Source organism: Ptiloglossa arizonensis, chromosome 4 (genome assembly GCF_051014685.1).
Source record: "Ptiloglossa arizonensis isolate GNS036 chromosome 4, iyPtiAriz1_principal, whole genome shotgun sequence".
Taxonomy (NCBI): domain Eukaryota; kingdom Metazoa; phylum Arthropoda; class Insecta; order Hymenoptera; family Colletidae; genus Ptiloglossa; species Ptiloglossa arizonensis.
The window spans coordinates 17,665,833-18,242,548 of record NC_135051.1 but is presented as its reverse complement, the minus strand read 5'-3'; the positions used below and the strand labels follow the sequence as shown (position 1 = coordinate 18,242,548).

General features: G+C 39.0%; 21 protein-coding genes and 8 long non-coding RNA genes across 72 annotated transcripts in view; 13 read left to right on the top strand and 16 right to left on the bottom strand.

Moving 5' to 3' along the window:
* Atpalpha (sodium/potassium-transporting ATPase subunit alpha) overlaps positions 1 to 63,361 on the bottom strand; it is a 133,814-nt gene extending 70,453 nt beyond the window's left edge. The window contains exons 1-2 of one of the 4 annotated variants that reach the window (XM_076308959.1): positions 63,137 to 63,361; positions 61,520 to 62,196 (exon numbers count right to left, since the gene is read on the bottom strand). In XM_076308959.1, coding sequence (XP_076165074.1) covers positions 61,520 to 61,549 — 30 coding nt within the window. In that variant the 5' untranslated portion in view covers positions 61,550 to 62,196; positions 63,137 to 63,361. Of the gene's footprint in view, positions 1 to 61,519; positions 62,415 to 63,136 lie in introns of those variants that run through there. The other 3 variants (XM_076308961.1, XM_076308958.1, XM_076308963.1) reach the window with 3 other exon arrangements.
* LOC143145480 (uncharacterized) lies at positions 13,278 to 14,100 on the bottom strand. Its single transcript, XR_012991696.1, has 4 exons — positions 13,986 to 14,100; positions 13,662 to 13,886; positions 13,381 to 13,569; positions 13,278 to 13,295 (listed from the first exon to the last, which is right to left on the bottom strand). It is a non-coding gene; the product is annotated as an uncharacterized LOC143145480 (long non-coding RNA).
* LOC143145513 (uncharacterized) lies at positions 14,474 to 70,909 on the top strand. Of its 2 annotated transcripts, none has more exons than XR_012991706.1 (4): positions 14,474 to 15,025; positions 56,994 to 57,518; positions 68,850 to 69,476; positions 70,781 to 70,909. It is a non-coding gene; the product is annotated as an uncharacterized LOC143145513 (long non-coding RNA). The 2 variants fall into 2 exon arrangements; XR_012991707.1 differs by lacking the exon at positions 14,474 to 15,025 and adding an exon at positions 15,033 to 15,432.
* On the top strand, positions 45,385 to 51,912 carry LOC143145514 (uncharacterized). Its single transcript, XR_012991708.1, has 3 exons — positions 45,385 to 46,255; positions 51,139 to 51,604; positions 51,691 to 51,912. It is a non-coding gene; the product is annotated as an uncharacterized LOC143145514 (long non-coding RNA).
* LOC143145510 (NPC intracellular cholesterol transporter 2) lies at positions 66,381 to 68,057 on the bottom strand. Its single transcript, XM_076308968.1, has 3 exons — positions 67,965 to 68,057; positions 67,415 to 67,579; positions 66,381 to 66,711 (listed from the first exon to the last, which is right to left on the bottom strand). The coding sequence occupies exons 1-3, from the start codon at positions 67,981 to 67,983 to the stop codon at positions 66,446 to 66,448; spliced, it is 450 nt and encodes a 149-aa protein (XP_076165083.1). The 5' UTR covers positions 67,984 to 68,057; the 3' UTR covers positions 66,381 to 66,445.
* Positions 68,709 to 72,882, bottom strand: Sro (SDR family oxidoreductase shroud). The gene is made up of 5 exons (XM_076308966.1): positions 72,388 to 72,882; positions 71,793 to 72,074; positions 70,783 to 71,088; positions 69,787 to 70,018; positions 68,709 to 69,097 (listed from the first exon to the last, which is right to left on the bottom strand). The coding sequence occupies exons 1-5, from the start codon at positions 72,521 to 72,523 to the stop codon at positions 68,839 to 68,841; spliced, it is 1,215 nt and encodes a 404-aa protein (XP_076165081.1). The 5' UTR covers positions 72,524 to 72,882; the 3' UTR covers positions 68,709 to 68,838.
* On the top strand, positions 71,101 to 72,371 carry LOC143145512 (uncharacterized). Its single transcript, XR_012991705.1, has 2 exons — positions 71,101 to 71,447; positions 71,680 to 72,371. It is a non-coding gene; the product is annotated as an uncharacterized LOC143145512 (long non-coding RNA).
* A 542-nt stretch (positions 72,883 to 73,424) lies between the features above and the next one.
* On the bottom strand, positions 73,425 to 75,535 carry LOC143145509 (zinc finger protein-like 1 homolog). The gene is made up of 3 exons (XM_076308967.1): positions 75,149 to 75,535; positions 74,530 to 74,835; positions 73,425 to 74,455 (listed from the first exon to the last, which is right to left on the bottom strand). The coding sequence occupies exons 1-3, from the start codon at positions 75,248 to 75,250 to the stop codon at positions 73,892 to 73,894; spliced, it is 972 nt and encodes a 323-aa protein (XP_076165082.1). The 5' UTR covers positions 75,251 to 75,535; the 3' UTR covers positions 73,425 to 73,891.
* A 451-nt stretch (positions 75,536 to 75,986) lies between these two features.
* Positions 75,987 to 77,060, top strand: Mrps18a (mitochondrial ribosomal protein S18A). Its single transcript, XM_076309984.1, has 4 exons — positions 75,987 to 76,314; positions 76,441 to 76,574; positions 76,661 to 76,784; positions 76,891 to 77,060. The coding sequence occupies exons 1-4, from the start codon at positions 76,212 to 76,214 to the stop codon at positions 77,019 to 77,021; spliced, it is 492 nt and encodes a 163-aa protein (XP_076166099.1). The 5' UTR covers positions 75,987 to 76,211; the 3' UTR covers positions 77,022 to 77,060.
* Positions 77,061 to 77,383: 323 nt separating this feature from the next.
* Mrrf2 (mitochondrial ribosome recycling factor 2) lies at positions 77,384 to 82,475 on the top strand. 2 transcript variants are annotated; one of them, XM_076309975.1, is made up of 5 exons: positions 77,385 to 77,602; positions 77,676 to 77,833; positions 77,925 to 79,696; positions 82,008 to 82,154; positions 82,222 to 82,475. In XM_076309975.1, exons 2-5 carry the CDS (start codon positions 77,686 to 77,688, stop codon positions 82,384 to 82,386), a joined length of 2,232 nt encoding a protein of 743 aa, XP_076166090.1. In that variant the 5' UTR covers positions 77,385 to 77,602; positions 77,676 to 77,685; the 3' UTR covers positions 82,387 to 82,475. The 2 variants fall into 2 exon arrangements, with proteins under 2 accessions (XP_076166091.1, XP_076166090.1); XM_076309976.1 differs by having other exon boundaries at positions 77,384 to 77,833.
* LOC143146027 (uncharacterized) lies at positions 79,722 to 83,183 on the bottom strand. The gene is made up of 4 exons (XM_076309977.1): positions 82,208 to 83,183; positions 81,281 to 81,635; positions 81,060 to 81,209; positions 79,722 to 80,800 (listed from the first exon to the last, which is right to left on the bottom strand). The coding sequence occupies exons 2-4, from the start codon at positions 81,401 to 81,403 to the stop codon at positions 79,811 to 79,813; spliced, it is 1,263 nt and encodes a 420-aa protein (XP_076166092.1). The 5' UTR covers positions 81,404 to 81,635; positions 82,208 to 83,183; the 3' UTR covers positions 79,722 to 79,810.
* Positions 83,184 to 83,941: 758 nt separating this feature from the next.
* Kay (transcription factor kayak) lies at positions 83,942 to 118,911 on the bottom strand. 5 transcript variants are annotated; one of them, XM_076309979.1, is made up of 4 exons: positions 118,584 to 118,911; positions 85,668 to 86,105; positions 84,412 to 84,963; positions 83,942 to 84,290 (listed from the first exon to the last, which is right to left on the bottom strand). In XM_076309979.1, exons 1-4 carry the CDS (start codon positions 118,713 to 118,715, stop codon positions 84,210 to 84,212), a joined length of 1,203 nt encoding a protein of 400 aa, XP_076166094.1. In that variant the 5' UTR covers positions 118,716 to 118,911; the 3' UTR covers positions 83,942 to 84,209. The 5 variants fall into 5 exon arrangements, with proteins under 5 accessions (XP_076166094.1, XP_076166093.1, XP_076166096.1 ...); XM_076309978.1 differs by lacking the exon at positions 118,584 to 118,911 and adding an exon at positions 112,259 to 112,661; XM_076309981.1 differs by lacking the exon at positions 118,584 to 118,911 and adding an exon at positions 93,210 to 93,643.
* LOC143145474 (uncharacterized) lies at positions 99,753 to 100,630 on the top strand. The gene is made up of 3 exons (XM_076308872.1): positions 99,753 to 99,812; positions 100,056 to 100,478; positions 100,539 to 100,630. The coding sequence occupies exons 1-2, from the start codon at positions 99,753 to 99,755 to the stop codon at positions 100,476 to 100,478; spliced, it is 483 nt and encodes a 160-aa protein (XP_076164987.1). The 3' UTR covers positions 100,539 to 100,630.
* Positions 118,912 to 131,433: 12,522 nt separating the features above from the next.
* On the top strand, positions 131,434 to 384,265 carry Mtd (TLD domain-containing protein mustard). 19 transcript variants are annotated; one of them, XM_076308366.1, is made up of 20 exons: positions 253,066 to 255,435; positions 289,328 to 289,396; positions 290,604 to 290,710; positions 306,236 to 306,324; positions 325,474 to 325,702; positions 329,618 to 329,775; positions 329,920 to 330,312; positions 330,401 to 330,595; positions 330,676 to 330,751; positions 330,848 to 331,032; positions 331,126 to 331,277; positions 332,229 to 332,399; positions 333,241 to 333,407; positions 335,414 to 335,449; positions 336,645 to 336,807; positions 343,417 to 343,645; positions 345,672 to 345,758; positions 373,992 to 374,273; positions 375,645 to 375,814; positions 376,203 to 384,265. In XM_076308366.1, the coding sequence occupies exons 1-20, from the start codon at positions 254,852 to 254,854 to the stop codon at positions 376,336 to 376,338; spliced, it is 3,678 nt and encodes a 1,225-aa protein (XP_076164481.1). In that variant the 5' UTR covers positions 253,066 to 254,851; the 3' UTR covers positions 376,339 to 384,265. The 19 variants fall into 19 exon arrangements, with proteins under 19 accessions (XP_076164487.1, XP_076164492.1, XP_076164486.1 ...); XM_076308372.1 differs by lacking the exon at positions 253,066 to 255,435 and adding an exon at positions 131,434 to 131,935 and having other exon boundaries at positions 330,676 to 331,032; XM_076308362.1 differs by having other exon boundaries at positions 330,676 to 331,032.
* Positions 138,346 to 149,531, bottom strand: LOC143145213 (uncharacterized). Of its 2 annotated transcripts, none has more exons than XR_012991639.1 (3): positions 149,357 to 149,531; positions 149,098 to 149,260; positions 138,346 to 139,499 (listed from the first exon to the last, which is right to left on the bottom strand). It is a non-coding gene; the product is annotated as an uncharacterized LOC143145213 (long non-coding RNA). The 2 variants fall into 2 exon arrangements; XR_012991640.1 differs by lacking the exon at positions 149,098 to 149,260 and adding an exon at positions 140,402 to 140,936.
* Positions 338,651 to 339,895, bottom strand: LOC143145214 (uncharacterized). Its single transcript, XR_012991641.1, has 3 exons — positions 339,733 to 339,895; positions 339,227 to 339,551; positions 338,651 to 339,147 (listed from the first exon to the last, which is right to left on the bottom strand). It is a non-coding gene; the product is annotated as an uncharacterized LOC143145214 (long non-coding RNA).
* Hao (Hydroxyacid oxidase) lies at positions 382,772 to 391,354 on the bottom strand. Of its 2 annotated transcripts, XM_076308385.1 has the most exons (10): positions 391,148 to 391,354; positions 390,735 to 390,873; positions 390,271 to 390,422; positions 385,999 to 386,254; positions 385,683 to 385,811; positions 385,479 to 385,611; positions 385,081 to 385,197; positions 384,813 to 384,924; positions 384,619 to 384,724; positions 382,772 to 384,406 (listed from the first exon to the last, which is right to left on the bottom strand). In XM_076308385.1, exons 2-9 carry the CDS (start codon positions 390,866 to 390,868, stop codon positions 384,657 to 384,659), a joined length of 1,101 nt encoding a protein of 366 aa, XP_076164500.1. In that variant the 5' UTR covers positions 390,869 to 390,873; positions 391,148 to 391,354; the 3' UTR covers positions 382,772 to 384,406; positions 384,619 to 384,656. The 2 variants fall into 2 exon arrangements, with proteins under 2 accessions (XP_076164500.1, XP_076164499.1); XM_076308384.1 differs by lacking the exon at positions 382,772 to 384,406 and having other exon boundaries at positions 384,615 to 384,724; positions 391,146 to 391,353.
* LOC143145211 (N-acetylgalactosaminyltransferase 6) lies at positions 386,392 to 389,893 on the top strand. Its single transcript, XM_076308383.1, has 2 exons — positions 386,392 to 387,197; positions 387,422 to 389,893. Exons 1-2 carry the CDS (start codon positions 386,991 to 386,993, stop codon positions 389,048 to 389,050), a joined length of 1,836 nt encoding a protein of 611 aa, XP_076164498.1. The 5' UTR covers positions 386,392 to 386,990; the 3' UTR covers positions 389,051 to 389,893.
* A 3,460-nt stretch (positions 391,355 to 394,814) lies between the features above and the next one.
* Obp59a (Odorant-binding protein 59a) lies at positions 394,815 to 396,999 on the bottom strand. The gene is made up of 6 exons (XM_076310136.1): positions 396,937 to 396,999; positions 396,014 to 396,251; positions 395,653 to 395,753; positions 395,400 to 395,435; positions 395,092 to 395,283; positions 394,815 to 394,935 (listed from the first exon to the last, which is right to left on the bottom strand). The coding sequence occupies exons 1-6, from the start codon at positions 396,997 to 396,999 to the stop codon at positions 394,912 to 394,914; spliced, it is 654 nt and encodes a 217-aa protein (XP_076166251.1). The 3' UTR covers positions 394,815 to 394,911.
* A 653-nt stretch (positions 397,000 to 397,652) lies between these two features.
* On the top strand, positions 397,653 to 399,192 carry LOC143146125 (uncharacterized). The gene is made up of 3 exons (XM_076310135.1): positions 397,653 to 397,670; positions 398,484 to 398,773; positions 399,021 to 399,192. Exons 1-3 carry the CDS (start codon positions 397,653 to 397,655, stop codon positions 399,190 to 399,192), a joined length of 480 nt encoding a protein of 159 aa, XP_076166250.1.
* Positions 399,193 to 399,902: 710 nt separating this feature from the next.
* On the bottom strand, positions 399,903 to 403,143 carry LOC143145407 (1-acyl-sn-glycerol-3-phosphate acyltransferase gamma). 2 transcript variants are annotated; one of them, XM_076308755.1, is made up of 7 exons: positions 403,039 to 403,143; positions 401,906 to 402,163; positions 401,538 to 401,710; positions 401,276 to 401,437; positions 400,793 to 401,131; positions 400,487 to 400,706; positions 399,904 to 400,397 (listed from the first exon to the last, which is right to left on the bottom strand). In XM_076308755.1, exons 2-7 carry the CDS (start codon positions 402,084 to 402,086, stop codon positions 400,312 to 400,314), a joined length of 1,161 nt encoding a protein of 386 aa, XP_076164870.1. In that variant the 5' UTR covers positions 402,087 to 402,163; positions 403,039 to 403,143; the 3' UTR covers positions 399,904 to 400,311. The 2 variants fall into 2 exon arrangements, with proteins under 2 accessions (XP_076164871.1, XP_076164870.1); XM_076308756.1 differs by lacking the exon at positions 403,039 to 403,143 and having other exon boundaries at positions 399,903 to 400,397; positions 401,906 to 402,161.
* A 950-nt stretch (positions 403,144 to 404,093) lies between these two features.
* LOC143145265 (mitogen-activated protein kinase kinase kinase 7) lies at positions 404,094 to 414,564 on the top strand. The gene is made up of 9 exons (XM_076308472.1): positions 404,094 to 404,423; positions 405,086 to 405,311; positions 405,615 to 405,732; positions 405,906 to 406,235; positions 409,566 to 409,678; positions 409,842 to 410,128; positions 410,408 to 410,480; positions 413,365 to 413,618; positions 413,767 to 414,564. Exons 1-9 carry the CDS (start codon positions 404,346 to 404,348, stop codon positions 413,932 to 413,934), a joined length of 1,647 nt encoding a protein of 548 aa, XP_076164587.1. The 5' UTR covers positions 404,094 to 404,345; the 3' UTR covers positions 413,935 to 414,564.
* A 2,297-nt stretch (positions 414,565 to 416,861) lies between these two features.
* LOC143145164 (uncharacterized) lies at positions 416,862 to 437,581 on the top strand. Of its 2 annotated transcripts, none has more exons than XM_076308257.1 (10): positions 416,862 to 417,046; positions 419,073 to 419,126; positions 419,715 to 419,802; positions 420,662 to 420,871; positions 421,164 to 421,416; positions 422,161 to 422,509; positions 423,858 to 424,214; positions 434,631 to 435,593; positions 435,766 to 436,281; positions 436,413 to 437,581. In XM_076308257.1, the coding sequence occupies exons 1-10, from the start codon at positions 416,987 to 416,989 to the stop codon at positions 437,220 to 437,222; spliced, it is 3,660 nt and encodes a 1,219-aa protein (XP_076164372.1). In that variant the 5' UTR covers positions 416,862 to 416,986; the 3' UTR covers positions 437,223 to 437,581. The 2 variants fall into 2 exon arrangements, with proteins under 2 accessions (XP_076164372.1, XP_076164373.1); XM_076308258.1 differs by having other exon boundaries at positions 436,395 to 436,525.
* On the top strand, positions 433,715 to 434,354 carry LOC143145167 (uncharacterized). Of its 2 annotated transcripts, none has more exons than XR_012991625.1 (2): positions 433,715 to 433,987; positions 434,118 to 434,354. It is a non-coding gene; the product is annotated as an uncharacterized LOC143145167 (long non-coding RNA). The 2 variants fall into 2 exon arrangements; XR_012991624.1 differs by having other exon boundaries at positions 434,111 to 434,354.
* A 202-nt stretch (positions 437,582 to 437,783) lies between the features above and the next one.
* Positions 437,784 to 444,351, bottom strand: LOC143145165 (bestrophin-4). 7 transcript variants are annotated; one of them, XM_076308260.1, is made up of 12 exons: positions 444,109 to 444,351; positions 443,100 to 443,380; positions 442,161 to 442,293; positions 441,738 to 442,039; positions 441,269 to 441,403; positions 441,045 to 441,211; positions 440,038 to 440,195; positions 439,707 to 439,937; positions 439,495 to 439,575; positions 439,247 to 439,398; positions 438,920 to 439,057; positions 437,784 to 438,830 (listed from the first exon to the last, which is right to left on the bottom strand). In XM_076308260.1, the coding sequence occupies exons 4-12, from the start codon at positions 441,914 to 441,916 to the stop codon at positions 438,044 to 438,046; spliced, it is 2,028 nt and encodes a 675-aa protein (XP_076164375.1). In that variant the 5' UTR covers positions 441,917 to 442,039; positions 442,161 to 442,293; positions 443,100 to 443,380; positions 444,109 to 444,351; the 3' UTR covers positions 437,784 to 438,043. The 7 variants fall into 7 exon arrangements, with proteins under 7 accessions (XP_076164375.1, XP_076164379.1, XP_076164374.1 ...); XM_076308264.1 differs by lacking the exon at positions 444,109 to 444,351 and adding an exon at positions 443,933 to 444,093; XM_076308259.1 differs by lacking the exon at positions 443,100 to 443,380.
* A 418-nt stretch (positions 444,352 to 444,769) lies between these two features.
* Positions 444,770 to 446,127, bottom strand: LOC143145168 (uncharacterized). 3 transcript variants are annotated; one of them, XR_012991626.1, is made up of 3 exons: positions 445,979 to 446,127; positions 445,098 to 445,307; positions 444,770 to 444,977 (listed from the first exon to the last, which is right to left on the bottom strand). It is a non-coding gene; the product is annotated as an uncharacterized LOC143145168 (long non-coding RNA). The 3 variants fall into 3 exon arrangements; XR_012991627.1 differs by having other exon boundaries at positions 444,770 to 444,970; XR_012991628.1 differs by lacking the exon at positions 445,979 to 446,127 and adding an exon at positions 445,582 to 445,905.
* Positions 445,157 to 451,449, top strand: Spag (RNA polymerase II-associated protein spaghetti). Of its 4 annotated transcripts, none has more exons than XM_076308268.1 (10): positions 445,157 to 445,285; positions 446,773 to 447,043; positions 447,114 to 447,245; positions 447,476 to 447,723; positions 447,830 to 448,040; positions 448,130 to 448,471; positions 448,531 to 448,797; positions 448,877 to 449,069; positions 449,153 to 449,261; positions 450,498 to 451,449. In XM_076308268.1, exons 2-9 carry the CDS (start codon positions 446,906 to 446,908, stop codon positions 449,239 to 449,241), a joined length of 1,620 nt encoding a protein of 539 aa, XP_076164383.1. In that variant the 5' UTR covers positions 445,157 to 445,285; positions 446,773 to 446,905; the 3' UTR covers positions 449,242 to 449,261; positions 450,498 to 451,449. The 4 variants fall into 4 exon arrangements, with proteins under 4 accessions (XP_076164383.1, XP_076164384.1, XP_076164382.1 ...); XM_076308269.1 differs by lacking the exon at positions 445,157 to 445,285 and adding an exon at positions 446,492 to 446,554; XM_076308270.1 differs by lacking the exon at positions 445,157 to 445,285 and adding an exon at positions 446,707 to 446,772 and having other exon boundaries at positions 446,896 to 447,043.
* Ift54 (intraflagellar transport 54) lies at positions 449,388 to 452,304 on the bottom strand. Its single transcript, XM_076308272.1, has 10 exons — positions 451,887 to 452,304; positions 451,679 to 451,796; positions 451,482 to 451,594; positions 451,138 to 451,404; positions 450,660 to 451,078; positions 450,452 to 450,577; positions 450,127 to 450,373; positions 449,909 to 450,028; positions 449,745 to 449,830; positions 449,388 to 449,670 (listed from the first exon to the last, which is right to left on the bottom strand). The coding sequence occupies exons 1-10, from the start codon at positions 452,019 to 452,021 to the stop codon at positions 449,520 to 449,522; spliced, it is 1,782 nt and encodes a 593-aa protein (XP_076164387.1). The 5' UTR covers positions 452,022 to 452,304; the 3' UTR covers positions 449,388 to 449,519.
* A 1,509-nt stretch (positions 452,305 to 453,813) lies between these two features.
* Poxn (paired box pox-neuro) lies at positions 453,814 to 505,351 on the bottom strand. Its single transcript, XM_076308491.1, has 6 exons — positions 505,014 to 505,351; positions 491,074 to 491,112; positions 477,525 to 477,745; positions 459,682 to 459,928; positions 456,392 to 456,560; positions 453,814 to 456,064 (listed from the first exon to the last, which is right to left on the bottom strand). Exons 2-6 carry the CDS (start codon positions 491,084 to 491,086, stop codon positions 455,554 to 455,556), a joined length of 1,161 nt encoding a protein of 386 aa, XP_076164606.1. The 5' UTR covers positions 491,087 to 491,112; positions 505,014 to 505,351; the 3' UTR covers positions 453,814 to 455,553.
* Positions 505,352 to 576,716: the final 71,365 nt, after the last annotated feature.

Sequence of the window (576,716 nt, the reverse complement as noted above, 5' to 3'; positions counted from 1 at the left end):
CGGGCCAGGGCGCAGGGATCACCGGGGGAAATAGGTCAAGTCCTAATTGCATCGACGATGGAAAAAAAAAAAGAGAAGAAAAAGCGGTGCATCGAATCCCATGGCGCGACGCGGAAAACGATTCGTCGGGGTTCGAGAAAATTTCCATCGATACAAGTGAATGTCGTTCGTTAAGGACAAACAAATTCGTTTCGGAATAAAGACATTAGAAAAAAGCCATTTACCTGCGAGCCACGTATACCGGACCTCGTAATCGAATATAGAATACGTACTAATTGAATATCGGGAACACGAAACATAGAAATCGATTCACCGAGCAAATCCAGACACAATGGAATTATCAATTGTATCGAGGATTAATAAAGTCCACGAACCGACCGCTTCCCGCGCAAAGGCCGCTGTCACGTATAAGTGACTTCAATATTTCGCTCGCTACGCGACCGTCTGTTGGATTTATTCATTTCGTTTGTTTATAGAAAATATACTTCCACGGTGAAGTAGAAGTTAATATCGTTGTTCGACGTTTTTTTTTTTTTTTTTTTTTTTTTTGATAAATTATAATCAAGAGGACACGTATCGAATAATATTTAGGACCGGTCTAAATTCTACTTTCGATAATTGTGACTCTTGAATAATACGAATGATAAATGCGCCAAGAGGTCGAGTGTACGATGAAAATATTATAAAATTTGTGAACAATAGAAAAATAAAGGGGCGGTTGGTCGTGAACGATAATTGAGAAATTTCGCGAGAGAGAATATTGGTAAAAGGCGAACGATTAACAAAGTTTCAAGCGTAGTGACGTGGATACTACGGTAGTATGTAACGTCTATTCGAGTGCCGGAAGAAAATGAAGAAAAGAATGGAAAATCGTCGTCGAAGCGGGCTTCTGCGTCGTCGGAGAATTAATAGATATGGGGGAGCATCGAGAGGAAGAAAAAGAAGACAGTGGGGTCTTTGCCAAGTCGATACTTCGTCCCCGATAACATCACTCGATTACCGATTAAAAGGAGATTTCGATATCGAACGACCGTCGTGTCTCCGCGAGTAATCGATCGAACTTGGCCGCAGTGGTTTCCGGCGGTTAATTCTTTACCTCTACCGAGGCACTGATTTATTAAACTCCATAGATTCAACGTATCGACGAGGCTGATTGGATTTATAAATCACCGTTGAGAACCACCGGTATGAAATTAAAGGAAGAAATAATGAAATATATAATAAGAAAAAAATAGAAAAAAAACTCGAAACGAAATTTAAATAAAGAAATAGAACAATGCAAATATTTTGCAACGAATTTCCATCGAGAAATTTCAAATTTGGCGCCACTTTTAGGCGATTCGAAATTGAGCGTTCTCTATATTACATCGTAACTACTTTTTATATATTTTTCTAAAAAAAACAATAAAAAAACTCCAAACGAAATTTTAAAAAAAAATAGAACAATGCAAATATTTTGGAACGAGTTTCCATAGAGAAATTTCAAATTTGGCGCCACTTTTAGGCGATTCGAAATTGAGAGTTCTCTATATTACAGCGTGACTACTTTTTATCCATCTTTAATTTTGTTTACAATATCTCACCAGTTACGACTGAACAAAACGCGTTTCGTACGGTGTTAGAATGAATAATCAAAAAGATTCGATTCTCGAAATTGATAAATTTCCAACCTCAACAATCGACGACATAATTTGGACCCGTTCGAATGTCAAACGAACGAATTAAACAAAATCACCGGTTCGTTGCTTCGTGTCGGCGGTAAACTAACCATGAACGTTTACGCGAATACCTATAACCTTTAAATTGTACGAAGAGTTTTCCGGTTCGGTCGGAATGTAAAATTCGTATCGTTTCGCGTAAAGCTCGCACAACAACCTTATCGGCGCTTTACGGTCGAAGAGGTTCGCGTTTCACACCGCGAGCTCGCGTTCCACGTGAAAAGCAGATAGTGGAAAGCGGAAAAACACGCGTACCCGCGAGAAGCATCGAAACAGGGGAACCTCGTAAAGCAGGAACGGAGCTACTTAAGGTGTCGACGGTGGCTTGTTGGTTGTTTCACCACATTTTGCGCGAGTATCGAGCGTTTCCCGATAACACGCTTGTTTATTGATCACGCGACAGCGATAAAGGAACTTGAATGTCTCTACGACGAGATTCAACGATGGAAAAGGAAATTATAATACTTGGACGCTGGTGACACGAGTGTTTTGAAAAATAGCTAAGCTACAATGTTTGCGAATAAACGTCCGAATAAATAATCGAATAAATCGAGGTTATAGCGATCTCCAACGAAGAAAACAGAGGATAGAAAATGTAACGACGAGAAACGATAGAACCGTTCATACGTGAATAAATAATTCCCGGTACGGGCGATCGTATTCGTGTGTCTCACCTTTCCGTAGAATCGTGTACGTTCCCCTAAAAGTGTCGTAAAGTGCATAAAACGCTAAGGGCGTTGGGCGTTTGAGTGCCGTTCCTGTCGATGCTAGGTTAAAAACACTTTCTGAGGTATGGGGGAGTACGCAACGACTATCTCCGACGAGTGAAATCCGAACTAAGAGGCTCTAAACACGAAAGACTCGACGTGGGAACTTTTTAGAGACACACGACTCGATACCGACGACTCCGAACTTGTGGAACTCGATAGAGGTGGTTTCTAGAGTCGCAAGACCCGATACTGGACAGCTAGTACCTATAGAATTCAATAGAGGTGGTTTCTGGAGTCATAAAATCCGACACTGACCACCTATGACCTCTAGGGCTCAATAGAGTAAAAGTCGAGAGTCATATGACCGAACACTGACCACCATCTACTCTAGATAGAGCCTATAAAACTTCATAGAGGTAGTCCCTGGAGTCATAAGACAGAGCAAACGTCGAGAGTCATATGACTCGACACTGACCACCATCTACTCTAGATAGAGCCTATAAAACTTAATAGAGGTAGTGTCTGGAGTCACGTGACCCGAATCTGACCACCTAGAACCTATAAAATTCGATAGAGGTGGTCAGTGGAGTCATGAAATCCCACACTGACTATCTATAACCTACAGTACTCAATAGAGCAAACGTCGAGAGTCATATGACCGGACACTAACCCCATCTACTCTAGATAGAGCCTATAAAACTTAATAGAGGTAGTCTCTGGAGTCACGAAACCCGACTCTGACCACCTAGAACCTATAAAATTCGATAGAGGTGATCAGTGGAGTCATGAGATCCCACACTGACCATCTATAACCTACAGTACTCAATAGAGCAAACGTCGAGAGTCATATGACCGAACCGTGACCACCTAGAACCTCTAGAATTCGATAGAGGTGGTCACTGGAGTCACATGATCCGACACTGACCACCAGAACCTCTAGAATTCGATAGAGGTGGTCACTGGAGTCACATGATCCGACACTGACCACCTTAGAACCTCTAGAATTCGATAGAAGTGATCACTGGAGTCACGTGATCCGACACTGACCACCTACAACCTACAAAACTCGATAGAGTAGGTGTCCAGAGTCACGAAATCCGAGTTTTCCTTGCACGTGGATCGAGAGAACGGAACTTTTGGACGGTGGTGTACGTCACCGATGAAAGTATTTCTCAAAATCGCTCGCGAATTCGCGGAACGAGACGGAACAGAGTCCCGCAGACGAGGTAGAACAGGTGAATCGTTCCGAGCATTTTCTTCCGGAGAGGGGGAGACTCTCCGAGCTCAGGCACAACATTCATCGAGCGGCCGAGCGATTCGCAGCGACGCGAGTTACGCAATCGCCGACTGGCCTTGCGCCAATCTCGCGTATCACTCGAACTCGTCCCGCAAAGTGAGAGGGAGAGAGAGAGAGGGCTAACAAGAGGGAGGGGAGGAGGGGAGACGGCTCCGCGAGAGAAAAACACAGCCACGCCGCGCACACGTTTCTGCGTATGTCGCGGGTTACGAAACGCGTGTGCCGTCACGCTGACCGGCTGCACGCGAGTCGATGAATCGCTCTATCTCGAGCGTTTCTCGATACTCGCCGAGACGCAAACCGATTCTCGAAAAGCTCGTTCTTCGTTCGTCCACCTGCGCGCGCGAACCGCGTAAAAAATTGCGAAAAATTATTATTTTTCCACCGTGGAACACGTTCCAAGGAATCACTAATTTTTAAGTAACCTTTCGATTATTGGAAAACAAAACAACAGATGGTCTACCTAGATACACGTATACGCGATTCCAATGGTACTTTGTACTCGAGACTTGCGTTTCGATGAGAAAATTTGAAAAATTGTTATTATTTGCACGAATGGATCAATTTCGGTATCAATATTCGAGCAGACGTTCGTTTGACAGAATGCATCATTTTTGCTACGTAAACGTTTGTTTAACAATGCAACGAAGTTTCCGTAACCGAACACGTCGAAAACAGGAAACACGCGCGTTCGTTCGTCTGTTTAATTCTCGTCTAATACAAAACGCACAAGGACCAAAACTCGAGAGTTAAAATAACTGGTCTCGTACATTGTACTATACAGAAGCAAACATATCAGCTGATAAACGTTTGCAACCGAGTGTGAATAATAAAATGTACAGTTCGTCGAGAAAATCGACACGCGTTTAGACACGCAAGATTATCTACAACGTGAACACCTCTACGACACGATACGTGTTAAATCGTTGGTTGATCGAGTGGAAACGTATCGAAAAAAATGATTCGCGACACGGATCACAAGAAACACGCGCAAGCGAGAGATTTGTGGTTTCGACTGTACATCGTCGTCTTTGACGTAGACGTTTCATAAAGATTGCTGTTTTCGAGATGCACCGCTCGAAATGATCTTCGAAACGAACGCGTGACTCGATTCTATTTCGAGGGGGGAAATAAACCCCGATGTAACCATTGTCCGTTACATAAACGTTGAAAATTACATTAAACTTTGGATTTCGTTGATTAATCTCACCGTGTCGAGATACAATCTATAAACATTATTAATCCACGATACTCGCGATCGGTACGAGTCTCGAATTAAACGAAATTTCGTTCGACGAATTTAATTAACTTGAATCCGGGGTACCCGTTAGTCCGTGCTCGAAACCGACTTCACCGGGATCGGTACGTTAATGCTCCGTGGTTTGACACGTTAATGCTCAAAGTTCGACGATTTCGAAAAGCACTTTGAGCCGTCCACGATTTTCCACGGAAATTGCGACGCACTGTTTAGTCGAATTATAGCGACGCAAACAGCGCGGCGAACAATACCACGGAAACACGCGGGAATCAAAGGGTTAATTATTAACCCCGTTAAGCAATTATCGGCGGTCAGCGATTCGTACGTCACCGAACAGCGACGTCGGTAATTGCGTTCCGTCGGACGCGACCGAACCGGTCAATGTTCAATCTTACGGGGAGTTTTCGACCTAAGAATGCGTCGGGATTTCAATGGTGGACACGTGATCGTGATAATTCCATCAGAATTTCATTAATTCCCGCGTACGTTCGTAACGAGTCTCGTTCGATTCCGTGCCGGAAGACGTTTTTCCAAAATAAAAGTATCCGGTCCACTTTTCAAGCGGAAGGAATTCTTCAAAACGAAAGTACCTCGGTTATTGATAATCTCGTTCATTTTTCAGCGGGACGAATTTTTTTTTAGAACGAAAGTACCTTGTTTCGTTTATAATCTCGAGATTGTTCGTAATCTCGTTCAATTTCTAAATGGGAGGAATTTTTTAGATTGAAAGTGTCAAGTGCCTCGGTTATTGATAATCTTGTCAATTTTTCAGCCGGACGAATTTCTTTAGAACGAAAGTAAAAACTCGATTGTTCATAATTTCGTTCAATTTCTAAGCGAGAGGAATTTTTTAGATTGAAAGTGTCAAGCGCCTCGGTTATTGATAATCTTGTCCCTTTTTAAGCGGAATTAATTTCTCAGAATGCGAGCATCGATGTGGTGTCTCGTTTATTGATAATCTTGTCAATTTTTCAGCTGGACGAATTTCTTTAGAACGAAAGTACCTTGTTTCGTTTATAACCTCGAGATTGTTCATAATCTCGTTCAATTTCTAAACAGGAGGAATTTTTTAGATTGAAGGTATCAAACGCTTCGGTTATTGAAAATCTTGTCCCTTTTTAACCGGAATTAATCTCTCAGAATGCGAGCATCGATGTTGTGTCTCGGTTATTGATAATCTTGTCAATTTTCCAGCCGGACGAATTCTTTTAAAACGAAAGTATCGACGCGATGCCTCGGTTATTGATAATCTCGTCCACTTTCGAGCGAAACGAATTTTTGGGAATAAAAAAAACACATCAAATCGGTGCCTCGGTTATTGGTAATCTCGTTGTTTTCGAGGTGGAACGATTTTTCGGGGATAAAAGTATCGCGGTAGTGCCCCGGTTATTGATAAAATTCCACGCTTGGATTCCCCCACCGCTGTTCGTGTATCTTAGACTCGAGCGTCGCTCGCTTCCAAGAACATATACCTATTGTTCGAGTTCGAACAGTTCTCTCGAAAAGAATTCTTTAATTGTGCTTCGTGTATTCGTAAATACCTTTAATTGAATAAATTCTCCATTTTTTTTTTATATAATTTCGATGAGTGCGAAAAGATGAAGGTGATCAAAATTTGAACGACAACTGTCGGTTCTTAGTGTTCGATCGAGTTTCGAAATAATGAATAATAATGAATTCTCTGTAATTGCTTCTTCACAATTCTCTTATAATTGCTCGGATACTTGTATTTAGAGTTTTTAAGAAAAATGATGACACACGCCTATTTTGAGTCTCTTTTACCCTCTCCCCCTCTCCAAGTGAAGGAATACCGGGGTTCGTATTTGTTCTCTCGTTTCACGAAGAATATTGCATCGAAGATATGGCCGGCCCTCGGAAAGCGTGAACAAGGCACGCACGCGTTCACAGACAATTCCAGTGGTGCGTGGTACGAGGCGATCGTACGCGTTGCGTCCCGGGATTACGCACACTTGCATATCCACGATCTTCCTCGTACGTGGCCGTACCACGAACTGATAGTAACGCGCGTCTACGAGCTCGTACACGCCGTTGAACCACGCGCACACCGTGCAAAAATTAATCGTCAAGTATTCTCCTCTTTCGAAGTCCACGTACTCGTCGACGTTCCAAAAATAATTTTAATAACAATCAGCTGGATTATTTATTTTCAGTGTTGAAATTTTCGTTACGATTTAAATTTTCCCCGTTCTTGTTATTATTTTCAGGTTTATCCTGCGCAAAGAATATTAAAAATTTACTTACGTCAGGGTATAATACGATGAATGAAACTTTCTGGTATTTCATACCGCGCGAAGAGTGTCTGGAATGTTTCTTATCAAGTAAGAAAAAGCCTAACGAGACTTTCCGTTATTCGATTCATCAAAAGTGTTCGAAAATCACTCACCGGGGTATAATTCAATAATTTAGTACGCTCTTTGAAAAAGATATTAGAAACTTAACTTTTTCTCATCTGTTTTATTCTACATAAAAATTGTTCAACTTATAAAAATCTAGAAAAGTAAACGAAACTTTCTACCATTCGATCCATTAATTTAAAATATCCTACGAGACTCAAGCTTCTTATTTTTTAATCCTATTAATTAATCGCTCGATCTCTCCAGAATTTAAAAAATTTAATACACTCTTTGAGAGAAATATTAAAAACTTAACTTTCTCTTATCTATAATATTTTATCCTACGTAAAAATTGTCCAATTTGTGAAAATCTAAAAAATAATCAAAACTCTCATCTATTTTATCCTACATAAAAATTGTCCAACTTGTAAAAATCTAGAAAAGTAAACGAAACTCTTATCCATTTTATCCTACATAAAAATTGTTCAACTTATAAAAATCTAGAAAAGTAAACGAAACTTTCTACCATCCATTAATTTAAAATATTCCATCAAGATTCTAATCTCGACTCGAGCTTCCTATTAGTTAACACCTATCAATTAATCGCTCGATCTCTCCAGGAGACTTCCATCGGCAGAAAACGAAAAGAAATAAAAAAAATTTCGAGTGAATTAGAGGGCAACGTGGAATATCGAATTAGTATTACGAGGCTGAAACCGGGTCCGTGGAGTTACGAGACATCGCGGGAGAGAAGGGCAATCATTTCGTGTAATAGCGAGGTAATGGGGTTCCAGACTGCCTCCCTCCTTCCTCAACTGCGATCCGGTCTGGAATTTATTTCGCTGTTTCGTTCTTTTTCCCCTACCCTGGTTCGATGGTCACCCCCTCTGGCTCGAGATCGTCAACGGAATAGATTCGCGAATCCACACAAAGAATCGCGTGCCAAGAATCTCCGACAGTGCCTCTTCACGACGACCAAAGAAACACGAGTCTCTTCGAAACCTCTCTCTCTCCTTCTCTCTCTCTCTCTTTCTCTCTTAGGCTCTGTCTACCTCTCTGTCTGCCTCTCTCGCGAACGATTTGATTATCTCGTCAGCCGGAGCGTTTAATTCGAGGACTCGTTTAAATGCATATCGCGGTGTAACAGTTTGTCGAGGGGCGTTTCGTTCTTCTTGGGGGCTTGTTTACAGAACAGGGGCAAAATGGCACTTGAACAGTGAGGCCGCCGTTGAAGCCTGGGTCAAGGTACGGAGGGTTGTTCAGCGAGCGCGAACCGAAACGCCGAGAAAAGGTTCCACCGTGTGGAAATCTCAACACCTCGGAATTTTCCTTTGAATATTTGGCACGGACGCGACGGAACAATATCGTCGCACGGGTATACGCGACGATTACGGCGTCGTTTTTTTCTCTTTTTTTTTTTTTTTTTTCTTCTTCGTTTCGACGAAATGAACGAGCGAAGAAGCTGTGTATTCTTCATCGCGGAGGACCAGTTCCTCGAGAGCGGCTGAGGATCATTTTTGGGCGAATGAATCGACCGATAAGGCGGTAACACGAGTTTCTAGGGTTTTTACTTGTTCGTTTATTCGAGTAGCGTTAATTCGGGGTACAGTCGAGGAACGTTGTATCTTTTTGGTACTCTGATATGGGTGGGTAGTTTTCGACCAACTATGGTGAAATAATTCTGTAATAGTTGCACAGTGGGATAACACAGTTGTGTTAATATTTTATATAGTGATTAAACATCTGAATCTAGTTTTTGGTTTCAGTTGCTTCGTATCATCTCACATGTTTAGCTACTGTGCCTCAAGAGAGACTGTTATTCCATCTTGTGATTATGTTACAAATATTCCATCTTGTTATTATATTAAAAATATTCCATCTTGTTATTATATTAAAAATATTCCATCTTGTTATTATATTAAAAATATTCCATCTTGTTATTATATTAAAAATATTCCATCTTGTAATTATACACCTAATTGATCTGTTTTTCAGTTTCAGTTGTTTTGTATCATTTCACACATTCAACAATTGTATTTTCAGGGACTATTAACATTCTCCACTTTATAATTAAATATCTAAATCTATTTTTCAGTTTCAGTTATTTTGTATCATTTCACACATTCAACAACTATACCTCAAAAGACTATTAACATTCCACCTTGTAATTAAATATCTAAATCTATTTTTCAGTTTCAGTTATTTTGTATCATTTCATACACTTAACAGGTGCCTCAAAAGGCTATTAACATTTCCACCTTGTAATTAAATATCTGAATCTATTTTTCAGTTTCAATTATTTTGTATTATTTCACACATTCAACAACTATCCCTCAAAAGACTATTAACATTCCACCTTATAATTAAGTATCTAAATCTATTTTTCAGTTTCAGTTATTTTCTATCATTTCACACACTTAGCAAGTGCCTCAAAAGACTATTAACATTCTCCACTTTATAATTAAATATCTAAACCTATTTCTCAGTTTCAGTTATTTTCTATAATTTCACACACTCAGCAAGTGCCTCAAAAGACTATTAACATTTCCATCTTGTAATTAAATATCTGAATTTACTTTTCAGTTTTATTTATTTTGTATCGTTTCACAGGTTCCAGCAACCGTGACTCGAAGAGTCAAGATGGAGGTTGGTACGAAATTTTCCCTTTTATTCCGTTACCCTTTGCATACGTTCCACCTTGAGCCAGGACCAAAGAGAAACGCGAACCGTAAGGCTAATTCGAGCAGGAGGATGCATCCCGTTGGAAAGAACATTTTGCCCTCGCTGCTGCCAAACCTGGACCCGACCTTTCCGAATTGTGTTAGACTCTAAAGAAGATTTATGAGAGGACACCACCGACACGAAAACCCTAAGCCGAAAACACGAGTGGCGCGGTACGGGCGGAGTTAATAGCGTTAGTTGAGAGCCCTTTGATCGTTCGCCTATGAGATTTATAGCATAAAGTTCGCCCGGCCGAATCGTAACACGTCAGCTGAAACTGACGACGATCGAATGATCCGCCGAGAGGAAACATCAGTTACGAAATCGGCCGCAACATCGAATGGGAGGTGCTATAATCTTTCGATGACGTTATCCGAGGTGAATAGATCGGAGAATCCTTGATCGGAATCTTGGAACGTGAACTGTTGCTCGAAATTTACTTCTCGAAGCATTTCGAGTATTACCCGGATCGGTGATCTTACATACAAGGATGTACTGAACAATTTTTCTTGGATACGAAGTCTTCGTTATTATTGTTTATTCTGTTACGTGGACGAAAAATTGAATTCTATAAATTAATAGCAAAAATTGAGAAAGATACGAGAATATCGATTTACGGAAGGAAATCGCTACTCTACCCGGATACACGAACCTTAATGGTTATTACTCGATTGTTGTAACCGAATAGTACTGAATTATATAGTATGTCTAGAGAAATTTATATCGAGGATACCTTTAAAAAAATTCTGAACACGATGCTTCCGGAGAACAGTTATTGAAAAAGAAATTTGAATTTTTACGAGTCAAGGACCTTTATTTTTATTTATTTTATTTATTTAGCGATTAAGTATACAAAGGATCGAATTGCATCTACCGATAAAAATTAATAACCAAAGGTACCAGCAATTAATAACGAAGGTACTAACTGCTTGGACGAATCGCTACCTTACCCGGATACAGGAATCTCAATGGTCACGATTCAGTTTCTTGTAAGCGAGCAGTACTCGGTACGACGTCTCTGGAGAAATTTATATCGAGGTTGCTTCTCGAAGAATTAGGAACACAATGTTCCCGAAGAACAATTGAGACAAGAACTTCAACTTCATCGATCTCTCGGTAACATCGGAAAGAAGAGAATTTGCCTACGAATTTGATGCACGGTCGCAATTTTGTTGAACAACTGGTAAAGGAATTTTACGCGTAATGAATTTCTTCACGGTCACGTTGTTCCATTGAATCCAAAATTAATTAATTCAAACAGCAGTCGTTCCCCAACGTGGCCGAAGTTTTCGTGCGACTGGATTTCAATCGGTTATCGACAGGGGATCGTTGATATCCATTGACTCGTAAAATATCGATCCCGCGTGCTATATTGAAGAGACTCGTCTACGTACAACTTCACTCGATCCTGTCGAACAATGCAGATTTATTTTCGATCGCGTTCCAAATGGATCACCGACGAACGGGGGATTCGAAAATTGAGTTAACCGACCTACCGATTCCTTTCGAAGTTGAAATCGAATTTCCAAAATCACCCGTGTAACGGTTGCGAACCGACCAGATTGTAATTCAAAACTTTGCTAATAACAAATGGTAAAGTGACTTTTATCGAGGATAATCAACGAGAGAAGAAATCAAAAATTAACCACCAATTTTTTCGAATTTGAAATCCAATTACAATACTAATTCTAAATTCACGATGATAACTAAAAGTCGAATATCACGAATCGTACAATGTTCTGTGGAATCGGTAAGTTACTTTTATCGAGGATTGGAGAATTAAAAATTGAATTAACCGTTAATTTTTCGGATTTGTAATCTAAATACGATTCCCATTACAGATTTACGATAACAATTAAAATTCGAATACCACAAATCGTACAATGTTCTGTAGAATCGATAAGTTACTTTTATCGAGGAACACCGACGAATGGGGAATTAAAAATTGAATTAACCGTTAATTTTTCCGGATTTGAAATGTAAATATGATTCCAATTACGCATTTACGATAATAATTGCAATTCGAATACCACAGATTGTACAATATACTTTATAATCGTTAAGCGACTCTTATCGAGGTTACTCTTAAATCTCGAAGGTATACATTTTACTGAACAAACTCCACCGAGCGAGATACAGAGGATCCATCGATGTAGTTGTATTCAGTGGAGTGTATAGACTTTTCTTCGAATCTGTTTATTTATCCACAGACGCCGAGACGGTGTTTGCGTCATTAATTGCCACGCCGAAGAATCGACGAAATTCCTGGGAAAGAGGCCCAATGAAATCGCTCTGGCGCCAAGGCGATCGTTAATGAAACGTTGCTTCGAGGAACGTCGTGAACAAATTCGACAATAATTGCGATCGGCGAAGGTGAGCGCAAACAATTACTTGATAGCCTTTTAAGCCTTCACTCTCGTCGCGATGATAAGTTATCTGCTTCGTGGACTGTGTGGAACCAGCTGCGCACACCGTTTGCAACGGTCACACGTTCGAATCTCCACGGGCGATGATTTATTTTTGATGAATCATCAGAGAAATTCACGTTGAAACGAGCCACGGTGTGCCTTTGTGCATCCAAATTGAGCAAATATTTTTAATTATTTTCAAACACGATTACTACGACAATATTGGCGAGTTACACCGGCCGGTGATAAATTTAATTTTTCATTTTAAAATGATTAATAGACAGATCGAATGCTTGTGCTCGTTAAGGGTCATTAATTTCCGCGTATCTCCTAGAAATATCTATTTCGGGTGAAATTTAATTATTGTACCATGTATAAAATGTATTTCACGCTCGAAAAGACGGATTTCGCTCGGGTGCAATTTTTTTTATCTTTGTACAGTACATTCTTTTTCTTCCATTCTTCTCTCTTCTGTTTACCCCAACTGGCAGATAAATATTACACGATAAATAAATAAAGCGTGCGCGGAGAGGTGAAAAATTGAATTAACATTGGACAAAAATCTTTAACTTCGGCTAGTTTCCACGACGTGTGTTAAGTGGGCGTGTACAAATTTAATTAACCAAAATAAAAATCGACAGAACAATCTCAGAAGGTTCAAGGGGATTCGAACTCGAGACATCCCGTTTACGAAGCAGCTGCTCTATGCACTCGTCCAAAACGCTTATGAAAAGGTTATGGTTGAAAATTTCTATATTTCAAATCTCAATGATTTGCAACGAAAAAGAAACGGTCATTGAAACAAAATATTCTATGGAGGATTCGATCTCTATTTCGATACAAAATTACTGGGTTTTGTAACCCATGCAATATAGTAAGCCTCAACAGAGCCATTTATCCTCTTTACAACTGACCACTCCCTCCAAAGGTAATCTTTCTTCCCTCCACCTGTACAAATGGTCATCCAGAGGTTTCAAATTTAATGATTCAAAATTAAATCTCGCGGTTCTAGGCTTCATAACTCGCACAACAATCCTCACCAGAGACACCCATCCTCTATACAAGTGACCACTTCCTCCAAAGGTAATCTTTCTTCCCTCCACCTGTACAAATGGTCTTCCAGAGGTCTCAAATTGAATGATTCAAAATTAAATCTCACGGTTCTAGACTTCATAACTCGCGCAACAATCCTTACCTGAGTCATTTATCCTCTTTACAACTGACCACTCCCTCCGAAGGTAATCTTTCTTCCCCCCACCTGTACAAATGGTCATCCAGAGGTCTCAAAAAATACATATTTCCATAAAAAATTAACTCCCGCAATCCTAGACTCCATAACTCGCGCAACAATCCTCACCAGAGCCATCCATCGTCTTTACAACTGACCACACCCTCCGAAGGTAATCTTTCTTTCCTCCACCTGTACAAATAGTCATTCAGAGGTCTCAAATTTTATACATTTCGATTCAAAATTAAATCCCGCGGTTCTAGGCTTCATAACTCGCGCAACAATCCTCACCAGAGCCATCCATCCTCTTTACAACTGACCACACCCTCCGCAGGTAATCTTTCTTCCCTCCACCTGTACAAATGATCGCTCAAAGCCTCGAATTCGTCGTATTTCACGGAATGGAATCCCCCAGGCCCAAATCTCCACAACCCGGACCACAATCCTCACCAGAAGGTGTCCGATCCATCGTTTAAGCGAGGAATCCTCGCGCGTCGTTTTCCCGCCAATTCTCATCGCGCGTACGCGGCGTGTACGCGGCGCGTCGCGTTCGATCGAATCGTACGTTCTTCGCGAAGGGGTTCCCCTTCGTAACGAGGACGAAGAGGAGACGACGACGTACGACAGACAGACACCACGGCCACGAGCGATGCTGCAACCTCGTCGAAAAGTATCGATGCGTGCCAGCGCCGCCGGCGGTGCTTGCTCTCGACTCCTCGTGAATGACGCCTCCGCTGGTTCTTTCTGGTTCGAGCAGCCATTCACCGAATCGTCGACGCTCGGGCCTCCGGACCGGTTTGAACCGGTAAACCCGGCACAGTCTCGCCTGGCTCGATTAACGCTTAGCAATTATTGAATACCCGGCCGCCCGACGATAAGGTTCTCGCCTTTTATTCTCCACTTCCTCTATCGGGACGCGATCTCACGGGCCGGTACGTGACCGAGTTGTTCAATTTATTAACTGGTATTCGGACGGTCAGCTATACAACCGAACTGTGAACGGTTAAAGTGAGTGGAGAAACGCCAAGATGGATGTTACTCGCGTACAAGTTCCGAACCGTTCCCGTGGAAAGAAGATGGCTACGTGGCGGGACGGTCTATCGGTGAAGACACCTCGGTTGAACCAAGATCATCGAGCTCCTGAATGACACCCAGCTCTCGTCGCTACATCTCGACTGGTGTTTTCACGGATACGTGTTACATTTTTTTTTTACTGTCCACGAGATATTCGAAGTTCGTTCGAAACGTTTAGATAGCGTTTAGCACCTGCCGAACCAAGTGTCCATAACAGGGAACCCGGTCACCGACACCAGGTGCTTCGTGTTTTCGAGGTACGTTGGTCAAGAGTACATTTGATTTTTCTACTCTATCGTAGCTCATCTATTGCTAACTAGAGAACATACATACGTACACGCATACACGTGTCCCGTGCAATTTGCATACCGGTCGATTTGCCTAGCGCACGAATAGTGCAACGTGGGCTGGGAATCGTGTTCTTCGGCTTCGTCGTATCGCTTCTTCGATTTTCGTTCACGATGTGACACTGGTGTCTATTTGGATTGAGGTTTATTTAGATATTTTCGGAGCTTGTTCGTGATATCGAACATTCGTACGTGGAACATCGTGAAATGTTAAAGTACCGTGACACGAAATATTGAAACATTATGTTATTCGAGTGGTACGAGCATCGGTATCGCACAGAGCGAGGGACGTGTCGCGAAGAGTTGGCTGAGAATCTGTGAGTGACATCGACATAATTTTCTTGTTAAGACTGCCGGTATAAGGCGTTTCGTGCCGCATGGGAGGACTTTATGGACTCCAGAACCACACGAGGAAGTAACCAGAAACATTACTTACGAATCATGAATGAAATCACTGGTAAATTTCTGCGTGCTTCGAAGTCGGAATAAATCTATCTCGAAACGATTTATGAGATAATCTACCAACGGCTTAACCTAACGGGAGGTGGTAGGTTTCCAGCGTGTCGCTAGCACGGTGTGCCTGACCACGGACGATCCAATTCTCCTTGCCCTCTCGCGTTCACCTTTCCTCGAATAAAAGCTCCACGTAATTGAACCATGGACATCATTGGACGAACCAATTCTGTATAAATATACGTGAAAAATTTCCACGCGAAATATTTATTATTTAACTTTCTATGATTTTTTTCAAAGTCTCACTTTTCACTTTCTACAGGGAACTTATATCTGACCAGTAGGGTTATCACTTGTATCTTTTATAATGCAAATGAATTCAAAAATAAGGAAAAATATTTATTATTCAATTTTTTATGATTTTTTTAAAAGTCTCACTTTTCACTTTTGACTTTCTACAAAATGTTTAAATTTACTATTTACTAGTTTTCTCGGGTATTTAAATGCAAATAGATTAAAAACTACTTCCTTTAAGTTCGATCCGAGTCTAAAGTTATTTATTAAAGAAAAATGACAGGAGGAATTTTTTGCAGTCTTGTGTTTCCATGGAGGGGGGATATTTAAATAATTGTTTCGAAGTCTAGGAAGAGAATTTTGTTTTTGAATCGTGAACGATGTTCTATGCGAGCGCGGTAGTTCTTTCTCAATTAATCGAGTTTGCACGCCACGTTTTCCACGATCTCTCCTCCTCGTTTATTCGTTGCGTAACAATTACTCGTGCACGGAACAAACAGATTCACCGATTCTTTTATTGTTTCGCTCTTGAACAATTACGAGGGAACGATTCCACAGACGCCGCGAAGATAATCTTCCACTCGGATATTTCGTCTATAGAGTTTTCATATATGTGAAATAATTCAACCAGCTTGTATACATCACCATTAAATTTGAATTTAATATTTAATGTTTAATTTTGATTAACGTATAGACAAAGGAATTTCATATATATACACAAAATAGCAATGATCGATAATCATGTAAGAAATGTACGAAATAAATATTATATGAACAATAACATTATACTTTCAGTCAAAATAAAATAACACACTATACTTTTAGTCAAAATTTTATAACACACTATACTTTCAATCAAAGTAGTAGAACACACTGTACTTTCAGTCAAAATATTATAACACACTATACCTTCAATCAAAATATAATAATACACTATACTTTTAGTCAAAATATAATAATACACTAACTTTTAGTCAAAATATAATAATACACTACACTTTCAATCAAAATATAACAACACACTATACTTTCAATTAAAATATAACAACACACTATACTTTCAACAACAACTATACTTTCAGTCAAAATATTATAAATAACACACTACACTTTCGGTCAAAGTATCAGACCTAAAAAATTATATCTTCGGTCAAAGTATCAGACCCAACAAACACTACCTATTACCAAATTCCATCAAACACAAGGACAACACCGTACCACACCATACTTTATCAAAGTATAACGTACACTGGGCTCACCGTACTTCGTTCGGAACGAGATAACGAGATACATACGCTCGCGTGATGTCAAGAACCCGGGGAATCCCGGCGAAGAAGAAGCTCGAAACTTCCAACGTCCCCGATTCGCTGAATAATAAATGTTCGCGCGCGTTTCGTTGGAAAATTCAAACGGGAGAATAACCTCGTTGTTGGGCGCGTGAAACAGTTTTAAAAAATTTACCCACCGGGGAAAGGTGAAAAATCTCGGGTACCGAGCGCGGTGGGCGGTGGCCGGGGGGTGTGTCGGGTAGGGGGGCGTGTACAATTTTCGTTCCGACCCTCCCCTCGTCGCGGATTAATTTCACGGTTAGGTTGGCGAGGAGAGATTTTCCCGTGTTGTGCGTGCGCGAATTTTCGTGACTCGCGAAACGAAAATCGCGAATGACGGTGCCCCGGCGCGTCTATTGCACGGGCCACGGATATTATCTTCTGTCGTTGGTGTCCTTGGAGAGTTGGTTACAGTTGGCTCGCCGGATAAACACGTTGCGAAAGGAAGATAGAGGACACTCGCACTGTATCGCGTATCGCTGCGTCGTTGCGGCGATAACGAAGAAAAATTCGCCGAGATAGTGTATCTGGCAATGTCAGTGTCGTCGAGAAACGATGCTCGGTAGAGATTGCTCGCTGACGAGAAATTCTTTGTACTTTGTGTTACGAATAACAGATAGGGTTCAATTGTCGTGTGTAATTTTAGGACAGTTTTAATTATTATTGAATTATTCTCAAGGTTGTATTTTTTGTACGAACTGTAGAAATGGGATTGAATTGTTTATAATAATTTCAAGGTAGTTTATTAGTGTAGAATTATTATAGAATTATTCCAAAGGTTGTATTTTTTGTACGAACTGTAGGAATGGGATTGAATTGTTTATAATAATTTCAAGGTAGTTTATTAGTGTAGAATTATTATAGAATTATTCTCAAGGTTGTATTTTTCGTACGAACTGTAGGGATGGGATTGAATTGTTTATAGTAATTTCAAGGTAGTTTATCATTGTAGAATTGTTGTAGAATTATTTCTCCAAAGATTGTATTTTACGTACGAACTGTAGGGATGGGATTGAATTGTTTATAATAATTTCAAGGTAGTCTATTAGTGTAGAATTATTATAGAATTATTCCAAAGGTTGTATTTTTCGTATGAACTGTAGGGATGGGATTGAATTGTTTATAATAATTTCAAGGTAGTTTATTAGTGTAGAATTATTATAGAATTATTCCAAAGGTTGTATTTTTCGTATGAACTGTAGGAATGGGATTGTATTGTTTATTATAATTTTAAGGTAGTTTATCATTGTAGAATAATTGTGGGATTATTGTAGAAATATTGTATCGGTTTTTAGGTTGCTTCGTCGTTGTTTTTTTCTTCAATTTTTTGTGTTTTACGTAGAAACGTCATCGTATGAAATTTAGAATAATTGAGAAACTTTTTAAATTTGTCTCGCATGGAACGAGTTATTATTTGCACATCAACGATTCGATCTATCGATCTGATATTTAAGTTTCCAACGGAAGAATAACTATATCGGAGAATTTGTATATAGTACGAATAAAACCCGTGTGAATTTTATCTAAAGTGGTAATTTACATTTCGTATAATTGAAGTCGAAACAACCGAGACTAACTATGTTTTCTGACGTAAATGAAGCTTGTATTGTGAATTCGAAAAAAAAAAAAAAACACTTGACCTTCGAATGTCCTTTACGTACACAGTTACGAAAAAAGCTAATCGCATGAAATTAAGTCTCCCCCTCTCTATTTAACTCTTACTCGGTACATTCTTCGCTAAAATCATTACTTACGTAATCAAAGTGGTTCCACTTACAACGCCCCACCTGGTATATCCTTTACGTCAACAAGGTAAAAATAATGGGAGACGCAGCGTAACCTTTGACGCTCTATCGGAGACCTAAACCAATAGACTTGCAATAGGAAAAAAAATTTACGGAAAAATTGAAAAAAAAAAGACAAAAATAATCCTCTCTCTTTTTTCCACGATCGAGACAATTGTTGTCCTCTCAGAATTCTAAATAATTTCTTCAAACTCCCGTTTAAATAAATCTTGGACCTCGCAGAGACACCATTCGATACTGTGACCAGAATTCCACAGAACTCTTTACGATTGATTTAATGGAATACGTGTATTAACGATTAAATTGATAAATTTTACAAATTTTTAAAATTTGCTCTTTCAAAAATAATGTACAATCTTGTACAGCCTTCTACGACTGTTCTGTATAATTTCTCGGTATTTTCGTTCAGCGTATGATTTAACTCGTCTATAAATAAATAAATATTCACTGTGGATTGAAATGACCCTCACCTTCCGAGGGTTAATGGATGTCTTCTCCCGAGCCGGGAGCGCGCGAATAAATACGAAACGGGATACGAACGAACAGAGAAACGTGTCGTCGGTCGAGTTCTGCCAGGTGTGTCCGCGAACGACACCGCGAAAGTTCTGTTTTCACCATCCGGGAACAATGAACCAGGCGCCCCGACGTTCAATCCAGTTCGAACCGGAAAACTGGCGACTGGCGGTCTCAAGCAACGCGATAGCGTCGACCAGTTATTGGATACTCGGCTATCGACAAGGTCTCTCACTCCTTCCCCTTGTGTCGTTTCAGTACCAAGTTCGCGTAACTTCTCGATGACGCAGCCACGACGATCGCAGGTTGATCGACCTTGCCACGACTTCGTACGATAACCGCCAAGTATCGTGGAAAATGCTCTCCGCGTGAAATCTTAGGTTCGAGATGCTCAATTGTCTACCACCGTCCCCCCACTGTCATCCTGTGGGTGACAGTTTCCATGTTTTTCGAATCGAGGACACTCGAGTGGATTTTCACGCTCGTTTCGCAAATCTCGGAGAATTCGAATCGAATACTCGAGTGATTCGAATATTGGGAGAATTCAAGTTGAATACTTGAGTGATTCGAATGTTAGGAGAATTCAAATTGAATAGTCGAGTGAATAGAATATTGGGAGAATTCAAGTTGAATACTCGAGTGATTCGAATATTGAGAGAATTCAAGTTGAATACTTGAGTGACTCGGATATTGGGAGAATTCAAGTTGAATACTCGAGTCATTCGAATATTAAGAGAATTCAAGTTGTATACTTGAGTGATTCGAATGTTAGGGGAATTCAAATTGAATACTCGAGTGAATAGAATATTGGTAGAATTCAAGTTGAATACTCGAGTGATTTGAATATTGGGAGAATTCAAGTTGAATCCTCGAGTGACTCGGATATTGGGAGAATTCAAGTTGAATACTCGAGTCATTCGAATATTAAGAGAATTCAAGTTGTATACTTGAGTGATTCGAATGTTAGGGGAATTCAAATTGAATACTCGAGTGAATAGAATATTGGTAGAATTCAAGTTGAATACTCCAGTGATTCGAATATTGTGAGAATTCAAGTTGAATCCTCAAGTGATTCGGATATTGAGAAAATTCAAGTTGAATACTCGAGTGATTCGAATGTTAGGAGAATTCAAATTGAATACTCGAGTGAATAGAATATTGGAAGAATTCAAGTTGAATACTTGAGTGATTCGAATGTTAGGAGAATTCAAGTAGAATACTTGAGTAATTAGAATATTAACAGAATTCAGGCTGAATACTTGAGTATTCAGGAGTATTAGGAGAATTCAAATTAAATACTTGAGTGATTCGAATGTTAGGAGAATTTAAGTAGAATACAAAGAGTAATTAGAATATTAAGAGACTGAATACTTGAGTGATTCGAGTACTAGGGAACTCAGATTGAATACTCGTACAATTCGAATAATTTTTATACTCAGTCCGAGTACTCGAGTGATTCGAGTATTCGGTGAATTCAAGTTGAACAGTTGAGTGGATTCGAGTATTCGACGAATTCAAGTCGAATCCTCGAATACTGCTCGATCTTCGCGACCCACTCGAACTTTCTCGAATCACTCGAATCCGTTCGTACTACTCGATCTCTCCACGTGCTTCGTTAATTCGATTATAGTCCTCGGTTGGGTGGAATCGTGACGGGGTGTCCGCGAACATTAACCAGATCGCTGGAACACGATTCGTTCGCGAGAAATGGCCACGGGAGGGCAACCTAAGCCAATTGGTTCGGTCTGGGTACCTTTGCTCTTCATGTGGATTAAGAGAAACTCGAAACAGAAAACCGAAGAGGGACGTTCGAGAAGTTGAAAACTACAATGGTAGCTGAAGATTGCGCGGACACCGGAGCGGGGAGGGAGCGGAGCGAAGAGGAAACACTCCGGGATCCAATTCGTTGTTATTTAAATGGGGTCGCGTACGATTGAGCTCGTTTAAGTGCACACGATGATGCACTCGCAGACCTGCTGTTCACGTGTCTCACGCTCGCGTTCCCGATTTTCTTTCGTGTTTTTCCCCATCTTTCGTATCGTGATCTCGGACACCGATTTATATATTTTTCTTTTAACGAAATCGGTGGCCACACGAGAGATTCCACTCGTGTGTTACTCGAGAAAATCAACATTCATTCGTTTGAATCGAATGATCAAAAATCATTCTAATATACTATTTTAAGGGGTAACTTTTTTTATATTACAATATCTTTACGCTAGAATTTTTTTTACCAACAACAGTAGCCCAGTAGCCGGCAATCTGTGACAAATTTAAAAAAAAAACATTTCCATGATGAAAGTCGAGCGCGAGGTATTTAACGAACGTCACAGGGAGCTGAGAAAGGTTCAATCTCGTTTAAGAACACACTAGGTAGTCAAAGTACCTCATTTGAATGTTGGTCAGTACGTTTAACCTATCTCCATGAAGCAAAACCAGTCCACGTGCAAGTTTTGATACTTTGTGAACGCTCGGGGCGCTTTCAGGATTCGCAGTAGATTTGACCTCCGTTTAAATTGAGGCGCAGACCCGTCTGAACAGTTCCGGCTTTTCCACTGCTGGTTAACGCCCGATTCCGACAGCCCCTTTCCACTTCAACTGCAACGCGCCTGTGATAACGGTCGCCGAGGAGCGAGTGGCTCACTCGATAATCGAGCTACACGAGTATTTCGAGCCACTCGAGTTCTTTTTTTTTTTTCTTTCAACTGCTCGATCTTCACGATCTACTCGAACCTTTTCAAACCACTCGAATCCGTTCGTGCTACTCAATTTCTTCGATCTAGACGGATTTTTTTCGTCCTTTTTGTACTTCTTGAATTTTTTTCGGCTGTTCCAGTTCGATCGAACCGGTCGAATTCATTCAAAGTACTCGAATCTCTTCGAGTATCCAGCCTACTCGCTTTTTTTTCCAACCACGTGCATCTTCGCGGGCCAAAAACATTTGTTTGGCCACTTGAGTTTCTTACTACTCGAATCCTTTCGAACCATTCAAATCCCTCGAACTATTCGAATCAATTCAAACGGCTCAATTTTTTCAACGTGCTCGATACTTTTTTCTCGATCTACTCACATTTTTCAGTTCACAATAATTCGTTTCGTCCATTTATTTTTATTCGGACCACTCGAATATTTTCGAATATACTCGAATCGTTCAAATCACTTAATTTTAATCTACTCAAATTTCTCCGATCACTCGAACTATTCTTACTCACGAATCACTCGACTCGAGAGTCGATGAAATCATTTACACTCGGTTCGAATTTCCAACTACTCAAATTATTCAACTTTTTCCTACTCGAATATTTTCGAATCACTCGAATCTTTCGAACTACTCAATTCTCACAACTTTCCAGAGTCTCTCTCGTCTTTCCTCGAGTCGCTCGAATTTCTCCGATCACTCGAACTATTCTTACTCACGAATCACTCGACTCGAGTCGATGAAACCAGTTGCACTCGGTTTGTATTTTGAGCCACCCGATCGTGCGCGACTATTCCGGTCGATTCTAAGCGAAACGAAGACCGATTACATCGACGACGGGCCAGTCCAAGATTTTTCCACTGCGGTTCCACGAAGCGGCGGGCTGGTTGCGCGGTGATGCTACTTGGAAACGCAAGGTGGAACCGCAATTTCTCCCGCGCCCTTTATTACGCGCGGCCGAGTTAAATAATTAAAGCGCTCGCGTTGCAATGAAAGAACGCCGGGAATTCCACCTGACTTTAATTACTCGCGGAGGGTATCCACTTTGGGGGGTAGATACTTTCCTGAATAGTTTTTATTTAATTCCAGCTCTCGCGGCAACGTTTCTCTTTCACGGCCGGTGAATGTGTTTGGCTGCGCGCTGCGAATTGATGCAACTCGCGAACGATGTTTGTCGAAGGTATTGTGGAATATGAGAGGCAAGAAAAGTAGAAATACTCGCCGGTTTTGTCTATACACACACACACACACCCCTAGACAATGGAAAGAATCGAGAAAATAGCGGAGCAAATACGATGATTACGCTCAAGATAAACGATGTTTGGAAACCGAAAGACCGATAGAAATTCTACAATATTAAATGCACACTTTGGCTAACACCGGGTCAAATATTTATATAATTCTTCTTTTTTTTTTCAACTTTCGTTCGAATCGAACGACCCCTACCATGGTCCTCTCGATTCCTTTACTTATATACCCTTACTTATACCTACTTTCCAACAAATGAGTCATCCCGTTGATAACAATAAACCATTATTATTACTATCTTTTACATTTCTGTGGATCCTTTAGCTGTACGACTAGCTTCTTATCCAAATCATACTGTCTTTTATTGTTGTAGAACTTTTCTTTAATTCACTGTTTTTAGTTCAATTCTGTTATTATTGTTTCTATTATTATCTTTTCCATTATCATTGTTCCTACTATTATTGTTTCTATTATTATCTTTTCCATTATCATTGTTCCTACTATTATTGTTTCTATTATTATCTTTTCCATTATCATTGTTCCTACTATTATTGTTTCTATTATTATTTTTTCCATTATTATCTTTTCCATTATCATTATTCCTATTATTATTGTTTCTATTATTATTTCTTCCATTATCATTGTTCCCATTATTATTGTTTCTATTATTATTTTTTCCATTATCATTGTTCCCATTACTATTGTTTCTATTATTACTTTTTCCATGATCATTGTCCCCATTATTATTATTTCCATTACTCTCGTTCCTATAATTATTTTTTCTATCATTATTCTTCCTATTATTATTATTCCCATTATTATTACCATTATCTTCAACTCGAGCATTTACGCCACGAATTCGAGAGTCTCTCACACCAAATTAGATGTTCCGAGAGCCTCTCAGGATCCGGGACTCCATTTCCCCTCCCATCCGACCCTCGCCCCCACCCCTCCATTTTCAATTTCTTCTCGCTCGCCCAATTACAGACGCGACGCGTTAAAACAACACTCGACAACGTCCTCGAGATACAATTCCGAATCCACGCGAGTGAAGAGACTCGAAAATCACGAGCGTGCGAGATTTGTAACTCACGGGAGGAGTCAAGGGGCGGAGGGACGGGGGGCGGAGATTCAATACTCCCCTCCCCGTTGCCCCTCGTCCAACCGTTTCCAATTTTAACTCCCGCGATCCGTCTCGCCTAACAGAATCCTCAAACGAGCCGCTCGACGAGCCGTGCACGCGAGAACTTGAAACCGGAAATACGGTTTCGGAGCGGATTAAAGAGCGTTCCTCCTTTCAACGATCGTGGAACGACTTCGAGTTAACACGAAGGCAAACGCATTTCAGAACGATCGATGAGGGGGGAGGGGGGTAGAGGCCGGTGTGCCGAGACTTTATCACGACCTGGGAGCAGGTTCCAGCAACAGCTCCGTTGGTTTGGAAAACCAATGACCCTAATCGCGCCCCGTCGTCGATACACCTCCACGGTGGTGGTCTTCGATCCTTCGGACACGTCGATGGACTCGTTGAGGTCCTGGCCCCGGGTCGAAGGCTTTCTAGACGGTGAGGAGGGGTCCGATATAACGACGAAGCCCAGAAACGGGGGGAAGGGACGCGATCGATTATCGAGGGGGTACAACGCCGCGCCCATTCATTCCTCTCCCCCCCCTCTTCTACGATGAAATTTAAATGGCTCGATTTTCGTATTCAACGGGCAGATGCCATCTTCATGAAACGGTGTTCGTTCGAGATATCCTTCGAAGATGTATTGTACGGGGAACGGAAGATTACACTTGCCTTGAGGAGAAATTGTGGCAATTGGAAGGAGGGGGTTAAGAGTCGTTTTTGCACGGGTTTAAAGGAGACAGAGTGCAAGGTATGAATGGGGTACCATGAGTGAAGCGGAGTGAAGGGAATTCTTGGTTAAATGGAACAAACAGCAACCCATCGGCGATCTTCGATGAGAAATAATAGAGAGATATGGTTTGAATATCGAGTATGCGTTGAATAAAGGTTTTATCTGTTCCTTTATCGAACAGTGTGAAAGAAATTTGAAGTTTCTAATGGACGAAATGTGATTTAGGAAAGCGAACCTTTCGAAAGTTTTCTGTTGGAGTTCGAACAATATTCGAATAATATGAGATGTGCGAATACTGGACGAATTATTCCATACTTGAGTCACTGAAGTATATTATACGATTATTGTTCGAATTATTACATAGTCGAGTCACCGAAATAGTCGAATTATATTCGAGACACTGAATTATTCGAATACAATTCGAATTGCATTCGAATCGTCAAAGTATTCGAATATCGTTCGAATTATTGTATAATTTGGTCACTAAGGTATACGAATAGTATTCGAGTTACGTTTGAATCGCTCAAATACTCGAATATCGTTCGAATTATTGTATCTTTGAGTCACTGAGGTATTCGAATAGTATTCGAGTTACGTTTGAATCGTCGAAGTACTCGAATATCGTTCGAATTATTGTATCTTTGAGTCACTGAGGTATTCGAATAGTATTCGAGTTACATTTGAATCGTCGAAGCACTTGAATATCGTTCGAATTATTGTATCTTTGAGTCACTGAGGTATTCGAATAGTATTCGAGTTACGTTTGAATCGCTCAAGTACTCGAATATCGTTCGAATTATTGTATCTTTGAGTTATTAAGGTATTCGAATGATATTCGAATAGTATTCTAATAGTATTCGAATGGTATTCGAACGGTATTCGAGCACGGAAAAATTCGGCTCACGAGTCACAAACGAGAGTCCGTCACCGGTCCTGTTACAACACTCGCATACTCCCGATCCCACCTCCAGCTGTAACACGCGACGATGTTACGGCACGGTTCGTAAAACCGTGTCGAATGCCGAGGGGTGACTCACCGGTCCGCGCGGCGTTTTTCTCTCTTTGGATCGCAGATCACGAGTGCGAAGCGCGAAGTAGGAGTCGAGCGGAGCAGAGGTAGATTGAGCGTAATGTGCTTCTTCCTCCGACGCGGATACAGTCACGGTCACCACACGCTCGCACGCACACCATCGTTCAAACGAGTGGCCGCGTCAACGTTGCACGGGTGCGAACGCACCGGGAACTTAACCAGTCCGCAGACAGGCGGGCGTAAGAATGCCCCCGCGAACGCACGACACCTCCGTGCTTCTTCCGTGAAGTACCCAAATACCGGGAATTGATTCTCGGAACTGGCGGAGATTCGTCGAATTCTTCTGTGCTCGAATATTATCCAAAATACTCGTTCGAATACCGCGTGAATACCGCGTGAATACCGTTCGAATACCGTTCGAATATAATTTGAATATAATTTGAATACTATTTGAATACCATCCGAATATAATTTGAATGTAATTTGAATACTGTATGAATAGCATTCGAATATAATTTGAATACTATATGAATAGCATTCGAATATGATTTGAATACTATATGAATAGCATTCGAATATAATTTGAATACTATATGAATAGCATTCGAATATAATTTGAATACTATATGAATACTATATGAATAGCATTCAAATGTAATTCGAATACTATCCGTGTACCTCAGTATCGCGGACTTCGACAAGATTTGGGCATTCTTATCTCTGACAAACGCACTGAAATTTCAGTAAAAATCGTCCGGACCAATTCGTAAAACACCGTGTCGCAAAACCTTGTGAGAACTATGTTTCTCGAGTCGGCAAACTTGACGTTTACGTACGATTTCGAGTAATTGGGTCGTCGAACGTTTCTTCGCGGATAACCTTATCGCTTCCAGTGCAAATAAGATACACATGGAGCTACACAGAGACGGGGAGATTTTTCCAAAATTCGTTTCGTATCGACGAAACACTCATACCGCGTTTCTATGATTAATGGAGTGCGAACCCAGGGTCTAGGTTACGTCCCCAGAGAACCCAATGGAAAGTTTCCAGAGGCCGTCAGCTAAATCTTGCACACCTGTACGCGTTGATACACGTCCGAAACTCCGAGGACCACGTGTAGGTGGAGTTTCGGGGTTGTCAGGTGGTGGGCAAGCAGTTTCGACACAGGAACGATCGGTTAACTAGTTGAACGTTCGCTCTCGTAGCCCTGGTATGTGACACAACGGTTAGAGGAAACGTTAGGCCAACGTTAGGCGACGTTACAGCGATACGTGAGAGAGTGGTATGACCAGACCGTTCGACCGACTGCGACATTATACCTGGCGCTATTACACGCCATTAGAGCACGTTAAGCGGCGTTTCCAACGCGTTTAAGGTCAGGTGTACGGGAATTCGCGAAACGTTCCAATTTCAATCGTACCTGTACCGGATGTCGAACAAAAGAATCGAAGACCTCGGTGTCGCGTGGCACTTGCCGAGTGTTAGGAGCAAATACAGGGATTCGAGTACCGTTGCGCGATTGTTATGCATTTTTTCGTATTTAATAAAGATAAACATTCAACAATACATGTGTACTTAGTCACAAATGCCAGTATTGAGGTAAATTTTTCTGCAGAAGTCCTACAGTGAAAGAACGTTTGGATTTGCTCGCAAATGGGTGATAAAATGTTCGAAATATATTTAACAATATGTGTAAACTTAGCTGATCACACCTGTTGAACCGAATCACTCAATTCGAGTACTCGAGTGATTCGAATATTCGAAGGATTTAATTCGAATACTCGAGCAACTCAATTCGAATACTTGAGTAACTGAATTCGAATACTTCAGTAACTGAGTTCGAATACTTGAGTAACTGAGTTCGAATACTTGAGTGACTGAATTCGAATACTTGAGTAACCCAATTCGAATGCTCGAATCGTTCAAACATTCGTGTAATTGAATTGTTCTGTGGTGGTTCTGAAACGAAGATTTTGAAGTACAGATTCGCTCGCAAACGACTGAGAAACTAACATTGCACGAAGAATTTTCACGGTATGTTATCGATTAGAACTGTCCAGATTCGGTGAAACAATGTTTGCGCGACAATTGTGAGAAAATATCTGGAAAGATCGAGAGCAACGACAGCTGAAAATTCCGCGCGCGACGAGAATTTATTTTCAGATGTTTTGACGAAATCCTTTCAAACACCGGTTCTTTTTTATCCAAGCGCAATGGACGTCGACCGAAATCCCCTGCGTGTGTATCGACATCAAGGGCCCGCTCTGAAAGCAGCTTCGACCGCGTCAAAGCGTCCTTTTTGTGTCCCTTCTGATACCATTTTAATTTAACGGTTCGCCTTTTCTCTCTGTTTCGCTCACCGTTGTTTCCTCAGAGGCCGGTGAGCGAAACTGTGCGCAATAGTAAAGTAAACGTTTGTTTGCGGTCAATTGTTCGCGACTGAGCTCGTAATTACTGTGAGAAGCAATCGTTTCTAAGGCTTGTTAAGCCAGTGGGCTTTATAGCACATTTGTAGCGAATTGGACGGACCGTATTATTGTGATTCAAACATTTAGCGTTCGTTGTTGGCTCGGAGTTTCTTTTCAAATTTTTCCTCAATATCTCAATGATTCGAGTATTCATTCAAACATTCGATGAATTCAAGTTGAACACTTGAGTCATTCAAACATTCGATGAATTCAACTTGAACACTTGAGTCATTCAAACATTCGATGAATTCAAGTTGAGTACTCGAGTGATTCGAATATTCAACGAACTCAAGTTCATTACTCGAGTAACTCGAATATTCGACGAACTCAAATCAAACGGTCGAGTATTCAGAGAATTCAATTCGAACACCTGAGTGAATTAAATATTCGATGAATTCAAATTGAATACTCGGTTGTTCATACATTCGATGAATTCAAGTTGAACACTTGAGTCATTCAAACATTCGGTGAATTCAAGTTGAACACTTGAGTAATTCAAACATTCGATGAATTCAAGTTGAGTACTCGAGTGATTCGAATATTCAACGAACTCAAGTTCATTACTCGAGTAACTCGAATATTCGACGAACTCAAATCAAACGGTCGAGTATTCAGAGAATTCAATTCGAACACCTGAGTGAATTAAATATTCGATGAATTCAAATTGAATACTCGGTTGTTCATACATTCGATGAATTCAACTTGAACACTTGAGTCATTCAAACATTCGGTGAATTCAAGTTGAACACTTGAGTAATTCAAACATTCGATGAATTCAAATTGAACACTTGAGTCATTCAAACATTCGGTGAATTCAAGTTGAACACTTGAGTCATTCAAACATTTGATGAATTCAAGTTGAGTACTCGAGTGATTCGAATATTCGACGAACTCAAGTTCATTACTCGAGTAACTCGAATATTCGACGAACTCGAATCAAACGGTCGAGTATTCGAATAGTATTATTTTTAGGTATACACTATGCGTGTTAAAAATTCAATAAAAACACCGATATACTAAATACAATCTTTCTTGCATACCTTATGTTTAATTAATTTCCCCGAATCGTTAAAAGATTCAACGATTCGGTAATTCCAAGCGGTACGGATCTTTTCGATCTAATAAACGTCGTTTGCGTTACAATTCTCTCTGATTCTCGATCGTGGAATTCGTTTGCACCATTTTTTAATTATCTCAGTTTCTCCAAGAGATATATATACATATATACGTATGTACATAAAAGATTACACGGTGATTTTTAATCACTGTTCGTTACACAATTTCGCACAGTGAATTCTGAAAATGGGCCAGATTGAATAATGAACCGCACTTAAATAATCGGACGCAATACCACGGCGGGCAACGCTTTCTCAAAGACAGCTTAACAGTAATAATAAATCATCGATCCATTCCGCGCTGACGCGTTAAAACTCGCGCCACGTGGATAATTAATTAATCCCGACGCGAGCCAACCGAGACCCGTCTGCCGCTGTTGAAGAAGTATCTTAGAGGCTCGAACAATTACGCGATGTATTCAAATGTTTACCGGAAAAAAAAGAACCCTATGACAGACCGAGCCCCGGACAAGAATGGCTCTTTTCATGCAACTATGAAAAGAGTGTAACTTTACTGAGAATACGAGTCTGTCTGGGGGGGAAAAAAAAGACAAAAAAAAATTTTTTTTTCCTTTTTTTTTCAAATACTACAGACTCCGCGAACCAGTTCTTTCGTGTAATATCAGACAAATCCTACCACACAAGATATTCCATTTCTGTCTATAAATGGACATACTTCGCAAAGAATGGCTAAGCCCAGGATAAAGGACGATACAGAAGTAGTTGAATACAGAGAGGTTGAGGAACGATTATATTAGATTTTCATGGAAAAAAAATCAAGCAATGGAGGCGCGAGGGGTGTTTGAAGGCCAGTCTCGTGAACCTTTCTCTAAATGAAACGTTGCAGTTTTTGTCCTCCGGGATGATAGCTGCTTTCAAGGCGAGTTCGACAATACATCATGCCAAATTAGAGAAGATCACTAATTGTAAGATATATCGAGGTAGTGCAGAGGGTTCATTTAGATGATAAACTGGGGTTCGGAACGTCAGAAATCTATTATAACTAATGATGATATAAGATCACTTCATCGTTCGTGTCCCAGTGATAGATCTCCGTTGCGATCACTGGCAAAAATTTAGGGTAGTATTTAACAGTCGACCTTCTTTTTTTTATTCTTCGTGAAACAAATTCTAATCGATAATTAAAAACGAATAGCAGTACACTTTCGTATCGTTTTGATAGTTGTATTCATGGGTATTGAACTCGTGAAAAATAAATCAGAAGTTTGAAAATTGAAATTTGATCAGAAAAATTTTACCCTAGAGAATATTAATGAAATTTGTCTTTCGATTAAATTATTCCACATCGTTGACTCGCTCGTGTATTAAAATGGAGATATTACCAGTCAGAAAAGGAGTCTTTTTTTTTTTAAAAAAGAAAAATAGAAAAGAAAAAGAAGAAAACCTCGGCGATTCAGGCTGTCCTTTGTCTTTCCCTTCTTGCCACGGTGGCTCGTAGCGCGGACAATCGGAAAGTTAACAAACGACGACGAACGAGGACAATCCGCGAGGAATTGCAGTTCCGCAGATTACGCTCGACTCGAGGAGCTCTAAATTTCTTTAAACGAAGAAAAAGAGCGACGGCGGTCCGACAAACTCGGGAAAGTAACTCGTTCCGCGGTGGGGAACAACAGACAACTAACCGAAACTCGTTTACGAGCTCGAACGCGCCATTTCTTCTTCCGGAACTTTCCAAACTTGACCATTCGCGATTACCGTATTTCGTTAATCAATGAAAATTCAACGACTTCTGAACGAAGAAACATCGTAGTTTCTTTCGTCCATCGTAGGACGAAACGTCTTACGAGTAAAAGTGTTTACGGATTTTCGGTTCGATCCGAGAACTCGAACGAATCGAGTATTTTTAGGGGACGAGAATTTTTTCGTCATTCGAGAATCTCGATGTATCCGAGACTCTCGATATATCCGAGATATATACCTACCATTTATTTAAGTTCTCGAAATTCTCGAGAATCTCAATATATCCGAGATTCTCGAGAATTTCATATATCATACCACTATATACCTACGTATATACTATACGTTTATTTATTTATTTATTTGAGCAGCTCAATTCTTTCAAATCGCTCTTTCGAACTACTCGGTTCTTTCGAAATACTCGATTCTTTTGAACTACTCGGTTCTTTCAAATTACTCGGTTCTATTTGAACTACTCGGTTCTTTCGAACTACTCGATTCTTTTGAACTACGTGGTCTTTTCGAACTACTCGGTTCTTTCAAATTACTCGGTTCTATCGAATTACTCGATTCTTTCGAACTACTTGGTCTTTTCGAACTACTCGGTTCTATCGAAGTACTCGACTCTTTCGAACAACTCGGTTCTTTCGAGCTGCTCGGATACGTTCAACCGCTCAAACCGAGTACAACTCGGTTCGTTTGATTCGAATACTCGAACACCTCTAATTACAAAGCAGACCGAAGCCTATCCCGACGTCTGGCGAGCAACGCTCGAAGAACGCGTCTTCGGAATGCGCGCACGTCGTTGGCATTCGTCTCTCTGACTTCATTACTTTGGAGAACGCGGTGCTCGTATGTCACGACTGATCTCCACGAACCGGTGAAATTTTACAGACGACGTGGACCACATAAATTTGCAAAAACCTTGTGAATAATAACATATCCATAAACATATGCTCGAGCCGAAGAAACGCAAAAAGTGGTGACGCCTCTCCATCTTGAATTCCAGCAACAGAATTTATCAATACCCGAGACACTACTGTTGTGAGTATACGACGTGCGTTATTCTGAATAAAAAAATATCGTATGTACGTCATGAGTACGATCAAGAGCGTACTAATGAAACGTTCGTCGTGAAAATCGCACGTTTTCCCTATCCAGGGAAAATCATCGTTCCAATAGCCGTAATGATGCAAAAAATAACGTTCCCCGAGGATCGATCCGGTCACCAACGACAGATAGGTCGGGAAAATATTGCGAGTACGTATAGGGGGGAGAGGGGCTGGGTTGAGTGAATTCAGCCAAGTGCCAGCCAAATAAAGGATCCTCTTAATTACGCGATTCGGAACACGGCCAAGAAAAGGGACCCCCGAGGTGCTGTATTAACGCCTTTCGCGGCGAGGTTATCGATTGAGAAATGTTCGAGGCACAGCGTGCGTCGAATAAGTAACTAGATCTCGTCCCCGTTTGAAATGAACGCGTTCCGGGCCGTGTGGTCCACTGTGATGACCCCTGTGATACTTACCAGAGGTAACACTTTCGTTAACGCACGGAATAAAGAGTTACCTCGCTAACAGTCCCGGTCTGCGCCTCGTTAAACGAGCGTAGGTATCCCCCCATCGTTTAACCGCGTGTCACTCCCACTCTCCGCTGAGTTGGGTAGGCGTAGTCATCCCCACCACTACGGTGTACTTTTCTCTTTTGGGTACCTCGTTATAAGTAACAAAGTCAGGTTTCTTGTATCCGGGTAGGGTATTCTTTCTTCTGGGGAACGATACTGGAAAAATTGATGTTAAAATAGAGTAATGATGAGTGAACTTTGGTTTAGATTAAAATTTTTTATTATTCATTGGTGGATTGTCGACGTACACTGGTGTTAGTAGACAAAAGTTCGCTATTACGAGTAACCGAATCAAAGTTTCTTGTATCCGGGTTGGGTAGATTTTTCCTCGGAAATCGGTGTTTCTTCGCACGAAACGGACGATTAACCGGTGTTGTACGCCGAGAGTGAACGATATAGAGCAACAGCGCGAGTGAACCTCGATTTAAATTTAAATTTTCATTGGTGGATCGCTGACGAATGCTGATGAGTGGACCGAGGTTCCGCTGTTGCTCTATTTCGCTCACCCTCGGTGTATCACTTTTGTTAGTTGTCTCGTGGCTGTAAAGTCTGCCGATAAAATCGTTGCCATTATTAAAAGCAAACCTGCCGGCCGGTCGGTGGCCCGTGTAACAATAAATTTCTGGAGTACATGACTCAGCTGCAAAGACAGTTTCGGGAGGTATTAGATTTTCTGCCGGTTACGTCTACCGAAAATATAACTCCACCTTTTTACGACGTCCAGCACCACTCTCGGGCGATAATTTACGCGAATACGATTTGTCGATTAATTAAAACCGAGCCACCTCTATCTCGCGCGAGAGTCTCCCTCTCCAGCGTGGCTTCGTGAGTCGGGGGAATCTGTGTGACCTTATTCAAGAATTTATACGAAACCTATACGAAACTCATTTTACCCATATTGCGCCACGTCGACTTAAACGCAGTTGCCCGAACAGCTTCGACTTTTCAATAGCGCCCGATGGCGGGGCGACTTCGATTTCTCAATTCACTTCCACGAAGTTACAACGCTCGTGGCTACGAAGTTCGGCCCGCCCCACTCTCCCCGCCCCTTTTTCATTAACACTTAACGAGTAGTGAGTCCAGAAATTCTTTCGACTACTTTCGAGGACGGTGCACGTTTCGCCGTTGGATTCATTAACCTGAAAGCTGCGCGGACCACGTTTCCCGAAGTTCACCGTTTTCCGAAAGCGTCGTGTAAAATTTGTACCTCCTAACGGAACAAGAATATCCGGAATTTTAACATCGACAACCGTCGACGAGAACACGGAACGGTGGAACGCCTCTGCATCGAAATACAATATCCTTCGAGGAACGAGATTTCCATCTCATTCCACGGTTCTATCGGGGACCATGTGTCCCCATAGAATTCAACTTCACCAAGAAATCGAACTAGGCGCTCTACTTACGTTTCAATCCGAACCGACCTCGGTGTCCCCATTGAAACCAATCGAAGGCATCGTCTACAGCGCGATAAACTGACAAACACCTTTCAAACGTAAAATCCAGTCCCCCCTGAAAATCCTACCAAACCCCATATACGTGTGTCGCTTAATTCGGTATTGTAGCCGCGGATCTGGCGAACGAAGTGTCTCCCTCGTTTATCATTCGTTTCAACCGGCGCAGCTTAGCTCCTTAATTATCCAGCACTCTAAGGAGCTTCCTTAAGCGGCTAATTAAAACGGAGCAACGCTCTCTCGGTAAATTCTTGCGATTAATTTTCGTACGGCACAACGCGTAAAACTGCTTGGCCTGGTTTTATGCTGAAACTGTACAGGCCCTGAAAGGATCGACGTTCTTGTATCAGATTTTAGCTGTTGAGCGTCGCTGCAAAGTCCTCCCGAAATCTCTGTGCGCTTTTGATACAGTCGAAGCTAAATCAAACGGCCCTTAACGGTCGGCGAGCTGCTGTTTCCCTACCATGCGGCCTGGTTAGGCCCATTCCGCCCCGTGTCGCTTGGCCCCGCCCCTTGGACCGCCTCTCGTCGCTCGGCACCGCCCCTCGGACCGCCTCTCGCCGTTTGACTCCGCCCTTTGGACCGCCTCTCCTCGCATGGCTCCGCCCCTTGGACCGCCTCTCGTCGTTTAACTCCGCCCTTTGGACCGCCTTTCGTCGCTTAACTCCGCCCCTTGTACCCGCCTCTTCGTTGGGCGGGGAAAAAAGGAAACTATTCTCACCGTGGGCGTAGGCCGATGAAAGGGCGATGATTTACGAGATATTTGACAATAAATTTAAAACAAAACGGGTACCCAGTTCGAGAATGGAGACGTGGCTACGGGCACGTCCAGTGCGATTCGTAAGAGGGGCGTAACCTCGAGCGGCCGCGCAATTTGGCCCCGCCTGTAGCTGTCGCGCATTCGGATCGAGAAAATGGTACGCTTTGTGCGGTTTCGCTAACCGCGATTCTGCCACTTTGTGACAGCCGCGAAATTGAACGTTCGCGAAAAAGGGAGACTCGTTTCAACTGCGTCACGAACGATGCAACGGAATGACGCTGTTAAACGCGGAACGCGGGATGAGAACTGCAATGTCCATTGTTAAAAGCACTGTGTGCCTGGAACACTGCAACATGGTTGTAATACCGGCCGTAAATACGTAACATCTGAGTTTACGACAATGCGATTTATTGTATCTCGGCTCGAAGTAGCGAAATACACGTTGAATTATTCCGATCCAATTTACAGACCTTGGAAAATACAATGACGAAGCTTGTTCGCCGATTTTACTCGTTCACGGGATAAAATTAAATCACTTTTATGTATCCTTGGCTACAGTCTTTGCAAACTTTTTTTCTACATAAAACGAGACCACTGTTACTTAACATCGAGGGGCTTCTGGTCAACTTTTGCAACCAAATCTCACCTTGCCGAGCATTTTTATTTCTGGTTGCACGATTCCAGCCCTAAGTAGCCCAAACTTTACGATACTATCTGCGAATCGCACCGTCCTCGAGAATGTTGGCGAAGATTTCATCGAGAAGGAAACATTTAGATCAGATACGCTCCACTAACACGGTAAGGCGTCGGGAAACCCGTTGTAGGGCGCCAGCAATCTATCCAAATCGAAGACCTTTGACCCTCGAAAACTCCGATTACGCATCCCCTTCGGGATTTTATTCAAATCTCGGTCGATTTCGGGGTAACGTTACCCTCTCGCAAGATCGAATCTATCCCTCTAATTTATAGCTTTTTCTTTACGCTCGAGACAGTCTTGCTGGGAATATTGTTGAAGTCCGACCCGGCGTGCGCAACGACGATTTGTTCCGGAGGAAATTGAACGAACACGAGCCTCGTAAACTACCATGGGAGAATAAAATCAGAATTTATATTACCTAGAAGAAAACCTGACCTGTAATCGATAATCAATGACCGATAGTCACCAGCCTGAAGAATTTACAGTCGGCTCGTCGTGCAATAAACCGCGGAACGATTCGTTTTTTTCATCCTTTCGGGATCGAGAATGTCCCAACCGGATCACTATGTCAAACTCGCGTTAACTCAAATCCGGTTTGGTATGCAACCATTACCGTCTCCCAACTCCGAAACAAATTTCGACCGCTCGCATTATACCGTGGACAGATGGAGAGGATGCTTCCGGATGGAATTTCGATTTATCGATCGGAATTTTTAAAAAGGGTCCTTTCCCGCCACTGATCATCATTCACCTCCGCTGTCATAAAAATTCAATTTACGAACGAGAAGGGGATCGCTCACAAGGCGTTCTTTGGAACCGCTCCCGGTATCCACTGTGTTTTTGTTACCCACTATAAATATTTCATTTTCCGCGCTACCAAGAGTACAATATAAATTATTTATTTCCGTTTATAACCACTTGTGTGTTACCTGCCTGTGATAAATATTTCATTCCCGACGCTACCGATAGAATGGTACAAATAATTCGTTCCAGGTTTCTTACCGAAAATTAATTTCTTCGATTTTCTCCCCCGTCCCTTAAAACGGCCGGTGGTAATACAGACACGGCTTCTTTACAATTACGAGAAAAATTAATTTCTTCGATTCTCAACGTTCACCAACCACCCTCCCTCGAAACGCTGGAAATTAATCGCGAAAGGGACCGCCCCCGAAAACGTAATTCGAAGCGGAGCGAAACACGAGGCAGGCCGAGCGGCGTTCCGCCGCGGAACGCGGTCAAATTTCGCCCAAGCACCGAGGCCGCAATCGGGTCACCGGCAAACAAACCAATTTATTCAAATAATCGCAGCGCCGGCTTTTTCTTCCCTGCCGCCCACCCCGCCCACCTACCCCGCCCCGTTCCCCAAATCGAGCCGTTAATAGCTCCGATCGTCCAGGAATATCGATACCCGACGCGAATAAACTGCTCGTCGCAGTCGTCGTCGTCTTGAACTCCTCCCGACGACGATTTCCAACCATCTCTCCCCCTCCCCCCGTACACACGCACACACATACACACACATGCACACTCTTCCCCCCCTCCTCCTCCTCCTCCGCTACCCCGTTTTCAGCGACACGGTCGACGTTAAGCCGAGCAATTGCGCCGCGAACGCGTGACGGTGTTTGTGGGTGGGGAGGTGGGCGGGTGGTGCGCGATGGGGAGTGTCGCGAAAAGACGGGAGAGAAAAAAAAAAGGGAGCGTCGAAAGAAGAAAGAATAGCAGATGGAACGGTGACGAGGTTTCCGTGGCGCTTTGTCGGTCACAGGGACTCTCCGAGTCGTTCCGACCTTCTTTCCGCGGGCACGGTGCAACGGCCAGCGCGACGCGAAACCGCGTAGATGGCGCTCGCCGCTAATCAGCCTGCGCCCGCCCACCCGGTCGCCCCACCCCCCGCCCGGCCGCCCCTCCCCCCGCCCGCCGCCCGGCCTCCCGCCCGCCCGCCCGCCAGCCCGCCAGCCCGACACGGAGAAAGACGGAACAGAACGACGACAGAGGGTTCTCGCTGTACGCGCGAGAAAGAGGGTATCAACCGAGTGGGAGGGGTGAGGATGAAGGTTTACGGGGGAGGGGGGAGCGGTGAGAAAAGGAGGAGCGCGGACTCGAAGGGAAGAAAGGAAACGACGACGAGAGAGCGAGGTTCGGTGAAGAGGCATCGGAAAACGGGTCGGGGGAGGGGAGGGGGAGGGTCGGACGGCGAGCCTCCGCGGGGGTGGGAGTTGTATCGACCGCGCCGCACTGCGGGGCTTTATCCCCTCCCGCGCCAAACCGTTCCTCCACCCGCCCCCTCGACCAACACCATCAGCAACTACTGCCCGAGGAACATATCCGTCCCTCTTTCTCGGTCCTCGCACCACGTCCCCCCGCCCCAGCCAGTTCCCGTGGTCCTCGCAACCTTCCTCTTTCCGTCTCGCTCCCGCTTCACGGGGATCTCCCGTTTCTTCCCCTCTCCTTATTTCGTTTCTCTCCGCTTGGCACTTTTCTGTTCCCGTTCGCAGGGCTCCCCCACTCCTCTCGCGAGAAAGGGGGCGGGAGGGAGGGAGGAAGGGAGGAGGAGGGCTATTTCTCCAATTAGGGATTTTCATATGCCGATCCGTTCGCTCTTATCGGGTAACCCCTTGCATACATCCCGTTCTCACCTCTCCTGTCTCGTTTCCACCAATTAGACGTCGGGGTCTCTTATCGAATTTTTGTCCTATCCCGGGTGTCTTCCTGTTTGTCTTTCACGATCTTTGAACATCCTTTGACTTTGTTCCTCGCGCGGTTCTCATCCACTCGTGACCCGTTTCCACCGGCCGGCTCTCTCGCAGAGACCCTCCCGAATTTTTTTTCCTTCAACAAATCGTTCTGTTTCGCTTTTAAAATTTTACCAGTGTCTTTCGCACGATCTGTTCCATAAGAGCAGTCCACCACCCGGACTGGTGTGTTTCGTTCCAGTTACGAATTCCCCTCGAATTTGTCATCCAGCCGATCTTTCTGTTCGCCTTTTCGAAACCTACCAATATCCTCCGACTGTGTACCCCGAGTAGTCTATACGATGAGAACATCCCTCGCGATCCCTTTCCACCAACTAGATGTATCTCGTCCCTCTTACGAGCCTCCCACGAGCCTCCCACGAGCCTCCCACGAATGTTTGTTCTATCGAAGCTTCCTGTTCGTCTGTTAAAACCTTCCAATATCCTCCGACTGTGTACCCAAGTAGTCTCTTCGATGAGAACGTACCTCGCGATCCCTGCCACCGAATGGGTGCATTTCGTCTCGGTTCCAGACCCCCCTCGAATTTGTCATCTACCAGGTCTACGTCTTTCAGAAACTTCGAACATCCTCCGACTCTGTGTCTTCCCACAGTCTGTCCTCATCCACGGTGACCCGTTTTTGCAACCGACATATACACACTCCTTTCTTACAGAGCCCCTCGGATTTTTGTTCACCCAAGTTTCTGCTATTCTTCCTCTCTCAGAGTCCTCAGTGCCACGTCCACCGACTCTATTCTCCTCCGTTCTCGTCCTTCGCGAGTTTCATCAGCCAGGTGTACACGTCCCTCTCGCAGGTCCTCTAACAGTTTTTGTTCCATCGAATCTTCACCATTCTTCCTCTCTAGGTACCTGGTACCTGTCCCCCTCGATTCTTCCCCGTTCTCATCCCTCGCGAGCCCTTTTCATCCAAACTTTGCATCCTGCTCCCTCATAGAGCCCTCCACCAATTCTTCTTCCGCCAAGTCTCTTCCCAATTTGCCTTTCTTCCACTCTTTCGTCGACACTGCCCTCCCAGCCATACGCGTTCCCGTCTCCGGCAACTAGGTAAATCCTCTTCTATCCGCCTAGAACCTCTCCAATTTCCGTCCCAACAACTCTCTCTCTCTCTCTCTCTCTCTCTTCTCCATGTTTGCCTTTCTTCGCCCATTAGAGTCTTCGACCAGAGTCCCGATCCACTCGAACCTTCGACCTCGCGTCATCCACGGGTCGTTAACCCAGCTTTCCGTGAACCGGATTCAAAGGAAAAAGGATTTTTCGCGCCCTCGATTCCGATTTCCGTGCGCGAAGCGGGCGGCTCGTGTAATTCGTGTTACAGCCCGGACTGATCGAACTCCTTCCTGCCGGAACCGGTGCCACACGCCCCGTGGTGGGCGGTAGGCGGTGGTGGTGGACGGGGGGCAGCGGGTTTGCATCGTGAATTCGTCGACAAACGGGGCTTGTTACGTCGAGAGCTGTTCGCGAGGTGAGGGCACTCGATTAGTTAGGGAAACGAAAATCGAACCGGAGGACACGCAGCAAGCAGCAACCCTCCTTGTCGACGATAAACTCGTCCGCGGGGTCGTTGGTGCTCGAAAGCACGGCTTTGATCCTCGCTCTGAAAATCAACGCCGCGCGTTCCGTACCGTGGAAGCGCGTGAAATTTCAACCGGAAGCCGTGCAACGATCACCACCGAGACGTCCGCGAAAAGTCTCGAGGACATTCGACCGAAACTCTCGGCTTCTACGGAAAGTGATCTCGTTCTACGAAATGGGGAATATTAGATTTAATGAAATGTTTGCACGCTCTGAAATACGAATCGTTGTTTCATTTTCAACGAAAAAAACAAAACGAAATTACTTTATGAATAAAATGATAGATTTCATTTGGAGAGAGAAAAGTATTGTATGATATAACATGGTGGTTGTTGAAGATCGCGAAGAGGTACAATGTATGAATATTGACGAATTGGCAAGCGATAGACTTCCGGGAAAAAATTGGGACGCTTTGGAAAATATGATCGATCGAAGTAACTCGGAGTTTGGGACACAATTGGGAGATTTTGGGAGGAAAAGGCAAATTGAGACGGGGAAAAAAGTACGTGTTGAAAAAAGCAATTCAAGATCATCCTTCGTGTCTCTAAAATCGCGAAACATCGAAAATCGAATGAGCCACCTTGAACGCAGTCCACTTCACGCGAAACGTTTTTCCATCAAATTCAGGTAACAGTTTCCACTCGCTCGCACTGTACAACCTCGGATAAGCGAATCACATTACCAACGGGGACCTAAATAACCAATTGAAAACGTGTTGACAAACCAAGAAGCACTCCGTATATCCCCCACCGATTCAACAGGAAAAAACTCAGTCACAACCGCAAAAGAATTTTCCCCTTTCGATCTGAATGGCTCTCGAGGCGTTTTTTTTTCCCCCTCTCCGAGAAAAAAATTTCTCGAGATTTTCCAGAGATCACGGTACCCCGATTGCACCGACGAAAACGACTCTAATAACGAAATCACGAATGACCCGTGCTTCGGGAATTTTCAAGCCGGTCGTTCGGATAACCTGGTAAGGTAACGGTGGCTCGAAATCACGAGCAACGTGCACGCTAAAAAATGCACGAGATCGCCGAACAGCGGAACAGGACCGTTCAGAGGAGCAGGGAATCGCGAATTTGTGTGCAAGATTTTTTTCTGTTTCGAGGGAGAGAAGAGAGAGAGGGGAAGAAAGAGAGAAAGAAAAAAGAAAGTGAGAGAAAACAGAGAGAAAGAAAGAAAGAGAGTGAGAGAAAACAGAGAGAAAGAAAAAAAAAGAGAGTGAGAGAAAACAGAGAGAAAGAAAGAAAGAGAGTGAGAGAAAACAGAGAGAAGAAAGAAAAAAGGAGAGTGAGAGAAAACAGAGAGAAAGAAAGAAAAAAGAGAGTGAGAGAAAACAGAGAGAAAGAAAGAAAGAGAGTGAGAGAAAACAGAGAGAAAGAAAGAAAGAGAGTGAGAGAAAACAGAGAGAAAGAGAAAGAAAGAACAAAAGAGAGTGAGACAAAACAGAGAGAAAGAGAAAGAAAGAAAAAAGAGAATGAGAGAAAACAGAGAGAAAGAAAGAAAAAAAGAAAGTGAGAGAAAACAAAGAGAAAGAGAGAGAGAGAGAGAGAGAGAGAGAGAGAGAGAAGAAAGAGAGAGAGAAAGAAAAAAAGAAAAAAGAGAGTGAGAAAAACAGGTGGAGAGAAAGAGAGAAAAAAAGAGGAGAGATAGAGAGAGAAGAAACGGCTTCTAAATTGCAGAGCGGACGAACAAAAGAGACGGGTGTACTCTCGTGCATCGGGATATCGATGAAACGGGGGTCGGTATCGATTGCAGACAGTTATGCGACCGGTGAGGGCGTGGGGTGGCAACAAGAACAAGACGAGGACGAAAGAAAAACGGAAACGGAGTGCACGGGTGCATCGTGGGGTCGCCGTGCCGTATTAAACGACGAATTTACGGGTCCGCGAAATATTGTGTGTACCGCGAGCCGACGCACACGTATCTGACACAACGAATCAGCTGATCCATTTAAGCCCGAGCTCGTACCCGCGCGCACACTCGTGATTCCCGTGTACACGCGGTCCTTCGTCCGACAATTCAATAAATTCCAATTCGCCACTCCGCCACAGAGAGGGAAAAAAAATCAAAACGAAGGGAGGGGGGAGGGAATCGATTGCAATTTTTCCCCCTCTACCGTAACAAGAATCCACGTAGGAGAAAAAATTCGCGAGAATGTTTGATAAAGCACGAACCAATTTCCCTAAGCCTCGAGAAAGGAATCTTTTCCAAGGATGACCATTTTTTTTTTTTTTTTTTTTTTTTTTTTTGGCTCACGGAGAAATTCTTACGTAACCGTGGAATTAGGATACAACGATTGCGTAATCGTGGAACGGGCAAATGCGTTAAGGAAGCTTCCTCCTCTGCGCTGATAAGGGAACCACACGGATTCTGCCAATTCGAATCCAACATGGTTTTGAACAATTATGGTAAAATGGCCCTTTTCGATGTTCGTGAAATATCAGGCGTGGATACTCGGTAATTTCTGAGATATAAATAATTAAAGTTATATATGATAGTCGCGTAGGTACTATTGGAAGAATTAAAACGATAAATACACGATACATGCAATCTGCTCAATTATTATAACACACATCAATTAATACGCGTTTAAAAATTTTCTACAATCTTGCACAATAGTTACCGTGTTTGATTAATTTCTATTTTACAAAATTTTTTGTTCCAACATCCAATACAAATTTCCCGTGCACACTCGGTGGTTCGCAAAGTTTCTAACCACGTATACGTATTCTTGTCCCAAGGTACGTAAACTTTAATCGTTCGTATCTCGAGAACCATCAATCATCTGCGGTCGATATTTCGCACATAGCAAATGGGATCCGTCCACTATCGTTCCGCGAAAGCGCGTTGAAATCGAAGGAGGACACCTCGCGCGTAACGAGAATCACCGTTTCCGGGCGCGGTCGCTGAAGAAACGAAATTATCGCGCGAGACAACACCGTTTTCTCCGGGGACCCGGTCCGGTTCGCGGTTAAATTGATTCCGTTTCACTCGTTCCACGCACAGCGGGAATTAATTTCTAAGCTGGAAATTGTGCAGCCGCTGGACAATGGTAACGAATGGTCCCCGAGCCGGAACAAATTTTTCCCCGCCGACGTGCCACGGGAGTAGCCGTTTCCCCCTTGGGGGGCCAATTCCACGGGGTTAACCGTGAAGAATCGCCGGCAACGTTTCCTGAATGGTGAGGGGAAAAACAACCGAAAAGAAACGAAAAGAAACGAAAAAGAAACAAAAGGGTCGAGGTAGGAACGTTCGCGGAGAACCTGGGCCAATATTTGTGCCAGGGCGGCGCGGGTCTAAGGGCGGGAAGACGATGGTCGGCCATCGATCCTGCGACCCTAGTTTCGCCCTTGCAGGACCTCGACCCTTTGACACTAAAACACCGACCGTTTCGCTGATTAATTCATTTGATACGTACCGGGGCACGATTTGGAGCGTTGCCAGATGCGAACCTTTAAACGAGGTAACGCGCGTGCCTCGTTAATACGTCGGGTGTCGCGCGAGACTCGATAATGACGCGTCGAACGAACAAAAAAAAGAAGAATCTGTACTCCGGTTCCGTCTCCAGGGGTCTCTGATACACATCGTACGAAGATTGAGTGTTCCGAACGGTTCGAGGTACACACCTCTTTAGCGTAGACTCGTTTTCTCGTGAATGGATGTCCACTGTTGCGGTGGGTGTTTTTGGTAGACAATAGTGACGATAGTGTTCGAGATATCGATCGAGACAACGAGCCACTTGTCAGGGATCGAAAATCAATTTTAATCGATCGAAATTATTCCATGGATTGACTCTAGGGTGTGCCTCGGGTCTTTTCTGACCCGAGATTTGATAAAAGAGCACCGAACGTGAAATGTGTACTCGAGTTTGATCTCCACGAGTCTCTGCTATCCATGGCATAAAGAAACCTCTTTATAATAATTCTAGATACACCTGTTTATGATAATTTAATAATAATTGTCCGAGATGTCGACCGAGACAACGAGCCACTCGTCATAGATCGAAAATCAATTTCAATCGATAGGTTACTCCATGGATTGACTCTAGGGTATCCTTCGGGTCTTTTCTGACCCGAGATTTCGATCACGGCATCGACACCTCTACACACCACATGGTACATTTACCGTGAAATCCTGAATCGCAAGATAAACAACGTTCAAAATTAACAATGGTCCCGCTCGGTACTTTTTACTCGAGATACCATTTTCTACTCTACCGAATCCACAGTGATCAAAATTGTACGTTCCAAGCAATTGTTACACCCAATTCGAGAATCAAGTATACCCTCTCTACTGTATTTCAACACCACGTGGCACGTAACCATAAAATCCCCGAAATCACAACGCAAACATCGATTCCCCGTCTCGATCTCCATCATCGGATGCAATTTCACGGACCCTCGGCCACCTTACCGTGAAATTTCGCGTCGAGAACGTGCAACGCGACAAGTGACCAGGTTTATAAAACGTTTACAGCCCCTACGTTGGCAGATAAGGAGAACCTTTGAAAAATTCACAACTTTTTCCAAACACCGATCGTGTCTCGACCGCGAAGGCGTCGTTTCGAAACGAGCGTGCCGTTTCTCGTACGATTGTCTCGCGAATCACTTTCCCTCGAAAATGTCAAAGTGATTTTAATTAAAATTCAACCCGTGGGGCGTGTACCGTCCGGTGGCAATTACTCGAGATAATTGAACGTTCGACGCGTCACGAGGGGTGCACGAAAGAGAAAAGCAAAGAGATCCGGAAAACTAACGCAAATAGACACGCCAATGTCCACCGTATTGAACGTCGAAAACAAGGGCGGAGAAGGTGAAGGTGTAATTGGAGAACGTTTCGGTGGTCGTCCACCAATCCCGTTCACGGAATTCCGATCGCGACGAATTTCGTTGGAAAAAACACTGTGTCACCGTGTATCGTGACCCGATTTCCGTTACACGATTAACGTTACAACGAACGACGCGCGAGCGTGCAAATAATAATTAGAAAATTGACGTTATGTGCACGTGCATGTAACGTGGTTATTTGCATGCGCGTGGACCTGGATCGACGATAGTCATTTTTCTCCACCGTATCGCGTAACACATCGAACGTGTGCTCTTTCACCGAAAGATTTGTATACCGATTTTCGCGCCAAGATGCAACGGAGTTAATTATTATAAATACACTAGTATGTTATTATTTTTAACGACACCGTTAATAACTAGTTTATCCACGGATAACTCCTTAATCACGGATTTATGGCTGCGATAAATTGGCGAATCTGCCAAGAATTTGTGATAAGTGATATTTGCAATCTTAACGATCTTAATCGAGCGAAGTTTCTGTACAATGATCGTGCTATTTTCAATGGATTCGTGTACTTCCTGATTACCAGGATGTAATTATTGTAAATATAGTGTAAGTGTATGTTACGATTTTCTACGATATTATTCATTGAGAGCGATCTGTGGATAACTGAAATGAAATGGATAGTTGTTCGGATAGAGGTGCGAGAGAGACAGAGTAATGGCCAGTGAGCCTCGCACTACATCGAAATTGAGATCGAATTTTTACACAGTTCTCGTTGTAGTAAATTAGTGAATTGTGCAGCTAAGTTTGAGGCACATTTATGGAGAACAGTGTAACTAACTCTTACAATCAATGATCTCCAATCTGTAAACTTTGTCGACGTTCTCAAACCTAATCAGCAAACAGCAGGCAATTTGTTTCACGTTGCGGTACAGCTTGGTCTACCAGACGACCGACACCGCTGTCCAATGAAATTTCACGTAACTAAGACGAATATGTAAATTGGACAGGGTGGGAAATCATCGGAAGTGAATTAATAAATAAAAGACGAGATGCTTTATTTTTTACGACGTTCTTTGTTTTCTGGGATCTCCTAAAAATTAAAGTTGCCCCAAATCGGCGGTTCATTGTCCGGGAAGAAGAGATTTTTCAAAGTGTCGGATGCACTTAACGTCCGACTCGTAAAATGTGTACCTAACGAAAACAAAAGATTCTAATGCAGGATGTAATATCAGTTACTATATTTAAGTAGTATACAGAGAGAGAGTGTATAGTGTGTAATATATATTATATATATATATATGGAGAAAAATATTCTAATGCAGGGAGTGATATCAGTTACTGTATGTAATATACAGAGAGAGAGTGTATAGTGTGTAATATATATTATATATATGGAGAAAAAGATTCTAATGCAGAGGGTGATATCAGTTACTATATGTAATATATAGAGAGAGAGTGTATAGTGTATAATATATATTATATATATGGAGAAAAAGATTCTAATGCAGGGGGTGATATCAGTTACTATATGTAATACACAGAGAGAGAGTATATATAGTGTATAATATATATTATATATTGGTATGTAACAAATATTATATACACAGTATCTAGTATATATTATATACACAGTATGTAGTATATATTATATATATGGTATGTAGAATATATTATAAATATCGTATATAGTACATATTATATATACAGTATGTAGTATACATTATATGTACGACATATAGTAAATATTACATATAGAGTTATGTGTATATATATATAATTTTATATACAGAGTTATTTTATATATATATTACAGTTTGACGGTAATCGAATACATACGTTGAGAATACTATAACCAAGACCCGTATTAGTTAAAGCCTCGAGGGCAGCCTTCCCCTTTAAAAAGTACATTAACGAAAACGACCTTCTGATGTCGACAATCTTATTATTGCTCTCGATGTGTACTCGTCCGGCGACATTCAAATAAATATACAACCAAGGTCCGTATTAGTCGAAGCTTCGAAAGTAAGATTCCGCTTAAAAAAAAAAAATCGATAATAACAATCCTCCGATGACAATGAAATTAATAACTCGAATACTCGAAAAAATATTAAATTGTACGGAAAGTGATTTCGTTTTCCAAAATGGAGAATATATAATTTAATGAAACGTTTATACACTCTTAGAAAATCGTGTTTCATTTTCACCAAAAAAAAAAAAAAAAAACGAAATGACTTTCCGAACAACCCAATATATTCCGTTGAAAATACTCTCAGCCGTATTAGTCACAGCCTCGAAGACAGGCTTCCACTTTAATTTTAAAGCACTCTTACGTCAACCGTTCAATCAAAGTCTTTGGATTAAAAATGTAACGAATGTATGGGACTCGTGTTTTTAACATTGCAATACGACGAGAGTACTGTGGAAGTACAGTTTCGTCTATTGTAGTAGCTTTAATTGCAGAAGAATAATATATAGGTACACTATGGGTCGAAAATGACCCGAGAAACGCACCAGAGTTTAAAAAAGCGTGTTAACGAAAAGTGTATTCGTTTTAAGTGTCAATAATATTCAAATAAATATATTTTCTCCAGAGTATAATATACTATAATTAAGATACATACTAGATAAAAACCTTAAAGATTAACCTCTGTTAGAAAAAATTTATCGAAAGCTTCCACTTTGTAAAAGAAGTTGAAAAAAATTATGTGCATTTATTTTGACGATATTCGAAGAAACACGTTCCGTTAAAAATTCTAATTAAGATCCTTATTAGTTAAAAAAAAAAAAAAACTGGAAACCAACCTTCCACTTTCACAAGTATATCTTCAAAAAATAATTTCTACATCGGTCGCCATGTGTATTCGTTTGACGATATTCGAAGTAGTATGTTCCCTTGAATATATTTACAACAACCGAGTCCCGTATTAGTTGAAAACCTCGAAAATAGTGCCTCCATTTTCCAAAGTTTGATTCCCATCCGACCAGTAGCGTTTTTCTTCGCCTCGCTCGCGATTCGACTTTAATAACTTCGTCGGTGTTATCAAGTAGTAAGCAAAAGGGAAAACAAATTACAAGTACAGGAACTCCGCGACTATTCCGCATCCGATTTAACCGCGTTTCGAAGTTTTTTAACAAATCGTGGCCTTCGAGCATAGAATCGAAATGGAAATCTATAATGCGATTTTACCACGAACTTCTCCAAACATCTTCGACCGTTAACTTGGTTATCGTTTTATTGGGAATTTCCTATGGTGGTTAATGAAAAAAAAAAAAATTTTTTTTTTGAAAAAAAAAAGAAAAATAAATAAATAAATGAAAATCGAACACTCTGCAACCGACGTGCAATTTCGAACACGTCACTCTGTTGACATCGATGTCGAACTTCATCGAAGTAGTAATTTACAATGACGGTGTGGGGGAAATATTTAAAACGCCCACTATTGAAATATACCAACTTGTTGCTCTTTCGAATGAAAGATTAATTTCCCACCGCATACTTGATTGCGTTCAAGTGTTCCTTTATTGCTTTTTCTGCCCGAGTGTGATGAAAAATCACAGACATTGTTTAGAGTCGGTCGCACGTGCGCGGGGGGAAGAAAAAAAAAAAAAGAAAATACTACTCGACGTATTCCCATATACACCGAGACTTTTTCACTTTGTTTAACAGTACACTGATCGGAAATTTTGATCGAGATCGATTCGTTGCATTGCAAAATGAAAAATAAGAACACGGTGCAATTCTTTCATATTATTTTCAAACCCCTCGAATATTTCGTTGGTTCTTCTTTTGTTTAACGGTACGAGTAATTCCCGATATTTTTCTTGGATTATTTGCATGCATAAAAGACGATTAAGAAATGTACGAGCTCTTTATCTCCGGCCATTTTTATACTTCAAAACGAAACGAAAATAACATTTTCCCTTTAAGAGATGCAACGATGAAGATAAAACCGGAAATAAATTATCGAGGACAGTTTTCCGCAAAATTTTACAATTAACAAAAATTTATCGATCGATGAATCACGCGTTGCGTCCAATCGATTTTCACACTTCTTTTCGACACGAGATCGATGTAAAAATTGAATTAAGAAAATATTCTTCAAATCGTTAGAATTGAACATTCCGCGTCCGATTAACTGGCACTTTGTCAATTATGTTTATAATCACGGTATCGAGTAATTCGCGAAGTTAAATTCCATCAATTACATTGATTAAAATACAAATTACTCTCAAACGTGTGCACAGTAACATCGTGGATAATTACCGTTATTAAGTTGAACGCGACCAATTTCGTTCCGTTTCGAATACATAATTATCCCCCCATGGATTTGGTTCAACGTTCCAAGTAACGTTCAATGATCGATTTATAAAATTGATGATTTGCGATCGGATCAAAAAAGACCAAAAAAACGATCTCGAACGTTCAATTTGCATTCCCAAATCATAATTCGAATTAATATTTTCGATTGTTTATTTTCCGTGATGCTTATAAATTTCAACGAAGTCAGTATAAACGATATTGCGACCTAACCCCATCGTACCGTTCGGAGCTTCACTCTAATCCCCCCACCCCAGCAATCCACACATTTTACATCGTACGATGTAATAACAATCCAATCGTCTCGATATAATTACAAGGACCGCGAACGATTCGTTTCAATTATTGCCAGGCGGTAATCCCAATCGTTACAGAAACTGTGAATTTTAACGCGCGACTTCAATTAAATTAACCGCGCCCGGTAATGTCGGTGTAAATCGATTCATCGCGCAGAATGCGTACGCACGGTAAACACGCTCGATGCGAAATAATACGGCTTCTAATCTAACCGGACGCCGCGCGCGACGATACGCGGAGAAAAAATGAAACGAATAAAAGGAGAAGATGAAAAATGAGGAAGAAGAATCAGAAGAAAAAAAAAAAAATTCCTTCCGTCGTCCTCCGCGCCGGAACAGAGGCGAAACGCGGTAGAATATTCCAGAAGGCTGCGCGGGGTTCAATTACGGGTCAGCGTCTAATTAATTCGTGGCACATCGTGCCACCGTGGTCGTTATTATCGTTATTATACCTGGCACGATCGTGTCACGTTATCAGATATCGCGCGAGGCAAATTCTGGGCAAGTCCCTCGCCACCCCCACTATTTAACCGCTACCCCCACTCCTCGACCGCTACCCCCACCACTCTGCATCGCTGTCGGACTTTTATTTTTACGACGCGCGCCAATCTCTTCCGCGTACGAGAAATCCGAGTAGACGTTATATATACGCGGGGAATGTTACCCGAGTCGAAGTTTCTTTTTTTTCTTTTCTTCTTCTTTTTTCAAGTAGCTCGGAAGTCCAATTGTGGATAAAAGTCGAGAAGAAGGTCGTCCACTTTGTGGATTCTCGAAGAATTTGGAAACAATCGCTTTCAACAGCCTCGTGGATTAATACTGGGTTGTTCGGAAAGTCATTTCATCTTTTTTTTTTCGGTGAAAATGAAGCAAGATTTTTTTAAAGTGTATAAACATTTTATTAGATTGTATATTCTCCATTTTGGAAAACGAAATGACTTTCCGAACAACCTAATAGAATTTATATTGATTTACTTTGAATCCGAAGGTATAGAAATATTTTCGTTAAGAAAAAAATATCTATGATAATTAGAGATGGTGCATTGAGAGATTGTTGTTGTTATTACGGTAATATTTTTATGACGTTCGAATGACATAATTGCGATGTAAGAGTCCCCCGGTTAATAGTTATCGATTTATTTATTTACTTCGACGCTGGTCGACGAAAGAACAATATACGTCGTTATATTGCCCGGTATCCAGCGAACAATGAAATCGTCCTGATTTTTGCTACAATCCTTTTTTCCAGCGGAGCTCCAATCACGTCGCATTGTACCGAAATTTCCAAGGGAAACAGCGCGCCACGCGTAAATATCCAACACGAAATGAAAACCTGATGCAGATGGCTGAATTTATATGCAACAGCTATTTCGGAGAATACCGATCGCCGTCCCTCGTCGCGTGAAAAATTGAATCCATAGTATTCAAAGTGAGATGGAACGAGATCATAACGAGAATAATAATTAATAATGGTGGAATGCCCCGAACTATGAAACTGATGAGATATTGACGTCACTTTGACACGCTGCGCAACCAGCGCCGCAGAGGAATTTTAGTTATCGACATTGGTTCAAATTGTTATGTAACAACTGGAAACGTTCGATACTTCAATGGACAGACCTATTATTGTAAACTTATTATTAGCAAAGGTCGTGAAAAGATTAGACTTAATCCATTTCCATCTATCTGTAATCCTAACAACATTGATGTTGATCGTAAGTTTGCAAATATCAAGATTTATTTATGGTAAAAGTCTTAAGTCGGTTATGGAATTTTTTTAATAGGTTTTTTTTTTCAACAGGGTAGCTTTAATATTTTCAGTTCTAATTAAACGTAACGCTGTATCATTACATTGTCAAAGAACACTGTTACCTAGAATGCATCACGAATTTCGGGTTTCATTTATTCGATGGAACTTCTACTAATAAAACTTTTGACATAACTGTCCCCGTGGAACCTTCATTGTAAGAGTTCTAAAATATCTGTTGCAAAAGACCCTTTCTAAAAAAACTTCCCAAGGTAAAAGTTTCTACCCGTAAAAGTACCACAAGAACGAATATTCTTTTAAGGGAAAAGTCCAAACAGAATGATTAATATATCAAACTTGACTTGTTCTCTTCGAGGAAGGAATCTCCGTGCCGAATTAACCTCAGAACTTATTTTAAAATAATAATTGTTCTCGTAAATCCGTAATAAAGCGGTGAAAGTCTTACAGAAAACCAAAAGATTTATATTCCCTCCCTTTTTATTTTCTCGAGCATCCAGAAAAAAAAACATTCTTCTATACACTTTTAATATTCCTAATAATCTTCCTTAACTAAATGAACAACCTTTTTTTTCAATTATCCTCCATTACATTCGGTACGATTATTTCAAAGAACAAAAACGTATAAGAAAGTGTATTAAATTTTCGCATCTTTGAACATTTTTATTTTAAAAACATCGCGTCACGGGAATCTCGTTAAATTCAAAGTGCATTGTTAATCCAAAAAAGATGGAGAAACACTGCTCTGCTGCACTGAGCGCTCGAAGGGGTTGAGTTCCGAAACGTCGGTCACTGATGACCGACACGGCCCGAACGGGCGCTCGAGGTTCGTCCACGGTTCCGCGAATCGCGTCTAATTCGCCGAGTCGTCGATACGTGTCGATAAACGTCACGGCTGGAAGAGCTTCCAGTAACGGTTGCTCGTTCAACACGGCGCGACCGGAGCACTCTCCGTTTCGCAGGCGCGCTATAATTATATAGGTCAGAGGCCCGCGGTATTCTTATGAGCAAGAGTTACCAGCGCGATGAAACCGCGCGAAAATGTCACCGCGCGTCTTTTACCCTTTCCGCTCGACGTGAACACGGGCCGCGGGGGCCACTCGATGACGACGCAAAGGGAATCGCGTGGCACTCGACGACGACGATGACGTGTGCGTGTGCCCGTCAAAGTGGCAGCAACCTGCACAGACGAGGGGGCTCGTGCATAATTAGGAACCAAGGGTAGCAAGCTTGGTTGGCCACGAGCGGAACGTTGTGTTTGCGAACACCCAGTGTACACAAGCACGTGCACGCACCATACACGGCAACACGTCTCGTACGCGCGCGCATCCTCGCCGAACCGCTTGACATTCTTTGCTCTCGTGTTTTTGTTTCGCCTCTTTTTTGTTTTTTTTTTGTTCACTCTATTTTTCTTTGTTTGGATTTTGTTTTTTGTTTTGCTTCGAGGTTCGTTTGTTTAGGCTTTCGTTTTCGTTTCACGCGGGGCCGTCGGCGACAGTAATTTCACGGCGGATATCCATCAAACTGGAAAAAACAATGTTTGAACGACGAAGACTTGTCTTTGAAGTTGAAATATTCTTTTTTTTTTTTTCTATTTATTCTTTTATTATCTCCGCGGTTCGAGAAACGTATAAACGTACGCGCGCCACGCGTCCGGAGCGTGTTCGTCGATTGTTTTCACTGAATAGAATTTTTTCGATGGAATATGTATTTCCTTGATTTTTTTTCGTATCGCTTCGATTGTCGGTTTATTTGTTTTGCACGGAATTTCGTACCCGTCCGCGCTGTAATTCCAAGGCCGGATTCGTCCTGCGAATACCGTGTATATTTTTCAGCTTTTCACGCCACCCGGATCGAGCGCACGATATTCCCAAAGATGGACGTTTGATGTTGAAATTTTCGGTTCGCGCACAGAGGGGGTTTGGGAAAGGATAAATAAAAATACAGCGAGGATTAATGTAACGCGACGAATTGTACGATTTTACGTCCCGCACAAAAGCTTCGACTGACGCGTTTCTTCCCTCCCACCACCCACCCTCTCGAAACAAAAAAAAGTTTTCACCTTTTGCTCCGATTATTTTTCATTTCCCCTTTGCCGTTCGTTTTTTATTTGCATCCACGTTCTATAGTTTGAATGGAACATCGTCCACGATGAGTGATGAAACTCCTGTGCCCAATAGCCAGGAAATAATTTTCCCTAAGCATACGGTCGTCGGTTCGATTTTGATTTTGGCCGTTGAAACTATATATAATTTAATATATAACAATATATTAATATAATAATATTATATTATATTAATATACTATATTACTATATAATATAGTAATATATATATTACTATACAATACTTAATATATATATTACTGTATAATAATTTAATCAAATGTTTATACACTCTAAAGAAATCGTGTTTCATTTGCACCAAAACAAAACGAAATGACTCTCCGAACAACATGATAAATATCGCGGGTATACAATAGACGAATTCGATTCGTTTGAATTTTCCCCCAAAGTTACATTCGTGACTCTTCGATTCACTCTTTTATTATTATCGTAGAAAAAGAAGAAGCAATTTGGAGAAAGAGAAAAACGAAAGATCAGAGAAACGTTCTAGGAATTGATCCGTGTTGTTTATTTTCGTCTCCCTCGTCTTTGTGTACGCGAGGGATGACATTGGGCGATACGAAGAGCGAAAGGGACACGGAAATCATGCGAGAACAGTTCCAGGAATCTGTAGGGGGAGCTGGGTCGCGATCCGAACGATATCAACGGTATATATGTATTTCTCTAAACGCCATAATAATTTCAACGGAGAAACTTATTTTATTCGTTCACGATTCAACCGAGATGCATTCACGCGAGCGAGCGTCATTTCATTGAAATCTCGAAAACTCATTAGCGGGGCCACTCATCGCGGAATTGCTACTTCACACAAACGATACAAAATAGTTCGAAAGGAACTTCTTTCTGCCAAGAATCTCCTCCGGCTTGAGTATTTCTATCACAGAGACGATCTCCTGCAATAAGACACTTCCAGCGAGTACGTACTTACCGCAAAACCTCGCACGAGTAACGAAGATTATTACAAAGAGAGTACCACCGAGATTCACGACGCTGGAGATAAGAAAATCCAGCCAGTATCCAGGAAACGATCGGCAAGAAGCGCTGCTCCGCGTTCTGTGTCTTATTTACATTTTACAACAAGAAGTGAGCGACGAGAAATTCATGTCCAACAAAACCAAACCAAACCAAACCCCCGAGTGCGTTAACACGCGTAATTATTATCGTCGCTGTTGTAATTATTTATTCTAAAATTGCAAAGACGAATAATTTTTCTCCGGTAAGATAAAAAAGTTTCTTTCAATTCTTTATCCGTTACTCGACGAATAAAAATTAGAATTTTATTGAGTTGTTCATTGGAAAGTCATTTCGTTTTTTTTTTTGTGGTGAAAATGAAACACGATTTTTTTACAGCGTATAAGCATTTTATTAAATTAAATATTCCCCATTTTTTTTGTTGAAAATGGAACACGATTTTTTTACAGTGTATAAACTTTTTATTAAATTATATATTCTCCATTTTGGAGAACGAAATCACTTTCCGAACGACCCAATATTCGTAGAGCGAAATATATCGCAACGAGTAAAAATTGAACCGTCAAATCCAATATAAACGTCCGCGAATAAATTGTTACTTATACGTTGGATTTATCCGTGGTCTTTTAGTCGTATAAAATTTTGCCCATCTCTGGACGAGGTCTCACAATCCGCTCGAGCAAAATGAAAAACCGACCTCGCGTTTCCTTCGGTCGCATTAGCCGTAGAATCCTCGAAACGTAACAACGGTTTTTCCTCCTCCGTGGAGTTTCTTTAGACGATGCGCGGAACGAGTGCGCGGTGGGCCGGGCGCGCACGAATCTCTTCTTCGGTGACCAGATGCTGAGGATTCAGCAGTTTTACGGTCTGCGTATCGCGAGACATTAGTGCCACTTCGGTGGAATTTATGACGCCCGAGAAAGCTGCGTTCACCTGACGGTGAATTATTCATAAAATGGGAACGTATTCGCGAACGAGTTCGCTAAATTCGATGAAGACACCTAATTCCATCTACCGTTGACCTTTCCGTTTTTCCTTAACCCGTTCGAATCATTCGGGCTCGTCACGCCACTGCAGAATCTAAAAATCGACCACACTTGCGCATTGTTACACGTAGGTAAATATACGTGGAAAATTCCCGGGTGAAATATTTATTATTGAATTTTTTTTTATCTTTTAAACTCTGTGCACTTTCGTCATTAGGATTACTATTATGGGATCAAGAGGGTATCTTGGTTGCTTAAAAAAAAATGCTAAAGTTTCATAATTGTATCTTTGTCTCTATAAAAAAAATTCTTAAAAATTTTTAACCTTTCAAACTTGAAAGTCCCCTTAATGAGCTTGCTACCATGCGTCACACGTTTGTGACTCGTCTGTTACCTTGATTTGACCTTGACAACTTATCGACACCTCGAGTAAGCGTTCGTCAACCGTGCCTGCAGATGTTCTCAAACCAGTGACACGCACGTCACGATATTTTTCTGCTGAGAATCGTTGGTGTAAAATCTAACGTTGGGATTCCTCGTTCTCTCGTGGCCCTTCGAATTTTTCGAAATCAAATCGGAGACGTGTACGGTGCACGGAGGTCACCGGCAATTTTCGAGGGGCTCTTAATTAAAGTTAAACCCATTAACATGCGCGCGCGTACATGTGCACAATCTCGTGTACCGACGTTACGTAATTTCATCGGTGGATAAGCCGTTATCTCTGGACGCGGTATCGAACCGGGATACGTCCGTGCTGGCGCACGGATAATGGCGAGCGCCAGCGGGCATTATGGTGTTCCGTGAGTGAGAAAATATGCGTCGACAAATAGAAAGAAGTATCTCCGTCCTTCGAGCGCCTCGCGCCACTGTATTCTCTCGTATATACATCCAATAGCTCCCCAGGTACGACCATTTCTTTTTCGCTACGAGCATTGATTAATTCGTGGACAAATAAATAACCGTGAAATAATTTCCTCTCGAAGGATAAAAATAAAACTCGTGCAGAGAAAATACGTGCAATCTTGTAAGAAAGTTATTCTCACGAGGGGGAGAATTGGATGCTGTTACAAATTTGAGAAAAATCATGGAAAGTGAGCTGTATGTGTTACCTAACCTCAGTCCGGAAAGATTCAAGTTGCGTTTTTTTTTTTTTTATTAATTTTATCCGTGTGTATTTGAAAAATATATTAATTTTAAGGGTAGTGATAATTTACGAAGAAAATACCGATTCCAGCGTGTATTACTTTGTGTTTCAGATTCCACATCACCACCCTGAGCAACCGAACACAGCGCGCCGAAAGAAAGCTGCTCGCGGGCGGAAAAAAGCGGAGCACGGCTGCCATTTAAATAATCAAGAAGCAGCGCGCGGATGCGACAGCGAATTAGACGCTAAAGAAGTTTAAAAGGGCCAATATGCAGGGCGGACTCCTTCCCAGGAATTATGGTCCCTGGGCCGCGTGGGCTGACCCCTCCGGTGTTCTCGTCGTCTTGCGGAAGTCCGCCATTAAAACAGCTGGATCGAGCCAGATCTCGCGAGACGAATCTAGCCTCTTCACTGTCACGGGTCTGACCTCGGATCTCGGATATCCTCGATGCGCAGACCGCGCCGTAGTGTGTTCTTGAGACCTCACGGGGATTTGGCGTCCAATAAAACCAGCCACGCGTCCTGAGGGACGTGTTTACAGCGGAAACTACCGCTACGTATCCTCCTCGCTCTTCCGCGAAGCAACGGAACTCGTAACATGAATTCTGGAAGGCGTGGCAGTCGTGCAAAGCTACTGGTAAATATCTTTCGCATGATTCACCACCACCACCACTACCACCCGTTCCTTCGGGCTATCCCCGACACTGCGATTCGTCAATATCGCGCCATCTCGCGATCGATGCGCCACGCGAAAGTCCCGCCGAAAAATGGCTATCCACGATACCGTGACGTTTCGACCTATCTAGGTTAGAAGGGGCATCAAACGAAGACTCGTGTCCAGCTTGATCTTTACGCGTGTCTCACAGCGATATATTCGATGCATGTATCCCGTTATAATAGGTCGATGATACAGCGCCATCTATCGGTCAACGCGACACACGAATATCCCGCCAAAAAGTGGGCATGTTTACCGCAAAATTTCCATGACAATAGCATCACGAATCAATACTTTACGTGTGTCGATAGACGTACGTGTCTCGATGTCGCGACGAGAAAGAACATCGATACGTGTTCAATTACATTTAACAGAAGAGAATACGTAATATTATTTAACGTTTGAAAAGCGCGCTCTAAAATTGGATCTTGGGAATTTTTACATTTTAACGATTTGGATACGAATCAAAGTACGCGTGTTATTAGTAAAGCAACAATACGATGTTCCTTTTGTTTAGCGAGTCGTTGTTCGATATATGTGAATCTGAAAGTTACCACGGTTATGGTCGAAAATAACGAGCGTTGCAAATTATGACGATATACGTAAACGCTGTCTGGTCATGCGACAACAGAAAGAATTGAAATTAAACCACGTGGAAAATGTCGGGAGACAGTTCCATCGAAATCTCATTTTCTACGAAGAGCGCGCACGTTCATCGTTGTAGCAACACTCTGGAAAATCACGTGCACGTTGTGTACACGGAAGTTTATATTTTATCTGGAAAGGAAAGCGCTTCTTTGCAATTTCCACGGTGCCTTGAACCCAGAATGATATCGAGGTCGATCGAGCTTCCGTTTATTTCTCGAGATGTCGACGGGACGAAAATATATTTTTGTTATGTACACGATATCATTCGGATCTGGTAAACCTCGTCAAAACAGGTACTATCGACAAGATCGCGTCGATGCTGACATGTCCAATCGTTGATTAAACTGCAACTGTTATTGAGATAACCTGTAACGGGATTGTAACGATACTGTTCTTGGCGTTCAAACGAGATTAATCGTTAAATTCTAATGATACACATTTAAGAAAGAACCGATTTTGTAATACAACAAGGACAAACGTGTACTATCGTAGATATCGTTAAAAGAGGGATGATTTCACGACGATGACGCTGAACCAAGCAGAAGAGGAATTGGACGAGGAAATACAGTGGAACAGGCTGGAAGCGTGTGCACGGCCCCCTGACACACATCGACTCGTTAAAATAACGACATAATGGCTAATTTAGCGATAATAAGCGCGAACCGTATCGTTCAAATTAGCGTCGAAGGTGAGACGAGACCGACAAAGAGAGACGCCCGAGGAGCGAGAAAAAAAGAGACGAGAGAAGCGTCGGACCGACGTGTCAGAACTTACTGCATTACCACTTTTGATGTCCAACTCCTGCCATCTCGCGGTTGTTTCGTAAAACGTTTCTCCGAGTCAGGGCCGTAACACGAGAATCCCTTACACCTTTCCATCCATGCAATAAATATGTACGAAAGAATCATCAGTACTTGAATACTTTTTTTTTGTTCTTGTATGTATAACATAAATTTTGCAATATTTATCATCAATAGCAATTGGGAACCTACCTCGTTATAAAATACAATTAAATCTCACAATAAAGGAGAAATATTTTTCCTCACAGTTTCCACCAATGCTTGCATTTATAATTGAAATAATATCAAAAGAGATAATTCATGTTTTGATAGAAAAATAATTGAACGGAAGTAGGAATGGTAAAAATCAAAAGATACAATGTTGGCCAACAATCGTTATCGATCGAGGTTAATGACCTTCGATAAAAACATTTACGATGGTCAAGAAAGTAATTGTCAGAAGCGTGCATATTTCAATGAGCCGGACCATCTGAATCGTGTTTTATAACTGCCGATTTTTCGTCGGGTCACGGAACAAAAGCAGCTTACACGGCTAATCGGCATTGTCGCAGCCGTTTCCGAAGGGGGACCAATTTTCTTTTATTATAGCTCCTATTATACGGACGATTCATCCGTGGACCCCTGAAATTTAGGTCGAACCTCGTGATACATAAAAATAAGGTTGCTTTCTGTGTTCAACGCGTGGCACCTTGCCAAGATAAAAACAAATTCGTCGAAATCTATTCTGAGCCCAAAAGTGCACCATATAAGGAAACTGTTATCAAAGTTTAAAAATAAATTTGAAGAGCGCAATATTTATTGATATCAATACTGTGGTAACATTGTGTTTCGGTAGAGAAGAATATAAAAGCAGGCTGTGCACCATTGTCTAAGGGATTTTACCGTCTGTTACTTTAACTTTTCTCGTGGAATGGGAACCGTTACAAACATACACAGACCTTGACACAGATCTATGCAACGATTTCGGAACCCCTTATCGCGAATGTTTTATTAAACTCTATTTGAAAACAAATTTACCGGATTCCATTATCGCGTTATCAAGATACATCGAACGTAGCTTGTATTGAAGGAATTTCATGAATTTTGTAATAATGTGTACCTCCGAGTAATAGGTTAACGGATTAGATCGATGGAAATTTTTATTACGATAAAATTTTAAGTGGTATTATATCGGCCAATAGATAAGTATTATTAAGGTAAATTTGAGTGCATAACATTCGTGAAACCATGCCTACTCCTCTCTGGATATTTCGATCATATTTCAAAATGACAAACTTGTCTCTATTAAAGCGAAAATGGCCAACAAACTTATGCTCGTGATATGCGAGGGTATTCGGAATGATTACAAGGAATCAGTATAAATTAAAAATTATTCACTGGCAAAAATCGAAAAAATTATTAAAAAATAATAACAAAATATTTCTAATTATTGAAAAGTGTAGTATTCTCATTTTTTTCAAATCAGAAATTCCATCAAGCACCGAACTCTCAATAGTAAACCGTATACTGAAATTTTCATGCGTAAGTCCAACTGAGTAAACAAGAATGCGACCTTCGAGCAATTTCACTTCTACGATTGGTTACAACCTTAATAATATCACAGTTGTTCAATAAACTCGAAAAAATTGATATGATAACACTGTAATGCGTTGATAACAAAATTTGGCGGCAAATAATATTGTTAACTAGAAAATCGTAATACGATGCGATACAACACATCCGCAAACGATCTTATTTATGTATAAGAAATCATGTACAATCGGTAGACCGCTTAATGTAAACCAAGGTATTGTACATGACATATGTATACTGAACCACGTGCATATTATTTTCCAAAACACGGAGATAAATCGATATCTAGAACGTTTGATTTTGTGGTTAGGTAATATTTCATGTTTCGCGGATACGGAATCATTAATTACAAATGCAATTACACGTACGATACTTCCTTTATGACACATTCGTCGTAATTAACCTACATTGCACGTATTCGCTTATTTGCTGTCAAGATTACTAAGATTACTAAGAACAGCATGACATCAAGTAGTTGTGAAATTTTTTTCTATGGAACAATTGATTATTTAAAAAATGGGAACAGTCGCACAAGTGCTACATTTGCATATCTGATTCACCGAATATTTGCACATAAGCGTCTTCCTACTGAGCGTCATGACATTTGCGAAATAAATCAATAAAGGAAATCATTAAGAAATTCTGTATGGGAAAGCTACTGAAGGGCGTGGTTTACCGAACAGTATAACGTTCCTGAGTGTCACGACGCCATGCCCTCACGAGGCACAAAGCACGCGACACAATCAACGGTGATCGTGAGGTTGATAAAATAATCGATATTGTAAAAGGATTGCGCGCGGGACGCTCGATTCCGGTGTTCTCGTATGTTTACCCTGCATTTGCATCGTCATCGAACCTACGTCAAACACATAGAAGAGAAAAAAAACCAAGAATGTTACTGACCTCAGTTGCTAGCTTCCCTTTCGACGCCATTTTGACAACAATGATGGCGGTCGGTCAACGTCTCGACTACCTGCTGCACACGCTGTATATACAATCACCAGCGAATCTCGGAAATCCGCACGACACTGACTTTGCTCACGACGATGCACACGCGTGCAAATCAACACGTTCACTTCCGGCAAATAAATTCGTCGCGAGGACGGTTCACGCACAGTGCCGAAACACGTGCTGACGTCACAGCACGAAGCAACTTTTCGTACTAACACGTACTACGAGTCTACAAGCGACACGAAGCCAAACCGGCTCATCACAATTGTGCCCCACCACTTTGGGTGACCGTTACAAGTCCCTTTCACTCACTCGCTCGCTCGCTCGATAATTATAATAAAGCAACTCTCCTTCTCCCCTTTTCGTCTGTCAATACGTTATTCTCTGTCTGTCGTATTCTCGCGCCACGATGCCGTGTGTCCCCCCATCGTCCTTTTTCACTCTCGATAAACTTTCTCCGTCTCTCTTCATGACACGCCAATTCGAACCGGTATTCTAGCACTGATGTCGCGCGGGGCCTTATCGTACTCGGTTTCTTACTTTCTTCATGCCGCTGGCAGTTATCGAGCGAGCGATTGATGATTTCATTGTTTCCGGACGCCGGTCTCGTGTATCTTCTTGTACGTCACCTAGCAAGCGAATTTACGAGATTGAGGTTAGATGTCACTGGGAGAGAACCGTTCCATCCCATTCTCTTTTTTTCTCTCGATTGACGATCTCTCGGGGCGAAGGGAGATCCGCTTTAATTCAGAACGTATTAACCTTCCCGCACACTTTTGCCCTCGTTGATCCTCGTTGATTAAGCGCGGTCAAACGTCGCGTACTTTTTACGAATTTCGAATACCACGAAAGTGTTTCACGTTTCGACGCGGGCGGGTAATTTTTTTTACTGCGCATCGAACGGTTGGGATTCGCGAAATCGATAGTTCGACGTCCAGTCGGTCGATCGATCGATTGATCGAGTCCAGCGTTGGTTATACTCTTTCCCCGAATTGAAATATTTTATTATAATTAAAAGAGCAATGGAAAGGATTGTAAAACATGTAAAATAGTCGAATCGTTTTAGTTTATAAATGTCACGTTCAATTAATTGCACATGGATAGGACGAAAGTGTCACCAACAGGCTTCAAACTCTATCGCTTCGCTCTCATTCGCTTTACGTTCACGTACATACATATGTATGTAGATACTTCACAATGCAATAGTATTGCATCGATATTGTACGATACTTCGACTGAAATGTGGGCGGAACGCGAACTCCGCAAGTTTTGTATAAAAGTCCGTTCCCCTGACATACTAATAATTGAAAACGAGGACGAATTTCTCTCAATGTACCTTTAACGTTTCATATATCGTCACGATGGATAAACCATATAACGCGTATAATGATTTTTGTCGGACATTTACTTTTAGTAACGCGAACTATTTCCGATGACGTAACTTGAAAACATATCATAAGACGAGGACATCTATCGGGATTCATACATGAAAATGAAGAAGACGAGGACATCTATCGGGATTCATACATGAGAATGAAAAAGACGAAAACGACAAAAATAACTGCTTACCATTTTTAGGCGCAATGCACAAAAACGCAGGTCTCATTAATCTCTTACGGAACGAGATCTTTGCTTCTGTTCGCACGCGTATACCGAGTCATTTTTCACCCGATGCATTACTGTCGGATGCATCGGACGAGAGCACTTGCATCCAAAAGCGCAGTCCCGTTCGCGAAGCTAAGAGCATGCAAAGTTCTGGTTTTCCCGTATTTGTACATTTGCAACTTCTTTCTCATCCATACCAACCTCTCTTTCACATCACTGCAGCGTTACACAACGAATACCAATAAGATATTCATAACCTCATTAAACTACCGATAATGTAAATAAGCACGAATGGAATACGTATTAAACATTTAATGACACTCTATTTACTTTTACTCTCGCTTAATAAAGTCTATTTGACTTTGTGAATTATATATATCGTATTTTACATTTTAACCTAAACGTACGTGAGTACCACGTATTATTGTTCTGTGCAAGAACTAGTGATTTGTAAGATTCGATAACACGCCACGTTTGAAGTTCTATAATCCCTAATCGCAAGTTACAAATATTTCTCTACACTCTGAGCTCCGAGATTCGGACGATTTTTCAAATATTTGTCTTCTGCACCTGTAACACTATTGACAGTTTACATTCTCGTGCACTCCAAACATAAATACCGATAAATATTGATAAACGTCTATAACCTGCATTATCGACGCTTATTGATATTTACCGATAACGTTATTGTTAGTAGCACCTCCAGTGGAAACGCTTCGAAGCGTTCGGCGTCGCGCGACCTGTTTATTTTTGGGTCGGTTCATATGCGAGGCACGCCCAGCTCTAGAATCGTTATTGGCACAGTGACTTCACTGGAAATCGGTATTACGTACGCGTGCCATAAAGCAGAAGACTCGAAGTGGCAGGATAGGAAAGACAGAAGAAAAAGGAATATACAAACAAGAGAATGCGAGTCTCGTGTACTCTTGTGTGGGTCGGCAAATCCATTTCGCGCCCTTCCCTTTCACGATCGAACGAGACGAGCGATGGGTACGAAATAACACCTGTTCCGCCATGAAATTCTTTATCGACAGTAGGACGATTGAACCTAATCGAATTTATTCGGAAGATCATTTATTCCTATAAGGAAATTCCTATTTCTTTACTTTGCTGAATAATGGAATTAAACCTACCGTAAGTAACATCGAAATGCGATTACGTTCGTTTAACCGTTAGTGTTCGTGATCTTTAGAAATAATATAAATACAAAATACAAACATACGAAAAAGGACGGGGGAAAGTGCTGTTTTTAAATCTAACCTCAAATTATGTTCTTCTTGTTGTCTTGTAAGACTCAAGGTGCCTGCTACGACAGGAGCGAGAGAGACAAGTGGGGGAAACGTGTGCGGAGTTTCCTCCGCCAAACGAGTCTATTTTTTCTTCGGTTCAACCATAGTTAAAGCATAGTTCGTTTCGGTCGGTTAAATGACGTTCGGCTGCACTTATGCGCATCGCGTTCTTGTTTTATCTTACATGTAAACGCGGACGTCATCCAGACGGAATAATGTCAAGGACAAGTGCCGGCCAATCGGGAGGGTCGACAAATTTGTAAACGATTGACGCAAGGTGCACACCCTCTATAAACGGGCTCGGTGTGTACCTCTGAAACGGTCAGTCAACTAATTTAATTAAATTGACCGATGAGGATACATTACTGCTCCCTTCTCCCCTCCTCTTTTCCATACGAATGGAATTTTTATCGAGAACGATTCATCTTTTACCGTATACAGAACAATTCTTATAGGATGATCGATAGTATGGTGGTTAGAGTTATAGGACGCGACAATGGACGTAAAATAAAAATAAAATTGTAACAAATAAGTAACTGTACGAGATTTTATGCACGTCTCCGTGAAAGATTTCGGTCTTTCATATTTTTGCTTCGCAACAAGACGATAATAAATGCTCGTGCAACGCTGTAACGCGCACCGTAAAATAATAACGTAAATAATAAAGGGAAAAGAATAATTGACCGGTATATTCTCCACCTGAATTATTTGATACGCTATAAATGTCCAATGAATTTCCATCAGTCCGAAAGTGCACACGAGATTCTATTACAGGTTAGAATTCTATCTCGGTATAATAATTTCGCCGTTGGACAAGCGGCAACATTTTACCCGGGCTGTTTCGCGGTAAATACGCGTATCGTTACTTTCCTCCCAATTTATCGCATTCGAAAAATTTTCATTAGAACGCGGTGACCCAAATCAGTGCACAATAGCCGGACGAGGTGCTGCGCACGGTAGTGGCGTTGTTGCTCGCGTTCTACGAGTGTTCAAAGATGTCGCTAGATATCTCTTACAGCCATGCGACCCGGTCGATCGTCGCCCAGAGATGTGGGTCAGGCATACGCCCGAACCCCCTGGATTTTCATCTCGTCCCTTTCTCCGCCCAACGGACGCGTGTAACGCGTGAATTTAACCCAAGCCTCCTCCATAACTCAAAGTTACGGGTATATACAGTCTAAGCTCGTACAACAGATTTACTTGTCTCCTTGTTTAAAGTCACCGTCATCCCGCAGTTCTGACGCGCATTTATGAATCAAGCTGTATCCTTTTTCACATAACCGTACGACTCGTTCTGAACTCTCGTAGATGATGAAAAAAGAAATTCGTTAACGTGATTTTTCCGATAAAGGAGAAATCGTCGAAAAAATATTTTCTCGAGAAATTGAACTATTTCACGGAACGTAACGAAGTATTTAAATAACTGCAGTTTCGGTAACGGAAGTTTCATTCTCGTTAACGATCATTTCCCCGAGGCGTATCGTTTACATCGGCCATTGTACCGAACTTCAGAGTACACTTTGAAAACGAAGTACATTTTGAGCGCAGTAAAAGCACAGTTAACTCAAAGCCCCCCCCCCCCCCCCTATTAAAAAGGATCCCTTCGAACCCTGATTGCAGGGCATAAATTTTACAATTGAACTTTTTTCATCGTTCCTTCAGACGAGCGAGAAATTCGTATTGGAGTTAGATTGTCTAAATTGGACCTGGATATTTTCTTAAATTGCAAAGTAATTTCTTAGAATTTGTCAAACTGTTAGAAAAATAAAATTATTGGTTCTAGCTGTCCTATTTTAGGCAACCTTGTCTTACCGGTGTATTTTTATTATCAATGCAATTGAGACACGCACCAAGATTTGATCAAACGAAAAAGAATCTTTCTCGCGTAGTACAGGAGAGATAAGACTAAAGTGTACGTAGGGATTCGATTATATTTTAAGCATAGCGTTACAATCTAAACAGTTGAAGTGGAGGTACGTAATCCTTAGTTGACAACATGGGCGGGGATCCTGAGACACATTTGGGATATGTTGCTCTCGTCAACCAGGGACAGTTGAATGGTCATGGAAACTGTTGGGTAGTACGTATGGACAGGCATCTTCAGATGATAAGTGACAGATTCACCCTTATCCAAGGGGCATTCTCCATCAACGAGATCCTTGCAAGCGTTCTGCTGCGGCAACGCATAATCCATGTGGACATCACCAAGTTGCACGTCTACCACTGGCTTTAGGGTTTTCAAGTTCTTGGCTGCAACAGATTTTGAAATGTAGATCTTCGTTCCGAACTTCTATAACGGTTTTACGATTCAATAGAGGTTCTTCCAGGATAGAGGAGTTCCTCTAGGGGAATTTTTATTGATTGTACACAAGCTCTATAAAAACTTCTATAGAAGTTCTATAGAGGTACTATAGAGGTTCTATAAAGGTTCTATAAAGGTTCTATAAAGGTTCTATAAAGGTTCTATAAAGGTTCTATAGAGGATCTATAGAGGTACTATAGATGTGCTATAAATGTGCTATTGATGTACTGTAGATGTGCTATAGATGTGCTATAGATGTGCTATAAATATGCTATAAATATGCTATAAATATGCTATAAATATGCTATAGATGTACTATAGAGGTACTATAGAGGTTCTACAGAGTTTCTATAGAGGCACTATAAAGGTACTATAGATATGCTATAGAGGTTTTATAGAGGTTCTATAGAGGTTCTATAGAGGTTCTATAGAGGTTCTATAGAGGTTCTACAAAGTAATAGAGGTTCCTCTACAAAGTAGAAATATCTCTAGAAAGAATCTTCATGAAGGTTCTGTAGAGATTCTATAATTTGACGAAGGTTCCTCTGTCACAGATCAATATTTTAGAATCACTTCGTTCAACTTTTGGTACACTTCGACCATGGTAAAATTAACTTTCATTTTTTTTCTCCTGTACGCTGTGCTACTTACCAACGTTAAACTTGATATACCCTTCAACATTGGAACCCCTCTTGAACGGGCAAGGGAGTGTCTTGCATCCTGAGATATCCACGCTGATGGGCGCCGGTTGGTTGTTGCAAGTCATGAAGTTCGTCTGCATAGAGTCGGCGACGAAGCACACGACCAGGATGTAAACTGCAATTATAAAATAAACGTTATAATTTCGTTATTGTATCACGAATCGAATTTTAAAAGTTCTTTTTATCTTCGAGAGTGCATTGATTTTTTGAAGTACGATTCGAGGTACAATATTCCCTACAAACGTATAGTGTTAAACGAAGAATGAAAATTTTTGTTGCAAAGGTGTCGATAATATAATCTTGCAAAAGTGTGAAACTGTAATTTTGTTGCATCGATGTAAAGAAATATAATTTTTGCGTAGGTGTAGACCGTATAATTGTATTACAAAGGCGTACAAAGTATAATTGACGAACGATTGACATCCTGCATCAAGAACTAAACTGATCGATATTAAGATCTTAAGAAGAGAATTGACGAGTCGTTAATTGATAATACGTACCGTAAGTGAGGATAGACATTATGCTGCTTGTTCCGGTTCTGGACAACTGATGATCGATGAAGCGAAGGTACCTATTTATTTGCTGGTACTATCTAATCGAATATTCAATATCAGAACCAATGGTCGCTGGGAATATTCAAAAACACTTGAAACGCGCACCTGGTGTCCACAAACTATGCGTAATCAGTGGTATATCGATAAAAATCATTCTCAAATTACAAAAACGACTTTTAACATTTGTAAACACTTCGATCCGAAAAAAAACTCACCCCCCCTCGATAAATACGATTGCCACAATGTTGCGTGTAGCACAGATCAAACAGGTGTGATAACACGTGCTTATCAAGATACAATTAATGATTTATCGGTAAAAATTTTTCTACCGCAGGTATTAATTGCATATTAAGCACAGATTACGATTCTGATACGTTCAACGTAACAGCGATACAACATTTTTGTCTTAAGATAGTAATGTTATAAAACTCTGAACCGAACTCTTTGCAAGCTTCGACAAAAAAAATAATACGTATTAAACTATCGAATTAAATAGTGTCTACAAATTTTAGCCCTAATCTTATTATTCTATCATAGAAGAAAAAAAATTAAAATAAAAATAATCCCAAAATATCAATTATGTCCCTAAATTCTTCATTAACTTGAAGCAATAACATCGTGTATTGTACAACGTTGTTATTGCGTTAAGGATGGACAAAAAATGTTACGTTTCAAATGGTAAATCTTTTATTCGCGAATAAAAAAATACTCCTCAGTTATACAGGTCGAAATATGATTTATTCGAAGTAACGAACATAACTTAAAGCGTTCAACGCATTTACGTGCCCTGAAAAGGATCAAATCATTCGTAACGTTGGAATTATTTTTCAGAATGGCGATTGTTCGCCATCTCCGTTCCATTCGGCGGAGAATCGGAATTTTCCGATAGAATTTTCGAGCCCCTTGGATCAGAGATATTTCGTTCCAATGGAGGAGAACCATCGACATTTGGCGCCTCGTCAACTAGTCTTTTCGTCCAGGGAGGTCCTTGCACAAACTTCTGTACCAACCAATCTCGTATGCAGATTGGCGTGATCGGAAACAATGCATGATAAACGGAGTATCTCCACGATTCGTGCCTAGATCAATATTAAACACTTTTAATTTTCGATGATCGAACGTAGCGGGAAATCCAACGGTGACAATGTTTGAAATGTATATCTGTCGTTTGAACTCTTTTAATCACGATTAATCGGATGCAGGTGTCGAGATTCTGATAAAAAAAGTTCCATCACAGGTGTGTGGAACCGTATCTCTCGTTACGATAGTGATTCGTCAGAGCTCAGTCGACCGAGACATTTGCGTGAAATCACACTGCTCGAAACAATTGGAGAGCAGTCTACACGAATCCTTTGAAAGCTCCGTATACGATACACACAAATCAAAGAATGAGGGAACCAAAGAGACAGGAACAAAAGTTAGAGTGCCGAGCCAAGCGCGATAAGTACGAATGTATAGGTGAGCAAAATAGAATCTACACATTCGATTTGATCGAATATTGCCTTTTTTCGTTTCACGTGCAATTAAAAAATCTTTTACACCAGCGAGCACCATTTTTCTACAATATTTTACGATTAAGTTCGAACGAGATCTAGCCGAAATTTAGAATTGACTATTTTTACTTTAAAATGTAATACAAAAGGACGTGTGTCCTTTGTTCGTTGCATCGAGGACTGTTCAATTGGTTGTTCAAATTTCTCCAGAAACGCCATCTTCCAATTGTTCCGAGCATTTTATACTAATCGTCGGTTTCGATCCGTAAACGTACTTGTAAAGTGCTAATGGATGCTTGTCGAGAAGAGAACCTTCGAAAATCTCATATATGCCGGGATCTTGCAATTTTTCGTAGCTCTCGCTTTGCACCACCGACGAGAAATATTGTGTATACCTAGTAAAATAATCGCCGTAGAAGTTTTTCGCTTCTTCCGACATCGATTTCCTCATCACTTCGAAATGTTCGGCTTGTCGCGCCAGTATGTTGCTCTCTTTAACGAACGAACCTGCGCGAACGTGTGAAAATTATTTATCATCGTTCGACACTCGCGATCGCGTCACAGAATCTAGTTCATCAGAAACGGAACATTTTTTAATTCCTAGGTGGAAGAAAGTCATGATTTTCGTTCCAAGGAGACTACTCTTCTACGTGGAATTCGAGACTTTGAAGCGAACAAATTTTCTAAATTGTACGCTGAGAGCAATCGTTTCGATTTCTACGTATTCTACTCCCCGAAAGAATAATAAGTTCAAAAAGAACCATGTGTCGCAAACGAACCGTTTCCTCGCAAAAGTAGTTAAGGTTTCGACCAATCACAGCGCGCGCCGCTGCATCTCAAAGTGCAGCGCTCCCCCCCACTCTGGCCGTCGTTACTGTATGCACTTAGATGCGCGCTCTGTAGAAAAACAACGACGCGCGCAGGATCTGCGCACCGCGCGCGGTAACGTAACGAGCACAGTTGCAACTAATAGTTTTATTTTCATCTCGTATACTCCCTAAGCCTTTTTACCGACAGATTCCAGTGCATTAACAATATGTTATATCCAGTATGTTAAGCGCCACCTCTGTTTTGTATTCCTTTTTATTTAGCCCGCGATACATAGAATAGAAAAATCATAACATCTTCGGAAAACGTGCTACGGTATTAAAAGTAAATTTTTTTTTTATAAAAGCAGTTGAAACCAGTTGCTCGACTGGTTGGTATATTTAGTATTGAACCCGTTTCTGATGCACCATCTTTTCTAATAATAAAGAATTTTTGTTACAGACCGGGAACAAAGCAAACAACCTTGATGCCGTACTTCTTCAATTCTACTCTAATGGCTGTGGCCCAAGCAGTGATCGCAGCTTTGGTCCCGCTGTAAGCTGCTACACCGGGAATCGGTTGCATATTGCAATGGCTCGAGATTACGATAATCCTGCTAGAGTGGGCGCGGATCATAGGCATCAGTTCTCGAGTGATTCTCATAGTACCGAGGAAGTTGACTTCCACTTGACTCCTGATCTGCTCCTCTGTTTGCCATTCGAATTCGCCGAAGATCATCACCGCGGCGTTATTGATGAAGCACCGTAATACTGTAAACAAACTTTTGCAATATTCTCGCGTTCAAAATCTGTTGGGACGCGCAGTCTTTTCAGCGATATCGTAGTGCTGCGCGTCCTCGCACGCCTAGTTAAATTTGTACGAATGAATTATTAAAACGGACTTGTATTTGTAGGAAGGGACTGGACTATTTGAATAAATGTTTACTGTTTCGAGGTACGTTTGTATCTCTCCTTTGAATCTCTGACCTTTCTCTTGACCGGTGGTGTGGAAGATGGTGGAACGGGAAAATAAATTCAGGATTGGCAGTAATGGGGTGAGCGAAGGTTGCTTTATCGCTGGAGGGGCAAAGGAAGATTCTTATCTACGTGTAGTGGACCCAAACGCTCAGGTAAGGCCCAATGACGACTTGGAAATTTTCCGGGGGCAGCCAACATGCCCGGTAGATGTGCAATGTCGCTTCTATATCGGTGCACCGATGATATACCACTTTCCCAAATCGTCGTTCCTTCTAATTAATTTTGCTTCTTAACGTTTGATCGATCAGCTGTCGCGAATAAATCGAACAATTTTCGATCGTTATACTGGACAATTTTAGAGCGTTATATTGCATTTTGTTTCAGTCCACGAGTATACTTGGACCGATACGCAGTTCCCAACGAGCACCTTTTAAACGTCACATGCACAAAATATTATGTCACGTGTTCTTCGGCGCGAACAGAGGAGTAGAGCTAACCTAAATTTTTCTGCGTCAAGATTGAACGAACGGAATCGACGAAATCCACGACGCTGTTGGTTTTCGTAACGTCGAGGGGAAGCACGAACACATCCTGCTCTTTTAATTTTTTCACCGCTGGACCATCATTTCGCAATACACCAGCGATTACAATCGCACCGAGTTCTCGGCAATGCAGAGCTAAACTGTATCCGAGCCCCGAATCGCAACCAGTTACGACAATGGCCTGATTCGAGGATATACTATCCCGAGACTTCATACGATGATATATGTAAGTTCCACCTGGAACAAAATTTCATTTTCGAACGTTACTTAACGCAATTGTTAATTTGTACGCGATTATTCATTCGCTATTCATAATTCGACGTGTATAATTTTGTGTACGATCGATGTAACAAAATGATAATAAACCGACGTATCGTGTTGTCGACTTTTATGCTGATGGTCGCATTTCGATAAGCCGATTATTTGCCAGTAAGTAGAAAAGCAGATATGCGGGCTTTGTTTCAACTTCAATTGTACACTTGATATTGCGAAGAAGTGTGTTTATTAATAAAAGATGATTAATTTAACTACGAGATCCCTACTTTCTTACCGATAAAACATAGAGAAGCTGACGATGCCATATACTTGTATCCCTTGTTCCATGAATAAGCGAGACCGATTGAAGCTGTTAAATCGACTGCGAGTATCGTAGAACGTCTCCTGATAATTGATTTCACCAATTCCATCGTTATACACACTACCGACCTTGATGGTAAGTCACCCCAAAGATAACACCAACTTTTGAACACTTTCTTAAGTGAAACTCTATTAACGTTTACACATTAGATTGCGAAGACCATTAATATTTGTACACGGATTCATAAAGTAGAAATTAGCGTCAAATTATTTTAACCACTGTGCATAAGCAACAAATATTTCAATGTCGGAGAGAGACAGGCACATGCGACAAAACGATGGTATCCTCGCCGTAGATGCAACTGACTGCTATGGGACGTGAAAAGAAAGAAAATCAAACTTCCCCACTCTACTACATGTTGTAGGTGTGGCGTTTCTTTTTCAAAATTCTAACCGGAGAGTGCACGGTTCAAAGTAATCTTTGAGTGTCGAAAATAAACAAGAATCACTATGCAATTATTTTTATATTATATTTATGTTGCTCGTTATATTTAATAGGAAACTTATTAATGGAAACATAAACATAATAATGTGTAAATGAAGAATAGAATTGACCAATTATTCTTTACATAATAGTGCTATAACGTATGTATTTATTACAAAACTAAAACTTTTTTTTTTTACACATTTTCGAATGTAAAGCTGCTTGTGAACATCAATTTGATCGGCGCAAAGATTTTATTTCACGGACAAATCTTCCACTGGATCAAATGCTAGCGTCTCATTTGAATTACAAGCATGACCATGTTTTGTGTGAATAAATCGAACACGGTGAATTTTTTTAATCGTTTCCGTTACCGTTACTACGTCCTTCCCTCCGTAAGAATACTGATATCGTCGGAACACTTTGGGAAATGTATATTTTTTCTTTTACAAATAAATAGGACTTCCCATTCGATCAGTAGGAATTGGAAACATTAAAATTGACAGGAAAAGAACGGTAACTAAATATAGATCGCAACATCAGAGTATCATTATGAAAATTAATTACAGAGTGACACTATCAGTCTTCTAATTTAAATATCATGAAATCCCTTTCTCTTACAGTAGATGCCAATTGATTGTATTGGGATTAACAGCATATTTTTTTGTTTACTTTTCATACATGAATGTTTAAGAAAAATAATGGTTTATATAATTACGCAGTTTTTGAAAAATTTGTAAATCTTTACAGAACAAAATATACAACACAATTATAAAGCATAGTTTACATAAAAATAAACGAATATTACGGTTAACAATACACTGTATCTTAAGCTAATATGCGCTCGATGTGAAATCATACTTCGGACGATACATATTTTTTTTTTTACTTCAATCGATAACTGAATTTGACGTTATACAAGCATCTTACACGTTTTATTCGTGATGTGCTTTCATCTGTTTCTTTCGAATCTTTCTCTGAAAGTTACAGTATACTAAATGCCAGCCGGTTTATCATCGACTATGATATGAGGATTTGCAAGTAGGTCGTAACTTGGATCACCGTCTGTAGTCATTCTTCCAAGCCAAGAAAACAAAATTAACATTCCAATAAAAGATAGTATACCAATGATTCCTATTACTGCATATCTTTTGTACATCGGTCCCGGTGTATTTTTACGTCGTGTTGGTGGACTTGTTATCAGCTTCCACCACCTTAAGAGCCATTCAATGGCAGACTTTCTTTTATATTTATTTTCATCATGATCAAATGATATTTCTTTGGGATCGTCATAAGCTTCACAAACTTTCCTCGACATTGGAGAAGACAGTCCCAAAGATAAATCGATATTTACAATAGAATAAGGAGGACCACCCTTCTGATTATTTAAATGCATATTGTTTATATTAGAATGCACTGAATTGACAGTGCTAGCAGAACGTGATGTGGCTACCGTAGGAGATGACAAAGTTGTTAATGTGTGATTTTGGTACGATGTGGATTCAGCTCTTAATGATGAGCGTTCTTGTTCTGGTTTTTGTTCCCTATCCTCATTCAGCTATAACATAAAAGGTTCAAAATGTATATATACATCTATATAAATTATTATGTACAATCATTTAAAGTACATACCAAGGGCAAACCAAGTCCAGCACGTGCCCAGTTGACTCCTGCCAACTTTTCTCTTAATACATCTGCCACAGGAGACACCAATTTTCCATCCGGGAAAATACGTTCATTACAAACTGGGCATGTATATCCTGCTGGTGCTGTTGTTGCTGGTAATTCTCTGGCATATTTATCCAAACATGCCCAGTGAAACATATGATAACAAGTTAACCGCACGCAATCACCTTCGCTTAGGTTTGATGAACACAATGTGCAAACTGGATTATAATCATGATCATGGAGCCATAAAATATATGACTGCACAATACACTGAAAAAATATAAAAACACTAACTAATAATTATATACCAGTCTAAGGTAAGTATGTATATCAATGTGTTATTAATTTAGCAATAACTAAAAAGTACCACAAATGGCATAAATGAACATTGTCTTATTTATATGGTAATAATTGTAGGTAAAATTTTATTTATTTTGAAAGACGCTTAACCAACTTCGTGTAGTAGATATAAACATTAAAACATTTCTAACGTCGGTTCAACATAGTTACATAGTCGAAACAAATTTCTTACACATTGATTTAAAACGTGCGTTGTTTTTCTATTAAAAATAAGATAAAATACCTTTGAATGGTTCGTAACCATACAATGTTCGCAAACATTGACACGGTGTTCAAAACAAAATAGATTTGTAACTCTTCTTTTCGGACACTTGCACAGTCCCATGTTTCGCAGAAACGACACTTTCACAACATTAAATAATTTGAAATAACGAGGTAAAAGACTAGTCAAGAAAGAACTCTTCTACGATTGAATATTTTTATATGACATGTCGTAGTCTCATGATCATTCAAGCTGTATAGCATGACACGACCTCCATGTTTTATCGGCCACGTCGTCTGACATTTCGTACGGAAGATAGAGCAGAAAGAACCAATAACAATCTTCCTTTCACAGCTTTCAACAAATCAACAATTCACTTTAGATGTTTGAGAAGTCTAGTTGCACAGTACACTCTACACAACAGTGTTTCCAGATTTAAAAAACATCAATGCGAGATATAATCGGCATCGGTGAAGTAGCAGCCATTGAATGTATGCTGCTATGTATATAAAAGGAAATGAAAAAAAATTAACAAATTTGATATTTTGTTGTGAAATTTGTATATTTAAACTTATAAATTGTACTTTGGCATAAATATTATACCACAGAAATTTTTAATATAATTAAATTACTTCAGAATAATGTAAATATCATAGTTTCGATCTTAGAAGCTATTAAATATATAAAATAATTAAACATATTTTTCGATCTTTACTTTCCGGCAGAAATAAAAATTCGCCTCTTTTCGGAGCCCGGTTTCATACAGACTAGGTGGTGCCATCTAACGACGAAGAGAATAACTCATTTTTTTACAAACTTGGACATTTTGCTGATGATGGCGCTGTCAGAAGGTTTAAGATTAATTCAATCCGTTTACAGCTAGATAGCTATACCATTTTTTCGCTAATTTTCTTTGAAATTAAAATATCAATTCAAGTATTATCATAAATAAACATTAACAAATTTATGAAACAAAATGTTTAAAATTTAAGATTCTTAACTATTTATCATAAATTTAATATAGCAATAATTTGCAAACATAAGATAGTGTAATGTACGTTCGACCTACATAAAAGGATAGGAAATGGCTACGTTATTGCATTTCGTAAAATGTTTAGGAAAAAATATACAACTACCAAATCAAAATAGAAATATATCACTATCTGCAACAACCCATCTTAAAGAAAGTAAGTGAGAAACATTAAATTTAAATTCATATTCTAAAATTATTTTCTTTTATTTTCCATTACATGCTTAGTATACATAACCTACATTTTCACATTTGTATGAATAAAATTTATTTTAATTCGTAGTTATTGAGAAAAAGGAAGGGAATACTTTAATCGTTGAAGCAGTGATAAAACCAGACAAAAATAATGAACGATTATTGAAGTCTAAAAATGGAGCATGTCTAATATGTTCAAGTGGTCTTGATATCAAGCATACAGTAAGAATTTATTGATTTTTTGCATGGGATATATTTTTATATTTCTATGACTTATTATATTTCTCATTAATTAAACATTTTCATAGGATGTTCTTATTTTGAGTCAGTTTCTTAGAAAAGATGGTTGTATATTACCACGTAGAATTACAGGTCTATGTAAAATGCAACAAAAAAGAATTAGTACACTGATCTTAATGTCACAAAGAGCAGGTCAGTAAAATATAAATTACTAAATCTGATGAATATTAATTTCATTTAATGTAATAATAGCTAAGTAATCTACAAAATATTTGAGTAATAATACATTATGTTTTAGGATTAATGCCAAATACAAGTTCTCCAAATATTTATGCCAATCCTTCAAAAAGGACGAAATGGTTGAAATTCAATACATATTTTGATGAAAGCACCATTAAAAGTAGAATTTATGTACCAAAAACTTATTAATAAATGTTTTATTGTATTTTAAAGTTGAATAACACTCTATTCAATGAAGTTTTCAATTACTTAGTCCTTCCCTGATTTTGATGATTTCCAGATATATTATAAAGGATGAAATTTTGAACAATTTTTATCTCTAGCAAAATTTCCGGTTAGCACTAATTTTTGAGATATTAACATTTTTTTTGCATTATACATTGAATCAAGCCTATACATGCATGTCCATAACATCATATATGCATGTAACAGGACACTACTGCTTGTTGCTGTTTCAAATACAAATTATTACTACGTTGCAACTATTGGCATTTTTTATATTTGTATAAAAAACCTAATGATCAAATTTTATTTTTTTTTTTTTACGCATTATCCAACTGACATAGTATCACACACACACAGTACTGTCAACTTTCTGCTATTTTATATCTAGCTGCATTAATTTTATCTTTACGAAATTTTTAACGTGGTCACACGTTAAATATCAACAAGAAAAGTATGAATTCTTTTGCAGGGTATTTACAAGAAATAAATATCGAAGAGAAGTGCAGAAGATGATTTAAGAATCATCAAAATTTGGAAAGGGACAGGTAATTGAGAACTTCACTCCTTATTCTCTTGTCCGTTTTTCTCGCTAAACTATCAATTGACATAACTAAATAGGTTAGAAGTCATGTTAAGACGTAGGTTACTAACTTCGTGGAGTAAGTTTCAAAAACGAAATGCACACCAAGTTTCCAAAATTGTTAAAGGAAAACATAAAGAAGAGTATGAAAGTGCAAAAATTCGCAATATCGGAATTTTGGCACACATCGATGCCGGTTTGTCTAATTTTAATATACTCTTAAGATAAACTAATAATGCCAAATTCTGTTCTTATCATCAATTATGATTTTAACAATAATTCTTCAGGTAAAACTACTACTACAGAAAGAATGTTATATTATTCTGGTCTGATTAAACATATGGGAGAAGTTCACCATGGAAATACAACAACGGATTACATGGAACAAGAACGTCAACGTGGTATAACAATTACCTCTGCAGCAGTAACATTTGAGTGGAAGAATCATCGTATTAATTTAATAGACACTCCAGGACATATTGATTTTACTATGGAAGTAGAGCAAACGTTAAGAGTATTAGATGGTGCAGTTATTATAATTGATGGTTCTGCAGGTGTTGAAGCTCAAACATTAACAGTTTGTAGACAAGCTGATAAATATAGTATACCTAGAATTATCTATGTGAATAAAATGGACAGACCAGATGCCAACTTTGATGCAAGTTTAAAATCTATTGAGTCAAAGTTGGATGTGGAAACGTTACCTACACAATTTCCAATAAAAGAAAAAGGGATTTTAAATGCTATTGTGGATGTGGTTACTTTGGAAAAATTAATTTTTGATAAAAAATATACAGGTGCAAAGGTTACAAGAATAAAATTATCTGAAAGTGAGGATAAAAGTTTATGGGAACTAGCATTTCAAAAGCGAAGAGATTTGGCTGATAAATTGTCTAATATAGATGACAAACTAGCCGACATAATTATTGAACAAGAATCTTTAGATTCAATTTCTCCACAACTGTTATTTGACTCTATATATAGAACTACCATAAGTAGAAAGGGTGTTCCTGTTCTCTTAGGTAGTTCTTATAAAAATATGGGAATACAACCTTTAATGGATAGCATTCTCCTATATCTACCATCACCTGATCAAAATATGTATTTAAAGTACTATAAATCATTTAATGAACACTTATCTGCCAAAGCATTCAAAGTTGTTCATGACAAGCAAAAAGGACCAATAACCTTTTTTAGAATTTACACTGGTAGCTTGAATAAAGGTGATACAGTGTATAATATTCACAAAAACATATCAGAGCAGATTGGCAAATTGTATATTGCTTGTGCAGACGACTATGAAATTGTATCCCATATTAGTCATGGTAATATTGCTGCAGTTACAGGTTTGAAACATAGTACAACTGGTGATTTATTCACTTCCAATTCTAAAATAGCCAGTCATGCAAAAATGATTCTACAAACACAAAAAAACATTAATTCTGATGATGTGGAAAATTTTTTTACTTCAACCTCAAAGATATTGGAACCTGTTTTTTTTTGTTCAATAGAAGCACCATCTTTTGCTTTTCAAACAGCTTTAGAGACTGCTCTTAAAAAACTTGAAAGAGAAGACTCAAGCTTGAGAGTGACATATGATAATGACAATGGCCAAATAATACTTGCAGGCATGGGCGAATTGCACATAGAAATTATTAAAGAAAGAATTAAATCAGAATACAATATTGATGCTGATTTAGGCCCCTTACAAATTTCCTACAGAGAAAGTATAATAAATTCTGTCAAAGATACTTTCAACTTTGAGCATAAAGTAAGTAACAGTAATCAAACAGTCATGACAACTGTATCATTGATACCAAACTACCATGCAAGTCAGACTTTACTATTAGATAGAACACCAGATTGTATCAAAAATATTGATGCTATACATCCAAAAATGATGAAGGCAATTAAAGATGGTGTCAGATGTGTGCTTCAGCATGGGCCAAAACTAGGTTTTCCAGTTATAAACATGGGGATAAAATTGCATTGGCTGGAATATGGCTTTGGTACATTGCCAATGAGTGTTGCTGCTGCTATTTCGTCAAGTATTCAGAAGGTAAAAACACATTTCACAGTTTAGATTTACATTTGATTTGCTTCATGTATTCATTTAATTAAAATATGAAACGGTATATTAAAACGTGATATTTTGATGAACTAATTTTTGGAATCAACTATTTAACAATCTATTGTCGGTTGTGTCGTTTTCATGTTGCTTGGCCATCTCAGCAGTCTTCATTGTAGTATCTAAAATTTTCCCTTTTCCAGTATCAGATTTCATCATAGATAACACCAATAAAGACTTGGGCTTGTACTCCAACATTGTCTTAGGTCTATTCTGCTTAGATGAATCACCTCTGTTAGACTCATTTTTACCAAGGAAGTACCTGTATTGCCAATTAGCCTGTATAGATTCCACAGCTTTTTCATCTTTACGCTTCTCCTCGCTGGATAAACACGTGTCAGTAAACGTTCTAAGGACATTGATCTTCTTAAGAGCATCTTGTGAAACTACACTCGAATGGAATGATTTAGGTTTTGTGTTCAATATTGGAAGCGCATAACGCTTCAATTTCGCTTGCTGTTTAAACTCCGAGGTATGAGATAATTTCGAAGATTGTCTGTCGAAGAAGTCGTTGATCAGTATGTCGTTCTTCATCTGCAAGTTTCTTAAGAAATTCTCGTCAACTGTCTTGCGAACAGATTCATTTGCGGTGTTGTCAGCAATTTCTGTTTCTTTAATATCTTCATTGTTATAGTGCTTTGCAAGACTCCTTGAATTGCTGCTCTCCCTAATCTTGTTTTTGTTTCTTTTGATGGTAGTTTGCGTCATCTTATCGACCATGTAAATACCCCACTTTAGCATGTAAGCGTCAAGAAACGCATGATACAGTTTGGGACAAATATCCTGGTTATTGTAGTGCTTATCTATGAAATAGATTCTACGCAGACGACAGTTCCCGTATATCTGCAACCTCTGTGTAGCTGCATATGTGCTCTGGAAGGCGGTCTGTGTCAATTGCGATAGGTTCAGTTCCAGCTTGTTCCAGCCGATTTCCAGTTTTACTTTCACACGACATATCACGCCTTTGGAGTTGTGCTTCTCGGTGTCCGCGTTGGTGAATTGAAAATGATGCAGGCAATTTTGAGTGTCTATCACCTAGTTTGATTCAAGTTGTACTTTAGCACAAGACGATCTGGCTTAGTTAGTATCTACAGTCCTCTGACATTTTAATATGCTCAATTTCAAATAAGTGAATAATTTCTTGGTAATAATATCGGTTAGATTTTAGAAGAATATTGTAGTTTAAAATTGCAGAAAAATTTGTAAGATCAACACGACCAAAGATTAGACCATAATGTAGTGTCAGACAACTGTACCGACCATTTCTGACGCAAGTTAAAATTGAAGCAATTACCTGCACTTGCAAACGGCATTTTAGGTTTAGGTTCTTTATAACCACTACTAGGATCGGTAGATCGATATTAAGAAACTGTGACGTATCGAATGGACAAAGGATAGAGGTGCCGTAGCCATTAGATTGCTCGAAGTCCTGTATTTCAATCACCTGCAATAGAACCGATTAGAACAATTTCAAATAAGTTGAATATAACACTGAGTTCACCTCTATGGACATACATTTTCCAGTAAATCTGAATCTAGAATCTTGCGGATACGTCCGGATTGCGAATGCTGTTTACTCCAATATTCTAACGGTTTCTTGCCGATAGTGCACAAAAGCGACACATATCCGGCGAACATTAAATTACGAATTTATTTGACGCAAATAAAAAATATTTGTGCCGATCTTGGTACTTTAGAATTTACATCGTTCTGTTCGCTTGTTTCCTGACTTCAGATATCGTTGCTTGAAAACGGAGCAAGCTTCAATACGAGACATGTTGTTTCTCCACTTGTTCGAGGGTAGTTACGGTGTGGCAAATTGTTACGGTTGCGAATAGCAAACTTAATCTGGAGACTGAGTAGTGACAGGCTGAAAAATGAGTTAGGTAATTAATACCTATAACGAATTACTCACACGTTTTACTTTTACGTTATTTTGAATCGTAATTGAGGTTCAAGGTGTTGGTTAATCTGTATATTTATGTCAGAAGGTATAGTGGTGGGGGTAACCCCTCGATAACCTTGAGGGTCCAGCTGATTTTAATCACATTATAGTGTTGTTACCACGTAGTTCTTCAAACATTGATGCTATCACTATCGCCTCGCTTCTATCTTTTTTAGCTATTTGATTATATATATATATATTTTTTAATTTTAGCTCTCGAAGAAAACAAGTTTTTGAGATCAATTATTTTTCTTTCAAGACTGAAATTTTAACGGGTATATCTATTCATATTTTTAGCTGATGAAGAAAAGTGTAGTGGTACTACTGGAACCAATAATGTTCTTGGAGGTCGTGGTGGCGGATGAATATTCAACCGTTATCATGGCGGATCTTTCAAAAAGGCGGGCAGAAATACTAAGTATTGATATGCGCGGACAGAATAAGGTAACTAATATTTTTTTTAAACTGAACTGTCAGGTTTGCAAATTTTAACTTACTAAATTGTGAATAGGTGATCAAGTGCTTCGTTCCACTAGCTGAATTGTTGCAATACTCAACAACGCTGAGGATAATTTCATCGGGTCATGCAACGTTTTCATTAGAATTTAACCGCTACGAAATAATGGATTCCATTTCCGAAGCAGACGCAATTAAGAAGATTACAGGATTCTGCTAGAACATCGTCAAAGCTAGCGCACGACGATAATAATTTGTACAAATGATGAACTGTAAGGAATAAAGTAATAATGTTTACTTTAAAACCGATATATATATATACCGTTGATTGTTATTTTTATGAAATTGTTTGTATTAAGAAATCGGCAGTTCAACTTTACAAAGATGAAAATTCGATCACTCTAATGTAACAGTTATTTGCACAATTTAATTTACTTCCGAAGAACGCCGCATTTATCAGCCACCACATAGTTGGCGGCTATGCTTACAGCTAAGACAAGTAACAATTTATTCGATCGAAACATCGTTATTGTTCTCGACAAATTACACATGTTCAGTTTCTCGAATTCGTTCAAATCTAATCAAAATATATTGCAGCATTATCAATGGTGCGTTACAATCTTTTTTATACGATCATTGATCGCGGTCGCCAATTGCGTGGCTGGCCCGACATCGAGCAGCTTGTGAAACATCATTGACGAGCCATCGAGAAAGAAAAAAAAAATAATAATGAAAGTCTTGTATCAAAACACCAACCAGCCTCGCAACCGGCAACCACGTATAAATATATTAATATTGCTTAAGATCATGCAAAAATGTCATACATAGTAAAATATATGTATGTGTATATATTATATGTATGGAGGGATTAAATGTTATGGGGTGAGACTTGCAAACACGTCAGTTGCACATAAATCTTTTCGTATTGCATAAAAGCGGCTTGGACGAGTCGAAAGGCAAACGAATGCAGAAATGCATCCGCAGTCTCCAATATATATGTATATATATATATATATATATATATATATATATATATATATATATAATTTTTAAATGTCGTTAAGCCGCTTTACTGGTTACCTTTGAATTGTGCGACGCTACGATTGGATGATTAGGCGCAATTCAAAGACGACACGATGTTCTTAATCTACAAAAAGTTTTTGAGCGCTAAAAACGATTGCCATAAAAATGTCCCTACGCGGCTCATCACCGGCGTACAATTAATTAATCGTATAAAATTTTTCCTCTTAATTCGACTTCTTAAAAAGGAAACGTGACAATCTTATCGTATGCTCCGTTATTACATTCTAATTTGTTTGCGTAAAACGTTACGAGTTAAATACAATTACATATCACTTGCGCGCGCGCAGATACCGCTATCATCCGCGACTATATTCCCGGTTCATGATGCACAAAAAAATACTTCGTTCCTCGAATATGTCATTTCCGCTACTGATTCACGCCCCTTGAACGCGATAACAAGAACAAATTCTTTTTAGCCTCAAAGCGAATCGAAAAATTCACTCCTCGCGGAGATTGTAAGAATTATATTAACAGCTTGCTGAACGGGCGATAAATCCATGACAGACGTGAATACTGAATTATTCTCGATGCGATGAATCTCGTCAAGAAACACGATCGGGGTTGGGGGTTGGGGGTTGGGGGTTGGGAGTGGGGGGCGAAAGTTACCAAAATCTCATGACAACGGTAACCGTTCCGTGGGTTCGTGTGTATCCCCGCTGCGTGAAATGTTCGTTCGAATGTACAATCAATGATAACAGTGCAACGACATCCTTTTTTTTTTATTGCAACGTGTTCTTTTTTTTTTTTCTTCTTCTTTACAAACGTGTAATTCGTTTCCAATATCAGAAATGCATCGTACGCGCGTTTCCCATCGAGTCGATCGGTTCGACGGAAGAGGTACGATCTATCTCGCTCTCCAAATTGAAAGATAAAAAAGGAAAGGAGAAAGGGCAAATTCCGTTGCAGAGGGGGTTGTCCTCGTATCAATACTGCCCGACAAGATCGATGTGTTAATCGTAGTCAACGTATGGCAACTGGTGATGTAGAAAAGAATTCGTCAAGCTTCCCTCTCGCGTCATGGTATTCCTCCTCCTCCTCCTGCTGTACAATTTTTTTACGATTCATCCGCAAAACAAAGTGGTAGTGATAAAACAAAGACCCTTCATTCCGGATCGTCCTCGTTCGATCCGTACTCGAGGCCCTCTTGGCGTCACAAACTCACAAGCTTCGGTGGATTTGCATCCGGAGAGCTGAGGTCTACCGCGGCCAGATTGTTTCTCTGCTGTGTCGAGCAGGACGGTATCAGGGGCGTCGAGACTGGCGTGAGACCGGTGCCACCTTCCATCAGTGACTCGAAATTGAACGGTATGCCGCTAGTGGGCGTCGTGATCGGCATTCCCGCGATGTCCAGCGACGGTTTCATGAAGGATGGCGTCTCGACCGTCTTGAACGTCAACGAGTCCGGTCTCTCCTTCGGTTCGGTGAATATGGGCAAGGAATTCGGTCTGTTGTTGTTGTCGAAGCCAACTGGCAATGAATTCGGTCTGTTCGGTCTCGCGGCGTGCACCGGCTCGCGCTTCGGACTTGCGGCAAATTGCTCCTCGGCCGAGAGTTCCGGTTTTATCACGGGTTTCACATCCGGAGGTGACGCGGAACGTAGCCGACAGACCGCCCTGTGAGCCTCCAGGATGAACTCCAACTCGTCTTTGGCCTGCTGCAGCTGATGGATCTCCTCTTGCAAGCTCTGTTTCTTTTGTTCCAAGTCCTCAGTCTCCTGGCGAAACAATATCCGTGTTAGAAATGGAAAGAAATCCGTGTCTCTTTAACCACGCCCCGTTTATATGAAATTGAATCGGGTCTGAAAGATTTCACATAACCGGGGAAAGATTCTCTTACACCAATCGTCACTTCTTTTCCTTATTGGTACCAGACCGACGAAGTTCTCCCGATGGAAACGAGTCCAAACACAATTTTTAATTACAAGATACTTGTGTATCGCTTTTGAAAAAAAATTTTGTACAACAATGATGGTCTGATTAGGGTCGCGTCTGGACTCATTTTTATCGGGAGAATCTCACCAGTCGGTTTACGCAATTTTCGCTCGGATTTGATGACAAGTGTAATAAATCTTATTTTAAGTACTTAATTGGTAATCTCGATTTCTGTATCGAAGTGCTCGGTACACGACACACACGTGTCTCGCCAAGGAGGTGGTGTTCCTTAGACACGTGATGCGCGATGTATCTGCGCGGAGGGTACCGTGGCAACCGAGGCAGAGTGGGGGAAAGGCCCGTGAACTTTGGAGTTCGATTGGTCAGCACTGTCACCGAGATCGTGCACACTTTCTCTTCCCCCACTCCTTCTGAGCAACGTAGGAACGACATTTCGACTCGTCGAGCGATAGAATAAGTGGTGGGGTCCCTTCGATGACCTTGAGCGGTGGAAATCTTTCGCTCGGACTAGGTTTCGACGACTTACTTCTAACAAGGCATTGGTATGATCCATTCTTCGCTTGCGACATCTGGCTGCTGCCATCTTGTTCCTCTCGCGACGTATCTGTCGTCGCTCCTCCTCCTCGGGGCTCATCCCGATCGTTCTGGTGGGTCTCCTGCCACCCATGTTGCGCCTCGTTGGCTGCTGCGGCTGTGTCTGATGGCTCTCCACGAGGGTAGTGTTGGCGGCCACAGGGCCGGCGGTGGTGATAATGGTGTGATGCGCCGTCGTGTTTTGCGTCTGTGCTGGCGTTGGCTGTGAGGGTTCGACCAACGGTGGCACGAACCCGGCTTCGCGACTATGCGACGCTGACTCGCTGGTCAGCTCCAAGAATGTCTGCTCGATACTTCGGAGCGTCGTCGGCGTCAACGTCGGCGTCGTTCTGGTCGGCACTCCGCTGTGCAATCCGTCCAGAGATACCAACTGCAACATAAAATTTTGGTCATTCATTAATTCGATACCGCACCTCGTTTCCTGATCGTTAAAAGAAGAACAAGGCTCTTCACTTCGTAAATTAATATCGGGTTGTTCGGAAAGTGATTTCGTTTTCCAAAATGGAGAATATATAATTGAATAAAATGTTTATATATACTCTAAAAAAAATCGTATTTCATTTTCACCGAAAATAACGAAACGACTTTCCGAACGACCCAATATTTTAACCTTAAACAATTTGCTCCCGTGCTGCATCATTGGCTACATTCGAGTTTGTTGTCGATTAATATACAATTAAACACGATCGATCGTACCAGAAATATTGTAACAGTCGTTCCGCGGATAAAGAAATAAATACCTCGAGTATCGTCGGAACAGTGGATACCCGACGGTTACGGAGAACCCGCATGGCGGTTAAAAAAACAGTCCGAACGGTTTCTTTCCTTCTTCCTCCGTCGGCGGAACGAAAAAAAAAACACACACACACAACGGACGACTGCCGCGCGCGGCGCAGTGACCACGCAAAACTATAAACACGACTTTGCCAGGTGCACGGAGATAACGAAACGGCTAGGAAACAAATGGTTTTTCGCTGGCAGCTGCGGAGCGCGATTGCCTTCGAAAGGTACTACTACTGCGCATTAGATCGCCGCCGGGTTGTACGTTACCCGGTCAGATAAAAGAAGTTCGTCGTATTATCGACAAGCTGTTGAGCAACGCGAACACCGATTCCAATAAACGATTTAGTTCCGAGAAAAATGAGGGCGTTGTGCAACGGCGAAGTACGCGGATAAAAAATGACGCGAGAAGAGAAAAGAAAAAAGAAGGAAAAAAAAGAACGAAAGCACTACGGACGGAAAGGTATACGCGATACGCGCGTTCGCCACGCGCGTTATCGTTTCCTCCTCGCCTCGATATCGCGGGCAACCTTAATCCGTCGAGATTTACAGATAAAAATATCCGTGATCCAATAGTCGATAAGCTATCGGACGAACCAGATAGACTATCCGGGGTTGCGTTTCAAGGTATGCGAATCTTTATCGTTCGACATCATCATCGCTAAAATTACGACGTATTATCGTGACGTTCCTAACGATTGCCCCCTTCCCGGTAATCTTCAATCTTCGAATTCGTGTTTGCACGTTCTAATCTCGGTTACCATAACCTCCATAAATAGCACTCGCGCGGCGGTAAACGTTACACGGTATCTCGACATCTCGTATTTAATTGTAACTTAAATACCGTGATTATGAGCAACCAAGGGAGACAAAGAATAATTCGATGCCCTAAATAATTGGGTAACGAACAATTCTTTTTTTTCTCTTTTTTTCATTAAACCATTGAAGAGGTTTACTCGAGCTATAACTCTAATCGAGTTATGGCGAGCTAGAATATTTTAAAGTTTACAAAAAAATTTTGTTTAGAAAACTATCGGTTACTTTTAAGAGTTGGGTACGTTTACCGACGTTTCGCCAAGCTGTGAGAATTTTCGGAAGTGTAAATAATTAAAGAAAAAAAAAAATTCTTCCGACGATCCGGATAGGTCGAGCGGCACGCTCGGTAACCGAATAGAGGGAGTCGAAATTTCCGAGAATCGTACGAAAATATTTCATACGCGAAGAAATTCCACGCCCAGGCTGCGAAGTTCGTAACCCATTTAGAAGAAAAAAAAAACGAGTTTCGTGGCCTCAAACCTATATCGCGACGTTGACGTTGACAATCGTACGTGTTCCACGGCACGAAGAGCCGTCATGGAAACACGATTGTCAGTCACCCGACGGATTTCATCGGCGAATAAAAGTGTGTACACGTCCAGCTACGATGATATATTAATGACACGGCTCGAATCGCAGCTCACGTAGCGACAACCTCGCGTTCCCCCATTATCGCGTCGACCAATCGGCGGACGGGGACGCGCGACGTATTACAGCCGGCACACGTTTCCCAGAAAGCACAAAAGGACGCAGGAAGGAGAAGCGCGTCCTTCGCTCTCGTAAGAAAAGACGACACACACGAGCACGCGCTATCATTTCTAAAATTACGATCCGTGTTCTGATCGTTAACGAAGGACGATCCGCGACGAGTAGACGTCAGAGGAGACGAAACAATCGCCGGAGATCGGGCATAGGACGTGTCTTCGTTGACCCTTCGGTTCTAATATCGTGATTTACTGGACGGTCACATTTCGCCATCTTTGTTCTCGATTCGGTTCGAAATATGAATTTTTCGAATTTTATGAATCAAAACTAAATTGATGTCCAACTAAATTGATTAATAATTAAATACCTTGTACAGTGTACCTTTGTTTTTAGATTATTTGCATGTTTCTAGTAATTGGTAAATTGAATAAAAATACTCGGTAGAGTCGGGTCCCTAGATCGGTTATCCATCGCTTGCGGTAGAAAAACAAGACTATCGGAGATTGCACGGAATTATTTGATTTTTTTTTCCCGTTCGATCTATTGTATGAGAGATTGTTGACACTTCGGTATACATTTGACACACTCGTGTCGTAGACAATGGGTAGACCCCGATTGTACATTGGGGTTTCAAAATTTTTGAAGAAAAAAAAAAAAACGACCCATAAGAAAACAGCTCCTTAGAAAAAGAACGTTTCGACCGAAATTCGTTGTTTTCCTATTTTCGTCGAAAATTTATTTTCCATCTATTTTTAACGCGGAATCGCGGTTCATAATCGTTGGGGCACCGCATCTGCCCGAGTGTCATCGCTAAAATTACTTATTTAGTACACCACCGAACACCGGCTTCATCGCAAGAGTAATCATCCACCCACAAAGTTCGCGGCCCACCCAGTCGATCCTGCCGCGCGCAACAAGTTCAGGAATGTCCGGAACGATAAACTTAGGCGTTACCAAATCATTTCCGCGCGTCACCGGTTTCTGGAATTTCGACGTCGGGATACGAAGCCAGCCTTGCCCCGATTACGAGATTCCCATAACTTTCGAAACAATAAAATTAACTTCGTATTTCGTCTTGGAGAAATTTAATTTCAATTGTAATTTTCGACGATCAATTTCGTACCATTGATGAGATAATTTATCAATATATTCGATTATTACGGTGAAATATAAAATTATGAATTTTATTCCTTTCTTTTCCTTCGAGGGGAAAACGGATCATTTTCTTACTTAATTTCTCACGTATAAAAGTTCGCGCTCGAAGGGGTTAATCCATCCTCTCGACCTTCGCGCGTGTTGAACACAATTTATTGCAGACCTCGGTTGATGCGTTCGCGCGCATAAATCAGGTAATATGTACTTGGAAGCCGTCTTTGTTCGGTACGATCTCTCGATTTGGCACGATCCGAAATTTATGGCCACGGCAATCCCGGGAAGGCAATTCCGTTATTACAGCGGTTATTGAAGGCTCGATAAATTTAGAGACGCAGCGGAGGCGCAGTGTTTACCGCGGGAAGAGTTATCGGTTCTTATTTACTTCCTATAGATGTAGACTCTATCGGGCCGAAAATGTGTGAAACGACAAAGGTGTGGTCAACGAGACGGCAGTTACCCTTTGAGGAGAAGAAAAAGAAACCGTTACAGTGAATATTATTTATCTATGGAACTTCGAAAACCGACATTGCCTGTTTGCGGTGAAAGATTATCGGGGCTCACGATCTTGCCTTGCTTCGCTTTAATCTGCCGCAAAAATTTCGAAACGCGATCGTTGGACTTATTTCGTCATTCGGTTTGGATTCGATTCACACGATCGTTGATATTTAATTCTTTTATTCGTATTACAATACTCGATTCAAAAATAATAAAAATTACCGACGTTACACGGCTTACCATCGGACGACAAGTCGTGAGAAAATTAATTAACGATGTGAAAAAGTACTGTGACAAATGACGAGGAAAACGCGTCTCAGATTCAAAAGGATCGATCATATTCGCGTGGTTGATTAGAGAAGGGATTCGATTTTACGAAAGGAAATATCTGTCGAATCGTTTCTTTTTTTTTTTTTTCTAGTAGTCACGAGACTGAGATTATTACTCGATACATACGTTGACCGACGGGCCGTACACATTAATGCGCATGGTCGGTATGAGTACGTCGGACGATGCGAGGCGCTGGCGAACGAACTCTGTACCATTTTGTTAGACATGTCTGTGCAAGTTCTGACAAGTCAACGTTTATTCGAGGAACGCGTCACAACGTGCTCGAAGACGACACGATGCATTGTACGTGTTTCTTACTGTCCGAAGTTTGCGTAACAACACCTCGGAGAATCCATCCTACTAGCTGAAACTTCCGTATCTTTCACAAAGTGAAAGTCGAAGCCCACTAACGGCTTTATTTCCACAAGTGTCAAATTTTTTAATCCGGACACGATCGTCGTACCTATCGGCGTTTTCAGAGCCGATGCATTCAAATTACGGTACTATAGCACTCGTAACGAGCCTTTTCCAACAATAGTAGCTGGCATATATCGCCACCACTTGCAACGACAAAATACGTATGTACGTAGTTTCTAGAAATAGCCGTATATACTCGTCTCAGTTCTTGCATCCCTAACACGAGGTGTCATTAATCTAGTCACGACGCAAGGTACGCAGAACATTCCATAATCTGGCGAATAAAGTATTTTTTCGACTGGCAACGGCCACGTTAGTAAATCAGGAATTTTTAATTTACGAGGAATAAACAATTTTTACGTACGAGCATCGCCGTGCACGTCAAATACATCATGGCGCGCGATACGTTTCGTTTCCCGCGATGCCGGCGTGCTTTAACGGAAATCAAAATTTCAAGATATCCATTTCTATTTACGAAGGAGAGGAAACGTCGGTTGATAAACGGGCGAGTGTGTTTCGCGTGAAACGACGCGAAAATTGCTGCCGCGCGATCTATGTGCGCGAACCGGTATTAACGATTATCGCCGGAGTTCTAGAGATCGCCTTTCGAAATCAATCGAGCAGCGGCAAGGTCGTGAGACCGCGACGAACGATGGAGGAAAACAGAGATAAAGGAGGGACGACGGTGCGGTCGCGTGCGTCAACCCCTGCGCGACACCCTGGCGGCGAAACGTTCAGAAATATTTCGCGCAGATGCGCGACGCGCTTTTTTTTCCCGAAGTCCGCCGTTGGCATGCACGCGCGTCTTCCGTTTCGCGATGCACTTGTGTTCTCTCCCTTCTACCCGCTGTGCGCGACACCGAGCGAGCGTACACGCACACATACACACACACATACACGTGTGGCACGCGCGCGCGTGCACACACTCCAGGCGACACACACCATACACGCACACATACACACACGTTCGCTGGTTCTATAAATAAATGCGTTTGCTGTTTTAATCTGTCCTGGGCCCGCGTTACGAGCGGACAAAGGGCGATATCGGCAACCAGAAAATCGTTGCGAAACGCAGCCAGAGAGCGCGTTTCCATGGCAGAAGGAAAAAAAAAGCTCCGGGCGCGAAAAGAAAAAACTGTTAAAGCGATACAGTGAACCGAACCTGGGGGGAACCACCACCAGGCCTCCCTCGACCGCACGTGCACGTAACATTATACCGCGAAAAATAGATTCTCGCTTAGAGTGAGAGAAAGAGACTCGGCTCGAAAGCGACGACGATAAAATAATTGTAATCGGACGCTTAATCGGACGTAGGACGATTCGTGTATCCTCCGTACGTCTTCGAACACTGTGGAATATTTTACGTTCACGCGAGACAGAGAAGAAGGAAGAGAGACTCGTTAAGCCGGCACGTTATTGTCGCATGTTTACCGCTTGAATCGTCGAGGTTACTTTTTCCACGCGAGTGTTCCCTCAAGGTACTCGGTCGGTATAGTTTCAACCATTTTTACAGAACGTAAAAATATTCGAGCCGTGGTTTAATACGCAACCTCGTTTCCTTTACGATCTGTTTGTTTCACCGGAGCGGGTGGAACTTCCAACGTTTGTTGCACAACGTTGCTCAATTCTTGCTCGTCCGCGTCGCAATAATGCTCCCGCATATGTTAACAGGGCTCAATAACGTGCGTTCGCGAGTCGAATAGACTTTCTCCTTCAAGTTCAGCGGCGGCGCACGAGTGCACGTCTATCGTGTTTTTTTTTTCTCTCTCTCTCTCTTCGCCTCGTCGACGTTAGAAACTCGCGTGTCGCGCGGGAGGACACGAGACGGATGACGTTTTTCGGTGTTTGCGATTTCCTTTCGAACTCGGTTCGACTTAATTCGCCTGCTCGACTAACGGGCTGAGTGAATGAAACACTATTTCGAAGGCCTGCCAAGTGGTGTGTTTATTTTAGACAGTCGCTTTCGATGCCCCTCGAGGTCCTTTATACTGTTTTCTTCTAACAGAAGGCTACTTTGTGTGAGGCACAATGTAATTGAACGTGATTCTCGAGCCGGCGATCCGTCAACAATGAGCAGACACGTCATCCTCGAGTAAATCGAATTTAGAAGCGTATTCGAAGGTATTCTAAATGATTTTCTAAATTTAAACCGACTACTTTTGCACGCCACGTGACTTTTCGCTGAACATCGCCACTTTTTACGACCACTTATTTTGAATAACTCTGGACAATTGATTTAATTACATACCGACGACAAAAGTCGTTTTTTCCCCGGTTATTGGATAATTTTTAATTTTTACCACGCAGCTGTAAAACTTGTAATTAGCCGTACGATTTTAGTGTCTCGTGATTTCGTAACCTTGCTGCACAAGCCATGTGGTCAAATGTATTCGACCACTTAATGCCTGGATTTATTTGTTGGTACAAAACAGAAAATATGGTATAAGTCGAGTGTCTATCACTTTGAAAATAAATCTCCCAGCTGTTTCAAACTTTATGCCCAGTGACACGACCATTTGTTCGGTCGTAAACAAAAACAGAATATACGCTCGATAAAAGTCCCTAGTACTATTTCATGTTACGACACGGTGAAAACGAACATCACCGGAAGCCTTAAAAATCTTCGAACGCGTTATGTTTTCAACGAGAGAATAATATACGAATACTTTTGCACGATACAGAGCAGTAGTGGACGAGACAAAATTAACCATGATTCTTCGAATAACAAAGCCAACAATCAAAAATACTTTTCGATATCTCGAACATGTAGGATTACCTGCTGATAAAGCAGTTCCTGCGCGAGGATATTAGCAATGTCGACTGGATCCATGGCGGTGGCTGCCATAGCTCGAGGTATCGGTTATTCGTTCAGTGTTCGTTTCGTCGTCGAAAGAAAGTAAACAAAGAAAAAAAAAAGGAAGGGAAGTATAACTTAGGGGAACGTGAGAGGACGAGGGGTCAAAAGGAAGGAACGAGTGAACTCGTTTTCGTGGGGTTACGAAAGGACACTTGGGATTAAAGAAAAAGTAATTTCAGTCGATCGTTCGTTCGTGAGAGATCGTTCGGGACGTCGGTGTGCGCTCCCCTCCCCTATTCTCTCTTTCTCTCCACTCTCTCGATTCTCCTCCCTCGCACACGCTCTTCTTCTTCTCACTTTTCGAAGAGTTCGTCACCACTGCGTCCTCCACCGACGCCTCTCTTACACTGAGCCTCTCGATGCCGTTCTGCTCTTCGTGGCCATACGCGACGAGGAAACCTAATCTAAAAATAACCTTCGAATTTCGAGTATGTGCGCTTGACAGAGAGAGAGAGAGAGAGAGAGAGAGAGAGAGAGAGAGAGAGAGAGAGAGAGAGAGAGAGAGAGAGAGAGAGAGAGAGAGAGAGAGAGAGAGAGAGAGAGAGACGGCGAGAAAGAGAGAGCCAGAGAAGAAAAAGGTGGGAGAGATTTCCGCGCCCCCGTTCAATTCGTAAGACGGCACATTGACACCGGTGCCCCTTTTTGCAAATTTTTCCTTCATATTTCGATACAAATCTCGTTAACGCAAACTGTGGAAGAAAATAAATGATCTTTCCGAGTTATTTGTACGCGATTGTTACTTGTTCTCTAATATTCGATCCAGAGTAAATACGTTGAATAACTCAGTTGGTAGAGTAGGTGGCTGCCAACCGAAAGTTCCGGATTCGAATCCCCAGTCTCCCGGTAAATAATTTTTCTCCCTAAATATCGGCCCCACTTGGCGAGTTTTATGTACCGTGGAAACAATTCGAGGCAAGTTTGGATATTTAACGCGAGTGTCTCCCGTAACTTTATGGGCAAACAGATAAGAAAGGGGTGCCTTTACGACTTTCTCCATTGTTCCCGGCTGGCAAGAACAACATTCTTTCGGAATCGCGTAATGGTTCGAAGTTCCAGGCTTAATACTGGCCGATTTATCTGCGACGGTCGCCCGAAGATTTATACTAATGCGTCGAGATCTTTACTAGGCGCGAAAATACGAAGTATCCGCGCTGTCTCCGTGGTCTCCGCGACGGCGTAAGAAATTATTTGCGTAACAGTTGTTCGTAGGAGAACACGGATTCTCGAGTCCGGTCCAATTTAATTGAGAAGCGAATAAATTCCTTCTACTTTTATTTATAGGTGCTCGACTCGGTGGGGGGAGAAATATTTTGATGATCTTTGACACGGGGGTTGCGAGAAAAATTGGTAGTAAAAAAAATTTTGAACGAAAAGAATTTACGTGCACGCTCCGCGTTCTTCCGAAAGGAAAGGCGTGTCGAGCCTCGCGTGCGAAAACAACCGTAATTCCTAGCAACGGGAAATATTGTAAATCGAGTTTATTCGCGAACAGTGGTTTTTCCCGGCATCTGTGAAATTCCCAATTGCGCGTCCGCCTGGAGGATCTTAATTAGCTCGAGTTCTAAGTTTAAACACCTGTGGAGCATCGTTTGTCGTCGACGCCGGCTTCCCCGCGATTCGTCGTCGCCTTGGAAACGGGCCAAGAACTCTCCTGCCTTCGCAGAACTCGACCAAAGCGGAGCGTTTCGCTCTTGAAAACCCACAGGTTCGTCTAAAAAACTCGTCGAATTAATCGACTTCTCGATCACCCGGTTTTTAATCATCGACGAGATAAGATTTCACGAAATAACCTCGTCGTCACGAAATTCACGCAATAGTGTCGCCCGACGGCGCCAGAGGCTTTGTTGTTTGTCGCGCTGGACATTTCCAGGATATGTAGTTTCCTTCGTTGCGTCGCATCGTTAAGATGCGTACAGCGCCACTTCGATTACGTCCTTTTTCTTTCTTACCAGAAATATTCTCCGCGCAGAATCACGTGATGCGAACGCGCGCGCAGCGACACGACGGCGAATATATCGCGACGAACAACGCGTCAAAACGTGCGTACCGTTTATCGTTCTCGTGATCATTTTCAATATCGATTTCCACGAAGTTACGATCAGGAGACTATCGGCGTTTACGTGCACGAGGCGATTAATTATTTAAGAGGAGTATTTTGACGCAACTTTCGTGACACGGGAAAAACAGCGATAATTGGAATGCCGACGGAAAACCTGTTCTCTTTTGCGTCACTCGGAAACGAGTGCCGACTAACACGACTCGCTGAACACGAGATGGACATTCAAAACCAGCTTATCTCTGGCATGATATGAAAACATGTGGCAGCCAGATTACAATAAACAATCTGCGGTGTTTTACCAGCTGACGGGGCTCCTGGAATTTTCAAACATCAAACACCATACAAGAGGCGTATCCGACTTATCCTTATTACGTTATTTATAAATAAAGATCGCTTACAAAGGACTACTTGTATTTGACTTCTTAAAAAAAAAAGAACAGAAAGAAGATAAAGAGCTATAAAATGTTCTTGAACGAGTTACGAAAATAAAAATTTCTGTATTTCAGGATCGAAATATTTGTAAGCTCGCTAATTGTACAAATTAATTAACTCGAATAGCATGGTTTTTACCGAAAGTTATACTTTTATAATATATAAAAAGATTGCCAACCACTGGTATATAGAGTATCGTTCACAGACATGGAGACTCGTCCTTTTCGAAATTTCATAGTTACACGTTATGCTTTCCAAACACTGACCACAACGAACCCGGATAGGAGGGAGTTCCTGTTTTATCGAAGTGAGCACATTACCACCACATTGGTACTCGCGTGCACTAGAGATCATCGCGGGCATAAACATTACCTCGAAATTCGCGAAGGACTTCCCCCGGCGTAGCCTATTATCCGTATTAATCTAAATGTGCCAACCCTCTCCGGATATCGCGATGCCTCCCTTCCTTCTACGCATCAATTTCGAATTCCAGGAACTGCCGACATATTTTCCGGCCCCGATAAGGCCGTCGAGGGCGTCCGATTAACAGGAAACTAACGGATTCAACAAACACCGCGCGGGGGTTCTCGCGAACCGTTCGACGTTTCGTCGGAACAAACGAATCTGCATCCAACACGCGATTCCGAGAGTCGCCTACACAGACTGTGGGTAAACCGATTATACACCGAATTATGTAACGCGTCAGTAACGAGGAAACTATTTGTCTCTACATGAAACACGATCGCACCGTACATCGATCAATAGGGAATTCATTTGCATCGTCTATTACCGACTGACGATATCGATACATTCCCCGCGTCGGATAATTTCGGTTTACGTAACGAAATAAAGATCGACCGTAAAACCGGTACAAGGTAAGCCGTCGATGATCGAGCCCGATCTCTGGAATCCGTTCTAAATTCAACTTCGCTGTTTTTCTCTTGCCCCACACACGCGGTTATAGACGTTTGTGTGCCGCTTCCATCGGCTAATTATGCGACAAGGATTCGACGCGAGAGCGCTCGCTCTCTCACGCGTACCGTATCGGCAGGGAATTCGAAAACAAAACATCACGATAGCGCGGCATCACCAACAGAGGTTCACAGTTTTTCCACGAAAACCTTTTCGCAGAGGGCATTGAAATGTCAGGCCAAGATCACCGGAGCGCTCAACTCGGGTCCGGTGGGCGACTCAAGGACGCGTTCCTCGGGCAAACAAATCGCCGCGACGTTCCACGAGCCGATTAACCATGCAGTTATCGTTATTCTTCATGCTAATTACAGCTTTCGGCAGAAAAATGATTCCCTTGCAAGACAATTACACCTTACAATGCAATCAGATGTTCGGTAATTATTTTTCTAATCTCATTACTGACCCCACCGTCGCGGCGCTGTCTAGTACAGCTAATAGCCGATAGGCACGAACAATGCGGAGATGTAGATGGAATAAAATAGTACGGTAAATCGAACGTAACGAGGAGGATACACAATTATCTCGGCATAGCAGTCGAGCGTGTACATAATGTTCGCAATACAATCGAGAATGCGTTCCAATTCCTAATCTCGTTTTAATCCTCGCGCCGATGGACCGACGGCCACACGATTTCGCGTAATGACGTTTTATTGCCGTGTTTTCCCGCGCGCGGACATGTTTTCTCTTTCTGCATGTGCCCGTTGCGCGACGGTTGGTATTGCGCGCGGTAAATAATAACGCAATTACGTCGTCGTGGTCGTCGTCGTCGTCGTGGTCGTCGCTGAGTGAAGCGAGAGCACTATTGCGGTACGAAAAGAAAGAAGGAAAAAAAAATGCGTGTGCGGCAGCCAGCTTGTCCGCGCGACGACGACACGAACCCAGCCTTGGATAACAAAGGAAGCGTTTCTATATTTCGCTCGCGCACTTCGGAAGAAGGACAAAAAACGACGCGTGCTCCGCCGACCGTAAAAATCGTTTCCAATTTCTAACCGAGTTCTCTCGCGCTGAAAATATAATAACGTTCGTATCGTTCGAATGCAGAATGGTAAAAAATACACGATCAATATGTATGATTTTTTTTTGCACATCGTAGTAATTTCTGAATAAAATGTCAGAAAATTTGTTTCCCGGTTTTACAAGTACACGCGGGGAGGGGGAATAAAAAAACCGGGCGAAATTCAAGCGTGAAAAATTTGTAAACTCTACGAGAACAGGTCGGGAATATTGAGAGTCGATTAATTCCACAAAGAGGTTAGGAAACTCCGCGCGGTACTCGCCGCGAATTATAATCTTCTTTGTCCAATCCTCTTAGAAGCGGAAAACTTAATACATAGTGGAATAATTTCGTAATCATTTATTCTGCTCACTTCGCTATTTTCCATTTGCGGACTCGATAGGAAAACAATAGTAATATTATGCGTTGTTTGCACGAACAACGAGAGAAAAAGTGAGGCTATCGTGCCGCGCCACCTATCTGTTAATACGAATCTATCGTTGATGCAATTTTGTAACGTGAATGAAATCTTGTTAGTTTCTGATCGTAGATTGCGTCATATTTTTTTTAACCAGCGAGGCGAAATACACAGCGCCCGGATCCGAGTCGTACGCAACGTACGGGTTCGATAACGCAATATTTTCGCGATCGTAAAAATTGCACCAATTGGAAAGATCGCCTTAAATGCGCAGAAAAAAAAGTCCATCGATCGATGCAAGGGCAACGGTATTGTTCGAATCGAATCGCGGTTAATGGAGAGTCGTAAAAAAAGCAGTGTGTTAATTCGGGCAAGAAATATTCCGAACAATACGCGAAGGTTGAAGCGAGCTCGAAAGCGCGATCTGGTGCAAACACGCCGATGCACCAGCCGCGGACAAAGAACAAAGAATGTAAACACGATAACACGCAGCGATCGACCGCACACGACTTTCCCCCGTTTGTTACGCTTTTCACCATAGCACGCGAACGGGACATGCGAGCTGCGCGAATTACATAACATGCAAGTTCATTTTCTATGTGATATGGTGCTCGGTTCCTATCAAAAAGATAGCAAATGTAGGACAGCCCGTTTTCGCGTATATCGCTCTGCTGTTCGAAGCCGTACACCACCGAAAAATATTTACTTTCGAACAGCATTTTTATTCCCGAAAGTTAGTCATATATTCATATATTTCTTATTGTTGAATATTGATAGTTTTAAGAAAGTGTTACACTACAGGGACACGGATACTTTTATAGTATAATTAATATGTAACCGCTATCATAATAGAGTACGTGCAATAAAATGTTACATTATAGTATCTAATAATAGGCAGTGCTATAGCAGTGTGTGTTACTACAGTAGAGTTGTGCAGTGTACTACTGTAACGCTGTCTATTATCTGCTATAGTATCGTGATACATAATTAAACTATACCACGGTAATATACTGGGATTAAACTGTAATAGACTACATTATGAAGAACAAAAAAAGTAGGAATATCATCGTCCAAATTAATATTAAACTGTGTTCACGCGTTATTTAGTAAATTGTCGAAGGAAAACATGTACGGTATTTCCTGGAATATTATCAACTTGTACGTCAAGGTTTGAAGCTTCGGTTAACCGATTTCCGCGGCCGATTTGTGGAGACTCCGACGCTATGTATACGTGAGCTTAGACGTGGGAAGAAGCACGTGTACGAAACCAACTGTGACGAGTCTAAAGTACAGTCAGCGAAAGGAAACAAAATGCACGGGTATCGCCTATCAGGCAGAGAACAAGATAAGGATGCTATTAGGAAAGAATATATAGCCGTTGCCTTTGTTTGAAATGTATAGTACGGAAGTCCGTTGTTTGTGATTTTATTTTCTTCCCCTTAACTGTTTACCCACGAGTGTTCATCAAGAAAAGTATAAACGTTTCGAGCATGGTAATTCTGCACAACAATGTTGCAATAAAATAGCTTCATTGAAATACTGCCGATTCGCGAGACGCTTTATCCCGTCCATTCGTACGCACCAAAAATGGAAATGATTTTAAAACCTGAAACTCACCTCGAACCGTTGCCCCACGACCTCGTGCCTGTTCACGAAAACTATCGAACGTACCGTATAGTTGAACCTAACCTAAAGTGACTTCCGTTCGTGGAAGTTATTTTGACCGTTTCGTGAAACTGTCGCTCGGTCGACTTGACGTCAAGTATCTCACGAGATAGGAGGGGAGAAAAATGTGCGTTCACCGAAACCAAACAGAGAGGAGGAAAAAAAAGAAAGTAAGAAGTCTCGACGGACGACCGCGCTCGACGGCAGTCGTAGTGACACTGACAGTGCTTCTGTCAACGCGCTATCACCACATGGTCGCTCGTTCGGACTCGGCCTCGGCCTCGTAGCTTCGGCTATCTTCGGCCGCGCTCGACTCCTTTCTCGAGAGGACTCGCTCTCGGTGCGAGCAGCGAAGAATCCTCATGGATGAAGAGTGAAACAGAAAAAGATCAGGCACCAGGGAAGGTTGCATTAGCCGGGATAAGAGATGACTTCATTCGAGCATCGAAACATGCTCGAGCCACTTTCGAGGAGAACGGGGGATCGAACAAAATCTCTCAACCTCCGAAGACACGGAGTTCCAGCATTTTTTTTTTTAATGTCAGCGGAAACGAAACCACAAGTGAAATAATCGGTATTTCCAAGTGTCACGTGTCTATGTTCAGATCGAATACGATGCTTACCTCAACGTTTCGAAAACAAAATTAGGTATGTATATTTCAAAACCTTACGATATTAATATCAATGTAACGATATTCTTTTCAACAGCCTCGAAATACAACGCGACAACTGACAACTATTTGAGAAGCAATTATTGCGCATAGAAAATATCGAATAAAAAATATACGTTATCGAAAGAATGTATATTTTATTCTAACCGTTTCTAAATATCCCTACATATTCCTAATCGTTTTGAGAAATGTAAATATTCTTGCCAGGAACAAGTTTATCTTTGCGTGTCGTTATCGAATACGGAAGTATCGAGCACTGTAACACTATGATTTTTACGAATAAGACAAAAGCAACGCTGTATCGCTTCGTTCTTGTGTCGTATTGGTCTCTTATCGCACGATGACATTTGATCGAGCGACACTTGCGGTCGTGAAAAAGATTTTTTTTATGAGTAGACGTAACCATATAAAATGTACATATATATACATGCAACACGTTTGCATGCGCTCATCGAATCTCTAGCATCTGATTGCTAGGCGCCAACTGCGCATGACTCACGGGGTTTCGATACCAGAAGTCACAGAATCATCGTACCAGGAAATTCGAAATTGAGCACGTGTCGTTGCGTCACGCGAATTCCTACTTCTTTTCTGTTAGACACGGCTCGTGCTCGACGACGATTCCACGAGCTTACAGAGATCGCCGTAATTTCATCGCTCGTCGAACACCGTTATTTCGATATTCTCCTAGAGTTTCGAATATGCTACTGAGAATACGAGCGACAATAATTTCCGAGAAGTCCACCAGAAACGGGAAAGATTTGTATATTCCGAGTACGTCGCGCAATACTTTTCCCGTGGACCAAATTACTATATATTGAAATCGATTCCGTTGAATCTGGTATTTCCATTTAAATTATTCGAGTACAGAAATTGTCCGAGAAGCGACACTTGAATAAAATTGAATTTGCATCCGACTCTCGATTACCGAGGTGAGATTAAAATGACCCACAGAGTTCCAAGTATTTCATCTAACGATTCCTAAACGGAATTTTTTTTTTTTTTTTTAAATGTATCCTACGACTCTAGATAATTATTTTAATTATGAACTCGAGCGAATAACTGAAGCAATACGGATGCAATTTTTTTGCAAACTCAACGCGAGGCAGATGAGTGATTTTCATTGTCATTTTTGTTCTCTCGCAGAAATTGGAATTAAACGGTGAATCGAGTCTTCGGGGTTTACAAAAGAAAATAATAAATAAACCATAGAAGCGAAAGATCAACGCGAATTGAAATTGCCTCGCGATGTAAGTCTTCTTTCAGATCTCGTTTAAACCGTCCCGACGTAGCAGCCTCTTCAGACCGCGTCCAGGGCTCTTAATTGAAGTCTGGCCTTTCCCGAGCCTCGATTAACGATTACCATTGAGAACAGTGCTCCGTTGTTGGTCGCACGCCGTCTTTTCTCTGGACCACAGGGGTTACACGGTGTTTCTTCGACAAACACAACCGACCGATTGTCTTTGGAAATATGTATGTTCTACCGATCGTGCAATCCTGAAAATCTCGCGCTGACAGAACTTTTCCGTTCGAGTCGCGTCGGTCCCCACCGGACCACCTCGAACGCGACGCGGCACAAAAAAAAAGTATACACAAACACAGTAGAACGAGAGAACGCGTTTCTTATGGACGATCCACCCAGGCACCGTACATCAAGCTCATAACACGGACTAAAACACTTGGACTGGTCTGTCAGTACCCGATAAAGACAGAGATAAGTACAGAGTGGCTCTGGTTCTCCGTTTTTAGCACCGAAGTAGGAACACAAAGCCAAACAGGAGCTGTCGCGGCGCGGTTCACGATCAGAGGTGAACGACACCGAGGGAGACGGGGCTTCCCCCCGAGTAATTTTGGAAATTCCGTCCGCGTCACGGCCCTGTCCTCGTTCACAGGCGAACTGTATCCCGCATCGAGGCTCCGGTTTCGAACGTTCATTGTAGGTCAGTTCTTTCGTTCATTGCCAATCAAATATTTTTACTATATCTAGATCAGCGCATCTAGTTAGAGATGTACAGAGTCGAGACGGACGGTACGATTAGACAGAGTTCTCGAGCAAAAAAAAAATAAGTCGAGGGTGTTGGAGAATACATGTTTTCTCTACGAAGTTTCATTTTCCCAAAATCGAGTTTCAAGCCGGATGTACAAATCGAAGCAGCTTGATAACGAATTTTATTCGTACAGGATGATTTAAAGCAGAGATTGACGGTAAAATATAGTTAACAAATATATAGATTACTTTTTCGATTACTCTGTCTAGTGTCTCTAGAGTATTTATACTTTAAGTATAGCAAAATATTTTGTACGCAAGTCTAAGTGCCGATTGAACTTTGCACAGTGGAAAATATTTTCTGTATTTTCGAATATTCTATATTTAATGTCCTGTCCGAAGAGAGCCAACCGAACCCAACGATTCCGAAAACTTCACAGCTTTTGGTCTTCCACGGAAACCCTATTCCATCTCTGACAAAGATCGAATGCTTTTCAGGGAATATTAGGGATTCGATACAAGCAAACAAACTTACTAGTCTAGTGTCTCGACGAATGCTAATTCTGTCTCTACGCAGACGGCGATCACGCGATAATTCGTCTTTCGTGACGCAGAACTATATCTTACGAAACTGATGCTCAACCTCGAGTGTATTTAATCGTTTACTTTTCACCCGAGAATGATCGATTAATTTGGATTTATTCGTGTGTGTTTCACGATACGTAATTGCTACTTTGAACGTAAAGCACTGTAATTATAATAATTGTCTATGAGAAGTAACGCGCTGCGCGATCGCGTGCGCGTCGTTCGATAGCGAAATTCGGTTGCTTCCGATCCAACGTGGTAGCGAAAGCGTCCCGAATTTTCGATTCGTCATTGGGTCACATTCGCGGAACATTAATCAGAACTAGCATCTTTTTTCAATCTTCCAGGAGACGTTGACTCACCGTTAAAAAGCAGTTCCCCGACACTGTGTTATCAGAGCTTCGAACGCTGATGTTAAATCTCTATAACACACTTCGAGTGATTTAGCAGAAAATTAGCTGGTTTGCGATCACGCGAAATATCGCTCAATAACTACACAGTTGTACAAGGTTGCTCGTACTGTAGAATTACCTCCTCCGCTTGCTGTTTAATTCGCGGTTAAGCGTTCTTCGAACAGTATTCAATCTATTCTAGTTGGAATTTGTACTTACATGCTTCGTAAAAGAAGAAATCGAAACCGATAATTCGAAACTACTTCTCGTACTCGCGACGCTTCGCTACCTGTGGGGCCCTCCACCGAAGTACTACATTCTGTACAAAACTCGACTATCTCTAAACTCGAGTGCCCTTTCCGCTCGATATACGCCCTGCATATGTTTGCTTAGTTGCTTCGAGGTCTGCCGCGTGCTCAACATGTGGCTCGTCGCGCGGCCGGTTCTTTTTTTTCTCTTCTTTTCTTTTCATTTTTTCAATTGAAACTCGGCTCTCCGCGAGTATTACCTCGATAACGATAACCCGTGTATTAAACGCGCGTGGCCGATGGACGAAAGAACGTTAGCTCGGAACGACACCCCGCGTATTAAACGCTCAACCGACAAAAGTATCTGCGCTGTCGCGAAGGGGAAGGAATTATCCGTTTACTTGCCAAGCTATCTGCGCGGAGTATACCTCCGATTCCCCGAGCGTGCGCGTGCGCGTGCGCAGCTCGCTCGACCCTCGCGAACACCGACAAATAAAGTCGCACGTGCACGGCGAGGACGTAAGGACGAAGGATGGAACGGACGGGGAAAAAAAGAACACGGGCGTAAAAGAAAACGCTCCGAGGGCAGAACGGTCCGTGAATTCCTGACCAGTGACGCAATCGCGCAGGCATTTCCGACTGGTTGCACTTCGGCGGCCACTCGGATGAGAATACCTACATAATCGCGCACATAATGCGACTACGTGGACTCCACGCACGCTCTCCTCTTTCTTTCTCCCTTTTGACCCGTGACCGCCTTTCTGCGCAACATTTTTACGTCTCCTAACACGCAACGCGTCGAGTTTTTCTACCGTCTAGAAGGAACGGCAGAGGTTGCCGGAAGGACACGTAAATAATCGAGCGCTATTAATTTCTCGTCGAGACGAGACTCGCGATACCGTGGATCATTTTTTTCTTTCACAATGCGCGTTTATGGTACACGTTATTACGGTCCCTCGACGGAGGGATAAATTATTAAGATCCTCCGCGGATCCATACAAACCCCGACAATGTCCAGCTTCCGCTTCTTTTTCAATGGACGTGGTAGCCATCCGAGCGTATCATTCGGACCCCATACTTTCGAATGCATTGGACTATAATGGAACTATTTAGTACTGTAACGCACGTTCGTGGCACCCAGGGTGCCCTTTGTGGCCGGTGTTCGGAGGCTTCTCGGGCCTCCACGAATAATAGTTTCACGAAATTGGATACGTTCGTCCCGCGTATCACCACACTCATCCTAAAAGGGCCAACAGGGTTCCATGACCCCTAAAAGTCCCTTTTATAGGGGGCGAGCATCACCCTGAATAGGTGGAGCACTTTATCAAACCATCGCGGCAAGATGGACGAGATCTTTCTTTGAATAATAACACCACCGAGACTTAGAAGCGACGCGTCCCGAACCTGATTCTTCAACGTTTCACGAGAACACCATAACGAAGAATGCTGCCCGTGAATAAAGGGAGACGCGCGCGTCTCTTTTGATACAGGTCACCCCGGAAATCAATTTCGAACGGTCAGAAACATCTCGAGACGACGACCGATTGTGCCCTTTCAGAAACATTTTCTATCCGTTTCCAGCGCGACAGGGGTACCACCTTGGAAGAACGCGTGTTACACCACTGGCGCGTGGATTGCTCCGTGATTAATAATCACTTTAGAATTTATTCAAATATTCCTACATACCTATAATTAACAACTACTGGTAATATCGATGATTTTAAATGCAAAATAATTAACGAACGATTGATACGGCCGGTATGTGTCAGAATTGGCTAAGTTCTGAATCACTTCTCCTCGGACATTAAATATTTTTCAGAACGAACGTCGAGCGATGTGGAAATATTGATTTCATTCGTGGAAGTCCTGGTTCGTTAGAGCACCGATCAATCGTTCACCGTTGTCGTCGTTACGAATTTGTTAAAATATCAACGCAAGGAATGACGCACGCGGGCTCGGTTTGTCACAATGTTTCGAATCGTTGAAGCAAAAACAGTATCGAAATTGATTTAACCGACGACACCGTGAAAGAAACAACGATGGAAAATTTGCCCCGCACGATTGTTGCACGAGCTACATTATCGACCTTGCTTACCCTTGGGTTGAGCAAACTCGCCTCGTTCTGGACGATAATTTAGATAAAATAATATCGTGCATTGTCAGTTCCTGCCTAGGCTGAATGTTTTTTTTTTTTTTTCTTATGAAATCTGGCGCAGACTTTAGAAAGCGTGTTCGACTTCCTTTAAATTCCACTACGATTAAATCCAACGCGAAACTAATAATTAAATACCACCGTGTCGTTGCATTGATAATCGATACATATTTACGTGCAATTTCGTATCCGTTGAAATCACCAAATACGTTCATCGCGTAAAAATAACGTATCAAATATTTTCTATCTTCAACCGTGTCGATAGAATTATGCGTTTGCACCTACGGTAGAAAATCAGGACGTTCGATAAGAAAGGTAGGGGGGGGGGGGGCGAGGTCGTCGTCGGAGATGGTCAACTTTCGAGTTTCGCAATCGACCGAAGGGGAAAAACCCTCGATCACGTTGGTCGAGGAGCCGCCACGAGGAAAAGTAGAATCGTACGAAACCGTAAAACCGAAGAGGTCCACAGCCATTCGAGGCATTCTCGAGGGGAAAGTGTTAACGTATTGACGTCACTCGTACGCAAGATATCTTTCCGTGGAATCGACCTCCTTTCGAGGTCGACTACACCGGATTACCAGCTCGTTATCCGCGCGAGAGACCAAAGAGAAAAAAGAAGAAAGAAAAAAAAGAAAAAAAGAGAAAAAATACCGAGCACTTTAACGACCACAGAAGCCACAGAGTCTCAAACTTCGCGGCCGTGGCGAACATTAGCGTACCGAGTTGCAACGTTTCGTTGCTACGAACCTGGAGATCTCCATTGTGCAAACGTTTCTCTCTTCGCGGCGTATTAAAGGCGGTTTCGCAACGTCCAGCCGTGTTCTACGCGATTCCTTTTATCTGCACACTCGCGGCCAGGAAAAATACGACCGTTTTATAATCCCCCATCGCGGATCTTTTCGTGCTTCGATTAGATTCCCCGATTCTCGAGATTTCATCGTTGAGCGCGCGCAACCGATCGTTCGTTTCTGAACGTACTGGACGATCGTTCCGCGAGATATCTCCATTACCGAGCAAACCTCGCGAGTGCAATCGATGCGCATCGTGGATCGGAGAGACGGATAAATATTCCCGATACCCGGACGAACTAATTCGAACTATTTTAACTAGCAGAATTATCAAGGGGGTCGACTCGACTAGTTTCGTAATTTCTTTTTAAAATTACTCGATTATTAACGGTGCCTTTGTCTTCGTGGACAATTATCAAAATACAGGGTACTTGGAAATTGATTTACGTTTGATACGAATAGTAATAAGGTTTGGTAGCTCTGGTGTTGAGTAATTTTGGCAACTTTCACGGCTCGGGTTCTCGAGGTTGCATGGTTCTTAGGGTTTCCGGATGTGACTCGCCATTTTGGTAAGTGTAACCGATATTTGACTAGCATCGTTAACACGGCCAATAAGAGGAGGGTTTCAAGTATCGTGTAAAGTGGAAGTAGCTGGATAAGAATAAAAATGATTTAATACTGGTTTGTTAGGAAAGTCGTTTCGTTTTCCAAAATGGAGAATATACAATTCAATAAAACGTTTATACGCTCTAAAAAAATCGTGTTTCATTTTCACCAAAAAGAACGAAATGGAAATTGGAAACTTCGTTTTCCAAAATGGAGAATATCCAATTTAATAAAATTGTTTATACGCTCTAAAAAAAATCCTATTTTATTTTCACACAAAAAAAAAACGAAATAACTTTCCCACCCAATAACTCTATTCTCTTTACTCAATAACGTATCAAAATTCGACTTTTTCACGATGTTAAAATATTATCGTTCTGTATTATTTTATATTTCGGTTATCTGTAACGCGTAACGCAGTGTTCCAGCATAGAATACTTTTTATTCTGAAAAGTCGACCGCGTCTAAATACGAATGCTCTCTCCGATAGTCGAACGCTTTGTTTACAATTCGTTAGCTGGTTCGAAGATCAGTCCAAGTTTCACGCGTTCTGACCGATGTTCTGTTTCCAATGGAAAAATACTCTCCGCGAGCAGCGACGAAAAATCAAACGCCGAGCGCGTAAACACGCTCGCAACGGGCAGTGCCCAATTTATAAGCGGTGCAAACACGCCTTTATCTTTCCCAAAGAAGGTTAATCTATTCTAGATAAGAATTTGTTCCATCTCTGCTATAGAATTACGGTACCAAGAATAATATCTGATTCTCTGTCGGTACGCTGAATTTAATCTCTTTTTTTTTATACTTACAACGGTTGCAAAAATGAACAAGTTTCTCTCTCTCTTTTTTTTTTTTTGGAATATAAATATCCCGTTCCAGGCACGGAAGCGACATACTTACCTTTATTTATCGAAAGTCGTACCGGCGTCGAGAAAGATTATGGTGAATTACAACTCTCTTATTATTCCCATTTCCGTTGTTCCGACCATTTTGGTATAATTTTTTTCGTTATCGTACAACCAATTTCGTTACAACCAACCAGTTATTGCCGACCTTACGTAGAACGTTTAACAAACGCAGACGAGTCGCATGCGTCACTGAAATAGATAATAGCGAGTAACTAGATAGGGTTGATTCGCCAATTTGTATCGAATCTTTCGGTCATAGTGAATTAAAAAATGTCCCAATTTTCCAATATCCTGGTATTCGTGATGGGATATTTTTCAATCCACCGTGAAATATTAAAATAACTATCGCGTTATTTTATAATAAACGCACGAAATAAGTTTTTAATTAACCATTAAAGTCGCACGGTGAGACTGTTAATATTTCATCTCGTAATTAAATATCTGAGTAATCTATTTTTCAGTTTTAGTTACTTTGTATTGAGTTGTTCGGAAAGTCATTTCGTTTTTTTTTTTTTTAGTAAAAATAAAACACGATTCTTTTACAGCGTATAAATATTTTCTTAAATTATATATTCTCCAATTTGGAAAACGAAACGACTATCCAAATAACCCGATGTATCATTTCGCGCATTTAACGAGTGTGGCTCAAAGAGTTAAGGAGTAATTATACAAAAGCCAGGAAAATATTTTTTTTTGTCATCGAGATTTGCCCAATTTTATCGAACATTATCTCTGATACGAATATACGTTTAAGCTAAAAATCCACCGATCGTTATCGATGAATTTTCAACAAATTATTTTCCGATAATGATCCAACGTTGGAAACAAGAAAGATTCACGTGGCACGTTTTCTCGGAAATCGGGAAAGATCGGTAGTTCTCGGTAAACGGCGAAGAAAAACTAAATCGCGGATCCAGTTGCGACAGCCGAGCGAACGTAATCGTGCAACGCAAACCACGTTCGTTTTTCTCGGTACCCGGTGGGTCGGTCTCACGGGAACAGCGCATAATCGACATGTTTACGAGGCGTCGCGAATAATAACGGCGAGCGATCTCGCGTGTCACGACGTAGGAACCTGCGCACGCGACACGTGCGTGGATTTTCATTCATAAATCGCTGGTAAAACTATACGACTCAATGACTCATCTGTCGCGCGCGCGCGATCGCGTGGTGCGCTCGAAACTGAGGTAAGCTCGACGAAAATAAAAAGAAAAAGGGAAAAAAATGAAGAAACCGATAACCGACGTTGCACGTTTTATGCAAATCGTATTGGGTGTTGGTCTCTCCCAAGTGACCGCATCGATGACGGAAATTTTTTTTTCACGAAGACCGGAAGTAGCTAATTACGATACTACTTGAGCCGCAGATGCGTCTCGTTTCATTCTCACGTTACTAGGTATTTGTTCGATAGACGACACGCAAACTCTTGCACCTAAAATTCCAGACGTTGCAAAAGGTATTAACAATTTTCAAGTCAGATTTCCGTTTATATAAATTTCTACTCTGTTGTGTATGTTTCCGCAATGAGGGTAAAAATTAACTTTACTCGAGATTCAAGACTATTTGATCTTTCGCGCGATGCAAATGTGTATAAACGTCGATCGGTGCCTCGCGTGCGGTAAACGCCCATGGGCGTTCGGCGAGTATGCTCAACGAACGTACCCACAGGATTTCCGCACGCGCGTAGCTGATCTTTGAATCCCAGGATACGTGGGAGCTTCGAAATTCCACGCGATAAGAATTCGTGAATTATAATAATAAAAAAAAAAAAAAAAAAAAAAAAAAGAAAAAAAAAACAAGATAACGACGGAATATTTGTGAGTAGATAATGAGCAGATCGCAATAAAAGATAACGGTATTGTATCGAAAAATATCCTGAGAAATATTCTAATAGGAGGATGATCGGATGGAACTACAAAGTACTTCCTCGAATATTGTAATCTTTGATCCAACTGGACAACTTGAGAGGGAGGTATGAGAAAATTTGATTTTCTCTTCGGTTCTTTCGTAAGAAACTGTGAGAGTAAGTATAGTTAACGGTAAAGGTGATAACTGTGACACTATGAGAGGTAGTAGATTGTGACATTATGAGGGGTAGTAGATTGTGAGATTATGAGGGGTAGTAGATTGTGAGATTATGAGAGGCAGTAATTGTGATATTATGAGAGGCAGTAGATTGTGACATTTTAAGAGGCAGTAGATTGTGACATTATCAGAGTCAGTACTGTGCGAAGAAGACGGTGAAGAAAACGATCGTCTGTCTCGCGAGGCTAAAAGGCAGGATGACACCTCTTGCCTTATGACCCATTCGTATTGCTCCCGCTAAACTTAACCCTGCCTTCGTTTAACTAAACCCTCTAATTGGTGGGTTAACGAGCGTTAACTCTGGGCTTCCTGTCAGATTTAACTGTTTTCCTTCGGTATCATGCACACAAAGAATTCTTAAATTTCGTGAGAGAGGGGAGCTTGTTTTTCTCCGACGGATCGTTTCCCAGGTTCAACGACTCATATCGCTCAAAACAATTGGGGAATGTTTTTGGAGGATTCGAGCCGGCCAATGAAATTGTCAAGAATGAAGAAAATTCCGCGTACTTGATACGCATTACTCAAAATAATTAGGAGATTAACGTTCCACATGATTCCAGACGATGAACATTGTAACGGACATAAAATATTGTGCATTATGAAATATCGAGCATAAAAGTTGATTTTAAATAGGTCACGGGGATACAATAGAGTATAAATTGCATTAACTATATTTTTTGATGTTTAATCTATGAAAGTGTAAAAAAGTTGCACTTGGTAAGAGTTTCTTTTTTTTTTTTTTCGTTAAATAAGAATTTGAATATTGTTTCAAAAATAAATTGAAAATGTGGAATAAAATTTTTTCGTGCGAAATTTCGTTCGCGAGAAAATCAATTTTAAAAGTACGCGGGCTACGCGCGCGCGCGCGCATGCCCCGAACGGATTCAAGATCAATTTCCACCAAAAGGAAACGTCGTACGAGAAAAATTTCGATTCTGCGTTTACGATTTATTTTTTACACGTAGTGTGCTATCTGTGATCACTTGAATTTTTTTACATGTTTTTATCACTACATTTAATACTATAACGGCATTGTAAGTAAATGTCTAAATTTATATAGCATCGAGAATATTTGATCGGGCGATTGTAAAATTACATTCAACGGTACTTAATGGGGAAATAACTAAGGAGACATCGTAAAATCGAGACTTATCGTGTAATAAGTATCGACATCTGAAACGACTCGTGGAGTCGTTTACCTGAAAGTCGAGACGAGGTTTGCAAGAATCTGGCTTCTTAATGGCGACATTAGTCGCCAAAAGATGAGAACTACCTTCAACACCACGTAAAACCACTTATGTAATAGCCTATAATAAACGCGGGCTTTTAGGAAGACCTTCGTGCATTCTAAGAAAGGAAAATGCAATTATAGTAAAAGCACGATAAGGAAATGCCAACTAAACTTACGAATTTTTTTTTTTTTTTTTTTTTACGAAGTCTTTTATTTCCCGACGTTTAACTTCGATTTTTCCCAGAACTTATTATTATTAATGCAAGATAAAAAAGAATGCAGTTAAAATACCGTGACAAATAAACTAAGAAATTAAAAGAAAATGTAGAAGTTCGACAGGTAGAGTTTAAAAATTTTACGCGATAACGTTCCCTTGAAATTTCTACGAAAATTAAATTGCTAACACAACTTCAATTACTATATAGCTTAATTGCTCATTTTCACTGTGCGACGCTCTTCACTTTCACACTTGCTTCTCGAACAGTATTTCCAATGCTGCTTTACGCAAATAATCGTAAATCGACTGTGACTATAATCAAGATAAAACTACCTACTTCGTTAACTACTTTTAGTTCGAATATCGATCGACCTTCGACTGTGACACCTGAATACTCGGACACACAATCGATGTTTCGTTTGCATCGATTCGACAAGGTGCTCGCATTTTACTGTCGTAACACATTTACACATTCTGCGAATTCAGCACTCTATACGATTGACGTAACGGGTAACAAACAAAATCGATATAAACGTTTGTCAAAAGAATTTCTCTTACCATAGCCTTCTCTTCTTTCGTCAGCTGCCATGGATCAGACTGGTTAAAATTCGGCGGGTACATTGAAAACATCGTGTAAGTGTGATCTTCGACAATATTGTCGTAAAAGCCTGCGCTAGGTACACGTTGCGTCATCTGTGAGCGGGTTTCGCTTTCAAAACTTCACTGAAAAAATTCGCTGTTCCTTCGCGAGATAGTTCTGTCGAGAGTTTATCAAAATCAACACTCGCGACGGACACCTACTCTAATTCACCAATAACACAGTTCTGTTAAAGGCACACAGTCGTTCAAATGCATAAGTAACGCGTGTAAATCGTCTGTCCGGCACTGTCACGTACAAACTTCAAGCATGCGACAGCGGTGCAACGTGATCGACTACAGTCGCGCGTGCTTACGTATCCCAACTGAGCCCGCCAATGTGACTGAGAAACTATATAGAAAGACAGCCGCTCGACCCCCCACCAATCAGAGTCGAGCAAGCACCGCGTGACGTCATCGCCATCTTGATTGCTGATTCGCGCGATAGCGCGCGGCCAATCAACGAGCCTCGTACGCCGAGGCTGCTTGCCGCGACGACCACTTCCACAGAATCGGGGAACGCACCACGGAGAACTAGATCCCCTTCTTTCCAGGTAAACTACGCGCGGTCGTTAACTTGTATAATTTTACGAACTAACTAGTCGGTAATCGGCGAAATCATCGTACCTAAGTATTGCATCTAATGAGAAATATCGCCGCTTGGTTCTTATTTATGCTTATCGGTTGCCAACAGATACAGTTAAGGGAGATGTCCTCTTTTAAAGTCACATCACACTGTGCTCAGTACGAACGTTACGTGCTCTGTCTAACATTAAGCGCCTTGGAATCACAGATAACATTTACGAGCACGATATTAGAGTATCTTTTAACAAGCCTTACGGATCCTTGCATCTCGTTTAATACCCGATGAGATAATTATTTGAACCATTAAATATGTTTCTCGTTGCAAGTAACGTATTACACAGGTAATAAATTGTTAAAAATTACAAATATGCTACGTCTTGGGTACTGCGAGACTGTATATATAAAGTGTGTATCTGTTAAACACAGCATTGGAAATATGTCAAGGAGTTACTCAGGGAGATTTGGCATGTAACATGTACAAGCTCAAGGCTCGAGTCTTCCAGTTTGCCATTTCTTCTCGTTTCGTGCTACGCACGACGTAACGACGTCGCATTAAATTTCGTATGCCTAACGCGTAGTTTATTGCGTGTCTGTACGCAGATGCGGGGAATGACTACGAAAATAGAAAAAATATTTATTGTGACGTTGAGGACCTATCGTTGCAAAAGATCATCCGTCGCGCGGGCAAACCGGGGGTTACTACTATTTCGGTACCGGGAATCCCCTCGTGCATGCACAGCTCTTTGTTCTTGTTTCGATATATACGCATGTACGTCCACGTGCAACGAACTCTGCCAGTCCAGTGCAACGTACGTGTGAACGTACTTTACACAAGAATAAAAAAAAAAGCTGGAACGCCAGTTATTGTCGAATACATCGAATACGAGCCGAGATTAAAAACGGCTTCGAAGAAACAACGCGTTAAGTCGATGTTTGCAAATTTCGTAACGGTGTCTAGATAGGAAATGTTTTATGAACTTCACACCGAATTGCGTGAAGTTTTCTTATATTTAATTTTTACAATTCTTAGAAGTGATATGAATAGTTAAAATTTATTTTTATTATATGTAATAATATTTTTTAAATTTATAAGAAATTTTCACAATTACGAAGAAACTGAACATTTTTATTTAATGAAATATATTGTCAAATTTGTATAGTTTGTAATAAAATAACGATTCGAAACTAAATAATGCGTGAATTGAGAACGGTAATTTTTTTATAAAAATTTAACAATCATTGTTATGACAGAAACATGCAATGTTTATCTTTATTATAGGCACTGCCTTTAATGAGAATATTGTCAGTGTTGTCCCTCAAACAGGTAGGTAACGACATCCGAGCAGGGAATTATGATTTACGGTCTTGTTTTGCTCAGCGGAAAAAATAATACTCCTCAAGAATTAAACACCACAAAAGCAGCCCTTTGATGCACGCTGGGCAAGAAAATTTTATACAATCGGTCCCTTGAGCTTCCGTGAGAAAACTACCAACTTCCTCAGATTTATAATCTTGTTTTGGCAGAAAGTCTCGCGATAGTGTAAGAGCAAACGAATGTCAACAGAACGTGATTCATGCACAGTTAAAACTGTCTATAATAAAACGTTTGGACTCTCTTTGACTGCTCTCCCGAGCCTATGTCGAGAAAAACAATTCTTTTTGCAAAGTAGGGCAAAGTCCATCGCCGCCCGATGATAATCTCCCTGGAATTTGCTTTAATTGTTCCAGGTAGATGTCACTTACTTCGACGGATTACTTTTTAATTGCCTGTCGAAGGCCACGCTCGCTCGCTGCCCGAACCAAAACCGTCGCAGTTAATCATAGAGGGGGACAGTGGCTGGAAGACGCAGCGTGAAAGACTGGAAACCGTTGAGGTAACGAAAACATCTAACTCTTTGGGCCATAGTCGGTTAAGAAATGTTCCATATTTCTAATACCCTAATATGCATTTCAGGTATTATTTCTGCACATTTTCAACCCACCATAAAAAATTAAAATAATACCATGCAAGTTGTACGGCGAAACTGTTAATATTCCATCTTATAATTAATTATCTAATTAATCTATTACTGTTAATATTCCATCTTATAATTAATTATCTAATTAATCTATTACTGTTAATATTCCATCTTATAATTATCTAATTAATCTCTTACTGTTAATATTTCATCTCATAATTAATTATCTAATCTATTCCTCAGTTTTAGTTATTTCGTATCGTTTAAAACGTTCAGCAACCGTGCCTCGGTGTTAACGAATTGCCCGGTCACGTAGTAGGCAGAGAAATCATAAAGCTTCGCGAGGCCATCGAGTACATAAAGGTGTAGGAAATCGAAGATCCCGCAAAGGACCGACGAGTCGGCTTTGTTCGCCGCGTCCACAAAGAGTCGTTGTTTTTTAAACGAGTACACGGCGAAGTTGGCGGGGTCAATCGAATGTTTGTAGGTAAACCAAAAGCCGCGGATTGCGGCACACGTCGCGCGCGCGCGCGGCATAACAATCGCCACCGAAAATCGTACGAGAGAAAGGCGGAAGCCTTGATCGGCCTTTCTACGGGGAAAAACCACATAAACCGCGGGCACGGGGTGTGCACTTTGAATATTCAAGCCAGACAAAGGGGAATAAGTAATCGGATGAGCCGCCCGTGAATCAGTCGGTTCTCTTTTATGCGTCGAAGGATCCGCGTGCTTTTACTCTCGCCACGGATAAAACACGAACAGGCATAATACCGAGAACGAAGCGAACACAATAGGCGAGGAAGGACGAGGAACAAGATTATACCTTCGTGACTCTGTTGCCGATCGGAGGCTCACAATTCCCTGCGATATATTTACGACAACTGGGAATCGTTTCAACGTCTTTCGGTACGTATTTCCAAGAGAAACGAAGGATCGAAGACGCACGAAGAAATTAATTCCTCGACTCTCCGGGGACCAGGAACGGGGAGAAGCGATCCGCTACGAGACACCGCTCTATCGGCGAGTGCAGCTCGAAGTTGACGAATATTTTTTTTTTTTGCGTTTCGTAGTAAAACACGAGCAACATTTCCCGCGATAAATAGTGACTAATAGTTAAGATAAATTCCACGAAATACACTTTGCGTTATCGAAGCGTGCACCGTTTTTGTATCGCTGTAACTTTCTGCATTATTTTCACAAGTGATTATTTCTGAAAGGTTCAACGCGTAACGTTTACTATACGCGCGGAAAAAATATTAACCGTTCAAGGTCACTTGGCCGGGTACGACCCCTCCCACTCGTATGCTACCGTCTAGACGCGACCTCCACTTCTGTGCTACCATCTACTCGCGTCTCTGTTTACGAAACAAAGAACGTGTGACTTGCAGGTTTGCGCTTTCTGTCTATCAGATACAGGGAACATTGCGAACTCACAGGCTATCGATAAAGCAGCTGCATAGACAAACGATGGGAATATTTTAAAAGAGATACTTAGATACGAATCTTTCTCCAAGTACCCACACATAGCTACGCTATTCGACCCACCGACGGATTCTTTCTCCCCCGTGCCTAATATTCAAACACGGTCACCGCCCACATTATCAACCCGAGAACAAAGAATATATGCAACCTTTCTCGGAATTCTTTCCTCGCTAATATTTTTTATATTCGCCTACTCGAACTTCCCGAGCGTTCTCTCTTTGTCCTTAATATTTGCATATTATCGGTCGATTTCTTTGCCTGAACCCTACCACTAATGGCAACTGAGATAATTAGATGACAACAGCTGGCTCGGCCGACTATCTGCTCGTAACGTTAATGCTGCGCAGTATTACGATCTATCGTTCTGCTCGCGAGAGACACGTGTGCTTGTTTTTCGTGGACGTGCGCGCGCGTGTATGCTAAGGTTACGTACACGTGTTGAACTCATATGTGTCCGTGTATCCGCGCGTGTTTTTAAATGACCACGCTGTCACGAGGCGACCGTGTACGGGTTCTTTATAAAACAGCTGTTGGGGACAGCAGAAGCCATGCCAGTCGAAATGCTAGATCAATACCATCGTCGGCCACAGAATTTATACGTAGGGTGCAAGGGGAGACTTCTCGACGGGGGTGCGTGTTAAGCCCTCCCCGCAACGCTGTCCATGGCGCACTGTGCGTACCGTGCCTAAGAATTTTATTCCTTCGTCGTCCAAAATTATTCAATTTTATGCGTTTATACTCTTTACATGTCTATAGCATTACTTAACGCTAAGTGAAAATGTTCGTCGAGAATTTTTTATATATGGATATACGAGATGTGACGCAAGTAGTAGAAAAATGGAAATTGTCGTAATCGTTTGTCACTATAAAGACACTCGACGTCAATACATAAACCGTGCAACTGGAACCTGTTTTGCCGAGCGTATTCGATAAGAATTGGTCGGTGTATACGATTTTAATATTTTAATGGTATTGTTCGATTCTTGTAAAGTCACTCTTATAGTCGAATAAACGTTTATTCGGGAAATTTCACTTTGTTCTAACTACCGATTTGGTCGTTCAATTTTCTATTTACTAATTCTTTGTTAAAAGGAAACATTTTCTAACCGAAGCACTAAGAGGTAAAAAGATTTCCGTCTTACGATTTTCATAATTTCGCGATATGTCTCCACAAATATAGTTGCAACGCTTCCGTGCAGTTGCAAACGATCATTGATCTGCCGAGATCAGTGAATGGACGTTAGCATGTAAGGCAGCGTTTCATTGGCTAACTCCATAGTAACTCGGAAGTTTATTGGCGATACTTACGCACACAGCGTGCGCCTTAAATGGATACCTAGCTAGCTGGGACTAGAATGAAAGTTGTTTATCTGAATATGCACACATTGCCGAGTACATTTACGTACGTATATTATCGTCACGCGCGAGGATCATTTATTTTCGACGCGCTACACCTCTTATCGGAACCATGTGCGAATGCTCCCTTGAGAATTATGAAAATCGAAAAATATGTTTTTACGTTGAACAGTTTATAGCGATGACGCCATGCAATTTATAAATTTAGATCTCGGCGCGTGTACCATCTACGAATGACGGAACGGTTACAGGCCAGACTTAACACGGTTGTCAAGAACGCTCATGTTAACTGCGAATAATCGCTACGATATTTTACGAATTTGCCCTCTTACGACTGTCCTTAGACGAAATCAATCACAAGAGTCATCGAACGTCGAAATAAAAAGCAACGAACAACACATCACGGTAGTTGTATTCCGTGTATTTTTTGTCTTTTCAGCGAACAAATTGTTTCGAAGAAACTAAGTGTTTATCGCATTCCATATACTCGGGATATACTTGACAATTGCCATCTAAATCTCTTTTAAACGCTGGTACAATATGCATGCGTTGTTTCTCAGAAATTTCGAGTTTATAGCAAACAATGAACGGTAGCTATTCGAATAATGCTTAATCATTCGAAGAAACCTGGTTACGTAACACGACTTGGCAGACTTTTATTCGCGATGATGTTGCTGTCCGAATATTTTTACGAAGTTCCCGTACGCGTTAGTCCAATCACGTGAACGATGTTTATCAGAGATGCATACATGTATACATGCATTACGATTGCGTAAGCGTCCATATTTACACGTAGAAATCTATTTTTTCACAACGGACGTGACTTTTCTACGTTAAATGTAAGATACTACTCGACGAGTACTTACGTTGCTGTGTAGTATGGACGAATTCGCGATGCTGGAGAGAAAATCATGGCTGACGCGGGAGCTCTGTGACGTCCCGCTGTCGCTGGACACGCTCGAGCTGTCGTAAAGTACGTCGGATACGTCGAGCTTCATGTTTACGTCTTCGAGGCGCTACGGGATTACCTGGCTTGTTCCTTCGCGCGAAAGGAAAAGTCGACGGCTAGGTTCGCGTACGTTTATAACCTCTTTAAGGATGTACCCGATTCGGCTGAAAAGGCACTCAGAGATCCTCGTTACGGAGAACTCGAAGGCAGCACATACGGATCGCAGGTTCCTTTGCCCGAAACTGTGTGAAACTGCGCCCGATGACTCATACCGTGGGGGAATACCTCGAGGTTCGCGCACGTTCGGTCCTCGGCTCAACGATCTGCTCGACTCTCTCTGTCCATCGGGCTCCACGAACGCATATGACGTCACTAGCTATTCCCAAGCAACCAATCGCAGCGCTTGCCGCGCCACGTTTGCGACGCTTGATCCAGGGACGACCTCATCCTCATTAGCAACGGGTGATACTGGTCGGGGCACTGTCATGAGATGTTAATCGTCTGATAAAATAGTACACATTTACATGCAACATAAATGCAAATGTTTGCGATAATGGTACATAGTTTGAGAACATTTATGGGAGTGCAATCTGTGATATAATCTGTAATTTCATGAAATCTCGTACTATATGTATGTTGTTACTTTATCAATTTTAATATATTTGGTTTATCAGTATTGAAACAATTACCGTTTATACCGAATAATATTAATAAGCGCACGAACATTATTAAGAAAATAGCGATTAAACTACTTGTCTCAATTTTGAACGATATACTTTAGTCAAGGGTTCTTCAGTGCTGAGTGCTGAGTGTGTGGCTCTTGTTTGGCTACACCATAAACACACCTATTATCTCCATAATGTTCATGCCCGCCTACTTATATCTCAAGAGCCTTTCTTTCAACGTTAAGACCATGTACATGTCCCAAATTCTAAAGATTTAACCTTGCTCGCACATTTTTTATAGGCGATTAGCGACGGTGATTGTTTTACAATTATTTCAGCGCTGATTGGACTCGTGAGACCGTTACAAAGTCATTTCATTGCTCGTTCCGTTTATTGGCGATACGTACAACTGTTCTTGCGTAATCGATAGTGCCATTGGAGCGGAACTTGCCCGAGTGTCGTAGCAGTACAGAGTACCAGAATCTATAGGAACAGCGTTTCGTGGTACTGTTTCTGAAGAAGCCCGCAGTGGCGTCGCTCGACGACGAAATTTTCAAATGACCGTCGCGCTCCGTTTCCAAGAATCGTCGGTGAGTCATACCACAGGTCGTGTGGGCGGCAAACGGGGTAGCCGGAACATATCGAACAAGACGCGTGACTCACCAATCTGATATGTCGGATATTCGCGCCTTAACCTGCTCCCTCCGGATGGCTAGACGTTCCTCGACCTGCCGTTTCCTCCGCTTTAAAGCATACAGGTGCCACCTGTAACCAAGTGGCCAAGATACCCGCGGAAGCTAGGTTACTAGTCTCGCTGTAACTCGTCATTACTTTATGCACGATTAATCGAGAGTTACGATACGTGATATGTTGGTACGATTGATGTAGTGGTTAAACAGTTTCTTTCGCTCAAATCGAGACATCTGTTGCGAACGATAGTAAGCTAATAGTTATCGTAACTTGACCCCTAAGATTTTTATATCAGCAAGCAGAAAAGTTCTCAGGCTTTACGAACGAACGCGTGTTTTTATATTTCGAAGCTATCTGTACAGTGTCATCGTTTCTGTAGTCTTTTGTAAAATTAATTGGAAGATACCATCCGGACAAATTCTGACGCGTTTTAAGTAGAACCTTTAATCTGCATTATTGATAACAGTTATATTAAGTAAAATATTATAATAATACAATATTGGTCGCGCTAATTATCCTGAAAGAACGAATTATTCTAATTAAAATGAAGTAATTTTGACCGTCACTTTAACAAGACGTGAAAAGGTTTATGGTAATATTTTACACAGTCGTTATTTTTAATCGGATAAAGTCTATCCGACGTGCACACTATTATACCGCAAAGATGTGTCTCATTACGGGCATGAAGCGCAAGGGGCTGACATTCACCTGCTTAGCTTCACACCATGATGAAATTCGAATAGACAGGCGGTCGTCGTCCTTGAGCTAACTTCTGCCTATAGCCAAGGCCTCGAGCTTAGCGGCCACATTTGAACGTTACCCGATTGGAAAAATTACGACGCCATGGAATGTCATTGCCGTTTCGTAAATCGGTGCCGCGATGTGGCTCACATGTGCTCAGGGAATACACGCGGCTCGTTGTTTTGCCTCTTTTGCGCGCGATCCCCAAGGAAATGTAGGTTAGGCCTTGTTCGCGGAGGTCTTCGAGGTTAACAAATCACGCATCGATCTTCCTACTAAAAAAGCGAGAGGAGCACATCTGTCGTGCAAGATATTGGGGTAATGTAATTTTCAATATCGACATGTACGCATTTAAGAAACGAAACGGCAATGTTTCACTGACGCAACACTGAAGTTTCCTTCCTTATCTTATCTGCCTGTAATACGGATAAAAAGGACAGCTATTTTAGTAGTTACTAATAATAACGATTACGGACGAGCAAATGTATGTATAGCGCAATACACGACACTTGAAATTCTTTTTTCTTGAACTTCTTTTGTACGGTATAGACGATCGTAAAATTTATTTTTATTACCCTTTCCTTCCTCTTACAAATCAATTAGGGATAACTTGACTGGTAACGATAAGTTATCAATCGAGTACAAGCTTTTCGGAGGATTGATCGCAGTTACCATGAAAGACTATCGACCTTTAATACTGTAACGAAATACCGAAACGAGAAATCGAGTCGCTGCACGTGCATTATCATTTCGGACAGTTTCGATACGTATTCCTCGATTCATTTCTGCGTGTTCTTCGTTCGGCGACCGAGAGTTTGAGATAATTGTCACGTGGCTGCTGACACCGCAAGATTTTCCGAAACAAAGATGGAAATAATACTTAATGCGAATTGTCGCGAAACAATTTGCGAACAATACCGGGTGAGAGACGGAATCAAACGTGGACTCTGTTCTCTACCGCAGCTGCGACGGACAAGAGCAAGTTTAACGACGCAGCCGTGGAACTCGCGCGAAATGAGTCAACACCCGCTCCCGTTGCCTCTTGCAAAACGCACGTGCGTTTCGGTTCGCTGTGCAGTTTGCAAACGTGGGAGATAAAACGTGCTCGCCGAGAGGATATATGTCGTGCTCCTATAGATACGTTGTTAATAAATTGGGTACTGTTGGCGCGCAAAAGAGCACGATTATATGCAACTTTCGTGCTACATACGTGTATACAATGTTAATCGATTTAATTTTCATACCAATAACAATATGGAGTTATATGCATCCAGCTTACGTAGGAATAATGTACCAAATACGGAACGTTTACGAAACTTGACGTTTCAAATTAGGTTAGATGGTGGAGCTTCCGCTATTTTGCAGCCATTCTAATAAACAGGAAGTCGACGATGAAATTGCTTTATTGCACAGTTTAGTATTTATCCCGTTTTGTACTTGTCAAGGTTGACGGCTAGGAAGAAGGCAATGCAACACCTGATGGAAAAACGGAACAAAGGCATTGTTTCTGCTTGAGAAAATTATTTCTTTGGAAGCATCGACAAGAATGTAAATTGTTAAGGTCGTTACGATTGCATTAATTCGCTGGGTAGTGTTCACGCTCGACTGACACGAAATGTATAAAAAAAAGTTTTGTATTATGGCCAACATTAATATTTTTTCAAACTATTTTCGTTTCAATCGTATTAAACGATAATTAACAGATATTAAATTTTGGAACGTCGAGTCCTTAAATTAGTCAATGTACGAAATTAGGAACTATGGATTTTAAAATAACGGACGGACGTGTCTGTGCAGCATGCATTGTGGACAACGATGCGTGGGTGCAAACAGTCGGGCGCCAGCAGAGAATTATAAATTTTAAGGTGGCAAGATTAAATTTCGTTAATCTCGTTTAGCATTGAAACACGACGTAAAGGTAGAAAAACAATGTGTACGGTCCTGTGTGCAGTTCGGCACGATGTCTAGTCCAACAAACTATTGTATGCAAAATAGTAGTTCCCGGCAATGATACTATATTCCTATCTTTAAAGTGCTTTGTTCGCGCTCTAACCTCTTCGTGAAAATAAAAACAAGAAACTCAGTTCCCAGATATATAAGTACATACAGTTACTTCCACAAAAATTCATATATCATTTTATAAACTCGAATAAATAATTTATTATAATACAAAAGAATTAACCCACTATTTAAATAATTTGCTAATACATAACTATGGTTAAAACGTAGTCGAACATGTTGAAAGCGACGTTTATATCAATAACGTTAACCCAATAATACGTTACCGTTATTTTCGTATGATTAATAAACGAGGCAAAAGTCAATGTTCATATGTCACGTTTCCTAACTGTATAAAAAGGCTTTAGGCCGTGTTATATGTTATGATTATCGCTGCAATTAGTCACGTCACTATCAGGAATGAGTAAGATTTAAGCATGCAGGAAATGTTTCGGTAGACCGTAGCCTTTGTGTGTGCGTAGTCCTGCAAGATACTGGCGTTTAAATGCCACGAGATAAGGAGCAGCTTAGCACGCGGTACATTGTGAATTCTATTTTTCTAAATCATGTTGCGAGATAAACGGGAAATTTAAAAATAGGCCGATAATATGGTCCTAACTTTGATCTTTGGGCTTACATATACAGATAATAAATATTATGTTTAACTTAGATTCAATTACCATAAACAGTTTTTCTGTTTTCGGAATAAGAGATTACGAAAGCGATAGTCACACGCAACAATAAAGAAGATTTCAAAAAAGAGTAAATACGAACATGTAAAAGTCTTCGGAGTTTGATGTTACATATACGTATATAATCGTACATGCGATTATATTTTCATCATGAAACTTGGTATAAGTAGATGTCATTTCTTTCATAATAAAAACCGCTAACGTCAAGAATGTAATACCAAAGATGAGATACAGGATGGATGGGATACTTAAGGAAAATTTGTTTTATCGACGAGATATAAAAAAAAGTTTCAACTAATGGAAACTGACGTTACATGATCTGAAATACCGACATGACAAAGCAACAGTGGTTTCGGAGCGACATCTCCGTTAAAACACGACAATGGGAACCATATGCAATCGAACTACCGGAGTCGATAAATGTAGTCACATAGAAAACCTATAGATCATTTGTGATTTTATCAAACCTATCAGAAAAGTTTTCAATAAATATTTTAACAAAAAGTTCTATGGGTTTACGCATTTTGACAACACGAGACCGAGAACACATTCAAAGCCCCAACTATTCTGAAAGCTTACTTGACAGCCACAGCTATTCTGAAACCTATTCGGTAATGTGTATCTTGTATTCTAATGAGGAACAATCGAACAATCGAAACTTGGAACATTCGTATCTCTACCATTAACTCATAATTTAGGATCGGGTTGAGGAAACGGAAGCAAAGAAGGGAAAGAAAGCTTCTCGTGTTACTCGAAATGAATTTATTGAAATATAATAGAGTTACATATCCTTACGTTTCGTTAAAATATTCAGACTTTCTTACGCATTACAAAATTTTCTATGTTACAAAATTTTCAATTTAATCTTACATCTTAAGAAATAATTCACAGCCGATTAGCTCGGCACTACTCGCGGCAAGTAATACTACGTCGCGAGTAATACCGATTACCAGGTCTCACCACGTGGAGGTTGCTGCGAGCGGAGACCCGGAGAGAGATAGATGGAATCAAAGTTCCATCGATCTCCCTCGACGCGCGATACAAACGAAGATACTAAACCAAAGAGATGGAAGGAATCAATGTTCCTTCGATCTCCTCGTTTAGTTCTGCCAAGCAATTACATTATGGAAAAATTAGGCAAAATTGAGAAAGACGCGACACGAACCGTGCAGTTGGTCCTACTAGGTCTATCCCGTTTCCCCTCCGTGGTTCCGATTCCAGAGAAAACGAACGACGCCTACCACTCCCCTAGAGGAGTGCCCCGTTTCTCCATCTTTACGACGAGAGGGTCTTATTTTGGAGGCTTTCGCAGGGACCGGCAAAAATGCCTGCTCCTGTGCTCGCAACATGCCCCCTCTGGAAGCGGACACACCGGAAGAGACGGCGATAGACCGTTCGGACTACTTACACGGCCGGTCACTTGCTTGTACAAGAAGCAGTGGTGACCGGACCAAGGAACGAGGAAGCGAGCAAAATTAAGCTAAAGATTGAATAATTGCTTGGCAGATCACAGCCTTAAAACTAACTTATTCTAACTGCAGAGATAGAAGGAATCAATGTTCCTTTGATCTCCTCGTTTAATTCTGCCGAGCAATTACATTATGGAAAAATGAGGCAAAATTCGGGAATGCGCGACGCGAACCTTGGAGTTGTTCCTACTAGGTCGGTCCCGTTTCCCCTCAGTGGGCCCGATTCTCAAGGATATGCGCGACGCCGTCCACTCCTCTAGAGGAGTGCCCCGTTTCTCCCAACTCCGCAGCCAGGAGCCACGCAGAGCGTGGACCTGACTCACGGAGGATGACGAAGAGAGGGTCTTATGATGGATCAAGGGCTTCCGCAGGGACCGGTGCGAACACCTGCCCCTGTGTCCGCAGCATATACTCTCTCAAAGCAGACGCACCAGAAGAGACGGCGATCGAGCGTTCGGTCCACCTCCACGACCGGTCACTTGCTTATGCAACAAGCAGAGGTGGCCGGACTGAGATACGAGCAAGCGAGCAAAAAGAAGCTAAAGATTGGATAATTGCTCGGCAGATCACAGATATTCGTACATGGTGGCCTTAAAACTAACTTAGTCTACACTTAGAATTAACAGTCCAGCGGAGGATGCAATACATCAGTCCTCTTCGTTCTTCGTTCTTCGTTTTCCGATGCATCTAAGAGAATCTATCTAAGAGAAATCTAAGAGAAACATAAAGTCAAGGCATAATAGAAAATAGAAATGAAGTTGGTTAGTGGAAAAAAATAAACATGGGAAAACAAGTAGAAATTAAAATCAGAGAACAAATGAAACGAATTAGACAAAGAAACAATTAAAAAAACAAGAAAGGATTGACAGAGTGGTCGCCAGTACTGACCACCGCCTACCGGCGGCCAGTACCGGTTACCAAGGTGGGGGGCCCCCTTCCATGAACCTAAAACGAAGAGATCCGTCCACCTCGGAGGCTCCAGGAACAATGAAATTTTAAACAACTGGGGGCTCCTTATATACCCTCCCCAAGGTGACTTACCGTTTCTTCCATTGTCTTTGTTCGATTTAACCGAATATTTCAACGAATTGATGGCTTTTTAGCCATTATTTATACTAGAACGTTGTTAATAATTGTTTAACCTACGGTTTTACGATGATTGTTAATAAATATGATAAATAAACATCAAGATATTGCGAAATCTGCGAAAGCGAACCATTTCGGTGAATGTTTGTTCAATTCCGCGATTGTTACTAACATTTATGCATGTTCCCAATATTAATCGAACAATGTGCATCTTATTTGTGCATTACAAATGATTAAGTAACTTATAGAAATTGATTTACATCGAGATTCAAAGTAAAACGTGTTTCGTAAAGTTTTAAAGCATGAAAAGTTACAATTGTTTATTAGATACATTAATTCAACATTTGTTCAATTCTTATAATTTACACAATACGCGTAGAAGTTGCATTTTTTATTCAAAAGCGGCGAAATTCAATTAATCGCTTCTCTAAATAGAAAAATCATCGTGATGAACGCTTGTGTATCGATAATCGATATGTGTAGCCTTGACAATGTCGGTTGGATCTCAAAGAAAAATTCGTTCGCGAACAAAGAATATTTCAACAAAATGATATTTTAAGCCATTATTTATACTACGACGATGTTAATAATTGTTTAATCTACGGTCCTACGACGGTTGTTAATAATTATGATAAATAAATGCCAAGATACTGCGAAATCTGCAAAGGCGAACGGTTTCGATGAATGTTTGTTCATTTCCGCGATTGTTACTAACATTTATGGATGTTCCCAATATTAATCGAACAATGTGCATCTTATTTATACATTAAAAATGATGAATTACCTTATAGAAATTGATTTAGATGGAGATTCAAAGTAAAACGTGTTTTGTAAAGTTTTAAAGCATGGAAAGTAACAATTGTTTATTAGATACATTAATTTCACATTTGTTTAATTCTTATAATTTACATAATACACGTAGAAGTTGTATTTTTTACTTGAAAGCGCCGAAATTCAATTAATCGCTTTTCTAGATAGAAAAATCATCGTAATAAACACTTGTGAATCGATCATCCATATCGGTAGCCTTGACAATGTCGGTTGGACATCAATCGCAACAATTTCATCGCTAACGAAGAAAACTTCAACGAAATAATATTTTAAGCTGTTATTTATACTAGAACATTGTTAATAATTGTAAAAGCTATGGTACTACGATGGTTGTTATTAATTATGATAAATAAACATCAAGATATTGCGAAAAATGCGGAGGCGCACGGTTTCGGCGAATGTTTCTTCATTTCCGCGATTGTTACTAACATTTACGCATGTTCCCAATATTAATCGAACAATGAGCATCTTATTTATGCATTACAAATGATTAAGTAACTTATAGTAATTGATTTTGATCTGGATTTGAAGCGAAAGCTGGTGTTTGACATGTTTCCTAAAATTTTAAAACATAGAAAGTAATAATTGTTTACTACACATATTAATTTAGCATTTATTTTTTGCTGATAAAGGGCACAATACGTGTAAAAGTTCCAACTTTTACATTATATTTTTTTCCCAAAAATTGTGTTTCCTTTGTACAAAGATAGACAAATTTGAAATTCCCCGACAGACTCTTTTGCAGGAGATCACGACGATAAATTTTATGTTTAGCAAAGTAATTAATTATGTTTTGGCTCCATTATCCAACACGTGCCACGACTACGTTTACTGTCCAAATTACAAGAATTAAACACTTATTCAATCGATGTATACAATAAACAATGAAGTCCAATAAATAATGTACACCTATTCTTTAAGAAAACGTATACATTATTTAACATGAGTTGTACTTAAAACTTGTATTGCAATGTAAATGTCAAAATGTATTTTTCTCTTAATAATAAGGAATAAATTGTGCTTTAATAGTTGAACGTAGAAAGCTTATTAGAATGTTAGGGTAAAAAATTATAAATTCCTCTTAAATAACCAGGAAAAATGATGGTTATACGGGTATGATTTAAGTATAATAAATTAATTTCTGACTCCTAATCGCATGCAAAAGCACAAATCCTGAAAATAATTTAATTTGTTCAAGATTTAAATAATCAGAAAAAAAGTACAGCTGGCTCCATCTACGGCAAAACGTCCAAGTTTGTCGAGAAATAATTTGTTCACGAAGGGCTAGATGGCAGGATAGGTATTGTTACAACGTGTAATTGAATGCAGCTGTCAAAACATAAACTTTTCTAAGAAAATACGCTTAAATATCGCCTTTAGAGGTATACACAGGATGCCTGTTATATGTGCAAGGAATGAAATAAAAGTTATGTATGCATTTTATAAAACTACTTTACGCATAAATTTTATTCGACCCCTAGATTGCAATACACGTTCTGAATAGAATTTCAATGCATAACATTTTAAGCATAAATTATAGTTTGCACTTACATTCTAGCAGGCATCCTAGACACTCCCAAATGCAATATTTATCTTCATTTCTAGGAGCAATTTATCTTTTCTCAGTTACATTCTAATGCTTTATTAGTTGTACCTAGAAAACTTGGTACAATAAGGGATGGAAAAGTTTTAAATTTTTATTAAATAATGAGAAAAATGACTGCTGTATGTGCATGAATTAAGCATTATAAATTATTTTTTGACTCCTAATCGCATGCAAAAGCACAAATCATGAAAATAAATTAATTTATTTAAAATTTAAATAATCCGAAAAAAAGTACAGGTGGCTCCATCTACGGCAAATCGTCCAAGTTTGTCGAGAAATAGTTCGTTGACGAAGGGCTAGATGGCAGTATAGGTACTGTTACAACGTGTAAATGAATGCAGCTGTCAAAATATAAATTTTGCACAGAAAATACGCTTAAATATCGACTTTAGAGGTATACACAGAATGCCCGAAGTGTCTCTATTTTGGAGTGTCTGGGATGTCTGCTAGAATGTAAGTGCAAACTATAATATATGTTTAAAATATTATGTATTGAAAATCTACTTAAAATGTGTATTGCAATGTATGCATCGAATAAAATGTATACGTAAAGTAGTGTACATAAAATGCATGTATATATTTTATTTCAATCCTTGCACATAAAACGGGCATCCTGTCTATACCTCTAAAGTCGATATTTAAGCGTATTTTCTGTGCAAAATTTATATTTTGACAGCTGCATTCATTTACACGTTGTAACAGTACCTATACCGCCATCTAGCCCTTCGTCAACGAACTATTTCCCGACAAACTTGGACGATTTGCCGTAGATGGAGCCACCTGTACTTTTTTCGGATTATTTAAATTTTAAATAAATTAATTTATTTTCATGATTTGTGCTTTTGCATGCGATTAGGAGTAAAAAAATAATTTATAATGCTTAATTCATGCACATACAGCAGTCATTATTCTCATTATTTAATAGAAATTTAAAACTTTTCCATCCCTTATTGTACCAAGTTTTCTAGGTACAACTAATAAAGCATTAGAATGTAACTGAGAAAAGATAAATTGCTCCCAGAAATGAAGATAAATATTGCATTTAGGAGTGCCTAGGATGTCTGCTAGAATGTAAGTGCAAACTATAATTTATGCTTAAAATGTTATGCATTGAAACTCTATTCAGAACGTGTATTGCAATCTAGGTGTCGAATAAAATTTATGCGTAAAGTAGTTTACATAAAATGCATACATAACTTTTATTTCATTCCTTGCACATATAACAGGCATCCTGTGTATACCTCTAAAGGCGATATTTAAGCGTATTTTCTTAGAAAAGTTTATGTTTTGACAGCTGCATTCAATTACACGTTGTAACAATACCTATCCTGCCATCTAGCCCTTCGTGAACAAATTATTTCTCGACAAACTTGGACGTTTTGCCGTAGATGGAGCCACCTGTACTTTTTTCTGATTTTTTAAATCTTGAACAAATTAAATTATTTTCAGGATTTGTGCTTTTGCATGCGATTAGGAGTCAGAAATTAATTTATTATACTTAAATCATACCCGTATAACCATCATTTTTCCTGGTTATTTAAGAGGAATTTATAATTTTTTACCCTAACATTCTAATAAGCTTTCTACGTTCAACTATTAAAGCACAATTTATTCCTTATTATTAAGGGAAAATTACATTTTGACATTTACATTGCAATACAAGTTTTAACTGCAACTCATGTTAAATAATGTATACGTTTTCCTAAAGAATAGGTATACATTATTTATTGGACTTCATCGTTTATTGTATACATCGATTGAATAAGTGTTTAATTCTTGTAATTTGAACAGTAAACGTAATCGTGGCACGTGTTGGATAATGAAGCCTAAACATAATTAATTACTTTGCTAAACATAAAATTTATCGTTGTGAGCTCCTGCAGAAGTGTCTGTAGGGGAATTTCAAATTTGTCTATCTCTGTAAAAAGGAGACACAATTTTTGTGCAAAAAATATAATGTAAAAGTTGGAGCTTTTACACGTATTGTACCCTTTATCAGCAAGAAATAAATGCGTAAACCGATAGAACTTTTTGTTACAATATTTATTGAAAACTTTTCTGATAGGTTTGATAAAATCATAAACGATCTATAGGTACGAATTTTCTATGTGACCACATTTGTCGAGTCCGTTAGTTCGATTGCATATGGTTCCCATTGTCGTGTTTTAACGGAGATGTCACTCCGAAACCACTGATGCTTTGTCATGTCGGTATTTTTGTTCCATATACAATATTAATCACTATGAAAATAATTAATTCTTATCTTATTTAATATTTTATTCAAGTAATGTCTTTAAATTTGATTCCACATTGAATCGGTAGCACTAAAAATGACCAAAATATGTTAAGGTTGCTCGTGACTTTGTGAGTACCCGGTTTGCATGACACGAAGAAGTATTACCTGCTACGTATGGCTTGTATCTTGTCTGCAAACTTATCACTATACTTTCAACGTAGTTCAATATTTCTATAGCTTTTCTATAGTATTACATCATTGTTGTAATGATGTGATAATTGATTATTTGACAAATAAAAGAACAGTCTGCGCGGTATCGCATTTCGGTGAATAAACCGTATCGTATAAAAATAAGAGGCACGTATTCTTGATCGAACAATCGAGCACGAAATATGCACATGGCTAACAACAGAACGATAGTATAAGAATATAGAAACAGTACATTATGGGGTATATTGGGGAAAATGATACGGAAAGATGTCATTTTACGCGTTATATCTATTATATAATTTACATAACAGACGCTATCGAACAAACGAAAACAACAAGTCATCGTTACATCCGCAACGCTCGATTTTCAAAGTGCTCGCACTTATCGACGGAAATCCCACACCTCGTGTACGCATGCGATTTACCTGCGCTAAGGCATCAGATGGCGCCACGGTTACATCGACAACGGACACGATCGGTCGAGACGCTCGTCAACAATCGATGACAGTCTGGGCCGGGAGTTCTGGCGTGTTCGTAATCGTATTTTCGCCGGAAAAACTGGCTTACTACCGTCGCATCGTGGCAACGTTACGCGGCGACGGTCCACGCGTTTTTCGCACTGTGGCACGCGCGTGTTGCGCGTTCGCGTCGCAGTAAATCGATCGTGACGCAGTCGTTTCTTTCACGCGACATCGAAAACTCGAACGAAAGTAGGAGCGAGAGGACAGAAGACGGCAAGCCGTAACGAAATAATCGGTTTGTCCCGCACGCGGTACGTTCCTGTCACTTTTCTATTCTGCCACAAGAGCCGGCTACTTTATGCTATCGTGTATACCACCTAATCTCGCCTCGTGATCGTCGTGGCGTTTTTTCGCGCTTCTGGGCGCCAGAATCCGCCGCTCCGGTAGCAGCAGTTGCTTCCCGCACTATCGAGGAACGTGCGATTACGAGCCGAACACGCGAGAACCAAGACCGAACGGTTTGGAGAGTGTGACGTCGTTGCTGATCAGCGAACAGCCGTTCGGATGGCGGATTACGGAAAAATGTAAGTGCCTATTTATTCCATTTTATTCGTTCATTCGTTCGATCGATCATTCTCTTCCACCGCCTTGTTACCCTGTTCCGGCGTAACAGAAACCCGCCCCCACTACGCGAGCCTCTCGACGAGAAATTCCGAGACAATGTCAAACATCCCCTTCAAGCCGTCAGAACCTTGCACTTGAATCTATGTCATTCTTTTTTCTTTTCTTTTTTTTTCTTTTTTTTTCTACTTTCGTTCTTCTCGACGAGCCGAGTCAGCGGTTCTCTCTTGACACGACCAATGTTTTATACCATGTACCGTCTCGCGCAACAACGTTTAACCGTTCCCTTCTGAAACGACGTGACCTTGCTAGTTAGTGTTTTAAAGATTCGCTTGCTTTGACTGGCAAATGAGGGCCTCTCGGTCGCGACGAGTACCTCGAGCCGTGGAGAAGCTCGAGTCTGTTCGTCGAAAGGCAGGCTTGCTTTTTGATCGTTCTTTTCGAGACATCGCGGGTTTCGTTCTTGCGTCCGCGTAACGAGCGGCAAATTATGTAGTTCCTGCTCGTCTCAGGCGCGCGGCGATCCATTGCCCATCGCGCGAACGCGTTACGAGTGCATGTGTCCTAAGCGCACGGTTTGCATGTGTGCTAGTCGGCACGACACAGTAGTGGCATCTGACCCGCGGTGAAGGTGAATTACGGCATCGCGCGATTAACGAGCAACGATGGTTTCTCGTGATACGGGACGGGTCGTAAATTCTTGCGGGCACGACTTATAGATCAATTGACGCTTGCCACTTTGTGAACGCGACGTGGCTGGCTCGCGGAACGACTTGGTCGCGAGCTTCGCAAACCATTTCGTCGTCCCGTTCGGTCGTTATAGTGTTTCTGGAATTGTATTATTGCGTTTTAAGCAACCCTTCGTTGCCGACCGATCGATATTCAGTCACGTTATAAAGCGACAGCCAGCCCACGCGTTTTCGGCTTCGCACAACGGGGATTTGCATTTGTTCGGCGCGGCGCACGTCCGTTCCGAACGTACGAAAATTTTGCTGGCCAACCGTGTGGCCTGCTGTTTTATCGATCGGTGGCCGCTGAGCAACTTTGTTCGTCGGTAAACTTCGGTTAGACCGATTGGGAAAGTTAAATTCGACATTGTTCGTAGAAGAGGGAACGAAATAGATATATCTCGTAAACGTGAAATAAACTTAGAAATCTTTTTGTGACTTGTTAGACACGGTTGACGTTGTATATTCCGAAATCGTGAAGTGTGGGGCGATTACTGTTTGTATAGTTTCTTCTTATCTGTAAGGTACGTGTAAAAAAATCGTAGACAAAATTCCGTTATCGATTTAGACACGAAACAATTTTACGAAATTACGATGAATCGTCAAAAGAAACATACTCGAATTTTAATATATCCCGGAGCGATATTTGATTTATCGGTTAATTCGTTCGAATAACGAAACATCCACAAAGTCTAAAGATCTCTCGTACAAGGGCGCTGGAAGCAACAAGCATATAAAGAAGCTTCCTCAAAGATACATTTTGTCGACAAGTTGAAGGTCGAAACGTCGAATATCCCTGAACAAGAATAATGGTGCAGGATGTACTTCCAAGGTCGGTTCATTATGCATTTATAATCTTGAACGGTATCGTGCGATACGTCGTTGAACTCGGCTGGAAAGTAATATGCGAGTGTATATTATTGCGTAGAGGGATTCTTGCGCTCGCCCGAAAAAATTTGTAGGTTAGACGCGTGGTTGAATACGATTCATCGAACATGCTGCTCCTTACTTAGTATTCTATTTGCATCGATGTTTGTAAATATTGATACTGACAGGGTATTATCTGTTTTAATCGTTTATAACTACGTAGTTAGAAGATAGTATAATCGACGAAAGCACCGACGGTATCGTATCACCGTGTGTTTGTAAACACCAATCGAATAAAAGTCGCGAGTGATGGACAGGCAGGTTAGACAATATCGTACTTAATCACACGCCTGACCGATGAACCTTCAATGCCATATTTATGAAAAACAATATCCCGTACGAAAGAATTCTACCGGACATTTTCGATTCATTTTTCATTCTAAAATCACCACGTATTCTTTTGTACCGTTAGTTACATTTTACGTGTGGATCGTCGTGAAAGAGACATTTTCCATATTGTTATATTTCCGACTCTTTGCAAATACCATTGTCATTTTTTGCCGAGAAAAATGCGGTCGCCTGCACGCGACCGACCCATCGGTAATTTTCTTTCGCACGATACAGATCGGTCGAAACACTCGCTATTTTTCACGTTGAAACGTTTCCAGCGATTTACGTTGATCACTGGGTCGGACGTACGGTGTTGCGCGTGTATATCATCGAGGCGGCGCCATTAGCGTTGCTTTACTGCGCTCGCTTCAACCTGACTCCGACATTGGTCAACCTATCTCGACTTTCAAGCGGCCTGTAAACCTATAGAAACCGTCATCGCGACACACTCAACGTGATAAAGTAACCTGGGCATGCCACCGCCATTGACACACGTTCAAATGACTTCGGCGCGAGTAATTTGCACGCGAAGAATTTCTTTGCGTATCTTTTCCCAAAATGGTTGGAAAAATTAATTTTCGCGGCGCAAGAGACGAGGTTGTTAATTGTACGAAAATTCAATTTTTCAAAATTTTATTCTTAAAAGCCACCGAGTATACACTCTTTCTTAATATTGATTGGTTATTTGTACAAACACCCTGGTATTATTGAGACAGTTATTCCAAGTTTCCACTGCACTCGATATATATATATGTATATATACATATACGTACTATCGAAGCAATAACATTGTGATTAATATTCAGTATTATCGAGACACGTCCAATTCTTCTGCTCGTAAGACATATTCTTTGTATATTGCGCAATATTTTTTATTGCTTCGATAAATTGTAATACCGTTCCCGGATCGTCGTTATTATCGTCAATATTTAATATTGCGTTGCGGCTTCTTATTTGCATTTTTGCTGCATTGAAAAAATTTTCTTTCGTGTCCCACTTGGATACCACACACCCTTTTAGAACTCGCGCTCCCATTTTGGAAATTCGTATATATAAGTTACAACGTAATATTAAATAATACTACAAACGCTATCGGCGCGTAATATTAAAAATTTTATTCGCTCGTTCCACGATGCAAATTCCAATTCACGTTAAACGACCAACGAAAAGAAATCCAACGTTTACTTGCACTAACTTTTACACCGAATAGAAAAATTATTCTTCATCGAAGAAGCGAGCAGTTCAAGCGCCCCGGCGTCCACGGTATAACGACCTTGATGGACGCGAGTCGATGCATAATTCTAAACAAACCGTCGGTGTCCATGTACTTGAATCTATTTCCGAAGTGGTGTTCGAGGAGCGCGCGTTGCACAATAAGCATTATCGTCGAATACCATCTGCGCGATTTCATCGTCCATCGCGGTGGTCGCGTGTCATTTCGAAGCGACGATTTATCGCCGTTCGAGTGGCATTTCAAAAGCGTTATCAACACCGTGGAAAGAAAGCGCGCTTTCCCCCCTCCACCTCCCCCCACCCCACCCCCACCCGTTTGTCTTCTCCCGTAATTAGAAAACAGGAGACAAAGGGTCAAAGGGTAGGTAATGGAACAGACAGGCCGGAAGTGGAACGCGCGCGCGATAAGGCACGCCCAGCGTCCGTGTTACGACGATTCAGCGATGCGGTGTGTACTCACGGGGTGCCAGATTATGGTTCATTTGCTTAGATACGCGCGTATCTACCTGCATATCTGGGCGCGGTTAGGCGAGCGTTTACACCGGTCTACTGTTCGCGGCACGTCGCGCGAATTTGTACAAGGTGCTCGCGTAATTGGTGTTTCTCTACGCCTTCGCATTGCGCTTTCACCGACAAATTGCCGCCGGGGATTAATATCGAGTCGCGCGGGGACGATCGAGCCGCCGAGATTATTTTATTTCCACGTATGTATCGCCGTTGAAAAGTACTCGGACGTTCGTTGCGCAAAGACGGACAGAATTTTAAATACCGGACGTTCATTATACGATGAATAAAAAGCACGGCAATGCTCGTTTAAATTGAACTAAATCGGGTTTTGGCGTTGAAACGATCGCGGAGAGCAGGTAGCGAGTTTATTCCAGGAATTGTCCCGAGCTCGAGTCTCGAGGTCCCTGACAAGGAGAGAGAACAGATATAGCGAAAGTAAGCGAGAAAGAAATAACGCGGGGAGTGGGGATGGTCGATGTCGAGCGTTTCAAAGGAACGCCGCACGCGCTACGATGAATCATCCGATTACGAAAATGAAAATTTCACGTTTTCTCGACAATGTCTTCGAAACAACCGCAACGATGGATAGGCGGGCTCCTCACCGTGAAAACGAGTCCAAACACGACGTAAATCGGACGAATTTTATTCGCAATGGATATTAATTTCTCGGATAGCGAAAATGATAGACCGGTAGTAAAAGTTCTTCGATTTGTACCGTGTTCGGACTGTTTTTCAGCGGGAGAACCTTGCCGATCTGTCGATAACGTTGTTACAAAGGTAAAGTAAAAGATTGAAACAATACAATTTTTGTAATCCGTGCGACGTTTCTCCGGGGTGTACTTCTCAGCATAGTATTTCCTCCTCGCTCACTCTTGCTATATTTATTCACTGTCTTCGCTCGTAGGATCAGATTACGCTTAACTTGAGACACTGAGTAGTTGCGACGGGTCACTGAAATTTAGGCGAGACGACTCTATTGAAATTCAAATCGGCATTACCGTGTAACCCTTTATTTTTAGATTTAACAATATTTTTCCTTCAACTTGAAATCGTGCATCAAAAGTTGTGCACCGTTTGTTAATTATTCGAAAGATTTATCTAGATAAGAATTTTACCGTACTTCTATTGGTGCGCAATAGCAAACAGGCCCCCCTGTAGCGAATTGAGGGCACACAAACAACGAGAAAAAAATCGTATAAACACATTTATCCTATTTGACCTTGATCCCCATGTGTCAGCTACTTTTGTACTCCAGTAACGCGTTTACCTTCGTGGGAAGTGCTCGAAAATGGAATTTGATTACCGAGTGCAGCTGAATTTGAGTTAAATTCTATTTATTCAGGTTACGTTGCATTCAATGATTTAAATACCAACGTTTGTTCTTGAATGTAAAAAGGGAAATTATATACATTTAAGTTTCGTTTAAAATCGATAATCATACGTGACACGTTTATGCAAATTGCATCATTGCGCGGAATACGTTCATTAACGTTTTCGTTAAGAATATAGTTTTCGCTCGAACGTCCGGCATTCGGTAGCGCGGTGGGGGTGAGGTGCAACATAATGCAGCATAGTGCAACATAGTGCACCGTCGATGTATAAACGAGCCCACGTACCGTGAATAATATACAATTTCTCGTCTTCTAATTGATACGACTTATGACGCAACTGAAACGATCTGGGCAGTTCGAGCAGTTTGAGAATCACCGTTCCGTGAACGTAGAAGATAGCGAAGCAGTCTTTCCATTACATTATTTATCCGCTTAAAAGTGGCACGCGACGGAACATCGAAAACTGTTACATAGACAATTTAATCATACATTTGCGACAAATGAAACGCATGAAATTTATTCATCGTACGATGAAAATTTACGAGCCTCTATTCGTTTTAATAGCCGACCTGCTAATAGATACGCAGCTGTTTTTCACTTTCTTTTATTCAGTGAACTAGAATTTCCACTAAGGTTGTTCCTCGCTGTCGTTTTATTCTCACTGGTGTAAATTATCCGTAACGCGTTATGAAAACGTAAATTAGAAAAAAAAAAGAAAAGAAAAGAAAAAGAACAAAAAAATTAGGCCAATGGACCCAGATGGTAAACGATGGGACTAGACCGTGGATTTTATGTACGTAAAGTATTAATATGCTTCCATCAATTTCTCGTCTCTTCCGATTCCCGTTTTGTTACGGTACGATAAAAACATTGAATAAATGAATAAAATAAATCGACGAATTACAATCTTTACACGATGTAAACGCATAAAATTCGTCGATGACTATTTTTCCTGGTATAACGAGAGTTAATATCGCAATTACGTTTGAACATGTATCGCATATGGACTAACATAATCGCGTACCATACGCGTGGACGATTACTATTAATTAATGGTCGAAAAGCTCTCGAGCAACGCGGATGAATCGACGTTCCGGTCAGCGACGTTGATTACGAACACCTGCGTGCAACTATCGATCGGCAATCGGTTTGCCATTAGCCTCTGAGCAGTATTAATTTAATTATTCGATTAAAAAACACTTGGCAACTTTTTAAGCTCGAGCTGCCCCTCCTTCGACGTAGGCAGCTCGTTTCATCGAGGAGATGGGTAAAATTTTACTCAAATAATAAATAACAGATAAAAACATCGTATAGCGATTTATTCTTCACGTTTATTCGATTTGGCAGCGAATCGGAGAAATTTCTATATCCTCAAGATGAAATACACGTTTCATTTTATAATTAAGATTGCAATTTTTATCGGACAAAATAAACCAATAAAAAGTTTATGCTTTTTCTGAAATTTCCATCCGATTTAACAACAGTGAGATACACTTTTATTTTACGATACGAATTGTAATTTTCATTCGAACGAATAACGGACAAATATTATATACATTTTATTCGTTGTATATTTTTATCTACAGTTTTGCTCGTCTCTGGTCTCATTCATTATTCGATGAATAATTATTCACTCGGCGCCCAGACCAACGTGTCTTTAACGAAGTTACTGTCCCACGAACGAATATTTCCTTTTTTCAATTTTCTAATAATCTTCGCAGGGTCCGCCAGCTGTGAGCGATGGGTAGAGATCGTAATTACTTTCCTCTAATATGCTGAGAACGTTGTTAGTGTTCCAAGTTCCTCGAGTATCGGTCTATACGAAACAGTTCCGGGTTCACTGCAGAATTTGTATTACCTTCCGTTCGCTTACTTTCGAATTACAGACGAACCTCAACTCGAGGGGAGTAATTTTCATTTTTTAATTATCTCCGATTTTACGAGAAAAATAGTGGTACATTTCACGAATCACGAATAAAATGAATATTACATTTTGTTAGTTTTCTTTTCCAACCGTTCAATTTTCATCGTATTTAATCTTTACAAAAATGTTGAAAATATAGACGGTGGATGAAAATAATTTTTCAGATTTGTTTAAAAAATTTCTTCGCATCTCCAATCGTTTCCAAGATAGCATCAAAGCCGTGAAACTTTGGAGGTTAATTCCAACCCTCGACCTTGAGTCACCGCAGCTAAAAAAAAATACTTGTCCGCTTATTTCTGGCTGCTCTGGAAACTTGCAAAGTTTCATAAAAATCGATGTCGCGTATCTACTTCGATGAGAGAAGAAATATGTACAATCTCGCAGAAAGAGATACCCAGTTCGGAAAATAGTGACCCTTCTGTACGATCCGGCAGACACTCAGCGAATCGCCAATGCCTCTAATCGTGCCATCGATCGAATCCGGCGAGCTCCACGCGCTGACTAGAATTTTCAATTCCCACGATCTGTAACGACGTCCGAAAATAAACTGCAAAAAAACAGAAACCATCCGCCTTAACGATCCTCTCGGCTGAACGAGCCTCTAGATTACGCTAAACGATTTCGTTTCTCGTTCCACGGTGAAATGATAAAACCGCGGACTGACGAAGGAAGGAAGAGAGCGGTAGGAAGCCAACAGAGCCACCTAGCGCGCGAGCGTGAAGTTCGGTGAACCAAAAATAAAAAAAATTGGAGGAAGAGTGCCACGATAAGAGATAGAAGCGGAGAAAAGTAAAAAAAAAAGGGAGGGGAGAGAGAGAGAGAGAGAGAGAGAGAGAGAGAGAGAGAGAGAGAGAAAGAGAGAGAGAGAAGAAAAGAGGAACGTCGAGAAGGCTGGCTCTAATGAGAACTCGAGCGATTTTCCATCGGTTTTCCAGGCCGACGAAGGTCGCGACCGAAACTCGGAATATGAGGAAATATCCACTGTTTCTGTTCCGTTCTGCGAATCTCTCCTCGTTCGACTAGCATTTTTTCTTGTTGCCAGCTGAGGATCCTTTCCAACTAACGGCCACGATCAGGACCGTCTCGCGAAAGTGTGCAGAATGTTTCATCCCACGGGGGTGGTTAATCGGATCGATCGATCGAAAGTTAAAGCGTTACGTTTAACGTTCAAATTTTCGAATCTTCGAGCTTAAAAAAATAATTTAAAACTGGCCGTAATAATACGGTTATGGAAATTTGTATCTCTCTTTAACCGTTTTTTAATTACGGGGCGATGTAAAGAGTTTGCATGGGACCCATATCCACGCGGCGATCCTGCTCACGACGTAGTTGGAGAACGAAGAACGAGAGGAGAAAAAAAAACAGTGGATGTCGGCGGTTGGTCGGGGGAAGGGAGACGAAGAGTCCCGGAGAGAAATAATGAGCCAGGGCGTTGTTGTTATTACGTACGTGTTGTTGGCCGGGTTCAACGTGTCTGGCGAGCATTGTTTCCTCTTTCAGCCGGCAGCGTCGGCTCAAGGACAACGCGAGACAATGGATCGTGTCTCGATTCGTGACATTCCTTTTTCTCCATCTTGTCGATATCGTCAACTCGTTGCCGTGTCTTCACGTGCGAAAAACTTTCCAACTGAATCTTCACGAACGCGATTTCGGTGGCCCGAGGAGTATCGCGCGACACGACACGACACAACACGACGCAACGCGACGCGATACGAGCTTGAAATTTCAGGCGGAGTCACTTGCCAACTCCATCTAGGGGGGAGAAATCGAAGGGAGTTGGTTCTTTTAATGCACCGCGGCAGGAACAATCGGCAACGCAAACTGACTCGGAAAATGAAGCGCTGCATACAAGATGAACCGGTCCTGAATACGTTATGGGCGGGAACGACGGGAGCCACTTGCCTCGTCCATTGGCTCGCGAGTACATCGGTCCTGTCGGTACGAATTTGGAGCTCGTTTTCTCGTTATTGCGCCCCAGGGAATCCTACAATAATTCCAACTTGATTACGATTTAAAATCGACGGGAAATTTCCGCGCTTTTTGTAATTTTCTAGTTTCCATGGTCCACGGTGAGTAATATTTTCAGTCGTCTCAACTTTTTGACCGTCCTCGAGGGAATACTAATCTTGCGAAAAAACAAACAAGTTCGCGACAGTGTTGCGCATCTTAAAGAAGGAACATAACCAATGGCCGTCGAATGTCGAATGTTACGACCTTAAAGAAAACACTGTTTGTCGTTTAGCTGAATAATCTCTCTCCGGGACATTGTTTTCGTATTGTCGGAAACGACGGGAGATCATTTGGTCGATGCGACCGTACCGTTAATTATAGGTCGTGTCCTTGAGAAACAGCGGAACTATTTTTTCGAACGAGGCTCGACGAAACGTGTGACCGAGTCTCCATGGGTCTTTCGTCGTTCGACGATTTCAATCGACGATATTTACGTCCGGTACGAACCGGGTCGAAAATTTCTTAAAGACGAAACAGCAGTATCGAACCGGCCAGGGAATCAATAAATCCTGACTCTCAAGGATTCCCCTGGCGGACCAAATTTTTTCACAAACATCGCTCGCCAATCAAAAGAGCCAATATATGCTTCTTCGCGAAACCAGTTGGGGGAGGGACCGGAGAAAAAAAAAGCCAATACCAAGTAGCGGCTCGGGATTAATAAATCCTCGATTTCGAGAGTCCGTTGCTCGTACGTGCACCTTGAAAAATGGGATACCTTTAACGGCCGCGATACGTCGAAATAGGTCACCGACGACAAAAGGATCGGTTAAAAGGGAGCAATGGCGTGTGGCGAGGATGCGTCCTTGAAATTTCCACGGCCTCTCCTTCGTCGTGTTCACTCGCGGGGGTGTTTGAGAGAGGGAGAAAGGGGGAGTATAGCTGATTTATGCGACGAAGCCCAAGCGTAAGTCAAAACACATTCGGACCTTAATGAATCGTATCGGGTAACGAAAGTCTGGATTGGCTCTCCGGGACACCCTGTAGAAGGGGATCGGAGAGGCCGTCGATACTGAACGACCTTGCGGCATCGACCAACCCTCTGCTTCTCCTCTCGCCTTTTCGACTCTGTACAGAGGCATCTTCGTTTACCGCGCCCCTCCCCCGCGCCCCGCCTTGTGTTCCTCGTCCCTCCTCGGGTATCTATCCGCTCCCCTCCGTCCCCACGCCCCCCTTTCCCTCGCTCTTCGACCTTCTTCGTGCCGAGGGAAACTTACGATCCGCGTGGTCGATTTGCGTGTAACCGAGACCGAACTGGAGGGCATTGTTGACCGTAACGTTATCGACGGACGTCGATGCGAACGCTCGAACGATTGTTTATTCGTTATCGGTTTTGGAAAATAAACGAACGAATGGAACGTCTCGACGCGTGTACGATATACGTCGCGATCCGTGTGACGGGTAATTAGAAACGTTCGACGTCGCGTACGATTTAATTGTTGATTAAATAATGAAATTTAACCGGGATTCGGTCAACGGAGCCATCGAACCGGATTAACGAGAACCGGGACAGGTGGATCGGTACGACCTGGATTTCTGATTTTTAATCGTTCGATGGGTTCCCGAGGTACATTGGACGTTTTTCCACTTCTCGGTCTCTTTTTTCGGTGGCACGATCCGGCAAATCGGAACGATTCATTCTCGAACGGATGCGGGCGTGTTTGATCTTCCTTTCGACGGAGAAACATTTTTCGTTTCGGTCGAGTGGCTCGCTCTGAATTTAAGGGAGGCGAGCCGCCCGGAGAAACGAATACGAGTCGATGGATTTACGTTGATCCATCGAGCTACGATCCCCCTGTCGTGCAACGTACGCTGAGGGATGGTTTTAGATTAGATAAGATTTACAACAGAAATTTCTCGCATTCGGTACACCGAAGGGGACGAGGGTCGTAAGTTTTTCCAATTTTTTTTTTCGAGATAATTACGAAGGGTGTTCCGAGTTTTTTTTTTCGAGAATTATAAAAAAATGTACGTTTGAGATACGTAACTTTTCTAGTTGTATACAGAGTTGTAAAGGAAACACATTATTACGTAGAAATGACCACGCGCGAATAATTAAAAACGTAGTTACCGAAATGCGGCAAAATTCTCAGAAACTTTACGGTATAACAAATTTCGTCGATGTGAAGCTCGTATACGGACACGGAGGTAATATTTTTAAGCGAGGAATAAAAAATACTAAGTAATCATTTTTTATTACACTGACATGGGATTGTTACCAAATGATAAAAAATACGTAACTACGCAGACAGGATAAAACAGTCGACCTTCTGTGTGTCGTGACGGAAAATGCGTTGCAACATATTTCATGCGTGCAATATTTGTTTATAACTCTAACAAAGCGTTTACTGCCAAACTTTATTATACAACATTTTTTCCTTATTTTTGTCCGTAGTTTGACGAGAAAAAATCCGGGACACTGTACAATATGAAATATTTAAAAGTACACATATTAAACCAGAAGTTTGTTAAATTTTATTAACAAATTTTGCATCGTGGAAAAGTTGCGGCCGGTCACGCGAAGCGCCCCGAAAAGCTATTGGTCGACTGACGGAAAAAGTATCCAACGAGCTGATCGGAAATAAAAACAAGAGAGTTTTATAATCTGCATTAGTGCCGCTATCGTCGGGCTCACGGATTATTTTTAATTTTAATTTTTACTCGACCGTGATTCGAAAAGTTCGGAAAAATACTCGCTTGACGACGACAATTATGCAAATTATAAAACTTCCTTGCCTCTTTGATTTTTTTTTCCCAGACAATCCACATGGCCGATAATAAATCTTACACGGTTCAAAATTTTGTACAAAGATTCAGCTGATTCGTGGTTCGATACACGTATTGTATTCGGTTGTTCCGAAAGTCATTTCGTTTTTTTTGGTGAAAATGAAATACGATTTCTTAGAGCGTATAAACATTTTATTAAATTATATATTCTCCATTTTGGAAAACCGAAATGACTTTCCGAACAATCCAATACTTTCAGGCAATACAAATTTTATGAAATGTTAATCGACTTGGAACAAAAAAAATATTTTACTATCTGGTCAGTCTTTACATGAACGAACAAGCCGCTGAGTAGCCCGCGTCGTGCAATATTATGAAATTTAGTATTCGGGCACATTTCACGTTACAAGAGGATGTTGGTAGGGAGGAAAAAAAAACAGCATGTAAATGTTTCGTTTCTATGGAAACTTCGTGTAAAATGTTATGCAGAAGCACGGCCGATGTGTATGCAAATTCCGTAAAAACAACGGTGAAATTTCAATGCGCATTTTGAGGCATTAATCCGTCACGTCACGGCTTTGGAAAACACGACTAAGAAGTCGGTTCACGGTGTCGAACAAAATTTTCTTTGTACACCTCTCTCTCTCTCTCTCTCTCTCTCTCTCTCTCTCTCTCTCTCTCTCTCTCTCTCTCTCTCTCTCTCTCTCTCTCATCCTGTACGCTGGAAATTACCGTCGAACAATATTGTTAGCTCTTAATCGCATCAAGGTTCACTTCCATTGTCTCGCGCACGACCACGGGAAAATATTTTCCGGGCGCATAATTTTCAATGAATATCGCGGGTCACGTGTTATTCGCAATAAAATCGCACACCGGTGCGGGACTTTGAAAAATAGTCACCGAACCGTAGCCTCGATTCCGGTAAGAAAAATTACCTCGCGTGTATTTACCTCTGTACACCGTAAACGGGATAAATGGAGAGCAGCGCGTTTTACGTTTTTCTCGAGTCCGTGTCGTTCGGTAAAATCTGGCGTGGCTTTCCGTTGCGGTGGTGCGGACAAACGTACTTCTCGGAAGACGTGGACTCGGGAGAAACAATGGGGAGGGAGTTCGTTTCTGGTAACGTCCTGTGACATCTTCCGTCCGCGTCTCGAAGGACGAAACGACGCAATTGCGAGCGAAACGCGCCACGCTTTAACGAGCAATTAGTTTCTCAGGAGTTTATAAGGACAGATTCAGGATATAATATCGCGGTTTTCCGCGAAGAGACACTTGCCGGAGACGCGCAATAAATTGCCCGCGCGTAATGGCGAAATGATTTTTTCCCGCGTAGATAAAATTTTCAACCGAAATATTTCGAACTGCGATATTCTCGAATATCCGGAAAATTCTACGCGTTACGTTCTATATACTCTTTTTATCCAATTTTCCCCATTCTTGGCCCGAACGGTAACCCGATAGTCCCTTGTCGAGCAATTTTTTCATTTCGTGTTTTCCCGCGTAAAATTCACCGTATTATCGATCATATTTTTCCACTTGATTTTCTATCGCTCACCGAACGATACTACGATCTTCCGTTACCGAAGAATTATTCATTTCGTATTCCTCCACGTGAAATTAAAAATTCTTCTTCTTCGTTAATAGACACACTTGTACGTTTTCTATTCAAAATTAGTCCTTCTAAGTACAATTGCAAGGAAATATTTCCGATCGCAATATACGCAATTAGAAAATCCTCTACATTATTAATAATTTTTCAACGGAACGTTCTCCAATATTTGCGCCTAAAAAATCGTCTACGTTATCAACAATCCTTCCATTTCTCGATTTCCCGTTACTTCGTATCCAAGTTCTTCCCACTTCCGTCTCTCCCCGTTGTAAAATGATTAATTTCCAATTTTTTCATCGTAACACGAGACACATCCCCCAAGTGGTACAGGCGCACTCGGCCCGTACGTTACCCATCCAAAATTTAATCTCCTCGTTTTACGACGGCGGGGGGTCGTTCGAATAATTACTCGCGGGTAACCGACGATACGTTCCTGTCACGGACCATGGGCGTCCGAGAAGACAATGGCGAGGAGGAGTCCATTCCAGGTAGCATCCTATGACACCGTCCGTCCGCGTCACAGAGGACGAGACACACGATGTTAGGGGGTGGAGTTTCTAGGTGGGGTGGCAACGGAGTCCTGGGGGTCGCGAGGGTAGCAGCTCGGCCGGCGACGACGGGAGGGAGGAAAAGGTTGACTGGGCGGCGGAGACAGGGAGGATTGGAGGGTGCGCGATTCTGTCCCAACTATGAACACCGGCGAAACGTCAGTTACCTCGCGACGATCCTTCTGCGAGGACTTTACCCGCGCGGATTACCGTGTTGCTTCGCGATTAGGGTTACCGACGCACTTGTACGGACGCCGACTGTTCGTTCGCGATCGAGTGAGTGGTGGGAGAACTTCGTCTCGTCCTTTCCACGATCGCCCGTGCTTCGGTAAGCACGCCCGTGACGTCTTCTTACTTCTCCGGGAGGGAAATCTTAGTAAATTTTGGAAAAAATTTTTTTTTCGACTGGAAAACTAATTTCGAAACCAGTCGAAAACGTTTCGAATATTAATTCGAAAAATAAGTGGATGATTCTAAGCCTTGTAGCTTTCTCGAATCTGATGTACGTTTGCAAATTTTTTTTTTTTAAGGAGAAACACGTTTCGAAATTACACGAGAGCGTTTTCGAATGTTAATAGGAAAGATATGTTTTTTATTCGAGTTTTGTGTTCTTGTCACAAAATTTCTTTCGGAACACCCCGTGTAGCTTTTTTGGTTTCCGATGTGTATTCGTTGCTTCGTTAAATTTGTATGGAAAGTTTGAAATAAATATTGAGGAAAATTCAATTTTGTATAGGAAGTCGATGTAACGTTTTCTCTGGTTTTTTGAAGGAAAAAAAGATTCGGTGAAATTATTATTCGAAGTGTGTTCATTTTCGAATGAGAATTCTTTTCAATCTTATTTTTGGTTATTATGTGTAGTGATGATAGCGATATAGTTGATTTCGTATTTTTATTTCCATTCAAACTCGATCGTTTGTTTCACGGAGGATACGAACCCCATCGGGGTTGACGAAATTTTAAGTGAAAGTGAGGTTAGTACACCGATCTTTTCTCATCTTGGTTTCACAATCGTTTTTGATTTCAACTCTATTTCGAGAATCCAGTTTATCCAACCGAGTGCAAGGTGTTTGTATTTTCCGTGGATGTATTCGTGCGGAACGCTTTCGAATAGAAAATAAAACGAGAAATCGATTCGAGTAGTTTCGAAGGTCGCGCGCGTTTCAAAAGCGCGCACGATACGATTGCACCGAAATGGTGCGCGCGACGTAAAGATATAACATTCCCAGGAAACGATTTGTTTTCGTATCCCCTCGTCGATCTTCGCTTTCGTTTGTTCCGCGTAACAGGTTCTCAGGTGCACGTTCGTTTATCGTTCTCGTGTCTTCGATTCGAAATCGACGCGAATCGATTCACCTTAACGCGTACTTTCATTTAATGTACACTCACCGAGACAAAAATCGCCCTAATCTATCAAAGTTCATATTTTAAACTTTGCAACGCAATTGCACGATATTTTTCAATTAAAAAAAAAAAAGAAAAAAAAACAATATATTGCAATGATTCGATGGGTCGAAAATGACCCGAACGAATCGAAATTTGTATTTTTAACTTTGCGGTGCAATTAGAGGACAGAAAGAAATACACGAGCATACGATATACCTAGTCATGTATATATATTATTGAACCTTTAATTGTGAAAGAGCAACGTGTATTGTGTGCTCGCGATGGGTCGAAAAAGACCCGAGATGCGCACCAACGTTGATCGGAAGTCTCTCGGTGTATTCGTTCGTTGCCTAATCCAGACTCGGGAACAAAAACTGGTGTTCGTCCTTCGGAGGAGACGACTCCCGCCAGAAAACAAGTCGCGTGTGTGTCCTACTTTTTATCCGCGCCTTATCGCGTATTCGTCTCTTTGTGTTCCTTCCTTATCCGTCGCGTTACGTAACACAAACATTACGATGGAAACGAGCGAGAGATGTCCGAGATGTGTGCAGATTCCGCACCGTTCGATGTTGCGAACTATTATAATAATAATAATAATAATTATTATTATTAGACAACGTCTTCGTTAGGCAAACTAGAAGGAAATGTGATACACCGGCGGAGTAATAGCGGAGAATTCCGCGAAGGAGAGCCGCACGATCGAAGGCTGTGAATCGAACCGAACTCGAAAATATAATTCCATTATACGAGAGTCGTTCCGTTGGAGAACGCATTACGAACGGTTTACAAATGATCGATTCGCGATCATGGTATTTGTTTCTCAAAAATTGGAAAAGTATAATAAATAAAAAGAATGGTTTCGTTTTGTCTCAGCGCGAGAATTTTATTCGAATATCGGAACGGTTCTCTTGTAAACAATTTTTTAATATCGGTCGGGAGACGTTACGACGAAACGAGCTGAAACTTGGACGAAAAACGGGTCCCGTCGTTTTCTTCTCGACGATGGTATTGCGTTTGACGGAACGGCGCGCGGTGCGCTCAATGGCGACGTTAATTTTCTTCGTCGTTTCGTAAATCGAATTCTTGTTCACGGAGCGCGGGCAGAAACGAAGGTACACTCTCGTGACGTGGCTGGTATTTATATTGCGTTCTATAAAAACTCGGTATCCCGTGAAATCAGTATCCAATAAAAGTACGTCCCGGACGCGCATTAAATGTTTTGACGTCATTGGTGGTATAGACAGCTGCAGAAAACGGACAGATCGGTGGGAAAACAAAAGAGGCGAGCGTTTGTTTGTTTATTTGTTGCCCGATAGAAGGGACGCGCCCTTTGATTAAAAACGAGAGCAACGACGAAAAAGGATCGTCGTGTGTCCGACGCCGGGATATTGTTCGTGATTTTACGAACAACATCGTTGACTGGATAAATTGATAGAGGATCCGTAAACGCGGTAACGGTGAATAATAATAATAATAATAATAATAATAATAATAATAATAATGATGATGATGATAATAATAATAATAATTATAATGCGAACTCGTTTCTTCGCTTTGGATTATTAAATCCGTTTGAGAGTCAACATTCGGATTTTATATTTATTTGTTTGCACCGACGAGGTTGAAACGCGGCCGGAACGCGGATAAATAAATATATGTATTACGGAAAAACTTAATAACGCGGTGTAAAGAAATATTTGTAATCGAATAAGGGACTTCTGTGTTTAATAATAATATGTTTTCACTGGGATAAAGTTTCATTTAACGCGCAGTGTACGATTTGGTAATAAATGTAATATATGGAAAGATAAATGTTGTGTATATTTACGACGCGAAAGGCGAGATCACAAGTTTATTATTAATCTAACCTCTCGGAGCTTGCGCTCGGATCCATTTCTATTTAGAATCTTCATCGATGACCTTGTCAACACTTTCACTTGTTGTTGAACCATTTACTTTATGCGGTCAATTTTCAACCATTTATTTAGAGGAATTACGTGTTCCAAATTTATCACAGCAGGGTTCTTGACTCTGGGAACAACAGACTCGATCTTAACCTCTAAATGTCACGTAAAGGGGATCGCACGTTGTCAAAGTTACACGAGCAATGTTAGCAATAATACATACTTCTCTTTACGGTCTTTATCGCTCGAAATGTAGTGTCCAGTGAGAAAAGTAACGTATAACGGTAAAAATAACTATACTTTCACTGCACAAAGGCGAGGTAAGGCTAAATGCTGTTATTAACCTAACCTCCACGATACACCGTTAGAGACTATTGACTGTGTGATCTAGATATAACCTATGATAATTATTTGTCGATATTGTTCCGATTACAAAGGTTCTCGTTTTGTATTTTCTCGATCCTGTTCGATGTAAAAATTAGAAGTGTGTAAAAAAGGAGCGAAAAAATACGTATATACAGAACGAAGAGCATTCAATACCGAAAGAAACTTAAGAATAGTTAAAATTGTTCGCGAACCATTCAAACGTTGATCACTCGTTACACTTTTCGAAATTTAAATATTTAATTCTCTTCGGAGTGCGTTCGAGTTTTTAACTTTTAAATATTGAACACAATTTGAAAATCTTTTTCAAGTAAATCTAAACAGCCGTACCACGTATTTTTACGGGTTGTGTTTGCACGGTAGTTTGTGGGAAAAGAGTGTTTTTTGTTGGCTCGACAACAGCAGGTCGGTTGTACAGTGCAAGCGTTTAAAGTGACGCCACTTGGCAACAACACTCTGAGAATTTAACCACCGGATTATCGCGTTACTCTGATAACGTTAATTAGCCCTTAAACAAGTTAGCATTGTTTGGGACAAATTCACACTTTCCGCGGTATTTGCAACCGGGTAACGAAATTTTCTCGACCCGACGGGTAACGAGACAGGAAAAACCAATGGTTATATTTCCATGGTGAACGAAGGACGTTCCAGAGGCGCAAGTACTCAACGTAAATCATATTTTTCCTAACCTGTACGGTACACTTGACGACGACACGTGTCTGACCCATTTTGTTCCCGGGTAAAGCAAACGAATCGTTTTCATCTCGAGTTTACTTTTGTAAGGCTCGAATGTTACAAAGTGCTCGCGTCACCTTTTTTTGCACGAGGATTATTATCGTTGAAGGGTTTATGAAAGAGATACCGGGACAGGCGTGGGACTAACGGATTACGTGTCGCGGTGGAACGATTTTTACGGTTTTCAACTGGAAAATTCACCGTACATTTACAAAGAGCGTAAACAATTTCTCGATAACAATTTAACGGTGACTAAAGACGCGAAAATATACAATCGGAACGAATTTCATTTTTTCAACGTGACGTGAATTTTTCAAATCTTAAATCTGGAATTTTTTGTTGACACTTGTACAGGGTGAGTGAACAATCTCGATAATAGTTTAATGGTAAAATATGATATAAATGTAGTAAGTACAATCATTGTAATGTCAAGTCGGTTTTTCAATCTTGAGATAATATTGTACTATTTCTGTTAAACAATGTACGTATTTTTCGAGGGAACTTTGGATGCAGCACCTAACCTTAAAAAATTCTTAACCTCGAGATTTGGAAAGGTAAAGTCACTTTGTGGAAATTATACGTTACAAGTGCATTAATTCTTGCTGTTGAAGCAACATCAACGATTTTTGCTCAATTTTCGCTCGATTTTCGTCCGTTATTGAAACATTAATCGGAAGGTTATGTGCTCTGTGTAAAAATTGCAGAGTAGCGGAGATTTTGAAAGGCTGTTCAACGGTGTTATTAAATATTTCGCGTCCCTGTTGCTTCGTTGATTGCTCGAACCGTTTTATTCGACTTCCGTGCAAATATGGACGTCTCGTAGAGTTTTTATCTTACGCGGTTTTAACGCCCGCCATTTTACGAACATCTCGTACGCGTTTAAGTGTCTCTGACTCATTTTAGACGGTCGTTAAATAAACGAATGGTTTTAATCCCGATTTCTTTCTACGTGGTTCTAATTTTACGAGTCTTCGGATTTATTCAGTCCGAACGAGAATTATTAAATTTTTGTTCCAAGTTGAAGTCGAATTATCTTCTATAGACGAGATGGTCTAAAGAATTACTACGATATTAAATCTCTTTCAACTGTAAAGTTCTAAACAGTCGAGAGACAATGACACAGATTGAAACCAGATAGCACTGTGACATCGTCACAAGTGTTCACAAACATCGACGCAAGTATTACACAGAAGCACCGAACAACGATCAACCGTGTGAATTTTTTAGATTTTTTTCTGAGTCATTATCATATTCATCATCCGTGCGTTCTTTTGCTTACATTCTTAAAAAATACAAAGATGACGTACTTACAAAAACAAAAAAAAACAAAAAGAAAAAAAAATGAAAAAAAGCATTACCAATTAATTAAATCATATTCCACGTTCCTTTTTCCTTTTTCAATTTAATTCTCCTCTTCGCGATATTGTAAATTCGCCAAGTCCAGAATCATTTCGTACGGTTTCCAACAACTGCACAAATTCTCCCGGATTTTGCTCCGCGTAATAAAAAAAATATCATTCTACCGTCATTACGTCATTATGCAAGGATAAAAACCGTATCGCGTATCGAGTAAATCATTTTCCACGTATCTCGGCAATTTTTATTCGTACACTCACCACGCGTCAACGTGAAAGGATCAAGGCAACATTCATCGTTTCGTGTTCCGTGGCCAGGTGGCGCCACGGTCGTTGAATTTTTTGGGCCCGTTCGAATTTTTCCAAGGGACTGGAATAACCGGATGCGACAATGGGGGCCGTTAAAGCGGTTATCGGGGACACGGTACCCGTTACGGAGCCGTTGAGAGTTCTTTTCGTGTCGTTGGAATCGTTTTAAGGGGTTGTCGGGTCCCGTATCCGTGGAAATCCGATCGCGGGGGAAATGATTGAATTCTAGCGAGGAATTTCGACGGATGCGCCCGACGAAATCCGTCCCTTCGGATGACATCCGGGAAACAAAGACTCTTTTCATCCGTGCGAGCGTCTCTTCGCTGATACAACATTCACGACGTTACCGTTGCTCCGTTTCTCCTCTATTTCTTCTTCTTCCTCTCTTTTTTTTTGTCTACTTGTTTTTTTGTTTTTTTTTTTTTCGTTCGACCTCGAAAAAAGAACACACCGACGCCACAACGTAACCGACGCATTAGCGACAGCAATCCCGGCGCTCGAAAATGAAAAGCCACCGTCGCGTATTATTTTTCGTTTTTCCACCGCGAAATTTCTCGTTTGCTTTTGTTCGTTCTCCTCCCCACCACCCAAAAAAAAAAAAAAAAAAAAAAGTGGGTTTCGTCGGTAACCAGCGTCGCGCGTCGTTTTTACCACGACGATAACGAGCGACGAATTAAAACGACGGTTAATTTTCCGTTCGGTAGTCGACGAACGTGACTTTTCGTTCGGGGACAAATTTATACAAAACAATATTTATTTACCTCCCGGTACCAATCATTATTTATTTCGTGGGTGTTTGGAAGATCGTGAGAGAAATTCATTTTCAAATCCGTGTAGTTGTGCCAATTAAATTCTTTGTTAGTATAGATGAGTAGAAATTGAGAACCACTGGTTCGAAGATATAGTTTATTTCGTGGATATTTGGAAGATCGTGAGAGAAATTCGTTTTCAAATCCGTGTAGCTGCGCCTATTAAATTCTTTGTTAGTATAGATGAAGAGAAATTGAGAACCACTGGTTCGAAGATATAGTTTATTTCGTGGATATTCGGAAGATCGCGAAGAAAATGAATTTTTGTCGAACTCGTGTAATTCGAGCAATTCGAACATTTTCGTTCGTTCAACCAGCGCTCGTTTTTAAAACGTGGCCGCCATTTTCCCGAAAGCACCGTGTAAATTTGTATACCATCGTACGACACGCGCGACGGTTGAAGAGGAAACGGTCTTGGTGGCACTTCGATTTTTTTTTCTACATCCTCTCGACCCGCTTTCGCGGAATCGTGGCCGTTTTCCCGCTGACTGTCGCGATGCGCGATAAATCGGCGACTTAGAGCCATTACTGGCGACGAAACGTCTCTTGATTAAGCTCGCGTTAACTGGCCGTTATACACGCGACGCCGTTGGCGGATAAAAGCGATTTCAACGACGATACGTGGCGCGATTACGACGACCACGAACGATAATCATCGCCGTTATGCGAATTTTTCTTATCACGATTATCGAAATGCGACGGTGACTATCGAACGATCGAAATTTATTAATACCAACCTCCAAACGTATAATTCTTTTCCAAAGTTGTGAATCGAATAAAAAAAAAAAAGTTATCACAATTGGTATGTTATTATACAAAGTATGTTAAACTTCAATTGTTCATGTCTCTAAAATTGTCGAGTATCCACGTTTAATGTTCTACACGTTTCATTAGAGACGTGTACTCTACTATACTGCAAAATTACGTTGATATTGGAGGGGAACGGATTGGGTTTCTCAAATTATTATTTCCATGTTCTGTGAATTATCTGGTAACGAATTGAGAGGGATTGTAATTAAATTTTTCGTTGCCTCCATCAGACTTATTCGAACGGTAAAATTGTAGGTTATGTAGCTTTGCTATTAGAACGTAATTTCGAAGAGGAACGCATCGGTTATCGTGCATTTTCGTTAGCAGGAGGCTCGTGGAATACGAAAGTGAAGTGCCACGTATCTTCCAAATGCGCGCGAAAGTTAATAATAAAAGTCGGAAACGTGATTTAGCATCCGACGTGCTTCTCCCAGATATTCAGCGCAATTTTCCTATCCGCGTCTCAAGCTGTTGGCAAAGGAAATTCGTGTTGGGAGGAGGGATTCAACATTTAACTTTTTCTCTTTTTTATGTGCCCTATATTGTAATAATTGTACTCTGGTAACGTATGTGCGTGGTATCGAGCGTATTGAGCCTTACGAATGTACCCTATGATTGGACCTCACTGTCTTTATTCTATGTTTGGGCCTGATGGATCTAATATCATTTATATTAGACCCTACAGACCCAATATTATCTATATTGTCTATCATAGATCAACAATTTTCTCTATTGGGCCTTACCGATTCAGTATCGTTTATATTGGATCCCCCGTCACCTTTGTCAAGTCCCATACTCGTCTGTCTCGACATCCATACGTCTGGTGCCTATACAGAGTCTTTCGGATCAGACACCACCTGCATTGGGCCCTATGAATCCGAGATCGTGTATAGCAAGTCTTTCCCAATACAGAGTCATCTGTATCGAGTTCCAACTGCTTGTTATCCTGTACATTGGACCTCAAGATTCTGATATCGTATTGGGCCTTACGAATCAGAGACAAACCATATATGTTGAGACCTATGTATCCAGTCACGTACACCAAGTCTTCACAAGTACAAAATCTATATCGAGTCTTACAATGTCATCTGTATCGGGTCCCACGGACCCGTTACCCTTTGTTTCGGGCCTCACGAATTTAGTACCAAGTGCAATATTTTCAATGAACCCAAACTTATCTACATATATCGTATCCAACAACTGCACAATCTTCAACGTCAGTATTTCATTCGGTGGGTCTGATGTTGTTCAAATTGGGCCCCACGAGTTCTCACCTACACGCGACACTCGTCAGAAGCTGATCGAAGTGTCGATGAAACAATACATCGTTCTGTGAGAAAAAAAGAAAATGTAAAATTACCTGAAAATCTTCGTTGCATTAATAATCGCATATAAACTTCGTTATGGAAGTGGGACCGTTTCGGGGACTGTTTGCAAGATATTCTAAAAAAATGTAGGATATATTTCCGACAGCCTGTATGGATTTCATTGTCCCGTCACTTCGACGCACCTAGAAACAAGAGCCAGAAGGCTGAAGCGCCACAGTCACCCGTAACAGCGGGCACAAAGTTATGTAAGCTTTGAATTAACGTTTGTCGATGTGTACGTGGCGCATTCCTCGGACCTTAAAACGCGTCTCCTCGCATTGTCCCCGCGAGAACGAAGACGTTTCTCGAACACCTGACTGCGAAACAACGCAGAAATTCCGAGGCGTACGCGGAGCCTGCCGTGGAATTACACTCGGAAGTCGCCTCGTTTTCCGCTGTTTGTTTCTGGTTATTTAATCTCAAAGTTTTCTTTGTTGCCGCGCGACGACTCATAATCTTCAAAGCCACTTGGACGCCTCTACTCGCAGCCACGTCTTCCGTTACTCGGTAAATACTGTTGAAACAATTTCTCGCGTACGTGGTAAAATTCGTGTCACGAAAATTCGACAAGATTTTCTTTCGTCAAATTTTCGAGCCGTTTCGGAGACTCGTTCGCGAGGTGTTGCACGTGTCGCGTTAAATATTTACAAGTACAATTCGCGGAGAAAAATTGAAAATATTTTTCTATTTCTCGTCGATGTATTGACACAGAAAAGAAAAAACCGGGGGGGAATTTAACGAAAAGTGTCTGGGTCCGAACGGACCCGTTGCTAGTACCGCGAGAAATATAATAAATGTTTCGAAAATGTTTGTGGTTATCCTGTTCGATAATGATAGTGATTTTTTTGGAAAATCGTGCGGAAAGAATAAATCGATCGCAATCTCTGTGTCATTTGTAATACGATAACGTGGGTAGAAGTGGCGTGGGTCTGAAAAGACCCGAGCGCCGCCTAACGAGGATTAAAGTTACGAAGTGCGACGCGTAGAAGAGCGTATATTTCCTTCGAGATTCTCCAAAGTGAACTAACCTCTAAAATCTACAAATCTTGCGACGAGGTTTCCGTATTGTATTATCGGGACAATAGTAACTGACTTGAAAACCGAACGTGCACGTACACCATCCTTGTACAGGTTATTACACTCGTTCCGTTAACCGACGACCCCGGTACCTAAACGTTATCTTTACCTTTCCGGTATTTGTTTCGCTCGTCCCGTTTAACGAGTACCCTCGTACGCAAATTTTATCTTCGCGTGTCCTCCTTTCCGCGTATTGGTTACGCTCGAATCTCCACCGTCCCTCGTTTCAAGACTCGCCACGATTCCCCGGTGGCGTTCGTCATCGAGAGCAATCGAAGACAAGACAGGAAGGATCGAACGATGCCCCGTGAACGCGACAGGAACCCGCGATGGATAAAGAGAAGTGTACAGGAGGGGTGGGGGAGAGTGGATGAGAGGGGGAGGGGAGATGTTGAAGTGTTCGGGAATCGAACAACACCCGTCGCTCGAGCCCGAGAGGGCGCATCGTCGACGATCCACGTGAATGTACAAGGGGTGGGGGGAGAGACGAGGAAGAGCTTTATCGCTTTTCAATCCGCCGCGAGTTAAGTGCGTCGGGAGAAAGCACTCTCCGCGAAATACTCTCTCGGTTGTTGGAATCCTGCCAGCTAGGGATAATAACCTTCACCCTCGGTCGACGACGACCGAGCACTTTGCATTAACGTCGAATTAAAACGACGCGTCTGCCACAGCTACGCGCTTCGGACGTCCCGTACCCTTTTACTCCACCCCCCACCCCCCCTTAGACACTCCACTTTGTCTTTTTCACCGGTTCACCGACAATTTTCCTACCTGTTTGCACCGTGCTACCCGCTGGTTAGAGATTCGTGTACCTGTAGCGATGCCTCGGTTATCGATAAAATACGTTGCTCGGATTCATGATCACCATCGACCGTCCCCTATCGCCACTGTTTGTGTTTCTTCGACCCGAGAGCTTCGTTCCATTCAAAGGAACGTTGTTCCCTTTTAGAGGTTCTCTATCCACGCTTCGCGTATTGATAATCTGCGTCACTGTGTTTCGAACATTAAGCGAGGTACTCGTAGTTTGGGTACCGAGCGGTCGGACGATTTTTAAGATTTTCTCGGGTGGAAAGTATCCGACGTACAAATTTCAAACTTGGCACATATATTGGACCATGTTTCGCCAAGCTGTGGGAATTTTCTCGAGCACGTACGCGTAACAGATGTTCGCACACGGTGCGTGAAAGAAAAGCTTACGTTCCATCTTCGACGAGATCTGTTTCTGGTCGTCTCGAACCCAACGGTGGAATAGATACTTATTTGGCGTGAATACGGTCATCCTTTGAACTTAAACAACACGTGACAATGCATACAATAACAATAATACATAAACAAAAAATAAATTTCACCAGAAAGACACCACCGGACATCGTTCCGGATTACGAATCTTTATCCTCTCCCACTCCACTCTCGAATCTCTATTCCCGATACGTTTTCACATGGGTGGAAACACCCTCCGTATTGCAAACGGTCTCCCCTCGCGAAAGAATGCGCGAGACTTTCATTCAAGCGACCAAGTTTTCAGCTGACCATTCAAGGCCGTTTCGTCGTTGAAAAATACAGGAAACATTCGGGTCGTGAGGCACAATTGCGACGAGATCCACCTGAAAATTGAGGTTACCGTGCAATCCCCGGGAACAACACAACGACAAAGTCCTCGCGGACGTTTTCGGCCAGACGTTCTGCATTTTGTTGCGGTTTTCATTTCGTACGCGCGCTGCATGCACTCGCGGCGATGGAATTTCCGCGACCGTTTCGAGGAAACAGAACGCTTCGTTGGGGGGGAGGCAGCGAGAGGAGGGTGGTTGTCAAATTACCGCAATTAACGCAACGCCGCGGTTAACACGATTAATCGATTCGAAAGCTTCTCGCGGCCGACGTTCGCGCGTGAAAAATTACGGAACGCTTCGTTCGCTCGTTCGTTCGACGGACCCCCACGGGCGCCATTTTCTCAGGAATTTGTTACCGTTTCGCGCAATTTAATTCCTCTCCGCGTAATTCTCTTACTTTCACGTTCATTTCTTTCCGTTATCCGTTTCCTCGACGTTAATAGTTCTCCGATTCCGAACTTTTTACTTTTGGTTCGCTCTTCGTCGGTCTACTTAATTTCTTTTTCCTTAATCTATTTTATTTATTTTTTTTTTTATACTTCTGTAGGTATTTTTTTTCCTCCTGCCCGTTAATAACTTCTTCAGTTCGTAATTTGATTTTCTTCTAACATTTTGTAGTCTTCGTAAGGTTTCATTTATAATATCTGATTCATAGTGATTTTTTTTTCTTCCAGACTTTTTTCATTTATACTAGCTTTATTGGTGTTCTTAAAATTAATTAATTAATAAAATTCTTTTGAATTTTTTTTTTTTTTTGAATATTTTCCTTTTTTTTAGTACGTTCCACTTTTTCTAGTCTTTCTTCAAACTCATTTATTTGTTTCGTAACGTAATAGTTTTTCAATTCCAGGCTTTCCTTGTTTATCGCATCTTTGTTAATATATTTACTTCTTTAATCGATTTCTCTTCCATTTGTTAATAACTTCTTCTCCTTTGTACTTCTATCTTCTCCCGTACACCCTGTCCTTCCTTTTGTCTCACTTGCTCGTTTCGTAATATAATAGGTTATTAATTCCAGGCGTTCTTCGTTTATTTCACCTTTGTTGGGTCTTAATATTTTCGTTCCTTTGTAATTCTATCTTTCCCTTGGGGAAGATCTTTCCACGTTAATGTAGAATAGTATTATTTAAAATTTATTTTCACAAACATTACAAATAATTTATCTTCTTGGCCTGTGCGTTGCAAATGAGTCCAACCTGCACACTGGATGCACCTAATCTTTTTTGAACGATACCACACGTACAATATAATACACTCAGTGTCTTCTTTGTCACTTTCAACGACTTTTGTAAATTATCCACCGACCCCTCTCTCTTCTTTTTTCAACCAGTCCTTAATTGTTCGTCTATGCAGGTGAAAATTAACGTTAGTCGGTACTAGGGGTCTTTCCCCTAACTCTGAATCAATTTCGAACGCCCTAAGTCTACGCACGTGCGCTTCGACCATAAGTACCGCGTGTACACACTATTCCCCGGATTAGTGAAACATTAAAGCGACGATAATCCGAGTAAAACTGTCCAAAGTCCACCATTTGTCTCTCCGATAAATTAACAAGCACAACACGTGAGTTTCGAAACCATACACTGATAACCAACCATAATTCGAACCCTTCGTTAATTTCTTTCGCCAAAAAATCACCAATTTCTTAAATATTCAATAACAATCCGAAAACGTTTCTGTCTCGAAAATTAAAAGTTTCTCGATTTCTTTCATTCTTGATACTCGTCGAATACCACATCGAAGATTGGTTATTTCTCTAAAAGAATAAAAAATATAATCCTGCAAATTTTCAATATTCGCTACCTCTTTCTCTCATACGTTACTGTAGTATGAAAAAGTATTATAGCGCGTTGGAAACTGTTAAATAAAATCGCAATCGCGTTTCGAAATCGTTCAAGAGTCGTGGAAAATGAAAAAAAAATGAAAAAAAAAAAAAAAAGAAATTTTTTGAAAAATGAAAAAAAATAGCGGAAAAAATGGAAGAAAATAAAAACGAAACGGGGCAATTAAATCACGATGAAACCGTGTTTCGAGGCTTTGTTTCGCCCCGCTGGTGGTTTTCACGCGCAGCGTGTTTCCCGTTAATGAAATTCTCGTCGGTGGTGGCGCGAAAAACGAAAATCGCGTTGACCCGGATGTCGAGGCGTCGCCGTGAAAATCATTTGTCGAATTACGACGATTAATGACGCAGACGTCCCCCCTCTGTAGTACGATCGGGTAATATATTCAAACGCATCCGTGCGATTGATCGATCGACGAAGGAGACGACGAATATCCGCGACGCGCCGATTAGACGCTGTCGCTTCCTTTGAAAAATATTTTTTCATCGAACGTTGGAAAAACGTGGATGTAATGCGCGTCTCACGTCGTAGTCTATCATTTATATTTTTCACGCGCGGATATTTCCGTCGCGCGTCGTTATTTATACACCACGACAGGTGTTCGCGTTTCACCCCGTACCTGTACAATTTCATCGTCCAGGTTGCGAATAAAAATTATCACTCTTTACGAATTTTCATCGTCACGGTTCTTTCGTAACGAATATTGTTCCATTTTTTTCGTACGAAATCTTCGTCCAGGTTGTGCAATCGAAATTGTTATTATTTTATTCTCCCAGTGTTCTTTATTGTGAATCGTTTATTCAAAATTATTTTTTATATTGTTATTCGTCTAGGTTAAGTATCAAAATTATTATTTTATTCTCCAAGTGTTCCTTGTTATGAATCGTTTATTCAAAATTATTTTTCAAATAGTTTTTCGTGTAGGTTGAGAAACGAAATTATTTTATCTTCTAAGTATTTTTCGTTAGGAGTTGTTTGTTCAAAATTATTTTTTGTATTGTTATTCGTCTAAGTCAAGAATTAAAATTATTATTTTATTTTCTAAGCGTTCTTCGTTAGGAATCGTTGATTCAAAATTATTTTCTAAAACGTTCATCGTTTATCAAACATTATTCAATTTCTTCGTCCAGCTTGAGAATCAATATTACTACTTTATTTTCTTCATTTACATAGTTCACGACGTTTATTAAAAATTACTCAATTTGCACAGCTATACCGAGAATCGAGATTATTACATTATTTACTAAATTTACATAGTTCCGAGTCGTTTGTTAAAAATCATTAAATATCTCCCGCGCTTGGTGTCTCTGCATTTCGGATATAAATACTCGTACGATTTACAGTATTTTTTATTTTAGAGGAATTTTTTTCTGCATTCTGTCGAGATTGGTTAAAAATAGTTGCATCGTTCGCGAGATTTTTCTTTCTTTCTTTCGCCTAACATTTTTCTTACATCCGTTTTGCACATACATCGAGCACCTCGCTCGAGGTTACTATTTTATAATTGGCCGTGTAACGATTAAAAGAAAGAAAAACAGTTTTGCGAAATACACTTTCCAATTTATCAAGCCCGGATGAAAAACCTTAATGGATTGAAAATAAATCTCCTCGGGGCTCGTTTTCGGATAAAGCCACGTCGAACGCACCGGTCGTCGTAGAGGGGGAAAAAAACGGGACAAAGTCCGTTATAATTTTCAAAGAAGCGAAAGTTCACGAGCTTCTCGTTCAATCTCAATTTTCGTTATCGCGAAAACCAACGAGAAATTGCGTAAATAAAGTTCACCTGCATCTACGTCACCCTGGAAGGGATTATCGCGATTAAAGTCAACGATTACGCGAGCATTATTATTTTTCATTTTTTTTTTTTTTAATTCTCGGTGTGGGTGAAAGGAAGGAGAAAATTCGATTAGAATTTGAAAAGTTGTTAGTAAGCCGACGACAGCCACTGGAATGAAAGAGAGAGAGAGATGGAGTAAGACGAGAGACACTTGCAGCGTAATTATTCGACGCGGCCTGTTCACTCCCTGTTAATCTTAATTGAGTCTTCGAAGGATAATCCTCGAGACATTTAACTAGCTCCACCGGGCTGACGGGTTTATTTGCACGGATATTAACTTAGAGAGCCTACGAGCATCGAATGACATTCTCCAAGCCGCAAGCATAACCTTGTATTGAATGCTCGAGGGATGATCTTTTGTCGCGGACGAAAACGAATAATGAACGACTGGAAAGTGTCTCTGGATGGGGTACTTCTAACTGTTGAGTGGGGGTGGACGAGTTAACTCGTCAGAGTGGAGATGTGCTCGTTGGGTAAGAACCGAGTTGATTCGTCGTTTGGAAGTACTGTGTTGAAGAAAACGAGTCGACGCGTGGTTTGAGGGCTTTGTATCGGTCGTGACGAGTTAACTCGTCAGTGTGGAGATGGGCTCGTTGGGTAAGAATCGAGTTGATTCGTCGCTTGGAAGTACTGTGTTGAAGGAAACAAGTCGACGCGTGGTTTGAAGGCTTTGTATCGGTCGTGACGAGTTAACTCGTCAGTGTGGAGATGGGCTCGTTGGGTAAGAATCGAGTTGATTCGTCGTTTGGAAGTACTGTGTTGAAGGAAACGAGTCGACGCGTGGTTTGAAGGCTTTGTATCGGTCGTGACGAGTTAACTCGTCAGTATGAAAATGTGCTCGTTGGATAAGAACCGAGTTGATTCGTCATTTGGAAGTACTATATTGAAGGAAACAAGTCGACGCGTGGTTTGAGGGCTTTGTATCGGTCGTGACGAGTTAACTCGTCAGTGTGGAGATGTGCTCTTTGGGTAAGAACCGAGTTAATTCGTCATTTGAAAGTACTATATTGAAGGAAACGAGTCGACGCGTGGTTTGAAAACTTTGTATCGGTCGTCGAGGTTGAAACATAGCCTGAACGTTGATACGTGAACCGAGTCAATTTATCGAATAGATTCCTATCCGTATTGTTAAACGTTCAGTCGATTATCGATCGTCCACGAAAACGATCGCGGTACTAATATTTCCCATTTCTCTATCTACTATATTCACGGATACGTGGCAACGACACTCGGTTCGTACAGCAGGCCCACGATGATCGAGCACAGGCGTATCACGTTCGTTCGAGTAGGCCGCGAACGTTTCGAATCGTAGACGCCCGATGTCACGTCTCGTTCGAAACAGGTATCGATACAAACGGATATATCCTACACGTCCTGCGCAGAAACGTTTTGACGTTATTTGCAAGTCGTCCTGCAATACGGCTGCACGTCGTATTGATCGATGGGAGAGATAATAATAGCGGCTCGTGGCACGACGAGGCCACGATTTGATAAGGAAATTCATTAACGCGTCCCACTTTGGTCGTGGAATCGGACTCCATCTTTCTTTTTTTTTTCCACAGTCGATCGTGCGTCTCTCCGCGAAATTGAACGTCCCACGCGAAATAATTAGTCTTTCTCATCCTGCGCTGTCAATCTCGAAGAAATTCTCTCTCAAAAAAAAAAAAAAAAGTAAGAACATAAATTTATAAAATTTTAATTTCCTCAATGAGGAATCGTTCAATGCGTTCGATGCGATCGATCCATTCAAAAACTGTTAAAAAAACTGTTAAAAAAACTTCGCTCGTATCCGCTTGTTCGTGCTCGAAGCGACTCGTAGCCATCGCTGGTGCGCGCAGATGCACCGAGTCTCTCGTTGCACCGCGATGAACCGAGTCGGGATAAAGACGGCTCGAACGTTACGGAATCACGTAAGTCGTGGCCGCGAGTTTCCACCTGCCCTACTTCGTGCTAATGATACATTGTAGAAAGTTTAATCTTACATAAACTCGCGTTGAGAAACGTTGTGTTTTACAGCAACGGTGGATTCGTGGCTTGGACGCAACCCGACAGTCACGGCGGCTTCGATTCACGGTTAACGCCGCGCGCGGTACCTTTACACGTGATCGTGCAACGATGATCTCGTCTCGTTCACGTACGATGGAAAAATTCTCCTCGAATTATTTTTCGTGCACCGATCGGAACGACGAAACGTCCTTGGGGTTACGATATCGTCGAGAGAGGGAACGGAACCTTGGAGAGTTTATTTTTCCATCGGAGAAGAAATTTGGAGAAATTCTTTTGTACGTATGTCCAACGAATCGTACGAGGGAAGGATGGACGTGGTTCGGAGCGAGCAATAGTTTGCGAAACTGGTTCGATGCACCACTGACACAACCGATGTTCCACAGACGGTAGTTTCCAGTGCACCTGAAAGCTCCTCTCTATGCAACGTATTTTCGACCAACTCCTTTGTATCGAGTCAGAGAGAGTCGTAGTGGAAGACACAGTGCACCTCACTCCTCCCTCTATCGAGGGGTATCGAGAGATTATACGTATAAAAGATTTTGAGTGGTCACGCTGACCCAGTTTCGGAGACAAGTAGGTTTACCGAAGCTTTCAATCGCGTACTACGTAACAGTCTACCTACACCTTTTCGTTTCGTTGGCTCACAAAAGGGAGAATGTTCTGACCTTTTCGCGATGAACGTCGTCTCACAGTCTGTCTGACATCGGGTACTGAATCCACGTTCTTACGTGTGCGCAGCTCGACGTGGAACAACGGGGCTTGAATCGCTCGAAAGGGATCTAATTTACGATTGAAATTGCGGCCCAAGGTCGTCATTGTACGTTGCATCGAAGTGTCTCGCGAGTATTCAGAAGTGCGAGTTGCGTATGTGAGAATGTGGCTTAATGTCAACGACTTTTTCGAATGGTCTTGTATTTGTGTATCGTTTCGTAGGTGAAAACGTGGCTCGATATCGTCAGTCTACTTTTCATTGAAGAATCTTGAGAGTATTCAGAACTGTGCGTGAGAATGTGGCTTAACGTTCTAGGTTTCCTCGAAGGGGTGTCTCATTTATATTCTGTACTATTTTGTAAGTGGAAATGTGGCTTAATATCATCCGTCCACGTTTCACTAAAGAGTATTAAGAGTATTTAGAATTGTGTGTTGAAGTACACATGTGAAAGTGTGGCTTAATGTTCTAGGTTTCCTCCAAGGGGTGTCTCGTGTATATTGTGTACTATTTTGTAGGTGGAAATGTGGCTTAATATCATCGGTCCACGTTTCACTGAAGAGTATCGAGAGTATTTAGAATCGTATGTTGAAGTACACACGTGAAAGTGTGGCTTAACATCATCGGTCAATTTCAAACCTTGTCCATAGTACACATAGAGCACATAGGAACGTGGCTTAATGCGATCAATTGAAATTCGATGAAACAAATGCCTCGAGTGGGAACGTGGCTTAATCGTGTCGAGTTACGTTTGTTCAGCTGCGTTTCGAACGTATTTTGCATTACGTGTTCCACAAGTGAAGACGTGGTTTAACGTCAACAGTCCAAGTTAACCAGAACAGACGCCTCAAGTGTATACTACACTATTGCGTATCCCTGGTACACATGCTCGATATATACTCCTGGACTATAATTTCATTTGTGAAGTATTTGTTTATCAAAGATATCCAAACGGGGAGTCGAGTGTGTAAACACTGGATGGACTCATTGCTTACACTGCTACACGAAAGTGTACCAGAAACTGATACCTAAACTTGTAGACCACACAGGAAGATTCACGATACAGCCCGAGTATTGATCAAATTTGTACCACATTGTTTGTGTTTCTTCGAATCGAGAACTTCGTCCCATTGTATCTCCATTCATTGTTCTCTTCGAGCTTTGTGTGTCGACCAGTTTCGATAAAAAATTCTCCACCCTTCCTCGTGCTTCTCATATAGATAATCGACGGTCTCGATTTTCGAACATTACGCGAGACACTACTTCACAATCTAAACCCCTGAGATTCTTGCAATATTTGAGATTTTTTTATGAAAAAACTATCGAACGTATCGGTTCCAAACTTGGTACGTACATCGATCTACATTTAACCAAGCCGTAGAAATTTTTCCAATTACTAATAATCAATTTTGTCGAAGCGATGCATATTTAGCCACGGTGTATACAGAAAACCGTACCTCTCGTTAATATCAGAGCAGTCGCTTTTAAGAAAACATACCCACGATTCGCACATTGACAATCAACGCTTCTGTAATAATTTTCTGACGTTGAACAAGCCAGTGTACTACACCCTCGCCTAAATCACTCACGTCCAATCTGGATTCCCTAGGTCAGGGGACTCCTACTCTGCCTCCGTCAGCATCGTGTCTCTACGATGTCGTGTTACGTGATTCTAAATTCCACATAAGCACAATACACCGCGTAGACTTGGGGAGCGAGGAGGCAGAACCACGTAAGGGGCGCCATCCACTGACCCAAATCAAGGATAAGCAAATCGTGAAGTTTGTCGTACGGTTGCTGAAACACGAGGTTTCTTTCGTGCTGGTCACGCAACCGTGACACGTCAAGGAAGAGTCAACGGCAATTAACCCAGAATTCGTCATCGAACGCTGAAAACGCGTTGTTTACCCTAAAGCAATAGTGCGCTCTCTTAAAAATGTTTATCGTGCGCAATGACAAAGGTCGCGGGGCAACCTCGAAGGCCGCGTATCTTAAGAGGATTCATCGTAATCCAATATGGGCCACGTGCTACAGAGCTAACATCCCGATAACGTTTCCAGTGTGCCTGGTCAGCGTAAGACGATGATAGGTCAATATGCAAAATGTGCAGCACGTGCTTTCGTCACTCACCTTGCATCGAAAGGCAAACGAGTCACTCTTGCAATGAATCGAGAAATTGCATGAGTACGAGTGCACGTTAAAAATTTCTTTTATTTTTCTCTTTACAAGAAAAGTGGCATCTTGAGCAATCCTCGTTTCAAGAGGATCTTGACTGCGTACGCGAAAAGGTCTCACGGAAAATGTGGAGGCAACTTGTTACCACCGGCGATACAACGACCTTGATGTCACCTAGAACAGCGAAAGCAGTCGTCCCCCCTTGCACCCCGTCGCTGCCACGGCCCTTACAAGCCAACCCCTTCGACACCCCCCCGGCATTGTGCGATTGTCTCGGGAAGTAGGTCGCCACAATCAGTCCACTGCAATCGCATAGATACCTCTAGGTACCGGTTACAAGTCCTCTCTCGAAATTCTTCACTCACCCCGGATAGTAGTCGGAGATGGTTCTGTCGATGGGGTATCCCGAATCGTACTGTAAATACGGTACGTGGAGTGCCTCCTGATAATTATACAGCAGCTGGTGAGACTCGGGAGGGTTTCTTTGTGTCTCGAGAGAAAAAGGAGATTTTTTTTTCTTTTTATTTTACAGTCAACATTCGAGGAATCGATGCACGATGACGGTATCCACCAGCACAACCAAACGTTTCGTTACGTTGAAGATTTATCGCGACAGTTGGAGGATCCAACGTTTCCAAAACTTTCGAAGAGCTCGCGATTTTGAATAGCGTTCCGGCGGTTCGAAACTTTCGTCGTATATTCGCTCCGACTCGTGCCATCAGGGTGCTTGCACTTCGTTTTAAATATAATAAAAAGTTTCCGGGGAGAAGCGACGAATCAGCGTTTCGATGTTGTCGACCGAAGTTTCAGGATTGTGTCCCAGCGACTGTAATCTTCGAGGGTGACGATCAATTTTCTGACTCGTATTACCGTTACTTGAAAGCGGGTACGGACTCGTTTCGCACGATGACCCAGCGTTTTCATTTGGACGGAATTTTCTTTTTCACTCGTAACGACTCGATCTCGGAAAGAGGGTTGAATAAAATCGAAGAAAAAAGAAAAGGAAATAAATAATGTAAAACAATTTATAAACAAGCCTTTTTTATAAAACGAATTTTTCGCGATAAAAAATTCTCCGGCTCGAATTTCGTTCAAATAATGTAACTTTTTTCGGATAAAATATTCTCTGATTGGAATTTTGATAGAAAAAAATTTTTTTGGAACAAAATATTCTCCAACTGGAATTATCGTTACTTGAAAGCGGGTATTCGCTAGGATTTCCTTTTCCCTCTCGTCGTTTCTATTTTCGTAATGTTTTTTTTTTCCACCCTCTGTTGCAACGACTTCCAAGGTGAAGGTTATAAAAAGTAGAGGAAAAAAGGATGTCGAAGCGTAGAAACCCGGTTGTTTCGCGCTTTCGCGAAACACGGGGAAAATGGTAAGGTCGTTGTAAAAAGGTTGGGCCAAGGCGCGGGTAGTTCCACGAGCTAATATTTGCCCCATCAATCAACCCTGGCGTCCTTGGTGCACGGGAGGCCGGGTTACCTCCCTGACTAGGGCGCACCTGCTGGATTATATTATACCGTTGCTGGCAAGACAGCTTTCTCGTTCTTCGATCGTTGCTCCCTTTAATAGTTATTATTGGCATCCCAATTATATCGCGACTCCGTTCTACATCACGCGACGTTCACTGTTCCTTACTGAACGAGAGAAAGAAAGTTGCACTCGTACGCCCCATTCTATCCTAGACCGTGTAGGATTCTCCACAGGGAGGGACGATTAAAACGATAGGTCAGTTCAACAACTAACTCACGCAGATTCAGGTATACGCTTCACGGTATAATAAAAGTTACGTGGATCTAAGTCAAGGACACTTCAAGGTCTTCGGTAGAGGACTGTGAGATCGTCAAAACTGTAAATTCTGTAAAGGCGTTGGAATTTGATAAAATTTTAAAATTTCCCAAAATTGCAAACTTTTCAAACATTTCAAAATTTTCTAAAATTGCAAAATTTACCAAAACTGTAAAATTTACTTAAATTACAAAATTTACAAATTTTCCAAAATTTAAAAGTTTCCCAATCTTGCAAAATTTCCCAAAACTGAAACATTTTCCAAGACTGTAAAATTTCCCAAGATTGCGAAATTTGTCAAAATTCTTAAAAAATTGGAAAAAGTTGTTCCATGACCTTTGTACCGAGCGTTCAATGGGAGAAATGTCTCGAAATGAATTAAAAAAAAAGAAAGAAAGAAATGTTTACGAAGCTCCAGATCAGATTTACCTCCCCTAGGATTTTATTTCGGCCTGAGGAAAGTTTGCAGAAGAACGATCGGGACTGGCCGGTTATCTCGCACGAGCGATTCATTTCCTGTGTTTTATTTTCGTAGGGGGAAGGTCTATTATAAACAAGCAACGATACAAAATCTACGAAAACAACTTATCGCGGTTTAAACTTAGAACGCCGCCGCGCGGGCTAAAAACAGCTCGCACCTTCGATCCCTCGAAATTGAAGAAACGTATCGATGGCGATACGAGCAGCGGGAAAACGTTTAGAGCAGTCTGGAAACCGTCGATAAAAATTGTTTTGACGTTCCACCCGGATTCCCGCGATACAGGGGAACACGATTTCTTTTTTTTCTTCTTCTTCTTCTTCTTTTTTTTTTTGTTCCGAACGCGCACCGCGGAATGCAAACTGCTGATAGTCGACGTCGCAATTCCCCAGATAGCCTCGCCGTGATATATCGACCTCGTTAATGCAACTATGAATCCGCGAGTGCGACACAACGAAACGTCATCGTAGTCGTTCCAACCTCTGAATACCGCAAGACAGTCCCCGTCGATCCTGCGAGTACTATTTTCGTTCGATCGATGTTCCACTGACACTGTTCACGCTTCCCGGCCAGAAAACCGATGAAATTCTCCGCGAAGAATCATCGAGAAGAATGTTTACGCTATGTATCATTTCCGTGGCCGAGATTCGGTAGATAGGATTTATTTTGGCACTTGTGTAGATCCACGTTGGGTCTGGATCGTATTCCCGTAGAAGGTGTCTTTTCAGTAATAGGGATTCGGTAGATTGGATTTATATCGAGTAGGCTGCGGCTAGAAGAACGGGGAAATGGGATGTAAAAGGCTCGAGGAAGTCTAGGACGAAAGTATCGATCGCTCAAGGTCACCGAGCGCTCGCCCCCCACCACATCGCTCGTTCGTTTCTCCGCCCTACCTGTTGTCCGTTCGAGAGATTGTTGTACCAGTGAAAAGTTTGTAATATTTTCAGCATAGAATTTTCACTAAATTTTTTCACCGATTTTCCTTTCGAGCAAGCGTCGAAATCGATGTGAAACGAGAATACATATTTATCGAATTCGAGTGTTAGGTTTTCAGTGGGTAAAATATTATACACGCGTGTTTCATTTTACGTCTGCACTGAGATTCCAGAATCGTGTGTAAAGTAAAAAAAAAATGTTGGTAGAAAATTGAAGGGTAATTTTCTCGTCACTGGGTGTACTGGAACGTTTGAAAGGTAGTTCACGCTCTCTGTCTCTCAATAGGAGAAGCGCAACAGTACGAGTGATGAAAGGTAGGGGGGGGGGGAGGGCTTTGAAGCTGTGACCCTGGACGGCCAATATTTGTTACCTCCACTTCGTGAACTCAATGGTAGAGCTACTTACAGTTAACGAAGACCTTGCCCTAGTATCAGACGCGGAGAAATTAGGGTAGGGTGTACAGCGTGTTCGGAAATTCTCGAATGTTAATTTTGCTCAATTTATTTTCACAATTGAACGAAAAACCCAACCGAATCGCAAGTTTTCCCGCGGACAATTGGAAACTGTGCCATACGTTACCGAACGTTTCATATTTTATTCGCTCATCGTTCGTTAAACGGTTTGCCTTCGAGAGAGTTCAAAGTCGACGAGAAACTAGGCGTGTTCACGGTTGTTTAACAGATTCCGAGTGAAACTTTTGTTTACGATTACATCATCAATTGAACGCTGTTTCTCTCGAAGGTTGCATCTTGTCTTATCGTCATTAATAATTAATTTCTTCCGTCGTGGCAACGGAGCGAGTCGATAGAGGCATTCGTGAGTTCAGTTTCTTGAAATTCAATTTTAATAGACGATCTTTGGGGACACTTTCGAAATGATTCTGTCTCGTGGAAGATCACGAGCTGTTACAATTGTTTGAGAATTGTATTCTCGAATGTAACCTTGTTTCTCGAGTTGTTCTATCGTGTCGGTTATCGACGCACCTTGACAGGAGAAAAGTATTACGAATGCCTTGGATGTAGTTGGTAAAATTGTGTCTCGGATAAGGTGTGTCGATTGCTAATATCAGACCGGCGCACTACTTCTATTTGAAACGAGAGTTATCGAGGTATTTTAAAAGGAGGCATTCGAAACCTACTGGTAGAAATCTCGCGGCAATTACCGTATTAATACCCGTAATAGTACCTTCTCGATCTCTGATATCATGGCTGTGCATAGTGCTCGACATCACGAAGGACATCGACTTCCAAAAGCGCTCGTTAGGTCGATTCCAGGATAACGGTTCGAACAATGAAAGAGAGCCACGAACATGGTCGTTACAATCCCAACAATCGAGTGGCGCAATAAAAGCAGGCCGCCCTGAAAAAGCCCTGAGTATTATCGATTTGTTTTTTTTTTTTTTGCATGAAAAAAACGCCCAACGACCGCCCGGGCAGTTTCCCTGACACACATAGGTCGTAGAAATAATGTTGACCGGTTGTCTCGAGTGGTCGTCGATAATCATACCCAGCCCCGTGGAACGATTCAACTAGACCCTGTTTAAACATACAGGAACACGGGCTGGCAAAAGGCTGAAGTGTCTTGAAAGGTGGCCCCGTGATTGCGCATAAATTACAAATAAGTCAGGAGACACGCTGTCTGGACGTGTAGTAAAAGCACACGTTCGATCGTACCTCGGTAATAAACGTCTTACTTTTTCGTAGCCCCTGGCTAGCTTGTGAACCTTCTTCATAGGCCCTAAAAAAGATGGTACTTTCATGATGAACGTCTTCTCTGTAGCTCTTGGTTAGGTTGAGAACCCTTTTCGTAGGCCTTAAGAAAGTTAATACAGGTGGTAGTTTCATGATGAACGTCTTCTTTGTAGTTCTTGGTTAGGTTGAGAATCTTCTTCGTAGGCCCTAGAAAAGATGGTACTTTCATAATAACCGTCTTCTCTGTAGCTCTTGGTTAGATTGAGAACCCTCTTCGTATGCCTTCAGAAAGTTAATACAGGTGGTGCTTTCATGATAAACGTCTTCTCTGTAGCTCTTGGTTAGGTTGAGAACTCTTTTCGTAAGCCCTAGAAAAGCTAACGCAGATGGTACATTCATAATAAACGTATTAGTTCTCCTTAGCCGTTGGTTAGGTTGAGAACACTCGTTGTAGGGACTAACAAAGTGAATGCAGATTACATCTCCGTAACAAACGTTTTGCTTCGTTCGGTGAACGCGTTTGTCTTCGACCAGGTTGAGAACTCTTGTTCTTGTCGCTGGAAAAGCAAACGAAGATTGTTCCCCCATAACAATCGTTTCACTTATCTTGGTGAACACCTTCCTCTTCGACGAAGATTGAGAACCTTCGTTTCAGGTTCTAGAAAAGCTGAAGCAGATTGTTTCCCCGGACCAGTTGTTCTATTACTCTCGGTCGACTCGTTTCTCTCTGACCTGGTTAAGAATCCCTGTTGTAGTTTCTAGAAAAGCTAACGAGGATTGTTCCTCGTCTACAATCGTCTTACTTCTCTCGGTGAACAGCTTCTACGACCTTGACAAAGGTCTTAGAGAAGCTAAAGCAGATCGTTTCTTCAAAACAGTCGTCCTATTACCCTTGGTCGACTCGATTCTCTCTGACGAGGTTAAGAGCCACTGATCCAGACTTTGTAGAAGCGAATGCAGCTCGTTTTTCCGTAACAATCGTTTTCACTTCTCTCAGGGAACACGTTCCTCGCCCGACAAGCTTGAAAACTCACCCTGAAAGCCCTAAAGCGGATCGTTTCTACGAAACAGTCGTCCTGTTGCTCGTGGCGGACTCGTTTCTCTCTGACCAGGTTGAGAACCACTGGCACGAGTCCTGGAAAGGCCAACACTGATCGTTTCGTCGCTATAACGGTCTCTCGTTTCGCTCCGTGAACGTGTTTCGTCCCTGACCGGCAAGGTTGAGCACCACTGTCGTGAACCCTGAAAAAGCCAAGGCAGTCAAGTGCACGCTGACGAACGAGGGCGAAACGAGACCCCTGCCCATCGTTAATTGACAAAAATCCCAGCTCCTCTGTTAAACGTCGTCAGAGCCGGCTTTGTGTCCACGTCCTCCTTAACACCCCAGCAACTGGCGAAATTGCATGAATTCGCTTCTAATTAACGAGGGCGGTCGGCAGGTGTTTCAAAAGGGCTGAGAGGAAAAGCCGAGCATTCAGTGGAGATCAAAGGACGCGGGATCTTTCGAGAAAGCCTTTTGGTCAATGAGACAGACCTTCGCGAAGGCAAGGCCAAGCTCGCATCAAGCTGCTCGGGATTATTCATCAGGGACCACCCTCGCCAAGGTGAGAAAAGGGGGTGTCCAAATCGGGCCAATGGGACTCGTCGAATCGAACTCGTCCCACCCACGTTGACCAGGATCACCTGGCACGGTGACCCGGTCGTTCGTGGCTAACCGAACATAACTCGGGACAGAGTGTAAATCCTCGTAACTTCCATTTAGGGTTCTAGCCGGCTCTGTCCAACTCTTGAAAAGTCTCTCCATGGTTGTGATGTGTCCTGTTTCGTAAGAGTCTCCTGTGGTGCTCGAGTGTCATAACTCTGACGGTTTATCGCGTATCCTAAAGAAGAGTTTCCTCTAACTTTGATCTACAGACTGGTCGTTCCTAGATGATAGAGGTCCTATTTCGTTCAGCCAGAGTCCAGAGTCAGAAGAATCAGAGTACAACCAGAATCTCTTGCCTGGTGTAGTACTTAATTCTTTGAGGCACAGTTGCTAAATGACCAAAACTGAAAAATGGATTAATTGGATATCTAATTACAAGATAAAATATCAACAGTTTCACCGTGCAACTTGTTCAGAGTTTTCACGATAGGTTGGACAATATCCCATTGTGCGTATTGGGGTATTAAAAAGGTTAAGTATTCTAATCCTGGTTTATCGTGTAGCCTAAAGGACAGTACATCCCTCGTAACTTTACTTTATGCTTGTTTGTGTCTAACTAATAAAAAGTCTCTCAGTGTATACACACATTGTGTCCTATCTAGTTAGACTCTAGAAGCAAATACCAAGATATTAAACTCTGACAATTGATAATCCCATTGTATGACCCAAAGATAGGTAAACGCCCCCATAACTTCGATTTAGATTCCAGTTAGGTGTTTCTGGATAATAAAGATTCCCTTAACAAGGTTTGAGGGAATTGACGAAAGTGCAGCTGGAGTCCAGAAGACTCTCTTGCCTCTTACAGTACCCAAGTGTTGCAACTCTGACGGTTTATCGCGTAACCCAAAGAAGATTTAACTTCAATCTGTATTCGAATCCATTGTTTCTGGACAATAAATAGTCTTCTCGCCGCTGAATGTGCTATTCACGAGCCATTTTCTCCAGCTGGATCCTGGAAGAGTCTCTCGGTGCTATAACCAAGTGTCTAACTCTATTCGGTTCGTAACACTGTTGCGTAACCAACGTTAACCTAACTTCAATTTACGAGCCGTTTGTTTCTGGATAATAACGGCTGGAGTCTGTTGGATATACGTTTTGTGTCCTATCTTGTACAGCAGGAGCACGGAAGAATCTCTAGCCGGGTTTATACCGGTATTATACACCCAAGTACCTAACTCTGTTTGTTCAGTTTGTAACAACATTCGGGTGGTCGAGGTATGTGTATACAAGAGACGGTGGGGGATCGTGAACTTTCAGAGAGATCGGTTGGCTCTATGGTGGCGAGTCCAGGAGAGGTACCACCGCAGATTTCAAGTGACTAAAAATAAATCCACCGAAAATGTGTGGCGTCTTATCGCAGAGAACGTTTCCCAAACGGAACGTTCACGAATAACGTATTAACCCATTTGCATCATTAGCGTATTACGTGTATGTATATATACGTGCAATTTTCCTGGCCATTATCACCGGGCCGCATATACACGACAGTTCACATTACGAGCGAACAATGGTGGTCGAGAACACAAGTAATTTGTTTTTTTTTTTTACATTTTTCGTTCCATATTCAGGGAACTCTGATTTGTTGCTAAAATGAACAGTGATATTTTCTTAAAAAATATTTACACATTCTTACATTGTAATAAATACATTGAATACAAAAAATACATTGTAATACGTTTTGAAATATTAACCACTCATAAAATTTAACGAAGAAAATATTTGGTAGTAAGGCCATATTTTGTATTCTTTGGTATCGTGTAAACGGGTTCGGAAACTGTGTTCTCGCAATCCTTAAAAAATCGCACACATATTAATTTCGTAATATTTTTTCTAATTTTCGATATTACATACCTGTAAGATTCACTCTTTTTCCTCACCAGTAAGAAAAAATTAGATTCCATCCTATCGTACAGTGTAAATTTAAAAAACTGAATCATCTTCGAAGAAATCACTCGGACGTTAAGTTTGCAATATTTTTCGAAATATTTCTACAGAAACTCGACGAGGAACAATTTCACACAACCTATGCAATTAATCTCGTATCGTGTCCCTTGAGAACTCTTCAATACATTTCCAATACCATTTCGAACGTACACTCGTGAAACTTAAAAAAAAAAAAATTCATCGACAAAAACAAAAAAACAGCAATTCTTTTCGTAAACCACCGAGTTAAAAAATCGTTTCGTTCTCGATTTAGAATACTCGCGATACAGGCGCCAAGTAACCGATAGGAGGTTCGGTTGTGCGACTTAACCTCGTCCGGATCGCTTTAAAGTTTACGCGTGCAGACCGAATTACGTAATTGGATATCGAAAGTGTCTGTACAGCCACGCGATTCGGAAGTGTGCTGGCGGTGATGATGATTTCATCGCGATTAGGTGGATTTTGGGACGCAGTTGCGTTCGACGCTCAAGATAGATAACAACGCGTCGCTTTGGTGATCGTGGTCGTTAATTAACGGTTGTCACGAGATTTCCTATCGACTTCGGGCCAGATTCGAGGACGTTGGTTGGTGGTTCTTCTGAAAATGTGTCGGAGCGTGGCTGGTTACCATGCGATGCCAGCTGGGATTGGTCGAGTTTGGCGGGCGAAAAGGGATCAATACCGGGAGGCTTTCGACATGGAGGCGTAGGCTGGCGTTCTCCACTCGACGAGAATCGGGACTACGAGTCCCTGACCTTGCTGGTGACCTTAACCTTGCCAACGCCCTTCGACGGGCCGCGGAACTTCTCGTGTCCCGATCGGAACGGGTCACTGAAAAATTTCTACGTATCGTTTTACGCGATCCAGCTGACCGACAAGGGATCCTTGCGGACTGACACACATCGGGGATTGGAAATATTTTATTCGAACGAAAGACGACGAACAAAAACTCCCTGCGATTCAATCGAGACGTTTCTCGTATTGGAGACTTCGATTTTCATCCATTGGGAATATTTCGGTGCGCAGATTCCAATTTTTTTATGCAATATTGTACGGAATTTTTTACGTGGAGAGGAATTTTCGTCACTTTGACATTTTGCGTAAAGGATTCTTTGGTGTTATATTTTGGTTTTGTTTTTTTTGGTGAAAATGAAACAGGGAAATTTCGGAAGTCGTTTTATTTTCCAAAATGGAGAATGTATGATTGAATAAAATGTTTGGACGCTTTAAAAAAATCGTGTTTCGTGTTCACCAAAAAAAAAAAAAAAAATGAAATGAATTTCCAACGCAATAGAATCATTGTGTATTTGCTGAGACATTTAGACGTGGATGAGCTCTATTATTGTTGAATTTTGTAAAAGTTACTTGGTGTATGTTTCGGTGAAAATTGTGTCGTTTCTAGAGGATTGTAGGTTAGCAGGAAAAAATGTGGGGAAATGTTTTTTTCTCTTGGTGTAGAGTGGCAGTGGAAAATATGTGAAAATATTTTTTCTTCTTTGGGTGGAGTAGGATTGGAAAATGTTTGGAAATATTTTTTTTCCATTGGGTATAGAACGGTATTGAAAAATATTTGAAAATATTTCTCCACTTGTTAAATATTTGTTTCCGTACTTGGATCTTTCGTTGTTGAATTTTCGCATCGATATTGTTTCTCTCAATGGTCGTTCTCTTAACGCAAGATAAGCGAATGACACAGCGCGCCGCGATACAAAATAGGGAACGAATTTTTACAATCGACCGACAGACGAGCTGATCAACGATCCCGGCGACAGTGCTCGATTTTACACAATTAAAATCGCGCACGCTGCAACCTTGAGCGACGCGTGCTGCCCGAGGAACGTAATGAAATTTAACTGAGGTTGTTAAGGTCGATTCTATCGCATTGGACTTATCGCTGGTACTACCAGCTGCTGTCTATGCTAAGTCGTTGCACAGTTTACCCTTCGCGTTCGATTCGAACCGATAGACGAGTTCAGAAAACTTCTTCGTGTAAACTGAAAACATAGTCCGTCACTGTGAATACGTAGAAAGTTTATTCGCAACGGAACACTGTTCGTTCTTCATGAATGGTGTCCAGTTTATCCGCGAGGAGAAAGTTTATTAGAATGAACATATTTGAATGAAGAATTTATTCGAAGAAACTTTCTTCAGGCTCGACAAACGAAATAAACACCGATCGTGATCAACAAACAGTAGTTTGAATAAAATTCTAAAATCGAATATCAATTATCAATAACGAGTAATGTTTCGATCGATTAAAATTTTATTCGAGTAAATCTTTATTCCTTGTTCGAAGAAAATTGAATAGAAATAAATCTTTATTCCAATTCAATTTATTGGAATAAATTCGTATTATTCGAATAAAATCTTTATTTGAATTCAATTTATTCGAATAAATCCATACATTTTGTTCGAATGAAATTAAACAGGAGTGAATCTTTATTTGAATTCAATTTATTCGAATAAATCTATACATTTTATTCAAATAAATCCATACACTTTATTCGAATAAAATTAAACAGGAGTGAATCCTTATTTGAATTCAATTTATTCGAATAAATCCATACACTTTATTCAAATAAAAATAAATAGGAGTGAATCATCATTTGAATTCAATTTATTCGAATAAATCCATAGAATAGAATGAAATAGGAATAAATTTTTATCCGAGTAACGAGTGCCTCTAACGCAGCCTGTGGCAAGCTCGTAAGGTGAACGTGGTACCTAAGGGAGAGTCCTGACGCAAACCAAGTCGCCCGTGACACGCCGAGTGCCCCGAGAGAATACGGGGGATCCCGTAAATTAACCAATCCGGATTAGAGCGTTCGTGGATTCGCGCGAGACAAAGCGGCTTTCGGGGGCGATTCCAGCCGCGTCTCGGATCGGGAAAGGACGTAAACGGTTTCCGATTCAGCCTGAATAATTCATCGGCGTCGGACTGACTGTTAGAGGTTCGCGCGTAACTCCTTCGTGTGAAGTGGCGCGCGCAGAGGCCCCGGAGTCCTCGTGGTAAGTCCGCCGTGTTCGCGAGTGATACGACAATGCTCGCCCGACGCGCGACTTAAGGGGAGAAGCTACGCGAAGTGGACCTGGTCAACCGTGGACACTTGGAACTGGTTTGTGAGCCGACGTTCGTTGATCGTCGAACAAAAGAGTCATGGCGTTGTTCCCCGGGGGCGGCGCTGGCGGCGGAAGCGGCTCACCACCGGTCAAACCGGAAGAGACCGTGAGTTCTTCGCTGCCTGCCAGGCAACGCAGCTTGAAGGATCGCCTGCGGGAAGGAATCACCGGAGGATTCACTTGGCAGTGAGTATCCCTCGTTCGTCTCGTTTTCCCCTACTCTTTGTGTCTGGAAACCCCCCCTCCATGCCCAAATTGAACCTTTGGGACGGTACTTTGAACAGTATATCGTTATTACATTGACAAAGATCTGTAGAGGTTAGGTGAGAATTTCGATAATTGTTCGAAAGAATTTCGTGCAGTTGGAATCATTTGTATTCGGTTCTATCTTCGAAAGAGCATTTCAATACGATTGCTTTACAATGTATCGATGAATTTTCCCTAAGTGATTTACACGATGTCCACGAGATCGAATAAATAACGTTATCGATATCGTGAGCTTTCTTTTGTATCGGTAAACATTGAGTTCGGATTGCTCGGTCACGAAGTCGTATTTCATTGCTTTTCTATTTACAAAACCCGGTTTTTGCGCCGAATTTTGAATACCAAATTGCCCGGCATAAATTCGACCGTCCCGTTGCAACCACCGAGCTTGTTTTTTCATTCTCGCGAATAGAACGTTCGCGATTTTCCGCGCGTGGTTTAGTTTCTGGTTCGATGCGAAAGTGGCGCCTACCGGTAGCATTAGCAAACCTAATTCCTTACGACCTCCGAATATATCCCCCGTAACCTCACCTCGTTTTGCGCAGTAGATTAGTCGATTTGTGCGAATAATAACGTTCTTTCGTGCCAATCTTTTACAGCCATTCATCCTCACAATTAAGGCGGAAACAGATTATTGTCGCGTCACGTGAGTGCACGTCACCCTTACAAACGCGAACGCGAGATTGCAGTTGCTCTTAAATTGCTCGAAGACACGCCGTTATCACCGACTGCATTGTTCGCTGTGTCACGTGTACATGCGATTCAGCTCTCATTTTCCGTCGAAATACACTTTCGTCGATCGTCGAACGACGGGAAAGGCGTTACGCAGTATCTCGTAATTATCCGAATATTCGGTAACCAGCACGAGAAGACGTAATCGAAGAGGTTATGTGACGAATCTCGAAGTGACGCGACGACGAACCGTCGTAACTTATTGGTGATTTCACGTGCTCGACGATTTATTTCGTCCATTCCGCGTTCACTGTCGCGACGATGTGTTCCAATCTACGGAATCGGTGACGAATAAAATTCTCAAAGAGAAAAATGCATCGCGCGTTTTCTCGTTTACGGTGGTTCGACGTCGGAGAGAACGATCGGTGGAGATATTTCTCGATTCGGTGTAACCGTTCGTCGAACGCGAACACAATGGAAACACGATGCACGAATCGTGCCGGTGGAATCCAATATCGGTCAATTTAATTACCGAGGGCAATAATTCTAGGCGTTATCGTCGGCCCACGGTTCCTCACAGTGCGCCGCGTAATCAGTAGATGGCAGTCGCAGTTGGCGTGGCTGCTCGTAGAGGTTTCTCGAGATATTCGCGTATTCGGCGGTGTTCGTCTCGAACGCGTGGGCTACTAGACGCATGAATTATGAATCGCTTTTAGCGACGTTTCAATCCGGCGCCGTTAAACGCCTCTTCGAGCTCTATTCTTGCCGATTCTCGAGACGCGCGACCGCGTTCGTTGTCGAGCGACTGTTTCGACGGTCGTTCGCGGTTGTGCATTGTTCGTATGTCGCGAAGAATTTACGCGATGGACGCTAATTGGAGACGTGGATCGTGTAATTGGTAATTAGCTCCGGTAACGGTCGCGCCGCGAGGAGTTTATCTCTACGTTGGACGCTTTGCGGTGAAGATGGCGCAAGTGGAAAGAGTGTACGGGGGCGTGTGAGTAACGTTCCAAATAACTCTCCACGACACTATCCGACTTTTTTCCCCAGGTAGCTGCGCTTTCAATTTCCTTGAAACTCTTTCGTTTTTCGATTTTCAACTCTCGTACCGGTCGATTCGGTGACTTTCACTCGTCGAGCCCACCACAAGTTTCTGCTCATTAATTTATCAACGTTTAAGCCCGATCGTTTCGGTACGCTCGTTTCGAACAATTCTGTCTGTACGACCACAGGTGCACGGAAGGCGCGAGACTTCCGATTGGAAGAATGAGATTGATGACGCACGTTCTACCAATTGGGAGTCAGAAACGAGAGTGCCTTTTTAGCTGGCCGTGCAACGAAAGCAACGCGCGGTGTTACATTTCAAGCGCTCTCCGAATTAATATTACAACGTTTATACGGTGCAAATCGGTATGATCGTCGTACGTATATAAATAAACGATCGAGTCTCGAAGTGGAAGAAGCTCGTTCGAATAATTTTTAAGCGTGTAAATCTTCAAGACGAAGAAAATGATAAATTCGTATTAGATGCGTTCAGCGATCGATTCTCGGGTGAAAGTATCAACGACCTTGTACGCATAACGCGGTACGTATCCTCCATATTGTACAGCCTACTGTTTTCGTTCGTCGCGTCAGCTTCAGTTCTCGCCACCAGAGGGCTAATCGCCCCCCATTCGAATCCGTGCAGAAGTTCGCTCGTGTACGATCAAAAACAGTCGGAAAATAGTCGTGTTTGGGCTCGTTTTCACCGGGAAAATCTCGCCGATCCACTGGCGATACACTCGCGATGATACGAAGGAAAATATATACATTTTTACCTCGCGTTATCGGTCGACGCCCTCCGTGCGTTATCGTGCCGTACTCACGCCTACGAAGCGCGTGTAATGCGAGGCTCGTTAGCTGTCGCGCCCTCTCACTCGCTCTCGTTGCCTCTTATGCGCTACATTCGTTCGCGTCTGATTCGAGATAATAGCTACCCCTCGTTCGTTGTCGCGCGAAAGCTAGAATTAATTGTGTAAAGTTCACACACGTACGGCTACGTATATTGTTGCTAAACCGATGTATTCACCCACACGTGCCCTCCCATAGTACCAAACTACGGAAACATCACCGAATAACACGGAACATCGTTCCATTAGCGATGTTGTGTCGTCCAACGGGTGTTCGCGTCGTAATGACGTTTCTCCAGAGCTTGGACGAAATTTTGCCGGGTAATTAGCGCGTCTTGTGCCGCGTTATTGTATCGACGCGCTAATTAGTCACCGGTTCATCGATTTGTCATTAGCGTTCCGCGATTGTCCGCGATTGGACAGCGTCGTCGAGGGTATATAAATCGAGCCATTAAATCGCGACTGGTGCAACGCGATTGTGGAACGAAGTCTCTCCCAATACGAGAGATTTATTGTTCGCTTGGAAAAATTGCTCGATCGCCAAAGGACCCCCCTTTTGTTCGCTGATAAATGCAATCGCGACTCGGCCTTTCCACGGTCGCATTAAAGAGGACCGGGGACGATTATTCGATTTCATTTATTTACGTGCCTCCGCTATTCGCGAAGTTATCGGACGACCCGATATAAATACAAGAAAAAATGGAAATCGAACGGTAAATAATAAATAAAGTAGATAACCACGGTGAACCACAATAAGTGTGGAGATTGACGCACGAAGGAGCCTGGAATAAATTCATCGATGATACCAACCGTGGTTGGTGCTATTAGGTTGTTCGGAAAGTCGTTTCATCTTTTTTTTTTTGTGTGAAAATGAAACACGATTTTTTCAGCGTGTATAAATATTTTATTAAATTATGTATTCTCCATTTTCGAAAAGGAAATTTCGTTTTTTTTGGTGAAAATGAAACACGATATTTTTAGCGTGTATAAACACTTTATTAAATTATATATTTTCCATTTTGGAAAACGACTAACTGACTTTCCGAACAACCTAATATATAAGCTGTTCGTCGTTGATTTTCTCTAAGAGAGGGTAGTGGGGGAAAAAATTTTTTTTTGCCATAGAATCAGAATGAAAATCCCATTAGGTAATTGCACTCGAGTGGAAAGAAGGAGTGATTCAATTCTCTCTCTTATTTTTTATTCGCTTCGATTTTCTTATTTTTTTTTTCTTTTTTCTTGTAACCGGGGCTTCCGTCTTGGCAGCGCAACGTTTAATTTTCTCCTATGCAAACATTGGGCGTTAATTGCTCGGTTCGTGTCGGAAGCGGAAGAATCTGAAACGGATTGTACCACTTGTAACTGGCGGATGAATGTCGTTTCCACTTAATTTCTGCGGGGAAGCACACAACGAATCCATCGAGTATCGGGAACATTTTTTTTCCACGTTGTTTAAACGAAAATTCGCTTTTGAAAACAGTATTCAAAATTCCGATGATCTTTCTAGTACCAAAGATGTGTGTGTGTGTGTATATTGGGTTGTTCGTAAAATCATTTCGTTTTTCAAAATGGAGAATATATAATTTAATAAAATATTTATACATTCTAAAAAAATCGTGTTTCATTTTCACAAAAAAGAAAGAAATGAAATGACTTTCCGAACAACCCAATATATATATATATATATATATATATATATATATATATATGTACATAAATATGTATGTATGTATGTACGTACTGTCTCTAAAAGTGGCCATTTGCGTAAATTGTGTATATAGAGTGCGTTCCAGTTCGTAGTTGCCAAGCTTTGTGAGTATATTCCGTGGATCTGAATAAGAAAAAAAAAAGAAGGTATTATACAACGATCGTTTAAACGTTTCGTGAAAAGTTATGATAAAAGTACTGTTCGGTCTCGTAAAGCACAGCGAGGAGGTTTGTCGGCCGAAAACTGGAACACTTTGTATAATTCAATGTAGAATGGCAACTACATCGTTCCGTGGATTACGAGCGCTTTTAGTTTCGCAAGGTTCGTCAACTGTTGGCAAGCCGAAGCCACTCGAAGTAACATCACTGTGACAGTGGACGCGAGTCACTCCTCCCTCACCGATCGAAATAGAATTTTAATTTCCCGCTACTGGGTCTGGTAGCGCCGTGATTCATCGACTTTTCAACGTGAATCGTGATTTCTGGTGTTTAGACGCAGCCGGGAGCTCGGTCGCTGGTGGTAATGGTCCTCCATGAGCAACCAAATTTGGTCAGCGTGTAGCTACCCGGGAGAAACGCCCCGGGCAGATTGCCTGGCTCGCGTCGTTGCAACGTGGTGCTCCATTCATTGCCATGGTTTTCGAGAGACCGTTTTTTTCCATAACGTGAAAGAGAAAGTTTATTAAACAGCCATCACCTATATAGCGGTTATCGATCCGTGACTGGTTCCTCCGCACGACCCTGACTCCTCGAACTGTAAATTACCCGGCTAGAGATTCGGGCCAGGTTCTCTCCGGCATCGTAAATTGTCCGTTGCTCGACTTTCTGCCTCCCATTTTTTCTCTCCTTTATCGCCCGATCTGCATATCTTTCCCGCAGAATCGCTGTCGGCGCGTCGCCACAGCGATATCCAGACTTTATGGCGTTCGATATTTTTCCTTTTTTTTTTTTCTTCTTCCCCCTTCAGCTACCGAAAGCCACGCAGGAACGGATTTCGTAAAATGAGAAAAAGAAAATCTCACGCGCGAACGTAAATTATCGCGAAACGCGACGATAAAATGTTTCCTCGGTAAATGTTTATTTTTAGTGGGTGTCTCTGTACCGGTCTTTCGCGATTACTATCTCTAGAGACCGCATATATGCGTGATTCGCGAACTACTAGCTCTAGAAACCGTGTATATGCGTCATTCGCGAACTACTACCTCTAGAAACCGTATATATACGTAATTCGCGAACTACTACCTCTAGAAACCGTATATATACGTAATTCGCGAACGTCTACCTCTAGAAACTCTATATATATATACGACATTCGCTAACGACTACCTCTAGAAACCGTGCATATGCGTCATTCGCGAACGACTAGCTCTAGAAACTGTATATATACGTCATTTGCGAACTACTACCTCTAGAAACCGTGTATATATGTCCTTCGCGAACGACTACCTCTAGAAACCGTGTATATACGTCATACGCGAACGACTACCTCTAGAAACCCTATATATATACGTCATTCGCTAACGACTACCTCTAGAAACCGTATATATACGTAATTCGCGAACGTCTACCTCTAGAGACCGTATATATACGTAATTCCCGAACGACCAGCTCTAAAGACCGTATATATGTGTAATTTGTGAGCAATTACTTCTAGAGATTGTGCAGTATAGCGATCTTAAGACCGTAGGTATATACTTTTCGTTAATTACTACATTTAGAGATCATATACAGAGTGTTTGTTGTATCTCGACATGGTGGAATATTTCACAAACCACTAATAGTGTCGAAGAAACGATCTCACGAATGTTGTATGGAGAATGATAGAAAATTGACTTATACACCATATGATTGGCCCCTTCGCACCGAACAATCATTTTTAGAGTATATTTTTGATATTTTCGGTTCTTCGTAAGATTTTCCACCGTATCGAGATAAAACGGACACCCTGTATACATACTTTTTGTCAGTAGCTACCTCTGGAGACCATATATGTGTCTTTTATAACTTACTACCTCCAGAAGCCGTATATATATATATACGTCTGTCGTCAGTTGCTACCTCTAGAGGCCGTATATCTACGCCTTTCTTTGATTACTGTCTCCAGAAACCGTATATACATGTTTTCCATCGACAATAATTATCTCTAAAGGCTCTAGATGTACACGCTTCTTATCAGTTACCGCTTCTAGAGGCTATATATCTCCGTCAGTTGTAATCAACTCTATCTTTACGAAAAACATACCACGTCGCTGGAAATTTAAAACGTTAACGACTCGGAAAATTTTAATGTCGTTGACGAGGAAACTGTCACCGTCGTTTCTCACCGATTTCACGCTGGATTCACATGTTTCGATCCTGTCGTTCAACTGCTCGCGAGAACGTGGCACACGCTATGTATCTCCGTCGTCGGAGAGCGCGGTCTGAAAATGTTCATCGTTGAACGAGCAGCGATTGGTCGTAGATACGGCTGTCTCTTTGTTCGCTGAATTCATTCCGAATGAGAAACGAGGCCTAGATTCGTGCTCTAACGATGATCAAGGCCACGCACTGTGTCGAACACCGATGCGGCGAGGGCTACGTTGTCGTCGTCGCTCCGCGTGGCTTCTGGGCCACGTGAAAACAATGGAGCCATCCTGTCTATTGTACGCTGAAGACGGTCGCATGCATGCATCACGCGATGAATCCGTGCCTCCATCGTCGGACACGAGTCCTTCGAGCATGTGTATCGACGACGATGTTACATTTAACGAGCCCGAACGACCACCTGGACTCGTGATGCAGGACCCGGATCGAAAAAAAAAAAAACGCATCGCTGCTAGGAGTCAGACTTCGCAGTCGTCGATCTGGAATAATTCTCGATGGTAGTTACCGTTTGGAAATATCACGATCGCGACTGATAATATTATTCCTGCGAAATGAAATGCGTAGAGAAGAAACGAAACGTTCGAGATAAAATGGTAACGAGTCATCGTAGTCAGTTCGCGCGAAACACGGAGTAACTGGAGGTTGAATATGTCGAGAGGACGGCTTATAGGGCAGGTGTGTTGATATACAAGGTGACAGAGTCCGGTAGAAAGAGACAGTAGGTGCCTGGAGGTGATGGGAGGCGGTACCAGCTGCCTCGGGGGTCGTGAAGTCCGATACGGAGGATTTCCGGGTTATTGGACCCCGAGTTCGATCGCTCCGAGGTCATGGTACCCTGGGGAGACGATCGTGGATACATTTTCATCCGCAGCTGGCTCGATATCAAGATAAAAGTGTCGAGTAAACCACGCGAGGTTAGAAGAGTTTGGATTGGGAACCTCGTCTGCGTTCAACATCGGAGAGAACTGATTCTTTCTGGATCATCGGGACACCCTAAGTCTCATATTATTATACTTCAGTTCCTGTTATACTTCAAATAGTCCTATTTAATATTTAGAACGATCATCCTTCTTTCTAGAGCAGATCTCCTCGATTCCCAACAGAACTCTACGAAAACAAATGTCCATCTTCGTATCGTTCACTGGTGATATTCCTCCCAGAGGGAGTTGTGATTCTTCCTGGATCACCAGAAGGTACCTTACGAGTCCCTTTCACATCCAGAACTCACAGACCGTCCTCACCTCCTGGAAAGAGCTCTTCAGTTCCCAACAGTACCCTAAGAAACGAAGATTCATCGCCTTACTTTCCACTGGGGCTATTCTTCCCAGAGGGAGTTCCAATCCTTTCTGGATCACCAGGACGCCCTAAGTCGCATATTATACTCGAGACACTTTACGAGAGTCCCTCGCTCATCCAGAACTCACAAGATCGTCTTTCCTCTCAGAAAAGATCTCAGCCCTCAACAGTACCCTACGAAATAAAGAACTACCTTCGTTCCACCTATTAATCTGCCCTGGATCACCAGGACACCCCAAGTCGCATATTATACTCGAGACACCTTACGAAAGTCCCTCGCTTATCCAGAACTCACAAGATCGTCTTTCCTCTCAGAAAAGATCTCAGCCCTCAACAGTACCCTACGAAATAAAAAGGACCACCTTCGTTCCACCTATTAATCTTTCCAGGATCACCAGGACACCCCAAGTCGCATATTATACTCGAGACACCTTAAGAGAGTCCCTCTCACGTCCAGAAGTCAAAGACCATCTACCCTTTCGGAAAAGACCTCGGTGGTAGCCAACGAAATAAACCACCGGTGGCTGTCCCTCGCAGGATATCCGTTAGTCGCAGAATGCACATTTATTTTTCCGCGGCAATTATCCTTCCACGACCTGGAATCCATCCCAAATGTCGTCCAGGGGGGGTGGTGGACGAGGATACTCCCGTTTCCAGCAGCCTGTGCAATCGTCGCCTCGGCAACGGATACACAAGCGACACCTATACACCCCGAGTCCCGAAACTGGGCCATTGGATAATTATTCCGTTCTAAACGACGCGTCGAGCTGTCCTCCCCTCGTTGGTTCATCCACCGTGTTTGTTTCGACTCGACGCCCGACACGCGTCATTTCGGATCCATTACACACAGACCCCCTTGTGCCGCGTCCGCTCGAATCGAACGGTAAGGGTGACCGTCACCTTCGGGGCGAAATGACGTCGATACGCGGGCGTGTAGTCACTGTGACACAATTCGAGGAACTAGAGGCCACCGTCTATAGACCGACATCCATCCCCCTCGTTCCATATTCTGCGCAGTCGATGTATCGATGTAGCCACGTTCCCTCGTCGAAAACGTATCGGGATCAATACGCGAACAACGCTCCAGCGACGGGAAATTAACCGGTTTTTCCGAACGGGGAAATATATTTCACGGTATCGGGTTCGACGAGAGAGAGACCGCGGGTCCCCGGGCTCGTTCTCCATGTCGCTTTGTTGTGCACGGTTGTATGAATTTTTATTAATCTTTTTTTAATGGGAAGGGAAACGTCGATCGTTGCACGACTTTGTGTTCTTTTAGCGATTGCGCATTGCTCGGGGCTGGAATGATTTTTAGATCGCAAGGGGATGTGCTTTATTGATGGTAGTTGACAACTTGAGGGACACAGTATACGGTGTTAGACGAGGGGATATTTTTCTTGCCCGTAGATATGCGTACCTCGTAACCAAGGGGGTAAAGAGGTTCTGGGATAGAGTTTCAGAAATTCAGTCTCTGTTTTGCTAATTATTTATATATACAGATTACATAGATTATACCTGGCAATTTAGAGCAGTGTATATACAGCGTTTACTTCTTAAGAGGCAATTTACCACTGTACATATACGTAACGCAACTAGATGATTAAAGCAGGCCCTCTAGATTAGGGTTTAGGAGAAGTAACCTCTCGTTTGCTTATGCTCTATATATAGGGTAGGTATATTTCATAGCACACAACTTCTGACCATATCTGTGAATATGGCATTAGCCATTAAGAGGCCATTTCTTACCATGAATATACCTGCGCAGTTAGGAGGTTAAAAACGAGCCCCTTAAGTTGGGGTTTAGAAAAATCAGACCTTTGTTTGTTGTTGCCATATACATGGAGGATCTATAGATTATAGCAACTTGTGACCCTATATATATATATATGGCACCAATAAATGAAAAACTACTCTTCTATATTTACTGTTGTCAATATACTTCATTCGTAATTAGAGGGTTAGAGAGAAACCCTCTAGATCAGAGTTTGAAAAGAGCATTCCCTTATAGATACAAGCTCCATAGTTTATAGCAGCCTGTGACCGTATATATACGGCATGTGCAAGTGAAACAGTACTCTACTTATCACAAATATACTTCGTCTAGAGCGTTAGAGTAAATCCCTCTAGATCAGAGCTCGAAAAGAGTATTCCCTTATAGATACAAGCTCTATAGTTTATAGCAGCCTGTGACCGTATATATACAGCATGTGCAAGTGAAATAGTACTCTACTTATCGCAAATATACTTTATCTAGAGCGTTAGAGTAAATCCCTCTAGATCAGAGCTCGAAAAGAGTATTCCCTTATAGATACAAGCTCTATAATCTATAGCAGCCTGTGACCGTATATATACGACACCGGTAAATGAAAAGCTGTTCTTCCAGCCGTTGGATATGCTTCATCTGCAGCTCGGGGGGTTCAAGGGGAGCGCACCGGGGACTCGTTTCGATCGTTGCTTCGCCGAACACGATCCCAACCGTTCCGTTTCGACTTACAATGGCTCGCGATGCTGGGAATTAAACGCGAGAAGCAGAACGGGATCCGTTTACGAGCGACTTGGGAGGACAGAGAAACGGGACAGAGCTCGACAAGGAAATAGTTGGCAGCTTCAAAGCGGACGAAGGCTGCCTCGTAACGAACAACACGGGGGGTGGAATTAAGGGTGGGACGACATCCCCGCGAGCCCGGGGCACGTCGCTGAGAGTTCTTTCAGAGGACTCGAGATAACTCGGACGCCTCACGGGGTTGCCACGCGAGCCGACCGAAGTTTCTTGATTAAATTATCGGAAGCATGCTCAGCTCGTGCTTCCCGAGGCTACGTTCTGGGCGGAGTTGTCACGGAATCGATCGACTCGAACGATTTGTTCAAACCCTGCCGAAAAATGTCCCAAGATGTCGCTGATCAACCAACCCTTGCCCACTGTTGAAATAGTCGTTGCACCGGAGCTGTTACGGTGACACTAATATTTAAATAAATTTGATCTTCCGTAGTGGGGAACGATCTATCAGAAATATTCAACGAATAATTATGTATTATTTGTTCACTTACTGAAATTTACACGTAGCTGATGTTGGGAGAGTGGTGTTACGACTATTGGTGGGACTCTAAACACTATCTATCTATTTGTTTTTTTTTTTATATTATTTGAAGCAGGAATTATGTTTTATTATATAATTTTCTATGTTTTTCTTTGCAGAATATTTTGTTTGATGTAGATAGTTTTACATTATAATAACTTTTATACTGGTAGTTTTAAGGCATAGGTCTTTTATATTTGGAGAAATAAAATGTATTGATTATTGCGTTACAAGTATGGGATCCGATTTGAAAAATAGGTGCAGTTGAATTTTTTTTTATTTATTAATGTATGAATGTGTATAATATTAATATCAGGATACACTCTATTTCAAACTTTGTTTCATTAGCGTTTTAAAGATCTAGCTGTTCTTCGTCCGTGAGACACCCTGTATAGTACTTCTAGAGGTGGACGTTTATATATTATACAAAGGCCGTATCTATCCGTTATCTGGGAATGGATGATCGTATATATCCCACCGCAACAAGTAGACGTTAGTAGGCCGTCTGTACCTGCCCTCTATAGGTGTACATACGTATACGAAGAACGTATCATTTGTTTTCCTACGTTGTCTTGTTTGTCTTACGTTAATTGTTTTTGTTTGTTTCTACTCGAATATTAACTTTGAGGTTAGGTTGGAGTTTAGACAGACTCTGGCTGTGTCTCGCCGTTGTGCAAATTATTCTTGCGAGAAAATGTATGTATAGTGTACCTGTGCATGCAGTAGAGAAGAGGAAGGCTCTACAAGAGAGGAAGTATCATAGTAAAAAGTCCAAACAAAATTTGTTTCTCCCAAAAATTATCACAAAAGATATTTTCCACAAAGTAACAAACTTGAACGTTGTCTATGCGCAATATATATCCTTTTTGCATCTCAATAGGAAGATTCTACGCAAGAGAAATATCGTCGTAAAAATTTCAAAAAAAATTCTTTCCCAAAAATCATCACAAAAGAAATTTTTCCCAATATCTCAAATTTAAACACTGTCTACGTGCAATATATAACCTTTCTACGCCTCAAGAGGAGCGTTCTACCCGAGAAAACTATCATAGTGAAAATGTCAAAAAAAAATTCTTTTCCAAAGTTTCAAAAAATTCTTCCCTACTGTTCAATCCTTTCCCGTGAATTTTCCCCCGATATTAAACAATTTGGAAGGAATCCCCTGGAGAATCGTTCCGGACGATATCTCAATGATATTAAAGTTTCAGGTACGAAACAATGTAAGTTCCTCCCATCGCAAATAGTAGATTTTTTCGGTGCTGTCTGTCACCTTTGTCTTCACGAGTACATCGCGGATGAAAGAAACGGATGGTTCGAGGGTAGACGAGGAGTTTGGTGATGGATGAGGAGTTCGAGGGTGGACGAGGGGTTGGTTAGGAGGGGGCGGCTGGCAGTGAATAAAGAGGAAGACCGACGGAACGAGTCCGCCTCTACCATTAGGTAGATACTCCTCTTCAAAAATGTCTCGACGCGAGGTCATTGGGTAAATGGGTCAAGTAGACGCGCAGCTACTTACCGTGCACTTGGATATGCAGATTGCACGGGACGATTGCATGCATAGCGCGCGCAAGCGCTCGTTTATGACTTATGCGCGCGCGCGTAAGTGCCGTCTTTGACAGTGTTTCCCCTTGGCCGTTTAATTAATTACACCGTGAGCGTGTTCTTTTTAATGTTGGAAAATGTTTACAATTCCCGATGCGCCGCGGCCACTCGTTCGTTTGAACATCGCGCCTTTTTCAACGTGAAACGTTTAACCTCACTCCCACGCGTATTTAGCCGGTACGAGCTTCCGTCTTCGAGCCTTTATCGACGCGCATGCCCGCGGGGCATAGTTACCGCGCCTCTATTCGTCCGTAAACGTTCATAGGTCTATAACCTTCTATGGCGGGTGGTCGGTTTGAGGTTATGTCTCCATGTACGGACGGATACTCGTGTCTGTAATTTTGTTAAGACTAGATTTTTACCTTTTTTGAAGAGATTGTCGAGGAGAGGGTAATTCATCTGGAAAATTAACGTATAAATAACGATAAGGAAAGGGTTTGAATAAAATTGATTCGTGGGTTGAAAATTATTCGTGAGTCGAGAATTTCATTTTTCAAGATGGGGAGAAAATTTTCATTACCGACTTTTCGGTATTATCGATAAAATTGCATTTATTTTTCACGGTTACGTGTTCGTGAAACACGAATTTTGTACAACGTTGTCGTCTTTTGCTCGATTATTTCACGTTTTGCAATATTTCGTAGTCGTTGCGCGAGAGAAATTTTCAAAATCCGTTACTCAGCCATGCGGATCGCGTCGCGCGAGATTTCGAAAGAGCGGAATTTCCGTGAAATTTATAACCGCCCTTTGAATCCCGCCAACGACACAGTGTAATACATACTTACGCGGGTTCCATCACCGTGCGCGAAAGGAAGCAGAAATGGGACAGGAAATCGGCGGTGGGCGCACGAAAGTGTGAAAAATAGGTGCGGGTTATTCCCCCGGAACGAAGTGTATTTCGTCGCGTAACGGGGAATATTGGATTCGCGCTATCGATGTTACGAAACCTTTCATTCCTTTGCACGCTTCCCACGTTGCTTCCCGAGCATAATGCACCCACGCCGGGGTACGACTCGTTTTCTGCGCACGGTATCAAAATAAAGCATTTCTTGCGCTTCCCGTCTCGTCTTACGTAACCGCAATACGCTCTAAACCTTTCTAGGTTTTGGACTTGGCTATATTCTAACTGGTTTCGGTGACTAATGATCTCTTAGCGTTTCAAAGTACAAAGTGACTATATCTAGAGCTCCGAACTATTATTCCTGCTTGTGTAAATTATAGGAGATACTTATGTTTTTTTTTTTAGAGATTTATAAATTTTTGGGAGAAAAGATTTAGAGTTCTAGAGGTCGCTATATTCTAACTGATTTCGGTGAATAATAATTTCTTAGCGTTTGAAAATATAGAGTGATAATATCTAGAGTTCTAAACATTACTCATGCTTGTGTAAATTATAGAAAGTACTTAAGTTTTTTTTTTAGAGACCTATAAATCTTCGGGAGAAAAGATTTAGAGTTCTAGAGGTCGCTCTATTCTATCTGGTTTCGGTGACTATATCTAGAGCTCTGAACTACTATTCTTGCTTGGGTAAATTATAGAAGATACTTAAGTTTTTTTCTTTTAGAGATCTATAAATCTTTGGGAGAAAAGATTTAGAGTTCTAGAGGTCCCTCTATTCTATCTGGTTTCGGTGACTATATCTAGAGCTCCGAACTATAATTCCTGCTTCTGCAAATTATAAAAGATACTTAACTTTTTTATTTTTTAGAGACCTGTAAATCTTTGGGAGAAAATATTTAGAGTTCTAGAGATCGCTATATTCTATCCAATTTCTGTGACTAATAATTTCTTAGCATTTGAAAGTACAGAACGACAATACCTAGAGCCCTGAACATTACCGAGTAACTTTTAAATTACAGAAGATATTGAAAAATATTTTAGACAAAGTTTGTACTATTTTCGAACGCCCACAACTCGGCAAAAAAAAAAGAATCTACGGAACGAAAATCTCTTATCAACTTTTTAAATCTACAGACCCTCGCGTACGGTGCAACCTTAAATGGAAACAGTCTTCGATATCTCCTGCACTTTAAGAGTTCGCGTACCATCGTAAATAAAATTGGCGAATTCGTTACCGTTGGTTTCACCCGTTTCGTGAATTTTTAGAGTCCAAGTTCTTCGTCCATCGTACGAGAAACATATTCAAATCGTTTTGTTTTTTTTTTCGTATATTTCGCAATCGTGCACGAATTTCCACCGCTTCGTAATTTCGGTTCGCTGGTGTTCGATAACTGCGAGCCTTGACTTTATTCCGTCGTCGCATACTGATTTTTTATGGGACCGTTTTTTGGGGCCAGCGCTCAAGAAACATAAACAGACGTAGAGTGGCGCGTTCTTCGGTTCCAGTACTTTCATTCAGTGGACATCGAGGGCCTCGAATAAATCTCGTCGGTAGCGAAGTGACGAGGGATTCAATGTCAAGATTTCAGAGGCCGTGCGGCTGGTCTTTCTCGCGGTGATTTGGGTCAATGACGAACGAGAAATAATCGTTTCCCGTCCTCTTTGATCGGCCGCTGTTACCAGCGTTTCCTGTTTGCGAAAGTGCTTTGGGGCTGGTAGCTTCCTGACGCGAAACTTCGAATCGTCGCTTTAATTACGGAATGCAACGGGGTAAGGAGCTTCCCTGACGTTCGGGTGTCTCCAACGGCGCGAAGAAATTACTCAGGGCGATCGTCCGTGAAGGAAATATCGGAAGAAGTCCCGGCTGAAAACCCTTGAACCGTTAATTTTTATGTATCCGCGTCATTGACTCGATCGTAAAACGAATATACTCTTTTCGAATTAAATTTAAAGAATATTTGACTATGTGGTGTATAAACTGTCCAGACACTGTGAGAGTCCGTAGTCTCGAGCGCGACATTATCACAGGTTCGAGTTTTATGTATCCGCGACATTATCACAGGTTCGAGTTTTACGTATCCACGACATTGACTCGATCGTGAAACGAATATTCTCGTTCTGAAATAAATTTAAGTAACATTGTGGTATTGATTGCAAGAAGTATATACATATATTTCTTGAAAGTAGAATATTGTTTATAGAGAATATATATATATATATATATATATATATATATATATATATATATATATATATATATAGAATGATTAGGTTCCTGGTGAACTAAATTTTTACGTTTGATTTATAATTTTAATCCTACTGTATCAAAGCTGCTTTGATCACGCTATTTCGACTTTACGGAGAAAATTGCGATTGTTTATATTTTCTAAATCATCGAGTATATACACTCAATATTTTACACATATCGTTAGGGGCCTAGATACAATCATCCTGCAAAAGCACATTGTAATCGAAGTTCACCACCTGGTACCCTTCCCACACGAGAGCGTGTACCCACGTCCCACAGAGTGTAGAATCATGTACGAAGAGTGCGTAATCTAACCTCTATCGTAAAATATTAACCACACATCGCGAGAGTCTATAGTCTCCAGCGCGACATTATCACAGCTTCGATTTTTATTTATTCACGATATCGTGCAAAATGCGAATACATTCCTTCAAGCGCGTATACAAAGCGATACAATTCCCATCGTTCAATTTCTCTCTATTTCGAACCAACCTCGATACGAACTCGTTGCGGTGTTCCGTATTAATCAATTCCATCGTTGAATACCCAGAGCATCTCCGCAGCTATAATTCGACGCTAATTAGGGTTAATCTTCTGCTGCCGAACAACCCGAAAACGTGGACTTCTCAACGATGGACGCTTTCCACATTTTAGCAACCACTCCCGTCGTTATTGAGTTGTTTGGTAACTCCGCGTATCCAATTTGCTCAGAATGTAATATCCGCGGTACTTGATAAGCTTGACATCCGATAAACGCGCGGGCGCGCGTGCGCGCTGCGGTACGTTGTAATTCGACGTAACCGTGTCGGTATGGGGTGTTTACAGGGGAATTAATAGTACCCGTTGGAAACTTCGATCGGGCGTTGTGTAATGCTGTTTCGCGCGGGACGAATAACGATCGGGCATGATTAGATTAATTGGACGCATTAAACTAGTTTAAACTCTATTTCAGAGCGTTTCTCCTTCGACAGACGGGTAGCGGTGCGCGCGCCACGGGTAATCCCCGCGATCGTAAACCCGTATGCGCGCGCACGTTTACGTTCCCTGCGCGTGGTTATGGGTTCCCCGAACCGAACGATCCCCGCGTTACGTAAACCGCCATAGGTTATAAATGTATCAATTACCACGCGATGTTTACGCGTCGATGTAAAATAATTGTTCGTTATATCGATGCACGATCCAACACTATTAAACGGAAAATATTTTTCATTAAAGATGTTCCTCGATTAAAAATACGTCACATTTAACGAAATATTCTCGTTAAAGATATTCCTCGTTTAAAAATATGTCACATTTACAAAATATTCTCGATAAAAAGTATTCCTCGATTAAAAATATGTCATATTTAGGAAATATTCTCGTTGAAGATATTCCTCGATTAAAAATACGTCACATTTACAAAATATTTTTCAATAAAGATATTCCTCGATTAAAAATATGTCACATTTACAAAATATTCTCGATAAAGATATTCCTCGATGAAAAATATGTCACATTTGCACTTCCAGAGATGGTGAAAAGAATATTGTAATTAAATTAGAATTCAATTTTGAATATTCTAATTCAAATTACATCGGTCGTCGAAAAGCTCGTGAGAACGAGTTCCGTGTTTCATAACGTAAAACTTGTACGGGTGTTTCTGTCGGTAAACATTCGTTCTTTTAAATTAACTATATTGACTAAATTGCAAAATATAATGATCGCACTTGCTCCCCGATCGTTGGATAACACTCGTTTTCAGTAACGCGACTCGTACACATTGTTCCCAACGATACTTACTTTATCCGTTTTAAAAAAGAAAAATGCACACGGTGGATTGAACGTAATTTACGAGCGTATTCGTACCGACTGGCTTCCCAGTGAACGGGGCAATTATTAACGGTGCACGCGCGCGTGAAGTACCGTAAGAAAAATTTGTTTACACCATCTCTGATTAAAAGAGCAGTTAAGCGGATTCTCTTCACCGAGTCGCTTCGATTCGAATAAATTTCGCTGACAATTGAATTTACGATACCGGTTGACGTTCCGCGATAAGACCGCTTCGAGAGAGCCATAAAGGTAACGACGCATAGGTGCGATAAGTATCGTTGATAAGGAGCGAGAGGAAAAAAAAAAAAGAAAAGAAAAAAAAAATACGCGAGAGCTAATGAATTCACCGGTTCGCTCGCTCGCTCGCTCGCGAGTGCGCGCGCGTGCGCGCGAGCGGACGCACAACAATAAAACTGTTACTCGAAGGTAACGCGTGTTCGTTAACCCGTCTCCTCGGCGCACGTGACACACGCTCTTCTTTATGCGCAGTGTTATCTGCGCCGGACCTTGCGAGCCTTTGTTAGCCACACGAATCTCGAGGAAAAAGAAAATGGGGTCGTTGATTCTCGTATTTGCATCCGGGTAGCACACCGGTGTGTACTTTAACCCGTGAGATATCTCGGTGGTTTCACTTGGCACCGTATCAAGCGATTTTTCTAGCCATTTTTTTTCCTTCGCCTTTTTTTTTTTTGTTCATACTTCGTTATAAATAACGAGACGCAAACGTCTACGCAATTGTGGGGATTGAAATTTCTGTAACGAGTCTGTTATTTTTTAAAGTCTCGTTATACATATATATATGTATTTGTATGTGAACGTATTAATATCTATAAGGAAGAGTTCAGTTAACTCGGTTAACTCGCTTTGGAAGCAAACGATTATTTACATTGGCCGATACGATTTGTTATGATTTTATATCGGTACGTATTTAAAAAAAAATTGCATCTTTTGTCCCGAGACGTTAATTAAATTTTACAGCCGATGTGCAAAGTGCATCGCTGAACCGTCATTCTTTAATCTATTGTATCGACGAGGTTAATCTTTATCAATTTTTTTTTTACGATCCACCGTGACGAATTTCGTGACAAAGACGAAATGAAATTCGAAGCGAAAGCTTTCGTCCACTGCACAATTATTTACATCGATATAAAATATAACGGTGATCGTTTCATATAGATAGTGTGCGTATTTGAAAAAAATGCACTCTTTTGTCCAGGAGTGCCACGATTCAATTTTCACGTATTAGAAAATTTGTATAATTTTAAATTATATACTTCCAAATTACCGTTTCTTAATTTATTATAATAGAAGACTTCGAATCGTAAAATTAATTACCTCGACACCAAATACAATGGTAATCATTTTACATTGGTACTGTACGCGTTTAAAAAGAATGCACTTTCCCCCCAAGAGTACCATAATTAAATTTCGTGATTGGTGTTCAAAATACACCGCGAAGATTCTCGTTTCTTAATTTATCACATCGTCGAGCCTTTATCAATTTTTTTTCCCATTTATTGTGACGCGTATCGCTCTCGTAACAAAGACGAACGCTCGAAAACGAAGGTCGTTGTTATTATAACGCGTAGGGTCCGCGGCCAATGAGATTTTAGGATCTTGTTCAAGGATTCGCGGACCGGGCGTACTTGCTCCATTCTTCTCCCCGTCTTTGTTGTTATTAACTTTCGAAACATCGTGCACGCTCACGACCTCCATGGTGTCCGGTGCCATGCGACGTTACGGGTGTCCTTGCCACGACGCCCGACAAGGGCGACGTTTCGTTTCGTTTCGTTCGCGCCACTTTATTAATATTAATCGAGAGAAATGGTTCGCTAGATTTCGTCGCCTCCGCGACCTTCACCGGGTGAAAAGTGTCCTCAGGCGATGATGAATTAACGTTGTTAGTTTTACACACCCGACTCGTTCCGTGTTCGAGTAATCTGATTTCGTTTATTAACATTCTACCGGCTTTTGATGGTGCCGACACCGCGCATGCTCGAACGATCTCGACGTTGTCTGAAGTCTTGTAAAGTTGTTCAACGTTCCCGCCAAGTGAACGGTAACACCCTCGATACGTGTATCAACGATGCGAGCGACTTGAAATTGGATAATTTTTTCGTTAAATTTTATTTTTCTTAGAGCAATTTTTGTAAAAATTTTACAATGGAACTTGGATCTTTGTAACGATCAAATTTGTAATAATCTTTGTCACGTCTTTGAAAACAGTTGTGGATGTTTTTCAATAGGTTGTGCCAATATTGAAAACAAAGATAAATAAATCTTCCTACTTGGGATAATGTTTATAAGAAATTAAAGAGAAAGTTTTTGCGCAGTGAGAACAGATAGCAAACATGTTCCCAATTAAAAATATTATTTAGATATTATTTTTAATATATTATATTAATACTTAGATATTATTTTTAACTGATATTTTTTTTTTAGGTTCTGTTGGATACTTTCGGTAAAATTGTTACAAGAACGGTTTAGAAGTATAAGTCTAAATGGAAAATTGTTTGAAAATAAAAGATAACCGTTTCTTTCGATCTCTGTTTTTTTTTTTTTACTAAGTGTGTCGGATATACGATACACTCTTGGTCGGAATATCGCGTCGACACAAAGGAACCAATGAAATTCTGATCACGTGACGATCTGTTGTTTACATTCAGTTCTTTCTTCGCGATGAACGGGTAATAGCGCCGGTAAAAGAGATAGGTGACTTGAATATACGATTTTGTCCAAATAAAGATACCTTAATAAATATTCATTCGATTAATCTATTAATATCTATCTGTACGATCGATAAATATTTATAAACATCGGATAATCGTAACGTTAAAAATCACGTTTCGCCGGTGTCCAATCGGAGAGTCGAGGGGTACTCGGGCAACGCTTTTGTAATTTATTTATAATTTTCAATTCGTACGTTCCGTCGTATTTTGCAATCCAATAATACACGGAACAGGTATTACGTAGTCTATGATTCGGTGTGGTGGAAAATAAACGCGAGACTGTAACAAACGACACAGTCAAAAACTAGTTAATCTTCTGGAAAATATCTCGGCCGGTTTGTTTGACTTTACCCCGATCATAACACTGTCAGTACTCTTGAGTTTGATTCATGCGCCGTATTAGTCGTGTTTATTATTCAGCCACCGAGAAGTGCTGCCACTGTTGGACACATAGAAAGTATATTTCCATCGTAAATATGCACTTATAACGAGGTGGCTTACGGTCCACCTAGAATGCGTCTAGTCGTCCAAGGACGATCACTGTTACACTTCTGAATTGTTTAAAACTTTCGATTTTCGAGCATCGAACTCACAGGGACTCTCAGGTTCTAATAGATTCAGAACTCCAGAATTTTGTTCGAACTTGTCGACTTTCGAATTCAACTCGTGTCTCGATAAAAATTTTAAACGTTCCTCAGGGACGAATTGTAAAAAATGAAAGAAAACGATATTCGTTCATGACACGATCTTGTGACCATATTGGTGCTTTGTATTATTGAGAAATTTAATTATAAATATTTATAAATTTACCAACTAATTGAAGTAATTGATTAAATGAAATTGTTCTAGAAATTTAATTCTTGATCATCAAGAGCGATAGAAAGAGAATTTTGATGTTTATAATATTCAGAATAATTTATCACGTTCACTGTCCCCCATAAGCAGAAATAAGCGTCGCGTATCTGCTCCAGGAAGCGACAGGTCCGAGTTAAATCTGTCTCGATCTTTGTATGGTTCAATGACTCCTGAGCGTGAAGTATCCTGACTCACATGTGGGTGTTAAGAACTAAACGGACACGATGGAAAATTTTTATTTCGTCACGTTCCAAAGGTTCTGGAATAACTGTCGTGTAGTTTCTCGCAGAGAAATGCCTTTTACTAGACTCTCGCGAGACAATTTTTATTAATTTTACCAAATTACTACCAGACCTCCAGAAATGCTATAACTTTTATACGAAATATTTTTAAAGTTAAAGCACGTTAACGTAATACGACACAATTCTTAGATCGAACCAATTACGCGAGATTTCGTCAAAATCGGTCTCTAGTAGCTCGTGATGTCCTCGTGTAGATAAAACAATCATATATCGATACCATTTCGCAATGTATTATATTATCGCTATAAAGCGCCAAGAGTGTCGTCAACGAATAGATAAAATTTTTCCGATGAAAACGAGTCCAAACACGGCCACGTTCGGACGACTTTCAATTATGCGAGATTAAAAATTTTTCAAAAATATTTTCAAACTCGTATAATTTGAACTTTCCGAATATGGTCGTGTTTGGTCTCGTTTTAATCGGGAGAATCTCGTCAATACGTCGACGTTACTCCCACGAGGATACAACGATGAAGATAAAATGTTCTACTTCGTTAACTGTCACGCGAATAAACACATAACGTCATTTTGGTATCTCGCCAGCGTTTTCGATCCACGGCTGCCAGAATCGACGCACGTTGGAGCCGAAAATCGTCAACGATACTCGACGCGCTTTATCGAGGTGCGAACTCGACGTTTTAACGAGGTTGCTGCGCCGTGTACCGTGCAAGGCGGCGATACTTCACTGTCGCGAGTGGGAGAGCCGAGTGTCCTTGAGATTGGGCTCGGTCGCGATTCGACGAGACGACATTGCGTTCATTGATGGGCGCGGAAAGTTCGTCGCGAGAGACGCTCGCAAGGAGTCGCGTGGGCGTAGTGGCGAAAGTGTTTCGCGCGCGTGTACGCTCGCACGTAACGCGCCAAGGTCGCGAATTGACGCGAGCTCCGGTTATTCCGCAGGATGTCGAAACGGGCCAGAAGCGAACCGAGCCAGCTGAAACTCGACGGAACTCGCCGTTAATAATGGCTTTCGGGAAAGAGGATCCTAATGAGCTGGAACCGGACCTATTAACCGCTTACCTCGCTGGAGACGCGAGCGAATGATTTTCGTTGTCAGGCCGGCTCGAGACTTGTTGCCATCGAGGCTGCGGAGTTTTGTAGGAGAATCGTTTCTTTTATTTATTTATTTCTTTTTATCTCGTTAAAATAAAAAATGACAGTCGACTCAATTTTTCACCTGGGTGTATCTTCTCAAACTTGGAAAGTTTTACAGAAGAATTATTTCAATTTTAACGAAACAGAAAAATAATAGATATTGACTGTACTTTTTAGAGTGTACTCGAACAAACTTATCCTGGACTGATAGAGTTTTATTTGAGAATCATTTTTTTTGTTTCAAGACTTATTTTAGTAAAAACAAAAATAAAACAGTATATTTTTATTTTTGAGCTACTCTTATGTCGTCGTTATTGAAAGTAAAAATTAAATAATAATACTGTTATATGCATATTATATATATATATATTATATATTATACATATTACATATATATTTTGTATATTATATATATTACATATATTACATTATTAAATACACATATTACATTATTACACTATATTATTACATACATTACATTATAACACTATATTATTACATACATTACATTATCACACTATATTATTACACGTATTACATTACTACACTTTTTATTTATATATACATACACGTGTTCATCGGTTACATAATCCCAAAGATGCGATGCGAATCATTTCAACGTAATTTTTGTTGTTTGCGTTTATTCCCAACGAAATGATTCGTCCCCTTTGGTGATTAACTGGCGAGAATTCCGGAAAACGGCGCAACATCGAAATTAACGCGCAGTCTCGGAATAACACGCGCCGAGATTAGACGTTTCGCGAGGCAAGTGTATCCGGGGTATCGGTGCCCTTATCTTGTCAGACATTCTCTGTGCCCCTTTGGACACAATCTAGAGACCCGGGTCACAGATCGAGTCCCAACCACGATTAAGAATGGCAAACATAACGAACGAAGCGTACGACACACCATCTTCGAATATTATTTAATGTTTGTTCATAGGTGTTCCTCGCTGTTGGTAACGTGTTCAATGTTTAATCGTGTTCCACGGGTTCATCATGTTGGAGTTGAGTTTACGTTCGTAAAAATAAACGCTTTCGTTTGCTGTATTTATTATCGTCGTAGTTACCTCGTCGTCGTAACTCGTCGTATCAGGTTTGACGCTACTTGCGAAATCCTTGTTTGCATCGGTCGATTCTACCGAGACGTCATAATTTAAATTTTTCCGACATCAGGGTTGACGTACCGGGACGTCAATTGGATGCACTGTATCTAGTGGAACTGATTCGTCGGGTACGAGTGCACTTTGCTATTTGGAAATGTTTGAAGCTTGTTTTCATCGGTTTGAAAGTAATTCATGGAAAATCGTTGTGAATCGATCGTCTTTCAATACTGTGATCGATTTTTTACCGCAAACTTTGGAAATGTTTTTTAAACTTGACAAATGGCAGTGGTGAATTAATAAGTATGGAAATAAAAAGTTAAATTGGTAAATATTTGGTGGGGAATATTCCGAAGCTTTCGAGTCGATAGAAGTATATTTTTAGTCTGTGATATTCTATTTTTTAATTTTCAAAACATTTCGAAAAGGTAGGGTGATTCGATCGAAAAATAAAAAATATGTGAATCAGAGGAAGAGAAGAGAATTATGTTTTTTTTAGCAAATCGAAGTACAATGAAAAGAGAACTGTTGCAAAATATAGAAACGAAATAAATTGGTCTAGGGAGAATGAAAAAGTTTACAAAACTGAAGAAAGTGTGGAATATTTAACGCTGTTACATAATACAAACATTCTAAGGACACCCGTGTTTATTTTTCCTACACACGCAAACACATGATGAGATGATCTATTAATAGCTACCCTCGCTCAAAATTCATAGGACACCTATACAAGTATCAAAATGTGAAAACTTGAGAAAATAATGAAAATTATTAAAACAATCCTTTTCTATACGTTACACTATTACCAACACCTAAAAAAATAAATACCTACAACAATTTGCAAAAATATCCCACCAAAAACGTTAACAACAAATAGATCTATTTTTTACCTGTATGCTTCAAATACCACTTTCAATAATTTCGTTATTCCGAAGCTCATTTCCTTTTTTTTTTTTTCTTTTAAATAACTTTCTATTCAATATTCCATTATGACCTTGAATTTTTTTTTCTCGAGATGTTCAATTAAAACATTCAAAACATTTTGTTGCGCACTCGACCAATATCGATCACACGTGAAAGCAAAATGAAATTTTGATAATTTACTTTACCGATTTGATTCAAAATCCGTTAAAAGTGTACCGTGACTTACCAGAGGAAGCGTACGCGGTAGTTTTATCCTCGATGGTGTGAAAGTCGACCGCAAACGATAGCGTCGAGCAGAAATAGTAACGTGAAAAACTGTTTGGTCGGTACGATTATTTATTCAACTCGATTTAAATTGATTTCATTTATTTAAATACGGCTGGTTGCGGCCACCGATCTTCTTCCGATTGTTTCGTTGCGCGCCAACTACAAATCTGACACACTGACCTTATTTCCCCGACTTTTCGGCTCGTTCTCTTTTCTTCTTCTGCGGGCCTCGAATGCTCCAGGTAATTTATTGACCCGCTGAAAACCGTGGTTCTCTTGTTTCGCTCCGATTCGACGAGCGTTTCTTTCGTTTCGGCGAAGATTAATCTTCCCTGTTGCGTCTACGTATAAATCGCGCTGGGTTCCGCGTCGGGGAGCGTTTATACAGGGTGTTCCAGAAACACGGTAACGCACGGTTAATTTTCACGGAAGTCTCCACGGTTGATTTTCCATGTATTGTTCCTCAGGGTCTCGAGCTCGACGAAATCCTGCCCAAGAAAAAAAGGAAAAGACGAATTAACATTGTATAATATTGTTTGTAGTATGTTAATTAAAAGTGGTCCGATATATGTCGTGTTTGTACTCGTTTTAATCGGAAGAATCCGAGGAATTCATTAGTACCGTTTTCGTGTAAAGAATTTTCGATTGGGGAGTGTAAATTTTGAAAAAAAATTTTTCGAAAATTTTTTGCACCCATACTGTGGGACATGGGATGTTGTACAATTTTTTATCGAACTTTTTTTTTCCATATTTTATACAGTTTTTAAGATATTTGTATATAAACTCGGTTTTTCTTTAACGGAGTGTTTTTACATGATAGTGCATTCATTAATTGGGTCTCTTATGTATGTGCAAAGTTTTGAATTTTTTGGAATCTTCCAATTACCTCATGAGTAGAGTTTGTTTCATGAATTATGGACGTGTATTTCTTAAACACCTTATATAGAACACGTTCATATTTTTTTTATTCACCTTAGTGCACAAAAGTGTGAACGTGTATTTCTGAAACACCTTGTATACGATACACACATATATTTTACCTCACCTTAGTGCATAAAAGTGACACACAAATATTTTTTACTCACCTTGTATAACACATACGTTCATATGATATTTTCTATTTATTTTAAGGAGTGGATTTATTCACTAAAACATGGACATGTATTTTTGACATTTTTCTTACTTACCTTAGCGAGCAGTAGTGTACTTCTGAAACACCTGTTATACAAAGATGAACAGGGTACCACTGTTTCTGTAACCAGGGCCCGCGAAAGAGTGTTTGTCGTACACTGTACAGACGACACCGTGCTCGAGAAACTTTATTTCGAAAATAATTTATCGCGCGCCTTCAGAGTGCACCGTTGACGCGTTTATTCGAATCCAGCGGTTATAAATTCTCCGAAAATTATTGCCGACCGAGTCAAGGTTCTCGAATAAATAATTCAGCGTTGAGTGTTCCTCGTATAAAAGCTCTTCGAGCTTTAGCGAACGAATGTTTGACAAAAGGCACTTGTTAGGAGAGTAACTGTCTCGAACTCGTTTTCTACGATTATAATAATCGGTATGAATTATACCTGTACGAATTAAATAATGATTATCAATTAAAAGTGTACGCTGGTTGGTCGTGTCCTGAATAATTATTACAATAAATAGTTTGGTCCAAGCATATTTGTTTCGTATATATTCCAACCCCTACTGTATCTTCATCGGTGTACAATAATCGATTGTTTAAACGTAGAAATATATAGAGAGAGCAATATTCTACGGGAACGTAATAACGTAAATAAATTTAATTTTTATATTTAATTATTTCCATGTACAATCACGAAACCAGTTTTCGTATTACTTTATTCGCGTCACGATCTTGTACAATTTAATTATTTACACGTTTCTCGGTTCGTACAATCGATAATTTATATTTTGCTCCACTCGTGCCCGGGATAATATCGATCTCTACTCCCGTGCGCTCGTTAAAAAGCAATTTCTGTAAAATTTTATGTAACCGAGTCAATTCGGTCGGTGTTACATAAATGCGATAAAAAATATTAAAAAAAATTCTTCCCCTCGCATTTATCCGATGAGTTTCCGAGAGTAGCTGTAAAATTGTAACTGGAAAATACGATTAAAGCGTGTGCGTTATTCCTACGAATAAACTCGCGGTCCTGTGCCTTTATCTGGTTTATGGTATCGCGTTAAAAAAAAAAAAAAAAAAGAAAAGAAGAAAAACGCGATACCGGTAGAAAATAGTTCTAGCCAGTTTTACGAGCGATCGTTTTATAGGGACGTTCGCGTGTCATTGTTGGTACCGTGTTTCTGGATATTACGTAGGAAATTACGTTATCGTAACGGAGATATGATTAGATCGGTTCGATAAAAAAAATTAAAAAAAAAAATTAACGTGACGCTGAAAAAGATCATCGACATTTTATTATAAATTATTTGGAGAACTCGACTACTCGAACTCGATCTTCGATAAATAATTCAAGACGGTTGGATACTCGAGATCAATCGTCGATCAATTGTACGGTACTTGGTCCGTCGAGAACAATTTATTCTCGATAAAATGATTTATGAAACTTAAGATATTGAGTGTCGGTGCAAACATCGAATTGATTCAAAGACTACTCTGCTTATCCGCAAAGTCCGTTTAAAATCGGTGAAGAACACTTCGCGTGGGTCTTTTGCACGGTGATCCCTTTCCAATTGTCGCGTATCCCCACTCTGGACCTTCATCTTCGAACATCTTGTGTATACGTCGGGAAAGGGTATGGGTAATGTATAGGTACTGTATAATGCGTGGTCGTGTGTGTAAACTCTTCGTATACAATCGAGCAAGTTTACTACTTGTAAAGTGTGCAAATATCAAGGTTTACTTCTTGTAAAGTATACAAATATCAAGGTTTACTCCTTGTGAAGTATACAAATGTGAAGGTTTACTCCTTGTAAAGTATAGAAATATGAAGGTTTACTCTTTGTAAAGTGTACAAATATCAATGTGTACTCCTTCTAAAGTGTACAAATATCAATGTTTATTCCTTATAAAGTGTACAAATATCAATGTTTACTCCTTCTAAAGTGTACAGATATCAATGTTTATTCCTTATAAAGTGTACAAATATCAATGTTTACTCCTTGCAAAGTATGCAAGTATGGAGATTTACTCCTTCTAAAGTGTACAAATATCAAGGTTTACTCCTTATAAAGTGTACAAATATCAATGTTTACTCCTTGCAAAGTATACAAATATAGAGATTTACTCTTTGCAAAGTCTACAAATATCAAGGTTTACTTCCTTGTAAAGTGTACAAATATCAAGGTTTACTCCCCTAACGCTCAAAAATTTCTAAGTTCGAAACGCTGGTCATCGGTGACCCACGCACAAGGTGTTACAGAAACACCTGGTGCACGCGATATAGATCTTCGAAAATATTTCTGAAAATCATGCGTAGCGAAAAACGTAATACCACTTGTCAATCACCTTGATACGATAATTAATCGATATTTCGAGGAAACGAAGTGTGATCCTAAGTACACGATTAGATCTCAAGTATAAATAACCTAAAGTAACCTGCTTGTGTCTCACCTAACTCCGGGAAATCTAGAGTATTTGATAAATCAATATTAAAATCGTGCTACTGTTGTCGAATAGATCAATTCAAGGAATACTTTCGGTGTATGTTCCATATCGTTGCTAAATTGAAACATCTCAGAAACACGCTTTATCTTATCAGACGGAGTGAACACTCGACTCAGACACTCAGCCGGTGATACATATATTTCACATTAACATTAACAGCGTTGTATTTACACATGAACCGTGCAACATCTGCTCGTGCTCGTTAAACATTCGTCGAACAGATAACGATCTGGAGTAAACACTGACATCCCGAGCTGACAGAGCAGATTTTTCCCGAGACGAACATCATGGAACCGAGGACGTGTCGACGTCAGAAATTAGCAACATTTTTATCTAGATAAAACAATTTCAAATGACAACGTTGAAAAAAGGGACGAATTCTGTTCGATTATACATAAAAACAAACATTTGGATGAGGTACACAACAACGAACTAATAAAATTTAACTATTGTATATTTGAACGATAGGGGGTTGTTGATAATTTTTTTAAATTTATATTTTTTTATCGAAATTTTCCACTTTCTTAATTCTTAATTTTGTCATTTTTTTTGTCTCCTTAAGAAACAATCGGGGGGGGGGGGGGATATTTTCAATAATTGGAAAAAATCAAAAACATTTCAACTTTTTCAATTCTCCATAATTTTTCTATTTTTATTCAAAACGATTCGGAGGGTGTCGCCAGTAATTTTTAAAAACGAGTAACGTTTCTCCATTGAAAGTTTCGACATTTTCGATGCTCCATAATTTTTCTGTTTTTATTCCAAACGATTGAGAGAGAATCGTCGGTAATTTTTCGAAACGAGTAACATTTTTCCATCGAAAATTTCGACACTTTTCACTCTTCGTGATTTTTCCGTTTTCCAACGCGTGAGACTCGAGTCGGTTCAGGTACACCGAAATTGTCTCACGGAGTCTCGCGTGAAAAATTCGCGGTCAACGGGCGTTCAATTGCTTCCTCCTCGCGCTGGGAATACGAAGTGGATAATCTCGGTTTCGCGTATATTCGAGCGAGCTTTAACGCCGTGTGTAAGTATTCATCGTGACAGGCGCCGGTACTGTTAATTCGGTGACGCGGGGCGTAAAAAATGCTTTTCCCACGATTGTCGTTCGCCTTCCGGCGAGGTCGTGCATTTTAACGGTATAGAAAGCGAAGGTGCGACACGAGGGGATAGGACAACAGTGAAATTCGTCGACGGTGAACAGATTTCAATTTCACGGAAAGTTATAAACAATCACGACGCTCATCCTTCCGTTTCTCGAGTCACGAATAAACATTTCGTTCGAACGCGCCAGAAAAGAAAAAGAAAAATCGAAAATTTTATCAATCGATTTGGACTGAAAAATTTGTACGAAGTTGTCTCTTAGAATTTATAAAAAAAAAAATTAGAAAAATCAATTTCCATTGATGGAAATCTTTTTATATTTGATTATTTATATAATTAATAGATTGTTATAGTATTTATCTATCGGTGTAAGAATTAACGTTGGAAATATCATGAGAGAGGTACGAGGCTCGCAGAAATTAACATAACGACGAATATAAATTTTTGCAGTTCGAAAATTTAAAATTACGTGATTTAAAAAATTTATACAAAGTTTTCCTTTAAAATTTATAAAAAAAAAAATTAGAAAAATAAATTTTCATCGATGGAAATCTTTTTGTATTTGATTATTTGTATAATCAGTAGATTATTATATTGTTTATCTATCGGTGTAAAAATTAGCGTTGGAAGTGTCACGAGGTACGAGGCTCGCAGAAATTAACATAACGACGAATGTAAATTTTTGCAGTTGGAAAATATAAAATCGCGCGGTTTGAAAATTATACGCGCGCGAAAATATCGTTTTCGTCGCGCGGACGTATCAATTCGACCGAAAAAGAGAAAAACGATGTTGTGGAACGCGTCATCATCGGATGCAGCCCGACTGCTATTCTTGGTAAAGTCGACGGACGTCTAGCCTATCGATTACACTCGCCCATAAGTCTGTTTTGCATAAATATGTGCGCGGAATGTCGCTCGAGGAAGCGAGCGCTGTACAACCGATGAAAAATTGCTGGTTTGAATGTTCTGGACGTCTTTGAAGAAATATTAAAAATGGACCAGCTGCTCTATCCGAATGGACGATGATATAACGGCTGACAATTTTTATAGATACCACGAACAAAAATCTCTGTTGACTTCTACATTCTTCAAACACGACATACATTTTACGCAAAATTAATTTTAGGTGTAACTTGAAAATACTTGGTACAGATTCTGCGCAAAGTAATTAGTACATCGTGTGCTAATGTACATAAATTTCTATCGACGAATAGTGCAAAGAAAAATGTGACGACGAATTGTAATGCGAGTCTCGCTCGCTGTTGCTCTGTCTCTCTCACTCCCAGATCTCTTCCACCCGCTTTATATATCTTATCTATTCGTACGAACTGTAAACACTTTGGTATAACTGTAAAAAGTACGTTATCTTCAACGGTTTGCCCAGAGCTCTAAAAAAATTCATTTCACCGATCAACGTTATCGATTATTCTATCAAAATAAAAACATTAATCACAAACGATTCTCCAAGATTTCCACTTGGAAGAAGACAGTTACTTACGGAGAATCGTGGAGTATATAAATGAAAAAAAATTAGTTAAAATTTCTCAGCGTTGTTTACAGTACCGTACAATATTTTCTAGACAAAAGTTAAATTCTGTACAATATTTTCTACGAGATACTCAACATATCCAGCACCAAGTGTCTACGTTCAAGTACCATTAGCTTCCGACTATTGGAACATAAAAATCCACGCTGTGAACGTTCTATATCGTTGGTTTACTACATTCACAGTTGACTACCAGATGTTAAAACGGCGATTGCAGACACGAAGCTGCGTCTCGATCCGAGATTAAAAAAGAAATCTCCACCTACCCCGGTTTCGAGCGTACCGGTGGCCCGATTTCGTTACTCGAAAGCGGGAATCACCGTACGTAAATTGACCTCTTTCCCGATTTACGTACACAGACGCAACACCGAGACTCCACCAGGCAGAGTGATCACGAGGTTTGTACACGTATAATAGCACTTGTACCCCTCAAGGTTGAAGATCACTGCTCCGTGGTATCAATCGGCCTGTATTAACGAGGGAGACCAAAGACAAGTGGTCGAAAACGAAGCTCGAGGAGATTATTTACTCTGAAACTGATCCATCAATTATATTCCGAGCGGTGTATAATATAATACCTTACTCGCATCGGATCGTTAAGAGCGAAATACCGGTCCGTATGGAAATAGGAAAATCCCGGCCGAGCGTACGGTGGCGTGCTAGTGACCGTGAGAAATATGGGTCAGCGGCTTATTATATCGTACATAAATTTGCATAAGGCTGTCTCGTCGAACAAATCGCGATCCGTGTCGCAATCGCGACTCGTCGCGTTTTTTTCTGCGAGTTTCTCGTTGTCCACGTCGTTGATCCCTTCATCGGGACCGAATCGAGTCGAGAGGACCTGAAACGCGACCATCGAGATATCCCGATCGAGGATCGAAAGGGGTAGTTTGATACCTTGGACTGAAAATTGTGACTGTAATTTCATAATTCTTTCTACAAAGAAAAAGAAGAATTAATTGAAATAAAAATTAGTCATCCTGGATAACATAACTGGTTAAAAACGTAGAACAAACGAAAGACCACGACGTGTCGTTTGAAATATTATCGTGGGGTCCTTCTGTTCTCTGTGTCGACCCAGAGGGCAGTAGAGTAGAAAAAACCAATATGGCGACGGTCTAGAGTCAGTTCTTGCGAAATATTGTTACACAGTCTCGAGGCTGTGCACTTTGAGAGAAGGTGAATAATTGTTTCTTTTTATGCGAAATTATTGCTCTTTGAAACTGTCTTTTAAAGATAGTCCAGTATTCTGTGCTGAAAATTCGCGAGTGATAATAATAATTTTGTATGTTACTCGAAGTGTTATCACGGGGTTCTCTTGTTCTCTACCAGGGCCTAGATGGCAGCAGAGTAGAAAAAACAATATGGCGGCGGGCCAAATTGGTCAGTTCTCCAAACGATGCATTGAAATTTAGAAAATTTATTATCTCTCGAAGTTGTGGACTTCGAGTAAAATGTAAATTATTGATGTTTTCTTTTCCATTGTGAAATCACTGGCCCCGTGAAACTACCGGAGAAACTGTGAGTGTCACGGGATCGGAATCCAATAATCGGTGAGAATTCGAACAATTCTCGCACTCGTTGGACCATTGATGAATATGCAGAGATATGCACGGACGGAGGAGTATCGAGTCCGCTTCAGATTTTCTCGACGGTGTCCCGTTTAAATGGAAAAACAGAACGTCGATCGGGGGATGGGGAATTGTTCTTGGTCGTTACTCGGCCCGGATGTCGACGAGATCGACAGGACGTTTAAGTCAAGATCGAGCTTCATTGGGGTCGAGTGTCGAACCTGACATTGATCTAGCGAGAAATGTCAGTCGGTGAACGGGTACAACTTCTTTCGAGGGTACCATCTCGTATGGAATCGGTTAGTTCAGTTCGAACCCCCTCTGTGGGCTGGTGAAATATTCTTTTGGGATTAGCTCGGTCCAAGACTCGATTGAAATTAAATTAATAACATTGAGAATATTCTTATGTAGCTGTCGCGAACATAAATTATTTTTTTTGCCAATGAAATAGAAAGAAAAAAGTTCAAATATTCGTCGTATATATATATAGAGTATACTATTTAATTTTTGTTAAAATAGAATAAAGTAGAAAACACTTGGAGAAGTGACGCAATTCGTGCGTAGAAGCTGAAGCGAATAGCTCGACAAATTTAATATTAAAGTGCATTTAATATTAATAGTGCATAACTGTTACCCAAGTGTATAGTCTTAAGTTACATATCAAACAAAATTAAAAGCTACCAAAGGTGACCCAAACCGTGCATAGAAGCACACTCAGGTTCTCTGAGAATGTATAGGTCGACAAATGAAAAAAGATCCCCGATGTATTGACTTGAGCGTGAAAGAATGACCATTACAAAATTAGAACCAGGAAATCAAACCATCAAGCTTCTAAGCTATCTGATAACATCTAAATGAAGTAATCACCATGCAGTAAGCAAGAAACAACGTGGAATAATATTCCAGGGGTGTTTAGAAACACTATAACAAGATTCTCCAAAAATCTATAGGTCGACAAATGGAAAAAGATCCCCAATGTATTGACTTGATCGTGAAAAATTGACCACCACCAGATGGTTGGCACTAAGCGATCGGACCATTACCCAAGCCTAGGAGCACTGTAACAACATTCTCCAAAAATGTATAGGTCGACAAATGGAAAAAGATCCCCGATGTATTGACTTGATCGTGAAAAATTGACCACCACCAAATGGTTGGCACCAAGCGATCGGACCATCACCCAAGTCATCGAACCATCAAACACCGATTAAATAAAAATTAATCCTTGTGCAAGTGTAACGTGAACTGACTTGAAACCGGGGTGTTATTCGACTTCTCGAGGCGTACTTTCGTATGTTTCTCAGTTTCGTCGAAAGTTCGAACGATCTCACGGTCTGGTCTAGTGGAAGATCCTTGAGGAGCAGAATCCGCTCGATCCGTGCTGTTCTCGTCGCTTCGCGGCACGCCGAAGAACCGCAACGGACTATTACGTGGCTTCCCGAGGTTGAAGCGCGTCACTTTTACCGGTGTTTCAGCAAAACAGCGTTAGCGCCCGCGCGATCGCGGCTAAATAAGCGAAAAAGAGTGGGGAGCGCCCCTCGCGTACTCCCCCCGTAGCCCCAACCCCCCCTCATCGGTTGCATAACGCGGCTACGGTACCCACGGCGCGCTTCTAATTAATCGTCGTACCAGTTTGGAATTCAACGCTCGCGTAATTACAGGTGCACGTTTGTATTCGTACGGTCACGGCTCGGTTTCGCTCGACTCGACACGCAGAAATTCCAGGTTTTCTATTTCAGATATCGGTTTCGTTCGGTTTGCACCAGGGTTTCTCAAACGGTGATCCCCCCCTCCCCACACACATAGATCGTGGTCGCAACCGGACTAGAACGAATTGTTTCGAAGGAGGGAAAAAAGAAGGGAAAAAATTGAATAATTGGTAAAATTATTAAGATTGGAATTTAAAAAAAGGAACAAAATTGAATATTTGGTAAAATTGTTAAGATTGGAATTGAAAAAGAAGGAAAAAAATTGAATAATTGGTAAAATTATTAAGATTGGAATTAAAAAAAAAGGAAAAAAATTGAATAATTGGTAAAATTATTAAGATTGGAATTATCGGTACGAGCGTGAAAGTGAATTTTTCTTCGAACACACGATGCGTTCAGGTTGGGAGAATGAATTATTTTGATTGAAAATGGAACAATAGTTTTGCACGAGAATTTTTAGGTAATGTTTGGTAACTATTTACTTTTTCCAAAGTGGGAATATGCGCCGATTTCTCTTGGCGTTTATTTATGTCTACCGATGCATTGAACGATGTTCGAAGAGTGCAGAAGCGTTTGAATTCAATTGGTAGTTGTAGAATATAAATACATTGAGAGTTTTAGACTGTTTAGATGTGTAACGCACGTGACTATTGTTGCAAACGTTCTATTCGTGAATTTTTCAACACCCACGACTTTCTTTTTTTTTCTCTCTTTTTTACGCTTTCTCTCCGTGCTGTTCTAGCTTTGGTTTCGTCGGATACTCGAACAACGATGTTCGATTACTCGGTTGTTAAAACATTCGGATAATCACAATATTCTACTACTCAAATATTTGATTAATGATATTCAACTATTCAAATATTCCGATAACGATATTCAACTACTCAAATATTCGAACAATGATATTCAACTGTTTAAAGATTCATCCCACGATATTCGACCACTACTGAACTACTCAAAGATTCGAATAATAATACTCGTCTACTCAAATACTCTGATAACGATATTTCACTATTCAAAAATTCAAATAATGATATTCAACTGTTTAAAGATTCATCCCACGATATTCGAACACTACTGAACTACTCAAAGAATCGAATAATAATACTCGACTACTCAAATACTCTGATAACGATATTCCACTACTCAAATATTCGAACAATGATATTCAACTGTTTAACGATTCATCCCACGATATTCGACCACTATTGAACTACTCAAAGTTTCGAATAATAATACTCGACTACTCAAATACTCTGATAATGATATTCCACTACTCAAATATTCGAACAATGATATTCAACTATTTAATGATTCCACCCACGATATTCGAACACCATTACTGAACTACTCAAAGATTCGAATAATAATACTCGACTACTCAAATACTCTGATGACGATATTCCACTACTCAAATATTCGAACAATGATATTCAACTATTTAATGATTCCACCCACGATATTCGAACACCATTACTGAACTACTCAAAGATTCGAATCATAATACTCTACTACTCAAATACTCTAATAACTACTCAAATATTCAAACAATGATATTCAACTATTTAAAGATTCCACCCACGATATTCGAACACCATAACTGAACTACTCAAAGTTTCGAATAATAATCCTCAACCACTCAAATACACCACCACCGAATTACCCATCGATTCGAATAATAATACCCGACCACCCGCGTACTCGAGTACCAAATTACTCGAGTAATCCAACCCTCGGGTGATGCCACGGCCCCGTCGCACACGTACGACATTGTGGCCACGTTCACGTGTCTTTGGAGCCCGACGCGGCAAGGCCAATTCACATTCAACCGTACCACCATAATTCTCGCGCGGCGAGCGCGAAGGGGGGGCGAACCTTTATTTCCTGTTACGCGCGAAATAAGAGAGAAAAGTGTGAAAGGGAGGACAGGGGCGCGTGCTCGAACGAAGGTAGAACGCGGCATAAATAAAGTATGAAGCCGTCAAGAGAGCCAGTTTTACTGGGTCGAGCCGCGAGCGAACTTTTCCGCGAAGATTTAGCCCGGTGGAAATTAAAATTCATAAAGGGTAGTCGGTGTCCGCGACCCTCTACCCCAGAGTACTCGAAGGTCCTCGCCAGCCGCGAGGTGACACGCCAGCCCGATCTCGTTTCGCGAAATTTCGAAATCCGTCGTCCCTTTCGGTCGATCCTCTTCTTCAAGTGTAATTCGCTCGATGAACGTGACGCGCCCGCGGCGACCCACACACCGGGTGTCTCGAAATCGACGAACAAATGGAGAGACTTCTCTTATCACTTGGGGACTTTAATGGAAAAATTCACCGTGCGAAACTAGCGAGATTTTATCATTTTTATTACAGAGTTTTTCGACCATTTGTATCTCAACCACTCCCTCTCCCATTGGTGTACTAGGTTTCAGGGGAAGGGGGATTAGTAGTACTCTTAGGTCGGTGGAAGTACCGTGAACAGTATGAATTATTTATTTTTTCGTCGTGTGATAGTTTTTTAAAAATTTCAATATTGTATCTTTTTTTTTTTGCTATATTTTATTCTGTTTGGTAATATTCTTGGAGCGCATAAAATTCTAGGAATAAAAAAATTCGCTAGATTTTTGCTGTTCGGTATTAAAAAGGTTCACGTTTTCATTTTTTTTTAATAATATTTCTTGCCCGAGGATTTCGTAAATAAAGTTATTACACCGCTGGTATGAAAATTGGTAGTAATAATATTTTCGAAAGTGTGAGGAGGATTAATATTTAAGGGATTTTCGTCGCGGGATGTTTTTCTATTGGAGCGTGTGTTCTTTGGCTTGTGTATTAAATTATGCACTAACCAAACAAACAGGAAAAACGATCGTTCGCGGCTCCTGGTGTTAGATCAATCTTTGGACAAATATTATCCTTTTCCTCGTTAAATTGTTTCCTTCCACGGAGTCTGTTGGTCCTCTTTTCGACCGATATTTTCATCGTTCGTTGAAATCTGTGCCTCGAGTTGTTTTCAAAGAAAATTCGCCAAGCTTTTCCGAGGTTTTTCTTTCTTCGACGATACCATATTCTTCCCCACTCTTTCCATCCAACGTTTCGTAATTATCAGCTAAACAAACAACTTTTTAAGCGATCCTTCGTTGTCTACAGTTTCTCCGTAGCTCGACGAACATAATTATAAATTAATTTCGCGAAACTCGAAGAACCGACAAGAATCACAGAACTTCGTATCGAACACCCTGTATACTCCGGACCCTGTGATCCAAACTTTAATACCCTTTTTTCTCGGAACAACATTCTCCGGGCTGGTTGACGCAACATGTCTGAATCAAACGGGCCGATTGACTTGAAATTTTCCACACATACGGAGTAAACATCCCTCTGCAGTAACTATAAAAATTAACTCGATATCTGCAAAAGTTTTGTTCTTTTTTTAACATTGAAGGAAGTCAGGCTTCGCGTCGTAACCGAATTTCCTTCCAAACGGTGTCGTTTGTTAACTTTTCGGTATATTTGTCTGTTTCGTATACCGAATTATAGAAAAATTTATACGGATTATGAATCCATTTCATTTTTCCATTTATCGTGACCAGAATCGAAGTGGTCGCGTCAAACGTGGACACAAGTTTTCTTTTTATCCACATCGTATGCGACCTCGTATCATTTCAACAATATCGATTATTTGGAATCGAAAAAATTTCTGTTGATCGACGAAGTGTAAATAAATACACGTGCAAATTTTGAAATCGATACGTTCGGTAGTTCTCTCGGAAAAAAATCTTATACGTCGTCCAACTTTTAGTGCTCCACGTACCCCTCGAGGAAAGGAAGCAATAACTGACCAAGCTTCGTCTCTCCTTGGTCCTTGCTGGTTTTCCTGTTGGAATGTAACTCCTTGGCCCTTTATAGTGTCTCTGTTTGAACCTCCTGTCTCTCTAAATGAACCGTGGGTGCCGATCGATACCAACAGAAGATTCTCCATAAGCCAACAGACACGTTTCAGTGGCTCATTTCGATCAAGCTCGTGAGCACTTTCGATCCATGACACTTCCTAGTACGCTCATCTCCGCTTTGCTCGAAGGTCGTCTTCCTTTCTCTCGTCTCGACGTTTAATCGTCCAATATCTATTATCAGTAATTGTTGACAACAACGTCCAACTTGCCTCGATGGTGTTTCATCGCTCGCGATTCTAGATTGCAACATTGTTCGTAAAAAGTTCCAGCTCCAAAACACACAATGTTCCAGTCTTTGCAACATTATTCGCGAAAAGGATTAACAAAGATCTGGAACCTCGAACAAAGTCCCACTAATGCTTTCAGCGTGCCAGAAATGAAATCGAATCGACGAGTCGAAGAACGGTGCGAATTGAAAATTATCCATTTTTGAAATAAACGTGCAAAACGATATTCATCTCGAGGAACTCATCGATCATTCATCTCGAGGAACTCGTCGATTCGATCGGTTGACGAAGAGTTAACTTGAACGGAGATTGGAACTCAAGGCGTTCGGTCACGTCGCTTTCCAGACACGTCGCTTTGCAGTCGCGTCGCTTTTCAGTCGCATCGCTTTCCAAGGCGACAGGCAGCTGGGATCAGCCTTACCGATGACTCTATTACCAGCCTAGAGAACTTCTTTGTGAGAATGAGAATTTCTTTCTGTTGAAAATAATTAAAAATTGTGTTAAGAGTATAAATACACCCTTTCGTTTGATATTTTTCTTTTTCAAGTAACAGAACATCCTTTCACGTTACTATCCAAAGCGAGTCGACACTTTCTTCCCATCGAGAATACTTGAAAATTGTACCAAGAATACAAACACTCCAGTCCCTTTAATTTTATTCTTATTTTTTTTTTAACTGGAAGAATACCCTTTCACGTTACTATCCAAAGTAAGTCGACACTTTCTCCCCATCGAGAATACTTGAAAATTGTGCCAAGAATACAAACACTCCAGTCCCTTTTATTTTATCCTTACAATTTTTTTCTCAACTGAAAGAACACCCTTTCGTGTCGTTATCCAAGCTCTGAGTTTATCGTAACGGTTAACAGCCTCAAAAAATGCCATCGCACACGAAACCGTGCAGACCAGTTATCCCAGGTCCTTGGCGAGCGAGTAATCCTCCATCGACGATGATCCTTACCGTACGTCGAAGAGGACGCAACGAAAGGGCTGTCAGACTGTGCAGTGACGTAGAAATCCTCAGGAATGTGGTTGCTCTTGAGCTGTTCGACCGGTTCGACGCACTCCATGTCCTACGCCTCGGTTTTTCCACTTTTTGCCATTCCATCCGCAGCCAGCATCCCCTGTTCATCGTCTGGCGGGATCATCCTTCGCCGGGTGAACGTTTACCTGTCACCGCTGCCTCCGGGACACCTTCGATCTCTCTTCTTTTCTGTTTTCCCCGATGCACTTGCATCGAGCAGACGAGGATCCTCGATTTCATTCAACGAGAGTCGAGGAGTTCGTTCCACCTACAATCACGGACGCGCTCGGTCCTTCAAGGATCTTTCACCATTGCGCGTTAATAATAAATGAACGTTTCGATGGACCGTTTATCGAGAAGTGTCTCGAATAAATAGAATTCTGTTACAGATACTCTGGTAGCGGCCACCACGATCCCGATAAATTGCACAAGACTCGTCCCGGGTTTGGAATTTCCATCTGAAAGGATGTTCTGTGTAAATAAATTCATGTACGGTCCGGGTTTTATCGGTGGACTCGTAGGTCAGTCTGACGGGGTAAATCTTGGCTAACATCGTCGATGAAAATGCTCCGTGTGACCTTCCCTCTCAATTTTTCACTGATAAAAATTTATTTCGGATTTTACTGCCACGTTATCCGGTCGTGTTGGCTGCTCCCGATTTCATCACCGTTTCGTTTCTCTGGCTGGTGTCGTCACGGTTTTTACGAGATCCGTGACCGTCCCGGTACTCGTGACGTCGACGACTTTTCGTCGATGGGAAGTCTGGACTCTCCGGACTTGTTTCAGCGGGGATAACGAGACGAGTTGAACGAGAGTCTATTTGCATTAGGATTTGTAACGTGCGAATTGCTCGACCTCGTAGCCCCTGCTGATTTTAGGTATTTGGGTGTTCTGTTCGATGCATCCAGCCAATGGAAATACTCTTTTGGAGGAGGATGTTCTAATTATAGGGATATAAGCAGGAGTAGATATAAGCAAGGAGTTGATAAAAGCAAGGAGTAGAGAAGTGTAGGAATATAGGAATATATGAGTATAAGATGAGTATATGATGAGTGTATGATGAGTATACGATGAGTATATGAGCATTTGAGTATTTTATGAGTATGTGAGTATATGAGTATTTAAATATTTGAGTATTCCAGTATTTGAGTATTTTATGAGTATATGAGTATTTGACTATGAGTATTTGAGCATTTGAATATATAAGTATACGAGTATTTAAGCATATGAATATATAAGTATACGAGTTTTTAAGCATGTGAATATATAAGTATACGAGTATTTGAGTATTTGAGTACACGAATATATGAATACAGGAGTTAGTAGTATAGGAGTATAAGAGTGTAAGAATGAAAGACTACACGAGTATTGGATTACGAGAGAGTATCTGAACACAGAAGTACAGGAGGAGTATAAATGTACAAGAGTATGAAAGAGTGTGTGAACACAGGAGCAGTATAAAAGTACAAGAGTATTAAAGAGTATATGAACACAGGGGTACAGAATGAGTATAGAAGTACAAGAGTGTAAAAGTATGAAAGAATATAAGGAGACGGGAGCACAGAAGGACAGGAATGTAGAAGTGTAAGAGTGCAAGAATATCAGAGTATAGGAATACAGAAGTATGACAGCACAGGAGCACAGGAGTACAGGAGTACAGAAGCAAATGACTAATGGGAATAATTACACTCGTTCGTCTTGTGTATAATTTATTCGTGTTAACGTCACACGTGTACACAAGTGTCGTTGGATCGGTTCCACGCGTACTACAACACTCTATGAAATTACCAATAAGAAACATCATCGCCTGTGCCACGATTAAAAATACAGACGATCATCTAGACGAGCGGATACGATCCACATTCGGATGACGAATTATCAAGAACACGCTCGATCGTGCTCATATACGAGTTGGATAATTTAGAAAGTAGGTAACGGGGATGACCTATATCGTGGTAATCTCTATGCAAATCTTAAATAAAGTTCGATAAACCTGGAACCATCAACGTCAGAACTGGGGTAAATGCAAAGAGTTCCTCTTGAGCCAGCTTTGAAACACACCGTAACTTTACGCTAGGCGTGCATAGAAATGGCCTCGTAAAATTATTTTACACTTTTCCCTAAAAATTATGAGGTTCAGCCTCGTTGTCTTTACGAAAAACTGTCTCGTCCCTCTTGTCGTGGAATAAGAATAATAGAACAATGGGTGAACTCTGTTCGTACCCACTCACTTGTTTATTAACATAAAGATTAACACGTTACTCATCACACACGTGCAGACACTGCTTCTCTCGATCTCCTGGCCAACCAGTCATACTACTCGCTCAAGCTCACATATCTCGTACACTATTGCCAACTTAAATCTACCACCTAATTCATACCCAACCTTGTAATCGCTCAACCTTCCGTGCAACATTCCTCGCTCATAATACGTTCGATAAAAACACTCTCTTGCTGCTTTCTTCCTTCGAACCGACTGTTTCCAAGGTAACCGCGCGTTGTTTTTAACTCGTTCGTAACATCGAATTTTCCAAAATTAGTCCGCAGACGATCTCGATTCGGTCGAATCCGACCCACTTATTGATTCTCGGTAGAGATCGGTTCTCATCAGCTCTATTTGTTCGAATCGGCCAAGCATAATAATCAAAGCACGCTTTTACGAGCTGAATCCCAGCGTGGACGATGACCGTACAGAAATTGCGGGCTGACGATTTACATCATTTAACGAGCATTCCGACCCTCTCGCTGCGGCTCATCCGCGAATTCTAATTTTGAGCCGAGCGATTGGCGACGAGAGAAACGCTGCCTCGCCAAGACCGTTCGGTAATCACTATTGTTGCGTGCTTTCACGGAATGTAGAAGTACGAGAGTTCAGGAGGAGTGTGAAAATCATCGAAACGAAGGAATGTACGAGTAGAGGGATATTAGAGCACGGTGATGAACTATAAATAGTGGGAGCACAGGAATGTAGGAGTACTTGAGGAATTATGTGTACGAATACCATGAAAATATAGGAATACAGGAGTGTAGGAGTGTAGGAGTGTAGGAGTGTAGGAATTTAGAGATCAGTTGAAATGAGGGAATACTGAAGTAGAGAAATATTAGAGCACGGTGATAAATTATAAGTATTAGGAGTACAGGAATATAAGAGTACTTGAGGAACGAAATGTACGAATATCGCAAAAATACAATTAGGAATATAGGAGTGTAAGAGTTTAGAGGTCAGGGGTATTGAAATAAAGGAATACTAGAGTAGAGAAATATTAGAGCATAGAGATACAGGAGCACAGGAATGTAAGAGTACTTAAGGAATTAAATATACGAATGCCACAAAAATATAATTAGGAATATAGGAGTGTAAGAGTTTAGAGATCACGAGTACTAGAGCAAAGAAATATTAGAGCACGAGGATACAGGAGCACAGGACTCTAATAGTACCTAAGTAACGATATCCACGAGTACCACAGAAATACTGTATACCATTATTGACATATACTAGTGTACGAGTTTAGAGATCAGGAGCACAGGAAGATAAGAGTACTTACACCAAGAAGTGTACCAATACAAAAGCTACAGAAGCTCTAGAATTATAGGATTTTAGAGTTGAAAAGCACGAGGGTACCAAAATAAAAGAATACAAGAGTATTCGTACTATCATAATACACGATAAATGGTACAAACAGTGCGGAAATAAAAATACAAAAATAAAGTACACAAACGCACGAATACAACGACATAAAAATACAATAGTACGTGAATACTATAAAAAAAAAAAAATCCCGTACAACCGCGCGACTATATCCACGATAATCACCCGGGTAAAAGTATAAACGGTGAAAGATTCTCAATCTCGTTATCGAACCCGTTCCCCCGGCAACGGTTATTTTAACTCCTCTGTAGTTAAATAAACAATTTCGTTCGACGTTCACCGGCACTCTCCGTTGATAATTTCCAACCTGTTCACGTGTACGTCTCCACCCCACCACGGTTAAATTTCATTTTCGTTTCTCCCGGTGTTGCGTTGGCCAGCCATAGGGTTCTTGGCGGAGCCAAAGAACGATCGACTTTTCTGATTGGCTTCCGGGAATCCTATTTATAGGCAGACACACCTGAATGAATGACTGCGCCGTGCGTGTCTGCGGGGTTTCAAACAGGTTCCGTCGAGTTTTACGGGCGTCAGCTAATCATGCATGCAAGAAAGGCCTCCTTGTTCGCCGGCCGACCGATGGTTTTGTCCATGGTCATCGAGGCTCTGGGTCCGCCTCTGGAATGCATCCAGGCATCCGTTGGCAACAATTAACGAAAGCCAATATACGTGCACGGTTCCTGAAATAACGGAGGGCATTGGAACCGCCGGTTTTTGCGCATCCCTTACGTCGCGGTATCGCTTTCTTGTCGATCGTCTTAGCCTGTTGCGTCACGGGCTGTTCTTTTTTTTTTTTTTCTCGAGCGCATCTCGTTCCAAGGATGCTGTTGCAACTCACCCGATATTGAAACGTATCCATGGAGACAAATTATAAATATTAGGAGTACAGGAATATAAGAGTACTTGAGAAATGAAATGTACAAATACCACAAAAATATAACTAGGAATATAGGAGTGTAAGAGTTACACGGAATATACGAATATCACAAAAATATAATTAGGAATATAGGAATGTAAGAGTTTAGAGATCAGGGGTATTGAAATAAAGGAATACTAGAGTAGAGAAATATTAGAGCACAGAGATACAGGAGCACAGGAGTATAAGAGTACTTACGGAATTAAATATACGAATGAGAAAAAAGAGTTTGGAGATCAGGAGTACAGGGGTATCGAAATAAAGGAATACTAGAGAAGAGAAATATTAGAGCACAGAGATACAGGAGCACAGGAATATAAGAGTACTTAAGAAACGATATATAGGAATACCACAAAAATATAATTAGGAATAGAGGAGTGCAAGTGTTTAGAGATCAGGAGTACAGGGGTATGGAAATAAAGGAATACTAGAGCAAAGAAATATTAGAGCATGGGGATACAGGAGCACAGGAATATAAGAGTACTTGAGAAACGAAATATACGAATACCGCAAAAATATAATTAGGAATAGAGGAGCGCAAGAGTTTAGAGATCAGGAGTACAGGGGTATTGAAATGAAGGAATACTAGAGCAAAGATATATTAGAGCACAGAGATACAGGAGCACTGGACAGACACCAAAGGTGTCTTTTCACTTTGGAATATTTTCTTTCTATTTTTTTTTTTTTTTTTTTAATTACGGAGATATTTCCATCGCTCGGGAGAAAGTACAAAAGGAGGATCGACGACAGAGGAGAACGATCGCGAAAATTCCTCCGCGTAACCGCGAAAATATATTCGCCAGCTTCTTGAATTATTCCCTGCGCGGCAACGTGACGGGTAATTGACGCGGCCGTTCAGACTTAATTCGGTTGTTTATCAACGACAATGGAAACGACCAGGGGTCAAAACAATTGTGGAACTTTTTTAATGGATTTAAACGTTTCAAATGGAACACGGCCGAAATGTGTTCCCTACGCAATATGAGTCACCGTGTGGACAGCGTGGATAAAAGTACTGACGATTTTTGCGGGGACGTAGAGTCTGGAGGGTTGGGCGTGTGTGTGTTTGTGTGTGTTGTCTCGAATAGGATGGTAATATGCTTGTTCCCTCGGGACACGAAGGGTTCGCGAATCTTTCAGACTTTCCGCTGTCTCGATTCTTTGTGTACATTTGTATGGAAAATTTGATTGCACGAGATGTGTGTTCCGAGTAAAGTGGGTTGCAAGATGTTTTTTTTTAACGAAGATATTCATTTTGGGTTTGTTGTGGTGAAAGGATACAGGAGGGATGATTTTTTTAACGGGTAATAGAATTTTTTTTTAGGTGACTGTCAGAAAGGGGAAGGGGACTCCAATGTGTCTTTAAATGAGGGGCAGTGACGAATTTTATACCGTTTTATTTGTTTGATAAAGTTCGGAGAATTAAAGTGTAAAATTACAGTAGTGGGAATAGTGGGGATAGATCATTGAAAGGATAGGCAATTTATTATTATCATTAGTGTATTTTTTCCGATATAAGCAACTTGGAAATTTACTCCAAGAGAACATTGCATTGTTCAGAATTACTTTCTTCAAAACCACGTTGTTCAAAATTACGTCGGTAAAGATTGTGTTGTCCAAAAGGGCATTGTTCAAAATCATGTTATTTAAAATTACTTTGGTGAAAAATATGTTGTCCAAAATACCATTGTTCAAAATGGTATTAGACAAAAGCAAGTTGTTCGAAATTGCATTGTTCAAAATCTCGTGTTCAAATTCACATGTTCAAAATCACATGTTCAGAATCACATGTTTAAAATCACATGTTCAAACATCACATGTTTAAAATCATATGTTCGAAATCACATGTTCAAAATCACATGTTCGAAATCAAAGATTCAAAATCACATGTTCGAAATTAAATATTGAAAATCACGTGTTCGAAATCATATATTCAAAATTACATCGTTAAGAAACCACGCAATTCAAAATGGCGTCGTTCTTAACCACGCGTCCAAAATGGCGGTCGTCAAGAAACCGCAATCGTTCAAAGTCACGTTGTTCGAAACCGCGCGTTGTTCAAGGATCGAGAGTAACGTAACAGTGAACGTAACAACATACAAGAATACAAGCGTGGGAAGTGAACGATCGTTCGTACGTAACCGTGCTGCGCGCTCGTCTCGAATTTCATCCCTCGGGGACGCCATGTTTGAGCCGCGTGGCTCGAACAAAGGGCGAAGAAAATGGCGCTGGAACCGTGGAATCGAAGCCAGTGGCCGTGGTTACCTCGTCCCCGTGTCCTGGTTTCTCCCCGATACGTAACTTCGGACTGCGAAAAATCCGGGTCGGCCGCGTTTTCCTGAACACGTTCGTCGCGCGGCATACAGAACACGAACGGAGCAACTTCGCCGCCGGTATCGCGGCCGGTGGAAACGCGGCTGAAGCCCCGTCCACCCGGCCAGTGGAAACGCAGACAGGCCAGCTGCATTCTAGACACGCGCGCATTATTCGACAGGTCGGTGGAAAACAATGGGCGGCGACGTGATCGCGCTTGGCGCCGTATGGACGGCCAATTTTATTAATCGGAAATACGAATTGTTGTCGTTTCGGTTGTAATATGGTTCGCTCTTTCGCGAATGGACGGAGCAACTATCGGGTGTAATAATAATATTCCGAATGTACGAAACTTCATAATAGAACGAGAGGGCTGGGAAAATACAAGAGTATCTGTGGCAACAATTGTTGATTATAGAAAGACGATATATTGGAGGAACGTGATGGGTCAGAAAAGACCCGAGGGATGCACCAAGGCTAGAAAAATTAAAAATAATAATTTCTATCCGTTGTTCCATCTAATGGTAGAATTTTTTTGGATTAAATATTGAAGCTTGCTCTCAGTTATTGTAAGTATGCAAAATGGTGTGAGGTATTTTTTAAAGTATACTTTTTAATTAGATAAACAATAATATAAATCGTTTCATTAAACGAGGGAACGGTGTATCCATGAGGTAAATTTTTCAAGTAAAGAAACTTTTCTTCAGTCGAGTGTAAAAATTTTACCGCTGTGTTTCGAGCAACTTTCACTCTTGTATTTTCTTTACTTCGCTCTTGCAACGTGCCGAAATATTCTCACTGTATTCGTTCGCACAAACGACGAAAGAATCTCTTCGATCGAACACCAATAGTGATCCCCTCCTTCGAAATTACCAATACTCGTTCCGTTCATTTATTTTTCCATTCTCCGTTCATCGTGTACTCCGGTGGCTTCCCTAATGTAAGTTCAACGCAACATCGAAAAGAAAACTCTCCCCGAACGCCTTCAACATTCCGTGTTTCACGTTCGTGTGGATCGTGCTTCACGTTCGATCCCGTACAGTTGCAACCTGAGCAAGTGAACGTCGTTTCCTTTGTGCTCCGCCGTGCACACACGAGATTTCATCGGTTCGTTTATCGGAACTCGTTCGATCCTCCTTGGAAAATCACCGCTGGTCAATTTTGGACTTCTTTGAATCGAACGCAGACGAATGTCTGCTGACCAGCGTCGAAACAATCGAGCGATTTCAATGCACGCATAAACAGATCCGTCACGGTTCCAGCGATAAAGTAACCGTAACATTCTCCATTCCACGTCCGTAAAACGACTTGGGGACAAGAAACAGATTACCTTTTAACGTCCATTGTCTTTGCTCTGTTCCAGGTGAGTAAACTTTCTGACCAGTACGCTCTGCAGGGGCTCGAGGTTCTTCCGGTACCGGTAAGTACTTAACGTTTGTATTTTTTGTGTTGTTTGGAAGTGCAGACGTCTCGAAGTTTATGGTAAGCGCCACGAGGCTTGGTCACAGCGTACCAGAAGACTGTCCCTGTCCCATGATCAGATCCCTCGGAAACAGGACCCAACTTTATGGCGGTACGAATCGTCCGCCATTCTTTCAAAGTCTTACGTTTCCCGAATAATACAATATCGTGTATCGCTCGTGATGATGCGTAGCTTGGAACGTATACCTAAATTGTGAACTTTCAAAAAGGTGATCTTGTTGTTCAATTTTCGAGAGGTTCGTCTGCAAATATTATAAACATAGATTGCACACAGTCGTCTAGACAGAGTGACAGGCAGTTGCTTAGGAACGTACTGTTACAAACGATAAAAATTGTCCTTATCGACTTCAATACTACTTTTGCGTTACTTAGAAGATAGGATGATGTTTCTGGAAGAAATTTCTAATTCGAGAAATTTTTAAAGAGCCACCGATTATCAACGATTGTCCAGGTAGTTACTCAGGGTCGCTTGAGGTAGTTTCGTGAACGATTAAAATTGTTTCTATCGATCGTTAGTAATTTTAATGCAATTCTTTGGCTTGTAGGTGGGGGAACAATGTTTTCTAGATACGTTCACTATTGTATTTATGATTTTTGCGGTACAAGGTCCTGTGTGAAATCCACTCGATGCAAATATGCATCGCGATACGGTGGTACAAACTAACCTTGCCTCGATCGTTACTTTCATGCGGTTGTAATGTGAAATGGTAAGCATGGAATGTACAGTTAACCCAACAGAATAAGATATCTCGTCATAGGTGAACTCGTTAAAGGCTTGACGCGTGTTGAGTACCGCCCATTGCTCGCGTGGGAACACGGCTTTATAGTCAGCCTGGCGATTGACTCTAAACCGGGCTGGCTAATCCGCCATGAGCTGTTTCGATAGGGACTGAGGGCATCTATAAAACCTGGAACCGGGGGAGTTGTTCGAAATCGAGTCTCGCGGCGCTGAAATGGAAACGGTGAGGTTAATAACGACGATAACACTGTTTCTGTTTGCATACGTTATTTGGTAGAAAGTCGGGGATTGTGGTGAACCGCACGCGCTCTCTCTTAGCAATTCTTTCTTGCGAGCCTCGAGTTTTCCATGTGCAACGAGTTACGTGGAAAATCACTCCGATGGTAATTTTATGCAATTTCAAATTGTCCACGGGCGTGGTCTAGTTTTTGTTGCCGCGGATCACGATCGAGGTATCGGGAACGCGAACACTCGGGTAACGATACTCGATGATTCGGGTGTTCCAGTTTGTGTGTACTCGGGTGTTTAAATAGTCGAGTGATCAGGTACTGAAACGTTCGGGTGTACTCGAATATTTAAATATTCAAATATCCGGTATCCAGAATTGTATTCGAATACTGAAATATTTAAGTACTGAAACATTTGAATAATCAAGTATCCAAATGCTCGAATATATAGATACTGCGATATCTAAGTATTCAAGTATTCAAATACTCGGATTACCAAATACCTAGATATTCAAGTACTCAAATATTCAAATACTCAAACGTATAAATTCTCAAATATTCAAATACCCAAGCATATAAATTCTCAAATATTCAAATACTCAAACATATAAATTCTCAAATATTCAAATACTCAAATATATAAATTCCCAAATATTCAAATACTCAAATTTCCAAATTCTTAAATAATCAAATACTCAGATATTCAAATATTTAGATATTCAAATATTCAGATATTCAGATATTCAAATATTCAGATATTCAAATACTAAATACTCAAATATCCAAATACACAGATATCCAAATATTCAGACATTCGAGTACCCGTGCATCTGGATACTCGATGAATCAAATACTCAGACACTCAAATACCTAATTACCCAGATACTCAAAACTTCAAGTACTGAAATACTCGAATACTCGAATACTCGGATATCCAAATACTTAAACACTCGCGACCCACTGCCACTCGGGACTCGTTCCCTGTATCCGAGTACTCGCAGCATACATCGATATTAATTTAACGGAACGGTCCCGACGTTTCCGCGCGAGCGAAGCTTCCTACCGTGAAAAAAGTTCACCGTTTCAAGTAACGTTTTAGACAAACACAAAAAGTCCGGGTGAAGCGCGCGGCTCGGGCGTCGATAAAGTTAAAGAAGATGTACGAGCGGCGTTAAATCCACGGGCGAACGGTTTCTCTGGATAAACTTTTCTTGTTTTCGCGCGGCCATATCGTTCACGCGAGTCGGTCGGTTTACACGCAACGGTATTTTCGTTACCGGTGGAATTTCACATGGATCTGGACCGAGACGGTCCAAACGCTATCGTCGATCGTGTATTTTACTTGCAGTATTTCGCTGCGAGCTGCGTCAAACGTGCTCGAATATTAATAAACCTCCTTCTAACGATACTTTATATATCGATTCACACGATCGAGCAACGTCGAGCCTCCACGTTCTCGTCGATTCGAAAATCTCGCACCAACCCAGAATAATGAAATTTCAAATACCAGTCTCTGGTGCTCGCGAGAATATCGTTGAAACAAAAATAGTATTTTTTTGTTTTTCCCCCTTTTTTTTTCTCCTGATACATTTTCTGACCAAACCGTGTCCATCGTTTTTGTTTCCAGAATTTTGTTCGGACCGAGGTCGCGTAACCGGAGAATATTATTTAATGTATTTGTTCGAGGCAAATTTAGTTAGACTTTTCCGGAGCACCAACCGCAAATATTGAAATTTACCGACAATTCAACGTTTCCAGGCGATGTTCCGGGGCCTCTCGTCAGGATTTTGAAAATTTTACACCGACACTGGTGTTCTTTTTTTTTTTTTTTTCCTTTTATCTTCGCGCGGCGAGTACAAATGGCCGAAACATGTACTTCGACGCGAACAACCGAACGGAAAAACAACTTTGTTATTCGGTCGTCGTGAATTTTTCACGTTGTCGTAGTCGCGACTGTTGTTACGTGCATCATTGCAACTATATCTCCTGCAAATCCGATGATCCGCGTGTTAAACGAAACGGTATGTTCGAGTCCACGAACAAAATCTTTTGATCTTTCAAAGTTGGTCGTTTCACAACGAGTGAAACGTGTACTTCAACGCGGTGATTTTTTATTTTCTTTTTTTTTATATTAATATGATTATAACATCCACAAATCCGATGATCAATGTGTTAACAAAAATGAATGCTCGAGTTATCTTCATAGATTTTTTAGTATCTTATAGTTGCTCGTTTCAAACGATTTAAAGCTGTATTAATACGACCACGAAATAGAAAAATAACTTAATTATTCGATCGACATACAAATTTGTTACATTCTCAAAATTCCTACATGTGTTACTCATACTATTATTATACAACTACACCTCCTAAAAATCCACTGTTCAACGTGTTAATAAAAACGAATTCTCGAGTTATCTTCAAAGATTTTTTAGTATCTTATAGTTGCTCGTTTCAAACGATTTAAAGCTGTATTAATACGACCACGAAATAGAAAAATAACTTAATCATTCGATCGACATACAAATTTGTTACATTCTCAAAATTTCTACATGTGTTACTCATATTATTATTATACAATTACACCTCCTAAAAATCCACTGTTCAACGTGTTAACAAAAACAAATTCTCGACTAAATTTGCTCATTTCAAATGATATAAATCTGTACTAACACGACCACAAAAGAGAAAATTAACTTAATCATTCAATCCACATACAAATTTCTTAAATTCTCAAAATTCCATGTGTCACTCTTACCATTACAACCGCACCCACAAATCCAACAATCAACATATTAAAAAAAGAAAAAAACCCTCAGAAAACTGATCCAAATTTTTCTAAATTTCTTTCGTACCCCCTCCAACATACCAACCCCTCCTCCTCCTCAATGATCCCTTGAACGTTCACAAAATACACGAAACCCCAGAACCGAGTAAAACGTACCAGAGAATAAAAATTGAACCGTAAGTGGACACCAGCGCGATAAAAAGTCGAGATACTGGGCGGTGGTGAAAGCAGCCGTAACTCAAGCATTATTTTCCAAAGTTAACACGATACCAAAATAAGAATGTGCAACGAAAACTTTCAACGCCATTGTAGTAACAGACCGGCCGAACAATGTTTATCGTCGTCCGGTAAGGTGTGCTCGACATTTTAACATTCCGTCGGCTCGTGTGGCAGAACGACCTCATTGGCCAGGTATGGGTCAAGCCGGAGCGGGAATTTTCTATTTAAGAGCGGCGCAAGGTGCCAATTAGTATCTATCGAAATCGATCGTTATAAATTGCTGCCCGTTGTTCCATTCGCTGTTGCAAAACATCGATCGATCCCCACCAGTTACGTCCATAGACACGTGACGTTCCATCTGCCGACGGATATAATTGAACTACTGAATGCCTCGCGGCTCAGTAACGTCTGCAAGATTTATTACAGTACTGCCCTTAGCACCGGGCAAACGGGCCACTTGCCCCGGGCAACTCGCGCGCCCGCCCTCGAGTTGCTCGAAACCTGGACAATCTTACGGAATTTTTTTCGTAAACAATCATCGAGCGAAACCCACGGATCTTTTTCGGAGGACAGCGTGACGACCGTTAACTTGGTTTTACAATTTTTTTTGAGGGGGAATATCACAAAATGGCGAAGTTATTCGCCATAATCCGAAACCTGTTCCGCTGGAACGTAGACAGCTGGGTAGCCATTTTGGGCGAAGAGAGGAGAGACTGAAATTGAAAAATTCTTGTTCGAAGGTTAGAATATATTGTCTAGTATGCGACGTAGGATTTTTGGAATAATTGCAATAATTATGTGAAAATTGTAGCAGTTCGAAGAAGGAATCTTCTCATCTTTGAAAATCAAGTTTGAGAATTTCTGTGAAAAGTTTAATTCTAACTTTCAGGGTTCTGATTTATTAAGAATTCTTGCACTTGTTAGGTTAATATTTTATCAAATATAAAAAGAAAGTGTGACTGTAGGTACTGACGCTTTCAGAATCACTTATGATTCTGTTAAATTTGAATTAGAAATTGTGCAAATATTTCCCAAGGAAGATACGTTCACAAGTTTCCAAAATACATTTCGTAGCGATCGACACCTGGAAACTTTGTAATAGCATTACTGTCCAAGTACGAGTAACTAATTTATTACAACGTGTGTTCACAAAATTCAATTCGTCGTGAATTTTTACACGACGAACACTCCTCGATCATTCGGTAAATCGTTGCACAGTTCCGGACAATTCGATCGAGGAAAACACCGATTGAACTCCTGGTTTCTTACGGCCAATCTCGCAAGACAGATTATGTCTCTGTTCGATTATTACGCGCACATTTACAAGTATAATTAAAATACAAATTACCCACGTCGATTCGAGATCCAGAGATGTGTCGCGATTCGACAGCAGGTGGTTAATGGGGATTCGATGAAATTTTTTTTCCTCCACGAGCCGAGCAAGTCGGTCGATGGAATTTCCAGGTGTTCCATCGTCGCGGGAATGTCTCGGATGAGCGATACAATTCCCCGGAGACGTAACGCAGAGGATTCGAAACAAATCTCGTGGTACTTCTCGCGTAAGCTTTGCGGGAACATTTCGTTTTTACCGGGAAACGATCTCCGTCGTCGTCTAAATTTACCAGCGGACTCGTGGCTATTTTTTTTCCTTTTCTTTTTTTTGCTTTTCTCATTTTTTCTTCTCTTCAGGAACGGTTCGCTGTTCCCCTTCAAAGACGAGACCACGAGACCGTGACTTTAATCCCGAAGTAATCGCTTTTCGCCATTAAGCGCTCGAGGCTCGTCGTACGAGGTAAAAAGACCTCCTCGGATTCAAGGTTCGGGTCCCCGAATCCAGCCGGGTCGTGTACGAATTAACAAATCAGATCGACAACGTCCAGGAAGTTTTTCCAACTGGGCGAGATATCGGTACGGGATGTTCGATCACGGATTTAGAACGCGGCCATAGTTTTTAATCTCCACGGTCAGCCATTTAATCCGATCACGAGCCGTGTACGAGATCGTCGGAGACTTTCGACATCGTGGAGGATGTCCGGGATTTTTCGAAATCTAGTTCGTCTTCGGGCTGGAAAAATCCATCGCGGAGTTTCTGGGGTTTCCGTGGAACCGGCTGAAATTAATTTCTCAGAACCGGTGCTTGGAATGGGCGAGGAGGAGCCCGGGGGCGGGGAATTTTAGCTGCGTGGATGTTAGAGCTTTCGGAGATCCAGGCGGGTCATCTTCGAGGGAAGATCTGTCTGTGAGTTTGTAGGGTTTCCGTTCTACCGAGATGTTGAAATTAATTTCTCTGAGATAGTTTCAGGATTTTGGAGCGAGAGGTGTAGGGAGAGTTTTAACGTAAAGGATATCAGAGCTTTTGGTATGACTGTGTAATTCTTCTAGAGGGAGAAATCTATATGTGAGTGGTCCTTTAGAGTGGGAGTTGATCGAGAGTTTAGCATAGAGGATGATTTAGAGCTTTTCGTAACCCCGTGCACAAAGGATGTTTAGAGCTTTTGGTACCTCTGGGCATAGAAGATGTTTTAGAAGTTTTCGTACTTTTACACACAGAGGATGTCGGGAAGTTTTCGTACTTCTATACATAAAGGATGTCAAGGAGCTTTTCGTACCTTCACACACAAAAAATGTCTGGAACTTTTCGTACCCTTACACACAGAGGATATCAAGAGCTTTTATACCCTTACATACAGAAGATGTCATGGAGTTTTCCGTCCCCTTACACACAGAAGATGTCTACAGCTTCTTATACCTCCACAGACAGAGGATGTCTAGAGCTTTTCGTACCCCTACACAGAGAGGATGTCAAAGAGCTTTTCGTACCTTCACACACAAAAAATGTCTGGAACATTTCGTACCCTTACTCACAGAGAATGTCAGGAACTTTTCGTATCCTTACACACAGAGGATGTTAGGAGCTTTTCGTACTCCTACATACAGAGGATACTAAAAGCTTTTCGTACCTCCACACACAAAAGATGTTTGGAACTTTTCATACCCATACACATAGAGGATGTCAGGAGCTTTTCGTACCTTTACACACACAGGATGTCAAAGAGCTTTTCGTACCTTCACACATAAAATATATCTGGAACATTTCGTACCCTTACACACAGAAGATATCAAGAGCTTTCGTACTCTTACATACAGAAGATGTCAGTAGCTTTTCGTACCCTTACACACAGAGGATGTCTAGAGCTTCTTGTACCTCCTACACAGAGGATGTCTAGAGCTTTTCGTACCCTTATACACAGAGGATGTCCAGAGCTTTCGTACCCTTACCCACAGAGAATATCCAAAGCTTTTCGTAACCTAGTGCTCTGTTCGCTACTTTGTACGTAACGCTCGTGTTCGAGAAATTAATTTTCAAGCAAAGGTAACATTTAAAAGCTGCGTGCCTCGTTTCGAATCCTCGTGGGAACAATTATTACGAGACACGATCAACGTGCTCTGTCAATTTTCTGCACCGCGGTCGCTCTTGTTGAATGGTTCGGAGTAATTTGCAATCAGGCTGCAATTCAACGATCGTATCTTATAAGATCGGCACAGCTGCGCTTTATGGAATAATAATTGTGTTGATACACCGAGTGCAGTGGGCTCGCGATACATCACGATTTGCCTGACGTTTCCACTACGATCCGTGGCAAATGAGATTATAATCGCTGCATTGTGATTAGTTGTGTTCGCGTCGTCGAGAAAAAATATCACGAGCGATCATTTTCGAATCGGTTGTACGAAACGTTGTCGTTTCCACGAAATAAACATTGCTCTTGCAAATTGGGCGGGGAAACGTGGTGAAATTGTTGAATCTTTTCGTCGAGACTTTTTGGAGAAAGCAACTTTTGGAGAATTTCTTCGATTTAACGTGGAAAAAGTGTCATTATATTTGTAAAATAATTTTTCTTCTTGTAAGTGATAACGTGGTGAATTATTTACGTATATTTATATCCAAAAAGTAATAGTTGTTCTTTGGTCTTGTAAATATATAAAACGATGCAATATATTTTCGAAAGTATACTTTTCTATTAGATAAATAATGGTGAAATTTGTTCGATTTAATGTGGAGAAGGTGTCATTATATTTGTAAAATAATTTTTCTTTTTGTAAGTGAACACCATAACCTGATGAATTATTTACGTATATTTATATCCAAAAAATGATAGTTGTCCTCTGTTCTTGTAAATATATAAAACGATGCAATATATTTTCGAAAGTATATTTTTCAATTGGATAAATAATGGTAAAATTTGTTCGATTTAACGTGGAAAAGGTGTCATTGTATTTATAAAATAATTTTCGTTTCTCTAAGTAGCCAAAGTGACACAAGAGAACATTTGTGTGTATTTTGGTCAGACGAAACACACAACAGTGAAATTTTGTTCAAATAAATATGAAAAATTGATCTCTCGTTTAAACAAAAGCAGTTTACTTGTTGCAATAGAAAAATCTCATCGTACGAACGTCATTTTGTGTACAATTATACGTTATCGAAGATGACTTCAACGAACGAGTTATCGATTCGTGGAATTGAAAGAAGTTTCGAAATTGAAGTCAGTTTTTCAAGTTCCATGGTGATCGTGACACGGTTGTTTGCGAGTTAACGGGCACTGGGATATAAAATAAAGGGGGAGGTGGACGGATGAAATTCATTTTGTTTCATTAGCGACCCTTTGACGAGTTAACAATCGACAACTAACAAGCTTCGATGAAAATTCTTTATACGTGCAACTTTTACCATTTGTTCTATTGTTCGTTTGTTTCGTGGAACGTGGACAGTGTTACTTGACGTTCATAACGAATAGCTCGTGTACAACGAATACATATATACATATATACATATATACATATATACATATACATACATATGTGTATATATAGCTTTGTGAAATTGTTTTGCTTTGTAAGGAGTTTCGGGAGAATGGTGCACGCGGATTGTAACCGTTGAAACGATGTTCGAGATATCAGTTTTGCAATTGTAAATTTCCTTTTTTGCAATTTCATTATGTCCTCGAGAGTGATTCGACTTCCATCTAGCGTTTCATCCTCAACTTTGTAAACGTGTTCGTTCAATTTCCACGCTCGAACGAATTAATCGCGAGTATCGTTTGTTAATTGGAACGTTTTCTATTGTAAAATATTGGTCATCGTTGGGAAAACTTTTCAGCGATTGTTCGATAGAGGACGTGTTCCGCCATTTGGAAATTAATGCCTGGAAAGTGGTGACGGATAAATGAAAAATTTAATACCGATAAAATGGCGAGAACGAATGAAAGAATTAATACCGATAAAATGGCGGGAATAAATTGAAAAAATTAATATCGTTGAAATTGGCTGGGACGAATCGAAGGGATTAATATCGATAAAATCTACGTGGGAGGAACGAAAATATTAATACTTTCGAAACGATCGTCGAAGTTGTTTAATATTAATTTAACGATCGATGTAATACGTTTCGTTAGAGTGTTTTTCGATCGTCGAGTTGCAATTCCTCTAACCGTGAAACGGATACTTGGAACGAAAGATCATCTCGAAGTTATATTGTCCAGACTCGGTCGAATGTTTCTCCAAGCTTGGGAAACTTACGATGCATCCCACGGGGAACAGAAACCACTTCGATGCAAACAAAAGAAGATTCGCGAAGTAACGTTGCGTTTGAAGCAACTGTGAACTTCCCTTTGAATTCTAAATAAAGCGAAGTACGATCGACTGTACTCGGGCAATGAACAACGCGACAGTGAGTATCGTTTATAAAGTAACATCGTTAGTTTCCTATTTCATTGTCTAATAAACACGAAAATTAAAGATAATCGGTAAGAGTATTTTTTAATTGTTCAATCGAAGTGTTCGAATTTCAGGTGCAGAATAAAATTTAGAGCTCGAAGTTCCATGAATAATAAAATTGATTTATGGTGTCACTGTGTGTCAGTTGTTAATAACTATCAATAATTTGAATATTTAATTTTTTTACAACAAAAGAGGGAGTCTTAGTAATATTCTTGAAGCACTGAAAGTTCCACAAGTATTAAACTTAATCTATTCTTTCATTCCCTAAAAACAATTACCCTATCAATAATTTCAATATTTTATTTACTATTTAATTTTCCCTCGACTAATTTTCTTTGCAGTCCCCTTTCGAGAAAACGAACTCGTCAAATATTTCTCCATTTCTCGTAAATTTCTCCTCACTCCCGATTAACAATTTTAATATTTAATTAATCATCCACCAAGAAACAGAGTAACACTATTACTTAATAATATTCTCTCTACACTCTAAGTTCCAAAAATACACACTCTTTCCCCATAAATTTCTCCCTACTCCCTATTAAAAATTTCGCCACGAATAATTTCAATATTTTATTTATCGTTCCATAATAATAATTTCTTTGGCTCCCCTGCTCCGCTTATTCCTTTTGGACACAATACTGAAGAATGTATCGAATTTTCTCTTCTTTCACCTCCATTTTGGAACGCTCTGACACTGGATCCACTGACACACGAAACCGTCAGAGAACTTCTTTCAAAGCGTTACGTCGCCTTTAAGTCGCATTATAGAATTACAAGATGCAACGTTCACATATACGTGAGATATAGCTCGTCGAAGCCATCCAATGAAAAACGCTCGAAACTTTTTACTGCGCCGATTATTTCCCGCTGTTAACGAAGCAAACGTGTCCACGATGCTCCGAACCGTGACCCCCTGCTAAACATCGGGAACGAAACGAACAGGGCACAGCGTGGTCGTTTCCCAGGCTGTTCCCCTCGGATCGTGCGATAAACTTTCGAACTCTCTCGCTGCTCCTGATAAATATAACCGATCGTTCATCCCCGATACCAGTCGCGTTCTTAATGTCTCGAACGTCGCGCGAATCTTTCTCTTCACCGTGCTAACGAGCCAACCAGAAAGAGAAAGAAAGAATGAAAGAGAGAGAGAGAGAGAGAGAGAGTGAGAAGGGGGTGCCCCACTCTATCGTTTCTCGTCGTTGTTTCCAGTTCACGAGGCCGTTATGTTCTCCAGAACAGGGAAGAGGAACGAAAGAAAGAGAGAGAGAGAAAGAAAAAGAAAAAGAGAGAAAGAAAGAGAAATAAAAGAAAGAGAGAGAGAGAGAGAGAAAGGAAAAGACAGAAAGAAAGAGAGAGAGAGAGAGAGAGAGAGAGAGAGAGAGAGAGAGAGAGAGAGAGAGATAAAAAAGAGAGAGAAAGAGAGAGATAAAAATAAAGAAAAAGAGAGAAAGAAAATGAGAAAGAGAGAGATAAAAATAAAGAAAATGAGAAAGAGAGAGATAAAAATAAAGAAAATGAGAAAGAGAGAGATATAAATAAAGAAAAAGAGGGAAAGAAAGAGAGAGAGAGAGAAAGAAAAAAAGAAAAAGAAAAAGAGAGAGAGAGAGAGAGAGAGAAAGAAAAAGAAAAAGAGAGAAAGAAAGAGAGAGAGATAAAAATAAAAAAAAATCTCGTTCCATGTCGATGATGCAGGTACGACCATTTTCCTCGGTTGGTTCTCTTCGGTTTTCTCGTTCCGTTGTTTCTCTTATTCTCCTTTCCACCTTTCCCGGGTTTTTGCCACGCAACTTGACATTCCATTACGGTCAGGAATCTTTCGTCTGGCGCATCGTCGAGATATCGTGTACCGTGGTACTTTTATTTTTCATTTCGTTCACCGCGGGATAATACTTTCGCGCGAACGGACGAAAACGAGGCTGAACGAACCAGTCGGCCGTTTTACTTCCCGTCGAGCGTTTTTTTCGTCCCGGTTCCCCGCGAACGGGAAGCAGACAACGTTAATTACGAAGATATTATTGCAATCGGATCACGACTCGCGCGGTTAACTCGTTACGAGGTATTTTCAAAGTTTATGCGCCGCGTACGAGCAATATTATCGTAGCAATACACACGACCAATATTTAATACTACTAGAGCAATAATATCGTCGCAAATATTGAATATTGTCGGACGTGGTAATATCCGTGACAAATGTTCGATATTATCGAGAGGATATTTTCAATTTTCCTAGGTGGGCGAGATTTATGCACGAGGGTGTATGGTTCTTGGTAGGTTGCGAAATATTGATTGTGTACGTCTCGAAATATTGTCAGTGTTTCGATAATATAGTGCAGTTTGAGATCGTTAAGGGGTACTGAGATCGATAGGGTCGTCGATGCACGACGAATGTTATTAGTGATAATCGATATTAAACGATAACATTGACTGATGAGTCGAATTTGGTAAATAGGATGTATTGTAGGGAGAAAGGAAGATCGGTTCGGGGTGAAAGTAATCGGTGGTATTAACAAAAGTATTTTTATTTACGTTAGTAGGGTTCTCGAAGTTAGAGTAAAACGTGTGACTCGGTACGAGTAGAAATTTCTACCAAAATTGATCTTCGTTTCTCCATAGAATACATTTCATTCCTGCCAAAATTGATCTTCGTTTCTCCATAGAATACATTTCATTTCTGCCAAAATTGATCTTCGTTTCTCCATAGAATACATTTCATTCCTGCCAAAATTGATCTTCGTTTCTCCATAGAATACATTTCATTTCTGCCAAAATTGATCTTCGTTTCTCCATAGAATACATTTCATTCCTGCCAGAATTTTCTTTCCTTCTCCATAGAATACATTTCATTCCTGTCGAAAATTTTCTTTCTTTCTCCATAGAATACATTTCATTCCTGTCGAAAATTTTCTTTCCTTCTCCATAGAATACATTTCATTCCTGTCAGAATTTTCTTTCCTTCTCCATAGAATACATTTCATTCCTGTCAGAATTTTCTTTCCTTCTCCATAGAATACATTTCATTCCTGTCAGAATTTTCTTTCCTTCTCCATAGAATAAATTCCATTCCTGCCAGAATTTTCTTCCCTTCTCCCTAGAATACATTTGTGTCCCTCCTACGTGAAACTTCGAAAAAGAATTACAAACCGATCGTACAGAGAATGAAATTCCACATAAAAATGTTAAGTAAACTTTCCCTCTACCTGTATCACTGAAGACAAAATTAAACGGAACGAAAAAGAAAAATGGTAAAAAATCGATTCACCGTTCGTTGTCAAGGTTGTTATTTAACCTCCGTCCGTGCATTTCGGGCACGGGTGTGGACACCGTGCCGGGGCAACCTCGGGCGATGGAAAACTCCTCTGCAACGGCTCGGAAAGTGTCGCCGCAAACTGTTATGAATTATGCCCCGCGACGCGTGAGTTTCTCAATCGGTGGGACGCCGCCCATGTCGCTGTGTGTCGCAAATTGGAAAGTTTGCGCGACGCGAACTCAGGGACCGAGCAATTATACGGCGTTTTATTAAAGTTGCGTCCCGCCGTGGGCGTCGATTGGATCAGGTGGCGTCAAAGTTTTATTCGATCGGGCCCGGAACTCTACGGAATTAATTACCGGCCAACTTGGTACAGTGTATTGCTTCTTCGATCGTTTCCCGTCGATTTATAAGTTCCGTTGAAAGACGACGGTATCCAGGCACCAAGACGAACAGTGAAACGCGGCGAACTTCATAAATTGTTGGAAAAAAAAAAAAAAAAAAACGTTCGTTTCGCGTTTTAGTATGCGCATAAATATTCGAAAGTTTCGCCATCTCGCCCCGCTTTCTTGTACACCGTGTTCTATTATTTTCTCATCTTTTCTATAAGTTTCTTTTCCCCTTTCGATTTACATTATGGATATATTGTTCTCCTAAGCCGACGTTCCACCATTTTCCATCCTCGTCGCACTCAATTTACATCAAGCGGATTTATTGTTTTTTTTTTTTTAAACGACATTCTACAATTTTCCTTCTCCGTGAGTATTTTCGTCTTTCTTAATTTCCATCGCGGATGTATTTTTTATTTTTTATTTTTCTCAAGCGACGTTCCATCGTTTTGTATGTTTTCTATAAGTGTTTCTCTGTTTAATTTGCATTGTGGATACACCGTGTGACATTTCACCGTTTTTCAATCTTTCCTGTAGTTTGTACGAATTTACATCGTACAGACGTTACGTTTACCGAAAACGCGGTCGGAATAATTCAGGTCGAATAATTATTTCGTTCCCACTTCGCTCTTATCGAGTCTGCTACCTTTTAACATCGTCACACGAAGGCCAAAAGTGGCACATTATTATCCCCGCTTTTGTAAATCCACGTTTCGATTTCACGAGCCCCGCTCGGTCGGTCTTTAATTTCCTGAAATTTCAAGCACTCCAATTAATTTCTCGGTTTGTGTCTCTGCTTTATTCCGTGCTCCTTTGTCGCGATGGAAAAATGTAAAATGTTACGAGAAACGTTTTTCAGAGGGAATAAGGATCGTGTATTATGCAAACCATATCTTTTAACAATACAATTTCCCTACCTTCGATTCAATGCGACAATATTGTTCGTCCACAGAAATATACGTCCTCCTTTCTAAAGAGAGCATAAAATGTTCCTCAACGCATTGACTTCTGCCTCGGACAATTATGAATGTTGGTAATGTTTCTTTTAACGTGACGTCATTCAAACCTGTACAACGCTACATTTTCCATTTCGAGTCGTGGCACTCGTATTACCCGTATACATTCGCGATTAAAGTAACATCTAAACGAACCAGTCTCGTGTACACTCGAATAACTCAGGAATAAAAAAAAAAAAAAATATGAAAAGTTACATAAAAAACCAGATTTATCATGCGAGAATGAATTATAACAATCTGGAATGTCTTGAACGTTAAAATATTATATAATATTACCTCGTTAACTGATCAAACATCTCCCTCGGTAATTGAACAGCAGCGTTGTACCGCAAAAATCGCTACCTACCCTCGTTAACTAGAACGTACCCCGTAATATCCTTTACAAAACTTTTTCCCTGTAATGTTCTACAAGGAAAATTAATTTCCATTAAATCGTAAACAAATCCCACGATTTGAAGCCCCGAGTGCATCAAGCGCCAAACGAGAATCTTTTAATAACGAAAAGAGAACATTTTATTCGCCGCGACAGGGGGAGCACATTTAACGAGGGAATAATGTCATACATTTTCCGTTTAACTGCTGGCACGTCGCCCTTCATCAGAGTTATTGGCAATGACACGTAGACACCTCATTATGGAAGAATCCCAATCTGGTTAATTTTGGCACTCGGTTACAATTGGCATTCCATCGGTTAAACCGAACCGGGAGTCATGTGTTCACCGGGTCGTATTTGTTTCCGTTGGAAAACACGCGCGGGCGCTCTGAGTCACACCACGTGACTCACGCGTATCGAGCATACGTGCACACGAGTATCGATAAACGATTCGAAAGATCGGAAATTTTTCAACGAAAGACGAAACGTTGGATTCGTTGGAAAATTAGCTCGATTAACGGGGGAGACGCCCAGCCGACCCGTGGAAAAAAAATACGCGGGAGAATTATGCCGGTCACAGAGCAGTTTCGCGAGTTGCATTCCGAGCACGATTCTCGCCGGGTACACGTTGCAACTCGCGTTCGCGTTGCACGCATCCGTATCGAGTAGCATTCCTCGTTCGTTCGTCTCGTGCCTCGCGCCAGCGTCCGTGTTATTTTAAACGGCGCACCGTAATTAATATTTCAGGCGACTCGTTAGCCGGGTAATTTATATCCAGCGTGTGTCAAAGTTCGCCCAAGGAGGGTTGCGTCGTCTGCTCCAGTCTTTCCCAGACTTCCACCGGACCCAAATAAAGAAAGAGAGAAAAAGGTGTACGACGAACCGGTTCGGATAGAATTAAATATTATTTTTGCTTCGGTACATTTTAATGCTGGTTTTAATACTACTTTTTCGACACGTGTCTATATACGTCGATTGATTTATACATCGTTTAAACGATCTCGTGCCATTTACTCTGGGACTTTTTGCGCACACCCCTTTGGTGGAGTTAAATTATTTAAATTATTGGATCTTTAATACAGCTGGGAATTCTTACACGTCTCTACGGGTAGGATTAAATTCTTTATTTCTTTAATACATTTTAATATTGTTCTTCTTTTTGTTTTGTACGTAATTATCAGATGGACATTTTTGTTTCATTTAAACGGTTTTGTAATATTTATTTTGAAGGAATTAAATTTACCCAGTAGAATATTTCAGTAGATATACTATTTACTTAGTAGAATTAAATTATTATTCCTTTAACACATTTTGACGGTTTTTTTCCACATAAATGATTTTGTATTAAAAATTTCCGTTCTACTTAAATATTTTACATTCTTTAACTTCGGTATTTTTATAGATTGTTTACTGTTTTTCTTCAACACTCAGTAGAATTAAATCATTATTTCTTCAACATATTTTAACACTGTTTCTTTCCACGTAAATTATTTTATATTAAAAATTTCCGTTCGACTTGAGTATTTTGCTTACCTTTAATTTTGGTCTTTTTACAAGTTGTCTATAATTTTCCTTCGACAGTCTTTAACAGTAAATTAATTTTCCTACTCGCAAACTTTGCCCATGTAAGTAAATAAATAATTTAGTGAAATTATGCACATGGTGTCCAACTAGATACGATTTATTATTAATCATGTCTGCGTGCCGAATGTTTACGCAGCGTGAATCGAAACAACGGTTTGAAGACCGCCCCGGGCAAATAAGGAAAAGGCCCTGGAACTTAAAAACGTGAGTCTCGGTAAGGAAACGCGTCGATGTGTGTGTCACAACGAAAGTGTGACACGTTCAGCAGTTGGACACGTTTTGGTTAAACAAACTCTTGACGTATCGCAGTCGAGAGCGCTTTGCAACTTCGAAATGTCTGGTGGATGTTGTAAACGTTTCGACCTCGTTTCTGGGGGGGGGGGGGGGGGGGGGACCACCTCGGTGACAATTACAAAAAATACTTTCCTTCTACCACGATGAAAAAAAAGGATAAATGTTTACCAGAAAATAAACGAGCAAAAAAAAAGAAAGATATAACAAAAATTTAATATTGTATATCTAGATCGAATCTATTGGGTTGTTCGGAAAGTGATTTCGTTTTCCAAAATGGAGAATATAGAATTTAACAAAATGTTCACACGCTCTAAAAAATCGTGTTTCATTTTCACCAAAAAAAAAAAAAAAAACGAAACGACTTTCTAATAAATAGAACCTACTTACCGTAAACGAAGGAGAAAAATAAAAAATAAATTTCTTGTACCCCTTAATTGGAAATTGATTCGACGATGAGAAAGAAATTATACAAGATGGTCGTAATGTGATTAACTAACGTATTTGGTGTACGTGTTCTCTACGAATAGAATTTACTTGGATATCAAACGAATGAGCGATGAGAACGTTTTATCGCGAGCTTAAAAGATTCTCGCATAATCGGGTCTTCGAAAGTTTTGCGATGACACTCGTCCAATTAATATCGTTACAAGCATGGTGAAAAAAAATCGATAACGGTTTATAAACGACAGTCGGTATCCAATTATACTTTGTTCGTGACACTCGGCAAGATCGAGTGTCGCGGATTCTTGGAACCGATTTTGACCCGACGGATCGAAATCGGGTTATTAATCAGAGTAGCGACAAAAAGGCTAGGACGATTGCATCAGATTTCAGATAACGATCGCCTCGATGACGGCGTTATTTTTTTTTAATAAGTCAACGCTCGCAAAGACGCGATTACGAGAGGCCCTGCGAAGCGTCTTTAATCCCTCCACGATACAAGTACAGTTATTGTTTCTTGTACGACCACCTATTCGTTCGATAAAAGTGGAAGTCGAGATTTTTATCTCTCTTGGTGATTTTCCAGCCTGGAATCGCAAGTCGGTATTAACGATGCGATATTCTTCGATAAATGGTAATAATAAGAAGCACGAGATTTCGACTTGATAGCTTTTGGGTCCTTTTTGAAAATTGTTATTCCAGAATGTTGTGGAAAGATGAGTTGATAATGTGTCTTCGTTACACACAGATAGCTCTAAACGGAAGATATCTATTTTGTTTCTTTTTTGCTTTGTATTTTCTATTGGGACTACAGTCCCAAAGACACTATTGTTAAAAACTCTATTCCCAAATAGTCCAGTTACAAGGCTTTGGTTTCAAAGACTCTAGTAGAGAAGGTTTTAGTTTCAAAGATTCTAATTTTGAAGCTTCTATTCCCAAGGCCTCTAGTCCCAAAGACTCTCTTTTTAAAAATTCTATAGCCAAAGACTCTATTTCCAAAAACTCTAATTCTAAAGAATCTGGCTCTGAAAACTCTATTCTCAAAGACTCTTTTCCCACAGACTTCAATCCCAAAAATTCTATTCCTAAAGCCTCTAGTGCCAAAAACTCTATCTTTAAATATTCTACACTCAAAGACTCTATACTCAAAGACTCTATACTCAAAGACTCTATACCCAAAGACTCTATACTCAAAGACTCTATATTCAAAGACTCTATACTCAAAGACTCTATACCCAAAGACTCCATACTCAAAGACTCTATATTCAAAGATTCTATTTCCAAAGACTCTATATTCCAAGATTCTATTTCCAAAGACTCTATATTTAAAGATTCTATTTCCAAAAACTCTATATTCAAAGATTCTATTTCCAAAGACTCTAATCCCAAATATTTTATTTCCAAAGATTCTCTATTTAAAAATTCTATTTCCAAAGACTCTCTATTTAAAGATTCTATTTCCAAAGGCTCTATATTCAAAAATTCTATTTCCAAAGACTCTATATTCAAAGACTCTATATTCAAAGATTCTATTTCCAAAGACTCTATATTCAAAGACTCTAATCCCAAATATTCTATTTCCAAAGACTCTAATCCCAAACATTTTATTTCCAAAGACTCTATATTCAAAGATTCAATCTCCAAAGACTCTAATCCCAAACATTCAATTTCCAGATACCCTAATCCCAAATATTCTATTTCCAAAGACTCTAATCCCAAACATTCTATTTCCAAAGACTCTACTTTCAAAAATCCTCTTCCCACGAGCTTCGATCTCAAACACCACTACCAAAAAATTCTATCCCCAAAGATTCTACTCCCAAGCCCTCTAACCCCCAATGATTCCGACCCCGATAGAAACGTACAGACGGTATAAAAACTAAATATCGAACATCGCCCTGAATACAGAGCGTCTGGTCGTTATTAAATTCAACAGCGAATTTCAATCCGCACGTCACGAACCAACCGCCCCGTACAAATGAGATTCGCTTCCCCCGCGTGATTCTCGTCCGTGTGTTCGTCGACGTAAAACGGTTTCGCGGCGTCGACGACGAATCAACGGTGTTTACCTCCGGTACACGTGTCTCGAATCCCGTTCGCAGCTTCGATCAAAATCAGCGACAAGGCGTCGGTGAAAAATCGTCCTAGTGTGTTTGCACGCTTTCGTCTTCCCGTCTCTTTGTCTCGTCACGGTTCCAACGAAACGAGAAACGACGTAGCTGTTCGATCGCTGTTAACCGAAAATGACTTCCACGGTACGTGGAAGAGAGCACGCAAACCCACACGTACACGTACCAACACGTAGGGAAAAACCGTACGTAACGATGCGTCGCGTCTTCGAGGTAAATGAGATAGGCTCGTTCCGCGCTTCCAGTAGCCAAGCCATAAACCTGTCCTCCGGAGTACGTGAGGTCGGTGATAAGCAACCGGCTGATAAAGCTCCTGGCGTTGATAGAAGTCTGTCTGCCGGAGCAAAATTATTCCATTAGATAGTTAAAGAACTATAACTACTTCCGTGCGAGCCCGTTTGTACGACTTGTAACTTTCTTTCGGTAGCCGAGTAGTCCTTATTCGTATTAACTCGCCCCGTTCTCAATTGGTATTACATCTATTATCAACAACATAACTTCAACGGTTAATTTTATCCTATCTGGAGCGGGACATATTGAGCAAACTTAATATAAATTGTAACGAAGATATCATCGCGGCTGTATAATCATTAATAATTACCGAACGGGTACTTGTCCCGGTGTGGCACACATTCGATAAACGTAAATAAACCCGCTGGAACGCAGCCGATGTGAAACTCTTAAAACAATAGTGCGAAATGAATTTGCGGTGGACCGCGTGTAAACGTATGGAATGTAAATATATACGTATGCAGCGAGTTTGCGATTTCATTTTTAAACGGTGTAATTTCTACGGCTGTGTCGTACCGTTTGTTGCCAGCGATAAAGCAATAAAATTTATATATAGACAATAAATCAAGAGGATTAATAAAAATAATAAATTTACAACTTGAGAACGAATCCCTGATATCTTCTATCGTTGATTACCTTTTATCCGATTATTTTCTGTTTAGATAAATAATGGATGAACGGGAGAAAAGTATCGAAATTAATTTTTCTTCGAAGATAAAAAAAAAAAAAAAAACGAATATAATAATATTTAAGTGATATTACGCGGTAAACACGTACGTTGAGGAGGAAGTATGCTCACTTCCTTATCTCTACAGTTTCGCGATTTACACTACCCTTTTTTTGCTTTGGTGATCTATTTACGTTCTATTTCTTCTTTTCTTTTTCTTTTTTTTTTTTCTTTCGTCAGACCTCGACTACGTTAATTTATGTAAATGAAAAAGATATCACCGGTAAAAACACGTTTCGTGTTCCGCAACGAACGTGTTTCAACACTCGGACGACGATGCCCGGGTCCGTACGGACCCAGTGTACTACTCTCTTCGAGAACTACGTCAATATAGCTGCATATAAAGCGTATGAAAAATCGAACTTGGGCAAACGGTAATGGTACTGTAATGTACCGTATTGTGAAGTCAATGCACATAAAAAGAAAGAACTTTCTTGAAAAATTAGGTCAGGAGCTGATATCAGAAAACAATGATAAGAGAGCAAACGAATTTGAAAATAATAGTATATCTTTGTCTAAAGAAGTAATAAATGTACTTGAATCTACAGATCATAAAATAATAAAACCAACAAATCTAATGGATTGAGAAAGAAGATGTTAAACGTCTACTGGAAATGACAATATGTACAGAGTTAAGTGTAATAATTGTCAAAACCATACATGCAGTGTACATAATGTTTGCACACACACACACATACATACACACACGTTTGTTTCATTCATTATTATTCGTATAATATTTTGTAAAAATAATCAATTCATATAATACACATCTAATACATATTCACATAATCTTATGTGAGTTTACATCGGGGTCCAAATGGACCCAGCAAGTGTTAACAATAGAACCACCAAAGGGGTCAATTTCACCCGTTTCGAACATTTTCTTTTTAAATTATCTAATTATTAACAGTGCCTACAATATTCGTGGACAATTCGAAGTAGACAACTAATGGTACAAATAAATGGTATAAATTAATTTGCACTTTCCCCATATAACTTCCAAGATACTTATATAATTCAAGACAAATAGAAATACGTTCATTGTCGGTAGTTTTAATATTAAACAATTTACCAAAGGGATCAATTCTCATTTATTACAAACTTTTTTTTTAAACTTACTCATAAATTAATTTCCCCTTTTTCTAACTTCTAAAACACCCATATGATCTGAAACAAATAGGAATACGTTCATTGTCGATAGTTTTAATATTAAACAATTTACCAAAGGGATCAATTTGATTTATTACAAACTTTTTTTTTTAAAAATTACTCAATTATCAACGGTGTCTTTGCCTACAATATTCCCTGACAATTATCGAAATAGCCAACCAATGGTATTCATAAATTAACCTTCCCTTTTGTTAACTTTTAAAATACCTATTCATCGTCGACATTTATAGCGTTTAGGTGACCTAATCGTTCCCTTCGGCGTTCATCATCATCGAAACATTGACTTCCGACGGCACGCACCGCTCACGAATTCGATTATGCAACCGACGACGATGTTAGGCATCGCTCGATTCACGGCCGCGACGCGAGACACTTTTTCGCCGCGATGATATGACTTTGACCTAATTCACGTGGAACAACAGGATGATCCGACTACTCGTCGACCGAGCCCGTCAACAGCCAGTTCCCCGAAGGGAATTGGGTCGTTGGTAATTCGTAGGAGTACTTCTCGAAGTGTCCAAGTATGCGTGCGTGTGTGTGTGTGTTTTTTTTCTGTGGACGTGTACGAATGTTTTCTAACCCGTGTACGAGAACAGCTTCAGGTACACGTGTAAAATTGAACAAGGAAACCGTAAGAACGAAAAGACACGCGACAAGGGGGGAAATAATACACAGGGGACGTTAATTAATCGATGACTCGTGCTCGATACGTTCCCATTCCCTTGAATTAACTTTCTTTATTCACGGGACGTGGTATCCAAGCGAACGAGTCAAGAATGTAATAAATAAAAATCGTTTCACCGTTTGAACGGAATATTCGAACCCGTTTGAGAAACATTCCGCGCGGTTGCATTATGCATTTGAAAGGGATGCACTTTAATTATGCTGCGATTGTATCACACCGGGAATGGTGATTAAATAGAACGTTATGAAATAGAAAGAGTATCTTTTTTTATTCTTCGGAGATGACAATTTTGACGATCGTGGTATTCACTATGCGATTCAAAAAAAACATAAAAATTATAGTTCAATGTCACGTTACGTTACTAAATTGAAACATTGTCAACAAATTTCGTTCTTTGAATATTTAGAAGAAAAAAATACTACTGTACAAACACAAAGATTACGATTCAATGTCACGTTACAAAATAGAAACATTGTCAACAATTTTCGTTCTTTGAATATTTAGAAAAAAAAAATACTACTGTACGAACACAAAGATTACGATTCAATGTCACGTTACAAAATAGAAACATTGTCAACAAATTTCGTTCTTTGAATATTTAACAAAAAACAAATACTACTATACAAACACAAAAATTACAATTCAATGTCACGTTACAAATAGAAACATTGTCACCAATTTTCGTTCTTTGAATACTTAGCAAAAAAGAAATACTACTATACGAACACAAAAATTACAATTTAATGTCACGGTACGTTACGTTACAAAATAGAAACATTGTCACCAAATTTCGTTCTTTGAATGTTAAAAAAAAAAAGAAATAGTACGATAAATAATAACTGATCGTTACTAAGGTCTCGGTGAAAGTTATAGGAAAATTACCGTGGACAATTGTCGAATAAATTTCCCATTGAATATTTTCCACAGTCCATTGCACACTTCTGTTGCGCTAAGAATGAATTCTGGCCCGGTGTGGAGCAACCATACTCGACCATGCGCGTTTTTGTCGCGCCTGTTCCACAGCGCAGAAGTTCGCCTACCCGAACATCGCGCGAACGCTGCCTAGAGAGAGAGAAAGAGTTAATTGGCTGAATCGAATTAAGAGCGAGTCGGTATTTTCATCGCTGCAATTCTCTAATTGGGCGCGGACGAATTGACCAATTGTTACCGCCGGTTTGCACGTCCGCCTTCGCGTAACCCCGAAACTTCGTTAACTGTTTGCGGCACAAGAATTTGAGTAATTTCGAGACCTTCCTTGCACAGGAAGAATAAAAAGGAAGATTAAAAAATAAGATAAAGGACACACGGTTATCTATTCTTAGTACAAAAGACACACTAATTGCAGAAAAATTTCCAAGATTTTAATTTTGTTTAAAATTTCTAAGATTTTAATTTTATTTAAAATTTCTAAGATTTTAATTTTATTTAAAATTTCTAAGATTTTAATTTTACTTAAAATTTCTAAGATTTTAATTTTATTTAAAAATTTTAGTTTTATTTAAAAATTGTAAGATTTCAATTTTATTTAAAAATTTTAGTTCCATTTACAAAATTTTAAGTTTTTAATTTTAAAAAGTTTTAGTTTTATTTAAAATTTCTAAGATTTTAATTTATACAATTGTAATTTTACAAAAAAAGAAAAAGCGACAAGACTAATCATCTTGAAATGTCTTTTAAATGATAGCGTACGATGAATTTTTGAAGCAGTGTATTTTCATTCTTATAGAAATTTTCCAGGTGAAACAATCGTGCAATTTTCCGATGGATGGATTCGTCGTCTCGGTACCGGATCGGTAAAGATAAAATATATTTTCAAAGAAACGTAAGAACATCTAGCGCAGAAGAATCTCGAATGCGCGTTAAGAACGTTTAAAAATCACCGGAGCCTATATTTGGTTCTTTTATGTTCTTGTTGTTGGAACGTGAACGCACAATGGACCGAGCGGAACTATAGTGCGTTCTGCACGATGTTATTGGAAGAAAGGTCGAAATGGAACCACCTTCGAAGAAAATATAGGCACCGTTGTTCGACAACCGTGGCTCGAAATGTTTCTCGTTCGACGTATAGTATTCTCATTAATTTCTCATTCCGCTGACTGTACCATAACTCGAAACATAACTGCGCACGTCGAGGTAAACAATGTTTCGTAAGCGATAAAGTTTAGACATTGTAAAGATTGCGATCAACTCGAAGTGCTTGAGTAATTGAACTCGATTAATATTACATGTTCGGAATAGTTGGTTCGATTACGTCTCGAAACGATTTCGGCGAATTAATCGATTATCTAAAACCAAAGAATCACACGTTACTCGATCGGTATCCAACTTCGATAGTGATTTGTATTCCTCGATGGTGAAATTTGGGTATATTTCTCTTCTTTTTCAAATTGAGATCAATTAATTATTTTTCAAATAATTTCGTACCGATATACTATTTATCAGAAGAATAAAAAAGAAGATTAAAAAATAAGGTAAAGAACACACAGTTACCTATTCTTAGTACTAAGGACAAATTTTATTTAAAAATTCTATGATTTGAATTTTATTTAATAATTCTAAGATTTGAATTTTATTTAAAAATTCTAAGATTTGAATTTTATTTAAAAATTCCAACATTTGAATTTTATTTAAAAATTCTAAGATTTGAATTTTACTTAAAAATTTTAGTTTCGTTTAAAGATTCTAAGATTTTTATTTTATTCAAAAGTTTTAGTTTCGTTTAAAAATTCTAAGATCTTAATTTTATACAAAAATTTTAGTTTCGTTTAAAAATTTTTAAATTCATCACTTCGTCGTTATTACTCCGCAAAGGGTCAGTCTACAAGGACACTTCTCCCAACGAAACGGATAATAAAGGTTCCACCGTGTTGTTATAAAAATCATATTGCACGAGTACTCGGCGAACCACTGATTTTTTAAAATAAAAAATGTAAATTAACGTACGTACCGGTAGGCGTTGAGCAACAAGCAAACGATATTCCGTAGTCCGTCGAGTTGAAGATAAATAATGATCGTTAGACGCGGTATTCACCGAACGGGATTATGAAATGAATTATGATTATTTAGATAGTTCGAAAGGTGTTTTGCCGCGATAACTTCCTATGTTTTCGCGCCGTGTATCAGCTATTGTTTGCACTATGCAATCTCGTCTATGGAGGAGCTAATCTCGCGGGTCATGCGGTACTTATCATTATTATCAATGAGAGTTCTTTTTTTTTTTATCGTCGCTCGTGATACCGACGAAAATGTTTTCAGCGCGCGGAACTTCGCCTGCATTCGGGATTTTCTGGTTTGCCTGGCGCACATTTGTTCTATTTGTCGGAACGCAGACTGTCCGGGCAACTTGTTTCATAAGACACGAAGTTACGAGGGAACTTGTAGCATTTAGTAGCTACGTGTCTCTCTTGATCGCTAAAAATCTGAGTTTCGTACGATCGGAAACTTTTACCAACAATTTCTTTTTATTTGATGAAGAAAATTGTTCAAAAACGACCTATAACCTTAAAATCGTGGCCCGAGTAATCCACTAAATGTAAAGGTACAAAGCTTCGAATCGTAGCAGTGAAAAATTACGAAATTAATTATTACAAATTGAATTTGTCGCGTCGCGGTACGTAAAACGATTCAATAAACGTGTAGCCATTTTGTTTTCTTGGACGATTACGTTTCGAAGTTTTGTTATTCGTTTTGTTCGTTGAAAAGAAAATTAAATTCAATAACGTTGCAAAGAATTTGTCAAAGTTTGTTTTCTTGCACGATTTTATATTTCGAAGTTTTGTTATTCGTTTTGTTCGTTGAAAAGAAAATTGAATTCGATACCGTTGCAAAGAATTCGTTAGAGTGCATTTTATCTTGTCACAGTGTAACGTCTCAAGTCGAATCAAAATGTCATCTCGGCGTACAAATCGCTTAAAATATGCACCGCTGTCTGAACGAAAACAGGAGACTTAGATGACATCTTTTTTAGACGTTTTAGCATTCACGTCATAGATTTTCTCGTTACGTTAAGTGTAAACCGTGAAGAGAAGAGACCGAACGAAATATGTGCAAATTTTGGGAAATTTCCTCCCACCGGCTGATACAGAAAATTTTGTTGGAAGTTTCAGCGATTCCGACGAAACGAAAGCAAAACAATTTCACAATTTCATAACATCCCTCTCTCCGCTTCGATCTCTTCAAAAGCGAAGGAAAATATTCGTTCACGCTACCGAGAAGACGCTCGTTACGCTCGTAATTGTTTCTTATTGCCGGTAAACACAAGCAATATTTGTTGCCGTTATCATTCAGCTACTACAGCCAGTGGCCGGCGGTATACGTGTCGCCGGTCTTCCATAAACACGATGAATCGAGGCAGCGAACGTTGATATTATTCTCCGGGGAATAATTATCATTCCGTTCGTGCGATATAATTGAAAAAGAAAAAAGGAAAAGGAAAGGTAAAAAAAAGATTTAATTATTACCGAGTATCCAACCTGTAACGCCGTAATACAGGTATTAAGATAACCCACTATTGCGTTACAAAGTCGTTTCAATGGATAATTCTTTTAATTATTTCAAGCAGCGCAATCCTCACCAAAGAACGAACAGCGACGAATATTTACCTCTCGCTTTACATTTCTTAACGTGTGATAAAAATTAATTTCCAATGTGTGATAAAAATTAATTTCTAATGTGTGATAAAAATTAATTTCTAATATGTGATAAAAATTAATTTCTAATGTGTAATAAAAATAAATTTCTAATGTGTGATAAAAATTAATTTCTAACGTGTGGTAACTAATGAAACATTGGAAAATGTAATTCGCTGATTAGAAAATATGGTAATAATAACACACTTTTGAGTACATAGTTTACATATTGTACATTAAATAAAGAAAAATAATATTAATACAGTATTTATCGGAGAAAAGAAAGTAAAAGTATACGCGTACAATGTTCGAACGTACGCCGTATAGTTGCAGGACTTTGGTTCCCGAAATTCGTTCAATTCGTCACCATCGGTGTATTTACATCGATCAAAATATTGCGTATTGAATACTACGCTCGTGCGACACGTCAAAGCTTTTAAAATGTCTGACTCGAATAGGGAATTCCCCCAATTATATCAATTTACCATTATCTATTATATTTCCAACAACGTGACAGTATTAACAGAGCGATAGAATCGTACAGAAAGCATCCCTAAGCCCGCCAGCAGCGATCCACGAGACCGCAAAATCGTGCGTGTTTCTTCTTGTCGAGTACTTGGACCGGAGGTGGGGGATGCGCCCGAAGAGACAGTCTCGGCCGAGTGCCTCGACGTGTATAAATACAAGCAGTCGGCTTGGTTCTCGCTTAGTCGCTGCGATACTCGATTCTCGGTGACGGCCTGTCGATTCAAGTGTGCCTCGATCCCGATTTATCGTAACTGGCTTTCGCGTATCGTGTCCGTGCGCACGCCCGATCCCAACCGTCGACAAGAGAGGAAAAAAAGTGAGAGAAAGTGGCCAGACAGTTTCGGTCCCTCTTCTTGCAACGAGCCCGCGCGTCGCCTCAGTCTCGCACGGAAGTACCGAAAGATCGCGTGTCGCGCGCTGTTCATCGTTTGTTCACGATCGCACCGTAAACGTTCGTTCGTTCGTTCGTCAAACTCGCGAACGCGTCGTCGTCGAAAACACGGTGATGAGAAGGGACAAGTGCTCGATATCGCCGGCCTCGACGGGCCAGGCTAGATTTTCCTCGGTGATCGTGGTGCAGTGCTAGAAGAGGAACGGTTCTCGCGGTGTTGGGCGCCGCTATCGGAAAGTCGAGTCGTTAACCTGAAAGCGCGTTCCCCACCCGGGAATCGACGGAAGCGACGCCTAATAAAAAAGAAAAGAAAAAAAAAAAAGAACGAAAGAAAGAAACAAAGTTTCTGCGTGTGAAATCGCGACGAACATAGGGGAGAAGGAGTTTCGACGAAACTCGACCACGGGAGCCAAAAACAACGTGCGGTGGTTGGTTCGTTCTCGCGTGAAAGCTCGGGTTTACGTATTTCATTTTTTGTTTATTTTTTTCGTTATCGTCGCTCGATACGAACGGTGAAAAACACGTTCACGCTCGGTAGATCGTTGCGAGAAAACTCGCGAGACAATTCGCACGTCGACCCCGTGTCTGTAACTCGAGATCCCAGGACCTCTCTCGGCCCGAGGACGAAGCAAAGGTCGAAACGGTTGACGTCTCAGCTAGCCGGGAACGAGTTTCACAGCAAGGGCTCGACCTATCGGAAAATAAAGAAACAAACGGATCGGGCAAAAAGTACGAGAAGGCTCGGTTGGCCGGTTTCGCGCGATTCTCCCGGGTCAACGATCTGTTCGTGGATCTCGCGCTCGAGCAGCCGTTCGTTCCTTGGTACCTACCTCCGCGGACAAGTCCGGTCGACACGATACACAGGTCCGTTGGTACGCTCGTGTTCGTGCGCCCGTAGCAAAGCACGTTTCACGAGGAGTGAAAAGGCGGTCACTCGGTACGCCGCCGTGGCTGCTTTCACCGGCAATGGAATAATGCCGATCGTGCCTTAACGGTACGCAACTCGTACCTTCCGTATTTCCCTTCGATACAAGAAACGGGGAAAATGATCGCCGGTCTCGGGTGATCGCGGTGCCCAAGCGATCGGTCGTGTGTTATTCGTCGGTGGTGGCGGTCCTGTTCAGTGCTCGCGAGTGCACGGTGTTTTACACGCGTTTCAAGTGATAACGTGGATATACATATATACGGTGTTGATCGGGATCGTCCGGCGCGTCGTTCTTTACCGATATCTCGATCGATACGTCCCGTAGCATGGAAAGCAATATGTACATCAGCAACGAACCGCACAATAATGGTCACTCGGCCACCAAATACGCATCCACGAACTCTATACCGTCGATGATGGAGGAGGAGTCGTCGTTCGCGAAACTGATCGGCGCTGTCGGTAGAAGGGACTCGAGCGCTATCTTGCGTGACAATAAAGGAAGACGGCACAGCGTGCTCGAGGATCTTAAGGCGCGAAGGGACAGCCTCTTCCAGAGGGCACGGCGCGGCAGTGTCGTCGAGGAAAAGGAGAACACGAAACTGGTCCAGAAGGAAAAGAGACGGAGCAGCGAGGGAGGCAGGAGAGGCTCGGTTTTCTACGTGTCGCAGGATCTCTTGGAGGAGAATCAGGAGGTGCTCGAGAACGAGCGAATGAAGGCGGATCTCGAGGGGAAAAAGGGTCGCAGAAAGTCCTGGCATCCGCTCGCGAAACCACCGAAACTCGATCGCAAGAGGAGAAAGGGAATAGCTGGCGTCCCGACGCAAGTCGGTAGCGCGGACGGACTGTACACGCAAACCAGACAGAAGAGACCCTCCTGGTGGAATATATTCGTACCTGACTCGGTTGGCAGGTATTTATCGTTTGCATTGTACTCTATATACCGCGTGCTTGGCGTCCCATGGGAAATTCGAGTTGATAAGATCTCGACGGACCGTTATCGAGACACGAATACTTCGCATTTGGATCGCGGTTTCGGATCGACGTACTTTTTTGTCTTCGACTAACAGGATCTCGCTTAACCTAGACGCATGTTGTGTTTACGTTCGATAAAAAGGTAGGAGTTGTACATACGATCATTCTTTGAAATCTTATTACGCTCTTAGCACGAGTGTGTTCAAATATCGATAATTTCGAGAGCGGATTGTTTCCACGGTATTCTCCTTCGCTCGTTCGCGGGACAATAGTTTTGTTTACGGCGACGCGAGTAAATTTCAAAATGGAAACAATCCGTCTCTGTTGCAATTCCTTTCTTAGTTGTTATTCGGATCGTCTATTTGTACGGTTATTGATGGTAGGAGAATACAATAAAAGTTGCTCGACGGACAGTATTGGCCAATGTGTGAGCCCCGCGTTTGGCGCCAAATAGAGAGTCGTGTTTTCCCATATTTTATCGACAAGAAAGCGTACATCGGTTTTATTGTTCTACGCAGTATTATATCACGGTGCTTCGGTACACGATTACGGTACAGGATTTGATTTCAAGAGAGAGAGAAAAAGAAAAAATTGCGAAACAAGTGCATCGTGCAAATATTTAACCTAGTCGACACGGTTGATGTCATAATCCAGACGGGTAATCATGTCACTTCTCAGACAGTCGCATTACCATCCGTGATAACGAGAGACGGCTAATAACGCTACGTACCGACCGAATTCTTCTCGTATTGTTTACGTTGTTGTCGGGTGGCAAGTACCCGGTGAAAAAAACATTGATACATCTGTCTCTTCGTACGGTTATTATTGTCGCTACGTGGATGATGTCACATCGAGACGCGATTAAACAAAAACTTCTGTGTTGCACACGAAAGATGATTTCGAATATTTTCTCTTTCCGTCGCTTTGAAAAGTAAGAGTACTTTCTTCGCGTTATCGACGGATCTCTTCCCAACACGAGCACCGTAGATTACCGGAAGCGAAGCCATCATTCGATTTACAGCGCGTCTTCGATCCTCGATGCATCACGATTCCTCAGACAGGAGGACATTTTTCTCGATAGGGGATCCCGGCGATTTCTCTGGAATATCTCCGATCGCGAAAGTTGGACATTTCGATTTGATTTCCGTTTACCATTCGTTTGAACTGTAGAGCAACTTTAATCGAGCGGAACTGGACGACCGTGTCAATAAAAGTATTCGAGACGTTTCGAAAGGTTGGGAGGGACGCCATCTTTGTTTTCAAGTCCGGAACGAATTTCTTCGAACCTCTACCCGTCTGTACTTCCATTTTCGTCCTAGCTGGCCTATGTTTATGTTTTCTTCGTTGTACGTGAAAGCCATTTGTGTAGAACGTCACGTTCTTCCAATATTCTTGGAAGGATATTATATCTCTGGTATAATACGAAACCGGCGTAACGAAATATTTGTCTATCGATCGTTGGTAGTTTATTCCAACTATCAATTTTCTAATTACCTACCGATTATTGCCTCGTAGAACGACCGACGACATCTACATCGTTCGATCGTTACCGACATCACCCGATATCCATGTTTCGTTCTTTAATTACCACAACAAATATAACCTTCGCGTTATGATTACTCAATCATTTGGTTACAAACTAAACAATGATTGTATCGCCGCTCGAAACGTTGTTAGAGTTCCCCCCGTTCGAATTAAACAATAAAAAAACGATACCGAGTTAGAATTTCGTAATTAATTCGAGTAAACTCGCGCGGCGGAAATTCTCCCATTCGTTCTGTTACATTTACATTAATATAACCATCACGAACACCAATATCTAGATTTCGAACGAGGCAGCGTATTTATTACTGATATAAAAATGTCATCATCGATACAAATAAATCATGCTCGAAAATCTTCCGTTTATCTTATTCGAATCTTTTTTTTTTCACTGATATAAATGTCAGAGTAAATTCGTTTCTTAATATGAAAGTTAACGAATTAAATTCTTAAATCGAAAGGTCTCAATTATCATTCTCGTTTAATTTTCTCGTTATCCACGACATCGAGTGTTTTTCAACGGTTCAAAGTGTACGGTGAAAAATTATTGCAAGAGTAAACGTCGAGCAATGTGTAATATTCGTAAAGAAACATCGCACGGTGAATTTTAAGCGCGTGACATTTAATTCTAATTCCAAGTCGGCTGGGACATTTATGTTTCTTTGTACAGAAAATGAGAACAGAGAACCTTGTTAGACGATTCAAAGAATTTCGGGGTTTTTCGTCGCGGACGAGGGTATTGTTATCCCCCAGAAAAAGAAAACTCCGCTTCGGTAACCAGGCTCCGTTTTTTTCCGCTGACGACGAAAATTTACCGAGAAAATTGGGTCGAACCCAACGCATCCACAACCTTTCACTTCCTCTCTGAAAAATTGGGAACTCGTTTCACGTTAGTAATCCAGCCGCCGACGGTTTTACCCCCTGACGACTTTTCTTTCCCCCCTCGGTCATTAATATTTGACAGTTTTTCTCGAATTTCGGGGCATTCGGTTAGCTTTATCGTTACGGTGAAACGAGATCCTAAATATCGAAATCCAAGCTGAACTATTTTCGAATTTCTAGCATTGGGACACGTTTTCGAAAAATATTTGTCAAACGAAAAGTCGAAGCTTTCTTTGGACCGATGTGGTTCGAACTGAAAATTCGAAACGAAGTTCTCATTCGAGCTCGAAACTGATCAAAGGAAAAGATGAAGAGAAGGAATTCATCGATAACTCTTGTAACACGTGAGAACCGGTCGGGTATCTTAAAATAGACATTTATATCGCTATTTGCTTTTTCCCTGTCTAACTTTTACTTCGTCTTTCACTTTGCGAGATAGCGTGGAATCTTTCGATTATTTTAGATTACTTTAAGTTACTGGTCTAAAATTATCTTCGTCTCGAGTTCTGAATAATTATGAATCTCTGATGAGATCTTCCGAGTCGATGGTTCTCAACTTTAGCCGTGTCACAAAATTGCGAAATAAATTTTTCCAAAACGGCCCAATTTCTAACAAATGAAGCAAACTTTCGCGTATCGATGCACACATTTAAAACGATACAACTAATTCCGATATTCTTCACGAATTGAGAAAATCAAATATGGTCTATACGCTTTTATTCTAACTTGATTATTTATTCATTTTTGTTCTAACTTAATTGTTCCATTATAGAATAAATTAATTCGTTAAAAAAAACCCATCACTTTCGACCGACGAACACTCGACTGACTCTTCAAGGTGAGTTTCCTCGCGCCCCACGTACTCCTCGGGCCTCGTGTCCGTCCAAGTGTCGCTGCAGCGACGCCAGCGCCGCGAGAACGTCTCTCGGTCGGTCGTTCGTTCGTTCGTTCGTTCGCGTCCGACGCGGTTCGCAATTTTGTACTCTTGGCACACGCATACCGCGCGTGTTTTCGAGTACTCCTTCGTTTCGAAACACACCCCGACTTCTCCGTATCGGCCTCCTTCGAACGTTATTCGAAGAACGGATTCCACGAACGTTAGTGTCCTCTTCTTTCCTCGATTCATCCTCGAATCGTCTCTACGTGGAATTCAGTGGACCGACGAGTACTGCTCATCCGTTTCCGCGTACTGATAATCGAAAACACGGGGCACACCGCAATAATGTTCACGTTCTATAAAATTACGCGAAACGATCCCCTAATTATTTCTAGCGGTGTGTATTTTCACTGTTACCAATAATAAATCGTTGGACCGCCGACGCGTAGTGGAATCCTTGCGGAAGATCCGGGGCTTTTGATCGTGGCTTTTTTCCCGCGTTATTTCCGCCGTTTCGAAAATTCCGGACTGTTTCTTTTCGGTTTGCAACCTCGTGGGTACAGCCTGACATAATAATATATTTTTAGCGAGTGCGCGGAGTTGGCATAAAATTTCGCGCGAGACGGTGGAACTTCGACTCGGTCGGTTACCATCGTTGCGATAAAATCTTCACGTCGAACCACGATTTCCTGTTCCGTGTTTCCTAACCTTGCCGATCGCTATGGTGACCGACGGTCGGGAGGAGCACGGACAAAGGAAAAAAAAAATATAATTCCTTTCCACGCGTCGCACGTTTCGTCCCGATCGAATTTCACGGCTAAGCGAGGGAACGAGATTAGGCGAACGTTTACCACGAGGGGAGGGCGATAGAAATAAACCAAGACGACGACTACGACGGTCGTCGTCGTCGTCACGACGGTTGGATCGTCGCTAGAGGCGAAAACGTAAATAAATGCGACGTGCATTCGCGCGACGCGTTTGTTTACGTATGCAAAAGGCGCACAAAGGGAAGGCGAGAGAGCCTTAGAAGCAGATGTCGCACATGGAACCAATTTCAGATGTCTGTTGCTTACGTAATTTCCAACCTTCTTATCGGTGGGGTGGGGCGAGGGGTTGGAGAACTTCGAAACAGCGTCACCGAATTCGTGGCGTTTCTGATGCAAAAAGATGGTAATTGTTCAGATCAAGGTGACCCTTTGTCGATTTTGATGATTTGAAAATTACCTTACAGGATTTTCAATCATTTTTTTCTATGTGTGCAATTCTAGCTCAGGAGTGGTTTCCGAGATGTTTAAAAAAAATTTCTTAGCTACTGTTACAGCGAATTGCATATGTATGTGCAGTGTACGCGACCTTATGTCTAATGTTAGGATAGCAAGATCGTGAAAATAATTATAAATGATCGAAGACGTCGCAATACTTCACCGTGATAGAAATGTGTTTTAAAATGTTTTTTAATTCGAGTGTATTTTGCCTGTACTTCGAATCTATGGGGATTGTATGTATACGAAAAAATGGTTTAAAATATGAATTTCTTTAATGTGGTTTCAAATCCTCGAAATCGACCAAGTGTCTTCGTAATGTGAATAATTATTGAAAAAGTAATGGGCGAAAATCGAAAAGATCGCTCATTCGCGTTACAAACTCGGTTTTCGAGTGTAATCGAAAATCGATTGGCGTCGTGGAAGCGTCGTTAATTAAACACCGTTAAACCGAAAACGCACGCACACTCGGGTGACGTCAAAAAGTTTAACGAACAAAAACGCAACTCGTCGCTCGCGTCCCGCTGCGACGGTGGACGCGCGTTGAATAACAAACGCGATAAACCCTCCGCGGTACGCGTATGTACTATGCATTATAATAAAAATTGCGAATCGTCGATGAGCCGTGTTAGCGCAAACAAAGAGTTTCGCCGAATTTTTTTTTTTCTCCGTGATCGCGAACCTTCGCTGCGTGGGAATTTCATACGTGCCCCGGAACACTGAAATTCACTTGTCTCGCAAACACGTATTGTATTTTTCTTCGATTCGAAATTATTATTACAGTTTTTTTTTTTTACAAAAGAATATGCGTGGAAAGTTTAACGTTAAAATTACGGATGGTGAAGGTATTCCTATTTCTACCAAATAAATGTATGTATCTTTTTAGAAGGGGAAAGTAAGCAAACTAATTCACAAATATAATTAGCTCTCTATTCTATTTTTATGAACGTATATACTCGTCTTAAGAAATTGGTATTCTCCAGTGAAAAGTCACGGTGATCGTATACACAGAATCAGATTAATTATTTATCCACGGACAAAGTGTACATCATCCTTGAGAAAGTAATCGTTTATTCACCACCGACGTATATACTCGTCTTGATAAACAATCAATCCGACCAGCGAATTTCTACCTCCTGAACATCCTCTTCCTTTATAAACAATGTACACAATCGTCCTGAACACGTAGTCATGATTTATAAGATGACGTATATATTCGTCACGATAAATTACGTTTGTTTTTACGAGCAATGTTTACGCATACACCGTCCCGAGAAAATTACATTCACTCGCAGGGTCGTGGAAGCAACCCTGGCGAAGTAAAATTTCCGAAAAACGTATATATACGTCGAGATGTTCTCTTGGAAGAAGTCCACGTAAATTCGCAATTTTTAAAAAAAGGTGCACATCCGCCCGTAGGAAACGACGTTCCGTTTGCTCGAAAGGCTCGCGCATCCGCCCTAAAAGAGTAACGATGCGGCGTGCAGGTGCACGCTTTTCGAGAAAGCGACGTTTATTCGCGAGGAACACGCACCCGTGCCCTGAGAAAGTGACATCCATTCGTGAAGGGCGTGTATGCACGCCCCGAGAAAGTGACGTTCACTTGTGCACGGCGAATACGCCCGCCCGTGAAAGTACAAGGCGTTCTTACGCGCTCAGTGTCTGCATGCTGCGATCGTTTAACTCTCTCGGTTGCACGTGACTGGTCCGTGCTGCGCGTGCGTGGAACGCACATAGGCGTCGGACGTGCACGACCGGCTCGGTCAGATCGTGGCTGTTCCGCCCGGTTTCGAAAGTTCCACGATAGACGGAGAAATGAATTCAAGAGTAATCATTGGTTATACATCGCTCAAACAAAAGCTGTACGTGTTATTAATCGTGACAAGCGATCAATTACACGTTTTTCCGGTTACGTGGTGTCTTTAACCTCGTGTAAACTGTGCTTAGGTGGTTATTAGGGACGATGGCTTAACCGAGGGGCGTAACGCGAATCGAATACTATTAGCATCGCATCGAAAACTCGATGAATTTATTCCAGTGGAAGTTTTCGAGCACAATTCATCGGAGAAGCGCGGTTTAAACTTATAAACGTTTTCGAGGTCGTCTATTCCCAAGGCCATCGTCGGAGAAATAGATACCCACGAAGAAGAAAAAAAAAGACATAATTTGCCCGCAAGTAAACAAGAACAGTATCTCGTCTAATCTCTCATTAAAACCGCGTTTCTATACATGTAATACGATTATTTTTATCTACAGTCGGGACGCTTGAATGATCGACACGTGCTTTTACTTTTTGCACCGTTGTCCCGATATCGCGTCAGCCGGTGGTCTAGTTTCTCCAAATAAATAAATAATACAAAATTCCTCCACCGAGAGAGAACCGTCCTCGAAATCGATGAATTGTTGTTCGGTCGTTGCACGCCGTCACGTTGGATCTCTCGCGAGGGAGTCGTGTTTCACCGTACATGTAACACGATTATTTTTATCTCGGCCGGTACACTTGAACCGACACGTGCTTTTTACATCTTACACGTGGTTACGGTATTCGCGTTATCCGAGTGCCCAATTTCTTCGAGCGAGAGAAACGAATAATCGACGAATTCTCTCGTCGAAAGAAATTGGGGTAAATTGTTCGGTATCTCGTCGTAATCTCTCATTAAAATACGATAATGCGATTATTTTCGTTTCAGTCGGTACACTCGACTACCGTGGCACGTGGTATCGACATAACCTTGCTCGAGTGCTTAATTTCACCGTATGTATAAATAATCTAATGTTATCTTCGCGCTGGTACTCGTACGCGATCGATTAATCGTTTTCGTCGCGTTACGGATGAATTCTGGTCCGGCGAAAGCGATTTACTCGCGCGAATAAAGGGGGTCGGTATTCGTGGAACTCGTTCGCTTCCTGTAGTTCGGTGTAGAGGAACGAACGTGTGTCTTTCTCGTAGGGGGCGTCGTGAGAAAAGGTCGCTTACGCATCGCGCGTGAGCGGGTTGCGCGAAACGTGCGTGTGCCACGACTCCGCAACAGGGATCGCGGCGTCGCGCTCTGATTCCAGTATAGAGATCGTGCGGACAACCGTGATCCACGGGGACCCCGGCGTGCAGCGCGCCTCGATCGTCGTTACTTCTTTTTTTTCTTTCCTTTTTCTTTCCTTCCACTTTTTTCTTCCTTCGTTTCTTTTTCCCCGCCACTTTGAACGATAAGCAGGACCGCCGGGGTGTGTCTCGAGATCGAGAAACGCCGGGGAAAGATAAAAGAGCCGGCCAGGAATGCCGGGCTGAACCGGATGGCAGAAGAAAGGATTGAAACGTGTGCAGCGACTGGTTCCAGACGAACAAAGGAGCCCGAAGCGTTTTCGTGCGCGTGCACGGGTTCGAGATAGGCGGCGGTGTATCGCGAATAATACTTTCCTCTCGAGGAACCGTATAGCCCCGATTGTATAGATTTGTCGCCCGGTTATTTTATAATATCGGCGCACGGGAACGATTGTTTATCGGATTCAAGGTATACGTACTCGGCCGAGCGAGAAACAACCGGAGCTGCGAGACTATCGATTGGGGGAATATACGTGTACGTAGTGTATATAGATGTATATATATATACAGATACACACGCGTACGTTCCGACGAATATTTGGTCCATTAATTGCGATTTAATTGTTTCTCGTTCCCCTTGTATCGAATCATTTAAATCAATTCGCGAACGATGCGGGGTGACCCTGGAAATTTGGACTGCGGATACGGGGAGATGAAAATATTTATTGAAAAAATCCTATATTTATTTCTCGCCAATTGAAACTTTTATCTCCAATAAAAAACGTCTCGGAATACGTACGCATTATCAGGATCTATTAATCATTCTCTGTTAACGACACGGTGATTATTAAAATTCACGCACACGTTGTAACTTTTTTAATACATTCATCCAACACGTACTAGCTCGGCGATACTCGAGAACAATTTTTTCAAATAAACCCACCGTAAGTAAACGTGATTATAATTTTTAAAGTGTGCACTTTTTCATTCGCGGCGTATATTTATCCGTGCGGAACACACTCCGCGTAGAATATTTTCTGTTCGGGGAAAGGGATCGATTCAGTACTACCAGACAGTGGAGAGTAAGCACGACCGAGAATTCACGAAGTCCTAATTTCGAGCAAGTTTCGCCGATCGCGTGCACAATTTGAAAGTAAAACGACGAGAATTAATGTAAGTTTAATCCCCTTGGCTGGGTTCCGTTTAGCACCGGGGCAGAGAAATAATGTAAAACAGTCGCATTATTCATCGTACTTCCTCCCGAGGTTAATCTTCTTTCGGCTCGCGTGCGCGCAAAGTCGTAAAGGAGAAGGCGAGGCTCGCGTTCGCGCTCACGCCAGTTCGCGGAAAAGCGAGAAGTCGTCGCGCGACTTTTCGTTCCTCGAAGGAAAACCCGTGGGAGACGCCGGTGTCGCAATCGTTTCGACTGCGAAGGAACGCGTCGAACCCCGACTACGACTTGGCAGACACGCGTTCTCGTGCGCAACGTTTCAAGTAATCGGTCCCCCAGTACTGTATTTTTAGCGCCGCGGGCGCGGTAGCGTCGTTCGTTCTGTTTAGCGAAAGTGTCAATGTTCATTTGCACATGGACCGGGAAGTGAAACAGGCGGCACTCTTTGCAGAAAATTTCTTTCTATTTGTCTAGCCGGTCCCCTGAATTCCGAGCTCGGACGATCTTGAGATTTCTTTTTCGGGGAAACTTATCGAACGAAGTTTCGAACGTACGAATTTCAAAGTCTCGAATGTACGAATTTCCAACTACTGAACGTACGTATTTCAAAATTTTGAACGTACGAATTTCAAACTTTTGAATGTACAAATTTCAAAATTTCGAACAGACGAATTTCAAAATTTCGAACAGACAAATTTCAAAATTTCGAACAGACGAATTTCAAAATTTTGAACAGACGAATTTCAAAATTTAAACTTATATATATCAAACGTACACAAAATATTTAGCATATATTTATTTCACACACGAATTTCGAATTTTGACCATATATTTACTCAACATACGAATTTCAAAATTTGAACATACCTTTACTTAACATACGAATGTCAAAATTTGTACGTACATTTAACACGCAAATTTCAAAATTTGGAGGTACATTAATTTTTGTCCAATGTAAATAATTGATTTTGTGAAACTAATAACGAACGAAAATATTTATAAAAAGATGACTTCGAAATTTTGACGTACAGTGTTGAGAGTATCCAGGGAGTTCAGGGTTCTATTATAATTTCACCTAATGCTTTTAAAAAAATACGGAGAGAGAAATATTCTTTTTCTTGGCCCTAGGCTAGATGAATCTCTTTATTCTTGTACTGGTCATTTCGTTGGACAAACGGAAGACACCATTTCCGTCCGAAGACGCGATAGAATATTAAACAAACAGTACCGAGTCGTTCCACCGGCTGGTTAGCCGATGTTTCGTCTGGCAAAGAATCGCCTGTCGACTTCATATCCGTGACAGTCGCAGCTGAAAGAGTGCCAAAGACGCGGTCAACAACGGGAATATAGAAACTTGCAAGGATGGCGGGCAACATGGGGATTACGATACCTCGTTTCAGCTCGTTTCATCGAGAAATCTCACAAATGACGCGATACCGAATAGATTTTCCATCGTTGAAAAGGGGACGAACATTCTTAACCTACTGAATAGTGTTCAGAAGGAATACACGAGAATTTTAGTCTTTCGCACGAATAAGAAGCGCTTCGAAGCGTATAATTGGGTTATAAATATGTTCATTGTGAATGGAAGACCATGAATCAACATGAATTCCTGATGTATTAGCAACACATTTCTTCGCAGTACCGTATTTATATGCTGTAGCAGTAATTCCCGCTTTCCAAGTGATAATTTTCACATCGAATTCAAATAACAATGAACAATTTTCATTAGACATTTATCCTAACGGGAGTATTACCAATGCATTGGTAATGTTCTCCCGATGAATATGAGCCCAAACATGACCCAATTCGGACAATTTTTAATTACACGTACCTAAAAAAATTTTCAAAAATATTTTGAATAACGTATAACGAAAAGTGGTCGGAAGTTAGTCGTGTTTGGATTCATTTTCATCGGGAAAACCTCGCCAATACGTTGGTAATATTCTCATAAAGACAACACTTGATGAAAATCGCTACCTACCCCGGATTCGAGCGAACCGAAAGTCTCGATATTGTCGCTCGAAAGCGTGAATAACTGTACTCAGTCGATAGATTGCAACTCGTTAATAATGCATGAGAAACTGTGAAAATATGCAAGTTACCGTGAACTATCCTAACTGGAATAGCTCTGTATTTATGCGAATCCCGTCTCCAACCGGTGGATCTTGAAACTTAACGTTGTTCGAACTGTTAATACCGCATTAGAATTTACCAATACACCCGACTCGTCCCAAAGTATCTTAATTAGGACAACCATTGTATCGATGCCAATCTCGCGTATAATTGGTAGATACTATCCGTTAGAATTGTTTCATCAGTTAATGCTAAATGAATTGAAGACACGTGATACGATGGTTTCTCGGATGCTTGGAGAATGTTTTAATTCGCCCTGAACGGAGATAAAACTCTCCTATTGTGCGTGAACACCACAATTAGATAATTCACCATTGTGTGTAAATATTGATCAGAGTGGGAATAAATTACCATCGAGTGTCTGTGGTCTTAGCAGATCGAGCGCCATGACGAACGCGTGGCATCAACACGGTACTTAGCAGCCATAATCAACCGCTTTACTCGAGCGTAAATGTTTCACACTATGCTCGTTTCATATTAAATTGCAATTTAAATCGAACACAACTGTGTCTTCGTTACTGTAATCGTATTACTGCAAACGAATTTAAATTGGCCGCAACGATGTGTCGATTGTTGCATTCTTATTTCATTATCGTGATCGCGAAAAGTTGATAAACAATAACGACAGAGTACACATTCTATTTTAAATCGTAAGACGCACACAAAATAATTCTCGGAAGCGTTATTTATTTTCTAGAAACGCTTCAAATATTAAACACTTTGAAATTCGTATTTCCAAGTAATCCTATGAACAATTTGAGAATGTTTCTAACACTTCGTGTTATAAATTGGTCCTGTCGGTGAAAATCTCGCAACAAGTATTAATAACAATAGCACAAGAGTACAACGTTTGGGACGCATCAGAATTGTTTATTTCAGGCGGCTCTTGGTAACGATTCGAATGTGAAATGAGTCATATCTATCTTGTATTTCGTGCGCATTATTTTCCGTTACGTACGTCCGAGAAATAGAAAATATTTTATTCGTCTACGTTATCGATCCAACTGTGAAATAATTTCGGTTGAAATTACGCGTACTAATATTACGTACTATTCGTCCGTCTGTTCTGCACTCTGTTGCACCGTTTAATTTCCCTACTCTGTTACTTCTATTGAATCTCTTTCGAATTTGTTCCAATTGCACGTTCACGGTAATTATATTCATGGAGTTTTCCATACCTACTAGTAACAAGAATCCAAAGTAACATTAAATAGAAGAAACTAAGTCAGTGACATACGAAGCGCAAAGCTCAATGCTACTTCCGTTACTTTTACATCGTCCGTCCGCGCATCCCTTCGTGCATCCAGCGCGCATCCCTTCGCGCAGTTGCGGTACCGGGGTGGGAGTAACCGTGCGCAGTGGTGGGGATGGCCTCCTGTCTGACCTTGGACGGCCAGTTGATCTTGCCCTGGCCAAATACAAACGCATCGGCGTTCGAACTCGATTGTTTCGCGACGGTTCTCCCGCGTGTGCGTGCAGACTCCTCCAATATTCGGGACGATGAAAACTGGAATTAAACGCGAGCGGGCAGCGTTGAATGGTAACCGTTACGATAGCTCGCTGTGTGGGTCTCTCTTTCTTTCTTTCTTCCTTTCTTTTTCTCTTTTCTTATACATTGCGAGCAGTTCTCGCGCGCGAGACCATTAGAAAGTCGAGCTACTTCGGCACGAGTTACCAACTCAGCTAGAGATACGGTTAAGAGGGAATTTCGTAAGAAACTACGGGAAAGGGATCTCAGGCCTCCGAGAAGCCGCCGTAAGCGGACAAAACTCGAACTTCTCGCGGCTGCTGCTTTTCAGCCTTCGAGCGGCCCGCGGAATGCACTTGTGCAAGTTTTTCTTTTCGCGTCGTCGAATATAATGGCGGCAACGCTCGCTTTCGTGGGATCGGTTTGCTGCTCGCGCTCACAGGGGTGTGTTATAATTCTTACGCGGAGAATTATCACCTTTTGTATTATTTCGACCAGAACAACGACGCGACATCTGGTTCTGTCGATAGGAAATACATTTTTATAACGAATTTCAAGCGATTTGAGCACACAGGACTTGTACGACACAATTTTAGATTGTTACGAGCGGTGTACACATAAATATAATTAAACGGAATGTTGAAGAAAGATATTTAAACAAAATAAATAAACAGTCCTCCTTTCTTTTTTTAATTTTGATATTTATCAAATGTTACTTTACATCAGGGACGAATGGGAAGAGGTATTTTTAATTTTCGTTTTTTGGAAACGATGAAGTTCAAGTGAATAAATAAATTAAACACTAATAATTATATTTAGCGTGTGTTAATTTATTATCGAGGCAGTTCGAGAAAAGGAGGCTGTGCCCGCAGAAATTCGTTATATAAAAACGGATGGAAAACCCTCGGTGATTAATTAACATTATACAAATAAAACTTGTGAGCATCGAGGAAGTTGCAGATTGGTATCTCGACTCGATCGGCGATCTTCGTGCGAACGAAACGGAAAATTGGCTTTGTTCTGGATTCAAGGAAATATATTTAACATAATCAGGAGGGAATGTTGGTTTTGCAAGAACAACGGCGAAAATACGTAGTCGTATTAACAAACTCTTTAACAACGTTTTCCCTTTTGCGATCCAATACGGTTATGAGGACAATCGAATTAGAAAAGAAACATTAATCGAGTCTAGAATGCAGAGGAATTCGTGTAACATTTAACTAACAGTAATTATTGTTCCGTAACAATGATAGAAATTGGTGAAACTCTTGCTGTAAAAGAAAAAGTTAATGCGGTTGTAAAATATGTCGTGAAATACATTTGTCGACGGTAAAGTTTAATAATCATGAATTATGACATAAATTTGCTGAATTATCGCACTCGAATATTTCCTCGTTCGCAGGGAACAATGGTAAAAATGAAAATTTAATTTTTCACGGAAAAAGTACCCTTTCAACCTGGGTTACGAAGGATCGTAATTTTACATCGGTACTTACATCGGTTCTCGTTGAAATTGACGTAAAAGAGAATTCGATCGAAGCAATAATTGTTCGATAATAGACGACGATGAATTGGAGAATATAGTCTATTTTTACCCGGTGGTAATTGCGTAAACGGTAAATGGTGATCGGGCTGTACAGTTAAGACGATTTGCGTGTACAGAACGCAACTGCTGCGTCTGTTTGACTTTCGATGAAGCACTTCGCTTTGACGCTTAATTGTCGATTCTCCTGGAAGACATTTGACTCTTTCTGGCGTCGTACTGACCTGCCAAGAATGCTCGTCGAGTACACCGTTTGAGTACCTTAGCAAAGTTTAACGAACGTAACGCAAAACGCTCGAGAAACGAAGCGAAGGAACGGACAATTTTCGATGATTTATCGATTAAAGCCAGGGAATGGAATTAAACTCTTACTAGAAGTTGTTAAAAATATTTCTGAAAATATTAGATAGAAAAGTAGCATATGTATTTACAATGGAGCAGTTGAATACCAATACTAATATAACTAGTATTAAATACTGGTATCGATATAGCTGATATTGAATACTGGTACCAATTATAGATAGTAGAAATACTGGTATTGGGGCGAGTAGTGTTACATACTTGCATTGATATAACTAGTATTAAATACTGGTATTGGGTACTGCTATAACGAGTACTATGTACTGGTATTGCTATAACTAGTACTATGTGCTGGTATTGCTATAACTAGTATTGTGTACTTGTACTGCTATAATTAGTATTGTGTACTGGTACTGCTATAATTAGTATTGTGTACTGGTACTGCTATAATTAGTATTGTGTACTGGTACTGCTATAATTAGTATTGTGTACTGGTACTGCTATAATTAGTATTGTGTACTGGTATTGCTATAACTACTACTATGCACTGGTATTGCTATAACTAGTATTGTGTACTGGTACTGCTATAATTAGTATTATGTACTGGTACTGCTATAACTAGTTTTGTGTACTGGTACTGCTATAACTAGTGTACTGGTACTGCTATAACTAGTGTACTGGTACTGCTATAGTATTATGTACTGGTACTGGTGTAACTAGTATCAAATACCAGTATTTGTATAACTGATATTACACCGGTATTTAAAATATCTCCTCCATACATAAAATTTCTTTATATTATTTTCCCTGGACGCAGAAAATATTTCCAAAGACGAAAATGTTCAATCCGATGGTTTCTCGAGACTCGAATGACTCCCGAGAGATCTCTTCGAAAGAAAACACTGGTATTTAGATGAAACACTCCATGATAATTCATAAAAGTGTGCTCGCGTGTTCTCTACGAGAGATTCGTACCCAGCAATTTACGTCGAATGACTGGAAATATTCTCTCGAAGATGCAGCGAACATTTTGCCACGCACAGGAATGATAATGACAATAATTGGATCGAAATAGCCGGTTGGTCGATAATTAGCTCATTGTTTATCGGATAACGCACTCACATTCTGTTCTCAACATCTTTTTTTGTTTTCAACTCGCCACGGTATCGCCTTTGTTCCTTCTCGGTGTGTTCGATAACAAAAAGCGGAATGCTATTTCTGGCATTCGTGTACGCGCGAAACGTCTATCGGGAAAAACATGCGAAGGGATGTTTGCTTTAATTAGTAGAGAATCGATAACAAAGTGTACGACACAGTTGCGATAACCTGCGATGCTACGCGATCATTTCGAATTAAAATACATAAAAATCGTCCATTTATTCTAACGAAAAATATTAAATAATAATTCGAGCCTAATTCTCCAATCGAAATACATCAAATTCATCGATTTATTCCAACGAGAAGTATCGAATAATAATTCGAATTTAATCTTCGAATGAAAATATGTCGAATTCATTTATTTACTCTAACGAAAAATACTAAGTCACGTGCCTCGTGTACGAAAATAATTTTCCCACGTATTCGTCTTGTTAAGGGCAATAATTTAACAACGTCTCATTAGTTGACATTTTCGAGCGTGCAAAATAATAATATAAACTTCCATTAGTTACCCTGCACAGTATCGGTAAAAGAATTTATCCACTTACACACTTCACTGTTACATTGTTCAAGCAATATTAATACCAAAAGGTCAGAAACTTTATTAAAATTTCGCCCGTAAAAATTTTGTAAAATTATCGTTCGCGCGACTCCTAGTGTAAATTGAAATTGAAATATTCCCGAACAAGTGAGACACGAGGTTTCTCGATCTGATAAGAAAAAAAAATTTGTAAAATTTTCGAAATATTCGACGGTAGTCGCGGTTATGGTGTATACGATCGAGTACACTTGGTTGTGCGTTGAAAAGAATCGAGCAACCTTGAAAAATTCGATCGAACTAATCGAATTCTTTATCTCGCATTTTTTTTTGTCTTCTCTTCTTCTGGATTCCTAGAAGCGGCGAATCAAAGTATTCGTAATCTCGAGATTTATCTCGTGGTACGTTGCAACATCCGTAGCTCCGAGCCACGAAATCGGCAATAATCTTTGTACCGCGATACGCCTTCGTTTCGCGTATCGAACACATTCGAGTACGATGATTTGCTAATCAGACGAGGCTGGATTCGCAACGAGAACGAGAAAGACGCGTTACGAGGGGTCCAGCGGACTAATTGGAAGAAAATCGCGTTGATTTACGCGACGAGGCGGACCATAAATCATTTCGACTCGCGAAATTGCTTCACCGAGGCCGATACTCGCGTCGATCGCGGCTGTATTTTATCATTTTATTCACCTGGTGTCCCGTTTCGAACCCACCGTGCAACTACGTTCCATCGTAGTCTAATTATAGCGGTAGAAAATTGTGAGGATCGTTCCTTTTATTGCCTACCATTTTTATTCAGCTCACTTCAAACTTCTCCAACCTTTTCGACCGGTTCGCGATAGGTGTATCTTTGGAAAAATATTCTCAATCTAATTTCTTTATTCTCCTATTAGTTTTCTACATTTTCCCCTCTATTTCTTCTCTATCATTTTGTTTTTTTTTTTTTTTTGTAATTTATTTCAAAACTTTCCCCACCGTTTGAATCGGTTTGCAATAGTCGTACCTATGGAAAAGTATTGTTGATTCGATTGTTTATATTCTTATTATTTTTCTACCACTTTTTCCCTATTCTTTTCTTATCATTTTTATGAAACATATCTCAAATTTTTTCTACCGTTTGAATCGGTTTGTAACAGTCGTTGTATGTTTGAAAAGTACTGTTGTGTTCGTTCTTTTTATTCTTCACAATTTATAATAAACCTATATCAAATTTTTCCTACCGTTTGAATCGGTTTGTAATAGTCGTACGTTTGAGAAAGTATCATGGAAATTCTTTCTTTTTAATAAATCCATTTCAAATTTCTCCCATCATTCGAATCGATTTACAATAGACGTATGTTTGAACAAGTATTGTTACATTTGCGAATAAAACATTGAACGCCAACCGATCGTTATGAACAAATATACAGGGTGAAATAAATTACGAGTTCGTGCTCGCGTATATAGAATGACAAAACACTTCAAGACCGTTTCGAACTTTAACGTTCTATAGTTAGATCGATTTCAAATCGAACGATACACCTGCGATCTTTCACAGAGTCCGTGATAATACAATGTAATGAAATTCGAAAGAAATTTCCTCTCGGTTGTTTTCTTTTCTTTCTTTCTTTTTTTTCAAATTCTGAATTGCCCTTTATCGCTTACTGTTATTTTTCTTTTAGCAACCATACGTGCCAAGGAAGTCTTTCGCAATCATTCTATTTAAGTTCGCGAACGAACCACGGGAAAATAATTCTCTTGAAAATACTTGAAAAAAATTCGATCTTTCGGATTATTTAATTTCGTATTAATTTCTGCACAGTACCCGAACGTTTAATTAAATGTTTCTATGAACTGTATAGCTTAATACGTATCAAGAGAAATTTCCATTATATACAAATTAATCGGATCAATGCACATTTATACCAAACTTTCTATTTATTTTATATTTTAACGAATATTCATCATTCCCTCGTAGATAGAATCCATTTAGTTAAATGTATATACTTTATTAATCAACGGAAATATTCCGAATGTATGAAACTTCATAATACAATGAGAGAACTAGGAAGATACAAAACTATCCATCACTACAGCTGCAATTATAGAAAAACAATGTATTGCAAGAACGTAATGGGTCAAAAAAGACCCGAGGGATGCACTAGGGCTAGAAAAATTGAAAACAAAAATTTCTATCCATTATTCGTGTCTCTGTATTTATCGAGAAAATTTCCTAAAAAAAAAAGTATTTTTTATGCTCGGAAAAAAATTTCCAAAAAACATTCCGGTATTATTCTTCGAATTAAAAGATTGGAAATATTGGGTTGTTCGGAAAGTCATTTGGTTTTCCAAAATGGAGAATATATAATTGAATAAAATTTTTATACATTTTAAAAAAAATCGTGTTTCATTTTCACCAACAAAAAAAAACGAAGTGACTTTCCTGACAATCCAATAGAATTTCGAAATTTCAAATTTTCGGTTTGAAAATTTCATTCACCGTCGGTTGTTGTTTCTAATGTCTAGAACGGGACCTCGTGTCGGTGGCCCGCAGCCACCACCATGATTCGTTTTTACGGGGGAGGGTGGGAGGACTCTAAACGAATTCCGATCTCGTATTCGCGGCGCATTTCACGCTCGAAAGCGAGACTTCCGCTTCAAAAAGTGGCCTCAAACGGGGACGCCGACCTTCTGTCGATCAACGATCGATCCAACGTGCCCGATGAATCTAGGAAGGGGCCTTGAATTCCCCGATGAAAACTGTCGTGGCTCTCGGTCGCCCCAAGGACAGACTAATTAACGGAAGGTAATAATCAGGAGGAATCTCGAGCCCGTTCGATCGCGTCTAAATTATTGCTCTGCAATTTAGTTTGCAGTTGTAAGTTAAGACGGTGAAATTCATTCCCTTGCCTCCATCAAGGGTGGGTTTAGCACCTATTTTCTTCGAATTTGTTCAGGGATATAATTAGAATATTTTATGTAAGAACGTAGATCAGTGTGCCTCGAGTCATTGGTAATTTTAATTGTACAAATAAGTTACTTTTTGTTTACCATACCTGGCTTCGTTATATTAAATACAATTATTTAGTTCTTCGTGAACAGAAATATATACGAATTCAAATATTTTTATTCGAAAAATTGCCCTGTGAAAATTTCAAAGTGAATGATGTACGTAAGTTGGAAAACACTGATCTGTGTATTCGATCTTTATCAAGTCCTCTCGTCCTATTTAATCAACACGAAACAAACATTCAAAGCTATTGCGAAACATTGTGCTATTCTTGCGCTAATTTCACCCGGGAATTCTTTTCTTTCGATTCTATCCATTAGCGGAAAATTGCAACGCAAGTAAAGGCTCGTTTTAACCGTTTTTACTTCAATGCGACTATACTCGATCAGTCGCGTGCGGTAAACGCCGATGGGCGTTCAACGTGTACATATACTAGATACGAGAGAAAACCTCTCGCACACGGTGCAAGGTATCCGTCGAAGTTGTCTCTAGCTGAACGTTCAACAGAAATATTTTTACAATTTAAATAATTCGAGTCACTGGGTTTAATACATGAATACAATGGTATAAAAACAATATACGAAATATAAACAATATACGAAACATGAACAATATACAAACAATATACGAAACATGGACAATATACAAACAATATACGAAACATGAACAATATACAAACAATATACGAAACTAAAACAATACACAAACAATATACGAAACTAAAACAATACACAAACAATATACGAAACAAAAACACTACACAAACAATACCCAAAACATAATATTGTTTCAACAATCGATCGATTCCCGTCCCTCGTTACTTCCCATCCAACAACCAAAAATTAAAATTCGAAGAAGTATCACGATCGACTAACCTTCGCCGTTGCGTTTTCGGATTAATGAACAATCTCGTTAACAATGTACCATTCGTTGTTTCGCTTCCCCTGTGTGTTGACCGACGAGTCATCTGCATATGCAAGTATCCGGGGTTTCACGGTCCCGTGGCCACGGTGCTCTCCCGAAGAGGTTAATATTTCACGAGGCTTCGCGATGGTTTCGTTCGACGCGTACGATCGAGCGATCGATGCATCGATCGTGCACGGACCCAGCGATTGTACGGGGGTTCCTCCTCTCTCGTTAGTCGTCGACTCAACGTACGGGAGAGGAAACGAAAAGGACGAGAGAGACACGGTCGCCGGAAACGTGTGCCGCCTGGTACGCCGATCGATCCTCGATCGGACGTAGGGAATCGTTCACCGTCGATGGTGATGGTGCGCGTTACAGATCGATATATGGCCTGGGCGCATCGATTGTATAACGGGTCGCATTGGAATTCCATCGTCGATTCGCGATCCACGTCGCGCGAATACCGATACACCGGTTCCAATCGGTATCGTCCTTCGACGATTGGTGACACAGTGATAGTTGGGAAAATTTGGAACGAAACACGCGCCAACGACATATACACAGGGTGCGAGGAACGTGACCGTAGTTCAATTCCCTCTCCCTGAAACGTTTCTTTTTTTTTTTTTTTTTTTTTCGTCGGTTTGCGAGACCAACCGGTACAAATTGTTCCTTTTTTTTTCGAGATTCAAATTCTCTTGCAAATATTCGAGAATTTTCGTTCGAATTGTTTAAAATGCATCGATGCGTAGGATACGTTTAGGTGTGTTGGAATTTTTGTTACTCGAGGGAGAAGGTGTCTCGAGTGTATTTTTTTTTTTGTGTTGAAAAGTGGGTCCAATCTGACCCTCAGGGATTTTAACGCGCTTTCGTAGGATGATGAATTATGAGTCTCTGTTGGGGATACGTGGAACGTTAGATGTAGATACTCGATAAGTGTGAAGATACCGATAATTGAAGCACGGTACACCTTGGGCTGCACTTGTGTGTATATTAATCTGCGATGGAGATCGCTGTGGCGTAGATGTAAAATCGATTACTCGGTGAACTTTATCGTACCGACTGGTTAATTAAGTTACATCGTGGATAAATTTAGTTATTTATATCTTAACAAGTACCGAGTGTCCACGCTTCAAGTTGTACGTATTGCGAGAGGAATCTCTGTTCTATCGTTCTGCAAAAGGACGACGAGAAGGACAGATCGTGCTTCTTTCTATTTGTCATTGAACAGAGAAAGAGAGACCAATTCCCAAGCAAATAGAATGTGGTAACACGAGTAAGTAGAATGTGGTCGGTGTCGAGTAATTTTGCTCAGTGACCCTTCTGACCCACCACTTTGCCCTCGTGGTTGAAATTCTTTCAAAACTAGATCTTTTTCTCCTCCTGGAATACCTAAAATCAAACCTAAATTTCTCTCTCGAAGTAACATTTACAATTTCGATCCACTGGAGCCACCCTTCGAATTTAAATCCAATTCGGTAATACTTCAGTACCCAAAATTGTCATCACAATTCACTAATTGTTTCATTTTATTCACAATTGTTTCATTTTATTCAACGAATACAATATTCTTTATCCGGATATAAATTTTGTTACACACACAGTAACAAAATCACCGCAACATCACCGTATTTTTTAATCGCAATAATCCAAAGAGGATCGCGTGCGGGAGACCATCGAAGGGTCGTGTGTTCGATGCACGAGTGCATTAATGCATTTATGCATTTCGCGCGCGGCAAGAAATTCTACATTATTTTGACTTTCAATTATACGGTTACGTGTACATTTGCCCGGCGCTAGGTGTTATCCAGCTCGATCGGTGATTGGCCGAGTGGAGCGACGAACACCGAAGCGTTAATTCCTTTCTTTGCGCAACGAGAGGAGTATCTTCGGCTTCCAAGTGAACACCATTCGGCGCGTCATCGTCGTACCGAGACTATTCGCTGCCTGGTACAGTTAGGTTCGACTCGGTCGTGGCTGGGTTTCCCGCGAGCGGGTTTCCGAGTATTTCCGTGAATTACCCGAGGCGACTGACTCCGGAGTCGAGGATTTCCCGTGCGTCGAGCGAACCTCATATTCCGCGAGGAATCTTATCTCGAAATTTAACGACCGACCCGTGACCGAAATTGCTCGTGTGCTCGTCGAAAACCGTGAGAGAGAAAGAGATAGAGAGAGAGTAAGAGAGAGGTGGGTGGGAGAAAAGCTGTCTGTGCACCCGGTGAGTCGTAAAAGGAGGACCGAACGACGCTCGAATGTTTTATTAAACAACGAAGAGTGGCGCGTTTAATCGGCTCGTATGCGACACCGATCTCGCGATTTTAATCGCCGCCGATTGCGACATTCTCGTTCGCTTATCTTATCGGTCAACGTCGATCCTACGAAACGGATACGACGCGTCGGTGATATTCGGTTGTGCATCGGGTGTCGCGGATGTTGCGACCGAGGGAGTGCAACCGGTCGAGTGTAAGATTTTTTATTTTATTTTTCATCGATGTGAACGAAAAGTACCGAATTATATGTTTTTTTTTTTAATTTCCAAGTCTCGATTAGGAGCTGGGATCACCGTGTTGGTTAAACGAGTAGAAATTATTTCAGTTATCCGGGGAGATAGTATTTCAGTTATCCGGGGAAATGGTGTTTCACCAAGGGAGTGTAATGAATCGAAGATTCGTGCGGTGATCATTTTCTTTCACAAGGGGGACGAAAGATTTTTTTTTATTTTCTTTTCCATCGATGGAAACGAAAATAACCGAATTATGTTTTTTTTTAATTTCCACCGCGGTGAATCTTCGCGAAAGAAATTATTTCTTACGACGTTTGTTTATGTAATTTACGTTTTCGTGGGAGTGTCTCGATTGGGAGCTTGGATCACCGTGTTGGTTAAACGAGTAGAAATTATTTCAGTTATCCGGGGAGATAGTATTTCAGTTATCCGGAGAAATGGTGTTTCACCAAGGGAGTGTAATGGATCGAAGATTCGTGCGGTGATCATTTTCTTTCACAAGGGGGACGAAAGATTTTTTTTTATTTTCTTTTCCATCGATGGAAACGAAAATAACCGAATTATATGTTCTTTAATTTTTACCGTGTTGAATTTTCGTGAAAGAAATTATTTCGTACATTTGTTTGTGACAAGTTACGTTTCATGGGAGTATCTCGATGGTAACGAAGATCACCGTGTTGATTAACCGAGGAATGGCAATTATTTCAGTTATCAGAGTAGGTATTATTTCAGTTATCCGGAGAGATAGTATTTCAATGAACCAAACATCCGGAATGGAAATATCGTATTCGTGCTGTGAATATAGTTACTTAACTTACTCGAGATGTTCTTTCGGTAAATTAATTATCCAGGGTGAAATTATTTCAGTTATCCGGGTTGAACGTGCTTCGCTTATTCGGGAAGGTGTAATATCATTCGATAATATGAAATTATTTCAGCCGTTAGCGCACAATCGTTTCAGTTACACGAGGCGCGAGAATGTCAGTTATCCGGGTGGCACGGAACGGTTTACTTCACGTGAACCGTATTGTGACGATGTAAATTTTGAAATCCACCTATCTTGCACCGTCTCGCGTCGCCAAAACGACCGAAATACGGGTATACAGTTGGCAGCCCGCCACAGACTATCGATAAATAAGATTACACCGCTAAACTTAGTTCTGCATCGGAGGAGAAACGAAATTTCAATCGAAACGCGCGCAATAAACACGAGGAGTCCTCGACCATTCCATTATCTTGATTTTCAAAAACGAAATACATCGCAGCATTGTAATAAAATCTCAATTTGTCAAATGCATATACGATTTTTCGTTTTTTTTGTTCATTGGTCGTCTCGTCGTGCACCGCGACGCTACTCTAACGATATTCCGAGAAGTGTCGTCGACTTCAAGGATTTTCGCACGCGAAAAACGACATAAATCGCAATCAATCGATAAAGACCGTGCTTGACTCAACGGTGATGTGTTTCCCAGCACGTGGGAAACATTATCGACGGACATCACTGGAGGAAATATATATATAATATATAATATATGTTTGTGTATGCATATGTTTGTGTATGCATATGTTTGTGTATGCATATGTTTGTGCGTACGTACGTGTATATGTATGTATGTATATGTTTGTGTGTACGTACGTATATATGTATGTATGTATATGTTTGTGTTTACGTACGTATATATGTACGTATACGTTTGTATGTACGTACGTATGTATATGTTTGTATGTACGTACGTATATATGTATGAATATGTTTGTATGTACGTACGTATATATGTATGTATATGTTTGTATGTACGTATGTATGCATATATAAAATATGTATGTACGTATGTATGCATATGTAAAATATGTATGTACGTATGTATGCATATGTAAAATATGTATATACGTATGTTTGCATATGTATGTATACGTATGTATGCATATATTCGTACGCAATAAAGAATATATTTATAAATACATATATATATATTCTTTATTGCGTACAGATCTTCATAACTGGATACGAGGTAATAACGCGCGGCTGAAATAATAAAAGTCATCGATTGATCGGATACTTGCACAATAAGCAACGTCGTCGGGCACGCGGCCCGATATTGCGTTCGGCGAGATACAATGACGCCGCTCGGGACAAAAATGTTTTCCCGGTAATGACGCCACGGAAAAAAAAGCCAGTCGAGCGTTTAAACGGTGAGGCCTAGTTTTTTTTCCCCTTTTTTTTTTCTTTCTTTCCTTTCTTTCTCAGCGTCGAATAAAAGCGAGCTGGTGCTGGTTCGCGAGACGACGTTGCCCGTGAGAGCCGCAGACGACGAAATGACCACGCGGGTGGGAGAGCTTATATCGCCTGGAAACTTCGTGGAAAAGTTCTCGTTTGTTCAGGACGCGCGCTTTTAATTAAAATTTAGGTTCCCTTCTCTGCTTCTGACGCGAGCATTTTATTTTTGAACGTACCACCATTCTAGTCGCTCGAGCAGCTGGAAATCTTTAACGCGAAATATGTATTAAAATGTAATTGCTTTTTTGTCACTATTGAGGATTTCGTATGATAAAGTACACTCGATCGGTCATCAAAACGAGAGAAGTATAATTTTGTATACAAGTAATTTTGTGTACGAGTTGAGTACCAAGTGGTATTATTTTTGAACGTATAATATATTGGAGAAAGTTTCGAGTCGAAAGATTGGTAATGTTCAATGTTAAAAGTTTGTATTTCGTGTTTCTTCTTTATAGTCAGGGTCGTGTTCTTCTTCAAACGTGAAAAATGAGTCGTATTCGAATTAAATTCGAGCAGATGTATTCAGCGGTTCGTGATGAAAAACACAAGTATGCATCCTCGTTGGCGAACTTGTCGCAGAATATTGTTTCGGACTATATTCTGACCACGGCCGGATCCGTGGACTTGATTTACAGTAGCGGTCCAGTCGCGGCACACGGTCACGTTTCAGTCGGGATCCGTTAAAATATTGCGCTTCTCGAACGAGAACTGAATAATATTTTATCGAACTGTAACTGGAACGTGACCAGATCGACGTTGTAAATCAACTTGCAACGCTGTTTCCTCTCTTATCTTCTTTCGATAAGTGCGAGGTGTAGTCTTCGTTTTGGTCAGTCGTCTATGATGAATGGGTTCTAACATCTTTGCGAATACCCAAAGAGATGCACTTCTCGAACGGTTACAGAACGTAAGGAATCCTTGCGCAGACGCGAGAATTTATTTCTAGCGAACAGATTGCTTCTGATCGCGTCGAAATAGTCGAGTACTCGACGAATAGTATTCGAATTTTCGACTGTTCGAACAATATGGGAATATTCGAGTACTCGAGCGATAGTGGTACAAGCAACTATTCAAATGGTATTCGAATAGTGAGGTATTCGAACGGTTGTGGAACAATTCGATATTCGAATGGCATTGAAATAATCAAATATTCGAGCGGTACTAGGATAATCAGATACTTGAACCTATTCAAACGTTCTTGGAATAGTGAAGTACTCAAATGGTATCAGAGTAGTCAAATATTCGAATAATATCCGAACAGATACTTTGATAATACTGGAGCAGTCAACTGTTCATTAGTATTGGAATACTTGAGTACTCGAATGGTATTGGAATAGTCACCTATTCAAATAATCCTGGAATAATCACCCACTCGTGTAGTATTGGAATAGTCTATTCAAATAGCCCTGGAATAATCACCTACTCGTGTAGTATTGGAATAATCGTGTACTCGAATAGCCCTGGAACGATCACCTATTCAAATATCACTGGAATAGTCACATCTATTCAAATAGCCCTGTAATAATCACCTAACTCGTGTAGTATTGGAATAATCGTCTATTCGAATAGCCCTGGAACAATCACCTATTCAAATATCACTGGAATACTCACACCTATTCAAACAGTATTTGAATAATAAATTACTCGAGTAGTATTGGAATAGTCGACTACTCAAATGGCCCTGAAACAATCACCTATTCAAATATCACTGGAATACTCACACCTATTCAAATAGCCCTACTCGTGTAGTATTGGAATAATCGTCTACTCAAATAGCCCTGGAACAATCACCTATTCGAATATCACTAGACTAGACGCACCTATTCAAACAGTATTTGAATAATGAATTACTCGAGTAGTCTCCAAATGATCGAACATTCCTGCGAGTCGAATGTCACCGAAACGTACTCGAGTAACCAAGTCGGGAATCGAGTATACTCGTACGGAGAAAAATCGAAGCAGTACTCGCGGCGCCACCGTAGAGAAGTTACTCGACCGTAACTCGATTCGAGTTCCCGGTGGCCACCGTCTGGAGGACACACGACCGGGTGCGTTTCGAAGCCGCGTGTCCCATTGTTCGTAGACGGACGTATTTACGAAACGTCTGCCGGGAAGAACCCGTCGGACGCAGGTGTCGCAGGAAATTTCGAAACAGTCCCGGCCTACGTGCTGCTACACACCGTGCACGGGGTCACCTTTCTCCCTTCCGATGGAAGTCCGCCGGCGCGATTCTCTTTCTGCCTTGTACGTCGCCTGGAAACCCGTTTCCAAGCACCGCGCTACGCCTCGGGACGATCGGCGCGCGCAATTGCACCGCGATCGGACCGATGCGACCCGACGCCGATGCACCGAGACGGACAGACTCGTTATCGGACCCGAGCATCTACGAAAAACGCTGACTTGGTTCACAGCCATGCTCGTTTTCGATACGTGGGCGAAAATAGTGCCGAGCGGTTTCGTTCGCCTCGAACCGACGGTATTGCGTTTCGAAACGACGTCTCCAGTTGACGAATAAAACGGGAATTATAGAAAAAAAAAAAAAAGAAAGAAAGAAACATACAAGACACGTTGCCCGGCTCGAATCTTTTCGATAATTCTATCGTGAATTTACAAATCGTAACTAATTTCAACTCGTGACGAAATTAAGAAAATTTCTGATTCACAATTGGGAAATAATTAATAATTACAAAATTATGGAGAAACGACGAAAAAACTAGGAACGAGAGTGCAAATGGAATTTTGTTTTCAAAAATACAAAAAGCATGTTGCAACACGTGAAATTTTTTTCGGTTACACGTTCTCGCGCGATTTAAACGAAAAAGTGGGAAGAAATGTGCGAAATGAAACGAATTTTCGGAAATTTTACATCTAACTCTTAATGTACACGCTCTTGCGCAATAATACCGAACGTTCACATCGGGCACCACGAGTGCCGACGAGAACGCACGAGTGAAAATACAAATAAAACACGAAAAAGGATATATTGCACGCTCGAGCTCGACGAGTACATTTCAAATTGTTTATTCACACGTTCTTGCGCAACGAGACCCCGAAAATCAGGAATTAACAAAACGATAGGAATCAAAATACAAAATAAAACGTAACTGTTTTGGCTCTAGATTGAAAAAAAAAAAGAAAAACTCCATGTAAATGAAACCCCAAAAATCACGAATTAACGGAACGATGTTGGCTCTGGATTGAAAAAAAAAGAAAAACTCCATGTAAATGGAACCCCAAAAATCACGAATTAACGGAACGGTAGGAATCAAAATACAAAATAAAACGTAACGGTATTGGCTCCAGATCGAAAGAAAAAAGATTCCATTTAAAATTTATTATTCACACAATTGTTACGTGGGCAGAGAGAATTTTCCAGCAGTGTGAATCGACGTTACGAGAGATCCGAGACGGAAGAGACAACGCAAAATGTAGGCCAGTGCTTGCGATTATCTTTGAAAGAAAATAGGGGACATTGGTTGCGAAACGGACAACAGGATGGTAAAACAGTGAAGGGGAGGGTGGTGAGGGGGTAAAACGCGAAGATACGAGACGGCAAATTTGCTTCCAGATATCCCGCTTTATTGACCGATTATCATATTTTTACGCGGAGCATCTGTTCAATTTGGAGTGCCGCCAGGACGTTATCTCTCCTCCTCGTGTCGATCGATAAGGTGGCCTCAAACCCGGGGATAATCCACGGGTCCGCGATAATCTCGAACCAACCGTGTACAGTCCTCCGAATCGTACGTCGCGGTTATACCAGCCCAAGGTTCTCCGCAAACGGGTAAATGTTCCATGAAAACGAGGCCCGGAGAAAAAAACCGGGGTGGAGATGATGAAAAATGAAAGACACGGATGGCGAAACGTGTCCTGGACACGACCACCGAGCGACGAAGAAAACGACCACTCGCGAGCGAAACGTATCATTACGTCGTTACGATGAATACAACACCGGTGTGGAATCGTCCTGGAACCTGTTCGAGGAGAAGAACGAACGCTTTCGTAAATTTTAATAAACGATTTTCGGTGCCCGTTCGTTCGACCGCGAGCTGAGAAGAGCAACGCAGAAGCGCGTCCGCTCGTGGCTTGGCACGAGGCGATCGACGAGCTCCTGAAACGTGAAATCGAGCGTAAGTATTAACCCAGGGCCTGTGCATAAACCAACGACGCGTTAGCCTTTATAGTGGGGCTGTATCGCCTGTCTGCCTGACTACCCCCCCACGCAACAGTTGAAATTCCGCTTGGTAACGTTAACGCGGACCGTTGAACACGGAGGATGTGTTTACAGTTGCCGTGTCGAACGAGACTCGTTCACCTGCTGCGAGGGAATAATTATCGGACGTGGTTGTTAAAAAGGCGAGGCTTCCGGGCGAAATTGCCCCGGACACCTGGACGAACGGAGACGTTCGAAACCATACTACGATCTACAGGCTGGTGCAGACTGTACACACCTACGGGCGAGTAAAAATAACGACGAGGATGGATCGACTGGTAGCTGTACAGGTGATTCCTCACCGATGGTAGTGGGATCCTGGCCAACGAGACGAGTCGAGGAGCAGGATTCCGAGATGTCTACGGGCAACGGGGCCCGCTACGAGCGTTTCTGAACTCGCGGGAACGCGTACACGGATGACGTCAGACTCGAGGAACCTGATTTCGGCCTGCCTAGTAGCATCCGTGGGTGTATAGCGCCCGGCCCAAAGGACTCGGTAATTGATAGCCCCAGATTTGGAGAGGTCGACTGTGGTCATTTTTTGCGATCTGGGGGAAGAGCATTGGGATTTGTGTGGGCCCGATACGTCGTGATTCGGGGCCTCTCGCACCTGGGTGCTTGGGTAGAGGGATATAGGAAGTTGGGGAGCTCGAAGCGTTGGATTAGAGCTCGGAGGAATCGTTTTTGACGATTTTGGCCATGTTGGATATGATAACGATAGATTTTGGGGTAGTGTCCTTTGGTATTTTGAAGAGTCTTGGGACTTGGAGAACTTCTGAGATAGCAGAGACATCTTGGATCATATTGGAGGAAGGTTTTTGTAACTTCTGGATGGTCCATATGTTGCGAACTGGGTCCAATGGGTCCTATGATAATCGTAATGGATCCGAGTGGTCATGAGTAATAACTGGTTGGGTCCTGTGATCTTCAGGTGCACAGTTTCAACGATTTGGATAAGGTAGTGTAGTGTTTGCTTTGAGTAGGTAGTGCTTTGAGTTCTGTTAACTTTCACAAGTTTGAAGTCACTCCTACAAGGTCTTTCGAGTTCAAGATTGTTTCTCGTGAGATTAAAATTCTTTCTATGGGGTCTTCTAAGTTCAATATCATCTCTCAATAGTCTAGAGTCATTCCTACAAGGTTTCTTTAGTTCGATATCATCTTCAACAAGTCTCGAGTCATTCTTACAAGATCCTCCGAGTACAATATCACCTTTCATGAGTCCAGGGTCGTTCCTACAGGGTCCTCTGAGTTCAATGTCACCTCCTACGAGTTGGAATTGATTCGTATAGGGTTTTTCGAGTTGCCTAGCAACTATATTCTGCTCCATCGTCCAAATTCTCTTCCCTACTAGCTGTAAACTCTTTTGATTCTATAAACTCAAAAGCATACATTTCTATATTTCTACAGATTCATATATTTTAATAGCTTACAGTTCTATAGTTCTATAATTCTATATTTTTAGAGTTCTATAGTATTATATTTCTAGAGTTCTATAGTACTATATTTCTAGAGTTCTATAGTACTGTATGTCTAGAGTTCTACGGTACTATATTTTTAGGGTTTTATAGTACTATATTTCTAGAGTTTTATAGTACTGCATTTCTATAGTTTTATAGCTCCATATTTCTATTCTCCAACGCATTGGCTTGCAACTCCAGTCCTCGTGTGCTCTAAAAAAACAAAAAAAAGTAAACCCAGGTCCCGTTCAATGCATCGAGCAGCAATTTCTTCTCTCTGCACCCTTCTCGTTTTCCCGGCGTGCAGTGTCGCTCGCAATTTCCCCTCCCCCGGTCGTCGAGGAACTCGGAATAATTAACCGTCTTCCAAACCTGTTTTTCCTTGGCGATCCGCTCTTGTATTTTCGCACGGTCGACCGATTGGCGCGCCGCGGTCAAATTTATTATTTATATCTCCCGCCGAGTCTCGGTGCGACAGTGGGCTTTATTGACTCCACGACTGCCCACATATTAATAGACGGTATGAAATATCGGCCCGTGGTCTTACCTACGCACTTCCCGTTTACGTATTTACACGAAACCGCGTACTGGAAGTGCGCGTCCAAGCACCAGTAAATCGTCCACTCACGGTTGCGACACACCAACGGTACATCCGTGTATATCTTGATACTAGTGACACAGAACCCGCGGGGTGAAGGGGGAGGGAACAGGGGGCTCCCCTCTGTCCCCCTTTCGGGCGCGAGCAACGGTTCTTTCGCGGTCGCTCGCGCTTGTATTCGCGTCGCGAGGCAGCAGTTCTTTCGCGACGCTGTTTGTTTGTTTTCCACGTTACGTATCTGCGTGTAACGTACGTCTCCGCGTCTCGTGCACGACGATTGTTTCGCCCGCGCGTAGGGCAACTTGCCAAACGTGACACTGTCCCGCTTCCGAAAATACCCGGCCCGTTAGTCAGCGAGATTTCGGCGATCGTACCGATCGTAAAGTTCGTAGGCAAACAAGCGGGCGAAAAGTAACGACACGGACCCGTTATGTGTCCGTCTTTTGGCGTGGAAAGACGTAACAATTCGCGGCAAGCTTTTCGACCGTACGCAATTGGGGTCTGGTAACGGAGGATGATCCTTGGGGTACCGGTAACAAAGGAGGTAACGGAGGAGGATGGTTCTTAGGAGTATGGTAATGGAGGACAATTTGTGGCAAGCTTTTCGATTAGATGAAATTGGGGTCTAGTAACAGAGGAGGATGGTCCTTGGGACTCTGGTAACAAAGGAAGAGGTCTGGTAACTGAAGGAGGATACGATCCCTAGGGGTCTAGTAACAGAGGAGGATGGTTTTTAGGAGTATTGTAACGGAGAACAATTTGTGGCAAGCTTTTTGAGCATTTGAATTTGGAGTCTAGTAACAGAGAAGGATGATCCTTGGGGTTCCAGTAACAAAGGAGGTAACAGAGGAGGATGGTTCTTAGGAGTATAGTAACAGAGGATAATTTGTGGCAAGCTTTTGGACCATATGAATTTGGGGTCTAGTAACAGAGGAGGATGATCCTTGGGGTTCCAGTAACAAAGGAAGTAACAGAGGAGAATGGTTCTTAGGAGTATAGTAACAGAGGACAATTTGTGGCAAGCTTTCCGACTATATGAAATTGAGGTCTAGTAACGGAGGAGGGTGGTCCTTAGGACTCTAGTAACAAAGGAAGAGGTCTGGTATTAAAAGGTTGACACGATATCTAGGGGTCTAGTAACAGAGGAGGATAGTCCTTAGGGCTCTAGTAACGAAGAAAGAGGTTTAACAATAGAGAACAATTTGTAGCAAAATAAACTGATAATAGAGTGTCCTCTAGTGACAGAGGATAGTGTTTAGGGGTTTAGTATCGGAGGAGGACACGGTCCCTAGAAGTTTAGTAACAAAGAATTAGCCTGTCGACGCAGTGTGCAGCTGGATTAGTCACTGACGTCGAGGAATACACATAGGATCATGAAAATGGGAGTGTAGGTGAGGTCGAATGCAGATCGGTGGTGACGGGTGAACTCGTCACGATTGGCCGCTAATCGAATTAAAGTGTTCGGAGCAATTAGCGTAGCGACGATACAGATGGGAGAGCAGATGCATCGTTTCGAATCGAGTGACTCCAGCTGGAGTTCCAGCCCATGGATCCTCGTGACACGATATTCTCTCTCGTCGAGTGCCCGTGTCCCGACGTTCCTCGTGAAATTATGCAAATGGCGCATCACCCGGATCGTTACTCTCGTAGAAATAGACGCGTACCATTTCGCGCGATTTTTATTTACTTATTTGAACGGGACCGTTTTGTCATCGGAGTACAAATTTCTCACTATGGTTTGCATGTGGTGGTTTTAGGTATATATTTGCGTAGGACACTTATCGAACACGTATCTGAGGATATCGTTGACAGTGTTCGCAATATGTTGAGTACGCGACCGTGACACGTATACAAGTATGTGATTATACGACTATTCGAGTGCATCACTGTTCAACTATACGATGAACGCGACTGTGTTCGTCTAGGATAATAGAACTGTGCGACTATTCGATGATGCGTGACGAATTTTACGGTCATTGAGTCACGCAACTATGGGACTACAGGACTATGAGAACACATTACTGTAGAACTATAGAAATATAGAGCTATAGTACTATAGAAATATAGAGCTGTAGTACTATAGAAATAGGGAGCTATAGAAATAGAGAGCTATAGTACTATAGAAATATAGAGCTATAGTACTATAGAAATATGGAGTTATAGTACTATAGAAATATAGAGCTATAGAAATAGGGAGCTATAGAAATAGAGAGCTATAGAAATAGAGAGCTATAGTACTATAGAAATATAGAGCTGTAGTACTATAGAAATATAGAAATGTAGAGTTATAGTACTATAGAAATATAGAAATATAGAGCTATAATCCATTAAAATATATGACTACAGATCTATAAAACTATAAAAAGCAATATGAATCACTTATATATTCGATTGTGGAGAACTACAAAAGGTGAGATTTGTTCGAAATGTATCAAGAAAGTATCCATACGAATTAATTGCATGAGCATTCGAAGAGAACGTGTTACGATCGTATTTTCATATTACTGGCTTGCGCAAGACGGAGTTTTATATTTCAAATTGGAAAGTTTAATAATCCGTTAATGTCGGAGCGTCCACGATTTATTTACCGGTAGTTCATTCAACTTTTATTTACCCAAACTGCAATCACCGTTGAGCGCTTTTTCTGTTTTTTCTTTTTTTTTTATTTTGGTTCAATGTACCATTAATTGACACATATATATATTTACATATGTACTTGTTCGGAGAGAAACGAATACACGGAAATGGAAAATAAATGTTTGTCGAACAATTTTCGTTCGTCCATCGACACACCGTGTGTGTATATATATACGTATACATATAGTTCACGCGACAGGAAGTCGTTCGTTTCTCCCCGATCGCTATCACGCTACTGTTTATAATTTCGTAATTTTGTTTTAAGCATTTTGGCACGTAGACGCATGTATTCACACTGCCGTTGTTTTGGATTGTTTGTTGCATCTCAGGTCCCGGCGTATGTCCCAAGATGTTACGCATTCGAGATCAACGGAGAACCTCACTGCATCTTATTTCAGGTATGCGACACAGTAATTGAATACGAATGGCCGACCAATGAATAGCAAGCACGCCGGCGAGGCAACCGTGACTATGCATCCGAGTAAACGCCTTCGATTCGTTTCGAAATTGCACGAATTACCACCTAGAACTCGGGAAATTACCATCTATAGGGTGTCACGAATATTCACACAATTGAATCACCTATATCGCACCCAAAATCAAAAAATTGAACAATAATCGAAACCAACGATCGAGCATCGGTACAATCACCTACGCGAATCTAATTCTGTATCGTTTCCTCGCTGATATATTACATTTTTTATATTTAGTACAGTTATCAGTATAATTACCATTTCTAGTCTGGTATCGTTGCCTAACCGATATTATATTTCTTATATTTAGTACAGTTACCAGTATAATTACCATTCTCCGCAAATACCATTGCTCCGTTTTAATATTCACTCGTTAATCCAATTAAAGGAACAATCCTCTTGGAAACAATAACGGGGTCGTAAAAGACCCACCCCCAGTACCAACCATCCAAACGAAATATCATCTTACCGACCGACGGTCAAATTAGAAATTTTAATTACAACGATTCCTTAATTGTACCCGGAATACCAGGACACCGCGCGCGAGACCGAGTGAACACTTATCGAATTTCTACTCGTTACCTGTTGCAGCGTCCGGGTAATTCGGTTCGCGCCCACCGTCGTTCCCTCGTTCGTGAAAGTTGTTTTTGTTTTGTTTTGTTTTTTTTCCTTTTCTTTTCTTCCCGAGTAATTTCATTCACACGGGTCCACCCCCATTGTTGCTCGCTGTCTTCGTCGGTCATTCGTTCGTAGATTCGTCTTGTGGAGTTCGTTAATGCCACGCATGGTTCGTTGCATCGTGAAATTACATCGCGTCGCGCATCACTGGCCCCGCTTTTGCAGAGAAAACTCCATGCTGAGTAATAATACCACGTTTAACGAGTTCGTCTTGGCTTTCTTCATAGTTTTTTTTCTTCTTTTCTCTCCCTCTCTGCATTCTGTTCTCTTTTCTTTTCTTTTCTTTTTTGCCCCTACTCGACTCGTCTACTCGTAATACGAACGTGTTTTTTTTTTCTTCTTTTTTTTTCTCGCGAATTCGATACGAAGCTCTCAAGATAGAGACGATAAGTACACGGTGAAAGCGTCCGGGGGCGGTCTTTTCGATCGATAATCGATCGTTTCCTTTTCACAGGAGCAAGAGCCGCAGCGTGGATCACGGATTCACGACACCGTTCGATTTGGATTCTTTGCGGAATAAAGTCGAAGGACGCTTCGAATCCGTCGATAAGCTCTCAAAGGGTAAGTGATCTCTTTCGATACGTAATCGGTTCGTCGGACGTCTGAAAATAGAACATTTTCAAACTTCTCGAATAAGAATACAAAAATTGTTACCACAACCGAGTATATTTTCCGTCTTGAAATTTCTAAAAAGAACAATTAAAGGACAAAAGTAATATCTTTAAGGAAGATACGAGCTCTTAAAGTGTAGTAAAAGAAAAGTGTACGAATCAACTACTTTGATTGAAATCTTTGTTAAATACTATTTATACGGTCGTTCTGTCACTTTTTCGAAGCACCAGAATTGAAAATTGTTTTTTTTTTTTGTTCCCATAATGGTGTGCATTGTTTATATTTTTAGATGTCCGACGAATTTATTCTAATTCGTCGAAAACGTTGGATAGACGCTCGAATCGGTCGATGTTTCGAGAAATTTTGATCGACGGAGACGTTAACTCTTATCGTGTACAGGGTAGGCGAAAAAATCGCGGAAGCTTTAGGAATCGACTCGATCGCAGCCTAACCGTGCACGGTTAGAGCGATCCAGACCGAACGAAGGTCTCGTGATTGGCGCTAAGCGTCGAACGCAACCTTACTCGTGCGAATCACATTGACTTACTTTCTTAAAGTGGCACAAACGCCAGGTTTGATCGATCGCTTCGCGCGTTCCTTTAATCGACATTCTTCGCGCGAGATTTATCCGCGAATTTCCCGCTAGTTTTCCACCGACGATCCGCGACAGTGTCTCTCAAACGCGAACCAACATCGTCCAATTGACCACCGCCGCCTCGTTTCATTCGTACTCGAATCGATCGTAGAAGCTAGCCATTCATTTTTCAAAGGACAGAAACTACCCACCGATTTGAAAAATAAATATCCGATTAATTTAAAAAAAGAAAAAAAAACGCGAAAGAAATGATATTTTCGAAAAAGAAACAAGTTTGTTCGAAGGAACTGGTATTTTGTTCCATCGAGGAACATATAAACGGGTATGGAGTCGGATATCGAATCTGTAAGGAAACTATACCAGTAATAATAGTACTAATAACTAATACCAGTAATAACCAATAATAATAATAATACTAGTAACTAATATCAGTAATAACCAATAATAATAATAATTACTAATACCAGTAATAACCAATAATAATAATAATACTAATAACTAATATCCGTAGTAACCTATAATAATAATAATAATATTGTACTCGCAGAAATAATCAGAATACGTGTACACAAAGAAAAAGAAATCGGAATGGAAATTTCTCAAACGTGAAACAGACCACGAGAGTGGTATTGTTTGAGCAGTCGCACGGTCGGTATAAAAATCACGCTAGGTGGCGCCACCATAGCCGATAAGAGGTTGCCCGATCGTCACGCGAGATCTTCCGCGAGTAGGTTCGCATTATTGTTCCGTTTATGGTTATATCGACGTCGATCGCCACGAAACACTGTCATTTGCGCGAGATTGCCAGGAAAATTTAAATCTCGGAGCACCGGGCGGTCCCGGCGAGCACTTTATTAAACACAGAATCCGTGTCAGCCGCGCGACTAACCTAGATATCGGGTGCACCGTGCATTCATAACACACGGACGTGCACGCGCGCCTGTGTGCCTTTAATGGGCGGCGAGGATTTGCCAAATGACAGTCGACCGAATTCCCCCGGTTGTCCGTGGAAATTTATCTAATTACCGTTACCACGGTATCGTCGGTTAATCGAGGAATTTGTCCGAACGTTTTAACTCTTAACCGGTACCGTGATTATTTTGTCACATATACGGTGGTGTTATGTTGTCACATATACAGTACAGTGATTGTTTCGTCACGTGTACAGTACGGTGATTATTTTGTCACATGTACGGAGAATTATATTGTCACATACGCGATGTGGTAAGGTATGTAGGAACTTACATAATTGTTTAAATATTTCGAGATATTAAAAAAAAAAAAAACAATATAATAAATAATTTACAATGTAAAGTTTGTATTGTAATAATACTTTATAATACGAAGTTTGTATTGTAGTACCATTTTACAATATGAAGTTTATATTTACTTATAAATTATCCACCTACAACCATACTTTATAATATAAACTATATACTATGAAGTTCGTAAAATAATATAAACTATATACTATGAAGTTCGTAAAATAATATAAACTATATACTATGAAGTTCGTAAAATAATTACACTATATACTATGAAATTCGTTAAATAATTACACTATATACTATGAAATTCGTTAAATAATTACACTATATACTATAAAGTTCGTTAAATAATTACGCTATAATAATACATCATAAAATAAGGTAATATTCCACTATAACAATTGCATACTTAAAAAGTCTACCTAAAAACAAGTATCTCGTTCGTGTAGACCTCGTGGAACCTCGTTCAAATTTTCACGAAAACCGATCATGGCCGGTCACATCGGTCCGGGAGGGGTGAATGACTCATCGAGAAATCCACACGGCCCTACAAGTGGTCTCCACTTCATAAAGAGATATTGTCCTGAACACAATCCGTCGCTTTATTAAACAGCGAACGGGTTAACGAACGTCTGTCGCGGTTTATAAATTCCTGCCTCGCGATCACCATAAGTCCAGCTCGGTTCTTTGTCGGTTCTTTCTCGAGATAGACTCTCGAAAGTCTGATGTCCGCGTATCGACTTTCCTGTTGTTCGATTAGTCGTCGATTATCGAGTGGTGCTCACAGGATTCTATCGAATACACTTCGTGAGCCGTGGTGTCGCATTGCAGACCTCCCCCAGGCGATACTTATTTATTTTATGGTTTCAATTCCATTGCATACGAACAATACGTGGAAACAAAAATATAAGAAATATATATATACACTTGTACATAATTTTGTAAACTTGTTTTCGACTTCTGGTGATCGTCTGTTTATTTATTTATTTTACAATTTATATATATATTTTTTTTATATTTTTGTTTCCATTATTTGTGTACAGAGGGACTTAAACTGTAAAACAAATAAATAAATAACCAGACAATGAGTGTCTTGTTTTCACTGAGTGTTGAAAAAAAGAGTTTACAAGTTTATAAAATTTTGTAAACTTGTTCTCGACTCTTGGCGGTCGTTGCTCGACCGTGAGATTCGAAAATCCCGCGTCTTGCGCGCTGATTAAAATTTTAATTGATTGCGCACGTGCACGTGGTGGTAGAGATGGCGCTGCCCGTCGGGAACCGGGGCAATTAACTCGGGGAAATTAATTGGGGGGGGGGGAGGGGGGGTCTCGTTGTGTTGGGCGAATATTAAAAGTGTCTCTGCTTCTCAACCGGTCGGTTTTAAACTTCGTGTTTCATCGTGGGAACTCGTGACGATCGAGGAACATCATTGCACTGGAAATTATTAACCCTTTGAGCTCGAAAGGCGACTCTTGATCGCCAATTTAATTTGGTCTACTTTATTCTAGAAATCGGAATATTTATTTATTCAATGGTTATGTATTTTTCTTGGAAATTGGAATATTTATTTATTTACTTGTTATGTACTTTTTCTAAAAATCGGAATATTTATTTATTTACTAGTTACATACTCTTTGGTAAATAAAAATAAAGAAAAATTATACAGAACCGTTGACGTTGGCTAGACTCGCTCTGTTATTAACAATATTTTCACCGAGATACTTGGTGATAATTATTATTGAAATATAAAGCTACTTATATTTACAAATTAATTTTCCCTTCATATTAGTTAATTTCAAAGACACACCTACAGCACCGCTCAAAAGTTTGAGGACACTTGACCGAAACATTATCAATCTTCAAATTCAAAGTACAACACTATTTGATTCAAAAAGAACAACACGGTAGAAAAAAATCATATAACAACTTCTAAGGGACCGTTGTAAAGGGGAGACTTCGATCTTCAAATTCACGGTAATTTTAAACGGGACGAAAATTTCTTAATTGAAGTTTCTAAATTTTGTCTAGAAACCATCGTTACTTTTTCAACCGTATTTTGGTGTAACATGATTTTCAGGAGAATTTCACACAGAAACGTGAAAGTAGAAGATTCGACCTTTAAAACGACCCCATGAACATTACCGTACAATCATTTTCCACGATGTTACAGCAGTTCAAAGATAGACATTCAAACTCTCGATCGGTAATGTATACCATCCGGTGTAAACACAAACTTATTATTATTAATACACATAAATTATTATTTATACACATAAATTCACCGTCTGTAGTTCCAACGTCCATCTTCACAACCTATTACATCAAAGCAACATCCTTAAAAAAAAAAAAAAAAAAATCCCCCTCTACTTTCCTCGAATAAAACAAAATTACCCACCTCGAAAACATTCTATCACAACCTCGTGCAAGAAAAACTAGCTTTCAATCCGTTGCTCGATTTATCTACGCTAAATTCTCAAAAATCGAGCTTATCTGGATTCCTGGTTCGATATCGATACCACTGTTTGTTCGTCGTTCAACCGGTCGTCGAAGCGCCAGTTATCCGAGTCGCGTCGGTTGTACGTACACCAGCTTCGATCGCGAGTCGTTTCCAAGTAAACTCTACCGATCTATGAGGTGACACGTTCGTAGCGCGCGTGCGTCGTCCAAGCGAGCAATTAATTCAAAGAATTCTGGCGGCGGGAGATAAGCCCAGTTGTAGCACGCTGCCTCGATAAACCACGTGCATTGAAATTAAATAATCGCGCCAACACGATGACGCGACGTCGACATGGTAGCAATGATCGTCGTCCGTCAGCCATGGTGGTGCTCGCGCGAGTAGTCGTGGCGCATCGTTCGACGGAGTGAATCGACGACGACCACGTCTCCGCGACGCGTTTTTTCCGTCGACGAGAGGTGACCGTACCTCGTCGATCCGCGAGTGGTCGCGACGATCGCGAACGAAAGTGCAACGGATAGAAAACGAGAAGAAAACACCGCGAACGCGTCTCTCGCGTTGCGCGAGCGTGTGGACGCTAACAGTAATTACAGCAGTGTCCGCGTTACCTTGAAAACGTCGAGGCTGCGCGCGAACGCGTCATCCGCACTCGGTAGTGATACAACTGACAGGTTTCGTTCGAACCGCGAGACGACGAGTGTCGAAACGAACGACGAGAGTAGTTCTTTCGTTTCATGAAGTGGGCCCCCCCTGGATACTGGTAACCGAGAATCGGTGATCGATTTCTTGGAATCTCGTGAAACGGGGGACCGTTTCGAGATTTCGCGAAAGTCGTTCGTAGTGGTTATTGTAAATATCCAGGTATTTCTGGATATATTGGACGGTGACCTTTCCTTTTCGGTGATCTTTCGAACGTAACGCTTAATTTTGCACGATGATCTCTCCGACGATCTTTCGAACGTCCAATTTTGCGCGACTATCTTCCCGAATGATCTTTCGAACGTAGCGTGTAATCGTAGTGTAGATTTATGCGAGAGAACGTGCGATTTTTTTATGGAAAGTAACTGAGGAACGTAGGCGTTGGTGTTTTTTTTTCTTTTTTTTTTTTTTCTCTTGTAGGTTTGTTATCGAATCTACGCGAGAGTGTTGTTATTCGATTGGCGAGGTTCCCCCGAGGAGAATGAGTACAAACACGATACATTTCGGAGCATTTTTGATTTTCGATGGTCGAGAAATTTTGGAAAATGATTTTTGTGGCGGGTGATCGAATGTGGTCCGAATTGGGGCGTGTTTGGACTCGTTTTCATGGGGAGAATATTACCGATTCGACGATCGTACTGCTGCGAGGATGTAACGAAATTTTTTGAATAGTTTTTTTTTTGTATGAAAAGTAACTTTTAGGTTTTTTTTTATGCGTGCACTTGACTGTATTCGACTAGGCTCCTTTCGCGAGTAAGTTAACAATTCTGAGATTTTTTTATTGGAGAAAATTTTGAAAATACTACTCCACGTTGCTGTACACCTAACCTAACTCAGCGACTTTACGGTCAAGTGCAGATAGAACCAAGAAATCTTGGAAATTATTCTTTTCCATGTATAACAACTTTCTAGGAACACCTGTTAGTGCGATCGTTAGATGTTAGTGCAGCAAAACGGATGGAGCATTGTATTAAAAACTATTTCCGTACCTCGCCGTAATAACGCGAATTATTGCGTAATAGAAGATACTCCTGATACAGTATCGTAGATAGACAACTGACTTCGTTTTCATTTTATTTTATCATCTTATCTAACAACTTTGTTATCCGTAACAAGATAAAATATTAATTCGCGGAGATATAAAATATCGTGAATATTTTTTTTTTTAAAGAGAATAAATTAGGTTCCAAGACCTAACCTCGTTTCAAGACAATTTGGAGGGAAAATACGATTCGAACGAGGAAAAAAAATAATTAAATATTACAAGAAATGGGGACAGAGTTAAATCGTAGCGAAGTAGACACGAAAGAATTTTTTTCTTATTTGTCAAATATTACGGTACATGAGTTTGCACCGGATCCGAGGAAATAGCACGAATTTAATTCCTGGAAGACAAATACGACTCACGTAGTCGTGCTAATACATCGTTTCGCTTTTGCGTGCAATACGTGCCTTATAGAGCGGTGTAAATTTTTCCTTTGGGTCTCTAGCGCGACGCAGTAGTTCGGCAATAGAAGAAACAAGAACAGTCGAGTCAGCTCGGATACATGATAACGTATACTGTTACCACGGAATTTTAAAACGGGATTAAGAAACGTTTCCGTTGTTAATCCGTATAAATATTCACCGCGAAGGGACACGGCTATAGATCGTTCATATATATCGTACCATGCAATAGAATTGATAATTTCATTTTCAATTTCTTCGAACTTGGTCAAACATTCTATTTAATTTTTTAATGCGTTGAATTGATAATTTAATTTTCTATTTTCTCGAACTCGGTCGAGAAATCGATTTAATTTTTTAACGTGTAATGCAATTGATAATTTAATTTTCAGTTTCTTCGAACTTGGTCAAACATTCTATTTAATTTTTTAACGTGTAATGCAATTGATAATTTAATTTTCAGTTTCTTCGAACTTGATCAAGAAATCGATTTAATTTTTCAATATCTGATACAATTGATAATTTAATTTTCTTAGTTTCGATTGAAAATCCATCGATTCAAAAGATCGATTTAAATTTTTAATATGCAATACAATTGATAATTTAATTTTCAATTTTCTCGAACACGGTCGAGAAATCGATTCGATTTTTTAATACCTCGATTCGAGTATGCGACAATTAAAAATCAAAGACCTCGAGAGGTACCTGTGCTCTGTGAACGACGCAGAATTAATTTACAAACTGAATTACTTACATCGAGGCATCCTTCGCATAAATATACTCAATTGTGCCATTTTGTCCGTTTTCCTACTTATTTGCTTACGCGGTTGGAACTCACGTAGCATCCTAAGAGCGAGTCAATGCCGGGCCCAAGGCTGACCCACACGACACGAGAGAACCGTTTGCAACAAGAAAGTCATTGCCATGTCGTTTCTCATTCCGAGGGAGTGTGCCCGTGCGTCGTCTCGTAATTTTAATCTCGATTTCGATTTTCGATAACTCGGTACCGGTTCCTTGAGATTACGTTTCTCGGGATCACACGATCGAATTACACGGTGCTGAATTTTTCCCGATACGTACAACCATAATACCAGAAACACCGAAACGAGTAAAGAATATAAATACATGCATATTTTGCCTTATTTTATTTTACTTTTTTTTTTATTACACCGCTCGTAAACTTAGAAATATTTCGAGCATATAATACATGGTACAACTGTAACAAACTGGGAGTTTTGCAATATAATATTATATACTATACAATAATTATACATCGGTGAACAATGAATTATATTATTCAAAAAAAAAAAAAGAAGTAAATTTACATACTGTGGGTTGGTATATTTATTTTGTATAAAGCTCAGAATATTACGAATGGAATCTTGATTGAATTTGATGTTATCGTCCCGTGAAACGTGATTCGAAATAGAAATAAATATAGATTAGTGTATGTGTGAAATGTAAGTCAAAAGAATCATTTTAGTTCAGTGTAGAACACTTTTGGTGACTCTCGAGGGCACAATTTACGAATGTAACAAGCACGCAATTCCTCGAAACGAGTGTTGATAAATAGAGACACGCTACGAAGGATTTGTAACAATAACAAATTAGTTTGACAGAGATTGGTTCAAAGTACGAGGAAGGACGCGAACCATGGGCCACAGATATCCTTAAGAACTCGTTCGCGGAAGGAGCAAGGCCAGTCGGTGCAAGAACGTCCCCGAATCCGGTTTTCTTTGTCCTCGGCCAGGATTTCGAGCAGAACTCAATCTCCTGATACACTGATAACGTTTCACTTTCTGGGTTAACTTGGTAACCGGGTAAGACAAGTTACCTCGTCGCTCGAAATTGTTTCCACGGTGAACAAGACTTTCGCACAACATTATATAACTCGAGAACAAACAGTCGCGAACGCTTGACAAAATTTCTGCGTATTCTTGAATCGTGCACAAATACGTACACAAGATTTGAAATTCATAGTTCCAGTACCTTCGTCCGCATTAATAGACAAAGAAAATCCAAACGGTGTAAGTACGTTCTTCTTTGCAATAATGGACCTGGAAAGTTACAATATTATACAACCATGGAGAAACAATCGTGAGAACTCGAAAAAATTTGTACACGTACGTGAAGTATGTACAAGTGTTTACACAAAATTTGAAATCAATAGTTGCAATACTTTCTTCGATATTAAATAATTAAAAAAAGGCTAAATAGTACAGAAACTTTTTCTGTATCGATAAACCTAGAAAGTTGAAGTATTGTATAACTCCGGGATAAACAATCGTTAGTACTTGAAAAAATTTGTACGTGTACTTAGATTGTGCACGAATACGTGTAAGAAATTTGAATACGACAGGTTTAATACTTGTTTCTACATTAATAGGTAAAAAGAATCTTCCGCTTGCACGCTCGGCGAGAGAAACTACCAAAAGAAATGTCGAGTTCGAAAGTAAATATTTAGAAGTGTACCGTGTTGCGTCATAAATATTCCAAAGAGTTGAAACATGTTCATTGGCCTCATAAAGTGTAACCAACGCGTTGCAAGACTTTGGTGTTACGTCTTGATCGATTTCGAGCTGCCAACCTGTACAGCAGTGACAACCGAACCGTTGTGCGAAATCGATTCGTAGGAACGGGTTTGCGAACCAGTCGTGTCATCCTTGTGCAAAAAAACAACCGATCTGACAAATCACTCGGAAGACAACGTCGTACTCGAAGTTGGTCGTCTAATTCGCTCGAGATTCGCGACTGGTTTATTAATTCGATATATCGATCAGGATGTCGTTTCTTGGGTAAGGGGGAGGGAGGAGATATGACAAATTGCGACCTTCGAAAATCGAGCCGTCGTGAGGTTTTGTAATCGAGTCAGCGTTGCTAAAGAACCAGAATGAAGTCATCGTTTGTGAAACATTAAGGGATACAAGTGAATGTACTGAATTGACGTAGGAGCACCGAGTCGCGTTTGCGCGCGCCAGTAGTTACCAATTCTCGCTAATTATGTCATGCGTTAATTTCCGCTTTCAAATGACATTTTTTTAACACTCGAAGCGGAGCCTGATCATCCCCATTGTCGTTTACATTTTTTTTCCAGCGCCGGTGAGACACCCGAGGGGGATCAAAAATAGCATAAATTGGGAACGAAACATTTTCATACTTGTTGTTTCTTCGCGAGAATGTTATCGACGAATTGGCGAGATTTTCCCGAGTAAAATGAGTACAAACACGACCATATTCGGACGATCTTTAGTTACGCGCCATCGATGATTTTTTGAAAATGATCGAATGACGTGTACACTAAAGTAGTCCGAACGGGGTCGTGTTTGGGCTCATTTTCATTGGGAGAACCTCGCCAATCTGTTCGTAATACTATCGTAGAGATATATAACGTGAAAAATGTAAATAATTGTTTATACTTTTATATATACGTATATCAATTTTCTATTTTCTGTTCTAGTTGTCATAGTTTTGTCACTTGAAAGCTGGAAATACTGTATTTTTAACCACCAGAAATTCATCCAGAAATACATACTTCAAGCGATCTAAAAACTCGGACGCTAACTATAGTCGAAATTGTAACGATACAATTATCGTTCGAAAGCATCGAAAGTGGACGTCGTTAAAAATTCAAGTCGAGGGATCGTTAAATTTCCAACAAGCGCGTACGTTGAAGCTGGTGGCACACGAACGTTGAAACAACGTGTGTCGTACACTTTGAGAAAAAATATACATATATATTAACAAACAATCGATTCTTCGAAGCCGGATTACCAAAATACCTCCTTAATCCTGTATTTCTGTTACATATGATTCGTCATTTCCTCGTTCTTAGTCAATGTCAGATAACAGTGATAAAAAATTGTTAATGAACGAAGTACAAAAGAAAAGGTAGTATTATTGTAAAAAATGCTACCTGTACCAATATGGTTTCTTATTTTTAGAACGCACTCACGATTGTCTCTTTGGAAAAATAAAAAAAAAATCGTGTATACGAACGTTATCGTATCGTACGCGTTCGTATTTTAATTTTCTTCGCCAATTAACAAAAAGGATCAATTCTCGTGTGTGGCCAGCCTGAATGTTCAAACGCGACGCATGCTCGCTTTTATTGGCGGGAAACGAACGTTTAACGATTCGTCTCGATCTGTGGCGCAGAATATGAATCGTTGTTTGCGAAATGAATCGTTCGTTCGCCACCGTGTGCTTTCTCTAGTGCAGAACGATCGAATCTGTCGAAATCATCATGCCAGAATCGGAGTGGGAGATCATAGACTACCAACCGAACAATATTCACATCTTTGAGTCGAAGTTACGCGACTACGTTGTCTATTACAAAGTGGCCAATGACTCACCATGTCCCTTGAAGGGCTATCGGCGCAGTTTCTTGCAGAGCATAAGTATCTCAGGTATTTCAGTTTATTTTTCAAAATTAATCGAATCACAGCAGATCTTATATTTCAATTGAAAAATAATTTGGTGGGGGAAAAATATGTTATTTACTATTTTGAAGAATTTTTCTTCGAAAAATGGTACATGCATCACTACCTATTGCATAAAAGTGCATCAAATTACAAATCGACTATAAAAATATATTTTATCGCAATCCATCGCGATTTTACATTAGTAGAATTACGGTTGGACTTATATTTCAATTAAAAAGTAATTTGGTGGAGGAAAAATATGTTATTTACTATTTTGGAAAATTTTTGCTACACATGTTCTCGCAAACAAAGACTTCATATTGAAAACTGCTTACGATGTAGAACTGTAAAATATAATTTCTACATAAAATACAAAAAAATTATTATGTTACGTGTGTCCAAAGTTTAGAAAAGAATTAACACATTTTTACCCCTTCCTAATATCAATATGTATATTGTTCATTCAACGAAAATTAACCAACACGACATCTAAGTATAAACTCAGTACAATCTCAAAGGATTAACCATTCCACAATTCGCGTAGATCGTGTTGGAACGTAAACAATCGTGCTATCCGAGCCCCTAATCAGATAAGATCGAAATGACGATATAAATCGATACTCATCGTGCAGCTCCACTGTACGAATATCGTTTCGAACACCCTGTACATTTACGAATCGTTCTACGTGGAAGATCGTCGTAGAAAATGTCACTCTCGATCGAATACTCGTCTGGTATCGCGATTAGGCGTCTTTTTCTCAGTAACGATCGACGGAAACGTTACATGGTTGGTTTAATTGCAACCAGCGCTTGTTTTCTTATCCTCGGACGACTCGTGTGTATTCTTCTTCACGATTGTTCCACGATCACGAATTTTGTACGTAGATTTCGTCGATTGTCGAGGATTACCCACGTTTTTCCCTGATATATACCATCAAGTCATTGGAAACTATCGAAATAATATTTTCAACGATCGAAACATCGTAAAAAGTAACGCACAAGTGTCAAAGTGAATTTCTCAAGACTGAAAGAATTATAAAATTCGATTCATAATTATATACAAACGTTTGTGCGTTCTGTGTATATTTATTGGTATTTGATGCACAGTGTCGAGAATGGAAAATCAAAATGTATAATTTTCTATTTTTCGAAAGGACACGTTTCGTAGAGTCTTCTCTGTAATTTGTATTTCATTTATCAGTCACAGAACAGTACGGTTCACGTTTCGTTGGAAAGCTTGAAATTGTTTATTCGTATCGACCAACGATGTTAGATTTCCAGCTGCTCCACCCTGCGTGAAACTCGAGTCTTTCGAGCCCGACATCGATCCTTGAAGCGTCACGAAGGTTGCACAAGCTTCGAGACAGTTTGCACGAACTGAATTCTCCCGAAGGTCTGGAGTTAAGCTAAATGAAAATGGCAAGCAACGTGTTCATGAATCATACTAACCTTTCAGCCGCCGCAGAGAAAGTCATCTCTGTTGGGATAGCTTATTTTCAGCCGGGGCGAAGGCAACGTGTTCGTAATTGCGCGTTAACTTGTTCCTTCGTGGAATCGAACGATGAGGGAAAGTCCAAAGGAGTGAGTGTGCTCGACGAAAAAAATTCACGTATGAAAAAGGTTCGAAGCTACGATCGTGAAATTAATGTTGCACAGGGTGCCTGCAAAGGTGATGGTTACGATCGTTCTATAGTGAGACTAGCTATAGTGGGACTAGCTATAGTGAGACTAGCTATAGTGGGATTAGCTATAGTGGGATTAGCTATAGTGGGACTAGCTATACTGGACATTTTATGATCAACTGTATGTAATTAATGTAGAATATATTTTAATCTTGGCCATTTTGTATCATTTTTTTTTGTATTTAACAATTGTGTCCCGAAGAGTCGAGCAACCTATTGTTCTCTTTGGGGATGATAAACGGACTAGATTAAGGTCGGGTCTGGAATGATAGAGGAAGAGGCGTGGTGTCAATGAAGGTTTTTCTCGATATAGATAATGGCTTTCTCAAATTTTGCATACACGAGATTGGATGACTTTCAAAGTGAAAGATGTTTCAAAAACGAAAGATGACTTTCGACTTCTTCGATCGTCGGTGTATTAAGAGGAACGTGGGTACTACGAGTAAATAGAATGTGAACAGTGTTGACTAATTTTTTCATAGTCATGGGTTTTACGAAGGCTGACTATTTGGTTTGGCCAACGACTGGAAATTTCTCCTAGGGCTGATCTTTTTTTTCCTCTACTGGTACTACTGTTAGGACTTAACAAACTGGGTACTTGTTAGTTACACTCTCTGATAGTTAATTTTATATTTCATAAAAAATAAATGATTGTAATTGTAGTAGTTGATGCACTAGTAGAGAACCAGACTTCTAGAATTTTAGAGTTCTGTAAGACTATAGTTATACACTTCTGTAGAAGAGCTAGAGTTCTAGAGCTGTATAGAAGAACGAGATTTCTAGAGTTGTATAGAAGAACTTGAATTCTAGAGTTGTATAGAAGAACTTGAATTCTAGAGTTGTATAGAAGTACTTGAATTCTAGAGCTCTGTAGAAGAACTTGAATTCTAGAGTTGTATAGAAGAATTAGGGTTCTAGAGTTCTAGAGAAGAACAAAGTTCTAGAGTTCAAGAATTCTATAGAGGAACTAGAGTTCTAGAGTTCTAGAGAAGAACTAGTGTTCTATAGTTCTATAGAAGAACTAGTGTTCTATAGTTCTATAGAAAAACTAGTGCTCTATAGTTCTATAGAAGATCAAGTGTTTTATAGTTCTATAGAAGATCAAGTGTTCTATAGTTCTTTACAAGAACTAGTGTTCTATAGTTCTTTACAAGAACTAGTGTTCTATAGTTCTTTACAAGAACTAGTGTTCTATAGTTCTATAGAGGAACTGGTGTTCTATAGTTCTATAGAAGAACTAGTGCTCTATAGTTCTATAGAAGAACTAGAGTTCTAGAGTTCTATAAAACAACTAGAGTTCTAGAGTTCTATAAAACAACTAGAGTTCTAGAGTTCTATAAAACAACTAGAGTTCTAGAGTTCTATAAAACAACTAGAGTTCTAGAGTTCTATAAAACAACTAGAGTTCTAGAGTTCTATAAAACAACTAGAGTTCTAGAGTTCTATAAAACAACTAGAGTTCTAGAGTTCTATAAAACAACTAGAGTTCTACAGTTCTAGAGAAGAACTACTGTTTTATAGTTCTACAGAAGAACTATCAATCTTTACGAGCAACAATGCTTCGCATACAAAAAAAGGGAGAAACTTTACTCGAGAACGCATCCAACGAAAAAATTTCACTTTCTATTTTCAATTCGGTACGAAGAGACGAATCGCGAGCGACGATTATCATTATTCCATTACGAAGAATCCCGCGTTTCAGTGACCTTTCCGCAACGGTACTACACGTCTCACGAAGTTTCCCTTTGTAATGGGTTCGCACAATGGAAAATGTCGAAGAACGGAGACGACCATTTTGTCGTCTAGCCTCTGTTTCACGCGACAAACGCTTCGATCCACAGTCCGCGATCGACGACGACGACGACGACGATGTAATTTCGTTCGCATTCATCAAGGGAATTCAATATCGTTGGATCGATCCATTTCGCTGTTCCTCGCGAGTCACCGGATTAAAATAATTATTACGAGACGCAGAACGTTCGTCCATGTTTCCTTCGATTTCCGAGCACGTGTTCACAATCGAGCGCTCTAAATTGACGACAATTAAACGCACTTGTCTCCGTTTGTTTGTCGACCCGATACCTTTGCAGAGAATTGTAACAATTACGTTTTATCGTCTTTCGCGATTCCAGTGAACTTCGAGTAGGGGTATAGTAATCTTTTCTTTTTATTTTATTTATTCTTTTTATCATTGTTTCAGAGTCGTGCAAACGTGGCGCGGCTCCGTTCGTTGGTTTCGGTGATTTCAATGCTCGTGACGCGTAGGCGATGACGATCTATTGGGATCTGTCATCGTAGGGTCTCGCAATCGAAACTAAATTAAGAATTTTCAATTTAAAAAAAAAACACAAAACTACGTTCAATTTACCGATTACGATCTTTCTACGATTCTCGTGAAAATATCACGCGAAACACGATTATTTCACCCACCTCGTCGAGGATTGATTATTTGTTTCAAAGATGATTCTTAGGAATAACAGTTCGGAGAATAAACACGTCTTATTCTCAGTCTTCTCCGGTATATATTTCTATTCAATTGTTACACCAATATTATCACAACCTTATTTTTTCCCCAAGCTTGCGAAGAAGAATCGTTTAGAAAATAGACATATATTTTCTATCTTTTACATTGATACTAACCAACGATTTTCATAAAATTTCTCACCAGCCTATTGGGAAACTTCATCAAGGGTAATCGTCCGGAAAATTAAAGTTTACTTTTTTCCCGTGTCGGGTAGCATTCATTTGTGCTTAATTAGCCGTAAGACTAACGAGCGCGCGGCCATTACATCGGATGTTTTGAAATCCGCGAATTTTTTCGCGCGATTCGAGCAATTACGAAACTATGAATATCCGCGCTGTCTGTCGAGCTTTCAGTGAAACTGACGTTTGGTTAATTACTTTGCAGATTCCGACAGCGAGAGCAAAGATGGCTCCGCGGCGCAGGAGAAAAAACCCGGACGCGTTTCCCAGCCCATCAACACCATCGCCTACACGGTGAGTAACGATTCGGTTGCAACCGTTGAACGAGAAGATGAGATGCACGCCTCGGGAGAGTGCAGTAGCACGACGAGATTGCACTCGAGCCACCACCGAACAATGATCAATAGCCACGAAGATGATTAGAAGTCAAGGAGAACGAACGCAACCGCTGCGCAAATATCTATTATAAATTCATTCGTCTTCGACGATGCATCCATCGCACAGCCAGATGCATCGGATTTACACTCGAAGCTCGAAACGTTTAAATGCAATTGAATTCAGTCGTTGGTACGGTACAGTTTCTCGATTCGAATTTTATTCAACTTACTTTTCAACCACACGAGTGTGGGCAAATTTAAAGTAATTATTTTGCAAAAAATATATATATATATAATCTATGTGCAGATCTGGAAAATTTTCACAGTAGGTTGATAAAAAATTGAAGTTTCAAGAAAGTCGTTCTTTGTCTCGTACAGTTTCTCGTTTTCAACTTTATTCGGAGTACTTTTTAACGATACGAGTGTAGTCGAATTTAAAATAATTATGTTTCTTTTTCTTTTTTTTTTTTTAAAGAATATTATCTGGACGCACGGTGCATCTAGGAAATTTTGAGACTGTGCAAAGTTAAATCTTCTGGAATAGTTAAAATAAATAATGAATAATAAATATTCTGAGAAAGATACAATTCGAGTACAATTCATGCACGGTGCATCTAGGAAGTTTTAGAACTCGGTTAATGAAAAGTTGAACATTCAATAAAGTCATTTCTCGTAGAATTTCTCAATTTAGACCTTCTTCGTTTTTATCGAGCAGCTCTTTTTAACGATGCAAGTGCGCGGATTTTTAAAATAATTATTTATACTCATTGAAAAAAATCATCCTTGAAACTTGGTGGACGCATCGTGTGCAGCGATCGTTCTCCTTGCAGTGTGCAGCTCGACTGATTGCGAGTCTCGACTTATCTCGCGCGAGATAGATCGAATCGTAGCGTGTATCGAGTACCGAAAGTTTCCAAAGAGATTTATTACGAGACTGAGATGGAAACTGAGACGAGTCTCGCGGAAAAATGACTTCGTTGAGCGAAACAGACGAGTCCATTAGTGTCTTGTTAACAAGTGCAGTGAACGCGCGAGGCTTGCGAGTGTCGGTGACTTATCGCCGATGATTCATCGTTGTCGCAGGGACACTCGATCCAAGAGCGTTTCTTGTCAACCGGCATACAGAAGTACTTGTTTCATCGTTAATTATCAGCTCGTCCGTCGAGAAGATCGAAATCTTTCCTCTTTTGTCCCGAGCTTGGGAAAATAGAAACCACGGTTGAGCACCGCTGCGTCCTTATCGCGTTTATTCATCGTAGAATGTAGCAACGCTCGTGCACGGTGTCATTTTTCGTTCGTTTCGGTATAAATTAATTGAAAAAGGATCGAGAACGCCAGTTCGTACGCGCTTGTAATTTACACGGTAAAATGTTCGTTACAAATTCCAGTAGCGGTGATAGAATTAATCGTATATCATTAAAAATGAAAAAGTTAAATAGTGCAAGGAAAGTATTGCAAAAAGTAACGTTCAAACGACGAAGATTAATAGAGAATCTCTTTAAGGAAATGTACAATTTTCTTGAAATGTAAATAAATGTACGGGATGTTCGGTAGCTGTGATTATTTTACGCGAAAAAATCAATCGAAAATGTGGTATAACAATTTCTCATTGGAGGTTCGGTTTTTGGAAAAATCGAGTTCGAAGATTTTCGGGGCGCACGCTTGTCCAAGTATGATGCAAGTAGAAACAGATAGCGATGCACAGACGCGACGTGCCCTAAAAATCATCAAAATCAATTTCCTCGAAAACGAAGCCTCGTACGAAAAATTTTACTCTACATTTTTCGTTCATTTTCTCTCGTAGAATAACCACACCGCTATTTGAACAAACAATTATTAATATTAAGAAAAAAGGGGTTAAAAATTTGAAACATTTTTCAACCCAAATCAATTCGTTCAAGTTTCGTCCCGATTCGACTCGTGTGCAAACTGGCCGCATAATTTTTACGAATTCCTTTTCGAACGAGTAATCACCCGAGATTTGAATTCTAAAGTAGTATAGAAGAATTAGGGTTCTAGAGTTCTATACAAGAACTAGAGTTCTATAGCTGAACTAGAGTTCTATAGATGAACTAGAGTTCTACAGAAGGATAAAGTTCTACAGTTCTAGAGAAGAACAAAGTTCTAGAGTTCTAGAGAAGAACAAAGTTCCAGAATTCTAGAGAAGAACAAAATTCTAGAGTTCTAGAGAAGAACTTGAATTCTAGAGTTCTAGAGAAAAACAAAGTTCTAGAGTTCTAGAGAAGAACAAAATTCTAGAGTTCTAGAGAAGAACTTGAATTCTAGAGTTGTATAGAAGAATTAAGGTTCTATGAAATTGAAAGTTGAGCACGAGCGTTTCTCGAAGACACGTACACTTACCATGCAACGGGAATTCGGGGAGAATTGTGGGGGTTCGGGGGGGGGGGGGGTGTATACGGGAATGCAAACGCGCATCGTTTGAATTCTGGAGCAACGGAAGACTCCGAAACGCTCGACGCGCCGTGATACACACCGGTGACACACCAGCGATCGACGAGGGAAATCGAATAACACCAATTCGAATTCTATCGGAGGAAATGTCGGTGGAGGGGGAAGGGATCGCGAATCGAGCGTGTTACGTAATGTTTCTTTTCTTAAGGTAGGTGGTAGAGGGGGGGAGCGCCGAAAATTTCATTCGTCGCCCTACTAGGGAACGAATAACCCGTGAAAACGAAGCATTGTTGGGGACCATTTCTGCAACTATTTTCTCGCACCCGGAAAATACGTCTTGTGAATTTTCCCGACGCTTTTGAATCACGTTCGTGGAGAAATTGCTCCGGGTCCGTGGTGCACCGTGGATTTGAGAAGTTTTGCGTCTCATGGGTGGAAAATAGGACATCGATCAACGAGTTATTTATTTTTTGGGAAGGGTGGGGGTTGTCCAGTCTGTACCCCTCTGATTCCAACGAGTTTTTGCAGGATGATAGATCACAGGTCCCTCTAGGTGTATGTAGAATATTAGACGTAGATACGTAGAATTTTCAAAGATACAAATAATTAAAATTTGAAACATCACGTAGTATCTGTACCCCTCCGATTTTAATTTGCTTTTGCAAGATGGTAGAATACAAGCCCCCCTTGGAATGTACAAAATACTAGGTGTAGATACGTAATAATTCAGGAGATATTCAATTTCTAAAACCACAAAGAATTGTGAAAAATAGTACTGCTTTGAAAAAATTGTCTAAAATCGAACTCGCATTGAAAGCAAAAGAAAAAGAATAAAATAAAAGAACTGACATTGAAAGCAAAAGAAAAAATAAATAAAAGAACTCGCATTGAAAGCAAAAGAAAAATAAATAAAAGAACTCGTATTGAAAGCAATAGAAAAGAAAATAAAAGAACTCGTTTTGAAAGCAATAGAAAAGAAAATAAAAGAACTCGCATTGAAAGCAAAAGAAAAAATAAATAAATAAAAGAACTTGCATCGAAAGCGAAAGAAAAAAAGAAAAAAATAAAAGAAATAGAAATGGAGGAAGATCCGGAAAAATGTCATAACTTCGTCTCGTTCGATTCTCATATTATAATACTTGGAACTGCAACCCGCGAGCAGACGAGGCTGCTCGGGCAGTTGGACTTCGCGTTGCGTAACGACACGCTTATGCTTTCTTGAGCGCGCGCATGCACGTCGCTCGCGAACGGACGCTCACTTTCTCGTCGCATACGTAGCACGTATACACGCACCGGTCGCGTAATCGATACGACATTTCGCGGCGAACGGGTTAACGTAAGCGATTTATAAAGGGGTGGCTGCGTGACCATTAACGAGGAAAAAGGGTAAACGCGGACTATTACAAAACCAAACGTCAAAGAACCTCTACGATTGGGAGTGGTACACCTTGAGAGAAAGGAGAAGTTGTCCGTTTATATATATATCGACACCATATATATATACAATTTAATAAATTCATGCAACGACCCCCTTTCCAAGTCCTCGACGAATAAAATATGATACATAGGCGTGTTTCCGAACACAACTGTCGATATTGCGATCCGGATAGAATTCTGGAATAATTTTCAATCGTGCAACTTTCTAAGCCGAGGTAAACGCACCTCGTCGGTTCGCGTTAATAAATATTTTATTCGCGCGACAATTTCGCAATCATCGATTCGACACCCAAAGAGGAACTTTCCGCTCGAAAAGAAGCCTATATTCGAGAATTTTTTCCAACGATACCGAAAGTCCGATGCGAATGTTTCTCGGGTCTATAAAAAATGCATACTTCGAACGATGTTTTCGTTAATTTTCATGGAAAAATGTCAAAGATGAAAAAAGTTGTCTCGGTTAATATTTCGAGTTTCAATTTTAAGAAAATTGAAAAGACCCCTCTGTTTGGAAAGAAATTTTGTTGTTACCTTACGCTCGAAAATTCCGAGAAATTCGATCATTTTCCGTGTCGAGAATCAGAGAAGGTCCACCTGATTGGGGAGAGCCTGTACAGGGTATCCAGCAGCTGTAACATCAAACGCCATGAACCGTAGTAGAAAGTACACCGAGACCATGGAACGCGTTCGCGTTCGGTCTAATGGTGTGTCCCAAGCTCGTGATTCCAGCGGATCTTTCCATTATCCTGTGCAACGGTACTGCAACGACTATGATTGCTCTATAATCCGGGAGTGTCGTACTGTAATCAATGTTGCCCCGGTACCTCGCCGATTAAAGCCGATACCTAGCTTATGCTGTCCGTTTCGGTACCTTACATGTAGTTGATCGATCAATGTCTGTAATCTAACCGTTTCTCTTATCTCCCTCGTCTCCACTCCCACGGGATCCTGGCAATATTTGAACGAAATAAGCAATACCTACCTTAGGATAAAAAAAAACTTGTTTGGTATTCTCTCCTTACCGTACATCCACAGACAAGAGTAATTCTATCGACAGATTATAATCATCCGTGAATACTTATTATTGAATACCTTTAAATAATTTAACAAAACCGAGCTCGTTATTTCTGCACGCTATATTGTTTCCTTTTCCACTACCGTGTTTCTAACCGAAAGATAATAATAATTAAAAGTAATTGACAATAACAATAAGATGATTAACCATCGATTGGTTAATTATTAGCGGTTGATCTTGAACAATTTAACAAAACCGAGCTCGTTTTCGTACGTATATTATTTTTCATTCTTTCTTTACTGTATTTGTTATCCGAGAGTAATTATTATCTGTTAATTGTCATTATTGATGCATTAACGTTATTAAAACACGCGAGTATTTTCAGTTGCGTCTGTATGCAAAATTTCGTCGAAATCGGAGCGTGAAACTCCCCAATGTGCCTTTCAAGCGGGGTAGGTGGAGCGACTTGTAACCGAGCTTCGTAAAAATCTTCATTTCCTGCGAATTCGTCGCGAATCAGGCCGCGTAACCGTGTTAGAAAAAATTGACGAGACTACTCTGACCGAGTCGTTAGGTTCGTTGAGTCTCTCTCTGAGAAAAAGCGAGAAAAGCTCGACGGGAAAGCGGATCGCTTTTAAGCAGCTTCTCTTCGCTGGTGTACCTCGAGAGACAGATCTTCCACTCGAGATATCTTCGAACGAGTCTATAAATTATGTTCGACTTGGTTCGCGAACGGTTTTCACAATTGTCTCTCACGATGATCTTGATCGTGAAAAATTGTGATCTTTTCTGTAAAAAAAAAGAAAAAAGAAAAAAAAAAGCCTCGCGTAAATGTTACACCCGGTTAATTGAACACGTTGCAAAAGGAAGGCTCTAATTAATTCAGGTGAGCCGCGATATCGAAGGCAGATATCGTTGCTCTGAATACTGCTCGGCGCGAAACGTTTGCTTTTGAGCGTGTTTACTGGAACGTGCAAAGACTTCTGCGAATAAATTTCTGTCGAGATGAGTTTATCGATAATTATCACCTACGTTAACCGTATAATGCGGCTCCGTTTTTACGTGTATACAGGGTGTACCGAAAATAGTGGTACAACCGTGCGGAAAGTCATTCTACGTGTAAAAATAAGTTGAAAAAAAAAAAAGAATAAAGTTTTTTCGTTCAAGGCTTTGTGTTCTCGAGGGTCTATATAGGGAGTCTCATAGTTAGATTTTACAAACGAGCGAGTCTTCGAGTCGTACATCGGGTAATATTCGGTAATGTTGAGCAATAGTTGAACAATTTAACTCGATTGTTCTCGTTGATAATGTCTTGTCCGATATTAAGATCTCGGAGCTGATGTAGAGTATAAAAACAATAATTACGCGAGAGGAGGGGAGGAGCTTATGGAAAAAAGAAGAGAGGAGCTTATGGAAAAGAGAGGGGAGGAGCTTATGGAAAAGTGAGAGGAGGAGTTTATGGAAAAGTGAGGGGAGGAGTTCATGGAAAAGAGAGGGGAGGAGTTTATGGAAAGAATAGGGGAGGAGCTTACAGAAAAGAGAGGGGAGGAGCTTACGGAAAAGAGAGGGGAGGAGTTTATGGAAAAGAAAGGGGAGGAGCTTATGGAAAAGAGAGAGGAGAAGTTTATGAAATAAAGGGGGAGTTTATGAAAATGAGGAAAGGGGAGGAGTTTATGGAAAAAAAGGAGGAGTTTATGAAAATGAGGAAAGGGGAGGAGTTTATGAAAAAGAGAGGGGAGAATTTTATAAAAAAAGCGAGAGTTTGTGAAAGAGAGAGGGGAGAGAACACTTATGAAAAAAAGAAGGGGAAGGAGTTAATGAAAAAGGAAATGGGGAGAATTTTATGAAAAAGAGAGGGGGAAGAAGTTTATAAAAAAAAGAGAGGGGGGACATTGAAATGTCACAAAAAGCTATTATCGAATGCATAAGCCGCGAAAACTTGACGGACGACCCTGAATCAGAAGCTTCAAGGGGGGTGAGGGAGAGGCGGGACGAAGGTAACCCAGCTACATAAAAAGAAAAGAGAGAAGAGGAACCGGGACAACGGGAGCTTTCTTGCGCGATCTTTTGTGACGGGATAGCTCTCCCTCTCGACGACCAGCAGGTGTTCTCATTCACTCTGGCCGAGTAATCATTTTTACAAAACGAACGAGAAATATTCCCCGGGGGTATTATAAAGTGAAGCAACAGTAAGTTGAACCATTCGAGAGACAATCGAAGTCTCGAAGAATTTCGAGATGAAATTTATTATCAACGAGATCGACACTAAATTTCGTACACTTATCGTGTATAATTATCTAAAAAAAAAAAACACTTACACACATACCCTGGAACATTATAAAAACATTGAACTATCACTTTTTAGTCCATTCTATAATTACTTTCTTACACTCGTAGAAACCAGAGTATCACAAAGTACTCCAATTTTGTACTGAATAATTAGTACCATTAAATAATACCATAACACGATCGTGATTCAGTCAGATTTCACAGTTCGTCCTCCAACGATTAAAATAATCGCCAAAATCTAGATCCAAGAGTTTTCAGTAACCTTTTCGAGGAGAGTCACTGAACCGAAGATGCAGAAACTGAAACAATGCACTGTCAGCGTTCTCGCTTGGTCGTTTGACGAAACGTATCTGCATCTTCTTCTGTTCATTCTTGCTTCTCGGTCGCCTTAAAAGCTTCATCACCTCGATCCGTAGCTTTTTGTCTCCACTCACCCCCATCCATGTTCGATTCCACTTCAACCCCTACAGTGGTCGGTTTCTCTCCACGATGATCTTTCCTAGAGGACCAATGACTGTAACTTGTCCCTGTTCCTCTTCCGGTTGCTCGAAAAAACGTTCTGTAAATAAATTCCTCCGTTCGATTGGCTCGCGATTGTCTCGAGTTTGGCTTGCATGTTTTGTATCAGAAAATTTGTTTCCAATTATCGAAATGTACGAGAATTAAAATACTCTTTATAGCGATAGTGTGCCCATTCAATAATGTACACTTAATTGTAAAACTGTCCTGAAAATTTTCTATACAGGTAATAACTTTTTAAGCTACTTTTTAAGCTACTTTTTCTTAATTTTGGACAATCGATGACTTACACCGAATTTGTGTATTAACAATACGAATGTTATTAATGTACAGCTTGAATGTTAGTAACGTACAATACATAATTAACCCTCTTTCTACCCAAAAATCTTTCGCTTTTTTCTTCTATTTTTTAATTTCATCGCACCGGTGAACCACGAACGTTCTCGTTGTTAACCTTGTGAATGAATTTTTGTTAATGATTCCACGAAATTTTTTCACTCAGAATCGAACCGTTCGGTCGCTCGATGTTCCGAAACTGGTCGAGTATACTTTCTCCGATACCACCCCGCGAATATTAGCAACGTTAGGATTAACCGATACGTTGATAAAAGTTTACACCGAGAGCCGTGTTGCAAATCGTGGATTAATAATCTCGTGTAATCCCTGCGTGCGCGTCGTTTGATATTACGTTAACGTCCCGTTGCGCCGGTTAATGTAGTGTCCGTAATACCGTGCAACGTGCATAAGTTACTTTTATCGTTGCACGTGCAACGAGCGACCCGCGGCCTTGCATTACAATGCCTCGCGATTACCGTGCACACAGAAATTGATTCAACGGGAGATACCATCGTTGTACGAGTGTTCCTCTTCCTTTCTGGAGCACGACGTCGTTAAGACGTTTTACATCGAACCGTTTGAACAATACGAATGGAAATTGCAAATTAACAGAAAGATACCTCGAGATACCCGGTGGACACGTCGTATCGATAACATTGCAACGGTGGAACGTTTATTAATGGTAGAAGTACCGATAGATTTTCGTAATATTGAGGTATACCTTATATATAATTTATATATAAAAGAAAATCAATCGATGAGGGAAAAGAAGAATTTGTAAAATTGACGATCACGTGCGTAGAATAGAAAAATTATAACGTCTTTGGAAAACGTGCCATGGAATTTTAAATAAATTTTATTGTCAATGTCATTTCGACTGGTTGGTGAATCTAGTGTTAAGGAACGAATAAACGTTCGTTGGTTGGCTGAGAATTTTGACATACACGTGGTTATAGTGTAATTTATAATGAGAATTATTATTGTTGTGTCTTACGTTTAACGAGATAATTATGAATAATTAATCGTGTTTCTCTTTTGAGGGATCTATTTTTTTATTTTGTTGAAGAAACGATTTTAGGGTGAAACAACCCTTTAGAAGAGAGAAGTATTTGAAAATTATTTAAATATAATTTGAAAATTGAAACTACTTTGAAAGTTTGAACGATAATAATGTAAGTGACCCTATTAAGAGACACATTTTTTATTTTAGCAAAGAAAGGATTCCAGGGGTGAAAACAACCCCTTAAAGAAAATACAAGTTTGCATATTATCGTAAATACCTTCTAAACTATACAAGATACAACAAAAAATTTTAATACAAAGTTTCATGGTATTTTTGTAGATACCCCCCACTATATCCCACAGAATTTTCGAAAAACTATTCGCCCAAAATTTACCCCCCTCCCTTTGAAAATTCTTCGACAATATTTCCAAATTTTACGTTAATTATTCCTTCTTTCATTCGTAACAATTGAATATTATCCGTCTCGCTAATTATTGTCCGTTCACGAGGATGTAGGATAGAAAAATAGAGATACATTGGAAAATTTTACGTAGAATTTTATATATATTTTAGAAGTTTATAACGTATTTGTTCGTTTCGTTGCATGCAACGTTGCGTATTATTGGTTTGAAAAAATGTCGATCTCGCGTGCCGGTGTGGCGATTGATCGATTAAAAATTTCTCTTTGAAATTCATTTCTATTTCCACCGAGAGTGTGCAACCTTTACATAATTTTTCGAGAGAGATTGTATCGGAGTGAAACTCATTCAAGAGCAATTGTAACGCATTCGGTGAAAGTAGATCCGTCGACAATAGTGGATTCAGTGAAAGCAGGGAGAGGTCCGATCTTTTCGCTTCAGAGATCGTCCGTAATCTCTCGTTGGAAAGGAATCTCTGTCAATTAAGTCCATTGACTTGCAACACTTTTCCACCGATCGGTGAAACGAAAGAAATTTGCTCTTGAAAAAGCGAGCAGAGGTGTTTGTTAGAATTAAATGAGGTATAACAGAGATTGATAGCGCTTGAAATCTATCTCTCTTGGCCGCCATTTTGAAGGAAAAGTGTATCGAACTTGTAGAGCGAAACGACTCTGGTGTATTTAACGATCAAATATTGTAAAAGTTTATTAGAGGGAACGGGTTACCGCGAATGAAATTTTTTTCTAAGTTTCTGTTACACGTGGACCGATTAGGCGAGTTGAACGACCAAATAATACATTTTTCGACGATTCGTGAAACGGTAATAGAAAGTTTCTTGTTTCAGCCTCAACCACGTTTCTGCGTTCGATTGTACGGTCGAAGTTTTTTTTTTTGGATAAAGAATATTCACTGTACGTGGAACTTGTGTTTTTAAATTTGTTGTACAGTGAGAGTATTCTTTGTAATGATTTTAATTGTAGAAAAATAATATACTGCGAGAACACGACGGGTCGAAAAAGACCCGAGAAGAAAACACTAGAGTTACAATAGGGGAGAAATATCGAGACAATTTTATCATCAGCGATTAGACGTGAATAAATACAAAGGAATGCTATATATTAAAATAAAATAGTGTATAAATAAAATTTTCGAAATTATTTTCCATCTAGAGAGTAAACTGGACATTACATCGTTGTCTAGGTACTTTTTTCGATAATTAAAATAAATATTGTACAAAATAGAAATAATTGCTATAAATTTACAAAAATTCTCGAAATATTTTCCATCTCGAGAGTGAACTGGACATCGTTGTCCAGATATTATTTCTTTTTTCGATAATTAGAATATTATACAAAATAGGAAAATTCTTGAAACAATTGCTATAAATTTACAAAAATTCTCGAAATATTTTCCATCTCAAAAGTGAACTGGACATCGTTGTCCAGATATTTCTTTTTTCGATAATTAAAATAAATATACAAAATAGGAAGATTCTCGAAATAATTGCTATAAATTTACAAAAATTTTCGAAATATTTTCCATCTCGAGAGTGAACTGGACATCGTTGTCCAGATATTATTTCTTTTTTCGATAATTAGAATATTATACAAAATAGGAAAATTCTTGGAATAATTGCTATAAATTTACAAAAATTCTCGAAATAATTGCTATAAATTTACAAAAATTCTCGAAATATTTTCCATCTCAAAAGTGAACTGGACATCGTTGTCCAGATATTTCTTTTTTCGATAATTAAAATAAATATACAAAATAGGAAGATTCTCGAAATAATTGCTATAAATTTACAAAAATTCTCGAAATATTTTCCATCTCGAGAATGTGCAATACATCGTTGTCTAGATATTTATTTTTTCGATAAAGTATTCGCGAGATCGCTACCCCTCGAGAGGTTCCACCTTTTCTGGAAATATCCTTCTGGACACAATGGGAAGAAAGTGTCGAACGTTCTCGTTATCGGCGTAGGATGCCAAAAGGAAATAAGCAATTTCAACGCTTCAACGTGCAACCAGTTCCCGTAATCGTTCGCGATTTAATTTCTCAAGAGGGAGTTGGCGAAGAAACGTCGAAAGAAAGAAGTTTAAACGGGCGACAGAAGAAGGGTGAGGGGTGAGGGGAGCAGAGACACAACGAGCAATCAGGAGCAGTGGAGGTGGTCGGAGGGGGGTAGACGAGGTGTCGCGGAATAATTAATGAATTTTCCCCGGGACACGAATTACGTTTTAAGCATCATAAAATCTGTTTGCTGTGTTCTCGAGAATTGTTTGTTCTCCAGTGCGTATTTCGTCCAGTTATGAATCCAGTGATTCTGAATTTTCAAATTATTTTGACAAAATTGCACGTGATTATGCACCAAAGTCACGTGCCAAAGTTTCGAAGAATCCATTTTATTATAAAAATTCAAAATAGCACATCGTTCCAATTATTTCAATAATTCTCAAAAACACTTCTTTCTAAAGGGTTGTTTCACCCCAAAATGATTTCTTCGCCAAAATAAAAAATAGATTCGTTTCAATGGTCGACGACCCATTTTTCACTCGAAGGACGATAACTCGGCGAGAAAAAATCGCACACCGATTTTAATTATCTCGTTGTAAAGAGGAGTCTTCCACCTTCAAACACACCATTAAATAAATCTTGAAAAAAATTTATCAATCCCCGTGTAGACGTTCGAATTCGAAGAACAATCAAAGAGGACCATTTCCCCTCTCCAGCCCCGGATTCTAGTACCGAAGCATCTTCCAGAAAATTGAATCGAGTCACAAAAAAAGTAGAATCTTCCCTCTTCAAAACGACCCTAGAAACACCCCTGTACGATTTTTTTTCACCTACTTACGGTATGTCAAATATCGAGAATTCTCCAACACGTATACGCCTCATACCCAAAATCATTCGTTTCTCAAATTTATCATTTATTGCTACACAAAGGAGTAATTTTCTCTCGGTGAGGTATTCGTGGTTAATTTTGGTGCGTTCACACCTCGATCTAATCATTCTTTCTCTCGTATCGATGTGGAGGTATAAAATTCTTCGATGGAAATCTTGCATTCAATCCTGTATCTTCTGCTCAACGTTCTCCTTCGTTCTTTTTTAATATTCCTCCTCGCGTATAAAATTTTACACACGTCCGTTCGATCGTGTATCTCTCGTTCAAGAACGAGAGAAACTTCCGGTGGATACGCCCGGAGAAAGCAAAAATACAAGAACCCACCGTGTAACGTTCCACGGTGCAGTAGATCGAGTCACGTTATGGGCGGACGTCTAGTCTGGCGCCAGACCGTCCGAATTCTACTTGCAGTAGATTGGGCTCGGGTATGGTCAGACGGGCGACCAGTTCCCTTAAATTTCCAGCCGACTCTCGTCGCGAATCAACGTTCCATTGGGCGGATAAATTCGCGATATTACTACCCCGACGCCTGCTCCAAATGCAATCACCGTTCCCGAATGCCTCCGCGCGTTAATTAACAATAATTCGTTACATCGTCACGGATGAAATGCCCCTTGTTAACGAGACTTTCATTAATGAAAATATTCAACCTACCTAACGAACACACCTTGATCGCCGTAAGTGAATCGATATTTATCAAAAAAAAAAAACAAATCCACCTTCGATTCTCGAACGTTCGAACGTGTTTTCCTTCGCGATTTAATAAATATTTTCGTACGCAAATACACCGTATACTCGAATTTTATTTGAAAGCTTCGAACAGGTACACGATACAGTTCTTTCATTGCAACGGTATTTTATTTTTTTGCATCGACGAGATTTACTTCTTTCGAGATAAACAATAACTGATCGGAAAAATAACTTTTTCCCGGGTTTCGACACTTTGGACTCGAATTTGGAATTTAAATTGTGACTCGAGTGGTGTACTATTGTAAGAACGTACACGAAATGGAATTATCGAAATAAAAATCTTCCATTCTGGATTCATTTTACGATAAAATATCATTTTACGATCATTTCTGCTACCAGAAACTAGCACCAGGATGAAACCCTTCAAATCGTGTAATTAATTTAAATTTTCGTTCCAACGTTTCGTATACATATGTTTACGTCTTACAAGGAAGGAGTAATTGAATTTTTATTTCAATTCCAAAGCACGTTGGTGTTTCCCGAATTGGAGAAAGTACACCGAATTAAGTGGCGATCGAGGATCGATTCTCGAGTGGAAAGGGTTAAATTGTGACTCGAGTGTTGTACTACTATGAGAACATACACGAAATAGAATTATCGAAATGAAAATCTTCCATTCTGGATTCATTTTGCGATTCAATGGAGCCAGTTTCTGATGGCAGAAAAGCTTCTAATGCAGATGGTTAAAATTGTGAGAAAAATTACGTAACGGAGAATTTTCTACGGTACAAGTTAATCGCGAAGACAACGTGACAGAATGTCGATCGAGATCGCAGAATCGCACGTTCCTCGAAAGGTCGTTGGACGTTGATTTGCATAAGAGGCGTAATGTGTCGACGAGTGGACCGGTCTCTGGACTCTCTTTCAAGGAATTCAATCTTCCGTTGCACGATATCTCCTCGCTCGCCGTTTCTCCCGGATTATGCAAATGGTCTAATGGTCCCTGAGACCAACGCGGGTGCATACTTACGATTACACGGGGAACAGGGGTGTAGAACCAAGGTGAAGTAGTTCTTCGACCAGTTCGTTCGAAGAAAGTAATTCGACGAAGGTGTTAGCACTTGCTTTTCGAGTCCTTTCACGAATGTAGAAACTTTGAAGTATATAGTTCTTTATAGTTCTATATAGTTCTTTCGGATAATTGTTCTTCGTCGATTGGAAAAAAATTAATTTTTGCGAAAAGACACGAGTGGACACATTTCTAATCAAATGTTTCAGTATGGGTTGCACAATGGGAATCGAGTCTGTTGGATGAAATTTATTTAAATAATTAAGATTCTTTTTCTTCGTGCATTGATCACTCGATCGAAAAAGGTGGAGATTTTAGAATTGGAGAGAAGTTTGTTTATATTTTTCACGATTCTTGGTTCCCTTCCAACGTTTCGTATAAAATGGAATTATGAACAAAAATCGTTTACAGATTGAATTTTGAAAATTGTTATCTGCAAGACATGATTTTACCTCGAGAAAAAAAAAACGAAAAGATTTACATGTTAAATTTCATGTTTGAACGATTTGGAGAGAAACAAAGTTTTCTTCTTAAAATTCAAAGGACACAAGGTTTGCGTCTCGATTTTTTTTATACAAATCGAAAGTAATCTTTCTTGTTTAAAGTCCTTTGAATTTACTTTTAAATCGAAATTCATCTCAGTAGTAGAGTGTCACATTTTATTTTTTATTATTCTATTGAATCGTTCGGAGAGTCATATCGTTTTCCAAAATGGAGAATATGTAATTTAATAAAATGTTTATACGCTCTAAAAAAATCGTGCTTCATGTTCACTAGAAAAGAAAAACGAAACGACTTTCCGAACCAATAATTTTATATACGAGGGGCAACTTCCTGAAACGTTAGACACAGATGCAACGGACACGTAACGTTTCGGGGAACGTTGCACCGTAACGTTGCAGAAATGTTGCAAGGTGACGCCGGTGAAGCATTGCAGTGAACCGTTACGCGAACATTCGGTGGTATTGCATTCCACCTACACCGCGTTATATACCGTTTCGGTGAGCGTTGGAACGTTCCATTACGAAGACAACATCTACCCGGTGACGTCAAAAATAATAAATCGTCACGGAGTAACGTATCCAGGACACGTGGCAAATAATCAGTCCTGCGAGTCCTCGAATCAACGGACTTGCATCCACGATGCTTGACATTCCTGTGTACTTCATGTGTACTTCATGTGTACTTCATGTGTACTTCATGTGTACTTCATATGTAATACTTCATGTGCCTTGGAACCTTCGTTGACAATACCAAATTGTCATAAATACACGGAACAACCGAATAACCACGTTTGAAAACACAAATCACCAAGTTAAACAATTTATCAAAAGACACCATTCCCATTCTGATTTCTTCGAGTATCTCCAATAATATAAGAAATTAATTATTTCTTTCAATAATTATTTGCCACTTTGCACGACCGATACGTACCTAATTATAAAAATTAAACATTGAATTTAGTTACGTTTCTACTCGGCGAACATTGCTACCAGATACTCATTGTGGTCCATAGACTTTCGATTATTTTCCAATTATTCGTAATTGTTCGCAAATGTTTCACGATTGTTATCATCGCGGTCTGGTGAACATCGTGTCGCTAGTCCCTTTCTGATCTCTTTGACTAAATTTTCAATAATTGTTTCCCACTACACGCGACCGAGTCTAATTATAAAAATTCAAAATTGAATTAAGTCACGTTTCCACTCGATAAACACAGCTACCAGATACTACCCACCGTTGCATCGAGAGTCATAGACTGTTAAAATACACAAGTCACAGATTATTTTCTTATATATAAATCGTAGATTATTTTCCAATTATTCGTAATCGTTCGTAAATGTTTCACAATTGTTATCATCGTGTCGCTAGTCCCTTTCTGATCTCTTTGACTAAATTTTCAATAATTGTTTCCCACTACACGCGACCGAGTCTAATTATAAAAATTCAAAATTGAATTAAGTCACGTTTCCACTCGATAAACATTGCTACCAGATACTATCCACCGTTGCATCGAGAGTCATAGACTGTTAAAATACACAAGTCACAGATTATTTTCTTATATATAAATCGTAGATTATTTTCCAATTATTCGTAATTGTTCCTAAATGTTTCACGATTGTTATAATCGTGGTCTGGTGAACATCGTGTCAAAGTATTCGTACGCGAGGTTTCCATCGAGACGACGAGGAGGACCGTTACCAGCGAACGATTCGATCGAGGATGATCCGGGGGCCGCAGATCGAGGTGGAAGATACGGCTTATGACATTGCATTAGCATCGGCCCGTGAAATTGCGTTTCACCGATATTTGCCCTGTTTCGAGCGGTGGCACGTCGACGCGACGCGTTCAGACGACCCCAGCCTCTCGTCAAAGTGACGCTTTACGGATCGATGATCCCTGATCGGTCACGTATCGATCCAGCTAGCCCTCGTCCATCCATTATTCCTACGTAAACGTGGCCGAACGATTCACGTGTTGTAGGGCTCGATGCCTCTGTATTCGACGATAGGTGTGAAAGTCGAACACCTGCTTGGAATTACGGTTAGCCCGGTTACACGCAACTCCGCGTTAGAATTCGCTCGGACCATCGAACGATATTCTTCTCTCTCCGCCATTTTCTACGATTCTGTGAAACCGGTGGATCGGTTCGGAAGAAACACTTTCGAAAATTATTCGGAAATGTTTACGAGCAATTGCGACTGATTATGGATAATTGCGAACGATTACGAAATGTGTACGAATAATTGTGAAATATTTATGAATAATTGTGAATAATTGTGAAGCGTTTACGAACGATTGTGAATAATTGTGAATATATTTGTGAGTGATTGTGAAATATTTATGAATAATTGTGAAAATTTGGTGCGTGCAATAATAATAACACTTTATTCGCGGACATAATAATAATAATAATAATAGTAATAATAATAATGTATAATAATAATATAATAATAATAATAATGTATAATAATAATGATATAATAATAATAATATAATAATAATGTATAATAATAATAATAGTAGGGCTTTCTTCGCTGTCGATATTTATTTAAAATTGTAGCGATGGAAAAAAGTTCGATAATGCACGATATTTTTTACGTTTGTATTTCCAGAGCCCCGTATATTTAGGTCGCATTTAGGTCGCATTCAGGTCACATATCTGTAGAGATATTTCATGATTTTTGTTTACTCATCCATCGCGCCTAATTTGGTTATACCTATTTAGCGGTAATTAGTGGCAAGTGTTACAAAAATGGGGACAGCTGAGAATGATGCGTAGGAGATTCGTGGAAACGATGGTCAAGGAATGGTTCCAAGGACGCGTTGGAGAATGTATTGTTAAAGCTTTCTAACCGGCAGGGTCAAACATCCGATACGCAATGACGTGTAGGAAGTCACGTATGCGTAACAAGAGTGAAAAGAACGAATTGAAAGTATTGCGCCTGTTCGATGAATCTGAAACCGCATCGAACGACTCGTGTACTCGAGTATCCACGGTACTAGTACCGATACGCGTACCACTCGAATACCTTAGAATAAGCTACTCAAATATCGCGAGTATTCGTACTTATTGCAGTACTTCGGAATACCTTTAGTACTCGACCGAGTATACTTATAATAGATACTGAAATATCTCGAATACTTGTAATAGATACTCAAATACCCCTAATACTTATAATAGATACTTAAATACCCCGAATATTTATGATAGATAATCTCGAATACTTATAATGGATACTTAATTGCCTCGAATACTTATAATAAATACTCAAATACCTAAAATACTTATAATAGATACTTAATTGCCTCGAATACTTATAATAAATACTCAAATACCTAGAATACTTATAATAGATACTTAATTGCCTCGAATACTTATAATAAATACTCAAATACCTAGAATACTTATAATAGATACTCTTCTGCCTCGAATACTTATAATAGATACTCTGATACTTAGAACACTTATAATAGATACTGAAATACTTAGAATACATGTAATAGATACTCTTCTGCCTCGAATACTTATAATAGATACTCTGATACCTAGAACACTTATAATAGATACCTCAAATACCTAGACTATTTATAATAGATGACCTCAAATACTTATAATAGATACCCAAATACCTCGAATACTTACAACAGATACTCTGATACCTCGAGTATCCTTACAAATCGTTAAAAGCGCGTAAAATTCCGTTCCCAGATTCTGAGAAACCGTCGAAAATAATAATAAAACTTAAAATCGATAACGAACACCTCGAGTACTCGAAGTAACACACGTAGCACTAGAAAAAATACTCGAAAATCTCAAGTACGTATACTTATCGAGGCACTCGAGTGCCCAGAGTAGACGCTCACAATATCTCGAGTACGATTACTTGTTGCGGCACTCGAATACCCAGAGTAGCCGCTCGAGTGTCTCGAGTACCCGTACTCGCCCTAACCCCCGAATACCTGTACCGGGTACTCGAATACTCGAATACCACGAGTTACGCGTATTCCGACACCGCGATATCCATCGAAAGAACGCTAACATCCATTCGGTTCACGCGTTCCGACGATTGCGCGGTAAATAATTACAATAATTGCAAACGCGCGTAACGAACAGCACGCAACCACCACGGTTACTCGATTTAACATCGCACACTTCGACGAACGCGAAACGTCCGCGCTTACAACCGAGCTGTTCCGTTACCGTGTACGGAAACGGTCAACAGCTAGTTAATCCTCGGTAATTTCTTGGATTAACGTTTTTCCACAGCCACGGGTAAACAAAACGGTTGAATTTCCCTTCCCCCTCCCCCCTCTCCTCACACACCGCTCCGTTTTCAACGAACGCGTACAATGGCCGACGGTTCCATCCATTCTCGTTAGAGCGGACAATAGAACGCGTTTCCTCTTGTTAGGGCAGTTCGTCAATTATGCGGCCGGCCAAGTAATTCGTGTCTCCGTTTTCTCGTTACAGGTGGGTGACAAGGACACGCTCACGTCGGTGGCCGCGAGGTTCGACACAACGCCATCCGAGCTCAGCAAATTGAACAGGCTCGGAAGTACTTTCATTTATCCCGGTCAGCAATTGCGGGTACCAGCGAAAGGAGAAGGTCGACCAGGAGACGGAACCACCACCGACGCGCCTAGTCCGGATCCTTGTCACGACCACGAGTCCCAGGATGACCTACCTCCCGAAGAAAAAGGTAATCTCGCACGATCAACCAATTGTCGCAGCGTTTTACGTTTTTCGGTTGCTAGGAATTCGGTTCACACCGGTACTACCGACGGATACAATCCAATGTGTAGCGTGGTGGTCTTCGTGTGTCTTCGAGGAAAATTAAAGACAAGGGGGAACTTGTGGAATTGATTATGCGTGTAGGATGGAAAATAATCGTAACGTCTTTTGAAAATATGCTGTGGAATTTAGTTCTTCGTGTGTCTTCCAGGAAATTTGACAAAGAAGGGATTTTTGAAATTGATTACACGTAGGATAGAAAATAATTGTAACGTCTTTTGGAAATCTATGATCTTTGAACATCTTTATTCCAAAGCTATGGAATTTAATTTTTCGTGTGTCTTCCAGAAAATTTGACAATTTTGGACAAAGAAGGAACTTATAAAATTTATTGTATGTAGGATAGAAAAAATCGTAACGTCTTTTGAAAATATGCTGTGGAATTTAGTTCTTCATGTGTCTTCCAGGAAATTTGAGAAAGGAGGGACTTATGAAATTAATTATACGTAGGATAGAAAAAAATCGTAACGTTTTTTGAAAATATGCTGTATTAACTCAAAATAAATTTCATTGTAAAAGCAGTCGCGACAAGTTGTTTTGACTGGTTGGTAAATCTAGTGTTAAAGAGCGAGAGCTGGTTCACTCTGCACCAGTTGTGTGGATAAATTGATACGGTCTCTGGAGAAGGAGACATTGCAAATTTTATTATTCCATTTCGTCGTAGGATCTTGTTCTCATCGTTCCTGGTAGGTGGTTTGAACACCTAGGTTCGTGTGATCCGCGTTCGCGTTACCGAAAATCGTTTTACGATTTTATCATACGGTCGATTGGACTTTCTACTTAATGCGCAACTTGCGCTGACGCCAGCGTCACCAATGTTGCGTGAGATACGAAGGATTTATCGTCGATAGGTAGCTAATGCAATCTCCTTCGCAATAGAAATTCTCCCACGCGTTTAAGTTCCTATCATTTTTCGTACCGTCAACAATGGAGTCGTAAAGTGTTTTGTAATCGGTCGCTCGCAGGAAATTGTCTTCGCGTGAGCAGCGTTTTATATAGTGGACTTAACAACGGACGAGAGCACGGAGGTACTCGAGATGTTCGTTGCTTTCGAATACGCTGAGTACCGCGGTACTTGGTGTGTCACAGGGGACAAAGTTCTCGAGTACTTTAGGTATTCTTGTACTCGGAGTATTCCGCCACACGAGTACTCGAGTACTTGAGTATTTGAGTACCCGAGTACTCTGGGTATATTTACTTGGAGTATTCCGCTACGTGGAATACTTGAATACTCTAGGCATTTGCTCGGAGTATTCTACTGCGTGGAGTACTTGAGTACGCTGGGTATATTTACTCGGAGGACCCCACTACGTGGAGTACTTGAATACTCTAGATATTTGCTCGGAGTATTCTACTGCGTGGAATACTTGTGTATTCTAAACGTTCACTTGGAGTATCCCACTACGTAGAGTACTTGAGTATTCTGGGTACATTTACTCGGAGTATTCCACTGTGTGGAGTACTTGAATACTCTAGGCATTTACTCAGAGTATTCTACTGCGTGGAATACTTGAGTATTCTAAACATTTATTCGGAGTATACCATTATGTGGAGTATTCTTGAGTATTCTAGGCATTTACTCGAAGTATTCCACTACGTGGAGTATTCTTGAGTATTCTAGGCGTACTCCGAGTATTTATTCGAAGTATTCCGCTATATAAAATACTTGAATGCTCTGGCTATTTAAGTATTCAAAGTGTCCCAGTACACGAAGGTCTTAAGTGCTCGTTGAATATTCAAATACTCAATATACTCTGGTACCCGAAATACTTGACTACTCAAAAAGTATTCGAGTACTTAACAGAGGCCCAGTACTTTGAAGTAATCGAGTATTATAAGTATTTGAAAATGAGTACTTGAAATTCGGTACAGTAAAGTACTCGAGTATTCTCTGTATTTGGGTACTGCGGACACTCGAGTACTCTGATACTTTTGAATACTTTCTCGAAACTTCCAATCAGACCCGCGATTAATATTAACTCATTTTTCGTTTGAAAAAAAAAAAAAAAAATTATATATATATATATACCTTGACGTTACATTTTCTATGCGCACCATGATACGTCCTGGATATAGTTTACAACAAGGTTAAGATAACGGTAAAATTACGAAAAGGATGTAAAAACTCATTTATGGCGTTTTATTAGACAGAAACTTTTGTGGGGTTAATATTACAGCGCGGCATTATTATGAAGCACATGCTCGAAGACGTTAATGTAACGAGACCAACCTCGAGCCTTATCTATCCGATATGTGCAATAGACAGGCATTAATATTCAACGCGACACTTTGTATACACCCGATACGATCGAGGCCCGATTCATCTTGATATTTGGCCAGGTGAGTCAATCCGATTCACCTGAACGCACCACTTCGCCTCCTGTTACATTATTCATTGAGAGGTGTTCACGTTAATTTTGCTTTCGGATTATCGCAACCGCGCGATATAAGGCGTTTCGATACAGGCACGTGGTCACGGATCGTTAAAACGTGCGTAGCTGGATCACTCGTAAATCAGACAGAAGCGTGCAATAATTCCCGTGACAGACCGTAAACAATCAAAGTGGAAAATGATAATCGAGGCGGGCATAAAAATAATACATATGATGCAATGACTGCCGCGAACGGTAGAGCACACGAACAGCGAATGTTCAAATATTGAGAACCGTGGCGGTACGATGTCCATGGAATATTAATTACATTGGAGAGGAATCGTAGGGAACATCTCGTCGAGAAAGTTTGGATATTCGCCATTTGATGGCGCCACGTCACGTAAGAGCGTCGTGTGAGCACCGATAGACGCAGAATTAAAATCGAGAGAATATACGATCGAATTTGAACATCAAAAGGGCAAAGTTTGTATTCGTAAAAAATTGATGGGCTTATATAACGATATTCTACAGTTTTATACGGTATAGGAAAAAACCTGACAAATCGATTATCGGGTAGGTCCATGCATCTTTTTCTCCGTCTCTTTTCGTGACCTATAACTAGTTCAGTTTTGACAGACGTTTTAATCGATAGTCACGATTTAACCTAGTTGAATTATCTAGTACATCATTCGTGCCTTACAGCTGTTTGCTACATGAACTCGATACCGCAATTTGCTTCTGAACTTTGTATTAACGAAACAAGAGCGTTTACATACTAAAACGCTCGTCGATAACTCGTTGCACCTTGTCATAAGTATTTAATTTCATTTTACGTCATCCGGAAATGTTAGCAGCTTGAAATGGTTTCGTTTTCTATTCTTATTCAATTTTAACGCCATGTTTTTTTACTGCGAGAAAAAATACTCGAATACTTTAAGAGAATGATACAACAAGTTCGAACGAAGTATAAACTCATTATGAAATGTATGATTCAATACGGTAGTTCTTTTTTTTTTTGACATTCGTTATATATAGTACGGTACACCAGCTGATCGACGTAACGATGTAAACTACGAGAACCAATATGGCGTTTATTATGCATCAAACATAACCTGCACGCTGTCAGAAAACACGATGCACATTGGTTTAGCATCAGATGAAACACAAATGTTGTCGTCATGAGATCATTCGATATTCTTGTTGAATTTGGTGCCATTACCTAGGAATTTAATTACAGAAAGACACTGAAACTATTTAAATCTATTTTGTAAATAAGTATTGACAAGAAATTAGTTCAGATTCCTACCAAAACAATATATTTAGAAAAACGTTAGTTTGTTTCTTCTTTTTCAACATGGGTAGGTTATATTTAATATTTATAAAAATAAAAAAATAATACATCTTGAAATAACACAAATTGTAGTTCTAATTCATTATATTGTAATTTGCAGAACTTTTGGAGAGCTTGAGGCCTGTGTCTCCTAAGCCAGGACATATGGAAAGAGTGAAAACACCTCTTGGTATTACAAATGCAGTCATAGAGGAAGAAGAACAACCATTTAAAGAAAGATTCTTGAAAATTAATGTTCGGCATATTACCGATGGTCAGGTAAGGCTTATATTTAAATAAGCCTTTACTTTAAATAATTTATACGTATTATGTCTTTCATCTTCATTATTATGTCTTGCCCATTATATCTTCATTATACTCTTTTGTCTTATATTAAAGTGATATTCTATCTTTTATTTACAGGGTGTTGTCGGTGGGGTGTTATTAGTCACACCAAATGCAGTGATGTTCGACCCCAATGTCTCAGATCCACTTGTCATAGAACATGGAGCCGAATCTTATGGAGTAATTGCACCAATGGAATTTGTAGTGAATGCTGCGATTTACTATGACATTGCACATATGCGTGTTGGGCATAGAGAAACTGGAAATTTAGACAAGAAGCCAGAAATTTATCACATGAAGAAAACACCGCCGAACGAAAACCGCAAGTGTCAGTCGCCTGGAAAGGATGAAAACTTTCCAGAATTAACAGCAGACGATAACGAAAGCGTGTGCAGCTGTGCTGAAAGAGATGGAGATGCTTTTCCAAAGGCCTTTGAGAGAGATCTTGTTACTCCCACCAATCTTCAAAATGTATGTTAATTTAAATACATTTGCACGTTATGTTGTCGATTATAATAGTTGTCGTGCAATAAATAAAACGATTCCGTTTATTTTGCAGGAAGAAAACACAACGGTAACCAAAGAAAAAGAGACAGAGAAAGAGACTAAAGATGCATATGGTGGTGGTCAAGCATCTAGAACATTAGAGGAGCGTAGACGTTCTATGCTTGATCATCATTGGGCAGTTCCTAGTAAGGATCGATGTACATTATCGGTAGAAGACGAGCAACAGGATTCTTTGAATTCTGATAAGGTTGGTACTCATCAAAGACACAAATACGATACCGATTTATTAACGTCTACGATCTAACGAACGTTAACATCTGTTCATAGACGGACTCCGCGAAATCGAAGGTGATTCCCGAAGACGAAGAAGGATCTCTAGTCAAATTGTCATGCCACGACTCTGGTATTGACATTCGTGATCCTAATCCCCTTTTCCCAGTAGTTCAGCATATCCCCTCAAAGAAAGTATACTCAGACGCAGATATTGTCTTATCTTCAGATTGGGTACCTCCTATTACTATTGCCCCAACGAACATTACAACTGATTCGCTAGACGCTGCTTCTGCCATTAATGGCAGAAAGAAGGCGAGTTCGGTATCTTTTAGCTTAGACAGTAATGCGGAGGAACCCGAGAAAGATGAAGAGCATAAAGACGACGACAAACAAGAGACGCGTAAAAATAAGGTACGATCAGAGTCAATACCATTGCAATTGCAATATTGTCGCAGCATCAATTGTATGATATTTCTAATCTTTTCTTCTTCTTTTTTATTTCAGATGTTAAAACGATTGTCGTATCCATTGTCGTGGATGGAGGGATTGACTGGTGAGAAAGAAGACGAAAATAAATCTGGATCCGATAAAGTTTCAAGTCTCCCGAACAGCGCGGATTCCCATCATTCGTCCGTGTTCAGTAAAGTCTTCTCAAGGTGATAATCTTCGCTACATTAAAACCATAGAATCTTTACGAACTTCTTTTTTCCCCCCAATAATCTATATTTACGTGGTATTAACGTTTTTCTAAAATTAATAATGCGCTTTTATATTTCACTTTTACTAATCATTTGTGTTAGGAATGAGTAACGATCGTTTAAAAAAAAATTTGCATACCTCACGTACAGGAAAGATCAATTTCGATGCTCTCGAGCACCTCCTTTACGTGGTGTGACGTTTATTTTTCTTATCTTACGCGTATGATTGCTTTCTGCTGAATCTTTCTAGAATATTTCAAATAATATGTATGTATAGCGTGTCTGAGGCCATTCATAACGAAAGGAGTCGCATACATTATCATAATACACGTTTTTCAATACTCCCTACAAAGTTACGTACTTGCGTGGGGGAAAAAAGTAAAACAAAAAAAAAAAAGAAAAAGTGAGTTTAACCGTTTCGAAGAAAACGGGTTTCGTTACGAATGCCCTCATTCGTTAACAACATATAGAATATTCATTAGTTACTTGCGCGTAGAAACGAGTGGCTTTATTGCATTTGCAACACGCGTTGGGATACATTTGTTTTAACTTGTGGAAGGAGCGAACGAACCAAGGGAATGCGTACATGCGAGGTTTCCAGCTCGGTCCAGATGTTGTCCTCGATAGCCTAATACCATCATAGTCCGTTCTTTCGTCAGAGAAGGAGAGCGTGTGACCATACATTTCCATAGCGTGCACCCCTCAAGAATCTAAAATAATTTCAACCTTAGAAACTGTGCGATAGTGGAGGGTTCGTGCCACAAGCTACAGGGGTGCAAGCTATGGAAGGGTTTGAACGTCACGAACGAAATTTTAGTCCGACTGTGATGGTAATCTGTGTTTAATTAAAAGCTTTACTGTCGTTTCTAATGTAACTAACAAAGAATATGTAATGGTGGTGGATATAAGCTCGCCGATCAACCTGGTGAGTGACTTTAGCTCGGGCCTGTTTGCTAAAACTCCCAGCGAAGAGAGTGGTGGGGGCGGTAGGGCTGGAGGAACACCTCCGCTTACCGCCTCCTCTCTCTCCCAGGACTCCGGCAATCCTCAGTTTTCACCTGGTCCAGGAGGGCTTATGGGGTGAGTTTGGGCCCGGTCCATCAACCAGCAAATTGTTGTATCCACTTTACCCACTTCCTCCCTTTTTTTAACGCTCCACACTTTATCTCTAATTGGCTCTTACTCTTGAGTATCGTTTTCGACAGCGTTTTCATATATTATTTAGATCCTTCAATTCTCTTTTCTCCATGTGTATATTCTCCTCAAAATGTATCACCACCACCACAATATGTCCCTCCGTACAAATCTTATCCATGATCCGCCAAGTTCCCTGTTACTCTTTTTTATTTCACCCCCCCCCCCCCCCCCCCGGAACGATGATTTTTATCTCCGTAGCCGTGGTGTACCTTTTGTAACCCGTTGTTCTCTACTTTGACGCTTCTCACGTGATCGCTCTTTATCTACCTTGTTTCGCTACTCCCTTTTGCGCTCTTTAAGCCTTTCTCGGGGTTGAGATCAGCCCCCAGACTTCTCCGCTCCTGCTTTCAGGTAAATGTTACTACAACTTTTCAGAAACTCTCTGCCAATGTTCGAATACGACACATCGCCGTTAATCGCTGTCTATTATATAATCGTACCGCTTACAAAACAACACACGAATCACCAACGAGACAAAGGAACACGAAAGCGTTTTCTAGTACATACCACCGCCCCACCACCACCCCCCTTTAAAATCAGCCACCCAGTTTATTTCTTGCAGTTCACATGTTGGATACGATGTTTACCTTGAATGTTACTCAACCCCCTCCACCCCCCACGATTAATGTTCTTTATTGTGCGTTGCAACGTGGTATGCTCGTCGCTTCGCGACTCGAGCGTCACTGAAATTGATAATAACGCTTGGTTCATGGTTACCTTTCAGACGATCGTCCGTGGGCACGTTCATCAGGCAACAACCGTTGACCTCGTCGGGCAGTAGCAGTGTGGACAGCAGCCGGGGTAGCAAAACATCGACCACGGCGCCTCGCTTGGATTACCGCAGCATGGTCTCCGTGGAGGATATGCCGGAACTCTTCGTCAGTTTCGACAGTAAGTGTCCTGGACACTAACCGACGTTCATCAACTTCGTACCTTTTAAACTCTGCGCATTTCTGGAATGGATAACTGACCGTGGACGCACATTGTGACATGCTCCACTCGCAACGAATACGTTTCACCCTCTACGGAGGGAAGGTTCCATTTTGGTTCGATAAGTGAGGATACATCTTGAGAGACACGTTAAGTTGGAAGAATCGAGTGTACCAAGTGTTCTGTTATCGGTCTGTCTTATCAGGGGGAGTTTCAGATTGCAGAGAAATAGGAAAGTGTTTAATTGAATTAAACATGAAACAGACTCTAAAGTACAACGAGTGGGAAAAGATTGTGAGAATTATTGGATGATCAGCTGGAAGCTTGGAAGATATTCCAATTTAACGTGCCGTCCAAATTGTCTTCGTTTATAAATTGGAGAATTGGAACGCTCCTTGTGTTACGCGATTCTTAAATGGCGTGTTTTCGGTGCATGTGGAATTATTGTAAAATTTTATGAAAGAGTAAAAGACTTTTAATATATATATATGAGTTGGTCGTAATAAAAAAATTAAGAGGGGGAGACGAATGTCAACTGTACACGATACACGCCACCGAAGAAACGCCCATTACCTTGAAAGAATCGATAATACCATAATTAATTACACGTAGACACGAATACATAAACAGAAACAGGAGTAAAGATGGCAAACGGGATTACATATCACGCACTGCACTCGCTCGTATGTATAGACGGCTTCTTAAATGATATGTTACTTTGCTAGTGCATTATTGTCCCTTTCTTCGAATTTTGGAGCGCCTTTGGATTCGAAAACACAGACAATTGATTTTCACGAACAAAATTTATCTATGGAAGTAGATCTACAAAAGAATCGATCTTCCAGAAGAACAAAAAATCTAACAATAAGAATAATAATATCCAGGCCCGTACCTAGGTATTCAAAATAATTAATTCGATTTTGCCTCATCACGGCCCTGATAATACATCTTGTACCAAGATTGTATACTTAAAGGGGAAGACCACCTACACATCAAAATAGAAACTAATATCTAGGAATTTTTTCTCACAATAGACCGTCTGACATAAATGTTTCATGTATACGTTAATAGTGAATACATTGGACAATATTTTTGCCAATTTTCATAAAATATTAATTTACACAGACATTACAAACGTCTGTATACTGTGCTACCCAAATTCCCTAGCCCTAGGGAGGCTTCCTTTGGTCTTAATAGTCAAAATGGAATAAAATTGTAATTTTTATATTTAAAATGTTAAATTCCATGCAAATATTAAAAAAGCAAATAATTTTGAAATCGAGAGGTGGTGTTCCCCTCGAGAGATATTCAGTGATAAAGAAAATTAATGTTCAAAAGTGAAAAGAAGTAAACATTTGGTACAAAGGTTACATACAGCTACACGCTGTTAACCCAATTTCGAGTTACCTTGTCTGCGACCAAATGCGCTTGCGTTCTCACTAGACGTTAACATAGTTTTTCGATATTTTCTATGGTTTGTTGAACTCCACTCGTTTGTCATTACCAGTTCTACACCTTATTGTATTTAACGTGTCCGTTACGTTCGAGTGCGCGGTTCCACGAATCTGTGCCCCGTGTGTTCTCAATTCGTCGTGGAATCGACGCCATTTTTGGTGTCTCGATCACTTGACACAGATACGAGAGAACAGCCGCTCGAATCACAATTACTTGCCTCCGGACTCCGCGGCCCTTTCTACATAGCGATCGCGGGGTCTCGACGCGAGACATTCTCATTCTTAAACCCATTTGTCGTTAATTTAAAGGGGAGACGGTTATCGTGTCCCCAGGATCTTGAAACCCATTGTGCCTCGTTTGGATTCAGGTACATCTGATGAATCCTGTGCGTCATTCGCCTATGTTGAGCACAAAATCGAAGCGTTTTAACAGCACAACGGGTTTCATTGATTCCCATCTGCCAACGAATTCATACTAATGCAGTAATGTCATATGTTTTGTTGTCCCTCTAGTCCAAGCACCTAATTTTCCCGAACTCGAAGGCCTCGGTAGGTTCATACTGTATTAGCTTGCTTATCCCCTCTCCTCCTGCCCCCCCACTTACGTCACAACCTCCACAGACATTGGTTCGCCAGTTTGTTATTGATTTTTGCGCTACTTCCCTTATTTTTTCAATTGTTTTTATCCGTCCATTTACCTTGCGATGAGAAAACATTTTTTACTCCAACTTGAGCTCTCGTTTTGCCACTGCACCCTTGCACAACTGTGTGTACTTACTGTGTACGTATTTTGACTGGTACTTGATGTTGATTCGTGATTACCACTCGCAACGATTTTCCGATTTCACGCTCGTTTCTCCGTGTTGTTTAACCGTGGTGTTGTGTACGTTTTGTGCAGTGTTTGGTCCTGACGAATTTTGCGAGGCAACGACCTCGTATAATTATTAAAGGCTGTCTTGATATCGTTCCGGTAGGTCGATAATTCGAGATGATTTGTTATCGAACAGTGGACAACGCGAAGGGACAATTTTTAGATTAGTTTCAATTTTGGAAATTTATTTGGAGGATTTTAACTTCGAACGCACCCTACGTGCGGATACCTCACGGTCGCGTTTCTTACCTATACTCTCCAGACGCCTATGGGCGTTCACCGCACGGGTTACGACATTCATAGTTCGATATGCGCTTACCCTCTCCTCAAGGTGTTGAAGTAGTATCACATTGTAGCAAATTTCTATGTTATTGATTACATATTTAAAAAGAAAAAATTAACTTATCGAAGATAAGTAATATACAAAATTTAAAATAGTGTTACATTAGCCCTTTCGAGTCGTCCACGTTCTTTTTAGACATTGTTGCGATAATAAGTATCGACCGAGCATAATATCGGAAGATATTAAAATAGTCTATTTCTAGCGACCCACCCTCTACTGTGTGCGACTTGTGTAACGCTTTTATAAGGTACTCTCCGAAAAGGGCTTCTTACGTATATTTTTTTTTCTCTTTCTTTCTCTCTATCTCTCTCTATCTCTCCTGTAACCGACTGTGTATGCATACTGCGCAGCAGATGTATCTTACAAACGAGTATAAATATTTAATTGAAAAGAATCGCCTACGCTGGTAGCGTGTCGAGTTTTGCCGCGCGTTGAAGCGAGTAGTCGGCGCGGTCGTGTCGCGAATAAGAAACGCTTGAATTAAGATGCAAGACGTGTGTTACATTGAATCGTTCTGTTGCATTACATAGAACTTATACCACGACCGGCCCGTTCTTGCGAGGATCCACCACTGTACCTGAGACTGCGAACCGGAAGACCGAAAGATAAGAAGATTCCGCGTTCGACGCCTATTATGAGCTACGGGAAGAAGAAACTGCGACCCGAGTACTGGTTCAGCGTGCCCCGCAACAGGTAAACAAACCTCCTATTTTTATACTTCTTCTTACATCTGCGCGAGGAGCCAACAGAGGGCGACTGCGTGGAACCAAGGATCAAAGTCAAAGTCTTTTGTCCCTCGCCTCTTTTAGAACTATTAGATGGTTCGGAAAGTCATTTCGTTTTTTTTTCTTTTTGGTGAAAATGAAATACGATTTTTTTAGAGTGTATAAATATTTTATTAAATTATATATTCTCCATTTTGGAAAACGAAATGACTTTCCGAACAACCCAATAGAAATTAGTAATCAATAGTTAATCACGACGAATGTTTCAAATTGTTTGAAACTTTTATGTTACTCGAATTGTTCCCAATTATTTTGAACAATTGAATTTCAATATTTGCTAAGAATAATTAAATAACAACTATCGTACTGAGTAATTAAATTTCCACTTTGCATTCTAAATAATACAATTTCATTTTTTCGAATAATTAAATTTGAATTTTTACGTTTAACAATACAATATTTCAATTTTTATTCGAAATAACCAAATTTGGATTTTAATTTTGAATAATTGAATCTCGGGCGATTGTTCTCGTTAATTTCAGTTTATACGTGCGCAAACGATACGTATACGTCGATTAATGGAATTGTTAATTTTAGTGAAAATGTTTCACCCCGTTTTGAAAAATTTCATGGAAATCGTCACGTGCAAAATAGTCGAACCTAACCTCCGCGAAATAACAGTTCTCGGTAAAGGAAATTCTGAGAGTAATCGTGTAAAGATTAGTTTCCAATCGGCGTCTATTTCTGTAATTCCCTCTACTGTCACTTCCGCGGAAGAATGCGCTCGACCGGAAGAAACGATAAACCGATCGCTCCCACGCGCCGGGAGAATTATTTTCGTATGATGTTTTCAAGAGGGCGAAACCGAGCGAATCTGGTCGCTGTCGAGAAATTCTCGCGGGATCGTGTTATTTTTGTAAATTTGAGCGCCGAAAACTCCGACAGCAGCCAGAACGTACGATCGGGGCACGTGGTCCGGCCCGAGAGTCGCAAAATAGATCTCTGCCGCCGGATTCGTTATTTATACGCCCCCTTGACTCATTAAAGTTTGTCAACATCACCACGCGTCGATGACTATTTGTCTCCTGGTCATTATTGGTGCCGATCAATTTTTTTACTCGTTATTTAATTTTTTTTTCGAGAAAAAATATAACTATTTTTATTTATTTATTTTCTTTTTTCGAGAAAAAATATAAATATTTTTATTTATTTATTTTCTTTTTTCGAGAAAAAATATAAATATTTTTATTTATTTATTTATTTATTTTTTTTTTTGCATTATTCGAATATGTGAGAAAACTTTAGAACGAGTTTGATAATACTCTTTGATAATACTAGTATATAAATTTTAATATCTATTGAATTAGAGGAGATCATCCGAATAATTTTGTTCGTTGGTCGTTGTTTACTATAGATGGTCTCTCGAGTCTCCGTAGGCTGGTGATTGTTTATCGAATCTCACATTTTGTATCTTTTAATTTATTTAAAAAAAAATTTTTTTTTTTCATACATGATAATTTCTGAAGATTAAAAAGATCATAGTGAAATGTTATAATTTTTCAAAGAAGGAGTCGAACGTGAAGAATTTTTTCCAGATAAATGTGTGTATTCACCATTAATAAAATTTACTTTCCGACAAGTCAGAGGAATTATGCAATAACTTTTTGGTTTCGAAAGTTTACTGGAGGTATATAAATGGAATTGTGTTACCACAGGTGGTTAATTTCGTTCTGTTATCGTTCTACAATTTACACGAAGATAACCTCTGAAACCTTGAGGAAAGTAATCTCCAGATTATATTCACCCCTTTGGAGTCTCGTAATCTACATACTCGACAAACAGTGACATTTGGGCCGTGTTTATTTTTCGATCATTGTTAACTAAACATTTTAACTCGGTTGAGTCACGATTGAATACTCTCTGACTATTAAAAATCCAAAGTCCATTTTTTTAACATACTATACAATACAGTAACCGAACGTTGATTGCGTATCCGCCTTTAAGGTTAACATGACGTCTTATAGGTTATATTTAGTACCCGAACAGGTTATAATTTTCATAACGTCATTGGTAGAGAATTTGTATTTTGTAATTGCCAAAACCGGTATAATTTTTAGAGAAAGTCGTTAATTTCCTTGCTAACATTGTTCAGGAATTCAGCCTTCGAAGAGTAACGGTTCAAAATGGCCACCAATAGGACCAGGTACATCTGGTGCTGTCAAAAATCACGGTTTACGAGTCGGTCATAAAACGATTTGATGGGTTTTCGCGGCCCTTGAATGCTTAATTTGAACCGCAACACGAGTACCTGGAAAAAACTATAGAAATGAGAGAACTTGTGTCGGTATCATGACGTGCCGGTACATGTATTGAAATAATCTAATTACCATAACAAAGTGTAAATATTCGCATACGCAGTTTACAGTTCCATTTCGTATTATCCGCAACGTCGAAGCGTGTAAAAGCATTTAACGTGAGACGGGTACGATGACAAGATGAATGCGTGACGTAATGCTATCTCATTACTGCAATGAAGACGATGATAATTGACGTACATGGTTATTGTGGACACAAGGCGTGGTCCTCGCCAATTTAAAATTCGATTGTTCGAATATCGATCGAACGTTGAGCATTCGAATATTAGTCAAATCGAGTACACGAGTATCGTTCGAATACCATTATTCAAATATCTCAGTATTCGACTGTCACTTCCTGTCAAATTTAAAAAAAAGAACAAATGTAAAAAACAAAAATCTATCGATCCACAACGTGCTATTCAAATTGTCCAAGTATTCGAAGACTCGATCGATACGCAAAACATTCGAATTGCGTTCGAAACGGTCGAGTATTCGAATCGTCGGTACTCGAGTACGTGTCAAAATTGTACACTGACCGACCCAGTTTCAGGCACGCGAATCCCAACCGTAACAAAATCGTTCCAGCGCGATCTCGCCGGCATCGCGCATCACCGCAACCTTCGGTCCCCTCTCGAGAATCGGAGCCGATCGGATTTTGATACGCGAGCGTTTTAACGGGTACACGTAAACCGAGCGAGCCGCGTCACGTGACGTTTGCGCCAAGTCACTCGGCGTATCGTCGAACGTGCCTGCAAACTTTTCCGTTCCGTGCTCGTGACCATGGTACTAGTCTAGTCGCGCGAAGAAAACGCGTCGGGAACGCTGCGTACCTGATCCGACGAAACGTTCGGGAACTCATAATTCTCGTGTCTCGCGCGCGCTCGTTTCGCGAGTGTCGATCCACGCGGCCGTGTTGGTCCGGCGAGCGTTCACGGTGATCGTTCGCCGAGAAATCGAAAGGACAGGGCAGGGGCCGGGGCTGTGACGCGTGCGGAGATTAGGTAACACGAGACTGTGTCGTGACTCTCTTTGTTTTTCTTTCTCTCTTTATCTCTCTCTCTCTCCGCTCCACGGTGTCATCGAGCGAAACAACCTATCCCCTCGCTGACCCCTTGTCGCTTCACGGTGCACGACCGGCTAGAGGCTACCCCGAGGGCGTTATCCGGCCATCTAGAGTTGATAGACGCCGAGAAACTGGTCTCGGTGGATAGTTCCTTACGATAAGCTGAGGATGACACCCATGGGTGGAATGCAGTTGCGATAAACGTAGCGTAGTGCACGCTCGGGACTTGCCGAAACATTCTCGAGATTTGATTTATTCAATTTCGTTCGAAATTGGGTGATGTTCCAGATCTCTTTTTCGGGGAGGAATTTTATGAGACGTGATTTACCCATTTTATTTTCTTCGTATAGTTTGTACCGAAGGAAACCTTTTTGAGAAAAAAAATACGTATTGAAGATACATACGTGCATTGTAATATTGTAATTTTCTTTCTAACGTTTATCGCGCTTTTAGAATTGTTGTTCTCTAAGGTGTTTCTATCGTTCTGGAAGGCACCTTATCTCGGTTGGAAGTAGTTATTCTCGTTGGAAAAAGTCGATTGTAAACCTGTGGGTAAACCAATCGTATATCTCCGTCCGTGTACACTTCGTGTACGAGATACGGCTAATTTGGGGAATTTGTACGATATTCGACATCTCTTCTTGCGAAACTACCAGACCCGCAGGTCCATCTGTATTAAATACAATCGCAAATTTTCACCCGTTAGTTTACGCATTATTAAAAGAAAACTGATAATTCGATTTATTGATAACGATGACGAACGAGAGCACGTGATCTAGAACGAGAACACAATGAGTGATTGATCCGTGACAGTTGCACTCGACATAACCTCGAAAAAATATTTACAACGAAATCGATCTCGGATCGAAATATTTCGTTCAGCATTCCCCCGAACAATATTTCGTTCAATATGCACCCTAGCCTGTTTGAAACGCAAAAATTGCTCTAACTCGAGAACAAGGTCGATCAGGCCACTCGTTCGAACGTTCCACGTCGTTTTTCCCTCCCCAGTCTCTCCCGCGTGACACCGTGCATATGCGTATTTCGATCTTTCGCGCAATTTGTCGCAAACAATCCGAATCCACTTTTGGTCGTAGGAATCGAGTACGTTTATCTAACGGGTAGTGTCGCAACACGGCTTACGTCATCTCAGGTAATCGCAGCGAGTACATACACACGATTCCGTCGTGACTCATCCCGTTAATTATCCGAGCGACAACAACGACGCCAAGTGTCGCGCGCTAGGATTCTCCTCTGTTACGTCACGGCCCTCTATCGTCTCTTTCGGCGATAAAAAAGAAGTCACATGGTGCGCGGTCGCGGCGTGTTCTCGAATTTCATAGAATTCCGCAGTAACGCGACCGACCGCTGCAATAACAATTGCACGCGCGTTTAAACAGACACACCCGCCGGGCCTGGTCGGCCCGAAATGCAGTTGTAGCTCAAAAATAGCGTCTCGAAGCGTTTGCGCCCGAGTGGGAGCGTGCCTGTTCGGTCTCTGCATCCCAGGAAAAGGGGGGCAAGAGACACAGTCGTTAGCGAAGAAATAGGAAACGTCCTTGCAGGGTCGACGACGATCGAGACACACGTGCGCTCGATAGAGAAAGTCTCTCTCGTTGTGTCGGATCGAACACCAGTGCACACGGTTGAACTAATCGCCGAATAGAACGTCACCTAATATAGCAGGATGAACTGGGCATTAAACACAGTGGGGAACGCGATGAATTTCGTTTATAACGAGCACGTGTCCAACGCAGTGAACAACTTCCTGCCGTTCGTCAATCGAAGGTAGTACCAACACTTGTGATCGCTCCTTCTTCTTTTTTTTTTTTTAATTTTTTTTTACCGGTTATGAATCGCGCTACGAGATACGGAGAAAATGAATTAAACGGTACCGTTTAAATTGGACAATTTTGTGAAATAAGGAATATTTCGTTCGACGTTGGGAAAGGTGTTTTTAGATCTAGATACTCGCACGTGACACTCATTTGTTAGTGTATGTGAGTCTGGGAGATAACTAGGTTAAAATAGAAATATGTTTGTTTTAATGGATGTATGTTTTTCTTTGTATGCTGAGAGGACTATTCTTTTAGGCAAATGTTTCCGTGGATATTTAGTGGAAAATAGCTTGCGCTAATTTTAAACACATTTGAATACGACTGTTTTAAATACATTTGAATAGATGAAATAGGGCAAAATATTTTTAGGTAATTCTATTTATAAGATTCACTTCGCGAGAATATAATTGAAAATAGTCGACACAGATGAACAATTTCTCTTATAATAATGATGTATAGTTATCGCTGACACAACTGATTGAATGGTAACTGTAGAGCAGTGTTTCCCAATCCGTACACCGCGACACACTTGTGACACTTGTGCGTCACGAGAGTGACACAGACGTGTCGCAAAAATATTTTATATTTTCAATATGTTACATTTTTGATAAATTTCATTGAACAAATAGAAATAAAAATAAACTTTTTTTTAACTATACTTAACTTCGTTATACTTCATACGAGTATTTATTTCACAATAAACAAAAATTTAAACATTTTTATTTGAAAAATGATCGTGATTTGCAGAAATTCAATTAAATTCGAAATGTAACGTCGATCGAAACGGTTGAGAAACACTGCTGTAGATTGCACAGAGTTGTACAATCTGTCGCAATATGTGTTCGCATTACGACAGATTGACAGGCAAAAAAAAAAAAACAAGGAAATATCTAGAAGTTTCTTTCTTAAACTACTATGCAAATTTGCAATGAAAATGTTTATCCATCGCTTGAAAAAAAAAACATATATTCTACTTACATTTCACTTTAAAAAATCGATTCGAGATCTATACCTTCAAGCGACAGATTAGTTTAACAATTTCCAGATGCTACCTCATTTTTCAATCTGTCATCCTGTCATAACTTGTCGAACGACATCATCGGAAGTGCCAATAACACTTAGGTTGCAATTGGAGAAATAAATCGTATTCCTCGTAATGAGAAACGGAAAACTACAAACACGAACGAGATATTACGTAAAATGATCGTCGTTATCGAAACGATGATAACGATGAACAATAGGGAACAATAGCAGCGGAGAGAAAAAACGACAAGTTCCATAAACGTCAATTAACATCCACATGTTATTGTTGTTCGCAGAGTGGACGATCTCTACAGGTTCATTCACGCGTGGGTACCGTCCCTTTATGGGGAACTCGATGAGAATTACTGGCGGGAACGGGGCTACATCCTGTCTGACACTGACACGGATTTGTCCCCCGAGTTGTCACCCCACGAACCTAGAGAAGGTGGCGAATCGACAGAGGAGGGCAAGGCCCGTAATCAAGATGGCGACGAGATCTCCGAGCTGACGAGAGAATCATGGGAGGTGAGTCATTCGTTTCGACGATTCCGTAGCTCTAGCCTATAAATCACTGTTGGACCATTTATCTTATCGTTCGAAGTTTCATTTTGCCATCGAATCGTTCGTCGTTAGCACGCTGAACTCGCGAGAAAGAAATCTTTTATTTTTTCTTTTTAATATTCCTTCGTAGACAGCGTCGACCACTTTCGAAATTTAGAAACGTAAGATCGAGTTACAGTAGCCCCTCGATAATTGATCGCAAAATTTGGAAATCTTCATTTTTGTATATTACTATACCGTCACGAAAGCATCGACAATGTTTTCGAGAGGTTCTCTCGGTGAGAATGAACCTAAACACGACCTACTTCGGACTACTTTGAACGTTAAGTACAGCAGTGTCTCTCAAGTTGTCACGGAGTTGTCTTATTACCCCCACCGCTGCTAACTGTGCATCATTCTCGAGTGACGCTCGCTCTAAACTTGTGACAATCTAAGAAGCAGGTAAGTGAAACTTGATCTGCGATATCTCTCCGTCTCGTTAGATTTTCTATACATTGACGAGGTTAAGAGCGAGGGAAATACAGTGACAACTTTGGGGACGGTTGGCTTGCAATTGAAGGTAATCCGAATGGTGCTTGAAAGTGTTGAAATTCAATTTTTCATTAGTCAACGAGTAAATAAAAATTCACTCGATTATCGTTGTTATGATATATCGTTGTTATTATAGTCGTGGTTCAATTATCGAGGGAGATGTTCAAACGGTTATCGAGGAGACTACTGTATCTTCGACGCAAAGATCAACGAGACGATCGCTCAGCGTGATAATGCATCATCATCACGTCGTGCCGATTCTTCATTATTCACAGCACGAATTGATTTGTTCTCGTTCGTTTCACGTCCTCACGAATTCATCGTTCTCTTGGATCTCAGTTCCTGCACCTCGGTCGAGTTATCGCCTGGCACCGTTGGTACAGTTTTGTTTCTCGAGCACTTCGCGTCAACGCGTCCACATGTCACATTTCCACGTTTTGATTTTTCACCGTCACGTGGCGGTCATCGTTCGAGCGCACCGCGCTTTCGTCTCTCTCTCTCTCTCTCTCTCTCTCTCTCTCTCTCTCTGGCATTCCTCGTTTTCATTCGTGTTCATTGCACCCACTTCGAGACCACACCACCGATCATCATCAAACCGGTAGCACCTTTCTCGACACGCACATTCGATTCTGTTTTCAAACGCGAGCATACCTCTGTTGAGCTTCTGTTTTTTATGGCCGATGAAATTTTTCATTTTTCAAAACAAAGGGAACGCTAGCCTTTAGCATTCCCAGCGGCTCGATCCTCGCGTCGAGGCACTCGTGATTTCTCGTACCGCGTTAAACGTCGTCCGCCACGAAGTGCAAACAGTCGATGTTTCCTCAGCCGTGCGAAAATTTGCCAACCGAACGTTCGATCCGCAAACAAGTCCTCTTTCAATATCGAGTCACCACCATTTCGGTATTCTCGAATTTTTTTACCGAACGACTTTATTCGCTGTAATGATAAACTCGAGCACACGAGCAAATGGAACACGATAAATGTGAAGGGTAGTAAATAAGAGAATCGATAAGATTTAATTTATTTGAAATTTCGATACAAAAAATTCTAATAAAAATAGACGCAGAAGAAGTAAAATAAAATATTGCTCGAAAAGTAATTTCGTTTTCCAAAATGGAGAATATATAATTTAATAAAATTGTTTATACACTCTAAAAAAATCGTGTTTCATTTTCACAAAAAAAAAAAAAAAAAAACGAAATGACTTTCCAAACAACACATTTAATTTGGAGAAGAAAAAATATTATATAATGTAACATAGCGGGTGTTGAAGATCACACAGAGATACAATATATAAGTATTAACAAGTTAGCAAGTGATAGCCATTTAGAAAAAAAATTAGGATCGTGAATTATTATTTCCGATGTACGCGAAACTGCGATCGCCGCGAGGATCGAGCTATCTGGGCGGAAAGCCAGTAAAGAAACAGCTAAAAATGGCCGATTATATTGGCTAACAGCTGATCAAGGCCCCGTACGTAAAGCTGTACAGCATCCTGAAGACGTCGAGCACGTCGGCGGATTTCGAGCAGATCCAGGACCCGGAGGTACCGAGTTTCCCCGATCCTCCCTTTGACGGTCGTTTTATATAGGCACCCCGATTGCTCGATGTTCAGTAAAGCACCTTCTAGTTTACACAGCCACACCCGCCGCTTAGTCCCCGGAACTATGGTGCACCATCGTCACGCGACGCTGCTGTCCGTCCCACTATTGTCAATCGGTCGGTCGCGATTCTCTGACGCTTTGTTGTCGCTTCGATGGTTGAAAATCATCGAATCGATCGAGTCTCGACAAATTGGATAACATCCTAAGGAGGAAACCGGAATGTTACGTGAAAAAGAAAAAAAGAAACGTGTTTACATGGAAGAAGCTATAATTGTCGAGGAATGGATTACAAAATTACAAAACGTGTGTGAATATTTAAATTCGAATAATTACAACGATACGTGGCTTATATTTCTAGCGCAAATGTTTATCCAAGTGTGGGCAAACACATTTCGGATTATGAATTCACGTTTTGCTTAACGAACAAATAAAATTTTTTGTATGAAACATAATTCGCGAGAAAAACGTCGTTTTAAATGCTGTTAGCTACAACTTATCTACGTCTGTCTTATAATCCGCCGTGTTGCATCAGTGCCAAACGATTTGTAATATTTCTTGGCAGGTGTCATGAATGGTCACGGGAAACGCTTAAAGAGTGATCAATCGTAAAAAATAATCTTCAAATCCACGTAAATTACAGTTCATAGAGAGCTCGAAGAGCTTAGCTGACCAAGTCCACCGTATCTTGTTCCATGTTTACATTTGCCTTTTTACACGACCGTAAGTCGCTCGTTTTCGTTGGTTTCCTCCGTACGCTTCGGATGTTCGAAATACGAACTCGGACCGACTGTTTCCCGCGTCAGATTGTACCGGTAACGTTCCGAGAGAGGTTATTTCCCCCAAAAAGTCGAGGTAAAACTGTTCGATGCGCTGCGATCGCGGGCCACACAACGCACACAGTTTCCTCGAACCATCTTTCTTGATGTTCTTGAACCCGCCATCGCGGTCGATCTCCTCGTGTGTATTTACATCGGGCGATGCAAAACTCGTCGCGACGTTACAGGTAGATCGGTGTCGCTGGTTGAGAACAGACGTCGCGTGGTGCGCAAGCTAGATGCGCAGAAACTATTTGACCGCACCATACGGCAATCGTCAACCTGTAGTTTTACGCGCATCTAGCTTGCGCACCATGCGACACTTGTTCTCAACCAGCGACGCTGGTTGCCTGTTCGTCGGGATAAGTTTTGTCAGTGTATCTTCAATCGTCGTTCGTCTCTGTCGACACGTTTCCCTCTGTATTTAGAATTCTTTCGTTGACCCCTTTAACAAAAATACTACACCGCGATAACGTGTCCGCGAGGCAAAATATTGAACATGCATGCTGCGTGTACGTTTGTTTTGTGTACAGCTTGTTGGACTTCATCGCGTCTCGTTCGTAGAAATTTCGTCGTCGATTGGACGCGAATTGCGCGGCATGAATCGCAAACCCCACTGCACTGCAACACACCACACTGATGTAAAAAAGAATCATGCGGTTGCGTTCGTCTCGCAAGACGAACAACTGACACCGCGTATCAGATTTTTCTGTGCAAACGATTGCATAGCCGCTATTTCCAGACGTCGCGACGCTCGCTTATCTGCCGCGGGTATCTTTTGGATCGAAGCAGTCGCAACTAGTTTCAATAATTGTCGGACGCGATAGTACTGTTGCTCGCAACAATTACCGGCTCAGGTTCATTGGTGTCAGACGTATGAAAATACCGTGCCTTCAACGCGACATTAATTTTACCGAATACGTAACGAGGATGGTTAAAGAGCAAAACTCGTAGGCAGAATTAAATGGCTTTAAATGCACCAAGTCGATGTATTGTTTTTTTATTCTATATAGAACAAAAATATATATATATATATGTGTGTGTATGTTTTACATTTCGTGGGCTAAATATTTTTGTATACTGTATATTATACTTTACGCGTACACTACACTTTTCGACGACATATTTCTGTATCTTGCATCATTCTCTAGATAACCCAAATTAAGAGGTCGAAAGCGATAAATAAAAATTACCTCGGTCCGAATAAGAATCTTAATATTGATTTTGATGCAAGTAGCAACAGGCCTTATCGTAATCTGCCGAAGAGAACGTGAAGTTTCGTTTGAAAAATATTGAGGTACCCAAGGAGTACCCAATTCAGATTATTGTTTCGACGATGCAACCAAATTCCATAGCACGTTCTGTGCCGAGCATCGAGATTTTTAATCAGAGAACATTCTACCAAATGATAAATTTGAGCCGGTAATCTCTTAATTACCACAAACAGTGCATTCTCAGCCGAAAAGGAAAAACAAGATCAAGGGGATGTGAAAATTCCATGTAAATTTAAACAAATGGCCACTGGCTTCTACATCAATCTAGATATCAAAACCACGTGGCATCTGTTTACGAGACAGTCTAAAATTAGATGCGTGCCTTAAAAAATTATACACAGGGTGTAAGAAAAATATTTATGAAAGTTTTCGAGGGTTAAGCATCTGGATCATCGAGATTTGTTTAAAAACTACTTATTCGAGTGAATTAGTGGCGGAAAAAAAGGATTAGTAATTTCTGTCACTTCTTGTGTATTTTGTTTTTTTTTTTTTTATAGCAAGAGGTTAATGAGTCGTAAATGTTTATTTCCGGAAGGTCGTGGGCTCACGTTATGCGCGTCATTCCTTTCGTTCAATGGTGGCTTCATTTGCCAAACAGGATGTTCATCGTGCTCGTACGCCTCTCTAGCCTGTTAGGACAATGAGAGCGACGGCGACGAATCTCTGTCTATTTTCGCACAGATTTCGCTGATAAATCTATATTTATGTACGTAGATCTGGCTTGTCAAATGTTTGAATAACTTGTCGACTGAATTTCTTTTGTGAATTTTTTTTTTACCAGTTTCACGGAAATTAATACAGGGTCTTTTTGCCCCGAGACAGTTTATACTTTAACATTTTTAAGAGACTATTTTAAGAGGACACATTTTTTATACACAGAAGGATACAAATATTTACCTACTCTTTATAATTTACACAAATTTTGACTAATTTTATCGTCATAAAGTTTCGAATAGCTTACAAACTTTTTTTTTACTTTGTGTAAATTCTTTGTTCCATTTTTCAGTTCTGTAATTCTATTACCTCTTCTTGCTGTTCACAATTACTAGAAATTTCTGTTCCATTTTGTAGGTCAAGTATATTATTACACTGTTACACTGAACAGTCCCCGATTCGTGAACCGTTAACGAGACGATACTAAATTTTACGTAGCCACGTCTAAACGCATTATTGGAGAAGTGCCCATCTCGTGCGTAAAAGTTTCAATGGCGAAACAGGCCTCGGTCCTGTCGTTTGGAGGTTAGAATTTCCGGGAACAGGGATTAAAATTCCTTCGTTGGCGAACAGGGGAGGCGTCGTTTAATAATCTTCCGAGAAAGAATCGAGGTTATCGGAAAAGTGCCAAAGTTATTTTCACACGAGAACAGTTAGGTGAATTAGTGAAATCGAGCCACGTAATCAACCATTAAAAATGGATCTGAATGGGCACTCGATCGCGCGAAGGTTAGAAGCAACACAACGAAAATGGCGATTGGTTGGAATTCGAATTCAATGATCGTAATATTCGAAAAAATGATTATTTCGATTGTTAAGACTTTATATCGCATCAAGTGTCGATTAATAGCCTTGCTATCGTGAGAAAAGACAAGTTACGAGCGAGAAGGTTGATTTCTCTCGCATCGTCGACATCGCTGAAAGGCATTCTTTATAACCGCTTGTAGTACATTCCGCTCGAAAAGCAGAAAATACTATTTAACTCGTGGGTGGATCGAGCCGAGGTCGGTGCACCGTGTTCATCAGGCAGAAATCGCGTCTTGTTTATCATATCTCTGTGAATGACTATCGTAGCCAGGCTGGCTGAAGTTATTTTTCATTCAGAAGTGGACACGCGCGAGCCACGTTCGCAGACTTGGCGAGAATGGACGGTTATCGTGTAAACGTTAAAGTTTCAACACTTTTCAACGAATGAAAGTTCTTTTTTTTTTTTTTCTAAAACGAACTCGTGAAAGTTCTTTGCAGGGTCACGGATTGTAGAATCAATTTTGTTAAAATATTGAATGAAATTATGAACTCTTCTCACAAGGTCGGTGAAAATCTTTGACATTAAACTGTAAATAGAATTCGATCGGCCGTGCTTTAGTTGCACTTCAATCGTCGTTTCAGAAATAGCGTAGGTTTTCTTTGTTCTGTCGTCGGTTACTATGTTCGAATGTATAGAAGTGATCTACCTCGTTCCCCCACCCTTCTAGTTCTACCGAATACCTTGTACGATTCGTCACGGTAGATCTACGTCAATAATTTATTTATATTAACGGGAGATATAGGTAGAACATTATACCTTTCGGTATAAGTAGAGAATGATTCTAATGGGGTATAAATAAATTACTATACAAGTTCACAAGTACGAAGCGTACGTACGTATGGTGACTTATGAACAGCAAAATAAATAAGCATCGAGTCACACAGGTAACACGTAAAGGAGAATCAAGGTCCTCGGAAAAAAATGTAATATGTAATCTATCACAGTTAGCGTTAACATTCTCACACGTACGATCGAGGTCAAGTTACCAACAACTCACAGCTGTATTTTGTTAATGCCGTTGCACTGTTACGTATCTTTATTTGGGTACTTTCTTTTCTTTCAATTACTCGATACTTCTATTATATATTTTGTATACGATTCTACTGCAATATTATTATTATTTTTATTTGTACAATTAGACAAATTCTTCGATAGATCTCATAATCGTTGTACGTTTCGTACGTTTATCGTGTGTATCGTTTCAATTTTCCCTAGTCGTGTACCAAATTTATTTGAAACGTATAAAATTCGACGTAATAAATTTAACACGTAGCGAGCAAAGAGGTTAAAGTTCCCGATACCCCGGACCGATTGCATAAAGCACGATCGATGCGCACACGAGGCAGGATGAACTTGATGAACCCTCTTTCCAAAAACGAAGATCGATGTTTCCGTCCACAAGTTGTTTCGCATCAATCCCGAGGACGCCCGTCGGCCACGGAATCCGTAACCTTCGCGGCACGGTTTTTCGGCCAGTTGCCAAGATTCCGTCTTCGTTCCATTAGCCAGAGTTTCGCCGCCTCTCTGCTAAAATTGCTCTATGGGCGAGAAACACGACGCCAACCTGTAACGCGTTGCTGGACCCGAGACAGAGTAAACAATACATTCCATCGAGCGGTTCTTTTCCATCTGTTGCGCGCAGTTTTAGGCGTGCGCATACGTCGTCGGGCAGCGAGATTGCTCGACGATACACGATTCCCCTTTTCATAGATTGTCCTCGTGACACTTTCGACGTACTCTGTGCCTTCGTCGATCTTCTCACGATACATTATACCGTTGAGAGATGCGATTCTATACATTTGTCCAGAAGTTCGACGGTTACTTTCGTATTACAATGTTTGGAACAATTTAGAAAGTAATGTGACAGCATCCGGGAAAGGTTAAGTGGAAGATACAGGTTCGAACTCTCTATTAATACTTCGAGAAACGAAAGTAGCGCCTTAACCTCTTCAGAATGGAAATTATGCCGTTCGAGATAAACGAAGCTCAAAATTGATATCGATTCCATGACCTCTAACAATTTTCCAACGATTATGTCATTGAGAGATATAATTGGAATATGTTTTTACATAATTCTAGCGATTACCTCCATGATACATTACTTGAAATAATTTAGAAAATAAAAATACACGAATGTGTCGGTATTGTAGAAGAGATTAAGTAAACTCAAACTTAAGAGAATACTATGTATCATGGATAGGCATAGTTTTGGAGTACAATCGAACAAAAGACGGACGAAACTTTAATCTGAGATATGAAAATATACAAAGACGACCTTTTTTGTGCGTAATAAATCAAGACCTAATGAAAATACGGTATATAAAGGTCAACATCGATAATGTTTATGCATTAATAAAACTTGTCAATGAAACGATGCGTTTGAACAATTTCTTTTTCCCAAGACTCGCGTCAAGGTGACTAATTGTGCGCGTATTTATATTAATAATTCAATTACGTCACTTGTAATTTTTTCATCGCGATCGACCCCTTGAACAGAGATTATTAACGATTATTAATCTCTTAACCTCTTCGGCGATATCGGTAGATACAAGTACTTTTTCAATTACACGGAATATTGTAACATGCAAATAATCGCTCGAAATATAAATATTTATTTTTCCCCAATGATGCAATGCTTCGTTACAAGATTGATAGAGGTCACGAGTCAATATCAGATTGAAGTTTTGTTTACTCTGAACAGAATATTTCGTCCCTGGAAATAACGTTTCTGCACGCTACTTTAATCTCATAGAATTATTTCAAAACTTTCCAAGACCTCGGTATTCGAAGTTTTTCTTTCGAGTTAGAGTTGTGTTTGCATCGTGCCAATAATTATCTACAGAAACAGTTTCGCTGCATGCGTGAAAAAATACGGCCCATTGAACGATGATGAATAACAAACAAGATAGCCCGAGTGGGGTCCCCGAAATTACCAAAAATTTCCATCACGGTCGTTCACACCACGAAATCGTAGCTTCCATTGTCCAGGTTCTACCGATGAGTCTCTCGAGTTAGGTTCTAACACTATTAACATTCAATCCGGATTAATATTGTTTGTCTAACTTTCGATCCGATTTAACAATCTGCCCAACCTTCTTCGATACGCTTCATTGTTTCGGGGTTTTAAAGCGGATTGGATCCCAAAGGATTAATAGCTAACACTATAGTCTCCCTCTCCATTGTGCGCATTATCATGTCGTACGTGACAGAATACATCACGTAGACCTAGTGGAAAATTTGACCAGCGAAATTATCTGTACACATTCTGTGTCGGAGCGGTAAAAATCTTCGCGTTGTTTATTTATCCAACACGCAAACCGGGACGTTCGAGATACGTATAGAGAGTCATTGATCTCTATAATCTGCGCGCTCTTTGTGATTATTCGGTAAACAATCGGTTACTTCAACGGTAAGATACGATCCACGGCCCTGAATAAATTTACCACCTCCCCCTGATTTTTTCTTTTTTTTTTCAGTACGATAACGATTTTCAAATCCTTTTCGCACGTGCCCCCTAGAAAGAAGATAGAATCATTACGACCCAAATTTATCGACGATTTTTTACTTTCTCACCGAGAATTCTCATTTCTCCACGTCGGAAATTTATCGATAAAAAAATGTTTGTACATTTCGATTGTATTAGTACCGAGTTATTTTTACCGACTCGATTTTTACAGTCGACCCCTTTTTTCCCCACTCCCGTTTCGGGCTTTGTTTCGCGATCTCGTTATATACGGGGTGTTTCGCAAAGGAGACGCCGTTCTGGCGCAAAACAAAAAAAGAAAAAAAGTTGAATGTTTAATTTTAGTTTGCAAGCACATCGTGATGTCTATTCGCAGCTCCTTAAACGTTCCCTCCGTTCTCGTTTTAGCTCGATTTTACGATCACGTCGCGTTATACGGGGTGTCTGTAAAGGACACGTGGTTTCGACATCGAAAGAGAGAAAGCTATAAAAAAAAACAAAAAAAAAGAGTTCAACGTTTCGTTTCAATCGCGAGCATTTACAGATTGCCCATTCACGGTTCTTCGAGCGTTTCCTCGGCGTGAAAATAATTGTCGTGAGTATACCGTACACCGTTCATCTTAAAATAGAATGCTACGTAAATGCAGCACGCCCCCGCGTAATGTCGCCAAGCGCGGGGACTCGTCGTTGCATAAAATTAACAGGACTCGGAAATGCGATATTGAACAAAAATTATTAAATCGACGAACGATCGAACAATTCCTCCTCCGTGTCCCCCCACCCCGCCCACACTTCTACCCTTCCATCGGTGTTTGAAGAAACTCGAGGAAACGCAAACGCGCGGCGTGTTGCATATTTTATCGCGGCCTTTAAACGATGCTAACAGAAAGTGCAACTGCGATACTAGGACTGCACGCGAGAGCAGCTGGTTTTCTCAAAGCGAACGGTAGTTAAGAATTAATTCCGCGACAGCCTACATTCCTATAGCGCACTGTGGCCGTTGTAATTGAGAACTCGATTACGTTTATCGACTCATGGTGGACTCGGCGAGAGTGAAACGGGGTCCGTGAATCGTTCGGGGATTTTTACAGGGAAACGACGTAATCGACGAATGCTATTTGCGTTTGATCTCTTCGATCTTTGAACGCTTTACTGCTTATAATTACAGGTTAAACGGTGATACTTTGTCGTTGATTCATTGATTCTCGAGCTGTACTTAATGTAACAGCGAAGCTGAGTAGAAGGGATATAGTTTCTAGATTATAATAGAGTCTAGAGTAGCTAGAGTCGTAAGTGTCTCGAGCTATATTTTCACAAAATTTCGAATACGTGATTTGGAATGTCCTATGAAACAAGAAACATAATCTCGTACGAAGTATCGAATTTATTGCGATCGAGACATCCACAGCAACTGTTTTAGCTATTTTCTTTCACCTTGATAGCATTATACTCAAGGTGTAAACGCAAGTGTACATTCTTCGTAATCCTCGCGAGAAAAGAAATCGAAAAGTCCTGTACCATTTTGCAATCCGACGCTTCGTTATCGAGGTACAAGCAGTTAAAGTTTACCGATGCGACTCCCGATACACGCTATTTATATTGCAGGTCAGCTGACCGCGCGCTGCGCGCGCACGCGAGTAGCACACGTCCGTGACTCTCTCACGAGTAAAAACTTTAACCGTTTGTATCTCGATAACGAGGCTTCAGATCGCAAAATGGTAAAAGACTTTTCGGTTTATTTTGTCGCGAAGAATTTGTTCCTGCGAAAGATTCCATATTTTCGTCCACTCGGTACAACAGAGTACCGGGACAAATCCGTTCGAATACTTTCCTCGCTCGCAGTTTCAATTACTGTTTAGAAAGTTTCCATCTTTGTTCGAACTTGAATCTATCGAGAATATTTTCTTCGAAATATAATAAGTATAAATTTATTTCTTAGAAAGTTTACATCTTCGTTCGAACTTTCTAAATCCACCGAGACTATTTACTGTACAAACAACCAAACAATAATTGAAAATGTATTTTAAAAATATCTAAGCGCGCAACTTGTACTTATCGAGAACCTAACCTCAATTCAATCTCGTTGAAATACGAAAAGTATCGAAAAAATTTCGAATTCAACGATACGGTCGCTCGAAACCGATGGACACCATTTCGAACGAATAAGACGAACATCGTTCGACGAAACAAGCCGCGCGATACGTTTTTTTACAATCGAGCACGATTTCGTTGATGACCGTGCGCGCGTAATTTGGTGAAGATATTGCCACCAAGAGCATTGTTGTCAGAACTAATCGTTTTTACGAGCCGGGGAACTCGGGAGCACGACTCCGGAGGAGCATCGTCGCGTTTTATCGAGGGAGATATACGCGCATGCGTCACGGGAACGTAAACTTCTTTCGACTAATTACCGATCGTAATTCAATTTACGTTGAGGAGATCCATGCATCACGGAAGCTCGCGCTTCGCTCGCGTTCCAGATACGACGGGCCTGTCCGCCGCTACGAATTAACACGGGCGACGTGGAATTGACACAGATGCATCGATGCGTTAAATAATCGGGCAACGTAGCAACACGGGAACGTATTTTTCACCGTGGTGATCGTTAAATTCGCGCGGAGGGCCCCCGATCGCAATTCCATTACACTTATCGCGATTGTTTGCCTCGCGAGTCGTTCGATTGTGTTCGCGTCGTACGTGGAACGTGGAGGAAGCTTCGTTACGGTCGCGATGCTTGTAATCTCGCGATTCGCGGTGCCAGAAATCGAGACACGAAGCGTCGAACCGCTCGTATACGATAACTGTCCCAATTACGGCCACTTTAAGCTTCGTTTAATTATTTTCAAAGTAACACGACCTAAAAATCGTTCCGTATTGGAGCGTACCGTTGTTGAACGCCTCTTTTATGCGTGAACATTCTTTTTGTACGATGAATCGAGTACCAATTCATCGAAAATCTACACCGAAGTTCAATGTGACTCTATTACTGTCGCTCGAAAGGCAATGATTCTTAGGTATTAGTAAGAAATAGTATATTATATATTTATTATACTATAATAGTATATATTTATTTACTACAAATAGTAAAATTACTGACTTTGTCAGACTATAACAATTCCCCGTAGTTTCTACTCACGTTAGTTGCATTCTTTGTGCTTAACGGGACATTCACCTCTAAATATTTATTTTTAAGCGTCGTAATATAAACAATTACGTAATGTTTACACGCTGTTACGTAAAAACGAGGTCGAAATTTAATATTGAAACAGTTCTGTTCACGATTCATCGTACATTATTTCCTTATCAAATCAAATAATTTCAATGGTAGTTGCAGGGACTGTTATTGGGACATATACTAAATTAGTTAATAAATTGATTTCTTTTTTATACAAGTATCTTTATTCGGTTAAATTTCAATGTGCTTCATAACATTTCCATATCTTTTGGGCGAATTTACAATCCTCCGTTCGCAAAATTCCCCATTTTTCAACGCAGAGAATTATTCTATGTTCTCTCGTGTGAAAAAATGCTCGATTTTCTACAAGACATCAATCTTCGTCACTCAGTTTATATATACAATGTTCACTAGTATGATCGCTAATGACCCTAGCGGGTGGACGTGACCTTAAACGTTAAAGAAAAAATAGAAAATTGTTCCAAGTGTTCTTTTGCACCCCTCTCGCAATCAGAATTTCTCTCCGCTCCGAGAATTCTTTAATAATGTAAACAAATGAAAATCCATTGGATTAGGACACAGCTGAGGTGTATGGCGGACGTGCTAAGGCATCGTAGTCCAGTCGGAGCAGGTCTTTCATCATGGTAACTATTTTCAGAGAGCTGTTTCGTTTGGGACCTCCTAATGGGCACACAATAATATAAAAAGGAAGGGGAAAATGAACGATTCATTGTGTAAATACCGGTACACTTTTTATTTGAGGAAAACGTGTCGTTTTTCAAGTGGTTACCTTATTTTTACAAAATGAAACGAATTGAAACAATCACGTACGTTAATTCGAAAATTTTTTCAATAATTTTCCCGTCGTTTTTTTCCGACGACACATTCACTTAATACGCAAAAAGAAGATAATCTCTTTGTTATCCACTAATGGAAAATTTGTTTTTAACGACTCCCGATACACAGTCCATTGTGAAAGGAATGTGTATCAGTTAGTTGCCAAATTTGACGTTCTTTTGCGTCATTTCTATTTTTTTCTCGGAGATGTTCAGCCCCTGAGGGGATTCCCCAATATGCATACAATCATAACACAAAGCAGAGCGTGTATTCTGGTGTTTCGGATGGAAGAAAACAATCTATCGCTACCGTTGATTTTCCTTATTATTTAAAAGAAAAAAAAGAGGCGCGAGTGGACGACGGCGGCTTATCGAACGAAGTATTGTATACAACAATGTTGAGTCATTGAGAGAAACATATGTCTAAAGATTTCTAAAATCATTTGCGAATAGATGTTGCAACATTTGTAACGTTAAGGAAAATATTTTAGTTACGGATGCACGGACGTTTGAACCGGAGGATTTATATTTACCCTCGATGTTTATTTCAAGAACTTGGAAAGCTTTGTAACAGATTTCGTATATTGAAAAGAAAGATTTTACTTTTAAGATTTGTTCCGGAATATTTGGAATATACTTTGTTATTAACAATTTGTTCAGCGATAATATTGACGACGGAAAATTAACTGCCATTAAGTTCAAAATGACAACAAGCAATTTTTTAAAATTTAACGTTAACTTTTGTTCGAAATATTATAAATTGGAATAGAGTTAGTAAACATATTAACGTACTTAATGGAGCATGAAAATTCAACAATAAGCTCCGTATCTTCGTGGAAAACAAGTATTGTTGCACTTAAAGCGGACGTGACTATAAGCACGTTGCGCTGGTCACGTATTTACAGCATATGGTAGAACCATAAAAGCTTCGAATCTTTACACAGTGTTCAATTTTGTGAAATACTCGGTAATATTTTTCGTCGAGTCATCCATCTCGTATGGAAGTAACCTTTACTTTTGATCATAATTTCTTTTCGAAATTTAAAAAACGACGCAAAGAACTCGATTCATGGTTCAAATTCACCCTACTGAAATACTACGAATTTACCAGATAGTATTCGAATTATATTTACCGAGTAGTCCAGTCACCGTGTTCGAATACTCGAGTACGGAAGAATTCGATTCGCAGTCTCGGTTCTGGTCCCTCTGCGTTACGGGAAAAAAGATTCGGACCCTGTACGTCTTGGAAAAAAAAATTCGGACCCGTGTCTGTCGATACCGGTACGCGAACACGTGCAAGAACAAAGCCGTATTTCTTTTATCTTTCCGGCGACGATGTAGTTGACAGTCACAGGTCGAAAATACAATATTCCTGACGTGCTTTTCGTCGGGCACGGGTCCAAAAACGAACCGTAACGTGACACATGCTCGCGAGGAAAAAACAGTGCGGCGGTCCAGCCGGTAGACCACGTGCTGCGCAGTACGGCGTGCGCAACGTAGTGGCTCGTACGCCCTATCCCCTCCCCACCACGCCTTTCCCCTAGGTACGCGTATTAGACTCACCCCGAAAGCGCGAAGCTCTTCAGTGTTGCTTCAGTCGTCGATGAAGTGAAGCGTGAATTTTGTATCTCCGTGACGATCGATCCGCTCACGCGAAAACAAAACGAAGCTTTTTTTTCGGTCGAAGTCGAAGGTGTATCTCTCGCGAGACTACATCTCAACTGATTCGAGTCGACGAAATCTGAAATTCTCTTTAAAAAAAAAAAAAAAAGAAAAAGAAAAGAACGATCGTTAATTAAACAATCGTGATCTCCGTAGAAATCCTTTGTACACGCGCGAGACTATTAAACGTAGGAGGTGTACGACGTAAATTCTCGAGCGACAGAGAGCTTATAGAAATTTTATCGCTCGCCATACGGGGCGCGGACGATAACGTTTTGCGAAAAATTCACGCCGAGAGACTCTCTCTCTTTCTTTTTCTCTCTCTCCTCGTGCAAAGTGTTTTCGAGGAGCAATCTCAGGGTGGCGTACACCGGGTGAAAAACTTTCTAGCTTCCAGAAAGGTTCGAGCGATCGAACACGGTGGTAGCGAGGTCCTCGTCCCGTGTTCGGGCACGAAACACCGCGAGCATTATGTAAACCCCTTATCCGCGACGCAGTAACTGTGATAAAAGAAGAACGAGCGTACAGTGAAAGTGAATCGAATTTCGTCCAGTCGCGAACGAATCTAGTCAAAATGCCGAGGCCAAAGATGCCGAAACCCATCACAAAGCTCTCCAAGTTCCTGAAACAAAGGACGAAGGTAAATACAATTAAGAAATTCTTCAGTAATTTGTTTATTTATCGAGAAACGTCTATGCATCCACGATTGAAATATTCTACCGAAAAAATTCATTTCTTACTTGCTCGGGATTCAGTTTTATCGTGATCGTCACCGTCGCTTCATTCATGGCGTCTCGATCTCTCGGAGACAAAGTGAGAACGTCAATTTCTCCCCTCCGACGACTCGCACCAATCCGAAAGAATTTTTGTTTCTCGATAGGTCACGTACTCGAGAATAATTCGAACCGTACGAATATATACCGTATCAAAAGATAGTTACACAGTACATACACTGAATATATAAAGAAGCACCGGCAAACAACATTCGAGTATGCTAACAAATCATAATTATCCACATGCGTATGCGCGTAGATAACAACTGTAGTTATTCAAGACGAGCTGAATTTTTTCTGTTCGAATAAATTTCTCAACGCGTATCGGCTCACGACACGTGTTCTCCGCAACGAACTTTTCACCCTTGGTGCACATTTTTATTGCGGCAAATGCACATACGGATTCGTACTTTCTATTACGCACACTCGTTGGGTAGCTTCGAAAGGTATTGATGGAAGCTTAAGGCTGTGGGTGTATTCGAAACGTTCGAGTAGCACGAGACTCGAGTCGAATGCTGAAAATATCCGAGTACTCGAAGTATTCGCATACCGAAAATTTGAATCGAGTATTTGAAATGTTCGAGTACTCAATCTGTTTAAATACCGAAAACTTGAATCGAGTATTTGAAATGTTCGAGTACTCAATCTGTTTGAATACCGAAAATTCTAGTCAGGTACTGAAAATGTTTGCGTACTCGAAATTTGAATCGAGTATTTGAAATGTTCGAGTACTCAATCTGTTTGAATACCGAAAATTATAATCAGGTATTGAAAATGTTTACATACTCGAAATTTGAACTGAGTACTGCTAGTATTCGCGTACTTGAAATTCGAATACAGTACTCGAGTGTTCAAGTACTGAATGTATTCGAATACTCGAAATTTTAAGTAATATACTCATCCCACTAATCTTGAGATTATTATGATTACCATAAAATTGTAAACAATGAATAACAATGAGCAACAAGTTCAAGTACATTGGTATAAAACAATTTTATTTCCTATTAATTCCAAACGAAAGTAATGCATTTCAATCAAAATGATGTAAATGAATTATTAATGTAGAATTAACAAGCTCCGTGTTTATCTCAAATTTATTGCCGTAGATATTAAACGAGAGTCGATATCGGAAATATTTAAGTACCGAGTACACCGAGTATGCCAAGTACACTTCGTGTATTGTATTTCGCGTAAGAAATCCCATTTGTTTAACATTAAACGTGCCATTTGTGCTTTATTGATACACATTAAAGAGTATAACCGCTTCAGTAGATAAGGAAAACTTTGTTTTGAATTTTCCTACAATTTCAAGTACGCAGAATGTTAAAACGATGAATACGCGGGCGAGGTCGTGTCATGTAGAACGTTCTCGTTGACCGAATAGAAGAGAGATAACGTTTCAAGACAATCTTTCCTTCCTCCGAAGAAAATATAGTTTCGTTAAATGTAACTCGAGTTTCTCATATCGTATACCGTATGAAGTAACATTGTGCCTCAGAAGTAGTGGAAGACTGTAGCTGAGCGAGTAACCTACTAATGGAGCGTGAATGACGAATGTTTGGAATCGAGCGAAAGAGATCGAGTGTTTATATTTGAATATCGGCCGACTCGAAAGAGCGCTTTGAATAATGCGTGTGCAAATATAGATGCAAAAAAAAAAATACAAATTCTTAGTACTTTTCCTTTTCTACGATGTACAGTAGAATTTTTCAAGTACCTTAAATATTCGATTTGTTAGAAACGTTTAAAAATTAATTTATTCGTATACAAAACGAACTTTTCGTTTCACACCGTTACCGATTTCTACGACGAACTCGTAGCGAAGAAAATTTCGAATATATACTATAACTTTTCAGATATTCCCGCGAAAGTGATACAAACAAAAATTCAAATTAAAATTAATTAAATCAAGATATTCGGTAGACGATAAATTACAATTGCAAAAGAAAATTTGCAAGAGCGTACATTCGATAACGAATAAAGATCACGATTTTCTTTCAACGCAACTATTATACAATTTCTTTCCGTGTACCAATCAATGGGTGCTCGCATATTTTACGCTAAAGTATCCCAGGTCAAAAATCAATCGGTTCTTCAGAAATCGACTCATATTTGTCCTAAGCACTTGTATACAAAAAGCATCCGATATCATCCGATAAAGATCAGGATTTTCTTTCAACGAAACTACCAATTTCTTTCCGTGTACTGATCAATGGATATTCGTATATTTTTCGATAAAGTATCTCGGGTCGAAAATCAATCGGTTGTTCAGAAATCGACGATATTTGTCCCGAGCACTTGTATACGCGAGACACTCTGGCGGTCGAGGCGATAAGTATCGCCGCTGCGTGCATCGAAAATACACACGTATCGCTAACGAAACTATTCATTGGGGATACGTATTCAACGGACACTGAGGACAGAAAAATGTCGCGGTTCGCTTGTTTACACTTGCAACCGGTCCTTGGCCGCGCCTAGGTCCACCTTTCACAGAATCTGGCTGAGCTCGATACACGATCCGTTCGAAGTTACGCAACAACGATACTCGCGGTATTAACTGCATAAACACGACACAGTGTACACGAGCGCCGCTAACGGGAAATAACGTGAGCGTCTTCCTGTAGCACCGACGAAAGCGAAGGGTGGAACCTTCTGGGAGTATCTGGCGGAATTCTCAGAATTTTCCTACAAGTCGATCGCCTGGAACAAAGAACGTGTCTCCGTGAACGTTCGCTATGATTTTTACACGGAGATAGGAAGCTTCCGGACGAATGAAACGTTCGCGTTAACTTTTGTAGTTCGACGTACTCGCGTACGTTTTTCTGAATCGAGTTTCGTTCTTGCTCGTACTATATTATATTATTCACGCTACATTTGTACTATATCAGAAATTATACATTGTATAATATTCTGTGGATTCGGTGAACTTTATTTGGTATGAGAATATTTTATATCTCTTTCCATAATTGTACTGTAAAAATACATAATAAATGCATCGTTGTTTCTAATGAAACGGTGTTTGCTCTCCAGCGGGGAGATGTGAGAAAAATAACGGAAAAACTCGGTTTAATAAATAAAATTAGTAAACGAGGGTAAGGAAAACTGACGCGAATTATTGGAATTTCATCCATTGGGCGATTGCTTCGTCGAAGGAGATAAATCGGTGCGCGATTTAAAAATGAAATAGAAAGAAATATATATATAAGTAGATATTTCTCATCTCTCGTTCCTTCGGGTCAAAATTCTTTCATTCGAAGTGCCCTCCCCCGTTTAAAATGTGAAAAAATCGATAAAAAATCAAAGATGGCCGGTCTCGTTCCCTCTTTTCTCGTAAAATCTGGCACGAGACTCGAATCTGGCGTTAAATTTTCCTCCACCTCTCGAAAAAGCTCGATCGTTTTCTCTCGCTTACCATGGGCGAGCAAGGCTGCAACACGCCCACGGTTCGACGTTTCTACGAATGTAAAGCACAATTCGCACCGCGCGTCGACGTTAACGACGACGAGACTGACGGATAACGGCCACTGTCGTAAAATTCTCGTTTCGATACGCTTTTGGCGCGCAGTCGTATTTGGACGCGTTTCAATCCACGCGACCGCGGCAGCACATATATAGAAACACCGGGTTAAAATAAAAGTGAGCGAGAAAATTTGGCGATCACCGTGAACGATTCGCGGGAGAACCATCGATCCGCCGAGACGTTGAATTTCCAATCGATCGTTAATCATCCAGGTACGAGCGATATCGTGAAAAAGCTCGCGCGATTGTTCCAAAGTACCATCTCCCCCCTCCTGGAAATCGAGGTCGCTGTAGAACGAATAATAGACACGTGAAGCAATGTTTACACGTACGACGATTAATCACGGTTTTTATCAAAAACAATTAATACTCGAATCGGTTTATATACGAGATCGAAAGAAATATTTTTATCTCGATAAATTCTATCGAAACATAATTTTCATTTCGGAGAATTCTTGGGGTATTTTTGTTTCGGGGTAGGGGAGAATTGTTTGAAATTTTTTCTCGTGGGATAAACGATTTGAAATTTGTTCGATTGAAGTTTCGCGGAAAATAGTTACTTTAGAGTTTTTATTGCAAACTAACTCCACTAGAATGTCAGAGAATGTATGTTGTATCTGTTTCGTGTTACGCAAGAATTTTTAATTTTTGTTTCTCGTAAATTCCAATCGGAGTGGAACATTTGTTTATTGGTAAACTTTGATCGAAGAAGTTTCATAACTATGTCGAGCCCCGTTAGAAATTATTAAAAATAAGATCGACGGTCTTGAAGATACTCGTTTCAATTTTGTAATTATTGTTCGTGATTTGTTTCTTATTCAACGTAATACGATGAATATCTGAATACTGTCGTGCACAAAGCACAGTGATACGAATGCTTGGAAAACAACTCCTAAAAATAGTGTAAACGTTCCCGAACCACGGTGTTTATTAATAGCGCGTAATTGATCGCAAATTTTCGACGACTTTCGACGAATGTAACGATCACGTTCCGCCGCCAATAACCAAGCAAAACCGTCGATAACAAGTGTGGTCACCCTTCGCATTTCGATGCGCGCGGTTTCCTGATCTCCTTGAATTTTAAGCGCTCCGGGGACCGACTTTAATGCCTTTTAAGGACTGTCCCGCGAATCTCGAAGAGATCGAGTTTCTGTAAACAAATGACTCGCAGCAAACCATTTGGAGAGCACAAAAGAAAAAGAAACTCCGACAGGAAAATTCTAAATTTGAACGTACCGGCATCGTACAACACCATTTCGGTGGATTCTTCTCTTTGTTTACGATAGATGGCGCTTATCGATTTCTAACCTCCCGTACAGATAACCTAAAAATCGTAACGCATCCCTTAAGAAAAAAAAAAAAAAAATGAAATATTGCGTTCTTCACCGATATTGGTTCGAAGTTAAAGAAACGAAAGTTACACGTAACCTGACATTTTAACGCAATCTATTTAAAAAAAAAAGAAAAAAGAAATCGAATGTTTAGTTGAGAAACTTTCGTTCTACCTAATAAACTTTGGCGTACTTGCTCCTTTATCGTTGGTCGTTGATTCTTACACAAATATTGTAGATATAAATAATCCACTATTGGTCGGGTTCCTTTTGTTTCTAGGGGAACAAATAATAAAATTCTCGAGATTACGTAATCGCAAACTTTCTGCGATTATGGGTCACGACGGTAGATCGTACTGATTACGATGATAACTACGGTTCATGAAACGAGGTACGAAACCAAATTGGTACGTGTTGTTAAATTATATAATTTCGTGCCAGTGAATACTTCACTTAACGGATTACTCGTGTCCGGTTTATTATTTTCAGCGTTAAACTGAACAGGAGATTTCTGTTTATTTTCTAATTGAACTCGTAATTCGTGTAATGACGCGTTCGATATCCGCTCCCGATCAAGGCGAATCGATGATCCCCTGTTTGCTTTAATTAACATTTTAATTAACATCGTTGCAACTGTCACGCAGACGTCGCGATTAATTATCGTTTTTCCTCGGTGATAGCCGATAATAGTGTCTCGGGTAATTGTTCTGTGTTCGGTTACAAGTAATGCGTCGGTAGGGTAATTTTTCGGCGCATGCGCTGTGCGTACAATTTGAATAGAAAATAAACACTCCGTAACAAATACCTAGTACATGGTACGACTTTAAACGTTTTAATGTTTGAAACGATGAATGAATACTAAGCTAAAAAATTTATCCTTGTACGTGTTTTAACACGATAGATAAAAATTGAAAAATCAGGTTTGACGAATAAAATTAACATATTAAAAACACACGGTCAGAAGCTGTCAGCCAAATTACCGTATATAATGTCCCCGTTAAGCATATTAGGAGAAAGTGTTAGAGAAGAGGTTGAGCGTAAGGCTGCTTTTGAACCTAACCTCAAATACTTCTACGCAGAAGTGAATTTTTTAATTTTTTTTGTCAAAGTTTCACTTGGAACTTTGGTGCTGCTTTTTTCTCGATTTGCATTTGGCGAATCTCATCAACTTTCTTTATTCTTCGTTTCGTAAGAATATAATTATTTGAACAATTTCGAAAGCGAAGAATTGTTTTATTTTTCCATTATTTTCAATTTTTCGTTCGATATTTTCCCGCTTAAAGCCACCCGTAATGTTATGCAGTCAATTACGCTAATCGAGGAAACTCGTGATCTTCTCTCGATTCTTTAACGTTTTTCTTTTTTTTTTTTTTGCTTTTTAAACATCGGTCGTCGGAGACTCCTCCTGACTGGTACGGTCGATATTCATATTATAATCGACCGTATTCGTGTTCGTTGAAGAATCTCCTCCGAGTGTAATCGCGCTATTAAGCCAACAGTAATAGTTCTTGACCGTGAGTTTACGAGTATATACTTAGAGATACCAATCATTGGTAACCGAGGAAAATACTGTTCGATTAAAAATCTCTAGCGTTAGACGGATGCGTGTATAACCATCTATCAGCGCCTCGAACAGTGATTTCGAAATGATTGATGTAACCAGTACTCGAAAAAAAAACTCCGGGAAAACAATAATTATCAATTATAAGTAGATACGATTTCAATCGAGATAATTTCGATACCAAAGTGGTACTTTAGTACCATTATTTGCTTCATTGAAACGGTTTAACAATTAATCGCATGTAAACGTGTCATTATCCCTTAATAGGTTATGTGGTCTCAATTAATCGAAAATTTCACATAAAGGTGAAATGATTTCGATTTCTTTACGAATACTTCGCGAGACAAAAATGGTATCTTAACCTCTTCCGGAGACGAATTACGTGGACATTAGTAGTATACATTTACAATGAAAATACCTCGCACAAATGCGAGGTTGTTAGTAACCTAACCTCGAAATTGTTACATAGTTGGAAAATCTGATTCCAAATACATTCACAATCTCAACGGGCGACGTCCGTGTTGCAATAATTAAAATATTCGCAAAGTGGAACGTGTACACGACGAAAAAATATTTAATCGAACAGCCACTGCGGAGGTTATGTGGCTCTATCCTCGACGTAAACTTCGAAAACAAGTTTACCCGGTGATCGCCCAAAATTTCAGTCCATTTCCGTGTTTCTTATCTGTGCTCGACGATTACCCTCGGTCCCTCGTTTCCGTGGAATTGGAAATTAAGGACGAGGGTTCACGAGCACGAGGGACCGATTAACAACCAGAAACGAACCTTCGAGAGCCGCTTCCTTCGACTTATTACCGTCTCATCATTGTCGGTCGAAGTTGCATCGAAGGTCGATCGAGAATAATCGCGCGAGGTCGCGACTCTCGAAGTCCCTCGAGATACGCCCGACGGGGAATTCGCTTGTACTTGGCATTAAAACGTAGGAGAAGGGGAGACTGGACGAAAGGTTTTTTCTTTTTTCTTTTCTTTTTTTTCTTTACGAACTTCTCGCGTTCGATGGTCGTTTCGAAGAGATCGGTTCTCCTTCGACTCAGTACTGAGCGATTCATCGAGTCAGTCGGACCAACGATAAAGAAATTCGTCGGTGTGTTCATCGAATCTCGATTAATCGAAAATCGAGTACAAGATTAATCGATTCGCGGATCGCGTCAGTGGAGAAATCGTGAGTAGACGCGTATTGGGGTGGTATCAGAGGAGTCGACAATTCTTTGACGACACACGGAGAACATTCACGGACCCACCATGATCGCCGATATTTGTCCAACCCTTAATTACGTGTTTCAGCACTCGTCCAGGATGTTGTCGGTGAGGCAATAAAATACCATTGTTTTCCAGAAGTCAGAACACGGTTGACGGAGGTTAACTGTGTACCTTGAGACGGTGGAGTTTTTTCTTTTTTTTTTTTTTAAATTTTGTATTATTATGTGATAATAGTAATTTGATTTCACGAAGAAATAGACCGTATACGAGATACTGTCCAATTGGTACGCCGATAGGAATAATATTGCTCGAGTAACCTTACGTTTGTGTAAATACGTCATTGTGAGCATTCTGTGACCTCTGACCCTCGCCACTAGAGGGAGACTCGACCGCTGACCGTTTCTCGCAAGTTCTCGTACCAACACCGATTACTATATATACGATCCCTTACCGACTACCCAATGTCCCGGCGTATACTAGTAAGGCGGGGCCTGCTAGGATACCTTACGACGTATCCGCTTTGCAGACTCGGGATCACTTTTCCTTTCATTTTTCCATCTCGCTCGCTCCCTTTTCCTTTATCAACGCACTTAGAAGTCGCTATAAATCTCGATTGCTACCACTACACGACCTCGAATATCGTATGTTATATTCGGTAGCGCGCAGAAAACGTGTTTGAACGATGATGGTGTTTCAAACTTATACTCTGTAAAGAAAATCTTGTTATGCCATCGATGATAGAGCCACACGAGACTCCGCGATAACAGTTATTAAGAGGATCAACCGGAAGATCTGAAATTCAAATTGAAATCGCATAACGTATGGCGATCGACCGATGGAAAAACAATTTGTTGCCGCGAATTAATTCAATCTTTGTACTTACGCACTTGGTATACGAGGATCACACGATGCTCCATATTGTTGGTATTTAAATTACAAAGCGGAGTACTCGAGTACTCGAAATTTGAATCTCGTGGACAAAGTTTTCGGTACTCTCTGAGAATCGTGAGATTCTTCTGTATCCAAAATTGTGTCCGAGTTATTCGATCGAATTGTCAAGTACTCGATTGTTTCACTCGATCGTCGAGTACTCCGAAAGTTCAATCCCGATACTCGAAATACTCGAGTACACATTCGTATCGTGATCCTATGCCGAATGCTTACCCGAGACAGATTTCGTGTGAAAAAAATGACACACGTGTTTCCTTCCCGTTAAAGTTTCTTAATTCGCTCCATTGTTTCGCATACGTATATTTCGTGAAAACAATACCGATTCCGAATGTTAATTCAGTTTGCCGTGGCAAAACAAATATTGCCAAATGGTTTGTGCAAATCTTACGTCGTTCAATATTTGCTAAAAATTCCAAGTTCATGAAAAAAAATCTTGATGGTTAAAAACTTGTTTTGATTGCTAAAAAAAAAAAAGAAAAAAGAAAAGAAGAAGAAATGAAAAGAAAAACAACAAAGGGAATGAAATTAAGAGGCTGCTTCTTTTATTCGTCAAGGTTGGACAATGCGTAAGACATTGCACAGAAATTGCAGACCTCGGTCGTATTGAATAATTTATACGTAATACGTTAATCCGATGGCGCCGAAAAAGTTTTTTCTTTTTTCTCCTTTTGACAAATAAATTCCAACCACGCCGACGCAGCTCGTATAATCCTGTTTCTGAAATGTTACGACGACGGGGGAGGTAAGAGACAGTCGGTGGACGTTTTTAAATTTCTGTTCATCGGTTGACCGTCATAACTGTTCTTCAATTCTTGTGAACTCGTTTCCAGACGGACTGGTTTTTGCCATACGCACGTGTGTCCTCTACTTGTTGACCTCCCATTTTGAGAATTATTTATTACGGATTAAATCACGCCGAGAAACTAGTGCCGGTACGATAAATTTTCTACAATTCGAAACACCCGGGATTCGTTGGACTTTTAACGGGGTGACCCCCATTAGGATCATTTAAACCTAAAATTCGGAGAAATACAAACGCGAATTTTTCTAATCACGTGTTTACCGACCTTTAAACCGCAATATCTATTCTTTTTACAACGATATATTGTTAACAATAAATATTTTGAGCGCAAGTACCCAGGGTTGGCGTCGTTCCATCGATAAAAGAAACAATACAAATATTACGCACGTTGGAATAAAAAAACGTAAAATATAATTTGGCCAGATACCAACGCTGTGAAAAACAATTTCTGTATTACACAAATTTTATTTATCCTCGATTTCTACAATTCAGACGACGTTATCCGTCTATCGCTCCTCGAATTATCGTACCGGTTTAAAAAGATATCATTTCAAAAGACACAATTTTTAAATTTTTAAAATCTCATCTCGATGTTTCTCAAGGCTTGCTAAGCATCGAAGGAAATGTGAACAGTAAAAAACGAAAAGTCAAATTTTTATTCACCTCCGAGATAGCCGGACCCCTTCAGAAACGTTATCGACGCAAAGAAGTAACCATAATCAGGGAACGCTTATTTGTCCGCACGATGCATCAATGCCGGATACTTGGTTACGCTTCACCGAGCGTGAAGTTTTATTGTTTACAAGGAGATTACGCTCTACGAGGAGGAGCGATATCTTCGACAGACTAATGGCAGAAACTTTTTACATTTCACGATTAAACGTCGCTGAAAATTTTTTTCCACGCGAAAGCACCGTGATAAAGGGTGCCGGCGAGGTGTCACGGGTCAAGGAGGCTTTCATGATAAGAAGCAACGCGCGACGCTCGAGGACACGTGCATCGATGTTGTTGCACGTTCGTATTGTTGCGAAGGCGTATTGAGAAAGTATGAGTTCGTTCCCCTCGAGCGTCTTTTTTTTCTCTCTCCATCTAGACAAGGCGAACCCGTATGCAGATTGTGGATTTTGTTCGGTGCAAATAAAAATGAAAAAAAAAAAAAGAAAGAATCGAATCGAACTCTCCGAGTACTCTCACTTAGTACGTTTACGCGCTTGTGTTTCATCGTTACCGATTTTTGGTTAGGAACCCAATAAATCGATTCCAAATTCTGAAGAATCGTTTTCGATTTTTTGCCACAACGACAATTTTTATACCACACTTCGTCCATATTTTATCTCGACTCTGAGGCGATAGTAGTTGGATGAAAAACAATATCGTTCGGAAGAATTAGCTTTCTTCGAGCTCATTGGTGCATTTTCCCGCGTAACGTCGACTCGGTTCGCTCTCGTGGCGCCATCTGGGCTCCACGGTCGGCCGCCGAGCGAACTTAATTGACGCGACCTCGCCTCAATTGATGTACACGTATATATCTGTACAAAAACCAGGGTGAACACGTCTTGTTTGTAAATACGCACTGAAAGACAGCAACCGCTGTTATCTTCCCCCGTGAAAGGGAGATTGTCATTGACAATCGTGATCCCGCTGTCGCTCTCGCGAATATAATCTTAACCGTGACCCGTCGACGAACCGCGATTGGCTGTATTAATGCTCTTAACACTTCGCTGACCGCGTAGGAGAAGTAAACACTCGCGGCGGCTGTTGTTTGTCAACGCGGCGCCTTAGATAAGTGCTACGTGAATAGCTCCGAGTAATTCGAATCCGAGAACGTAGTAGTACGTTCGCTACTCTCGGCTTGAAGATTACATTGCACGTCGGTGCGTTGATAATTTGGCGATTCGTTTGGTGGTCGTTTGCACTCGAGAACGTAATACCACGCGAATGATTCCGAGTCTTTTGAATCTTGAAACGTAGTACTACGGTCAGCCTCTCTCAGCTAGGATATTAAACGACACGTAGTAATACGTTAACGATTGGGTCTTGGGATTGAAAAAGTATTGGAATTGTAAGACGTGTGGTGATTCGTCGGTGACTCGTATTTGCTGTTGAGAACGTAGTACTACGTGAACAACTTTTCAGTCTTCGGGAGATGAAAACACGCAGTATATTTATTTCTCTCGGCTTGTATACTATGAAACGTACTGGTACGTCGATGATTCTAATTCTAATCTAGGAACGTAGTACTACGTGAATGTCCCTAAACGTTTGAAAACTAACGATACACTGTACTGTCTCCACTTGTCGAAACTTGAAGACTGTAAAACGTAGCAGAACGTTTGAGTCTTCCGATTTGCAAGTAGAACGTAGTACTACGTTCTAAATTTCTCAGTATCTATGTTCAGCTCGAAACATGGTCGATTAATTTCATCCAACTCGTGAACCGAACTCTTATAGATTATGACTCGTAAACGAAGAACGTAGTACTACGTCGGTCAACTTTTCGAACGAGATCCTTTTAATACGAAAAGTTTTTACGATTTAATTGTGCAATCGTTAACGAACCTAAAAACACGGCATGACGAACACTGACTCAGTGGCGTATTTTTATTTTTCGTGTTGCATAATGTTTTTCGCAAATTCATCGCCGTATCGTTAAATGTTAATGAACGTCGCAGTTTACATCGTCTACAGGAAGTCGCGAAGACATTGAATTTCTTTCCGACCACGGGTATGAATTTTTTTTTTTCTGCAAACGAGTCATCTTGTCCAATAAACAAATATCAATACCGTTGCCAAATATTTTTTACAAATATTTTACAAATATTTCGCGTCACCGATTCTCTTCTCGATAGCATTTGCTCAACGTTCGTCTACACGATCACGTGTTTTCCTTTTGTTAAAAATTTTCTCATCGTCACGCGAGTGAAACACAACGGGGTGAAAACAAATGAGATCACCGCGCGAACGTACAATTTAACAGGCCAATAACGTACGACGACGGGACTTAACGATGTCATTAAACTGCTAACGAAGAATACGGGCACGTTTAATCGATTCGTTCTCCACGCTCGTTCGTTCCAGAATCGCTTGTTTCGATGCTTTTTATCGGATACAAGGTGCACATTCCTCTTAACGTACCAACGAAGGCATCGATAAAAGCGTAATCCTTGAATCGTTACGAGCTTTAAATTGGGAATCGTCTCTATGGAAACAAACTTCTTAAAAATTCGATACGTCGAGGAACGAGACTAATTTAAGAACAAACAAATTGGATAATATTTCAGACACCACCTCGTTACGTCTTGAATCGAATAAAACAAAAAACTATTTCCCAAAGTTAATACCCGTCTCGTTAAACTACATCGCAGAAGATATTTCTACCAATTTTCATTCCGATTCAATTATTCCTTCACAAAGAAAACAATGCTCAGTTTCCAGCCTCGAATAAGAACCTACCCCGGTTTATTGAAAAACTAATATTCGTCTCGTTAAACTGTATAACGTTTCCACTAATTCTTTTTCCAATCCAATTATTCCTTCACAACAGAAAACAATGCTCAGTTTCCAGCCCCGAATAAGAACCGACCCCGGTTTATTGAAAAACTAATATTCGTCTCGTTAAACTGTATAACGTTTCCACTAATTCTTTTTCCAATTCAATTATTCCTTCACAACAGAAAACAATGCTCAGTTTCCAGCCCCGAATAAGAACCTACCCCGGTTTATTGAAAAACTAATATTCGTCTCGTTAAACTGTATAACGTTTCCACTAATTCTTTTTCCAATCCAATTATTTCTACACAGAAGAAGAAAAGCGTAAAAGCTTGATTTCCAGTCCCGAATACAAACCCACCCTCGCTTATTGAACACATTCGAGGATCTCGCTTTAATGTTCCATAGAAGGTTACGAATTTCGTGATGAAAACTCGCAGAATACATTGTGAAGATTGTCTGCTCCGAGAAAATGGAAAAAGAGAAAAACACTAATTTGTTTCTCTTATCCGAAATTGTTATACTTTCGTCCCAGAACTCGTAATCCCGTTGCGTGAGCTCGTCAATAAGAAAATCCTCGATGAAGGCTCTGGCCCCGTCTGCGAAGCTTACGTGTGAAATCATCCTCCAGTCCCCGTTAATGAGTTATGTAAATTTCATAATATTAATAAATGAGATGTAAAGCCGTAATGAAGCAACAGGATGATGTGCCTCTCGTAATCCCACGGGAAACAATCGCGTGAAATTGTTGTGTCGTTTCGTAGCAGGTGCGCGAATCTGATTCACTTGTGCTCGCATTTGCATCGATGCAACGGGTATACACGACACGACAATTCATCGGGAAACTTTCCACGGACTCGAGCGCCGTGTGTAATCCACACCGATGAACAATATGGTTTCATAAATTGCGTAAAATTAAAAGTCGAGGTGAAGTTGAAAACCTCCTGGCGCCATGAGTAAAAGAAAAAAAAAAGAAAAAAGAGAAGAAGAAGGAAACAAGTTGTTTGCGCAACCTTTTGTCGACTCCGTGAGAAAGGTCAGGAGTTCGCGGTAAGATGAGCATAATGAGTCGGGTAACGTTAATATGCAGGACGCATTCTTCTGCGTATACATATTCATGACACCACCCCGGGAAACACACGTCCAACATTACGAAACAACGTCAACAATTACAACACGACACTTGAATGCATATGGTAGTTTGTGTTTAGCTGTGTTAGACCTAGAATTAGGTTTAGAGACCAATGGAACCCTTATAGATGCAACCAGTACTGTCTTCTTTGATACATATATACATACATATATATAGAGAGCGTAACATATACAAATTGATGAACTAGATCACCGAGTACATCGTCGAAGGATACTTTAAACCTAGTACAGTGAAGCCTCTGTTGAAAAAACAATGTTCGGTGTTCGATTTCTGATTGTACTGACCCTTTCCCTAGTTCGTTAGGTAAGTAAAAACACTAATGCTAAGTAATGCCTTTGAGCCAGAGAGTTCGGTAGAGGTTTCACTGTCTTTGATAGTTTGAGAGACTGTCTGACCAAGTGGCACGAATTCCTAGATATTGCAAAATTGATACGATGAAAGAGAACCCAGGATACCTGGAATCTTATCAGTCGTCCATTGATACCATCACTTGGTACCTAGACTCTCGCGAACATCGATGAGCTCGGTGATCGACCCAAACTGGTAGATTCTATACTCGAAGTATTCCCCAAAGTTGTCCCCATCAATCATCGAGATCCTTTTGATGATGAATGTACGCCGTTCACAGGTACTGTCTATGAGCGAAGAGCTCAGGCGAGCTTTGTACGCCAACAGCGCCGTCTCCTTGGACAACGACGTGATCGTGCCTGACCTGGTGGGCACTACAGAAATCCTCAGCGACGAGCACAGGGAACATCTGTGCCGACACTTGCCCGCCAGGGCTGAGGGCTACCTGTGGACCCTGGTCTTCAGCACCAGTCAACACGGCTTCAGTCTGAACAGCATGTACAGGAAGATGGCCAAGATAGAGAGTCCCATTCTGCTGGTCATCGAGGACACCGAGGGCAACGTGAGTACACTGTTCAATTTTCTGGGATGATGAGTTACTGTCGTTTGGTACTCGTGTGGGTCAGGACCTGCTTAGGAGTCTCTGACCCAATCCAGACAGTTTATTCCTTCTCAGGACCGTGCAGCATGCTACTATTCCTACGTAGAGGGGGTCAGTGAACATATTAATAAATTCCAGTGTCCTCTGCCCTACATATAAGTGAGAGCAGTTCTCACTCTAGAGACTCTGGCCCATTAGTCGATACAGCTTCGATTCTGGATACTTATTTCTTCCTAAGGCGATCCGAGTGACGTTTATTCGTACTTAGGGGATCAGTGAACGTGTTAACGAGATTACTGTTCCTTGACCCACACCTAGGTCAGGACAGCTCTCGTTCAGAAGTCCCTGACCTATATATTAGTCTCAGCTTTGACTTATCACATCCCAGAACGTACGTGTGAGGGACACTTATTCCCACGTAGACGAGTCAGGACACATTAATAGGTTCCACTGTACTCTGACCCATTAGTCGGCAGAGCTTTGATTCTGGATGCTTATTCCCTACTAAGGCGAGAGCTTAGGGGTCCAATGAAACATTAACAAGATTACTGTTCCTTGACCTACACGTAAGTCGGAACAGTTTCTCGTTCAGAAGTCCCTGACCCATATATATTAGTCAGCTTTGACTTATCGCTTCCCAGGACGTGTGTGCGTAACGCCTATCTCGCTTAGAGGGTCAGTGAGTACGTTAATAGGTTCATTGTCCTCTGTTCTGTATCTAGGTCAGAACAGTTCTCACTCAGGAGACTCTAACTCGTGTATTAATTAGCACACCTTTGATTACGGAGGGTTCTTCCTTCCCAGGACCTTAATCAGTCGGTATAGCTTTTGGAAGCCTAAGAGCGATACCCACTCCTGCTCGTGGAGACAATAAACGTGTCCCTCGCATTAGAATCATCATTATACCGGTTCACCTCTTTTCAAGTCCCTCTGCCTCAGAATTGACTATACAACAACTGGTCGCCAACGCGCATCCATCCGCTGAATGTATCGCTGATTCCAATTACGAGCGAGTGTTCGAGTAGAGAAGGGTGTTTCTTTGTTCTCGAATTTCGAGTGCGTACTTCCTCGACTACTGTTCCGTTGTATCGCAAAAGCTTCCACGGTGACGTAGGAGGATGATTGTGTCACGGTGCTTTGAAAATTACTTGCTTTGTAGTTGCGTTCAGTATTCGAAACGTTGAGATATATTGCATATTTGGGACAACAGCGACGAGAGGAGAACGAGACACCCTCGTTTCGCAGAGTCGACAGTGACGGTTTAATACATCTCGTCGCGTCTGTTGGATGAAAGCAACAAACCATCTGAACCATCATTCTTTGTGATTACAGGTGTTTGGAGCGTTGACCTCCTGCGCTCTACACGTGAGCGATCACTTTTACGGGACGGGAGAGTCCCTCCTCTTCAGGTTTATGCCCAGGTTCCAGGCATTCAACTGGACCGGGGATAACTTGTATTTCATCAAAGGCAACAACGAGAGTCTTGCCATTGGCGCTGGGGAGTAAGTACTGTCTCTCTCTCTCTCTCCCTCCAAGACCGTTGTTTCGTGGTAACCTGTCCTCTTTGTTACCCGATAGCCTGAAACACTTGGCGCACAGTTGGTAAAGCCAATCGTAACGATCGTTTGAAAAATATATGGAATATACAGGGTGTACGGTAACACGTGAGACACACCTCAACGACGAAATGGGTTCAAAGTGTTACAATACACCTTGTATATACTCTTCCTTAAACCGTGGATCGGACAGACGTGCCTTAAAAGCTACTACTAGGTAGAACCTCGATAGTTGCGCACAATTTGTGCAATTATCAAGGTAAGAAATTTGATAAAAAAAAAAAGAAACGGGAAATTACATTAGCACTGGCGTAATTACGTTTCACTCTTTCAGTGGCAAGTTTGGACTGTGGCTGGATGGCGACCTGTACCAAGGTAGAACGCAGTCGTGCAGCACGTACGGGAACGAGCCGTTGGCGCCGCGCGAGGACTTCGTGGTGAAGACACTGGAATGTTGGGCGTTCATATAGGACACGGCCACCTCGTACACGTTGGCCAGGACTACGCCCTCGCCGCAGCCTAATTTGACCTGAACTCGATAGTCTCGTGGAGGTTCATCGTCCCCAGGAGAGATCACAGGAAGACTACAATTTCTAAGAGACATTACCAGAGGAGATTAAATCGTTTAATGGGTTTACCTACCGGCTGGCTTGATCACTACTGATAGATTCTAACGGATCGAATAACATAGAACTGTCAGTGTCTAGAGAGAAACGAACGAGTGTGATTCTATAGGAAGAACGAATCCCCCCTCCTCGCGGTTAGAGGGGTGGAACGCGCTGAAGAGAAAGAAAACAATGGCGACGATATACGATTGCCACAACGTCAGGCTAGAACGTTGACCCACGGACTATTATACAATAATTATCGATTATCGTTTAACTGTCCTATTTGTTTTTCTATTTTAAGTTGTCGTATTTATTTTATTTTTTATATATATATATACACACACCGCGCTTGCGCGCATATATATATATATATATATATATATATATATGTATGTGTGTGTATGTATGTATATATATATACCCACATATATGTATATATATATATACATATACACACACACACACATACACATACGTGTTTCGTTGAATGAATTGTTAAAGAAATCTAGTTTCACGAATCGCGTGTCGTTTAAGATTATTTAGAAAGGATCGACGACGATCGTGTATAAAAATTTGTTTGCCCGATGGATCGTCGTTTCGAACTAGTCGCGAGAATCACGATCATTGAAGGTCGTTATGATCGCAAACAAAAGAGAGAGAATGTGCAAGCGTGAATGATCGGACGAGCTTTTGGATGAAACGATAACGAGAGAGGGGGGATGTATGCCGCGTACAAGGAAAAGAGAGAATCATGTCAGAGTCGGATGATAATAGTCTACGAAGACGATAGTGAAAAACACACAGGCATCATGAGAAATGTTAAGCTAACCGTTTGTTGATGTGTAGATAATTGTAGATAGTAAATGTAAATATATGTATTACCAATCGTGTTAACGGTACAGTTAATTTTAAAGAAGCAGCATATTATATACGCTAATGGCAAAAAAAAAAATAACAAAAACAAAAACGTTGCTGAACTTCCGTGTAGCTCGTCTCACGTTATATCCTGGAAGGACACACGCCGGCTACATATACACACACACACCGTGTACACAATTTTGCGAGCAAACACTGAACGATACTCTAACGAATAAAGAGAAGAAGAGTTCGTATTGATCTTTTACGCTAATACGCGAACAAAAAACCGAGTGAGAATTGCGATTAAACTGTCAGCGTGGCTGATATATATCGAGATAACGCATGGAGGGAGCGCGATCTTGCATATTCTTTGGTAAACGGTGAAAATCGTGCTTCTTGAGTCTCGAGTGACCACAACGAAACACACACGCCTGTGCCTCGCTTCGCTCTCTTTCTCTCCCTCTGCTAGAACACAACAGTAATATATACCCCATCTATAGGAGTCCTGCGTATAATCAGAGCCGAAGGAAAAGTATATATACACACTATGGTCGTACGATTTCGAACGTCTCGGTTTTGTATAAAGATGCAGACAATAAGATGTTTGCTACGATAGTAGTAGCAGCAGCTTTTTGTTGTGTCGCCGTATAAATCACTTTCGAAATATATGAACTCAAAATGTTCTCCAATAGTGCGTAATCTGCATTGGTCGAATATCTGAGCGAGAAGAGAAAAACAATATTGCGTTGTTGTTTTCTATATCGCGTAACGATCAATTTCGCTCGGCTCTGAGTACTACCCGTGATAAAATCGTTAATTCACACACAACCACGAGACTGTCCACGAGCTTATAGTCTCTATATTGTATTAGGATCAATTGACTGTGTCGCCCACCGTTTCTACCGCTTTGTAAACACACAGATTTCCGTTCTTGAAGGCGAAAAAGACTAGTCTAGCGTCGAGTGATTATTTAGTAGAACGAACGCTACTAGTAGAGGAAATTTTGATAATCGATTTTATAAATTGATTTTTCCCTCGAGAGCCTGGTCGAAGAAAAAAAAGCTTAATTCGCGACGATTCAGCTCGAGAATGATTTTCTAGAGGCTCCACAACGAGATGTTACGTCGGGAAGTAAAAGAAAAAAAAAAACGAAGAAGCAGACGAAAAATGAAAACACCCTTTTATACTGTAGCGAGTATATACCGTTGCCATTCCTTCCATTTTACTAGGAACAGTTTCTAACTTGTGTCGTTTCTACGATTTTCGATCTTCGCATTTCTAGGGCTGCTTTTTTTTTTAAAAAAAACGTTACACACACGCCGATCGAGAGAAAAAAAAATTTTACGCGATCGCACGATCGCTGTTCGCCGAGGGGAAGGGCTTAAAAAAAGCAGCGCGATTTCAAACGGCATGGAAAATTATATGTCTCGAACTATCTGTTCGCTTTCAATGTTAAATGGCGCGAAAGACTGAGACACAGTGATGGTGGATCAAGAGAATCGTAGATCTGAACGAGACAGGGAGTAACCCGGTGCACTGGTTATGAAACGCACTTACAAAAAATAAAAGTAAAAAAAAGAAACATTGTCAAATAGTAGAAGATCCCATGGAGCACAGTTTCAAACAGAAAAAGAAAAAGAGCGTGGAGGAAAGCACAAAATGTATTTAAAACGTAGCTACTACCCGCTTGTTTAGGTTAGCTTTCGGGTACGTTGGTACACTAAATGCGACACGCGAGTATCAATCGTAGCATTGTCTAGAACTTACAATTAGGCGTCTAGGCGTACTCTTGTGATACTAACGAGGTAAAAAATACAAAAAATACAAAAAAAAAAGAGAAAGTCGCTCCTAAACGATGTATCGAGCCGCTTCTATAGTGTGTGTCAGTCGGTACAGTGCTTTTCCTTTCACGGTAGAGCGATCGTTCAAGTCAAAACTGATGAAACTCGTTGAATCTCGATTGAAAAAAAAAGTCAGCTAGGACAATACAAATTCGAAGAACGCAAAAGGGGGTAAAACAAGCGAAGTGCTTGACCGTGGCGATTTTTCATTCTTTTCTGTTTTTAAGAAAAGGACTCACAATCCTCGCCTTCGTGTCGAAAATCACGGTATAAATGTATATTATAACGAAATAAAAAAAAAAATGATTGTGTGTGTGAGAAAACACTTTTTCGTTCGTTTCATTTTTCGTTTCTCTCTGTGTTCTGCTTTCTGTGTTCTCGTGATGTTTGCGTTACTTACTTCTTTTTGTTGATAACGTTTATCGGAAGAGAAAGATCGTTTAAATTTTGGTTACCTTATTCCGTTTAAGACACGCACGGATGTTGAAGTCGGCATTTTAAAAGACCTTTTACCATGTATCTATTCTACGAATTGTTTAATATTCTTTGATACTTTGATTATATAACATACACTGCTCGAAATAATTGGAGGATCACGAACTTTAACGCTTTAATGGCTCAAGCATGCTCTATAAGTTAGACATTCGATAAGAGTATTACCGATATATAGTTCATTCTTCTAAAGTATTGGAAAAAAAAATGTGATCTCTTAATGGCTTTGAGCAATGTATTACGAATTTAGAAACTTTTTGAATAACGGAATTATAACGAGGGGTATTTTTTTTAGCCGTAAACATTGTGAAAAAAAATATAGTAATCGTCGTCATGCTCTTGTCAACTGCCTGGAAGGATTCTTTTTCTTCTTCTGAACGAAGCGTATTCCGTACTAATTGTGAATGTAGGAACGTTTCAAGCACACTAGGTATCGTCTAATCTAAAATATACGCAACTGCCTCCACAAAGAAACTGTAGACGTAAATTAAGCGTGTTATGTAAAAACGAGAAAAGATTCTAATCGTAACTAACGACGATACTCTTTCCTGTACGATCAATTGCGACATATGCACGAGCTCGAACGCTGCACGTTACCTGACGATCTTCGACGTTTCGATTTAAGAAAAAAAAACAAACAAGATCATTGTACGAAAGAATTTGTCTTGCAAAGTGTTTCACGAAACGCTGCAAAAATCCGATCAGCCAAGATCGATGATACTTTACAATGTGCGTTTTGAACTGTTTAAAGATGTTTCTGAACTATTTGAGGATGGTAGCCTTTACTGTCAAACTCCCTTCCAAAGGTTCACAATTTTCTTTGGCTCTTTTGTAACTTCCATTATGTCACTCCTTGTGCTAAATATTTCATAAGACGTATTAAGAGATTTTAAACTGTCTAAGAACTAGCTGCAAGTAATTAACAGTTATCTGGGTAATGAAAGATTTAGGAATGTGAAAAGTTCATGCGACAGAAAGGAAAAATAGAACTTTAGATTCATCAGGATTGATTTGCATGGATTGCAAAGCTCAAAGAACTCTTCGAATACGTAAGGAAAAGAGTTGACAATTAACTGAGATAGAGCAGCATCTTTTTCCATTTCGAAAACACCTACCTAACCTCTGAAATAATGGAACTCGTTTAACCATATCTATTCAATAACATATCTACTCTTCAAATATTTAAACTCTTTTTAAATAAAACTAGAAGTTTAAGTTCTTTGATGTGAGTTTCTAAAGATTGAGTTATATTTTGTTATAAATATTTACCGACAAAGGCTACAATGCTAGTGGCAAATACTAGCAGTAAAAAGATTTGAATGATCAAGACCGAGAACGGTTTCTTACAAAGAATCAATTGTTCCTCAATTATCGGAGAAGGAAATTGCAGTACACTCATCTATCTTGGACACGTTAAAATTAGTTAACTGTTAAACATAGAAACAATCAATATAAGCGTATAGCTTTCTGCGTTCGTGTATGAAATATAGTAGGAGTAGAGAAATTAAGAATCTCTGCTGCAAGCAAAATAAGTTCACACGAAACCAATATAATCGCAAAACTGTATGTATATTTGTAGTTAATTAGTGAACGTTAGTGTACTAACAAAGAAAACAAACGTAAAATAACGATGAAGGCAAAGCAACAAATTACACGTCAAGGTGAAGACCTTTGGTATACACATTGTCAATTAGATTCAGACTGACCGCAGGGATTGAACACGCATAAAAAAAAAAAAACTCGATGTTCTTCAGTGTTTAGCTAGATATTGTTGTCGTCGTTGTTGATAATCGTGGTTAAGGCACGATTGTACGTCTCGGTATGACATAGCGCGGAGAAACTTGCACAAACGAATACAAAAGAAGGGTTAAGTCTTTAAATGTTCCATACGCAAAGATTCTTCGTTGCGAAGTCTTGTCAAAAACGATAGAATCGGTATTAGATACTCGAAGGAATCGAAACTTCACGCTATGTCGTTCAACTATAGTCTGTTGTACACGTATAAACAACTACTTGTACCAGAAACGAAAATACGTAGAATTGTAGAAAAACACAATCGTTCTCGTTGTGTATCCGATGCAAATTCGCATCTTCCACTATTTCCGATTTTTTTTTTTTTTTTTTTAGTTATTCAAATAGAGAGTATTAATTCGCGATAGAATTGAAATGGAATCGATTCCTTGTCCGAAAAAAGATTCAAATCGTAGAATACATTTTTCTTTAATACAATGCTTTCTTATGAACGGTATTAACTTTGCGTTTACATTGATATACACGCGTAGAGATGCTTCAGGCGATTCTTCTTTATGTATAATACCTCGACAGCATTTAAAGTGTTTTTTTTTTTTTTTTCTTAAAAAATGACGGTTAAGACAAAAAAATGTTACCTCACACTTTTGACTTTTTTTTACAAAGAGGAATCGTTCAATTTTCAGTTGTACCTCGAATCACAGAATACCCTGTATTTATGAATATTTTTAGTTACTTTTTATTTGGAACTATTCAAAACCATCAGGTGGTAACTGTATAATTTCGATACGTGCTCATAAATCGTTTCCCATTTTTCTTTCACACTGTTGATTTCTTTCAACGTTTCGTTTCATAGATCGTTAATTCGAGAAGATGAACTAATCACACGTAGATCTACCGTGTACTCCACTTGCAAACACGAAATACGTACAAGACTCGAATCTTTCCTGCGCAATCCGCAAAACGATATTCTAAACACATTTTTTACACTGTCAGCATCATTTCGATCGAAACGCGATCAATTCATCCTCGAAATTTCTTCAGAGGAAAGTGTTCTTTAATTTCTCCGACACTTGGTTGAAGTTTAATCGCAAGTAACCGAATCGTTTTCGTCAATCGAGCAATCATTATTTGATCAAATCGATCGTGATGCAAAACGATACGTTTACGTTTCGATACTCGACGCAGAGTTATCGTTTCGAGTATTCTTTTCCACACGTTGAATGAAATTAATCGTACATTGATCACGAAACCTGTTCTCCGATCACCGAATTTTTACATCGTGAAATCCAGAAAACTAAATCGTGTTAGTGTAACGTAACGATTCGCGAAAAAAGAAAGAAAAAAAAGAAATATCGAATTCATCTAACTCACTCGTCCCATTTTTCGAGGGGGTAAACTGACGTTGTCGAGAGACGAATATATATGTGTATATATATATTCACCGTTCGAAAAATCTGAACATTATAGTTTCGAGTCCTCCCACGAGATGCACAGAAAGAAAAGTCAGAATATCGAACAAAAAAAAAAAAAAAGAACGATATGGAAGAGGAAAAGAACCCCTCGAAATACATACACACACAACTCTCTGGACCAATGAATTTTACACTATTAATTGTACTGTCGCCTAAATCGCCACTTTCGTGGAAGTAACCTCTCTTCCCACCTCTGGATCCTAAGAATCTAGGACGCATCAGCAACCAACCAACTTATCATTCTCGCGTTCACGAGCAACAAGAGCAACCCACAACAACAACACATTATGTGTCTATCGTAATCGTATATTAACCAACTGTATACCGTGTATGTTGAATTAATCGTATGACGAGTCACTAAGGAACCGGGGTAGCACGTTTGCGTCGATACTCAATCCTTGGTTAAATCTTGTCACGTGGCATTTACAGATCCGAGATCGCGATTAGATTAAAATTTTTTTAACGATGAAGTTTTATTTCAGAAAATTTTTCGTTCGAGCAAACTAGTGCATTCACGATAACAACCAGTTATTCCAGAGAGACATTGTTGAACAAATGATATAGATTATATTTTTACAAACCGACCTTGTTACTTTTTCTTTTCAAATATTACAAGATCGTGATCGCAAACGTGTCCCACTCTTTGAATAAATTCGCGTGTAAAATGATGGAAAAGAAACAGAAATTGTTTCACTCCAAGGACTAGGAATGTATGTGCGCGTATGCATGTATATAACGCATATATATTCAATACACAGTGCAGGAAGTGTGTATGTGTGTATATATATCATACACGTGTACATTGCGTATACATATTATACATAATTTAGCGTCGCAGCGTGCATACACACAGCAGAGAACCGTAGCGCGAAGGAGGCCACTATACATATATACATAAAAAATATACATATACATATTATAAATATATACATACGAAGTAACGATAAATTGTAATGTTGTAAAGCTGTGAGTAAAAGAGTGTTACGACTACTAACGGCGGCACAGAGTTACTAAAAGAAAAAAAAAAAAAGAGAAAAAGGAGAAAACCGATAGGGACGCCGGAGAAAGAAAGGGATTTATTTTTTTGCCAAGAGAACACGCCCTCGTTTCACGGAGGGGTGCGGATATCAGTAAACCAATGGAGTATTTTGCGTATGTCGTACAGAAATGCGAGTACTCTGCTGCATGTTCCGTGCGTACGTTATATCGACGTCATAGTCAATCTGTTCCATTTAAAGAAAAACTGCAGACACTTTGAATGCGTGTGCGCATACGTACGCTTGACAATTGTGATACGTGTGCCGCGCGCACACGCATATATGTATACAAAGAAGAATATACAAAAGATATTCAATAAAACGCCAATATTGTGAAGTACCGGTCTTCCTCGTTAGTGTGTTACAGTCGAGAATGCACGAACGACCTTGAAAGGTCACTTGCTCGACCGTGAATCACGCACGCCAACCACGACACCCTCCACCTTGTCTCTTTCCGAGCGCATGCGCGTAGATATGCCTAAAATATGATCCAGATAAGACATACATTGACTATCCCAAAACGCCCTGTATTTCGTTTAATATTATTCAGAGGAGCACTCTTCCATTTTATGATTCGTTAATTAAGTATAAGTTCTTAAATCTTAAAGTCTCGCCGTAATTTTCCAACTTTTTTTCGTAAAATGAATTAAAAGGACTAAGAGGATAAAATGATTTTGAAATACCTGTTACCTTGCGAATAATTTTATTATAATTGTATCCAATTTTCGCTACAAATGACTGTAATAAGATTCGTGTTTTACCATATCCTGTTTCACATCTTTAACCGATCTACAGCCTAAAAATTCATCGATAAGATTCATCAAACTATCTCAGTTATAGTGTACATTTAAAACCAAATATTATATTTGAACTAATTGATTTACCTGTTAGTGCAAATGTCAGATCAATTTCTTTCCTGAACATTTCAAGAACTTGCTTTGCACCTTGTTCTCCCGAGTAAGACAAACCCCACAACATAGGTCTGCCAACAAATACCTGAAGATAATCAAATAAAAATTCATTGAGAATTCACATAATTCATTTGTGTTAAATTGACGTAATATGTTGTTTCACTCATTGTTACATAATCGTTTACTCGATTTTGTTAGACGTTCGAGTTTGTTAGTTCCAAGGAATTTGAAAAATACTTACCATTTTCGCGCCCAAAGCAATTGCCTTGAACACATCAATTCCTTGCCTAACACCACCGTCCATGTAAACTTCTAATTTACCATTCACAGCCTTAACTACATCCGGCAACGCTTCAATCTAGTAATTGTACGATGTTTTCATTATTTATGTTTAATACGAATATTTGAGATCCATAAACATAATGTTTCAAACATTTTATATTTCTCGATTCGATTGGAAAGTCAGTTAGATCACTTAACATCGAATCAAATCACGAGCTAAAGAAATTTAAAAAATTTAACGATGTTAACTTTCTTATTTACGAATTTTGCAAACGATTCTAGTTGCAACATAGAAGCACTGAATTGAAAATATCGAAATTCGAATTAAAAAAAAAAAAAAAAAAAATAGTAACAAACCGATGCTGGAATACTGTCGACTTGTCGGGCGCCATGATTCGAAACGATAATTGCTTGCACATCACTTTCGATAGCTAAAAGTGCATCTTCTGGAGTTAGGATTCCTTTCAAAATAATTGGCAACTTTGTTATGCTACAGAAAATCATGAAATAAGGATTAATTCCTGAGTCATGTAATTGTACATTGTGAGATTACTTTCTAACCTTTTAATCCATTTGATATCGTCCCATGTTATAGAAGCATCGAACTGTTTTGCAACATATTCGTTCAAGCTAGAACCACTCATTTTATTATTTACTTCATTCGATAAATTTCCCTCAAAATTCCCTAATCTGAAAATATTTCTTATGATTGTAGTCAAAGCATTTGCTACTGTGTACAATATATAGATGGCAGTAGAGTATCATGTTTAGGAGATAAACATTCTAACACTATATGTTAATTATATTGAACATTCTCTATGGTGGATATCGTTCTTCTACATCTTAATAGTTCAATGTTTTATTATAAAGGAAGTACCTCAAATGATTTGGAAGTGTGAATTTGTTTCTAACATCGGCTCGTCTAGCACCAAACAACGGTGCATCAACGGTAAGAACGAGTGCTTTAAAGCCGGCTTTTTCTGCTCGTTTCACTAAATTTAAGGTAATATCACGATCTACGTATATGTAAAGTTGAAACCATTTTATTCCTTTTGGCGCTGCTTCGGCCACTTCTTCAATGCTACTTGTTGCTATCGTTGACAACGTATAGATCGTACCAGCTGCTTCAGCGGCTAAAATGTTAAAAATTTTGTTCGTATACTATAAATTTCAAATGTTTGACAATATTTAAATTCGAACATTGCGTTTCGAATTTCTAATACTCAAAAAAATTTTAGTGATATTATTCGTTTCAAACAATGTGCATAATAACTGGCAGATAATGATTAAAATTAAAAAATAATGTTGCTGAGGCAAGAAATATTGGCCGCTCAATATTATTTTCCCAATTGTGAACTCCCACTTTACGCCATGCCAGCTTGCTTCTCTATTAGGGGCTGGAAGATAGGGAGTGTGTGTTTGCAGTTTTTATGCTTTTTCTTTTTTAAGTATACAATGAGGGGTTGCGGAGCGAAGAGACAAGAAATGGTGGGGATAGCGGATCGGTAGTTGTAAGCAGTTAAAATTTTCTATCACGTATCAGTATATATAATATTTGTAGTAATATTTCATAGTAATATTAAATACATTTATATATAGTTTACTAAAAAAATCTGTTTTTACTATATCATATGCAATTCACTCGAGAACTGCTTCGATCTCTGGCGATCGATCCTCAGTCGACGCGTGGCAACCGTGTCTGTCTCATGTATTTTATTCGAACAATTTATCTAAGATTTCATACTGCAAATAACAGCTGATTAGATAAACTTTTCCACACATGAGGTTAGTTTCGAGTAGATAGTTTATTAAGCAGGTGAATAGTGGCGGGTTTTCGCAAGTATCATCACACGACATGACTGTTTCACTATGATGAGGAGAAATGTGATAAGCCTAATAAAGTTCTTCTTTTTGGCGGCTTTTACTGTTTTCTTGACCGTTGTCGTATTTCGGTACGTACGGACATCACCTAACCATGAAATCGCAACACCGGTAGCCGCATTTGTAGCCATTGATGATGACAGTCCGAAAAATCTGATCGATTCGAGACAGAATTTCAACGACCATCTCTATCAGGTATGGGTTAAAGACCTGTTCATTATACGCGAGGTTGTTTGATGCAAGTGAAACAGGTTTAGCGATAGCTTAACCTTCTGCATTCCGCGCAGTACCGTATGATTACTTTCATGAACCCCGTTGTAAATGATATTTTATTTAAAAACGCGTACATTGATTTATTATTTCTAGTGTAAAATAAATCTAACTCCACAATGTAACATTTGAATAAAATTTTTCAACAGGATGAAGATGATAAAATAGATTGGCATGATTATAAAAAAATTGAAGAGGATGCGAAAAAAACTGGGATGGGTGAACATGGGAAGCCTGCATTTCTTTCACCATCTCTCGATGCATTGAAGGAAAAACTGTATCAGGTAAATGGCTTTAATGGTGCACTTAGTGACAAAATCTCGCTAAATCGTTCAGTACCTGACATTAGACATTCAGATTGTAAAAAGAAGAAATACTTAAGAAACCTTGATTCAGTCTCTGTGATAGTCTCCTTTCATAATGAGCACTTTAGTACTTTAATGCGTACTTGTTGGAGTGTTGTTAATCGCTCACCAGCATTTCTTCTAAAAGAAATAATACTGGTTGACGATGCTAGCACTAAAGTGGAATTGAATAAGACACTAGATGATTATGTTGCCGAACACTTGCCAAAAGTAAAGATTGTGAGATTACCAGAACGTTCTGGATTAATTAAAGGTCGATTAGCTGGAGCAAAAGTAGCAAGAGCAAAAGTACTTGTATTTCTAGATTCTCATAGTGAAGCAAATGTTAATTGGTTGCCACCTTTGCTAGAACCTATTGCACAAAACTATAAAAGTTGCGTGTGTCCTTTTATTGATGTGATAGCTTATGAGACATTTGAGTACAGAGCTCAAGATGAAGGAGCAAGAGGAGCTTTTGATTGGGAATTGTACTATAAACGATTGCCATTGTTACCTGAAGATGTCAAAAAACCAACAGAGCCATTTAAAAGTCCAGTTATGGCAGGTGGTCTTTTTGCTATCAGTGCTAAATTCTTCTGGGAATTAGGTGGATATGATCCAGAACTACACATATGGGGAGGTGAACAATATGAGTTGTCATTTAAAATTTGGCAATGTGGAGGACAAATGTATGATGCACCTTGCTCAAGAGTTGGTCATATTTATCGGAAATTTCCTCCTTTTCCAAATCCAGGAAAAGGGGACTTCTTAGGAAGAAATTACAAAAGAGTAGCAGAAGTATGGATGGATGAATATGCAGAATATATCTACAAAAGACGTCCGCACTTGAGATTACTGGATCCTGGAAATTTAACAGAACAAAGAAATTTAAGAAATAAATTACACTGTAAGCCATTCAAATGGTTTATGGATAATATAGCTTTTGATCTTGTTGATGTATATCCTCCCATTGAACCAGAGGATTTTGCATCTGGAGAGATTCGTAACATGGGTGTGCCAGAATTATGTCTTGACTCAAAGAGACAAAAGAAAAATGGGATTGTAGTAGTTGATGTTTGTATAAAAGACAATTCTAATATTCAAGGAGAGCAAGAATTTCAATTGACTTGGCACAAAGATATTAGACCGAAGAATCGTATAGAATGTTTAGATGTTTCTAGAGGAGATACAAAAGCTCCTGTAACATTATACCCTTGTCATGGAGGTCAGGGAAATCAGTTATGGCGTTACAATGTTGAAAAACAATGGTTAATGCACGGTTACTCGTCACGATGTTTGGATACAGATCCAGCAAGCAAAAAAGTCTTTGTAACCAATTGTGATTCAACATCTCCTACTCAGAAATGGAGAATTGAGAACGTGAATATGAAAGCCATTAATAACTGGGATAATGTGGGACCCAAAAGACATTAATTCCTTTAATCCTTATACTGTTATTATTTTCTATTTAAGTCTCATTTTTATTTGTGTGTATATACATAAACTTATTTCTTTTTCATTGACTAGTCATGTAAAATTGTAATTTCTAATTCCAATCTTTTACATCGTGCAAAACGTATTTTAAAATTGTAAAATTTTTTATAAATTATAACAGGACGTACGTTTCTTAGCATTCCTTACAGTATTTCTCTTTATGAAATCTTTCTAATGCGTTTATACCAATGTAAATATTGTACGAACCCTCTGTTGTGCCTTAAACATATAGCTGCATTTAAATCTACATATTAATTGTAGTAATTATATTATAAAATAACTTCGCTTTAATGCTCAATTTTTACCTATGACAGAACTGATCAATGCATAAAATTTCTTTAATGCCAAACTCGTAAACAATTAATTAAGTTCTTGACTGACAAACAGGATACTTTTATACCACACAATTAAACGTAAAATTAATTTTTTCGTGTATATTGTTAAGTAATATTCTGTACGAGCTGTTCAAAATAAACCAGAAATTTCATGTACAATTGATATACGAGTAAACAGCAATAATTCTTTAAGATATCTGTGAACATATCATCTCTGCACGCATTAGTAAGCACTGATCATTTGATAATATTTATACACTTTGTTGCAGTTTGTTAAGTACATATGTACCTACATAACGAATAAACGACAATTTAGTTACTATATAGGAAAAAATAAAGTAAAAAGAATCTATTTTATCAAAAAAAAAAAATTACCATATATCATCTTTTATTGAACTTCTTCACTTTGCTCTGTATACCCATTTAGGTTTTTACACAATAACATTCTGTAAAAGTAAGAATTTCGAAAGGTTTTACTCAACTGTGATCTCGGTACGTTTTCATCATTGCAATTATTTTTGTAAAGTGTTTGTATGATTTAATAAACATTTTTATTAAATTCATAGATGGTATATTAAATATGTTATTAATTCTCTAATACTGAATACATTTGCGTCAAAAACTAAATATAATGAGAAAATGGAGCAATAAGAATCATGCTAAAAGATAATAATGAAAAAAGTCTATTTTACGGGTATAGTTAACATTTTGAACTCTACCGACGTTTATAAGCACTTATCGACAAACGCGATTATGGGATTTTCGCGTGGCACATTCCCAACGTCCTAATCTTAGCATCGAAAGGGTTATAATATTTAAATTTACCTCTCGCATTTCCGCATTCCCCATCAGGATGTGCCATACGCTGCATCGCTGATGGTGCTACTCCTAATGGCATCGAAATCTCCTGACCTAAAACGGTAGTACGTAAATCCCTTTTGGAAACGTCCCTTAAAAACCTCGGTCGTATCCTGTATCTGAAAAGTGTCATGATTTAACATCGAAAGAAAAAAAGTTATTTCACGATATTATTGCTTTTCTAGAAATACCAGAGAATTGTTTTTTTAAATCCCATTCAAAGGTACACCAGTAGTGTTCTTAAAATTGTAGAAAATTTATTAGATCCAACATTATTAAATTCTCTGTATATGCGCAGAATTTTATTAAAATGAATCGGTAACGCCTCACGTGATCCCCTTATCACTGATAATATTTAATATTTACTTTACTCTGCAAGCTTGTGCAAAGAAATAATGGTCTAATTGGAGTACATTCTCCTTGATACGTACTTCCTGAAAGCCTCCGTGTTAAGTCTCAAACTATATTCCTCACCAGCTCCAGAATTGTAATAATCCCTTACAGGGGTTGCCAAGTACTTGTCGGCGTGTTTCTGATAGTCCTCTATGCAAACGAAATTGGCCATATTTTCTAAAATAAAAAATCGAGCGTAACCGCGATGTCGAATTGTTCTCGGTACACAACACTTAATTGAAACGTTTATCAAAGCGTAACGAAAACGAAATATTTGTTTCGTTTGCTCGCGCACACTGTGCAACAATTGGATGTATTTAATTCAAATTAGAATGTCTCTCCACACTTTGACACAACATAAATTATTAATAGTAATATTTTTAGTAATTAATTTGAATATCTGAGAGACGTGCGACGTAGAACGTGGTTTAAATGAAATTAATGCTTACACAGTTAGTGTCTTACTAATAGTAAGTGACTGTCAGTAACCAATGGCAAGTGGAATGGTGATGATAACCTATAGCGTGGTATATTCACTAATAACATTGATAAAATTTATTTGCTCTATTTAACTGAAATCGTATTGGCTCCATTTATCTTCCCAGAATGAATGAAAGAAGAGTTTTGTACTTCCTGATTTCCGTGAGATGAATAATTCTTTGTATACGTAATCGTTGTGAATAATGTAAACAAAGACGTTGTTGTTTATTCTGTTCAATCAGAAGCGCCTGAAATTCAAGATCAAGCGCTAAACTTATCGGAACAGATATTTCGACTGGCGTACTCGTGCATGCAATTACTTACATAACTTGTGAACCAGAAAAGAATTCAATTGCATTTTCACGAAATGTCGTTTAATTAAAATTTTAACGTACATTATGTACGTGTGGTCGATCATTCAATTCAATGGTAGGTTAATTCGAGTTATAATTTTACCGATATTAAGGACTTATTGAACGACATTAACTTCCCATATAATTTAAACGAGTTCGAAGCTTATTGGATTTTAATTTTTAAATTGATGGGATCGATTTTTAAGCGTATTAAAATACGTTAATATAATACGTTACTGTAATTTTTTAAGCTCACGTTTGTTCGAATACGTACACAATCTTTCTATGATGTACGCTCATCGGGATTATTTTATTTCGTAACGATAAATCACCCCATGGGAGATTGGTAAATGTTTAGTGCAACAAAAATATTTCCAGGAGTAAGTTCATCGTTAGTGTCAACGTTATCTGCACGTGATATCGTACGTAACACGTAGTCTCGATATTTTAAACAAAGTTAGGTAATATCGAGAAAAGTAGACAACTGTTTCGTTGTCCATTAGTCTGTTACTGTTCGTATATCAATTCAATTCGAAAGCGATACTAAAAACACGCGAACATATCGATCGCCCTGGTTCCTGCAGCGTGTTCGTGTATCTCGAGTAAAAATACAGCTCGGCACAAGCCTTAGGCAAATGCATACGACGTCTATGACACTTTAATATTTGAAAAATCGAACGTATACTCGCTTCTATAAATGGGAACAATATCAATGCGACGCAACTATTCAAATAAATAACAGATAACGCGAGCAGCTTCGAGGACAGTGTGTATTCATCTTGTGAATATTTTTGTATTATCCCGCGCTTGCAAGTTGACTCCAAGAGGAAACAGTGGTATCGGAATTACGGAATAAATTTCACTTTAATAGTTGAACTTAGAAAGCAAGTTACAATGTTAGGGTCAAAAATTATAAATTTCTATTAAATAATGAGAAAAATGATTGTTGTACGGGTATAATTTAAGCATAATAAATTAATTTTTGACTCATAATCGCACGCAGAAGTACAAATCCTAAAAATAATTTAATTTGTTTAAAATTTAAAAAATCCGAAAAAGTACAGGTGACTCCATCTACGGCAAAACGCCCAAGTTTGTCGAGAAATAATTCGTTCACGAAGGGCTAGATGGCGGTATAGATACTGTTAAACGTGTAATTGAATGCAGCTGTCAAAATATAAATTATTCACAGAAAATACGCTTAAATATCGCCTTTAGAGGTATACACAGGATGCCTGTTATCTGTGCAAGGATTGAAATAAAATTTATACATGTATTTTATGTAAACTACTTTACGTATAAATTTTATTCGACGCTTACATTGCAATACACGTTCTGAATAGAGTTTCAATACATAACATTTTTAACAATAAAGGATGGAAAAGTTTTACATTTTTATTAAAGAATGAGAAAAATGATTGCTGTAGGTGTACGATTGAAGCATAATAAATTATTTTTTCACTCCTAATCGCATGCAAAAGCACAAATCCTGCAAATAATTTAATTTGTTTAAAATTAAAATAATTCGAAAAAGTACAGGTGGCTCCATCTACGGCAAAACGCCCAAGTTTGTCGAGAAATAGTTCGATGACGAAGGGCTAGATGGCAGTATAGGTACTGTTAAACGTGTAATTGAATGCAGCTGTCAAAATATAAATTTTTCTAAGAAAATACGCTTAAATATCGCCTTTAGAGGTATACACAGGATGCCTGTTATACGTGCAAGGAATGAAATAAAAGTTATGTATGCATTTTATGTAAACTTCTTTACGCATAAATTTTATTCGATACCTAGATTGCAATACACGTTCTGAATAGAGTTTCAATGCATAACATTTTAAGCATAAATTATAGTTTGCACTTACATTCTAGCAGAGATCCTAGACACTCCTAAATGCAATATTTATCTTCATTTCTATGAGCAGTTTATTGTTTCTCAGTTACATTCTAATGCTTTATTAGTTGTACCTAGAAAACTTGGTACAATAAGGGATGGAAAAGTTTTAAATTTTTATTAAATAATGAGAAAAATGACTGCTGTGTGTGCATGAATTAAGCATTATAAATTAATTTTTGACTCCTAATCGCATGCAAAAGCACAAATCCTGAAAATAAATTAATTTATTTAAAATTTAAATAATCCGAAAAAAAAGTACAGGTGGCTCCATCTACGGCAAAACGCCCAAGTTTGTCGAGAAATAGTTCGATGACGAAGTGCTAGATGGCAGTATAAGTACTGTTAAACGTGTAATTGATGCAGCTGTCAAAATATAAATTTTTCTAAGAAAATACGCTTAAATATCGCCTTTAGAGGTATACACAGGATGCCTGTTATACGTGCAAGGAATGAAATAAAAGTTATGTATGCATTTTATGTAAACTTCTTTACGTATAAAATTTTATTTGACGCTTACATTGCAATACACGTTCTGAATAGAGTTTCAATACATAACATTTTAAGCATAAATTATAGTTTGCACTTACATTCTAGCAGACATTCTAGACACTCCTAAATACAATACTTATCTTCATTTTTATGAGCAATTTATAGTTTCTCAGTTACATTCTAATGCTTTATTAGTTGTACCTAGAAAACTTGGTACAATAAGGGATGGAAAGTTTTAAATTTTTATTAAATAATGAGCAAAATGATTGCTGTAAGTGTATGAATTAAGCATTATAAATTAATTTTTGACTCCTAATCGCATGCAAAAGCACAAATCCTGAAAATAAATTAATTTGTTTAAAATTTAAATAATCCGAAAAAGTACAGGTGGCTCCATCTACGGCAAATCGCCCAAGTTTGTCGAGAAATAGTTCGTTTGCAAATCGCTAGATGGCGGCATAGGTACTGTTACAACGTGTAATTGAATGCAGCTGACATTTTAATGCTTTATTAGTTGGACCTAGAAAACTTGGTATAATAAGGGATGGAAAAGTATTCATCTCTATTAAATAATGAGAAAAATGATTGCTGTAAGTGTATGAATTAAGCATTATAAATTAATTTTTGACTCCTAATCGCATGCAAAAGCACAAATCCTGAAAACAAATTAATTTGTTTAAAATTTAAATAATCCGAAAAAGTACAGGTGGCTCCATCTACGGCAAAACGCCCAAGTTTGTCGAGAAATAGTTTGTTCGCAAATCGCTAGATGGCGCCATAGGTACTGTTAGACCGCGTATTCGAATATAGCTGACTAAATATAAACATTTGTTTCTATAACAATATTTATATATTTTTAAAAGGGTTTGCTGTTTTATATACTTTGTAAAATATACGCAAATATTCAGTACTTTCATTTGTTTTATACACATTGTTTCTACACTTTTTCTTGCTTTGTAATACTTTTAGAAAAGTTCTAATGAAACTTGTGTTTCTTTAATTTTCCCAGTCTTCACATTTCTGAAAATCAAATAATTACAATTTTCAAACGTAACGTATATCATATTTTTGGTAGTTACTTCCATAATATCGACAATATTATAATATTGTAATAATTAAAAATTAATTTCGTTTAAATTTAAGTTACTACTAACAAGTATTAGTTTTAATACTCACTTCCTGTCCCTTTTCAGCTAAACACTGTAAAAGATTTTGAGAGAATTCGCACTTTTCCCTCTTACTTGATTCGAGATAATGGAAGCACTCTATAATTGATTCTTCAACAAAATCTTTCAATTCTGGATCTTGAATATTTTTAATCATCAATGGAATCACTAAATCTTGTTCTGGAAATCCTTTTTTGTCTACCTATCGTTTGTCATGTATTTAGATATCATTACAAATTATTTGAATGGAAAAGGTTTATATAAAATTATGCATGAAGATCAAAATTGCGTGAAGTAAATCGATCAAATTATACTTACGACGTTCAATTCGTTGAAGAAACACTGCACAATACACTGCAAAATGTTAAAATATTACAGTTGGTTTTGAATTAATAGACCCTCTTTTCATCACATAGGTACATGATAATTTAGCTTGAAGTCAATTAATTTCACTTGAACTTCAATCCAATTTTTATAATTAATCCGAATGTTTTGCAATAATGATACAACAGATTTTAAAGAAATTACGAAAATAAATTTAATATTCAAAATTTTGTTCAGAAAAACTTACAAGTTGTTCTCGATCAGTATTATTGTTATAACTTGAGTCTCGATCATTGGTTTTACGAATACGTTTCATATTTTGAACATTCCTGAGGTTTCCATTTGTTGAGCGATCAAATCAATTAACATTCATATCGTTGCCCCCGTCGGAAGTTCTGTGCCCATATAAAGATTAATTAAAATTTAACGATTCAATCAACAATTGCAAAATAAAATTAATATTTGCAATTATTTTTATTATTAATTTTATATCAATGTTAAATTTCGTAGTTCTATACAAATAAGAATTATCTCGAACACGTTTCGATCAATACGAGAAATTATAATCATTAATTATTTCGTTAAATGTTATTTATCATTTAAATTACACCTGTATCTTTGATTGTTCGTTGATTGATCGTACGAAGACCTATCACTTTTTTTAAAGAAAAAATTATTGTCATTAGTATCCTCTTCAGAACTAAAATCACTCTCCGAACTGTCCCTTTCCGAAGACATAGAATCTTCATTATCCGTACTTAAACCAGAGTAACGTTTTTTGCAGGTTTTCAGCACTTTTTGAAATTGCATGTCTACTTGCTGATTATTTGAACGACATCTTAAAGACTAAAAAAATAGTATTTCTATATTTATGTTGAAAAGATTTCAATTTCAATACTAAATTGAACATAAAGTATCATTAGTAGTGTTAGCAGTAGCATTATAAGTGATAGTGCTGGTAGAATTATAATGATCATAAAGTAGAAAAAGTAGAAAAAGTATCAAAAAGTATCAAAAAGTATCAAAAAGTATCAAAAAGTATCAAAAAAGAATCAAAAAGAATCAAAAAGAATCAAAAAGAATCAAAAAGTATCAAAAAGTATCAAAAAGTATCAAAAAGCGCCTAAAGTATCAAAAAGCCTCAAACAGCATCAAAAAGCCTCAAACAGCATCAAAAAGCATCAAAAAGCATCAAAAAGCATCAAAAAGCATCAAAAAGCATCAAAAAGCATCAAACAGCATCAAAAAGCATCAAAAAGCATCAAAAAGTATCAAAAGTAGCAAAAGTATCAAAAGTATCAAAAGTATCAAAAGTATCAAAAGTAGCAAAAGTAGCAAAAGTAACAAAAGTAACAAAAGTAACAAAAGTAACAAAAGTAACAAAAGTAACAAAAGTATCAAAAGTATCAAAAGTAGCAAAGTAGCAAAACTAGCAATATTTCTAGTAATATTAGTCGATAATTACGAATTTTGTGCTAAGTAAGAAAAAACAAAGATTGCACTTTATGAAGTACTCGTTAAGACAACTTACTGCCCCCTCGTTGAGGAAAAGTAAAATAATACAGCATAAAGCAAACGAAACAAAATTTGTCATGATACGTTCCCAACGTTTCGTCGATTTAACGTACGATTAATAGAAGTTTGTTCCATTTCGGTTCGGTATATAAGCGAAATTAACAGGAAAACGTTTCGACGTTAATTGTGTGTCGTTTCACTTTTGAAAAGAATATGAATTCAATGGACGTTCCAGTGACACGTTGTATCCGGGGTTATGCATTTCCTGTTGAATGCGAATTGTGAAATCCGAGCCAAAACTAACATAAAATGTGTCGTATTGTGTTTTCGAAACATTCTTCCAGTCAGGAAAAGGCGTATTTCATCGTTCTGGATGAGAAACTCGATAGCATTCGGTTCATTCTTACAATCGTTAATCTTTTGTTTGCTTTTTGAATAAGTCGTTGATGTTTCAATTATACATATATTTTCTTTTTTATACTGCAAGAAATAAAGAAACGAACGAAATATAGTTCACCGTTTTTTTGAACGTTCGATAGTTGATATCGATTCTAATCGTGAAAAAAGGCAAAGAGAAAGGGAATTCGAAGAGGGAGAAAACATAAAAGAAAGTTGATGGTGTATTGGTGAGTTACAATGAAATAAAAATGAGACAGTGACTCGCGTAAGAAATTTACGAGAGAGCTGTCAGTCTCTTTCCTCGTACTTCACATTCTGCGTTGGAGGCACAAGATGCATATTGTATTTCTCGTGAGTAAAGATTTCTTATTGAATGTCGAAAATTTTTTTCAAATGACTCATTCGTTAATTAAGCGTCAACGATTCAAATAGATTTGAATTTATGAAAGAGTTATTCGTATAATCTAATTAAAATGTAACGAATCAAACAATTGCCTTTTAAAATATCTGAATATTATTGATGAATATTGTCGTGATCTTTTATTTCTTTATACATACATTTTATTGCAATCAATATTACTTTCTTAAGTAAAAATAATGTAATTACTGAGTTTTCTTATATTTCTATAATTTTCTCCATACCATATCAAGATTATCAAAATAAAAATTATATCTACAATACAGTAATGTAAATTATTTTGAAATTATTCTGAAACTATCGTAAGAACTTCTGTGACATTGTTCTTCGATCATTTTCATTTCTCTATAACCATTGAATTTTGTACTTTTTTTCGAAACTTTCGAATCCCGATCAATGCAATTCGAATTGGTCTAAAATTTTTATTATGACAATTTGAAAATATATTCTCATAATTATTTTGGGCATTTTAATGTATACGAACTTAATTTCGTGCAATAAGAGTATGTAAATGGTTCGTGGATCACGAATACAGTCAATTACGAAAATGTAATGAACCGTAAGAACGCGTGAAAGCGGGACAAATCGGAAATAAATTCAACGTCCGGAATATTAACTTGTTTCTCAGATTTTGAATATTGAATCGATCGGTAACAAAATTTCTATTAAATTTGTGAAATTTACTGTTTCAAATTTGTACCGATCTATCGTTTTCTTGAAATTTCTTTCTCAATTCTGTCGCATAGTTTTTAACAAACGCAGCTCTCGTGTTCGCAACCAACGTCCCGTGGCCTAAAAATCATCGAGTTCACTTTCCACATAAAAAGGATTTGAAGTCTAAAACAGGGAGGGACACTGAACAGGCACGGCATGGAGTGAACGAAAATAGATTGACAATTGATGAACGTTTGAAGGAAAGAAAAGAAGAAGACGTAAACCCTTTGAATTTATCAAAAGGAACAGATAGAATACAGTTTCAAATAGAAGGTCACGAAGGACCGCAAACATACATCTTTGGATTCGATACCGGGCATGGGTAAGTTGTTTGGCTCCTATCAGACTCGTTAGATTAAATTTAGATTTCATCTAAGATGAAATTAAATAAAAATGCATTCTAAAGAAATAAATTAGTGTAATTTTACTTATCAAAATTTAACATAAAGTGATTTATGTATTACAAACGCTTAGCATAGATATTGTGTACATATGCATATATGTTATTATAAAATATTTATTTACCCTTATAAGCGCTTAGCTAACAATAGATAATACATCTTTCTTAGGAAAGGTAGGCAGTACAGATTGGAAGAAAGATTTCAAGATGGCACGGTAAAAGGACAATATGGATACTATGATGCAAAAGGGAAATTAAGAACAGTTCGATATGTTGCTAAACCTTACGAAGGCTATATGGAACAACATCATGAAAGTAATATAGATAAATTAGAAAATTAAGCAGAAAGGTTTCTTTTTCTTAAAAGATATTATGATGAAATAGAAAAATGATAATTAATATATTATAGTACAAATAGAAATTAAAATTTACCCAATGAGATCAGTATATTATACAACTTTATAATTTTGAGAAATTAAAAGATAATTATTACAAAATTCCATGTGTCTAACAGACTTTAAATATGATATACCACATATTTAAAAAAATACAATTATTAGGATTAAATTATTTATTTAACAACAACAGCTATACAAGAAAAATAAAAACATAAATTAAAGATACGCTCGAATGTAAATTCGACTATAATAGTTGCAAGACTGTTCAGAAGACACACACAAACGTATGTCTGTACATGTGCGTATATGTATATACTTATATACATAACATACATCTACTTCCAAAAGTATTTGAATAAAATCGTTAAAGTAAAATCCATACCATATCAACATTGTTTGTAATTATCTCACTTTTTTGTTTAATATTAAGTTTAATATTAGTTAAAGATTAATAATAAGAGTTTAATATTAAGAAATTATACTTTTCAAATAAAATGTATGATTTTGTAATACATGGTTTTAAAATGCAATTGAGGTAGCTTTTTATAACTATTAAAATCTAATTTCAAAAATCTCAATTCCGTTTATAATTTTATTTATTTATTTACAGAATTTTGCAATCTTATTCCTTTGGAACTCAATTCATAATTATAATTTTGAAATTTCTTTCCTCTTATTTAGGATTGTACATTTTTTCCAGATTCTAACCAAATTTTAATACAATACTAAAGTATTTATTAAATTTTCTGAAAGTAAGTTATGACATAAAATAATTGACCGAATATTATTATAATCATTCTGATAGAAATTAAGAATTTCTCAAAATCCTCAAATTATGGAAATAAAAAATTCTATAAAAATTCAAACAATATGATATAATACTCAAATACTTTCGCAAGTCATTATAAACATGTCACATAAAGTGATTTTGTACAAAGTCAATCGCGTGGAATACATTCTGCGAAAAAGATAGTTCGATAATACTCATTTGGCAATAGCCTCTAAAGATGTATCGACTTTTTCACAACGTATTCCATTTATTATTTTCTCTTCTTTATTTTGCTATTTCGCTTTTTTATCGTCAGCTCCGTAAGACGAGCTCTTGCTTATTTCAGACATTCCTATTGTTTTGTGCATGAGTAGATAGACTGAAATTTAAGAAACATATTGTTTTCAAAAAAAATTATATAAGTATATACTATATATATAATTTTATTCATATTATCAAAATACTTACACAAGAGAAGAATACCCACACCAATAGAAAAATATATGGTCGATCCAGATAAGAAAAGATTGACTAAATAATAAAGCATTGGTACTAAAACTACCACTGCCCAAAACACTGTATTAATAAAGCTATAATATCTTCTTTCCAGTCGAAAGTTATCTGTTCTAGGTACACCACTGGTGGCAAAGAAATCACCTGTCTTCATGAAACTCTCTGCTAGACGATCCTGAAAGAATTAGGAAGAAAACAATATTTCAAATAATTTTAGAATTATCAAAAATTGTATAGGACTAGTTTTGTAATATTGGTTACCTTCTTTTGATAAAGTTTATATAACCACTCAGTTGCAGCTTCATCATCTTCTGGTACTTCCTCCAAAGGAATTCTATGTATGTACATATAGCCTACGACTCGTTTCCCCAACAACAAATTCGTTATTGTTGGCTTCACTGGGTTGTCCGGCTTAAAATGTATTTGTACATCATAAATTGCGGGAAATTTACCTCGCATGTGCGGTACGCTTGCCGTGAAACCCTTTGTTCGCGGAGTTAAATGGTATTTTAATATTGGAAGACCCTTTTCTCGAGCAAACTTTTGACTAGCTTCTAATTTTCGTGTTGTGAAACGTGTTCCTTCAGCATTCAAAAGTAACTGGGGAAATTATTTTAAATACAATACTAATTTACTAAGAAAAAGATTAAATATTGAAAAACAGTGAACATTACGAATAAGAAGGTAATAATTAAAACTCAAATATTTAAAATTAAATGTAAAAAGAATATGAATATTAATTACCCATATGCTGTCCGGATAATTTCCAAGTTCTGTAATTTGAGAACCAATTATTTGTTTATCTTTTTGCCAACTTCTTTCCAAGAATATACTTTCAGCAAATTTCCATGCCCAACCTAATGTTGGAATATATTGTATTGATTTTTTTGCGTATGCTTTGCAATTCTGAAATATACAAATATTTCATAATAATATACCTAAAACTTATGTTTGAAATTATTTGTCTTATGTATAGCTTTATTTTTAATATATACATGCAACTTACTCCAAGTACTCCAACTCGTTCACAAACAACCCATCCAATAAGCCAGTCTATTTCATAACTATGATTCATTAATAAATACCCATGTTCATGCCCATAGTATTTCTCAAAGTCTTTTTTATCTATGTACAATTCTATATCTGTTCCAGACCACCATTCTGCTATAAATACCAACTCTGAAAATATACTTTAAATTTAATTATAATTTTTTCAGATTAAATTGAAAAAAAATAATATCTTAACACTAAAAATGACATTGCCAAATCAACTACAGGAACTCAAATAAAAGTAATAGAATTAAATGTATAAACATAATTTCAATTACAAATGAAATATAAAAATATTATATAAAGAATAAAATATTGACTTACGACTATAAAAAGAATAGCAGAGATAATAGTTAATCTTCCGATAAAAATATCTGGAAAAAGGCCTAAGGCCAAAGTACAAAAGACACTGGAAGAAATTGATTATCAAACCCGATGTGAAAAATGTTATAGCAAACATCAGATGGATTACTGTAGATTGCTTCAATATTGACATCAACCCCATCTTTTTAACTTTGTATGTGCGTTCAATAAAGAAAAAACATATGTATATATTACTTGTAGATCTTGAGTATTTTGTGCCTGAAACAAATAATTTACTTTTTGAAATATAGGCCGATAAATTTGAAAACATTAAAATCATTTATGACTGAATACAATGAATGAGCATTAGCTTGCATTACATTTAAATTGCAAATTATTGAACTGACTTTAGTGACATGTTAATAATAAACAGTCATTTCCAATTTGGAACTAAATTTCCACACATTGGAAATAAATTATATTCATTTATCTTCAAATTATTTTTTATACGAATTTTATTACTTAAAAACTTGATAATTTACATGTTAAATGGTTACTTACTGTGACTTAATGCAAATATTACATAAAAATATTATAAGTATATCAGAACTATCCTTATGTACTGATAAAACTAGATAATTAATATGTTATATCACTGTTACAAAATATGTTAGATTAATAAGAATTACATCATTAGGAGGTATAAACCATTAATTACATAATCATGAAATAAATTTAATCGTTCATAAAATCAATTCGTTCGGTTAAAGTAAATTATTATTTTTATTCTCATTATTTGTAAATAATTTTAAAATCGAACTGTTCGACCTAACCTATCTCAGTGAAGAAATAAATCTTTAATCAAAATTGTTCATTTTTGAATAAAAAATGTTATAAAATTATTTTTTTCATTATCTTTTATGATAAATGTATACAATTTAAAAAATTATAAAACATTTTGTTCAAGTAAATCGAACGAAACTTAATTACAAAAATTTCTCAACGCATGAAAATACTACTAAACAAATATAAAAGAATTAAAAAGTTTGACTTAAATTGCATGCAAAAAATAGAAATAAATTATAGTTTTATAAAGCATTTTTTAATTTTACATTTACAGTAATTTACAAATTTTCTACGAAAATTAAACTTACCTGACTCAAATCATCTCTAGAATGTCGCTTAGTACAACTGCGTACAACTAACCCTTTCACTCGAAATGTGCCGAAAAATGATGGCATAGACAAAAAATGTTATGAAGAATATACTTCAAATTTATGCAGGCATTAATAGAGAGAAGTTAGTGGAAAATGATTGGTCAAATAAGGACAGATCTTTGTCATTGGCAGATGGTCATAATTTTATAACAATCAAAGTCAAAAAGGATTTCATAAAAGTGTAGTTTAGAATGATTTTTTGGTTCAGGTTTTAAATAAATAAAAAATTAAATACATCTAAACAAAACCACGTGACTGCTCAGAGTCATTGGCAAAAGGATATTTTCTAAATGCAATAAAATTTCATTGGATCTAAAATACACCTCAGGTAGAAAATTATGTCGACATAACAAACCAATGAAATTTTGATCATGCAATAAGTTCTGTTTATATTCAATTTTATCATCTCATGAAATCTTTCCTTTTCTCGGCCAACGTCTTGGTTGGTATTGGGCTGGTGACTTTTCTTTAAAATGGGAACGAAGTAAATTTTCCTAGGAATACGATACAAAATATCTTTTAGAAGGAGAATCTCGAATCTAAGTAAACCTTATCAATTTGTTATTTGAAACGATCTATGCACGTGCAATTTATAAAAGTCATATATTCTTTCCATTTATAAGTGTTGTCAATAAGTTTCAATAAAAAAGATGGTATATTTGTCTTCGAAAAAATATGAAATTCACAATACATTTATCATACTGTATAATGTTTTATAATTTGGTACTTTAAAATAGTAAATTGTTAATTCAAAAATTCGCGACTGTACATGAAAAAGTAGGCTTATGATTGGATGATATATTATCTATTAAAAAAATCTGTTACCATAAACAACTACATATATCTGCACGTTGTAATTATCTAAATGTGTATACACACACATGTGTATATAAAAATATATATATATATATATATGTGCGTGTGCGTGTGGTGTGTGTGTGTGTATATATATTTACATTTAATCTACGTAATTTCAATTATATGATTCGATTAATTTGAACAAAAAAATTTGATACGTTTCATCATATTCTCCATGTTTAACGATGGATCGTGTTTCAATATATCGATATATCGAATGAGAAACGTTTATCGATGCATTCCTTCACTAGCATACCTTCTAAATGTTAATAAAACGGAAAATATTAAAAAAGCTTGAGCTTGAAGTTTGAATAAACATTTAAACGTGATAAATTTGCTCGATAATTAAATGTGCCCTGAAATAAATGTGATGTCGACTGTATGTGATGGCGGGTAAAGAGTTAATAAGCCATCAGCAGCAGTTTGTTGAAGAAATTAATTACGATGAAATTGAAACCGAGCAGGTATCTTAACAATGTAGTCCTTCATTTAATTCTTTCAAAAAATCAAGTTTCAACGTTTTCTTATTATGTAACATAATATTTACAAAATATTGATTTGTTCTAGTTATTTGTAATTTTCACAATTTATTTATTGATATTTTTTTAAACATAACCTAAACAACTTCAGAAGACTTAAAAAAAGAATTGTAGCTATTAACAAAATGTACTTGGACATTTTATATTGAAGTTTTGAAGTTAAGATTTAGAAATAAATTTTCATTCAAAAAAATTATAGAATAAAAATTATGAAATACATTTTGTTTTAATCAATTGCTACTTTATTTATTACTTCTTACAATTTAACATAGATTATGACAAATTAGTTTAATTTAAAATAAATAAAATTATCAATTTGAAGTTAGAATATTTAAAAAACATTAGTGAAATAATGTTCAGATTTAAATTATTTTCAATGTCTCCTCTAATTATTTTCTTCTTGTCGTGTAATAGTTTTTATGATAATTTTATTTTAATAATGGACTTTATTTGATTAGTAATTATTTAGAAAAATGTTATTCATATGAATTTCTTTGATTGTAACGATTTTAAGACTTTAAGAAAAATATATTTTTATTGTTTTATATGGTTTTATGTTATATAGAAAAAATGTATTTTCTATGCAGGTAGTAGGAAAAGGTTCTTTTGGAGTAGTATGGAAAGGAAAATGGAGGGGACAATATGTTGCTGTGAAGTATATAAATTCGGAAGGTGAAAAAAAAGCCTTTACAGTAGAAGTGAGGCAATTATCAAGAGTTATGCACCCCAATATTGTTAAACTCTATGGCGCATGCACTAAAAATCCAGTTTGTTTGGTTATGGAATATGCAGAAGGAGGTTCCTTATACAATGGTATCTCACTTTTATTTTTTATTTTATAAAATTTTGTTTTAGTTATTCATGTACAATGTTTGTATATATTTACCAATATTATTGTTTATCAAATAAGTTTTCTTCTATCTTTTGTTTTATTTGTTATTGTAAAATTAGTAAGCAATAGTAATAATGATTATATTTAATACAAAAGACAATGAAGTAGGAATTTTTGTTAATTTTTATTTAGTACATGAACATTTTACTTTATTTTTTTATTTATTTGTTTATTAGTATTAACTAACGTCAACTATTATTTATTATTTTATGTGTATTTTACAGTCTTGCATTGTAATCCTCAGCCACGGTATACTGCAGGTCATGCAATGAGCTGGGCTCTACAATGTGCACGTGGTGTTGCATATCTTCATAATATGAAACCAAAACCATTGATACATAGGTATAACAAATTAATATCTATTTGTACATTTTTATTTATTGAAAACTTACTTTGAAATTAACAGAAATGTAATATGTTATTTGAAGATTTTATTATTCTTGTTATTAATATTTTAATTCCTGAATTGTTATTGTAATTTTTATAATAAATATTACTTTCATTTGTTTTTTCAGAGACTTAAAACCACCAAATCTGTTATTAGTGATGGGTGGACAAACTCTTAAAATTTGTGACTTTGGCACAGCTTGTGATTTAAATACATACATGACTAATAATAAAGGTTCTGCTGCTTGGATGGCTCCAGAAGTATTTGAAGGTTCTAAATACACAGAAAAGTGTGATGTATTCAGTTGGGGTGTTATTCTATGGGAAATATTATCCAGGAAGAAACCATTTGATGAAATTGGTGGCTCAGCATATAGAATAATGTGGGCAGTGCATGTGGGCCAGAGGCCTCCTTTAATTGAAGGCTGTCCAAAACCAATTGAAGATCTCATGACCAGGTACCTATCAGTATTGTCAGCAATATATTTGCAGTTCCAAAAAATGATATTTCAAGTGAATAATGAAAAATATTTTTGTAATTATAGTTATCCAAAAAATATTATTAAAAATATATTTGCTTTTTTAAAAAATAAGAGTTTCATGAAATTTTTTTGCAATTGCAATGTTTTTTAAATTCAGTATTTTTTAGATTTCTTAGTGATTGGTTATAATAGAAGTAATATAATATTTTGAAGTTGAGATTAAAGAATATGATTAAATTGATATGGTTGAAGAAATTGCACTTTATATACATATATTAATATATATTATATTTCAGAATGAATGTGTGAATGAATTCTGAGGTTCTTGGAATTAATCGAAGTTTGACTTTGAGTTCAATGATTGTTTAAATTCCACTTGTTTACAATATGCTGGTATAGTTCATCTGTCAATGGTGTCAAATTAATAATGAATTTGAGACTTGATTCATGTGTACAAGTATAACATTACTTTTATATATTTCTGATTTTCATCAATCACTGATAGGCATATACATGCATTTAGACAGATAGAGAAATAGATGCAAATAGGTAAATAGATATAAAAAGAAAATAATTAGACAAACAATTATCTAGAGAAATAGGTAGATATGTCAAAGGCAATAGTTTTTTGTACATATTAATTATCACTCAAAAGTATCAGAGTATTAGCACACTATAAAATAAAAGTACAATATCATTTATAGTTATTTAAACCATTGAAAGGTAACATTGTTGTTTGTAGTACAAATATTAAAAAGACAAAATTAATAAGTATTATACTAATCTTTTTTGAAAAAAATGTACCAGAAATACATCTTGCTTGATGGTAGAATATGTTATAAAATAAATCTATTGAAGCGTAAACAGAAAATATTTTTATAAATACAATATGAGTAATGATTACAGTAAACATAATGGTTATATTTTTTTCATCACGAAATTTCTCTTCAAATGCAAGCACATTTAATTATAACAGTTGTTTGTGTCATATAAAATTTCTTCAGCAATCTTGTATCCTCTTCACAATGTTCGTATTTCCTTTATCGCTGGTTACGATAAAATCAGTGTACTATACATTTAAAATTTTTATGTACACTGTGCCCACATCGTTATGAATAAAATATTTTAGTAGATTCTAAAGGGATGAATATTTTTCTTCACTAATGTAAATGTTCCACAATTCAATTCATTCTTCATGGTAAAATGGATACTGTTTCATTATTTCAACCGATTTTAAATTCGGAAAATCTTTGTGGTAGTCTTTAATACGTTTTCTATTTGTCCACAAGATGTAATTGTGGAAACTTCATTCGCTCTGAGATTGTTTTTCACCTTTATTTAGAGCTTTTCTAAATTTCTTCTTATGAATTTTAGGTTTTATCCTAGGTGAGGGTGAAGATTGGGGCACATAGTTCATCATAAAATTTTCATTAAAGAAATTGGGGTCTTTTAGCAACTCTGGATTCTCCTTCGAGACAGCGATCCACTCTTTCATCCCCTTCGAAGTTTAGGCACTGGGAGCAAAGTTTAGTGGTAAGTGAAATTGTCTTCAATGATACTTGTCCATTATGGATTCCATTGAGTCTAATGACTCAACTACTTTCCCTTTTGTTTATTTCGTGATGATTGAATGTTAGAAGGAGTGATTTTTTCTCAATTTGATGTCTATGATACTGCAAGTGGATTTCGTTGTGAGAAATTTTATAAATGCTCCCAGTTATTTTTATCATAAACTTTTCTAATAATGAAATGTGGAAGGGAAAATTTTGAATTCAGGAAGAAGATAGGATTAATAAATACAATCATTGAATTCATAGTAGCTGCAGACATTGTTTAGAAATTCGATAAGTTCATAGTTAGTCTTCGATAGCTTTCAGGAAGATATGTATTTAAAGAATTCTAGAAAAGGAAATTAAAGTTATGACAGATAGTTTTTCTTATTTTTGTAGTTGTGTGCATTTAGTTCTGAACTCTGTATTGTTGGTAGAAGGAAACAACTGTTAAATAGTTTTAACAGAAAAGAATGTATTAAAGGAAGGTTTCTATTACTTCAGGTACCTATTTTTTCTAGTACATCATTTATAAAAATCCAATTTTGGAATTTTAAGAAACTTTTTGGAATTAAACTTGTTGGAATTTATTTTTTAGTAAACTTTTGAAGTTGTTTAAAAAAAATTTGAAAAGAATTAGATACAGAGTAAAATATGTGTACTGCTTTTTTAAATATAATATAAATATGAATGAAAATTAAAATAGACAATATTTTACTTAAAAAAAATTAGTGCAGTTTTCTTTGTCTATTTTCTTCTAAATTAAAGGTATAAAAAAATATTTTAAAAGTTCTTTATTATAATGTGTCTTGTAATTTATAGATTTAATAATAAACATTCTCTTATAAATTCTAGATACCACACCAAGATTATTAAATATACTTTGTTGCAGCCTATGTATACACTACTTCTAAGATCAGTGTATTTCTCTATAAAAACATTGTGTTCTTTTCAATGGTTTGCATCATTTCTCAGTATAACTCTTTTTTACATATGAATCATAGTACTGTTTTACTAATTTGTAGGTTTACTTACAGTGTTCTGTTTGTTGAGTCAATTTGTGAAGTTTATTACTAGTGCTTTTTAAGTCATTTAATACTTTAAAATTGATCGATTGTACTTGAAAAATAGATTTGCTTTTTAAAATGTGTATCATTAATCTGTGTTAATTCTTGCTATGTGTATAATGCTCGTTTTGATTTTATTTACATATAAATTGTAAGTTCTTGTTCTCAAAATAAGAGGACATATGTAGGGAATATTTAAAAAAAAATTCATGGTTATAAAAACTGTATAAATACTGAAAGATTTAAAAAAACTCTGAATACTTGCTTTATCACTGTGTACAGGTCTCCATGTTATTTAACATTATAAAATGTATATTAACAGTTGTTTAGTTCTGAATTTCACTTCACATTATGACTTTCTGAATACATTTTACATTTTATATCGCTTTCATGTTTATTTCCTAAACCATCATGGGAATAGTGTTGACACATTTTGTTTTTAATATTTCAGGTGCTGATTTTAAACCAAATATCATTTACTGCAGGTTCATCTGTACTTAATTTATTTGAATAGATTATCAACTATACTAGCACAATATATACAACTATTAAATGTATAATATTTTATACAATCTTACACAGTGTTAAATTCGACATAGTCTAAATAACAAAATATATTTATAGTTTCAAGGTTAATACTTTCATAAATTGTTTTTATCCAATGAAATATAAATGATTTATTTTTTCAGGTGTTGGCATATATCTCCTGAAGAAAGGCCATCAATGGATGAAGTTGTAGAAATAATGACAACCCTGTCACAATTTTTTGATGGTCATTTGGAACCTGTTGAATATTCCTTAAGTATGTGTAGTACTTATAGATATATAAGAAATAAAACTTATGATGTGCACATTCGTAGTAGAAAGAATTTATTGATGAATTAGGCAAAAATATTGTAAAAAAAATAATTTTAAATAGAATGTACATAGATTGACATTCATAAAGTATTTTTATTATCATATAGGTATTGAGTCAGAGCAAGTTAATGAAAACCATGTTTCTAAAGATGATACTTTAGATGTGACTAGCACTTTGGACTCTCAAATAAATGGATATGCTGCTAATGGTACTATTACAGTTAACGTACCTGCTTCCAAAGAAAAATCAGAAATTCCTAATGGAAAAGATAGTTCATCGACTCAATTGTGTGACTTCAAGGATGTTTCATGTAAAAATAATTCATTAGACAATACAAATCATAACAAATTCCAGAACAAAAATTTTGCACCACTTCATATTGATTGCGAACCGGTTAGTATCGTTAATTTAAATTTTATAATATTTATTTAAATAATAATTTGTATAACTATTGTATATAATGGTTACTAATAATAATCATAATGTAATGAGATCATAAAAAAATATTTTATTTTTGTATTTTTAATGTCTTTAAGATAGTTCTTGTCTTATTACTTGAACCACTGGAAAGATTGTATAATATTTTTATGTTAGTGTTCTTGTGTTATGTTTTTTTTTAACATGCATTTTCATAATTATTTTTGTAATATAATTTTATGTCTGTAATTACAGAATGCTTGGGAATTACCGAGTTCTGACCCACCATTAGACTCACCTGTATTGAAAGCAAAAAATACTGCACAAAGTAAGTTCCATAGTTTTATAAAGCATTTAATTTATAAATAATTTAATATTACATATTTTAAGATGTTCTACTTTTCTCAGTGAAATATTTATTTTATGATTGTACTATTTTTATATTAGTATTCAGATAAAAAAAATTATCTTTGTTTTTTTTGTTTTATTTGATCAAAAAACATTTGTTTCTACTTATCGTCTAGAAATCATATAATGTAAATAATTAAATTGCTATTCCTTGATGAGCTCGTCGTTCTATAACTGCAAACGAAGGGGAACTCGCTTGGGGGCGAGGGCTTCGAATTTGTGACTCACCGCGATAGTACTCTAATCCCAAAATAACGTTCTCCGTATGTTCCACAAAACCTTGCTTTTAGTTCGGAATGTGTGTGCTCAGACCTATTGTCGCCATCCATAAACTTTTTTAAGTAATTAATATTAATGAATATAATTTCAATTACATTATTATGTTTTTGTAAAGTATATAATTTACATAAGTTTAACATCAATCAAGTTTACAACAAAAACTTTTAAATTATATATTTTTCGTTTATATTTTAATGGTTGAATGTAAAATGTTTCAAATATATAATAGGTATTTTTTAATTTATATAATTGACAATAGTTAAAATAAATATTATTCAATAAATAAGTAAATGGAGTTGTAAATAATTGGTACAAGATTGAAATTAATTTATAGATGCAAGTGTGTATATTTCGAATGTAGCAATTTGGGTTTGAATTAACAATTTCAATTTTAAACAGTTTATTGTAAAAGTTGGTCGCATTAAATGTAAAGTATTTATATTCTTATTTGTATATATTTATATATTCGTGTAATTTTACATTACCATCCTTTGTTATTTATGAATGAGATGTATAAAAGTGGAATTGTAGAGAACTTAAATGTTGCACCTGGCATGCTGTGATTTCGCCGTGACGAATTCCTTTGGAGTTCGTCGATCGGCGAAATCTACCCTGGCAAAGGGCCCGCGAAAACAGTCACATTGTGCAGCTATACTAAATTTAACTGACGACTAATCGGTGGAATCTGTTCTTGATTGACACCTATCGACGGTAATAAAGGTCGCATTCTAAAAAGCTACAATAAAAACAAAATAGTAAATAAACACGAAGTCTCAAAGAGATTATATAAAATCAGACTAATAAGAGGAGGTTCACGGATATAATACTGAATTCTTAATGGTGTTTTTTTTAATGACAGGAGTAAGATACCGAATCTAACGATATATGGAGTGAGAGGTCTAGAGGTACGGCGTTTAATAATTCACGAGATATTTAATGGTAAAGATCAGCGGTCTTTATTTCCTGAAGTACAATTAAAATTAGCACTGCATTAAGAACACAACGTAGCGTTTGTCTACCAGAGCTGTTTGAATCTATTTTTGGCATTTTCTCAATATATATTTTTGTTCGTTGTTCTCAAAAATGATTCTTCAGTTGTTCACCGTGATATCACCATAAAAATCAAAGTTTCGGCTTAATCAGCCCTGAAGATGAATCAAGAGCTGAAGAATCGTATTTTCTTCTTGGCTCGTGCTTGCACGTCCTGTCTGGTGGGGGATACCTCGAAGCAGGTGTGGCTGACTCACCAGGCCCAATATAGATGCACGTTTGTTTAGTACTCTTCCGACCCACCATCAAGAACGACGGTCTTTCCTCTTCTTTCTTCTTTTTCTACTATCCTCTTTATCGGAAAGCTCATTCTTACGAATTTTTACCTCCTTTTTTTTGCCGTTCGATCAGTTAATACTTTCGGAATTCAAGTGGTTTGTGGACATTGATCGACGTGACACATTTCATGTGAGAACCTTGATTTTATTATGAACGAAGCCTCGATAGGCTCCAGCATTTGGAAATGTGCGAGGAATACCCAAACATCGTAACCACGGACACCCTAAAGCGGTGCTGGGTCCTATTGCGTTAGTACTTTTGTTTGTTTTCTTCATTGTCAGGAAAGATAAGGTGTTTAAAATCGGGGAATTTGGAGTAGGTAAATAGGGATTCAAAGTTTCACTGTTTGTCAGTGAAGTTCAATTGTTCATCCAAGGCATAATTACTTGTAACTTTACCGCAGAATTAAAGTTTGAAGTTATTTAATCTTATTGAAATAAGATTGAAAGAAGCAAAATAAGTTTTAACACCCAAATCAATTAAACTAATGGTATAAATAATGTAGTTTGATGTAAATTAATGTGGAATTGATAAAGTCTAATTCATGTTGCACACAATAATAGAGTATTTTTATCTAAAATGTGACATGAGTTTCTTTAATATAGATTGAAGAATTAACATACAATTGTTGTCCCACAAATGAATATAAAAGTTCTGAAATTAATTTGAAGTTAAAATAAATTTATCATAAATTTGTACTATATATAGAAAAAAATCAAAAAGTTTGTTGCATTCATTAAAAAGTGAAGAACTGACTAGTGAGAAAAACTATTTTTTTTTATATTATTCATGAATTTTTTAAAAAACAAAATCAGAAGAAACAGATTATTCCTTTCACTTCTTTTTAAATGAATGATAATATGTTAATATGTCTCAAATATTGAATAAATTACTTTGTAGTAAAATCATTTGACTAGATGACCATTCAAGTATTTTGAGAACTGTACAGAAATTACTGTAAATTTATCATTAAAAATGAGTTTAATCGAATTAGTTTTCTTTGACCATTTTCAAGAAGCCTTATGTTTTTTGGGTGTCAAAAATCATTATTCATCCTATGCTTAAATCACCTGGGGGAACATATTATAGAAAATAGTTTAAAAGGTATTTGTAGCAAAAATATTTTAGGATGGTTAAAATAAATAATTCATTCTTAATTACTTAAATATTAACCGATGTTCATTATTGGTTAACAGGTAATAGTACAACCAATGAAGACCTGGACAATGTGTATCGTCTGTTGGATGCAGATCTGAGGCCACTGACACCGGATCAAACTTGTGAAAGATCAAAAGAAATTTTTGAAGAGCACAAGCAACTAGCACAGGAATATTTGAAGGTACAAACGGAAATAGCCCTCCTGGGACAACACAAGAACGAAATGCTTAAAAATTTGACTATAGACAGTTTAAGACAACAGGAGGAACTTAGAAAACTTGAAGATGAGAAAGTAAGTTAAACTATACTAAAATCTTGTACTGATAAAGTCAAAGAAATGTGAATTTTGTTAGATGGCTATGTAACAAATTGTAAAACATATTTCCATTTTTTTATTTATGATTGAATATAATGAATTAAAATCTGTCTTCTGATTATAGGAATCCTTAATAAAGCTGTATCGAAATCTAAAACGTCAATTGGAAATAATGAAGAACCAGAGAATAAATAGTGCTCTTTTGACTAATGCTCAAATGATGGGTCCTGCAGTTTCAGGAAACAATGGATGGTTTGTGGTACCTTGTCAAGATCCTTCTAGACACTCCTGAATATCAGAAATATCCAGATAAAAGAAACAAATTTGTATTTATTACTACATTTAAAAAAGAGGGTTTTTTCGTCTTTTGATATCAACAAAAAATAAGCAATTTTCTCTGAAAGTACTAGGAATTCTTTGTAAAAAAGGATACAAAGAATCAATTCTGGAGGAAGTAATTACAACTTAATTAAATTATTGTTTTTTTTTTTTGTTTTTGATTGAAACTTCTATTAAGTTTCTTACGGATTTTAAAAACAATTACGGAGAATTAAAACTTTTTTAATCAAAAAAAATTGTAGAGGATAATTGTTATTATATCATCTGTTTTTGTCATAATTATTCCGATTAAAGTAAAATTGTTTTAGGCCAATGATATATGAAATAAATTAATGGTATAAACGTTGCATTAACATACTATGACTATGGTGCAGAACATTTTTTGAAGTAATTTTAAATATATTTTTTGTTTGTATCGTGTTTTAAAACATTGCTCTCAAAAAAGGTCATTTTATTAGAATCGCAATGTTGTATGTTATACTGCTTAAAACATAGAAAAAATATTCATATTATTTACTGTAGATTGTTGTGTAAATTAAACATATAATAACATGGCTCTTGCTTGCTCGGCTCTGATTTTACAAAATTTAAATTAAATACGTAAAGAATTATTTTTAGCAAATGTTGACAAATTAAATTAGCTTTGCAATCACATGATTGGCAATTGGTAATTTTTGATTAGTATTTACCGATTAACAAACTGCCTTCAACTTAGCGATTATTACATTCATTTATATATGGGTTAATAATGATAACTAATTAAGAATATATTGTATCATTATTTTCTAATCCAATAATGATTTACTGACAATTCATTCTCGTCATATAGTTAATTTGTACAGTTAATTAAGTATTTAATAATTGATATAAATACAAAGTATTAATAATAATGTTTAATTAAATATCGATATCTTAATTATTAATAATGGAATTCTTATTATCTACAATAAATGATGTATTGGATATATGTCACTATAATTAGGAATTAATTTTTTAATTAATTCTTACATGTTAAATAAAATAGACTTGTTTGTGTTTAGAGAAGAACTATCAAAAAAATATGATTTTTGCTTGAAGAATTTATGTATCTATTAACTATTCAGTTAACACTTGTTGATATTCAGCTAATTAAAACATGTGCTGACATATGTGATAATACGCAAAAACTGTCATTTTTGTTTTCTAATTGTTTGTAATAAATGACACTTTTTTTTACTTTTTAATTATTTTAATACAAATTCCTATTACTTCGTTCATTATTTATATCTATAATTTTGATGTTTCTTATAAAATGGTAAGTAAGATAATCGTTTAAATATAATAAATTTGATCAAATTGGTTGCTTTAAAATTACAATAAATATGAATTTCGATATATATGAAAATTGTATATTTAATTAAGTACTTAATGTAAACAGTTTGCAACTCTATTAAAAAATAGTTACTGTTGATATTTCGCAAAAGGAAACTGAGTACTAAAAAGTTTCCTGGTTTAACTTAAATTTGTTAATTATAAATTGGAACTACAGTTTCAATAAATACATGAATATCAAATAAATAAAAAAGATCACTTATCTTAATATAGATCTTATCTTTTCTTAATTTCCAGTTCAATTTTGTATTTGCTTTTCTTGAAGAAAACTTTTGCTTCTCATTCGTACTTATACAAATTTTTTGTATTAAACTTAATGAAATACATACACCGCCCAAATTTATTGTCATTTTTAATTTAATTTTCAATAAACATTAATTAATAATAGTCAAAATAAAGGCAGATATTAATTACAAATTCCTGTTTAAAAAATGAACACGAATGACAGGAATGAGTTCGTTATTTTTCGATATTAAATACGTCGTGATTTTTACAAGTACAAATTTTGTCAATAATAACTGAGTTTGTTAGATTCATTCGAGTCCGATCACAAAATTCAGTTTCTACTTCAGAATATGACCAACTTGATTTTCTTAAATATATTTATTTCGAAGGAAACAATAACTACGTTAACGTTTGCTAGAATTAAAACTATTTATTTCATGTGTGTGATGCTGTTTCTTTAAAAATCCTTAACGATTTTATTAAAAAACGGTTATCGACAATTAAGAAAAGATAATTTCTTTATCTCATTACTCAAAGTTAATGTCTTCTTGATTGAAATGCATTCTTACATTATAGTATACAATATTACATAGTATAAAAAAAATTATTAAATAATTGTAATTTACGTATTCCATTCTATTTTAAAATCTGTATAAAAAAATGGAGTACCATGATTGTAAAATGATTTTATTCTTCCTCTTGAATATGAATTTATTGTAATTTCTTACTATTTCTGAAGAATTTATGCCCTATTGGTTATAAAGTAATTATTCTATTATTAATTTTACAAAAGTATTTTAAATCGTACTACAAGTATTATACGTTCACACTATCGTTCGTTGTGTTGCGTTTCATTATCCGTCCAATACAATGTTTCCTAAAGAAGTCACGATCTCAAAGGGTTGAAGAAAGAATGGAAAGTCCATTCGGGGGAAAAGTGGGAAACCTCGATATACAACAAAGCAAACAACGTCGTCCGTTTATAAGCATAAATAGTTCGTTAGAATGAAATGTTCAAATTCACGCCGTCCGTTATCCACTGTGATCTCATTCAGCATCGTGCGATAGAGATTTCGCTCCAAAGAGGAGCCACGATTTCAGTGGATTGTAGGGAAACCGGGAACATCGACTCGGAAGAAAAGTGGAAACACCCGATACGCGATAAGGGAGACACCAACACTCCCCGATAACGCAGAAAAACATCAACGTACGATGCGCACGCATCTATCGCAACCACCGTGCATGCATAGTACTGGAGGGACAAGGGGTGAAAACGGAAGCTCGCGTAGATAGGAAGGGTGCAGTCGCCTCAAACGTCTGCTTGATCCTCCTCTTGCGTCGGACCTCCCCTTTAAGCTTTCCGTTTATTCGGTTCCACCTTCGATTTTTCCCTTTAACAACCACCCACGATGGCTCTCGATGCCACCGAGAAAAGCTACATCTTGGACGCGAGGAACAGCTACGAGGATGTAAGTAACATCGTGATTCATTTATCGTAATCTCCGCTGTCTTCTGATCCTACGATTCGCAGAAACATGGTCGCGCACGGTACAGTTAAGAATGTTTCCCACGTACCTCTCGGTCCAGAGAATTCCACCGACAAAATGAGCAACGGTGGCTGTTTAATTAAAGAAGCGAACCAAGTGCTAATTCTATTACGGAGAATTATAGGGTTTTGGATATTTTTGGGTGATCCAGTTTCAAGTGTCTCTTACGCGACGAGCTTTTTGTTTGTAGGTGTTGGTTAGTGGATTCGTGTAAACGGATGAATTGATCTATCGTTGTCCCACACGAGGCTGTTTAGGTTGCAAAACACTTTCATTGAAGGGTGAACATGAAAACGAGCGTATCGGTATTGTTCGAATTTAATTTGATGTATGAATAGTACAGTCGAAGTTGGAAACTGTTGTTCGAGAAAGTTGACCACACAATTCGTATCATTTACAAAAATACGTCCTATTTCAAGATATTAAAGGATAACGAATATAGATTCCAATTGTAAGTGGACATCAAAATTCAGACGTGTAATTCGAATTTCTACGTTGTTTCTTTTTCATTGAAGGTAAAATTCGAAGATAAAAATAAAATTGATTTTTAATTTCGACAAAATTTCTTATAAGCTGTGTAACGAGGAAAATGGAAGAATTTTAGAAATTGTTTTCGATATATTTTTAAGTGTCATGTTTTCTTGAAAATGAACAAAATGAAAATCTCGTGTTTCGAAGTGTCTGACAGTACTATTGCAACAAAGGAGAAAAATCTATAAGTCATCTCATACGTATACGTATATGGATTCTCTTCCTACGCATTTCTTTCTTTCATCCACTTGATATATGTACCTTGAAATTATTTTCCTTTCACGTATATAAGGTAAACCGTTTAAGTAAGAACATTTAAATATCTCTATTGCTTATGTACATGTGAGAAACTGTACAAGTTAAACTGTTCGAAGGAGAAGAAATAGCGATGGGAACAAACTTTTCCAGATCATTTTTTTTCGAAACTTCGATGTCATTGATATTTTTTTTTACATATTATATACTTATATATTATATATGTCACTATGTATTTTATATTTATATATAATAGATTGTATCTTCAAGTCATATTGCGTAGAAAAATTTTAAGGGAAAGTTTTCAAAAAATTAATACTGTGTGACATATTTTGCATGAAAAATATAAAGAAATGATTCAAAAAGTACTTGTTATGTTATGAAGGGATCGTTTGAACATTTATTAATTATTCTGTGACAACATTTTCTGACTGCTTGGGGTTGTTGACCTATTTATTGCGGAAAATAAATAATTAATCTATGATTTCAAATTTGATTCAATGAGTTTCCTAAGTTTTCATACACTTCGATATATTTAAATTTGTTATCTTGTTCACAAAAATATGTCATATATGCCTAATCCATAAATATGTGTGGACAGGGTGGGGCATTTAAGTAAGACAATTATTCTTGGTCATACTGTGTACTAAATCATTTTATGTTTGATACACCTATACTTCGAATTTGTATTTAATGCAATAAAATCATGTGATCTTGTAAAGAACTTTGATACTTAGATACTGTGAGATTGACGAAATAATACATACTATTATAAATTACTAGGTTGTACAAAAAATATTAAACGATATTAACCAAGACAAACACTATTTGTATTTTTAAAATGGTAAAATATTTTTTTTCGAAAAGAATATCATTTTACTTTAATTTATTTGATAAATTTTGTTCTTCGACAGAACTTCTTCTCGCGTTTAAAGATTGAAAAAAGTGACTATTATATAAAATGTAACTTATTTACAGTGTGTAAAAAATCGTCAACTAAATTTCTCAAATACTTAGTGCATGATCGAAGTAAAATTTTTCAATTTTTTTCTTCAAATTTTGTTACAAAATCAAAGGGTAGTGCAGCAGGTGGGATGAGTATTTCGCAATTAATATTATTACTGTGAAAGTTAAAATTTTTATTCATTTTAATCCTAAACAGGGTGGCAGTCTCGGTTCGGAGGAGTCTTACGATGATATGAGACAATTAGTTGGGGTAAGAGACAATTAATTAACTAATTAGAAACCGTGGTTTACTAGCCTTAGCAATTATATACTATTAATGTTAATAAATACGAACGATTGCATTAACTTACGTTCCAGTTTTTCGTGTAGATTTATTAAATTCGAATGCATGTAAATGGGTAAAAACAATACGAAAAATTGTTAGATATGGGGTAAATTGAAAATACTTTCCATAAGCGCGTGTAACAATAACGATAAACGATCGTAAATGTTGAAGATCGATTATAGATGAATACTATCTCCATCTAGAAATTGCATTAGTTACTTCATACAACAAAAAGCAGGATGTCGAAAGACAACGGAACTTGATTTTACCGAATAATCTTTAGTCTTTGAATTAATTAAATTCACTTAATTTATTTCAAGTTTTCTTTCGAGGTCTTAAAACAATGTGAATTTAACGTTGTATGCAACGGAAATGTAAAGATATTAATAAAAACGGCTTTCGGTAACGTACAATCGAATCTTCTGACTGTTGTCAGTTTATTAATATCTTTACATTTCCTTCGAACAACTTTCATTTACTATTTGTAGACACAAATGAAATCTGACTTTGCAGGAGAAGAAGGAAGAATCTGGAAAATTCAATACTCTACCTCTGGCTAGTTTTAATTTCATCAATTCCATTATCGGTAGCGGTGTAATTGGTAATACGGACATTTATGATTAAAAAATCCATTTTTAAACGCCGAAGTTTGATACACAAAAACGTCTTTGAACAATTAAATGTGAATCGCTCTATGTAGACAACTGCAATGGCAATTGTATTCATGAAACAAACAATAGATACTTTCTTACGCTTTCGTACACCATAATTATAAATATATCGTGCGAATGGGTGTATTTTTTATATACAATACCACAGAGTAAAGAATAAAATGTTCAAGTAAAAAGAAGAAAAAAGAACAAAATTGATCTTGAAGTGTTTTTGGTGTCTCGTCTATTGATCTTTCTCGTTCAACTTTCTTGTGCTCGATTCTTTCGACTCAACGTGTTTTTAAAACGAGACAACTCGTGCACAACGATCAGTGAAGAAAGATGGTAAATTAATTATGTTTTACGCATTTGGAGCTTCCCGGATGAAATCAAACATCGTTGGCCTTCTTTAAATTCAGTGATTCGTATTAGCTTTGTTTCTTCTAGTGACGTTATTGGCTCGATGCCCGACTTCATTTGGACACTCCATATGACGAATGATTCATCGGGGATCACCTACCTCCGAAAGGGGATACCGAAGTGCTAGTTTTGCTCGATATAATTTATATATAACGGACGAGATATTTATAAATACACGCGAGTACTGTATCTACACTTTAATGCCGCAAAATAGTGGGCCATTGTATCACGAATGCAATTACCATGCGGAATTACAGCAACGAAACGTACAAAACGAAATTAACGATTTCATTCGAACGTAAATTGACAATTACTTCGGTATTTAAGAAACGACAATTATCTTCAATCGTCGCGAGAGAGAACGATGCAATTGTAATAAACACGTTTCAGGTATACCCTACGCCCTCCATCAAGCTGGATTCGGTCTTGGAATAGCGTTATTAATAGTGGTAGCTGGCCTCACTGATTACTCTTTAATTTTAATGGTCAGAAGTGGCCACATCTGCGGGGAGATGAGTTACCAGGGTTTAATGAGGGCCAGCTTTGGTCGTACTGGATTTTACATTCTCACCACTCTGCAGTTTATTTACCCATTCATAGGTAAATGGATTTTCCGTGTAACTCGTCCATTATTCCACAGTCATTGTTACGATCTCGAATGAACGTTATCCGTTTAGCAATTATAATTTATCATTTAATCGATCGAAACAATTTATATTTACGTACCCGTAATACATACCGTTCGTTTTCAAGCTAAACTCGATCGTTTCTCGATAATAGAATCGCTTTTGCGTTACGTTCTGCATTGTTTAGAGTGCTTGAATGAACATTTGAACACACCTTTATCCACGAGTACCCATTGTTCTTAAACGAAGTCTTCCGTTCTTTGCAGCGATGGTCTCTTATAACGTCGTTGTCGGCGACACGGTGACAAAAGTTTTAATAAGGGTAACAGGGATGAGCGAGACGAGCATCTTCGCTCACCGTCAAGTGGTCATTTTCTTCGCGACGGTCTGCATTACAATACCACTGTGTCTTTACAGAAACGTTGCTCGTTTGGCCAAGATCTCTTTCCTTTCATTGGTCTGCGTCGGTTTCATACTCTTGGCCATCTTAATACGGATGGGTACGATGTCCGCAATTGTGTGAGTGACTCAATCAATCGTACTTTCGCGTACCCTCGATAAAGCATACAATACCTGGCGAATGGTATTCGATCGAACGAATCGACACGACCAGATCGGATAATATTTACGTACGAATCAGAGACTAAAAACTCCATTCACGATGGATACGCGATATAAATAAATTGGATCGATTGATCAATTGAATTTTGTTAAATTCTGCGTAAACTGGTAACTCGCGAATCGTAACACTTCAATTTCGCTTCTTTTGATCCGTCATCGTGTCGCGTATGCAGATTGAACAGTTGTCTTCACGTGATGCTAAACTGTGAAAATCGTATAGAATCAATGGCAAAAATATTTGATCGTTTTTCGTACAAAACACACGACAATTAAAGCGATCGAAATTTATATTCAAATACTCTCTTCCAAACGTTATTTTATCGACTCGTTTTCTAATTCTTAACTGTTCGAAATTATTCACGTTATCGCGTCGGTATTTCGTTCAGAGAAAACAACATCTTCCATTCAATTTTTTTCGTTTTCGAGGAATACGAAAGCATTTCGTCCGGTCGTGTTTGTTCGTCACGATCGAAAACAATTTCGTCCACGGTTCTGGGTTCCTTTGTTCGTCGGACAATGAAGTATATTTCTCCTAAGTGTATTTCAGATTACTTCCCACGACGTTTGTACATTGTCAAATTCGTACGATTTCTTTCAGATGTTCACAGTACAGGAAGTAATTGAATACGAATCGATTTTCAGGCCAACCCAAGAAGACAGTTGGCGTTTCGCGAACTTCCCCGGCATAATACCTTCCGTTGGGATTATGGCATTCGCCTTTATGTGCCATCATAATACGTTCCTTATCTACGAGTCCATAGAGAGAGCTACGCAACAAAAATGGGACGTCGTCACACATTGGTCACTTTTCACTTCGTTCTTGATCGCGGCAGCCTTCGGTATAATCGGATACGCCACTTTTACCGCGTACGTTCAAGGAGATCTTATGGAGAATTATTGCTGGGACGATGATTTGATGAACTTTGCCAGGGTCATGTTCAGCGGAACTATTCTCCTGACCTTTCCAATCGAATGCTTCGTCACCAGGGAGGTGAGTTTTCACAATTTTCTATCCTACCTTCGACAAAGGGAAACCGTAATAACACTTAACAGTGGTAGTATTTTTATTTAATTTTTTAAATACAGATCAATGACAAAGTAACGACGTTCCCTATCGCGTAACGATACTTTAACGATTCGTGCAAAGGAAGAATAAAAAATTAGACAAAGGGAAACCGTAATAACACTTAACAGTGGTAGTATTTTTATTTAATTTTTTAAATACAAGTCAATGGCAAAGTAATAACGTTTTCTATCGCGTAACGATACTTTAACGATTCGTGCAAAGGAAGAATAAAAAATTCGCGTTTAGAGATAAACGGAAAACTTGCAAAACAATTTCTGCTAATATGGTTAGGATAGAATGATGATAACGTAACGTGTACATAGTGACTACTTGTAATGATTGACTAAACATGGTGGATCGTGAAGGGGAAATGTAGAAAGATGAACAAAAGGATTGTTTAAATTAAAATGCATATCGAGTAATCGGTAGAACGAGGTATAACAAACATAATCGTTGTTAATACCCGCGTTTGTCGATAAATTTTGAATTTTGTCTAGGATTGCACCTACAGTGAGTTAAACGGGTCCTTCTTAAGAAAATCTAGATCGTTACACCATTGTTGTAAATAGAGTGCAGCCAAGGTTCGAAGAGATATTATTGTACGTGGAGTACAGTTCAGATTCAAAGAGAGGGATTCTTCGAACCACTTTAACGGGTTCATTGGAAACGTATTCGCCCCGTTGTTGTTCATTTCACCGTTAATTATTCGTATAAAAGTGGAAGATCCATAATAAGTCTTCGTTCTACCAGAAATATGTAACCGTTGATCAATTGAAAACGCTCGAGTGAAGTCTTCCAAAAATAATATCACACACATTATCGAACGATTTATAATAAACTATCGAACTATTGATTACTTAATGGTACTTAAGCGTGGCCCGAGAAACAATAACAAAAATCAATGAAACGAGATCGTATTCTCTCGGTGATGTTCACAAATTGTCGACAATTGACAACGATCGTTCAACTGGGAAATGTTTAAAGTCCACGTGCGCGGAGAGAATTCTGAGAGAAATTAAAATGCACATCGAGCGATCGGTAGAACGAGGTATAACAAACATAATCGTTGTTAATACCCGCGTTTGTCGATAAATTTTGAATTTTCTCAAATTCTGGGTAAACTGGTAACTCGCGAATTTTAACACTTAAATTTCGCTTCTTTTGATCCGTTATCGTGTTGCGTATGCAGATCGGACGAAAAATTGTTGAACGGTATCGATATGAACTTTCAACGCTGTAAAAACCTCCATATTAAATCTCTATTTTATCGTAGGTTGTTCTAACAGCGATCAAAGGGACGGACGAACTGGAAGATCACACAGCATACGTTCCTAATTCCGACAGGAAGTATTTGATCATCACACTGTCGATAGTACTCGTGGCGTACCTGATCTCGATGTCTACGGATTGCCTCGGTTTGGTCCTCGAATTGAACGGTATCCTAGCAGCTGTACCTTTAGCCTACGTTCTTCCTGGCCTCTGCTACCTCAAACTCGAAGAGGGACCAGTTCTCTCGCCTAAAAAGCTCCCTGCCCTCGGTCTGATGACCGCCGGCGTGTTCGCCGCTGTTTCCGGACTGCTATTGTTGATCTTGAACTGCGGCACATCCGGTTCCTGCGTGCACGGAAAGGTAATGCCATATTGTGTCGAAAGTTCGAACAGTTCGTCTTTTAATTCGAACACCAGCACCATCAGTCCGATGTAACTTTCGCGTTTGGAACAAGTACTTTTGTACTTATGAAATCGAGTTTCAATTTTTGAAACGGATTCGTACCCGCGGGACCGGTTACTCGCGAATATACACGTATTAAGAAATGATAACGGAAGCTACTGGCAACGAGAAGCTATTGAAATCATTCGTGTAGATCCTTTATCATCGTTGACGTAAATTTGAAGAAGTTAGACGGACAAAATGCTCGAAAAGTGTTTCTTCGAATCAAAAGACGAAAATCAAAATATATTTCCTCGAATTCTAAACACTGGTAGGACGAATATTGAAAATACCGATACGAGGGCGAGAAGGCAAACCAAACGTTATATGTTGAACAAAAGAGAGCTTTAAAATAAAAGTTACGATATGTCGGATACGACATACCTTGGGAATTTATAAGCATTTATCTGTTAAATTTATCAGCATTTATCTTGTTAAACATGTGAAATTGAATATTTTTAAATCAAAGATCTATAGACAACGGTATATGCACTATACGACTTGCGTTGAGCAGATTTTTTTCCAACACTGCAAGATTTATAAAATATTTTTAACAGGCAAACGGGAAAAAAAAACGTATTAAAGGTTTTATCGCTATTATTATTAGTTTTGATATTAATTTTAGTATTTCCTAATACGAGCTGAGTAAATTAGATTCTGTACATAATAATTAACGCTTCCTGATAATGCACACTGTATTAATATTCGTTAACGATGGATGGACGCTACTAATTGGTATTTAAATGATTATTCTCAAACATATTAATTAGCGTTAAATTTAAACTCCAAGTGGAACGCAATAGCAATTAAAGATTCAAAAATTATTGTATATATATATAGCTTTATTTAAATATGTACATTTTAGTAGCATTAATTTTAAGTTACTTAATGTTAAAGTATTCGATTAGGTTTAAATTGTTTAAGCATTCTTTTACAAAAGGTTGTGACAGTTACTCAGCTCTTGTTAATTAGAATTTACGCGTACCTGGATGAAAACTTGTATAAAAAATATGTACAATTGATCAAACGGATAAGTAATTCTATAATTGCCAGCATGAAACCTAATTATAATCAGGAATTGAATGACGATAATTGATTTAATTACATTATATTAATTTTATTTTTTTCGATAAGTCGATCGAGTATCTCGAACATGACGAGATTGTTCATAAATGAAGTGCAAAAAAATATTTTCATTCAGTTACGATCAAAAACTTTCTTTATTAATGGCAGTATATAGTGTTCCATCTGACTTGAATTTAATTGTATATAATATTTATTGATGAACACAGCTGCCAGGAAAGTAATACTTATAGTTACAAAGTTATTTGAATCGATATTACTTTGTTTGCGGCAAGAACTATTGACGTACTCAATTAGTAAAGTAAAAGTTGGACGTACTTAAGAAAATATTTATTCGTGCGATTGCCAATAAATACAGTGGGACGGGAGACACAGAATAGAAAATGAAAATTCAATTCTTCCTTTTTGACGATGCATACTTCAGTTGATAAATAAGTACCGAAACTAACACGTGCAAAGAGAGCATCATTTCCATTGGATATGTACTCAGTATAGTCGAAAATATTGTTTGTCGATAAAAAGAATACTCATTATAATTAAACAACAAATAATATTAAGCTGTTACGACACTATTTTTCGAATCTTTATCGTAGAAGCATATAACGAAAAGAAGGATAGTGTATTACGATTTTGTATTAAAAAAAAAAAAGATAACACAATAATGTTTGTTTATTTGGTATTATATTCAACACCTGTTGTACCGTAAACTGATGAATTTATTGTCTTTCATTACTTATACTTTTTCGATACTTATTTTATTATGTTTTAAAGATTATTTTCAATAACTGTTGACATTATTGGTATTTAAGAGTTTAGAAATGTGTTTATAAAAAGGTGTAATTTTTTTTTAATACGAAATCAAACTATTTGCTTTTTGAAAACGTATAGATATAACGGAATAAATATATGTATAAGAATGTTTCGTGAGATTTAGTGCAATTAAGAAATGAGGTATTTGAAAATCTAAAATACGATCATTTTTTTTTTTTTTTGCATATACTCGTGGTTATCAAATTTTTAGAGGCTTTTATAATTATAATATTCATTGCAAAATTAAATTTAAATACAATTAAATTAATCCGAATTAAGCAATATGCTAGAAATAATTACATTTATTTACTAAAACATATAAATGCACTTAATGCTTACTAATTAGATGAAGTGCAAATCTTATTTTAGATTCAAAAATATCTTATCTTTCTCTTGCATTGAGTTTTAAGAAATACAATATATTAGGCCTAATAAGTATTAATTAATATAAATAAATGCTACTCATTAGAAAAGAAAAAAAAACAACAATCAAAGACCACGATAACGAAAGTATTTAACGAAAATTAATAGGAAAATGAAATATTTAACTAACGTTCCAGTTGAAATCTTTATGATAGAGAGTTCGCGCAAAATCTACCGGGTGTCCGTAAATTTGTACATAATATGTATATGAGTGTATCTATTTGTGTATTTAACTTTTGCCTATTTATATAAATTATAATACAAAGCATATATATATATATATATATATGTATATATGAAAGTATTACATTTTATAAACTGTTGTAAAATAAATTTATTTGTTACATCTTTGAATTACATTTTCTAGACATTTTTTTCTTCGTATAGATTTCTGCTTACAAAACGTTTCCACTATACAGGAAAATGGCGCAAACTATTTTCACTTGTACATAACACATTTAGAACAAATTAGTTTCGCTTCTTCTTTGTAGTTTTTATAATTCACAAGACTTCTGAGAAAATGTAATACTTTCGTTTACGCTAATATACTAGACCATGTACTTTGAAAACTATTTTTTCGATTTAAGTTTCACATGCACTTCTTAGATCGATTCGAAGGGTAGACACGTACTTCAAATAAGATTTCGATTCTATTATCCCTTCATATATGTGTACACATACGCGAGTGTATAAAATGTTAGAAAGTGTAAACATTGAGAAACTATATAAACCTAATTTTTTCAAATACTAAAAACCTTAAAACGATTAACCATTCTTTAAGGCTTAAGAAGACAGAAAGAACCCTTAATATATGAAACTCGTTAAAATTCATACTTGCATAAATTGGTTAATAAAATTAACGAATTTGCAGAAGACTTAATGTACATTCTCTTTATCTGTTATATATTTCAATATATGTATATCAAAGCACCTTAGTTCGATAAATTAGGAAATATTGCAAGTTTTTCTCGTAGACTCCTCGATCCTTTATTATTATTTACCGATTTCTTTTAAAAATTCAACGAAATTTCCTGATATATTCTAAGAACAGTAAAGAACTCCCTAGAATCTTTATAAGTCAACAAAATCTATATACAGGAAAAATGGTTGATATTAAATCCACTTTCAATTGCGAGTAGTTTCTCAATGTTCTAAAAAGTTTTTGAAGTTCTGTCAATGTAAAATATATAAAACTATAAAGTACTGTAGAAATTATAATAGGTAGACGTTAGATATTGAATTCACCGACACAATGAAAACTGATGCACAAAAGTCGAGACTATATACGTATATTCTACGGACACTCGGTATTTCATTAATTAATCCGAACGAAATGAGATTGAAAGTTGAAAAAATGTACAACATAAAACGAACAAAAAATAGTCATTATTGACAATCGTGCGTTGCAGACCAACAACTAAGTGAAAAATATAAAACAAAAAATGATAATCTGATGTCACGATGAAGAAAAGAGTTCCATATAAAATTAAAATCTTTTGAAAAACAAAACAGGTTCCTAATTTTTTAAATAATCACAAAGTCTTTCATTTGTATTCGTGATCATATTTTTCTATGATTGATTTGTCCTATTCTCGTGAGAAGTAGTAAACGTTTTTAGACGTATCATAAATTTTTGCTTATTTGTATAGCTATGAAAATAAATTCATAATAATTAACTATCAAAGTGAACTATTAAATATAATTTGTCTGTCTTGAACAAAGCATGTAAAGTTAGCTTATTGTTCCATATAATTTGCATATTAATATTGAACGAGAACTTTTAATAAATTGGTAGTGATTTGTCGTTGTTACTCGATTTGTACGCATTTTTTTATAAATCTTCGCTTTTCTAACACCAAAATATTTTCTAATCGCATTGAAGATGCACAAAAAAAAAGCGCCACGGTGTAATCTGTATATAGCCGATCTTGTTTCTGAAATAATCATACGGCGCAATAATCAATTGTGATCTAACCAGTTAGATATAGAATGTCTTTAAAGTACGTATTTTCCTTCCAGATGATAAGAAAAACTTTGAGAGTACAGATGCTTTATTTTTTAAAACAATAAACAGAAAATTATTATTTTTCGCAAGATTGTACTATACATAAATATGGAACGGATTAATAATGCATCCAATATTATTCTGATTATGTACTATACATAAATATGTGCTGATTATGTATTGTACATTGTTTACCATTAGTCAGTGTCTTCGATGAAAATCATAATCATTGGAAGACACGATACTAGAATATTGAATAGCCAGTTAGCCAACAATTTTGATCTTCATGTACCACCCGCTTTAAAACAGCCATGAACTTGTACAAAATCGAAAGCATAGTAAACAAAGGATATATAGTATTTAGTATTTTTTGTGAAAGACTTCATACAATTTTTATTCGTGTTTAATTGTCAAATATATAACCGCATTAACTTTTATAAGTATGTGTACATGGGATTGAGAATGTAATCAAGACCAGAATTAATTGCTGATATATGTATAGATACGATCTTGGAAAATTATTGTTACCAATTTGCAACGTTGGATGTCGTTTTTTAGAACCAATGGGTGTTCGCGTATTATCGTAAAATTTCTTTCGACATTAAAAACATTTTTAAGTGCAGCATCGTTTTACAGTTATTAATCATCGGATACTGATAGATCGACGGATTGCACTGATTTGCATTTAGGTTTGTGAAATATTCGTGATACATCCATAAAAACAATGGTAATCTTATAATGGCTGGTAAAACATTAATTGGAAATCAAAATAGTAGCAACGTCAAAATTCGCTTTTAAAACCAGCTAGAACAGAGGGTAATTGAACTTCACATAGAGAACAACAAAATTTGAAAGTCCCGAAACATTCTTACTCAATTTTGTACATATGATTTACACGTTTGGTATCAATTTAATTTTCATGAAATATTTTGTATTTTTCAATGAAACGGTCACGCTAATATTTCAATCTAGAAATGGTGCTTATAAAATACGTTGGGGTGAGAAAATTGAATGTGTGGCAATAATATTAGATTGTGAAGAGGAAAGATCGAAACGTGAAGGAATCAAAGACGTTTCACGATTATTTACATTTTCTGTTTTAATAAATAGTGTATAGCATAAATTATCGAACGATACCCATATTAGAGATCAATTGAGTCTCGTTGTTTATGTTCAAATTTTCCACTAAAATCATGCGGTATATAATCTGATCAAACTGTTCTATCTCGTTATACCCTGGCTTCGTGATGAACAATATGCGAAGTGCCATTTAAAAAGAGTAAAAGTGACCTTAAAATGACCTTAGCACGTCCAGCCTTTGTCCTTAAAGTTGTCCTTCGCGACTGACTATCACACAATCAATTGCTCTAGTTCAACGTATTTTCCGAAATATATCCATTTATAGATTAAAATAAAACACCTTGTACGTTATACATGACAATTTATTAAGTTAGAAGCCTTTGCATTAGTAATGATACTTACTTTATAATATTACTTGCATCCAACTTGATGCAAATCATCGACGAAACGATAATTGATTATGTAGTAGCATAAAAATTTCACTTTACTTCTGCTACTAAAGTCATTTAACGTCAATACGTTGGATGTTTTATGTATACTCGGCGCATAAACGAAAAGTGACAATACACATTGAACAAAAGTGAATGCAAATCATTTCGTAAAGATTTTTTCAAGTGCTATGTAAATTTTTATGGCTAATATCATTGCGATACGTTGTGCATTCTCCAACAGGTTCACAATCCGTGCATGAAACGGGGATATTGATCTTTATACATATATTTTTATATTGCAATCTTTATAATCAACCTTAATTATAATTACTGAGAATCATATTAATATTGCAATATCTTTATAAATTGTGACCTATATACTCCAATTTAGTTACTATTATAAGTAATTTCTCATTTAGTATGTTCATTAACCACAAATTTCTATAAATGCTTATATTCAAGTAATGATACTGTTTTATTAAAAACCAATGAATATTGATGTTTGTATTTATAATTTTTACAATTTACAATTGCAATACCAACTGTAAATACTTTCTATTTTGCTCAAATGGATTCTATTTATTTTTTTCATAATATTAATTGAAATAATGTACATACTGATCCTTAATTTTGATTAAATTGAATCTTAGAACCTATCCATAAGTATGGATGGTAAGTTTTCATAGATGACTAACTTCTCATTTATTTATACATTATGTTCTATAAAGAGAATTAAAAATTTTAAATAAAGATGAATAAAATAATTTCTGATCTGGCTAAAAAATTAAATGAAATGACTTTAAAACCTGAATTCAAGGGTATAGAACAATCAATTATAAATTCTCTTACACCTGAAAAAGATATAATAAGAAATTAAAAAAATGTATGGATGAAGTTGGAAACAATTAATTCAATTATCAAAATGGAACAAACTTAAAATGAATAATATTAGAAAGATTTTCCAGGAAGTATGTTCATCTGATTATGCCCATTTTTATCCATAAAATTTATAGAATAATTAAACCTATTTGTGTTGTGCTCGTATCTAATGGGAAAGCTCGAAAAATATTAAAGAATAATTTCAAGCAGGCAGAATGCTGAAGTAATGTGAATGTTTATAAGGATTAAGGAATCATTTAAAGGCATTCCACAATGAGGGCCAATTAAATAAAACAATAAAATATATTAAAGAAGTACCTAGGAATATAGATAATTCTATAACACATCATTTAAAAAACATAACAAGCACTTAATAGTAAATTATTAAAATGTTTGTGGTTTATGGACTAAACTAAATCAAGTATTAGCTAATTATAATTTGCATTATGATATCATTATATTTATTAAAATGTGACTAATTAGCAATATATTTTTTACTGAGCTTGACTTTATGAATACAGGATATATTAACAAGATAGAAATGTACATACTAATAATTTTAAACATGGCAGTTGAGAACTAGTAACTATCAAAATGACATACTTAATCTTTATATGGAGCAGTTGATATATATTGTTGAGCAAAGTTTTGATAAAGTGAAGTATCACTCAGTTTTTTGTATTGTAAAAATTGTTTGTATACCTTCTTCTTTGCTTGTTGCAAGTAACAGTAGCACATTGTACAGCCATTGTTGAAGTTATGGACATTAATGCAGATGTTAAACTTATTATTTGATTACTATAATTTACCACATACTCTTTAGTATCTATAAAAATTTCTCCAACAACATCACATCCACAATCTTCAGATCTCCACCTGATAAAGACATTGAAGCTAGTAATTGTATTTGTAATAACACTCATATATAAATACTCTTATATATGTGCATAACTTTTGACATATTCAAATGACACTTATTATTTAAATTATAAATAATTAATATTTTAAATGCCCTTATTAATTGTGTATGTAGTAAATTATTACATATGTATAATATTTTAGAAACTTATGTTTCAATTAAATTTTTTTCTAAAAGTATGGCCACTTTTCTCATTGTGTTTGTAATGTTATATAATTTGTAAAGGAAATAAATGTTTTAATTAGAGTGATTTATATGTAGAAAATAGCTAACATGTAGTTAGATTCAAATAAGATGCATATGTGTGTAAGATGCAATTATAATATTGTGAAATTACAGTTAGATATGCACACAACAAGCTTTGATTTTAATAGCATATAGCAGAATGTAATTTTCTTCAAGTTGTTTTATTTTCGATAAAGTGAATTGTTGATGATCATTATTATGCTTAAGAAGCATAGAGTTGATAATCTGTGACTTACTATAGAGAATGCAATAAAAAGTCTATATATAATGGGTATACTCTAATGTCAGCAGTCATTTCTTCAGTAAACCAATATTTGATTTGCTAAGTATACCATACATTATAAAATACATTATGCAGTATCATAATTTGATTTATATAATTAATGTTTAATTCGATAAAAGTATATGTTAATTTTAATTCAAAATTATGTACATAAAGAAAAAAATATAATAGATTTGCCCCTGTTGCAGGTATGTTACAATTGTAACAAATAGTTTCTGAATAAATGCAACTGTATTTACTCTGTGATATGTGTACAGACAGTGTACTTGTATGCTTTGTTGAAACATGTCTATATTTAGAACGTATTGTAACATTTATTGGACTTGAGTAATAAATTCAAACAATAAAGAATGAAAAACATTTCAAATTATAATAAAATATTTTTATACCTTTCCCTCCTTATTTTCATTTTGAATTTATGTTTGTGTTTTTAAACTGCACAATTGTAAAATCTTAAGAAAATAAATATTTTTCTGATATTTGCAAATACAAAACATTTTTTTAATTTCTTTGTTAGATTCTTTCACCAATGTTCATAGCGTTTCTTTTTTTTCAGTTAAAAATTATTCGTTACGTAATTTTACTACTATTAATTGATTAATTTACAATCTATAAATATACAATGTATCATTAAAAATCGCTTGGCGCTGATTTGTTGTGAGCACTTGTAGTTTTATTAAACGTGCAAATAATTGTTAGCATGTATTTGTTTTTGCAGTATATCCATCGATATGATTATTTATTGCACGTAAGGAATCAACCGAAATTTTGGTCGTAGTTTTTGAATGTAACAGAATCAATTTATTAAATTTTATTATGTAACGTGAACAGAGGTTAGGGGGAAACAGATAAGATGTGAAAAGAGTAACATAACTAAACCAATTTATAAAATAATAAAACAATCAAAAACTTAGTAATAAAATTGATTCTGTATTTGATCCCTCAACTTACTTCGTTCTCTATTACTTATAATTTCAAGGAGAAATATTCAAATTAAAATCAATTGTTGAGTGAACGTAGATTGATGTTAATTTCCGTAACAATTGTTAAAATATTTTAAAATGTCTCAAATTATAATAACTGATTCATTGCTGCGATCTGCTTAGCACATTACAGTTCACATCAGTCTTACATGTTTTTATATTAATCGAATCATTTTTCGCATTCCTTTACAAAAACACAATTGACTTCACTGATTATTCTTTTAAATTTTGACTACGAGTTAATTATCAAATTCCTTTGTAGTATTCTTTGGTAAGTTTGAACAACGATAGATTTTAATAATTATAAGTACATTCAGCATGAAAAATGTCAAAAACATCTTTGGTTTCCGAGGAGGGGAGTTCGAGTCGTAGCTTGATTTCCAAATGCATTAAAATGGAAGTTTTGAAAAACGATCAGTTAGCTGATACGTATGAGAAGATCTATGGAGATGAATGTCGTATTTGTTTGAAAAGAGCTGTCGAAATTTGTGAACTATTTCGAAATGGGGACGCTATTCCTCATAAACTTATGGCCGTTGCTTCCGTACAGGTTAGTTTGCCACTCTGTTCATGATAATAACACATGAAAAGCGAATTTCTTTCAATTTCAATCCTTTGTTTTGTATGTTCTTTAAAATTTAATACTGTATGTTCTTTGTGACTTTTGAGGAAGTTTTTAGGATTGATGTGATTTATCCTGTTAACTCCAAATGACTGGCCAACAAGAGTGGATAGAAACTAGTTTGAAATTTTGAAAAGATACAACAATTAGAACTCACTGTGTTTTCAACAAGTTTAACATTCTGCACTTGGATTTCAACTGTTCGGTCATAAAGCAACTATTTATATGACATGCTATATACAAAATTTCTGTTGTTAAAACTTTCTACTTTTTATGATAATAATAATTGTTTATGGTAAAAATCTTTAGTGTTTCAGTAATGCTTGTTTTCACTAACAGTTCTTAAGAATTTGAAGACAAAATATTAAACTTAATATAATAATGATTTTACTTTCAGAAATATATTACACATACATATGTGAACAATATTAAAATCATTCATAATTGAAATTTTTAATGTTTAAAGTAATATATTTAATTTGTTATGATAAAAACATGTATGATAGATTTTTCATATTACTAAATGATCCAAATTTTTTATACTAAAATGATACATATTTTTTATTTTTAGGTAGAAGAAGGAGATGGTTTACCCCCAGTGATCTGTTTGCCTTGTAATCAACGTCTGGATGCATCCTATAATTTTAAATGTCAAATACAGAATTCAGATGAAAAACTACGTCAACTTCTTAAATTAAAATCTTCTTCTCACGATTCTGCTAGTAGCGCCAGCATAGTTACAGCAATAATTGCTGATGTGATATCTAGTGTAATATCTTCTGAAAAGGAAAATAGTGAAAGGCAAGAAATTTGTTCTTCAAATTTCTATTCTGATAATTTTTGTTTTACAAAAGGTGAAACCTCTTTTTGCTTGAATTCAGAGAGAAATTTGTTTTGTTACGAAAGAGAACCGCAGAGTCAATTAAGTAACACACAACAAAAAAAAAACACGGAAAGTGAAAATGTTTATAAAAATCTATTAGAAGATTCTGTGAGTCAAATTGACTCAGTTAAACAAGAAGAACTGTCCTTATTCGATGAACATGTTGAACACAGTGAAGTAGTAGATTCTGTGACAGAGATTAATTCGATTAAGGAAGAAGAATTATCTTTATTTCAAGAACATGTGGAACAAAATAAAGACACTTCATTTAACAGTGATGTAAATAATGTTGAAGTATCACAGAATCAACAAGAGTTAGAAGAAACATTAAAAACAGATGGCACACAAGATGATGAAGAAAAACCACTTATATCGCGTACAACTAGATTACGATGTACACAGTGTATTAAATCCTTCCGTACAAAAATGGCTCTACAGAGGCATGCTATTGTACATAAGCGTAAAACGAAATTACGGTATGTTTGTTATGTTTGTGACAAACAGTACTCAACTCTTGCAAAAGTGAAAAGTCATGTTATGATTTGTCATGAAGCACATGACAGGAAAGAAAATATTCAAGATAAGAGAGTCGGTTATGAAGAAGAGAAAGGAATTACAAGCATACAAGATAAAAGGATTAATAATGTTCAAGTATGTGTGCATTTTGTCTTTGTTACTATGCGTCAGATTTTATTTTAGTTTGCAAGTTATTACTGCAAAGATTTTTAGGTGTCACTATAGATTTATTTTCTATTATACTTTTTTATTTTATTACCACTGGTTCACTATTCACTTTAACGTGACTAATATTTTTATACTTTAGGATAAAAGAATAAAAATACAGAGAAATGATGATCCTTTAAAAGAACAACGAAAAAGTTTGAAATTTACTTGTAAAGTCTGCTCAAAACAATTTACTTATCAAAAGTCTTTTGTAACACATGCTAAAAGTCATCCAGAATATAAAGAAGAATTGGATGATTCTTATCGGTGCCCAGTGAAAGAAAGGTCTGTGGAAACTGTTGAAGAAGAAGAAGATAATGAAGAAGAAGAAGATGAAGAAGACGAAGAGGATGAAAACCTTCCTGCTGAAAGTTTACAATGCACTCAATGTGGAAAATTATTTGCTACAAAGAGAAATCTTAAGAGGCACCTTTCCACACATAGTGGATTAAAGTACACTTGTGGAACCTGTGGTAAAGGATTTTCAAGAGTAGATAAATTGAAAGATCATGAACAATCAAAACATAAAGCTGAAATATTTGAAAGCTCCGATTTAGATGATAGAGATGATACAGACAGTATAAATAGGGGAGACTGTTTAGAGGGAAGAAAGAAAGTAAGTTATTTCAAATTATTATGTATAGGATATTTTGAATTTTTTCTTTTTAAGATATTTAAGCTTTTATAATCAGAGTAAAGAATTTTTGTTCTTTAATGTAATTTTCACAGAATTGGAAACTGTTTTAGGATCGTCACAATAGACCACACAAATGTGCAATGTGCCCCAAATCTTTTGCACAGGCTCAGTCTCTAGCAAATCACATAGAACGTCATAAGCGTGTTAAAGAAACTCAGAAAAGGTTCCTTTGTGAGGTTTGCAGCAAGTGTTTTGCCCAAAGTGGTTCTCTTGTTGCACATATGCGTACACACACAGGAGTAAAACCGTATGTTTGTAATGTGTGCAGTAGAGCTTTCACAAAGAGCACTTATTTACAATTGCACCTACGTACACATAGTGGAGAAAAACCTTATATTTGTCAGTATTGTAGTAGAGCCTTCGCTCGGGCAAATACGTTGGCACGACATATAACAATGCACACAGGAGAAGCAAAATATCATTGTCAAATTTGTACAAAGTCATTTAGAAGACTGACCTCATTAAATGAACATACATATACGCACACTGGACAAAGACCATATGCATGCAAGATTTGTACAAAGAGATATAACAATGCTGGTTCACTTTATGCACACAGAAAAAAGTGCAAAGCGCAGCAGTTATCTAATACTGGATTTGCAGTTTCCATGGAAAACTCTGTACAGCAGCAGGATGTAAATGTTCCACAAGTTTTGATTTATTCTCAAAGAAAGTTAGTGGAGGATGCAACCGTTGGACAAGTTACACCCACACCACAGTACATGATTGCAAATGTGCACAATCAGAAGAGTTTGGGATCAAATATTATTCAACCGTTTACGGTAGAAGACCCAAATGTTTATACAATTAATTCAAAGCAATTTAAGAATCCCTATTATACAATCTATCCAAATATGTAAGATAGTCACGTGTGCGGAAGATTGAATAAGAATGTCTTTTTTAGAATTACTAGTGTGTTTTTTGACTTTTTTTTAAGGAGTGATAAATACAAACGTGAAAATAAAGAGTAGATAATTTAAGGTAAGTGCCAGAATAGAAATAAGTAATAAGAAAATGCAATACACGAAAGAAGTTGTAAGAGGAATTTTAATGAGTTCCTAAAAGTAGAATGTAATAACATGAACAAATCAAGACTTTTTAATTAATTAGGATGTCAACCACATTTTTAAAGGTATGTACTAATTCAGGTTGAGATTAAATCTCTTTAATTATTTAATTTCAAATTTATATACGTAGTAAATTAAAGAACTACCTTGTCACTGTTTATATTTCATTTGAGGATTAGTGTGCATGTACACTAAATGTTAATGCAGTTTTTGCATATTCGAAACATTTTTAGTGTTTATTAATATGCAAATATGTATTTTGAGTATGTGACTACATACTTTTATCAATGTTTTAAGCATGATTTCAATATCGTAATTCAAACTTAATATTATTCCCTTAATGTTGTTTATTAACTTGATAGTAAAAAATATTAATAATTTTAATATCTGATATTATAAAAATTGGCATCGAGAAATATTAATGAATTATTTTTTTCTTAAGTATAATTATATTTAATTATACTTTGCAATATGTATATAAATAATGAATAAGATTTTTATGAAATGTGGTAGTATTATGTCATTGAACAACAAATGGTAATACATTTATAGATTTTTTTACAAATTCTACACTTTGTAATTGCTATCACATGTATGCATTTTTAATTTTAGTCTTATTTCCCTTTATCAACGGAGTCTATGTCATCATCATCACTATCATCAATGTCTTTGATTGGATGCTGTGGGTCATTGTTGAAGTGTTTCAAATTTGGCGAGCTCATTGTTTGACACAGTATTTTATCAACAGCTGATTCATCTTCTATCGTTTTTCTTCGTCGTATTTTCATAAAATGTTTCCATGGAACACTTTTCTTTTTAACAATTTCCATTGATTTATGTCTTCTCACGAAATATTTAGAATTCGTACTTCCTAGTGTTGTTTGTGCTACAGTCGGTAAGTTTGTTTCTGGAAGTTGTAAATGACTCTTATTAACATGATGACACTGAGACTGGCATGTGTCTGAATGAGGACTATCATTTGCGTTCGTATTGAAATTATCAGATGGGTGCACATTTCCAAAATCACACTGTTTCTCCGTTTGTGAAAACTGATCTGGAATTAAGACTTCTAATGAAGGTCGGCAGAAAGCACTTGGATATTCTTTCCACGGATTAATGTCGTTAGTATATACTACGGGTGTATCGATGATTTGTCTCACAGTTTTCAAGTTGGACGTACTAGACGAGGATCGTAGAATGACCTTCGGACTTTTAGTTATTGTAAAAAATGGTTTTCGATTTGGATCGATTCGTGATGTCGACTGCTTCCCTGAGGACGAACATTTCCTCACAGTTTCTGTTGCAATTTTTGATGGTGGTTCTTGATCAAATTGTAAAACTATCTCAGGAAAATTTTGATGAGTTTTTGTAAGTGGAGTGTCAAGGTGCGGGCTGATCTGGCTGAAACAAACGAATCTAATTTAATAAAGTTTCATTGTACGAAAAGTTTTATTTTTAATCAATTATAGAAATGTTTTAAGAAGTTTTACCGCCTGCTACAGGAAGGGCTATCATTATTGTGGGTAGCTAAACTTATATTTGATGCATGAATTGACATTTTCAAATCTTCCTCTTCTTCTTCTTCTATAACATTTGGTAGGAACATGGTTTGTTTTTCTTCGGGAACTCTATAGACACAAATGAATATTTAGCATTCAATCAAATTAATTAAAATGCATTCCTTATTTCGGTTTTTCGACACTCGTGAAAGTAAAAAAAGCGAAAAACTTATTAATCATTTTTAAATTTGAAAATACTGCTTAAAAATAAAATCTAACGAATAGTAATACAAAGAATAATTGATTAAAAATACTAACGTCATATTTGCCACACTACCACGATATGTTTTCTTCTTATAAGCGGCTGATGCTTCTGTATATGGTAGAATTAGATTTTCTTCGTCAAAGTAAATATCTTTAACTAACGGTGGACATCGATTCATAAGAGTATCTACTCCAAGATACGATACCTAAATTGATTTCAAAATAAAAAAAAATTAAACAAAGTAACATAATCATTTAAAAAATGAGAACAGTTTTAAAAGGGGAATGAAATTTCTAATTACCTTAGTATGACGATCAATTATCCAATTCAATTCAAAGTCCTCATCATCGTCACCAAAGGGATTAATTAATTGTTCTGCTACCTATTAAGACACGAATCGATTCTTATAATTATGCACAAATTTCATATTGATATGAAAACGTATTGATAAGTCGGTAAAAGAAAATGGTTTTTAATTATTATTTCTATATATTACAATAAGACAATATGTACCTTTAATAGTCCCACGAAGAAGAAAAATTGCAAAATCGTAAAAATAGGTATATATATGTCGATCTGCAATTGGAATTGTCTTTCTACACCGTCAATGTATTGACGAGCTATTAGGGCAACGGCAAAGAAACTGTATGTTGCTAGTGTCACCACTTGTGTGTAAACTAATGGAATTGATATCCAATCATAGCTCCATAAGAGACCACATTTTGTACGAAACTCATTAAATTCCTATAACAATAATAGTTAAAGTTTAAATTTATGTCTTTAGCTAGATGTATAACACCTGCAATTGATAAATTCACGAAATTCGTTTCGTGTAACACAATACCTCCATAATTAATTTTAATCCCTGGGGATCAGAAATTCTCTCTTTTTGACGTGCCTCTTTTAGAAGATTGATGAACCAAGTGCAAGGGATCCAATAAGTATTAAATTCCAAACTTGGTACAGCCAGAAACAATTCCAATTCCAATGATGTCATAAATCCTGTAAGATATTAGTAATACATTAATAACATATTAATTACACTATTAGCGGTAATTCTATCGACTCTGAATTTCTAAAAACTTGTACAACACTATACAAATGAAGATAAGTACGTTTCATAGGATTTATGTATTTATTTAAATTTCATGTAACAATTAAAGTATAAGTTGCGATTGGTTGTTAATCTAATAGTATTAGAAAAATATTAATAGGCGAACAAACTAAAATATGGATTTATCGAAACACATACATTTGTTAGTGCAATTGTTTTCTACATCAGGAATTTCTCGTATTTTGATTGTATAATTATTCAAAAATGTATGAAACGCTTACGTTAAATTATTATAAATTGTTTAATAGTGGGTGCATTCATAAATCGTATGAAATACTTTAGGTAATTAATACGTAATACATATATAAATAAATTTAGTGTAGTATTAACGAAAGTCTAAGTACAATTTTACTACGCTTAATGTCATAAAATTTAATAAATTTTTCTACAAATTAAAGATATTGTATAACAAAAATTATACAAAAATTGTAATTGAAGTATACCCAATTTGTTGTCTTTTAAGGTGCAATTGATCAGAAAGGTATTCATCTTGGTCAACGTGAGTTTTCTATCGGAATTGGATGGCTATGTTTATTTTTATCGTTGACAATTTTTATGCCATCGGATCCATCAATTTATTATAAATCTTGCTTTATCGATCTAACTTTCTTCAACGTAAGTAAATAGTAACGCGTACTGCTTGAACGCGTGCTATGAGTTAAAATTAGTACGTTAATGTTAGAAGAAAACTTGCTCTAAATTACAGTTTCTATTTCAATGGATGTGAAATAATTTACCAATCTCAACAACGTGATCGAGTGTAGGAAATCGTTTCTTTACTGCTGAACTGATCGATCGTAAAACGAGTATCAAGGAAAGATTTAAGTAACGCATGAGCGTTCTTCGAAGCATACGACTATATTCATCGTTCCCCGTAAGATACAACGCAATTAAATGCATCACTCTGCAAAAACAATTTGTATCAATTCTTGTACTGGGTGATCACATTCTGGAAACTCACTTGTCAGGCCAAGGTATCGCTTGGTATTGTTGCCACCACCTTTGAGCAACGTAGGACACGTAAAATCCAAGGACAAAACTTAATGGAATTAAATTAATAAGCTTGTCGCAGTAAATAACAATTTGCTCGAAGTCTCTGAAAAAAAAGTGTTCTCGGAAGTCGAATTTGTTTTCTAGTTTACTATTTACTTTTTTAATTCACGTTTTAACTAGCGATGGGCCCAATATTCTACTTTCGTCATTTTCGAATGTAAAACGTACAAATCTAATTTTCCCACACGGAGTTACAAATTTTAATATCGTCCATTTGAAATTCAAATCTGAGAACAATCTTTGTATCGTAAGTGTAATGTGATTTTCGTACTTAACGTTGAACAAAAAATTGATAAATCTTCTTCGTTCGAGAATTTGATCCCATCACTGTTAACAGGGTTCATATTTAATGAAAAGTGTACTGATCAATTGCGAACTTTTTTTGACTGGCAGTAAGTAGGTGCCGGTAAATAGTAGACAGTGTAGCGAAAAGGATTAGAAACACGAGCAGTTCTGTATAAATGAGCTTGTATAGTGAACCTCTCCACATAAACAGAAGCCTCTTGAATCCACCTCGTGCGGTATTAGCGACTTGATACTGGTACGAGACCGTCATCGTTTCTTCATTCGGTACTTATCACTTTTATAACGAAAGTTCAATTCAGAACAAAGTAACTTTGTCGTAAGAATAACAGTTTCCTCCTTTTCATTGTTATTGTAAACTTCACCTCAAGAAGACCTGGCAACAAAATCGATCGGATTTCAATTGCAGTTTTGTCAAGAAATTTTTTCGTAATTCTTAATTAAAAAAAAAAAAAAAGTCTCGGGCCTTAAAACTTAGATATCGATGCAAGAAATACCTCAAGCATAGTAGAATGAAAATATGGTAGTATAAGACATTGTTTTCGTTTAATGCGTGAGATTAAATAAGGGAACTGTCCACAATGTTTTGTTCAACGAGGAGATCACTATTCTCAAGTCCATTGTATATACCTGCGAACAGATGTGACTGAAATTAATTTCATAATAATTTCTCGACGACTCGGTAAGAATTGAAACGATGTTGAAGAAACTCGTTTGGATGTTAGAATACGTGCAAGAGTTTGAACAGTAGTACGTTTATCAATGCGTTTCACAGAAGAAGAGAACGTCATTGTTAAGACAAGAATTGTCGAATAGTGTTCAGCTGTAAGGTTTTCCGGATTACGCGCCGTAAATAATGCCGAGTAGTTTGGCAGTCGCGCCAAAATGCATCGAAACAGTTAAATATAACTTTGGATATTGGAATAAGTGCCGACTGAGTAAACATAAAATCCGTGCAAGGTTCCTAAGCATACAATTGAAACGTCAGACTGAGTGTTAATTACCAGCGTGAATGTTTCGTCGCGTACGATAACTAAATTTAAATTTAATTCGTACACATCTATCTACACACACACAGGAACATACAAACAGGACTTTTAAATGAATTTTAATAAAAGAAAAAAAAAAAAAAAAAAAGAAAAATATTTGATCGCAACAAATGATTTTTATTACTCGAAAACAATCAGAATGTTACCCTTCTTGGATAATTTGGGAGAATGAATTCAATATTGGGAATCTTTCTTATTATCTATTCGACGATGGTATGATTACTTCGAGCGATGTATTTTAAATTCGGTGTGAAATTATCACAGAAGGTAATGTTTAATTATTGTATCAATTAATGTGATCAGTAACTGATCACTATCGAACAGTTTAATATTTTCGATAGAGTTATTCGATCAAAGATTGTTATTTGTGTATTCGAAGAATATTACGTTTCTATTGTAAACGGTGGCCGAAGTATCATTTTGTGCGGAAGTGTTGCGAGTGTATGGTTCATGACATGTGTGTGTAGCGTCATCATTGTGTCTAACAGATTGTCTGATGGTCACAGGATGTTCCTCGAGGAAGCAGTCTAAAAATACTTTGGACAGAAGCATGCGACATTGGCCGAACTTTGAAATGCTTTCGTTCAGATTTTAATGTAACAATATAGCCCGTGTCAGTTTAAACTAACTCAAAGCGGTTTGTTCTCCGTAGCAATCTATTTAAGCATCTGCGAAAGAAAATATTATTTTTCAATTGTATTCTTTCAGAGACGAAAATTAATCAAACGCGTTATGCACGTAAACGTAAACAAACCGTTTGGTAGCTCGTGAATTTGTGTAAAAGTTAAACGAAATATTTTAGTCGATGCACGATATCGAGTACTTCGTAAACAATGTTGAACGTTTAAAACGAAAAGTTTACGAAAAAAAGTAACGATACGGTTACGAGAAAAATATCACACATACATCGTTAATATGCGTTAATATTTAAATTATCAAACAATACGTGCATTAAATAATTAATATACGTTATCGACGAAATAATATTTTATATACTTTTGCATGACCAGGTATACACGCAGCGATACAACTTAATATGAAAAACCGTTTATGTATTATAAAGAATCCCGATTTCTGTACAAATGTATCGACCACGATCATTTTCAAGGTTTGTACGCGTATTTAAAGTTACAGTGTCAAAAGATAGGAATGCACCATTTACGTCTCGATTAACTAGCCTATAATGACGAAGTGGATATTTTACGTATGTGTTTTCTTACAACTTTTTCGGTGTTAAACTTTCGACACAAAATGTGTCTTCTTACAACTTTTTCGGTGTTAAACTTTCGACACAAAATGTACCCTCCGTCTAAGGAGGGTTCGTAGTTGTGCTTGTTAATCATGCTCGTTAAACGCTCCTAGGCGTTCACTGCATGCGCTATACCGACTCACTGACCCCTCGTAAGTTCGAATCCACAGCACTCAAAGTGTGTTAAGTTCCTGGTTTCGAACTAGAGTTACAAAGTGCGTAGTTATAATTAATACATTAACACACGCTACTCTGTCACAGTTGTATTTATAAATTACAAGTTAATACTTGTATATTGCGTCACTGTCCCCATAAAAATGTGTACTGTAAACAACATTTTGTTGGGCCTAAGCACTGGTATACACTCGAAGATTGTTGGTCGCAAACTGCTTCGCCTAAGAAAACATATCCGCATCGTTATTGCGAATGTTAACATTGAAGCTGGTCAATTCAGATCCGATGGCAGATGCCCAAATCTAAAAGGGTTTGAATGTCAAGCTCGTATCAGACACTGTAAATTTCATACCGGTGTCTGTCGAATTTATTGTAATTCAATGCCCTTCGATTTCCGTATAAAAAAATTTTTTTTTTCACTTAGATAATATTGTTCAAATTAGGTGAAAAGCAAGAGTTTGTACAAGACACTTTAACCAATATAAATTTCAGAATGCCCAATTAAAAATCGAATTTGAATTACTAACTGAACGAATGAAAATAGGTGTGTATAAACCTTAATAAATTAATTTTTCTAATCACAATTATTTTTTGGAATTGTAAATAATAGTAGAAAATATGTAAATATTTAGAGTTCCCTGTATAAAGGAATATATTCTTGTTAAAAATAAAATATTTTTACCATTTGCAAATATACAGATATTTATGCTTATGCATGTGTTTTTGTAATTGAAAACGCCTCTGTTAAGTGTTTTTTTAAATGGTAATATCGCAGGCCAAGTGTAGAACAGACAGCATTCATGGAAGTTGATGCCATACGAACTGAAGTACCGACCTGAAAACTGGTAAAAAATCAATGGTTTTGCAGCGCACTCTATATCTAAGAACAGTGACTTCCACATTCAACCAAACCATAAAGTTATAGCTATCTTAACAACTTAATAATATTTTCTATGCCCTACATCTGACTTTAGTCGGTCAATCCTGTTTTTTCTTAGTGAGTCCTATTGAAGAGACAAATAATCGACACCACCAACAAAGGTGCCCCATTTATCCTCTGCCACAGGTCACGCATGTATGGAGACGATTTATTGTTAGAACGTCTGACAACAAAGAGAGTCCTCCTGATTTTGGCGATTTCAGCAGACAGGTACGCATTTCCGTATACCTCTCTAAATCCAGAAAAACGCATACAAGTGAAATTATTAGATAAAATATTACATTGAAGTTATCTATTTTTAATCTTACACTTGGCCAATGAGTCATACAAATTATTGTACAATGTAGTACCTAGCTCAGGAGTAATATAAATTCAAGGAATAAAGAAAAAATAGAAATTGTAAATAATCGAATAAAATTTTTTACTATAAATTATTTTCTTTTGGTGTAATTATTAGTTAAGGAACAAGAAAACATTCGTAACAATTGAAAAAACAAAACAGTTACCGTTTAAATACAGTTACGTAGTGACCTAGGAAAAAGAAACACAATAAACAGAAGAAAACGCGGGTAAAATTTAAAAGTTGAGTGCTTATCGATGCTAATGGTTATAAATGGTCTGTGTTCAAGAATGTCCATGAGGTAAGTTCGACGACAGGACGTCCGTCCACCTTGAAGACTCTCGAGAAAAGAAAGTTTTAAATTACACGAAGGCTTATATATGCTTTCAAAAGAGTGTGATGTCATAGATTTACAATTAATTTGTCTGTTCAATCTAACCGAAATATTAGTTCAAGGACAATTAATAATTCAGCAAAATGACATTGTAAACCATTGTTTACATGATAAATATTGTTAATAGTTATTTCAACTATTGTCCGATAAAAATTTTTAATTTACTTACCTAAATAGCTAGGTCGAACGAAGATTGATAATAACATAATATCTCCAATTCTTAACCGTTTATTCCACATTAATTATAAAACATTTTGTGTTCCAAGTATTATTTGATCATTTCACCCTTATAAAGTAAGATACATATTACAGTATAGGAATCTGAGAACAGATAGTACACGAAGAATTTCGTTAATCTGTTAGGGTAACTGTAAGTTTGAAAATATTCTTAGTTCTATTTTTTGTCACATCCAACTGTGAAAATGAATCGAACTTATCGTTACAATACTTTCGGAAACTGATAAATTTGTTAGAACTATAAATTATTAATGTACAGGGTTGTTTTTTACGTTTACTACCTTTACCGACTTTAGTAAATTAGTTGGATTTGGTTTCTAAAATGATTGTTCCTCTACGAAGAGGTTGCTTCAAAAATCATTGTTTTACGAGGTCGGTATTTCAGACCGTGTGACACCAACTTTTATGAGATGAAATACCTATTCTATATCTTATCCGTGCTCTGTGTGACACAAGAAAGCATTGTTAGCAACGTTTATTGTATATCTTATTTCTATTATCAATTTCCGTAAGATGAACTATTTATTTTACATTTTATTTATGATATCGGTTTATCACTATTTATATGCGTAGTAACTTTAGTGTCTCACTAACATAAGTCAATTTTTAATATGTAACTAATCTACGATACAACAAATCAAGTATGATCTTTGAAGAACATACTTTTGTTAATACGATATGATATACGAAGCATGTTCATATAAAGTAAACATTTTATTTATTTAGGTAATTTAATATTTTGTGAAAGAAGAATTTACTTGCAATCCTAAGGAGAATAACATAATAAAGAGACACGACATAACCTAATTTTACAAGTGACATTATAACTTGATTCATTATCTTAAATAGAATTATAAACATGGATAAATCAATTTTATTGCAAAAACAAGTAAAAGATAATACAGCAGATTTGCAAAATGAGTTTCTTGATATGAAAAATTGGGAAGAATTAATGAAGAACAAAGACAAGGAACTAAGAACAGAAATGAGTGGCCAGGTATGCTTTACCAGCAAGAATTGTTATTCAGATATTTCGTTTTAATAATAGTAAGATTTATATTTGTCAGATTACTTTACCTCCAATTAGAAGCAAAAGTAAAAGTAAAACAAAAGTTACTCTTACAAAACAAAATGGATCTGATATTAAATCAAAAAGGATTAAATCGTTTGATTATTGTGCTTGGGATAAATTTGATGCAGTAAGTTTTATTTATTATACTTCAGAAATTAAGACAATGTATAGAATATTTATGTTTGTAGGAAATATTTATTTTTACATGAAAGTAACAAATAATTTTAATAATTGATTATAATTAGTTCTAAATTACTGTGTTAAATACTACAGATATGAAATGTTGGATAAAGTTTTATAACATTAGAAATTTGTAGAAGCTAGTAGAATGCACTAATTATATATATTGTTTCAAAGGAAGAAGCATGTAATGAAATAGTAGATGAAGAAGAGCAATTGGATGATTTTGGAGATGAAGTTATGTCTAAAGAAGAATTAAAAAAGGCACATAAATTGGCAACTAAATATAAAAATGAAGGAAATATTTTTGTACAGCAACAGAAATGGACACAAGCAATTGGGTGTTATAATCTGGCCATAAAAACTTTCAAGTCTGATGCTGTGTTTTATGCAAATCGTGCACTTTGTCAAATAGAACTAGAGTGGTACATATTTTTTTTCTAATATAGTGTGTAGTTAAGAGTTTATTTAATTTTATATGCGAGTCAAAACAGAAACTGTAGAACAATATTAAGATATATATCTTTTTAGTTTTTTTTCTGCCAAATCAGACTGTTCTATAGCAATACAATTGGATGAAACTTATGAGAAAGCTTATTATAGAAGAGCAATAGTTGGAATGAATTTAAAAGAATACAAAGAAGCCAAACAAGACTTAGAAAAAGTCTTGAAATTGAATTCTTCTAATAATGAAGCAAAGTTGTTACTTGCTAAAATTGAAAACGAGATTAAAGCTTCAGATGTAAGTAATAAACAAAGAATAAGTCAATTTATTGAAATATATAGTTGAATCATAAAATATATATCATTTAATAATGTCACTTTATATAGTTAGTTACCACATCAAAAGAGTCTATAAAGAAATCATCTGATACATCGCCAGTTAAAAAACAAATGAGTAAAAAAATATGGTCCAGTATTGAACCAACTACTGTAATAACAGATATTAAAGATGTTAAAGAGGGTGAAAAAGATACTAATGAGGGAATGAAAAAGGATCAAGCACATAAAAATAGTAAGGATCTGGAACCTACTAAAAAAGATGTAGTTGACATACAAGATACTACTACAGAGTATAAAAAAAGAGTCCCACGTATTCCTGTTTGGTTACCAGAGAAAGATGATGTTGTTGTAATAGAACCTATTAAAAGACCACCTCACTTACGCTCAAAGGTAAGATTACACAATTAACAACTGATTAATATATATATGCTTAAAATGCTCATTTATAGAAGTCACTAACAAGAATACCAGTTGAAGAAGTACAATTTGGTATTACAAAATATCATGACAACAATGAAAAAACTGCACATAAAGAATATAAACCTGTACAATTAGAGAAAATTAGTGAAGACGATAATTTTAAGAAGAACGGTTTTAATAAAGTTTCTGAATCTTTAGAAAATATTAATATACCTTCAATTCCAAAAACAGCTGTACAGTTTGTAAAAAATTGGAAAGCAAATAAATTGTCAGAATTTAGGTATAAATATTTAAAGGTGAGAATGAAACGACTATACTAAAATTTTGTAATATTATAATTATATCTTTTAATGCAATTAGACAATTGAATTCTAGCAATTACCCAAGAATAGTTTGCCCAAAATATTTCAAGATTCTATGGAATCTGATATCTTTAGTGAAATATTGGAAGTCTTAAGGATAGAATTTATAAAAAGAAAGGAGTTCATATTTTCCTATTTACAAGATCTTAGCAAAGTTAAACGATTCAGAGCTTTTATTATGTTTATCAGCAATAGCGAAAAAGAAAGTAGGTATTATTACACCAAATCTGCAGTATTTTAAATTACTACTATTACTTTTTTATTTATGTGATTTATTATGAATTTTTAGGCTTAAGGATACTTTTTGAATATTGCAAAGCAGTCGAGAATGTATCTAATGAAGAAGTTATTGCTTTACAACAAGTATATGAAATTTGAAGAGAAATTGTCGTTATGCAGTTAAGTTCGTAAAAAAATATCTTTAAGTTGTAAAAATAGATTGTTTAAGTTATGTATTTTCTACATATATTTTTATTTATGCAAGACAAATAAATAGACAAGGCCATTATATAATTTTGTAATTGTTTATAATACATTGTGTGTTCCGTGTTTTATTATTTTACATATGTACAAAATATAAGTACAAGCTTGAAAAATGTAGTACATTCATAACAAAATTGTTAAAAAACATCAAGAAAACTTTCATTAAATAAAACTTAAACATGACCGTTTAATAATGTCTGTATTCTTTGATCATTTTTCATTATTTGTGACTTTGCTTGACATATTTTATCTAATTGCATTTTCATGTTGTGATCAATATCTTTCAATGTTTCCTTCATAGGTTCTATTAATTCTTGTGTTTTTCTGGAACCATATGAAATAACTATATATATACAATATTTAGTTTTTAGTAATTCAAAAATTATAAACATTCTTACACTTTTTCCATTTTTAATTGTTCATTTACTTGTTGGTACTGATTTCTCCATTCCAATAACTCTTTTTGCATAATCTCTACATCTTCCTGTGAGGATATTGTAATTCACATAATAGATATAGTAATACAATGTTAAATAAAATAATGTAATTAAAAATAGTATACCTGAAAGTAGTCTAATAATTTTCCAAGGGGATTTGTTGCACGAGTTAAAGTTTGTATTGTATTACGAAGTTTGTCAATTTCCTTTGTAATTATGTCACGTTTCGAATTTGTATCCCACGCCTAATAACAAACTTATATTTCATATAGTAAATCGTATATTAAAATAGAATTTATTTTGCAAAAAATAACATATTACAAATTAATTTAAATGTTCTTACAATATTGGTTTTCTTAGGTATCACATCTACATTTTCATTATTAACCAGTTCTTTCTGCGTTTCTAATATTTGTGCAACAAGATGTCCATGTTCTTGTGTTAATTGATCATCGACTTTATAGGTACTATTATTGTCTAATGGATCACCATCACCTCCTCTGGTTTCCATTACTACCATATCCTCAGCATCATCTTCTTCTTTAGTATCAGAATTTTCTACAATAACACTAATATTTCCCATAGGTGTCCTGAAAGAGTCATTTTTAGTTGCCCATAAGTTTTTTATATTTTTTACATAAAAAATATATATTTGATATAATTGTTACAGTATCTCTTCATTGATAATTAATTCTGGTTTTCCTCGTATTCTAGGCGCTGCAGGTCTAGCACTAATTGGGCGTGCACTAGGTGGACGTAAAGAAGTTCTTGGTCTAGAATTTGATTGTGAAACACTGAAAGTACCAAATTTTACCAAAGTAATCGAGTTACTATAAAATATTTATCTTTTACAGGATAAAGTCTATTAAAAGGTACCTTATATCAATATTTTCTAATTGAGAATTTTGAACTTCTGATGTTATATAGTCAGATTTTTCTACATTTTGAGTGGAAATTTCATTATTGATCATTTCAGTTTCTTTATATTCTGTTTTCTCTTTGTTTTCATTAATTTTATTACTTTCTATGTTATTTGTAGATTTAGATTCCAAACTTGCAGTATCTGATATATTTAATATGTGAATTTGAGATTCACTACGTTCATTATGCGTTACTTGCTTTGATTTATTTTCAATTTCTTTTTGTTTTTTATTCTCATCTTCTTTTTTTTCTGTGCTTACATTTGCTTGCAAGAGAGTTGTTTCAGACGAAGCTGTAGAAGGTGTATTGTGTTTAGATCTAGTGGCCGAAGACTTCCTCTTATGTCCGGATGAAGGAATTTTTTCTTGAGTCGACTAAAAGTCATAAAGTCAATTGTATTTCTTTATTTTCAGTATGAAATATTGTAATTTACCTCAGTTAGTAGAGTACGTGCAACTTCAGTATTTCTTTGAGATTCTTGATTTTCATCTCTATGTGTTTCTGTTTCGTGCACTGTTGCATTAGAAATCTTTTTCTTTCGTTCTGTAGATTTTTCTTTGGCTGTTGTAACTTTTTTTTGAGGCACTTCTTTTGGCAATACTTTCTTTTCTTCTTTGTTCACAATTGATTTATTTCTTGAAGTTGATTTACTTTTTTCTAAATTCTTTTTATAATGTTCAATAGCTTCCGTGCTGCTTATCTAATTTGTAAAGTACTCTTTAACTTCTCTATGTTCCTCTCTTTGTTATATTTTAAAACACGTTATATTTACATTACCTTTTTATCTAAAGCTTTTCCAATTACTTGTAGTAATTCATTTGTTTTAGTCGGTTCCTGGCCAGAAATTATCTTGCTAGCTCTTACAGTTAAATTTATGTTAGTACTTAATTCTGTAATTATTGAAAAGTCAGTTTTAGTGAAAAAAAAAGATATTCAATGTCTTGTACACCTATGTAAGAAATGTTATAACTTACTGACAACATCGATTAATTTTGTTAAATAAGCAAGTTTTGCTTCTTTGTTTTTTATATTCTCAGAGTTAAGTTCCTCTTCTGTGAATAATCCATCCAAGAAACCAGTTTCCTTTATGACCTATAACATCATTCATTTATCAATATAAAAGTATAAAATGCACAAGCTTTATTTAAAATAGAAAAAGAAATTGTGAAAATGATACATTACTGCAGATACAGTATCATGAAGAAATCTGAACGGTGGTTTTTTCAGTAGTTTCTCAGTGAGTGGTGGCTTTTTAAAATACTTGCCAAGTACATCTTGGGTTTTCTTAATTACTTCTGGCTTCACATCGTCTGCCATTGTTAATTACAATTGAAACGCGTAGCGAGCTTTAATGCATATTTTTCGGTAATTTTCTTGCACTTTGTGTTGTATTTGGTGGTTGCATAGCAACGACTATACGAGTATACATGTAATAGGCTGTAAGGTCGAATTTTACGAACCATTTTCCGACAACGTATACGTATGTACCTACAGGGTGTTCATCTTAATAGTCGCCTCGATTTTTCAAAAAATGTTCAAAAAAATTCATTTAAATATTTAAAATATATAGAAAAAAAACTTGCAATTTCTGTGTACAAAGTTACCGACCCGTATCGCGAATTCACATGGATCCCCATTTGCTTTTGCCACAGCGGTGACGTCTCGATTGGAGCGCTCCCCGGAACGTGTGTTTAATCGCGGTGTCCGCGAAAGCCGGATAAATCACCGGACGCCGAGGCGTTAGCGTTTTATAGTGCATTAATTAGTCCTTTCGCGATGAGAAGGCGGATAAAAAGTTTTACAACGTTATAAATGCAAAAGGGTCTCCTTGTGATTGCGCTCGCGCCGCGGGGCGATGTCGCGGGGTATACACACGTGGTGCCCGCGTATGATATAGTCGGGTTGAACCGTTTATAGCTTCACCATGTTCGTCGCCTCGGTGTGCCACCACCGATGTCACCACCGATGTGTGCTTTATTGCCGTTGCTTTATTAGGCTCGTGTTTAATTGCTCAACCCTAACGGCCGAGCTTGGCATACTTTCGTCTCAAATTATAGGCTAATCATGTTTTTCAACGAGTTTGGCTCTTGTTTTAATACGGTCCGTCGAATTTCTTTTTTTGCCGAGTTTAACCTCTTTATGACGTGCGACGGTAGGTGGACCGTTCTTCGCGGTGCACGTACATAGATTACCCCAAACGCTTCGAGAATCAAAGAAACAAAGAGTTTCATTGCATTCGTATGTATTGTGCGTCTCCGAGGTATGCGACTCGTGTCTTTTATTCCGTTTCTTTTAACCTGTGGACCCATCCCTCCTATTTCCCGTCCCTCTCCTCTCCTCCGCGCCAAGATCGCATCTTCGGAGCAACTCGAAACGGGGCTCCCTTAAAGTTTTCTCGATCTCGAGAACAAAAAGAGGTCACGGGACGCCAAATCGGGACTGTAGAGGGGTTGGTCGATCGGCGACACTCTGGAACCCTGTCAGTCATACCCCGTATGGCGACAGGCAATCAACTCGTTTTCTTGCTCTCGAGTAAGATTTTAAGGCATCCAACGAGATACATTCATTATCCGTAACCGCTTGTGTAATCGTTTCCCACCGTTGCTTTCGCGGGATTTGCAATGTCGCGAACCGACGATGATTTACTCTGATTATTGTAAAATAAAGCTTTCTTCGTACGATTGATTTTTCGATGATTCATGTTTGCAGTTGGTTTTAACTAACTCGGTGACAACATTAAATTTTGTTAAAAATTTCCAACGTTTGTTCAAGTATTTATTTGCGATAAAGGTGGTCGCGAAAATCCCGCTGGTTTTCTAGGCGTCGAGTATGCATAACAAGGCGCCAGTTTTAAGTAATGAAACGTTTCCGATATTTATAAAATTCGGAATTTTATTATCCCGAGAAATCACCGAGGATAAAAAATCATTAATACTTATGTTTTATTATAATTATTATCGAATCAAAAGGTCAGCATAGAACAACGAATCGTTTCGCAGGAACTGTGAGGTTAAGATTCTTTTCGAATGATCGTCATCGTTGTTGTTTTCGTGATTTCAGGAGTACTCGAAGTTCGCGAAATAAATCGAAACAAGCGTGTCCGTAGTGGTTATTAGTCATTTCACTTTATTAGAGTGTCAAAGTCCCTTTGACTTGTTAAAATTAAATATCGTACATAATAATATGGCGTCATTTCACTTGATCAAGACAAAATGATATAACACACAACACATGAAAAATATAATATACAACACAGGAAATAGCGCGTCGGCGATCACAAAAATATTGATCTTGTTGTTAACTATACCGGGAGCTCTTAGAACACCTACATATCGATACGTTTTATCGTATATTGTTGTGTCGTTATGTATATTTTAATGACTTCTCGTGCCGAAGATAGAGCGCCGAGCGTTTCGAGCGCGGTAAAGGGGGAATAAAAATAATAATTTAGTTATAAATTAGCTTAACAGACTTACGTGTACCCTACGATATTGCAGTCAACAATACATGTTCGACGATTGATGCTAATATTACGCACAACTTATACATTTTTACGTCGCGTCGTGGTACAACGACGATTGCTTTTACATCTCGGAATTTTCGGACATCGATAAAGCCGTACTAATTATATTTTCGGTTGTAAAGTGACTTTATAAATACGGAACCCATTGTGTTCCTTTTACTTTTTGGTAAATTATGTTACATGTCTACTTTAACGTTACGTTCTTCGCGTCACACTGATCGTTTTGGATCCCGTAACCACAGAATATATAGTTTAATTCTTTAACCGACGAAGAGAGTACGATTCAAATCGTAATAAACATGGACAAAGAGACCGATGATCGAACCTATAACGCGAGAAGAATCGAGGCGTGGATATTTCAACGCGTAATAAATATTCTCCAATTTGTAATATTTCTCTAACTGTACGGGTTTACGCGCGGAATAAAACGAATTGTTTTCGAACGGTAATAATTTTACAAAATCGACGGAAGCACGTGCTTCTCGAAGGTTTCTTTAACAATACTCCCATCGAAGTTAAAAGATTAAAGAAATATTCCTCGTCGTCAGAAAATATCGTTCGTCGATCCTCTCGTCGAACAAGATCGACCGGTGAATATATATTCGATATTTGTGGCGGAACGAAATGTTTATCCCTTTATCGATATTTACATTAACGACTTCGCAACGAAGCGAGACATTGATTTCCGCGTCATCAATATTTCTTCGCGTTCACGTATAAATACGTGAATACAATATTTAATATTTGTGCAAATTAGTCTTTTCTGACATAGATTTTCGTACCGCTCGATTATACTCTTGGTACAGTTCTCTTTGGAAATTAGAAAAGTACGATAAAATAATAGAATCTTCGTTCAAAGTACTTGTGCGAGGTCAAGACACGGGTCTGATTGGACCCAGGCATGGTCTCCCCCCATGATCGTTTAAATCTCTGGTATCACGAGGGTCATCCCCCATGATCCATTACAATTTTTGCTATAACTTTGTAATAGAACATTATTTCCACAATCTTTTTTATAGAATACGTTGAATATACCATCGAGAGATCCACAAATATCGAATACAAAACGCGGTCGAGGTTCACCGTCCCACCGGGGTTGATTTTGTCTCGCGACTCTTTGAATTATACAAGTTTCCTATGTCCTAGCCTCTATTTCTTGCGCCCTAACACCTTCGTTCGTCACCGAGAAGTGTCTACAACGCGTAAATATCCCGTGACGGTTCTCGCGCCTCGACGATCCCACCGAATAAGAATCTAGACAATCAGCTTAGCCTCTATCGCTAGACGGTAATCCCTGTATTGTACAGGCCGTCGATTCCGTGCTCTTCAGATCTCCTTGTTGAGAACGATGCCGCATGGTTGGACCACACCGATGTTGGTCAATTTCGGTCTCGTCGGGGTGGTCTTGCTCTCGTCCTTCTTCAGGAGCTCCTCTATCGAGTAAGGGTTCCTCTTTCTCTGTGGTTGGATCGGTCTACCCTCGATCGCCGATTCTTTGCCCGTTGGGCTCTGCTCGTTCACCAGTACCCGCGGTGACCCGGTTTTCTGTTTCTCGTTGTCGATCGGCTGCGGACTCTGCCGGTTCTCCGGGCTCCCGGACGATCCCGATGTACTGTGTCTGACGAAAGCGCTACGATCGCTGCCGATCTTCTGACCGAGCTCCAGTATTATCGGGGTGTTCTGGAACGGTTTGTAGTGGTCCTGGGACTCTATGTTCTCGTCCAGGTCGCTTTTGTCCAGGGAGTCGTCGCTGCCCGCCATCGAGCTCGAGCTGGACTTCAACTCGACTTGATTCGTCGCACCGTTTTGCTCCGATAGACGCTCCACGTCCAACGATCTGTAAGCGAACATGTTACTCTCTTCGATTTTATGGATAACCCCCCCTCCTCCGCCCCTATCCGTACCGATCGAGAGACAAAGTTTTTGCGGATTTTCGAAAGAAATTTCAAATGCTCCGATCTTGTTTGGAATTTTATTTCGTGAGACGTCACGAATGGATGTCCCGAGAGTTAGGATTGAAAAGAGAATTTGGACACGTGTAAGTTAAATTAATTTGTATACATACATATATCGGTAGGGGTGACTATTGAAAATAATTAAGATAAAAAAATATATATATAATCACGTAATTACATAAAAATCATAAAAATGTGCAAACGCTTACGTGAACGATTGCATTCCATGATGCAAGTGCAACGTTGTCGCTTGATACAGGGACGAGTAAAAGCTTGGATTCCAAGATGGCGCGCCGGTGTTACCGGATGTTGTGGAAATATGCAGCGGTCCCAGAGCTCCCGGATAAAATAGCTGGTAATCCGTTCTCATTAGCGCCTCTGAGAATAAAATATGACCCATTAATGGAAAACAGTACGACGTATACTTGTATCGCACGCGTTATATTCTTATTACATGTATACCTTCATTAATATTCAACGTTTTCATTCGCGCGACACGAGTTTAAAACACGTCGAGCGAAACTTTAAGCCTGATTAATCATTTTCGTTACAGAACCGGTTACCGGTTTAAACAGCCGAATTACGTAAAAAATAGTATGGTACAGAGTAGATGTCTCCAATAACTGTCAGTGTCGCTGAATCGTCGTTTAAATTATTTTATTTAATAACGAAATAATGTACGACGAATCGTGAATTATAACAATATTGATACTAAATTTGCGCTTAATACTTAAAAATAAATATTAGGAGGTGAGTGTGCAGTTTGAGCATAAAATATGCAGCTAATGTAAGTAGAATGTATAGGAATTGTTAGAATGTGGCAAAGATAATAATCTGTATTCAACGTGTAAAAAGATTTTCGCAAATAAAAGTAACGTTAAGTAATGTTACGCTCTAATCTGGACGATTTTTAGGTTAAATAACTTCTGAAATAATTAAATATAGTTACGCGATAAGTTTAAAGTAATAGTAATTGGGACTTCTATTTTATTCGAGTTTATTTAAGTTTAACGATTTGATCTTTAAACTTATCGATCCATCATGATTTTACGGAAGAAAAAGACGAAGATAAACAGCGTTCTTTTTGAAGGAAAGTCTGAAAAATTAACGTGTACTTTTAACGCGATTCAAAACTTTCGAGTAATATCAAGTAGAAATTCTGTCCAAGTGATTTTTAATTAAACATTTATACATACAAAGTCAGAAATATTACGAAGACTTTATACTCGGTAAAATTTGAAACAGTTCTACTTGGGACGACGATAAACCTTTTTATACATGGATCAGGTTAGGTTTTACGTATTACATATCGAACATGATTTCGTTAGTCGTTACCTGATTTCGTCGTCCTTTTTTTTCCGGGTTTGTAGAAATTAAAAAAAAAACGCGCATAAAAAATTCCGATTCGATGGAAATTAAACGTCACGATCAACGTGGAATCAAATCGTTGACGCTTCGTTTCGCCATAACTGAAATTTCGTGACCGCGGTTTCACCGGTTGGAAAAAGAAGCAACATTATAGACAATTTACGGGAATAAACGAGGCAAATTGTGAGGCGAATTCGAAGTTCCTTGAAGGGGTTGCGTGTCGATCGTCTCGCAGCGGCAGCAGCTCGCTGACGAGTCAATCGGCCAGAGGGTATTTTCGAATTCCTCGTCTTTTTCTTCCATCATCCTTTGCTCGGCACGCTTTCCTTTTCTTCGTTCCATTCCCTTCCTTTCCCCTGTGCCCCCCCCCCCCCTGTATTCCCTGCCCACCTCCTTATTCCCCCTTCGATCGCGATTGTTGCATTTCTGTAACCGTTCCGTTCTTTCTCCTTTTTTCTCTCGTCCTTCGTTTCTCTCGTCTATGGAACCGAAACTGTGGCGATGCCAAAAGGGCCAAAACAATGCAAAAAAATGCCGAGAGTGATTCCACAATACAGACAGATGTTTAGGGGACCATTAGCCGGTAATGACGCACTCGCGACGCAGCTTTCCTTCGCATAATGACTCACGAAGCTCGAAAGATACGAAGATCGGCTCGATTGTGAAAACACACCGGTATGTATGTACCGCTGGAGCGCGTGGAGCTGGTGGCTGTACTGCAAACTAAAAAGTGACAGGAGAAAGGGAAATCGTCCACTCACATCGTTTCACATCGTGAGACAATCGACGCGATCGCTGTTACTATTGGCTAAATTGAACGAATATAGAAGTCGACCGCGTAACGAAAAACGCGAACAAAACAAAACACGACAAAGTAAGACGTGACGCGCATCCGAGATGCGTTCGCGAACTCTATCGTTACGTTTCATTTTGCCGCGTTTTGATTCGTTGGCGTCCTCGTCACGCGGGAAATTTCTACGCATGCGCAACTTAGTCAATATTAACAATGTATCCGCGTAAGGGCGCAGCAGTCGCGTCACGACTGACGCGAGTGGACGTTTCCCATTTCCCTCTGTGACTTTTAATTTGGAAAAACAGCGGCCAACTTCTCGCTCGTGAATAATACCCAGACATCTACCATGTACCGTAGGAAAAAAGAATACCCGCTATTTTCTCTACTCCGTTGCAGGCTGTCCGACAAGGGAAACGTCAGAAGCGGTTCTTACCGATTTTAACGAAAATTGGCAGGTTTGTATGTTTACACGTACAACAATCGTAATAGTCGACTAGTATAACATTTCTACTGATAATAATTGTGACGTAGTGGCAATCGTACGAGACTGGTCGTATTTTGCCTCGAATTCAAATCCATGATCTCTTTCGAACTCGAGAATAAAATATTAGCATTCTCCTTGCTACTACGTCACAATTACGTGACTGCAAAAAGCGAATGATATTAATGAGACGAAAAGCGGATCGATTATGAAAATAGGTTCCGTAATTCGGGACTCAGTTGGTGTCCTGTAACCATTATGATGTATCGTCGAATGATATTTAGAAACAAATTGCGAATATCGTATTTAAGGAGTCCACACTTCGAAACTTCCTCACGCGTCACATTCTTGACAGAGGCTACGATAGAGGTCGCGACTGTTCGTGAAATATGCTCGACTTTCCGAAAACCGTGTTCGTCAAATTGGTTGCCCTGATATCTTAAGAATAAATCGACGTCCATTTTTCAAATTTTACACACATATTAAATGGGTGTTTCTTTATCCTGCGAACGAAAATTATCTCAATATCTACGATAGTTTCCTTTTTCTACCCCCAAGAAGTAAGAAATTTTCTAACTTCTTACTTTACACGTATCTAATACATGTCAAGATACTTTTTTTACGGGTCGAAAGTTACATTATTTTTAGAATTTCCGAGTCTACGATCTTTCTTCCAAGATGATTCTCTCGAAAACAAATCCCCCAGTAAACAAAATTCTACTATTCAATTTTTTAGTTTTGTACAACGAGCAACGTATAAAAGGTAAATGTTTGCCTATCTCTGTCTTCGAAATTTGGCTCGTGCGTTTCTTTTTTGTAAATAATTTTTTCGACAACGATATCGTGTGGAATTTTACCTCTGTTGGCGACATTTGACGAAACTTGCGAAGCGTACGTACTGGGGGAACCACTCTCGATCCCCGCGTGATCAGTGTGAAGACCTCCGCCTCGGAGAATCCGATTCACCGAGGAGACAGAGGGTAAGCTTTGCGGATCACAGGCCCCTTGTCGGGCGAGTTGCTCGCGAATCTCCCAGGCGAACATCGTCGGTTGTTCCTGCTTCATTCGTAGAATCTTCTTGACAACTGTGGGAGTGGCCACTTGCTGCAAAAGCAAACATTGCCTTTTATCATAGAATTTGTCTTACGCTAAGCTTTTTTTACGGTAGAATTTTTCACGAAGATACCACCGTAAAATTATTCTGGTATACAAACATTTTTTTTTTACGGTAGAATTTTTCACGAAGATACCACCGTAAAATTATTCTAGTATACGAACATTTTTTTACGGTAGAATTTTTTACAAGAATATTAAAATTATTTTAGTATACAAACATTTCTTTACGGTAAAATTTTTCATAAGAATATTAGCGTAAAATTATTTTAGTATATAAACATTTTTTTACGGTAGAATTTTTCACGAAGATACCACCGTAAAATTATTGTACCGTACAAACATTTTTTTGACGGTAGAATTTTTCACAAGAATATTAAAATTATTTTAGTATACAAACATTTCTTTACGGTAGAATTTTTCACAAGAATATTAGCGCAAAATTATTGTACCATACAAACATTTTTTTACGGTAGAATTTTTCATAAGAATATTAGCGCAAAATTATTGTACCATACAAACATTTTTTTTTACGGTAGAATTTTTTACAAGAATATTAGTGTAAAATTATTGTACCATACAAACATTTTTTTATGGTAGAATTTTTCATAAGAATATTAGCGTAACATTATTCTAGCGTACAAATATTTTTTTTATGGTAGAATTTTTCACAAGAATATTAGCGTAAAATTATTCTAGTATACACACATTTTTTTTAAGGTAGAATTTTTCACAAGAATATTAATTGCACCTCTATTGGTTATTCCCCTCCTGATACGTAAATTAATCATTCTTTAACCCCACACTGTCCAAAATTTTCAAAATTTCCAAAATATCCAAAGGAGAACGATACCAGACAAATAGGAGAAATAATTCTCCAATAATTTCTATTTTAAGCACACATCGGTATAAATATCAGGTATTGAACGTCACACATTGTAGAGATTCAAATTCTCACCGAATCTAATTTTCATAGCACGTGTAGCTTTCGATATATCGAACACCTCGAGGGTTTAAATTATTCAAGTAAACGATCCTTTGATTATTTCGAGAAGCGTAAAAACTGTTCGCAATAATTTACCTTCTTCTCGGTGTAAACGTATAATTAGAGTTTACGCAAAAACGCGCGGAATTCGATGCAGAAGTGCATCGAGTTAATTATTTCCCGAAGTAAACGATCGCTTCGGGTTTCGCGCGATGGTCCCGTTTTCGGCAACTCGGCGACCGATTATGAATGAAAATTAAAGAGATCTCGGCGTTGTAATTAAGACTGAAAAATTTGGAAACGTTGAAACCCTCGGATAAAGCGAAATGAACGACGAAGGGATTGAAACAGTGTTGCGAGCCGCCACCTGATGTTCTCGCAAGGGGTGATCGGTATCGCGGTTATTTTCGAAACGTAAACGTTGATGATTGTGATTCTTGTCGAGATACAACACGATGTTATCGATTCGATGTTGTACTTTGAGTTTCATCGATTCAACCTGCCCGATTCCCTCCTTCCGATCCTCTTTAGCTCGACCGTTGCTTTTTTTTCTTTTTTTATCAATGATAAACCGACGATAGGCTTGTTCGAGCTAAATACACGTGCGTGTTTGATTTCTTTCCAACCGATCGAGATAACAAAGTACGCTTTAAATAACTGAAATGTAAATTCACCATCTGCGAAATCTTACGCGAAATTTTAGCAATGCTGTCTTTTCTGTACAAATAAAACATATTTAAATAGATAATAATAGACGATTCTATTAGAAAAAAAAAAAAAAAAACGAATCTTTATGTACAAAAGAATTAATAACACGAGAATATCACCAGCTTGAAATCATTCAAATTTTATCTGAAATTTTTTTTTTTATTTTTCCAAGGTTTGTGAATTAAGATGGTAGTGTCGAACGAGACACCCTGTATAATAATTCATTGCTTAGAAATACCAAATTCATTTCTGAAATAGGTCTCTTCTAACGAGATATTTCGTGTGTGGAAATCGTTGGCAGTGGTATTACTTTGAAATATTAAATTAATATTACTTGGAGATATTACACTCTTCTACGGTGTAGAACTATTCTATTTTACTAATTAACATTACTTTCAAATATTACACTATTCTACGGTATAGAACTATTCTAATTTAATAATTAACATTACTTTCAAATATTACTCTATTCTACAGTATAGAACTATTCCACTTTACCAATTAACATTACTTTGAAATATTAAACTATTCTACTTTATCAATTAACATTACTTTGAAATATTAAACTACTCTACTTTGCCAATTGACATTACTTTGAAATATTAAACTACTCTACTTTACCAATTAATATTACTTTGAAGTATTAAACTATTCTACTTGATCAATTAACATCACTTTGAAATATTAAACTACTCTACTTTGCCAATTAATATTACTTTGAAGTATTAAATTACTCTATTTTACCAATTAACATTACTTTGAAATATTAAACTATTCTACTTTATCAATTAACATTACTTTGAAACATTAAACTATTCTACTTTACCAATTAACATTACTTTGAAATATTAAACTTCTCTACTTTATCGATTAACATCACTTTGAAATATTAAACTACTCCACTTTGCCAATTAACATTACTTTGAAATATTACACTATTCTCCAGAATAGAACTATTCCACTTTACCAATTACGTTACTTTGAAATACTAAACTACTCTACTTTACCACTTAACATTACCTTGAAACATTACACTATTCTACAGAATAGAACCGTTCCATTTTACCAATTAACATTCCTTTGAAATATTACACTATTCTCCAGAATAGAACCATTCCATTTTACCAATTAACGTTCCTTTGAAATATTAAACCATTCAACAGCAAAGAACTACTCTGCTCCGCCAATTAACGTTACTTCGAAGTATTGAACTGTCCCACGTAAGTTTCCCAGGCCCAACCTAAAACTATTTTCGCGGTTTCGTTATAAGTTTCGCGAGCAGTACCGTGGTCGCGGAAACGGTGGGACCGTTGCGACCGTTGCCGATCATTAACCGGGTGATTTTTCCAGCCAGCCGGGAGTTCGCGCTATCTCATCGACAAATTAACGCGCAAGTGGTCACACACTGTCGTCGGAATGGGTAGCGGTCGGGCGCGCGCGGCCATATGTCGTTCACAGGTGAAGCACGTCGGGGCCCAGTGAATCAGATAACGGGAAGGTCCCAAAAGGTAGGTGGGTAACGCGTACCCGCACTTTATTACAGTTTAGCCCCGGTTTACCGAGGAGGCGGGCTCATCTGCTCTCGCAGACGTGTTCCGTTCTTTTGGTACCGGGGGCCCACGGACGCGTCGGGGCCCGGGCCAGCGGTGCTCAATCCGGGAGACGTTCATTTGACTTGCTAATGAACGCGAGGCCCCCGGTTAATTTTATGCTAACGCGATGGAAATGTTATGCGGCGTACAGATTTTCGAGATCGCCGATTTCTCCGGGCGGGGGGGCATCGGTGAACGGAGAGGGGGTACCGACACCACGGGGCACACGGCCTGGGAGAGAACGATATGGTTATGGGGGGCGTGCATTTTCTGCGTGCACTTCTTTCCACCGGATCGGATCACTCTCAGCTATTCGAAGCGTTACAGAGATTCACGAGGAGTGACCTATTTCCATCGTACGAAAGAATGAAAAATGTGCCTTCATTGGGAAAGTGTTTTTTTCTTTTTTTTTTTTTTTTTTTTTTAATCAAATTTCAGTAGAAATAGATATTTCGAAAAGTATTACAAACTTAATGTTTTAGCCACTGTACGAAATATACCTTCATCGCGAAATTTTTTTTTAATTAAATCCGAGTACGATTAGATCATTCGGAAGGTATTGCTAACTTAATTTTTCAACGACTGTTGTATCGTACGAAGTATACCTTCATCGTGAAAGTTTTTTTTTGTCAATTAAATCTAAGTGCAAATAATGTTACAGAGAATGTAGTACTTGAAACTTAAGTTTCAAAGAATGTTACAAACTTAACGTTTCAGTGATTTTCTGCATCATATGCCTTTGTCGTGTCCAATCAAATTTAAGTACAAATATTTCAAAAAGTAATAGGAATTTTATATTTCCATGATTTTTGAAGGAAATAAAAAAAGAAGTTTGTATGTACTTACGTACATATTCTTTTTTGTTTAGAAAATACGGTCACTATATAAGGAAAATTTAAAAAATGTAATTCAACCGTGTTATTTTATGCTTGACCACTACTATTCACTTATAATGTGAACGCACGTGTAATATACGCTTTGGTGATAATGGATAGGAAAATTGCGCGTATTATACGCTAATGATGTAAACAGGCTAACTAGTAACAATATGGGTCGTCGTGTCTATGGAAAGTGCGTGCAATATACGTGCAATACAAATAAGTACTGGACAAAATTTCGTATTCATTGAAATTATACTTTAAAAAATATTCAATCTTGAATATCACTTAGCAAACGTCGCTCCAATCGAGAATACTTCCCTTACTTATGACAACGAACAGATTAGTATCATTCGATTCTCGATTCACCGAACCGTGGCCATTTACAAACGGATTCAACATTATTAAAGTAATTTTAATTAGATTCGTGGATCGGTTAATACAGAAACGATATTTCGATTTAACGAACAAGCGTTTGTGATTCAATAGAATGAACAATATTTGACCTACGATACGTTGCTTAATGTTCCTTTACCGTGTAGAATAAACAACATTAAGGATTCGTTAACGACTTAGAATATTAGAAATATAAGTATCAGCTTATCTCAAGTTGCAACGGTGCAATCTGTAAAAAGTAATCTACAAAGTACCTGTTACACGTGACGAGAATGTATAACAGGAGAATACTACAATATATTAAAGCGATAGAACAAAAAACAAAGTATACAAATTCTATACATAATACTAAACAACATTACTGTGTTCACGAAAATGAATTTCCTGGCAAAACTGAATTACAAGCAGACATTGTTGTTTACCTAAAGATGAAAAATCTTTTATTCGCCACTCGTTGAAGAAACAAATTCGAATCTAAATTATAGAATAAAATATTTCACAACGAACGAATAAAAATTTCAATCTAAAATCGAATAAATCGCTGTACGTTACCAAAAGAAGGTGTGAAATTTTCAAAACTCTCTTAACGTACAAGAAGAACATAATTTTTTCGTTATCTACTAACTTGGAAAAAAAATGGCGATAAAATTTCTTCTGTAGTGCGTTTTTATATTGTTCTACACACAATCCTTGTAAAAAGTACTATATATCCATAGCTGGTTGACACGTTGCTAAGAAACTCACACTGTTCGTGAAAGTTAATATTAAATTCACAGTATCGATCGTAGAATCTACTATACGTTAGACAGTAGATTGTACTATTCGCTCCTCGAGAGGAGTAATACAAATCCATTTTTCCAATCATCTTGCCATCGATTCCTCACAGTACGATCGTTCGCGGAGCTTATATCGAACACGGTCGACGCGAGGATCGCGGAGCTTATATCGAACACGGTCGACGCGAGGATCGCGGAGCTTATATCGAACACGGTCGACGCGAGGATCGCGGAGCTTATATCGAACACGGTCGACGCGAGGATCGCGGAGCTTATATCGAACACGGTCGACGCGAGGATCGCGGAGCTTATATCGAACACGGTCGACGCGAGGATCGCGGAGCTTATATCGAACACGGTCGACGCGAGGATCGCGGAGCTTATATCGAACACGGTCGACGCGAGGATCGCGGAGCTTATATCGAACACGGTCGACGCGAGGATCGCGAGATGTGTTTCCATTGAATGGCACCGATACGAGAGCACCACTGGTGGGCAAGAACGTTTAAGGGGGTAGCCGAGCCGTCCGCCTAATAGTTTCAGGGGTTAGGACAACCATCGCGTGCTCTCGGGAGCATCTCAGATTCTAATCTGACACTTCCGTCGTCGTTTCCACAATTACCCCCGACCCACGTTGTACGTGTTTCGATGCCTACCCTCTCTTGCGTTGCAACCGCGTGCCCCTCGTTGTACCGCGACACAGTGGTCTTTCCCGTATGCGTGCGTCCACACAACAAAGGAAATTGGCCCGAGCCGGACAGACATCTGGCGCTAAACGTTAGATAACGTAAACTATCGAACAGGTTGACCGGTAATTACCAGCGAAGGGCTGCCGCCACTGTACACGGTTATTCGAGCTGTTCCCGATGATAAGACGTACGAGGACGCGGTCTCAACGTCTTTCTGGGTAGCCTCGTTTTATTCGGTACACTCATCAACAACGCGGTACTTTACAGTGGGTGATTCGATTATTATGTACGATTGATACGTAGATAAGATTGATCGTGGATAGATTCTACGATCGATACTGTGAATGTGATATTCATTTTCACGAATACTACAATGCGAGTTTCTTAGCAACGTATCGACCAGTATGTGCATATGTAGTATTTTTTAGAAGGATTGTGTATAGAAAAAATAGAAACGCACTACAATAGATATTTTATCGGAATTGTTTTTCTAAGTTAGTAGGTAAGAAATTTATATGTACTTTATATATATATATATATATATATATATAATATATATATTAAAATTCATGTGTATGATATATATAGAGTATAATATTGGGTTGTTCTGAAAGTCATTTCGTTTTCCAAGATGGAGAATATGTAATTTAAGAAAATGTTTGTACACTCTGAAAAAATCGGGTTTCATTTTTACCAAAAAAAAAAAAATAACTTTTCGAACAACCTAATATATGTGCTATATATGTAGTAACACGTATGTATAGTAAAACTAATATTTATTAGAAAAAAAGTAAAACTTACATATATTATAACATAGTAATACTGATGTATATTGTATATATATTTGTTTTTGGAGTGTGTAAGTTTTAATATAGTTGTAAGATGTTATGAATAATACGTTAGTAAAGAAAATCAAATCATCTTTTTAAGGATATTTTCGATACTGTGTTCGATTAAATTTCAAATTTCAAATTTCATATCTCAAATTTCAAATTTCAAATAAGTAGTACTTTCAAAGTGTTCATAATAATCGAGTTCACAATGATCAAATTCAATTTTAAACTAATCTAAAGGAATAAGTAAAAACAAGTCTCATTCTGTTCTTCGAGTTTCTTCCAAAGTTAGGGTGTAGGTACAGAGGCAATTGTTTGTCGAGTTTAATTTTTATTAATCGTAAGTTGTGCTCGACGTTGAAATTGATCCTAATTCTTTTGCAAAATATCGAATGGTATTCGATGTATAAGGACGAGTGAATTTTCAAGTTTTGTCGACTGTCTTTTGAATTTCTTTATCTTTCAAAGTAAGCTTCTTTCCTATTCGATTGATAATTTTGTACGCGGTTTTGGTTCTACGATACTAGCTGTTCGAAATAATTCGAAGATTAGGTCTCTGAACAATTATTCTAGATAATGCAAGAGAATTTAAATAATGGATATTTCGTACGACGATACAATCGTTCGAAAAGGTAATGTTTAACTCATTTTTACGGTAACATTACATCGTTACGAATATTAATTCTCTTAAACAAATAGTACTCGACGAACAATGGATATTTATTTCTCAAAAGATTCAATCGTTCGATAAATTCAATAATTAAGAAAATATAATATTTCGGGGACACCGAATATGACCGTACGTTACATCATGTTTGCATTCTAAATTTATTTCACTGTTAAACATAAAAAAAAACCGAATGTATAATGTATCCACTTTTCTAATGTATCTACCGTAGTCAGTAATATTCATACCTCGAAGAATCGCGACCAAATTGAAAATTGTTGAATTTAATTAACTATTACTTCGGTGTACAGGTAGTTTTACAAGATATGCGCGTTCACGAAATTATTGAAAAACTTCACGTAAATGTTTCTCCCGTTCGATCGTCTTTCTGTCCATTAATCTTAACGTCGCGATCGTTTGGCCATCGATTAAAGAGAACGAATTGAAATTATTCACTGAAAATTAAGAAAGCGTTTGCAAATGGTAAATAAGATCGTATTGTGCGATATTAAACATGACACGCGATATTAAAAACGATAACGACTGTTTAGGAAAGAGGATCGGATAAGACGAGCGTTTACATAAATTTCCTTCACCATTTTCGCGTGCTTCAATTCACTCTCGAAGTTGTGTACACATTTAACGAGATGCCCTCTATAAACGTTCACGCGCCATTCACTGTTGTGTGTTTTCGTTGTTCCGTGACGTTTCATCGGCTATTACTGAATCATTTATCGAGAAATAAATACCCATCCGTTGGCACAGGGTCGACATAGCGTTCACACGAGATCTTAATTACCAGATAAATGGGAAAAGCTTCCCGATCGACGAACGGGAAAACGAATGTCCGCATGCGAGAATATTTATGGCGTTTTCTTCGAGAGATGTGCGAAACGTGTAGATTCTACGTTGCAGAACGATCCCACCATCTTGGATCGAAGAACTTGGTCGTGGAATGTAACGTAAGTGCCAAAAAGTCAATTCAATAATAACGATCATTCTTTGTTTAAATATGGGTTAATACAGAATTAACTTGTTTCGAAAAGGTGATATATTATTTATATAAATTATTGTGCAATTTATACTTACGTGGACTCTTTCGAATCGCGATTATTCGAAAGTTTCGTTTATCGTTACGTAAGTATAAGTAAGGATAGAATAATTGAAATAACTGAAACAAAGTTTTCTATTCTTCGAGTCAAGTTTTCACAAGAATGTGTAACATTTTTCTCCTTCGAAACGATAAACGATCTACCAACATTGATAGATGTACGGTAGAATGGTACTGTTAATTATTATTTGTACGATCAAAATTGGCCACATCGAGTCCACAGTTTTTGAAAATTAATATCGAAGATACGAGTTTTGTAGGTGAAGCAACAAAATTACGAATTTCACTTCATCGAATATCGAAAGCTTTCCATTAATATAATTAAGATATTTAATGTTTAAGAACGTTCTCGACATTTATTCAAACTCCACCGCGATAAGTAGAAATATTCGATAATTTATTAACGCAATTCCAACGTTACTTCACAACGATCCCACCATCTTGGATCGAAGAACGTGGTCGTGGAACGTAACGCGAGTGCCAAAATGTCAATTCAATAATAACGATCATTCTTTGTTCAAAAATAACTTAATACAGAATTCACTTGTTTCTCAAGGTGATATACCATTTATATAAATTATCGTACAATTTGTGGTAACGTTACCAACGATAGTAACGTCACTTGAACGTTCAAAGAATACGAACATCGAAAGAAATTTAATCGCGAGCGAAAAGAGACCCCGACGGATTATAAACCGTAGCAAAACGACTACTCGAAACGTATTACAAATTATTATAAGTGGAACGTTTATAATAGTTTGATATTCTCGCTGCAAAATGTATAATTTTTCCAAACCACTCGCCTCTCCCTCCTCGATCCCACCATCGAGAGCGTGTAATTTCCCACATTTTTTAAGTATCAACGCCACTTCGCTCTAAATTCAATATTTTCGCGGATACGGAATCGGTAATTTTGCATTGCAAGACCGTATACTTTACCGCGTTAATTCCGGTAATACTCGGCATACGTTCCAGGAAAGTCGCACAATTTTTTCCCATAAATGAACGGCAATCAAAGCTTTAGACACGGGGACGAAAGACGATGGGTATATGGTGGAAGGGGGAACGGTGGTTCTGAAAGATCATGCGGAACACCTGTGAAAGGGCCAGTTAAACAAACACGGAAAAAGAAGACGTGGAAGATGATTGCGCGCGATTTTCTCGCGGCTTGGACGTTCCACTTTATTATCGGAGCTTCGACGGGGCGTACATTTTTCATGAGACAATTTCCTCTGCCGTGATGGGAGTTCATTATCCGACGCGTATCGTGCCGGTTCGAGCACGTACACGGGCCAGAGATAACGACGAAAGTACCAGGACACGCTTCGAAAACGTTACATACACCGTACCGTGAACACGTGTAGATCGCCGATAGTTCTACAATTAATTCGCGAATTAACCGCTCGATCGGGAAATAATGAAGCGGCCGCGTTAACGAGCGTGACTTCACGTGAACGCGGCAAAAACGATTACCGATGAATGAATTTCATCGGGTACGTAACTTTACGCGATTCGTTGTTGCATTCCTACCCACGATGAATAATTGTAAACGTTTCGTGGAACATTTAGGATTGTACTCGCGATTGAGAGCGATCTAACCGAGTTTCGTGTTGAAATTTTTCGTTTTTTCTTTCGTTTCGTAATTTGTGAACATACGTGAATACAATTGACCGATACGAAAGTAATATTTGAGTTTAAGTTTTAAGTGTCTCACGAAGGTGTTTTCGATAGTTGAAAGATTCGATACTTGACACGTAATATGTTCTATACACTGACGACTTCAACTCATTCGAACTGTAAGATCGAATCTACGAAATGGTGTATCATTACACGGTACACTTAAAACGGGTTGTTAAAATAATCGTAGTTGATACAGTAATGCGATTTGTTGAGAAAAATAAAATGTAGAACGTGTAGAATCATGCCGAATGGAATTCGTAAACTATGCTTACGGTATGGATGTAAAATCATTTAATATAAGATTATCAAAATTGTACTGTATATTATTGGGTTGTTCAGAAAATCGTTTCGTTTTTTTTTTTTTTGGTGAAAATGAAACACGATCTTTTCAGAGCGTATGAACATTTTATTGAATTATATATTCTCCATTTTGAAAAGCGAAATGACTTTCCGAACAATTCAATACGTTCTTGTACGTAAAAAAACAAATATCATCGCTTTGAAGATCGTTCATGGTGTTTCGACGGTCCACGTTTATTTTTCGTTAGTTGGCGAAAATTTGGGCCACCGTTTCGTCGCTCGAAGCGAAAGAGAACGCCGAGAGCAACTTTCGGGAAATGTCGACCGATTTAAAACTACCGTGCAATTACATAATTAGGTGAATCTTTTCACTCGTGTATAGAAATTTATAATATTCTCGACAAACTTTCTACACGTTCTAAATATTTACATTGTACGAGAGGGTTCGATTGAACACACATAGAAGAAATATCTTCTCGAACCAGGGAAAACAATCGTAAAACATTGACTTTCCATTGGGTTTGGAAAGTCATTTCGTTTTGTTTGGTGAGAATGAAACACGATCTTTTCAGAGCGTGTAAACATTCGATTAAATTACATATTCCCCATTTTGGAAAGCGAAATGACTTTCCGAACAACCCAATACGTTCTTGTACCTAAAAAACAAATATCATCGCTTTGAAGATCCTTCGAGATGCTACGATCCATGATAAAAAAACAAATTTAGATTCATTCACCAATTACCAAATACACTCCACCCCTTTGGAGTACCTATCTACATCGTATAAAACACGATTGAACACACGAGAGAGAAGCTCTCAACGTGTTACCTTTCGAAAGAAGGAAAACTAATCGTCCGAAATTGCACCGTACTCGTTCTGGCGCGGTCCGCAACACTGTTCCCTCGGGCGTTGAAATCTCCCATATTATTCGTATTCACGGCGTCCATCGACGCCTGGCAGACGAATACCACGAAAATATCGATACCCGTTCGTTCAACGAGCAAAAGTACGATCGACCGGTCGTTCCGGTGGAAACCCGGCGAAACGCATTATCCGACGGTATCTTTGACTATTTTGACGTTGCGTCGCGCGCAAAAAAGGAATACGTCCGCGATAATGGCCGCTGATGACGATCGTTTACATGCGCTCGTGATCGTCCCCACGCGCACACACGGAATTTCAATACGCTCTTCGAGTTCCCATCGCGGAGAAGCTGGTGTGAGATCGAGCGAAGAGGGCCGCGTCGACAATCCATCCGGAGGTCGATGCACGATGTCCGACGCCGGCATTATTAAAATAAATTCATTAAGCCGAAAACCGGGATCGCGGTGCGTGTTCAAACCTGGCCGGGGGAATCGGCAAGAAATCCACCGTGTATGCGCCCGGCGTGCAATTATATTGTCATTAGTGACGTCACACGTGTAATACAACACGCACGGCAGTCTCCTCTTTGTCGGCCGCATTCGTAACGTCGTTCCGCGAGATTCATCTGGACGGAGATAATCCACCTCGCCACCCCGTGGGCCTTGATTATCGAACGCGTGCAAATGCTCTGTATACGATGTAGGTAGGTAGGTAGGTATCGTTGTTGCGCGCCCTGAAACTCGTTAACTCGTAATTTTCTGCGAGCCGCCGTTTCGCGATATCAGGGAAACGGAATGCGGAGGATCTTTCAGCGGTGTCTCTTGGTGGTGAAATGCACGAATGTATTTTTCAATTATCTAATGTATATCGAAGTTGTTTCTTCGATTCGAAAGGGTGATTATGAGCGTTTAATCCTCGTGGACGAAGAAACGGGAAGTCGAAGGCATCGTTGCTTTTGGAAGTTGTATTTCGAAGACTCGGAAGAATGGATCGTGTTTTGGATTAAAAGAGCGGAGGATCTTTTAGTGGTGTCTCTTGGTGGTGAAATGCACGAATGTATTTTTCAATTATCTAATGTATATCGAGGTTGTTTCTTCGATTCAGAAGAATATTGGACGAAGAAGTGGGAAGTCGAAGGGATCGTTGCTTTTGGAAGTTGTATTTCGAAGACTCGGAAGAATGGATCGTGTTTTGGATTAAAAGAGCGGAGGATCTTTCAGCGGTGTCTCTTGGTGGTGAAAAGGCACGAATATTGTCTAATGTATTTTTGAATTATCTAATGTATATCGAAGTTGTTTCTTCGATTCAGAAGAATATTGGACGAAGATTTAATCGTCTTAAGAGAAGGAGTATAAAGTTTGAACGAAGCGACACTTTGAAGACTTAGATGGCAAGTGTCGACATCGATGATGGAATGGTATTAAGTTTCTTCTTAAAAGATTAATTTTGGGTGTTTAATTGTTTAAGAAAAAGAAGTGTGAATTGCGATTTCGGTCATCCCATCGGTCTTGAAATGATAACCATCGAGATATTGCTTTCTTCTTCGCTAAAAGCACTCTCTTTCAAATTTTCCCATTTAGTTTCTTTTCTAAACCGTATGATCTATGTGCAAAGCATCGATTTGAAAGAATTGTTGAAAAGTTTCCAGAAAAAAAAACGAACACTTATCGAAAATTGGATTAAAACGACCACTAATCATCGAGATGTCTTCTTCTTCGTTAAAAGCACTCCCTTTCAAATTTTCGCATACAGTTTCTTCTCTAAACCCTACGATCCATTTGCAATCACCGATTCGAAAGAACCGTTTGCAGAATCGTTGAAAAGTTTCCAGAAAAAACGCGAGCACTTATCGAAAATTGGATTAAAACGACCACTAATCATCGAGATGTCATATTCTTCGCTAAAAGCACTCCCTTTCAAATTTTCGCATTCAGTTTCTTCCCTAAACACTACAATCCCTTTGCAAATCACCGATTTGAAATCGTTCGCAGAATCGTTGAAAAGTTTCCAGAAAAAACACGAGCACTAATCATCGAGATGTCATATTCTTCGCTAAAACCACTCTCTTTCAAATTTTCGCATAGTTTCTTCCCTAAACCCTACAATCTCTTTGCAAATCACCGATTCGAAAGAATCGTTCGCCGAATCGTTGAAAAATTCCCGGAGAGGAACGCGAGCAATTATCGATCTCGGACACGATAATAACGAAACCGTGGTCCCGCGTACGGTTAAAATCGGGTCTGAAGCGTTCACCGTAAACGTTCGCGGAGGCATCGCGCGCTCTCACGACCACAATCTCCGTGTCACCGATACACCGGGTCCGTTCGATCGTAATTGAACGATCAATTCAATCTTCCAGGTAGCTCGTTAGGGAGGGATGGGAGATTCAATGAAAGTTTTTTAATATCGTAAATCGTGGGGAAATCGCGCCCAGGGTGGTGGTGTCGTAAACAATGAATTTGAATTTCAAATCGGACACGCGTTAAAACACGGCCGTGCGCTCTCCGGTGTCCCACGGGGGGTATGTATTCACTTTTCTCATAAGAGCGAGTCTAAAGACCTGTAAGTGCTTCTAATTCGAGCCGTTTTCGGTCGAACGATCGTCTTTACGATCGCGATGTCCTGTGATCGTTCTCTGACCGGCGTCGTTCCGCGTCGGTACTCGACGCTGCCACCGATAATTCCGCGCGACAGCGAGGCCGCGACCAAGAAAACCCGTGCAAAGCCATGAAATTATGCAAATGCATGGCCGCTGCAAGGTGTTTGGATAATTGCGTACACTGTCGGCTCGCGCAGCCCTTACTTAAAATCACATCAGCGCCACTTCGGCCCAATGACTTCGAGGCTCGTCCTCTCTCTCTCTCTCTTTCTCTGTCTCTTTTACTCGTACTCGTTCCCTTCTTCCTCACTGTCTCTTTCTCTCTCTTTCACGTCAGGGTCACCGCCCCATAACGCACACGTCCTTCCTCCGTTTATTACGCTTTTTGTCGCTCACACGTAGTGGCAATCCTAATTGCGACTCGATAGGAAGGGGTAGAAACGACCCGCGTCGATTTCCGTCTTCGGTGCCTTCATTTTCTATGGCGCCATCCTGTTCCTAACCTCTTCAGAGGTACACGAGTCGTCCCTTTTTAAACGTTTCACTCTCTTATCGAGAGAATTTATGCGCGAGGAGAGAATGCTCAAATGCGTTATTTGTTATTCTTTTTTTTTAATTTCCTGCGTGAAAGATCTTATGAAGGGAAAGGAAATATTTTTTAAGAAATGGACCTAACCTCTTCAGAGAAATACGTATGTGCGTACACGAATCGTTTTTTAACCTTTTTCTGGTTACCGTTTTTATATTTTACCGTGAGATTCGAATTTATGCGAACGAAAGAACGTCTGAACGATTTATTCGTTACTTTTTTCTTCATTTCTCGCGCGAAATATCAGCGTATGGTGGAAAATGAAGTATTAAAAAGAAATAGTCCTAACCTCTTCTGGAGAATATGCACACGTGTAAATTAATCGTTGTTTAACACTTTTATCGTGAGATTCGAATTTATATGAACGAAAGAACATTCAGACGCGTTATTTGTTACTTTTTTCTTAATTTCTCGCGTGAAATATCACCGTACGGTGGAAAATGAAGTATTAAAAAGAAATATTCCTAACCTCTTTGGGAGAATATACACACGTGTAAACGAATCGTTGTTTAACAATTTTATCGTGAGATTCGAATTTATGCGAACGAAAAAATGTTCAGACGCATAAATTTATGATCATTTGTTACTTTTTCTCAATTTATTGTGTAAAATATCACACTGTGCCACGGAACGAAATATTTTGAAGAAATGGTAGAAAGAAAAATGGTTTACACGTGTGCCTTCGAGCAATGTAACCCGAATTTTTCATAAAAAAACGTTTACGCTTCGCACATTTTCAAACTTACGTGGGAAGTTAATTAGTTTTAAGGAACGGTCGGATGGAAAATAAATTGGTCGTTACGTACGCCTCCGAGCAATATATTCGCATATTCTCAATGGTGTGTGGGAAATGAAATATTTTCAAGGAACGCCAGGGAGGGAAATGGTTGTTACGTGTGCCTTTGAGCAATGTAATCCAATTTTTCAAGTAACGTTCCACGATGTTCGCGTACGCTTCGCACGTTTTCAAACGTATATGAGAAATTAAATAGTTTGAAGAAATGGTAGGGGAGAAAATAAATTGTTCGTCGGGTAATTCAATTCTTCGAGAAACGTTGCACCATGATCGTGTGTAGGAAATTGAACATTTTGTAAAAACGATAAGAGGGAAAATAAATAAAATAAATTATACGGACCCATTGAGTAAAACAGATATAATACTATCTTTAAAATTATTTCTACACCTAGCAGTAATGTATTCTGCAATTTCTTCATCGTGGTTAAAATATCATCGTTTAATTTGTCAACGAACGCTGATAATTAAATTCTTCGGTATTATTTTGAATTTTTATTTACTTCGAGCGAAATAATTTCGTTCCCGAAGGGGTCAAGGAGTGTCGTGGAGCTTACGTGAAAATATGGTATAGTAAATTCGTAAGTATATGTGACAATGTAGAAAGTCGTAAACATTATCGGCATATGAATCAGCAGGTATAGGTTGTTTGTAACAATAAGGGCCCAAAATCAGGGAATATAATACCACTCGTTACGTTGGTAAAAAATGTTACATAAACTCAGGCCCGTAAATGTCTCCTTTCTACAGACCTTGAAACTTGTACATTAGTGGAAAGATTCCAGTGTTCGAGTAAGTTACCAAGCGTGTAAACATTGTTCGATATCGCTCGTCTATAAGATAGTGAAAATTATCCAATGTAAATAGTCGAAGTTGTAATGTAATGTAAAATGTCGGTATTGGTTAAGTTTAAAATGCTTTAAACAATTCTTAACATATGCTAATACGACACTTTTCTAGCGTTACAACAGGTAGAACATATACAGGGTCTTTCGTTTATCTCGTGTTCCTTAATATCTTCGTTACTTTTTTCAATGCAAAAACACGTGTCGGAACAAATTAAGATTTCAATTTGTTTGTTCCTTCAAGGTCGTTCTTTTCTCGACTTTTCAAGGTTGTTGAAATTGTTTGCACATTAACGTGCGTTTTTTTACAATGCAGCTCCAATGTTAATCTTAATGTCCATCGACGCGAATTCAATGATCTGTGACCTTCAAACGACCTTCAGTGAAAATATCACGCTAATAGAAAGGAGATCAGGAAGTTCAATGTTCTTCGCTTGTTTGTATGAAATTTCTACAATTTGTTGAAATGTGTATAGTTCGATTTATTTTGGGAATACTATGCACTCTTAGTTCGTAGTCACAGTACTAAGAGTACTATGTACTCTTAGTTTATAGTTATAGTAGTAAGAGTACATACTAAATTTCTACCAAAATAGAATTCTACCATAAATTTGGTAGATAAATATCGTAGTTATAGCACCAAGAGTACGTACTAAATTTCTACCAAAATAGAATTTTACCATAAATTTGGTAGATAAATATCGTAGTACTAGTACCAAGAGTACATACGAAATTTCTACCAAAATAGAATTCTACCATAAATTTGGTAGATAAATATCGTAGTTATAGTACCAAGAGTACATACGAAATTTCTACCAAAATAGAATTCTACCATAAATTTGGTAGATAAATATCGTAGTTATAGTACCAAGAGTACATACGAAATTTCTACCAAAATAGAATTCTACCATAAATTTGGTAGATAAATATCGTAGTTAGAGTACCAAGAGTACTTGTATTAATGTAAATAGTACTCTTAGTATCATAGTTCCTCGAAGTGTTCGCGATTCGGATCGATTGTACGATGTACACGCAACCTTCGTTAAATGTGAACTAGTGCTCACCTTCGTTAAATGTGAACTAGTGCTCACCTTCGTTAAATGTGAACTAGTGCTCACCTTCGTTAAATGTGAACTAGTGCTCACCTTCGTTAAATGTGAACTAGTGCTCACCTTCGTTAAATGTGAACTAGTGCTCACCTTCGTTAAATGTGAACTAGTGCTCACCTTCGTTAAATGTGAACTAGTGCTCACCTTCGTTAAATGTGAACTAGTGCTCACCTTCGTTTTACTTCCTCCGATACTTCCCGGTCGGATGCTTCCCGTTTCGTAGAATCTCGTCAGGATCTTCGATACACATCCGTGGGAGACGAGAAGCTGTCGCGAGATATCGCAAGGTCTTACACCGACCAAAGCGAGTTGCACGATCCTTCGTCGAACACAGTCGGGCAATGGTCGTCCATTAACGAAGACACCGCCCAATTGATTGACTCCCGCTTGCCCTGCAACGATAGACAATCGATTTTTTCAATTCGATTTATTCAGTTCGATTTACTTTGGGAATACTATGTACTCTTAGTTCGTAGTCATAGTACTAAGGAATACTTTGGGAATACTATGTACTCTTAGTTCGTAGTTATAGTATTAAGAGTACTATATACTCTTAGTTCGTAGTTATAGTATTAAGAGTACTATGTACTCTTAGTTCGTAGTTATGATACTAAGAGTACCATGTACTCTTAGTTCGTAGTTATAGTACTAAGATTACTATGTACTCTTAGTTCATAGTTGCTTGTATCCAGGATGTCTGTTTTATCTTGACAAGGTGGAATGTCTCACGAACAACCGATGGTTGGTATTGAAAAAAATATTCTCACGAATGTCGTTCAGTATGGAAGAAAATGAAAAAATGATTTATACTGTACAATGTTCTTCTCCGTGACAATTAATTTTTTTTCGGTTCTTCGAGAGACATTCCACCTTATCGAAATGAGACAAATATGTAACATCGACTCTGTCAGCCAACTTTTAGTTAATTCTTCGAATTACCAGTGCATTCAAATAAGGATATTTTAATGCAAATATCTGGATACGAGGAGGTGAAAATATTGTATTTTTGTTTACTCAAGCTATAGATGCACTCACAAAAAATATTGGAAAATTATTCATCTTGTGTTACAAAGAACGTATACGTATCGAACTATATTCAATTTATAGTTCTTTTTTTAAATATAGGTCAATGTCGTACCAATTTCTTGGTTATTAACGACGTTGACGTTAAGATGTTATATTATTTCAACGACCATCTTCCATGTTGGTTTCTTTAACGAATTTAGAACCTTACGTTCTGGTGTAAATTCTATTTCATATTTATTGCATTTCCTATTTACAGTATACAAACCGTAACAATGTCAGAAACTTTGCAATATCAGAATACAATTATTCCCTTCCCATTTCTTCAAATAATTACAATACAACGTAATAACAATTTTACAATGTGTGAGTCGCTCAACCGGTTCGTCAGAATTATTTTTACCGTAAATTGTATATTTTCTCTGCGTTTCGATCTAAACAATTCGGTAAATTTCTACCAAAATAGAATTCTACGATAAATTTCTTAAAATGAAAATTTCTCAAAACTCTTAACGTTCAAATTTCGAACGAACGTGTTTCGATTCTTTAACCACGGATTCTTCTCGTAATTGCAACGAAGAGGGCTCGACGAACGAGCGTGTACCACGAGGTTTTCTAAATTAAATGATTAGCGGCGAGTAACGAAATGATTGAAGGTATTGCCGAAACGCAGGTGTGTTTTTTCGTCCGATCGTTTTCGAGCACGTGAAACACGGAAATAGGAATAATCTGCTAATAACGCGTATAAGGTTTAGGGCGGAGCGGAGGGCAGATGCTTTTTCCTGCCCTCTAATAACATTGGTAAGTGGGATGTCCTCGAAAAAAGAAAAAAGAAGAAGATGAAAAAAGAAAAGAAATTGCTCGACATTCTTGCATGCGTCCCTTCGGAAAACGAAGACGTGTAATTATTTCCTGTTCCGCCGGCGGATGTCGATGAACAGAAAGAGAAACGGCGATGCCCTGGACGAAATTGTTTTCCGCTAATTTTCAGACGTTTCTTCGATGCCTGGAATTACGGTTTTTAACAATTTTTCACGCACTCATCGCGAAAGAAAATTACCGGTGATTCCGTTCTCTCCTCCTCGATTTTTGTTAGCGATCATTCGCCTCGCTACTTTTCAACGCATATCTGCCATTTTGCGTCACGTTTGCACGCAACTGACCAATAAATAATGAATTTTATATACTCGGATGTTTAATAGTTTTATAACTATTATAAAATCATCGTGACCATTATTTCTACTTTTTTCCAACGTGATCGATACTTGCTTAATAAAGTTTTGCGTCGCGTTTGCGCGAACGTGTCCGATAAATATACAATTTTATAAATTTATGTTCGACGTACATAAAATCGGAATAATTATTATTTTCATTTGGATCGATGCTTTCGGTCAATTGGATAAAGAAATTTGAATGTTTCGATGTTTGGTATTTTTTAAAATTTGAATAGTTATTATTTTCTCGTTAATCGATGTTTCTGTTTTTATTTAAATTTCTACGTAGAATTTGTCGACACGGGAATTGTTTAAAGAAATTTTGACACTGTTCATACAGACGATATTTTTCATTTTTAAATTATCCGAATTGTATCATTCAGTTTCTGTGTCCAAATCGTGAAACGAGTTTGCCAAGAATCCAGTATTAAGAAATTATTCTAATAATCGCATTAATTTCCTCTACGCGCAATTGGGATAGAATTAGTTCGTTTGGTTATAACGTTAATAGTATGTATTTAGCGCGCACACCGTATAATTTTACAATCTAGGATATTACCATAAAATTGCATAATTTTCTACAGGAAGTCTAATAGCTGCCAATTGCTCACGGTAAACAAATAGAACTTGATGACGTTTAATATTGGTACATACGATGGGAAGGACTTCGATGTGAATTTTTATTCAAAGTTGCTCAATGTTCGTCGATTTTCAATTCGATTTTATCCACTTCGGTCGAAAATTATTCACGTTCTATTCTTTATATTTCATCTTGTTCTTTTAACGCGTATTACGGAACGGAGGAGAGAATTTAGTGATCGATAAAAGTGTCGCGCGATCCAAGATCAAAAGAAGTGTATTAGGCCCTTTGGCCAATAAACGTTTAGAACATCGTGTCGCATAAAATTGATTTCACGGCTGAAAATTCGATTGATCTTTCGAAATGCTCCATGATCGAGCAGCTGCTCACTATACTCAATAAAATAAAATTAACGCGGGACAACTGTTTCTCGTAATTCTTTCGATTCGTTTCGATATTCTCACAGCCACGTAGCTAAGCGTAGAAGTAATTCGATAGCAAAACTCAGAATAACTTAATTTTCTAAACGAACACTTTTTCTAAGTCTGTTATTCTTCTTTTATCTGCGTTTTATAGGATACAATAAAAATAGAAGGTTTTAAAAACGTTCACACGAAACCACACACGTGGTACACTAACCTACATATCTTGTAAAAAGATTAGAAAATCGAAAAGAAAATTCCTATGGGAGCAAAAAATTCCTTCAGCAAGGATTCGAAAATGGATATTAAAATTTTATGAAAATATCTTATGAAAATAACAATAGATTACTTAAAATAATAAACCACGACTGGTCAATTGTCGTATCAACTTCGTTACCTTCAGTTTCGATAAATGTGGTTACACTTCACCGAGTAAACATCGACGATAACTTCAAAGTTACGTATCCCAAAAAACGATGAACCGAAAAGAAAATTCCTATGGTAGCAAAAAATTCCTTCAGCAAGGATTCCAAAATTGATACTAAAATTTTATGAAAATAACAATAGATTACTTAAAATAGTAAACCACGACTGGTCAATTGTCGTATCAACTTCGTTACCTTCAGTTTCGATAAATGCGGTTACACTTCACCGAGTAAACATCGTCGATAACTTCAAAGTTAAGTCTACATCTGAAATCTGTTATCCTCAATTCTTCAATCCCCGTCAGCTGAGCTAAACTCGATCGAAAAGTGATCGTCGAGTGTTCTTCTCGCGAGCGAAATCATTTCCAGAGAAAATGTCTGGATAAGCTGCGAATCGTTTAACCGATCGGATATTAATGTAAACATTGGTGTCTCGTCTCATTGAACGGACTACACTAGATCTATTTATTCACGGGAAGCGCCCTCGGGAGCCGATCACAGAAATTTCCATGAAATTTCGTTCCCCCGTAATAATTATGCCGTTAAGTAATCGTCGGCTACCGAAACGATTCGAGAATTAGGGGACTTCTCGCGGCTGGAGAGCCACCGTTGAGGATTTATGGGAGAGTTAATATCCCTCGCTGATCCCACGGACGAACCATCATCCTCCTCCTCCTCCTCTTCCTCCACCTTATTCACCTTCTCCTCCTCCTCCTCCTCGGTCTTTTTCACTTCACGGAAGCTGATCGCGCGCGTTGCGCTCGTCGCGAAGACGACGCGCCGAAAGTGGCGTAACTCAAATTTTATTCCGTGGTTTAATGCCCGGCGGCCACGGAACCATCTGGCCGTACCATTTCGAACGGCGCGGATATAAAATTGGTGATCGAGTGACGTTTTTATTCCGAGCATTACGATTTTACGATTCACAAAGCATGGGTGCCGGTCGCAACATCGTCGCGTACCACCGCCCGGCTCGATTTCACGCTACGCCGGCGAAAAATTCGAGAAACTTCGCGCTATTAGGCTTTTATCGAGTCCCCGTACACCGGACGGTCTCAAGTGTCGCGCGCATTAAATTCGACGAGTCGAGAAAGTGCTCGCGAAGATACACCGTGGATGTCGTTCGTCGTTAACGACTTCTCGGGTCCATGTTGACCCGGCTGGTTCTCGCGGTACCGGGTTGTCCAAGATCGAGTTCTCGAAGAAACTTTTTTTTTTAGATTGTATAGGTTCATCGAAAATATTATTTGTGAATTATTAGATATTTGTTCGCGGGAAAGTTTCTTCAGTTTTAGAGCGCTCTTCGGGTCTTTTTCGACCCGGAGTGTTCTTACGATAGGTGCGAAATTCTATCGAGAATATTATTTGTGAATTATTAGATATTTATTAACGAGAAAGTCTCATTGACCATTAACGCGCCCTTTGGGTCTATTCCGACCCACCATGTCCTCATAATATCGGGTTGTCGCGAACGAACCGATCGAGTTCGAGAAGAAACTTTCAATTTTTTTTTTAGATTCGGTCTATCGAGAATATTGTTCGCGAATTATTGAACATTTGTTCGCGAGAAAGTATCTTGCAAATATACCGGTGGAATTCTTGAAGAAACTTTCATTCTAAGTTTATGGAAAATATTATTTGTGAATTATTGGGTATCTGTTCGCGAGAAAGTTTCTTCACTGTTAGAGCACTCTTCGGGTCTTTTTCGACCCAGAACGACCTTACGATAAGTGCGAAATTCTTGCAAATATACCGGTTGAATTCTCGAAGAAACTTTCAACGATTGTATAGGTTTATCGAAAATATAATTTGTGAATTATTAGATATTTATTCGCGAGAAAGTTTCTTCACTGTTAGATCGCCTTCGGGTCTTTTCCGACCCAGAGCGTTCTTACGATAAGTGCAAAATTCTTGCAAATATACCTCGTTGAGTTCTCGAAGAAACTTTCAACGATTGTATAGGTTTATCGAAAATATTATTTGTGAATTATTAGATATTTATTGACGAGGAAGTCTCATTGACCATTAACGCGTCCATTGGGTCTATTTCGACCCACCATCTCCTCACGAGATCGGATTGTTGCAAATATATCGGTCGATGTTCCGAAGGAACTTCCAACGATTAGATATTTATCGAAAATATTATTCACAAATGAAAACTTTGATCATTTTGTAATAAATACATTTGTATACTTTTCCTAGAGAAATTTATACTTTGTAGATTGCTTTTTTGTGTCGTATTGGATGCTCTGATCGAAATTTTCTGTACAGATAACCTATTTTTCTTATTTTTACTTACAGAATATTTTAATTCAGTCGTGGAATGGAATGTACACGCTTCTGTACGCGTATAGAACGTCACGATGTTTCTTAATTATTAAATCGAAAATATTAAATCGATATAATCTTCTGAAGCACTTTTTTCAACGTTTCGATCACGATTGTCGCGATCTTATCGGGAAACTTTTTCCCTAATTACGTTCATCGATTAAGAAACGATCATGGCCCTTGTCGATCATATTGAAATGTGTAATAAATATTCATAAAATTTGGGTTTAAGTACGACTTAATTAACCCATTATGTACGAACGCATTAATCCGCGAAATTTATATTTCGGTAACACTTTCTTTCCATTAAAGTTTCCGCGATACATCAGCCGTGATCAGATTTATTACTTTTATATTACAATCAGGGCCACAATACAGAAGAATTTTAACGAAACGAGAATCAGTTTAAAATATCGTACGATCCAAGACGATTATTCTCTAACTAAATTAAATTTCCGAATTTAAATACAGATTATAATTTCCAGTACTAATATAACGTTCCAATATATTTAATTCACGAAACATCGAAAGAAACGTGTTTTTTTAAGCGCTCTGGAAAACGTTTCTCCTATTTCTACGACCCTGTGTCCTCTAATATTCTGTCAAGAATTATTTACCAAAAAAAAAAAGAAGAAAACGAAGAAAAAAATACCCGAAAAATTAACAAGAACGAGAGAAACCACGTACGGTGGAGATTTGCTTCAGTGAATGATTTAAGGTTTTCCATGACAGCGGCGACAAACTTTTCGGCACGTTATTACGCGCGCATTACATCGAAAAGGGGAGAGATTCTCGCGTGTCGATCCCTCGTTATTCATCGCCGATATCCCGACAGCGAAATAACGATTTATTCGGGTTTATCGGCAATTATTATTTCGCCTCCTTAAAAATCCCGTCGCCGATCGTCGCATGTGTCTTCTTTCGCTCCTTCTCTTTCCTTCTTCTTTTCATTTTTTTTTTTATCACTCTCTCTCTCTCTCTTCATCTCCCCCCACCAATCCCCTTTAATTTTGCGCGCTACACGACAAGAAGAGCGTCGCTTCCTGTTTCAGCCTCCGAGGATCGGCCGAAATTACACGCGGCCAGAAAAGCGACAGACCGACGCGACCGCGGGCCAAATTATTATTACGGCAAAAACGAAGCAGGAAGTTGTCTCCTTATCTGTGTAAAAATCTCCGGGCGAAACGCGAAATTGCGCGAATAAATGTCGGATTCCCGCGATTCTCTTCCACCCGATGGCGAAGGTGCAAATTTATCGAGCGTGAAGATCGCTGGCCAGTTTCGGAGCGGTTGGAAGAAAAGCGTTACTTTCGACTGGGAATATTAGTAGTCGGTCGTTTGTTGTTTTCGACGAACGATAATCAAAATTGCGGTCCGTGGCCGTATTTCACCGAGTTGTCGCGCGAAGGGACAGATTTAGAAACAAGGAGTACGATCGGAAACACGCGTCTGCGTTTCATCTTTCTTTGTAGGGTGTCTTGGGAGAAAATCGAGTTAGTTTACTTATGGGGAGCGCGCGCGTACGTGTGGGTGTGTTTTTTTCATATTTTGCTAGCGATGTGTTCGATAGGTCTCTTTGAATCGAAATGTTATATATACTGTAGGTTTGAATCCACTGGTTGGTGAGTTATTCCGAAAAATAGATTCTACGTGTAAGTAATTGAATAGTTTCTTATTTTTTATCCACTTTGTATTTGATAGGTCGTTTTAAATCGAAAAGTCATACATACTGTGGTTTTTAATCCACTCGTCGATGATTTATTCCGAAAAGTAGATTCTACGTGTAAGTAATTGAATAGTTTCCTATTTTTTATCCATTTTGTATTCGATAGGTTGTTTCGAATCGAAATGTTTTATATACTGTAGGTTTGAATCCACTCGTTGGTGAATTATTCTAAAAAGTAGATTCTATGAGTACCAGAAACTTTAATGAATAATTTCTTATTTTTTGTCCATTTCGTATTCGATAGGTCGTTTCGAATCGAAAAGTTATATATACTGTAGATTTTAATCCACTCGTTGGTGAGTTATTCCGAAAAGTAGATTCTACGTGCAAATAATTGAATAGTTTCTTATTTTTTATTCGTTTCTTAGAATATTTTTTATTTTTGTATCGTTTACATTGTATACTTCGTCTATGTATACGAGAAGTTCCAGGAGGGATAGTGGGATAGTTTTTTTACATTTTTGAAAATTTATCTCTTATCCTTTTTCACTCGTATAGCTGTACCCTGTTTTTTTGAATACAGGGTGCTCCAGGAGGAATAACTTTTTCGATAAGTTTGCTAGATCGTATTGGATGAAAAGAGTCATATACATTATGAGTTTTGGTTTACTCGTTTTTGATTCATTTCGAAAAATTAATTCTATGTGTAGATATAAAGTGTAAATATAAAGTGATTCTTTAAAAGCGTACATTTAACGTTTACTGAGTTTTGCATATCGTATTCGATAAGTGTATGTAAATCCGTGTGACTAATTATATGTAAATTAATATATGAACATATTGTGGGCATAAGAAGAGGTTATTTCTTTATGTTACGCCAAGAGAATTATTATTTTCTTTAACCACGTGTTGAAGGTTCAAATCCAAACGAACAAAATCCATAATATAATAATTATATCTGTTTTTAATGCGTTGATGCTGTTTTCAATCCAGGCGAAAGAAGAGTATCTATTTACAAATTGACTCTTATCGTGAAGAATCGTAATTCTGAATAGTCAAATTCAGACACATTGGAATTGCAATCAGAGAATATTTTAACAAAAGTACGTATTTAAAAATTGACTCTTATCGTGAAGAATCTTAATCCTGAATAGTCAAACTCGGACACTTCAGAATTACAATCAGAGTGTACTTTCATTCCTGTCGCAAATCAACGGTAATCGTCCCGCGATCTAGATGAACTTCGTCCAATCAGAGATCCAAGATGGCGGTATCGGGCTAAAGGAGAGTGCGCATTTAAAAATGGACTCTTATCGTGAAGAATCGCGTACTTGGATTGCTCGTATACCAGTCGATCCCCGTGATTGATTGAATCCCCGTCGATAAGGTAGAAACAGATCGAAAAGGGGTGCGGAGGAGCCGAAGATAATAAAAAAACAAAAATAAAAGAATCTCGACGATGCATACCGACACGTAACATCGTATAGGCCCATAAAATTGCGAGGTAGAAAAATATTTATGCGACGGTTCGTGGCCAGGACCGCAAGGGTGTATCTTTGGATACATAATAATGGTTAGCTTAGAATTAGCGAACTAATGCGAACCAACCGGGCGATCGCTATCGCGCTTGCCATTTAGGCCCTAACCAAACTATACACCTGCCTACCTGTAATCACGATCCATCTACGCTAACAGATTTTTTTCTCTCTCTCCTCCGCGTACGAGGGACACGCGATGCAACTCGAGTAGATCTCGAATCGCATGTATCCCGTAATTGAAACGTACGATCGATATTTACCCCGCAATACGGCTCTCAATGAAAGCTCGCCGTGTTAACGCGAGCTAATTGGCTGATTAATCGCTGGGATTTTTTCTTCTCGTTGTTTCATCGACGATGTTCAAGCGGTGTCGAAAATTCCATCGAGACTGTAGCTGTTCTCGTTGCGGAGTCCATTAAGCGAAATCGGGAGTCGAAACAGTTATGGAATAACAAAATCTAGGAGGAATAATTTTTTCGATATGTTTGTTGGATCATATTGGATGAAAAGAGTCATGTACATTATGGGTTTTGATCCACTCGTTTTTGATTTATTTCGAAAAATTAATTCTATATGTGGATAATTGAAGTAGTTTTTTATTTTTTCATTTCTTCGAATCTTGTTTACTCGTATAGGCTGAAAGAGATGTTTTTTGGGAAGACGACCCAAATTTATTGAAAGTTTCAACGGTCGTTACCACTTCGTTCTAGTAATTTAATTTCTGATATAATTATTTAGAAGCATCTGTCGAAGCAGAATTATTCAATTTCATGTATTTTAATAGGCTCCGTTTAAACGGCGCGAAAGTGATTGATTTGAAAAAAAGAAAAATGTACTTGAGTTATAAGTTTTAATAGAATGTTTTCGAGAGTAAACGATAGACATCTCACAGAAGAAACATCTCGTTAAATTATTATGTATAATAATATAGATGAAATACGTACAATAATATATTATTACGTGTAACAATTCACACGAAGTATGTAATAATATCAAAGAAACACGCAATACATTATTCCAACTGATAATACAGCTAAAGTTCACAATAACATCAAAGTAATATGTAATATATTATCATACGTAATAATATACATTAAATATGTTAACAATACTGCCACGTGTTCTACAAGTTCTCTTTCAGCGTGTACCAAATATTATTACAAATCCGTTGGTAAATAAAAATTCGGAATTTAAATATAGATTATAATTTTCTGATGATTCGTATTATTTTTACTTACAAAATATTGAAAAAGAAACAAACGTATTACACGTATTACTTCCATTTACATATTATTGAAAAACAAAGAAACATATTACACGTATTATTTCCATTTACAAATTATTGAAAAATAAAGAAACATATTACACGTATTATTTCCACTTACAAAATATTAAAAAAGAAACAAACATATTACACGTATTACTTCCACTTACAAATTATTGAAAAATAAACAAACGTATTACACGTATTACTTCCACTTAAAAAATATTGAAAAAGAAACAAACATATTACACGTATTACTACCACTTACAAATTATTGAAAAACAAACAAACATATTACACGTATTACTTCCATTTACAAAATATAAAAAAACAAAACAAACAAATTACAAAAATACGATCGATACAGATTAGAATTTCTGATAATCTGTAACATTTTGATATTTCATTCCCTGTTTTCAACGTTCAAGAAGCACTTTACGTAACATTGCAACCTATTTCTAGCAACCGTAGATCGCGAACATTGAACACCATCGTTCGAATAATCGAACATATCGAACAAAACGAAAAAAAAAAAAGAAAAGAAAAAACAAACGCGCGAAACCTTCCCGAAGCGTTCGACGTCTTATTGGTCGTGAAACTTGAGTCACGTTTCGATGTTTTAAAATCGTCGAAGGATCGATGAACGACCAATGGTCATCGGGAACACGAACGAATACATTGTGTTACAGCCAGGCCACGGGGCCCGTAGAAAATGAAGAACGGTGTAAGGGAACGGGAGTGGTGGCGGTGGTGGTGGTGGTGGTTGTGGTCAGTGCGATGTAATTAAAGTCGTTTAATAACAGGTCCATAGATCTTGGCTCTCGATCCGCCGTATAAAATTCTTCGTTAATTACTGTCAAACTGCCTTCCAAATCGTAATTTAGCTGACGCCTCGAGCCAATCGTTCGAGAGCGGATACGCTCGCGGAGAAGGATGGTAAATACAGCCGGCTTGTAACTCGAGTGCCCGAGAGAGCGAGATGTATACAGAGAGAAACGAAAGAGACACGTGAACGTAGGGAGGGGTACGGAGTGATTTTAATTTTTACCGTCGATTGCGCGGAACGGCTCGTCTTCTGATCTCGCCGACGGTAGCTGACCTCGTGCTAAATGTCCGAGAAACGATAACGACGAGCCACGTCGTTGCATAAATCAGAAAGCCGGTACTGGCCCGGCTATCAGCGTGCACGGTGCGTTGTATTCGTGCCGCTAATATTTCTCAGCTTGATAATATTTTTCTGACCACGGTCCTGCGACCCGCGACGATACTCGAATCTTGTTTACAGAGCGTTTCAATTCTAATGGGACATCGCGAGGTGTATGTGTACACTACCTCGGCCCGGTGTACCGGGAACGAAAAATTTCTAGAAACACGAGGAAACGGGAGGGGCTAATGGTACCGCGAAAGGCTAGATTTTTTCGACCACGGTGTACTCGAAATTTTAGAGTTCGATACTCGACTGTTGGAGCGCGTGTGCTTTGGATACGTGCGTGATACTGATGCGAAAATCGATCGCCAAGGGAAGAACAATCGAACGTAAGGGAGCTTTTATGGAATGTTACTTTGTAGGTCTATGGAACCTTTTTTGGTAAATTTGTGTTTGATTAATTGTTGTGTATTTCAAGGTATTTTTTTTTCAGATTTGTGTTTTAATGTTCCATCGATTAAGATCGGAAGTTTCAATTTTTGTAAGATCAAGTTTGTGGACGTATTAATATTCCATTGTCGAGGATGTGAATTAGAATTTGATAATTCTAATATAGAATAATGCATTATAGATCATTTCTTTTCGATGAATCGTTATTATAGTTAATCGTAATATATTTGAGAATGTTTTTCCAAAATTTCGTTTCATCGATTTAAATTAACTAATCCATCGATTGGTGATTGTTGTTGCCTTTAATTATCCAAATGGTATTATTACGAGTAATAAATTCGTATTTTATAATTTGTAGAAATGATAAATTTTTTGGAGAATTATTTAGTCATTCGAAGAATTTTCCACGTAATTCATTCGATTCAATATTTCGTCTTACGGACTCTTTTTTTCAGAAAGCTTCTCAATTATAATTCAAGGTTTCGGCCCCCCTCGGGGAAGTAAGTTATTGAACATGCGAGTTGGAAATGTTCCGATAGTAAGAGATTATGTTAACAGTCGTTGAACGTTCGTAAAACATTTCGAATAATTCGTTGTAGAATAATATCTCTATTTGTTTACATAATTTCATCCGTTCGAATCGTAAGGCGTTCGACAATTTTTTATTTTCAATCCTTCGATTGTCGAAGTAAGTTTGTACTGGACGGTAAATATTTTTATTAAAAAAACGATTAAGCACGTCTTAACATTGACAAATTTCACGATAAAGTTTAATTTAAAGTCGAGTCAATTCTTTGGAATAAATTCTTTAACAATTAGGGTGTATTGAACTTGACATTGATCGAATCGTTGAAAATGTACTAAATTATATTTAACGAAAGGAATATCGACGAATTGGTATAAATTAAAGAGGAAATCGAACAGAAAAGATCGTCACTCGGTAGATGATTTATATTTTCCTTAAATAACACAAATTTACTTATCTGCGCGGCAAGTGAATATTAACGAAGTAAAAGTAATCTTGAATAGATATGTAAGTCAATGTAAATAGAAGATATCGGCTATCTCAGACGGAAATGAAAAGTGACACGCTAAAAGTAAATAGAAGTACAATATAAAGAAAAATCTCTTCGAACCTTAATGTTACGTAATAGTACGAATATAAAAGTTAAATTTCGAATGCTCCAACAACGTGTTCAATTTTCGTCAAACAGACGAGTGATACTTTCGCAGCGGTTACGAATGAAAATTAATGTAAATACCGGCGAACATAAATAAATACTATCCACGTTATCTGTACTTTCAATATTCAACAAGGTGACTAAATTTATCTAAATACGGACCGAGAATTGCGCGTGTCGAGGTTCTCATAACACGCCTTCTTTCAACCAGTAACTCTTTTCTTATTATTTAAAATTGTTAGCAATTCTATTCTTATTAATTACAATTATCTACAGTCGCGAGAGTTCACTCTAAAGAAACTCTAATTAAAATCAATTCTCGATCAGAATCTCCCTGTAATAATTTCCTGCTACACTTTGAATCCAAACAATGCATCCTCCAGAAAGATTTTCTTTAAATTATTTAATTTTCGTTATTCGTCAAATCTTTCTCAATACATTTTCCTCAATAGTTTCTCTTCCGTACACCTTTACGTACTCACCTGTATGCGGCATATTGATCCAAGGATTTTCCCGATAACCTGTAACAGTAAACGAGAGCTTCGTTAACGAATGTAGATCATTGCGAAATCGTCGAGCGATTCTTTAAAGCACGCAATTATTACGGGTTGCTGGTATTTAGAACGTAACGAAGCCCGTATTTCGTACGTACACGGGGCTCGCATGTGTACGGCGCAGTTTACGGGAACGTAGCCTTTACTGTTAATGAATTTAAATGTATTCAAAGGGCGCGCTTGACGCTTGACATGGCAACCCTTAAATATGCAACCGTACCACGCGGCAAAATATTACCGGCACCGGGCCGTGACTCTCATTCCGCGAAAATAACGCGATTCGAAGAGGTATTGAGCGGTTTTCGCGTTGCTACATGCCCGATATCGCGTAATCGGTAGTCGGACAATTGCGCGGGGACGTTGAAATTTCTCGTGCAGGGAGCTTTTATTTTTTTTTTTAACTCTTTTCGTTTTCTCGTTTCTTTCGAATCGAACCTACACTTTCCCGGTATTAACGACCGTTCGAGTACTTGTCGAGATCGTGGAGAAACGATTCGTTTCGAAGACGGTGGTATACGTTTTTCGAATAGAAACTCGATTATCCGAATTATTTACTGAACGAAGATAATGGATCTTTCGCACTAAAAATTGAACGATTAGTGTTTTCTGAGAGACTGTTGCGTAATATTGTGTAGATTGAACTGACAAAAATTGTAGTAGCGATTTAATATTATTATTCTAGATCTTTGTTTATTTCTTTTTTTTTTTTTTAAGATCTGTTTCTTTTAAAATAGAATGCTTCGAAATGACTGGTAACGTTTAGTTTTCAAACTTCTTCTTTTTTGTTTAAGGCTTGTTTTTTGTAATAGAATGTACTCTTTTGGGGCTGTTTGTTTCTTCTTGTACAAAGCTTGTCTTTAATGATAATAGTTTCACGATAGTTTTCTTCTTGGTCCGTTTCTTCAATTTCTCCGTATCTTTACCTAAATCCTTCCTGCAGTTTCATCGTCGACTATAATCCACCACTCGTAAACAATTCTCTCGGATAACCAAAGAATCTAACTCAAATAGTAAAACGTCCGGTTGAACAATGTTTGAGAAATTGGAGCCTTCTGTCGCATCGAATCTGACCTCTTTCTGGTAAAATCTTCGCGTTTCCGGTTGTACCATCGGAAATTAGAACTTCGGGTCAGATCCTTCATAGATCGGATTATCGAGTCTCGTCGATGTTCGATCTCTCTGCTGAGAGACATTTTCTTTTTACCAACAACGATAACAATTTAGTTATCAAAGTATCGTTTCTTCCTCTTACCAACGACGATAACAATTTAAGTTATCAAAGCATCGTTTCTTCATTTATTCCTCTTACTAACGATGATAACAATTTAAATAATCAAAGCATCGTTTCTTCCTCTTACCAACGACGATAATAATTTAAATAATCAAAGCATCGTTTCTTCCTCTTACCAACGACGAAAACAATTTAAGTTATCGAAGCATTGTTTTATTGTTTCTTCCTCTTACTAACGACGATAACAGTTTAGTTATCATAGCATGGTTTCCTCATTTCTTTCTCTTACTAACGACGATAACCATTTAAATAACCAAAGCATCGTTTCTTCCTCTTACCAACAACGATAACAATTTAGTTATCAAAGCATCGTTTCTCCTTCTTACCAACGACGATAACAATTTAAGTTATGAATTCATCGTTTCCTTCTTTCTTCCTCTTACCAACGACGATAACAATTTAAGTTATCGAAGCATTATTTCCTCGTTTCTTCCTTTCACCAACGACTAAGCATCGTTTCCTCATTTCTTCTTCTCACCAACGACGATAACAATTTAATTACCAAAGCATCGTTTCCTCATTTCTTTCTCTTACCAACGACGATAACAATTTAGTTATCAAAGCATCGTTTCTTTGTTTCTTCCTTTCACCAACGACCAAGCATCGTTTCTTCATTTCTTCCCCTTACCAACGACGATAACAATTTAAGTTATCGAAGCATCGTTCCTTCGTTTGTTCCTTTCACCAACAACCAAGCATCATTTCTTCATTTTTTCCTCTTACCAACGACGATAACAATTTAAGTTATCGAAGCATCGTTTTTTCGTTTCTTCCTTTCACCAACGACCAAGCATCGTTTCCTCGTTTCTTTTTCTCACCAACGCCGATAACAATTTCCTAATCAAAGCATCGTTTCCCCATTTCTTCCTCTCACCAACCACGATAACAATTTAACTTATCAAAGCATCGTTCACTCGTCTTGGAGCACCCAACGGTCTCTTCTCACAGCATCTCGGCAAAAATCCGATACCGATGCAATAAACGAGTGGGTGTGTCGGCGACGGCTTGAGAACTCCAAAGAGATCGAGCCGAGCGGAAAACTACGTGGAATGCGTGCGTAGCGTGGCGGGTGGCGTGTACTTTGTGATGCAAATTAATGCGCGATTACCAAACCGCCCCTATCCCCGGCAGCCCCTTCCCCTCGTTACCCCTTTGCTTCGTTCGTGTCGTGGGCTACGTCGGCCACCGGCAAATGGCTCCGCGAGTGTGTTGGTACCTGCGTACCACAATTTCAGGTGTATTTCTCGACTACGTGCAATGAGCACCGGGTACCACCCCTTCCACCCCCTTACCACTCGATGCCTACCCACGCATTAAGCCTGGTTACACGCTCGCTCCCGCTACCCTAATCTGATGTAACTATTACACGTTACGCGGTGCACGGTCGCGGTATCGACGGAATATTCTCGGCTACGTGGCCTTTTCGTCTCGGTGATTGATTCGACGCGGAACGTTTTCAGCCGATTCGAGAGTTTCGAAGGCGTTGAAAAATTTCACCGTTGAGGGGGACAGGGTGGTGAAACGAAGACTATTGGAACGAATGCTTAAGAATGCTTGAGAACGATCTCAAGGGTGCCAAATGTCGATGTCACTTTTAAGAACTGTCTACGTATTTTGGCGGAAGGATCGTTCTTCACGGGGTCAACGGTTTGGCCATTTTCCGTTTGATTTTTCTTTTTGGTCGAGTTCCAAGTCCAGTGTCAGAAAGACCACACGACATTGTCGTTGTTCACATCAAGACACTGTATACGCATTTGTTCCAACTTTATATTCTTATATGTACAATAAATATACTACTAGATACGCGAGATCCCTGCGTATTATAATAAACTAGATATTAGAATCTGAACTTTACAACAAAGACAATGGTAATTGTTCGGGAGTTCCTCGTGGGTCGAACGAACGTTTTTCGAAGTTGGAACTTACTCGTTCGTTTGGAACCATTGCGATTACAACGGGGTCGTTGCTTAATTTTAAAGATGTCGGTGGTTTATGTTGCGGGAGAGTTTAGGTCTGGGTCCGAACAGACCCGTAATTTCAACTTTTAGAGGTATTTTGGATAAGAAGTTTGTTTTCTTTATGGTAACTTTCTTCGTTTCTAAGGACAGTTGTAGTGATGTTGGAATCGAGGGATATGAGGGTTTCTGTGGGTCTGAAGAGACCCAGGTGTTGCAAGGCAAGGGTTAAAAGGATCACGGGGATATGAGAGAGAACACGCCTAAGTCCAAACGGATTTACAGTTTGATCTTGTTTGCAACAGATATTTCGAACAAAATTTCTAGCGTTTTATCGTGGCTTTCTTAATTTTTCTCTGGGTCGAAAGAGACCCGGGCAGGGTACAGAAGTAAAGAATGAGTGTACAAACGAGCCAGCTCTGAGTTTGAATGCCAATTTGTGAATTATCGAGTTTCGAAGTCATCGCAAAGAAACTGATTCCAAAAACTTAGTGTTCTGTTTTCCGAAATTCGTTCAAATAACCAATGCAGTGCTATATTTAACTATCCTGTATCTTTTAAACCACTTGAGCGTGGAAAAATTATAGTCGTGCTAATATTCGAGAAACTCGGATCAGAATTCTCGGTAACATCGGTCCGGTGCCATCGAGAAATCTAATCATTGGTAAATGAAACTTGATGAGTTTTATATCATAATTTTCTTTTCCACATTATCAAAATATATCACAATCTGATTCCATTCTTTCAGTTTGACCATAAATCTGTTTGTAACAATCATTGGTCGCAATCTCCGGATAAATTCTTATTATAAAAAATTTATATCCCACTGTCAATGTTAATCACCATTTATCACGTAATTTTCTCCAACAGTTAAAAATAATTCATGTTACAACTTTCGTGTTGCAGTTACTCGCACATTCGATCGTTTCTGTCAATGTTTATCACCACTTTGTCACATAATTTTCTCCAAAAGTCAAAAATAATTCATGTAACAAATTTCGTGTTGCAGTTACTCGCACATTCGATCGTTTCACTTCCCTCTCCTCTCGATTCTTGTTTACATTCAATCGATAACACCTACTCGACTCATCCTGCTCGCGACAACAATTTACACCAAACGTTCACTAATCACCCACGGTAATAGTCTCGTTAAAATAGCGCTAAGAACGTTAAATTGTCTAGGTTCTTTCCCGCGTTGATGGAACGATGCGACCATTTTTTCTTCCGCGAGAGTGTATTCGCGAAACAACGAAATTACAGCACACTTCGGGGAAGCAGGAATCGAGAGTGGCGAACTCCTTGGTGTATCACGTGTACCGGTGAAAATTCAAGGTACACAAGAAGTTGAGAATGTTGTATACGAGTGCACGTACCCGCAAGAAAACGACCCGAGTATTTTTGCCCCTCCCCCTTCCCCTCTTGTCTCTCGTTCGTGCAAAGACCTGGAAAATCGACGGCGCAAAGTTATTACGGTGTTGGTCGCCACGAAAAACTCGATCCCTCTGTATATGGTGTTTGTAAAGTTCGCGGATACTAAAATTCCGTCACGAAGCGATTTCAAGGTGTCAAGCGGTAGGTACTCGTTAAAGCTGCTTCTTTCAGTCCCGTCATACGACCGGGGCGTTGACAAAGAAGGGCAGAGACGGTGGCCAATTGCGTGCACGTTATTTTAATTAAATTGCTCTCCCGCGAAAGTCCGTCGCGCGAGACGAGAAACGTGAGAGTTTTCGGTCGGAACGAAAATGGCGACGCGATTTACACTCGATTCCGTAGAGCTTTATCCCTTGGATCTTGGCTGCAGGAGTTTCACGAACGTGTGTCCCCTAGATTGTCGAGAAAGTTCGAAATTACGAGAAACGCGTTTGTGTTGTACAAGTACTGCAACGTTAATGTTGTGTAAGTGTGTATTTTTGTTTATTTTGTATTAAAGAGGAAAATTTTCTTGCTCCTGGGGAACTTTTCCAACGTTTAGATTTTTTATATCGTCCAGAGGGACAGATTGGGTTATTTTGAAATAATTAAGCTAAGAATACTTGCTTTGTTTATCGATTTAATTGTATACGTGTATCTACTTTTATGTTGGTAAGAAACTGGAGGCGATTTCGTGTCGCGAGTGAGGTTATAAAAGTAGAGTTAGTTTATTCACTGTTGAGAGAAATGTATATTGGTTTCTCTTTTTTGAGTTGTTTTTTTAGTTATTATTCTTTCACTTTATTTTCTTACGATACAGTTACTTTTTCAATTTTTGACGATGTATGGCCAATACTTAGGATACTAAAGAAAGGGACTTTATTTACTTGTCAATTACAGGGTATTTATTTATTTTTTAATAAGCTGTGGAAGAACACAGATGGGGAGTGGTTTACTCACAAAACGACACAATTGCTTTAGCAAAATTAGACTTATTTTCAATTTCTTCCACATACTCTACAGTTGTCACATAGGCACTTTATTGACAAACGTCGGTGTCTTGATAATGGTACCAATCTCACAGATTTTTCTAAAAATTAATTAAGTTTGAGTTAGGTGATTGGGGATTAGTCTATGCAATTCAATGCAGATTTATTTTTAATCTTTTTCTTTGCAATGGTCACGTAACACTCCATTGATCGAAGTAACTCGAAAATGGTACCAAATGTCACTATCTGTACAATTTTCAATTTTTCAATAATCTTGGCAAGAACACAATCGAGGAAAAATTTCTTCGCAAAACGATACGATTATTCCATTGCAATTAAATAGATTTATTTTCAATTTTTTCGCAATCCCCCACAATGGTCACTCTATCGATCGAAGTGCCTCGAAAATGGTACCAAGTGTCACAGATCATTCTAAAAATAATCGACCAGTTTCCTTATCTGTACAATTTTCAATTTTTCGATAATCTTGGCAAGAACCCAATCGAGGAAAAGTTTCTTCGCAAAACGATACGATTATTCCATTGCAATAAAATACAGATTTATTTGCAATTTTTTCGCAACCCCTCACAATGATCGAGATGAAAACTCATCAATCTATCGATCGGAGTACCTTGAAAATGGTACCAAGTGTCACAGATCATTCTAAAAATAATCAAACAGCTTCCCTATCTGTACAATTTTCAATTTTTCGATAATCTTGGTAAGAACACAATCGAGGAAAAGTTTCTTCGCAAAACGATACGATTATTCCATTGCAATTAAATAGATTTATTTTCAATTTTTTCGCAATCCCCCACAATGGTCACTCTATCAATCAAAGTGCCTCGAAAATGGTACCAAATATCACAGATAATTCAGAAAATAATCAAATAGCTTCCCTATCTGTACAATTTTCAATTTTTCGATAATCTTGGCAAGAACCCAATCGAGGAAAGGTTTCCTCGCAAAACGACACGGATTAGGTACGACCCGAGTGGAAATCCCATTGGGGTTGCTCGTCGTGCCGCGTCCGCAATAAAATATCTCCGTAATGAGGATTGAACGATTATTATAAATCAAACAGGCCCGGCTACGCGGATCGTTCGCCGCATTTCTCGCGCGCCACGTGTTTTGCCAGTGTTACTCTCTCGTGAACACGTGTCCCGCCTCTCGCTTTACTTCTTTCTTCATCCTGTCCTCTCCTCGTCCCGGCGGTACGTGCAAAAGTGACGTACGCACCGAACGCTCCCGACACGCTGAATTTTTCTCCTCCTTGGCCGGGGCCGCGCGGGTAACTTCTTTTGGGCACGCTATGATCCCGATGTTTCAATTACATCGGGTTCGGTGAAAGTCGTGCTTAACGCCGAACAGATGCTTTCACGAACGAGGAAGAAGTTCGTGGCTCGAACGCGCGTAGAAATTGGCAATTTTTCGTAACGATTGTCGCGTACAATTCGCTCCAATTCGATTCCACGAGCTACCAATAAGGAAAGGACACGACTCGTACTGCTTCGATTTCGATCTGCTTACGAGGAGATGATCGAAGATCGAAGACGTAATGCGTGAAATATTTTTAGTTTCAGTTTAGTTAATTTTTAGAAAAATCTGTGAGATTGGTACCATTTTCAAGACACTTAATAAAGTGTCAACAAAGTGCCTATGTGACTGCTGTAGAGTATGTGGGAGAAATTGAAAATAAGTCTAAAGTTAGACGATCGATACGATGATATAATAATTGATTTTCAGTCGATACGAAGATATAAATAATTGATTTTTAATCGATACGAAGATATAATAATTGATTTAACTTTCTATTGTTTAAATTTCTAGATGTTAACGATGTATAAGTGTGTATTTTTGTTTATTTTTAATTGAAGAGGAAAATTTTCTTGCTTCCAGAGAACTTTTCCAACGTTGTTTAAATTTTTTATATTATTAAGAGGGACAGATTGGGTCTTTAAGTATAGGTCCACAAGTATAATATTATTAATCTAATCTCGACGAATGTGTTATTTTTTACCCTTGGAGATTGCGATATGTGATTTTATGGGTCGCCATTTTTTGTAAATTTCACGAAAGTGACCTGATTATTTTACCGTGCGAGAGATAAACATCGTCGTAACGATATAAACGCAGGTTGTTAATTTTACGTGTCTTGCGGTTATGGGAATTCTATTAATTCTGTGTGTCAGGGATTATCTTTATTATTTGTTTTTCTTTGACGAGATATTTTTCTGATTTCCTCGCTCGGAGGTTAATCTAAGCGAAACATAAAAAAGAAAACATTTTTCGCACTGCTTTGACCATTGATAATATAACAACTATTATAGTAATATTTACAGATGAATTTCCATCACTGGTGCAAATGTAACGACAAATAATAAGGCAGCGTGTTATGTTTATCTTCATTAGTACATAAAATTCTTGTTTTCAAATTAATAACACTCTATAAACAAATTCTGATGGAGCTGCGACTAATTAGCTCCTTGGAACGTGGAACAACGCAAGAAGAAGTAGCATAAACATTTTTTTCGCGGATCCTTTTCGAGCGTCAAAGGCAAGCAGGTTGTTGATAAAAATACTAGTGGATCGATTAAAACGTCGTATCGTAAAATACGTTTAATTTTTTGTTCCCATGGTACACGTAGTCGTAAACGAGTATTCTCCATTAGTAAACCGAATGTTTATTATCGTTCTCGCTTTGTTTTAATTCTTCAAAATTGATCAAACACTAACACATTAGATCGACGATCAATATTTGAACAAAATTCAACGCACAGTGGACGGTTATAATGTTCCAAAAACACGAGAACATTGCACAGTTAAAGTGACATCGATGCCAGCATAAGAGAGCATTCGGAGATGTTCTCGGATCGACTTGATTCCACCGAGTGTGGCAAGTTACGTTTATTATTAAATTGGACTTTTAAATATTTTGAAATTAATAGAATTCTAAACAAACAAATTAATAAAGAAACTATCTTACAAGTGTGTGTGCAAACGTTTCATCGAAAATAATATTCTTGCGTATTAGTCGATGTTACTTAAATCTAATTTGAGACGAAAATTGTAATTCTCTTTGAAGTGGATCGATTTTTTAAAATGGTACTTCATAACGAAAGATTATTTTTAATCGATCGAAACAGTACTGGAGATAAAGCAACTATTGTAGATAATATTTAACTAATGATTAACTTTGATATTGTGTATTTGTTTGAGAAAGAGTTGTTTGAACAATTTTTCGTGTTTTTCTATATTTCATTTCTTTGAGTAATTTTAACACAGACGTTACACGGAAGGTTTATTTCTATAAATATCGAAAAGTACTTCAATCTTTTGAGCAGTAGTGTACACATACTCTGTCGATTAAAATTTTATCTTTTTTACTATTCTTTCACTTATTCTTTATCCTTAATTAAGCTCAGGACACCTTAAAAAAAAAATATTACTAATGGTAAAAGAAATGATCAAAAGACTTTCCATTCGCAAAATTCACTCCAAAAAGAGAAAATACTACTAATGGTAAAAGAAATGATCAATCGTGTAACTTAATCATCCCCAACTCCTAAAGTATCGATTTCGATCTTAATCAAAGCCACTTAAACAAAATCCTAAACACAAATTTTACAAAAAACCACCACTTACTACCTATTCACCCAAGTGTACGTTTCCTCGATTTCCCAAAGAAACTTTCCATTCACAAAATTCACTCCAAAAAGAGAAAATACTACTAATGGTAAAAGAAATGATCAATCGTGCAACTTAATCATCCCCAACTCCTAACATCCAACTCCTAAAGTATCGATTTCGATCTTAATCAAAGCCACTTGAACAAAATCCCAAACCCAAATTTAACAAAAAAACCACCACATACTACCTATTCACCCGAGTGTACGTTTCCCCGATTTCCCAAAGAAACCTACGATTGTCAGAACTCTCGCTCGTAACCGAACGAAAATACCCGCGGTGGAAAAGGTCGTGGCAAACGTTGAGCGAGCGTGTATTAAAACCTCTCGCGTTTTCGTCGCGATCGAATCGTCGATATCGCGAAACCTCGCTCGCCGGTGGAAAGCGGGGTTAATTCCAGCGCGGTCCCGTGCCCTCCTCCTCCACCCCCCCCCCCCATCTCACCCGGGCCTCCGCCCCCACGCGGTCCCCGGTTTCTTTTCCACGTTACGGAGAGGAAGGCTCGACTTGAGAACCGCGGCGGCAAATCGCCGGTAAGGTCACGCTTTTACGTGTAAGCCCTAAGCGAAATCTAGTTTTTGTTTATTCATTAGGTTTGCCCCGCGCTTTAAGTGGTACGTGGAGAAGGCTTGCCCGACACAGCGAACCGGGGGCGGAGGGGGTGGACCGCGCCGTATCTCCGATATGCCACCAGCCATAAAAATCTGAATATATTAGGCGTACATGCACACGACATCTCGGTCGGATCGTGAACACGTTACCCACGATAATCTATGCTCGTTTCTAGCACACTTTAACACGTTTCTGCGTACACACCGGCCGCCAGCTACTGCGCTTGGCTACGTGCCTCGTTTCTTCTTCGTCCGGGTTCCCCGCTACCCTCTTGGTGTCCTTCTCTTGTCACTTGGCCAGCGAAGTACAGTCGATCCGATTTTCAACGAGATCGAAAACGAACCGCGAACGAGCCACAAATTCGGTGTCTCTTGGTCTCTGATCTGTACCTTTCTATTTTTCTATTCAAGACACAAGAACTTCGGTGACCAAATGTGTGTTTCTCTTGATTCGGAGAAAGAGATGTTGTTTTACAACTGTCGTGAATATTTAGAAAATTTAATTGTTGATTTTTGTAACTGTTGATAGAGTACAGTACGAAGAACAACGTCAAGTGGACTGGGATATATTCGAGTAAAATAATGCAAACTTCTTTGGGGGAGGGGGCAGTGGGTAGTTGTTCTCTACGTTTGTTTCTATATTGTTCAAGATATGAGAAAGATATTATTTCACAACTGTTGTAAAAGTCTAGAGACTTTTTTCTACAATTTTTGTAACCGTAGAAGAATAACAGTACATCAAGCAATTCGGATATTCGAGTGAAACAATCCCAACTTCTTGAGGATGTTTCCCTCCTACTCATTTCTATATTGTTCAAGGTACAAATAGAAGTAGAGAAATATATTATTTCACAACTATTGTAAAAGTCCAGAGACTTTTTTCTACAATATTCGTAACCTTAGAAAAACAACACTACTAAAAACATCGAGCAATTCGGATATTCGAGTGAAACAATAACTTCTTGAGGATGTTTCCCTCCTACTCATTTCTATATTGTTCAAGGTACAAATAGAAGTAGAGAAAGATATTATTTCACAACTGTCGTAAAAGTCCAGAGACATTTTTCTACAATTTTCGTAGAAAAACAACAGTACTAAAAACATCGAAACAATCCTAACTTCTTTAAGAGGTATTTCCTCCCACCGAGGAGATCCATATTGTTCAAGGTTACGCGTAAAGTTCGCCCGGTCCCCACCCTGGAAGGATTTAGCGGAATCTTGAGTTTTTCCTTACGGACATCGAAGGCGGCTAGTCTCGGGGTAGGCTTTCGAGAGCAAAGCGGTGAGGCAACGAGCAAAAAGGGCGGACAAGGGGACTGGTGGGGGGTAATTAGAATAATTCGGGCCGCTGTGGTTCACGCCACACGGACGAATTTGCATTTTAAATGAAGCAATGGCGTGTCAGAGGCCCCCGGTACGCCGCGCCGGGAGAGCGGCAGAACTTTGTGTTTTATAAGGAACTTTAATATTTATCGCGTATATCCAAACCGAATAAGCGTACACACGTACACGGTAAAACGAGTCGGTGTGAACGGTTTCACCACGTACATACAACTGGCTTCCTTCTTCGGACGCAGTCACGGGCAGTTCGATCGTTCATGTTCGCGTTCTTCCTTTCTTCTTTCATCGTGGAACCCGGCGAGGTTCTCCTCCGGCCCGAGACCCCTAACGGTGGATCGTTATCGCGTAATTAGCGCCGCTGATTTTCGTGTTATGTCATTGACACGCATACGACCGCACGATGATACCCTTCATTTCGGTTTATCGAGGCCCACGGCTAAGGCGGGGGGAGGGAAGCGGGAGGGGGACCGATGCTCACGGGGAGTCCCCGTTTGCACTTACGTGCTCACGGGAACGCGTGTCTCTCCCGATTAATTGCGAAATTTTTTTTTTTTCTCTCCTTCCACTGTGCTATTACTCGTGATATTAATAATTTATTTCTTCTTTTCGTTCGATCGGATTTTGTAGCTTTAAAGAAGAATTTCTTTAGTTACTCATCGAGGAGTCGTCGAAAATTATAAATTTGAACTACCTTCGATCTTCGAGGGAAATATGGAAACTTGTAATTCGAAATATGGAAACTTGCAATTCGAAATATGGAAACTTATAATTCGAAATATGGAACCATGTCGATTGAAAGTTTTCTAAAGGAATGTTTGAGATGGAAACGTTCAACCGAAGTTGAAAAAGATAAATATATATGGAGCGATTATTTTGATTATTTTTACCCATTAGTGGATTTTTTTTAATATTCCCGTGTTTTAAATTATAGGGAGAAATTTATATTTACTTTTCGTTTTCTCTCGAGTTTGTATCCTTTTGTGAATTTACACGGTAGATAATTTTTGTTCTCTCTGGGTTTAGAAATTATTGTAGATCTTGAAACAGGGGACTGTAATGAAATTTACTCGAGGCTGCGATTGGCTTCGCTATTTTTCAATTTGCGTACGAGTAAATTATTTATAGAATACTTGTCTTTCGATTTGTACGGTGAAAAATGTACGTAATGGTATACACGAGGCTCGTTTGTAAATTTAAATTCAATCCCATTTAAATTCAACTGTATCTTCAAGTTGGACTTTCGATAAAAGTGTCGGTAAAGTATTACGTTCTTATCGTGTGATGTAATTGCGAGTAATTTTTGAAACGTGTAGCATTCGATCATTTTTTTGTCTGTCCTGTCACAGAACAGGAACAGAATATTTTCCGGATGTGGAAACATGCGTTTTATGATGCATTGAAACTTAGGAGTGAAGTTGCAACAACAAGAGGTTTAGAAGTTATTAGTAATTTTTATGTACATTCTCCACCTCCAGGGGAGATAATCGAAGTTAACTGGGCAAGATTTTCCCCCAAAATCCGTTATCATTGCTCCAAATTGTTCAAAAGCACGATGTCAACGTAATTCTTGTAATCGACAACCTAAATCCTTATCAACGATTCTTGTAACGCACAATCCACAATTTCGACGTTCCCCGATCGTTTAATCGAATCGACCAATCGAGGAATTATGCGAGTTTGAAAACCAAATTTTGTAATACTAAAAAAAAAAAAAAACAAACATCCCTATGATCTTCAACACGTGCAAGTCTTGAAACATCTTTACTGTATAAAAATAGTTCTACTTGTTTTAAATACACTTTCGAGGTCATTCAAGAAGTATTTTATTGTAGATTTATACTGTCGACTCGTCGATTCAATTAACAATTAAACATTTATATTATTTTCAACCTGTGCAAGTTCCAAACCTCTCAACTAACCAAAAAATATCTCTACACAATTTAAATAGTTCTCAGAACAGTTGAAACCAGCTAGTTCTAAACTTGTACTGTTCTTCGACTCGTTGATTCGATCAACAATTAAACATTCGTATCATCTTCAACCTGTGCAAATATAAAACTTGCAAGTTTAAAACTTTCAACTAACCAAAAAATATCTCTACACAATTTAAATACAGTTCTCAGTTCAGTTGAAACCAGCTAGTTCTAAACTTGTACTGTTCTTCGACTCGTTGATTCGATCAACAATTAAACATTAGTATCATCTTCAATCTATGCAAGTTCCCAAACCTCTCAACTAACCAAAAAATACTTCTACTCAACTTCCATACACTTCCCAGATCAGTTAAACCCAGCTAGTTCTAGACCCGTACCGTTCATCACCTCGTTCATCGACTCATTCATAAATCGCATCTCGAACGCGCGCAAACTTCGAAACCTTCAAACGAACCTCCATCTCTGCGCGTTTTACAGTCCCGTGATACCTAAAACTGTTAATCGAAAACTGGTACCGTTCTTCGTTACACATCCTCGAATCAAACACCACACGGACATCCGGTATCCAACTAGCATAATGATCAAAGACGACGTACCGTGAGTCTACTAAACACAATTACACGCTCGTGAAATAACAAGAGTCTACGTACCTGTTGATTAGTCTTCCAACGATTCCTCGTCCTCCCGATCGCATTCGGATCTATCTCGATCCTCAGTTCCTCTTCCTCAGGTCCAGCTCTCGCCCTGGAACTGTTACCAGTCTCTGGTCCCTTATTTACCCCGTGTTCGTTCTCTAATCTTCCGATAACACGATCCCCGTCATGTCTGTTCCGATTCGGGCGGGATCCTCCCGCGACACTCTTTAACGACGGTTTGGCGCCGCTCGTGGACGAAGTAGCGATTCCGCTTTCACGGCAACGAGATGCAGACGGTTCGCGCGGGAATCAGGAGAAACCCGACTCCGTAATGATACACCTACGAAGTTTCTCCGGCGATCGTGTCCCGTCAGTGAAAAAAGCTCGTACCCCGTCGATTGTTGGCTCTAATGACTCGCGATCAGCTCGTAGGACGCGCTCGAAATGTCATCCCGGCGTCGATTTCTCATGGAAGACGCGACGGTGCCGGTTCCTTCCTGTTTCCACGACTCATCGCACCGTTCTCTCTCAATCTCTATCCGATCGTTTCGAATCCCTACCGAGAGGAACGATTGCTCTTTACTCTCGCCAAGCCTCGTGGTTATCGTTCACTATAATTTCGTCTTCTCAATCGTCGTCCACGTGTCCGTATGAACGGTGTCCCCGTGAATCGAGCGGTTCGTAAATCGTTCTCTCCCCTCGGTGACGACAACACTCGTGGTACGTCCGCTCGCGGAACGCCTCGCGCGTACACTTCTTCTCGATTCGAAAACTTCCCGCGTGCGTGGAGGCGTGAGTGGTGGGGGTAGGGCCCCGGTGGTTCCACCGCGATCCTCGAGGACCGGCTTACGACGTACTGGACCGAGTTGCACGGAAACTTCACTTGGCCGCGTGGACTCCCTGGCTCTACTTGGTCTCGAGACCGGGCTCGGCGGGTGCAACTTCTCGGACCTCCTCCGGGTCCCTGGGCACCTCGTGCGCGCGTGCAGCTACTCCTGGTAGCCGTCGGAGTGGCAGGTCCGCGCGACGAGGGCAAACGCGCTGGACGACTGCGGTTGGCCGCCCGAACGCGCGGCGAGAAGGACGCACGAAAGGAGGGAGGAAGAGCGACGCAAAAGGTAGGAAAGAAGCCGAAGTTGGCGAGACAGAGACCGTGGCACAACGGGGAGGGTAGGGGGATTACGGACAAGTGGTGGAAGGTAGGGAAACCTCGGGTAGCTGACACGTGAAAGAGAGAGAGAGAGAGAGAGAGAATAAGAGAGAGAACGAGAGGGGGGAGATCGGATGGAAGAAGAAGCTGTTGGGCCAGGATTCAGAGACGAGGACCGAAAGGGGTAGAGACTCTCCCCCTAGGTGAGAAAGAGGCGAACGAAACGTGTGTACGTGCGAGAGAGAGAGAAAGGGAGAGAGAAACAGAGAGAGAGAGTGGTTGGAAGACGATGACCAGGACGAAATGATGTGGACCACGCGGAGGACACGACGTGTCTGAAGTGGGCTCGGCCCGCGTACGGGGGTTACGGGCTTTGCTTTCGGTTTGGTCCCCCGTACGCTCTGCCACGAGCGATCCACGCTTTCTCGATGGTGGTGTGTATACGCGCGGTGTACGGCTGCGTGTGCGTCGACGCTCCGTGGCGTGCGAGCGAGAAACGGTTCGCTCGTGTTTGACGACACGAGAGAGAGAGACGGAACGAGAATAGAGGGGAGAAGGTGACGGTAGCGTGTCGTCGCGTGCTGAACGTTGGGTCGGGGCTGCCCGTATGGCCCGTGGCCCACCTTGCCCACGGCCGTGGCCCCTGCGAACGTAATGCTCCTGCAAGTGTACGTGTACGTGTGTATCGTCTACATGTGCGTGTACGTGTGTCTCTCTTTCTCTATCTTTCGCTCTCTCTGGGTGCTCGACACTCTCCGCGAGCTTTACCGCTTCCACGCGAACCATTCAGTCGATGGCGCGGACTAAGAGGGAAGATCGAGGATAGAGGAGGAGAACTACATCGGGGGTGGGCGGGCTGAACGAGACTCTCCTCCGGATGGCTTTACCTCCTCCTCGAGCTCGCCCGGTGATATCCTCCACTCCTCCTTCTTGGTATACTCCTTTCCCGTGCGGCGACTCGACGCCGCGCCGCGCCGCGCCGCGCGTGGAGACGCGGTGTGTTACCATCCTCGACACCCGTACAAACGCGGCCCAACCCCGTATACGGGGGTTGATTTCGCGCTTCAACGCCGGGGATCAACGTGCCTCGAGTCTGTTGTTTTTTTATCGATACGGAGAGACGATGTTCGAGAGATTTACTCGGTATGTAGATTTTCGAGGGTTGGAACCGGTGGGTGGGGTAGTTTTTTAGATAATTCTTGAGAGGTTTGGGTTCGTTCCTAGATTTCCAATGTTGGTGCAAGTGTGTAGGGTGGTTCTATAGTTAGATGGTGGGTAGGGGAGTTTTGTAGCTGTCTGTCAAAGTATACACTAGTGACGTTTTAGGAACTCATGAACGAAGGTTTGGATTCTTGAAGAGATGACACTTGAGAGTGGTCTCTAGGTGTTGGAGCAAGAATGTAGGGTAGTTCTATAACTACCTGGTGGGTAGGCTAGTTTTGTAGCTGTCTACCAAAGTATACACTAGTGACATTTTAGGAACCAATGAACTCCATTTGTTAATCTACATAGAGAAGTCTGTTTTCTGTTCTTGATCGATGTAGAGAGAAATTCTTGAGAGGATTTGGTTGGTTCCAATGTTGGTGCAAGAGTGTAGGGTATTTCTATAGTTATTTGATGGGTAGGGTAGTTTTGTAGCTGTCTACCAAAGTATACACTAGTGACGTTTTAGGAATCAATGAACGAACGTTTGGATTCTCGAAGAGATGACACTTGAGAGGATTTGGTTGGTCTCTAGATTTACAATGTTGAAGCAAGAATGTAGAATAGCACTATAGCTACCTGGTGGGTAGGCTACTTTTGTAGCTATCTGCCAAACTATACACTAGTGACGTTTTAGGAACTTATGAACAAACGTTTGAATTCTTAAAGAGATGACATTGATGAAGTTTGTTCTCCATTTGTTAATCTACATAGAGAAGTCTATTTTCTGTTCTTGATCTATGTAGAGGGAAATTCTTGAGACTTTTTAATTGGTCCTAGCATTTCCAAGTGTTGGAGCAGGAGTGTAGGGTAGTTCTACAGCTATCTATCAAAGTGTAAATTAGCTTTGTTTTAGAAACTCACAAATGTTTAGAGAGGATAAACACTGATAAAGTCTCTTCTAAAGATGAAAAAACTTTAGAAAAGATAACGAATTTCTCACTGGTTGCCGAATTCTTTGCAATTACCAATCGGATATCTACTATAATGTAAATTAGAGTCAGAATCCCACGAATCAGCGAATGGTATACTCTTCCGTGGTGTTACGGTTTCTCGATTATCTATCATGCGACGTAATAAAAGTGTGACAGTATTTCATCGTGCAAGTATAATTGCTGCTGTTTAATATTAACCAGACAATGCATAAAGTACGAGGAACGAGAAAATTACCTATCAGGTGGTGTAATTTTCAATTACGAACACGCGACGATGCAAACATAGAATACTAGATGGTACTAAAAGCTTTTTATTTGCAATGAGACGTTTGGTGAATAATAAATTCGTCTTTTTTAAATCGTTCCTTCGTATCGAATCGTTCATTCGAATTATCGATTATTAATTATTTGACAGAGTTAGTATAAATTAGCTAAAATTGAACACGTTGAAATACGAACTTCTCGTGATATTAATAACAATACAGTCGTGAACAAAATGATAGCACGTGCTATTTTTAATCTCTCGAGGACAGATTGAAAATTTCCAAATGTTGTAATTTGTATATAAATATTCCGACTCGACAAAAAGGAACTTGTTATCAAATATTTGTTATCAGTAAACACGAAAAGAAGACATTTACAAAATTTTCGTGTACTTAAAAAGAAAACTTACATTATAATTACTACGAAAATTAATAATGGGTCAGTTTAACATTCTATAACTTCAATCGTGCCGATTGGTAAAGATTTGCATAGCTTTTGAATATCATTTTATAATAACGGTACAATTGTACAAATACACAAATATATCCGACTGAAAATATTTATTCGTCGACCTGAAAATGTTAATTGTTTAGCGACATCTTGTCGATAAATTTTCCTTCCACGAGATAGACTCCAATTGGGTTTTATCGTTTCCTTTTCTACTTGCGTTTAATTTCGCGCCAAATCTGGAAAAGTAGACTTCTTACGAAACCCATAATCGGAGGTGTTATCGTTAACTTAATGCACGAAAATTATAATTCCATCGAACACGGTAGAAGACGCAAATCAGAGTCGCGTGAGCGTGAAGAAAAGTTTTCAGGCGTTAAAAAACTTTCGACATGCCGCAATACGCCGACTACCAGAAAGACGTAATTGTCACGCACGAAATCGTGTTGGTAACAGTACGTAAAATACCGTTGAAAAGTAAGAAAACTCCGTCGAATTAACAATCGCCAGTGGAAGCACGAAAGTGGTTATCCTCGTACGAGACCAAGAAATTAATCGATCGTTGGATCACCATCGAGTTTATCGCGCATTCAGGAAATTTTATTTCGTTTCTTTATTACCTTAGCCAGTAAATGGTATTTCAATGCTGATGCAAAAATATTAGAGCAACGATATCTCTGCAGAGCAGTTTTACTTTCCCAACAATTGTTACATCTTACGTTGGTCTTTTTTTATTTATAAGTACAATTTTCTTACTATAAATTCTTTCTCCTATACTTAACATATTTTCTATTTCCCTAAGCTACTCTTTAAATTACTTTAATAATACCAAAAGCACAATTTCTTCGCGAGTACTTCCAAGACACGTCTTCTTCTCCTGAAATTTTCATCTTGTAAACTCTCCTCCCTTCAAACGCACACAATACATCATTTCGAATTATCGATGCAATATATTAGGTTGTTCGAAAAGTCATTTCGTTTTTTTTTGGTGAAAATGAAACACGATTATTTTAAACTGTACAAACATTTGATTAAATTATATATTCTCCATTTTGGAAAATGACTTTTCAAACCAATATATTACACACCACTATCCGAGCATTCGCGTAACGGAAACTTACACAAACTTACACAAACTTACACAAACTTACACAAACTTACACAAACTTACACAAACTCACACAAACCTACGCAAACTTACCCAAACATTTCCCTAGGATCGCAGCTCGTACATTGTTACACATTTCGCTCCAAACTAGGAACGGTTCGGTTCCACCGTCCCCGGTTTTCAACCGAGACGAGCAAAACGTGAAAACGAACCGAGGAAACGGCGCCATTGCGCAACGCTGAAAAACCCGATCGCGTTACAAGAAACGGTTCCGCGGCGCGTGGAATCGCCAGGGTTTCGGAAGCGAGCCAAAAGTAGACTCGATGTTGCGTAACGCGTTTCTTTCCTCGTGGAAGATGTAATCGTTCCAGTCGCGGCACGCGAGTACGCTCCACGATGATTCGTGCGTTAGAAAAAAGAAAAGAAAAGAAAAGAATCAAAAAAAAAAGAAACCCTAAAAATCAAAGAAGCTCCTCGGACTTTTAGTTATTTAGTCCTTGGACCCACCGTGGGTGCTTGCGCAAGAGTCGAGCCTGTAACCACGTTCCTCGACAATTATATAGTGGAACCGGCGTTTTTAGCGAATTAAACCCCATGGGTTAAACGGTCCACGCGTGTCCATCGTGGAATCATCGGGCGTTCGATCACGAAGGTCGTCCCGTGGCGAATTCGAAGCCGTCCATCGGTCCTCGTTGAGAATAATAATTTCCGTGGAACATTAGACCGTGGATTTTTTGCATGCCTCGACCTGTTCTGCCCTTCTTTGTTCCGTTTGTTCCCCGATGAGTCATCCCCACTCACGAGACGCGGGAGAGAGAAGCGTTTAATCGCGGTGCGTGACAATAGTTACGTTCGGTTCCGTTTCGCGGCTGATACTACACGGTGACCGTAATTTCGGATTCGTCGTGTGCGGCGACGTCGAAACAACTGTTACAGAAACAAGGGTAACGGCCACGATGAACGTCATTGTTACGGAATAATGCTGGGCGAAAGTGTGGGTAAGTATACCCGGTTACGATTTTGGGAAGTGGAGTTTAGTGATCTGGAGGATCTCTCGTTAACGCGAGTAGGAGATTGTATTATAAAAGGTATATGATCTGGTGTGAAAAGTTTGGTATGAAAAGTGTACGGTATACGAAGTTTAGTGTAGAAAGTATCTAGTATAAAAAGTTTAGTATAGAAAGTATATAGTGTACAAAGTTTAGTATAGAAAGTATATAGTGTACAAAGTTTAGTATAGAAAGTATATGGTGTAAAAAGTTTAGTATAAAAAGTGTACGGTATACAAATTTTAGTATAAAAAGTGTACGGTATACAAAATTTAGTATAGAAAGTGTACAGTGTACAAAGCTAATATAGAAAGTATATAGTACACAAATTTTAGTAGAGAAAGTTTAGTATAAAAAGAATACAGTGTATTAAAAAGGATGTTATACAAAGTATATAGTATAAAAAGAATAGTATAAAAAGTTTAGTATAAAAAGTGTATAGTATACAAAGTTTAGCATAGAAAGTATATAGTATACAAATTTTAGTAAAGAAAGTTTAGTATAAAAAGAATACAGTGTATTAAAAAGGATGGTATACAAAGTATATAGTATAAAAAGAATAGTATAAAAAGTTTAGTATAAAAGATATATAGTATTGAAAGTTTGGTATAAAAAGTGTATAGTATACAAAGTTTAGTATAGAAAGAGTATATAGTATAAAAAGTGTATAATATACAAAGTTTAGCATAGAAAGTATACAGTATACAAATTTTAGTGTAAAAAGAACACAGTATATTAAAAAGGTTGCTATACAAAGTACCTAGTACAAAAAATTTAGTATAAAAGATATATAGTAAAAAAAGTTTGGTATACAAAGTATGTAGTATAAAAAATTTCGTATAAAAAGTACATAGTATAAAGTCAAAATTACCAGATTGCTTGGTAAGTTTCGTCCGCCATGTTGTTCGCATAAGTTGGTGGTATTGTTTCTAGGAGACTATTGATACAAACGGTGGGTCTAGAGACTAAAAAAGATTGTAACCACATCTTTGATGTTGTGCAAGTGTATTTAATTGTCATAAAATTCTCCAAAGTACAAGTTCCACAGAAATGTATCTTTCGAAAGGTAACATTTTGACTGGATCTTTCTATTTTTACACAGTGCATGTCGGGTTTGCAAATATTGGTTTATTGCGCAAGTTCTGGACTGCTTGTCGTTCGTGTGAGTTGGTATTATCGCGTTTAAGAAACCGTCGATACTAACGGTGACTCCACAGTCTAAAGAAGACTGGAACGAGATCTTTTCGTTGGTCTTTCGGTGATCAAAAGGTTTTTACAAGCGATCGAAATGGCTGGCGGTGTAGTAAAAGCCGATTTATATTATCTGTTCAGACACGGAACGTTACGGAACGATTCGATGTGTATATGTAGTATTTATACCATCAAAGATAAATATTGAGTTGTTCGACCAGTCATTTCGTTTTCCAAAATGGAGAATATATAATTTAATCAAATGTTTATATACTCTAAAAAAATCGTGTTTCATTTTCATCAAAAAAAAAAAACAAAAAACGAAATGACTTTTCGAACAACTCAATAATTCTTCTTTCGTACAGTGTTCATCGTTGGAAAATATTTTTGGATATTTATCTTCAAAAAAATTCTGTAGGCTCTGAAGCTTCTCACGAAGATTCAAAATATTGTTTCGAACGGGAGATTTTTTTCATTTTTACTAATGTTGACGTAAATTGATGTGATAAACTTTGTTACGTTCACGGTTAAAAGAAAATTTACACGAAGAATGTTTACTCCACAACTTACGGAGAAAACAACTGACCACGATGAATGATTCTAGCAACAATTTTCAAATCTATACGAGACACGATGGTTGACCCTTTGGATGTATATTTATTTGAAAAAAATGTTGCAATATTTACTAAGTTTCGATACGTAAGTATTTTAGATATAAGATTTTCGATACTTAGAAATATTTTAAGCATTTGTGTATAAATATTTACTAAGTTTGATGCTTAGAAATATTTTAAGCATTTGTATATAAATATTTACTAAGTTTGATACTGAGAAATATTTTAAGCATTTGTATATAAATATTTACTAAGTTTGATACTGAGAAATATTTTAAGCATTTGTATATAAATATTTACTAAGTTTGATACTGAGAAATATTTTAAGCATTTGTATATAAATATTTACTAAGCTTCGATACGTACGAAAGTACAAGTCTCAATCGTCAAATGTACCCTAAGCGTTGACAATCACTCAGATAGGTCAATTCATCGATGATTCCACATTTACATCAGCCATATTCATCAACACACACTTCTTCTATCTCCGTGCAATACCGGCCCGAACACAAAAATCGAAAGCCACCTTAAAAGATGTCTCGAGACGTCCAACGACCCGAGTAGCCACACTTCCGCTCGAACCACGTTTCGTTAAAAGTATTCAACGCAAACTCGATACCCTACTCGATTACGTAGATTGCGTCGTAAACATCGTAGGAACACGTTCTGAAGATTTCATATCTAAGCGAACGCGAAAAACCAAAAACCACGGATGAAACTTTCCGTAATTTTGCTCTTGGTTACTGGTCCCCGCGAAAGGTAGAAAAAAAGAAAAAAAAAAAGAAAAAGAAAAAAATAGAACACTCGAGCTCATCCACCGGCATTAAGACCGCGAGGAATAATTTACATTTATTACAGTCGCACATTGTAGCGACGTACTAATAACTATCTTTAAGCTCGCGAGAACCACTTTCGGGTAGCGATCGAATCGTTCCACAAATATGGCGAGCATGGTCGCGTTATACGCCAAGGATCGAGTTGTTCATAAATCGATACGTTCGAACAAGACATCAAAGTCCTTAGAATCCGTGAACGTCAACAGAGAGAAGTCCGCCGCGGGCCATATCGTCCCTTCGGGGGCCCGGCGGGGACACCGTCGAGAAATTTACAACCGGCGGTAATTAAACCTGTTCGATGAGTTCGATAAAAGACAACGTGGTATCCCATCGATGGGTTTTATCCACGTGCACGGTGTCCCCGGATCCACCGATCGCTGAAACCTGCGACGGTGGTAACTTGTCGCTACTGTTCTCCGACCGCAAAGAAAGCAACGGGCGAGGACGTTGGTTGGTTTGCCTCCGAGGGACGATTTAGAAGATAAAAATCGGCTGGTGACTCTCTACCGGTATCCGTACGGTTATCGCGATAACTTTCGTCCCTGTATTATGCGCCGATCTCGCCGAGCTTTTACGAAAGCGTGCCCCATCTAAATTATCCTTGGTGCGAACAGGTGCGCCTGGAACGGACAGTGACAGTTTTACCTGTGCCGCGGCGATAAATTGTTCGGGGACCCGAAACCGCCCGGTTAGCTCGGGCTTGTCCCGATGTAATTTCGTCCACGGGATGGAATTTCGAACCGTGAACACCGCTGTGACACCCGGAGAAGATAAAGGGGATATCGAACATGGACTCCGGAGACGAATGCGTCTTATTTTCGGTGGACGTCCGGTGCGATGCAATTTTTCTTGCTTAATGAAAATATTCATTTTGGTGTCTAGAATGCAACAGTAATAGGAGAAACGTGTTTAAGATATTAAATACACAATAGAATTTACTATATTTTTTATATTGGGTTCCAAATACAAAACCTTCTGATCGTTCGTAGCAATATCGAAACAATTCACACTCTTCTTGCGCCATAAGATTTTCACGCACCGACGAATGATTCTAACCAAAAGCTACTGAGATGATTCCTCGAGAATGACGGTTGAGTTCGGTTCGATCGTAATTCTCGATACGTCTATATCAAATTTGCATCGCTTCTCGGGGGATTCGGTACAATTATCTACGGGAACAAATTTCTACATCGTTGTGCGGTTCAAGGGTAGCTCTGCAAAGCGATTACACCCTTCGAGAAAGGATCCACGAAGCCTGACGTCGTTTATCATCCTTGCCTGGCGTATGGTCTTGTTCAATGGATCGGTGGTCCGATGACAAATAAACAAGGGAGCAACCACCGCACCCTTGGCGCCCTGTAACGACCCCCCATAGAGTGATCGTCGAACTCTCGACTTTCGAACGGTGTTAACTCAACCTTTTACCCTACTTCCTCCCCACCTTTTGTTCAGGTTTCGTCGCAGGTTGCGTTCGTTCACGGATCATCGCCGGTTGATCGGTGTTTCGAACTCGTTGCGGTTCATTCGAACTTTATTGCCCTTCAACGAGTTTCGTATGTCCAGAGCTTTGAATCTTTAACAAGATGTTCACGAGTTTGGGGTTTCTTAATTATTTAAGACTTTTTGGAGCATATTTTACCAACTGGTAAATAAGAGAAATTGGTTGCAATCTTGAGCTATTGGATCCGAGTTATCATAGTCAAAGTAACTTGAGAAAGTTAACTCTAGTGTGTTTCTCGGGTTTATTAAAATTATAATAATAGTTGTTATTAGATACTCGTGTATTCCTTTAGTCCTATTATTGTGTTACAAAGTCAAAAACATTCCAATACATTTAGAATTATATAAAGTACCTTTCATTCTATAGGTGTTACACAAAGTATCCTATATTCTATAGGTATTATAGACAGTACCTTATATTCCACTGCTATTACATAAAGTACTCTATATTCTATAGATATTATACAAAGTACCCTATATTCTATAGGTATTATAGACAGTACCTTATATTCCATAGCTATTACATAAAGTACTCTATATTCTATAGGTATTATACAAAGTACCCTATATTCTATAGGTATTATACAAAGTACCCTATAGAATATAGGTATTATAGACAGTATCTTATATTCCACAGCTATTACATAAAGTACTCTATATTCTATAGGTATTATACAAAGTGCTCTATATTCTATAGGTATTATACAAAGTACTCTATATTCTATAGGTATTATACAAAGTACTCTATATTCTACAGGTATCATACAAAGTACCCTATATTCTACCCGATACTTCATCGTTCCAGTGTTTATTTAATCACCTGAAATTCATTCGATAGTCACGATTCAATGCTTTATTAAGAAAGTAGGACTCTCCTTGTCTTTGATACAAATTCGTAAAGTTGGCGATTATCGTGGAGCAAATTTCTGGGTCACCGCATTCATCGATCGAGTCTCCCAACAGGATATATCAAACTGTCGATATTACCTGTTTACCAAAGACGATCGTCCGGATCAATAATATAATTGGCATTATACCGGTTCTTCCCACTGGTGAACGAAGAACACCATCCGCGACTCAGACTCGATATTTCCCACGCGAATACACTGTCGACGAAACTGGGGTAAAAATTGCGTGGCCTGGTCTTATCAGATCGTACGCGATGCCCAGCCAGGGGTAGCTGGTAATAGCAACGGAACAACCCTTAACGAGGAGAAGATCAGATGGTTCGAATAGATTAATCTATGCCCTTTGCACGGCGGTAGGGAACACCAGGAAGATTACGGACAGAATGCCTGCGCGTTGCCCTTTCCAACCGTGTCTCCTCGTGGAAATAAGGACAGGTGAACGATTCTGAACGATCGTCCTTGTTGTCACGACTTTTGGAATTTGCGCGGGGCCCTTGTGATCGAGAATATCCCTTCCAGCAGGAGTCTGTCGATGCCAAACGATAGAAAGAACTTTGATATTGGTACGTAGTTAGGTTAGGATAGGGCTGTGATAAAAATACACGTGACACTTAGAACATGATATCTGAACATGGGTTTGATATAACCTGGTGACACTACTAAATGGTAACAGAGTCTTGGACATTGATATACAATTGTGTTAGGATAGTGCTATGATAGAAGTACACTTAACACTTATGACACGATACTATGAGAACATGAGTTCGATATAACGTGATATCAAAATTTTTGTTGGTGATATGTAATTATGAGAGGATAGTGTTATGATAAAAGTACACTTAACTCTTGTAACATCGTATCTACGAACATGAGTTTGATATAACCTGGTGACACTACCAAATGATCTCAGAGTCTTTGATATTGATATACAATTATGTCAGGATAGTGCTATAATAAAAGTACCCTCAACTTTTATAACAGGACACTCTAAGAACACGAGTTCGATATAATATTATGAACGTTAATAAGATCCTTTTTACTGACATGTAATTGTGTCAAGACAATGCTATGATAAAAATACACTCAACCCTTTTATAATACGTTACTATACTAAGTGATGCAAAAATTGCAATAGTTTTATATTAGCAATAGGATCAAATTCAATATGAACTCACGCATTGGGCACATACGCAACATTTAAAATTCAAAGAAATCACTATCAATGACACGACGTACTTATAACACGATTTCCATATGGAAAATGGTAAATAGCACAGCTTGATAAACTCGAATACCCCTCGTATAGCACGAATGTTTCAATCGTACCACTTTCCTCGACAAGAGGTTCGGCTAAATACGGTTTCGATGTAACAAAAAACGAATTGACCGCGTTATAGGAGAGTCGAGCGTATTCGAGACCGATTTAAACGCGAGGGCCAATTTGCGAACAATTCGTTTAATTCGGAGAGGCGTGAAAAAGTATTTCGCTTGAGGATGAGTCGTCGAAAGAAAAGAAAAAAAAAAAAATAAAAAACAAAAGGAGAAGAAAAAAAAAGGGAAGAAGAAAAAAATGACAGCGGAACGAGAAGAGGACGCGACGTTGAAAATAAAACCGGTTGGAACTATTAAAATTACCCGAGAAAGAAGAGGAGACGGAGAGATGAACTGATAAAGGGACGAGCGAAACGAGACAGAGGATAGTCCCGTGAAAAAGGCTTCTATTTTCTCGGTGCAATTTCAGCGACGCCAATTTTGTCGAAAACATGCAGCTGCTGTTGTAACAGCATCGATGATATTAGGACTCCGGTTTCCTATTATTTTTTAAGCTTAGGAGTCGCTCTTTTTGTGCACCGGACGGGACTTCACGGCGTCCTCGTGATCAAAAATTAATTTCGCGAACGAAATCGCTGTTTATAGAGCGAAAGAGGGCGAGACGTTGCAACCTGCGAAACAAAAAAAAAAAAGAAAAAAAAAGAGGGAGCAAGTCGCGCAAGGTGTTCGCACGATTTTGATGAAACAATCATGGCTGTGTTATTACCGCGCGTAAGTTGATAGGAGATCATAACTTAATCCGTTTCGAGGGTGTATTGTTAATGCAGGTTGCCGGTGTCGCATGTTGAAACGTACGTCTGCTGAGTTTCTTGGAAGTTTTGCCAATCGATGGTAATTTTACATCCCTTAGCCGCTTGTAAACATCGTAGTCGTTTTGCAAATCGTTGATAGTTATCGTACATTATCCGTTCTTCGATACAAGTCGCTATACTATCCAAGAGTGTATCGATGAAATTGCACCGAAGCGGTGAATTCTTTCTCGTCGATTCTTTTTCTTCTCAATCCACTCATCACGAGTCTCGACATTTTCGATTCTTTGTAAATCAATAGAAACCATTCTAAAACTTCTATCGAGTCATCCGGAGTGTTCTAGGGCAATTCGATATATGTTCATCGCGATCAAAATCAATGATTTGTACCTTCTCCGGTCGAATCTTCCAATTCTGACAATCTCGTATTAAGAACTCTCCTCTAGAAGTCCTATAGCAAACGTGAACCCATTACTATCGTTTTCCTTTAGAAAATTAAATAAAACTTGCTCTCCTCCAGAAATTTCGTACATTACAACTTCTTGACTGTCCAACTCCACACTCACGATTAACCCATTTACATCGAAGATCGGATTAAGTCCGGTTATCCGTATCATCGAACCACGAAATAATCCGCGAGGATTTTTTAAACCTCGTTTGGGTCTGTAATTTAATACGCGTTTCGACACCGTGTCTGGACGATATCACCTCTTCCAAATCGTTACGTACGTGTGCAAACGTTGGCATCGATAAATTCTTCCACGGCCGATAATACCGGTCCAGAGGCCACGGAATATTCCGCGTCTCGACGACCAAATGGGTGACACAACTCTAGTGAAATTTCGGTAACTGCTGCTTCGTGGGTCAGCTGTGCGATCATCGATATACAGAGCTCGTCGCTGGTACAGGGAACGCGGGATATCAGCCTCCACAGTTCACGTTGAAACTGCGTCGAAGGATTAGGCTCGAACGAGTGGATACGGGAAGGAGGATTAAACTGTTACTTCGAGCTCATGCTTTTCCGCTTGCTTGACCCGTCAGCCAGAGCCAGCTTAGCATCGACGTCGATACCCAAAGGCAACGTTGATTCCCAGACTCGCAGGATCGATGACCACACCAACCTGCCCCGTCCTCTTTCGGCCCTCTACCTCCCTACGGCCGAACGGAATGATAATATCGCGTAGTCCAACTGGCCGATGACACCCGCGCTGATACAGCGCCGCGCTCCCATTGGCCGGCTCGCCGGGTGGTTAATATTAGAGGGTAACACCGATTGGCGGCTCTTTGGAACGCCCAGGAAGGATGCGCAGCTGCCAGGACATGCGTAATCCGACGGTTGATCGACGTTCAGAGGAGTAAACGTTCTCCGCGTAACGACCATTTCCACGTAGCCTCCATTATTTCTCCTATGCGTATGTATGTACGTGTGTATGTATTTGTATGAATGTGTGGAAACGTACGACGTCCATGATCGTCGTTTTGACACCCTCTTCGGTTACCGCGGGCCTGAGGAATCGGCCGTTTTAATCGAAGATGTTACCGGAGGTTGTACGAAGTCGCGAATGTTCACGTTGTTCGGTCTTTCTCGGTTTTTGACGGTTTGTACGCTGTTCGAAATTTGTGAACGTTGATGTTGTTCGGGATTTTTCGATATTTGGCGGTTTGTTCGCTGTTCGAAGTCCGTGAACGTTGATGTTACTCGGTCTTTTTCGGTTTGTTCTATGTTTGATGTCCGTGAACGTTGATGTTATTTGGTCTCTTTCGGTTTGTTTGCTGTTTGATGTCCGTGAATGTTGACATTATTCAGTCTCTTTTGGTTTTTGGCAGTTTGTTTGCCATCCAAAGTCTGTGAACGTTGACATCATTCGGTCTCTTTCGGTTTTTGACGGTTTGTTTGCTGTTCGAAATCTGTGAACGTTGATGTTATTCGGTCACTTTTGGTTTTTGACGGTTTATTACTGTTTGAAATCCGTGAACGTTGATGTTATCCAATCTCTTTTGATATTCAGCGGTTTGTTTGCTGTTCAAAATCCGCAAATGTTGATGTTATGCGGTCTCTTTCGGTTTGTTTGCTGTTTGATATCCGTGAACGTTGATGTTATTTGGTCTCTTTCGGTTTGTTTGTTGTTTGATGTCCGTGAACGTTGATGTTATTCGGTATTTTTCGGTTTTTGACGGTTTATTACTGTTTGAAGTCCGTGAAAGTTGATATTATTCGGTCGCTTTCGGTTTTTGACAGTTTGTTTGCTATTCAAAGTCTGTGAACGTTAATGATATTCGATCTTTTTCGGTTTTTGACGGTTTATTACTGTTTGAAGTCCGTGAACATTGATATTATTCAGTTTCTTTCGGCAGTTTGTTTGTTCAATTCGAGAACAATTTAACGAGGATTCTATTCGTGATTGCTTCTGGCAGTTCATTTGTGGTTCGAAGTGATGTTTTATTTTACAATTATTTTCACATCTTTTTATATTCCTCTTACATATTTTTTTATTTTTTTACTTCGACTCTGTATATTTGCAATCCCTCCTTGTCATGTAAAGTAACAAATAAATATATGGTATAGATATGACACGAGTGAAGACATCATCCAGCCATCATCATCCATTTGTAGTTTAATCTACATTAATAGTAGATTCAGTAGTTTATTCTAAATTAATTTCTTTCTTCTATTAACTGTGGTAAATGCATTGGTCACTTTAAACTTCTCATCACATTTACTAAATTATTCTCGACAGTTTGTTTCTATAGTCTTCGATATTTCAATCATAGAGTGTTCATGATCAACGTATTTCTTCAATGATAAATTTTCAGATCATTTTGGAGTGTATAAATTTAAACATACTAAAACTAATTTTAGATTTTTGTGCACAACACTATTTTATCCTAATCTTCCCTTCATACGTTCAGAGAATATTACATAAAAAATCACTCAAAAATAAATAGGAGAATTACCAAGTTCTTGAATCACCATGTAATTATAATTCGTTCGACTTAACTGAGGAATAATAACGACAAAAAAAATGGTAACCATTGTTGCAAAACATTGCTCAAACAAACAATATTCGCGTTCAGGATCCAAAGGAGCCTCGTCAGGATCGCGTTGAAGTTTGTCCATGTTTTCTGACCGATACGCGGCCCAGGACAAATGTCAGTATGACATGCCAACCGACTATAAACTCACCGCGAATTAACGCTCATTATCGTGTAGGTTAATTGTGGCGAGCATCGAGATTGAAACGTTGCGTTCGGCGAAGTTTGCCTAATGAAATTCCGTCGGTTCCAGAAACTGCAGGAATTTCGTGGTAATCGTACTTAAACGCATCATTTACCGAAGATATATTGTTACAAAAAAAAAAGATAATATTAAACGTTCGAAATTTGCACGTAAGCGATTAAAAACATTTACTGAAGAGATTTTATACAAGACAGTTAAAACTGTGTTGCATAGTGTAATTTTATCTGGACAATTAGTGAGTCGTTAGTCGTGAATCTGGAGTCGTAATTAATTGTCGAAGTATACTAAAGTATATTAAATACAAATTCTATTAATAATTTATCCTCCACTTTCTGTATTTACTGCTGAATTCACTTATGTATTACACAGGGTTTCTCTTCGCGTGTAAAGCGAATGAATTCATTTGAAAAATTCATTGAAAATTCATTCTCAATTTCATTGAGAAGAGATCATTTTTCTTAATTTTTGTGGTTAATTTTTCGTAGTTTTTGAAAAATGAATCGCTTCATTACCGATACAGGAAGAACAGGTAAACGATCAAACAGAAGAAGAGAAGAAAATCTATCGAATGACGTACGAGACGCAATCACTGGACAATTATTACGAGGGGAATTTAAATTTTTATAAAAAGCAGAATCTTGTGGAGGATTCAGAATCAATATTCAGAATCAATATTCAGAATCAATATTCAGAATCAATATTCAGAATCAATATTCAGAATTAATATTCAGAATCAATATTTGACAAGAGTGTACCGTTTTCGCGAGACAGTACACGGTTTCGTTAAAATGGTTTCGCGTGTTACGATTTCGTTGAAAAAATCACGAGCGACGATGACGCGGTCCGAAATGCCACGTAAATATCTAGTACACGAAATCGACGAAAGGCTCGTTCGGTTTCCAAGAGTTTGCTTTCGCGGAAAGCCTGGCTCCGGGCGCGATGGCGATGGCGCAACCCGTGAATTTCGATAATCGCCAGCAATTGCTTTATTATCCCAGCAGGTGCCAATAATGGGCGGTACCCCGACTCCCGATGCTTTGCAATTTCGTTATACAAACATTCGAAATAATTTTTTAACCGCCCCACCTCTGAACCCTTCCTCGGTGAAAATGATCGTTGGATAAAGTTCGTGACCCTGTGGCGGCCATCTGCGTTACTACGAAAAGGGTAACGGATTCGCAACAAGTGGACCAAAATTGTTTCAGAATGGTACATTGAACTGTGAAATTTTTTCGAAAGTTTCTTGGTTACGAGAGAAAAATGTGACGAGATAAAATTTGTGTAGAAGATTTGGAGTTTAATTGAATTGTGCATTTTTTTGGGGGGGTTTTTGGGTAGCTTTGAGAAGAAGTGTAAAGAGATACAAATATGTAAAAAGTTTGAAGTATTGAAGTATTAAATAGTATATTTAATTTTTGTCTGAAATCAGGCTTTTACTTGATGATACAATAGAAGGAAAGGTACTTTGATAAATGTTTAAATATCTGAAGAAGGTTTTATCTCGAGTTTTATACATTGAGTTTTATCTTGATACGTATGTAAGATCTCACGAAGGATTGAAGTTGTCAAAAGTATGTTCTTAAATCAATTTTGTTGGTATGGTTGTGGATATTATACGGTTTGAATAATAAAATATTGTGAAAATCAGAATTACTGGTTTCACGAATGTCATATAAACAAAGGGGTAGCTTGTGTAAAGAGAATTTTTAATCTCTAAAGTTTCAAATTTTCCAAACACCATGATAACACTGGTTTCACGAATCCTTACAAAATGAAGGGATAAATCGTCGAAAGAGAATTTTTCATCCGCAAAGTTTCAAATTTTTCAAACACTATGGTTTCACGAAACCCTACAGAAGAAAAGGATCCTCAAAACTTCATACTTTCCAAACACTATGGTTTCACGAATCCCTACAGAATAAAAGGGTCCCCAAAATTTCATATTTTCCAAACACTATGGTTTCACGAATCCCTACAGTATAAAAGGATCCCTAAAACTTCATATTTTCCAAACACTATGGTTTCACGAATCCCTACAGAATAAAAGGATCTTCAAAATTTCATAGTTTCCAAACACTGTGGTTTCACGAATCCCTACAGAATAAAAGGGTCCTCAAAACTTCATACTTTCTAAACACTATGGTTTCACGAAACCCTACAGTATAAAAGGATCCCCAAAACTTCAATTTTTTCAAACACTATGGTTTCACGAATCCCTACAGAATAAAAGAATCCCTAAAATTTCATATTTTCCAAACACTACGGTTTCACGAATCTCTACAGAATAAAAGGATCCCTAAAATTTCATATTCTCCAAACACTATGGTTTCACGAATCCCTACAGAATAAAAGGGTCCCCAAAACTTCATATTTTCCAAACACTATGGTTTCACGAATCCCTACAGAATAAAAGGATCCTCAAAACCTCAAATGTTTCAAACACTATGGTTTCACGAAACCCTACAGAACAAAAGAATCCCTAAAATTTCATATTTTCCAAACACTACAGTTTCACGAATCCCTACAGAATAAAACAATCCCCAAAATTTCAAATTTTCCAAACACTATGGTTTCACGAATCCCTACACAATAAAACAATCCCCAAAATTTCAAATTTTCCAAACACCCTAAGAACCAAAACCATTGGCTTCCCGAATCCCTACAAAACAAAAGAATAACTCGTCCAAAGAGAATTTTCCATCCCCGAAACTTCAAATTTTCCAAACACCATGAAAACCAGAACCTGGTTTCACGAAGCTTCGTCCACGAGGACCGGTGATCCCCCGCGCGAAACGCGTTTCGCACGGATTCCTCGCTCGAGTGCCAATTAATAATCAATCGATCCGCGGCCTCGTTATCCGCGCGCTCGAGCTTACTCTCCGTTCTGTTTCCTTTTTTTCTCTTTTTTTTTTTTTTTACCTCGCCACGATCCACGGCACCTGGTTCTGGCCCCGTATCTGCCGCCTCGGGAACCCCAGAAACAACGCCGCGTCCCGGCGGGTGCTGGATTCGTTGCAGAAAAAAGACGAAACGCTCGGCTTCCCTTGCCAATTATCGGCCGTGTGCCAGAAAACAGACGTAAAAACAATCTGCACCGAGAGTACGCGGGCGACTCTCAAACCCCTCGCAGCTAGGCACAGCCTCTCTGCTGTTAAACGGCTCGGTTGAAATTTCGACGAAAGGAAACGAAACGCTTTCATCGCGCGAAATTACATCGTTGTTCGTTACCTCGTTACAGGGGTGTCAAAATACGTTGATCTTGCCTCGACGTGGGATACAAAACCGAGAGAAGTAGAGAGCCAAGATTGACCAAATGGGATCGTCTTAATTCGTAATGTTTGTGATTAATAAATGGAGAATATTTTCTAGTGATTGTCGTTCAATATTTATTAATGGTAATTGTTTTGTATTCAGTTAGAGAGTCTTGGGATTATATGATGATAAGTAAAATAAGGAAATTAATCATTTTGATATTATTAATTTGTGGGATGATCGTAGGTAATAGGGTGAGAAAGAATTAAAATCAGTTTATTTGGAAAAATTAAATTTAGTATGAGTATAGGGGTAATTTGTTTCTTGGAATTAACATCAAGTATTTTGGAAAATTTATGTCTTTTTAATTTGAAATATCGAGGTTCGTATTTATGTAAATATATTCAGTTAGAGGGTCTTGGGGTTATATGATGATAAGTAAAATAAGGAAATTAATCATTTTGATATTATTAATTTGTGGGATGATCGTAGGTAATAGGGTGAGAAAGAATTAAAATCAGTCTATTTGGAAAAATTAAATTTAGTATGACAATAGGGATAATTTGTTTCTTGGAATTAACATCAAGTATTTTGGAAAATTTATGTCTTTTTAATTTGAAATATCGAGGTTCGCATTTATGTAAATCAATTGAGAATATTGTTACTGATTGTTATTCAATATTTATGGGATAATATTGTAGAAAAGAATTGACACCAATTTGTTGAATTGACTCCTTTGAAAGTTTAAGTAATTTTAATGTACACCATACACGAAATTAAGCTTTCTATTTAAATAAAAATATCGAAAGTATATTACCAAAGAAATAGAAATTAAATCATTCGGTTCAAATTTAATCACGATGTACCATGAACCTAAAGTATTTATTTAAAGATACGACCAGTCGTGCAAAACGATCACCGTAGAAACGGTATTACTTTATATCGACCCGTTTCGTCATTTTTCTTTCTCTAAGCTTATTTGTCACATAATTCCCGTGAAAATTGAAACGTAAACACACCTGTCCGTTATTTGGGTCACAGTCCAGTTTCGCTAGGTGCGCGTTTCTCCGAAACGGGACTAGCAGCAGCACCGCGATCCGTGACTGGTTTTTTGCTAGGCGTATCTAATCGCGGGTAATTTGCCATCTTTTCGGCAAACCGTGTGCTGTTCTTAATGACTTCGCGCGGGGTGAAATAATTTTTCAGGAAAAACCAGTTTGGTTAGCCGCGTTGAGATCATCATCCCTCGCAGCTGCGGTCGAATCTCTCGCGGAACATTATTATTGAAAACGGTTTATTACGAATCTCTCGCATTCGTAAAAAAAATCCACGACTCGGGTATATTCGTCACGAATCGTGGAAAAGCGCAAAGTACACTCACCCGTACCGGAAACGATACTTTCGTTACCGCACAAGGCACAATCATTTAACCGTTAATCGAATTCGTCGCGTCGCGAACAATTTCCATAAACTATGGCCGATCGGTGTACACTTTGAATCACAAAACGCTCGCCGTAGATAATAACGATTAATCGTCACCGGGACGGTTTACGAATTTATACGTACGAATACGATGCTCGTAAATTCTTGCATAAATTAGCGTTGTTAGCATCGAGTAAAGACTGATTGCGTAACGATCGTAAAACAACTATCGGGGCTACTTATGTAAAAAAAACGAAAAAATTCGGTTACCCGCTTTGACCACGGTTTAACAGCACCGTCGCTCGCTAATCTAAATTAATTAACACCGACGGTATGCAAATTGATATAAAGTCCCAATTACATCGTACGGCGGTTGATGCCCATTTGAAGCGTTAATAACGGAATGATAATAAAACTGCAACGATCGCGTGCAGCGTGGATCGTGCACCGTTCCCCCGAATATTAACAACGCGAAGCTTACACCACTGACAAGTGGTCCGTTGTCGTCGAAGATCCTCGCTGAAAGTTTGCCACGTTCTGTCGCGATCCATCGAGATCCACGGATAAAAGTTGGTAAAAACGGAAGGGCAAATGAAATTTCTGGCAACCGTGGGCGTGCCGGGGCGAATCAAGTCATACCACTGGTCTGGGCCCCGATCTACCCCAATTATCTATCTCGGGCCGTTATCTCGTTGCTTCTTTTCGTTTGCGGAAATTCATTAAGAATCGGTGCACCGACGGGCAGACGTCCCGCGCGAGCGTCAATGTTGAAATAAAAATTGAAAGGCGAAGGGAGTAATATAGGGGGTGCGGATAGAACGCGTACAGAGGGTTTACGAACGTTTACTTGTTGGATGGATTAATCTGGGATCGGAAAAACGAGTTTATGAGAAACTATGGTAAAAATTGGATGGAGAAACTATGGAAGATATGGATATGGGTACTAGTGCAATAACGTATTTAAAATATAGGAATTTGCGTTAATTGTGAAGTGAATGATGTTACTTGAGACAATTTTTTTAAATTAGATCAGTTTTCGTGGAATTGTACTTTGTACGATTCTTTAACTTGACATTTTTCGTTTTGTTTTGGAAGACGTAGATTTTGAAACGATTTCGTTTGAAATTTGTATTATTTTTAATAATCGAGGACAAATGTATAAACGTGGTGTTTCTGAAGGTTTACTCAAAATTTAGGTTTTACTAAAAATTATCTATTGTTTCTTTTTTTTGTAGGTGAGGATATGGAAGGTATGGATCTGGGTACTAGTGCAATTAGGGTAATAGTGTAATATTCGAAATATAGGAATTTACGTTAATTGTGAAGTGAATCATGTTACTCGAGACAATTTTTTAAAATATTGCACAGTTTGTCGTGACGATTAGATCATTATTCGTGGAATTGTTTCTTTGTACTTCTTAACTTGACATTTTTCGTTTTGTATTGGAAGACGTAGATTTTGAAACGATTTCGTTTAAAATTTGCATTACCCCCAACGATCAAGAACAAACGTATAAACGTGGTTTTATTATTGTCTTATACGGAACAATCGATTCCAAAGAAGAAACGATTACGAAATAATTTATTCGTGTTTAAAAACACATTCGTGTGTAACAATAAATTGATCACGTTACATTTTGAGCACAGTGTGGACAATCTGGTACATCGTCGTGTTCGAGTTAAAAATGATCAGTTGGAGCAGTTTCTCCGAAGGTAGTTAAATAACACTTGGTGGAATGCACGAAAGGCTGCACTTTATTGTCACTTTGATGTCGAGGATTCATCCTCGCGGTGTTTCTCGCATATTAAGGGGCACCCTGTATATCAAAGGGGAAGAAGAACGAGATAAGGTAGGGGGCTGACGGGGGAAGACGTTTAGCATCTGCCTATAATAACGAAGCCCGAATGCGAAACTACGCTGAGCAACGTTCCACGTGCAGCAGTAGAGGTCCGATTCGTATTTTATCGCTTTATTGCACCGCGACAAGGAAGAGCTACGGCACCTTCGTAATTAACACGTAAATGCAATAACACCGTGGCTCTCATTTGCGACTTAAAGAGGAATTAAACCAACACGGGACCCTTAAGTATTATCAGGTGTGCCGTTTTACGGTGTCCTTTTGCAAGAGGGCGATAAACATTTTAGCGCGATGAACCGTTTACACTGCTGCGACACGCAGTCGTGGCTCTCGACGTTTCGTGGAACTTGATGTGGACGACCCAGGACACGCGAGACTCGATGAACGTTTCCGGATCCGGCAGTCTTGCCACCGACGACACTGGATTCCTAGAAGCCGATATATAGACGACACCCGGTTTCTTAGAAGGCAATCAAGACTCGTTACATTGTTGAAACTTAATACAGATGGCCGTGCACACTTGGAAACCGATATAAATAAATCTAGGCTGCTCGAGCCTAATAAAGTTGGTTACTGAGGACTTGGAACCTGTTTCGGATAAGTGTCGATTTTTTTCTTGGAATTCGGTACAGTTGATTACGAATGAAACCCAATGTGGACGAGTTCGAATTCTTGGAAATCAGTGTAGATGACTGTAGAATCTTTGAGCAAGATACAAATTACTCTAGAGTCGTTGAGCTCGATAGAAATGACTCTAGACCCCCTTGAGTTTGGTACAAATGACTCTTAATCCCTTGAGTTCGATACAAATGACTCCAGACGTCCTTGAGCTCGATGCAGATGACTCTAAACCCTTTAAGCTTGATACAAATGACTCTAGACTCCTTAAGCTCGACACAAATGACCCTAGATACCTTGAGCTCGATATAAATGACACTAGACACCTTAAGCTCGACACAAATGACCCTAGATACCTTGAGCTCGATATAAATGACCCTAGACACCTTAAGCTCGATATAAGTGACTCTAGATTTCTTGAGTTCGATACAAATGACTCTAGACTTCTTAAGCTCGATACAAATGACCCTAGACACCTTAAGCTCGATATAAGTGACTCTAGATTTCTTGAGTTCGATACAAATGACTCTAGACCCCCTTGAGATCGATACAAATGACCTTAGACACTCTGAGCTCGATATAAATTACTCTAGACCCCTTGAGCTCGATACAAATGACTCTAGACCCCCTTGAGATCGATACAATGACTCTAGACCCCCTCGAGCTCGATACAAATGACTCTAAAACCTTCGAGGTCAACACAAATGACTCTAAACCCCTTGAGCTCAACACAAACGACTCTAAACTCCTTGAGCTCGATGCAAATGACTCTAGACATCTTGAGCTCGATACACACAACTCTGAATTCTTGGAGCCCAATATAGATGTCTTCTTGAATCTGATGCAGTTGATTACCGAGCTATCGGAACCTATTTCAAATGACTCTCGACCTCTGAACTCAATAAAGTTGATATTGCACTCTTGGAAACCAATGCAGATAAGTTCAGATTCCTGGAAACTAGTACAGATGACTCTCGACTCTTAGAATCCAATACCTATGATCCTGAACTACTCGAACTCGATGCATTTGACTCTGGATTCTCGTAACAGAATATATTTAGATCACTCCACACTCCTCGAGTGCAATACTGTTTACCCTGAATTTTTGGGACTCAATGCAGACGTATCAGGTCTCCTAAGATTTAATAGATACAATCTAAACGATTTTAGGAAATCCTGGAGTTCGTGGATACCCGAAACATGCAGGTCCATGCGTGCATGTATTGAACTTCAAACGTTCACATTCATTTTTATCCCGTCACAACTAGTCTATGCCAGATCGAACCTCACAAATTAGGAGACGTCGATGTAACGGTTTCACTCGGTCGTCTATATCAGTGTATATCTGATTTTCGAACGTTTGTAACGAGATCTACCAGATAGAAATTATCTGCAATTAAGTCTTAGTGTTTATCAGGTAAGAGATACCTGTACAGGTTTGGATTGGGTTTCGGTTAACTCTGTAATGGGACCCACGAGATAGAGGCGATCTGCACTAGATTCTACTATCATCGAGTTGGAAGACGTTGGTACAGGTTTGGGTTACATTCGTAACAAGATCTACGAGATTGGTATACACTAGGTCCTAGTGTTTATCAGTTGGAGAATGTCTGCACAGGTAGCACCACCAACGGTAGCAAACGGTTGTGGCGCTTAAAAAACACTCCTTCTCGTACGATCGCAGATGTTAAACCGCGTTGTAGATCAGTGTTTGGATACTATCCGAGATAATCGAATGATCGGAACGTCCCAACCAGTAACCGTGGATTGAACGGGTCGCATTGAATTTGATACGTTCAGATTGTGTGCTACAGTTCGCTCCTCCACAGTTCGAGCATCGATGAACCAAAGTGAGATAAACTAATAAACATCCACGCGCAGAATCTTGCTCGAAGAGTCTCATTCCTTGGGTTGCAGTTGCGCCTTAAACGACACCTTGCACTCGTGAGATAATCTAAATAGTCGGTGCAAATTACCACTTAATGCAGACCATAGCGCGACGATTCTCCATGGCTGGGCAGTACTTTTTAAAACGCACTGGTTAATTATAAAAGGTGAGTGTATTTTACTATGTGAGCGCGCACGCCGCTCAGTTTTAACTGCAATGTTGTCGATAATCGGTAGAAGATAATTGTTTCGGATTGCGTCGTTTTCCGGAATATTTATCTAGCCGATCCCCGCGATGGTATCGTTAGCGAGATACATACATAAACAAGCGAAATAATACCGAACCCTGCAACTCGATCCAACGCCACGTGACACGCCCATACTTATCTACGGTTTCCTGTTTGTAGCACTCGTTAGCTCAAACGAGTGTAAGTTCATAATGATACGCGAGCTTCGCTTACCACGAAGTTGAACGTAATTTATTTAATTTCAGTCTATTTAGCGTAGGGAGGACGCGATAAAAGCAGCTCCGTATAAATGTCAACGATTATACCGACGCTATCGTGCCAAATTCGAATCTGTACATTTTTATTGCATCGTTCCGACCAGTTTTGGTTTTACAGTTCCCCGCGTTATTGGAGATTCCTTCTCGTTCAGTGAAATATCACTGAAAACGAGAACAACGTATCCCTCTACGTTATGAGCACTGTGGAACTTACTGTATTTGAGATAATACGGAGATGTGTACTGAGTCGTTCGATCAATTTTCTCGTTTTAGATATTGTAAAAGAATACTACGACGCTTCGACTTTGAACAAGTGTTAATGTACGAACAAGTCGACAGATCTACATCAAACTTCACGTATGTTCGTCAAACGGTAGTACCATCTTTAGAAAAATAAAACGACGAATCTAATAGCTTCATTTCTTATCGAACGATAAAAAGTTTTAATATTCAATTTTATTTATTCGAAAAGGTTTGACATACTATGTATCTTCAGGGCAATTATATTATGTAAATAATCGTACGTTATATCGGTACTAATCAATTTTTCAATTTTTCTCTTAACGTACTTCTAGACCTGTGTTTACTATTTTTGTGGTAAATTTCAATTAGAAACTATAGTAACCGAATTAGGTCGTAGAATGTAGTTTCTTGAAATATATAGGTTTTTAACGTATATTGTACGTTATAGGAAAATTGTTTAGTTGTGTTAAATTAGAAATAGCAGTCCTTGTTTCATTTAGTTGCTCAGGGCTCCGTAATCTCAAGGAGCGGCACTGTGTTAGAGTATTTGGATATGGAAGACTTTACTATCGTTATCAATTCTGTATATAGAGTGTAAAAGAAATATTGATGGAAGAAGATTGCAAAAATTCAAATTAAATTAGCATTGGACTAAAAAATCACATTGACGAATAGCTATGATCTTAAAATTTACAAGTTACCATTTGTCGTTATTCGAGGAATTTAAAAATTCGAACATTTGAAAAAATTGTTGCACCCAGAAACAATCTAAAGGACAGCAATATTTCTAAAATCTACAAATAACTATTTGTTGTTACTCGAGGCGTTTGCAAAATCGAACATCCGAACGTTAACCTAAAGCATATCAATATTCGTAACATCTACGAAACACATTCCAAATTCCACATTCTACATTCTACATTCTACATTCTACATTCCACGTTCCACGTTCCACACTTTACACTTCACACTTCACACTTCGCACTTTGCACTTCACATTTCAAATTTCACAATTCACATTTCACATTTCACATTTCACATTTCACATTTCACATTTCACATTCCACATTTTACATTTAACATTCTAGATTTCACAGTCCACATTTTACATTTCACATTCTAAATTTCACAGTCCATATTTTACATTTTACATTCTAGATTTCACAGTCCACATTCTACATTCCTCATTACAAACTCTTCGTATCATATTCCACATTTTACATTATTCACAACGATTATATATCCTTACTCGAGTACTTTGCAAAAACATTCGAAAGAACATTGACCCTAGAAACTTAACATTCACTCAAAGAATAATACTCCAAAAATCTACAAATCACCATTTACCCTTACTCGAGTCGTTCTCAGAATCGAACGTTCGAAGTTTAACCTAAAACATATCAATATTCCTCCTCTATCCTCTACAAACCATTGTTCATCGTTACTCGAGTATTTTTCGAAAACATTCGAAAGAACATTGACCCTAGAAACTTAACATTCACTCAAAGAATAATACTCCAAAAATCTACAAATAACCATTTACCCTTACTCGAGTCGTTCTCAAAATCGAACGTTCGAAGTTTAACCTAAAACATATCAATACTCCTCCACTATCCTCTACGAACCATTGTTCATCGTTACTCGAGTATTTTTCAAAAACATAACCAAAGAACGTCATGGCCAGAAACGAGCTAACGTACAACCAGTCCTTTACTAACCGATCGGAGACGCTTGTAAAATTGAACGGTCAGGAGGAATTAAACTGGAATGAAAGCCGTGATATTTTTAGCGTCTCGATTTACGGTTCTCTTATACGTTTTACGTTACGTTTACAGTTACACCGAACGCGCCCGTATCTCGCGGCAAAATCTATAATCGCGATGTTCCATATGCGAGGTGTACGCTTTCAATTACCATTCGTGTCTCGAGATTGTGCCGGGTAATAATTCCGCGTAATATGTGGATATAGCGAATCCTGCCATTATCGGCACTTAATTGGACCCCATGACGCTTCTTTATCGTAATTTCATTACACGACTCCTTCCAGCCGGATTGCGTTTCGCGAAATTCGCTCGTACGTCGATCGGGGGTTGGCCCGCATTGCGAAATTATCTGCTATCGTTTCGAATAACTTAACCTTCGATTCGATCCGTTTTAATCATCGCTAGCGATCCGGGCATTGTCGCGACTGGATTGAAAAATGTGACGAAATGTACACGGGCTGTAAATCATCGTACAAACGAGGCTGAAAAGATTTTGTAGCTCGAAATGAGACAGCAACGATATTTGATCGATATCTGGTACCTCGTTTTCCATTTTCGTGGAAAATGCATTTGAAAATTGATCGACGAATGAATCTAATTATGAATTTTCTTACAATTATTGTAAACGTTTTTGTAGACGATAAAATGTCGAGGTTAGTTCACAATTGATATTTACCTATTAATCTTCGAATATATAATATATCAGTTCTATCAATGCGATGTATTTGTAGTAATATCTTTTATTGAACAATTGGTACAGTAAATAAGAATCCTTCCTGCAATGGATGCCAATTCAAAGATCCAAAAAATTTGTTTGTAGGACTATTTTAAAAAATTCTTTCCTCAGCAATATTTAGCAGTTACACTGACTCGACAAATCTTAATTTTCACTCTCTCCTTAGTAATTTCCATCGATACGTGTTTTACAATCGACTTGCTCAGCTCGTTTCATATTTTGTCAACCCTTCGTTCAATTTTCGAAACCAGGACCACGTTCAATCGCGAAAAATTATTTCGCCGTGAAATCACTCGATGATCGCACGTAGTCCACCGAAATTGTAATTCTCGTTCACTCGTTAATCATTTCCATTGACACGTGTTTTACAAACGACTTACGGCAAGCTTGTTACATTCTTTTTACCAACCCTTCATTCAGCTCTCGTGGCCGTGTACGCGTTATCGTTTGGTGATCGATGCACACGGGTACGCGATCACGATTCGTGCGTAAAATCCTCTTATCGATGGCGCTTGATTCCGACAATTAAGAAGTTAGCCGATAATCGAGCATCAATCGTAGATGGCCACACGAGAGATCCGGCCACGACGAGAGGCGAGCGTTCGGCAGCTCGTCGTCCCGTGTGTCGGGGCTTTCGTAATTGATTGCTCCATAATTAGCCGGCTCCTTTCGTCCTTCGGGGAGCAACAGGTGCAACGGGCTACGAAAATGTATTAAGAAACAGGCAAACGCCTTCTACACCAATTGAGAATCAAGATTACAGGGTGTGTGCTGCTCATGAGTCGCCCGATCTAACGAAGATCCCAAGGGGTATGTCGTTTACGATTTCTTGCACTTTTTTCTCTTATTTGTATTCTTATTTTTTAACATTCCCCTTCTTTTTTTCTTTTTTTTTACTTGCCCGGAGCACTGTGTTATCGGGGACTATGGTTTGCTCGAATTTACTACGTGTCAATTAACTTGGAAGTTCGGATCGGTGCGAGGGGGACACTGGTCGATGTTAACTTCGATTATTTATCGCGACGGCTGTTGGTGTAAGCGGACACGAATTTCGACTATTAAAAAGAGTAATCCATTCTTAATACGGTGTAGTTTAGGTAAAACACTGGTATGTTTGAAAGAACCTGCCCAATCAGCCGGCACATCAAAACAGAACAGGCCGACGTTACAGCTGTGAGCCCTGGCTGCTCTATATTCCGCGTTGCGTGTGCTACATTTCACAGTTTACATTCTGCATTCCTTATTCTGCACTACACGTATCGCATTTCGAATTCTGCGTACCACGTTGCGAATTCTGCACGATCACATTCCACATTCTGCGTTCCACATTTCACATTTCGAATTCTGCGCAACACTTTACGAATTCTGCATTTCATATTCTTGGTGACTACGTTCCACATTCTACATTCCACATTTCACATTTCGAATTCTGCACACCACGTTACGAATTCTGCATTTCATATTCTTGGTGACTACATTCCACATTCAATGTTCCACATTTCGCATTTCGAATTCTGCATAACACGACACGAATTCTGTATTTCATATTCTGCGTGATAATATTCCACATTCTACATTCCACATTTCGCATATCGAATTCTACATACCACGTTACGAATTCTGCATTTCGTATTCTGAGTAATCACATTCCACATTTCAAATTTGACATTTGACATTTGACATTTCGAATTCTACAGACCACGTTACGAATTCCACATTTCACATTCTGCGTAACCACATTCCACATTTTACATTCAACGTTCCATATTTCGCATTTGAAATTTCACATTTCACATTTCGAATTCTGCACACTACGTTACGAATTCTGCATTTCATATTCTGCGTGACCACATTCCACATTCTACATTCAACGTTCCATATTTTGCATTTGACATTTCACATTTCGAAGTCTGCACACCACGTTACGAATTCTGCATTTCATATTCTGCATGATCACATTCCACATTCCACATTTCACATTTCGAATTCTGCACACCACGTTACGAATTCTGCATTTCATATTCTGCACCACCACATCCCACATTTCAAATTTCACATTTCACATTCCATATCACATACTCCACATTTTGCATTCCACACTCTAGATCTCACAGTCTACATTTCACGTTCCATGTTCCACATTCATCGTATCATATTCCACATTCTACATTCCACGACAATCGCAATAGAAGACCCACCGCACAGACCTCGCCACGACCTCTTCGAGATCAACCATTAAAACACAACTTGGATACAGACCAGACCAAAAACCGTACCTCGTTCACGAAGAAAACAACCTACCAAAACAGTGCAACAACACGATCTACGGTCGCTGATACACAAACCCAGCCAATATGACTCTAAACCAATCTCAAAAAAAAAAAAAGAAAACAATTCTGTTAAACCGAAGTGTAAAATTCTAAAACGAAGATCCACGCTTGGAAATTAAGATACTTTAATATCCAGCGTCATCCAAGATGTCAAACTACCGTCTATAGAGATTGAACATCGTCGGTTTGAAACTGTTGTTCGGCCCTGTCCCGTGACACCTGTGGAACCTCCCCAACGTGAGATCGACACAGTGTACCGTGCAAAAATGCCCCGGAGGATTGGGTTTTCGGCGTCGCGTACCAAGCGGGAGCGAGGACAAGTGGCCGAGATGGTGGTAGCGCCGTTTCGCTCGGCTCGTTAAAAGGAACCGCCGCTACGGTGCAATATCTCATTACATTTTTGCCACGGCGCGTAATAGCCTCTCGATTTACACTCCGAGCTGTAGTGTACTCTTGTGCCCGGGCCGCCCGTTAGGTGGCAACCAATCGAGCCGATGAACGAAGGTAAACCCTCGTCGAGCGAAGCGCTAACCAGTAACCAGTCACTTCCACAGTAATTACGGGGCTGGTTCGCGTTCGCGTTTTATAGGCGAACCCTGGGACCGAGACGGGGCCAGACGACTCACTCGCTCGATTATTGCATTACTCATGCATAGCTCTCCGTCCTCGGTCAATACCAGCCCCGGAGCTCCGTCTTCGTGTCCTCGTTCTCTCGTTTTCTTCCGTGACCAAGTTTTCATCCTCGTTGTCCGCGCCCCTGGACGCCATTCGGACCGACCAACACGCCTCTCGTCGAATCTTCCAGTTAAAACGACCGACCGCGAACCTATTCAGATTTTATTTTTTTAACAAACTTCATGCATATCTTTCAAAGTGGAAACGGAGAGGACGAATCGATCGAACGAACACGATCATTTTTCTATTTTAATAATCGTTACCGAATGTTACGAGCGGAAGTGTCGGTCAATAATCGAGTAACTTTAAAAAGAAATTCGAAACGGGTTAAGGGATAGTCTCAGTGGTCTCGGTGTTAATGAATTCGTTTGTTCAAGATTCGAGATTTCTCTGCTCGAGGATTTGTAAGAGCGTTGCGGCCTTCCAGTTGAATTTTAACGGGTTTTAACACCGTAAGAATCCGACACGTGTTTACGAGCTCGGTGAATCCGATGGGATTGTATTTGCTATTCCGGGGCGAGTGTGTACAGGACGAGTACTGGGGATTATTCTACGTGTAAAAGTGAGTCGAAACGGAAGAATAACATTTTTTTGTTCGAGGTCTCGTTTTCGAGGAAATCGGGCTGGAAAGTTTTATGGGGCACGTGTGTATTTGACTCTTTTCGGGCTTCGGGTGTGTATTAATAAATAAAAATTGACGCGATTATTGTTCCACGTGTTCGTTATCGAGTAAATTCTTCAATGTGACACACAATGGAAAATATTTATAGTAGACTGATCAACCGAGTTGATTGCACGTGCCCCGTACAATTTTCAAACTCGATTTACTCGAAAACCGGACCTCCAACGAAAAAATGTTATACTTTCTTTTCGACTTATTTTTACACGTAGAATATTCTCCCGTAACACGTTCGAGCTCATCTCATAAATAATGTAACATTTTAAAGTGTTTTAGTTGTAAAGATTTGGGTGCACAGATTTGCACAATTTTTTTCACGTAACTTCGATATGTTTAATGCATTCCAAGATTCTATACAGATTGTTTGCAGTTTCAATAAGTGAATTCAATTTTTTTTAACAAGATATCTCGCTAAACTTTAACACGATGCGGTTGTATAGCGGTGCGCTCAAATACGCGATAAGTGCGTCTGGGCGGTAAATATTGGCCACTCAAGGTCAATGAACTTTTACTCTTCCGTTAGCTTCGACTATTAAACACAAAAGCTATCCGTGAGCATTCGACTCGCGTGTACTCCAGAGACGGATTTACTTCCATTGAGGATCACAAGTAATTCTTTATCCGTGAGGTAGATACGCTTAACACGGCCGACAAAAAGGTACACGTAGGGATATCCAGAAGGTGGCGAAGCGTGCAGCTGGCACGGATAAAGAAAGAGCCTCGCGATCTGTCGACCGAAATGTCCGCCGCTAATTAAGAAATCGAACTCGTCGATGTACGAGACGGAGAACAGGGTGTGTAAATACAGAGACGGAGAATAGAATGTGGAGCAAGATATGCCAACGTGGAGCAGAAGAAGCTGAGAAGCGTGTGGAGGGGGGAGCGTCGAAAACAGCAACGAGAAGAGAGCGATAAGTGTGAATTGAATCGAAATAAAAAAAAAAAGAGTAAACGAACGAGAGAACAAGCCAGTGGAGGGGGAAGCGTTGAAAATACCAACGAAAAGAGAGCGATAAGTGTGAATTGAATCGAAATAAAAAAAAAAAGTAAACGAACAAGAGAACGGGGGAATTGGATTCGTACAGAAGATTTACCGGGATGTGCGCATACACGGGGGATTCTGCGGGAAAAAATGAATAAAAAACAATGAATAAAATATTTTCCTACGGGGCTTCGTTCCCGTGGAAATCGTTTCGAAAGTTTCTCGGGGCTCGCTCGCGGCTCGCCAACATTCGGTTCAATGCATTTCGTTATAGATGTTTATCGTGTTTACACACAGTGTGTAAAAGTAATAATTTATAGCCAGAAGTACTACTTTCCTGTAATCAATTCTCCACACGTTGCGTACAAACATGATAAGAACGTGTAGAGGCATTCACGAAGCTGAGACTGACTAATTAACCGCCGGTGTAGCCCCGGTACTTTCAAAATCGATTTTCTCGAGAACTAGGCTACGCACGACGAAATTTCATTCCAAGTTTTCTATTTAATTTTTCACGTACAATCGTTCGTTTCACATTTTGTATATTAATTCTACACGCCATTGTGTACAATTTTATTCGTAATTTCTCGAGAATAGAATTACAAAAGTGTAATTGTAACAATTGTTTAATTTTCTCGAGAAGTAGGATACGAACGACAAAATTTCATTCCAAGTTTTCTATTTAATTTTTCACGTACAATCGTTCGTTTCACATTTCGTTTATTAATTCTACACGCCATTGTGTACGATTTTATTCGTAATTTCTCGAGAATAGAAACACGGTGTAATAGTAACAATCGTGTGTACAACAAAATGGTGTAATTCTAACAGTAGAATTTTTGCAAAATATTCCTCGAAGTGTGTTTTTTACTATAGTTTTGATTTACAATAATTATTGAAGAAAAAATATCACCGATGTCCGATTGGAAAATAATCAGACACCGCGTACAAGCGATCGAAGGACAACGTTCGACGATGTTCTCTTCGTCGGGCAGAATTTCTGAAATACGCACTACATACGCGATATACAGACCCGATACCTGTTTCTCTTCTTCCGACACGGCGGTTTTTCTGTCTCCGGTTCCTTTACGGTCGTCTCTCACCATCCGTGGAATCGAATTTACTGTCATAGGCGCGCCGATACTTTCGCGCTAATTACCGCGAGAAACGTGGCTTTATGACCGTGCTTTATAGACGGTGATTTTTACGAGGAAATATAAATAGCCACTTGTTTCGCCTTCTTGTGATTTTTTGCCGCCTTTCGGCGATCCGTTGGATTTACGCTCTTAACGATACCGGAAATCGGGGCCCGTAAAGCCCGACCGCCACGCGGATTTTTAACCATATTAGGAATAACCCGACGTAACTACTATACGGGATACACTATACGATCGATACGAGTTTAAGATCGAAGGTAGGTACTCGCCGATCGAAATTGAAATTAAAGAACGGGGCACGATTACGAAAAGTAATTTAAATTTATACGTATCGGGGATTGAATTTAGCGCGGCCGTATAACCGGGATACGTATTTCAACTTGGGCAGGCTCTTGAAAAATTTCAATCAACGTAATCGATACGCTCGCCGAGTTGAAAAAATCGAATCGTTAATTCGGTTACGACTACTCGTATAAACATTTCAGTTGGTCAATTATCGTACGAATGTGCACCGTCGAGCGGTATTCGAGGTTAGGGATGCTCGAGGTTGTTGGTCGTTCGATCGCGTGGGAATAAATCGATCGTGGGATGGAAATCACGATAAATGAGACTTTGCTGAGAAACCGATCTCCACTCATCCGATAATTACAAGATCTATGCGTCTTGATTTCTTTCACACGCGTTTCATCGCGCGGTCAAAGGCCGTGCTCGCTCTTTTTAGGTTAGCGCGCGCGCGCCACCTAGCGCAATCATAATTAACCTGTAAATACTGTACGGCTGCGCAAATTGCAACGCGTTTATTTTTCGATTATACGGATGTTAGCGGCCGCTAACGACTTATTTCTCACCTGCCGTTGCACTCGTACAATGCATTTTTGTCAATTTTAATTCGTTATCCATTTACGTATCTACTTACATAATTTTTTAGTATTTTTACTGAGAAATCGGGCTAATAGTTTTATTAAAAATAACCTAATTTAATATATTAAATAACTTGAGTAATGTAAGAATTGTTACTGTAACGAATAACAATTTAGAAACGTAAAATATCACTCTGGTGTATTATCGTTAAATAATTTGTGCGGCGAGTAACAATTTTTATTGCAACGAATACTATTGGGTTGTTTTGAAAGTCATTTGGTTTTTTTTGTTTTGGTGGAAATGAAACACGATTTTTTTAGAGTATATAAACAGTTTATTAAATTATATATTCTCAATTTGGGAAACGAAATGACTTTCCGAACAATCCAACAGGTTCTTGTACATTAAAAAACAAATATCATCGCTTTCCGAACAACCCAATAATTCGGAAACTTAAAAGATCACTCTAGTAGTTTTCATTAAATAATTTGTATGATATGATGATTTTTATCGTAGTGGGTATTAGTTTAGGAACCGAAGAAATTTTCCTACTTTTATAAGATACATTTCACGATGTATAACAATTTTTACAATAATGGATACTCGTTCACTAACTGAAAAAATCACCTTAATACCTTTACCAAATAACTCACGTGCTATATAAAAATCTTCGCTGTAATAGATACCAATCTAAGAACCGAAAGAATCACCCAAATGATCGAATAACTATCGCAATGTACAATAATATCTACTATAATAGACACTCGTTCACTAACTGAAAAAATCACCTTAGTATCTTTACCAACTCTCACATTGAATAAAAATCTCCTCTATAATAAATACCAATCTAAGAACCGAAAGAATCACCCAAGTATCTATCTCGAACAACCAGCGCGGTGTATAATAATTTCAACCGATAATACCAATTTACAACCCTAAGAAATCACCGCGGTATCTCCTCAAATAGCTAACAGAATACATAATAAAATAAAAAAAAAAAAAAAAAAACAGAAGAAATTACTAACTACGCAGGTAAGAATTAACAACAGCCAACTTCCTGGTTACTCACCCTTGTATATTCGACGAATAAACGAACTCGCGTTTCTCTACACGGTGAATCTTCGTATATATTCTTTTTTTTTCTCTTTACCTGAAAACCAGGTTAGGTTTCGACGTGTATTCATACGGTCGTGTATCACGAGCATCCGTGTACCATCGATGGTCCATTAAACAAGCGACCATACGAGCGTAAAATGTTACAATCGTAATTGCCGGTATCGCGACGTTGGCCAGGACCGACGATTGCAAATTCCATTCGTAAAAAAATGGCGGCGATATGCGTGCGAGTGGATCGACTCTAGTGCACGGGAACACGGTAACGGGCACGCACGTCTAATTATCGTTCCGTATGTCTGTCTATCACGGTGTTCGGGGGTTCAACGATGGAAAAGTCGTTATCGATCATCCGTAACCGGCGCACGTGAGCGACGCTATCGTGTAACAACGAATTACGATACATGTGTAATGGTAATGCGATGTTACGGGAGTTTCGTTCCACGGTAATTCGTCCGCGTGTACGGAAAGAAGACGTAGGGCTTCTTGTCACGTGAGCCAATCAACGCTGGCTCTCGCGTCGATCGAGGAACGTCCAATTTCGACGGGATCGTAGCTCGGTAATCATAGCCATTAAGCCGGTCGTGACACTACATTGTAAATATCCTCTTACGTTGTCGGCAATTATGATCGCGAAACGACGGGCGTTAAGAGTCCGCGATCCTCGTGCAACCTTTCGGGCTGGGGGATTCCGTCGATGTTTGTCTAGGGAATTTTTTTCTTTCTTTTTTTTTTTTTTTCTTCTAGAAGGTAACACGCGTGTTTGGGAATTTATAGATGACGGTTTTGAATGATTGTAATTAACCAGAGATTCTATGGGTGTTTCTGGTATTGTTGGGAGTGTTTTCGTGGAAAGTTTGAATAGTAGGATTGGAAGGGGTGATTTGTTTAGAATTTGTGTACAAAGTTCGTTCTGTAGTCAAGATCATGATCATGGTTTTGATTTGGAAATTCACTGCGAGAATGTATTTTGTAAAATTGATGTGAAACGAGGCAGGATTTTACTGATGTTTGTCTAGGGATTTTTTTTTTTGCTTCTAGAGGGTAACACGCTTATTTGGGAATTTATAGATGATGGTTGGGAACGATTGTAATTAATCAGAGATTGTGTGGGTGTTTCTGGTATTGTTGGGAGTGTTTTTGTGGAAAGTTTGAACATTAGGATCGGAAGGGGTGATTTGTTTATAATTTATGTACAAAGTTCATTCTGTAGTCAAGATTATGATTGTGGTTTTGGTTTGGAAATTCACTGCGAGGATGTATTTTGTAAAATCAACGTGAAACGAGGCAGGACTTCACCGATGTTTGTCTAGGGAATTTTTTTTTTCAGGTTTTCAAAGGATGATTCGTTTAGAATTTATATACAAAGTTCGTTCTGTAGTCGAGGTTTTCATTTGAAAATTCACTGCGAGGACGTATTTTGTAAAATCAACGTGAAACGAGGCAGGACTTCACCGATGTTTGTCTAGGGAATTTCTTTTACAGGCTTCTCTTTACTAGGGAATTGATTAATGGAGGTTTAAAACGATTAAAATTCTATGGAAGTCTCTGGTATTGTTGTGACTATTTTTGTGGAAAGTTTAAAAACTAGGATCGGAAAGGATAATTTGTTTAGAATTTATATACGAAGTTTGTCTTGTAGTTTCGGTTTTGATTTGATAATTATTCGTATTAACACTACGGTAACTCATTACAAGGAAATATTTTGTAAAATCAACATAAAGCATTGCCAGTGAATGGAAAAAAATTACCAATAAAGAAATTAAATTGTTACAGTTCAAAATTAACATAAAAATAACCACTAAACAAGTTAGATTATTACGATAGAAAATCAAGACAAAAGATAGCCATTAAGCGAGTAAAATTTCCACGGTTAAAAATCGAGATAAAAAATTACCCATCAAACGAGTGAAATTGTTACGATTATCCCAAAGAACAATATTAAAATCCCCTTCCGTATCGAATCCACATTTATTTCTCCGATTTTCCAATAGATTTTCATCCACCCATCCAATCTTGTCCAACGAGCGATCCCCGTACGTACAGTTTCTAATTATTATTTATCATCATTTTCCCGTAACGTGGTATTCGCTCGGAATTAAAACCGCGCAGCGGAGAGCAACAAGGCGTCGAAAATTTTTGCTCGTTTCATAGTTGCAAACAGCCATAAAGAGACATAACCGCGAGACGTAAGCGCGATAAACAAGCAACATCGCCGTACGTTCTCTCGTAAAATAATAAAGTAATATTAATGTAAATAAGTACGGGAGACGTCGTCTCCTGTTCCCGATACCTCTCGAATGTTAATTATCAGGCATCACGGGCGTGTATCGCGGGACGGTTTTTCTTGCACACGTGTCATGCGCGCTTCTACGATCCACCGTTCAAAATAAGTCATCAATATTAATGAGCCGCTATTCTCTCGAGATACCAGGCCAAACGTTTCGATCGTTTAAACGACGACTTCCGTCATTTCGCGATCTTCGGTTTTCCCGCGTACGCCAATTATTATGATTGCCAGCGAGCGTGCATCGTAAACGATTTTTCTCCGCGTATCGAAACGAACGTACTGTTCGAGGTTCGTTATCGATATTAATGAGTCGCGGGCCTCGGGTGAGATATCAATTCGTGAGTTCCTCGATCGATCTTGATTGTCACGTGCGCGATCCGTGTCGTGGTCGCGGATCATGTTTACTTCGGTTTGACTACACTTAGGACGAGTTAATGGTAAACGTTGCGAGTTGCGACAAGTCGTGTGCATCGAGAAACAAGCATTGTTTATATTTAGTTTACTCGAACGTGTCGAGTGTATTGTAATTCGGAGGATTTTTAACGTAGAAATTGGTGATACAAGTGTAAATGGACTTGTGCAAGGTAATATGGATAGGATTAAATAAATTACATTTGTCGATGGAGTGTTATGCAGGGCGCAATTGGGATACAGAGATCATCCTTCTTTGAAATTATTTAGGATGTTACCTTTGGTGGAAAAACATTTCTGCATTGTCAACCTTCTCAAACCAAGATCATTCTTCTTTAAAACTATCCACGTTACCTTTTATAAAAACATCTCTCCATTGTTCAACCTTTCCAAACAAAACATTATCCTTCTTTACAACTATCCACGACACCAACTTTTATAAAAAGAATCTCTTCATTGTCAACCTTTCGAAACAAACATCATCCTTCTTTAAAACTATCCACTACACCAACTTTTATATAGATAAACCTTGCCAAACCTATTGTCAACCTTGCCAAACAAAGATCATCCTTCTTTAAAACTATCCACTACACCAACTTTTATATAGATAAACCTTGCCAAACCTATTGTCAACCTTGCCAAACAAAGATCATCCTTCCTTAAAACTATTCACAATATTAATTTTTGTGAAAAAGAAACTCTCCATTGTCAACCTTTCCAAACAAACATCATCCTTCTTTAAAACTATCCACTACACCAACTTTTATATAGAAAAACCTTTCCATTGTCAACCTTTCCAAACAAAGATCATCCCTACTTAAAACTACCCACAACTCGAACAATCAACTACAAACTACCAACATTAATAAAAGAAACTTCTCCATTATTTATCTTTCCAAACAAAGATCACCCCTATTTAAAACTATTCACAACTGGAACCATCAACATTAGTAAAAAAAAACATCTCCATCGTCCACCTTTCCAAACAAAGATCACCACTACTTAAAACTATCCACAACTCGAACAATCAACGACGAACTACCAACATTAAAAAATGAACTTCTCCATTATTTCTCACTCCAAACGAAGATCATCCCTTTTAAAAATCGTTCCACCATTGCAACTTTCGTGGAAAACCCGTCCATTGGAAAAGGTTCGACGTATCATCCCCGTTCCCTCGCGTTATTCTCGCAGGCGTCGTCCCGCAGAAAAATTTACGACACTCGCGTACCGCGCTCGTGATGGCTAGAAAGCCCATCGTGGTAGCCATAAACGTTCCCGACAAAGTTTTTCCCTGAATGCTAATTACCACGATTACGAGCCCGGTCCGTCGTGTTGCGCGTCCACGGACGTCACGCGCGGCATCGTAGCGACCGCGGCGGCTACGAAAGAAGACATCAATCCTCGCGGCTCGAATCCGCGCCATCGGGGGAACACGCTCGTCTTCGTTTTCGTCGTGTTCGCGCGGGCATTCGTAACGAGCGGGAGCGCGCGACAGTAAAACGGTGCCACTCTCCGGGGCCCGTCCCTCTTCTCATTTATTTCTTCACCGTGTTCCCTCTTCTTGTCCGCGCCTTAACGCTTCTGCCTTCCACGAGTTCGCGCGTAACAGCGCGGCCACGGCCTCGCGAGCCCACTCCTGCCCGGTTTTATGCTCACCCGACTAAGAAGGTTTTTGCGCCGGCCAGCTTCGTTATGGCCCCTGGTATGAGTTATGCTAATTGAATGTATGATAACCGGCGACTTTAATTGGAGTGTTACCCGGCACACTGTCCCGTGTCCCCATCGCCCCGCGTTCCCCTCGATTTTTCGAGGCGTTCGTCGCGCGATGTCTGCGCGCGATCATCGTCGTCATCGTCATCGTTGAAAACCCACGTACGTACCACGTACGGGGGACCACTGGGGGTCTCGATACCGAACACCACGCGTTTACGGATCTGTCACCCGGGGATTTTGTCTCGATCGGTCGAATCATTATTATCGCCGGGGAATTGAATGTTGCTTTATTAAGGAATGGATTACAAAGGGAGATCGGTTATTTGATTTAGAGTTGTTTGTGTCGACGTTGAAGGAGACTTCAATGTGAGTTGAGTCTACTCAGTTGAGAGTCTACTCAGTTGAGAGTCTACTCAATTGAGAGTCTACTCGGTTGAGATTCTACTCAATTGAGATTCTACTCAGTTGAGATTCTACTCAGTTGGGATTCTACTCAGTTGAGATTCTACTCAGTTGAGATTCTACTCAGTTGAGATTCTACTCAGTTGAGATTCTACTCAGTTGAGATTCTACTCAGTTGAGATTCTACTCAGTTGAGATTCTACTCAGTTGAGATTCTACTCAGTTGATATTCTACTCAGTTCAATGAGTAGAATCCGGAGAATCTGAAGCGAGGGGGGGAAAACTTGGTCGTTGTGTTCAATCTCGAGATATTTGATGAAAATATTGTAGAGATAAGAAACCTTTAACAATTTTATACCTTTCGATGATTCTTTGACAAATTCAAATGATGAAAATTCCTTTTCAAAGAATTTATGAAAATTCTTTTTCAAAGAATTGATGAAAATTCTTTTTCAAAGAATCATCAAAAGGTATAACATTGACAGAGGTTTCTCCATTCTTTGAAAATTACTTTTCGAAGGAATGGAAAGTTTTGAAAAATTTTCTCAAGAAAATTTATTTTTCCACGAGATTCAGTTGCAATTCATACGTGCTCTTCTAGGAGAATTCTAATACGAGGAAAAGTATTTCAGATACTCCCTATTCGAATAGGTTTTATTCGTCGAAAAGGATAGACGATACTCAAGAAGAATTTATATCTATTTTTATTCATTTAACTACTGGCTGAGAGATTATGGTTCAAAGCTAGGCAACTTTTTAAAGCTCGTGGAAGATTAGAACGAGGACAAAATGATGTCAGTGTCTCTATATTATAAATTTTTTTCTAGGAAAAATCTCAAATTATCACGAATGTTTCACAACTGTATTAACATTCGCTTATTTTTTTTATTCATAAGCAACATGTAAGATAAAAGAGACACTGTTAATAAAAAGCAGAATTAACCTTTAAATGCATACGGTTGTGAAACTTTTTCGTTTATATAAATATTATTAAATACAAATAATAATATATATTATTAAAATCTATATATTATAATAGAAGATTAGAAGATTAGAACGAGGACAAAGTGATGGCAGTGTCTCTACGTTACAAATTTTTTTCTAGGAAAAATTCTAAATTACCACGAATGTGAGACTGTACAAATTATAATATCATCAAAATATAAAGAAAGAATCACACTGTCTCGCTTAAGGTCACATTGTCACAATGGTGAAGTCACACTGGCAATGTTAGCGCACTGGTATCCCCAATTCTATTATTCGAGTCAGTTTCTCGAACATCGAAATGTTCGTCACGTGTGTGTTTCAAGCAATGGTGTTCGAGATCATCCTGAACGAGTACAGCGGACGAAGAATGAGGGTTTAAATAACACACCGAGTGTGGACTGTCCCTTTAATTTCGTGACTTTTGCACCTGTTGCCTCTGTCTTTGCACGCCTGGAGGACAAGATACGCTTCTCGGGAGCAGGAATCTGGACATCTGTGATCGAATTATCGCGTGTTCTGCAATAAATTTGATACACGTTATTCAATTACGTCTGATTTTAATCGTCTTTAATTAGAGTTGATTGCGAAACATTTACTGTGACAGGAGTAATCGAAACGGTTTTATTTTTTACACGCGGGGAATCTCGGTGCTACGGGCAGCTTGATTTAACTCTGCTTCGGATTTTAACGTGTTTAAAAATTTCAAGTTGAGATTATTTTTCCAAAACGTACCTAAATTATGACACTTTTACGTGGAGCTTTGTCTCGTACTTGCAATGGATTCAAATTTTCACTCGTTGCAATATTTCTACCGTGTACCTCCATTTTCATTATTCGTCCTTTATTCGTGGATTGTTTAATCGTTAAATTCAGTCCTTTTCGAAAGTTGTGAATAAAATTATCAATTGACTGAAAAATAAATTAAAATCGACGAAAATAGTAATACCTGAGAAACTGAGAAACACATCCCTATGTATTTGATAATATTTATATAAACGACAAAATTGTTCTGCAATCGCATTTATTTAAAGGTTAATTCTGCTTTTTACTAACAGTGTCCCTTTAACTTACATGTTGCTTATGAATAAAAAAAAAATAAGCGAACGTTAAACTGCAACAAGATCCTATTGTACAAAAATAAGAAAAATGAAAAAAGTGCAAAAATTGATATTGAACTATCCTTCTTATGTGTTACAATCGTCGGAGAACACAATGGATAAATTATATTAATGCATTTCTCAGAAACGATTGTTATTTCCAATCCCCTTTGTGTTTAATCTTCGATCAGACGCTTGAAGTTAGCAATAAGAAAAAATGTAGTTCTCTCGGTGTATTGTCATTAAAGTGCACACCATCTTTATCGAATTTTATACGAGGATACGTACGATTCGATGTTCGCTTGTGTTTGCTCGTTAAAATCAATTCTTGTAGGTAATTTTTGTTCCAATTATGGCCGACGAAAAGGTGAGAAGAAAAAAATAACGAACGATTGTTCAAATGGTGCATAACGGGGTGCAAACGCCTCATTAAATCGTCGAGTATCCACGTATACGGCTTGTACCCGATTACTCAAAATGCAGGTCCGCGGTGTCTTTATTTTTTCACCGCGTTCAAGGTGCACCCGCTGAATCGGCAGGTGATCCTTCTCTCTGCTTTGGCTGTCAAGTACTCAATTTCTAATTGCAATTCCCGAAGACAACGCCGCAAAGGGAATGAAAAAGTTTGCCCTGCCGAGAGATAACGGCGGTGAATATATATAAAAAAAAAAAATGACCGGGTCTGTTTCTTTAAACAGTCGAAGGTAAAGGATCGCTTTAATCTTCGTTAATTGCGTTTTGGTTGCTCCCTCTTGTCGATTTTCGAAGACTGTAAAAAATTAGAGTTACACGTTCGACTGATCGTGCATAATATTGGTCGATCGACGAAATTTTTTTTGCGTTTGTTATTACGGAACATTGATCAGAGAAATACTTGTTATACGATTTTAATTGACTGAGTATTTGTTATAACTTTCGTTACGTTTTACGTAGGGGAAAGTCAATTATTTTTTATTGAATTTTTAGTTCAATACTTATTGTATTACGATTAGGTTTGTATGGATATAGAGAGACGTTTGTAATGTTCGATTAGGTGAATTTTTCTTGGAAATTAAAATGTGTACTATAAAATAACTGAATCTTTGTTCAAAGTAGTTTTGTAAGGTCTAGTGATGGGTCTTCTTGGACCCAAACTGTCGGTATTGCAAGGGTTAATAGTTATTTTTGACGACGTTATTAGATATTTCTTTTGGGATTTTTGAAAATATGATATTTTGTAGAGAATTTAAAAATCACTTTCTTCGAAGTCTTCGGAATACGGTAAACAAATGTACGAGTGATCGAATACTGTTTTTTAATTTAGAAAATTACTTTCAAGAGCAAATCGACAGAAACTGTCGGATAAAGGAATGATTGATGCGCGGCGCGAGCAATAACGATAATTAATATTTTACTTCCGTAATAGCAGTGCGAGATATTTATTACTTATTACGTAACGGATAAGGTGAAGCCAATCTGACTCATAAAAAAAGAAAATAGGTTTTGCGCTTTAGATGCATTTTATGAAATTTAATATACAACTGTATATGTGTACATATATTGACGTAGCAATAATTTCATATGAAATTCTCTCTTGAAAGTCACGGTAGCCATTGACAATGGTATTTGCAACAAGAAAAACAGTGCTGTTCGTGTCATTATCGACAATTTTTAATACTTTGGGAAACAAATCCATAAAGATTCTATTACATTATTTAAACTGTTAATTATTCCAAATGCTCGCAACCAGAAGTTACATTATTTAAACTGTTAATTATTCCAAATGCTCGCAACCAGAAGCAAGACACAAACAATTTTTGATATTTTAGAAAAAAGAAATCCATAAAGATTCTATTACATTATTTAAACCGTTAATTATTCCAAATGTTCGCAATCAGAAGCAAGAACAGACAATTTTCGATACCTTAGAAAACAAACAATCCATAAAAATTCCATTACATTATTTAAACAGTTAATTATTCCAAATGCTCGCAACCATAAACAAGAACAGACAATTTTTGATATTTTAGAAAAAAGAAATCCATAAAGATTCTATTACATTATTTAAACAGTTAATTATTCCAAATGCTCGCAACCATAAGCAAGAACAGACAATTTTCGATACCTTAGAAAACAAACAATCCATAAAGATTCCATTACATTATTTAAACCGTTAATTATTCCAAATGCTCGCAACCATAACCAAGAACAGACGTCACCACAACAGGTATACCGATACCCACAGCTGCGATCCGCGTTAAATTAAACTCGAACGCGCGCCTAATCTGCAAACTTCCAAAATCGTCGGTTCTCCGTTTTAAAACCCAATATTTCCCCCACTCCTCGCTCCACGTCGCTCTAACCCAGTCCCTGTCTCCCCCCACCCTGCACACCCATAAATACCCCACCACACCAAGAAGCGCGATGTTACACCGGTACCTAGCATCCCCCTACTTTACAACTCAATTATACTCGCAGCCTTGCTCCATTACGCGCGCCCCTGATTTTTTGTCACCTTTATGCAATCACGTAAAGCGATATAATTGCAATTATTTTATTGCCTCGTATAATTGCTCCCGAGGTTCAGCCCTTTATTTCTCCGTTCGATCGAAGGAAAGGTAGTACGGGTCCAGATGAGAAGGAGTGGGGAGGGGGAGACACACCGTGAAGACCTCGAGCTCGGAGAATCAACTCCGCGAGGGGGGGAGAGGGAAAAAATAAAAGAAAGAAACTTAAAAGAGAAAAAAGAAAAATGAAAAAAAAGTCGAAAGGAACAAGGTACGAAAGAAAGAGACGGGGAAGTCGGTGGCACGGTAAGAGAGGTAAGTGAAATCGGCTCGTTCGACCTCTTTAAGGGCCCCCGGCTTAATTGCCGTTAATTGCATTTTAGTCACTTGATTCGGCCGGGCACCAGTTTCAGGTACACGGGGCGGATCATCCTTGTACCGGGGTCCCCGATCCACCCGGTGTAGTACCTACACTCCTCGGACAGGCATGCTGTCCGGATTCTCGGTTTTTGTCCCTTCGGAGGGCCCTCCGACATGCGGATAACATCGATTTCTCGGCGTCCTTTTTCGTTGGCGGGCCCCCTTAAGGCCACCGTCCAGATTCCGATTTCATTGCGCTTACCGAGCGCGGGGTTTTTGGACGATATCTGCGATGAATCGCGTTCATTTCCGAACAATGTTGTACCCGGGGCAGGTGAGCTTCGTAGAAGCTAACAGACGAATGGACAGACGGAACGGTCGGTTCTAAGTTTAATTGCGCGCTACCCCGGTACAGGTAACTCGAGCGCGGAATTTAATTAGATTACCGTGCCGCGACGAGCGTGCCAGATGCTATCACGGGGTATCGTTTTGGGAAAAAGTCGTCACAAACCTCGTAACGAACCTTCTGTCGTGGTAATGCGACGGTGGACATTTTTGGGAGCGTTTGTGATCGTGAACGTTCAATGGATGTTCGATCCGTGGGCATCGATCGTGGAGTAGTTTAGATCGTGGAGGAATGTATTTTATTTGAAGTCTATAGAGAGGAACATATTTTATTTGAAGTCTATACAGAGGAATATGTTTTATTTAAAGACTATAGAAAGGAACATATTTTATTTGAAGACTATAGAGAGGAATACATTTTATTTAAAATCTATAGGGAGGAATATATTTTATTCGAAGTCTATAGAGAGGAATTTATTTTATTTGAAGTCTATAGAGAGGAATGTATTTTATTTGAAGTCTATAGAGAGGAATGTATTTTATTTGAAGTGTATAGAGAGGAATATATTTTATTTAAAGACTATAGAGAGGAACATATTTTATTTGAAGACTATAGAGAGGAATACATTTTATTTAAAATCTATAGGGAGGAATATATTTTATTCGAAGTCTATAGAGAGGAATACATTTTATTTAAAATCTATAGGGAGGAATATATTTTATTCGAAGTCTACAGAGAGGAATATATTTTATTTAAAATCTATAGAGAGGAATATATTTTATTTGAAGTCTATAGAGAGGAATACATTTTATTTGAAGACTATAGAAAGAAACATATTTTATTTGAAGTCTATAGAGAGAAATATATTTTATTCAAAAACTATAGAGAAGAATATATTTTATTCGAAGTCTATAGAGAGGAATATATTTTATTTAAAGTCTATACAGAGGAATATATTTTATTTGAAGTCTATAGAGAGGAATATATTTTATTCAAAAACTATAGAGAAGAATATATTTTATTCGAAGTTTATAGAGAGGAATATATTTTATTTGAGATCTATAGAGAGAAATACTTTGTTTTAAATCGGTGAAGAAGGAAACAATTAGTGAAAAAGAGGAGAATACTTCTCTTTACAAAAAAATAAAGAGGAAAATCATTAGTAGATAGAAGAAGAATATTTTTCCTTTAGAATTAATATAGAAGAGAATAGTAGAGGAGAGTTTATAATCTTTACAAAGTTCACACAATTTATTTTCAACTGTTTTCAGTTCTCTCTACGTTCATTTCAGCGAGACAAGTACTCGTGTGTCGGGTACAGTGGATTAAGGAGTAAGTAAATTCATTTTTATTTACTTTGTGACGATAAAAAAAAAGCTTTGAATATTATTGCACGTGAAAGTCAACATTTTCAACGGCATCGTAAACGCAAATCAACAAATTTGTGATACATTACCACGGTGACACACGAGTAATAATGTTTCCAGCCACTGCCAGATGCGCCAATGTCACACTCCATAGGTCAGCCTTCATGGCGCTCCATGGGGGTCCATGGGGGTCCCATCGTGGGTCGTTTGCACCCCGTTCGGGGACTCCCTGGCCGTAGTGTATCGTCTTTCTGTTACGAAAACAGATCGCATTATTACGTGTCATCTGCTTTCACGCAATAACCGCAAGCATTTCCTGTTTTGCAATTACATCAGTACCTATATACATCCACTCTCAAAAGTCACAAGACACTTACCCATTTCAATAAATTTTGGTTATATAATGTGAATTATCGAAATTAATTCACTTTACCCTTACGTACGTTTGCAGATGTATGTTCAGTTTTAGCTGAATACAAAAAAGAAAAATAGTTCAAACTATTTTAAATAATTAGACATTTGAACTCAGATTGAAAAATGTCTAAAGTCACGAACAAAGCTTTGGAATATTTTTCGAGATGAATGGAACAGTATTCACCGAGAAGTTATAAAAAAAAATTAGAATGATTGAAATCGGTAGTTAAAGCACATAGAGGATGTACATATGAGAAAAGATCTAATTATTATTAATATTGGTGAGATTCTGTGCAAATTATTGCACGTATTTTTTATTCTATAAATAAGTAGCAGCGTGAAATACAAGGAAAATAATTTTTCCATTGTGAATGTTTCAACGATTTTATTATTTGTTTTAGGTTTTTATAACATTTTACTAAGTGTCCTGTAACTTTTGAGCGGGAGTGTACACGCATGTGTCTGCAAAGATTAAATAGATTTGAACGAAACTTTGTATTTAACTTATATGTCGTCATCTCGAGATTTGATTAAATTTTTAGTTAAATCGTTTACGAATAACGATGCTTTCCTCTTGTATTTTGTTTAAATTTTCTGATATACAGGGTGTCTGTTTTATCAGGACACGGTGGAATATTCCACGAGCAACCTATGGTATTAAAAAAATACTTTTACTTCGAAGAAAGAAAAATTATATGATTAGTTGCAGTTCTATTGCAACGCTTGTGATTCGAGGTTGCATATAATGCACCGCTTGTGATTAAACGATGCAGTACTCGTGGAAAATTATTCGTTCGCGCAAACGATAAAACAATATACATTTATTTTTCAATTGTCAAGCACTTTTGTACTTTTATGTCGTATAATTCTTTCAGCTACGGATTTCTGTTACATAAACTGTGAAGATAACGTGAATTAAAAGATTCAAAACGTTTAATAAAGACAACCTACATATTGGTGACTGGTTGTCGTTAATGGAAGTAACTGCGAAATATGCTTCGTGCGCGTTGCATCATGCGTCATAAACGATCTTTGCTCTCATTACCAAAAATGAATTTGCTTCTCTTATCATTTAACAAGATATTGAGCAACGCGAGTCGTGTTTTAAAATTAAATGTGTAACCTCGACTTCGATCTCGTTTTTCAATTTTCATCGATACAGAATATCTCGCATCATTCAACGAAATGGAACGAAATAAATTAGCAAAACTACGACAAAGAAGTACACAATTCTTTGCAAAGGAAACTAGTGCAAAGTAAAGTGAAACTATCGTGAAATCTAATGAAATAAATCAACGAAACAATTATTACGACGAAAAGTAGACAATTTTTGGCAAAGGACCATCGCAAAATAGAACTTCTATAAATTTTACATTATTCAGCGTACACTAATTAACAGTAAAATTACAGAAACAAATAGGACGATAGATTCACAATTTTTTGCAAGTAAAATAAAAATTTCTCAAAACATCTCACACTACTCGGTGAACAAAAATTAAAATATTCCATAGATTTCACCAATTTGTTAAAATCCAATTGGTAAAATTATTATAAAATCGAGCGAAATGAATGACCGAAAAAGCTACGACGATAAATTTACAATTTTCCGTAGAAAATCGTAACGAGACAGAAAATCTACCGAAAAATCTCACACAAATCAGTGAACACTGTCTAAAACAAAATTCATGGCAAAAGTCACGTATATCTCCGTTCTTAATTAACACAGTTGGTAAAATTGTCATAAAACCTTCACGAATAAATCACCAAAAGAACCACAACGATACGCGCACAATTCGCCTAAAAAAACCATCTCGAATCGGATCTCCCCTAAAAATTCCAGCTCGTTCGAATCCCCGCAATCGTCAATTTCGTCCACCAGAAACACGTGGTTTAACAACTCGACATCCCCTATGTTTACAATATCACTGTCTCAATTTCCTCCCTAAAAGAACATCCCTATTCCCTTCACCCCCTCTCTTAACAATAACTACAAAATCGACGATTCTGTTTTGTCCTACGATTGTTCTACGATTCAAGTTTCGATAACTCGTGTTACGATCAACAGCAAGATCACAACTCTCAGATAACTCCTGTAACTTCGATCTATCCTTAGAATGTTCATTTCTACACGAAACTGTAATTTCTTAAAATCTACTCGACCTGTACAATCTTCAAAAAGTACACGATAATGAAACCCCGCGAAAGTGACAAATTTTTAAAAATCGATCAAAATTATCCCCTAACAATTAAACACACTAGCTTACAATAATTAAACCATAAAACAAAACAATTTTTGTGAAAACGATCGATCTGTAACTGTAATTTCTTAAAATCAACTCTACCTGTACAATCTTCAAAAAGTACACGATAATGAAACCCTGCGAAAGTGACAAATTTTTAAAAATTGATCAAAATTATCTCCTAACAATTAAACACACTAGCTTACAATAATGAAACCATAAAACAAAAAAATTTTTGTGAAAACGGTCGGTCGAATTTCGTCCACCCTGTATACCTAAACGAACCCGGACTCGGTTGTTCGGCTCGATTACCATACCGCGAGTCTCACGCGACATTGTAGACGAAGGGGTTAAGTATTCGCTTTACTTTTCCATCTACGAGCGTGTAAATCCGGTTTCGGGTGTGTACACGGTCGGCGTTGGTCGTCGCTCGTCATAAAAATCGGCTTTCCGTACGTGTTTCGCGGCGACACTGGGCCCACGGGGGCCTACGGTTGCCGTAGGGTGGGGGAGATTTTCGTCCAAAACGGGCGGGATCGTTCTCCTAAGGCGTTTCGTAAGAATTTCGCGTCCGCGGTTGGATTCCAACGACTGGTTTTACGTCGAAACTGCAAATGGATCGGGAGCTGAAATATGTCGGGCCAATTTGCCGGTGTCTGTTGCCTCCGGGGGCCCCGAAGCGGTGTCTTCTTACTCTCTCGTTAGTCGTCCCGTAGCTCTGTTCCCCCACCCTGTTCGTTCGCCACTCTGTCTCTCTCTCACGTACGGTTGCACGTATACACTCGCGCGCAGCTCGAATCCCGGCCGCTCTTCTCCACGGTCCGTCGACTCGCTGGCCGCGCGTGTTAACGGAGATATATGCGGCACCGCGAGTGAATTCGGCTTGATTGGCCGTGCACAGGTGCTCCAGTCCGTCGAGATGCAGGTGAGTAGCCGGGAGAGGATCGGTTGTCGCTACCGTGGCGAGCGCGCGCGCACGCCTGGCCAACGGACCTGGAAAATCTCCAGCGACGCGTGGAACGAGATTTCTGGGCCGCCTCGTGCGTATCGATCATCATCGCGATACGGCTCGTTTTCGAGAGGGATCAACGATGAGCGACTGAACGTGAGGTGATCGGTGGATCGGTTCGAATCGTCGTTTCGTTCAAAGAGAGAAGACTCCTGTTTAATCCCCCGTTGATGGTACACGCGAGTCGAAATTCGGGGATCGAGAAATTTGGTATTTCGTGGTTTCTCGCTGCTAGGGAAATGGATTTCGTGTGAATGGAACTTTAGGTGGAGTTTGAGAGGAGGTTTTTTTTTTTATCGTTTTGTGTATATTATTTGAATTTATTTAGTTACGGACACGAGCTTTTTGCGTATCTGTAGAAAGTAGTGCGTGGGTAGGTAGATGTACGATAGGTAGGTGTAGATAGGTGTGGTGTAAGTGTAAGTAGATGTAGATGTAAATAAATGTAGATAGGTATAGGTAGGTGTAGATAGATGTTGATAGATGTACATAGATGTAGCTAGATCTGTCTAGATATGGATAGGTACAGATAGATGTAGGTGGATGTAGTTGGATGTAGCTAGCTGTAGTTAGGTATAGATAGATTTAGGTAGATGTGGATAGATGTAGCTAGATCTATCTAGATATAGATAAATATAAATAGATGTAAATGGATGTAGCTGGATGTAGCTAAATATAGATAGATATAGGTGGATGTAGGTGGATGTAGGTAGATGTAGCTAGATCTGTCTAGATATAGATAAGTACAGATAGATATAGGTGGATGTAGCTAGATGTAGGTGGATGTAGCTGGATCTAGCTGGATGTAGCTAGATGTAGTTAGGTATAGATAGATGTAGGTAGATGTAGGTAGATGTAGCTAGAATCTGTCTAGATATAGATAAATACAGATAGATGTAGGTGGATATAGCTAAATGTAGCTAAATATAGATAGATATAGGTGGATGTAGGTAAATGTAGCTAGATGTAGCTAAGTATAGATAGATATAGGTGGATGTAGGTAGATGTAGGTAGATGTAGCTAATGTAGCTAATGTAGCTAATGTAGCTAGGTATAGATAGATGTAGATAGATGTAAGTAGATGTAGCTAGACAATATATAAGACAAAATTGTGGCCAGAAATAAAGCAATCGAAAAAATTGTAATAATCGTTCGCATTCATAACGATCTCATTACTATCATTAAATTGACTGTAAAGTGTGCGATGCGTTTCACACTAAAGGACACGATACTTTCTAAACCCAAAAGAGGTATTTAATTAAAAATGTAGCAAGATTTCTAGGTGTACGACCAATCCTTTCGAAACTTTACAACCAAAAAGTAAACCAAACACGATTAAATCGACACTGAATGCAACAAAAATCATGGTAAAATTTGTTAAAATACTCAACCTTCTCTAGGCTCGTTGTAGTCGAAGAAGCAACAACGTTGATTCTTAAATACACAATTTTCATCTTTCGTTGCTTCTCGAATCATCTCCAACCATTCTCCCACTGAAAACCTTCGCTCGCTCTTTCCTGTATACACATTTCGAAAAAAGATAAATTTTCCAAAATCCAAATTCCAAATTCCAACCCTATTTTCGCAGATTCGAAAACGAAACTACGATTCGTTCGTAATTCGAGCAAATTTTCCCAGCGTTCGCTCGCGTGCCAGTATACCTCGTTGAAAGACACGGGGATTCCAGTTTGAAATTTTTTCTCCGCGCTCGATAATTCCCGTGGTATCGAACCGAGCCGAGTCGAAGCTCGCGGTCGAACGGTGGTCGAAATATTTCGCCCGAAATGGGCGGACGTTCCAGTGTGAAAAAAGGCACGTTTACCAACAGCGATCAATTTTTCGAGCCTACCAAAAAACATAAAAAAAATAAAAGAGAGACTCGCGCGCCACCGATCGAAGATTCCGTGAAAGACTAATCGAACGACGTGGGTTATTAATCAACGGTTTCAATTGAAACTGTTCGCTAAGGAGGCCAGTCCGCTCTAACCTCCGTCGAACGATAGCTCGTAACTTATCGTTACCGTAATTATTATTCTCGTCTCGAATTAATCCCGTCGAGTCGTACTCGAGCGGTCATTACGTTTTTACGGATTCGTCCAGTGGCTGGGAGTTCGGCGAGTCGTCGACGAGGCGCACCAAATTTAGATCGTTCGGTCAAACCCCCCCCTCTCTCTTTTACCCGTCCCCTGTCCCCTCGTAAATCGACGACGAGTGACAGTTGCCATAAAGTCGCCAAAAGTCCGAGCGGGCGAGCCGCGGGGTTAGAAAGATGGACAGTCCCCGGGCCATGTAACTTCATAAATCTCGCGGCGCATGATCGAAATTTATTACGGATTAAAAGTCGACGGGCCGGGGCAATATCAATTAAATCCGCAGCGGTCCGCAACGATTGGAAGAACCCGCCGATCATGGGATTCGTCCTTTCATGGGCAAAAAATCGGCCATTCCTCGCGACAGCCACGAAAAGGAGAACTGTGAACCGTGGTAGCGAGGGATACGAGTCGATCGTGAGGGATTGTTTGGAAATTGTGTGTACGGGGAGAGTTGTTATCGCGAGGAATTCTATTGAAATTGTTATTGAATTGATTGTGAGAGATTGTTTGGAGATTGTTGTCGAGTCGAGTTGTTATCGTGAGAGATCGTTTGGAGATTGTTATCGGGTCGATCGTGAGAGATTGTTTGGAGATTGTTATCGAATTGATCGCGAGAGATTGTTTGGAGATTGTTATCGAGTTGTTATCGCGATAGATTGTTTGGAAATTGTTGTCGAGTCGAGTTGTTATCGTGAGAGATCGTCTTGAAATTGTTATCGAGCTGATCGCGAGAAATTCTTTGGAAATTGTTATCGAGTCGAGTTGTCATCTTGAGAGATTGTTTGGAAATTGTTATCGAGTCGAGTTGTTATCGTGAGAGATTGTCTTGAAATTGTTATCGAGCCGATCGTGAGAAATTCTTTGGAAATTGTTATCGATTCGAGTTGTCATCTTGAGAGATTGTTTGGAAATTGTTATCGAGTCGAGTTGTTATCGTGAGAGATCGTCTTGAAATTGTTATCGAGCCGATCGTGAGAAATTCTTTGGAAATTGTTATCGATTCGAGTTGTCATCTTGAGAGATTGTTTGGAAATTGTTATCGAGTCGAGTTGTTATCGTGAGAGATTGTCTTGAAATTGTTATCGAGCCGATCGTGAGAAATTCTTTGGAAATTGTTACCGATTCGAGTTGTTATCGCGAGAGATCGTTTGGAAATCATTATCGAGTTGAATTGTTATCGTGAGAGATTGTCTTAAAATTGTTATCAAGTCGAGTAGTTATCGCAAAAAATTGTTTCGAAATTGTTATCGAGTCAATCGTGAGAGATTGTTTGGAGATTGTTATCGAGTCAAGACACTCAAAAGAAACACAACACAAATGCAAACTCGTGTACATAAAATATCGCGCATTCAATCACTGAAAAATACACTCAAGATTAAATTTACCATTAAAAAAAATCCCACCTTAAATAAATTTCCACGATGAAAAGAATTCTTCCACAAGGAAACTTCGTCACCCAAAATTCCAAATTCTACTCCCAGGAAAAAACTCAAAAAAAAAAAACATAATACAAATCGAAACTCGTGTATATAAAATACTTAAATACCCACGATATAATTCACCATTAAAAAAAATCCCAGCTTAAATAAATTTCCACGATAAAAAGAATTCTTCCACAAGGAAACTTCGTCACCCAAAATTCCAAATTCTACTCCCAGAAAAAAACTCAAAAAAAGAAACGCAACACAAATGCAAACTCGTCTATATAAAATACTTTGTTCAATCACTGAAAAATACACTCAAGATTGAATTCACCCTTAAAAAAATCCCACCTTAAATAAATTTCCACTATGAAAAGAATTCTTCCACAAGAAAACTTCGTCACCTAAAATTCCAAATTCCACTCCTCCCCCTCCAAAAAAAAAAAAATACAAAAATCCAAGTACAAGAGAAGGTCTCGAAAACCTCGAATCGATAGGATCCCTCCCCGCTGATGTTTCACGCGTATACGGTGGAAAACGTAACCGGATAATGACACCGGTGGACCACGGTGTCTATTTATTCGCGAGTCTACTTTCACCGCCGCAATCCCCCGGGATTGCTCGAGCATTATCTAACATCCAGCTGGATGTCACGGGCTCGTTTCAGCGTGATTCGAGGCTGTCGCTAGCCGCAAACCGCAAAGTGCATCGTCCTTTTTGCTTCCGCTTATTTCTTGGATTTCGTTGGGCTTTCGTTAGAGATCGGGGCAGAAGAGGAGCAAGGGAGAAAAGAGGGATGGTGGTTTCTGCCTTCAATCATTCGAGTAATTATTCGCCAGAAGCAGTTTTGCCCAATTATTTGTGGTGCGCAACGGGCCTCCTTGTTTCTTCCCGACGTCTTCCTTTTCTTCGTTGGGTCCCCGGCCCCCCCGCCCCCCGCCCCACCTCCGGCTCGCTCCTCATTCAGGATCGTTTCCTTCTGGAGCACCGGCCGCGATTGAGGAATTAAAATTGTTCGGGGCTCGCTCACGGTGCCCGAATTGTTTTCTCAGGAGGGAAAGAAACGGCGCTCGTCGCGCGACGACCACGACGACGACCACGACGAAAAAAAAAACGAAGAGAAAAGAAAAGAAAAGAGAAAACAAAAAAATAAATAAAAAGGTATCGCGAGAGTCGTGGAGTTTCGCCGCGTGACGAAGGACGGTATCGTCGAGACTTCGCGAATTCTGTACAGGGGAAACGATCTACGCCCTCTTTTACAAAAATGGGCCCGGGTCGCGAAAATCATCCAATTAGGGCGCGAGAGAACCGCCGCCCTTTGATCGCTACCACGGTACACGCGTTTCGGACGCGCGTGATAGAAAGCATCAAATGGGAGGGGTTTTCACAGTTTTTGCGGACACCTTTCTTAAGGGGGCCTTATAATCCAGGACCCCCGGGGGCAAAATAACTTACAACGATTTAGTCCATCGGGAGGGCTGGTTCGATTTTTCTTTATTCCTTGCGAAATATTTCATTCCGCGATTTAGATTCTAATGTACCTTTCGGGGGAGTTGATCTTTCGCGGAGAAAATTTTATTTAAAGAACGGTAGGAATATATTCGTATACGTTTATGAAAAACTTTGTCCTTTTGTTCGTAACGCAACGTTTGTTCGTATCTAATGAATATTTTTCGAACGGTATCGATATTTATCATTGTGTAAAGATAGTTTGTGGAAATGTTTAGAAATGATCAAGGGATGAGAAAATTGTACAAAAATTCCTGGATTCTTTGTATTCAATCAATGAACAATTTAATTGCATCGATAGAAACTCAATTTAATCAAAATGAATTTCAATTTTATAGAAATTTCAATCTAATCGAAATGAATTTCAATTTAATAGAAATATTTTGTTTTTACATTACAGGGGGAGGTAGAAAATATTTAGAACCTCTTTAGTTCTTTTAAACGATTCAATCGGAACTCGATTTCGAATCGATAGAAATGTACAAACGAATTTTTGTTTCTGAATCACTGTTAGGGAAGCAGAAAATATTCAGACCCTCTCCAACTTTCTTGAAACAATTCAATCGGTACCAATAACAACCCAATCTCGAATCAAGTGAAATAAACGTACAAATATTTATTTACAGGTACTTAGAGCCCCTCTAGATTTTTCAAAACAGAACTCACTCTCCAATTAATCCAAATAAACGTAGAAACTTTTGTTTCCAAATCACAGATGAAAGAAAGGGTACAGAAATTCTCTTTCTCTGTATTTTCATTTCAGGAGGGGGCTCCTTCCAAAAAATCACACAATTTTTGTTTCCAAATCACAGGTGAAAGAAAGGGTACAGAAATTCTCTTTCTCTGTATTTTCATTTCAGGAGGGGGCTCCTTCCAAAAAATCACACAATATTTATTTCCAAATCACAAGTGAAAGAAAGGGTACAGAAATTCTCTCCCTCTTTATTTTCCTTTCAGGAGGGGGCTCCTTCCAAAAAATCACACAATTTTTATTTCCAAATTACAGGTGAGAAAAGTAGTGCAGAAATTCTCTCTCCCTCTATTTTCCTTTCAGGAGGGGGCTCCTTCCAAAAAATCACACAATTTTTGTTTCCAAATCACAGGTGAAAGAAAGGGTACAGAAATTCTCTTTCTCTGTATTTTCATTTCAGGAGGGGGCTCCTTCCAAAAAATCACACAATATTTATTTCCAAATCACAAGTGAAAGAAAGGGTACAGAAATTCTCTCCCTCTTTATTTTCCTTTCAGGAGGGGGCTCCTTCCAAAAAATCACACAATTTTTATTTCCAAATCACAGGTGAGAAAAGTAGTGCAGAAATTCTCTCTCCCTCTATTTTCATTTCAGGAGGGGGCTCCTTCCAAAAAATCACACAATTTTTATTTCCAAATCACAGGTGAATGAAAGGGTACAGAAAATCTCTCTCTTTATTTTCATTTCAGGAGGGGGCTCCTTCCAAAAAATCACACAATTTTTATTTCCAAATTACAGGTGAGAAAAGTAGTGCAGAAATTCTCTCTCCCTCCATTTTCATTTCAGGAGGGGGCTCCTTCCAAAAAATCACACAATTTTTATTTCCAAATCACAGGTGAGAAAAGTAGTGCAGGAATTCCCTCTCCCTCTATTTTCATTTTAGGAGAGGGCTCCTTCCAAAAAATCACACAATTTTTATTTCCAAATCACAGTTGAGAAAAATAGTGCAAAAATCCTCTCTCTCTCTATCTACCTTTCTACAGATGGACAAAAACTGTCTCTCTCTCCTTCTACCTTTGTTTCAAAGAAGCAATGCTCCCAAAAAGTCACGAAATTCAATCGCTACCACTCGTTACTCACTCTCCAATTAATCGAAATAAACGCACAAACTTTTGTTTCCAAATCACATTTAAAAAGAAGGGTGCAAAAATTCTCTCTCTTTCTATCTACCTTTCTACAGATGGACAAAAACTCTCTCTCTCTCCTTCTACCTTTGTTTCAAGGAAGCGACCCTCCCAAAAAGTCACGAAATTCAATCGCTACCACTCGTTACTCACTCTCCAATTAATCGAAATGCACGCACAAACTTTTGTTTCCAAATCACAGGTAAAAAGAAGGGTGCAAAAATTCTCTCTCTCTCTTTCTCTCTCTATCTATCTTACTTTCAGAGTGAGTTTCATCTAAAAAGTTCGGAGACCACTTTGTTAAATGACACGTTCGACGTCACCGTTCCCCCCGTTGCCGGAGCCCCGTCCCCGGATTCAATTAAACTACTTTTATTGCGAGGATGATGAATGTCGGTCATTCCGGGCGCGGCATAACGCGTTTTGCCAAACTGCAATTTTGTGCCGGAAACATCCCGCGACGCGAAAACCGTCCAATTAAAGCACGAAAGGAAAGCCGGCCCTTTAATTGGATACTTAAAACGTTCAAAGCCCGAAGAACCAGCACGCACGTCGCGGTGCCTTTTATTTTATTCGACAATCATCGGCGTTTTCGCCCGGGCGCAATCCTCGTGGAAGAAAAGAGGATCCGCGCGAGAAATCGGCTCCGTCTGTGGTTTCTCTCGGCGTTGGTAGCCGCCCCGTTTCAAACTTTTCGTATTTAAGCTCGTAAGCTTAATTGACGGTCCGGACACGCTAATGACTGAATGTACCGTAATGGTGGAACACGAGGAAGAAATCGGGGAGTATTACGTGCACTGATCCCTCCCCTCCCACTCTCTTTACACTCTACCTTCTTCTACCCTTGTGTATACGTTACGCGATTATCCGACGAACGTCGCGAGAGTCAATCTTGAGAAAAAGAAAAATGAAGTTGCATAAAATCGCGATGCACCGGGTAAAACTCTAACCGTATCTTGCATTTTATTATCGCGCAAAGAGGCTTAAGCTTCTGCGCATGATCGTAATTACAACGTAACGTTTCTTGAAAAGGTGTGTGTATATATTTTACTCTTTTTTTTTGTTCTTATATTTATATATATTTAAATATTTATATATTTGTATATGTATATGTGTGTATATGTATGTACATATATTTTTTTTTATTTTGCACGCGTGCACCGTGGCGGTGATGTTTCTTTTTTTTTTTTCAGGAGCGTACGATAGGCTCGTGACCGTAAAAGATAATGGCCGCGAATTTACACCGTAATGATCGTTTTTATCGCGATACTTTGCTTTTCCAGATATCGCGACGATGCGCCCCTGTGTGCGTAATACGAATTGCGATTACTATACATTTTCCACGTGAGTAAACGGTTGGGGGAATTGGAACGTATAAATGGAGAAGTTGGTTAAGGAACTTTTTATAAATAATTGTGCGTTTATTGTGGGTTGATGTCTGTCAATCGAGAAAATGGATAAATTATTTATTTATTTGTTTGTTCGTTTGTTTATTATAATGTTATTTGCTGAGTATATAATGTTATTGAATTTAATTGAGTAAGATTGGGTAACTGTTTACTAAGTAACTGGATATATTGAATTTTTGGTGATCGTGTAAATAAATGTTTACAGGGTGTTTGAAATTTTGTTTTATCGTTGTGTTGACGACAGAAGAGCAATTACGAGTCTAAGTAATATTTCACTCGGTTTGTTAAAAAAATTTTGCAGTTTTGAGAAGAGAAACGGGATATGAATACATTGTATATTAAACTTTCAAAGTTTGGTTCGTTTATAGTTAATGCATCGCATTTGTTTACATTTCGAAAGAAACGTTAGAATTTAAACGATCACTGTGTACTCGAGATATTTTTATGAAATTTTATATAACTTAGTGAAAATTGTAATGCAGTATTTTCCAATATGAAGCATGTAATGCTCCAAGTGTAGTATTTTACAATCCAAAGAGGGCAAGAAAACAAACTTTTAATGTAAAAAATGTGTATTGTATAAACATCTCTTTCTGTTTAGTTTATCAATACTAGGAATATATATTGAACATATTTCTCGAGAGTGGAAATTTTATTTCTTACAGGACAACGACTAAAAGTTAATAAAACCATTGCTCCGAAGCTCTAAATATTTTCAACAAAATTCTATTCTCGATCTCACAAAAGAATTTCAAAAATAATTCACCAAATATTCAATATAAATATATTTGTCTTGCATCGTTTTCTCGAGAATTGAAATTTTATTTCTTGCAGAACAACGACTAAAAGTTAATAAAACCATTGCTCCGAAGCTCTAAATATTTTCAACAAAATTCTATTCTCGATCTCACAAAAGAATTTCAAAAATAATTCACCAAATATTCAATATAAATATATTTGTCTTGCATCGTTTTCTCGAGAATTGAAATTTTATTTCTTGCAGAACAACGACTAAAAGTTAATAAAACCATTGCTCCGAAGCTCTAAATATTTTCAACAAAATTCTATTCCCGATCTCACAAAACAGTTGCAAAACTAATTCGCCAACTATTCGATGCAATATTTCCCAGGAAAATCTAAATCCGAATCGATATCACCGCGTGTGCAGGTCACGCTCGAAAACAATTTTCCTAATGAATTCTCTTACGATACGCTCGTAAATACCAGACACCGTGGTTACCGCGGTGCGTCGCGCCACTTAACGGAACACATAACGAGGTATTTCGTAAATCAATGAAATCCATTCGACGCGAACGAACGCGTCCCGCGTGCCTCGCGCGAACCACGCCTCCTGAATATCCATGAAAACGAAAAGTGAAAACGTCCCACGGTGAACACGGTAATTAATAGAACAAGAACTCGCTCGGACAACTTCCCGGAAAAATTCCCCCGTATACGTTTCCCCCTATTGTTCCGTGACGTTCTTACGTCGTCGATTATTATTGCCCGATTGCGTAATTCGATCGAAAAACGTACACCGACGAGCGAACGGTCCCGTTCACGCTTACGTAACCGGGTGAACGCGTACGAGAGGGGCGGGTGAGAAAAAGAGGAGGTGAAACGAGTGTAGAGGGAGGGGTGGACGAAAATCGGTGAGAATCGATGCGTTTATCCGCGGTTTTATCGTTTACTTTCAGCCCAGAACCGTTCCCCATGAAAATCATCCAATTACGAACCCCGAGCTTATCTTCGATCTTCGGGATCGGCCGGTTGGGGTCAGTGGAGTGGGACAAGAGTAGTTCAATTATTCGTAACAGGGTATGGGAGCCACGCTCCCAAAAACTGGCGCGAACGGTTGACAACTTACACAGTGTTATCTGGTAGGAGCAGAATGCGCTGGTAATCCTTTGGTAAGCTCCCGCCGAGTCGAGATCCACGCGCCGCGTGGCGTGCACCGCACCTCAGGAGCTTACGGTCCCTAATGGTGGGGCGAGACTCGTGGTGAAGGATACCGTTTGCCGTATTTAAAATTGTCAGCATGTTCTCGCGATCGAGAGTATCGCGAGAACGGGTATCGTTGAGGGTGTGGACTTTCTTCTTGGAATTCTTGAGGGTTGGAAACTTGCACTTATACTGGAAGGATGAGAATAGGGGTAAAATGTTGTGTAACTCTTTAATGGGAGAATTTGAATGGTAGTAGAATGTATTGTAATTGTTCAATGGAAGGATGTGGATAGTAGTAAAATATACTATAATTGTTTAATGGTAGGATGAGAATAGTAGTAGAATGTAGTATAATTCTTTAATGAAAGAATGTAAATAGTAGTGAAATATATTATAATTGTTTAATGGAAGGATGGGAATAGTAGTAGAATGTAGTATAACTCATTAATGAAAGGATGAGAATAGTAGTAGAATGTAGTATAACTCTTTAATGGGAAGAGAGGAAATTTAATTAGAAGGATGAAAATAGTAGTAAAATGTAGTATAACTTTTTAATAGAAGAATGTGAATAGTAGTAAAATGTAGTATAACTATTTAATGGAAGGATGAGAATAGTAGTAGAATGTAGTATAATTCTTTAATGGAAGAATTTGAATAGTAGTAAAATGTATTGTAATTGTTTAATGGAAGAATGTGAATAGTAGTACAATATACTATAATTGTTTAATGGAAGGATGAGAATAGTAGTAAAATGTACTATTTTCTGGAAGGGTGAAAATAGTAGTAAAATGTAGTATAACTCTTTAATGGAAGAATTGGAATGGTAGTAAAATGTATTGTAATTGTTTAATGGAAGAATGTGGATAGTAGTAAATATACTATAATTGTTTAATGGAAGGATGAGAATAGTAGTAAAATGTACTATTTTCTGGAAGGGTGAAAATAGTAGTAAAATGTAGTATAACTCTTTAATGGAAGAATTGGAATGGTAGTAAAATGTATTGTAATTGTTTAATGGAAGAATGTGGATAGTAGTAAAATATACTATAATTGTTTAATGGAAGGATGAGAATAGTAGTAAAATGTACTATTTTCTGGAAGGGTGAAAATAGTAGTAAAATGTAGTATAATTCTTTAATGGAAGGATGTAAATAGTAGTAAAATGTACTATGTTCTATTTAAAATTATGAGCATGTTCTCGTGATACTCTTGAGTGTATCTCATGAGCATTTTCTCGTGATACTCTTGAGTATATCTCATGAACATGTTCTCGTGATACTCTTGAGTGTATCTCACAAGCTCGAGAGCATGTTCTTGTTAAGAAGATAAATTTTCTTTTTGAACTTCTGGAGGGTGTGAAGTTTGCACCCTTAATAAAAGGATGAGAGTAGTTGTAAAGCATACTATAGCTCTATTTAAAATCGTGAACACGTTCCCATAACATTTTTGACTGTTTGATCGAACGTTCATTATCCGAGAAAATCATTTTCTCGGTCTCCTAAAGTGAATAGAAAACTGCATCCCTGATGTCAGCTGCAGTGACAGTTACTGCAGTTGTATCTAACGATACGACCGTTCCGTGACACTGTTTACTACTTAATCGATCAAGCTGTCGTATTAGCTTCTTTCTTATTTGAAATTATAGATCGTAATAAGGGGGGTAAGAAAGTGTTATATAACTGTGCGGTAGGGTAAATATTATAGTTTAGGGAGAAAGTTGATACGTTCAGAAATTGAATGCTTTATAAGAATTATTTACGGACCGTAGAACCAGTAATATAATTAAACCTTTTAGAAGAGTATAATTGGCATTACGTTCATCTTAAGAGGTAAGTCAGTCGAGAGTGAAGATGTTCTAAAAGAGTATAATTGACGTTACATTCATCTTAAGAGGTAAGTCAGTCTAGAGTGAAGATGTTTTAACAATGTATATCAATAAGAAACTCGATTGTACGATTAATATAAATATACCAAACGAGATCGATTGTACAATCAATATAAATGTACAGAATCGTTAATTTTCGTTCCACTCGTGAATTGTTGATTATAGAATCAATGATATGGAAATACACTAGGCTGTGAAACGTCACGATGATGTTATCGCGTGTTTGCCTACATTCAATGACGCGAAATGAATAATCGTTGACGTTGAAGTGAATATGACCCTAAGGTCGAGTGTACCCATTGATGTCGAAAGAATCAGGGGTCGCGCGACACAAAGGGTGGTCACCCTAATGCGTGAAAGGATGATAACCTTGACGGGTGTCGAATGGACTAAACCTCGCTATAGAAAACACATTTAGTATGTTTACATACTCGACGACTGATCAATCACAATACGAGTAAGATACATCCAGCGATACTGGTACTTGAGCTTGTAAATTCGAAAGAAACAATGAAAATGGCGATATCTAATAACATCGTTGGGTTAACCACGATAATTGCAACTAATAGAAATTTCAGTCGAGCACAGAACTTAAAAATAAGATACGAAAAATTGTAGAAAAATTGAAAACCTTTCTCTTTCATTTCCATCTTTTGCTGTTAAAAATATTTAAAAATGTTTGCAACTATTCCACGAATCGAAATAACGATTCAAATCTGATATTTCTATAATATAATTTTGTAAAATCGAGATCTTCTTTCGTAGAAAATCATTGTGCACTCTGACGTAATTCTGCAACGCGGGTTGCTCGTTCACAGGCACACCTTAAGTGTTCGAAATTATATCGAGTACATTTTTATTCGTACTTTAACCCTTTGAACTCGAGCAGATCAAGAAGAACACTTTGATCTCGACTCTCAATCGTCACCTAATTTAATCTAATTTTTTCGAGCAATTAACGTGTCTCGATAATAAATAAAAATGTACACGAAATACTGAAGTAAACGAGTAACATTCCAAAGTAACTGTACGATTCATTCTCACTCTAGATGTGAAATATAAAGTCAATGTGTTTCAGGTTCTTTCAAAAAAAGCTTCGAGCGCAAAGGATTAATAGATCGTAGCAAAAAAAAAAAATTTTCAGGCTCTGTGAAGACCACAAGGTATCCTCGAATCGAAGAAACCACGAAGAGTGTTTCCCAGGACGCAAGAAAGCATCGAGCAATTTGAAATCAATTTCATTACGACACTGCTAACATCGCTATTAGGTAATCTCGCGTTAGATCGAGCACCACCGACAATTTTCTCATAAATCTTTCTCAAGGAACGTATAATTTTCAATCCGGTCGCCTTTCCTTATTTGTCGACGGTTGCACTAAAATTAAGCAACGTTTAGGGAGAACTTTTTACCCCGCGTCTGGGAATTAAACCAATCTCACCGGGTCTATCCTGTGAAATAGAAACGAATCATTTAGGGACACGACTATCATTTTTCACGAAATTAGTGTTATCGGGAGATTCCAATCTCGGTATCAGATTCAAAAGCGCCGCGTGTTTGTTTTCTACAAGACGATGAGAATTTCCGTGATTCCCCTGATACTTTCTACACGCGCGGTGATCGCGCAGCCCCTAAATACAGGTTCGTGGTGAGAGCCACGATTATAAAACCACAGGCGTTCGATCATTCGACGTGTGAACATTTCCAAAGGAACACACATAGCGATCCGGAACCGTAGATGCCACCTGATCGATAACATTTTTTAACACTTCGAACACTGCCCCTGTGTCGTTGCTGATCGACGCTCCAAAGTAACAACGATTCTCCAATGCGCTTACAAGACACGAATTTCAATGCTTGTACACTTTCAGATAACGTTGCTCTCGTTAGTGATATCGTAAAGTAAGTACAACGATAAATGATCGAACCTGTTAGTAATAATTCGCGATAGAAACACGTTACGCGGAAACAGGAAATGTTCGCAGGTACGAGTCCTTGAGTAATCGTTCACCCGGTATGTAACGATCCGAAGAGATAGAAATTTGCAACGAAATGACAGAAGTTGGTTCGAGTTGGTAGTAGAAAGTGCATTGTTGTCGGACACGTAACTATTCTACTTAATTAGCCGTTCAAATGGGTATGAAAGAACGAATCGTTTCGAGTCACTTACCTAACACCGTAGAACAAAATAAAGTAGATTATGTGTGGCTGTTACACGACGGTTTATAGTAATTATTATCGATGGAAAATTTATTTTCGTCTCGCACAAATACTGCCAACGTGAATCGTTTTCGTACGTACGTTTTGTCCTGAGATTGTTACGGATTCTGGAATTCGTTTCCAGTTCACGATAAATGTGAACGTGAAGAAGAACATCGTCGTCTCATATCTTGACTCTCAGTCTCTCTTTGTTCTTCGCTTGTCATCATTCCGCAGCGAGTACTAAAACATCAAGATCGTTGTCCCTTTTCGATAAATGTGACTTCTGTACCGAGATACGCACACTTAAAGCGGGAACACTGTAATTTGGCGTTACAGCAGAGTCAGAGGTAGAAGTTAGTTGGAGTTAGCGAGCTATCCCTTTCCTTTCATCCTGTTAGTGGAATTCGTTTCTAGTTCACGATAAATGTGAATGTTAAGAAGAACATTATCGTCTTATACCTCGACTCTCAGTCTCTCTTTGTTCTTCGCTTGCCATCATCCCGCAGCGAGTACTAAAACACTAAGATAATTGTCCCTTTTCGATAAATGTGACTTCTGTACCGAGATACGCACACTTAAAGCGGGAACATTGTAATTCAGTGTTACCGGAGAGTCAAAGATAGAAGTTAGTTGGAGTCAACGAACTATTCCTTCCCTCTGATCCCATTAGTTTTCCTTCCAGCTGGGCACAGTACTCGTTAATTGCGCTGCCCAGAATCTTTCAATTGCCGATCCACGTAATACAAAAATGTACCGCGAGTGAATTAACCTGTCCAAGTATCGTTTTCTCGCTCGTAGGTTTCTTAACACAGGTTCGAGATCCGGTGGCCCGGTATATTTATCGTCGATTTCCATGCACGAGTCCCCGATCGCGACACCATCGTCCCAGGAGAGAGTCCCGCTCCCTGCCATAATCCGAAAGGATCCTCTCCTGTTCCCGTAATCGCGTACATCGTCGGTAATTACGAGTCATTAGACTCGACTCGGGAGGGCGATCCGACTCGCACGCAAAATCGCGAGTCTCCTCCCCACCTCTTGTTTCCCACCCTCCTCCGGTTCCCACTGATGTCGGTGCGAGAAAAATATACCGTGAGGCGCGGAAGAAAGCGCAAAAAGAAGCCACGGAAATCCGCGACGGTTCACGTTGCGTTTATCCCGAAGGGTCTCGCTGGTAACTATCTGCATCGCTCGATCCTACTCATCCCCTCTGTTCCCCTTCTTACCGATTTCTACCCCTTTTCGAGAAATCCCTCCGTTTCCGAGGATTCCTCGCGATCGTCCATCGTGGCATGCGTGCGAACCGTTCCACGGCGTCACGATCCCTCCGTCCGCTCTCGCGAACGAAATTGTACGAAAGCTGGAACGAACGATGATAATGGGCCACGGGGATTCCTTTTGAAAGCGGCGGCCACGGGACAAAGGAGAGACTCGATCGTTCCGAGTCTGCGATTCGTGAAACGCGATGATCGGTATCGATTGCTTTTTCGGCGGCGATCACGAGAGCCGGCCACTCGATGATCGTGACAATGTTGAAATTGAGCCGCGATTAGTCGCGCCTGGAGACCGGCCGGTCCGGCTACTGGGTAAAAGTAATCTCGTCTCACAGCTGTGCTTATTACACAGGTCCCTTGGACGTGGACAAGTGTGTCGACCAGGTGTCTCGGGCGCGTATGTATGTACCAGAATCACCCGGAGCGAAAGTGCACCCTTTTTCGCCACCCGGACCTCGTCATTTTCAAGTTTGCTCAAGTCCACGACTCGGTGTACGTACTCGCTTTCGCGTGCTCATTGGCAGCGAAATACACACGATTATCCGGCTGTTCGACGTGTGTATTTTTAAGTATGTTAATCGTGGTAATTCACCGCCGCAGCTGTGTGTCATCGGCTGACAGGACCGCCGAGAGACTGTGACTATCGTGCAGTGATTTATCTAATTGGGAACCCTGCCTCTCGGAGGATATGGAGATTTTTTTTCCGAAGGGAGATCGATTTTCAGAGATGGCCAGGTTGGGTATTGTTTAATACGCGTTCACGTGATTATGAAAGTCATTCGTGTGTGCGTGTGTGTGTATGTGTTGGAACATGGTGTGGATAGATGTGACTTAGGTGATTATAAAAGTGGTCTGCATTTGTCTACTTTTTGATGGTGCAATACTCATGATGTTTGCTTCTTTTGTAATCATTTGGTTAAGTCTGGGTTAGGATCTGCACCATGTTGTAACATGGTGTAGGCAGATGCGACTTAGGTGATTATGAAAGTAGTCTGCAATTTGTCTACTTTTTGATGGGGTAACACTCAAGATGTTTGCTTCTTTTGTAATCACTTGGTTAGGTCTGGGTTAGGATCTATGTTGCAGCATGGTGTAGGCAGATGAGACTTAGGTGATTATGAAAGTAGTCTGCATTTGCCTACTTTTTGATGGTGCAACACTCATGATGTTTGCTTCTTTTGTAATCACTTGGTTAGGTCTGGGTTAGGATCTGCACCATGTTGCAGCATGGTGTAGGCAGATGTGACTTAGGTGATTACTAAATAATCACTGATGCATATAAATTATAATAACATTTTACTTAAAATATAGTGTACATCGATATAATACTTATTCGTTTGAAAAATAGTTTTTAATATAACATTACAAATGTCTTTTGTTTCAGTCTACGAGAAAAATGATTGCAGTACAGTGATTCCTCCAATTGAGGGCCTTGGCCGGTGGATGGAAATTGTTGAAGGAGAATTGATTTTTAGGAACGAATGAGTTACGTATTGTTCTTTAATATTACATGCTGGTAATTATGAAAGTGGCCTCGGTTACATCGACCTACTTTGTAGGTGGTGTAACATTTATGACGTGTACAGTTATCTTTCGTAATCAATGGCGCATATAAGGTATAGTAAATTTTATAACGTGGTGTGCATCGATTTAACGCTTATTTATTTAAGAAATAACTTTTAACATTATCAGTCTGCGTTTCGTCGATCTACACTTATACATTCGAAATAAGTGAAATTGTGCTTCAGACTTTTCGATTACGTTTGCAATCAATGGCATTATAGTGGCATGAATATTATTGTCAGAGGGAAATTGAAATGCCACTGTAATTAATCGTGTATTTATCACAAATTGTACTCATGATAAATGGGAACCAAGTGACTATAGAATTTTAATACTTCCGTCGAGTCGTAATTAATAGTCCTCGAGTATCGACGATTCGAATGAAAGAATTAATTATTCGGAATTGTCATTAGGTCAATTTTAACGGAAGTTGAATAATTATGCTTTTTGTCGAAGTTTAATAATACCGTCGAATCATCATCGCATCTGCGATCGTTATTCGATTCTATGCGTATCGGCTACCTTTCATGAAATTGCAAATCATCGCACGGAAGTGATTTAACACGTATGAACACGTGGTGAGAGTGCTTTTCAACCGAAGTACGCTTTAGTGAAAGGGTTAAGTTGGTGAAACTAAGGAAATGCTCTTAATTACAGGTTGGTTCAGATTTGGGCTACGGTCTCCATGTTGAAAATTTGTGCGTCTGCCAGAAGTTTGTTCGAGTTTGAAAAACAAAGGTAAATTAATATTTTAAAATGACGTAACATCGAACAACAAAATCCAATTCAATTGCACGATGAAGTTTAAAAGCCATCTACGTTTAAAAGAACTCAAAAATACGTTAACGACATATTTATCCACATTTTTTCTATAATCGTACAGAGCAGTGGTTCTCAAACTTTTAAAAAAGGTACCCTTTAAAGAAAGAAGAAAATTTCTGCGCTCGAGAATAGTTTTAAATCTAGAGAAATATATGCAAATAGATACATTGATAGATGGAAAAAGATACTCGAGTCGTAATACCTAATTTCTTTTGTTTTTTAATAGATACTTTTTTTTGCAATCTTTTAAAGAAAAGACAATTCCTCTGTGCTCGAGAATAAATTCATAAACGAATTACACCCCTACAGATAAATTCCACTAATCGATACAACATTCACATTCTTTTTATATTAAAAATCTTTTTTACACTCTTTTGGATTGTAAGACCTCTCTCTATTATTTTTACGGTATACTAATATACCGTATTTTTTTTATATTAAAATTATTTTTCACACCCTTCTGGATTGTAAAACGTCTTTCTACTATTTTTCTACTAACAAACTGCATTTTTTTATATTAAAATTAATTTTCACACCCTTCTGGATTGTAAGACGTCTCTTTAGTATTTCTCTACTAATAAACCGTATTTTTTTTTATATTAAAATTCACTTTTACACCCTTCTGGATTGTAAGACGTCTCTCGACTATTTTTCTACTAACAAACAGTATTTTTTTTATATTAAAATTCTTTTTCACACCCTTCTGGATTGTAAAACGTCTTTCTACTATTTTTCTACTAACAAACCGTATTTTTTTTTATATTAAAATTCACTTTTACACCCTTCTGGATTCTAAGACGTCTCTCTACTATTTCTCTACTAACAAACTGCGTTTTTTTTATATCAAAATTCACTTTTACACCCTTCTGGATTGTAAGACGTCTCTCGACTATTTTTCTACTAACAAACAGTATTTTTTTTATATTAAAATTCTTTTTCACACCCTTCTGGATTGTAAAACGTCTTTCTACTATTTTTCTACTAACAAACCGTATTTTGTTTTTATATTAAAATTCACTTTTACACCCTTCTGAATTCTAAGACGTCTCTCTACTATTTCTCTACTAACAAACCGCGTTTTTTTTTATATCAAAATTCACTTTTACACCCTTCTGGATTGTAAGACGTCTCTCTACTATTTCTCTACTAACAAACCGCATTTTTTTTCATATTAAAATTCATTTCTACACCCTTCTGGATTGTAAGACGTCTCTCTACCATTTGACCACCAATAAAGTCACTATTGTTCACCAACTTCTCCCCGTTTCTCGAATAAAGAGGAAAACCATCGTGGCATAAAAATGAGATTCGTGACCAAAGTGATTCACCGTAGAGGAAGTAACCCTGAGCGGTCAATATTATTGGCACACTCGTAACATAAACGAAGACGATCGAACCGATCTCGGGGAAGGAGGCACGTGTGTGACCATATCATTAGGGCCAACCTTCGCGACCGTGCCGAGAAGCATTTTTTGTAATGACACTTCGTGCGCGAACCATTTAGGTGGATCCGCGGTAAATTGTTCCGGCCCCGAGGTACCGGGCACGCAGTCCGGTAAATGACAAGAAACAGGCGCAACCTTCGAAATTGCACGCTTTAAACAAAAGCAATTGCGATACCTGGCCGTGCATGGCTGATTCCGCGCCGCGTTCGCCTGTGAGCGATGTAAATTCGCGATGAACAATCGAGAATCCCTTTAAGCAGAAAAGAAAGATCACCTTGGCAACCTTTTGACTCTCTTTTGTCTCCTTGGTACCATTCTGCAACAAAACAGGCGAATTTGCCAGCCAGCGAATTCAATTTGTTTCGGTTTATGAAACGTGTTTTGCTCGGTGGATATACACCATCGATGTATCTACTGGAATATTTTAATTATTACACGGGATATTGTTGTCAGATTTGACGAATGAAAATCCTTTAGTTTATTGTTTCTCGATAGAAGCATCTGTCTATCGTGACTGCTTCAATATCGTTGGTTACGAGGCGAGATTAGA

Excerpts from the sequence above, each read along its gene's own strand:
- LOC143145510 (XM_076308968.1), bottom strand. Across the intron at positions 66,712-67,414 it reads GTATATCAAGTTTAACGTTG|CCAAGAACTTGAAAACCCTA; the intron begins GTAAGTAGCACA and ends AATCTGTTGCAG.
- Sro (XM_076308966.1), bottom strand. The coding sequence starts at position 72,523 with ATGGAATTGGTGAAATCAATTATCAGGAGACGTTCTACGATACTCGCA. Across the intron at positions 72,075-72,387 it reads AGCTTCTCTATGTTTTATCG|GTGGAACTTACATATATCAT; the intron begins GTAAGAAAGTAG and ends ATTTTGTTCCAG. Across the intron at positions 70,019-70,782 it reads GGTTGTTTGCTTTGTTCCCG|GTTCGTTCGTTAAAGAGAGC; the intron begins GTCTGTAACAAA and ends ACGTTCGCGCAG.
- LOC143145509 (XM_076308967.1), bottom strand. The coding sequence starts at position 75,250 with ATGGGACTGTGCAAGTGTCCGAAAAGAAGAGTTACAAATCTATTTTGT. Across the intron at positions 74,836-75,148 it reads TGGTTACGAACCATTCAAAG|TGTATTGTGCAGTCATATAT; the intron begins GTATTTTATCTT and ends ATATTTTTTCAG. Across the intron at positions 74,456-74,529 it reads CTGGACTTGGTTTGCCCTTG|CTGAATGAGGATAGGGAACA; the intron begins GTATGTACTTTA and ends TTTATGTTATAG.
- Mrps18a (XM_076309984.1), top strand. The coding sequence starts at position 76,212 with ATGGCTACGTTATTGCATTTCGTAAAATGTTTAGGAAAAAATATACAA. Across the intron at positions 76,575-76,660 it reads GTCTTGATATCAAGCATACA|GATGTTCTTATTTTGAGTCA; the intron begins GTAAGAATTTAT and ends ACATTTTCATAG. Across the intron at positions 76,785-76,890 it reads CTTAATGTCACAAAGAGCAG|GATTAATGCCAAATACAAGT; the intron begins GTCAGTAAAATA and ends ATTATGTTTTAG.
- Mrrf2 (XM_076309976.1), top strand. The coding sequence starts at position 77,686 with ATGTTAAGACGTAGGTTACTAACTTCGTGGAGTAAGTTTCAAAAACGA. Across the intron at positions 77,834-77,924 it reads TTTGGCACACATCGATGCCG|GTAAAACTACTACTACAGAA; the intron begins GTTTGTCTAATT and ends ATAATTCTTCAG. Across the intron at positions 82,155-82,221 it reads ATATGCGCGGACAGAATAAG|GTGATCAAGTGCTTCGTTCC; the intron begins GTAACTAATATT and ends AATTGTGAATAG.
- LOC143146027 (XM_076309977.1), bottom strand. The coding sequence starts at position 81,403 with ATGTTCGCCGGATATGTGTCGCTTTTGTGCACTATCGGCAAGAAACCG. Across the intron at positions 81,210-81,280 it reads ATTCAGATTTACTGGAAAAT|GTGATTGAAATACAGGACTT; the intron begins GTATGTCCATAG and ends GTTCTATTGCAG. Across the intron at positions 80,801-81,059 it reads AATGCCGTTTGCAAGTGCAG|GTGATAGACACTCAAAATTG; the intron begins GTAATTGCTTCA and ends GAATCAAACTAG.
- LOC143145474 (XM_076308872.1), top strand. The coding sequence starts at position 99,753 with ATGGAAATGATTTTAAAACCTGAAACTCACCTCGAACCGTTGCCCCAC. Across the intron at positions 99,813-100,055 it reads TGCCCCACGACCTCGTGCCT|TGCTTCTGTCAACGCGCTAT; the intron begins GTTCACGAAAAC and ends TGACACTGACAG.
- Kay (XM_076309978.1), bottom strand. The coding sequence starts at position 112,393 with ATGACGCAACGTGTACCTAGCGCAGGCTTTTACGACAATATTGTCGAA. Across the intron at positions 86,106-112,258 it reads CGAAAGAAGAGAAGGCTATG|TTGGTATCTCTGGACGGATT; the intron begins GTAAGAGAAATT and ends TTTATGTTGCAG. Across the intron at positions 84,964-85,667 it reads ATACCAATGCCTTGTTAGAA|GAGACTGAGGACTTGGAACA; the intron begins GTAAGTCGTCGA and ends TTGTTTCGCCAG.
- Mtd (XM_076308362.1), top strand. The coding sequence starts at position 254,852 with ATGGAAAGCAATATGTACATCAGCAACGAACCGCACAATAATGGTCAC. Across the intron at positions 306,325-325,473 it reads TCAACACCATCGCCTACACG|GTGGGTGACAAGGACACGCT; the intron begins GTGAGTAACGAT and ends TTCTCGTTACAG. Across the intron at positions 330,313-330,400 it reads CTCCCACCAATCTTCAAAAT|GAAGAAAACACAACGGTAAC; the intron begins GTATGTTAATTT and ends TTTATTTTGCAG.
- LOC143145211 (XM_076308383.1), top strand. The coding sequence starts at position 386,991 with ATGATGAGGAGAAATGTGATAAGCCTAATAAAGTTCTTCTTTTTGGCG. Across the intron at positions 387,198-387,421 it reads TCAACGACCATCTCTATCAG|GATGAAGATGATAAAATAGA; the intron begins GTATGGGTTAAA and ends ATTTTTCAACAG.
- Hao (XM_076308385.1), bottom strand. The coding sequence starts at position 390,868 with ATGGCCAATTTCGTTTGCATAGAGGACTATCAGAAACACGCCGACAAG. Across the intron at positions 385,612-385,682 it reads GATATCAAATGGATTAAAAG|CATAACAAAGTTGCCAATTA; the intron begins GTTAGAAAGTAA and ends GATTTTCTGTAG. Across the intron at positions 384,925-385,080 it reads TTGCTTTGGGCGCGAAAATG|GTATTTGTTGGCAGACCTAT; the intron begins GTAAGTATTTTT and ends GATTATCTTCAG.
- Obp59a (XM_076310136.1), bottom strand. The coding sequence starts at position 396,999 with ATGACAAATTTTGTTTCGTTTGCTTTATGCTGTATTATTTTACTTTTC. Across the intron at positions 395,754-396,013 it reads GAACAATCAAAGATACAGGT|CAACAAATGGAAACCTCAGG; the intron begins GTAATTTAAATG and ends GATTTGATCGCT. Across the intron at positions 395,284-395,399 it reads TCTTCAACGAATTGAACGTC|GTAGACAAAAAAGGATTTCC; the intron begins GTAAGTATAATT and ends GACAAACGATAG.
- LOC143146125 (XM_076310135.1), top strand. Across the intron at positions 398,774-399,020 it reads GGATTCGATACCGGGCATGG|GAAAGGTAGGCAGTACAGAT; the intron begins GTAAGTTGTTTG and ends CATCTTTCTTAG.
- LOC143145407 (XM_076308755.1), bottom strand. The coding sequence starts at position 402,086 with ATGGGGTTGATGTCAATATTGAAGCAATCTACAGTAATCCATCTGATG. Across the intron at positions 401,132-401,275 it reads ATTATCCGGACAGCATATGG|TTACTTTTGAATGCTGAAGG; the intron begins GTAATTAATATT and ends TAATTTCCCCAG. Across the intron at positions 400,398-400,486 it reads TGTGGGTATTCTTCTCTTGT|TCTATCTACTCATGCACAAA; the intron begins GTAAGTATTTTG and ends CTTAAATTTCAG.
- LOC143145265 (XM_076308472.1), top strand. The coding sequence starts at position 404,346 with ATGGCGGGTAAAGAGTTAATAAGCCATCAGCAGCAGTTTGTTGAAGAA. Across the intron at positions 404,424-405,085 it reads ATGAAATTGAAACCGAGCAG|GTAGTAGGAAAAGGTTCTTT; the intron begins GTATCTTAACAA and ends TTTTCTATGCAG. Across the intron at positions 405,733-405,905 it reads CCAAAACCATTGATACATAG|AGACTTAAAACCACCAAATC; the intron begins GTATAACAAATT and ends TTGTTTTTTCAG.
- LOC143145164 (XM_076308257.1), top strand. The coding sequence starts at position 416,987 with ATGGCTCTCGATGCCACCGAGAAAAGCTACATCTTGGACGCGAGGAAC. Across the intron at positions 420,872-421,163 it reads GTTTATTTACCCATTCATAG|CGATGGTCTCTTATAACGTC; the intron begins GTAAATGGATTT and ends CGTTCTTTGCAG. Across the intron at positions 436,282-436,412 it reads GTTTAGAGGGAAGAAAGAAA|GATCGTCACAATAGACCACA; the intron begins GTAAGTTATTTC and ends AAACTGTTTTAG.
- LOC143145165 (XM_076308260.1), bottom strand. The coding sequence starts at position 441,916 with ATGACGGTCTCGTACCAGTATCAAGTCGCTAATACCGCACGAGGTGGA. Across the intron at positions 439,576-439,706 it reads TCTTCGTGGGACTATTAAAG|GTAGCAGAACAATTAATTAA; the intron begins GTACATATTGTC and ends GTGTCTTAATAG. Across the intron at positions 438,831-438,919 it reads AGCCCTTCCTGTAGCAGGCG|CCAGATCAGCCCGCACCTTG; the intron begins GTAAAACTTCTT and ends CGTTTGTTTCAG.
- Spag (XM_076308268.1), top strand. The coding sequence starts at position 446,906 with ATGGATAAATCAATTTTATTGCAAAAACAAGTAAAAGATAATACAGCA. Across the intron at positions 447,246-447,475 it reads CTTGGGATAAATTTGATGCA|GAAGAAGCATGTAATGAAAT; the intron begins GTAAGTTTTATT and ends ATTGTTTCAAAG. Across the intron at positions 448,041-448,129 it reads ACGAGATTAAAGCTTCAGAT|TTAGTTACCACATCAAAAGA; the intron begins GTAAGTAATAAA and ends CACTTTATATAG.
- Ift54 (XM_076308272.1), bottom strand. The coding sequence starts at position 452,021 with ATGGCAGACGATGTGAAGCCAGAAGTAATTAAGAAAACCCAAGATGTA. Across the intron at positions 449,831-449,908 it reads AATTATTAGACTACTTTCAG|GAAGATGTAGAGATTATGCA; the intron begins GTATACTATTTT and ends ATATCCTCACAG. Across the intron at positions 449,671-449,744 it reads CAATTAAAAATGGAAAAAGT|AAAAACACAAGAATTAATAG; the intron begins GTAAGAATGTTT and ends ATATGGTTCCAG.
- Poxn (XM_076308491.1), bottom strand. Across the intron at positions 456,561-459,681 it reads GTCAAATGTCGCCAACAGAG|AGGCGCTAATGAGAACGGAT; the intron begins GTAAAATTCCAC and ends TTTTATTCTCAG. Across the intron at positions 456,065-456,391 it reads CATGGAATGCAATCGTTCAC|ATCGTTGGACGTGGAGCGTC; the intron begins GTAAGCGTTTGC and ends GTTCGCTTACAG.